The 417380-nt window shown below is 38.7% G+C and overlaps 2 protein-coding genes and 1 pseudogene across 15 annotated transcripts; 1 reads left to right on the forward strand and 2 right to left on the reverse strand.

The window, feature by feature from the left end:
• Positions 1-19241: 19241 nt before the first annotated feature.
• AKAP10 (A-kinase anchoring protein 10) lies at positions 19242-105744 on the reverse strand. Of its 2 annotated transcripts, none has more exons than XM_081271513.1 (15): positions 105376-105725; positions 97229-97276; positions 91415-91597; positions 86969-87526; positions 64772-64870; positions 60746-60830; positions 59811-59934; positions 58222-58358; positions 55609-55753; positions 52799-52972; positions 47789-47898; positions 44985-45067; positions 38197-38249; positions 37509-37604; positions 19242-26660 (listed from the first exon to the last, which is right to left on the reverse strand). In XM_081271513.1, exons 1-15 carry the CDS (start codon positions 105461-105463, stop codon positions 26655-26657), a joined length of 1989 nt encoding a protein of 662 aa, XP_081127639.1. In that variant the 5' UTR covers positions 105464-105725; the 3' UTR covers positions 19242-26654. The 2 variants fall into 2 exon arrangements, 1 of the variants encoding a protein (XP_081127639.1); XR_014019376.1 differs by lacking the exon at positions 19242-26660 and adding an exon at positions 42935-43041 and having other exon boundaries at positions 37555-37604; positions 105376-105744.
• LOC308635463 (Golgi SNAP receptor complex member 1-like) lies at positions 32886-33637 on the reverse strand (annotated as a pseudogene). Its single transcript has one exon. The product of its transcript is annotated as a Golgi SNAP receptor complex member 1-like (transcript).
• Positions 105745-136455: 30711 nt separating the features above from the next.
• On the forward strand, positions 136456-416961 carry SPECC1 (sperm antigen with calponin homology and coiled-coil domains 1). Of its 12 annotated transcripts, none has more exons than XM_081270146.1 (16): positions 136582-136799; positions 202915-202994; positions 204412-204582; positions 219619-219754; positions 301815-303400; positions 320867-321074; positions 324481-324554; positions 324924-325102; positions 340158-340303; positions 342490-342590; positions 345313-345394; positions 348144-348300; positions 353024-353126; positions 392739-392855; positions 402956-403015; positions 413483-416961. In XM_081270146.1, the coding sequence occupies exons 3-16, from the start codon at positions 204436-204438 to the stop codon at positions 413570-413572; spliced, it is 3186 nt and encodes a 1061-aa protein (XP_081126272.1). In that variant the 5' UTR covers positions 136582-136799; positions 202915-202994; positions 204412-204435; the 3' UTR covers positions 413573-416961. The 12 variants fall into 12 exon arrangements, with proteins under 12 accessions (XP_081126273.1, XP_081126272.1, XP_081126271.1 ...); XM_081270149.1 differs by having other exon boundaries at positions 136586-136725; XM_081270151.1 differs by lacking the exons at positions 136582-136799; positions 202915-202994 and adding exons at positions 179811-180010; positions 186832-186932 and having other exon boundaries at positions 204408-204582.
• The last annotated feature ends 419 nt before the right edge of the window (positions 416962-417380 follow it).

A 417380-nucleotide genomic window follows, 5' to 3' on the forward strand; every position in this document is an offset into this window, starting at 1 on the left:
TTCATAGGAATGGCAATAATGTTTTACTAATGCTAATGGTTGAAATAAAGAACATTTGTGGGCTGGGGATGTGGCTCAAGTGGTAGCGCGCTTGCCTGGCATGCCCAGGGTGCTGGGTTCAATCCTTAGCACCACATAAAAATAAAAAAATAAAGATGTTGTGTCAAAAAAAAAAGGATGTTGTGTCCACCGAAAACTAAAAAATAAATATTACAAAATTCTCTCTCTCTCTTTGAAAAAAAGAGAGAATATTTGCAAACATCACTGAGATACATTTCAAATAATATCATGTCTGTTTCCCAAATAAATATTTGAAATGCCAAAACACCTAAAAGAAATATTTTTCTCCACTTTCCACATTTTAAAAAAGATATTTTACTGATGAGACAATAAAGAAAATGAACTTTTAAAACATAGTACTGGGGATTGAAGTTAGAACCTGGCACATGCTAGACATGTAGCACTCTACCAATGAATTGCATCCTCAGCTCCTAAAATTTAAGATGAAAAACATCTTAAATTTTTTAAAAAATTTTTATTTTTTAGTTTTAGGTGGACATAGTACCTTTATTTTATTATTTTTATGTGGTGCTGAGGATCGAACTCAGTGCCTCACGCATGCCAGGCAAGCGCTCTACCACTGAGCCACCTTCCCAGCCCCAAATTTTTTAAAAAAATTTAATCAGAAATTTAAACAGACTCTACCGTGTGCTTTTTTTTTTTTTTTTAATGAGCATCTTTGGCCACTATGGGATTTTTTTAGTACCTTAAAAAAGAATGAGACCAATACAGATGTCTCATCAAAATCTGGATTTTTGTTCTCTCTCATAAAACAAAGTCTTTCTAAAATGACCAAACAGCTGTCTAAGATTGGGTTCTCCAGAAACAGATGCTGGTTCATCTTGCTAATACCACTGTCTATTGCTGAGATCCTGAAGGAGCTGATAGCTGGAGTCTGTGTTTCCCCAGTGGGAACCACCTCCTTCTTCCAAAGGGAGTCTGGGCAGCACACCTCTGAGGCTACTACAACTACTTAGAAAATTTGAAAGGCAGGCTGTAATTTTCCAATATTATCAATGCCACATCTGTCTGTGTGTTTATTTGTTTTTAATTCTGGGGATCAAACCCAGGGGCACTTTACCACTGAGCTATGTCCACAACCCTTTTTAATTTTTATTTCGAAATAGGGGAAACAGGGTCTCACTAAGTTGCCCAATTTGGGCTTGACCTCACAATCCTCCTGTCTCAGCCTCCAGAGTTACTGGAATTAAAGTCATGAAACACCACACCCCACTGTTGTGTTTCTTTTTTCCATATAGAATCATTTTAATAATATACTTAAAATGCAAATTTTAAGACTGAAGATTGTTTAGTGAGTCTTGCAAATAATGTGGAACAATAACTGAAAGCATATATTAATTTTTTTCCAAGTACTGGGAATAAAACCCAGGGGCACTTTACCATTGAGGTACATCTCCAATTTTTTGTATTTATTTTGAGACACGGTCTCACTAAGTTGTCCAGACTGGTCTGAAACTTGGAATCCTCTTGCCGCAGCCTCTCAACTCACTGGGATTACAGGTGCGCACACCTGGTTAAGCACATATTCAATTTGACTGTCAGTGCTCAAGAAAATTTATTTCAGTGAGAAATATGCATATGAAAACTTTCTTGTGGGACATAGCTCAGTATAAAGATGTGCTTAACATGTATGAGGTCCCGAATTTGATCCCCAACATAAAAACAAATAAAAACGAGAAGAAATTTTTGATATTAAATTTTGTACTGATAGTGCCAGTGTAATACTAAGGGGAAAATCTAGTGTTTCAACCAAACATTAAGATAATTTTCAGATATTTGGCTTTTAGTCATTATATTCAATTATCTCTGGATGATACAATACATTTGTAAATTAAGTAAATCATTTTAAGTCTTTCCTTAATAAATTTTATATTTACTGCCAGATGTCAAATACACTGAAGGGAAAATGAAATGAATATCTGAATATTGGAATTAAAATATTGACAACTGAATGAAGTCCTGGACCTTGACAGGCAGTTGTTGCCCTGGATGACAAACCAGCTAAGAAATGCTATCAATTCTAATTGATAAAGTCTAATAAAAATTGTAAAACAGGAGTGGCTAACAAAGTAATAAGTAGTGGGCACAGTGGTGCATGCCATAATCTCAGCAACTCAGGAGGCTGAGGCAGGAGAATTGCAAATTCAAGGCCAGCCTGGGTAACTAGTGGGACCCTGTCTCAAAATAAAAATTAAAAAAGGACTGGGATGTAGCTCATTGCAGGGTGTCCCAGGGTTCAATCTCCAGTACTGGGGGGCTGGGGGGGGATTCAGCTGGGCTGGAGATGTAGCTCAGTGGTAGAACATTTGCCTAGCATACACCATGCCCTGGGTTTTGTTCCCAGCATTGCACAAAGAAAAGTGAAGTTGATAGATCAATTTAATGGTTATCAAAATATGAACTTAGAGGTCTCCTGCAGGTCTCCAAGACACATTCAGGGGTTCTATGAAGTCAAAACTATTTTCATAATAATACAAACTGATGATTTGCCTTTTTCACTGTGTCAGTATGTGAACTGAGATTGCAAAATCAGTGATGGATGAAATATCTGGCATTTTAGCAGAATCTGAACAATGTCACTAAAATGTACTAGTTGTCATCATGTTTTTCACCACTATGTCATTTCCAAGATAAAAAAATAAAATTAAAAAGCCAGTTTCTCATAAGAAATATTCTTGGTGCAGCATTACTGATTTTCTAAGATCTCAATCTTAAGTACATTTTTTAATACCGTGTGTGACAAAAATGGGAAGTCCACACAGAGCACTTCTACATACTGAAAAGCATGGCCGGCTCTAGGAAAAGCGTTTGTCCTATGTCAGCCACCATTTTCATGGAATGCATTTTTACTTGAAAGGACAACTGACAAACTGGCTATTCAGATTTGGTATTTAAAAGACATTTTTTCCTTAAAACAGAAGAATTGAGCCTGTCATATCAAGAAAAATAATACCCATAGTATTGCTGAGAATAAAATTTGAGTTTCCGAGCAAAAATCATGATTTTATAAAACAGTAGTTCACCATTGTGAGCATGATAGCTGAAATACATTTCTGATGAGAGCTGGTTAACAAATGTGATTTTTAAGTGTTGTATAATAAAGTATGTAAACATTTGGAAGACCTGCATAAACCCAATATTTTCCAAATAACCAATGCATGATTAAAAAAACCACTGATAGGTAAAAGTTCCATTCAAAGAACAAAATCCACCAATAGATTTTAATCTAGAGTATGAAAAGTTTGCTGATATGGTTCAGAGCCTACATTGTAATGAACCTGTTTGTCGTTTTTTTTTTTTCCCCCAATACTAGAAATAGAGCCCAGAGTTATTTTACCACTCAGCTACATCCCCAGTTCTTTTTATTTTTTAATTTTATTATTATTTTTTAGTACTGGGATCTAGAACCCAGGGGCCTCTTTATCACTGAACCACATCCCCAGCCCTTTTTATTTTTTATTTTGAGATAGGGCCTCACTAAGTTGCTGAGGCTGGCCTCCAACTCATGATCCTAAGCCTCAGCCTCCTGAGCTGATGGGACTACAGGTGTGTATCACAACAATCAGCCATTGTAAATAACCTTGAAGAAACAACCACTTGTCAAATTTTGCTGCAGCATCAGAGAAGATTATCCAAAAGGCTATTAAAATACTTGTCTCTTTCTTAACTACTTACCTAAGAGGCCATATTTTCTTTATATACTTCAACCAAAACAAATTGAATCAATCAAACAAATTGAATATAAATATAGATATGAGAGTCCAGTTGTTTTCTGTAAGCCAGACAGACAATAAAAGACTTGCAAATATCTCACCAATTTTTTTTTTATTTTATTGTTGGTCGTTCAAAACAATCTTACCAATTTTTGTTTTGAATAGTATTGTAACTTTTCATAATATATCATTTATGTTAACATTACTGGATTTAATATTCTAAAATGAATATTATAAAATAAAAATATATATTTTTTAATGTCTCCAGTATAATTTCTTTTTCTTTTCTTTTTCTTCTTCTTCTTTTTTTTTTTTTTTTTTTGGTAGTACTGGGGTTTGAATCTGGGGCACACTATGAACGAGCTATATTCCCAGGCCTTTTTATTTTTTATTTTGAAATGATATCACTAAGTTGCTAAGGCTGGCCTTGAACTTGGCAATCCTCCTGCTTCAGCCTCCCAAGTCATTATAGGCATGTACCACTGTTCCTGGCCCCCATTTTAGTTCTTGATATAATATGTATATCAAATTTAGAACCTGCATAAACCAAAGCTTTTTGAGACCCTGAAAACATTTTCAGGATAGCCGGGTGCAGTGTCATGTGTCTATAGTCCCAGCAACTTGGAAGGCTAAAGCACAAGGATCACTTGAGCTCAGCTGGTGGTGGCAGAGAAAGATGTTTGCTGACTGGAGAAACATTTGGTGGTAGAATTTGGAGGTCCTGATGAGGTACTAGAAGGTGAAGTTGGTTTTCTTTGGCTTATTATAAGCAGAGACTCTGTTGAATAGTCTTATTTTCAAGGCTACTTCACCTAATACAGATCCAGTAGCTCTTGATTCTTCATTAGATAAGTCTCTAATCCTAAGGATTTATTTATAGTTGAGTAATTGCTAACACTGGGAAACTGAAATTTCCCTTTTTTTTTCTCTCCAGTATGGTGAGAATTGCTGATCTGATATTTTCACCAAACTCAAGAGGAAGTGAATGCTTTGTCTTGACCACAGGGCTCAAAGCCATCTCCTCTGCTTCTCCAAGACCTGGCCTGGATCCCTGTCTGAGGTCAGCCACATAGTACACAGCTGATAGCCACAGCTCTCAGGAAGGAAACCTGTGGGGGCTGTGGGCCTTCCTCAAGGGAGGAAGAAGCAAAACCCACTGTCAACAAGGGAAAAAAAAAGTGTGTGGTCTCAGTGCAGAAATAAGTAGACAGGGCGCTGGGGATGTAACTCAGTGGTAGAGCACTTACCTATCATGTGCAAGGCCCTGGGTTCCAGCCCCAGAATAGGAAGGAAGGAAATAAGCATGGGAGGGAGGGACGGAGGGAAGAGAAAAGAAAGAAAAGTAGAGAGACCCAAAGAACCAACACGATCCCTGCTGTGAGGGTTGGTTATCCTGCAACACTGCATGTTAGTAGAAAGGGGGTCATCAAGAGAAACTAGAGGCCTCCTGTCCTCCTCCTAATGAGAAACTAATGTGACTCCATTTTTGAGAAACCAGCCTCAATCTCAGAGCAAAGCCTGTCCAAGGAAGGGGGTGTGACCCTTGTGCTTGGAAAAACCCACAGAGCACTCCTAGGCACATACCCACCCTGCTGAGTTGTTTGTCTGTAAATAACAGGAGAGATCTGCAGCGTCCGGTGTCCCTGACTCAGTCAGGCTAGGTGAGGACCCATAGCAACCCCCTAGCAACCACCAATCAGCATGAGACAGGGAAATACCTGGAATGCCAGATGACCCCCAAGTAGTTTATGGTGGTTGATAAAATGTTGGGAAACCATGTAGTTCAGCACATACTCCCCTCGTGGCCTAAACCAATCAGTTCAAACAAATCCCCCTCTTGTACTAACCAATCACCCCTACCCAACTTGTTCCCTCCAGTGAATGTGCTAATCAATGTTGTTGTTTCCCATGGTGTGGAATGATTTGCTGTGTGATGTTGTGACACACAGAGTATCCCCCCAAAACCTTTAAAATCTCACTGAACAAAGGACCGGGGCTCTCTCCCTGGGACCACTGTGTTGGAAACGGAGCTCGAGCTTGCAATAAAGACTCTTGTGTGATTGCATCGGATTCGGCTCCTGGAGGTCTATTGGGGTCCCACGAATCTGGCATTACAATAACACCTCATTTTTTTATTTTTTAGTACTGGGATCTAACCCAGGGGCTCTTTACCACTGAGCCTGCTTTACAGACACGATTCAAGGATGTGAACTTGGCCTGCCAGGTCCACACACCAGATTTTCATGAGCACCTAGAGATCCGAGTGAGATATCTCTGTCAAGAGCAGTTCACATTAACATATTCCCCGGAAGTTATGAAACACACACTCCAGAGAGTCAATTTATTGATCTCAGAAAAAGTTCAACTGTTAAAAGGTAAACCAGTAAAAGGTGTTTGATGAAATCCAATACCTATTCATGACAAAAACTCTCAGCAAACTAGAAATAGAGCAGCATTATCTCAACGTTGACATTTGCCGGAATCTGTAAATATACAACACTAAGAATAAAAACTATTCATGGGAATGGCTGTGGGGGAAGAGACAAAGACTATTTGGGAATTCTTTGTTATCTCTCTCTGGTGTGTGTGTGTGTGTGTGTGTTGCTGAGGATTGAACCCAGGGCCTTGAGCATGCTAGGTAAGTGCTCTACCACTGAGCTATACCCTGGCCAGCCCCAAATCTCTGTACTTTCTGCTTGATTTTGCTCTGAACCTAAAACTGCTTTTTTAAAAAAAAACTTTTGTTTTTTTTTAAGTAACCCAGATTATGTTGTTCTTTTGTTTAAAATCCTACAAAGACTTCTTGTCTGACCCAGGGAAAAACTCAAAGTCTTTAAATGATCTGAGACCTTACTATACCTGGCCCCCTTTTTCTCTTTGTCTTCCCTTTGTGTCCAATCACCTTCTTTCTGGTTCACTGGGCTCCAACATTGGGCTACAAGCAGCCTCCTCCGTCAGGGCCTTTGCACTTGCTATTTCTTTCACTTGAAAAGCTCTCTCTCTAAATATCTTAAGGGAGCACACCTTCACTTCCCTCAGGTCTTGTTCCAGATATTACATTCTCACCTGTTTTAAAACGGTCTTTCCCTTTCTATTTCCTATCTCCCTTCCCAGATTTAGTTTTCTCCCTAGTACCTATCCCTAGCTCATATCCTATCTATTTTATTCTTTTTTCCTCTCCATGGTCTCTTCTAGAGAACTATCTTCCTGAGAACAGGGACTTTGTCGGTTTCTGTTGGCTTCTAAATTCTTGTTGACTGAATAAGTAAATGAATTGTCTGTGGGCTACAATGCTGGTAGCAATAGATCATCACATACCCTCGTCCTTGCAAAGCTACATGGGAAATAAAGCTTCCATGGTACTGAGTGAGCTCAATTAGAAGCCAGGATGTCTGCTGACCTCAGACAATGTCATTAGAGGCCTCGTCTGTGTCAAGGAAAATAAAACTTAAACCAATATTCAGTCTCACCCAGATTGTCTTCTTGGTGCTGGCTTTTTATTTTCCCAGTGTCCCCAGCCTCTTTCTGATTGGTTCACTTTTGTTTAACACATGCTCAAATTTAAGGTCTTTTTTTTTAATATTTATTTTTTTTAGTTTTCGGTAGATACAACATCTTTATTTGTATGCGGTGCTGAGGATTGAACCCGGGCCGCAAGCATGCCAGGCGAGCTCCTACTGCTTGAGCTACATCCCCAGCCCCCCAAATTTAAGGTCTTGCTAACTTGGAGTCATTATTTCTCTAAACATGTTGCATTTTCCCTGCCGTTTGTGCTGATTTTGAACTTTGACTCTCGGGAGCCAAACTTCTCTTCACATAACCCTTCTGTGAAATGTCTATTATCCATACCTCCTCCACAATAGCCCCAGGGCGCCTGATATCTATCTATCTATCTCTCTATCTCTCTCTCTCTCTCTCTCTCTCTCTCTCTCTCTCTCTCTCTCTCTCTCTCGTGTGTGTGTGTGTGTGTGTGTGTGTGTGTGTGTGTGTGTGTACTGAACAAATGAGACCTTACAAAACACAGGTGCCTCATTTAATTATCTTGGGAAAACTAAACAGCAATATTTACAAGTACAATTTCATTTTTCATTATTGTAGCTTAGGAAAAAAATCTCAAATTAAATGTAGGGCTGGGGCTATAGCTCAATGGCAGAGCGCTTGCCTAGCATGCGTGGGGCACTGGGTTTGATCCTCAGCACCACATAAAAATAAAGATATTGTATCCATCTACAACTAAAACAATATTTTTTTAAAAAATTTAAATGTAAAAGGAGAAAAAGGAAGTTTCCAACTAAGACAGGAAACCCAGAAGATGAACAAAAATAACACAAAACAGAAAGGCATATTTGAAAAATTAAAAAAAAAAAATGTATCATAAATGACTCCATAAGCGAAGCCAACAGGGAAATTACAGATTTGGAAAAACAAATTTTCCAGTCAAAAGGCAAAGTGTGTGTGTGAATGCATACTATATATACATGAATATGTATACATCTTAAATATTTCTACAAAGAGATCTGACACATTGCCAAATACTCAAACAGGCAAATCACAAAGAACAAATCCAAATGGCATATAAATATATGAAGAGAGGTGCATATTCCTTAGTTTTTTCTTTATTATTTTTGGATATACATGACAGTAAAGTGTGGTTTGACAAGTTCAAAGCCAGCTTCAGCAACTGTGAGGCGCTAAGCAACTCAGTGAGACCCTGTCTCTAAATAAAATACAAAATGGGAATGGGGCTCAGTGGTCAAGTACCCCTGAGTTCAATCCCTGGTTAAAAAAAGAAGAAGAAGAATCAGGGAAGATTCTCTTTTTCCTGTGGTGCTAGGGAAGGAACCCAGGGCATCACACATGCTAGGCATGTGCTTAACCACTGAACTACACCTTCAGTTTCAGTTTTTTTTTTTTCTTTAAGATTTACTAGTCTATTATAAAGGATACAAATGAACATTCAGACAAAAAGATACAAAGTGTAGAAGGACCCAGAGCTCAAAAGCCTCTGATCCCTCAGAACTAGGGTGTGAGAACCTGTCAGCATGCACGTATTTTCACCAGTTTGGAAGCTCTACAATTTCACTATTCAGGAGTTCCATCTTCAGACCCCTCTACCCGGATTCTACCCTATACTCATTTGATCTTTATGGTGACCAGTCCCACTCTTTATCACCTCATTATGATAGGGTGTGAATAAAAGGACTTCCTTGTGAATAACAAGACATTCTCATCATTTATGAAATTCCAAGGGTTTTAGCTCTGTGCAAGGAATCAGAGACAAATATCATATTTTTAAAATTTAAAAAAAAATTAGTTTTCTCTGATATAAGGAGGCTCACTCATAGTGGGGTAGGGAGGGGGAAACAAGAGAGGATTAGATGAATTCTAGATAGGGAAGAGGGGTAGGAGGGAAGGGAGGGGCAGGGGATTAGCAAGGATGGTGGAATGTGATGGACATCATTATCCAAAGTACATGTATGAAGACACGAATTGAGTGTCAACATACTTTATACAGAGATATGAAAAATTGTGGTATGTATGTGTAATAAGAATTGTAATGCATACAGAGTGCATATATGAAGACATGAACATAATTTATATACAAAGATATGAAAAATTGTGCTCTATATGTGTAATAAGAATTGCAATGCATTCCGCTATTGTGTATTTAAAAATAAAATAATAAAAAATAATACATGGTTTATCAAGATGTAGTATTTCAAAAATACCTCTGAAATAAAGTTTTTTTTTAATACAGAAAAAAATTAGTGATGTAGAGAGCAATTTTTCTAAATTACAGAATTTAGAAGACAGAGAGTATAGCTCAGTGGTAGAGCACTTTCCCCTAGCATGCTTGAAGGCCCTGGGTTTGCTGTCCAGCATCAGTGGGAAAAAAACATGGAATCACTGGCAAGGCAGCTAGAAAGGAGGTCTGGGGCAGCCTTCCTGAAAATGCACATCAGTGTATTGTCTAATATACAACGAGGCTAGACTCAAAAGTCCTCAAACATTCATTTTTACTGGACTTCATTTCTTCAGAAGCTCTCCGATATTTTGCTAAAGGTGGTCTACATTTAACATATTCAGAACAGTTTTATTTTCTATCTGATTTCCTAACAAACAATGAAGCAGAATGTGTCATTAAATCTTGTCATATTGATTACCATAAAATTATTCTCCAGTGTGAACACATGACACTAATTGAGGTATTGTTGCTGGGTAGAAGCTTTGCCATGGTCACTGCTATTTCTGTCAATTAATGAAAGCTCATCATCCATGATGAGCCCTGATAATAACGAGCCGAGACTTTCTGATGAAGGTTTTCTCACTTTCAATGCATGCAAGAGATCTCTCAATTTTTTGAGTTTTCTGATGCTTGAAGACTTGAAATTTAGAATCTGTGAATTTTGTACTTTCAGGGAATTTCATTTCTGTATACATGTGTTCATCATTATTGTGTAGGTGGATTTTCTTACTTCCATTAACCTCAACAGGGTTATTTATTTCATGTTTTCTCTTCTGGTTAACAAAACAATCTTGATTTCAACAATTTTCTTTACAAATTATGTTTTTTTAAATTTATTTATTCTAATTTGTTATACATGACAGCAGAATGCATACAAATCATGACTTGTATCATGATTTTGCAGTATAATAAAATGTGTTTTGCTCAAATGAATGATATTTTTAAATGCATTCTGACCACGGCACTGATGCGTGCTCTTCAGGAATCTTTGGTTTTGAGAGTACTCCTGGCTGATGCCATCAACTTTCCTGACTTCTGGACAGGTCCCATTTTCGACCTCATCATCTATTATCCACAGTTCTTGCTCCAAATTGGAGAGTGCATTTGGTTGGTAGTAGTTTTAAATTCCAGTGAGACCAGATTATTATAATTCTCCAACATTATTATAATTCTCCTGGTGCAGTTTCTTCTGAGCAGGATCCAGGAACTGCCACTCCTCTAAGGTGAAATTCACAACCACATCTTCCAAAGTCATTAATTGTTGAGGCGCCATCATTTTCCTCTATACCCAGGAGATAATGGATAACACGGGTTCTAAGCTTTCTCTCTCTCCTACATTAGCCATGGAGATCTTATGGCCAGAAATCTTGGTATCCAGTTTAAGGTGTCCTTAGAAATGATAATATTCTAGGCTAGGATATTCCTCTGTCTTCCTTTATTCTTTTCCTCCATCTTTCTTGCTTCTGGGGACCTAGGACCTGTGGGCTGCCCCGACACCTCCACACTCTGATGCCCACCCCCATTTCGCTGGCGGCGACACTGCTCCCCCAGTCGTGCCATGGGAACCCTGTGTTCCCGCTGCCTGTCCTCTGTGAGGTAACCAGGCCATGCCCAATGCTGCGCTTCTGACAAGGGGGCCCGTATGGCCCATACCCCAGGTTTTTTTTTTTTTTTAATTTTAAGAGATAGGGTCTTGCTATATTGCTCATTCTGGCCTTGAACTCCTGGGTTTAAGTGAAACTCCTTCCTCTGCATCCTGGGACTACAGGTGTATACCACAATGCCTGGCTCAGGAAAGATGTCTTAATACCCACACCCACCCCCCCACCCCACCCCCACTAGATGCTTCATACATTATTTATTTTTTTAAGATAAAACTTTAAAAAATTTTAATCGTAGATGGACACAATACCTTTTTATTGTTGTTGTTCTAATTAGTTATACATGACAGTAGAATGCATTTTGACACATTACACACTAATGGAGCACAACTTCTTCCTCTGGCTGAACATGGTGTAGAGTCACACTGGTAGTGTAATCATCCTCTCATTCTACCTCCTTCCCATCCTTACATGCCCTCCCCTCCTTTCACTCCCCTCTGCGCAACTCAAAGCTCCTTCATTCCTGCCCCCATTATGGATTAGCATCTGCTTCTCAGAGAAAACATTTGGCCTTTGATTTTTTGGGGTTTGGCTTATTTCACTTAGCATGATATTCTCCAGTTGCATCCACTTACCTGCAAATGTCATAATTTCATTTTTCTTGAAGGCTGAGTAATATTCCATTATGTATATGGACCACATTTTCTTTATCCATTCACCTATTGAAGAGTATCTAGGTTGGTTCCATAGTTTAGCTATTGTGAATTGAGCTGCTATAAACACTGATGTGACTGCTTCACAGTAGTGTGCTGGTTTTAAGTCCTTTGGGTATACCTTTATTTATTTAGTTTTAATATTTTTTTCAGTTGTCAATGGACCTATATTTTATTTATTTATATGCTGTGCTGAGGATCAAACTCAGTGCCTCATACATGCTAGGCTGGGGCTTAACCACCCAGTCCCAGGATTTGTTTGTTTCCAAGGTCCCTCCCTCTCTCTGTTCTTGTCTCTTGTTGTCTAAACACTTGTTGCTGCTTTATCTCCTGAGCATTCACTGATGACTCCCAACTTTCTCTCTTGTCCAGATATTCAACAATTGTTCGTTGAATGAAGAAATGACGTGGCTCCTTTACTTCTTTCCTCACTTCATCTCCTTCATCCTCTACTTGATCCTTATACTCCAGCCCTACTGGGTTATTTACAGTTGCTGTACTTGGATATAACCTGCTAACTTGGCCTGAGGACACTTCTTCTCATGTACCCATGAATTGCTTGCTTTTCAGATTAGTCTCGCATGATCCGTCCAGATCTGCTTAGTTGCTTCTAGTTCTAGTTCTGCTTTGGACAGATCACACTGGTTTGTGGGGTGCTCCAGACACTGCATGTCAGGCCAAGCTAGGTGTGAAAATACAGAGCTGCCTGAGATGTGGTCCCTGCGACCAAGGAATGGATTTTGTAGAGGAAAAAGAGAGGAGGAAATAGCTGCTACAAGAGAGTCACAGGAGCAGGTGAATTGAGACAAGATTTGTTCATTCAACAAATAGAGGCTTTCCTGTGAGTCAGGCACTTTTTAGGTGAGGGACTAGAATGATGAATTAAGTAGATAATAATTGATTGATCACAGAGAGCTTACCTTCCAGCGGGAGGAGCCAGGCACTAAAAAGATCAATGAGTAAAAGAGAAAAGAAATTGTTGAGGGAGCAAATCACATGGAACAAAAAGGGTTTCAGACACGGGTGACCGCAGATGCAAAGACCCTGGTGCAAAATACAAGTTAACGTGGTGAAGAGTTTCAAAGAGGACTGGAGAATCCAGGAGAACTTTATAGAGAATCTAATATATGAGTTGGACTTTTGAGAACGTGGAGGGTTTTGATAGAATAGTCATACCAGGCAGAAGAATTATAACAGCAACAAAAATCTCAAGAGGTGTAACCGGCTAATATATTTGTTTTTTTTTTTTTTTTTGTACTGGGAATTGAACTCAGGGGCACTTAGCCATTAAGCTGAACCTTCTGCCCCTTTCATTTTTTACTTTGATACAGGATCTCACTAAGTTGCTTAGGGCCTTGCTAAATTGCTGAGGCTAGTCTTGAACTTGTGATACTCCTGCTTCAGCCTGCCAGATTGCTGGGATTACAGGCATGCACCAACATATCTGGCAGGGGCTGGTATATTTGAGAGCTGACTGGTACTGAGTGTGCAGATCTGAATTCAGGGTATGTGGAGATGAACTTTAAGGAGAAAGGAAGTAAAAAGGAATTGGAGGGATCAGGATAAGGATCCATGTCTCCTATTTCAGGGTCTGGTGATGCCACAAGACGCCAGGCGAACCAAGAGAAACCCCTCCCCTCATTAACTTGGATTTTCAAATCACCTGACAGGAAGTTGATTTGCAATTCCTGGGGGTTACTTTTCATGGCTACAGAGGGGAGGTAACATGTAACGTACCTTATCCTTATTGTCTATCAGGAGAAGGTTAAAACTGTACTGTCACCCATCAAATGGAAAGAGAGACTGACAATATTAAGTGACAATATCTACTGACAAGGTAGAGCAACTAAAACCCACATACTTTGCTGGTGAAGTGTAATTGGTATAAACACTTTGGAAGACACTTTATTAGTTCTATCAATATTGAGTATGTGTATTGTCTATGACCCAGCAATTCCATTGCTAGGTATATACTGAACAGATTTTTTTTTTTTTTTAAACCAGGGATTGAATTCAGGGGCACTTGACCACTGAGCCCCATCCCCAGCCCTATTTTGTATTTTGTTTAGAGACAGGGTCTCCCTGAGTTACTTAGGGCCTTGCTTTTGCAGAGATTGGCTTTGAACTTGCCATGTTCCTACTTCAGTCTTCTGAGCCACTGGAATTACAGACTTGTCATCACAGTGGCTGGAACAGAAATGTTTACATATATATGTTCACTATTATTATGATTTAGATATGAGGTCTCCCCCCAAAACTCACGAGACAAGGCAAGAAAAAAAATTTAGAGGTGAAACAACCAGGTTCTGATTGTTCCAGAGTCTTAATCTAATCAATACATGGAATGGATTAACCAGATGGTAATGGTAGACAGGTAGGGTGTAGCTGAAGGAGGTAGATCCCTGGGGTATGTTTTGGGGGTATGTATTTTGTTCCTGGTGAGCAGTTTTCTGTGCTTCCTGGTGGGCACATTCAGTCTATGACTGAGACCTCTGAAACTGTGTGCCAAATAAACTTTTCCCCTTCTAAATGTTCTTGTCAGGTCTTTTGGTCATAGTGACAAAAAGGCTAACTAATACAAAAATACTACGTGATCTAGAGTGTTCATAGGAGCACTTGGCACTACCTTAATAATTACTAATGAAGGAGTGGATAAATTATGATTTATGCATACCACAGGATATTGAATAGTAAGAATGAATGCAGGAAAAGCAATATGTAGATGATTCTCTCACATACATAATTCTGAGTAAAAGAAGCCAAAGAGGAAGCAGGTCATGAGTTGGTATACACCTATAACCCCATTACTTGGGAGACTGAGGCAAGAGGATCATAAATTCAAGGCCAGCCTTGGCAACTTAGTGAGATCCTGTCTCAAAACAAAAATTTTAAAAGGCTGGGGATGTAGCTTATTGGTAGAGCACTCATGCATGAAGCCCTGGATTTAATCTCTAGTACCCAAACAGACAAAAATCCAAAAAAGGAAAAAAAAAAAAAAAAGAGAGAAAGCCAGACATAAACCCAATAAAATTAAATCTAGAAGTTAGGATAGTGCTACCCTTTGGGGGATAGTGACTGGATAGAGCACAAGAAGACTGATTGGAGAAGCACAAGAAGACTGATTGGAGAATCAAATTTTCAGTTATAAGTGAATCCAGCCCACTCTACCTAACAAGGCTGGGCACTCCCAAGCAGTCCTAAGTGTTCAAACCATGAGTGGAGAGAGTCATGGAACATTTTAGTGAGGTGTCTTGGATCCTTCAGCCCCAATACCATGTGGGACAGAGATGAGCCATTCTTGATGGGCCTACATGAATTCCTACAGAATGTTTTTAAAAAACAGTACTTGTTTATTTTTTTAAAAGTTTTTGTAATTTAATTTTTTTAAAGACTGTTTAAAGAGAGAGAATTTTTTAGTTCTCGGGGGACACAACATCTTTGTATGTGGTGCTGAGGATCGAACTCGGGCCGCATGCATGCCAGGCGAGCGCACTACCGCTTAAGCCACTTCCCCAGCCCCAACAGTACTTGTTTTAAATAATTTTTTCAATATAGCAATGTATTAACTGGAACAGTTTTACTCATTGAGGGGCTACTGAGAACAGGGACCAAACCTTTCTTTGATTTGGGGTGTTAAAAATACTTAATTTTAATATATGGTGACATAAGAATATCATATGCTGAAATATGAATAAACATTCTATTTTAGTCTCTGAATAAACCAACACATACCATGAAGCTTCTTACCAATGTAAGGTTAACACAAATTATTTGTTAAATTACTTTGATAATTCCTAAATAATTTGTTAGGAACTTCAAAATTGTTGGGTGATCATTTGTCTGACGTGTCTCTCATTCATTAAATCGGACTTTTTCTGAAAAATTAATGATCTAATCATAGAGGATGGGGGTTAGCTCAGTGATAGCACATGTACTTAGCGAGTATAAGGCCCTGGGGTCAGTCCTCTGCACCACCAATCACAAAAAAAAAAAAAAAAAAAGGAAATTACATCAAATAATTCTCATGATTTTCCATTAAATTTGAAGTCATGAAGTGGCCTGTATGTTTAATATATAATGTCTCTTTAAAAAACACACACATACACCCATATATATAATTTATTGGAATAAATGCTTTAATTAGTAGCTAAAGTTCATAAATTTTTGTTCATCTGCAATCCATGGGGTTTCTAAAACTTCATTTGTATGAGTTGCCGAGTTTAACAAATGGCAAGATGTTGGTTTTATTTATTTATTTATGCGGTAATTTCCACTTTTGCCATTAAATAACAGGTTTATTTTTATGTAATAAACAAACAACATTTTCTTAGAATTGTTACTATGTGCCTGGCATAGTGGTGCATACCTGTAAGGCCAGCAACTTTGGAAGTTGATATAGGAGGATTTCCAGTTTGAGGTCAGCTTGTAACTTAGTGAGACCCTGTTCCAAAATTTTTAAAAAGAGGTGGGAATGTAGCCCATTTTGATATAACGGAATTATGAAAAATCCATTGATATAATTCAAATCCTTGTAACTAACCTTTAGGAAACAATCATTTGTCAAATTTTGGTGCACCATCAAAGAATATCCATAATACCTGAATAGGCTGTATAATTATAGCTTTTCCTTCTACATATCTGTGAGGCCAGATTTCCTTTTTTCTTTTCTTTTGTATTCTTTGGTGCTGGGTATCAAACCCAGTGGTAGAGTGCATCTGAGTTCAATCCCCAGTACCTCCCCTCTACACACACAATAAATAATAATAGAAATAAAGAGCAAAGAAAAAGAGATTTTTAAAAAGGATAGACACTTTGTTGTTTTTGCAATTTTTTGGAATTGTTGGGAATAGAACCCAGGGTCTCCTGCATACTAGGCAAGTGCTCTACCATTGAGCTACATTCCCCGTTTAGTTTGTTTCATTTCTAATAGCATTTACATTTGTCTTCATTTCTTCTAGTCCTTTTTCTTAGTTTTTAATTACTTTTTTCATTTGCTTAATTAATCCAGTTCTCAAATTTCTTAGTTTCAAGACTTCATGATATATTAAATGTATTAAAATCAAAACTGAAAAATTTAAAACACATTCATTTATTCAGTGATTACAGTAAGGCCATTATAAATAAACACACAATATATATTATAAAAATCTGTCCTTTCCAAAATCTAATTTAATAAGAAAAGTGACATTGTTTGTTTTTGCAAATCTCTAATGTCTGGCTTTGACAGAAGACAGCTGGATTCTTTGGTTTTTATGTTTTTTGTTTTGTTTTTGCATTAAATCTGTTGTGATGTGCTGTTTTAATTGCAGACAGTCTAGGGCCTGGGGATGTAATTCAGTGATAAGAGTTCTTGCCTGATGAGTGTGAGGCCTTGGGTTTGAAACCCAGCACCAAAGAATAAAAAATAAAATAAGAAAAAGGAAATCTGGTCTCACAGATATGTAGTAGGAAAAGCTATAATTACACAGCCTATTCAGATATTATGGATATTCTTTGATGGTACACCAAAATTTGACAAACCATTGTTTCCTAAAGGTTAGTTACAAGGATTTGAATTATATCAATGGATTTTTCATATTCCATTATATCAAAATCTATTGGTAGATCTTGCACTTTGAATGGAACTTTTACCTTCATGTGGTTTGGTACAACATGCATTAGTCATTTGGAAAATATTGGTTCTTTTGGCTTAGAACTTTCAAATGTTGAGACATTTTACAATATTAAAAATCAAATTTGTTAACCAGATCTCATCAGAAATAGCTTTAAGTATTGGGGAGCTATCAACTTACAGTGAGGAACTACTGTTATCCAAAATCAGTTTTTGCTCAACAACTCAAATTCTATCCTCAGCAATGTCAGTGTTTATGCAGAAGCACTTTATGTGGACCTCCCATTTTGTCACACATGATACTAAAAAAACATGTACTTGGGGCTGGGATTGTGACTCAGCGATAGAGCGCTCGCCTAGCATGGGCAGGACCTGGGTTTGATTCTAAGCACCACATAAAAATAAAGGCAATGTGTTGTATCCATCTACAAAAAAGATATTCTCTCTCAAAAACAAAAAAACAAAAAACAAAACAAAAAAACCAAACGTACTCAAGGGTTAAGATTTCACAAAACCAGTAATTCTTATCGATGCACCAAGAACATTGTTATGGGAAGTTGGCTTTCCCCCTCCTGGAGAGTGCATGTTGTTGAAGAATAAAGTAATGACAGGTACAGTTTAGTGTCTCTTCCTGTTGCCAGAAATTTCACCCATCAGTTTTGCATCTTTAGTGCAAATATTCATACAGAGACAAAAACAATCCATCTAGTGTTAGTATAAAATTAATTTTGGCTTTGCAGACTTCCAGAATGGGTCCCAGGGGCACTTGAGCACCCATAAATGATGGCTTGTGAATTGCTGGACTAATCCAAGAGGAACATCTCAAAATTAGCCTCTGGCTAGAGTAGATGGGGTTTTTCAGCCCCCAATTGTAGAAAGGCTTAGTTCTGAGTCTGGGTAGATGAGCCTAGAAAGGCCATTAACTTGGCCTGCTTCATTTAGAGCAAACTTTTTTCCACCTAGCATTTCCTAGGAGAAACCCAGCTCTTTCCTGGGAGAGCTCATTCCCATCTGGTGATGGAGATAGACCATGATTAAAAATTCTAGTGTGTGTACCCAAGATTGAACCCAGGGGTGGTTAACTACTGAGCCACATCCCCACCCCCATTTATTTTGAGACAGGAACTTGCTAAGTTGCTGAAGCTGGCTTTGAAACTGTTATCCTTCTGCCTCAGTTTCCCAAGTTGCTGGGATTACAGGCATGCACCACATCACACCCGGCCTGAATCAACTCAATGGTTCCAAACTGGACACTGTGTTAGGGCAGCACAGGGGGACTCAACTGAATTGGATATCAGGAAAGACTTTTTGGAAGGAGGAAGCAAAAGAGGCAGTGACAAAGACTTTGGAGATGAAAAGGACTTCTTTAGACAGTGTGGGGAAAGACATTTTAGATTGTGGGCATTGCTTGAGCAAAGGCAGCAGCTCTGAAAACCAAAAATGAATTGAAGATTCATAGTTTGAGATTAGGTCTGTCAATATCTTCAATGCTCAATAAGGAATCTGGACTTAGCAAATAATGTTATGCAAACAGTTGATGTTATATTTAAGGTAAATCCCCATTTCCTTAATTTTTGAGCTAGGCATGATGGTATGTGCTTGTAGTTCCAACTACTGGGGAGGCTGAGGCAGGAGGATTACTTGAGCCCAGGAGCTCAAGACCAGCCCAGGCAACATAGCAAGATCCAATTTCAAAAGAAAAAGATTTTTTTAAAAAAATTATGATATTCATCTGTGTATTCATACTTTTAGGAATGTTGATTAAATAGTCAGATGTCTATTTATAATAGCTAATTTATTTACTTACACATGCTTATTTAAAATAACAGTATATACAATAATACAGTAATACAAAATATTGCTTTTTTCCCATTCTGATGTTTCAAGTAACAATTTTTATTCAAATTCTCTACAAGCATCTTGTGTTTCAAAGTCTTTAGATCTATAGCCAGAGTTTTTTGAAGCACACCTCCATCCCTTGTGTCTTAAGTTATTTGAGTAGCAGCACTTTTTAAAACATGCCTTCGACACTCACTGGAAAGTCTGATCCAAGTCATCACCTTAGGACCATTCTTCCTCACACCCAATTATCATGTAGGTCTATGTTTGTAAACCTTAGAACCACTTGCTTATTGCTTTTGAAATAGCTCTTTGAAAGGCTGGTTTGAAAAATCTAACTCCTGTAATAGTGAGGGAACACTTTCCTGGAATAGTCAAGTTTTCTCCTTCTATTTAATCCATTCCAATAGGAGGAAACTATAACTATACAAACTTGCCTTGCTTGAGGCTGGTATGGGCTAAAATGTGAGGAGCAGCCAGGCGTAGAACAGTTGCAGGGAATGACAAGGATGGTTATATGGGTGACTGAGGAATGAAATAGCAAGAGGTTGTTGGGCAGATCAACATCATGAACAGTGATGTTTCCTGGGATGGCCTGGGGTGGGAGTGAAGAAAGCTAGAAGTGGTATATCAAAGACTTGGAGATTGGAGTCAGGAGTGGACTGGAGCCAAGCAAACAGTGGAGATCAGAGGGCAGTCTTCCCAGGTGGCAAGGGTTTAAATGAGGATATGGAGCAAGGATTTGGCAAGGAGCTTATGGAGAATGCTGGTAAGGAATCCTGGTCCAGTCATGGGGTTGGGAGTGACCAGAACACCATGACTATTAAGAAATGATTTCTCTTCTTTTTCTGCATTGCAGAGGATGTAACTCAAGGCCTCACACACAAGCTGAGCTACATCCCCAAGCCAAGAAATAGTTATCTTGAGGAAAGAGATGTGCAGAATGGGTAGGTCCTAGAGAAAGATTGAGATGGTCAAGAAGTTTGTGAATCACAAAAGGAGAAGGTATCACACCAAAATTGCCCCCAACAGGTCCCTACTGTCACAGAACTCATCAGACTGAATTGTCTCTATTCATTTTCTAGACTGCAGGACAGATGCCGGGTCTGCCCTGGATAGCACTGTATCTATGGCAACTAGAACAGGCATATAACAGGCTCTCAGGAAATAAGTGTTGGAGGAAGAAACGGAGAGGAAAGAGAAGATCAAAGAATGAGGTACCTGTATCCTATGGAACTTAGGAAGGTGGGCAGCAAAGGAGATGGGCCAGGAAAGGTATGGTCAGGACCTCAGAGGACAGCTGGCATCAAAAACCTACAAGACAAACTACAGGAAATGGATCGGACAGGATTTGTTCAAGTTTCCACGGGGACCTCAAGTAGCATCCAGATAGCCCCAAACCACAGCCTGAAGGAATATGTTAGGGTTCCCAGCAAAGGCACCGAAGCTGGAGAACTGAAAACGACTGATGACTATGGGGGTGGAACTGGTCTGTGGCCTCTTCTAACCCTTACTCTTGTATGAGACAAGACTTCAGGGTCTCAGACATGTTCAGGTTCCTAGGGACTGAGAAATGGGGTTGGTGCTTAGGTGGTGGTAGTGTTCAGCTCTGATAAACATCTGTATGCTAATAAAGGACTTTTGCCTGTTTGAGTGAGTCATGAATTATAGGTCTCAAATTACATTTTATATAGCATGGCATTTCAAATAAACAGGAATGAAAACACTCATTTCTCAATTTGCAGCAAAGCAACAGTATCATCATCTAGGAATCTGGTAAAATGCAAATTCTTAGGCTCCACCCCAGATCTACTAAATCAGAAATTAGATGTTAGGCCCAGAAACCTGTTTCAAAACATCTTTTCAAGGGATCCAGACATGTGAAAGTTTAAGAACTACTGCTTTAAGGTAATAAATTTTTCTTAAGTCTTTGACATCTGCTACTCCATGGTGAGTATTGCTAAAGGGGAAAATAAAAGAAGGAAGAGCAAACATCTATTTTTTGCTAGGCATAGCAGTGTTAAGAGGCAGTCTCACAGCTTGGGTGTGAGATTCTGGAAAATTCCTTTACCTCAAAACCTTCAGTCTCCTCATTTATAAGAAAGGAAAAAATAAGCACTTACCTTTCAAGATTGTCATAAGAGTCAGATGAGATAGTGCTTGGCCTATGGCAAGTACTCAATTATGCTGTTTATTATTATCATTAAAGTAGAACTTTCAAGGAGCTCATCACTTCATGGACTTAGTTCAGTAGCTAGGCAGGTTTTCCCAAGGTCATGATTTTATATTATATGCACACATTAGTCTTGTCTCTGGTTTCTAAGAATCGACATGTCCTAACTCTATAGAGCTGAGACTGATCTTATGAGCTCTTCTAATCCTTGCCCTTTTTAGAGACAGTCTGGTCTTCATGGTCAGACATCAAGATGTCCACACCTTACTCAAAGCCTAAATAAGTACCAAAAGATCTAATCTTGCAGCAAGTAAATGGAATGACACAGCAACCCATTCTCATGGAAGGGCATGCCTTCTCAGGCCCCATGTCTCTCCTCCTTTAAGCTACAGTTCTCCCTATGAGCTTCGCAGGAGCTTGATGACTTTCAGTAGGACTTTAGGGGTGAGTAGAGGAGTTAAATCATAGGCTCAAAAGGCCATCTTGAATCAAAAACCCCAGCACATATCTTATTAACTTATTGGGGGGGGGTGGGGGAGAGGGCTGGGGCTGGAACCCAGGACGTTGTGCATGGTACACATGTTCTACCACAGAGGTACATCTCTTGCCCACAGTACATTTTAGATGCTAATTCCAATTTCCATCTCTTCAGTAGAATACAAGTTCCAAAGGGTCTAAAAGTTTGTTTTATTCCTTTCTGTGTCCCTTCAGGATAAACAGGCCTGATACTTATAGGGTGGACATTTATGAAACCAATACTTGAATAATCAGAAGGAATGGTGGTTGCTCTTCACGAAAATGAAGAAAACTAAAATCTGAAAGGAACTGTGGGGCTTTGATGAGCTCCTGAGGCTGGGGCCCACCACCTAGAGCTACACTTAACCTGAAAGGCCAAGCCCTGACCAGGTGCTTCTTTAAGCCAGCACCACCCTCACATGTTGTACGGCATTATGGGATTCATACCATGATGTAGAAGAGGCCAGCTTGAGATCATTTAGGGATGTGCCTGAAGGCACATTCAAGACAATGGGACTTGGAAATTAGATGATGAGGCAAAAGGGCAGTTGTCACAATCATCATCTCTCATTTGCTCTTTGGCAAATCTCAACTTTCTTCAAGCTGAAGCCCACTCTTTTTAGGCTGCTTGCATACCTGCCACAGAGAGACTGGGCCCAGAGAATCCCTGTCCCAGCCCATGCTTACAAGATCTACTCATGGAACATCTAAAGGCCCACTCATCCAGATGCCTTTCTGTGGTGCCCTCTGGTAACAGATGCACTACCAGTCTTAGGCAAGGGAAGTTCCAGGGAAGTTTTGTGGCATTCTGAATGTGCCAGCACAGAGTTTGAAAGACATAAACTGAGGAAATACTTTAGTGATACTCACTAAAGCAAGAATACTCACTTTCCTGTGTGTTAGGCAAGCAGAAAAGGGAAGGCAAAACCCCAACTGAAGATAAATGTCCTTGGGTTTTTGCTCACACAGGTCCCCCCAGTGTCTTTTATGACCACTCCCACTGGTTCAGAATCCACAGTACCATTCTCCTGCTACTTGGAGCCATTTCTAATCCTGCCTAAGCAGTAAGCCTTCCTCAGTGCCTTCCTGAAAAGGGCATCAGAGGGTTACTGTTAGTGTGAACCCCACAGGTTGTAACCTTGAAGGGTTTTACTCCCTTGACTCTATCCAAAAGCTAGAATCTGGCCTGGTCATAGAAATGGTTAGCGTTTATAGATTTTTATAACAATTATCCCCCTCCTCTCATTTTAAGCTTATGTGAACTGAAATGCCTTCTATTTCTGGGTTTATTACATTGATGAGTGCAGAATACAGAGAAACATGAAGAGGCCCTGGCCTAGGAAGACTAAGTTCTCATGGTGACCATCCTGCAATAGGTAAGGAACTTTTCTTTTTCTTTTGGTGGGGGTGGGAAGACTGGGGGGCACAGACAACCAGGGATTGAACTCAGGAGCACTTGACCACTGAGCCACATCCTCAGCCCTGTTTTGTATTTTATTTAGAGACAGGGCCTTCACTGATGCTTAGTGCCTTGCTCTTGCTGAAGGTAGCTTTAAACTCGTGATCCTCCTGCCTCAGCCTCCCAAGCCCCTGGATTACAAGTGTGTGTCATCGCACCCAGCAGTAAGGGACTTTACTGAGGCCTAACTTCTCATTACAAAAATGAGTGAGTGTCTCTTAGTTCCATTGGGTTAGGATTCCATTTTGAGAGAATATACCATGACCAAGGAAGGTTTACTAAAGAAAAAGTCTTTCCCAGAATGCAATACTTTGAAGACATGCAGAACACACATGATCATTAGGAATTAGAGCAGGATTTAGTCAAGGTTCTTCTGGTTGCTATGTAATACTAACTTTGGGTTGATTCACTCTATGCATTGCTGAGGGATGAGTGGAGTCCAACACAAGCATGCAGGACTGGATGCAGAAATCAGGACAGTCTTGAGGGTTACCAAGGCAGCTGCTCTCTCAGGCTTGCCCATGCACTGCCAACTCTTTTCTAAGTGCCACATCCAAACCACCATTTCTTCCTCATGCAAAATCCTTCAAATAAAGAATTGTCTTGGGCCTATCTGGATCAGGAGTTGAGCCCTGGTCCAATCAATTGGAATGTGGGGGATAGGGATGAAAGGGCAAAAGAAAGGTCACTGTACAAACATAGGAGTGTTAAACTTTTGAGTCAGGAAGGATCCCAAACAGTGTCAATAGACAGGTCAGTGGCTTAGCTAAATAAAACAGCAATGAAGTTTAGATTTCCTACAATTCAGAATGACCTTCCCCTCCAAATTTCTACTGAACTAGTCAAAGTTCCAGTATTGTAAACCAATTACATTTCATAAAGCTGTAGTGAATATTGGACCCCAAGTAGAAAAAGTTACAATAAATTGCTCCCTGTTTTATTGCTCTTCACTGGATTTGGCTGACAATGCTTTTCACTCTCATCAAATTTATAAAGGTGTGATAAAGACACCATATTACAAAAAGTATCACTTTCTCACTATTATTTTTACTTTTTAAACAATGGGTTGATGTCAATGACATGATAAAGAGTGTACAACTGATTACTTGCACCTATAAAAACCCTGCCAGGGAATTATATTTTATGGGCACAATGCATAGAACCTGGAACACAGCAATTGCTCAATAATAGATGAATTCCATTCCAATTTTAAAAGGAGCACAAGGACTTACTTTAGATCAAATATGAAATCTGGCTAATAATTTCAGACCAAAGCTGCTTCTGTGTTTCATAGCAGGTGAGGAAGAAAAGGGTAACCAAATCTCAAACTTGCTATTCTTGTCTTTATAAGAAGTTTATGACTACTGGCATTTCTTAACTCAGAAGCACAAAATGTATACAAAGAAATGACTAGAAATTATCTTAATTGAAAGCACTAAGTTTGAATAGCCTAGAGTTTTACAGAATTTGTTAGTCCAAAACATGCAGAGGCAGCAACAGTCACCCAAAACCACATTTAATTCTAAGACCTTTATATTGCTTTTCTCCTATTTAAAGTTTGAAGCAATGTGAAATGGATGGAAATATTTTGCTAAAAGAACAAAATAAATTAATCACAGCATATACACCTAATAAAGACTTCAAGTCTATGCCTAAACTCCAAACACAAGGCTAAATCCAGTAGTGGCTTGTATTCTGGGTTTTTTGTAAAGCAAATGGAAATATTAGGCGGGATCAATAAATTTCAACAGAAGAGCCATAAATGCCCTGAAAGCAGAAAGCTGACACCATTTTAAATATAATTCATATATATATATTTAAAATCAAACACAATTAAATAGAATATGGTTTAAGTACATGAATACTTCAGCTTTATAAGAACAGAGGTGGTACATAGTACCAAAAAACTTATACACAGCCTTTTTGCTTCTTCTGTTGATGAAACAGTGTGCCTCTATACAATCAATATTGCAATGAATAAATTCTCTATTCAATCAAGACTTTCTCAAGGAGAGAGGTGATTAATAATTATATATTTATGCATATATATCCTTTTTTTTTCTCTTCTTTTTTGCAAAGTCTGAGCAAAAGCAGTAACACCTAAGAGAACATTCTATCCCTTCATTTACACACAGAGAGGAAGCACTGGCATGGTGTGGCTGGCGGAGTGTGCATGTCAACTGGGCCACCTTGCTGATGGCTGTGCAGTCCCAATGCAAAGCCGCCTGAGCAGAAGGGCAATGAGTGAGTCTTTCTGTACTGAAGACAAAAAGAAAAAAGGCCACCACTGCACACTTCCCACTCACAGCAAAAAATGGGGGAGGCAATCAAACAAGTTGAGTACTTTTCTCCCCACTTTAAAAAACAAAATTTTAATCTGTGAATAAACATTTTGTTCGAGGTACCACAGGGAAAAAACTGGAGTGATCCTTATGTCTTTCCTCCCACATTTATTCTGAAAGGGAAGTTAAGTATCTGGAGCGTAGTAAATGTTGCTGCTTGCTCCAAAGGAGCAAGACCTAATGCTCAAAGTAAACTAAATTTGCCCTTTTGTTAACAGGGAAAGACTGGTATTAAGGATATGCTGCCACCAAAGAAAAGGACAATGTCACTGAAACATGACCTGCGATTTGTCTGTTTCTTTCTAAATTAATGCTTCTGTGAAGACGACTACACAAGGAATTCTCACCCAGTTCCACACATTGCCACTGAGAGCTGCCTGACTCTGAGTGGGGCTGACTCACCTGTTAATTTTAGGAGGACAAAGCAAAGCACCTCTGCCACGTTTTATAATTCTGCTTGAGATGGACTCCTGCTCTAAGAATGTGCACCAAATATCAGCTCTATGCTTATCTGCCTCTCACAGGATGTGGTCCCTGTCTATTTCAGTGGGCTAACTCTCTCATACATGGGTTATTGCCATTGGAAAACTAATAATTTTCTAGTAATGTAAACAATACCACTTTGTAGCTTTGTGACTCACTCACTGTATGAACATCATGTGCATCATTTATATCTACATGTTACTCTGCAATATAGTGGAAGTCTAGGATTGTCTCCCATTCATTCCTGGAAATAACAGTGTTATATCAGTGAAAAGAAATACAGTGCTGTTTTCATTGGCTGTGTTGAAGAATCCAACCAAAGGAAAAAAGGTTCTCTTATACTTCAAAAGCAGATTTCCTTTATCTCAGTTCTTGAGTCATAGCTGAAAAGAAAAAGAAAAACTATAAGGTAACATCTCTGTAACAAGTAACATATTATCAATATAGACTAAAGAAGAAGGCAATCAACATTTACTCAGTGTTTATTATATAAACTATACATCAGAGCTTATGACAGTTCAGAAACTGACTAAAGTCTTGAGAAGTAAAATATAAATCTCCTCATTTACATATGAGTGCATGGAAGTTTAAAGAGGTTAAGTACTTGATTGAATCTTTTTGTTTTGACAATATCAGAATGAAAAATGGTTTCACTTTATGACAGAGTAATTCTACTTCTGGAAATTAACCCTACAGCATAAGAGAAGGTAAAGACTTACAAAACATTCATAAAAATGTTGTTTGTAACAGGTATAAACATCAAATATCCAAAATAACTGACCACAGGGACTCATTAAATGACAATAAAACCATAATATGTAATACCACAAAGCTCACAAGACTGAGAGTCTCTTTTATTTAGAGTAATGGGGAAGAAACAAACATTGCAGAAACAATTGTTTGATGGCAAATGCTCATCAAACAATTCAGTAATAATGTGAGGTAGTTCACACAAAATGTCTAAGCATATTCTATAGGCAAATGCAGAGTTGGGGGTTCAAAGCAGAGGGAGGAATCAACATGAGCTAAACAGACTGAGCGATCCTGCATGGGTCTAGGGATTGCTCATTTTCAAAAAGTCATGGAATGAGAATTAGAAGGGGATCTTTTGAGGTCTTCTTATGCAATCTCTCTAATCTACTGAAGTAGCAAAGTCATTTGCAAAAGGTCACACATATTGCCTAAAAACGGATTCAAAAGCTTGGGGACAGTCTGGTAGTGGAACATTTGGACACTGACACCCAGCACTGTGAAATTAATTAATTAATTAAACAGATTCAGCTAGTCCTGCTAGCTTAGTGTTTTTTGCTTTTGCTTTTGTTGTTTTTGTTTCATAGCAATAAACCACTGATCTCTGAGGGACAGGTAGGACAGATAGATGCCCTGACAAGCCAAAGACAAGGCCTAGGAAGCTCAAAATATAAAAGACAGCAAAATATACCCATATATCCTAAAAATAAAAAGCATGTGGTAAAAAAATCTAAATACATAACTCAAATGAAAAACCTGAATTATAAACATCTGCTTTCCAAAATAGTTTCTAAAGAACATTTTCTTATTCAAACATCTGATCATCAACCTGATAATGGAGAATCACAAAAATAACTACCTTGTATGTCTTCATACACCTTTAGTTTGCTCTTTACTATTTTAGGTTTGCCTGAGCCAAAAGATAAATATAGACAAAAATTATCACCCTTATACAGAAAAAAGGATAGAGTCTGCAAAAATGAATAGGGCTTTGGTATGAATCAGCCCAGTGAAAAGTTCACAATTAAACCAAGTTTGGTAATGACAGTTCTCAGAGGAAAAAGTTAGACATTTAGCAGGGAAAGAGTGATGCTGGACCTAAACCTTCAAGCCCTCTAACCTACTAAGGGATATATGATGTCACTGAATATATTTTTGGCGGGGGTTAGGGGTATAGTTCAGTGACAGAATGCTTACCTAGCATGCTCAAGGCCCTGGTTCAATTGTTAGCATTACAGAAAATTTAAAAAAAAATGGATTTTTTTTTTTTTTTTTGTGTGTGTGTGTGTGTGGTACTGGGGACTGAATGCAGGGGTACTCTACCACTGAGCCACAACCCCAGACACTTTGATTTTTAAGACAGGGTCTCACTAAGTTGCTGAGGTTGGCCTTGAACTTGCAATCACTGGGATTATAGGCATGTGCCACCAAACCAAGCTTGCTCCTTCTTGAAACCAGCTTTTGCAGAATTGAAAATCTCAATCCTAAAACTAGAGAAGCTGAGGAGCAACCTTGCCTGGGAAAGTGATGGCACCTGTACCCAATAAGGGAAATGAGAATGGGTACAAGCATGAGAACTTGTTAAAAGTTAGAATTAGAAACACCTCAATGGATTACTCTACAAACTATCCAGTCAGGCAACTACCCCTAATGCCAGCAGAAAAGCCTGAGATCTCTGAGCAAAGTAGGTTAGACACACCTGAGGGCAAAGATGCTGTACTGAGAAAAGGGTGATCAAGGAAGGGGTGAATATAACACTGAGCCCTCTTTTGCTCCTAAAAACCTGGCAGCCTACACTTTATCTTGAGTTTTCTCTGAGGAATATGATCAATCTAAGAAGAAAAACTTAAAAAAAAAAATTGGACACCAGATTTCCCAAGAAAATATATCGGGCTAGTTAATTTACAATTAACTTTATAAGAAATTTCCAAACTGTTTTTCAAAGTGTTTGCTGTCCTTTTTATTCCCACCAATAATAAAATTGTTGTACATTCTTGCTAATATATGGTAATTAATGTCACTCTTTTTAATCAGCTTTCTTTTGGGTATGTAGTAGAATATCACTAACTTTAATTTGCATTTCCCTAAAAAAATGATATTGGGTGCCTTATGCATGTGAGTATTTGACATCCATATATCTTCTCTGTGTAGTGTTTGTTCTTATCCATTAAAAAAATCATACTACTGGGCTGGGGTTGTGGCAGTGGTAGAGTGCTCGCCTAGCACATGCAAGGTCCTGGGTTTGATCCTCAGCACCACATATAAATAAACAAAGATATTGTGTCCAACTACAATTAAGAAATAAATATTTTTTAAAAAATCATATTGCCAATCTTAGGATTTCAAGGATTCTTTTTTTGGGCAGGGGAGGGCAACTAGAGATTTAATGCAGAGGTACTTAATCACTGAACCACGTCCCCAAACTTTTTTAATTTTGAGACAGACTCTAAATTGCTAAGGCTGGCTTTGAACTTTTAATCCTCCTGCCTTAGCTCTCAAAACACTGGGATTATCTGTGTCACTGCATCCTCCAGTTTAAGGATTCTTTATGTATTCTGGATAAAATTCCTTCATCAGAAAGATGTTTGCAAATACCTTCTTCTAATCCAAAGCTTTGTTTTCTCATTTTCTTAACAGAATCTTTTTTTTTTTTTAATCTTTATTTTATTTTTATTTGGTGCTGAGGATCGAACCCAGAGCCTCACACATGCTAGGTGAGCACTCTACCTCTGAGTCACAACTCCAGCACTCCCCCCTCCCCTTTTTAACAGAAGAGCAGCTTTCACTGTTGATGAAGTTCAGTTTATCTTTACTTTGCCCCTTATTTGATGGCTCACACTGGATATGACTTAAGAGATTTTTGCTTAGGCAAAGATTTTGACTTATGTCAAAATCCTGAAAATTTTCTTCCACAGGTTTTAGAGTTTGAGCTTTTATATTTAAGTCCATGATCTATTTTGAGTTAAATTTTATATATGCTGTAAGGGCCAAGGTTTATTTTTTCTACATATTTGTATATATAAAACCAGTTGTTTCAGCACCATAGACTGACAAAGATTGTCTTTTCCCCCAATTGAATCTCTCTTGGCACATATTCTAAAAATCAATTGGCTTACTTGTGGGTCTACTTCTGCACTCTATTTGCTCCACTGACCAATGTCCACCTTCATGCAAATACTATACTGCCTTGACTGTACATTCCCCCCTCATCCATTAAACCTATTAATAGCTATTAGGTGCTATCAGATGTAGGAAGTTCTCTTATATTCCTAGTGTCCTAAGAGTTTTTGTTAGCAATGGCTGTTGAGTTTTACCAAATTCTTTTTCTACATCTATAGATGATCATGTTAACAGGGTAAATTATACAAATCGATTTCCAGATGTTAAAGAACCTTGCATTTCTAGGATATCCCCTACTTGTCATGATGTATTACCCTTTCTATGTATCGCTGGATTAGCTTCTTTATATTTTTGTCAAGAATTTTATGTGTATGTCCATGATGGAAACTAGTCTGTAGTTTTCTTACAATGTTTTTGTCTGATTTTTGGTGTCTAGGTAATTCTGGTCTTACACAAGGAGTCAGGAATGAGAACCCCCTCTTTATTTTCCTAGAACTTTGCCTAGAATTGGTATTCTTTAAATTATATTTGAGCCTAGAACTTTCTTTGTGGAAAGGTGTTTAACTACACAATCTAATAGATGTAGTCATTACTCAGGTTTTCTATTGCTTCTTGCATGAGCTTTGGTAATTTGTGTCAAGGAATTTCTCCATTTCCCTAAATTATTAAACTTATTAGCATGGGGCTGTAGCTGTAGCTTAGTGGCAGAGTGCTTGCCTAGCATGTGCAAGGCACTGGGTTCGATCCTTAGCACCATATACAAATAAAATAAACGCATTCTGCCATCTACAACTACAAAAACAATTTAAAAACTTATTAGCATGAAGTTGTTGATAATATATCCCTACAGTCATTTAAAAAAATTAAATAAATAACTTTATTTATGATACTTCACATATTAAAAATGCCAACTATATAGCAACAAAATTCCCATAAATTTTAACTGAGGCACAACTACCAATAAAATCAAGGCCCTTTGAAAAATCAAAGATAATGGAATATCAGGGGAGAGAAGTTTTGTTTTCCCAAAATAGACTGTAACAAATGAACTTACTTCCCTGACTCTTAAGATTCACAATGAGAAAACTTTCTTTTAAGGGCATCCCCAGTCATTAAACTGATCAATTGACCTATATTTATAAAAATAAACCCCATAGTTAAGAAAAATATATTAAATGCCCTCTGTACCCAGAATATAATAAAACTTTTGACACAAGAATGATAAGCCTCTCAGCCAGTCATCAAGTTCACCTGAACAGCAGTGTATACACACCATAGTGAAGAATGACAAGCTAATGTCCTCATTCCCTGTGGCACGGTCTGAAGCTGAAATAAACATAGTAAATTCCAATGGGGAAGAGCAGCAGCCTTCTCTTGGTGTGAGTGTAGATGTTAGAAGTCTTTAAACTACCTGGTAGTTCAGTAAGACAACTAATGAATTTACAGACTAAGAAATGGTTAAACTGGGAAACAATTCTGTTGAGTAGTTTACAATTTTGTCACCGTCCAAGAATGGTAATAGAAGACAGGTGCAGATAGACAGATTCTGTCACAGGCACCTTCAATAGTAAAATCATTCTCTGGATATCTAGAAAAGCTTAACAGATTTGGAATAAATAGATTTTCAAAAAACACAAGAATTCTTGATACAGCAGGCAGTAGTTCTTAAACTTTGCTCCTAAGTTGTGGAGCATTTACCAAAAGATTATCTGGATAGTGACTCCTGAATGTCTTTTTGCATGTGGTTTGTTGAATAAATCTCACTGAAAATTGAGCAGTCCCCCTGCTTCCAGTTACCAGCGTTAATGCTGACATAATAGAAAAAATTGGGGATGTTACAGACATTGGTTATTAGTTTTTTTCTTTTGTCATGGTAGAATTAAGATTTCATTATCTTGTTGCAGTAGTAGTAGATTTCATTATCTTGTAGTGGAAGAAAAAAACAGTCAAAGCCATGATGCTTCCTTTAAAAAAAGGCCTGTCATTCTTGATGATTTTCTAATAATATAGTTAATCCCAGTGTACTCACAATTTTTAAAAAGAAAAGATAAAAGCTTTTTTATTGTGTTCTCCATTTCAGATAACCTCAAACATGCTGTTGTTGGCTTATCAGCATCTCAAAAGAATCTGTGAAAAATGGAGTTTTCCTTGACTATCAAAAAAGCTGGGGACAGAGAACAGAAATCTATAGCCCAGATTTTCAAGAAAGGACTTGTGATTTCTCATCATGAGTGTTAAATAAAATAATTATTTTTATTCATAACTCAATCAGGTGACTGAAAGAAAGCAGTCTTTGGACATAGAGAAACCTGTCATTTTGAAGAGTCCAGCTATAAGATCTGGCTTGTCATCAGGCTTCAACACTATCACTGAAGCATGGAAGCTTTTTTTTTTTTTTGGGGGGGGGGGTAGTATCCGGGACTGAATTCAGGGGCACAACCACATCTCCAGCCCTTTTTGTACTTTATTTAGAGACAGCTGCTTTGCACCTCAACGTTGCTGAGGCTGGCTTTGAACTTGGGATTCTCCTGTGTCAGCTTCCCCAGATGCTGGAATTATAGATGTGCATCACCAGCTCTGTTTTTGATTGGTTTTAGTTCTGTTTTTGATATATTAGTTTGAGTTCACCCGGGTGGTCAGATTAATCATCAGGACAATCAACTTCTCTGTCCTACTTTTCCTTATTCCAAATCAGGGCGTGAAAGTGGTGGTCATCAAGAGTCCATGGAGATGTCCCATCAACAGAAAGCATACAGCAACAATAGGATGGTACAGACACCAATCACACCATCTAGGATGAGTGAGTCTCACTGCTTCTTAAGGTTGATCCTGTGGATCAGCCTGTTCAGAGCAGGGAAAACAATTGGCCAAAGTGTTCATTTTGCTGTGAACTGACTTCAACATTCCTCTCTGTGAAGTCATATTTCCTTTTATTGCCATAACAATGCTTATTGTTTCTTCTATGGATGATCTGAGTTTCTAAGGTAGTCATGTTCTTTGAGAAATAGTTCAATTCTTTGGTTTACTCCAGACGCACTTTTATATGACTCAATATCTTTTTGTATTGATCCCATAAGATTCTCCCTTTAGTGTATTGCTATAAAGCTTGCTTTGGTTTTATGAAATTCATAGGTTTAATCCTGTAATATGTCTCTATTTCACTGTAACTTATGCATCAGCGCTGCATTCAAGGAAGAAATATCTGCACTGCTGTTATATTCTGCCATTTTATCATTTATCCTTGAGTAAGCCTTGCCAAAAGTTGTTCAATCTCAATTGCCATTGTCTCAAACATTCTGTCTTGGCTTGATCTATTTAAAAACGGTGTTGTGTCAGAACTATACCTGTTGCATCTTCCATTTCAGATGCTGCTATGATTGTAACTTGTACATAGTTTACTGAAGGAAACTAGTTTCAAGTCAAGTTCATTTTCCACCTGTTGAGCCTGTTTCCTGAGATCTTCCCAGTAACTGCTGGTTCCTGCCGCCATCTTTGTTGTCCATCGTTGGTTGGGATAGGAGAGTAGAGATGATTCCCCTATTGTCATTTTAATAAATATAGAATCTGTGGTAATGTCTTCTCTTTCAATCCTGGCACTTTTAATTCATTCCTGACTTCATATTTGCCATTAATTAGTCAGGCAAAAGATTTATTAATTTAGCTGGATTTTTCAAAAAGGTAATTGTTTGCTTATTTTCTATCTTACTGATATTCACTCTGTTATACTTACTCCTGCTTTCTGCTTTCTTTAGGTTTTCTTTTTTTGATACCAAGGATTGAACTCAGGGGCATTTAACCACTGAGCCACATCTCCAGCCCTTTTTTAAATAATATTTTAAGACAGGGTCTCACTGAGTTGCTTATGGCCTTGATAAGTTGCCAGAGCTGGCTCTGAACTCGCAATCCTCCTGCCTCAGCATCCCAAGACACTGGGATTACAGGTATGTGCCATGGCGCTCAGCTCTCTAGGTTTTCTCCTTTTCTAGTTCCTTAAGAGACAGATTTTTTTTTTTGAATGCTCAAAATAAACATTTAATGCTATTAAGGTCCCTCTTAAGATAGCTTTCGCACTATCCTATAATTATTAGGTTAGGTTTTCATTTTATTCAGTCTAAAAACATTTTCTAACATCCCTTTTGATTTCTTTTTTAATTTATGGGTTACTACGAAGTGTGTGGTTTATCTTCCAAATATGTGAGGATTTTCCAGCTATGTTACTGATTTTCTATTTAATTTCTTTGTGACCAGAGATAGAATGATTTCAATCCTTTAAAATTTACTGAATTTGTTTCATGGCTAAGAATATCTTGATGAATCTTCCATGTGCACATTAAATTCTATTACTGAGAAAGAACCGTTGACATCTCCAACAGTTACTATGGGGTTGTGGTATTTCTCCGTACAGTTCTCAGTTTTGCTTCATGTATTCTGAAGCTGTTATTGATGTATTCATATTTTCTGGATGATTTTATGTCTGGTAATACTCCTTAAAGTTTACTCTAATTTCTAGAAATAGCTATTCAGTTTTTTTTTGTTTTTTTTTTTTGTACCAGGGATTAAACTCAGGGGCACTCGACCACTGAGCCACATCCCCAGCCCTTTTTTGTATTTTATTTAGAGTTAGAGTCTCACTGAGTTGCTTAGCACCTTGCCATTGCTGAGGCTGGCTTTGAACTTTTGATCCTCCTGCCTTAGCCTCCCAAGCTACTGCGATTACAGGCATACGCCACTGCATCTGGCCAGCTTACTTTTGATAGTGTCTGCATAACATTTATTTTTACTTCTACTTTTTACTTTAAACCTGTTGTTTTATTATCCAATCTGACAATCTCTCATTTACATTTGTAATGTAATTATTAATATGATTGGTTTAAATCTATCATCTTGTTATTTGTCCTACCAGTTCTTTCTTCTTCTTTTTCTTCTTTTCCTGTATCTTTTAGATTCAGTATTTTTGGGGGGCTTGGTTTATCTCTCACTATTGGTTTATCACTTATACAACTCATTTTTTATGTTTGCTCTTAAGGTTTATGGTACATCATACGACCTCATCTTTAAAGTTAGAATCTTAAAAGTTTATTTTCACTTCTTCCTTCCTGTTCTTTGTATTATAGTACATTTTACTTCTATGTATGTTATAGACCCTACAATACACTGTTATTGTTTGCCTTTAAATAATTATCTCTTTCAGGAAATGGTGGTATATAATCTGTGTGACTCAGAATGCTGAGGCAGGAAGATCCTAATTTCAAGGCCAGAATAGCAAGACCCTGTCTCAAAATAAATAAAAAGGGCAGGGATTGTAGGGGTAAAACACCCCTGAATTCTAATTCTAGTACGTTAAAAACAAACAAGCCAAAAACAACAAAAAACTCAAACCAAACCAAAATCAACCAAACAAAAAAGCCTCTTAAACATAAAAATATATTTTAAAAATGTAAAAAGGAGGATCACAAATTCAAGGCCAGCCTGATCAACCAGCAAGACCCTGTCTCAAAATAAAAAATAAAACAAAATAGGGCTGGTGATGTACCTCAGTGGTAGAGCGTTTGTCTAGCATGTGCCAACCCTTAGATTCAATTCCCAGTAAAATGTGTAAAAGAAAAAAGAAAGGGGTGGGGGAACAAGATCAACTTAGTTACTCATTTATTTACAGATGAAATTTCTAGCTGGTACCACTCTGTCCTCCTTGAAGAACTTTCTTAAGATTTATTTTAATTGTAAGTCTGCAAAAAATGAATTTCTTTAAGGTTTCATTTGATAAAAGTCTTTATTTTTATTTCATTTAAAAAGATATCTTCACTGTTTAGGCTATTTTTCTTCTTGGATATTAAAGATGTTGGTTCAGCTATCTTCTGGCTTGTTTGCATTTTGACAAGATTAATATTTTTATTTTCATCAAATATGAAAAATTTTAATCATTATTTGTTCGGCTTCCCTCCCTAGCCCTCACTAGTGACTGAACCCAGGGGCACTCTATCACTGAGCTACACACATCCCCCGTCCTTTTCATTTTTTATTTTTGAGGCAGGATTTTGCTAAATGCTGAGGCTGACCTTGAACTTGTGATCCTCTTGCCTCACACTCTGAGTAATCGGGATTATACTTTTTTCTTCCCAGTCTTCTCTCTGTTGTACTTCTTTTTGGATAGTTTCCACTGTTTTTCACTAATCCTTTTATGGCTTCTAAGAAGGTATTTATCTCATGCAGTATTTTTCATTTGATACAATTTTTTTTTTGGGGGGGGTGTAACCAGGGATTGAACCCAGGGTCACTCTACCCCAAACCTATTTGTATTTTATTTAGAAACAGGGTCTGGCTAAGTTGCTTATTGCCTCGCTAAATTGCTGAGGCTGGCTTTGAACTTGTGATCCTCCTGCCTCAGCCTCCAGAGCCACTGGGATTACAGGCGTATACCACTGTGCCAGGTCAGATACAATATTTTTTTATTTCAAGAAATTCCATTTGAGTCTTTTTAAACTAGTTGTTTTATGGCCTTTGCTAATTTCAGCATCTTTCTCATTTCTGAGCCTGTTTCTATGATTGAATCTTCCCTGGTTATGGGTCCAGTCTATGCTTCCTTTCATGCTTAGTAATTTTTGATCAGATGATAAACATTGTAACTTTATACTGTGGAGTGCTCAATTTTGTTGTATTCCTTTAAGGAAGATTGTCTTGGCATGCAGTTGTTATTCATAGAGCATTTCAATCCTTTCAAAATTTGCTTTTAAACTTGGTCAAGTTTAAAATTACTAGGGCTAATTTAGCTCTAGTAATAAGACATAACCTTTGTGAGGACACTATGCAATGTTTTATATAATATTATGGCCAGCATGACTTAGCATCTTAACTTCTAGGGATTCTTTCCCTAGATATGTGCATTTTTACTTCACATATACAGAGATTAGTATTTGGCCAAGGACTTGAGAGGACTCTCCTCTGCAGCTCACTTTCTAGGCCACTCCCTCTTTTCTGGTACCTTGTCCTATAACTTCTAGTCACAACAGCTCTTCCAACTTTGACTTCTAATTCCTTAATTCAATAAACCTATGGGGCACTGTTTGTTTTTTCCCTCTGTGTACTTTATAAACTGTTTCTAATCAGTGAAGGAAGTATCACTTCAATATTATTCTCCTCTCAAGGATTATAGTCCTATATTGCCTACTGTTCAATATTTGAAAATAAGTTGTTTTTAGTTTATCAGTTTTATAATTATTTATAGTGAGAAGGCAATTCCTATAGCAGTTAACCCTTCAAAGGCAGACACAGATGTACCCTATGTCCTTTTTAATTTTTATACATTTGGAATATAATTCTTTTCAGTTTTATACAAGCTAACTCAGAATAGAAATCATCCTTACCTTTGTAGATGTCCCCATAGGTTGATCATACTGAGCCTGCTGCATAACATCACTGACTATCATTTTAGCGATCTTCCAAGCTAGCTCTTCTTGGGCCTAAAGGAAGTAATTTAAACTGATGATAATGGTTATTCATTAGATGGATCAAGATGCACATAATTAGAGGTCCAAAATCAATCATATAGAGATATAATTTTAATAACAAATATTTTTCCATGTATTTTTTCTAGAGTCAGCTATTATTTTCTAGAGTCAGCCAATATGACTACTTTTGTGTTAGAAGGTCAAAATCTAACACTTTACATTTTCTACTCCCATCTCTCAATGAGAGATGGCTATTCAAGCAAGCCTCCACTTTTGAAAGTAAAATCAGAGTGGGGAAGGACAGCTTTTGTTTCTGCAATATGATCCATGCCTACTGATTGATGGAAATTTGAATGGACTGATATCCTTCAATGGCCATAGTCTCTGTACTGAAGTCCTGTGGTCTAGAATCATTCTTATCATCACCATGCAATTCTTAGTTGCTAAGAAGGGCCTTTCTTTTCTTGTTATATTCTGGATAAGGGAGCACAGATATGTCAAGCTGTTTAAACATGGGAACTAAAGAAAGAGAAAACTTAAAACCTTTCTTAGAAAAGGGTAGCATTTATAAAAGGGATCTTTTTATACTAAAAGTAGAATTTACCTCATCAGTATTTCCTTGTACCCACTTCTTCATAGCTTGTGAGAACATGGATCCTAGTAACAAAGCAAAATTGAATACAGATTTCATACATAATTTTACATTAAAAATGCTCTTATTTAAAAGCTGTTACTTTTAGACATGGATATTCTTTTCTAGTATGATCCCATCCAAAACATTAAGGAATATTACCATTGGTAAAAACCAAGTATGTCTGTATGTTCCATAACAAAGTATTTACCTTACAAATATCATAGAAGTGCTTTTGAAAAGCTATTTCAGAATTCTAGATTTTTTTTCCCTACTCTCCTTACCTGATGAAAGAAATTATCATCTAGAGTCAAATTTACAGTAAACATTAAAACAAACAAACAAACAAAAAACATCTAACCAGGACACTGATCTTAGGTAAGAAACTAGCAATACATCAGGAGATAACTGTGGGAGACCAACCTTACACATGACTGAGTTACAATCCCTGGCTGGGTGCTGAGGCGCTCAGTTGCAGAAATGTGGCAGAGCTTTCCCCACCCTTCTTGAGTCCGAGGGTCAGTGTCTTGTGCATGGGTGTGTCTTGCTACAGCCCCAGGGGTAAAGCTATGCTTACCTGTTCCTTTGTAATATAATCCCTTGCCCTGTTTAGGATAGAATCTTCCATGGAAGTGCCTTGTGTCCCCTTCTTTTACTGTGCCCTTGGGTGTGGCCTACCCAGGTGTCAGTCAACCTGCTAACAGTGGACATCATGAAGATAGACTCAGCCCCCTGAAACCTGACCCCTTGCCTCATTTAAATAACTTCTCCTCAATAAAAGGGGTCAGCATGTGTGTGCTCGCTCGCGCGCTCGCTCTCTCTCTCTCTTTCTGTGGACCCTTAAGGTCAGAGGAGCCGTCAGAGTGACCCCAAAGAAAAAGGTATTGTGTCTCTTGTGTGGTTATTTCGTGCAGCCCAGTTAGCCCAGTTGAACTGGAGTGACCCCTGAGCCTTTTTGTTGTGAGATCAGAAACCCGGCAGATAACAACACATTTATTATATTTTTAAACCTTTAGACCAGTTCCTATACAGTCTTCTAGTACAGATCATGTTGTTATAAGTTGGATTACCTAAATGAACTGGATGAGAACAAAATTTTAAATAGTCATCTCTATCCAAGCCACAGTATAACTCAACTTGAAATACAGTCAAATACTGGTCTGGTCAAATTTTACTATCAATGAGGACAAACAGAGCCACAGTGTTAAATGCTTTGCCTAAAATTTCACCCAGCTGTTCAATTAATCAATGCACTGCTTTCTTATCAGGCTTATCTGCAGAGTCACACTACTGACAGTCTCTTTCTTATTGACACTCTGTTCTTTACCTCTAATACCTATATCTTCCATGACAATTCTGTGTTCCCCCTTTAACATGGAGTTTATCCAGGATCCCCATTGTCAGCCCCCCCCCTTTTTTTCCAACTTGTAATTTTCTGGACATCTCATTCCCTTCTTTGGCTTTAACTTCCTTTAATATGCAAATAATTCAGAATTTCCTCCTTGAGCATCAAATCCTTATTTCCAAATTTTCCTCCTTGAGCATCAAAGCCTTATTTCTATGGCTTTAAACCTCCTTTAATATGCAAATAATTCAGAATTTCCTCCTTGAGCATCAAATCCTTATTTCCAAATTATATAAAAGAATCTCAAATTTCACATGTTATAAAATCATCTACCTCTTATCTACTCTTTTTTTGGTGTGTTCTCTTAAATTTTTCTTTCAGAGAATCTATGTTAAACTACTCAACATAGGGCTGGCGATGTGGCTCAGCAGCAGAGCACTCACCTAGCTTACGTGGGGAACTCACTGGGTTCCATTGCTGGCATAGTAAAAATGCTACTAAATTCCACCTTGAAATGCAGTCTCTTGAACTTATCCTTGGAAGCCTCATGAATCTGACCTTCTTTCCAATTCACGCTACCACTAACTTCAAATCCTCTTCGAATTACTCCTAATCCTGCTGCATTGTGTTTTCTGACACCAATCACTCCCCAACCACAATTCATTCTTATTTTAGCTCACAACATCTTTCTATAATTCCTTCTTGTTACACTTTCTCCGAGATGATTTTTAATGTAACTTTTTAAATTACCTTGTTAAAAAGCCTCTGATATACACTCTTCTCAAAATTCTACTTTTTCTTCCTCAGTGCTGTATTATCAGAGATGCAAAACCCAAATTAAAACTACAGGCTGGTAAATGACAAACATTCTGTCCAGCTATACTTAGCAAGGAAGGAGAAGAAAGTAAACGAAGGGGAAATTGCTGTAAACAACTACTATCAAGACAGTATTCTGAACAAATTACATCTCCCCATTTCTTGATTACTTCATCTATAGAATGGGGAGGTGGTATATATCAATGTATTATCTAAATTGCATGAGCTTGAAAATGCTAAGAAATATTCATTATTTGGGTGTGAGAAGAGAGAGAAGCCTCTGTGAGTATCGTAAGAAGAAAGTAATCTGGGTAAGAAAATTCAGGGTCTCAGTGTGCAAAAGGCAGCCAAATTTAAGAATTCTTTTTTTCTTTATTCTGTGGTACTAGGAATTGGATTTTTAAAAAATGTATTATCTCTTTTTTAATATACCTTTATTTTGTTTATTTGTTTTTATTTAGTGCTGAGGATCGAACCCACCCAGTGCCTCACACATGCAAGGCATGTGGCTCTACTGCTGAGCCACAACCCCAACTCCTGGATTTTTTTTCTTAAATGGAATTATGTAGTCCAGAATTTTGTCATCCATAATCTCTAATGATTTTTTTTTTTTTTTTTTGGTGGTACAGTGGATTGAACTCATGTCTTATGCATTTTAGGCAAGATCTCTATCACCAAGCTACACTCCCATCCCCTCTAATGGAATTCTTAAAAATCAATTAATACAATCAAAAAATATTTAATAAGTAACTATGTACCTGGCTGGCATAATTTTAAAATTGGAGAATATAGTGCCAAATAAGACAGATAAAATCTCTTCTCTCACAGAGGCAATATTCCAGTTATGAGAAAAATAGATTATAAGAATTATAAAATAATTTCAGTCAATGAATAAGAAAGAAGTGGTATGTTAGTAGTACAGATGATTTTAGATCTTGAGGTTGGAAAGGGCTCCCTGAAGAGACTATGCTGAGAAAAGGAGGAGCCAGTTGTGGCATGAAAGTCATGGCAGAGGAAAATAGCAGCTGCAGAGGCCCTAAATGTAAAGAGACCTCAGAAAAAGAATAAAAGATAGTTGAATTAGAGCTTAGTCTGTGAAAGAAAGAGTAGTTCATAGTAAGGTAATAGAGACAGAAGGAGACATTCATAAGTCACAGTAAGAGGAGAAATTTTATTTCAAGTGCCACAAGAAGCCATGGGAAAGGGGTGAAGTGACATAGGCACATGTAAGGAAATTCAAAACATGGGGGGAAAGGTTATAATAAAAAGTAAAAGGTACCTTCCCTCTTCTTAAAGTAACTGCTGCTGAATTTTGTGCATATATTTTCAGGTGATTTTTAAATGTATACACCAATATAGTCTTTTTAAAAATGTTATATATGTATGGCAGGGGGTGTACAGGTGTAGCTCAGTGGTAGAGGGAACTCTCATCTAGCCTAAGAGAGGTTCTGAGTTCCCTAGCACTGCAAAAATGTGTGTGTGTGTGTGTGTGTGTGTGTGTGTGTGTGTGTGTAGAAATATAAATCACATATCATAGCACTTATAATTTATGACATGTTACTTGAACCATCAAAATTTCCAGTGTAGAGGCTGGGGTTGTAGCTCAGTGGTAGAGTGCTTGCCTAGCATGCGTGAGGCACTGGGTTTGATCCTCAGCACCACATAAAAATAAATAAATAAAATAAAGGTAATGTGTCCATCTATAACAAAAAAATTTTTTTTTTTTTTAATTTCAGGTATAACTTCTAGTTTTCAAGAAATGCTATGAAGAGGTACTGGGTTTGACTGTCAGCATTACATATAAATAAATAAAATAAAGATCCATCTACAATTTAAATAAAAATTTAAAAAAGTAAATATATTTTTAAAAAAAGAAAAAAAAATGCTGGGAAGGGAGCAATAACATAAATAATATAATCAGGAAAATCCAGAAGGTTGAACATTCTGCAGGGTTCTTAGCCTGATTGTTTCATAAGTCTGGTCATAAGGAAGAAACCAAGCTACAGTAAAAACAGACCGAGGTTATATCCTCCTATTTATATCATCTTTGACATCTAGCACAGTGCCTGGCACATAGGAATCATTTAAATGCCTTCTTAGTGAATGAATGCAATCTCTGTGCTCCTATATTACCAAAAAATACTTAAAAATTTGAGACATCTGGAAAACCAAAGGAAGAACCAAGATATGTGGATGTATTTAACAAACTCCTATTTGTAACTTTATATAGGCACATCTTGATTAAAGTAATAATGCCAGTAAACTGGTGGATGTGCTTGCTGATAGAGATACGAACCTACTGCCTCTACCTTCAAATATAGCCCACTTGCAGCCTAATCTCCACTTAAGCTTAATCTACAACTATCCTCCCTTACTTAGATTCTGACCAGAATGTTTTGTTTCTCTGCCTCTCTTAAAGCGCGACACTTTATTTCCAAACAGCTGCCAGAGCAATCCCTTTAACACATAAGTCACATTACATTGCTTCCCTGATCCAACCTCCCATGTTTCCCCAATACTTTCCAGTCCTTGCCATGGTCTCTCACTCACCTTCTACCACTCATCCCTTTGCTCACTGCACTCCAGCCACAATGGTCTTGTCCCTTGTTTCTTTAGCCAAGAACACTCTTCTTCCAGATATTGCCTGAGCTTCTCCCCTATTGGGTTAAGATCTTTACTTAAAATGCTGTCGCCTCAGTGAGGCCTTTGCTGAAGACCATTCAAATACCACTACCCACTACTCTGCCAGCCCATTACCCTACGTTTTATGCTTACACACACACACACACACACACACACACGCTCATATTTACAAACATGTACATAAACAGTATTATCTCTTAAATGTCTCCTTCACTATCATTTAAGTTATAAGAAAAAAAAATTCTGTTTTCTTCTCAGGACCTAAAACAGTAGACATATATAATAGGCACTCATCAATTTTTTAGAATAAATGAATAAAGAGATTGAGCAGAGATCATGATTTAGGAAAAAATTTCTTGTGTACCTTTTTTCATAATACATCTTACTTCATATAAAACAAGTTAACTTCAAACTCCCAATTCCTATGCTATGCCTATAATATTTCCAACATCTGTATATGGAGTAGTAACATTGCTTCATGAGCTGTCAGAGGTATAAGACCAGATTTTTAAAAAAAAAAATTAAATAGAGATTTTTCTGTTAATACTGGAGACCCCATTATCCTCATTGACAAATGCTACCTAATGACACTAAGAGTTCTTCCTGGCCAATGTCTCACAGAGGTCATCCAGCACTTCCTCTATTTCAAGGCTATCTCTTCCCAATATTCATCTTTTACCCAAGACAAGACACCTAACTACTAGACTGTAAGTTTCTTGAGGACAGGATCTGCACCTTCTAACATGCTCAGTGAATATTAGTATACAGAGGCACTAAAAAATCATTTAGTGGGCTGCAGATACTAGCTCAGTGATTTACTAGCTCAGAGAGAATACATTCCTAGCATGCCTGAGGTCCTGCATTTAATCCCTAGCACAGGCGAGGGAAAAAAACAAGCAATTTGATGAATAAAGTGTTTATATTTTCCCTTAGTCTTTACATTCTTCTTAACTGAGGACCTGAGACTTCTCTGACAAAACAGAAAATAAATAGAATCAATTATATGGATAAATAAGGTCAAGTAAGTAATAGGTCCTTTTTTAATTTTTTTTTTAATATTTATTTTTTAGTTTTCAGCCGACACAACATCTTTGTTGGTATGTGGTGCTGAGGATCGAACCCGGGCCACACGCATGCCAGGCAAGCGCGCTACCGCTTGAGCTACATCCCCAGCCCCAGTAATAGGTCCTTTTCTGTTCTAAATTGCTTCAAAAAATTGGTTGCATTTTTTTCAACTATGTAGATCTAACCTAGAGCACTCATCAAAATAAAGCAGTATAATTCATCACCCAGCTGTAGTTGGGTTAAAAAAATAGGATAACATAACAGGAATTTAGTATTATTAAATTCAATAGAAAGATTAACAATAGTTCTTAATTTTAAATACACTTATTAAAATGGAGTACTTTCTACTTAATAAAGTTAGCATCCTTTACTCAAGACACTATTGTCAGCCAATCACATATCCAAATGGATTCACATTTGTTTCTATAATCTTCCTGTATAAATCAACTGTTTGGAAGCTAAAATCAATCACAAAAGCACTTAAAAAAAAAAAGATATGAGTCTAACTCTAGAATTGACCAAGCCACTCTTCTGCTGATTAAACGAAGTAAGGATCTGAATTTCAACCTACTAATATTCTCCATATATATCTCATAATAATTTTCAATGGTTTTATGAAAATTTAATAAAATAAAGATAAATCTCGAGTCTAATGTAGATTGGGTATTTTGCCACTAAATAAAAAGGTAAGCAATCTTTTCTCACTACTCTGCCTTCCATTTTGGTAAAGCCAGTTCAGTAACTTCATTCAGCCCTTGTGCTAACTTGTGAATGTAAACATGGGGTGAAAGATATGGTGGTTATGACCAGTTTAAACTTAAGCGGTCCTTCAATTATAGCCAGTGAGTAACATGAGCAAAGGTTTAATATGAAGTATAAAAATACCACAAACCTTTTGATTTCTTTACATCGGGTTCAGGCTCAGATTCTCGGATAAACTGACCCAAGTCACTGACTCTTCCAAACGTCATCTTCCTACATAAGAAAAATTATATGTAACTTCTAATAGCTAGAATTTAATCCGTTTTTAAGCATTTCATATAAATTTAAAAAGCTTACTGAAAATAGAACCTTTCTCTACAGAAAGCAAATTCAATTAAATTTCATTCAAAATCTCAAAAAGGTTTATGAAACATGACAAATAGGGAATTCACAGTTCTAAAATTCATGCAGAAGAGAAAAGGCACAAGAATAAATAATTTTCTATTTTTATTTATTTTTTATTGGTTGTTCACAACATTACAAAGCTCTTGACATATCATATTTCATACATTAGATTGAAGTGGGTTATGAACCCCCAATTTAATTTTCTAAAAGAAGGAACAAAGAAGTAGGACTTGCTCTAACAATGATCAGAATACATTATAAAGAAGAGACTGGGGTTGTAATTCACTGTAGAGTGTATGCTTAGCATGCATGATGCCCTGGGTTCAATCCTTAGCACCCAAAACCCCCAAAACAACAAAACAAATAAGTAAGCAAATAAACAAAACTAAAAAATTGTAAATGATAGCACAAGACACAGAATAGAGCACAATATCAATTACATAAAAATAAGCAAATAGGCAAGGCAGAGTGCACCATGTCTGTAATCCCAGTGACATGGGAGGCTGAGACATAAGGATTACAAATCTCAGTCCAACATGGGCAATTTAGCAAGATCCTGTCTCAAAACTTTATTGGAAGAACATTTCTGGGTTCAATCCCCAGTACTATTTTTTAAAAAGGAAAGAGAATGAAGGAAAGAAGGAAGGAAACCATAACGTAACAGTGACTACTCTAAGTAAGAAGGAGAGAAAATAAATATTGGTGTACGTTAAATTAGAAGACATTAAACTTGTAGGTAAATTTAATTTTTTATAATAATCTATTTGTAATTAAAAGTTGGGTAAAAGAAGAAAGTTTTTGTGATACCAGTATAATTTTATTTCAGATAAAGGGGACTTTATTTTACAGGTAATCTTTTTAAAAATATTTTTTTAGTTGTCAATGGACCTTTATTTTTTTTTTAACTTATTTATATGTGATGCTGAGAATCGAACCCAGTACCTCACATGTGTGAGGCAAGCGCTCTGCCACTGAGCTACATCCCCAGCCCTTAGAAGTATTCTTCTTAATAAATCCTCATTTCATTCATGGCACATACGTATGCCAATATACCAACTGATAAAAATTTGTCTTGAGAAAAACTTAAGGAAGATGCTAAAATCATAAAACTAAAACAAACAATGAAAACCAACTTTAAAAATGATGAAGAAAAATTATCATTTCTCTTTTTGGATCTATTTTATACATTATTTAAAATATACATTTATACACACAAAAATATAGAGGTAAACATTTCACGATTGATAAAACTTTCTTATGTAAATAAACCATTCCTAAGAATAAATCTCACCTTTGGGAATTAACTCATTCAGGCTTATCATCCACTATTTTCTAAAAGATCACTACAACAATTACACATTATAAACTATAAGTCTGACACAGCTGAAGTGTACTTTCCAAAGACAATGAAATTAAATAAATTTTAATTTCTTCAATATTCTTAAAATTTTTTTGGTTGTTGATGGAACTTTATTTTCTTTATGTATTTATATGTGTGCTCAAAATCAAACCCAGTGCGTCACAGATGCTAGGCAAGCGCTCTACCACTGATCTACAACTCCAGTCCCTTCCTTCAACAAAGACTCTTCAGTTTCCCCCAAATCACTGTTACTTTCTGATAAACAGCAATTAAACATGTTGAAAACCCTCCTTCATGGTACTGTTGGGACTAGGTTAGGGGCTGAGGTAGGGTAATCAAGACTACACAGGTTTATGTGTTAAGCTATCTTCAGAGAAGAGGCAGTGATTTTATGATTTGTCTGTAGTAACTCTCAGTAAGTGGCATATCTTATGTATCATTGTCTTTCTCTTCCCAGGTAAAATGAACACAACCTAGTTCTTAAATACAAAGAAATGATTACATTCTATTTTCCAAATGCTAGTTATGTACTCCACAATAAATGATGTTGGCATCTTTTTTGCTTTTCGTTTTTAAGACCAAAACTTTGACAAAGCTAACATGTGAATCCAACAAAATGTGTAAGAGACAGACTGTATTACCAAGACACTCATTAATCTGGCATATGCTGGTAGAATAAGGATGGTAATGTTTATGATGTGCCTACTAGATATCAGGTTAACATTTTAAATGCTTTTCATGTATTATCTTCTTTAATCCCTTCAACTCAAGGAAGTATTAATATTATTCTCATTTTACAGATGAAAAACAGACACAAACAGGTTAAGCAGCTTGCTAATAAGTAGCAAAGCCAAGATGAAAACCCAAGAAGTCACTCCAGAGCCTTCACTTTAGCCACAATGTTACTCTCACACTATATATTATAAATCTCACACTATAAATTTAATTAAAATTTTTAAAAGATGTAAATTCTTCTGTTTGTTGTATCATGTATGAGGTCCTGGACTGACTCTTGAATGACAGGCAAATACTCTACCACTGAGCTACATTCCTAGTCCTTCTTTTAAAATTTTATTTTGAGACAGGGTCTCACTGAGTTGCCCAGGCTGGCTTCTAACTTGTGATACTACTGCCTCAGACTCCTGAGTAGCTGGGATTACAGGTGTACATTACCACACCTGGCTAAATTCTTTACATTTGTAAAAATTCTAGACATCAGCTAAGCTTACCCTGCATATGTCCGTTGATATAAAGATTCTGGATCCAGACTCGCAGCATCCACAATTATCGCTTCATCAAAATTTTTCAGAATTTTAATACTGGCTTTTTTCACATTGGACTACAATAGAAATTATAAAATAAGTAGTACATTATTCAGGAAACAATCAGTCCTTTGTCTGGACTACGACAGATCTATACAAAATTTTCTTCAATGTATGATTTTCACTCAATCCTTTTACTACTGAGAAACTCAATAGCAACAATTCTGAAATGTACTCTCAAACTAACTGAAGGAGAGCAAAAGATTAAAATGTAAAACATGTATTTAACATGCCAAATCCGTTTTCTTAATGACCTAAGTTCAACAAATGTGCTATCCTTACAGGCATTATTTTCCCAGTGTACAAAGCTCTCATCCATCCACACATGTATCTTAGCTAACAAAGCCCAACTTTTTACAGGGTGATCATGAATGTTTTGGATTCTCAGTGAGGCTGTTTGACAAAATAGAAGCTAAAGAACCCTTTCTAGAATGACAAGCTGGCTGAGTACAGTATGTTCCTCTCCAGCATTCTACCTCCTACACTCCACTCCTACAAAAAAAGCAAGTTAAATTTGGTATTTTCATGAAATACAGAGCTATGGGTTGATCCAGAAATTCTACTTCTAGAAACTCAACTATAGACAGACTCACACTTACGCAAAATGACATATATACAAGATTATTTGCTGCAGCATTGTTTAAAATAACAAAAGGGAGGAATCAAGCCTAATATTCATAACTTAGGCATATAGTAAATGAACAAAATAATTTAACAAACAAACAATGCTTCGGTGATAGAGAAGAGGGGGACTCAAATAGAGAAAAAGGATACTCTCTAAGACACATAGTTAGATAGAAAAGAAACATTCATCATAAGAAAGGAACACATTTCAATTAATTCTATGAGACAATTACTACTCAGATATCAAATCCATATATCACAAGAAAACCAAGACAAATCTCTCATATTATGGAGTGTATTTTATGAGTACTGATATAAAATCCTCAACAAAACTACATCTGGCAGCATGTTGAAAGGATTACTAAACACCATAACCATGTGGGATTTATCCTAGGAAAGCAAGGTTGGTTTAATACCTGAAAATCAATTTAATACTTATCAATAGAAAGAAAAACCCCAGAAACCTATGTTACTATTTCATTGGCACAGAAAGGACATTTGACAAAATCTAGTACCCTTTTGTAATTAGTAGGGAACTTATTCAATCTGATAAACAACATTGATAAATTTAAAAAGTCACATCTAACTTCATATTAAATGATGAAAAACTCAAAAGCTTTCCCTATGAGATCAAAAATAAGACAAAGATGCTTGCTTTTGTCATGCCTACTTCACATTGTTCTAAAAGTTCTAACCAGAATGATTAGACGAAAAAAGAAAATACAAAGCATCCAAAATGGAGAGGAAGAAAATTATCCTTATTCACAGGAAACATGATTTTATACAGAAAATCCTAAAGAATTCACAAGAAGGCTATTAAAGCTAATAAGCAAATTTAGCAAACTTCAAAGCACACAATTAACACACAAAAATCAGCATATTAGAACAATCTAAAATGAAATTAAGAAAACAATTCTATTTATAATTTCATCAGAAAGAAAAATGGGCTAGGAACAGTAGCACACAACTGTAATCCCAAGGATCTGGGAGACTATCCTTAGAGGACTGCAAGTTCGAGGCCAGCCTCAACAACTTACTGAGAACTTGTCTCAAAATTTTTTAAAAAGTTGGGGGGAACTGGGGATATAGCTCAGTGGTAAAAGCAACCCCGAGTTTAGGCCCTACTACAAAAGAAAAAAGAAAAACTTGGGAACAAACTATAAAATGTTACTGGAATACATTAAAGAAGACATAAATAAATAGAAACATATCCTGTGTTGATTAGAAGATTTACGATGAGAATACTCCCCAAGGTAGATTCCATGCAATCTTCACCAAAATGAAAAAGCTGATGGCAAAGTTCATATGGAATGCAAGGGATCCAGAAAAACCAAAACAATCTTGAAAATGAAAAGAAAAAATAAAAATTAAAAAAGGGGGGAAAAAGCTACAGTACAAATGCTATCTGATTTCAAAACTTAGTACTCAAAACAAGGTGGTACTGGCACAAGGATAAACACGTAGTTCAATGGAAAAGAACTGAAAGTTCAGAAATAAAAGCATATTTACACGGCCAATTGATTTTTCTATGATTCAATGATGTAAGAATAGTTTTTTCAACAAATGATGTTGGGACAACTGGATATCAATATGAAAAAGAATGAAGTTGGACCTCTACCTCATACCACATGCAAAGCTAACTTAAAATGGATCAGATATAAAACCCTTGGAAGAAAACACAGCAAACTGTAAATCATGGTTACTGCATATTTGGCAATGGTTCTTAGACATAATACCAAAAGTCTGTACAACCAAAGCAAACAGACAAACTAGACTTCATCAAAACTTAAGATTCTGAATTTCAAAAGACACTATCAAGAGGGATAGGCAAGTAGCTCAGTGGTAGAGCACATGCCAAGCATGCTCAATTCCCGAGTTCAATTCCTAGTACTGCCAAAATCCAACAATAACAACAAATAAAACACTATAAAGTAAAAAAAAAAAAAAAAAAAAAAACAGCCTACAAAACCAGAGAAAATATTTGCAAATCACTATCTGGTAAGTCTGATAAAGGACATATCTAGAATATAAAAAGAACTACTCCAAGTCATGATAAAAAGACAGACAACCCAATGTAAAAATGGGTAAAGAATTCAAATAAACTTTCTTCAAAGATAAATTTTAAAAGGCCAATAAACACATGAAAAGATGCGCAACATTATCAGTCATCAGGGAAATGAAAATAAAAACCACAATGAGATAAAACTTTATACTCAAGGTGGCTATAAACAAAAAGACAGATGATAAGTTCTGATAAGAATGAATAAATTAACCTAAAAAAAAAAAAAAAAAAGAATGAATAAATTGGGTTGGGGATGTGGCTCAAGCGGTAGCGCGCTTTCCTGGCATGCATGCGGCCCGGGTTCGATCCTCAGCACCACATACCAACAAAGATGTTGTGTCTGCCGAGAACTAAAAAATAAATATTAAAAAAAAAAAAGAATGAATAAATTGGAAATCTCATACAAAATGTGGGTGGGACACAAAATGGTAGTCACCTTGGAAAACAGTCTGGCAAAATTGCTCAAAAAATACACCTAGGTGAATACAACAACAGAAGTAAAAACACAAGTCCATATAAAAAGTTGTACACAAATGTTCACAGTACCGTAATTCATAATAGCAGAAAGAGGGGAACTCAATGTCTACCAACTGATTGATACACACTAAACATGGATGAACCTTGAAAATGTGATGCTAAATGAAAAGTCAGTCACAAGAGGCCACATCTTAAATGGTTCCACTTCTATGAAATATCCAAAATAAGCAAATCTTTGGCTCTATCGAAACAAAAAATAGATTAGCAGTTCCCTATGGCTGAAGAGCAGGGATTTGTAGTGTAGTAAATGGGATTTCCTTTTGGGGTATAAAAATACTTTAAGATTCACTGTGGAGATAGTTCTGAATAAAAAGATAAAATTTTGAATATACTAAATATACTAAAAACCATTGAATTATATAATATAAATGTGAATTATTATAATAAAACTATACCAAAACAAAAAGAAATACATTATATGACTTCATTTACAAAGTGAATAGGTATATGCTGTCAAGACAGGACAGTAGCTATCCTGGCAGGGAAGAGGATAGAGACTAGAAGGGGCTCCAGGGGGCTTCTGGCTAGTAATGTTCTGTTTCTTAATCTGGATGTCAGTTACATGGGTTAGCTCTGTTTGTGAAAATTCTATATATAGTTATGATAAGTGCAGGTTTCTGTATGTAGTATACTTCCAAGCAAAAATATGAACAAACTTTATGTTGCTGGGGATGTAGCTCAGTGGTAGAGTATGCTTAAAAAGCATGAAGTCCTGGGTTCAATCCTATTACCCAAGATAAATAATAATAATAATAATAAATAAAAACAAGCCCTTCTAGTTTATATCAAAAAACAAAATGGCAACCACACTTAGCAGGTTGCCCCCTATGTAAACTTAATAAGGAGAAAAAGTATTCAAGAGAACCTTGTTGACAGCAGTAAAATAGTACTGTCTTAAAACTTATCCAAGACCCAGCATTCAAGTTTGCCGTGTTATTTATTCATTTGTCAATAGTGATAAGATTAATAAGTTATATTATAAAGCTTATGTTTAAGAATGTCTGGAGGGTAATATTTCTGGTTCTACCAATATGTAACTAACAAAATAACTATTCATTCATTCATTCATTTATATATTTATCCATTCATTCATTTTTGGCAGTGCTGGGGATTGAACCTAGGATCTCACACATGCTAGCTAAGCACTCTACCACTGACTAACTTCACAGCCTAAAAACTGGTTAACTTCTTAATGCCTCCTTTAGATTTTCTATCTTCAGAATAACCCATTTCATAAGATTGTAGAGATAATAAGGTAAGGTTTGATTTAGGATTAATGCTCCCCCCAAAACCCAAAAGTCAAAGAAATATATACAATATAGCATTCTAGTTCAAAATGAACCCAAAAGGTCAATATTATGAAACTTAAAGAGTTCACTTTTCTATTAACAAAAAGCATCCAAATTTAGTTATTAAAATTTCTCAATTACACAAAGAGCTCTTCAGAGGCTAAAAATGAATTTAGTAAGAGGAACAGCCACAATGTCTAGCAGAGTAATGGCCTGAATAAAACAGTAAGATACTTCACAATGTGTATGGTTATTCACTACAAATACTTTGATTATAAATAGTAAGTAGGCTAACTTTCTCTTTTATGTCTATAACTTAAAACTTACAAATAGGATCTAGTACTGCTATTTAAAGGAAAGGATTGGTATACATCTTCCTACTGGTAGATGCAAATCAGTGACTACCTGTGAAGTGGCACTGTCAGTGCCACCTGGAAGAGACTCATCAGGAAGGCCAACAGAACCATGAGCAGTCAGTGAAACATTGCCTCCCAGAAACTCATCTCCTCGAACTGAATGAATGAGATCATTCAAATACTTATAATAAAGATTGCTGGACAAAAAGCCTGGCAAAAAGACCTGAAAGAGAGGAAAAACGTAATTTTAAAGTTGAAAAATCAAATGCATCTAAAACTATATTTTAATAAACATATTTTACCTGTAATTCTACCAGATAAAACAAATGTTCATACTACTCCCTGTTACCCTGAATATTACTGCTCTGTACAGTTTACTTGGCAATTAAAATTATGACACATACAATTTTGTTGCCCCGACCCCAAAAAACACTTCTCATAGAAACTGCATGTCTTGATATTAATTCTTAGCAGAAAATCGTCTACAGGGTAGAATACTCTGAAACTAGATCTTTCTGGTTTGTGATAAATGTTAAAGTTTTTTGATATATTTATTTTTGGTTCTGAACTGCTTTTTTAAATCTTCATTTATTTTTATGTGGTGCTGAATATAGAACCCAGTGCCCCACACATGCTAGGCAAGCATTCTACAAATGAGCCACAACCCCAGCCCCTGAACTAATTTTTTTAAGATAAATTGTCAGGATATTACTGCTTGCTTAGCTAATTTTAACTTTGGCATGTATGGGCAATTTATCCTTCAAAAGTATGTTATCAGGGCTGGGGTTGAGGCTCAGTGGCATAGCACTCGCCTAGCATGTGCAAGGTGCTGGGTTCAATCCTCAGCACCATATAAAAATAAGTGACTAAAATAAAGATATTGTGTCCAACTATGACTAAAAAAAATTTACAAAAAAAAAACACCACTAAAATGTGTTATTAATTTGTATCATTAGGAATATATCAAGTATCTATTTCCACATGAGCTTTATAAAACTGGGTTTTGTGCTTTGTTCTTTTCAAATTGTTAAATTTGAAAAGTGATGCACAAATGTTTTTATTTCCACTTAATAATTACTAATGATGATGAATAAGCTTCCATGTTTTTTTTTCCTATTTCATACATTTGATTCAAGTGGGTTATGAACTCCCATTTTTACCCCGTATACAGATTGCAGAATCACATCGGTTACACATCCACGTTTTTACATATTGCCATACTAGTGACTGTTGTATTCTGCTACCTTTCCTATCCTCTACTATCCCCTCTCCCCTCCCCTCCCATCTTCTCTCTCTACCCCATCTACTGTAATTCATTTCTCTCCCTTGTTTTTTTTTTCCCTTTCCCCTCACATCCTCTTATATGTAATTTTGTATAACAATGAGGGTCTCCTTCCATTTCCATGCAATTTCCCTTCTTTCTCCCTTTCCCTCCCACCTCTCGACCCTGGTAATGTTAATCTTTTTCTCATGCTCTTCCTCCCTGCTCTGTTCTTAGTTGCTCTCCTTATATCAAAGAAGACATTTGGCATTTGTTTTTTAGGGATTGGCTAACTTCACTTAGCATTATCTGCTCTAATGCCATCCATTTCCCTGCAAATGCCATGATTTTGTCATTTTTTAGTGCTGAGTAATACTCCATTGTGTATAAATGCCACATTTTTTTTTATCCATTCATCTATTCAAGGGCATCTAGGTTGGTTCCACAGTCTAGCTATTGTGAATTGTAGTGCTATGAACATCGATGTAGCAGTATTCCTATAGTACTCTCTTTTAAGGTCTTCAGGGAATAGTTCGAGAAGGGCAACAGCTGGGTCAAATGGTGGTTCCATTCCCAGCTTTCCGAGGAATCTCCATACTGCTTTCCAAATTGGCCGCACTAATTTGCAGTCCCAAGCTTCCATGTTTATTATCTGCATTTACTACAAAGCTTTCGTTCATAGCACTTAGCACCCTTGTAAATATTTATGTCTGTATTTAATATGTACCTTCTTTATAGACTAAGCTGGGGGAGGGAGCAGAAACCACCTTTTTTTATTCACCACCATAACACCAACAACTAACATAGAAATATTCAAAGTACTTGTTAAATGAATCATTCATGTCTTCATTGTCCTCTTCCCAGTTATCTACCAGGGTCCTGCTGGTGTTTTTAAAATTAGTGCAAGTTCTTTACCTATAAACATTTAGTAAGGACTGTCTTAGCACTTTGTTTTTCTCTGTATTTAATTTTTTTAAATTTTGAGACAGGTTCTTGCTAAGTTGCTTAGGCTGGTTTTGCACTTGTGATCCTCCTGCCTTAGCCACCTTTACAGGCATGCACCACCATGCCAGGATATATTTTAATTTTATAACCCAGAAAGTTAACATCATTTATATGCTATTGATCTGGACTTTTAAATTCATAGAATTTTAAATTTCAACTATGAAAAAGAATTATCCTTAGATAACTGGTGATATTCTGTTACCTCCAGCTTTTCAAAGATTTGATCTTTATATATAATATCAGAAATTCAGATTTTGTTTAATATATTATGTAACAGTGCTTAATTAACCTTTTCCCAACTGTATACACATGTCATATATTAGCAATATAACCTCACAGGCTGTCCTAGATTCTGTGCAATTCTTGGCAGATGAAGACAATGGCAGTACAGAATTTCAATAACTGAGATCACTCTGACTATAAAAGTTTATATACTAAAACTCATTCCAGACTCAAGGCCTCTGCTCCTAGTCACTATGTTATACTGCTTCCATTTTCCACTATTGTGTTATGTTTGCTTTTTCCCATGGTATATTTTCTGGGATCCACTATTTAAAAAAACTTCTTGTAATACGTTAGGAGATCCTGGTTACCTTCTCCATGGTTGTCCAGGCCTGTCGTAGTGGAGTTGTGAAACAGTTAGGGAGTGGTCCACCTTCCCTGCAAATATTGGATTCAATTTCTAATCGTACAACATCATCAAATCCAAGAGGATGTGTGGCTTGGAGGGAGAAGTATCTATGGCAGAAAGACATCCAAAGTAAAATCAAATTCCATAGCAAGTATAAGAAATTTTTGTCATTACTTGATTCAGCTGCAGACCTAGAACCACAGAGCAGAGTGATGACAGCTCTACTATAATCTTTATTTATTCTCACTTTGTCAAAAATATCTGGATGAATTTGCAACCTACCTACCTGCCTTCCAGCCATCCTTAGCTTCTGTCCAGTCAACTCTGCTGGTGTTTAAGAGATATGAAAGTCAAGCTACGACCAAGTAAAGGAAAGAATCACACATATTTGATGGGCACCTAGCCCTCTTTCAGAATTTAGTTGATAGAAATGGATTTATAAAAAGGTAAGAAAAGAGAAAAGATCTGTGCATAGGACACAATAAGAACACACCATCATAATTTGGAGGCATAGCAATAAACATGTAGGAATTCAAAACAAAATGCTACCAAGGGTCAAGTGGATGAATTTGATATACTTCATGAAAACAAGACTTGCTAGTGATTTGACATAGAAAGGAAAAGGAGTAAATAACGGTTACTCAAAGATTTCCAATTTGATGGGATAAAATGTAGCTGGTATTTTGGTAAATTGATTATGAAGTAGATACAAAGAACACATTAAATCAGGAAAAAAAAAAAAGTATCTCTTCCAAGCACTTTTGAGTAGCTTATAATCTCTAGTTTCTGACAGAAACACAAAAAGTCTGATGATCCTGATTGATGATGCATACATCCACAAACAAGTTGGGAATTACAAAATCAAATCTGGCACAATGAGCCTGGCAAAATGATGGTGCCAGTGGGATGTCACATAGTCATCTTCATTTAATAACAGCTCCAAAGGTGAAATGGAATCCAGTGGGAAGCAGGTTCTCTGCTGTGGTTACTGAGCTCCAGCCAGGACCTTGCTAGTTAGTGCTAGTGCTACTGACTCGGCATAAAGAAAACTCTTTTCTAGTCAAAATTTTCACAACAAAAAGTGAGCCTCCCATGTTGTAATTAATAAACTGGTAAATACTCCTTCATGATATGAATTTTTAGGCACCCCAGATCAAATGTAAACTCTTACTGTTTCAAGATTTAACAATCTTTTTTTATGTAATATCTTTTGGAAAAATTACCACCTCTTTCGGCCTTAGTTTCTTTATTTGCAAAATGAAGAAAATCAGACTAGATCTCTAATCTGGCTATTCATCAGAATTACCTGGAATTATCTTCTAAAATAAAGACTCCTGGGGCACAACTGAAACCTGCTGAATCCAAATCTTCGAGATAACCGGAAAATAACCGGAAACTTATTTTTAACAAGCTCCCAGGTGACTCATGCAACTTGGCATGAGCCTGCAGACTGATGTTCAGGGACCAGTGGTCTATAAGTTTTTGGCTCTCCTTCCAATTCTAACATTCTTTACAGTTTTCTCTATCCTTAAGTTATTCTCTTAGTATTTGCTTATGGATGAAAATAACAAATTACTTTTCTCCATGAAATACGAAACTTTAAATGAACAGACCACCTCAGGTTTTGGATCTGGCCATAGTCTTATCACTTATCCAAGCAACTATTTTGAATTCTATTTACTACAAGATCTTTGCAACTTCTCGTTTTCAGTGAAAGCTAATAAAAAACTGGCTGGGGCTATAGCCTGGGAGAGCACAAGCTTAGCATGAGTGAAGCTCCAAATTCAATCCCCTATACCCAAAATAGAAAACAACCAACAATTATGCAAAACTATCATTCATTTATAATGTAATTGAGCAGATTTGCACCAGAAAGTGTGATACACTCAAACAAAGATTTTTAAAAATATATATACACATATATATTTTTTGTTGTAGATGGACACAATACCTTTATTTTATTTATTTTCATGTGATGCTGAGGATCAAGCCAGTGTCTCACACTGCAAGGCAAGTGCTCCACTGATGAGCCAACCCCATCCCCTCAAACAAAGATATTTAAGGCTCTTTGCAATCTATACCAACCAGTTACATGTTCCTCTTGTATTCCTTATCCTTTTAATGATTCAAACTTGTCTTCCTTCCCTACCTTCCTTTTTCCTGATTTAACACAGTGTCTTAGGCATGCCAAGTACAGTTCTGTCACTAAGCCCTCAAACTCGGGTTTCTTGAAAGTGCCACATTCCTTAAAGTTTCTATGACTCTGCTTGTATTAATATCTTTACTTAGAACTTTCTTTCCTTGCCTTCTCAAGCTGGCAAAATTCCATTCACTTTTCAGATCCAAATCAAATCCTTCTCCTATGGAAACCCTTCCTGAACACCATATTGTTATCCTGACTTCTACACATAAACATCCCCTTCCCCCAACAGAAACTTTTGTTTCCCACAAAGCCTTACACACACCATATAAAAAGCAGCTTTCATCTGAGCTCCTTGACAGCAGAGATTGAGTTTATTCATCTTTGTTTTCAAATAGTAAATACCTGCTGAATACATCTACCAATAAAACTCACTTGTCATATAAAATCATAGCATCATTCTGGGCCTCTTGTCCATCATACTGGCCCTTTTTGGCAGCAAGCTGAGATTGGAAGTTATCTGCTGCTAACCAGAATTGTAATATATTTACTGCATCTTCTTTTTCCATGTACTAGAAAGGAAAAACACAAAAGGGAAAATAAGACTAAAAATGGATTTCTTTCACTTGTCTACTTCATGAGCCCTATGCATTAAAATATAAGATATAAGCAAAAAGCAAAAACAAATCTACATTTTTACTTAACATCAGTTAGCAATAGGGCACACAGTCATTTGAGATAGAGAAGTTGTAAAATATTCTTGGCAAGGGCAGAACACCTAAAATGAACAACAACAACAACAACAACAAAAACCCACCACACAGATAGATGCAAAATTTAGTGAACTGGAGTAAAAATTACACTAAATTGGATTAGTAGTTCCCACCATCAAAAATACAAAGAGTAGTTGGGTGCAGTGGCACACACCTATAATCCCAGAGGTAGGGAGGCTGAGGCAGGAGGCTCATGAGTTCAAAGTCAACCTCAGCAATTTAGGGAGGCTCTAGGCAATTCAATGAGACCCTGCCTCTAAATAAATTATTTAAAACAAGGGCTGGGGAGGTGACTAAGTAGTTAAGCACCCCTAGGTTCAATCTCTGATACAAAAAAAAAAAAAGTAAGAAAATCAAACCAAATCTTTTACACTTGATCATTTCCATCATTCCATAAGAATACATTAATCTGAACAAATACTGATTTAAGTTATGGCAAAGAAACAGTGTGAAAGCAAATCAACTGAGTATTCTGGCAAAAGAGAATCCAAGTGTCCAGATTACATTTTGTGAGATTGGGAATCCTCTTAATAGTCACTTCCTTTGCAACAAAATAATTCCATTTGCTGAAACCTAACAAATGCTATTAAACAAAACCATGCCTCAAAGAGATTAGTATACTTATTGATTTTGCAAATGCTTCACTATGTAATCCTATCAAGCAGCTTAAGTAAAAATGATGAGCATAGGAAAAATTTTACTACTTTTCTTTCTTCAGAAGTTGGGACTCCAATTATTTATGCACTGGAATTAAGTATCAAATTCTATAGCTTTATTTGGTACATAAGAGACTTTTAAAAAATGACAATAATTACTGATGGCTGTATGCTTAATGCATTAATCAGTGTGATCAAAACCTTACACTCAATCTCTTCTATCTGTAATACATTTTAAACTTTTCAAAAATATTCTCATATTCATGAGCTAATATAATCTGTCAAAAAATTCTATGGCTTTAAAATAGTTTCAAATAATTAAAAACATGCATTCTCATAAGCAATGGCTTAATTAGGTTTTCAAAATTAGAGTTATTTTACATTGAATCTTTTTATTTTTAAATGGAATTTTCATGTTCTCTTTGATGAATATGCCATCAAAGTACTCTTGCCATTAGATAAAAAACAATACAATAATACATCTTTGGAAATGACTTATATCTTCTATGTCATTTTCTATAGATGGGGCCCCAGCATTTTATAGTTCAGAGGCTGGAATGCTCTAGTAGAATGTAAAAAGAAATGCAGAATTTACCTCAGAGAAATAAAAGAGAGCTGACTCACAGAAGAGAATGTCAGCCAGGTAAACAGTTCCACTGGTCAGCACTTCAATCTGGTATTTACAGAAATGGTGACTTCGCAGAAACTCACTAAAGTGCCTGCACATGGACAAAAAAGGGAAAATTTGAGGGAACACCCAAGGAAAGAGCTTAATTGGGAAAAACAAGACTCTTTCCATACTGTCCCTATGGTATGTGAAAGGCCTGGGTCAAGGCTACCTCACTTCCCACGGTGCTCTTCCTGATTCCTTTACCTTTATGTACTCTCTCCTACCTCTCAAGACTTTGTAACCCTCCTGTAATATTTAACACACATGGTACTTTGTATTACAATAATCAAAGAACATGCCCTGTTTCTTTTATTAGGCTGTTAACTTCCTTTGAGGCAGGTACTATACCTAACCATGCCTTGCATAGAGCATTTAATAAATGCTGAATGAAAGAAATGAGTACAAAAGATTTTTTTAAGGGCATTTTAAAAAGCCCTGAGGCCATTTCAACAAATCTATGTGGATTTAGTTATACAGCACACACTAAATAAAAAACATAACTAAAAAATTAGGATATCCATCTGAAGACATGTATCACTTAAATAAATAAACCAATTTGAATAGTCACACATTAACCTCAATCACCTCCAAAATGACTTCAGAACTAAAAACAAATTCCTTTAACTTAGGCAATATTAACATTAAAAGAAGAAATTGTTTTGTTTTTATTAGAATCTAAATTATTTATATTTAAAAAAAACTATTAACCAAGAGTTTTAGAATGTGCTTGTATAACTTTACACATATCCAAATTATTTAAATCCTCAAAGATACTTTGTTTTTAGTTGAGTGAAGTCCATTTTTAACACTGAACCCAAATTCCCAAGAATACAAAATGTGAAAATACAAAACTAGCTTACTCTTGCTCCATTGCACTAAAGACTATGGCCTGTGCCAAAACAAAGCAGTTGGGATCCACCTGTCCATCTTCTCCACAAATCTTTGCTGTAAAAGAAACAGTAAAGAGTCAAGCTTCCACTAAATTCAAACTATACCCATTCGTTAATCAAATTGGGAAATAACAATAAGGACATATAAGTGAGGTTTAAAGAGAATTAAAAGAAAACATAGATAACAGCTTGAAAAAGTCTTTTGCAATATACATTATATAAAAGCAGCAATCAAGATTTAATAACATAACATTTTTATACAAACACGCTCAAAAACAAAATAAAAAGACAAAATCTGTAGCATATGATAGTTAGAAGATTACTATCATTAATTTATCAAACCTTGCAAACTAGTAAGAAAATCCCAAAAGAAAACAAGCAAAGAACTAGCAACTCAAAAGAACTAACATAAAATGGTCAACAAATATGAAAAGATATACATGATCACTAAATAATACAAATTAGAATAAGAAGGCATTATACTTTTGTTTAATAAAGCAGCATAATTTTAACAATACAAAAGTGTACTTGTTTAATAATGTTTGATGTTAATATTTATGTTTAATAATGTACTTTTTAAATATATTTGATGAAGAGCATGGGAAAACTACAATAAGTGTTAGTGGGAATATAAACTGACATATCTTTTAAAGGGCAGCTTGGCAGTTTCCAACTTAAGTGTTAAAAATGAACATACTCTTTCAATTGGCAATTGTATTCCTAGGATTGAAACCTGAAGAATTAAGGATTTGTTAAAAACATTTACTTATAAAGAAGTTTGTCAAAATGTTACTGGTTGGGCTGTGGGTATAAATTCAGTGGTAAAGTACTTGCCCAGCACCTATGAGGCCCTGGGTTCAATCCCCAGGATCCCCTGCAAAAAATAAAAAAGTTATGGGTGGAAAATTTACAACACAAATGGAACTGCCTAAGCAGCTGCAAATAAAGAAGCTATTTAGTTGGGTGTTAGACAAACAACCATGAGGTATCACTCTGAGTTCATGCTGTTAGATGGACCTTAATGAAACAAACAAACAAACAAAACCCACAAGAATCAGACTGTATCACAGTTTCCTGGTCCACTGATCCATTTACTCCCACTTTCTCCTAGACAACACCTAGCTGTGACAGTGTGAAATATGTACATGGTCTTTGTCCACTTTCCTAACATGTACTTCCTAAAATTCTTGGAAGTCTTCTCAGTGATAAAAAGTTTTTATTTTATTTTTTTTTAATGTGCTAATGAGATGACTGGTAGCCACCAAAGAGCCTCAGGATGAGGACTAGTCACCAGAAAAGATCAAGGCATGGATTAGAGAATTGGAACTTTTAGCCAACCTCACCCCAATTGTATTACTAAGAAAAGATGGTCCAGCCTAAACAGACACTTCTCAGAGGAGGACATACAATCAATCAACAAGTACATGAAAAAATGCTCACCATCTCTAGCAGTCAGAGAAATGCAAATCAAAACCACCCTAAGATATCATCTCACTCCAGTAAGATTGGCAGCCATTATGAAGTCAAACAACAATAAGTGCTGGCGAGGATATGGGGAAAAGGGTACACTTGTACATTGTTGGTGGGACTGCAAATTGGTGCGGCCAATTTGGAAAGCAGTATGGAGATTTATTGGAAAGCTGGGAATGGAACCACCATTTGACCCAGCTATTATTCCCCTTCTGGGTCTATTCCCTAAAGACCTAAAAACAGCATGCTACAGGGACACTGCTACATCGATGTTCATAGCAGCACAATTCACAATAGCAAGACTGTGGAAGCAACCTAGATGCCCTTCAATAGACGAATGGATAAAAAAAATGTGGCATTTATACACAATGGAGTATTACTCTGCATTAAAAAATGACAAAATTATAGAATTTGGAGGGAAATGGATGGCATTAGAGCAGATTATGCTAAGTGAAGCTAGCCAATCCCTAAAAAACAAATGCCAAATGTCTTCTTTGATATAAGGAGAGTAACTAAGAACAGAGTAGGGAAGAGGAGCATGAGAAGATGACTAACATTAAACAGGGATGAGAGGTGGGAGGGACAGGGAGAGAGAAGGGAAATTGCATGGAAATGGAAGGAGACCCTCAGGGTTATACAAAATTACATACAAGAGGAAGTGAGGGGAAAGGGAAAATAATACAAGGGGGAGAAATGAATTACAGTAGAGGGGGTAGAGAGAGAAGAGGGGAGGGAAGGGGAGGGGAGGGGGGATAGTAGAGGATAGGAAAGGCAGCAGAATACAACAGACATGAGTATGTCAATATGTAAATCAGTGGAAGTGTAACTGATGTGATTCTGCAATCTGTATACGGGGTAAAAATGGGAGTTCATAACCCACTTGAATCAAAGTGTGAAATATGATATATCAAGAACTATGTAATGTTTTGAACAACCAATAAAAAAAAAATTAAAAAAAGAAAAGAAAAGATGGTCCAGGAAAGTCTAGAAGATGGTACCAACAAATTCCAACTATGTAGAAAACTCAAAATCCACTGGGTATGATGGCCCACGCCAATAATCCCAGCTACCAGGGAAGCCAGGGTAGAAGGATTCAAGATTGAGAAGAGCTGGGGCAATTCAGCTGTGCCTCAGGTTCAATCCACCACCACAGAAAACCAAAATCCCATAACACGATCAGTCAACAAAAGTAGGTGAACTAGTTATTCCACAACCCTCAAAATACAGATGGAGACAACCAACCAGCATCCACAAATCTATGTTTTAGGTGTCTGCATGGAAGAAAAAGGAAAACAGGGGCATCATTTCATGTACCCCAAAATAGCCAACAGGTGTTCACTGGAAAGTATGGTGGGCTAATTTAAGAACCACAGCTGAGCCTGAAAGGGGTCATGCTTCATCCATAATAAGTGAGTGCAAAGTACTCACAGAAAGGAATAAAGAAGCCCCATACTAGAATAACCTACTAGGAGTAAGGTACTTTATTTCATAAATCACAAGTACTAAGTTTGAGGTGAATAAAAATAACAAAATTTAGTACTAGAACTTATTGGAATATGATATTTGCTGATGAATAAATGAACCAATTTTTTTCTGTGAATATAGGTCGTCCTGATGAAACACAGTAAAAGCTTTCAAACTTTTTTTTACTATGATCTACAGAGAAGTTGTTCATTCAGTATTATCTATACACATGCATGTACGATGGAAAAAAAATTCCTGAAATCTTTGCCCTTACTACGGGAAACGCTTTGAATTTTCTATTCTAGCCTTTTTTTTTTTTTGGCAGGGGCAAGAGGGCGTAAGAGAAAGCTGGTTCCAACCTAAGTATGAAAACACTACCAATTAGGGTATAGTCTAATCTCAAATTCTGACTGTGAGATGTTGCTTTGAACAATGTAGTTAATGTTTCTCTACTTCAGTTTCCTCATTCATAAAATAATAGCTACTTATCCAACAAGGTTCTGTAGAAGTTAAAATAAATTTATCTATGGGAAGTCCTTAGCTTATCATCTGGACATTGTACTAATAAATATGTTGTTATTGTTCTTGCTTTTGTTGTTATTCAGGTTAAAATCTAGCAATTCAGGTCCACATATAGGAAAGCAACTTTTTAAGTGACCTATACATCTATGTAACAGATATAAGAAAGTACTAAGAACACAGACTAGGAAGGGAAGTATGTTAGGATATTTAATGTTCATTAAAAATTCTCCCAAAAAAAAAGAAAAAAAAATCTCTTAGCTGAGCATAGTGGCACATGCCTGTAATCTCAACTACTTGGGAAGCCAAGACAGGAGGATAAGAAGTTCGAGGACAGCCTGAACAACTTAGTGAGATCTTGTCTCAAAATTAAAAAAGTGTAAGGGATAAAGCTTAGTGGTACAGTGTTTGCCTAGCATGTACAAGGCCCTAGGTTTAACCTCTAGCACTAAAAAAAAAAAAAAAAAAAAAGACAAAAAACTCTCTTGGTCAATAATCAAAAATAGTCAGGTTTTTTTGATTATAACTTCAAGCACTACTTACCTATGATGTCATTTCTCATTGCTTCTGTAATTGGTATTGGTTTAGCAGCATCAGGAGATATATATTTGGTAAAAGTATTTACTGCATCTTGTTCTATACCTGCAAGGGACGAAGGGGACAAAGTTCAAAACTGAAAAGCAACTTGGACCATAGCAATGGACTATATTCAAGAATAGCAGGATTTGGCTTATTGTGTTCTTTTGTTACAAGATAAACTTCCATTGTAAGGCTACCTTTTCTTTAGTTTGGGAGCAGAAGATTTATATGTGAATTCTCTCCAGTCACCTTATGAGATAACAAACTTCATTATTAATAGCAATTTTTTTTTAATGTACATTCTCCCAACTTGAAAGACTTGCACAACAATATAAAAGAGTACAAAAATTTTATAAATCTATATTTAAATGTTTTACCAATTATTTCACATACATGAATACCATCTTTTTGACTTTCAACAAACTTGGAAGGTTAAACAACAAATCTCGAACTTTTAAATCTCAGGATTTCTTTATAATCTTAAAAACAGGAGCTAGTGGGCTGGGATTGTAGCTCAGTGGTAGAGAACCTGCCTAGCATAAGTGAGGCAAGGAAACAGAGGCAGGAGGTCAGCATCACTCAGAAAAAAAAGGAATATTAGAAAGAAAATGAGAATCCTAAAGAACTTCTATTTATGTATGGTTCGTTTATAAATATTAAGGTATTAGAAACTAAGAATGAAAAAAATTAAGTTAAAATCAACACTTAAATCTTTTGTGTTCAACATGAACATTTTTATGAAAAATAGCTATTTTCAAAATAAAAAAATTGGTGGGATGAAGGCACTGTTTTACACTTTCGCAACTCTAAATTTGGATTCTCATATCTGCTTTGGCATTCAACCTTATGCCACGCTGCTTTGATTAAAATAGATATTAAGAACATCAGACGTGTAATTGGGAAAAATAGAATTTGAATGGTTTTTTGAGATAACTGTGGATATATTCTTTAATATTTCAACAAAACGTGTGGTAGTTCTAAAAGGTTAGAATGTAGAACCTAAAACCATGTCAATGAAGTTTTCATATTGTTACATTAAAATCTACAGTCCTAGTTTCTGTTCTTTTATTTATGAATGATTTTATAAAAATCATGTTTTCCACTACTTCAGAAAATACTGGTATTCTGATTTATACAGATCTTTATAGGTTTATGTAAATCTAAAACCATCATTAATTTCACCAATGATCTTACTGGAAAACCCTTTAAAACTTTCAATGCACATGGTGATATTTAGAAGTTTTCCAAAATTCTTATTTTCATTTGAAAAGTTTAAATTTTAGCACTGGGCAACAAATGCAGTGTTTTCCTTGAAGTGATAGGCTCACTTTATTAGTTTCCAAACAAATGTCTGCCATTGTTTGTCAGTGTTCATTCTTTGTAGCAAAAGTGATAGTCTAGGGCTGGGGTTGTAGCTCATGTGCTTGCCTAGCACATGTAAGGCACTAGGTTCAATCCTCAACAACACATAACAATAAATAAATAAAGATATTGTATCCATCTACAACTAATATATATATTAGTTGATTTGAGCTAATTGAGCGCAAATCACAATCAATTGCTCATGCGTGTTTCTTTAAGCCAACTAGTGTACGTTAGTATAAAGAGCTTTACACATAATTGCTACCTCATTACACATATTAAAAAGAAATTACCATGGACTCAAAGGTTTAGCTTATTTAATAAAAGCAATTCTTTATTACCCCAAAGACATCCTTAAGTAAAACTAGCATTTAGTTTCACCAGAAATAAGAGCAGTAAAGAATATACCAACTGGAGCTGGGGTTGTGGCTCAGTGGTAGAGTGCTTGCCCAGCATGTGTGAGGCACTGGGTTCGATTCTCAGTACCACATATAAATAAATAAAGTTCCATTGACAACTAAAAGAAATATGTTTAAAAAAAAGAATTAAAAAAAAAGAATATACCAACTTACTAGTACAAGTCTGTCTAAAGCCAGCACATTTTCCCCACTATGTCTCTTGTACCACCATTACTAATGTCAACACAGTGAAAAAGACAAATAACAAATCTTAGAACTGTGAAAACAGTTTTGACCTCACAGACCTGCCTTAAATCTTAGGGAATCCCTACAGGTATACAAACCACATTTCAAGAATCCCCGACTTAAGCTAAATAGATTATTATGCATCCCTACTCCCTGACTTTTTTGGGGGTGCAGATGGACCTGAAAGGCACTTTATCTCTGAGCTACATTCCTAGCTCTTTTTAATTTTTACTTTGAGACCAGTTCTCACTAAATTGCTTAGGCTGTCCTTGAACTTACATCCTCTTGCCTCAGCCTCCTGAGTTGCAGGGACTATAAGTATATGCCACCACATCCAGCTAGTATTCCCATTTTTATAGGAAAAAAAAAAAAGGTATGTACAGTAAAGGAAAATCTTATTTGAATCAAGAAAGTATAGGAATGGGGAATAAAAATATAGGTTTTATATGTGTTTGCAATTGTTTCCAGCTTAAAATAGACTGTTACAAGATGTTTTACGTAAATCTCATGGCAAACGAAAAATAAAGAAAAATGGGAAAAGATAAAAGCATGCCAATGCACATTTGCACATTCATGCAAGCATGCACACACATTCACAAAATCAATAAAATACAAAGAAGATAGGGAAAATGGAGCAAAGGCACTACAACATGGAAAACAACTAACAAATGGAAGTTAAATCTTACCCTATTAACAATTACATTAGGGGCTGGGATTGTGGGTCAGTGGTAGAATGCTCGCCTAGCATGTATGAGGCACTGGGTTCGATCCTCAGCACCACATATTTTTTTAAAAAAATTACATTAAATGTAAAAGGATTAAATTCTCTAGCCAAAAGACAAAGAGTGGCTGACTGGTTTAAAAAAGAAGACCCAGGGGCTGGGATTGTGGCTCAGTGGTAGAGCACTTGCCTCACATGTGTGAGGCACTGGGTTCGATTCTCAGCACCACATATAAGTAAGTGAATAAAATAAAGGTCCATCAACATCTAAAAAAATAATTTTAAAAATATATAAATAAAATAAATAAAAAAGAAGACCCAAATATATGTTGTCTTAATTTTTCAGATTTAAGGATACTCACAGGCTGAAAGTGAAGGAATAGAAGACAATACTCTACATACCTGGAAGAAGACATTCCATGCAAATGGTAACTAAGAGTCACATGTGTATCAGAGAAAATAGATTTTAACTCCATCACAAAGAACCATCAGGAAGATATAACAATTATAAATAAATGTCGGAAGCCGCTCTGGACAGGTGCTATGCACTCACTTAAGTCCTGAGAAAGAGGTACTGAATAGGTACTGCACCCCACAATACAATTTGGACTTTACCTCCACGTGAATAAGAGGTACAGCTCCAGGAGTGGGCATCACCCAATGGGGTTGGATTACACCCACTTGTTTGTTGTAATACTACCCCTTGACTCATATGAATGGCTTCTCCCCCCACCCACAAAAAAAACCTGGTTTTCATGCATGCTCCCTCTCTTTCTTGCCTGCTTTGCCCCCCTTATGGGAGCTGTGGCTGAGGAGCCTTCACTGATAAATAAATAAATTAATTAATTAATTAAATAAAATAAAAAGAAAAGGTACTTTCTGTGTCTATGTCTTTATTTAGTCAGACCAAATTCACTTGAGACAAATATGTATCCAAAAATCAAAGCATTTAAATATATATAGCAAACATTGATAGAACTGAGGAGAGAAACAGCAACATAATAATAATAGAATACTTTAATACCCCACTTTCAATAATGAATAGAATCAAAGACAAAGAAAATAGTAAGGGAACAGAAGACTTGAACATCCAAACAACTAGATATAATAATATATATATTCTTCTCAAGCTTAATAGAAGATTCCCTAGGATAGACCTGTTAGGTCACAAAACAAGTCTTAATGAATTTATGGAGAATAAAGTCATAGCAAGTATATTTTCTAAACACAATGGAATGAAACTAGAAATCAACAACTGAAGGAAAACTTCAAAATTCAAAAATATGTCAAAATTAAACAACATACTCTTGAACAATGATGAGTCAAAGAACAAATCAAAAGGGAAATCAAAAAATATCTTGAGATAAGTGAAAATTCAACATACTAAAACTTTTTTGAGATACTGCAAAAGTAGTACTAAAAGGAAATAACAACCTAATTTTATATCTCAAGAAATTAGAAAAAGAAGAATAAACTAAGCCCAAGGTTAACAGGAAGGAAGGAAATAATGAAGATTAGAGCAGAAATGAACAAAACAGAGAAAATAGGGGGGAAAAAATCAATGAAGCTAAGATTTGTGTTTTTGAAAAGATAAAAAATGTGACAAACCCTTAAGCTAGGCTTAAAAAGTGGGGAGGGGGTATGCTAATAAAATCAGAAATGAAAGAGGAGACATTGATTGCAAATGATACCATAGAAATCAAAAAGGGTGGGGATGTGGCTCAAGCGTAGCACGCTCGCCTGGCATGCGTGCGGCCCGGGGTTTGATCCTCAGCACCACATACAAACAAAGATGTTGTGTCCGCCGAAAACTAAAAAAAAAAAAAAAAAAAATTAAAAAAATTCTCTCTCTTTCTCTCTCTCTCAAAAAGAAAGAAAGAAAGAAAGAAAAAAAGAAAACAAAAAGGGTCATAAGAGACTATTCTGAACAACTACACACTAACAATCAGATAACCAAGGAGAAATGGACAAATTCCTAGAAATATAAAGCCTATCAAGACTAAATCATTAAGAAATAAAAAAAAAATCTAAACAGACTTAGAAGTAAAAAGGACTTTAAAAAGAACAAATCTGGGGCTGGGGTTGTGGCTCAGCGGTAGAGCGCTCGCCTTGCAAGTGCCAGATCCTGGGTTTGATCCTCAGCAACCACATAAAAAATAAATAAGTGAAATAAAGGTATTGTGTCCAATTACAACTAAAAAATAAATAAATAAAAAGAACAAATCTGGAGGTATCATTATGATTTCAAAATTTATGACAAAGCAACAATAATTAAAACAATGATACTTACATAAATAAACAGACCAATGCAACAGAATAAAGAGCAGGGAAATAAAGTCATGCAGTTGGTTTTTTTAGTTGTAGATGGATACAATATCTTTGTTTTATTTGTTTTTTTATGTGGTGCTGAGGATGAAACACAGTGCCTCACACATGCTAGGCAAGCACTCTACCCCTTAGCTACAACCCCAGCCCAGTTAATTGATTATTTATTTATCTATCTATTTATTTATTTATTTATGGTACCCAAGATTGAACTCAGGGACACTCAACCACTGAGATACCCCAGCCCTATTTTGTATTTTTTATTTAGAGACAGGGTCTCACTGAATTGCTTAGCCTTTTGCTGTTGCTGAGGCTGGCTTTGAACTCACGATCCTAAGCCTCTCAAATTGCTGGGATTACAGGCATGCGACACTACATCAGGTTCAGTTAAATGATTTGATAACCATACCAAAAACACAAAATAGGGAAAGGATACCATCTTCAACAAACAGTGCTGGCAAACCTAGAAATCCACATGCAAAAGAGTGAAGGTGGATCTTTTACCTTATACCCTATACCAAAATTATTCAAAACAATGAAAGATATGACTCAAATTATAAAATTCCTAAAACAAAATATAAGGTGAAAAAGTTTCATAACACTGGATTAGGAAATGCTTTCTTGGATTTAACCTAAAAAGTATAGGCATCAAACACAAAAACAAGTGAGATTATGGTGAACTAAAAAACTTCTGCACAGCAAAGAAAACAAAACTGAGAAAACAAACTATGGAATGAGAGAAAAAATTTTAAAACCATATATCTGAATTAATATTCAAAATATAATTAATATCCAAAATATAAAAGGAAGTCCTACAACTCAATAGCAAAAAAAAAAAAAAAATCACTCAATTTAAAGACAAAGGAATTGAAAAGACATTTCTCCAATGAAGACAGAATGGGGTACTAAGGATTGAACATGCTAAGGCAAGTATTCTACCACTGAGCTATATCCTCCGGATATTTTCAAAAAAATTCTGTTTCTAGACAGGGTATTGTGAAATTGTCCAGGTTGGCCTTGAACTTGTGATCCTCCTTCCTTAGTCTCCTAAGTAACTAAGATTTACAGGTGTATGCAACAGTACCTGCCTCAAATGCCTTCTTTTGAAAATAAAAAAAAAAAATGCTCAATATCAGTAGCATCAGGGAAATATAAGTCAAAATTACAGTGAAATATCATCTCACACCTGTTAGGATGACCATTACAAAAAAGCCAAAAGATAACAAGTAGTGACAAGAATATGGAAAAGTGGGAACCCCTGTACACTGTTAGTGGAAATGTAAAATGGTGCAGCTGCTAAGAAAAATAATATGGAGGTTTCTCAAAAAAAAATAAAAATGGACTATTGTATGATCCTACAATCATATGTCTATGTATTTATCTCATAATCATTGCTACATCAGGAAGATTAAACAATTAAATATACATATGCCTCACACATGCCAGAGTTAAGTACTCTACCACTGAGCTACAACTATAGCCCCTGAAAACATTGTTCTAAACCATAACTATATATAACTTGTACTCGTCAATTTTAAAAAGTACTCGTGTTATTAAAAAAAGAATTCATTGGGGCTGGCTCAGTGGTAGAGTGCTCGCCTAGCCATGTTCGAGGCGCTGGGTTCCATCCTCAGCACCACAAACATACATAAATAAATAAATGTATTGTGTCCAACTACAACTTAAAAATCAAATCAAAAAAAAGAATTCACAGGGGAAAAGAAAAGAAAGTATCAAGGTCATGACTAAAGCTCAGTGCTGTCTCCATGATTAAAAATTTATGTGAAAAAATGTTTCTGGGAAGGGGAGTTATTTTGCTTGTAAATTTATCCTGTCTATAACACAAGGCTTCATGAAAGACACCATTTGTGAAGACCTGAGGTAACTGTTTCCCATTCACCAGATCTAAAACAATCTGAACTAACCCCATTCTTTTAGCAAATATTTATTGCATAGCTAGTACGAACAAATTATGCAGGCAAAACAAAGACTTCTGATTTACAAAAAACATCTGTAAAAATTTTTAAAAATATAATATGGAAATTTCTAAATCTTTGTTTTTCCATTATCAAAAATATCTGCTAATTCTAGACAAATACATTAAGAATTTATATAGATATTTAAGCATATTTATGTTCCAGGGCATTAAAACTACTGAAAAAAGTTTTGATACCCTTAAATATAAGTTCAGGGGCTGGGGATGTGGCTCAAGCGGTAACGTGTTCCCATGGCACGGGTGCAGCCCAGGTTCGATCCTCAGCACCACATACAAACAAAGATGTTATGTCTGCCGAAAACTAAAATGTAAATAAAATATTAAAAATAAATAAATAAATAAATAAAAGTTCAGAAACATAAAACTTGGTTATGCTTCTCTTTTGGATCCAGAAAACTTAAGTTTTCACATATTAAGGATAGAAGGACAGTAATAAATTTTAAAACATTAATAAACATTTAAAATGTAAAAGTCAATACACTGTTTTGATTTTTGTTTTTGTTTTGGTACCAGATATTGAAATCACGGGCACTTAACCACTGAGCCACATCCCCAGCCCTTTATTTAGAGATACGGTCTCACAGAGTTGCTTAGGGCTTCACTAAGTTGCTGAGGCTGGCTTTGAACTGAAGATTCTCCTGCCTCAGACATTTGAGCGGCTGGAATTACTGTTGTAGTTGTACCACCATGCCCAGCAGTTAGTTAATACACTTTTAAAAAAATTAACTGATAAATACTAGGCAAGCTGGGTACAGTTGTATCAACCCGTAGTCCTACTTTATTGGGAGACTAAAGTAGGAGGATCACTAAACAACAAAGACCCCCATCTCAACAAAAAAAAAAAAAAAAAAAGAAAGAAAAAAAAAGAAAACAAAATAGAGGGAGGACTGGGGTTGCAGTCGGAGGTAGTATGCATGTGTGAGGCAGAGATCAATCCCCAGCACAGCATAAAAATAAAGGTACTGTGTCCATATACAACTAAAAAAAATTGTTTTTAAAGAAAACAAAGACCCAATAACAGAATGGAAATGACAGAGAAAAGAATCAGTGAATTTGAGGATAACTGAATTGAAAGTTACAAAGTTGGAAGGGGAAAAAAAAAAGAATAGAAAAAAGTAAATACAGCCTCAGGAACCTGTAGAACAATAACAAAGCTCTAACATTAGGATCATCAGAGTTCTAGAAGAAGTGGACAAACACTATAGTGCCAATTTTTAAAGAATGAATGGCTGAAAACTCCCCAAATCCCCCAAACTTATACAAATGTGAAGCTTAGTAACCCTCAAGTAGGAAGAAAAACAAAGAAATTCACATCCATTTTTAAATACCATAACCAAATTGCTAAAGACTAAAGAGGGAAAAAAAAAATCTTAAAAGCAATGTGTTAAATACATAGTAATAATGATACCAAGATGTAGCAAAATAATCACCAATAACCATGCAGGCCAGAAAACAAAGAAACAACTTTTTAAAGTGGTTAAAAAAGAAAAAAAAATCACCAACACAGAATTCTCTACCAAATGAAAATTATTTCAAGAATGAAAGCAAGGGGCCAGTCATGGTAGTACATGCCTATAACCCTAGCAGTGCAGGAGGCTGAGGTAAGAGGATTTCAAGTTCAAAACTAGCCTAAGCAATTTATCGAGACCCTGTCTCAAAATAAAAAAATAAATGAATAAAAAGGGCTGGGGATGTGGCTCAATGGTTGAGTGCCCCTGGGTAAAATCCCCAGTACCAAAAAAGAAAAGGAATGCTATAGGAAATTTTTTTTAAATTTTTTGTTTGTTTGTTTTTTAAATAGAGAGTGAGAGAGAGAATTTTAATATTTATTTTTTAGTTATCGGCGGACACAACACCATTGTTTGTATGTGGTGCTGAGGATCGAACCCAGGCCGCACGCATGCCAGGCGAGCGCGCTACCACTTGAGCCACATCCCCAGCCCCTATAGGAAATTCTTGAGATGATGAAACGATAACTAAACTTCAAAGATAAAGGAACAACAACATATATAGCAAATAACTGGGTAAATAAAAGATGACCATTTTTCTCCTAGGTTCTTTAAACCATGTATGACAACTGAAAGCAAAAATTACAACATTTTCTGAAAGGCTTTCAATGTACAGTTGACAATTACAAAATGTAAGCAGGAATATAAAGAAATCTATATGATGGTAAGTTTCCACATTCTGGAGTCACAGAATATTGATTTTAAGTACACTGTAAAAAGTATGCAAAGCAACAAAAAATCTACACAAAGAAGAACTCAAAAACACCCTGGTGCAGTGGTGCATACCTGAACTTCAGTGACTCTGGAGGCTGAAGTAGAAGGATCTCAAATTTGAGGCCAGCCTCAGCAACTTAGTGAGGCCCTGAACAATTTAGCAAGACTGCCTCAAAATAAAAAAAATAAAAAGGGCTGGATATGCAGCTCAATGGTAAAAGGCCCTAAGTTCAATTCCTAATATTATAAAAAAAGAAAAAGAACTCAATAAACTAAAAAATTTCAAAGAATCCAAAAGAAAGCAGAAAAGGGGGCTGGAGATGTAGCTCAAGCAGTAGCGCGCTTGCCTGGGATGCGTGCGGCCCAGGTTCGATCCTCAGCACCACATACAAACAATGGTGTTGTGTCTGCCGATAACTAAAAAATAAATATTAAAAAAAAATTCTCTCTCTCTCTCTCTCTGTCTTTAAAAAAACAAAGAAAGCAGAAAAGGAGAAATCAAGGAATAGAAAACAAGGAACAAATAGGTAGACGTGAATTCAAACATGTTATATTTACTATGATCATAATAAAATTATATTAACCAATACCAATAATTATGCTTACATATTATATTATAATCACATTGCAGTAATTATTTAACTTAAAGAATTACATTAAAATCTGTACTAATTAAATTTACAAAAAAACCCCACAGAGATTGTCAGAATGGGTGAAGTAACATGATCCAACTATATGAAACCCACAAGAAACTCACTTCAAATAAAAATTGTAAAGACAGCCCCAAGTAAAGAAATGAGAAAAGATATATAAACACTAATCAAATGAAAGTTGGATTATCTATATAAATCAGACAACAGATATTTCTGATCTCACAACAAGCAATGTTATTATAAAGAAGAGTATATACAGGGCTGGGATTATGGCTCAATGATAGAGTGCTTGCCTAGCATGTGTGAGGCACTAGGTTCAATTATCAGCACTACATATGAATAAAATATAATAAAGGTACATCAACAACTAAAAAAATATTAACAAAAAAGAAGAATGTATACCATGACTTAGATAAAGAAAAGTATATACAATGATAAAAGACACAATTCACGAAGAAAGTAAATAATTCTAAATGTGTATATACCTTACAACAGGGCCTCAAAAATACATAAAACAAAACCAGACTGAATTAGAAGAACTGGAACCAGATGCAGTGGCACATACCTGTAATCAGCCACTCAGAAGGCTGAGGCAGGAAGATTACAAGTTTGAAGCCAGCCTCAGCAAATTAGCAAAGCCCTAAGCAACTTGGTGAGACCCTGTCTCAAAAAGTAAAAAGGGCAGGGGATGTAGCTTGCTGGTAAAGTGCCCCTAGGTTCAATCCACAATAATAATAATAACAACAACAACAATAATAAAAATAAAAAGAACTGGAAAAACTCACAATTATAGTTGGAGACGTCAACACACTTCTACCTTCTCTCAGTAATAGAGTAATATGATCGCAAACAAAATATCTGCAAGGATATAGAAAAACTGAATACCATCATCAACCAACTAAATCTGACATACCCAAACCACATAAAAGCAATACAAGACAAAGTTACAAACATGTAAAAAAAAAAAAAAAAAAAAAAAAAAAGGAAGTCAAATCCAGCAACAAATAAAAATATACCACAAGCAAGTGGAGTTTATTCTGAGAATACAACACTGATCCAATATTCAAAAACCAATCAATATAATCCAATATATTAACAGACAAAAGGAAACCAGTCGTATCAAATAACACAGAAAAAAAGTATCTGACAAAATTCAACACCCATTTATGATTCAAAACAACAATAACTTTCAGCAAACTAGCACAAGAAGGGAAGTTTATCAAACTGATAAAGGGCATTTATAAAAAACCTATAGCTAGGGGAGATCCAACATGGCGGCGGGCGCGAAGAGATCAAGTCTCTGACCTCTTCAGCTGCGCAGGCATAGGGAGTTGTAAACAGTCTAAATGCTGTTTGCTCAGGATCACTAGGCAATGCTGAGCTGATGTGGATCTGGGGCGAACAGTCTGGGCCTCTCAGAACACACACTGAGCCCGGATCGGCTGAATTCAAGCTCCCGTTCGACTGCTTCCCGCAGACAAACAGGTATGACTCAGCACTAATCCATCCTGCTGAAACAACTGGTCGGCCCTTCTGATCCTACGGAGGTAAATGCCAACCGAGCCTTCATAGGTAGTGGCCACAGGATTGAAACGGGGCTTAGGAGAGACAGACAGGACCCATCCGTTGCATTGGTCACCCGGCAAAGGGAAATGAACTGTCGCCATTTGCAAGAGACACCACCACAGCAGAGAACTGACGTCACCAGACTGCGGCGGAGGAGATAAGTTCATTGAAACCAGCGGCTACAGGTGTGTAATTCCCTAGCCTTCCTTCTCCACACATCGGGGGGGAAACCTTTAGGGGCCCCCCCCCCAGCTCTCCCGTGAGCACGACAGCCAGACCGAGGGAATCAGACGTGGCGCGGGACCCGCGGCACGGAACTCCTGGCTACCGCTCCCATCAGTGCTGACAGCTGAGGTCTCTTGCACCAGCTACCGGCGGTGTGGCTACCGGAGGGCAAGTAAAATTCGCTTAGGATTCTCAGCCCCAAGCTCTACAAACTTAGGGTCTGAGGGAATGGCAAACAGGGAGAGTGTGCCCAGTCGTTCATGAAAACAGGGCTCCTGGGAGCAGCAGACGTGGTGTGTAGCCAGTATTGTGGTGAGCGTCACAGGTGAGAGGGGCCTGGCTAGAGGAAAAGTGGGGAAGCGACTAGACACAAGAGGAGGCCCTAGGCACTCAGGATTGGAGACTCGCCCAGTCTGGGAGGAGGAGCTGCTGCACAGTGATTGGTTCCCGCGTATTGACAGGAGAAGCTTGGACTGGTGGGCACAGCTCCACCTACTGGAAGAGAAGTTAATCAAACTCTAAAACTGCATTTATCAGTTTTTTTTTTTTGATTTGGGTTTTTTTTTCATTTTCATTTTTCTTTCTTGTTTTTTAAATTTTTTAAAAATTTTTTAATTTTTTTTCTTCTAATTTTAATTTTATTTTTTTATTATTATTATATTTTTTAAAAATTTTTTCTTCTTTTTTTATTTCCTATTTTTTTTCTTCTTTTGTCTTTTCAATTTTCTTATTCCCCCTTCCTTGAATTCTACCTGCTTGCTCTCATTCTCTTTAGTGACTTCTTCCCTTCCCTTCTAATACCTTTCCTCCCAAGCATCAAATAAATTTATAGGAGTAAACAGTAACTCGGCAGTCAAAGAGAATAAGAAGTAACATGAGCAGCATGAAAAAGCAAGGAAGAAAAGGACTACAAACAATGAAGGACAGCCTAAATATTCAGGAGGACCTAGAGTCATCAGAAAAATGGTCATATAAAGAACTCAAGGAACACCTTAGACAGATGGAATGGAACCTTAAAGAGGATATGAGACAGCAAATTCAAACGGTGAAAGAACACATTGAAAACGAATTACATAAACAGATAAAAGAAGAAGTATCATCTTTATCAGGAGATAGAGATTATAAAAAAAATCAAACAATAATTCTAGAAATGAAGGAAACGATAAACCAAATTAAAAACTCAAATGAGAGTATCACTAACAGAGTGCAACAAGTAGAAGGCAGAACGTCAGATAATGAAGACAAAATATATCATCTTGAAAAGAGTCTAGCCAACTCAGAAAGGCAGGTAAAAAATCACGAGAAAAACATCCAAGAGATATGGGATAACATAAAAAAACCAAACTTAAGAGTCATTGGGATAGAGGAAGATATAGAGATTCAAACCAAGGGAATGAGTAACCTGCTGAATGAAATAATTACAGAAAACTTTCCAGAAACAAAAAGGAAACGGATATACAAATTGTAGATGCATACAGGACACCCAGCATACAAAATCACAGTAGACCAACACCAAGACACATTGTTATGAAGATATCCAATATACAGAACAAAGAGAAAATATTAAAAGCTACAAGAGAAGGAGGCAGATTACATTCAGGGGTAAACCAATAAGGTTAACAATGGATTTTTCATCACAGACGCTGAAAACAAGAAGGTCCTGGAACAATGTATTTCAAACACTGAAAGACAATGGATACCAACCAAGAATTCTGTATCCAGCAAAATTAAGCTTCAGGTATGACAACGAATAAAAATCTTTCATGATAAACAAAAGTTAAAAGAATGTGCAGCCAGAAAACCAGCACTGCAAAGCATCTTGAGCAAAACACTACACGAGGAAAAAATGAAAAACAATTACCAAAACCATCAGTGGGAAGTGCCTCGGTAAAGACAAAGGGAGAGGGGAAAGATAATCATGGAGAAACAAACTAAATTTAAAAAAAAAGATAAATAATCAAACATGGCTGGAAGTACAAACCATATATCAATAGTAACTCTGAATGTTAATGGCTTAAACTCTCCAATAAAGCGACATAGGCTGGTATCATGGATTAAAAAAACAAATCCAACAATATGCTGCCTCCAGGAGACACAGCTGATTGGAAAAGACATACACAGGATGAAGGTGAAAGGATGGGAAAAAATATACCACGCACACGGTCCTCGTAAGCAAGCAGGGGTGGCCATCCTCATATCGAATAAAATCGACTTCAAGACTAAGTTAAACAAAAGGGATAAGGAAGGACATTATATGCTGTTAAAAGGAACCATTCACCAACAAGACATAACAATTATCAATATTTATGCACCAAATAATGGTGCTGTGACATTCATAAAACAAATTCTCCTCAAGTTCAAGAATCAAATAGACCACAACACAATAATTATGGGTGACTTCAACACACCTCTCTCACCATTGGACAGATCCTCCAAACAAAAGTTGAATAAAGAAACTATAGAACTCAATACCACAATCAATAACCTAGACTTAACTGACATACACAGAATATATCAACCAATATCAAGTGGATATACTTTTTTCTCAGCAGCACATGGATCCTTCTAAAAAATAGACCATATATTATGCCATAGGGCAACCCTCAGTAAATATAAAGGGGTGGAGATAATACCATGCATTTTATCTGATCATAATGGAATGAAACTGGAAATCAATGATAAAAGAAGGAAGGAAAAATCCTACATCACATGGAAAATGAACAATATGTTACTGAATGATCAATGGGTTACAGAAGACATAAAGGAGGAAATCAAAAAATTCTTAGAGATAAATGAAAATACAGACACAACATATCGGAATCTACAGGACACAATGAAAGCAGTTTTAAGAGGGAAATTCATCGCCTGGAGGTCACTCCTCAAAAAAAGAAAAAAACCAACAAATAAATGAGCTCACACTTCATCTCAAAGCCCTAGAAAAGGAAGAGCAAAACAACAGCAAATGTAGCAGAAGGCAAGAAATAATTAAAATCAGAGCGGAAATCAATGAAATTGAAACAAAAGAAACTATTGAAAAAATTAACAAAACTAAAAGTTGGTTCTTCGAAAAAATAAATAAGATCGATAGACCTTTAGCCATGCTAACGAAGAGAAGAAGAGAGAGAACTCAAATTACTAACGTACGGGATGAAAAAGGCAATATCACAACAGATGCTACAGAAATACAGAAGACAATTAGAAATTATTTTGAAAACCTATATTCCAATAAAATAGAAGATAGTGAAGACATCGATAAATTTCTTAAGTCATATGATTTGCCCAGACTGAGTCAGGAGGATACACACAATTTGAACAGACCAATATCAATGGATGAAATTGAAGAAGCCATCAAAAGACTACCAACCAAGAAAAGCCCAGGACTGGATGGGTATACAGTGGAGTTTTACAAAACCTTTAAAGAAGAATTAATACCAATACTTTTCAAGTTATTTCAGGAAATAGAAAAAGAGGGAGCTCTTCCAAATTCATTCTATGAGGCCAACATCACCCTGATTCCGAAACCAGACAAAGACACCTCAAAGAAAGAAAACTACAGACCAATATCTCTAATGAACCTAGATGCAAAAATTCTCAATAAAATTCTGGCGAATCGAATACAAAAACACATCAAAAAAATTGTGCACCATGATCAAGTAGGATTCATCCCTGGGATGCAAGGATGGTTCAATATATATACGGAAATCAATAAATGCTATTCACCACATCAACAGACTTGAAGATAAGAACCATATGATCATCTTGATAGACGCAGAAAAAGCATTCGACAAAGTACAGCATCCCTTTATGTTCAAAACATTAGAAAAACTAGGGATAACAGGAACTTACCTCGACATTGTAAAAGCTATCTATGCTAAGCCTCAGGCTAGCATCATTCTGAATGGAGAAAAATTGAAGGCATTCCCTCTAAAATCTGGAACAAGACAGGGATGCCCTTTATCACCACTTCTATTCAATATAGTTCTTGAAACACTGGCCAGAGCAATTAGAGAGACGAAAGAAATTAAAGGCATAAAAATAGGAAAAGAAGAACTTAAATTATCACTATTTGCAGATGATGATTCTATACCTAGAAGACCCAAAAGGGTCTACAAAGAAACTACTAGAACTAATAAATGAATTCAACAAAGTGGCAGGATATAAAATCAACACGCATAAATCAAAGGCGTTTCTGTATATCAGCGACAAAACTTCTGAAACGGAAATGAGGAAAAACACTCCATTCACAATATCCTCCAAAAAAAAAAAAAACAAAATACTTGGGAATCAACCTAACAAAAGAGGTGAAAGATTTATACAATGAAAACTACAGAACCCTAAAGAGAGAAGTAGAAGAAGATCTTAGAAGATGGAAAAATATACCCTGTTCATGGATAGGCAGAACTAACATTATCAAAATGGCGATATTACCAAAAGTTCTCTATAGGTTTAATGCAATGCCAATAAAAATCCCAACGGCATTTCTTGTAGAAATAGAGAAAGCAATCATGAAATTCATATGGAAAAATAAAAGACCCAGTATAGCAAAAGCAATTCTAAGCAGGAAGTGTGAATCAGGCGGTATAGCGATACCAGATTTCAAACTATATTACAGAGCAATAGTGACAAAAACAGCATGGTACTGGTACCAAAACAGGTGGGTGGACCAATGGTATAGAATAGAGGACACAGAGACTAATCCACAAAGTTACAACTATCTTATATTTGATAAAGGGGCTAAAAGCATGCAGTGGAGGAAGGATAGCATCTTCAACAAATGGTGTTGGGAAAACTGGAAATCCATATGCAACAAAATGAAACTGAATCCCTTTCTCTCACCATGCACAAAAGTTAACTCAAAATGGATCAAGGAGCTTGATATCAAATCAGAGACTCTGCGTCTGATAGAAGAAAAAATTGGCTCCGATCTACATATTGTGGGGTCGGGCTCCAAATTCCTTAATAGAACACCCATAGCACAAGAGTTAATAACAAGAATCAACAAATGGGACTTACTTAAACTAAAAAGTTTTTTCTCAGCAAGAGAAACAATAAGAGAGGTAAATAGGGAGCCTACATCATGGGAATAAATTTTTACTCCTCACACTTCAGATAGAGCCCTAGTATCCAGAGTATACAAAGAACTCAAAAAATTAGACAATAAGATAACAAATAACCCAATCAACAAATGGGCCAAGGACCTGAACAGACACTTCTCAGAGGAGGACATACAATCAATCAACAAGTACATGAAAAAATGCTCACCATCTCTAGCAGTCAGAGAAATGCAAATCAAAACCACCCTAAGATACCATCTCACTCCAGTAAGATTGGCAGCCACTATGAAGTCAAAGAACAACAAGTGCTGGCGAGGATGTGGAGAAAAGGGTACACTTCTACATTGCTGGTGGGACTGCAAATTGGTACGGCCAATTTGGAAAGCAGTATGGAGATTCCTCGGAAAGCTGGGAATGGAACCACCATTTGACCCAGCTATTGCCCTTCTTGGACTATTCCCTGAAGACCTTAAAAGAGCGTACTATAGGGATACTGCCACATCGATGTTCATGGCAGCACAATTAACAATAGCTAGACTGTGGAACCAACCCAGATGCCCTTGAATAGATGAATGGATAAAAAAAATGTGGCATTTATACACCATGGAGTATTACGCAGCACTAAAAAATGACAAAATCATGGAATTTTCAGGGAAATGGATGGCACTAGAGCAGTTTATGCTTAGTGAAGCTAGCCAATCCCTAAAAAACAAATACCAAATGTCTTCTTTGATATAATGAGAACAACTAAGAACAGAGCAGGGAGGAAGAGCAGGAAGAAAAGATTAACATTAAACAGAGACACGAGATGGGAGGGAAAGGGAGAGAAAAGAGAAATTGCATGGAAATGAAGGGAGACCCTCATTGCTATACAAAATTACATATAAGAGGTTGTGAGGGGAATGGGAAAATAAACAAGGAGAGAAATGAATTACAGTAGATGGGGTAGAGAGAGAAGATGTGAGGGAAGGGGAGGGGGGATAGTAGGGGATAGGAAAGGTAGCAGAATACAACAGTTACTAATAGGGCATTATGTAAAATTGTGGATGTGTAACTGATGTGATTCTGCAATCTGCATTTGGGGTAAAAATTGGGAGTTCATAATCCACTTGAATCTAATGTATGAAATATGGTATGTCAAGAGCTTTGTAATGTTGTGAACAACCAATAAAAAAAAAAAAAAAGAATGCAGATCTTAAAAAAAAAAAAAAACCTATAGCTAACCTCAGACTTAATGAGAAAAACAGAATGCTTCACCATTCCTAATCAACACTATAATAGATGTCCTATCTAGTGCAATAGGACAGGAGAACAAGGCTGAAAGAGAGAAGAAGAAACAAATTGAAAATGAAGAAATAAAACTCCCTATTCCTATTCATAGACCACGATTATTTATATAGAAAAATCCCAAGAAACCTACAAAAAAGTTCCTAGGAATAATAGTTTAGTAAGTCACAGAATACAAAATCAATATTAAAAAAAAAACAATTGTTTTATATGCAAGCCATGAAAATTTTAAAACACAATTTTTAAAGCACTATTATTCACAATAGCATCAAAAAGAAAAAAAAGAGAAATACTTAAGATATAATTCTAACAAAGTATGAAGGATCCATATGTTGAAATTATATAACACTGATGAAAAGAAGCCAAAGGCCCAGGTAAATGGATATACATACCATGTTCATGGATTGTAAGACTTGACATAATTAACATGTCAATTCTTCCCAAACTGATTTATAAATTGAATACAATTTTAATAAAATTCCAGAAGGGTCTTTTTTTTTTTTTGTAGATGTAGACGATATAATTCTAAAATTTATAATGGGGATTATTAGAACAGCCAAAATAATTTTAGAAAAAAAGAAGAAGAAAGTTGGAGGACTCAGAGGCCTACACCAATGTGGCCAAGATACAAAGGCAATCTGATGGAGTAGGGTATTCTTTTCAATAAATGATGTTGGAATAACTGGACATCTGGACATTCATTTGTCAAAATAAACATAAAACATAAGCCTTGACCTAACCATCAACATTATACAACATCAACTCAAAAAGGATCATATATAAAAATGTGAAATGTAAAAACTATAATACTTTTATTAGAAAACATGGGGAGAAAATCTTCATGACCTCTGTACATCTGTAAAAGAAAAAATGGGTAAGATGGACTTAATCATTATTCTGCTCTGAGAAAATCTCTGTTAAAAGAATCAAAAGTCAAACTGGAATGCTCACCTGGAAGTAGACATTTGCAAATCACATTTAAAAAAATAAAAATTACATCCAAAATACATACAAAACTCTAAAATTTCAACAATGAAAAAGTCAACCCAATAAACTATGGGAAAGATTTAAATAATTCACTAAAAACATGGATAAGAAATACACAAAAAAATATTCGACATCATTAGCTATCAGGGAAACGCAGAGTAAAACCAAAATGAGATGCTACTACACATCTATTAGAATGGTTTTTAAAAACACAATAAACAAAACATTGACAATATTAGTGCTGGTTGGGATATGAAGGAATTAGAACTCATATATTGCTGCTAAGAATGAAAAATTGTACTTTCTACAAAACAGTCTAGCAGGGACTTATATAATTAAATATATACTTAGCACATAATCTAGCAAACCCACTACCAGACATTTGCCCTATGTAGATAAGAAATAAAAACTGTGTCTACACAAAAACCTATATACAAATGGTTACAGCAGTTCCTATTTATAACTACCAACAATCAAAACAATCCAAATATATTCCAGTAGACCAATGAAATATACCAATACAAAGGAATACTACTTGAAATAAAAAGAAATAAACTATAAAAATAAACCTCAAAGGTTAATATTCTGTATAAATTCACTTATATGACATTTTAGAAAAGGCGAAATTGTAGAGACAGAAAATAGATCACTGGTTGCCAAATTTGGAAGAGAAGGGTTTGGCTACAAAGGTGATAGAACTCTTCTTTGTCCTGACTGTGGTGATAGTTAAAAGAATCTATACATGTGCTAAAATTCAGACAAGTAAACATTTTTATAAAAGGTCAAATTTACTATATACAAATTTTAAAAATAACAATTGAAACAGGAAAAAAGTAATGACCATTGCTATCAATATTTTTTAAATGAAATAAATTACCATCAAAGCAAAGACTGTTTCCAAAAACAATAAAGTATATGAAAATTAAAGAAACAAACCTTACATTTCCATTTCCAGAAACATGCCAGACTATATGTTCAAAGAAACTTATCCCAATACTGAATTCCCTCAGAATGCCTTTTTTTTTTTTTAAAGAAAGAGTGAGAGAGAGAGAGAATTTTTTAATATTTATTTTTTAGTATTTGGCGGACACAACATCTTTGTTTGTATGTGGTGCTGAGGATCGAACCCAGGCCACACGCATGCCAGGCGAGCGCGCTACCGCTTGAGCCACATCCCCAGCCCCATCAAAATGTCTTTTAAAAGTATAGCAGAGGGCTGGGAATATAGATCAGTGGTAGAGTGTTTTGCCTAATACATTGAAGGCCCCCCAGAATCAATGCCCGAGCCAAGAAAGGAAGGGGAAGGGAAGTGTATCAGAGGTTGTGTTAAAGAAAGGGCACAAAGCAGTAAAAACAGTTCCCTTACCTTTGGGCCAGTAGTACTTTGAAATTCAGAAGTTTTAAGGTTTTTATAGGGGTGACACACTATGTTTAACATATAGCACTATCTGGGACAATACCCGATAATTAAACACATTTATATTTCTGCAACAAGTTCATTGCAGTTCAGGTTAGGTTTTGTTAAAAAATAACTTCAGATAGTCAAAGCTTTCTATATTTTATAGCAATCTGTACAAATTCAGATAGAAAAAAGTCAAGACAAAGCATTCACTTAAGGGGGTGGAAGGGATAAAAAAGACCTAGTGCCTTCACATTAAAGGGCAACTGTCCAGGGCCCAAACAAGGAAAATTAGACAAATAGAATGTCTAAAGTTAACTCAGGAGGGCAATAAAAGACCTCTAAGAGGAACACAACAGTGTTCTGATGCCAGAGAAAAAAAAGAAAAAATCTTCTTTGACAATTCCTGACCACAAGACTACTCCCAGGTTTAGTGCCTTAAAAACCCAAATAAACATATTTTAAATAGTACCAGAAAGGTAGTGACCCAAGCTCCAAGTGCATGACAATAGCAAATGCAAATACACCTGAGTACTTAAAGAATGCCCACTGGTAGGTTCATGAAACAGATGGTCAGTTAAGCTCAGCTGGTTAGAAAAAGGTGGTAGAAATTCATGAAACAAGTTCACAGCTAAAAATCATTGAAATCACCACATCAAGAAAATGAATCTGAAGAAACAAATGTTAAATCAGATGCATAAAAGCAATAGACAGTGAAATATATATTCAATAAAGTTATTTATTTTTGGTGGTGCTGTGTATTAAACCCAGAGCTTTGCTCAAGCTAGGCAAGCACTCTTATCACTAAGCTACAGTTCCAGCCCTATGTTTAATATTTAAGGAAATGAAAGACAAGATCAGAGGTGGGATGAAGGTAAAAGGAACAAGAAAACTATGAAAAACAAGCAAACACATTTCAAGAAAATAAAAGTGTTTCTAGAAATGAAGAATTCAATCATTTTACAATGAAGATAACATGCCAAAGTTGACTCAATAACGAAGAACCAACTTTAGAGACAATCAATGAACCCATTTAGAGAGAATCAATGAACCCATGAAGAAACCACCAGCCTTTTGAAAACAAAGAACAGATAAGATGAAAGAGAAGAGAAAAACACAAAGGCTGTGCAATGGGAATTCCAGAAGGTGATAACTAAAGAAAAGGAGTGTGCAATTTCTAAACTATTAAGAGAAGAGAAGAGAATTGAAAGAAAAGGGATGCTGTTGTCAATATGCCTAGGTTTTAATTCCAGTTCCTCACTGTACAACCCACGACAAGTTATTTAACCTTGCTGAGTCACGATTTTCTCCTTTATAAAACAAGGTAACAATGCCTACTTCATTTAAGTGTTGTGGCTATTAAATGAAATCCAAATATACACTTAGCACAGAACTCAATACATTACCTGACGGCACCTGATGACAATTAAAAATATATATATATAAAAACTTTATCTGCAAAGTGCAGTAAAATAGATTGAGACGGAAAAAATAAGCCTATATGGATAATCTATGGATAATGGTTTGATTTCCAACTCTTAGAGGAAGTAGTCACTCTAGATATCCCTCCTGCTCCTTTTTCATACGCTGATGTGATTCTACTCCACTTTCCAAATCATTCCAAATTTGCAAGCAGTTAGAAAAGAAGATACTATTAATGCTTTTATTTCTCATCTTAAGCTCTGCTTTGTGAATTAAAACAAGAAAACCACATACTTACTTTTCATTAGTTTTCCTGACAATTCTTTTAGTGGAGAAGAGGGACTATTTCTACTGGCTATTGTAAGTCTGGAGGAGGATTCTTGAGTTTCCATGGAAACTTGACTAGCTCCTGCTCTGGCCATTTCAAGGTGAAGAGAAGGGGCACTGTCACATTCCTGGGAAAGCAGCAAGTGATTCTGAGTGTTGTTAGTTCTGTTATTCAGGCTAATTCCTTCTGATTGAGTCATAAGCAATTGGGCTGAGCTAGAACCCTCCAATCTCTTGTCACGGGCCTCAGTTACAAAAGATGCTGTAGTTTCATGCTTTTTTGATGGAGATACAGGCTCAGCCAGAGAGCTCTGCTTCACCGTGTTCAGACTGTGTGCTCTTATTCGGGACCAAGTTGTAGAATGAAAACTTTCAGCTTCTAACCAAAATTTAACCAAATGCTCCATTCTCCGAAGTTCCATGAATTGAATGAAATATGGGAGGACAACAGTGTCGTGCAAGACTTGTTCAAGGGTTTTGGAAAGACTTGATTTGGTCTCCTGAGTCTGGTAGTCCAGACAAGATCTGCCTAAAAGAAGCAAAAAAGTCAGCAGATAGGTAACAAATAATTTCACATAGAAAGATTATTCAATCACCTTTAGCAACAAGGATACCAGAGGGTTCTTAAATAAAATTTGTTTCCTAGCAACCACAATAAATGAACTATAGATACTATGATTTTGGTTTCTAAACAATGCAAAAAACAACCATCTAAAACTATTTAAATTACCGAAAAATACTTTGTTACTCAATCCTTATTATCTCCTTAGTATTAATTCAGAACATGTAAATTCTTTTTTTTTTTTTGGTTGTCCATGGACCTTTATTTTACATTTTATTTATATACGGTACTGAGAATTGAACCCAGTGCCTCACCCATGCTAGGCAAGCACTCTACAACTGAGCCACAACCTCAGCCCCAGAATATGTAAATTCTTAAAAGAAAAAAATAATCTTATGGTATGAATAACCTATGATACCAGTCCCAAAGAAAAAGGGCCAATAAAGAGGGAAAATAAAATTACTTTTTTTTTTTAGATAGAGTGAGAGAGGAGAGAGAGAGAGAGAGAGAGAGAATTTTTTAATATTTATTTTTTAGTTTTCGGCAGACACAACATCTTTGTTTGTATGTGGTGCTGAGGATCGAACCCGGGCCGCACGCATGCCAGGCGAGCGCACTACCGCTTGAGCCACATCCCCAGCCCCATAAAATTACTTTTTAAAAAAAGTTTTAACCTCATTGAAATCCCAGAAAGGGCTGGTAGAGCACTTGCCTAGCTCATGTGAGACACTGGGTTTGATTATCAGTACCACATAAAAATAAGTAACTAAATAAAATAAAGGTATTGAGTCCATCTACAACTAAAAAAAGTAATGTAAGATGACATTTTGCCTCTTAAACTGGAAGATGTTTTTTTCAAAATAAATAAATAAATAAATAAGCACTATCAAGGGCATGGGGACATCAGCAACACTCTCAGGCACTGGTGATAAGACTATTAACTGGCAAAATCTTTTCAAGGGAGCATTCAGGACCACACAGTAAAGCCTTAGCAAACTAGCAAGTTAGAAAAACTTCGCAAAAGTTTTTCAATCCAATAACTCCACTTGTGAGCACTTGTCCTGAAGAAAAATTGTGGGTATGTGGATATAGCTATAAAGGTGTCATGAATTCTCCATAATGGCTTTGGGATCTTATCTCAAAGAATAAAACTTAATAAAAGATACATTTCTCTTACTTTATATTTAAATTTAGTTTATCATTATAACCATAAGCCATTTATTAAGGTAACCAAAAAAGTGAGAAAAATTTTTGGCCTTCACAGTATGATTGTAAAGGGTCATATAAATTTATAAAAATTTATAAAATTAGCTGAGGGTTTCATTAATTTTTCAAAAGGACTTTTCTTAATCCTTTGATATTCAAATGTTTCTCTTTTGAAGCACTTCTTGTGTCATCATTTCTCATGACTATCTTGCCATCAATGTTAACTAAGTCCATCTTTGATAGTATCACTTCATGAATTTAAGGAAATCCTGATATTTTGCAAGACTTTAAAATTTCTTCTAATTAAACCCTGAGATAATGATAGATTCACACAGAGTTGTGAGAAATAATAGAAAACTCCCTTGAAGGGCTGGGAGTGTAGCCCAGCAATAAGCTACTTAGCTAGCACGTACAAGGCCTGGGTTCTATCCCAATCAAGGAAGGGAGGGAGAAAGAAAGGAAGAGCCCTTGAGCTTTTTAATTTCCAGCACAGTAATATCTTCGAAAATGAGAGTACAATATTATACCAAGATACTGACAATGATAGAATCCACCAATTTTATTCCAGATTTCCTCAATTTTAATTGTATTCATTTGTGTATATTTAGTTCTATGTAATTTTATCATGTGTAGATATATGTATCCATTGCCAAGACATTAAAGTTTCAACACCACAAGGATTCCTCATGCTGCCCACTCATAACCATACTCACCAAGTCTCCTTACCTCCCCCATCACTAACTGGCAGTCACTAATTTCTTAATTTCTCTAATTTTATCAGTTCAAGAATGCTATGCAAATGTACTTCTGCTGTAACATTGGTCCACTTTATGCTTTGAATATAGCCCTTGGTGCTCTGCCACTGCAAATGATTTTTAAAATGGACATTTTTCTTTCTCTTCCCCTCCCTAATCTTAGGGGAAACAGGATCACCTTTTTTCACTATCCTAGGCAGACTTATCTGTCCTTGAATACATACCCACCATTGGAATGAAGTAATCTAGACTCTGGGGATGGTATCAGAAGATCTCAGAATTGACTATCTCCCAAATTAAAGAGTAAATTACAACTTCAATAGAGGCCATACAGAATGTATCCTTTAATCACCTCTTTAAAAGCCCTGTGTTCCTACTGATGGGCAGAATCACGGCCTTTCGGACAGGAATCCCCTGTGTTTCTCCTTTACTAGCAAAGAAATAAAACTTCTTTCCTTTTTCTCAAAATCTTATCCTCCTTATTTGATTGGCATCAGGGACAAGGGCTGGGCTTTCAGTTACATTCCTTTTGTGATTGGCTTTTGCCTTTTACCACAATTCCCTTGAAATTCATCCCTGTTGTGTTTATAGTTTATTTCATTTTATTTTTAAGTAGTATTCTGTGGTATGAATTTACCAGGTGATTTAGCTATTGAAGGACATTCACTTTATCACTAGTAAGCTGCCATAAACATTTGTGTACAGGTTTTATGTAAACATAAAATTTTCATTTCTCTAAGATAAGTTTCTAAAAGTGCAAGTACTGGGTCATATGGTAATTCTGTGTTTAGCTTTACAAGAAAATGTCACACTGTTTGAGAGTGACTATACCACTTAAATTCCCACCAACAATATGTCCAGTAAAACTTATAATTTTACTTTGTGACCAATAAGCATTTGTTTGAAGTGCATTGTTGAGTACAACCCAGAAAGATTAGGCATCCTAGCTTTGAGTATATAAAATATTAAGCAAAGAGATATCAAAAAAGGGAATAATTTCATTAGAAGTCAATTCATTATGAATTTTTTTCTATTTATGACGTGCAATTTTTATAAGTGAAGAAGTCTGAGTAACAAATACTCAGAAAACAAGGATCTCCTACATATCTCTTTATGGGGGAGAGTTATTTTAACATAACAGAGATCTTACTATATGCACCCCTATGTGACCATTTTTCACTTTAAGACATCTTAAGATATTCTCTGACGTTAAAATGGCTACATTGTATTTAAATGGTTACTGCTTTTAAATGGCTACACTGTATTCCAGGATATAGCAAATTTGATTATTTCTCTCCTAACAGATATCTATATGTTGTTCTTAATTTTTTGCTATCATGAACAACACTACTACAAATAACTTTTACACATACTTACACATTTTTGTTCATATGTGCAAGCATCGCCAAGGGCCAAGTTTTACAAAGAAGTGTTGCCTATATGGCACAAATACTTTATATTTTGACAATACTATCAAACAGACTGCTTTCCAAAGAGTTTTCACCAATTTATACCATCACTAAGGGAATGGTCATTTCCCTGCTTCTTCACTAATATTCAAATTACCAAACCTTAAATATGTGCTAATGTGCTTAAACCCATTATTTTAATTTAGATTTCCCTCAGCACTACTGAAGTAAGGCATCTTTTTCATGTATTTAATGGTCAAATATACTTCTGGAAATTGCTCATTTTTATACTAGTCATGCTTTACATTTTGTATATTTATAGGAACATAACACAGTTGTCACCTATAACACTCATTGCTCTACTTTAAATATATTTTTTCAAAGTCCCTTCCAATGACATTGTTCAGTACACTATGACAGGAGTTTCACATATTGTACTCACGTCCTTTCTTCATCAGAGTCAACAAAAAGTGATAGCCACTTACCCAGGTCCCCAAAATGAGCAGCCTCCATGTGACTTGGCTGCTTCTTAAGTGTTGCTGTCCTACTACTTGAAAAGGAGTCCATGTTGGCAGAAATGGCATTGATTGCAACATGACTTGGTCCTGCAGCTTCCAGCAAGGCATGATTTTTAGTGCTTTTTTGTGGGGAATGTACAGATACTGAAGCTGTAATTAAAAAAAAAAAAAAAGTCGTTAATTAAACACAATATAATAACCTAAAACTCTTCAGACAACTTTCAAAAAACTTTAAAAATTAAGTTACATAACACTCTGTTTAAGCAGCATACTCAACAAAAAATACTTAAGATGAAAGATAACACAATCAAATCAAATAGCAAAAAAATAGGAAAGAAAACACTTAACATTATTTATAACTCTCAAAATACTGTACTTAAAGTGAATAAAAGAGATACTTCTTTGAGAACTTTGTTTATGGAGAATAGAAAGTACCAAGCCATTCTGAAATATGGACCCTTTTCAATTTCTTAATCCTTGCTTGCTTCAGAAGCAAAACCAAAGTTACAAAATAAATACCTGGGGGAGAGAAAACTGAAGAAATAATCTTTAGAATATTTTTTTTAGTTGAGTAACAAGATTTCTTCATCTAATAAAATATATTGATGATTAAAGTTCAAAGATGAAGCATACGTAAAACTTACAAAATATGAGATGGAATTAAAGTTCTGTGGTAGAATGCTTGCCAAGCATGTGTGAGGCCCCGAGTTCAATCGCCAGTAATATATAAAAAAATTTAAAAATATATTTTGTTTACTAGTCTGAAGAAATACTTTGAAGTCATCTTTTTGACTTCAGAATAAAGAAGTTAGTTACCAATTCACTAATAGGAAATCACTCAATATAACAATACTGTCAAAGTATAGATAATTAAGATTCTACCTATCCTATGTATTCCACAGAACTATCAATGACTCTCATAAAAAGTTTTTAAGAAGTTTTGCCTTCTTGCAATAACAAGGAGGAGAGAAATGATAAAGGTCACTAAACAGTCTCTGCCTCAAGATAAATGCTCTCAGATAATTAAAGCTGAATCTCCTAGTATCCTTCATAAATGCTCTCAATTTCAGCAATAGTCTCAGATGCAAAATCTGAGTAATGAAGATGAACTATGTACAAAGAGCGCATAGTACTATAATTCAGTCAATGGCTCTTTGATATGTGTTATAGGATAAAATATTTTAAAATATGGATATCTATGCATGTTTACCAGGTATTTAAATTTATCCATCATTCAATAAGAATTTTGGGAATTATGGGATGGAGAGTAAATGCCTTCGAACTATTTGCTCAACTTTAGAAGAAAACTTTATTTTTATTTTCATGTTAAATTAAAGGGAGCAAAATCATTTTAGCAAGTTTATGGACAATAGTTTTCTTTTACAAACAATAAATTACAAGTAAGATCCCATGGGAATGGTTAGACTTTCTGTTTCTTAATTAGACATCTATAATAATGTAATATACTACTAACTCACTTGTGCAAGGCTTCCCCCACCCTTAACTTGTTAGAACTAGTACCTCTTATTTACCTGCTCCTTCCTGATATTCCATCTGACTTCAGCCCCCATGGTAATCACTAATTTTCTATCTGTTCATCCCTCTCATTCTTTAGGTATACATTTATTAAATGTCCACTGTGTCAGCAATGGTCTTCTTCCTTAACTTCTGGTCCTCCTCAGGCTGTTCTTTAATTCTTTCTGCTAGACAGCACATTTATTCTTAAACCTCCAATATTACCAGAGCAAGTTTTTAAACTTTCCTTTTTTTAAAGTTGTAAACTCCTTTTCTTCCGCTGCCTAAATAAACTTAATAAAATACAGACCCTGATATGCCTGTAAAATGGATAAAACCAGAGTTCATTCTGGCTGATTCAAAGGTAGTCTTACTCATGCCTCAAAGTGGACAACTTCTGTAGAAGAATCCATGACTTCTCAGACCTATTCTTTAACCTAGACTCCAGTTTTGTATCTTCAATCATTTACTATTATATATTCTCACTTTGACTTTGCCATTTTAAACTCAAGTCTTCTTTTATTATTTATTTATTCTAATTTGTTATACACAATAACTGAATGCAATTCATTTCATATTATACATATAGAGCACAATTTTTCGAGTCACTGATTGTACACGAAGTATTTTCACACCATTCGTGTCTTCATACATGTACTTAGGATAATGATGTCTAACTCATACCACCATCATTCCTACCCCCTCACCCTCCCTTCCCCTTCTTCCCCTCCTTCCCCTTTGCCCTATCTAAAGTTCCTCCATTCCTCTGATCCCCCACCATCGCCATTATGAGTCAGCATCCTCATATCAAAGAAAACATTCGATCTTTGGTTTTTTGGGATTGGCTTACTTAGCATATTCTCCAACTCCATTCATTTACCTGCAAATACCATGATTTTATTCTCTTTTAATGCTGAGTAATGTTCAATTATACACACACACACACACACACACACACACCCCAAAGTTTCCTTATCCATTCATCTACTGGTAGGTTGGTTCCACAAGCTATCAAGCTCAATTCTTAAAAATATCAAACTTCTAAATATCACATCTTCTTCTAAACTAATTCTCCTTCCTAATTTCCTGATCTCTGTTCAATCCACCAGTCTCTGAATCTCAAAAAAGGTCTCCCCCGCCCCCCCCCTTTTTTTGGTACAGGAGATTGAACTTGGGCACTAAACCACTGAGCCACATCCCTACCCTTTTTTTTATGTTTTATATATAGACAAAGTCTCACTGAGTTGCTTATGGACTTGGTAAGTTGCTGGGGCTGGCTTTGAACTTATGAACCTCCTGCCTCAGCCTCCCAAGCTGGGTGTGCACCCAGCTTCATTGTCTCATTTCACTGTATCTATTTACTTGCCAATATCTGTAAACTTTTCTTTCAAGATGTTTAAACATTTATTTATCTGTTCATTTTCAACTGCACTAAGAAAAGAACTTCTAAGGTCTCTATCCTACCTAACTGACTGACCTTTCATAAACACCAGTAAGTAGCCATGTTGACTCCATTTTCTGTCTCTACTTTCTTTTCTGGCCATTAAGGACCCTCTAAATATTATCTCAATCTTCCTGCAAGTATTTCCCTTTTCTTACGTGAAGCTCTCCTGAACAATATACACTCAAAGAAATAAAATGCTAGCCAGCCTCAGTGGTCCACACCTGTAATCCCAGCAGCAGCTTGAGAGGTTGAGGCAGGAGGATCACAAGTTCAAAAACAGCCTCAGCAATAGTGAGGAGCTAAACAACTCAGTGAGACCCTGTCTCCAAATAAAATACAAAATAGGGCTGGGATGTGGCTCAGTGGCTGAGGGCCCCCGTGTTCAAATCCAAAGAAGGAGAAGGAGAAGAAGAAGAAAAGAAAGAAAGAAGGAAGAAGAAATAAGAAAGAGAGGAGGAGGAGAAATAATAAAATGCTAAGCCGGCAGGGAAAGAATCATCTCTTTCATTCAAACTTTTCAACTTTTATACAAGGTAGGTCTCATTTTCATAAGTTTCTCCTCAACTTCAGAAATTATTTATTAATTGCAAACTCATCTGAACTCCTTGCAATACTTCTCTTAATTTGACTAATTCAACTCTGAGGGACTACTATGCTAAAACTAGATAATAGCTGCCAATGGAGAATCTACTATATATTACTAGGCACTATACTGGTTTCTTAATGAACACTTTCTTTTTGGGGGAAGACAATATTTTATTTCTCTCATAATAATCCAGCAATCCCTGTTTTAGAGGTGAAGACACAAGTGTAAAAGAAATTAAATAGTTTGCCCTAGGTCTATCAGCTAGTAAAGAAACATTTCAACAGGTAGGACTTAAACCATAGAGTCTCTATCCTTTGATTAAAAATTAGACCCTAAAATTATCTGCACATATAACATATGTAAATTAGTAACTCGAAAGCACTTACCCCTCTAAATACTAAAACTGAACATATAATTTTCCAGCTTTGTTCTGTTTAGCAAGCCAGAAAGGTAGCCATTAACCTTAAATCTCCCTCTCCTTCATACCTCATATTTAATCATTAACAAAGTTCTATTCATTTTAGCTCCTAAAATTTTTTTCAAATCAGTCTAGATCTCCCTATTCCCATTACTACTAATCTAGCCCAAATTACCTGTGGGATTATTTGATTAATGTTCCTTTCCTGTAGCAATTTGCAATTTCATTAAAAATAAGTCCTTTTTGTTCACTGTTACAGCCACAGTTTTTGTCTAATAACTAAAACAAAAGGCATATTCCACAAACAGTAGCTATTATTATTTTGCTTTATTTGCTACTGTTCTGTGACTAAGCTTGTCCTTCTAATCATAGACTGCAAACTGCTTCCCCCTCTCAATTAAACTGCAAACTTCTTGAAGGGGTGTTTCCTGTACTATTTTTGTATTGTTTTAAGATTAAGTCAGTGATTATGAAGCACCAACTATGTACTGCAACAAGGTAATATGAGCTTGAAATTTTTTAGCCTGGATTTTAAATTTAGAAATCTAGAAACCAGCTAGGCCAATCCCATCATTCTACAAATGAAGAATCTGAAGAAAGTTACATGACTTCCCAAGGTCAGACTGTCAGTGGCAAAGTCTGGAGTAGAAGACTGGTGTGTTCTAACTTCCTGAGATATCAAAGTTCCTTCCTTCCACACAATCAGATCTAGTTTTTACAAGTTTCTGCTGGCTAAGGGCTTTCAGACTTTATTAGTGCCAATCAATTTGGCTTAAAGAAAGCAGGGTGAACTAATGTGAGATTCAACTGGCTTTAAATTATAAAAAATAGACAACAAAGCTGATCTTGCAAAATTCATAATAAATTATAATCATTCTTTCTCTGGCAAATTGAACATAACATATATAATAAACATTATATAAACATTCCATGTAAGCTACACAACAGATAAACACCGTAAAAAAAAATCTAAATGTAACAATCTACAGATTTGATGAAATTAAGTTACATTTACAAAATTTATATCTAGTGACTATAGAAATAATTCCCATTGTAATTTTCCCATTACAATCTCTAATGGAATGAGTCAAAAACATAGCAGATTATAATCTAAAAAAAAAAAAAGCGCACTGTAACCTATAAATAAGGACAATGTATTGAGAACAAAGTTGTCTGAATAAATTTTAAAATGATCATTCACATTTCGGAATAAACAGAAAACCAAGCCTTATAAATGGGAGTGCTTTCCCTTAGCAGTCAAAACTGTTCAAGTGAGTAGTCTTTTGTTTTGTTTTAGTGAATAAAGATAGCTAATCACTTTTTAGGAAACAATCAAATGTGTTATGAATAAAAAGGGTGCTGGTTCACTAGTGTAGCCACCAAATGCTCTGTTAAAGACTATTATGTGGGCTGGGGATGTGGCTCAAGCGGTAGCGTGCTCGCCTGGCATGCGTGCGACCCGGGTTCGATCCTCAGCACCACATACCAACAAAGATGTTGTGTCCGCCGAGAAGTAAAAAATAAATATTAAAAATTCTCTCTCTCTCTCTCTCTCTCCTCTCTCACTCTCTCTTTAAAAAAAAAAAAAAGACTATTATGTGATAGTTGTTAAGGAGTTACAGGTTAAAGAAGGAAATAAGTCACAATCATAAATAATTTAAAAATATGATAATAATTTAAAATACGATAATAATTTAAAAAGAAATGATTAATGCCAAAAGGGAGAAGATAACAGGATTAAAAAACTAATAAATGTAAAGCTCATAAATGTAATTAAAAAGCTCATAAATGTGAAGACATCACTTTGGATGAACTCACCTTTAATGGACTTGACATCAGAAGTCTTCTCTTGTTCTTTGCCTTTCACTAGAAGACAAAAGTGAATCATAACCAACTTCTGTAGTCAAAGAGATCCCTGCTATACATTGTAAAACTCAGAGAAGCTTTATTCTAACACATGAGTATTGGAAGTTCCAGAAAAATGGACTAATGGCCTTGGAGCAGGACAGGGTAATGCAGCTATCAGGAAAACTTTCTCTAAGAAAGTGACCTCTGAACAGCATTCAGTCAAAAAACACTGGGCATTGTGTATGGGGAAACCATGTGGTCACAACACCTGTGTTCAAATTCTGCCTCTCCCACTTATTAACCATGAATGAGTTACTTTCCTTCACTGTGTCTTAATCTCCCTGATTAATAAAAAAATAGGTCAATAATAAAACCTACCTTAGCTTATGATGAAAAAATAAACACTTGTAAAGGGCATTTGAAGACTAACTAAAAGTAAATTTAGGATAAATGTTAACTAATATTATTACCACATGCCATCCATTGTACTGGGTATTATAAGCATAGTAAACAAAAAGATTTCTTTGGTTGTATATCATCTTACTTCTGAATCCCCCGCCCCATGCCAATAAAAGGCAAACATTCTAAACTTACATTCTAAACCTCCTAACATTCAAGATCTAACAAGTTGTCTCTAAAGTGATCATATAATTTTTCCTCTATTACACAAAACAGTGAAAAAGTCTACTGCAGATAAGCTAACAATATAACATCCAAGAAAGGAAGTCAAGCCAAGTGTGAACTCCATTACAGGATCTGATAGAAGACTATTTTTAACCTTCTTCACTTTTCTTGTTTTTCTTTCAACAATAGTCTGTAAACCCATCATGAAAAGATTATCAAAATAAGAAATCCCAAAATTTGCCCATCTCTCTACTTGTGCTTGGAAATATTAAAAGTTTAAATGCTAGTAGGAGGAAATAACTCTCAAGAGTATCTCATTGAGTGTTAATCCACTAACAATTTGAGTGCCTAGCATGTGCCAGATTCTCTTCTGTCTCAGTAAAGGCAGTGATCCTTCCATAAAGAAGTCTACCTGCAAGTGTGCAGAGACCAGCAATGGAGAAAATAAGTAAGAGCATCTCAGGTACTGATCACAAAAATAGGAAATGCAGAGTAATTGGTGAAGAGCTGCATCTACCAACCAAACAAATCTCTCGCTTGAAACATCGAAATGTCTTGCCTCCTGTTACACCCTACTCTCCTAGTTTTCTAGTCATTTCTCAGCTCTTATCCCTTACTGGCCTCTCCTCCTTTGCCCATTGGGAGTTTCTCAGGAAAAGTATGGGTGCCTCTTTTCTTTTAATCCATATACATGTGTATTTTCTACCTGATCTTCCCCATTTTTTAGGAAAAAAAATATATATTTTTAAATATATATGATATTATTTTTTAGCTTTAGGTCAACACAATATCTTTATTTTACATTTATGTGGTGCTGAGGATCGAACCCAGTGCCCTGTGCATGCTACACGAGTGTGCCACCACTGAGCCACAACCCCAGCCCCTGAAAAAATATATTAAAAAAAAATTTAGTTGTCAATGGACTTTATTTTATTTATTCATATGCGGTACTGAAAATCAAACCCAGTGCCTCACATGCTAGGCAAGTGCTCTACCACTAAGCCACAATCCCAGCCCAGAAAATACATTTTTAACCCACACATAGTAATAGTACATATTCATGGGGTACAAAGTGACATTTCAGTACATGTACAATATGTAAAGATCAGGGTTGCCATTCTTTCAGTACCACAGATAAGTTATAATTCCTAAATTTTAAGTCTCCATTCTAAATCTTTTTTCATCTCTAGTTCATATAGCTAACCATTAACTTGTCTGGTAACATATCATCTTTTCTCTAACCTGTTTCTACCTCAGTCTTCATCTTCCCCCATTAAATAACACCATCAGCCATCTAAAACTCAGGCCAAAAATCTGAGAGTAATGCTTAACATTCTCTACTCTTTCCCTTACCTCCCACACTGAAACCTACGCTAAGAAAAACTGATTCTACCACCGAAATATACCTACCTCCACAGCTATTTTCCACCTTCAAAATAATTCTTCTAATCAGAGCTCCTATTACACTTCAAACATAAAAATGTACATACAACCCACTGACACTGTTATCACATATACACACATTAAGCAACAACAAAATGCAACACCATAAGGCTTGCAAATCCTATACATCTTTAAAAATTACACAAATGAGGGTTGGTTTGTTTTTTGTTTTTTTTTTTTTTTGGGGGGGGGGGGCATAATCCAGTGGTAGAATGCTTGTCTAGTATGCCTGAGTTCCCAGGTTCAATCCCCAACAAAAAAATAAAATACGTAAACAGTATTCAATACATATCTGACTTGTATTCATTCAACATGACACCTATAAATGCAGTTCTAGTTCATTCATGTAGCTCTAGTTTATTTTACACACCTAATTCCTTTATATATTTACCCACTTTTATATTATTAAACATGTACTTTATTTCTAATTTTCACATACAACATCGATGTGATAAACATTCTAGTACAGTTTTCCTATGATATATGCAAGAATCTAATATAAATTCCTTGAAATGAAATTACTAAATAACAAATTGTGGGGTTTTTTTGTTTTGTTTTGTTTTTCTGGTACTGGGGATTTAACACAGGGGCGCTTAACCACTGAGCCACATTTTTATTTTTTTAAACTTGAGACGGGCTTGCTAAATTACTTAGGGCCTCACTAAATTGCTGAGGCTGGTCTTGAACTTGCAATCCTCCTGCCTCAGCCTCCCAGATTACTGGGATTGCAGGCAGGTGCCTCTGCGCTGGCTCAATTATTACATTTTAATGAAAACACTGAACCAATTTATACAACTAAAGCCATGCTTCTTCTTTTTTTTTTTTTTTAAGGTACCAGGGATTGAACCTAGGGGCACTTACCCACTAAGCCACATCCCCAGCCCCCCCCCCTTTTTTTAAAGTTATACATGGACACAATATTTTTATTTTGCCTATTTATTTTTATGTGGTGCTGAGGATCGAACCTAGGGTCTCACACGTGCAAGGTGAGTGCTTTACCACTGACAACAACCCCAGCCCCAGCCCTTTTTAAAAATATTTTATTAGGGCTGGGGATGTAGCTCAGTAGTAGAGCGATTGCCCCACACGTGTGAGACCATAAATTCAATCATCAGCACTACATAAAAATAAACAAAAATGTATTTATTTAAAATATTTTTTAAAAATATTTTATTAGAGACAGTGTCTTGCAGAGTTGTGTAAGGCCTCGCTATATTGTTGAGGCTGGCTTTGAACTTGCAATTCTTCTGCCTCAGTCTCCCGAGTCACTGGGATCATAGGCTTGCCCCACCAAGCCAGGCTTTCATATTCTCATCCTTAGTATTTTTAATTTCTGCCAAGTTATTAGTTTTGAAATGCTATTTGATGTTTTAACTTAATTTCCTTGAGATTAGACACCTTTCGTGTTTATTGACCACTGAGACTTCCTCTCATGATCTGCCTCTTTCATGTCCTTTTTTTTTAATAGAAACTATTTATTCTTTATTTTTTTTTTACATTTTTTTAAAGAGAGAGTGAGAGAGGAGAGAGAGAGAGAGAGAGAGAAAGAGAATTTTTAATATTTATTTTTTAGTTCTCAGTGGACACAACATCTTTGTTGGTATGTGGTGCTGAGGATCGAACCCGGGCCGCACGCATCCCAGGCAAGCGCGCTCCCGCTTGAGCCACATCCCCAGCCCCTTTCATGTCCTTTTAAGTCTACACATATTAAACCTTTTTGTTATTTGTATAACAACTATCCTAGGCATATTTTATTGTATGGAAGTTTTTTTGTTTTGTTTTTGTTTGTTTGTTTTTTAAGTAGCTAGATTAACATTACAGACTATGTTATTTTGTTTAAGAAGGGGGTCTCCCTTAGTTGCCCAGGCTAGCCCTGATTTGCTGTCCTTTCATCTCAGTCTCCCATGCAGCTGGAATTGAAAGCATGAGCTGACACCTGGCTCTTGTGGGGATTTTGGGTTTTTTGTTGTTGTTGAGGGGCTTGCCCAGGGGAGCTTTATCACTGAACTATATTCCCAGTCCTTTAAAAAAAAAAAAAAAAGAGAGAGAGAGAGAGAGAGAGAGAGATTTTTAAATATTTATTTATTTTAGTTCTCGGCAGACACAACATCTTTGTTTTGTATGTGGTGCTGAGGATCAAACCCGGGCCGGGCCGCACGCATGCCAGGCGAGCGGGCTACCACTTGAGCCACATCCCCAGCCCCCAGTCCTTTTTTTTTTAATGTTGGGGCAGGATCTGGCTCCCCGAGTTGCTGGGGTTAGACTGATTTTTTTTTTAAATATCCTTTCCTGGGTTGGGGATGTGGCTCAAGTAGTAGTGCGCTCGTCTGGCATACGTGAGGCACTGGGTTCGATCCTCAGCACCACAAAAAAATAAAGATATTGTGTCCACCTAAAAAAAAAAAAAGGCAATAAAAAAAATATATCCTTTCTATTCCATGGTCAGATTTTTCCTTCTGTGTTCTATGATTTCAGCTTGCTTTTCCATATTTAGGGCTCTTATCTACCTGGAATTTATTTCTGTATATCAGGGATCAAGAAACCATTGCTCATGGGTCAAAACTAGCCTACCACATTTTTTATAAATAATGTTCTACTGTAGCACAGCCATGCCCATTTGTTTAAACAATGCCTATAGCCACAAAGCTAGAGGAGAGTATAATGCTTGCAAATCCTGAAGTATTTACTTTTCCGGTCCTTTACAGAAAAAGCCTGCTGTCCCCTGCTATATATTGGACTTCTTTTTTTTTTCCTGCTACATAGAAAACCAGTATCATTTACTAATTCATCCTTTCCCAACTGACTAGGAACTTTTTTTTAATAGCTTTATTTTATTCATTTATTTTATGTGGTGCTAAGGCTTGAACTCAGGACCTCACATGTGCCAGGCAAGCGCTCTACCACTGAATCACAATGCTAGCCCCTAGGAACTCTTTTTAACATACCCAGTTCCCATATATAACCTGGATTTATTTCTGTGCATCTCTTTTGAAAATATAACAAATGAATGAAAAATGGAAGGGAAACCAAACACAAGGCTATAGCAAAATAATGCTGCTTCCTCTCTTAACATTTAAACTGAGATTCAAATGACATCTCCTCATAGGGCTTGTCTTAGCCACTCAATTTAAACAAAGAGGATGGTTTTCTTAAATTACTCTTTTTGTTTTGTTTTGTTTTGTTTTATTGGTTGTTCACAACATTACAAAGCTCTTGACAAATCATATTTCATACATTAGAATCAAGTGGGTTATGAACTCCCATTTTTACCCCAAATACAGATTGCAGAATCATATCGGTTACACATCACATTTTTACATACTGCCATATTAGTGACTGTTGTATTCTGCTACCTTTCCTATCCTCTACTATCCCCCCTCCCCTCCCCTCCCATCTTCTCTCTCTACCCCATCTACTGTAATTCATTTCCCTCCATGTTTGTTATCCCATTCCCCTCATAACCTCTTATATATAATTTTGTATAACAATGAGGGTCTCCCTCCATTTCCATGTGATTTCCCTTTTTTTCTCCCTTTCCCTACCGCCTCATGTCTCTGTTTAATGTGGAATCAACCCAGATGCCCTTCAATAGATGAATGGATAAAAAAAATGTGGCATTTATACACCATGGAGTATTACGCAGCACTAAAAAACGACAAAATCACGGAATTTGCAGGGAAATGGATGGCACTAGAGCAGATTATGCTTAGTGAAGCTAGCCAATCCCTAAAAAACAAATACCAAATGTCTTCTTTGATATAATGAGAGCAACTAAGAACAGAACAGGGAGGAAGAGCAGGAAGAAAAGTTTAACATTAAATTACTCTTTCATTACACTTTATTCAATTTGTAAACACATAGAGATACACACACTCATACAGTAGGGCTTTTTCTTGTTGAGTGCTTAATCATGAGGTCCTAGCATAGTGCCCGACAGACTGGAGATGACAGAGATAAGACTATGTTGTGCAACACCTATTTAGCCCCATCTTTGAATGCTTTCTTTCCCCAATCCTAGACCAGGGTGAGAATGGTGAAAAGTGGTTGGATTTGGCCACGACCTGGGATAGTTCTAACAAATTTGTTGATGATCAGATATACAGTAGGAGAGAAGGGAGGGGGGCAACAATGTACCAAAGTTTAAGTCAGAGCATCATTAAAAGACCAAAAATATGAAGAACAGGTTTAGAAGGACTAAATCTGAAGTTAAATTTTAGATATTGTAAATAAACTTGTCAAGTAGAGATAAAAAGCAGACCAACAACTGGTCTGTATTTAGGGGTGAAGAACCAAGCTGGAGGTGTAAATTTAGGAGTCATAAACACATAGGTAGTATTTAAAGATGGCATTTAAGGCCTAGATGGGATCCCTAATAAGACTGTTTCTAGCTTCTAATCTTGCCACATCCAGTCTCCAAAATGCATCTAAAATGATCTTTTTAAAACATACCGAATCATTCTTCTTCAAAGAATTTTAAAATATTCTTTTTGTGTTTAAAATGAAACCTAACCACACCTATAAAGTTCTCAATCATCTGATCTTTGCCTACCTCTCCATGCCCCAGTCACAGTAGCCTTCTTTCTGTTCTTGAAGAGCACACCAAGCTCTTTATTCTCTTGTCTCAAGTGCTCTTCCCAGTCCTCTCTAAAGTTACCTCCTACTCACTAATCCTTTGGGCTTTATATTTCAACATCACCTGCTGAGTTCTCCCTAACATCTAACCAAAATATGGTTTTCTTAAATTACTCTTTCATTACACTTTATTCAATTTGTAAACACAAAGAGATACACACACTCATACAGTAGGGCTTTTTCTTGTTGAGTGCTTAATCATGAGGTCCTAGCAAAGTGCCTGGCAGATTGTAGAGGATAGAGACAAGAATATGTTGTGCAACACCTAATTAGCCCCATCTTTGAATGCTTTCTTTCCCCAAAACAAAACAAACAACAAAAATCCTAACTACTTCAACATAAACTATACATTCTCTCTACCTAGGAACTTTATAAAGCATCCTATCATTTTACCAGTTTCATCCTCTCAGTACTGTTTCGTTCATTCATCACCCAGCATCAGTTACTAAAACCTTGTAACCACTGAAGACGAATTTTTTAGTCAGAGTTCAATAGAGCCTTTAGGAATCACCTGATTCTCCACTGAGAAAAGAGTGAAAAAGTGGGTTAATTGGCCTAAATCAGTTTACATTGTTAGTAAATGAGCTGTCTTGTGAACCCAAGTCCATGATTTAGTCCCCCCCCCCCCAAACCAAACCTGGAACCTTTCCTTTGAAACAAGAATTGACACACTAACCATTACCATCATAAAAAACTCTCACTTGTTCTCTTTCGATATGTATTTTTTTAATGAAATGCAATGACCTTTCCCAGGACCAAAATCATGATGCCTCTACTTAATAACTGGGCACCTTTTACAACTAAAAATCAGAAATATAAGTAGTTCTTTCGTAAAGACAGGGTTCCAGTAACTAATAAACTTGCTAAGTCATCAAAAGAAGCGGTCTTCCTCATTAAGAAACTTCAGCAGTAAGTCGTTTTATTTTAGGAACAGCAGTTCCCCCATCCCTCCTCCCCCCCCCAAAAAAAAAGAGGAAACTGGAAACGAGCACTGGTTGGAAAAAAACTATTTTTCACATGTTGCTTTCAGGCATTAAACCCTCAATATTCGGAAGAGCCAGAAACTTCCGTCAAAAGGTATAAATGCTTTTCCTCGATCTTGATCCACAGTACGCAAAAACAACAAGAACAAAAAACCCTGGAAAGTCGTTAAGCAAACAAGCACCAACTTCCGTGGGTTTCAGGAGACACTTTTGGACAGGCGCGACCATTCCCCCTCTGACCTCGCGCGAGGCCGCCGCCTTCTCCCTCCCTGCAGAGTCCCGGAGCACAGCAAGGCATCAGGGGGCGTCTGAGCAGAGGGCGAGCGCCTCACCAAGGGCCTGGCAGCCGCCCTGAAGGAAGCCCTCGCAGGGCCAAAGGTCCCACCGCCGCCCCAGAGGCCCAGCCTGGCCCCCCGCCGGCGCCCCCTCAGGTACCTTTCCGCCGGAAGAAGGACATGGCGGGGCCCGGGTCGGGGCGGAGGGCGCGGGGGGACTGTCCCGGGGAGGGCCCTGCTCCCCTCATTCAGCAACTGGCCCGGACTTCCGGGTCCGCAGGAGCTGTAGCACTAGCCAGAAAAGAGACCCTTCTTCCAGGTGTGGGCCCCACCGCCTTCTTGGGATGCCCAAGCAGCTCCTGCCGCCATATTATCAACAAGCTGCCCGCCCGGAGTTCCGGTCCTTCCCCGCGCGAGGCTTCACGGGAGGCCCGTCCGCCAGCCCCGCCCCCTGCTCCCCACCTCCTCCCGTGGGTGCTGGAGAGCTCCCGCACCGCCCACGTGACTCTGCGCGCGTGCGGCTTTGAGCCTCTTTGCTGCAGCACGGGTTTCGGCAAGTAGCCGGGTTCCCGGTGAGGTTTTAAGTCCGCTGGCGCTGGCTCTAGATGGGACGCGGGTCAAACTGAGACCGAGTATTTAGTCCTGGAACAGGAGCCCGCCCTGGAGCTGGGAAAGCGCGCGCCTCGGGTGCGGAGCTCCTAGCCCGTGGGGCACGTTGCAGAGCTTGCTTTTCCAAAAGGCAGAGCCAGCTCAGCCGCACCTCCTGTTCCTCAGAGTTTGCCGAGGGATGCTGGCCGGCTTATACTACTTTGCACTCTCAGCCTCTGTTTCCCCAGGGCTGACCTGGCTGGCGGGTTCTAGGTAATAGTCGACCCTAAATGGGGAATAGGAGGAATAATCTGCTTTATGCAGCTCCAAAGCCTCCCTCCCTCTGTCATAGTTACCATAGGGAATAAAAGGAAGTAGACTTGCTTTCAGAATGCGATCTCGAAGAATGGTTAAATTTGAAAAGGACAGCGACCTAAAAGCCTCCAGTAAATATCTTTTTCAAGTCTTATTTGAATGTCATTTACCTGTGAATCTTCTGACCCTCCCTCGACTCTTAAAGCAGAAAGAATAAAGCCTCTCCACCTGTAGTGCTAACCCTCAACATTCAGTAAATGCACTTAGAGTGGGTGATGATTGTAGCTGCAGGGAAGGAGCCAGCCAATATACATTCTCAGGGTTTTTTAAAATCAATTAAGTCTATAATGGGACAGACAGCGAAACAGATACAGAAGAGGAGGTAACATGCCCAAGATTGCTCATTGACCAGTACTAAGACTGATAGGGGACAAACAGATGAGAGTGGTGGGAACAGGTTAAGAAAATAATTCTATCAAATGGGCCTGCTGTGTGGGTCCCAACATGCTTTCTTTTCCAAGAAGCTATTTACCTGCTGCCCTACGTGGCTCAAGTGGTCAGGATATTTCATATTCCTTAGCAAACTACCTGTTATGTGCAGAAGAAATGCAGGCCTGAAATGTTGTCAATAAGAGGAACCCGAGTTACCCCGAAGGGGGAGAGTTTTGTGACCCTTTTCACCGATCAGATCCCGGAATCCAGAGAGATAAGAATAATTCCTCCTGGCCTAAAATCCATAACAATTTTTGGCTAAGAATCCAATTAGAATTAGTCAATATGAGCCAAAATGACCTTGAGTTGTCAAGGGAGGGGGGACTTGAAAGTCTGATGTCATACTTCTGTCAGTCAAGTCAAGAGGTAGACCTGGGCAGGACTCCCAGGAAATTTCTTTCGGATCCCCAATAAAACTGGAGTACAAGAGAGGCAAGTTGTCCCTCTCCTTTCAGAGGACTCACCCTTTCCCTTGAACTTGTTCCCTTTTCCCCTTTCCTATCCCTTGTAATAAAATCCTTGCCTGTTACTCTGAATGACTTGTCTGAAATCTTTCTGACTTGATCACAAGAATTAGAGTTTGAAGGAAGGCCTTCACAGTCCCAGTTTCCAGAAGGCCTTGAAACCTGTAATGAGACTACTTAGAACCTGGGATCTTTTCCATATTATTTGATCAGGTTAATAGATTTGCCTATTTGATTTCAAGGCATGTTTCCAAGTGCATGAAAGGCCATGAAAGCTAACATTTCCCAAAACTTATTTTACACAGGTACTGTGCTAAACCCTCCAGATAAGCAATGATACTTAGACTTAGTTTTGATATGGAGGAAACATACTGCACAGAAAAAAGTCACTGTGCAGGCTGGGTTGTGGCTCAGTGGCAAAGTGCTTGCCTGGCACATGTGAGACACTGAGTTTGATCCTCAGTACCACATAAATATAAAGGTATCGTGTCCATCTAAAACTAAAAAATAGGGCTGAGGTTGTGACTCAGTGGTAGAGCGCTCGCCTAGCGTGTGCGAGACCCTGGGTTCAATCCTCAACACCACATAAAAATAAATAAACAAAATAAAGGTATTGTGTCTAACCAAAAAATAAATATTTAAAAAAAACTAAAAATATTTATTTATTTATTTTTGCATTACAATTCGTAATACACCATTATATCCATTATAAAAAATATTTAAAAGAAAAGAAAAAGATTTCAAGGCCAAGTATCTTCCTGGGTGAGGAGGGATATCGGAGCAGAAAAGACTGACTGAGGCCCTGGATGCTTGTGTGAGCTGATGCTGAACTGAACATCTGTTTCCTCCAGCTTCAGCAGAGTGAATTCTGACCAGCGTCCCCCAAGGTTGAAGGTACATTTGGAAGCCAATATGCACTTGGGGGGCTTGATGGGGGAACCAGGAAAAGATACCCCTTGTCTGTGACCAATAAAACCTCATATCTGAAGAGAGATTGACTGAAGTTAGAGAAGAGCTAACCTGAAGTGCTAAGTGGGATTTCTCTATCACATGAGCCTAAAGGAAGATTGACTTATTAACCTAAATAACACCATTTTGTCTCCCTGACCTGTCTTTTTCTGAAGTTGTACTTTCCCTCCAGGTTTTTTGTTTTTGCTTTTGGTACTGGGGCTTGGAACCCAGGGGCTACATCCCCAGCCCTTTATATTTTTTTGTTTTGAGACAGAATCTTGCTGTTACTTAGAGCCTCCTTAAGTTGTTGAAGCTGGATTTGAACTGGAAATCCTCTTGCTTTAGCCTCCTGAATTGCTGAGGTTACACACATGAACCATGGCACCTGGCTTTTTCCCTCAATTTATCTTAAAGTTCAGGATCACTGGGCCTGATAGATAAACATCCGGTGAAGTAAATGGAGATTACTCCCTTGACGCCAAATGAATATTGGCTCACCCAACCCCACAAACTGAGAAGACTCTACATATTACACAAACTTTACAGCTTTTGCCTTTGTTCTTTCCTTCTTATAACCTCAGAGCTACTACCAATGAAGCCAGATTTAAAGATAGGTAGTTAGTACAGTTAGGTAAATCGGGTCTAATATGGAGTAAAATCGAGAATGAAGGCCATGTTGAGAATGGAGTCCAGGGAAAGGGGAATTGAAAATGTCCCCAAGGCCCAGAACCCATCCCAAGGAAATGTTAATGAAGCAGCTCCCAGAAAACCTGGAGGTGCTAATCCAAAAGTCCTCCCTGCCCAGATTACTCCCTCGGCCCACCTGTCTCCCACCCTTTGGGCCTTCCCAACTACATTCCATCACTGCAAGATAACAGTAAACTCCAACAGGAATGCGGGAAAGCTGAAAGAAGACCTTAGTTATAAAAGAGGGAAGATCTTGCCCTTCCACGGATTCCACCTCTTGGGTCCCCTTCTTCCTCTGGGGAGAAGTCTTTTCTACTGTCCTTTAATAAAATAAGGTAAACCGGTAAACAGTGGTAACACCAACATCCCCAAAGTGGTCCTTAGATCTGTCTTCCTGGCGTGGCACACTGAAATTAAATTCAATTCCATCAACTTCTCCAAGGGTTTTTTTTTTTTTTTTTTTTTTTTTTTTGAGATGAGTGGCTGAACCTAGTCTGTGTGTACCCCAAAGTCAGTTTCTGTGATCCTGGTAACAAGTCCAAGGGAAACAAGTGGTTTTCTAGCAGAGGGCCACAAGAATAGGGCATCCACACTCCTAGCAAGAAAGCTCAATATTCCTCTCTTTCCCTTCCTTCGCTTTGTAGGGGCTATTTTGTATTTGTAGCCCAGTTAGGTGGTTGGATGGGGGAAACTCAGGGGAAGGGACTGTTAGAGAAATCCCCTGTGTATCTCTGGGATAAGAGAAGTGCTTATAGGGTTGAAGGGGAAGACTCTAATTCCTCCACATCTTCTCAAACCCATCCTCATTTTCTCCAGCTAGGCACAGAATCAGTGTAGAAGCAGTGCCTTCCCCAATGTGATTGCTGCCCATGAGTCTTTTCTACTAGAAATTCTGAAGTTGCTTTTATTCCCCCAGTCAGCTGAAGATGTCCCAGTCAGCTAATAAAAGCTGTCATTATTTACTAAGTAGTGCTTAAAACATGCCCTCTGTATACTGAGCACTTTATAATCAGGATTATACTTAATCTTTCACCCCTGCTCCCCACCCCCGCAAAAATGAAACCCTGTGAGATGGTTGCCACTATAACCCCTGATTTACAAAGGATGGCCTGAGGCTCAGTGTAACTTCTCCAGAATCACAAGACAAGTAAGAGAGAGACAGAATTTCAACCACTGTCAGTCTGACACCAAAGGCAGTGTTGAAGATTTCTCCTTTCCTTCCTTCCACCTCTAGCTAATAGTCAAATAGCTAACATTCTAGAATAGGATGTCTGTTGGGCATAAGAGAATGACCTCAAATAGAGTATTAATCTCCAGGATATACAAAGAACTCAAAAAGCTTAACACCCCGCACCCCCCCAAAAAAATACACAGGCAAAGGAACTGAGTAGGCACTCCACAGAAGAAATGAGAATGGTCAAAAATATGTGAAAAAATGCTCAAAATCTCTAACAATTAGATAAATGAAAATTAAAACTACACTGAGATTCCATCTCCAGTCAGAATGGCAATTATCAAGAATACAAGTAAATTGGGGCTGGGGATGTGGCTCAAGCAGTAGCGCGCTCGCCTGGCATGCGCGAGGTGCTGGGTTCGATCCTCGGCACCACATAAAAATAATAAAATATAGATGTTGTGTCCACCGAAAACTAAAAAATAAATATTAAAAATTCCCTCTCTCTCCCCACCCCCCCTCTCTCTCTCTCTCTCTTTCTCTAAAAAAAAAAAATTTTATATAAAAAAAAAATCAGTAACAAGGGCCGGGATTGTGGCTCAGTAGGAGAGCCCTCGCCCAGCATATGCGAGGGTTCGATCCTCAGCACCACATAAAAAAAAAATAAATAAAAATAAAGGTAGTGTGTCCAACTACAACTAAAAAAAAAAAAACAGAATACTTCCATTAGCTTGAATACTTGGCCATGACACACTGATTCTCTGCATTGTATCTCCAAATTAATCTGAGTCACTTTAATTTACATGTAAAATATAAATCCTGATCAGAAGAAGTACCCTTAATTATGTAACTTATTTTAAAGGACTTCTCAGAATATTTTCCTTTCTTTTTTTTTTTTTTTTTTGGTACCGTGGATTGAAGTGCTTAACCACTGAGGCACATTCCTAGCCCATTTTATTTCTTATTTTGGAACAGAGTCTCCCTAAATTACTGAGGGCCTCACTAAAGTTGCTAAAACTAAGCTTTGAACTTAATCCTCCTGCCTCACCTTCCCAAACCTCTGGAATTACAGTCATATACCACCACACTTGGCTCTCAGACTTTTTAATACTGGCTGTATTAGTTACAATAAATCAATGAGATAAAATCAGTAAGTTAATTATCCTAAAGCCACTGAATAAAATTAATCTCCTATAGCAAATCCTTCTTGCAAATTAAGGAATGATGTTCTAAAACAAACATTCTACAAATAATTTCTAGTTTTTTTTAATCAAATATTCAAAACCTCAAGAATACTTTTCAAATTTTTTGATATAGAAAAAGAAAACTTGGTCTGTTTTTAGTAAGAAGCTGAGAAACTCAGATTTATGAGATAAAAATTGAGTATACATATTGATATAATTTAAAATTCTCATCAACTATGTACAGAAAGATTAATTCTTTGATGTTATTATGGTGCTGGGTCTTGAACCCAGGGCTTCATGAATGCTAGGCAAAAGCTCTACCACTGAGCCCCAATTTTTTTTTTTTGTAGTGTAAAAGTTGTATTTTATTGCTGTGCTACAAAATATATGAAGTTGGCACTTCCAGAGAGAACTAGAGAACAAAGGGCGGGTAGGGACAGAAGGGCAAATGATGTTACATATACAACAAGGTTTTATTTAAATTAACAGTGGTTGGGGCTGGGATTGTGGCTCAGCGGTAGAGCGCTCCCCTAGCACGGGTGGGACCAATGTTCGATCCTCAGCACCACCTAAAAATAATGGCATTGTGTTGTGTCCATCTACACCTAAAAAATATTTATTTAAAAAATTCATTCATTCATTCATTCATTCATTAACAGTGGTTAAGTTTTGCCAAGATTAAAAATGCTGATATGAAATAGCATTAAAATATAATTTGTGCATAGTACAATATAACATGGGGGACATCTTTTATTAGAGAAATATGAAATGTTTTTTAAAAGAAATTAATTATGGAGTAAAATTCATATTTCATATACTATTTGGCAATGTTAGTCCTACTGATAGATGATTTTTATAAAGGAAAAAATTTAAAATCTAATAAGCTACCTTTATACAAATTGCTATTTTATATTATAATGTGAATTAGGACATACAATAATCTTAGAATATTATACAATGCAAATAAAAACATAACACAGTTTGCCCTTTATAAAAATGTATATTTTGCATTTATTAATGCAAATGAGGCACATTGGTGACTACTGTACTATTTATACCAGTCTATTTCCATCCAACTGTCATAAAATTGCAACTATAATGATGCTACAAAAGAACTGCTATACCCCCAAAAAAAGAGGAAGTAAGGATGGGGAATAGAGATGTAAAGAACAGGAAAAAGATAGATAGGGTGCTGGTTTAGGCAGAGTATATTGTGGTGTATCATAAAATATTTGTTAATTTTTCAAGCCAAAAACATTTTCTATACATTCTGTAATTTCATACAAATGCCTTTATTCAAATTTGGCAAACATCAAGGAAAAGGTACCATATACCTCACATATCAGAAACAGGAATGAGATGCCAATGCATCAGTTACTTCTGAATGATGTCTCTGATGGTATATCTATTTCACAAATATGTATTTCACACAAAAAACACTTGGACATTATGGGTTAGGAACAGCACAGGGGGAAACTGGGAAATACTTTTCAGTTTGTTAAAACCTTTACCTTGAGGCAAACAACTAATAGCACATTGTTTTGAAATTATAAAAACATAAGTGATGAACCCAGCCTAATTCCATCTTAAGGTTGGGAGCCATCTCATCACAAAGTCATGAAAAGTTTATTTTTGTTTTACTATAAATTACTGCTGAGAAACTAATGTGACTCCATTTTTGAGAAACCAGCCTCTACCTCAGAGCAAAGCCTGTGCAAGGAAGGGGGCGTGACCCTTATCCTTGGAAAAACCCACAGAGCACTCCTAAGCATATACCCACCCTTCTGAGTTGTTTGTCTACAAATAACAGGAGAGATCTGCAGTGCCAGGTGTCCCTGACTCAGTTAGGCTAGGTGAAGACTCATAGCAACCCCCTAGCAACCACCAGTCAGCATGAGACAGGGAAAATACCTGGAATGCCAGATGACTAGTTTATGGTGGTTGATAACATGTTGGGAAACCATGTAGTTTAGCACGTACACCCCTCATAGCCTAAACCAATCAGTTCAAAGGAATCCCCCTCTTGCACTAACCAATCACCCCTACCCAACTTGTTCCCTCCAGTGAATGTGCAAATCAATGTTAAGAGTTGTTGTTTGATTTTCCCACGGTATGGAATGATTTGCTGTATGATGTTGTGATGCATAGAGTATCTCCCCAAAACCTATAAAATCTCACTGGACAAAGGACTGGGACTCACTTCCTGGGACCACTGCATCGGAAACGGTTGTGAGTCCAGGCTCGAGCTTGCAATAAAGACTCTTGTGTGATTGCATCGGATTCGGCTCCTGGAGGTCTATTGGGGTCCCACGAATCTGGCATTACACTGCGATTTCTAAACTTCCTTGTAATGCCTGCCTGTGCCTTGAACTCACCCATGTCTGGCTTTCCCTGACCAGATAACAACCCGCTCTGAAACCCTAATGGCATCTCATAAATTCTGATGTTGGGATCTAAATTTACTCCCTAAGTGCTGAACCACTTGCCTTTGTCAAAATCCTGTTATCTGTAAGTTCTCAAGACACCCCCCCTTTTGCAACTTTTTGTGCTATAAAACTGCTCTCCTAGAGAGCCAGGGTACTGTCTTGTAACCCATGGATTTCGGGAGAGACAGTCCCGACTAGTCAGAATTATAAGCTTGCTTTAATTTGATTTAAAATTGGAGTCGGTGGTCTTTTCTTTACCTCGTGGATTAACAATAAGGTCCCTGTCCCATTTTTAGAAGAACATTATTAAGGTACATTTTTATATACTGTGCCACAGGGTTTAGAAGTGGGTGGGCATATAAACATCAGTTTGACTTATTCTAATAACATTGAACTGGAGGGATCAACACTAATATCTATTAAAAAACTTCTTGGCAAATTTTTTAAGTTCCAAATGCGATCTATTCTGGATATACTAGGAAGTGAAAAACTTTTTACTGAGCCTTCAAGAGTAAAGTGTGGGACTGGGATTGTGGCTCAGTGACAGAGAGCTTGTCTCGAATATGTGAGGCACTGGGTTTGATCCTCAGGACCACATAAAAATTAAAAATAAAAATTAAAAAAAAAGAGTAAAGTGCATATCTCATCACTCCACAGGAGCAGTCAATAAAAGGAACTCTTGTCGTGATGGGCAAAAGGTAAGACTTATACAGTCGAGGGGGAGAAATAAATAATGTCCATGAGTTTCTGCCCTTTTCAATGCTTTATTCACTCAAATCACTCAGTACAATTTCATTCTATAGGTTCTTAATGAAGAAAACCGACAATCCTTAATACTAGGCACTGCAATAGACGTAATTAATTCACAGCAAACAATCCTAAACACAGGCTCATGACAGACATTCCCTCTGCGTGCTAAAATTCAAGTGTCAGATCAAAAGCCGCAAGCCCTGGTGGCTGGGGTGTGGCTCAGCGGTAAAAGCGCTTGCCTCCCACGTTTGAGGCACTGGGTTTCATCCTCAGCACCACATAAAAGTAAATGAACAAAGTAAAGATAAGTTTTAAGTCCAGCAGATGCACACTCACTCAGACTCCGGTGATCAGATCAGGAACCAAAGCAGGCTTCTCCTGGGGTGGAGCTGATGGCTGAGGAGAAGGTCTTAGGGAGACGTTGCTGTGGCTATCACCAGGGTCAAGATGTGGCTGTAGAGTTTGAAAGCGGTGAGGAAAATGCAGAGGATCAGGGACAATGAGAAGTGTTGGGATGTCAGCCCCGGTCTTCATCAGGCTCTCAGTGTGAGGGCATGGGTATGGGCTGGCTGAATGACTATTCATTTGCTCTATACTAAGTTTGGGGGCTTTTGACCCCCCCTTTCAATCCTTATCAGTTGCCACTGGATTTCTCAGTGACATCATTTGGGGTTAAAACATCTGGTCTGGTGGCCCCCACCCTGATCTTTTCCCCTTTCCATCTTATCGGGGGAGGACAGCTTGCTTGTGGCTTTACTCTGAGTTTATCAGGGTGGGGGGAAGTGACTTTGTGCCCCAGGGCCATACTGGAGGGCTCCTCTTTAGGTGTGCCTGATGAGACTGCAGGTTTCAAACTGGAGTTTTAAAAATAGAGTTGCTTAGGCTCAGACCTATGGCCATCCTCACAACTCTTTGCCAATCTTCCTGGAGAGAGGGAAGGCACCATATTTTCATTTTTTTAAAAAGGAAAATGTAACTGTGAAATAAAACACTAAGAAAACACAGGTAATACCCATATCAGTTTCCAATCCTGGTCTGGGATAAATGTTGTTATGATCAATATGGATAAAAGAGAGTTCTACTTGGGAAAACCAAATGAACAATGATTATATTTCCAAAACCAAAAAGTAGGATCAGATAGGGGATCGGGTTGTGGCTCAGCAGTGGAGTGCTCGCCTAGCACGTGAGGGACGCTGGGTTCAATCCTTAGCACTACGTAAAAATAAAATAAAGATATTGTGTCCAACTCCAACTAAAACAATTTTTTTTAAAGTAGGATCCTTCTCTCTCTGTCTATGGAACAATGTGCCTTTATTTGTCAACTCTGACAAATGAACTCTCGTGTGTAAAAAAAAAAAATGTAGGATCAGATGGTCTATGAACAAAACCAAATATCTAAAATTAGGCTCATCTCAGAAAATCAGAGACATATGGCCACAATTCTATGCTAATAAAATATTGCACCGGGTAATAGGTACATTCTTCCAGGACAGGACTTACTACCCATTATTAGACTACTGTGAAGGACAAGTAGTATTCTAACTTACTTTTCATTAAATAGAAATACAGGTGACTTCCAGAAGACATCTAGAATTAACACCATTACATATCTCTTCTTGATATTCTTGTATACCCTAAAATCAACTTCTTAGCAGACAAACTGGTCTCATTTTCATTTTTAAAGCACACAGTATTTAAAGCATAAATTGTACTGATTATATTAGTTATCTAAAAAATATGAAAACTAATTAGAATCTGGAGGGAAAAGTGAAAACGATGAGGGAAAGAAAGAATAAAGTATCCAACCTCCAAAGTGAATAAACAGATCAGCCCTTTCATTTGGAGATGGACGCTCTGTCCTGACTGCTTGTTTTCACAGAACAGCATGTGCATCGGTTCTGTCATTATTATTCTTCCACATTACAAACACCATTACATAAATTTGGCACAGTTAGCAATCTACTCAGAAGAAAGGAAAAAAAATGGAACAACATATTAAAAATGGAAACTGGGGCTGGGGATGTGGCTCAAGCGGTAGCGCGCTCGCCTGGCATGCGTGCGGCCCGGGTTCCATCCTCAGCACCACATACCAACAAAGATGTTGTGTCCGCCGAAAACTAAAAATAAATATTAAAAAAAAAATGGAAACTGTATCAGGGAACCTGCACATCTATACCACTGTTCTTCTTAAGAGAACAGTGAACATTTTAGTAAGCACCAAGTTCCCAGGGGGTAAAAAGGAAAGACAAAATTCTGTTATGCTGTTAAAACAATGGCACTGAAAATGATAAACACACCCTGTAGTTTTTTTTTTCTATAATGGTCCCACTATTGTTCTGCTAATCCATTCATTCTTCTATCAATAAGTCATTTATTGCATACATTGGATGTTACATAATCGAAATGTTTTCTTACAAATTAATTCTTAGTTCTGAATTAATTCTTAGTTCCCTCTGGTGGATCCAGATCACAATCTCAAACTTCCTCATATTTAGAGAAAAACAGTAAAATATTTTGCAAGTTTACCTAACCTTCTTTTACTCTATCTTCCCTTGTATTTTCTAGTGTTTGGAATATGGGACATTGATTTTCCAAGAGTTTGACACCTGAACCCTCCTCAGTATATATAAACCTCAGTTCATTTTAAACTCTAAATTATGACACAATCTCATTACTACAAGACTTCCACTGTATCTGCTATGCTGGCAACAATATTAACATTCCATTGAAATCAAGGGATAATCAGAGATCTGGCGATACGTGAAAGGACGGCAGAACCAAAGAACAGCAGAGTGGCCAAGAGTACAGCTACAGCAACGTAGCTTTGGGAATCCATGCTAACACCTGAGGAGAGTGCCCACAGAGTACCTTTAGGGAATTTTGCATGTTGAAAGCATTTTTTTCCCTCAGCTACTAGAGATATCACATATGGACAGAAAAGAAATTTACAATTGAGAAAATGTTTTTTTTTTCAACTTGAAAAGTAAATAGCCTATAAACAAACACTGGACAAGGGCAAGCTTGTTATAGAATAATAGTAAGTTCTGAAAGAACCTTCAAACCATAATTTGACAAAAATGCAAACTAAGTAAAAATGTACACATAATCCAATTTCAAAACCATATACAAAGTTGAACATTTTAAATTGATAAAGACATTAAGCAACAAAATATGACATCCCAAACACCAAAGGAAGAAGTTGAAGTTAAATGGGAATCTAATGCTCAGAGCACTCCACCAGTCCACTTTACAGGGAGTGCCCTGTGCCCTGTGAATCTATGTGATGTTTTTGGTAAACTTTTTTGATACTCTTGACCTGGAGGGGCAGCAAGATGCACTCAGGAGCTGATCAAGTGCTGGTTCAGAAAGCTGGAGTGGGGGTCTTGGTTTTGTTCAGTCTTTCCTGAACACTGGTGACATGACCTTGTCACCATCCTGTAAGGAGGTAAACTATGAAAGTCCTGACACTTGGTAGGCATTCTGAAAGTGCAGTTTTCTTTGCTTCACTATAGCATCTCGGGTTTTAGAATATCTGCCACAGGCAAGATTCCAGATGTGCAAAGCATATTTATGACCTCAGATTTAATTTTACAAGACTCATATTTGGACCTGTGTAGTAACTTCAGTGGAGAAGTTATCAGAATTTTTTTCTCATGTAATTTCTGGGGGGTTTTAATTATTTTTTTATTTATACATGACAGAAGAATGCATTACAATTCTTATTACACATATAGAACACAATTTTTCACATCTCTGGTTGTATACAAAGTATATTCACACCAATTCGTGTCTTCATACATGTACTTTGGATAATGACGTCTATCACATTCCACCATCCTTGCTAACCCTCTGCCCCCTCCCTTCCCCTCTACCCTCTCTGCCCTATCTAGAGTTCCTCTATTCCTCCTATGCTCCCCCTCCCTACCCACTATGAATCTGCCTCTTTATATCAGAGAAAACATTGGCTTTTGGATTTTGGGGATTGGCTAGCTTCACTTAGCATTATCTTCTCCAACTCCATCCATTTATCTGCAAATGCGATGACTTTATTCTCTTTTATTGCTGAGTAATATTCCATTGTGTATACATGCCACATTTTTTAATCCATTCATCTATTGAAGAGAATCTAGGTTGGCTCCATAGTTTAGCTATTGTGAATTGTTCTGTTATAAACATTGTTGTGGCTGTGTCCCTGTAGTGTGCTGTTTTTAAATCATTTAGGTAAAGACCCAGGGATAGCTGGGTCAAATGGTGATTCCATTCCCAATTTTCCAAGGAATCTCCATACTGCTCTCCATATTGGCTGCAACAATTTGCAGTCCTCACCAACACTTAATGTTGTTTGTCTTCATAATAGCTGCCATTCTGACTGGAATAGTGGACACCTTACACGACCAGTGTAACTCCACATCGTGTTCAACCACAAGAATGGGAAGTTATACTGCATGTGTGTTTGATACGTTAAAATACATGCTACTGTCATGTATAACTAAAAAGAACAAATAAAAAAATTTTAAAAATGAAAAACCAAATGGGAACCTAATGACACAAATGCCTCCAGAAAACAATTTGTCGTCAATAACCTACCAGGGGACAAACGTCAACAGATCTTTGTTCAGATTTTTCAAAAATGTTTTTGGGTAAAGTGACCTGAGACTGATTCTTAAGCCTATCGTAATTCTGAGTATGATACCTGGACATGCCCTTCAAATGACATCATGAGACAAGTAAACAGAAAATCTTGTCTCCTGCTGGTCTTTCAGCACACTAAAGCAAACTTTACGCACGATACAGCCTCTTTCTGGTAACACTGAAGGCAAAGGAGCTGACTGCTATCAAAGGAGATGTGGTATTTCTGTTTCCTTTACATATGTCTTGGCCAAGTCACAAAACCTTTAATTCATGAAATAAAGGAGCTGTGAAGCAAATCTGCAGTATTACTTTCAAAGCCTAGAGTTATCTGTTGGCAATGCACATTATCAAGAGGCTCTGGAAAAAGGTTTAAATGCCAACTGTGACTTATACATGAAAGATACACAGAAGTCTAGAATGTTGAATAAAAGTCAACCAGCACGTCATTCATTTCAACTCATTTTAAATAAGCACTGTGAGACCAGGAATGGTGGGCTGGGGACATAGCTCAGTTGGTAGAGTGCTTTCCTCGCATGCACAAGGCCCTGGGTTCAATCCTCAGCATCCCCCTGCCCAGCACCCCCCCCCCCGCAAAAAATTCAGAGAATGGGAATGTTGCCATACAATAATAAGTATTCTATACTCTTTAAGGAGTACCTGCTCTACATTAATTCCCTTTAGTTAAAGATGTGAATGAGATATGCAGAAAAAAAATTTATCAGCCTATATAAGGAGTTAGTGTAGAAATGAAAACGAAGCACTTGCGTCCTCATTTTTAAAAACTTCACAAAGGTGCAAACAACATAATGCTTTCCAGGCTCACATGGGCAGATCAGTACAATTATGTCTAGTTTTCCTAGATGTACCATCCTCTCGTGGCCATGCTTTCTGCAAATTTGACATAGCAGCAGTTCTCTTGATGTCTACCACAGCATACAGCTCTGTGCACCTGGTAGGGGTTTGTGGAAGGGGAGTGGTAGGCGTTTTTGGAGTCTGAGGGTTGACAGAATCCCTGCCACCTTCCAAGTCAGCCTGTATGTAATTGAGCTGCTTGTGTTCTAAACTTGGGTGTCTGATATCAAAGTTAAAGACTGTCGGTGTGTACAGTCCCAACGCCTTGAATATTCTATTTTGTGAGCGCTTCCTGGCACAGTTACATTCTCTGTATTTACATTGTTATCCATTGGATCTAGATTATCATGGTAGCCATTGAGACATGGGATCTTTGGTCCTAAATTGTCATCTTCATCCCTACTTAGCTTGCTGGCTTCCAAACTGGAGGCAAAGATGGCAAATTTTTATAGTTTAATAATGCAGTTCTTCCCTGGGCTGAGTTGTTGATATTCAGGGTATCTGAGGTACTGATAGATGTCAGATGACCTCTCCTGACCCCCGAGGCACTAGGGATAGAGAGCCCGTTTATATTTTCATATACTAGTTTGTTAACAGAGGTGCATCCCTTCAGTTTTTCACTGTCATAGCTAGGATCCCATTCTGTGTTATTTGCATCAGTTGCTTAGTGCCTCCCAGTTGCTGAGGCTGACTCTGAACTCGCAATTCTCCTGCCTCAACCTCCTGAACCACTGGGATTTCAGGGGTGCGCCACAGTGCCTGGCTCCAACCTCAATCCTTTTTTTTTTTTTAAAAAGGGGGGGGTGGGGGGTAGGAAGAAGGTCCAGAAGGAGTTCCAGTGGTTTTTTTTAAAAAAAAAAAAAACAGGGAGAGAGAGAGAGAATTTTAATATCTATTTATTTTTTATTTTTTCTTAGTTTTCGGCAGACACAACATCTTTGTTTGTATGTGGTGCTGAGGATTGAACCTGGGCCTCACGCATGCCAGGCGAGTGCACTACCACTTGAGCCACATGCCCAGCCCTCCAACCTCAATTCTTAATCCAATGTTTTACATTATTAAAAGCATTTGCCTCGGGGCTGGGATTGTGGCTCAGCAGTACAGTGCTCGCCTAGCACGTGCAAGGTGCTGGGTTGGATCCTCAGCACCACATAAAAATAAATAAAAATAAAGGTATTGTGCCCAACTATAACTAAAAATATATATTTTTTAAAGCATTTACCTCAATAGCTTTGTGAGCTCAATTTCTAAAAGAAATTGTAACTTTATGGGCTGGGGTAATAAGCAGGTAGAGAAGATGAAGATAAAGGGAAAAGAAAATCCAGAGAGTTAAATCTGGCATTTGGGAGATTTTGCTACTTATGCAAAAGACTGTTCTGGAGATACAGCTCAGGGGTAGAGCTCTTCTCTAGCATGTGTGAAGCCCTAGGTGTTCAAACACCAGCACTAAAAAAAAAAAAAAAAAAAAAAAAAAAAAGACCAAGAAACTGAGTTGATTGAGTGGTGCTGTTCATAGCTCATAGACTACAGCAAAAATGTTGGAGCCTAGGGCCTGATTTGGGTTGGGATTCTGAAAAAGCTACTTCAGAAGTAAACCAGCCCTTGAAGGGTTGACTTTATAATCCAACTTTCTTTTTTTTTTTTTTTTTTTTGAGAGAGAGAGAGAGAGAGAGAGAGAGAATTTTAATATTTATTTTTTAGTTTTCAGCAGACACACATCTTTGTTTGTATGTGGTGCTGAGGATCGAACCCGGGCCGCACACACGCCAGTCCAGCGCGCTACTGCTTGAGCCACATCCCCAGCCCCTATAATCCAACTTTCAATTATCTAGGTGATCCAGGAAATCCTAATCCCTTATAAATTCAGAAAATCCTGACTTCTGGTGCCCCTGTGTGCCTAATGGAAGCAAATAAAACTTCTCTTGGAATAAGATAACATCACCCAAAGTCTCAAGTTATTTCAGCAAAAAAAGATTTTCTGTATTTTTATTGTATGCATATACCTAATGGTGGGATTCATTGTTACCTATATAACAATATAATTTGACTACTATCATTCCCCAGTATTTCCCTTCCAATTTTTCAAATATATTATTTGGTACACAGTCACAGGCATCTAGACACATGAGATGAGACGTTAGAAACAAGAGCCAGGAGAAACAATAAATAATAGAAACGGACACATGAGAGTGGAACATGGTGGTCCCTGCCTGTACCCCAACTACTTGTACTCCCAACTTCTCAGAATGCTGAGGTGGGAGGATTGAAAATTCAAGGCCACCCTGGGTGATTTAGCAAGACTCTGCCTCAAAATAAAAAATAAAAAGTACTAGGAATGTATCTCAGTGATAGAGATACATAGAGCACCCATAGGTTCAATCCCTAGTACCAGGGGGAAAAAAAAAAGAGAAGAAATAAATAGTTACATGAAATCTACAGATAAAATTATTAGATACAGATTTTAATGTAATGCTTTTTTAAAAATTTTGTTCAAAGACATAAAAGTTGGGACTGGGGCTTTTTTGGCTCAATGGTAGAGTGCTTGCATAGCACATATGAGCCACTGGGTTCAATTCTCAGCACCACATAAAAAATAAATAAAATAAACTTATTGCATCCATCAATTTTTTAAAAAAGAAAAAACAAAGATAAAAGACAAGATTGAAAATTTGGGCAAAGAACTGGAATCAATAACAATCGAAAGAGTAAATATGAGAAAGAAGCAAACAGAAATTCTTGAACTGAATAATAAAAATGAAACTAAGAACTAAATGGATTTGTAAAAACAGTTGCAGCTGGAGAGAGAATTTGTGAAACAGAAGAAAAATTTCTGGAATTAAACATGCAGAATAATAAGAGAATACAATGAAAAGGTTTACATGTGTTTGGGCAGAGTACCAGAAGGGGAGAAGAGAGAATATAGTAGAAAACTTAATGGCTGGGCTGGGATTGTGGCTCAGCAGTAGAGTGCTCCCCTAGCATGGGTGGGACCCGGGTTCGATCCTCAGCATCACATAAAAATAAAGGCATTGTGTTGTGTCCATCTACACCTAAAAAATAAATATTAAAAAAAAAGAAAACCTAATGGCTGACAATTTTTCTGAAATGACAACAGAATCAACCCACCAATTCAAGAATCACTGTGAACCACAAGCGAAATAGATAAGAAATCCATGCATATAAGGTCAAGAAATAAAAAAACAAAGAAAAAATAATAAAAATTGCTAGGAGTAGGGGTAACATATTACCTTTAAAGAACAACATTCAAACAGGCAGGTGATTTTTTTTTCAACAGCTGCAATGGGAGCCAGAAGACTGAAATTAAATCTTCAATTTGCTATAAAAAGTAACTACCCAGGCTGGGGTTATGGCTCAGTGGTGGAGTACTTGCCTGTCATGCTTGAGGTACTGGGTTTGATTCTCAGCACCACATAAAAATAAATAAATAAAATAAAGATATTGTGTTCATCTACAAGTAAAAAAAAAAAATTAAAGTAACTACCAATCTAGAATGCTATACACATCAGAAATGTATTTCAATGCAAAAACACTTTCAAACAAAAACAGAAAGATTGTCACCAGCAGATCTTCCTAAAGGATCTTTTAAAGGATTTACTTCAGGCAGAATTAAAATGAATAAGATAGAGAGTGTTAAATGCAATGTATTATAAGGAACAACAACAACAAAGTGGTATGTGGGTAAATATGAATAAACATTAAGTGTAATCGTAATGATAAAGTTAAAAAAGTTAGCCAACTACAAAGTTAGGGATTACAGTCCACACCCTCATATTTAACTGTAAATTAAGTGGTTTCCAAGGCTTCCCTTAGATATGATAATTTGCCAGAAGGACTCACAAAACTCCCTGAAAGCTATTGTACTTATGAAATTATGATTTATTATAATCAAAGGTTTCAGGTTAAATAAGCCAAGAGAAGAAATGCATAGGATAGTGCTCAAGAAAGTACCAAACAGAGAATTTCTGGTTGCCCTCTCCCAGGGCAACTTACCCGAACTTTGGTGTCCAAAATATTTGTTTTGGGGGTTCTATCATTTAAGCACAGTTGACTGCCCATAAAGATGATCAATGTCCAGTCCCTCAGGGTGTACCCTGCATATTATTAATCTAGCTGGCCCAAGGTCAGTAGTCAAAACAAAAACTCTCCCACCAGGAATAACTTCAAGGACCTAGAAGCCAACAGCATAGGCCAAATCTCTCTTTGGGCAAGGTGATTTCTTTCTTCCCTTTTCTTTCCCTGGGCCTCACAAATGCTAGAAAGTCTGTCTACTACTGAGCTACATTCCCATCCCTTTTTATTTTTGAGATGGAGTCTCAATAAGTTGCACAGGATGACCTTAAACTTGTGATTCTCCTGCTTCAGCCCCTGGAGTAGCTGGGATTACAGGCATGAACCACTTCACCCACTGGTTAAATCCTTTTCTACATAAACATCGAACAGGTTTTTAAAAACTTCACCAGTGTGGCAGCCCCCTGAATCTTTGTAGGGCTTATATTCCACCTTCTGTCATATATGTCTGGCTACTTTATCTAGAATACCTGCCATTTTCTTGCTCATTGGGTCCAATCAGTGTGATGTCATCAATATAGTGTTCAAGTATGATGTTCTGCACAATGTCCCATCAAGGATTCTTCAGGCTTGCATTGTCTAATGTGGTAGCTATTAGCCTGAAGATCTTGGGCACTTGAAATGTGGCTAATTGAATTAAGATACGCTATAAATTTATAGAATACACACTTATGCCTTTGCCATTCCATGTACTCTGACCTGACAGCTTCCTATTGCAAATGTTTGTGGCTCTTTGTGAGCTTCCTCTACCACCTGTAGTGCACTTGGCTTGTGCCTAGAGAAGGTTGGAAGTGCTAGAGTCCTAAATACCACAGGTCATATTTCAAACTTGAAATGAAAAAAAATAATGTAAAAATATCTCATATTTTCATACTGATTACAGTGTCTGCTACATGGTCCCAGTTCCTAAGAAAATAACTAGAGTGGAGAGGTTACTGACTTGAGTCAGGACTTCATAAATCTCCACTCTAAGCACAGAAGCACAGAAGGTTTTGGTCCTCTTGTTTCAATCAGCCATATCTCAGATCCCATCTCACATAGTCCTTGAAAATTCTAAGCTTAGTTACCCTAGAAAATGATCTCAGCTCTTTCGGGGAAAATATTTATTATATATCCTTCTCATAGTCTTGTGAAGTCCTTCCTAAGGAGACCTGGCTTTCTTTTCAAATGATGTACTCTGGCCCTGAGAACTGACATCTGGGAACTTGGGGAGGAATGTGATTTTCCACTGTGACAGCTGACTTCTCATAAACTATTGATTGAAAATAAATTATTTTATATATCAAGAATGCCCTAGGTGGCTGTCCATCTTTCTTCCATTTAGGAATATTATGATCCATTAACCATATTTTATTTCCCTATGGGTCAAAGAATCCTGATGGGCTATCCTGCCAATACAGTTTGAGTATCCTTTTGGGACCAGGAGCAGTTTGGATTTAGGATTTTTTTCCCCAGATTTTGGAATATTTGCATATACATAATGAGATATCTTGGCAAAGGGTCCTAAGTCTACATATGAAATTTTATTCATGTCTCCTACACATAATATGAAGGTAATTTGGGGCAATATTTTTAGTGTACCTGCATTTTAATTGTGACCAATCATGTGAGGTCAAGTGTGGAAATTTTTCTTCTTGTGAAGTTAGGTTGAACTCTCCCCAGGCCTTTGCCATTCCAGAATCCAGTCATTCCCATTGCTAGTAGCACCTCTCACTGCTCACTCAGCCATCAAACCTCTCACAGAGGCCAGTGTCCTCTGAAGGTTTCTCAGGTTTTGCAAGTAAATAGTTCTAACATTCCTGCCTCCTTAAACCTTCCGACCTCTTTCTTAAAACAGTGTCAAGAAAGTTCTGCAAATACCTTCCTCATTTACTTTAGACCAAATTAAATCCAAATAGTGTAGTAGGACCAGTTCTGGATATTCTGGCTGAAGTACAAGATCTTGAGTTGTGGGGCTGAAGTTGTGGCTCAGTCGGCAGAGCACTTGCCTAGAACACGTGAGGTACTAGGTTCGATCCTCGGCACCACATACAAATAAATAAGTAAAATGAAGGTATTGTGTTCATCTACAACTAAAATAATATTTTTTAAAAAAAGAACTTGAGTTGTGAAAGAAGGCCCCCAAATGGAGGAGGGGGAACCCAGGCTTATATTTCAGCCCACCACAGTCCAGCTGTTTCAAAAGCAAACTTCATACATGAACCCCTGGTTTCTCCCATACACAGCACATAGCGGTCAGGGCTTCTTTGACCAGTGTGATATTTTCTACCATAACATGGACTGACTTCCTTGCTTAAGTTACACTGAAACCTAGAAACAATCTGGAGTGAAAAGTCTATCTCTAGCAAGCCGAATGGCATCTTACATAATATCTGTCTCCTCTGAGGAGAAAAAGGAGGCTGAATAAGCCTGTTAAGAGTCAAGCTTTTCAGGCTTATCCACCTCATTGTCTCCATGTCACATTTCAGTTCCACTCATCCATCAGGGCACTAGCTTTGATCAGGAGAGCAGTTAAGACTATTGCTTTTTCTTTTTATGTTTATTTATTTATTGGTACTGAGAATTGAGCCCAGCAGCACTTCACCACCAAGATATATTCCCCAGTCCTTTTTATTTTGAGGTAGGGTCTCACTAAATTGCCCAGGCTGGCCTCAAACTTGCAATCCTGCCTCAGCCTCCTGAGTTGCTGGGATTACAGGCGGGTGCCACCACACCTGGTTTAACTCTCCTGCTCTAATAGTGAGATTTGGGGTCTGATTGTCAGCACTCTTTCTGCAACTACTTCCTCAATGCTGTCATAGAGGTGGGTATATAACTCAGTTGTAGAGTGTATGTTTGGTGTGCATGAAGTCCTGGGTTTAATTTCTAGCACACATGCACCACCCCCTACACAGACACCAAAAAAAAAAAAATAAATAAATAAATAAATAAAATAAAATAAAGAAAAAAAAAGAGAAAAAGGAAAAGAAAGAAATGCTACCAAATGAATCCTATGACTTTCACAATATATTGGCAATTGGATACTCTGAGCATTACATTTAATTTATCTACTAGAAGCCAGATTACTAGTCCTGAAAATTAACATTACTTTCCATCTTTGTCTGTTTGGGCTGCTATAACAAAATACCACAGGCCAAGGGGCTTATAAACAAGAGAAACTAATTTCTGTTAGTCCTGGAGGCTAGAATTCCAAGAGCAAGTTGCTCAGAGATTTGGTGCCTGGTAGGGGTCACTTTTTAGCTCACAGATGACACCTGCTTGCTGAGGGCTCACATGGTAAGGGGCAAAGACCTCTTGGGGGGCCTCCTGTAGCGTCCCCTTCCTGAAGTCTCCATCCTCATGACATCATCTCCTCCCAAGGGCTCCACCTCCAAATACATCAGATGGTGGTTAGTATCTCAACATATGAATTTGGGGACAGGGGATGCAAAATTTCAGGTCATAGCACTTCCACACAACTTAAGTAGCACAGATACAATCTATCCCCAAGCTTCTCAATTAATTATAACATATACCACAGGGAATTTCACCTTTATGTAGGTATAGAAAGCACCAGTCAAAAGTAAATGAGTGAAAGGACAATGGAGGAGGGAGGAGGAGAGGGAAAGTGGGGGATCAGGAACTAAAATGGAGTGAATCAAGTTCCATGAATGTATGATTTTGTTAAAAATGAACCCAACTGCCAGACATGGTGGTTCTTACCTGTAATTCTAGCAGCTCAGAAGGCTGAGGCAGGAGGATCACAAGTTCAAAGCCAGCCTTAGCAATGGCAAGGTGCTAAGCAATTCAGTGAGACCTTGTCTCTAAATAAAATACAAAATAGGGCTGGGGATGTGGCTCACTGATCGAGTACACCTGAGTTCAATCCCTAGTATCCCCTCAAAAAACCCCTCAATTTCTATGTATAACTCTAATAAAAAATTAATCAAAACTGACAGCCTAATTACTTTTGATGCTACTTCTTGCAAGAGATTATTTGTACCTCTACTCACCACTAATAATAGTCTTACTGCTGTCATACTGATTGCTATGGTCTAAATGTTTGTATCCTCCCCAAATTCATGAACTAATACCCATATAAGAGAGTTCCCAGAGAGACCCCTTACTATTTCCACCACAAGAGGACACAGATGCAAGTTACCATCTATAACCCAGAAAAGAGACCTCCCCCAGACACAATCTACCAGCACTTTGATTTTGGAGTCCACAGGTTCCAGAACCATGATAAATAAATTTCTGTTGTTTATAAGCCATCCAGTCCTTGGTATTTGGTCATAATAGCCTAAGATACTGGTGAATAGACTAAGACATAGGTGAATAATCTAACCCCCAAATCCTAACCCTCTTTTGGAGCCACCTAGTGCTTAAGTACCTAAGTGACTCAGAAAGCAAAACCTAAGATAGAGGGCTCATAGCAAAGCCATGTTAAGAAGTCCAGTCCCAAAGAGAAGGAAGGAGAAATAAGGGGAGTGAGCCAGGTAGGAGGGAGATGCACAATAGTTATTGAGTTGGTCACCACCAGGTGAAAAGATCTGTAGATCTGTAGGAATGTTACTTAACAACCTGTATAAATCAGGAACTATTTATCCACCAGCTCCCATTGATCAATGATTCACCCCACAGGGCATTAATTCTTTCGATTCATGGCTAAAAATACACCTCATGACCTGGTCAATATGGAAGCCCAGAGAAGGGGAGACATGCATAGTAGGGGAGGGAGGTGAGGTGCTATCAGGTTACCCCTTCATGAAGCCATGCAGAGCCAATACAGAGTTGGATACAGAACCAGATGAGACTGAGAGGAGAGGGGTGGGAAACAGTGGGCGAATACTCCCACTCCAGACAGCAAGTTCAGGGTGTCCCTGAATGAAGCCAAGGGAATATGTTTGTAAAAATCACAAGGTTAAATGGATTCCAGGGATTGAACCCAGGGCCTTGTGCATGCAAGGCAAGCACTCTAACAACTGAACTGTATGCCCAGCCCTCCAGGGAATCTTTACAACTCATGAGTTTGCCATATCTTTCAAATGCTGCTGGGAGACAGGGATCAGAAGAAGCTGAGTAAATGAAATGTTAGAATAATCTGTCTTGATTGTTATGTTTTGTACACACACAAGGGACAATTGAGTCCTAACTTATCAGGAATTGCTGAGTTTCCAAAGTCAAATAAGTTGCCATGTTTGTAGTTCTTGCATGGTCCTTTGCCCAGGATGTCTCAAATATATTCTCCAGAGGACACTAGAATTAATGATTGTCAAAGCTAGAAGGGATCTTAGCAACAGTCTCACATAATTACCACCATCTATGGATCAGAAAACTCAACCCTTTCACACATAATGATAGCAACAGTAATGACCACCGCAGTGATAATAGCACCTGTCACTTGGGGCACCTGCTAGACATAGTTTTGTTTGCTGTTTTAACTTAATCCCTATGATAGCTTTCATTTTGCAGATGCAAGAGTCTCAAATAGGCTTTAGTCTAATCAGTCTGGGTAATTATAATGAGCAGCAGTGTTAAAAATGTAGATAGTAAAGTCTTTAAGTGTTTTATTTGATTTTTTTACCCTCCCTAAAAGCAGACTACTGAGCCTAAAGCTTTATAATCCACCCTCTTACCCGCTCCTTTACTTGCCCACGACCCACAATTATATTAAATGACTCTAGATAGCGTTTCAGCAATATTCTATTATCAGGATCATTTCTGAGATTCTAAGTATCCATTAAAAAGATAGAGAGGTAAATCTCTCCTTTTCTAGTACACACAGTATGCCAGATATTGTCCAAGGGACTTTTCATTTCATTAAACATAATGTTGCATTTAATTCTAATGACACCTGGGATGGTAGATATTATTATTTGCCTCATTTCGTGAATGAGAAAACAAGTCTTCTGAGAGGTTAAATAAATTGCCTAAGCTCTTACAGCAAATAAAAGGCAGAGCTGAGGATTGGAATACAGTTCTATCTCCAAAGCCCCTTTCTTTATACCATACTGCATAAAGATTTGGTTTGGCAAATCTGGTGGTTAAGGGACTGACATTTGATGAATGATATGTGTAAAATAGGAAAATCATCTACCTCCTAGGGTAGTGTTCCATATAAAAACAGTATGTAGGAAGTGCCTAGAACAGAGTTTGGCCTTTTTAAAGGTATTCAACAGAAGGAAGCTGCTATTGCTGCTATTGTTGAAATGTTTTTATTACTTTGGTTATTGATTTATATCGAAGGTCTACCCCCACTCCATGCATGCAAGGCCATAGGGTGAATGCATAGAAGATTATATCCTGTTGCTGCCCTTTAGAAGTACAGATTAGTAGAGGAGGCACATACCTGAACACAGAACTATGCTCAGGGGGTCTGATAGATAGGAAGCAGCCACAAGCCTAGGGCTCTGAATTTTTCACACGGGTCAATATTAAATCAGTCCTCTAGGTGGCAGCAAAAATCCAAATATAAACCTCTGCAGGGAGCTGGGTCCTTTTGTTGTTAATGACAAGAGCAAACAGAAATACACTTGAGTTACTTAAGATCCAGGCAAGTAGCAATGGCAGTTTATTTCATTTTTTTTTTTTTTGAGAGAGAGAGAGAGAGAGAGAGAGAATTTTTAATATTTATTTTTTAGTTCTCGGCAGACACAACATCTTTGTTGGTATGTGGTGCTGAGGATCGAACCTGGGCCGCACGCATGCCAGGCAAGCGCGCTACGGCTTGAGCCACATCCCCAGCCCTATTTATTTCATTTTTTAAAGTTAAACAAATTTACATACAATAATTGAACATGTTTATGGGGTACATTGTGAAATTTCATTCATGTATACAATGTGTAATAATCACTTCAGAGCAATTGACATACCCATAACCTGATCATAACCTTCTGTTCATAACCTTTAAATCCTCTCTACTATCTGTTTTGAAATCTACAATTAATTGACAACCATAATTAGCCTACTGTGCTATAGAACATTAGAAGTTATTCATCACAACCAACTACACCCTGGTCCCTACTAACCATCATGTAACTAACATCATCTAACTAACATATATATCAAGGATGGAATCCAGAACCCCAAGCTTCCTTTTTATATTTTCAATGGTTTATTTCAGTGCAAGCTAAATGTACCAAAGTGTTATTCCTATCTTATTGCTGTGATTGTTGGTCCCAAATTTAAATTACTGCATTGATTTCAGAAAGGTCTCAGGTTGTACATTCTAGCCTCCTTTGAAGTGCAGATTTTCCCCTCAACTAAACTAGATGTGCACTATAACTTTAATATCTTTGTATCCTCAGTCTTTGATCCAGAGTTTGTTGAAAAAATAAATGAATGAGTGAATTACCACAAGAACTACTTAAGGGTAGGCTAGGCATTGCCTGATTGGAGAAAGGATTTAAGTATATAGAAACTTCAGTTTCACCAAATTTATTGATTTCCAGCAACAGAAATCACCTCTGGTTCCCTTTTAAAAAAATTTTTTTAGATGTTGATGGACCTTTATTTTATTCATTTATTTATATGTGATGCTGAGACTCCATCCCAGTGCCTCACACATGCTAGGCACGCGCTCCCTACCACTGAGTCACGACCCCCCCAGCCCATCTCTGGTTCTCTTAAGCACAGAAGGAATCTACTTGAATGGCATGGAAATAGAATCATGAGGAAATGCTCAAGAGTGGTGCCATAGCACATGTCCCTTGAAGGCCCAGGTATTAAAAGTTTGATCTCAAGTATGGCCGTACTGCGGGGTCGGAGAACCTTTGAGAGGTTAGGCCTAGTAGGAGGTCTTCAGGCCATTGGGGGCATGCCCTGAAAGGGATGTTGGGGGCTGGGGATGTGGCTCAAGCGGTAGCGCGCTCGCCTGGCATACGTGCCACCGGGGTTTGATCCTCAGCACCACATACCAACAAAGATGTTGTGTCCGCCGAAAACTAAAAAATAAATATTAAAATTCTAAAAAAAAAAAAAAAAAGAAAGAAAAGAAAAGAAAAAAAGAAAGGGATGTTGGGACCACAAAGCCTTTCTTTTGCTCTCCTTTTCTTCCTGGCCATGAGATGAGCTGTTTTGCTCTGTCACTCCCACACAATGCACGGTCACAGGCCCAAGCAGTGGGGTCCAATTGATCATGGATTAAGACCACTAAAGCATAGTGGCACACACCTGTAATGCCAGCTACTTGGGAGGATAATCCCAAATTTGAGGCCAGCTCAAACAATTTAGCAAGACCCTGCCTCAAAGTAAAATTTTTATTTTTTTCCCTTTTTTTTAAGAGAGAGAGAGAGTTTTTGTTTTTTGTTTTTTTTAATATTTATTTTTTAGCCTTCGGCGGAAACAACATCTTTGTTGGTATGTGGTGCTGAGGATCGAACCCGGGCAGCACGCATGCCAGGCGAGCGCGCTACCGCTTGAGCCACATCCCCAGCCCCAAAGTAAATTTTTTTTTTTTTTAAAGAGAGAGTGAGAGAGGGGGGAGAGAGAGAGAGAGAGAGAGAGAGAATTTTTAATATTTATTTCTTAGTTCTCGGCGGACACAACATCTTTGTTGGTATGTGGTGCTGAGGATCGAACCCGGGCCGCACGCATGCCAGGCGAGCGCGCTACCGCTTGAGCCACATCCCCAGCCCCAAAGTGAAATTTTTAAAAAAATTTATTTTATTTTATATGTTCTTTTTAGAACATATATACATGAGAGTAGAATATATTTTGGCAAGTTATATACATAGAGTATAACTTACTCTATTTAGGATCCCACACTTGTGGCTGTACATGATGCAGAGTACCCTGGTGGTGTATTCAAATATAAGGCTAGGAAAGTTATGTCAGATTAATTTTACTGTCTTTCCTGTTCCCCTCCCATTCTTCCCTTCATTTCCCTTTGTGTAATCCAATGGATTTCTATTATTCCCCTCCCCAACCTCCCTTGTATTGGGTTAGCATCCACAAATCAGAAAGAACAGTTGGCCTTTGGTTGGGGGGATTGTCTTACTTCATGTAGCGTGACAGTCTCCAGTTCTATCGACTTACTGGCAAATGCCATTATTTTATTCTTCTTTATGGGTGAACCTTGATGAGGTACTAAGTTAAGAATCTAAAATAGCTGGGTGCTGTGGCAAATGCCTATAATCCCAGCGGCTTGGAGGCTGAGGCAGGAGGATCAAAGCCAGCCTCAGCAACTTAGTGAGGTTATAAGCAACTCAGCAAGACCCTGTCTCTAAATAAAATATAAAAATGTGGCTTAGTGGTTAAGTGCCCCTGGGTTCAATCCCCAGTATCCCACCCCCACAAAAAAATAATCTAAAATAGATGCTCTTTCATCTGCTCCCTGTCCCACTTGTCTTCCTCTCAGACTTTTCCTGTCCTGGCCCACAGTCCCCCACAACTTCAACTCCATAACCTGCAAATCCTCTTCGAAGCTTAAGCTCTCGGAGTAGCTCCCACATCTGCTTTGATTGAAATGCAAATGTCCCCGAGGACACCTGAATCTGCTATCTTCTAAAAATGTAGAGCATGCTTCTTCTACACTTTTGTCAAAAGTTCTGCTTTTTTAAAACTTTAAACATTGGACTTTATCACTCTCTCTTCTTCCTTATTACTTTATTATTCATTGAAATGTTATTCACCAGTGATGCAAAAAGTGTTCAGCCATGTTTGTGGCTGGTTTCCACATCCATGTGCACAACCTTGGCCTCTCAGTGTATGCCACTCCTATATCCAGGGCAGCTTGGGCACTGCACAATCCATAATGGATACATGGTGGCCCGAACTCTACTCCATGCTTGCCATCTGTCTAGTTGTCTGTTTGGATGCTGTAACAAAAACACCATAGTCTGGGTGGTTTAAACAAAAGAAATGTATTCCTCATAGTTCTAGAGGCTGAGAAATCTAAGACCAAAGCATGTTTGGTGTCTGCTAAGGCCTCCATCCTGGGCCATAGATGGCACCTTCTTGCTATTTTCTCACTGGATGAAATGGTGAAGGGAGCTCTTGAGGTCTCACTAATCCCAGTCATGAGATCTCCACCTAACTACCTTGAAAAGGCCCCACCTGTAAACACCATTGCACTGGGAATTGGGTCACAACATATTAATTTGGGGGAAGGGGTACACCCAGTCTGTGACACCATCCATTCTCATCCTGACCTGGTCATCAGATACTATCCTGATTCTCTTAACAGAAACTCTTCTCTGGCTGGGTTTTTCAATTACTTTAATAAGATAAATTGGGCAACATCAAAATTCCTAGATTGTTGAACTGCTTTCTCCCAAACATTTGGCTCTCCCCTTCATTTCTCTTCTCCATCAGCTTAGATCCCAGAATTCTGCCTTTGATTTTTTTTTTTGAGAGAGAGACAATTTTTTAATATTTATCTTTTAGTTTTTGATGGACACTACATCTTTTTTTACATTTTTATTTATTTATTTATTTTTTGACACTACATCTTTATTTTATTTTTATGTGGTGCTGAGGATCGAACCCAGCGCCCCTGAACCCAGCACCCCGCGTATGCCAAGCGAGTGCACTACGCTTGAGCCACATCCCCAGCCCAGAATTCTGCCTTTGATACACACACACACACATACACACACACACACACACACTCCTAACCACCTCACGAATAACTTATACTCTTACTTTTTCAGTGAAAATGCTATTGATTTTTTTTTTGTAGTTGTAGATGCACAGAATGCATTTATTTTTATGTGGTGCTGAGGATTGAAACCAGTGCCTCACGCGTGCTAGGTGAGTGCTCTGCTGCTGAACTACAGCATCAGCCCTTGTTTGTTTTTTGAGGTACCGGAGATTGAACCCAGGGCCTTGAGCATGCTAGGCAAGAGCTCTACCACTGAGCTGAATCCCATTTTTTTTTTTTAAATTTTATTTTGAGACTTTGGTCTCACTAAAGTTTTCCATATAGGCCTAAAACTTTCCATCCTCCTGCCTCAGCCTCCTGAGTAGCTGGGATTACAGGCATGTGCCACTATGCTGGTCTGAGAAAACTTCTCTGACTTTCCTCTATCAACCCGCCCCCTCTTCTTTCATCCTTTCCTCTCTTTATAATAGAGGAGTTGTTATTGCCTAGGCCAGGATTTCTCAACCTCACCACTCGTTGATGTTTTGGGTTAGATCAGTCTTTGGTGTGGGGACTGCCTTGTTCACTGTAGAATGTTTAACAGGATCTCTGGCCTCTATCCAGTAGATGCAAGTAGCATGGCCTCCAGTTGTGGCAACCAAGAATATCTTCAGATGTTGCCAAATGTTTGTGGGGGAGAACCACTAGCATATGCTCATGCTTCTACAAGTGCCTGGGATTCTATCACCCCCTTTGTGCATACACAATAAGCTCAGGAACCATGCAGTATTAACTATCATTTTCTCACCAGGATGGTCAACAGCTCCCTCTCAACAAAATTATTTTCATAAAAAATATTTAAATATGCTGAAATTTCTCCATTGTAAACCAAACCCAAACCAAACTAAACCAAAAAAACTCTCCTTTAATAGCACTTCCATATCCAGTCACCAGGAACTCCCTCCCGACCAATCTGGCAAGAGTTGGTTATGATCCTCACTCCCTTAAATATGACTCAAGGTCCTGTCATTCTGTGCCTGAAGCTTTCATAGAGGTACTAAGTGACTACCATGTCAATACATACAGTGAACATTCTTCAGCCCCTGGATGTGAGGCCCATTGGAGGAGAACCAAATTGAACTTGATCTTGACCTGGTTGAGTTTCAGGTGCCTCAGAGGCATACTCAAAATGTTGGGTGGACATTGGGGTAACAGGGCTAAAGTAAGAGGGGAGATCTAGGTGGGACATAAATGCCTAGGTCTCCCATAGTGCACAGGGACACACAGATAAATGTGTATATATGTAAGTAATGCCATAGGAAACTTGAGTTCTTTGAGTAGGGTGAGGGGAATTTTAATCAAGTTCTCAAACTTGAGGGTATGTCAGAATCACACAAAGGGTTTGCAATAAATGCAGACTGCAGGGCCTCAGCTTCAGTTTTTAATTCAGTAAAAACCAAATAGGGGGCTGGGGATGTGGCTCAAGCGGTAGCGCACTCGCCTGGCATGCGCAGGGCACTGGGTTCGATCCTCAGCACCACATAAAAATAAAATAAAGATGTTGTGTCGACCGAAAACTAAAATAAATAAATAAATATTAAAAATTCTCTCTCTCTTAAAAAAAAAATAGGGCCGGGGATGTAGCTCAGTGGCACAGGATTTACCTAGTATGCTTGAGGCCTGTGTTCAATCCCTAGCACTACAAAAACAAAACAAAACAAAACAAAAAAATTGAAAAACCTTTGTGGGATGGAGAATTTGTATTTTCATCAAGTTCCCACAAGATGCTGAAGGTGCTGGGCCACTTTAAGAACACTGGTCTAGAGTGCTGAAAGGGCACCCAGGCCTCTCAATGAGAGGCCCCCCAACATGGATTATCCAAGAGCCGAGGATGAAAGCTTGAGGAGACAACAAGAAGAAAGGATGGACCACCTGGTCAAGGCAGCCGGAGGGAGGCAGGGTAGGTCGAAGATGCAGAAGCCCCTGGACTACATCTCCCAGGGAGCATCGCGCCAGCTGCCGCGCGCCCTCTAGAGGCGGATGGAGGGGTAGGCGCCGGGGGGGGGGGATCCCTGGGACCTTTGACAGAGCATCCGCGAGCGCGGCGAGCCGGGGCTGCTGCGAGCTGCAACGGCACCGCGGAAGCCCAACAGGAACCTAAAGAGGTGGGTCAGTAGGAGCTGCGCCGGCCACTGGTTCCTTTAAGCCTAGTTGCGTTGTCTTCCCGATTTAAGCGGGCGAGCGAGAGTCCGGGATTACGGGCGCAGAGACACAGGACTGCCCCTCTGGGAAGACGCGCTGCGGTGATTGCCGTGTGGCTCCGGTACCTCTTCGTGCAGCAGGTCCTGTCCCCAGTTGGAGAGGGACGTCACGCTCGGTCCGACTCACTCTGGGAATGGAGGGACCAGTGCTGCAGGTGATAGTGTCAGGTGGCCGCCCCCTCCTCTCCGGGCTTGGGGAGGAGGTGATTGGCGCAGGATCCTCGGACTGAGGGCCAGGTGGCTCCCGAAGACTGTGGCCCTGGGAGGCATTCCTAGCCCTTGAAGTGGTGGGACAGGTGCATGGGCGCTCCTGGCCGGGGATCCTGGGGCCCGGGAAGCCTCCCACATCCTCCTTGATGATGCCCGAGGTGTGTGTGTATGAGGGGGGGGGGGGTATTGCCGTGTAGTGTCAGGATCTAAGACCTTGGCCATCCTCGCGCCCACAGAGCTCTGCCCGGCTTCCTGTCCTGTGGTGACCTCGGAAGGGCGCCGGTGCCGGTCTCCAGGGTTAGCTCGCGGTGCCACCGCGCAGTGCACCTGGTGAGCCCAGGAGGACCGGGTGGATGCTTGTGGGTGTCCCGGTAATGCGGAGCCTGTCGTGAGTGCAACAGTAACAACCACCTTTCCCAAATGCCTTGAACAAAATTAGTTTTATGTTCTTATTTTTTAAAACACCAAGTTTGATTCCGAATATCTTATTTTTATTTTGTGGGAGCTCCATTTGCCAGCACGCAAGTTTATATAATAAGCAGTGTACGCTTTGGGGGCGGGGGGGGGGGGATTCGGGTGAAGGTGCTCTTCCTTGCCCTCTATCGGATGAATTATGTTGGACTGGTTGACATGCTTATCCATTAGTAACTGCAGTAGCTGGAGGGGAGAGATAAAGTGTTTTTGAGTAGAGTCACAACTCAGCCCTTCAGAACGATTTTTGGTTTCAGCAGATTTTGGTTATCCAGTTTCAAACACTCATTTCAACGTTTAAGATGGGGATGGGGGGGGAATGAATTTGTCAATCCTAATAGCTTATTCTATAGAAAATAGCTTTGCATAATTAACTTTCAAAACAAGCAAGTTGAATATGTAGATCCGAAGCTAAGCCTGCATACCGAACTCTGTATATGTTTTAATACTAGTTTTTTTAATTGGTGATTTTTAGTTGTAGGTGAATACAATACCTTTATTTTATTTATTTTATTTTTCTGTGGTGCTGAGGTTCGAACCCAGTGCCTCACACTTGCAAGGCAAGGGCTCTACCACTGAGCTACAACCGCAGCCCCTCAATACTAGTTTTAAGCTGATTAGTTTGGCTGTTCCAGTTAGATAATTTTGTTGTCTGTTAAGAGGCAACACCATATGTCTCTTTCTAATTTTTGTGCTTCTTATTTCTTTTCTTCCATGGGTCATTCTCTTGACAGTGTTGAGTTTAAAGGTTAAACAGGACGTCTTCTTTGGGCTTAATTTTAAGGGAATGCTTCTCCTGTAAAATCACTAAGTGTGTGTGTGTGATCTTATGTTAGTATTTATTCCTAAGTTTAAAACTTGGGGATGTGCTTTGGTCTTTTTCCAAATGCTTTTGTATAGCATTCATTGATATGACCATGTAGGCTTCCATCTTAAAATTACTAACATAAGTGATTATGCTGCTAGATTTTTTTTTCCTCTAAAATCTTGGGATACTTTGAAGTGCACTTTTGGGTAGTTTGGTAGAGTCAATAACCTAACATTTTATTTGGGGTTTGCTATCTATATTTATAAGCAAGATTGGTATATAGTTTTCTTCCTTCCCCATTTTTGTGAGCTCATAATTAAGGTTTTGCTCTCCTTACTGATTAAGTTGGGAAACTTCCCATCATTTTCTGTGCTCTGGAGCAGAAGAATTATCTGTTTCTTGAAGTTTCACAGAACTTGACTGCAGACTGCCTGGGCTGCTACTTATGTTTTCTTTCTTCTTTCCCTTCTTTTTTTCTGTTTTGGGGATTGAACTCAGAGCCTCACCCATGCTAAGCAAGCCCTTTACCACTGTGGTACATCTGCAGCCCTGCTGATGTTTTTTAGGAAGTTGATATCAGTATTTAACTTCCTTTTCATTTTTTTTTCATAACCATTGATTTCTCAGGTTTTCTATTTCTTCAAAGTCAATTTAATACTTTCTATTTTTATAGAAAATCCTTAGCATTATTAAAATTTAATATATTTTAACATGATGTATGTAGTATTCTAGAGTAAGAAAATAAACTCATGTATTTATGATGTTATCTTTCTTGTTAATATTAATGCTTTCTGGTGCTTTTTCTCTCTTTTTATTGGTAAGACCTGCTTAATGATTGCTTATTTTATTAATCCTTTCAAATAACCAGATTTTGGATTTATTGATTAGTCCTATTGATTTTTATTCTTCTATTTCATTGATTTTTATTCTTTATCTTTCTACTTAATTTGAATGTATTTTAAGCTCTAATCTTTTGAATTGAAAGTTTGGATTAATCTTTTTGTATATATTTTATTTTTTAGTTGTAGTTGGACACAATATGTTTATTTCATTTATTTATTTTTATGTGGTACTGAAGATCGAACCCAGGGCCTTGCACATGCTAGGTGAGCGCACTGCTGCTGAGCCACAACCCCAGCCCCTGGATTAATTTTTTTTTTAATTGTTTCAGGGCTGGAGTTGTGGCTCAGTGGTAGAGCACATGCCTGGCATGTGTGAGACACTGGATTCAATTCTCAGCACCACATATAAATAAACAAATAAAATAAAGGTCCACTAACAACTAATTTTAAATTTAAAAAATTAGTTGCAGATAGACACAATACCTTTATTTTGTTTATTTATTTTTATTTAGTGCTGAGGATCGAACCCAGTGCCTCACACATGCCAGGCAAGTGCTCTACCACTAAGCTACAACCTCAGCCCCAAGACATTTTGAGATAGTATAAAAACAAAGAATTTGTTGTCACTGAAGGAACTTCTAAAGAAGATACTTGAGGGAGAAGGAAAAGTGTTTTTGTTTGTTTTTTGTTATTTAAAGGTTAGATACAAGAAGGAAAGGAACAAATTTTAAAATAATTTTAAGCCAGGTGCGATGGCGCATGCCTGTAACCCTAGCAAAAAATTGTCTATCTACAATTTTTTTAAAAAGTTTTTAATGCTTTTATTTTGTCTGAATTCTTGAATTTTGGCTTCCCCATGTTTTTTTCCACTGAATTCAAAGATATATATTTAAAAATATTTTGTAACTGGAAAGTGTTGGGATTTCTATTTTGCCACACTAATGAAAGAAAAATAAAGATTAAAAAAAGAAATCTGGGCTGGGGTTGTGGCTCAGTGGCAGAGCGCTCGAATAGCAAGCGTGAGGCACTGGGTTCGACATTCAGCACCACAAAAAAATAAAATAAAGGCATTGTGTTCACATACAACTATATATATATATATATATATATATATATATATATATATATATATATAAATCAATTTGTAGTCTAATGAACTGTCAGTTTTTATAACTATTCCCAGTGCCCTTAAATTGAGTAGAAGTTTAAGTTTATTGGTTATAGTTCATGTTCTCTATCTCTCTAATTTGTTTTTCCTCTATTTAACCTATTAATTATGAGAGTTGTGGTAAAGATTTCCACTGTGATTCTTGTACATGTTTTGTGTTATGCTTCTATTGGCTATGTGAATACTGATGTGTGTTTGTGTGTGTGTGTACACCATGTATATATTTTGATTCATTCTATTTTTTGTGTATGTAGTACTGGGGATTGAACCTAGATGTGCTATACCACTGAACTACACCCCCTACTCTATTTTATATTTTATTTTGAGGCAGAGTCTCATTAAATTGCCCAGGGGTGGCCTCAAACTTGGGATCCTCTTGCCTCAGTCTCCCAAGTTGCTGGGATTACAGGTATATACCACCACATATAGCTATACATTGTATTTTTGAAGCTGTGTTTTTAAGTGCTTCGAGATTCACAATTTTTATATCTTCTGGTTGAATTGTAGTTTTAAAACTTTTTTAGATGTTTATGGACTTTATTTTATTCATTTATGTTATTTATTCATTTATTTTATTCATTTATGTTGTGCTGAGAATCAAACCCAGTGCCTCACACATGCTAGGCAAGTGCTCTAGATACATCTCATTTAATTATTTTGCTTTTAATTCTATTTTTTCTGGTATTAATATTGTTATGTTTTCTTTTTGTTAGCATTTATCTGGCATATTTTTTTCACTTATTTATTTTAAATTTTCTGTTTTGTTTGACTTGTTACTCTAGTGATTAGCTTCTAGCTACATTTTTTTGTTTTACTTATTAATCTTTTATAAAAATTGTAAAATATACGAACACAAAATTTACTATTTGACCATTTTTAAGTGTATAGTTTACTAGTGTCAAGTATATTCACAGTGTTGTTGAGAACATTTTCATCTTGCAAAACAGAAATCTACCCATTATCTGCTCCTCTAGCTCTAGCAATTACATTTCTACTTTCTATGACCATCTATTTTAGATTATTTTTTTTGTGGGGGTGGGTTACTGGGGATTGAAACCAGGGGCACTTAACCACTGAGCCACATTTTTGAATTTTATTTAGAGACAGGGTCTTGCTGAGTTGCTTAGGACCTCACTAAGTTGCTGAGGCTGGCTTTGATCCTCCTGCCTCAGCCTCCCAAGCCACTGGGATTATAGGCATGTGCCAGAGCACCCAGCTATTTTAGATTCTTAACATAGTACCTCATCAAGGTTCATCTATCTTATACAACATGTAAGAATTTTACTCCTTTTAAGGCTAAATGATATTCCACTTTATGTATACATCACATTTGCTTATTTGTTCGCCTGCCAATGGTGGGTACTGGTGCTGCTTCCAAATTTTAGCTATTGTGGGTAATGTTGCTGTGACCATGGATGTACAAATAGCTCTATGAGAACCTGTTTTCTGGATCATAAGCTAATTCAATTTTCAATTTTTTGAAGATTTGCCATAATGATTTCAAAAGAGGCTGTACCATTTTACACTTCCACCAGTGAGATATAGGGTTCTAATTTCTCCATATCCTGTCAACATATGTTATTTTCTGTTTTTTTTTTTTTTTTAAATCATCCACTTAATGTTTGTGTGTGTGGTGCTGGAGATTGATCCCAGAACCTCACCATGCTAGGCAATTGCACTGCTACACACACCATCTGTTTTTTGTTTTTTAAATTTTTTTTCCAGTTGTAGTTGGACACAATACCTTTATTTTTATTTGTTTTTATTTTTATGTAGTGATGAGGATCAAACCCAGTGCCTTCTAGGTGCTAGAGGAGAGATCTACCGCTGAGCTACAACCTCAGCCCCTGTTTTGTTCTGTTTTTTTTTTTGAGACAGGGTCTTGCTAAGTTGCCTGGGCTGGCCTTGATCTTGAGGTCCTTCTGCCTCATCCTCCCAAGTAGCTGGGATTTGAAGGGTACACCCCCAGGACTGGCTTGAAATCTTTGTCTTTTAATAGGCATCTTTAAACCACTTAACGTTTTTTTTTTTAATATTTATTTTTTAGCTCTCAGCGGACACAACATCTTTGTTGGTATGTGGTGCTGAGGATCGAACCCGGGCTGCACATATGCCAGGCGAGCACGCTACCGCTTGAGCCACATCCCCAGCCCTTAACGTTTGTTTTGATTACTGATATTTGGGGGCTTATTCCTGTTGTTTTATTTCATTTTCTATTTCTCACTCCTTGCTAGCCTCCACCCATTATGCAATTTTTGTTGGATTGAGTTTTTCTTGTTCCATTTTATATCTCTCAAGACATGTAAGTTACATATAATCTTCCTACTCGGCTGTGGTTAGGTACTCATTTTTTTGGCAATTTTTCATTGAGAAACATATGTGCAAAGGTGTAAAAATTACAAATGTCTAGCTCAATGTATTTTGGTAAACTGAATATATATAATCAGCTTTCAGAATGAGAAGAAAACTTTTCCTATGCTCCCAAACCTGCTTTGTTGTGCTCACCATCAAGGATAACCACTATTTTGATGTGAATAGTTCTGTTTTAATTTTGTAGTGCCATGGATTGAACCCAAAGCCTCGTGTATCCTAGGCAGGTACACTACTACTGAGCTACACCCACAGCCCCTCTATTTTGATTTCTAACACAATAGATTAGTTTTGCATTTTTCTACTTAACATTAGAATTATGCAGTCTGTATTCTTTTGATTCTGGCTTCTTTCCACCAACTTTACATTTGTGAGATTTGTCTATATTCTTGAGTGCAGTTGTGGTTAATTTCATTCTTTTTTTTTCTCCTTCCACATTTTTTATTGGTGCATTAAGTTGTACATAATGATGAGATTTGTCCTTATGTATTCATACATGTATGCAATATAGCAATATAATTAGGGCAGTATCACTCCCCAACACTTCCCCCCCTCCCTCCCCTCCTCCACCATGGTCCTTTTCCTCTACTGATCTCCCTCTGATTTTTTTTTTGGTGGGGGTGGGTAAAAGGGGTTGAACTCAGAGGCACTTGATCATTGAACCACATCCCAGCTCTATTTCCTCAGGGTCTCACTGAGTTGCTCAGCACCTTGCTGTCCCTAAGGCTGGCCTTGAATTTGGGATCCTGCTGCCTCAGCCTGCTGTCCTGCTGGGATTATAGGTGTGCGCCACCACACCCGGCCTCCCTTTGATTTTCAAGAAGTGATCTCACCATCACCACCTTTCTTTTCCTTTTTCCTTTGTACCTTCTGCATATGAGAGAAACATAACTACTCTTGACCTTCTGAGTTTGGCTTATTTCATTTTTGATTAATTTCATTCTTATTATTATATCTATCCTATTGTGTATATATTTATAATGTATGTATCCATTGGCATTTAGGTTGTTTGCAGTTTGGGACTTTATGTAATGTGCTGTCGTGAACATTCTAGCATTTATCTTTTGTTGAATGAATGTATATGTTGCTGTGAGTTTATAGCCAGGAGTTCAATTTCATCATATAGAGGGTGCATATCTTTTTATATATATATATATATATATATATATATATATATATATATATATATATATACCTTTATTTTATTTATTTATTTTTATGTGGTGCTGAGGATCAAACCCAGGGCCTCGCATGTGCTAGGCGGGAGCTCTACGGGTGAGTCACAACCCCAGACCTAGAGTGTGCATATCTTTTGTAGATAGCTTTCCTAGATACTGCCAGTGACTTACAGTACTCAGCATGTAGTTGTGTTCATGGCCATAATTTTATTTGTTGTTTAATTATTTTTATTTTTAGTGATACTGGAGAGTAAACTCAGGAACACTCTACCACTGAGCTACATTCCCACCCTTTTTTATTTTTAGACAGGGTGTCACTAAGTTGCCCAGTCTGGCCTTGAACTTGTGATCTTCCTGCCTCAGCCTCCTGAGTTGCTGGGATTATAGGTATGAGCCACTACACCTGGCTTTCATGGCCATAATTTATTACAGTGAAAGGATACAAAGCAAAATCAGCAAAAGGAAAAGGTTTATTACGGGGTCCACATCTAAAAGAAACCAGGCACAAGCTTCTAAGAGTCCTTTCCCAGTGCAGTCACACAAATGTGCTTAATTTTCCTAGCAATGAGCTGTGGCAACACATGAAATGTTGCCAACTAGAGAAGGTCCCTAGAGAGTCAAAGCTCAGGGTTTTTACTGAGAGCTGAGCACACAGGACCCCCTTTGCCTAGCACATTCCAGACTCCCAGAAAGAAAGCAGGTGTTCAGCATAAACTGAGTGTTTGCATAAATAGTTTAGGCACAATGAGTCACTCTGACCACTTAGGATAGTGGGAACCCCAGTTTCCAAATGCCTGCCAAGTTGGGTCAACCTCGGGTTCTTTAGGAATAGCAGCAATCTCAGACCTGCTATGTTTATATTTTCCTTCAAAAGTTCCTTCTTATTTTTCTCAAAAAAAGATGGACACTGTACCCAGAAATGACTTCTCCCAGCCAGATAAGTGTCTTTTGCCCTCTCACAAGGAGAAAACAGCATTTATGTGTGTATTACAAAACAAACTGGGGTGCATATGTCCAGCCTCGCATGCCTGATGCCCCAGGTTTGCCAGCATCATGGAAATACAAAATAAACAAACTGTGGTCAAAGAACCATTTCCTGACTTTGGAAGATACCAAAGCATGGCACGTGCTAAATAGACTTGAAGGTATAATCGTGAAAGAGCATAAAGGAAACACTTAAACATTTACATTTATTTTTCCCCTTAATTGACGTTTAGTCACTTCAAGATGAACATCATCCAACATAGCCATCCCAAATTAATTTACATCCTTTCCATAGAACCATCCTAATTGCAACCCCTTACTGTTGAACCACGATGCAAAGAAAAGACCATTGACTCCAATTTAAACCAAATTAAAGCAAGCTTATATTGTGTACACAAGAGAGAGCTGGTCAGCAGCTGTCTCACCCAGAAAAACAGGGCCAGAGAACAGCAGCTGTTCTGATTACAGGGAAGTTTTTATGGCACAAAAAGTGGGGTGCCTTGGGAGCTTACAGCTAACTGTGTTCTAGCAAGTGTGATACAAGGGCAGACAGCAGCTTTATGATCTGCATTGTTTAACATCTCAAGATAGGAAGCAAACTCAGATTCCAATCTCAAAGTTAATGAGGAGAAGCTGGGATTTCAGGGAGGGTTGTTATCTGGTCAAGGAAAGCCGGGCACGGATAAGTTCAAAGCACAAACAGGAATCCCAAGCAAGTTTTTAAACCATCAAATTATGGTCAAGCCAATAGAAATCTTAGTATTTTACAGTAAAACAGAAATGAACTTTTTGTGATTTTGTGATGAGATGGCTCCCAATCTTAAAATGGAATTAGGCTCATCATCTACACCACTACCATTCCTGTAATCACTATTTCCCCAAACTCCTTCCAGGGTTCAAATGACATTTTGTCACTAACTTCCCCTTCTGTGGTTGCATTACAGTTTTTATCACTTAACTTCTTGTTTGTCTGAATTTGACCTCCCGCCAGATTGAGGATTCCTTGAGGACCGAACACAAGTCATACTTAGTTATACATCCTGTGTCTCCTTGGAAGGATGACATGCTTATAGTTGGTGCCTATTACCGAAAGAACAGCTAAAAGGGAGAAAGCCGTCTCTTCTCCCATTATATATCCCCTGCTTAACACTTAAATGAATTTTGTTCCGTGCCAAGGATGATGATACAAAGCACCGAGCTGAAATGAACTGCTTGAGTTGTCTGAGTTCTGTCTGCAGTGGATGGCATAATGAAAGGTTTTCGTTTGAAAGACTTTTTGAGGTCATTGAACCTGAGCGTGGGCTTCCATTGTCAAATCATCTTTTCTGCCTTACTCTGTGGGCTGTTTCTAGTTGTAGACCTGTTTCCTCCCTTTTCCCAGGCATGGTGGGGAGGGGGCTGAGTTAGTTATATTCTCATTCTTTACTCTTTTGTCATCACAGGTCCGTGCAAGCCCCTCTCTTGCTTTGCTTGGTCCTGAATTTGTCCTTTCAATGAAAGGTCCACCCTTTCATTCTGTGTGATCCCTATGATCCACTCTCATTTCCTTCCCCTATTCTGATGTGTTTCCTAGGTATGCCAACTATTCTGATGTGTTTCCTAGGTATGCTTTCATTGTATGTATACTCTATTGTATGCATGTAATTTTAGTGTCATGTTATGGCCTTTTTTTCTGTTTCTAAGTGGTATCCCTCACCATCATGTTTATCATCACTCACGGTCCATCCCTGTTGCTTTGTGGCTCCCTGGTCTTCATATCTGCCACATTTTGCCTTTCTGCTCTCCTATGGATGGTACCCAGATTTATTCCTACCCCCAGACACCACGAGAAATGTTGAATGAAACTCAAACATGTCTCCTTATGGGCTTGTGTGAGAGTCTTTTTGAGATTTAGATCTAGGAGTGGCATTGCCTGGTCATAGTGTGTGCCTAAACAATTGGCCCTTCATATCTCTGGGTTTCATGTTTACAAATTCAACCAATCATGGATGGAAACTATTTTTAAAATTTACATCTATATTGAACATGTGTAGGCTTTTATTCCTTGTGATTATTCCCTAAGCAATACAGTATAACAATTATTTGCATAGCATTTTACATTGTATTGGGAATTACAAGTAATCTTGAGAAAAAGTACACAGGAGGATATGGGAAGGGCCTGTGCAAATACATAAGGGACATAAGCATCTGAAGATTTGGGTATCCAAGGGGCATCCTGGAACCTATGCCCTGTGGATACTACAGGACAACCATGTACTGTCACCTTGTTCTCCAGAGTGACTGCACCATCCTACATGCCCCCGGCAGCACACTAGGATTTATTTTTTTCTTCCTTCTTTTGTAGCTTAGGTGCAAGGTTATACACAGTTTGAGTAACTCTTGTCTGAAATGCTTGGGGATTTTGGAATATTTGCTTAAACACGAGAGATCTCAGAGAGGGGGTGCCGCAGTCTTGGCTGGGCACAGAATCACGAGCCACCACACAGCTTTGTAGATTCAAACAGCAATTCTTTATTCCCGAACTCACACCGGCCTCCACACACGTTCTGGGGCAATCCCAGTTCTGCTGCCACCCAATTCACCTACTCCACGAGGCTTATTTCCCAAAAATGCTCTCTCAATCTCACGAGAGTTCAACAGGAGCTTAGGCAGCAGGAACGCCCTAATTCCAGCAGCAATAATCCTCAACATCGAACTTCCCTAAAATCCAAGGTCTTAAACTGGGAACGCCTTGTCTTAAACCGGGAACGCCCTAAACCCAAGGATTGGGATACTTCCTCAAACTGCAGGATACACCCTAATCCTGGATCCACCCTCGTCCTTGGGCAGGGTCACCTAACATGCAATGTCAACAGCGAAATTAACATGGGGTATGCTGGCAAGGAAATTTCCTACTTGGTAATGGCCCTCAGCAAGGGGGCCCAAGTCTAAACAAAAAATTCATTCATGTTTTGTATACGCCTTATACACATAACCTGAGATAATTTATACAGTATTTTTGGTGCACCTGTGTCTGACTGCCACTGTCACATATGAGATGAGGTGTGAAGTTTTCTCCTTGTGGCATCATATTGGCATTCAAGAAATTTTTGATTTAGGAATATTTCAGATCTTGGATTTTTGGACTTAGGGGTGGGTGCTCAAGCGGTATAACAGTCTGCTGATAAATACATAGTAAGTACCAATTGTGTATCAGGTGCTGAGATTTTTGTGAGGAATAGGATGCAAAATCTGTCTATTAAGTTAATGTTTGGGTGGGGAGACAGATGAGTGGGCAGGCAGATACCAGAAAGGATGACAAGGGTTGAGCACAAAATTGGGCAGCAGGAGTAGGGAGGGGGCATGTCAGATAAGATTTCTTAGAAGGTGATATCTAAATAAAGTGAGCAGAAGAGTTAGCCAGGATAAGGCAAAGAGGCAAAGGCTTTTATTTTTTTTTTTTTTCTGATACTTCATCTGCAAAATCTACGAGGTGAGAGCTTAGCCCAATAAAACTGGAAAGTGGAGATCATGGTTTTGTGGTATCAAGGAAAGGGAGAATTGGGGTAGATTGAGAGTCGGAGTGGTAAGCAACCCTAAAGTAGGAAGCAGGAATGACAACAGAGACGGGGGAAAAAAATTCTGACATAGAATCAGGAATGCTGATCATCAAAGGTTGATGAAGACGAGTCCCATGCTAGTTAAATGTGCCAGAACATAAGAAAACATGAGAGCACGCCAACTCACTTTATGAGGCTAAAATAACCCAGGTAGAGAACAGTAGAAGCCCATAAAAATAAACTATAGACCAAGTTCACGTATGGTATGTGTGTAAATATCCTAAATCTAAGCACAAAATGAGTCCAGCAGTCCATTCAAAGAGTAATAAATTTTGACCAAATAGATTTTAGTCTAGAAATTTTCTGAATATTCCGATAATTGGATGTATGTTCGTCTAATACATTAGACAAATAAAAGGGAAAAGCTATAGAATCATCTTTGGAGAGTTCGGATAAATGCTCTAATAATGGGGCTGGGGTTGTGGCTCAGCGGTACAGCGCTCGCCTCACGCGTGCGAGACCCTGGGTTCCATCCTCAGCACCACATACAAAAACAAATAAATAAATAAACAACTGAAAAAAAAAACCCTTATACTTAAAAAAAAATGCTCGAATGAATTTGACTTTGAATTTCATCATTACCCGAGAAGCTTGCCTGCAGTGTGTTTCTCTATGTGCAATTTTCCTGCCCAGTTGGTTTTCTCACCTTTTACTTTCTCTGGTGAATTTTTGCTCATTATTTCTATAACTTTTCATCATGTCCTTTGTTTTTTTGTTTATTCGGTGTGGAATTAATTACTCTCTTCTCTCTAGTAGTGCCTCTATTCTTGCATTTCTGTTGTCTCTATTTTTCTCTTCTCTGTTTCTTATCTTCTGTTCTCATTTTTATTATTTACTTCCTTTCTTCTCGTAGATAAGAGAGGTGCAATAGGGAACACCTAGGATTACTGGGAGCCAATAGAAGCTATATCTTTTTTTTAATATTTATTTTTTAGTTTTAGGTGGACACAATATCTTTATTTCACTTTATGTGGTGCTGAGGATCGAACCCAGTGCCTCATGAATGCTAGACGAGCACTCTACCACTGAGCCACAACCCCAGCCCCGAAGCTATATCTTTTTTGAAGTGACTTTATCTGTTATTAATAGATTCTGCCACTCCTGTTCTCTTTTCTATTCTTTTTTTTTTTCTTTTTCGTAGCAGGGATTGAACCCAGGGGCGCTTAACTTCTGAGCAATACATTTTATCTGGACACAAGGTCTCTTGAAGTTGCTTTAGGACCTTGCTAAATTGCTGAGGCTGGCTTTGAACTTGCAATCCTCCTGCCTCAGCCTTCCAAGCTGCTGGGCTTACAGGTGTGTGCCACCATGCACAGCTCCTGTTTTCTTTCTTACTTTTTTTTAAAAAAATTTTTGGTTGTAAATGGATACATTGTCTTTTTATGTCATTATTTTTATGTGGTACTGAGGATTGAACCCAGTGCCTCACATGTGAGGCAAGCACTCTACCACTGAGCTACAGCCCCAGCCCTCCTATTTTCTTTTTATTGAAGTTCACATGACATACTGTGCCATCTTTTAATTGCAACCATAAGTCATTTATATCATAACTGTTGATAGGTTAGAGCTTAAACCTGACATTTGCTTACTTTTTTTTGTTAATAGTTTGTTCTGTTTTCCTTTTTTTTTTTAAGAGAGAGAGAGAGAGAGAGAGAGAGAATTTTTTAATTTTTTTTTTTTTTTTTTTTTTTTTTAGTTCTTGGCAGACACAACATCTTTGTTGGTATGTGGTGCTGAGGATCGAACCCGGGTCGCACGCATGCCAGGCGGGCGTGCTACCGCTTGAGCCACATCCCCAGCCCGAGAGAGAATTTTTTAATTTTTTTTTTTTTTTTTTTTTTTAGTTTTCGGTGGACACAACATCTTTATTTTTTTTAATTTTCTGTTTTCTTTTTTCTGTCTTCCTATGGATTTTTAAAAATATTTTTAGAATTCCATTTGGATTTTTCTGAAGTCTTTTTCTTCCTATCTCTTTGCATAATGTTATTAGTGGTTGCTGTAATTATTACTTTATATAACTTTTCAAAATCTGCAGGCATCAGTGTTTTACCACTTCAGTGAAGTGTAGAAACTTTATCTTTCTTTACTTTCTGTATTTATGAGTTTCTACATACTTTTAGGATCACAGTTATAATTTTTGCTTCATCCATTGAAGCTAATTTAGAAATCTTAAGATAGAAATTTAATTGTAAATACATACTTTTTTTAAACATGTTATTTCTTCTGTTCTCATGTTTTTAAGTTCCCTCTTTCCTAATTTTCTTTCTGTTGAGGGCACTTTCTTTTGTGATTCTTTTACATTTTGAGGGGTGTTGGTTATTATATTTCTCAATTCTAAAATTCCATCAAAATATGTATCTTTTACTTCTTTCCTATCACATTCATAATTGTTTTAAAGATGATGGCTTCTTAAAAATCACTATCAGATAATTCTGACATCTGTATTATCTTGGTGTTGGTGCTTGTTGATCTCTTAATTGAATGACACTATACAACAGGAAGGGGAAAGGCTGCCTTCACTTTGCTGGGCAGGAGTGTGCTATGGTTTGAATGTGCTCATTAAAACTCACTTTGCAGCCAGGCATGGTGGTATACGCCTCTAATCCCAGCAGCTCAGGAGGCCGAGGCAGGAGGAACGCAAGTTCAAAGCCAGTCTCAGCAATTTAGCGAGGCCCTAAGCAACTTAGTGAGACCCTATCTCAAAATATAAAAGGGGCTGGGTATGTGGCTCAGTGGTTAAGTACTCCTGGGTTCAATCCTTGGTACCAAAACCAAAACCAAACAAAAGAGGCCAGGCAAAAACTCACTTTGCAATTTAATTCGTATCATGAAGTATTAAGAAGTGGAACCAGCTGGATGCAGTGACACATGCCTGTAATCCCAGTGGCTCAAGAGGCTGAGACAGGAGGATAGCAAGTTTGAGGCCAGTCTCAGCAATTTAGCAAGGCCCTAAGCAACTTAGTGAGACCATGTTTCAAAATAAAAAATAAAAAGGGCTGGGGGTGTAGCTCAATTGTAAAGTGCCCCTGGGTTAAAACCCCAATATTAAAAAAAAAAAAGGTGGGACCAGGTGGCAAAATTAATAAATGTGTTTGGGTCATACGGACTCTACCTGGATTAGAGCATTAATGGGTTATAACTGGAATGACTTTGTTACAAAAACAAGCCTCTCTGGCTTGCATACTCTGTCTCATTATGGGATATCTTCTGCTGTGTTAGGACCCAGCAGGAAGGCTCTCACCAGAAGCTAAACAGGTGCTGGTATCAGGCTCTTGAACTTCCAGAACTGAGATAAATGAACCTCTTTTCTTTGTAAAGTACCCAGCCTCAGGTATTTTATTGCAGCAACAACAAAACCAGACTAAGTCAGACTGGAAGTACCAATTCCACTGATGCTGCTGGGAGGATGGTGGTGGAGTGGGTTCCTCATTCTTGCCAGCTTTTCCTGACATTGTCCTGGTGAGGCACTAGGTGCCTTGTATGTCTTCATGAAGGTGGAAGCCTGGGCTCCCTATTCTCCTGTTAGAATCGGGGTAGGGTAAGGCCTAGTTTTGTGTGTGTGTGTGTGTGTGTGGTGTGTGTGTTACTGGGCTGGAGTAGAGCAGTGTGGCCTAAATGTTTTCCATCTTACTAGAATGCCCCTTTCCTGGACCTTTGGCCTGAGAAGGCTTTTCTTAAGGTTCTTTACATCTGTGTCTTTCAGTGATTCCAAATCACTTGCTTTTTCAGCTCCAAGTTTGGGGTAATCAGGCAATAAGAAAATTTATTGACTCATCACTGGGGTGTTCCTTGGGCTGTAGGTTCCCTAGACAGACAGCCTGCCTTCTTCTCCCCATCTTTCAGAACCTGTTTATATTTGTTCTATCTCTGATATCCAGCATTTTTAACTGTACTTAAGGGGTAGAATAAGGAAAACCATCTCCACCTTACTGGTAGCCCAAGTCCACACCATGTTTTTGTGAAACGGTTTTATTTAAGAGGCCAGGCAAGCAGTAAACTGTCCCATGTTCTGAATTTGTGTAAGTCTTTCACGAAACTCATGATGAGCTTCAAAGGAATAGCGTTAACAAGCAGGCTACACAGGTGATGCTGCATATCTCCCTATGTCTCATCAGGAGGCGCATGATCATGTCAGGTTGCTCAGCTGGTGGGGAAGGCAAGCTTGATCGAATCTTCCTTTTTGAAATTAATAAATTATCTGTGGTGTAAACTTTGATATCAAGTGAGCATGCTTTTCCCCCAGCCACTTTCTACTCAACACTTTTGACACATCTTGATCAATATAATAGGGTTACAAAATGGTAATTTCCTAATTCTATTATTTTTCTTTACATTAGTTAACTCTTATTCTTTAGAGAAGAACTTTATTCCCCCATCCTTTTATTCCTTTTTTTAGTATCAATGTGTGTTTAAATCATATTTAATAATTTATAGTCATTTATATAAATATAATATTAATATTAATATTAATATACTTTGTGGTAGGGGCAGAGCAGGGATGGAACCCAGGACCTTGCACATTCCTTGCTCTATCACTGAGCTTCCTCCTTAGCCTGATTCAAGTGTTTTCCAAATGTTCTGACTGAGTGGAGAATAGTCAGGTTGCGTGGATATGTTGGTAGGCTGTGGGCAAGTTATTAAGTGTTTCAGAACTTGTTTCTCTTGTTGAATGGAAAGCATTTTATTGGCTTCAGCATATTAAAAATGGCTATTATAAGGCATGAGACTGTTCTTCCCAGTGGATTAAGTAAGGTAATGGTGGGGATTCAGTGTGAATGCTTGTTGAAAGTGACTCTCAAAGGTTTATGGTTCACCCAAGAAGTGAATGGTATAAAACTGGTGTGCTGAGCCTTTGGATAGGAGACCTGTGCTTTTTCTTTTACTGAATGACTCTCCTACTGTATTACTATATGCCTTTGAAGCCAGTCAATGGCTCAATTTCTTTTCCTTATCTTCACCCGGAAGAGTATGACAGGATTCTAAACAAATTGAATTCAGATGAAAACATCACACAGTGATATATACAGGTAGTGAACATTATATGGTACCCCATTCATATGTACAATTTTACGTATCTGTTAAAATAAAAATTTTAAAAGAGGAAATGAGAAAAACATAAAATCTTTTTATATGTAGTCATTAAACTAAGGAAGAATATAAGCATAGAACTTAGTCATTAAAAGGAGCAACCAAGGAAGCCTCATGTCAGGTCCTAGGTTTGCTTTTACTTGAGGGAGTGGTAGTATAGCATTTTAATAACAGTTCCAAGTGAAATAATAAAGGGACTATAAAGTTATAGTTTTTTTTTTTTTCAATTTGCTCGAAGAAGGTTTAGGCAGAGGACACGGGAAAGTAGATTTCTTTATAACCTGCATTTGAGTGAATAAATAGAACTTAAAAGGAATGACTAAGGTTCTCGTGAGAGCGTTGTGAGGCGCAAGTCTGTCTTCCCCTGCTTTCTTACTTCCCGTGCAGAGGTAGCCAAGGGCCTGGTCCACTATGTGCGCGCGTCGCGTCAGGGGACGGCCTTCGTCGTGGAGGCTCTGCTGAGCCATTTGCACTGTGAACCTCCAAAACTTTGTTGCTGAGACCCCTGAATGCACCTGCTAGGCGGAATCTGGCCACTAGGTTGAGCATTTGACCTAAGGGGCCCGCGGCTTTCCAAACCCCAGGTGGACATCGAGTTTAGGCCCAGCTGGGCGGAGTGGCGCATCTGTAGTCCCAGCTACTGGGAGGCTGAGGCAGGAGGATCTCTGGAACCCTGGTGTTTGAGTCCAGCTGGGCAACATGCTGGATCATAAACCACTTTTAGAAACTTCTAGTGCCCCTGCCATAAGGATGTCAACATAGAAAACCATCTGTGACCAAGAATCTGAAGAAGTATGGTCTCATTCTGTTGCCAAGGCTGGCTTTGAACTTGCAGTGCTCCTGTCTCAGTCTCCTGAATAGCTTGAATTATTGCCTGCACCACCACACACAGCTCCTCCTTCTCAAGTGCATGGATTTTCTTGGTCAAAACAAATGTGCAAGCAGAAATAAACCTCCCAAAGCAACCTAAGTCCCAATAGTAGTAGCTTTAATTAAAAAAGTGTAGTCTAGACAACGGAAACTCCACCAAGGCAATCAGCGGCCACCATCTTGGAGAGCTGAAGTATCCACCGCCACTCTCCGACAGACTGCAACAATAAAACAGGTCTGTGTCACTCAGTCCATCCCCCATACATCGGGGAATTCGCATAAAACCTCTCCTAGGCTTTCCGGGGGAGGGAGTATCAGAGTGAGCCCGCATAAAGACTAAGGGAAAACTAGAGGCACCTGACCTTCAACTCCCCCTCCCATCAGCAGCCAAAATGAAACCTGTCTAGCCAGCGCTGGGGGAGGGGCAAGCAGAAAAAATCAAAACGATAGAGAGCCGGGGATCCCAATAGGCAATTGTGCGACCCCGGGGATCCAGGCTGACTGATTCACCCGGCCTTCCCCACGGCTACAGAAGGTGGGGCACCGCAGAGAAGTAATTAATTAGCAAGCAGGGAGAAAAGTGGCTGCGATTCTGTGGAATCCTGCCGGATGAGCCCGCACTGACCCCTAGGCTGAGTACGGGATTTCAGAGGGGGAAGGAAGCGGTACAGTTCTATCCCCCACAACGGAAACAAAACAATAGAGTGCTGGGGTTCCCAATAGCCACCCTCCACACCCAACAAACGGCAGGTCCAGAGTACAGTTTGAACTGCCGAGAGCCATCACTCAGGGGAAATCTGGTCTAGCAGGAGAAACCAAGACTAGCAGGAGAAACCAGGGGACTAGAGGCCAGGCCCTCACAACTGGGCGGCTGGAAACCGCAGGCCCGCCGGCGACAGTTCACCCACTGCCCGTGTAACTGGGCGGTAGGAGAACGCCCGCCTGCCGGCTACCAACCGCAGGACGGGGTGCCTAGAGATCGCCCGCCCACCAGTGACAGCCGGCCCGCTGCCCGCGTGACTGGGCGGCTGGAGTCCACCACCCGCCACTGACCGATCACCCGCCCGCTGCCTGAGATACTGGGTGGCTGGAGACTGCCCGCCTGCCTCGACGGGGAGCTGAAACCAAACAGAGACAGTCCAGTCACACAGCCCTATTAGGACACCCCAGCAAGGAGCCTGGGGCCCGTCATAGCAGAGTAGTGACGTCACTGGAGCTCGGCTGTCAGAATTCCTTCCCAGCAGAATCCACGTTAGCAGGCACAGTTTAACAACACAAAGAAGAAACAACAGAGTAATACAGAACCAAAACAAATCTATAGAAGAGAGCAGAAACACGGCAATCAAATAGAGCTGGAAAGTAACATGGACAACATGAGAAAACAAGGGAAAAAAGGATTACAAACAATGCAGGACAACTTATTTCTATAGGAGGACATAGAAACATCAGAAGCAGGGATAGGGAATGAACTCAAGGCATACCTAACTCGAATGGAAAGGAATATTAGAGAAAACATGAGACAGCAAGTCCAAGCAATAAAAGTATATTTTGAAAATGAATTAAACAAACAAATTCAAATGGCAAAGAACGAGCTCTACCAGGAGATAGAGATCTTAAAAAAAATCAAACAATAATCCTAGAATTGCAGGAAAATATAAACCAAATTAAAAACTCAAACGAGAATATTACAAATAGACTTGATCAAGTAGAAGTCAGAACATCAGATAATGAAGACAAGGCTTATCAACTTGAAAAGAATATAGTCAACACAGAAAAGATGCTTAAATCCCACGAGCAATCTATTCAAGAGATATGGGATGTCATAAAAAAACCAAATTTGAGGGTCATCGGGATAGAAGAAGGCACAGAGACTCAAACCAAAGGAATGGACAGCATATTAAATGAAATAATTCTAGAAAACTTCCCAGAGATGAAAGATGAAATGGATTGCCAAATCCTGGAAGCCTACAGGACCCCAAACATTCAAAACCATAATAGACCAACTCCAAGACATATAATTATGAAGATAGCCAACGTACAGAACAAGGAGAGAATATTAAAAGCTACGAGAGAAAGGAGGCAGATTACATTCAGGGGTAAACCAATTAGGTTAACAACTGACTTCTCATCACAGACTTTGAAAGCGAGAAGATCCTGGAACAATGTATTTCAAACGCTGAAAAATAATGGATTCCAACCAAGAATACTGTATCCAGCAAAATTAAGCTTCAGATTTGACAATGAAATTAAAATCTTTCACGATAAACAAAAGCTAAAAGAATTCACAGCAAGAAAACCAGCACTGCAAAGCATTTTGAGCAAAATACTACAAGAAGAGGAATTGAAAAATAGTGCCCAAAACTAACAGCAGGAGGTATCTCAGTAAAGGGGGAGGAAAATAACCAAAAAGTAAAACCAGCCAAACTAAAATAAATAAATAAATAAACATGACTGGAAGTACAAATCATATCTCAATTGTAACCTTAAATGTTAATGGCCTAAACTCACCAATCAAGAGACATAGGCTAGTAACCTGGATCAAAAAACAAATCCAACAATATGCTGCCTTCAAGAGACTCATATGATAGGAAAAGACATACACAGGCTAAAGGTAAAAGGTTGGGAAAAATCATACCACTCACATGGCCCTCAGAAGCAAGCAGGAGTGGCCATACTCATATTGAATAAAATCAACTTTAAACCTAAGTTAATCAAGTTAATCAAGAAGGATAAAGAAGGACACTATATACTGTTAAAAGGAACCATCCACCAACAAGACATAACAATTATCAATTTGTATGCACCAAACAATGGAGCTGCAACATTCATAAACCAAACTCTCCTCAAGTTCAAGAGTCAAATAGACCACAACACTATAATTATGGGTGACTTCAACACACCGCTCTCGCCATTAGACAGATCCTCAAGACAAAAACTGAATAAAGAAACTATAGAACTCAACAGCACAATCAATAACCTAGACTTAACCGACATATATAGAATATATCAACCATCATCAAGTGGATACACGTTCTTCTCAGTAGCACATGGATCCTACTCAAAGATAGACCATATATTATGCCATAAGGCAACTCTTAGTAAATATAAAGGCATGGAGATAATACCATGCACCATATCTGATCACAATGGAATGAAATTGGAAATCAATGATAAAAGAAGGAAGGAAAAATCCTACATCACATGGGAAATGAACAATATGTTACTGAATGATCAATGGGTTACAGAAGACATAAAGGAGGAGATGAAAAAATTCTTAGAGACAAATGATAATACAGACACAACATACCGGAATCTATGGGACACAATGAAAGCAGTTTTAAGAGGGGAAATTCATTTCTTGGAGTTCTTTCCTCAAAAAAAGAAAAAACCAACAAATAAATGAACTCACACTACACCTCAAAAACCTAGAAAAGGAAGAGCAAAACAAAAGCAAATGTAGTAGAAGACAAGAAATAATTAAAATTAGAGCAGAAATCAATGAAATTGAAACAAAAAAAACATTGAAAAAATTGATAAAACTAAAAGTTGGTTCTTTGAAAAAATAAATAGGATAGACAGGCCCTTAGCCATGCTAACGAAGAGAAGAAGAGAGAGAACTCAAATTACCAACATACGGGATGAAAAAGGCAATATCACAACAGATACTACAGAAATACAGAAGATAATTAGAAAGTATTTTGAAACCCTATATTCCAATAAAATAGAAGATAGTGAAGATATCGATAAATTTCTTAAGGCATATGATCTGCCTAGATTGAGACAGGAAGACACACACAATTTAAACAGACCAATAACAAAGGAAGAAATAGAAGAAGCCATCAAAAGACTACCAACCAAGAAAAGCCCTGGACCGGATGGGTATACAGCGGAATTCTACAAAACCTTCAAAGAAGAATTAATACCAATACTTTTCAAGCTATTTCAAGAAATAGAAAAAGAAGGAGCTCTTCCAAATTCATTCTATGAGACCAACATCACTCTGATCCCCAAACCAGACAAAGACACTTCAAATAAAGAAAACTATAGACCAATATCTCTAATGAACTTGGATGCAAAAATTCTCAATAAAATTCTGGCGAATCGAATACAAAAACATATCAAAAAACTTGTGCACCATGATCAAGTAGGATTCATCCCTGGGATGCAAGGCTGGTTCAATATACAGAAATCAATAAATGCTATTCACCACGTCAATAGACTTAAAGACAAGAACCATATGATCATCTCAATAGGTGCAGAAAAAGCATTTGACAAAGTACAGCATCCCTTTATGTTCAAAACACTAGAAAAACTAGGGATAACAGGAACTTACCTCAACATTGTAAAAGCTATATATGCTAAACCTCAGGCTAGCATCATCCTAAACAGAGAAAAACTGAAGGCATTCCCTCTAAAATCTGGAACAAGACAGGGATGCCCTCTATCACCACTTCTATTCAATTTAGTTCTCGAAGTACTAGCCAGAGCAATTAGACAGACAAAAAAAATTAAAGGCATAAAAATAGGAAAAGAAGAAATTAAATTATCGCTATTTGCGCATGACATGATAATATACTTAACAGACCCAAAAGGGTCTACAAAGAAGCTGCTAGAGTTAATAAATGAATTCAGCAAAGTGGCAGGTTATAAAATCAACACGCATAAATCAAAGGCATTCCTGTATATCAGCAACAAAACCTCTGAAATGGAAATAAGGAAAACCACTCCATTCACAATATCCTCAAAGAAAATAAGATACTTGGGAATCAACCTAACAAAAAAGGTGAAAGATTTATACAATGAAAACTACAGAACCCTAAAGAGAGAGATAGAAGAAGATCTCAGAAGATGGAAAAATGTACCCTGTTCATGGATAGGCAGAACTAACATAATCAAAATGGCGATATTACCCAAAGTTCTCTACAGGTTTAATGCAATGCCAATCAAAATCCCAACGGCATTTCTTGTAGAAATAGATAAAGCAATCATGAAATTCATATGGAAAAACAAAAGACCCAGAATAGCAAAAGCAATTCTAAGAAGGAAGTGTGAATCTGGAGGTATAGCGATACCAGAGTTCAAACTGTACTACAAAGCAATAGTAACAAAAACAGCATGGTACTGGTACCAAAACAGGCAGGTGGACCAATGGTACAGAATAGAGGACACAGAGACTAATCCACAAAGTTACAACTATCTTATATTTGATAAAGGGGCTAAAAGCATGCAATGGAGGAAGGATAGCATCTTCAACAAATGGTGCTGGGAAAATTGGAAATCCATATGCAACAAAATGAAATTGAATCCCTTTCTCTCGCCATCCACAAAAGTTAACTCAAAATGGATCAAGGAGCTAGATATCAAATCAGAGACTCTGCGTCTGATAGAAGAAAAAGTTTGCTCCGATCTACATATAGTGGGGTTGGGCTCCAAATTCCTTAATAGGACGCCCATAGCCCAAGAGTTAATAACAAGAATAAACAAATGGGACTTACTTAAACTAAAAAGTTTTTTCTCAGCAAGGGAAACAATAAAAGAGGTAAATAGAGAGCCTACATCCTGGGAACAAATTTTTACCCCTCACACCTCAGATAGAGCCCTAATATCCAGAATGTACAAAGAACTCAAAAAATTAAACAATAAGATAACAAATAACCCAATCAACAAATGGGCCAAGGACCTGAACAGACACTTCTCAGAGGAGGACATACAATCAATCAACAAGTACATGAAAAAATGCTCACCATCTCTAGCAATCAGAGAAATGCAAATCAAAACCACCCTAAGATACCATCTCACTCCAGTAAGATTGGCAGCCATTATGAAGTCAAACAACAATAAGTGTTGGCGGGGATGTGGGGAAAAGGGTACACTTGTACACTGCTGGTGGGACTGCAAAATGGTGAGGCCAATTTGGAAAGCAGTATGGAGATTCCTGGGAAAGCTGGGAATGGATCCACCATTAGACCCAGCTATCGCCCTTCTCGGACTATTCCCTGAGGACCTTAAAAGAGCGCACTATAGGGATACGGCCACATCAATGATTATAGCGGCACAATTCACAATAGCTAGACTGTGGAACCAACCTAGATGCCCTTTAATAGATGAATGGATAAAAAAAATGTGGCATCTATACACAATGGAGTATTATGCAGCACTAAGAAATGACAAAATCATAGAATTTACAGGGAAATGGATGGCATTAGAGCAGATTATGCTAAGTGAAGCTAGCCAAGCCCTAAAAAACAAATGCCAAATGTCTTCTTTGATATAAAGAGAGCAACTAAGAACAGAACAGGAAGGAAGAGCATGAGGAAAAGACTAACAGTAAACAAAGACGAATGGGGGGAGAGAAAGGGAGAGAGAAGGGAAAGCATATGGAAATGGTAGGAGACCTTCAATGATACACAAAATTATAAGAGGTTATGAGGGACAAGGGGGAGGGGGTAAAAAAGGGGAGAGAATTGAACAACAGCAGAGGAGGTAGAGAGGGGAGATGGGAGGGGAGGGGAGGGGGGGGGATAGTAGGGGATAGGAAAGGTAGCAGAATACAACAGTCACTAATATGCCATTATGTAATAATGTGAGTATGTAACAGATGTGATTCTGCAATCTGTATTTGGGGTAAAAATGGGAGTTCAAAACCCAATTGAGTCTAATGTATGAAAGATGATATATCATGAGCTCTGTAATGTTTTGAACAATCAATTAAAAAAAAGGAATGACTAAAATATTAACCATTACATTTAACAAGTAAAATGTGTATAAATATAAAAAGACACTATTTAAAGAAATATTTTTGGTTTCTAAATGTGATGTCTTCTTTCAAAAAGTCATTTTTAGCCAGGTGTGGTGGCCTGCACCTGTAGTCCCAGCTACTCAGGAGACTGAGGCAAGAGGATGGCTTGAGCCCACAAGTTCAAGACTAGCCTGGGCAACATAGTGAAATTTCATCTCAAAAGAACAGAAGAGGGACTGGGGCTGTAGCTCAGTGGCAGAGCACTTGCCTAGCATGTGTGAGACACTGGGTTTGATCCTTAGCACTGCATAAAACTAAACAAATAAAATAAAGGCATGCTGTCCATCTACAACTACAAAAAAAAAATAAAAATAAAAATAAAGAAAAGCCAAAAAAAAGAAAAAAAGTAATAATTCCTGCTTGTGGTAAAAGTTGCAGATAATGTACATGCTTGACATAGTGAAAATTCCCAATTTTCCTCCAACTGTTTTGTTTCTATTCTTTCAGATCTTTTCTGTGCATACAGTAAATTTTTTTCCTAGAAATCTGCTCATACTAACCTAATCATACTATCGCTGTTACACATATTTTTTTTAATAGTTGTAGATGGACAGCATGCCTTTATTTGTGTGGGGTTTTTTTTTATGTGGTGCTTAGAACCCAGTGCCTCACACGTGCTAGGCAAGTGCTCTGCCACTGAGCTATGACCCCAGCCCATGCAACACATATTTTTATGTCTGTATGTGGACAATCTATAAAACTCCTTTAAAAAAATATGGACGTTCTATAAAACTCCTTTTTTTTTAATGAGATTTTTCTATGTTGCTCTGGCTGGCCCTGAACTCCTGGGCTCAAGTGATCCTTCTGCCTTCAATTAATTCAATAAAATTATTTTGAAGGGAAGTCATGTTGGAAGATTTTAGTAGTATCTTAACAGTGAGAAACTTTAGATAATTCTTTGGGGCCTATTCATTGTTAGGATATGCATTCACTTACCTGCTTTGAATTGATTTTGCTAACAGAAGTCAGCATTCTCAGTTGGTCACTCTACAGTATTTTACCCCAGCTCCCCAGTGACACAAGAAATGAACTTGCTAATAATAAACTTGGCAGAGGAAATCAGGATGATTTTTTTTGGGGGGTCTATAATATATTGACATTAAACGGCCCAATTTAGGTTACATTTGATAGCTCCATCCTCCTTTAGCTAAATAAGCTGGCTGTGGATATTCTCCAAGAAAAAAAAATTGTTACAAATTTTTAGACTAATGTATGCATGAGCTGGTAAAAAGGAACTTCTTAGCTACAATTTCAGACTAATATAAGCACATTTTTGTTATTATGATCTTGCAAGTTTGCTAACTGCTTCACTGAAAATAGTGTATGGAAAAAATAGTGCATGGAAAAACCTAGTACAGTGTATCCCAAAAAACATTTGGTTATTTCTTCAAGATAATTATTTAAATTTGGTCTTGAGCTTGACATAATATTTCTTTTAAACTGCTATATTTATGTAAACATTTATTTTAGTGCTTTTCCCCCCCTTTGGAATTTTTATTCATTTATTTTTTTATTCAAATGTGTTTTATTTTTTTATATATCTTTATTTTATTTTTTATGTGGTGCTGAGGATCGAACCCAGGGCCTCACATATGCTAGGCGAGCGCTCTACCGCTGAGCCACAATCCCAGCGCTTTATTCGTTTGATTAAATGAATATTTATTGATTACCTGCTTTCTCTAGACAATTTCCTGCGTACCGACATGCAGTGGGGAACAAAATAGACAAGAACGCTATTCTCATTGAATTTATAATTAGTGGGGGAGTTGGGCAATAAATAAGAAAATCTCAGGTTGTGATCAGTTCTTTTTTTTTAATATTTAGTTTGTAATCACAGGTGGACATAATATCTTTTTTTTTTTTTTTTTTTTTAAAGAGAGAGTGAAAGAGGAGAGAGAGAGAGAGAGAGAGAGAGAGAGAGAGAGAGAGAGAGAGAGAATTTTTTAATATTTATTATTTTTTAGTTCTCGGCGGACACAACATCTTTGTTGGTATGTGGTGCTGAGGATCGAACCCGGGCCGCACGCATGCGAGGCGAGCGCGCTACCGCTTGAGCCACATCCCCAGCCCCTGGACATAATATCTTTATTTCATTTTTTTTTTATGTGCTGAGGTTTGAACCCAGTGCCTCACATGTGCTAGGCAAGCACTCTACCACTGAGCCACAACCCCAGCCCCAGGTTGTGATCAGTTCTAAGGAAGTAAAAAAATAAAGCAGGGTGATAGTGGATCACCTTGGGGGCCACATCTAGTAGGAGGTTATATATATAGTTAATAATTAATATTAGTTACTATTTATTGGAAAGACATTGTGGCAAATGGGAAGCATGCACCTTGAGTTAGGTAAGATTCTGTATAAATCTTAGGTTATCTATGTGCAAACTGTGTGGACTTGAGTAAATTACCTTGCTCCCCAGTTTCCTCAATAGCTCAGAAGGAGAAAAATATCCCTATTCCATAGTGGCTTATGTGGAATTAAATATGATAAGGAAAAGCACCTAGAAAAGAGATCTATAATAGAAAAGCCTCAAAAAGTATGTGACTTATAAACAGTAGCTAAAATATTACTAACTTAATTGCTTTGTTCATTAAAATTTTTTTCAAATAAGAAATTTCCCCATAATTTCTATAGTTTTAATATCATGAGTCAGTAAGATGGTATGTTTCAAAGAAAGCTTTAAACATCCACACGTGCTCATTGTCACCATGGTAACTGCTAAAATAGGGAATTGCTGGTATCAGCATATTCATTTCCAGGAAATGTCGTTGTTTAATGTTCACCTCCTGTTTGGCAAATTTTGTTGAGGTCATACCTAATAGAAAGGGAACTAGATTGATTGAACATTGAATAAGAACAATTTTGAATAGACCCAAAAGGTAGTAACATCAGTGGATATACTGTTTCATTTGTTTCACACTGAGGAAAAACTAGAATTCAAGGATATTTAGTACCTTACCCAAACTAGGGAACCAGGCTGGGATCCTACTAGACTCCAAGCTGCGAGCAGGAACAGCCCCATGATACCAAAGCTATTGGGGCTGCTGATGGAGGAGATTCTGAGACCAAGTAGAAGTCATTACTTCTTAGCTAAGCAGCCCGATGAAGTGGCATTCCAGGGAGGAGCAGGGACTATAGGGAGGGTAGAGATTGGGGTAGCAGGTCAGCCACCGTACTGAAACCTAGTATAGGCCAGAGAGATGAAACAGGGGTCTGCATCCAGCATAAGGGAAGAAAGGAAGGTGTAGGTAACAAATAAACTGATTTCTCACCTATCCATTTGCTCTAGAGACAGAACCATGCTAAATAGCACTAATTCTTTCTTCTTTTTCCTTTCTCTCAATAAAGAGGTGTTCCTCCCTGGGCCTCAAGTTGATGGATGAAGGATTCTGTCGAGACCTTTGTCAATTATCCCCTATCGTTCTTATTTTAATTTCTCCGTCTACCTAAAAACACACTCATATGTCTCTTACCATTAAAAAGAACTGAACCATCAACCTCTGTTCTGCCTTAACTGTTGACTTCCTTTCAGGGCAAAGTTTTTAGGAGAGCCTGACTCCATTTCCTTTATCTTTAGTTTCCTACTTAATTCTATAATCTTGCTGAATTCTTAGTTATGACCTCCTTACCTTGCTGTGTTCTTGGGACCTTGCTGTGTTCTTGGGGAAGGCAACTGTTGAACCTCTCCAGTGGTATGTCTTGGGCATTTCAAATTTAGCATGAATTTTAACATAAATTCAACTCCACTTTCATAGTGTGATGCTTCTAACATGTTTCCACAAATGCTTTGATACTTTTCCTTTTAAGAGGTGGAGCTTAATGTCCCTCCCCTTGGCCATGGACCAGACTCAGCATCTTCCTTTCAGCTAGTGGAATAAGACAGAAGTGATGGCATGAAGGGACTAGGCCATTAAAGACGTTGTGGCTGGCTTCTTTCTGATCTCCTCTCTTTTGGGTCACTTGCTCTTGGGAAGCCAACCACCATGTTGGTAGGATATTCTAACAGTGCTATAGAGAGGTTCACTTGGCAAGGAATTAAGAAGGGCCACCAAAAACCAGCTGTACCTTACCAGGCATGTGAGTGAACTTGGAAGTGGATCTTCCAGCTCCAGCTGAGCCTTCATATACTGGGGTCCCTACAAGCATCCTGACAAGAAATCCTGAGCTTGAGCCAGCTGGCTAAGCCTCCTCCAGACTCCGGACCCACAGAAATACTGAGACAGCACATTTGTTGCTTTAAGCTGCCAATAGTTGTGGGTGATTTTTTACACAGCAATAGTTAACCAACATACACAGCAAACCTGTTTACCCAGTCTCAGCAAATTGAACCCAAACTAGGAAATTCCTTTTTTCTTCCCTAAATCCAACCTGTGACTAAGTCCTGTTATTTCCATTTAGAAAATTATTGGTTTAGACTGTTTTTATTTTCTTATTTTTACTGTCACTCTCTTCGTTTGTTATTTCTCATCTAGATTGTTTAAATTGCCTCCAGTTTTATTCCCTTATAATCGGTCCCCTGACTACAAACAGAGCCCTCATTCTAAAATGTGAACTTGATCATCTCTCTTCTTTGGTTAAATTGTCCTTACTGGCTAGAGGTAACCTCACCTTAGCAGGGCAGGTAAAGCCATCCGAGGTTTGAGACTGGCTTCGATTTCCAGTTCCGCCTCTCATGCCTCATGCAGTAGGAAGTGTAGCCATCATAAATGGCTGATGGTTGCCAGAATCTCCCATGGCTCTTCCTGTTTCTGTGACTTAGTGTGTGAAGTCCTCTCTGCTTTTTGGCAGGCGTTCACCAACTCTCCAACTTTATCTACCGAAAGTGAGACATCCCTCCCCTCTTCTTCCCTAAACCCCAGCAGAAACTTCTGTAATCGCTGTGATCACATCACTGTAATTAATTGTTTCTCAATGTCTGACTCACAATTAGACTAGGAATCCCACTAGATTAAGAACTGAGCTTTATTCATGGTAGTGGTGCTTCTCTGAACTTAAAAAAATTGTTCATATTATCTATTTTTGCTACACTGGGGGATGGAACCCAGGGTCTCACACATGCTAGGCAAGCACTCTATCATTGACATCTTCAAACCCCTCCCCTTAAAAAAAAAAAGTGCTATTTACAAAAAAAAAAAAAATCCTACTACTTTTACTTTTAAATGTACCAAATATTTCTGATTATATAGAAGGACTAGATATTCCACATAAGAACCTGTCCACTCTGCACACAGCACTGGTAAATAAAATTGCACACTTAGCAATGGTTAGAATCTGAGGCACCTTGTAATATGACCATTTTGTTCTTGAACCTTTCCCTCCTCACTTCCTTCTCTTGACTTTCTTTTTTTTTAATTTTTTTTTAATATTTATTTTTCAGTTTTCAGTGGACACAACATCTTTATTTTATTTTATGTGGTGCTGAGGATCGAACCCAGCGCCCGGTGCATGCCAGGCAAGCACGTTACCACTTGAGCCACATCCCCAGCCCCCTTCTCTTGACTTTCAATCCAGTGGGCAAGCACAGACATATGTAACACTTAGAGATGGATGAACAAATTCCTACCCAGAAATCTTTTACAGATGACAAGTTTTCCTATGAATTTCAACACAAAATGTACCAAGGTATCAACTTTGCTAACTACTTGGTCATATTAGCAACCTCTTTAACATCTAGAGACTGAATGTTGAACAATTGGGATTTATTTGTCCATTTTATATACTATATACACAGCAAAACAAAATGAATAAAGCATACAGAAAAATGATGCCTGGAAATGGCCAAATATAAACACATTTTTTTTTTTTTTTACTGGATCCTGAGGATTGAATCCCAGGGTGCTTTACCACAGTCCTTTTTATTTATTTATTTTTTTAATTTTGAGACAGGGTCTTGCTAGTTTGTAGAAGCTAACTTCAAGCTTGTTGTACTCCTGTCTCAGCCTCCCAATTAACTGGATTACAGGTGTGTGCAATTGTGCCCAGCCATATTATTTATTTTATTGTGGTAAGAACACTTGATATGAGACCACCCTTCTTAACAAATTGTCAAGTGCACAATAAATTATTGTATTCTGGTGGAAAACCCTGACTTTTAAGAGATTAGAATTTATAGATGTATTTTAGAATAAAAAGCCAAAATTATGCACCATAATCTTTAAAAATGTAACTATTAAATGATTTTAAATTAATCATACCATATTTCATATATTTATAAGAGAGATCACATTGTTTATAATCTTAAACTCTAGGACAGACTCCAGAGTTTTTCCACTTCTTTTCTTTTCTTTTCTTTTTTTTTTTTTTTTAGTTGTAGATGGACACAATATCTTTATTTATTTATTTTTATGTGGTGCTGAGGATGGAATCCAGTCGCTGCCTCACATGTGAGAGGCAGGCATTCTACCACTGAGCTACAGCCCCAGCCCCTCATTTCTTTTCTTACTATTTTTGTTAACAGAAAACCTAACTTAGAATTATAGGTCATCAAGAATGTTTATAAGTGTTTTGACTCTGATACAGCTGTACATTCAGGGTAAATATGGACACAGAGATTATAGTAATTTCTTACTGAAGGTCACTTTCCACAGCTGAGGAAACAAGCATTTTCTTGCTTAAAAGCTGGGAGGCTCTGCGTTTCTCTCTGACAATGGTGAGTGGATCCCTCATCTATTCTTTGATTCTGGAAAATGTTTCTTTGTATCATTTCGAAGCATTTCAGTGTAGTTTTTAAATATGCCAATAATATATCAAAAATTCATTTCCCCAGTTTGTGAAGGAAGTCAAACTCATGAAGATTCAGCTATCTGCATGGCAGTTTGATCATATCAAGATATCCTGGTCTGGAGCTATAACTCAGTGGTAGATGCTTGCCTCACATGTGTGAGGCATTGGGTTCAATCCTCAGCACCAAATAAAAGTAAATAAAATAGGGCTGGGGATGTGGCTCAAGCGGTAGTGCACTCACCTGGCATGCGTGCAGCCCGGGTTCAATTCCCAGCACCACATACAAGATGTTGTGTCCACCGAAAACTAAAAAATAAATATTAAAAAAAAATTCCCTCTCTCTCTTAAAAAAATAAAATAAAGTAAATAAAATAAAGGCATTGTGTCTATCTAAAACTAAAAAAAGAAGAATGTTTAAAAAAGACCCTAAGATCTTGTCAATAAAAATCATGATGTTTTGTCTAAGACTCAGGCTGCCCCAAATATGATTACGAAAGTATACTACTTGAGTCACCTAGTCTTCATCAGTATTATCACTGTTATGAAGAAATAGTTTTATGTCATGCCTCTTTTTTTTTTTTGTAGCTGTAGGTTGACAGCATATCTTTATTTTATTTGTTTATTTTTATGTGGTGCAGCGCATAAAAAGGATCGAACTCAGTGCCTCACGTATACTAGGCAAGTGCTCTGCCAATGAGCTATAGCCCCAGCCTCTCATTTCTCATTTTAAATATCTGTGTGAACACCTTTCCCCTTAACAGCCAGTGTGCTTTGTCTGAGAAAGCAGACACTGGTACCCACTGTACATACTTCACACTGAAAAGATAGATTGGCCATAATCTGCAAGTTTTTTTTTTTTTTTTTTTTTGTAGTTGTTTTTTGTACTAGGGATTGAACTCTCAGTTGTAAAGGAATACTTACCAGGGAGCCACATCCGCAGTCCTTTTTATTTTTTATTTTGAGATAGTGTCTTGCTAAGTTGCTAAGGGTCTCAATAAGTTCCTGAGGATGGTTTTGAACTTGTGGTCCTCCTTTCTCAGCCTCCTGAGTCTCTGGGATTACAGGTGTGCACCACCACACCTAGCTTCATAATTGTTTATTTATAGATACCAAAATCCATACTCAAGTCCCTTATATAAAATAGTATAGCATTTGCTTATAACCTATGCATATCTTCCCATATACTAGAAATCATTTCTAGATCACTTATAATATCTGATATAGTATAAATATAGTAAATAGTTATTGTACTGTATTGTTTAGGGGAATACTGACAAGGGGAAAAAGTCTGTGCATGTTCAATACAGGTGCAGGTTTTTTCTTTTTTGTTTGTTTGTTTGTTTTAGTTGTAGTTGGACACAATACCTTTATTTCACTTATTTATTTCCACGCGGTGCTGAGGATCGAACCCAGGTCCCGCCTGTGTTAAGCGAGCGCTCTACCACTGAGCCACAATCCCAGCCCCAGGTGCAAGTTTTTTAAAAAATATTTTCAGTCTGCAGTTGGTTGAATCTAGAGATGCAAAACTCATGGCTATGAAAAGATTGGCCATACTACGTGAAGATTAGATTATTACAATCATCAATTCTTCTCTGAGGAAGATGTGGTGGCACGTATTGACATTAAATGCAGTCTCTTTTATCCTACAGAGCTACTCCTTTTTTTCCCCATCCACCATCAGTGTAGATCTTTGGGCTCTCTTTTCACTTTGTAGTTTGATCCTCATAATGAGCTTCAAAAGCAAAAGGTGCTTGATTGCACAGAGGGCTCATTTAGTGGTAAATTGAAATTAACTTCTAGTGTTCATATGCAATCACAGTGCCTCTTACATATGGCATGCCGAACACTTCATGTTCACAGTGGTGTTTGATAGAAAAGCTTTTGCTAATGTCTTGTTCTTTGTACTTTTTGACAAAAACAGCTATTATTAACTTAGAGATCTTCCAAAGAATGTTCCATTACCATGTGTTTTTTCAGTACCAGCTTTTTGTCTCTAAGGAATGCAACTTTGAATGATGTCTCTGTAGTGGGGGTTCTTTTCTTTTTGGTAATGAAATGGATTGGTTCTGCACTGAGAAACATTATTCTACCCTTAAGGGAAACCTTGAATGATTTACCAAAGAGGCCACTGTATAGCCATGCTTCGCTAACAAGAGGGACTAAGTCTGGGAAATGTGTTGTTTAGCCAACTTCACTGTCGTGCAAATATAATAGCTGGTACTTAACACAAACACAATGTCACTAGGCAATAAAATATTGTAGGACCACTGTTATATATGTTGTCCATCACTGGCCAAAATGTTAGTATGCAACGCATTGACTATACTTTGAAAGTGACTATGATTTTAGAAGTCTCATAAAAGCAATAGGGCACTGGTTTGATAAATCCCAATTTTTCAGTATTTTGCTATTATGCTTCCAGCATAGCACTGGACACACAGGGCTTGTATCTCTGCAGCTTGCATTTGAGTCCTGTTCAATAGTGATCCTAACAATTGTTAAGATTTCATATTTATATTACTCTCAATGTGACTTTTATACTTCAAGGAACCATTTTGCTATATATCCACTTTTCTGAACTGATGTAGCACTACAAAATAGAAAGAGATGAAAACTGAATTTCAGTAAATATGATTGCACACATAAATAGCAGCACGTATATGTTATAAAAATAGATTTGGGGGCTGGTGTTGGAGCTCAGTGGAAGAGCACTTACCTAACATATGTACGGCACTAAGTTTGAGCCTCAGCACCATGTAAAAATTAATAAATAAAATAAAGGTATTATGTCTATCTACAGCTAAATTTTTTTTTTTTAAAAATATATTGTGAGGGCTGGGGATGTGGCTCAAGCAGTAGCGCGCTCGCCTGGCATGCATATGGCCCGGGTTTGATCCTCAGCACCACATACAAACAAAGATGTTGTGTCCGATGAAAACTAAAAAATAAATATTAAAATTCTCAAAAAAAAATATATTGTGAAAAAGCAATAACAGACTTGTCAAGTTGAACCACATCCTTTAAATCAAAGGCTAGCCATAGAAAAATGACCAGTATTTATAAGCTAGTATAAATTTTAATATTAATGATTACATTAAGAGTATAATATGTCAGTGAATATAATTTTGCATCTCAAATTTGTGAAATATATATGAACAAAATTGTTTGTTTCTTTTGAAACAGAAATTCCCAGCTTATCCTTTTTTTTTTTTTTTAATACCAGGGATGACCCAGAAGGGGTTTAACTACTGAGACACATTCCAGCTCTTTTATTTTTTTATTTTGAGATAGAGTCTCATTAAGTTGCTGAGGACTTCGATAAGTTGCTGAGGCTGGCTTTGAACTTGTGATCCTCCTGCCTCAGCCTCCTGAGTTGCTGGGATTACAGTCATGCACCACCATGTTTGGCTCCAGCATATACTTGATATACTTCTGGGGGCTTTCATATGGTCTCCAGCAACATTTGGGCCATAATCCCCAAAAATGTTTCTGAACAACATAAATCCAAATGTCATAATCTTTAAACATAAAAATCCCTAAATTCTAAAATTCTGAAAATAGAACTCTGAAAGAAATAATTTAAAAATTCTTTAAAAGACACTTATATTCTTTAAAGGGAATTTATTTAAGAAACACATAAAAACATGACTGAACACTTCATAGGACACTTTATACAATAAAGTCTATACTAATGATAGTTGTGTGGATATAATAGTTATGGAGAAATAGATCAAAAGCAAAATGTATGGACATATGTTATTATATTGGGTAAGTTTGTACACCCAGCTTTATTGCTGAAGTCATTTGACATACAAACTAAGTCTTAATTAAATTGCTCACTAATCCCTTCCCCAGAATTCACCTTTCTACCCTCTACTTTTTTTTTAATATTTTGTTTTAGTTGGACACAATGCCTTTATTTTATTTTTATGTGGTGCTGAGGATCGAACCCAGGACCTCACACGTGCTAGGTGAACGCTCTACTGCTGAGCCACAACCCCAGCCCCACCTTTCTACCCTTTTTATAATAACCTTTTATCCCTCCAATGAGAATTCAGGTTTTTAGAATTTCAGCTTCCAGGATTTCAATATTCAGTATTTTATTTTTGGGGGATTGTGATTTCTGGAGTTTTAGACTTCAGAGATTTTGATCTTGCAACGCTTCAGCATTCAGGATTAGGGCATTTGGGTTTGTGTCGTTAGGGTTTAGGATCAGTACCACTTCTAGCCTCCAGCAGTGTGTGCTTTGCGCCGCAGTCAGTTGGTGATCTGGACTGTGGTGGAGGCCATTCTGATTCACTGAGGGCTAGCGTGCACTTGGTAAGTCCTTAAGAGTATAAGCTTTGGGAACCTTCTATCCTCAGTTGCTGTCACCCATTTAGCACAGATCATCACTTGGGATTATTGTCCCAACAATGCCTACTAAGACACTGGTTTTGTTCTCCCCCCCCCCCCCACATTCTTTTTGAAGGTCTTTAAGTTGTTCCTCTTAACTGATCAGATAAAATTTTGTAATGCTTTCTATGATTTCTTACTTTGATTCTATTTTTCTTTCATTTATTTAGCAATCATTTACCAAGGGCTTGCTAGGCACTCTGTGAAATAGGACAGTGTTTTGTCTCACAGAACTAGTGCTTTGCCTGTGTGGTTTTCTCCCATATTATATCTAGTCTAGTTTGCAGACAATTTTTCTATTTTTTAAAATTTTTCTTACCTGCTATGTTTCAGATCCTTAAACTACTTTAACTCCATGTTCTCATTTCAAATTTTGTTCCTCAATCTAAACACACAGTAACAATTGTGGTATTAATCCTTTGCATACGGACTTAAAAGTTCTATTCTAAACTTTTCAGTTACAACACACAAAAATGCATTTTTATAAAAATTCAAATATAAAAATAAAGTAAAACATGAAAAGTCTCTCTTCACAATCTCCACTCCGCTTACCTCCCCCATGAGCCATACCCACAAACATATAAAAGTGCTTATTTCCTACATTTTTGATAACATTGTTATCTCTTTTTAAAATATTGGTCCATATGAAGAGTTTTTAAAATGCCTTGTTGCTTTAGCCCATGTTTGTTGGCTACTAGGTAGGCTAAGCACCTTTACACATGTTTGGTCATTGTATTTTTACTTTTATGAGTTGCTTTTTCATATCCTTTGCTTTTATTCTGTGGACTGTTTGTTTCTTCTTGAGTTAATTTTGGTAATATGTGTTTTCCTAGAAAATTATCGGTTTCGCCTAGTTTACAAATCCACATATGCAATTATGTCCTTGTTCTTGTTTCTAATTTGGATACCTTCTCTCTCTCTTTTTTTCTTCCTTGATTAGATTAGCCAGAGGGTTTTTTTTTTTAATATCTTGTTTGAAACAGCTTTTAGTTTTATTAATCTTCAATTAATGTTTTGTGCCTCATTAATTGCTGCTTTCTTTATGCATTTCTCCCTCCTACTTTCTGTGGTCTTAGGGAAAAGACCCTTTCTGGGAACAAAAAAACAATTGTTGGGGGTTGGGGAAACAATTATTAACATCGTTCCCATTCACACATGACATTTCTTCGCATCCTCCCAACCACCATCACAAACCAGACATTTCAGAATCAATTAAGAAATAAGAGATGAGTCAGGAAGTAGACAGATTGAAATCAAACTATCAGCTTTATTCATAATAAGGCTGAATCGAAGAATAGTGATTGACCTGTAATCATAGTCAACCTAAGGACCCTCCACCTCTGAGTTAAAGTTAACTAAGAAATTCTTAGCATAAATGCTTCAGGATGGCCAATAAAAAGCCAGTTAGAGATGAATAAATCAATTACTTAAAAACACTCAGGGCCAAATTGTCTCAGGGGAGGTCAATTGTTCCTTTTTTTGCGGTACTGAGGATTGAACCAAGGGTGCGCTAATACAGGGCTAAATTTCTGCCCCCCCCACCGCATTTGAGACAGTATCTTAATAAACTGCACAGGCTGGCTTCATACTTGTGAACCTCCTGCCTCAGCCTCCCAAGTCACTGGGATTATAGGTGTGTACCACTGTACCCAGTTCATTTCTGTTTGGAGACCCAGATCAAAAACAAAGAAAAATGAGTTGGTGGTCCATCATGGGTAGCTAATGGAGTAGAGCCAGATTGGTGGAAGGAGATAACCTTGGAGTTCAGAGTGATCAGGAAGGTATGAGATCAGAAGAGGAGGATCAGGGACTTTGGTTTCACATGAGCATATGAGCCAGGTGCAGAGGGAGTTTGATTGTAGAACTTCTGAAGGAGGAGCATCTGGAAGTCAGAGAAGAGCACTGCACATCCTGAACTTGATGATAGGACAGTTGAATAGGTGGCACATCCTCAAGTGAGATAGAACTTGTGGGGGACTGGGGCTGTGTCATTCTTGAGACTATTCCGGGCTCTTATTCTTTCCTGAAATTAGTTTAACATCTGCTTTGGAATCAAAAGGGTAGCTACTTTCCTATTTCTGGCTAATTAAACAAATGCAAATCGAGTCAGCCCAGGAGGGAAGTTCCGCGTGGGTGGCAGGTGTACAGCATTAGAAGCTGAGAGTGATCTGTTCTGAGTGGGAGGATACCAGGAGGGTCTATCCATGGAGCCAGATGGTCCTCTTTTCTCCCTGGATAACCTCCCAAGGTCATGACCTGTGCTGTATGAACTCACTTGGCACAACTGTAATGCTTTAAAAAAACAACAACCCCTCAGCACATTGTGACTTCTAAACACATTGTGACTTGTGACAAACTTCTTGTTCCAAGTCACGCATTCCAGAAAGAGCCTTGCCTTTGTGTTCTCACAGGGAGGACACAATGAACCTTGTCTCTTACCTTGTAAGGAGACTAGCTTCACTAACCATCCCTTGCTCAGTGTGGTCTGTTTCCCTCTGTAATTAGTTTTCTCTGCGTTATTTCTTACAGTGAAATGGTATGCTTAAAACAAAATTAAAGTCATCTAAAGAGATGGTTTGGTTAATATACAAGTGAAGTTCCTCCTAGTAGAAATGGGTGTTTCTAGTCAGAATTTATAGATATTACAAAGAAGAGCAATACTGCTAGACTTTGGATCTTAAATGTTCCCCAAAGGCCCAAGATAGTGCTGTTGTTAGATGGTGGAACCTTAAGGGGTCTAGTGGGAGAGCTTTCAGATATTAGGCTTTGTTCTTCTTTCTCTCTTTTGCATCCAGTTCATGAGGTCAGCAGTGTTGCTCTACCACATGCTCCCACTATGATGTGCTTCCTTGCCACAGTCCCAAAACCAATGGGCCAATCAACCATGGACTGAAACCTCCAAAACTCTGAACCAAAACAAACCTTTCCTCAGTTGTTATCTCAGGTATTTCGTTACAGTAACAGAAAACTAACACAAACATATATCTATATTCTGCGCTTATGTCAATTTTCAGATTTTATTTAGCATATTGTTACGTTAATTATGATCTGCTAACCTATTACATAAATAATTTCCATTTATACCCATTTTCTGGTAATAAACACTGACTTTGTTGCTGGCTAGACGAAACTTAAAAACCCATGAAGATTTTTGCCTTTTTCTGCTCTGGTGGGTGTATCCTGCCTTCCTAGATCATTACAAATTCTCTTAGATACCCCTCTGCTATTGTGTTGGAGTCCTGAAAACTCTTACTTTGACAATTTTTATAAAAATTAGTCCAACATCTGTTTGACACTCATTCAGAGTCACTTTCATCTTTTGACTTTGTCCTAGTTATTTTTAGGGTTGATAAATTTATTTTCCAAGAGCAAAACAGCATTTTTAAGCCTTGATTTCTGGCCAAGATTTAGGAAATTCTTGTTCTGTGAAGAACTGGCAGGTTTCCCACTGAGGCACTTATAAACCTAGCCCACACAGAGATTTCCTTCAGCTGTAGAACATTGATCTGAGGGTTGGCCATCCAGACACCTCCCAGCCTTCATGAAAGTGGACATGTCAGTGTGTCATTGTAGATAGTCATCTTCTTCTGTTCTTCAGGAATCCAGGAACAGTGATTTCAAAGTCTCTGCAAAAGAAAACTCATCCAGGGTTTAATTATTCCTACAATTAAGAAAGCCTTCCTCAGTTGAATTAAACTTACTTTGTTCATTAAAAGTCATGACATTTTTACAAAGAGTCTGATGCATTTTGTTATGATTAAGTAGGATTTTAAAATTTCTAAAACTGTTACACGTTCATTGTTGATACTTTAGAAAAATTTAAAGAACACAAAGAAAACAGAAATTTCTGACTGGTGCCGTGAGATACTTCTGTAATCTCGGTGACTCTGGAGGGTAAGGCAGGAGATTGCAAGTTTGAGGCCAGCCTCAGCAATTTAGGGGGACCCTCACCAATTTAGTGAGACCCTATCTCAAAATAAAAATGTTTAAAAGGATTGGGGATGTAGCACAGTGATAAAGCATCCTTGGGTTCAATACCCAGTATCAAAAAAGAAAGGAAGGGCTGGGGTCATGACTCAATGATAGAGCGCTTGCCTAGCATGTGTGAGGCACAGGGTTCGATTCTCAGCACCACATATAAATAAAGATCCATTGACAACTAACTAACTAACTAGTTAACTATATGTGTGTGTGTGTGTGTGTGTATACATATATATGAAAGGAAATTGAAATTTTATATTATCTCACCACCCAGAGATAACTTTTAATTCACCAATTATTTCCAGCCTTTTTTCTATGCCTAAATGTAAATGTAGCTCCTACAGTATATACCATTTACAATCTGTATTTACAATCTGTCATCATTATTCTATATCATCAAATATTTTACAGTATCACTTTTAAATTGAGATTTAATTCATATACATGTGTCATAGAATTCCAGTACACCATAATGTAACCAGTAAATGCAACCAACTAGACCTTAGTTCCTTTGTTGTTTTGATAATTGAGGACAAGCTCATCGCACTCGCTCATACAGTTTTGTATTTTTCATAATCATTTTCTTAGGATCCATTTCTACAAATGGGATAACTGAACCAAAGGCCATGCGCAGACGTGTGTCTCATCTTGCCATTGACTCTCACACTGAGCTGCATCCCCCATCCTTTGGATTTTATTTTGAGAAAGGGTCTTGCTAAGTTGCCACAGCTGGCCTTGAACTTGCCATCCTTCTGCCTCTGCCTTCTGAGTATCTGTGATGACAGGCATGTGCCATCACATCTGGTCTGGGTTTTTCGTTTCTTTTTTTTTTTTTTTTTTTTGGAAGGGTCTTAATTTTCAGAAGTTTTGAATTTGAATTTTCAAGTAGTTCCATCAGTTTTTTCTTTACTCTGCCTTTGCATATAGGCTCAGCAAGGTCTTCATACCTTGATCGGTATATTATCTCCTGTATTTTCTTCTGGTTCTTATAATGCTTCTTGTTTTTTTCCACTTATATCTTTATTTCATGAGAACTTATTTGGATACATAGTGTGAGTAGGAGTCTATTTTCTTTTTGACAAGTGATTAGTCAATTTTATGAATGCCATTTTTTTAAAAAAGAAAATCCATTCTTTATCTTTGAATTGGTGACACCGTCTTTGGGCCATCTCTGTATTCCTGAATTATACCATTGTAATGATTATATTTTTTGGTTCTATTTTAATATCTTACTTTTTTTTCAAGAATTTTCTTTTGTAGAGACTAAATTACCTCTAAATCTTCTGTAGGAAAGAATTATCAGTTCTTCTAATCTGAATTTCAGGATCTCTGTATAAATTTTTTTCTTCATACTTCTAATCCCATTAGGATTTTTCTTAGACTTATAATACATTTATAAAATCATTTGTGAAGAGTGATTATCTGGTTGGAAGAATATGGTATATATATATATATATTTTTTTTTTTAAAGAGAGAGAGAGAGAGAGAGAGAGAGAGAGAGAGAGAGAGAGAATTTTCAATATTTATTTTTCAGTTCTCGGCGGACACAACATCTTTGTTGGTATGTGGTGCTGAGGATCGAACCCGGGCCGCACGCATGCCAGGCGAGCGCGCTACCGCTTGAGCCACATCCCCAGCCCTGGTATATATATTTTTATCTAGTCTTTTTTGTCATACAGTGAAGCATCATGGAGGGTTCTTTGTGGATAACTCTATTATTCTTATCAGATTTATTCATAGATAATATATATTTTTTTCTTATAAGTAGAATCTTTTCTAGCATGTGTGTAATTTACTATTACATAATTTAACACAATACTCATTTTAGAAAATATAGTGTGAATTTTAAAACTTACCTACAATGTGAAATATAACCACTATTAATATTTTGTGGGTATCTTCCTATTAATAGATTTATGGTCTACTTGGGGAAATAAAACATCATAGGAAAGACTTGATAATCTAAGGCACTATTAGCTGATGTGCTTATCCTTTTTATCTGCCCAGCATTTTTTTTTTTCTTTAGGAAACTGCTCTTTTTATAAGTAGTAGGGCTGCCAATTACCCTGGTCCTTCTGCTCTGCCACTGGGTTGGGTATCCCCCTGGGCTCCTCTGGGGAGAGCCTCTGTTGCCGGGTCTTGCATGCTAAAGACCTCTAATCCCAAGAAAGGATGGCCTATCCCTAGAGCACCTGTGTTCAAATGATGCTGATTTAGGAAAGCGAGGCTGAGAAGTGATTAAAACAATTTCTGATGACATCATTTAAACTCGGCTTCTAGCTGGATTAAAGCCAGTTTAAATTCACCCCTAGACTTTCCAGTTACTCAAGCCAATAAATTCTCCATTTTATTTAAGATGCATTGAATCGAATTTTTTTTTTTTTTTTTTGGTATGGGGGATTGAACTCAGGGACACTCGACCACTGAGCCACATCCCCAGCCCTTTTTTGTATTTTATTTAGAGACAGGGTCTCACTGAGTTGCTTAGCAACTTGCTGCTGTTGCTGAGGCTGGCTTTGAATTTGCAATCCTCCTGCCTCAGCCTCCGGAGCCTTTGGGATTACAGGCATGCTGCGCCATGGCTCCTGGCTGGATTTTTTTTTTTTTTTTTTTAGTTGCATGTTTGTCATTGGCACAGTCTCAGCCACTATCACCTCTCCTGTCTGTGCTGTGGTGCCACAGGCTAGGGACTTAGATCCCTGTGTACTCCCAACCTCTCCCAGGCAGGTAGATTTCCTTAGTGAGAGCAGATCCACTGCATTGTGCTTCTTGCCTCTTTCAAGGCAGAGGGATGGCCATGCGAGGCAGTACCATTGACCAGGTGAGCCACGTGGCCACTCGTGTTGAATACCCTGGCAAAGGAAGGCCTCTCTGAGCTGCCTGGCCACAGCTCTTTATGTGGTCTGTCCTTTAGAAAGCCAGAGTCTGAGTGCGGGTGGAATCACACTGGACGTGAGGCTCCCTGGGCTTATACCACCTGCCATGGAAGAGCTGCTTGGCTGATATCACACCCATTATCTAGCCAAATAGCAATGAAAATCCAGCCTGTGGCAATGACTAAGCTTACCCTAGACCTGCTGACTAGAGTTCTTGGTGCATGTGGCTAGACCATTGTTTACTGACCTTCATAAAAAAAAATCTCTTCCACGTGTTTTCTGTGCCATGTCCTCACTCCCTGTTCAGTGGATTCCATGGTCATTAGGACTTACCATAGCCCATCCGTAGTAGCAGGAGATGTGAACCCCAGGTTTTATGAGGATGCCCATATAAGTTGGGAGCTCTCTGAATTCAAAATTAGGTATGAAGATATTTATTTAGGATAAATAAAGAAATCACAACAAATCACTAATGACTCAGAGATTCAGTTCCCTGTCCCTAGTACCCCTTTTGTTAGTTCGCCAGAACCCCTGCTTTGACATCCCCCCTACACCTGGAATACTCTATATTTGCTGCACTCAGGGGGGAAGTGAGGAGCCCTGTGGCTTCAAGTAAACCCATTTTTGGAGGTCAGACTGGTTTTGGGGGAGTGTCTTTTGTTGTTTGTTCCTGTTCAATATCTTGGGGAGCAATCAGCAAGAAGCTAGCCAGCCTACATCTTTGAATCCTTTTGGAGAGGTGCAAATTAAGTATTTAGGACCCAGTCAAAAAGAAATATGATTTTGCACTGTGCGTATGGCGGGGGGGTGGGGCTGATGAGGGAGAGGCCAAGGAAGAAGCAGAGGCGTGGGGAGCAGAGCCCGCCGGCTTCCTGAGTGAAGCCTTGCTCAAGCGCTCTCTGAATGTGGTTTTCCTCCCAGGCCAGCACCCAGCCCAGAATAGTGCGGCTGACTTGCTGATTGAGGTCAGCAACTCCTGAGAAGCAGAGAAGCCAAGGGTTTATCAGTAAGTATATAGTTGGTTATTTTTTAAAATGGGGATGGAAAATCTTAGAAGCAGCTCTATCTGGGCTTAGGGATCCTTCTGCTATAGGCACAATGTCTAATGTATCCCATGGACCCTGGTGTCACTAAAGCAGCATCAATGCCTTCTTTTGGGGTGCGTGGTCTGCATAAGTTCATGCTACACACTGGCTTCAGCAGGGAGTGGGGAGTACTGAAAATGGATTTAAAATTCATCTTCTGATATCTTGAGGGAAAAAAAAAAACCAGTCCTTTCTCACTGTTTATCCTTTTTTTTTTTCCATCTTGCAAAGTAAGGATGATTCATGCTAACTTCAAGTTAATGTATAAAGTTCTTGGAAAACAAGTCCTCTCTCTATGATACTAATTAATTACTTGTAGTGTGAAGATCTGTTTTCATAAGCCGGGTGTCTCATAAGCTGCTACTGTATATTCTTATTGTCAAGAGTCTAATGCAGAAAATCACCTACTTGAAGGTGCTTAGCCCACATGAAGGTTTAACAGTTTGTCTCCCCTTGGAGGAGATCCGCAGGTAGAATGCAACGTGGCTTCTTGTCTGGCAGAGGGACTGATAATGTCTGAGTGCTCAACATCTGGGCAATAGGCTGTGGTAGGTCTGAAATTTGATGTTCAAGCAGCCCTCGATGGCACAGTTTCAAAGCAACGATATGACAAAGATAGTGGCTTTTCTAGGAAGTTACTTGTTATACTGTTTCTGTTTATAAAGTATCCCCCCAAAAGGCTCAAGATAAATTTGACATTACTTCCTAACTATTCTGTTTCCTAGAAATGTTTTCTAGTCTTTGGTTTTGATCTCCTTTTCCCATAGACTCTAATTTCTCACTGAAATAAAATATCTTTCTCAGTAAAACAGGAAGGTCATATCTTATTTGGAAAGCATGACCTCCCCATTTCTTTCTCAGTGGAGTACGAAGGTTAAGACATTTATTTGTTGCCTCTGCTGTAGTAGACATCAACATGGTTCCTTTTTGTTCCTTTACAACTCCATTCCATAGACACCATATTTTTATGTGGTTCTTTTTTAGATTAGCCATGTTTCACTTCCTTTAATCTTCCTTCTGTGAAGTGAGTCAACATGTCAAGTACGGTCTAAACCGAGGAACACCCACAAAATAAACCATAATAAACTTTATTTTGAAACTCTGAAATATGAAATAAACCATTGCATGTGAACTATCCTATTTTTCCCCACTTCGGTTTTATTTTTTTTCAAATACATTAAGTTGTTTAAAATGATAAAAATGACATTTTTGAGCACCCTCTGTGAAGACAGGTACAGCATTCAAACTCTTTACAATTATTATTTCACTTGATTCTCACAGTAGCCCCTTTATAACCTTCACTTAGGTGAGGAAACAAAGGAATGGAATGGTAATGCAACCTTACCATGGTCAGACAGGTGGGTGGACAAGAGAGTGGGATAGCCAGGACAGGAACTTGGGTCTCTCAGTCCAGACCTTGTGGTCTGATAGAGCATTTTAGCAAATTTGGAAGTTAGAGAAAACAGTGACTCAGTCTCACACCCTAAAACAACTTCTAAAATTTCTATAATTCTTTCTACTTGTACAACTAGATTTTCTAGCACAGGAGTTTTTAATGTTATTATATAGTTTCACAATTATTTTAAATGATGCATAATGTTCTATTAAGTGATTGTCCCATAAATAATTTATTCCTTGTTCTTAAAGATTAGGTTGTGGGCTAGAGTTGTGGCTGAGTGGTAGAGTGCTTGCCTGGACACGTGTGAGGCACTGAGTTCAATCCTCAGCACCACATAAAAATAATAAATAAATTAGGGATTGGGTTTGTGGCTCAGTGGTAGAGTGCTCACCTAGCATGCATGAGGCACTGGGTTTGATCCTCAAAACCACATAAAATAAAGATATTGTGTCTACCTAAGACTAAAAACTAAGTATTTAAAAACAATAATAATAATAACAAATAAATTAAATAAAGGTATTGCATCCATCTACAACTAAAAAGATATTTTAAAAAAAGATTAGGTTGCCTGTCTGCCTTCCTTCCTTCCTTCCTTTCTTTATTTTTCTTTCTTTGTTTATTTCTTGCTATTATAAATAACTATTTTTAGCCATAGAATGTTTCTCATATTTTTTGGGCTTTATCTGTAAATTTGCTGATGTGGAATTGCTGGGTAAAAGGGTGTGAACTTTGTTTATGTGTACGCTGGAGATTGCCCTTGTACGTGTGTGTGTGTGTGTGTGTGTGTGTGTGTGTGTATGTTTTGAGGCTAAGCAGGCACTCTGCCACTGAGCTATATCCCCATCTTGGGCATGAACTTTTTAATGAAGATTGGTTGGTATCTGAGTTATCTTCTATCCACACTGTGTAAGAGAGTAACAGTTTAATTTCATTCATTCTACCAGTGGACAGAACCATGGGGAGGGACTAGGTAAAATAGGGACTCTGTTTTGTCATTTTGCATTTTTTTCAATTTAGTTAGGCTGAACATTTTTTTTTCATATGCTTGTTTACAAGTTGCACATTCTATTTTGATCATTATTTTAGGATTTTAACGTTTGATTTTGACTTTTGCTAATTTGTATTGTCTTTATTATTTTTTTTTTTGAGAGAGAGAGAGAGAGAGAGAGAGAGAGAGAGAGAGAGAATTTTTTTTAATATTTATTTTCCATTTCTCAGTGGACACAACATCGTTGTTTGTATGTGGTGCTGAGGATCGAACCCAGGCCGCACGCATGCCAGGCGAGCGCACTACCGCTTGAGCCACATCCCCAGCCCCTTGTATTGTCTTTAAATAATATGTATTTGCCATATTTTTTGTCCGTTATTTCTCAGTCTGTTGTTTACCTTTTAAATGAGTTTTTAGGATGTGAATGTGGCTCAGTGGTAGAATGCTTGCTTAGCAAGTATAAGGTCTTGCATTCAACCTCCAGCAATACACACAATTAAAAATAAATAAAATAAAAATAAAAATGAGTTCTAAAAGAAAACCCCACTGGGTGCAGTGGTGCATGCCTGTAATCTCAAGGATTCAGAAGGCTGAGGCAGGAGAATTCAAGTTCAGCTTAGGCACTTTAGTAAGACTCTGTCTCAAAATTTAAAAAGGGCTGAGGATGCAGCTCAGTGGTAAAGTGCCTCTGGGATTAATCCCCAGTACTAAAACCAAAAACCAAACCAAACCAAACATGCAGCTGTTTAACAGTTTTCCACAATAAAATCTCCTTTTTCTGATTCTTCTTAGTTTAATATCTAGGTTCTTGCCATTTAAGGATTCACTTTCTTCTCATATTCACTTTAGTAGATGATGTGAAAGTAAATTGACTTTTTAAAAATGATGTTAACCTCTTTTTCCACTATTATTTAAGAACAATCCTCAGGTTCTCTAATATTTTATAATTTCATCTTTTTATACCTTCAGGGTTTTTTTGTGTATTGCCTGTCTATGTGTAGGAGCTATTTCTATGGTATTATCACATTGTGGTAATTTTTGTGGCTTTTATAATATGTTGAAAGAATGAATAGTGTGGAGTAATATTGAGTCAAAATAAGGCTCTGCTTAAGACCTTGGGCCCAGGAGGCAAATGGCTCAGCCTTAAGTAACATCTTTGTCCCTTCATCTTGCTATCTGTGAAATGGGGGTAGTAACAGTGTCTATTCCACAGTGTTTTGGGAGTGAGGAAACAAAAGCTAAATTAAAACATACATACACACACATTGAGAAAATATCTGATGTATGCAGATGTATATAGGGAGTATTTGAAGTATAAATACATATGAATTTTATACACATAAATGTGCATTATGAAACCTTTCATGAAATCTTGGGAGACAAGGAAGGTTGTCATAAGCCAAAAAGGAAAAGAGGGAAATATTTGATTTTCTGTAGTTAAAACACAGTACATTATAAAAACAGGCAAGTGCAGACAGAAAGAAATACATGTAACACACATATCACAAAGATTGCTATTCATAATAAGTGAAGAATTCCCACAAATCACTTAGAAACGTATTAACAAAAGAAAAATGGGCAAAGGTTATAAGCAAGTAAATCCCAGAAGAAAAAGGCCAATAATTGTGTGATGTTCAACCTCAGAAATAATCATGAAAATTCAAATTCAAATGCTAATTACATATCACTTCCCGTGCAACAGATCCGCAAAAAAAAAAAAAAAAAAAAAAAAAATTGAAAACATAAACAATATTCAGTATAAAGAGAACATATGGAGATGAGCACTAGCAAGAATGGGAACAAAACTTTGGAAATCTTTTTTTCTATAGCAAACGTATAAAACCTATCAAAATGCAAAATGTGCATATCTTCAATATATCTTAGAAAATATTATACATATTTTAAATAAGAATATGCAATGTAACCATACTTATGTTTAAATTTTTATTTACATTAAAAAACCTAAACTATGTATTTTTATTTGGGTGTGTCTGTGTGTATGTATATAATATTTAAAATGTACTGGGTATGTGATGTCAAGCTGTTTACTGGGTAGCCTCTGGAAAAGGGAAGTAGAATGATGGCAAGGTCATTTTTTCCTTTTGTTATGTGTATGGCTGTGTTTAAATATTTTATGAGTCTGTATTTTTTTTTGTTTGTGAAACATAAGTGATATAAATAGGCATTTTTCCAAACCCACAGGCAAGATGGTTTTTGGGAGCAGGATCCTAGGTGTAGAAACTCGGGGTTGGGAAAGTAGATGGCAAATTTTAGGAAAAGTGAGCATTTGGGAGGCAGTATTTTAAGATTTCTTAAAGGTTTTAACTTAGGTTTTAGGGGAAAAAAAAAAGGGCAAGGAACTTTTGAGAACACTCAATCCCATAGGAGCATGGAGGAAAAATTGTTTTATTTATGGGTGGTGACCTCTTCCTAGCTTCCGTCCCTGTTTTCAGGCTTTGGTGTGGTGTCCCCATCTATAGGGCTTATAGACACCCTCTGGAGTCATTGTGTTCCTCCAGCCTTGTTCATCCTATGTTCCTTATCTCTATTTTAAAAAGCCATCATCTGAGGTCCAAAATAGCCCTTTCTCCAATGTCTTAGTCCTTTTTCTGTTGCCAAAACAGAATTCCTGACACTGGGGATTTTATTTAAAAAGAGGCTTATTCTGCTTCCAGTTTTAGAGGTTGAAAGTTCAAGATCAGCTGGCCCCCCATATGTTCAGCCTCTGATCCTCACCTCTGGGTACATCACAACATGGCAGATGGCATCATGGCGGGAGCCCGGATGAGAGGGCGAGATCACATAGTAAGACGGAAAGTCCAGGGAAACTCAAGGGGCAGTCCTGCTCTGCAGGAATTAACCATGATCCCTTCCATGAGTGGCCCCTCCCAATCATCTGGCCTCCTCCCACGAGGCCCCCGACTTTTTTTTTTTTAAGTTGTAGATGGACACAACACCTTTATTTATTTTTATGTGGTGCTGAGGATCGAACCCAGTGACTCACATGCCAGGCGAGCTCTCTACCACTGAGCTATCACTGCAGCCCCAAGGCCCCCACTCTTAAAGGATCCACCAGCTCAACACCCCCACCACCCTGGGGATCAACCTCATACAAACCTCATACACATGAACCTTCGGGGGCTACTCTCAACCCAGACCCAAACTATAGCATGCAGTTATATATCTAGCATCTATCTAGGACCTAGTCTGAGCCAGGCAGTGTGAGGCCCTGGGGAGACAAGGGTGAGCGAGAGAGAGAATATGCCAGCCTTGGGGACCAAAACACTAGTAGAGAAGGGACAGTAAACACTCTAATGAACCCCATCACTGCTTATGATCATAGCTGTGAAGCTACCGTGAGGGGCTTGTGATGGAGAGTTGTAGAGGAGGGCTTCTTTGGAAGGGAGGCCAGGAGGGCCAAAAAGCTGAGGCTGTTCTGAGAAGCACTTGCAGGCAATGTCAGCGTGTTTTTGAGGCCCCCATCTTGGCGCACATTCAATCACTTCTCACCTCACGCTAATTCCATCGCCCCCATCTCTCCTATTTCATCTCCTCCTCTGCATTCCTACCGCCCTTCCTTTCATTGGGACCACTGTTTCCTAGATTTTAGTCATTTAATTCCTCTTTTCACAGTTGTTGCCATAGCCTACTACCAACGTGTATTCAGTTCCCTAAAATCCAGTTACCTTCTTAATGTACTTTAAAAGGAAGTTCTGTGGCTGACTGCAAATGAGAAACAGTGCAAACCAAATGATGACAGTTTTACAATGATCCTTAATGAAGGAGAGCGCTTTAACCTGGTGTTAGGCATAAACAGGGTAGCTTTGATCACCAAAGGGGTGCTACCGATGGGAGAGAAAAGACATGTATTAAGTTTAGATGGTTAGCAGGCAGAAAATGACTTGGTTGTCAGTGAATTCAGGAAGGACATTGCAGGAAAGAGATGAGAACAAGAGGAAGAGACTGCAGGGCATTTATTTCTTTTGTACAATTGTAAGAGTGGGTGAGGTAAACCAGCAAAACATTGCAACTTGGGGAATCAGAGGGTCCCTCTGAGGCTGGCTGGGCGAGAGCCTCATCTGGTTGCTGCAGTAATGGGTCTCCTCCTAATGAGAAGAGCCACAAGTGCCTGAAGTAAATGACCCTGGGGTATAGGAGTTGGGGAGGGATCACAGGTAAATAAGGATGAGATCCTGGGGGCTTGCAGACCTCTGGGGTATCCACCTGCTACTGGAACTTTTGTTAGCTCTCTCTTCTTTTTTTGCCGGGCAGGGTGTGAGGGTGCTGCCAGGGATTGAACTGAGGTGCTTAACAACTGAGCCACATCCCCAGCCCTTTTTTATATTTTATTATAGACAGGATCTTGAGGAGTTGCTCAGGACCTCACTAAATTGCTGAGACTGGGTTTGAACTCGAGATCCTCCTGCCTCAGCCTCCCAAGTAGCTGGGATTACAGGTATGCACCACTGCGCCCGGCTAGCTCTCTTTCTTTTTCTTTTTCTTTTTTTTTTAATATTTTTTAGTTTTAGGTGGACACAATATCTTTTTATTTTTATGTGGTGCTGAGGATCAAACCCAGTGCCTCATGCATGCTAGGCAAGCACTCTACCACTGAGCCACAACCCCAGCCCAGGCTCTCTCTTCTTGATGGGGTCTGAGCACATATACAGGAAGTCCTCCTGGCTTCCTCTGTGCCACCTGGTAGCCTCAGCATGGAGGGGGGGATCCTAGGACAAGCATTTGGTACAGCAGCTTTGGTGAAGTAGTTTGGACTACTGAGACCATTTGGGCATTTCTTTGGCCTTCCCTGAGGGGGCCTGGGCCCACCTGCAGAGCCAGGGCAGGTAAGGGGTGGTGGTCCCCTGCACCTGAAATCGTGAGCCAAATCATGAATCTTTCATGAGGTTCCCCTGCCAAGGTGGCCCCTGCAGAGCAGGAACGTTAAGTCCTACATACTTGTGTTTCTACCTCCTGCCACAGTATCTCCTTCCCTTGCTTTTCTGTTCTCTCTGCCTGTGGATGTCTCTCTTTTCACTTCATTCATGCCTGTTACCCTGGGAATGTCACCTGAAGGGTCTTTCCCTCCTTGACTTGGTCATATCCAGTCTCGATGAAATCTTGCATTTTCACTGTTGACATTGTGTCTTTTGTGGTTATTGACTAGTTCCCTGAACTGGACCACAAACCTCAGGTAGGGAGAGATGGGGTTTGCCGATCCCTGTATCCTGGTGCTGGCCACAGTGCCTGAGATACAGAAGGTGGTCCAAAAATGTTGGTTGAGCAAACACAAGAGTGAAACGGTCCCCAGCTGTCTGGTTGTGTAAACAAGTGAGTTCCCATGACTCCTCTTAGGGTTGACTTCTCCTCTCCCAGTGCAGCAAAGCACAGGGAATGACGGGAAGACCAGGGCCCCCGGGTAGAGGTGCAGGGCATGTATGTGGACCACAGTTGGAAGGTCGGATTTTATTCTGAGGAGCCTGGAGACCCACTAGAGGGTTTGGAGCAGGGGAATGACAATATCTGACCTATATTTAAAAGGATGACTGTGGTTCGTGTGGAAAGATGAGCTGGCAGAGGAAGAGGGGTGAGTAGAAGGATGGAGGTGAATCAGAGGATGGTCCCTGCATCCAGAAGATGATCCAGGTAGATTTGGTGTTTTAGTCAGTTTTTTTTTTTTTTTTTTTTTTGCCTCTGTGAGCAAAAAAACCTGACAAGAACAATTTTAGAGGAGGAAATTTTTATTTGGCTTATTATTTCAGAGGTCTCAGTCCATATATAACCAACTCCACTGCTCTGGGCCAGAGGTAAGGCAGAAGATCACAGTGAAAATGCAGAGTGGAGAAAAGCAGCTCAAGATATGGCCAAAAGGAAGAGAGAGAACTCCCCTCACCAGGAACAAAATATATACCCCAAAGACATGCCCCCAGTGACTTACCTTCTCCAGCTACACCCTTCCTTCCTGTAATTACCACCCTTCCTATAATTAATCCATTCAAGTGCATTAATGCACTGCCTAGGCTAAGATGCTCATAACCTAACCATTTTACCTCTGAACTTTCTTGCATTGTCTTACAAGTGAGCTTTGGGGGATTCCTCACACCTAAACCATAACATTTGGGATCTATCCTGAAGAATGAGCTGCTGATCATGGTGGTTATGGGCATCAGGACTCCATTATATGTTCTTGCTCTGATCAACAAGAGAGCTATGCTGTGGTCCTAAGTTTCCCATTAGGAAATAAATAAAATCCATACAGAAAGCCACTACAGGTACCTTCCCCACCCCTGCGTGTCAGCAGTGTGGCCCAGGTGGCAGCAGCTGGCAGGCTTGCTGACACCCTTGTCTGTCAGGTGTGTGTGCCACTTCCTGTCAGGATGCCTAGAGAAGCTGCCATGTTCTTCCTCCCATTATAGATAATACCTAGCTGCCGCCAACCCTAGAGGGAAGAGGCACTTTTGCCTACAGAATAAACTCTAAGATCTTTCTTTAAACTATATTTTTAGTTGTCGGTGGACACAATAGCTTTATTTTATTTATTTATTTTTTATGTGGTGCTGAGGATGGAACCCAGTGCCTCACAGGTGCTAGGCAAGTGTTCTATCACGGAGCCACAACCCCAGTGCAAAGCCTAAGATCTTTAACCTGCCATTCTGGACCTCCACAATCTTCTGCAAACCCATTTTCCCCAGGGCTATTGTGCACTACATGCCATGCTCATCTCCTACTGCCCCCTGAGCCACCCCAACATCCATACGTTGGCATTGCTCTCTTGCCTGCCTCTGGATGTGCTCTTCTCACCTGGAATGCCTTTCAAGTCCACATCTTGCTGTCCCATCCTTCCTTCACAGCTGAATTAGTGTTCCAGGGCTTGCATAACAAAGCAGTATAGACTGGATGTGCATTATCTAAGCCATCAGTCTTAAACATCAGAAATTTTTTTATTTTTTTTATTTTTTTATTTTTTTCCCCCCCACAATCCTGGAGGCCAGAATTTCCAGATCCGGGTGTCAGCAAGTTAACTCCTTCTGAGGATTCTGTCTTTTGTTGGTAGGTGGCATTTTCTCACTGTGTAGTTACAAGGTCTTCCATCTGTTACGTCTGTGTTCCCATCTCCTTTCATTATGTGGCCATCCATTATTCTGGATTAGGATCCACTCTAAAGACCTCATTTCACTTCAATTACCTCTTTAAAGATCTCTCCAAATATAGTCACATTGTGAGGTACTGGGGTTCTGACTTCAACATTTGACTGAGGCTCATATGAATTTGAGCTTTGCTCTAGTTTCACTCAAGTTCTCCTGCATCAGCTTCCTGTTCTCATGCATCAGCCCCTGAGTGGATTTCTTTCCAATGCTGATCTTTGTCTTTTGGTATTCATTCCTTCATTCACCTGAAATATCATCAAAAGACCCTCAAAGCTATATAAACTCCTGGGCTATATCGTGACAGTGCTGACCACACCAACTTTATCTGCCACAGTGTATCCTGTCCATTTAATTTTTAATGAACCCATCAAACAAAATTTCTGTGCATTTCCCACGTGTAAGGAATGGATCCAGATGCTGTCTGTGCATGAATGCAAAATGAATCAGATTTGGTGCTTAGAATTAGTTGGAGAGGTGATATTTGCATACCCTGTCATACATAAGGTTAAGAGAGAAAAATGCTTGGAAGGCATATCAAATCATGTGTTCTTTTCATAGGTGTGGGGAAGGTAGTAATCAGATAAGGATCTAGAGAAGAGGTAACATTTGATCTGGGATGAAAAGATGAATAAGAATTGTGCATATAGTAAGCAGCCTTTGAATTCTGGCTGCTTTCACTTAGCATGATGCATTTAAAATTCATCAATTTTTTAATAGGATATTTTTTTAAAAAGAGAGAGAGAGAGAGAGAATTTTAATATTTATTTTTTAGCTCTTGGCGGACACAACATCTTTGTTTTTGTATGTGGTGTTGAGGATCGAACCCGGGCCGCACACATGCCAGGCAAGCGCGCTACAACTTCAGCCACATCCCCAGCCCTAAAATTCATCAATTTTTTAATGCATATAAGTAGCTCATTCATATTTTTTTAGCTTTTAAAACATTTCATTATTTTATTATGTAGCAAAGTTAAGGATTAAACTCGGGACTTGTGTTAAATAAGTATGTGCTCTCCCACTGAACCACAACCCTAGCCCTATTTTGTATTTTATTTAGAGACAGGGTCTCACTGAGTTGCTTAGCACCTCGCCATTGCTGAGGCTGGCTTTGAACTCACAATCCTCCTGTCTTAGCCTCCCGAGCAACTGGGATTACAGGCATGCACCACGGCACACAGCTCACGTTTAATTTTTAAGAAACTGCTATGCTGTTTTGCAAAATAGCTGTACCATTTTGCATTTCCATTAGCAATATGTTGATGTATTAGTATAACCATCACTTTAAACATTTATCATTTCTTTGGGTTAGAACATTCAGAATCTTCTCTTTGGCTATTTTGAAATATGCAATGCATTATTGTTAACTATAGTCACCCTACTGTGCTATAGAACAACAAAATTATTCCTCTACTTGCTTCATGGCCTTTCTAACACTTTTTTTTTTAATTTTTAGCCATTCTAATAGGTGTATGATAATATCTTCTTCTTGTGGTTTCAGTTTGCATTTTCTTAGTGACTAATAATGTTGAGCATCTTTTCATGTGCTCATTTGCCATTTGCCATTAAAATATCTTCTTTTTTTGGGGGGGGGCATACCAGGGATTGAACTCAGGGGTACCACATCCCCAGTCCTATTTTGTGTTTTATTTAGAGACAGGGTCTTGCTGAATTGCTTAGAGCCTAATTTGCTGAGGCAGGCTTTGAACTCCCGATCCTCCTGTCTCAATCTCCCAAGCTGCTAGGATTATAGGTGTGCACCATCATGCCCAGCTCAAATATCTTCTTTGGTGAAGTATGTGTTTAAATCTTTGACCACTTTTTATTGAATTGTGCATTTCATTATGATTATTGAAACTACTATTGACTATTGAGTTTTACAAACTCTTTATAAATTCAGGAATAAAGTCCTTCATAGAAATTTCCTTCTGGTCTGTGGTTTATCCTTTCATTTTTCTCAGCCATGTCTTTTGAAGACCAGAAGTTTTACATTTTGATGAATTCCAATTTATTAGTTTTAAAAATTATTTTATGGATTATGTACTTGGTATTGTATCAAAGAAATATTTGCCAAACTCAAGGTCACAAAGATTCTCCTCTCCTCTGCTGGATGTTTTCTAATTTCAAACTTCACATTTCCGTCTGTGATCCATCTTTAACATTTATTGGGAACCAGGCACTGGGCCTAGAGCTACAGAAACAAAGAGGAATGAGACAGAACCCTTCCCTCTGGGTCATCTGGGCTGGGGCTGGGGAACAAAGTAAACAACATTCTTATGGTGTGAGGAGCTCACCAGGGACGTGGTACCCCTGAGTTCAATCCTTGGTGAGCTTGTGTACAGGGTGCTGAGGATGCTCACTGGGGTTTTTGAAGCAGGACTAATCTTCAGGTAAAGACCAGGGACTGAGTTTTATAGGAGACTAGTAGGAGGTAGGTAGAAAGCAGAAACCAGGAGTGGGAACCCTGTTTGGGGGTTGGAGTAGCCATGGGGAGGCTGGAGGCTGGATTATAGATTGCTGTGTCCCAGTATCTGTTGGGCATTGGCTGTTCCTGGAGTCTGTATGCATGGCGGCTGGCAGGAGTGGGCAGAGGAGAACAGAGGCCCCATGTGGATCACTCAATGTCCTGTATCCTGAAACAAAGAAGAGGCGGGGTTGGCTTTATGATATAGCTCATGCCCTGTTGTTTGAAGGCCAGGACATTGTCAGATGAGACTGTGTCATAAAGAGCTCATCCTTAGCGGGCGGCCGCAGCACTGTTACATAACCGTTTCTGTCCCCCACCCTGGGCACAGATCATGTCGTGCTAACTGTACTCTCTGTTCCTTGTAGAATTACTCCTGAGGACTGTGTAAGAAATGTGTCATGACAAGATAATCCCGGGAGCAGCCTGCAAAATAATCCCTCATCTTTGTAGTTCTTGTATATATTTAAAACCTAATAACTAGAAGGGTTTGGTGCTGAGGAGAGAGACAGGGCCTATTGCAGGCCCCTGAATAAATTAACCCTGCAAAGCACAGCAGTTGCTTTCATTAGCCAGCTGGCTCTACAGGAAGATAGCTAAAGCCTGTGGGTTAGGAAAGAAAATTTCAGGAATGTGAGAACAAAAAGGAAATCAGCTGCATTCAGTGATTTAACTTAATCCGTTAACAATAAAGAAATCCAGAACTCATGGTGCTCTGAGCAATAACTGTCTCCCACAATATGTGCAAGAGAACACACTTTCTCTGTTCAATAGAGGGTGTCCCCCGCCCCCAAACCCAGATACCCAGGGTGATGGTGCAGGCATGAGTTAGACCCCAGAGGGACAATCTCGATGTTGTTTGTCCTTCATTTGTTCCTATAGACGCTCCAGGTAAGTTCTTTCTTCCCCCTGTTTCTACCTGGTGGCCCTAAGGAGTGACATTAATGAACAGACTCAGCCACTCTTCCAGATGGTTGCTGCCATCATGTCCACTACACTTAAGGCCTCTACTGCCCACAGTCCTGAAGATATCTCTCCATAACTTCTGGGGCCACAGATGGGAGTCTTTCCCTGGCAGGCTGCTTCCTCCATCACCCTGGGCACCCTCACTGCCACTGCCCTGTTGCTTTGTAGTTTCAAGGTGCCAGAAAGTAATATCTTCAATAAGAAAGCACAGAAGGCACAATAAATCTGGTGGGACACCTCAGAATTTCTTGAGGAACTAGCTCTTTCAATGTTTTTTTTTTTTTTTTGAGAGAGAGAGAGAGAGAGAATTTTTTAATATTTATTTTTTAGTTCTCGGCGGACAGAACATCTTTGTTTGTAGGTGGTGCTGAGGACCGAACCCGGGCCGCACGCATGCCAGGCGAGCACGCTACCGCTTGAGCCACATCCCCAGCCCTTCAATGGTTTTTAATGGCCCTATTCCTAACTATATTTCTTCTCCTAGGCTGAGAGTTCTCCCAGGAAGCTTTTCAGTTCCTCAGACAGACAGACTGTCAGGAGCTGTCCCTGCCAGCCTCCCCACATGCCTGGGCCACAGCCTTCCTTGTAATTGGGATCCAGTGGAGACCCTCTACTCTGATTTTCAAGCTTGCAAGGTTTGAGGCTGCTTTTGCAGAATTCAATAAGGTCACCTTTATAGCAATCTTGTTTCTGTTTGTGGAAGTTCTTCATGAGTATATCAGTGACCAAATGACTCTGAAGGTACTATTATGAAAGAGACCACCACCATCAGGGAGAAAGAGGAGCCAGAGTCCAGTCTGTTTTTTTTTTTTTTCTCCCGTTTGCTAACATCTGAGGTTTTTACCAAGCTCCAACTACACTTTAGTTTTAAATTGGTTGTACACACACATACACACACACACACACACACACACAGACAGACAGTCAGGAATTGGTCAAAAAAGTTTGGACATTTGTTAGATGAATTCTTTACTTGGCCTCCTGAGAAGAGAGTATCCCCTACCTTTGATATCCAATGCAGATGAGTGTGAAGAACTGGTAGAGATGAGTGTCTTTCAGGGGGAAGAAAAAATAAGTGATCATAACTGAAGTAGTGGAGGGGAAATGAGCCATTGGAGGAAGTCCTGTCGTGTGACTCATGAAAATCACTTGATGTAGGATTTATTCCCTCAATGATGGTCAAAGAGTTGACGCCAGCTCTTGCCTCTGAATCAGAAGTGGTAGACTGGGTGGAATGCTTTCACCATTGCTTGCTTTCTTGAATTTTTAAGGCACTTCTGCAATAAGTGGACTTGTGAGATGACCTGAGGTTTCTCTCGTGGAGTTCCATTTGCAATATAGTTAGCATGTGTGGTCAGGATGGGCACGTGGCATGCGGGGTCTGCCTCTTCTGAGTTTGCAGAGCTGGTACTGGTTTCTTGAGGATGTCTTCCTGTGGTCAGAAAACCAGTGCTGGGGGAAAGGGTTTGCCCCTCCCTCTTGGGTCTTAAGAGTTCCAGGGCATTGTGCCCATTAGTGGAGGGCACAGTCGTTGCTGGGTGTGTGGGGTTCTTGCATTGTTCTTAAGAGGAAATAGAACAGAATGAGACAGAACTGGCTTGTTGTTGTCCTGGAAGCTGTACCACTGACATCATAGTGCTTTGTCCTTTGTCCCATCTGACATAGAGGTCTCAGGAAGAAACAGAAAAGGCTGGATAAAAGATAAAGTTCTCACATTTCGATATTTTATTCATTCCTTAAATCTGTGGTTACCATCGGCTCCCACTTTATAAAACATCTACTAACAAATTCATTTATGATGTTTCTATTAAGACAGCTAGTTAAGCCATAAGCCATAAAAACGTATTATTTACTTTGACTATGAAACTAGGATGTATACCAAAAAAATTATCCTGCCATCCTTCCGGAATAAATTCAGGAAATTAGATGGAGCAGGAAATGACTTTAGGGATTTGGTACTGAATAATTTTAGGGACTATTTCTCAAGCATGACTATAAGTTAATGGGATTAAGTTTTATGATATGAATGCTTATACATCAACATGAATGTTATTTTTAAGGTAATAACCCTAGAAGGCTCTATATCAATGGGGTTCTCATTCTGAAAGCAATTTCGGGACCCCCTTTTTTGCAATGGTTAGAGATATTCATAAGTCTTACAGAAAAAGGATTGTCATTGCTTTCTATTCTATTTTGTATTCACCAATTCATTTAGCACCTGCTTAGGTGAGTGCCTCCTATTTTATTGGCAGGGTCCTGAGACAATCAATTTAAGATGGGAGAAGACTTACTTGGGCTCAAGGTTTTAGAGATTTTAATTCATGGTTGTTTAGGGTCTATGGTGTCCCAGTACATCATTATGGGAACACATAGTAGAAGAATCTCCTTCCTTCATGGCAGCCAGGAAGCAAAGAGAGAGGAAAGACCTGAGGTCCCAATATCCCCTTGCTACCAGTGACCTAACTTCCTCCCACTAGGCTGTACCAGAGTCTTAAAGGTTTCACCATCTACTGATAGCACCATAGACTGGGGACCAAGCCTTCAGTACATGGGCTTTTGGGGGATACTTCAAATCCAAATATAGTACTCATGTTCCATAGTGGAGGGAGGCGGAGAATTAATGGCAGATGAATCATTTATGGCAAAAGTCTTCATTTGGTGATAAAAGCTCAGAAGAAATAAGACCACAATCAAGGTGATCTGATACGTTGGATGAGAGAGTGGGAAGAAAAAGCATCTTAGAGGAAGTGAATTTGAGAAAAGATGAAAGCACAAAGCTCTGGGAGCACACAGCAAGGCCTATTCAAGGAACTGGAAACAACTTTTGTAACTGAAGTAGAGTGAGCAGGGAAGAGTGGTCCAAGCAGGTGGGCATGTCCCAGGACCTTGGGGGCCATGACAAAGAGTTTGGCTTTTTGTCCCAAGTGCAGTGGTGAAAGGCCATTGGACATAATGATTTGTAGAGATTTTGTTGTTTGTTTTTGTGCTGGGGTTTGAACCCAGGGCTTCACACATGTTAAGCACACACTCTACCTCTGAATAACACCCCTTCCTGCCTTGTGGTATTTTTTTAAAAAATAATAGTTTTTAAAACTAAAGTTTAACATTTTAATTGCATCATTATAAATGAAAGAAAAATTTACAGCTTCATTGAAATATCATTGATGGATAAAAATATACATATTTCATGTATAAAATTGGATGAGTTTGAAGCACAGAATGAGCCCTCAGACACTGAATTTGCTGGTGTCTTGATCTTGGACTTCTCAGCTTCCAGAACTGTGAGCAATAAATTCCTTTTGTTTCTAAATGACCCAGTTGGGTCCACAGCTTGGAAGTGGTGCTACCTGGGCCTATACTGGGAATTGAACAAACTTCTGGGCAATTTGTTGTTGCCGATCTTTTTTTTTTTTTTTTTTTTTTTAAGAGAGAGAGAGAGAGAGAGAGAGAGAATTTTTTAATATTTATTTTTTTTAGTTTTCGGTGGACACAACATCTTTATTTGTATATGGTGCTGAGGATCGAACCTGCGCATGCCAGGTGAGCGCGCTACCGCTTGAGCCACATTCCCTGCCCCTGTTGCTGATCTTTAAGATCCATGACAACAGCTCCCTGGCAGGATAGTCAGGAACATGAGAGATGATTGATATAAGAAAATACTGAACATTGTGCCTGCTTCTTTCGTGTGGATAAATATTATAAGAAAGTAGTGAAGAGTTTTGAGCAGAGAGTGACTAATCCCAGCCCAAACTTCAGAATTCTGTCAGGAATACATAAAGAATGAGCCCCAGGCAGAACTTCAGTGCAAGCCTATGCTGGGACATAGAGGGCTCCCACCCAAAGTGCTTCAAGGAGTTGGATTGGCCGATGTGGGAGGGGAATTTGAGAATGGTAACCTAAGGGCAGAGTCCAAAATGACTCTAAAGTTTGCAGTCTGGGAAAGTAAGAGAAAAGCTATGTTGGTGATAGCAATGGGAAGATTTAGGGGTAAGTCTAGTTATTGAGAGTCTGTTCTGGATCCTTCCACTAAGTCTGGCCATGAGGCCGCCCCCAGGAGGGCTTACAGGCCAGCTGGCACACAGGTAAATGGACAGTCAAGGAGACCCTCCTGGACTTGGGTTGGGGAGGTTTTCTAGAGTGGAGAGACTTAAGGTCACTTTGGAAGTTGAGTGCTGAGCAGGTATCGTGGGCTTCCTCTGTTGGCTCCCCTACCATCTCTGTGCTCTGCTAGAGACACTGCATCTATGCTCTATGCCTTGCTTTGGCTGGTCCACTGGAGGGAGAATAGAATTAACTCCATTGAAATTTTTTTTTCTTCTGCTGCCTTCCCTGAGTCTCCGTAGTTGGTTGTGTTTTTGTACTAAAGGCCCAAACTCTGAATCCTGGGCCAGTTCCTTCTAGCTTCCCACTGCTTCCTCTACCTACCCCCTTGCAGAGCTAGGGGTGATGAGGATCCCAGTCCTAGGGTTTTGCAAGCTTCCCCGTTGCTTCTCCAAAACCCTGCCCACGCCCTTGTCAGCAGTTCCTCTCGGCAATCCTCAAGGTGCCCAGAACTGGGACTGAATAAATAGGGCACAGGATGCTTCTATCGAAATAAATAGGAAAGTCTCTGGGTTTTCTTACAGTTTAGATTTTATTCTTTCTTCTTCTGCAGTAGATCCTTTTAAACTGTCCCCAAAGAAAGGGCTCTTGAAGGATTTTATTTCTGTCTCCTTTTTCTACTGCCTTGGTCCATTCACTTTTAAGTCTTTGATGTGAAGCCACATGATAGGTAAGGAAATAACTACTCATTAGTGGTCATTCAGCTCTTTGGGATACTGACCTCTTGGTTCAGCTTTAGAGACCTAAGGACATCACAGACCAGTGATTCTGAGTGCTTGGTCTCAATATAGCTGCCAGATTACAGCCTCTGTTTATGGCTTGTGTAGCATGTTTGTGAACCACCTCTGCTTCTGTTTCTTATTCCAGATTACACCCTGTTCCTTGTGGGTTTCTGCCTGTGGCCGTGTGCCATAGTTTCTGTGAGTCCTTATTCCCCTCTCAGTGTTTATTTTCAGGTTTGAGGTAGTGTGATCCGTAACATACAAATGTCCTTTCTCATTTAATTTTTGTTTGGTCCCTTTTTGATTCTCTTTCCCTTCTGGGGATGTCTGCAGAGGGGACCAGTGTGTTTTCGTTTGCAGTTTTTCTTCTGAGACCATAAGGAAATCTGTCCTTTTCCTTATTTACCAGGAAGTAATTTAGGGCTATTGGGAAAATTTTTTTTTCAACCCCAAGATCACGGGAAATAATCATCTTTAAAGAATTTCCTGTGGTCACCGGCTAAAGCCCGGGATTTCTTTGGCTCTTCCCTAACCAGATTTGGTGCAACAAGGTTTCCATGTTAGATGGGAAACTCTCCAGGTGCATTGTGTGTCCGTCCCTCTGTAACTCAGAGTCCCAGGACTCTCCTTCTTGCCCTACAGCAGTTTTTCAACTTCATTTAGGCCACGTATTTACTTATCATAGGACTGCTTCTTTGGTTCTATAGTTCCAGTTGCCTCTCTGGCTTCTACCCAGTAACACCCAAGGTATTACCACCATAAATGCCTTCACACTTTGCCATATGTCCCCTGCCAGACTTAGAACCACTACCTTCCAAGTGGTCAGTAGCAAACTCAACACATGTTCTAACAAGCTCTAGTTAGATACTTTCAACGTGCTGTTCACTAATATTCTATTTCCTGCCAAGTCCCATGGTAATTGAGCTATGTGCACATTCTTATTTTGTTAGTTCTCAGACTTGAATGCTTTAGCTTTCCGCTTCCTAATGCTTATTGTACTTGAAGCTGCGACCTGAATGCCTTCTCCCACTCTCACAGACTTGTCATTATTTTCTGATTATCCAGAATGGTTTCCCAATCACCTTCCAGTTTTCTTTGCCTTAAAAGGGAAATAAAACCAAGAGCCCCAAGATAATCCCCCAACACAGGCTGTGAAGGCGGAGATTCGGTAGCAAAATAACATGTTTTCAGGGAGCAGGAGACATATGCATGGGCTCTGACCTCCCCTGTGCCCAAGCACCTCATTGTATTCCTAAAATAGCTGTCCCCTGTCCCTTCCTTTCCTCCCTCCCCACCTCCCTCCCCTCTTTCTTTTCTACATTATACTGTACAATTTATGAGTTATAGCTTAAATGTTAGTCTTTTGCTATTTTGGATAGGAAAGAAGTTTGGTAAGAAAATAAAATGTTTGACAAATTAAAACAAAAATATATCCCTGGGAATACCCTCTCTCTGCCCCTTTCTCTCCATTTCGTACTCTCTTTGGGGAATGGGTTTCTAGATTTAACAGTATTCCCTTGGATGATTTGATTTTTTGTGATGTCTATGAGGTTTGTAAGAAACACTTTTTGCCCCCACTGTTTTGTACTTGCCTAGGGACCATCTATTCATTTCATGTTATTAATTTGCATCCATTAGAAAATATTACTTAGGGGGCTGGGGATGTGGCTCAAGCGGTAGCGCGCTCGCCTGGCATGCGTGCGGTCCGGGTTCAATCCTCAGCACCACATACAAACAAAGATGTTGTGCCCGCCAAAAACTGAAAAATAAATATTAAAATTCTCTCTTCTCTCTCTCTCTTTCTCTCTTTAAAAAAGAAAATATTACTTAGCCAGCATCCCCACCTGTGTTTATCTTGCAGCAGCTGAGATTTGTTAAGTAGTTCTAATGACTGTAAGGCAGTCTTCCCTCAGTGCTTATTGCCCTCTCTGCTTTCCCCCGTTCACGTTTCCAAATGAAAATAGATGGCTCTGTAAGAAGAGCATTTTCCTCACATTGAATGTCTGTCTGCCTCCTTCCCTCAATATTTAATTGATCTGTCACTGTGTGTTGTTGAGTTAATAAAGCAGAGAAGCCCTCCATTTAACACAATCAACAACTTTGTCTAGAAAACAGCTCATATATGTTAAGAGTCTTCTATGTGCCTGGCATTTGATTCCTACCTTCTCCTTTAGGCTTCACGGTTTTGTGAAGTCACTATTCAACTCCTCCTTTCTGGGTGAAGATATTGAGACTCATAGCGCTCAAAAAGCATGCCCAAGCTCACACAATCAAGCTGAAGCTGCGTCTGTTCCAGGTGCCTTTGATCCACAAGCCCTCATGCCTTGCCATGTGAACAGGGATTATCTAGAGAGGCCATACCCATCCTGGTGTTTAAGCACTCAGGTTTTGGAGCCAATGTAAACTAGGTTTGAATCTTGGCTCGTCTGTCACTGCACCATTTATGTGATCAACTGGTTCCCTGTGCCGCAGAGCCAGGCCTAAGGGTGGTATCTGGAAGAGAGTAGTAGGAGCAATGGGAAGTGGATTGGATGGAAAGCTAGAGTCAATTAGGGGAGGGCTAAGAGGTATAACTGTTCCTTTGGGGCGAAGGCATTGCTGCAGGTGGACAGAGAGCTGGGTTAACATGGTCCGTGCTGTGCAGGCAGACAGTTCAGAGGTCATAGCTCTGTGTCCCAGAAAACCCCAGGACTGGGGGTGGATACATCAGGGGAAAGAGAGAAGCCTCTAGAATATCTCAGTGGCATCACAAGGACACTGGTCGGAGCTGGGGCAGACAACAGGTGATGTTTAATAAGATCCTAAGACATGGAGCCTGGGAAGCAGGAAGCAAGACTTCCATTCAGTCTGATGGAGCACAGGGAGCAGCTCTCTTCCTCACACACCAATTCCCATCCTTTTGTCTGCACCAACCTGCATAGTCTATCACCTCTCCATAGCAGGTGTCATGAGGCCACCCCCAGGCATCCCATCCTGGGCATTTTCTCTTCTTGTGGGCATTTCTTCCTGGTTACAGTGAGTAGGACATTGATGATTCATTATTTCACATTATCAATCATGAAACAAAATGGGATTGGAAGGAAAGAATCTAGCTGATGTATGAACACAAGGCTGAATTCAAGAAAAAAAAAATGCTGGCAGAATGGAATGAAGGATACTCAGAAAATAGTGTGGGAAATAGGAGGGCTCCAGATGACAAGAGTTCATTGGGGACATTCATTTGGGAATAAGAGCTGAATTCAAGGGGGTGGAAGAAAGGAGGGGTATGACCAATGAAGTAACCTGCAGAGCTTTACTTCAGAGCAAGCAACTTGTCAGACTTTGAAAAATGATTGAGCATTTTTGGATGCACCATCCAGGAGATCATGAGATCTGATGCCAGAGATTAAGAGAGGAGTTAAGATCTTCAGATTTTGACATGACCTGCCTGCCTCCCTCCTCTCCTTTCTTCCTTCCCTCTCTTCCTTTTCCTTCCTTCCTTGTTTTATACTTGGATTCCTGAAATGTTGGGGGGAAAGACTGCAAAGATAATGTCCTGTCCCTTTTCTTGCTTTTTTTTTTTTAGTTGTAGTTGGACACAATACCTTTATTTCACTTATTTATTTTCATGTGGTGCTGAAGATCAAACCCAGGATCTTGCACGTGCAAGGTGAGCGCTCTACTGCTGAGCCACAACACCAACCCCAGCCCATTGCTGTGGTTTTTTTTTAATATTTATTTTTTAGTTTTAGGTGGACACAACATCTTTATTTTTTATTTTTATGTGGTGCTGAGAATTGAATCCAGTGACTCATGCATGCCAGGCGAGCACGCTACCACTTGAGCCACATCCTCAGCCCCCCCATTGCTGTTTTTAATCTTCATATTTTTTAAGCTCTTTGGGGAAAGTTTCAGGGGTTACCTGGGAAGATTTTGGAACACTTAGATGGCCTTGCAAAATCGCCTTATGCGTTCCTAAAGTCATAGTCAATTGTAAGTAGTTCTTATCAACCATAAAAGGTGGTGTTGATTGATGAAGCAGATATTTTATTTAAACCATCTCCCCAAGTCAGACTAATGGGTTGCTGTTGGGATCTGTACTCATTACTAATTTTCTTCATGAATCATTAAGGCTCTGTTAGTTTATTTTATCTCGGGAGGGAGTCCTAATGAAATTAGTTACTGAACAGGTCTTAACCTAGACATTCTTTTGCTGTTGCTGTGGAAACCAGCAACAAAAATTGTGGGTTGAGAAATAAAAATAATCATTGCTGAACATCAGTAAAATACAGGAGCAGCACGCTGCTTTTCTCATACGAGATTTTTTTTTTTTTTAAATCATGATACCTGGAACCAGGCTGAGGTTCATAAGGTTCTGAGCTCATCATATCACTGAAATCACGTGTAGTTTTTCTCAGAAACATTATGGAAAACAAATTACAAAGTCTTTACTATTAGAACAAAATATATTCCAGGCTTGTGTAATTATGTCAAAATGTATTCTACTGTCATGTAAAACTAAAAAGAACCAATTTTTTAAAAAAAGAACATTTTCACCAGTGGTGGCATTCACAGGCTGACAATTGGACCCATGTCCCCAGCTAATCCCTTTGTTCGAATAGGAAGAAATAATGACTCTGGAGGAGAGAGGTATTGTCAGTTGAAACGTTCACTTCCACCCAAGAAAGGAGACAGGAACGTAAGGTGGCCTTGCCCAGCTAGACAAGTGCTCTACCACTGAGCTCTATCCCCAGCCTATGAGTTTTTTTTTTTCTATTTTTCCCCTTGGAACAGGGGCCCTTAACTACCAAGCCACATTCCCAGCCCTTTTTAATACTTTATTTAGTAACAGGGTCATGCTGAGTTGTTTAGATCCTTGATAAGTTTTTGAGGCTAGCTTTGAACTTGTGATCTCCTGCCTCAGCCTCTTGAGCTGCTGAGATTATAGTAGGCATGTACCACAGTGCCCAGCTCCCAGCTCCATGTAAATATATTTTTTAAATATTTATTTTTTAATTGTAGTTGGAAACAATACCTTTATTTTATTTATCCATTCATATGCAGTGCTGAGAATCGAACCCAGGGCCCCACACGGGCTAGGCAAGCGCTCTACAGCTGAGCCACAACCCCAGCCCCATATATAAGTGTTCTGTTTGTTTGTTTTTTAAAGAGAGAGAGAGAGATAGAGAGAATTTTTTAATATTTATTTTTTAGTTATCGGCGGACACAACATCTTTTTTGTATGTGGTGCTGGGGATCGAACCCCGGCCGCACGCATGCCAGGCGAGCGCGCTACCGCTTGAGCCACATCTCCAGCCCAATGTGAGTGTTTTTTAAAGTGCATTTTTGTTGTTGTTTTTAGACATTGATGGACCTTTATTTTATTCATTTATTTGTATGTGGTGCTGAGAATTGAACCCAGTGCCTCATACATGCTAGGCAAAGGCTCTACCACTGAGCCACAACCCCAGCCCTAAAGTGCATTTGTGATGTTTTTTCAAAGGATGCAGCACTTTGGTTTGGGTGCCCTGTGTCACACTCTTGGCCATTAGAGTTCACAGGGATGGGTAAAAGTAGGGTTGGAGCTGAAGAAGACCCTCAAGGGCATTTAATCCAATCCTGTTACATTGCTGACAGAAGAAACAGAGGATTGGGGAAAGGGGTGTGCCAGCTACTTCTGGCTCAGGAATAACAGATTAGGATGATTTTTAAAAATGATTGCCAGTGGAGAGACCCAGGCCACCCTCCCAGTCTCTCTGCATGTGGATGTCCCCCAAGAACTTTAGCTGCATCCTTCTACTTTGAACAATCTTTTAAAATATTTTTTTAGATGTTGATGGACCTTTATTTGATTCATTTATTTATACATGGTGCTGAGAATCGAGCCCAGGGCCTCACACATGCTAGGCAAGTGCTCTTACTACTGAGCCACAACTCTAGCCCCTGAACAATTTTTATTTCATAAAATAATTCAGTCAGAGCAGCAGCTCTGCCCCGTAATGTCAAATCTGACCAATTAAAATATGCTTTATTAATTTTTAAATGATAGCCATTTTTATCCAAAAGAAGAAAAAAGAGTCATTTTATGCTTCCATGAAATCTAACTTTCAAGTAATTCATTTATGTCTATTTAAAAATTAGGTTGGTTATTCCTCTGCCAGCCCTAAAGCTGCAAATCTTCTGGCTGTTTCCTGGTTTGATTCTTGCTGCCCTGTTTTGTGTGTGTGTGTGTGTGTGTGTGTGTGTGTGTGTGTGTGTAAACCTGGTACATTACTGTGTTAGGTGTCTCTGATGGATAATAAGCTACTAATTTGCCAAAAAGTAATGTCAGAGTGTCATTAAAGAGTACACATTTCAATAATTTGGTAAAGTCTGTTTTAGAGTTGTAAAAATTATCCTAATACAAAGGTGTCATTTTAGGAATAAGTTTTCTGTTTCTGGCCAACTCTTAAGCACTCATTCTCTGTGACAGCAGTTGAGAGGGGTAAAGCTTGACCGCCTCACTTGGCAGGTTTAAGTTATGGAGATACATGTTTTCCTTTTCTGCTCTTCTACAGAAAGACAGTCCCCTGCCCTAGGACAAACATGAGGAGCGCAGCCAAGCCCTGGAATCCTGTCGTCAAAGCCGGGAGCCATGGCCCTGAACGTGCACGGCCCCTTCCTACAGCTTCTTCTGGCATGAGGAGTTCTAAATCTTCAACCTCCTTGGCTTTTGAGTCCCGGCTCAGCAAGGTATAGACTAAGATGCCCAGGACGGGGCTGTGGTGATTCTTGATGCCCAGATTGGGAGGACTGAAGAGGGTAGTTGGCAAACCAGTGAGCTTTCAGGACTGGGAAACAGACTCCTAAGGAAGAGCCCCAGAGTACGGAGCACCCTAGAGCTGGGGTGGTATGGGGATGAGAAAGGAAATCTAAAAGATGTTTAACACAAAAATAGGGTCTTCTGCCCTGAATTATGTGGACTCTAGGCAGTTTTGCCCCATCATGTCCCTGGATGAGGTTCAAGATCACTCATAATCTTCCCAACCCTGACAATCCAGTCATTCTCTATCCTCCTCTCTTCTCTCTGTATCTCTCTCTATCTCTTGGCCTATCAACACTGTTTATTATGTCTTCCCTCCAGTGATACATTCTTCCCTCATTTTCTCCTTCCTCTTCATCCCCATTCATCTCTAATATTAGATGGGTCCACAGTACAGACTTTGCACTCACCTGTTTTTCAGCTACATTCATTCTCTATATCAGAGATTCTCCACACGCCATATCTGACACCTCCTTGGGTGTTCTGAGTTGAAATTCATAGACAGTTTCACTTACCTGCAAGCAGATGTTTGCAAAATCAATATAGTATCCAGACTCTAGTATAAAAGGAAAGTATTAAATGACTTGTATTTCCATCTGCAAATGCCTGAGCATGACTGTGCAAAAGAACCAAGCTGCTCCTGAGAGCTCATGGATGTGAAAGTGACGATGTAGTCTGACTCAGGCTTGTGTCAATGACAGATGATTGTTTTGAAACAGTGAATGCTCTTGGTGAAATTCTGAGCCAAACATAGTGCGGTCTTCTTTTGTTTTATTATGATGGTTGTATTCTTAGAAAGTTCAGTGTGTCACTGGGTGTGGTGGCACACTCCTGTAATCCCAGTGACTCAGAGGCTGAGGCGGGAGGATCTCAAGTTCAAGTCCAGCCTCAGCAACCTAGTGAGACCCTGTCTCAACCTAAAAATAAGTAACAAGGGCTGGGAATGTAACTCAGTGGCAGAGCACTCCTAGGTTCAACCCCAAGTGCTACAAAAAGGAAAAAAAAAAAAAGAAAGTTCAGCATGTCTGAAAGATTGTGCAACAAGTACATTGCCTTTATGTATAAAATGAAGGTAGATGTTAGGACTGAATGATAAGAAAAAGGTGTTCCACCTATGTGGATGTCACAGAATCTGTGAAAATTGCATGGGTGGTAGGGAAATAAATTTTGCCAACTTGTCACATGCATTGTAGGACATCTAGATTTCCCATCCTGTCACCCATTATCAGTAGCATGTCCATCATGGTGCCATGCAAAAATGTACCTCATATTTCCAACATTTCCCAGGACAGCATTATCCCTATGGAGAACTATTTTTCTAGGTGACAGTGAGTGTTATTTTGGCTTTTAACACTGTATGTGGATGACATCCAAATTTCCATCTCCAGCCAGGACCCCTACTATAGCCTCTGGGACATTGCCTCTTGGAAATCTAAATGTTGCCTCTGGGATAACATGTCCAAAATTGCATCTTTTTTTTTTTGAGGGGGAGTTACCAGGGATTGAACTCAGGGGCACTCGACCACTGAGCCACATCTCCAGTCCTATTTTGTATTTTATTTAGAGACAGGGTCTCACCGAGTTGCTTAGTACCTCACTTTTGCTGAGGCTGGCTTTGAACTCATGATCCTGCTGTCTCAGCCTCTGGAGCCACTGGGATTATAGGCGTATGCCACCATGCTGGGCTCAAAATTGAATCTTGATTCCTTTTATTCCATCTCCCCCATCCCTCAAATCTCCTTCAAATCTTCCCTTTTGAGTTAACAGCAACACCATCCTTTTGATTGCCCACACATATGATCTTCTCTAGTGTCCCATGATGGATCAGTGAAATGCCATCACTTCTGCTTAAAAATACATGTCAGCTGCAACCTCTTTACACCAATTGTGACCTGCCATCCATCTACCTTTTCTTGTCTTGGCTTTCCTAAACTCTGCTTTCCTCTCTATGCTCTATTTTCTGTTTTCGGCAGAAGTCAGAGTGGTCCTTTTAGCACAAAAGTCACGTCATGACATGTCACTTCTCTGCTTAAAACTCTCTAGGGCTCTCTCCATTCACTCAGAGTCACTGAGGTGTTCTCAAAGACCTGACCCCATTTCTTCTCAAACACTGTCATTTTCTTCCATAGCTTTGACCACAGTTTCCTAGTGACTATGACAACTGTCCCTTGGACATGCCAGCCACACTCTTGCAGCATGTTTGTGTTGACGATTGCCTCTACCAGGAAGGTGCATTATCAGAGGTGTCATCCTTGATCATTGTATTCAAAGTGCCCCTTAGCTTCCATCCACCCTCCTTATCCTGCCTTATTTTCCCTCTTGGCTCTTATACCATTGCATTCATTTGCTTATTTAATGTTTGTCTCCCTGTGACTGAACCCCAGGATGGCAGGAATTATCTGCTATTTTGTTGTTTGCAGCTCTCTGACCCTAGTGCTAAGAAAAGTTACTGGCTGGGGCTAGGGCTGGGGCTCAGTGGTAGAGCCTACCATGCATGAAGCACTGGGTTCAATCTTTAGCACCAATAAAAATTAAAAAATACAGATATAGTGTCCACCTAAAACTAACTAACTAAATAAATAAATAACATTTTAAAAAAAGAAAAGTTACTAGCTACCTGGTGGGCTCAGAGTTTTTGATGAATACCCATGTCCCCCTGTTCTTCTGGGAGCAGAAGCCTGGTGGAATAGAGAAGTTTGGTGTTGGTCAGAGCAGCCTGATGTGGAAACTTGGTTCTCCCACATTCCAGCTGTGAGATCTCAGAGAAACCATGGAACCATCCTAAGCTCCTGCTTTCTTGACTTTGAGAGGAAGGTAATACCTTAGTTGCCATGAGGAGTAAATTTACTTAAAGTGTTTGTCACGTAATTTTATTATTCTATTATCGAGGACTCAACCTCATTTCCATTTATTTTGTTTTTATTATCTTTCACCTAATATCACATTTTAGATTTTTAAATTAATGCATATATTCTATCAATAATAGATCATTAGAACTACTTCTGGAATACATTGAAATATTTTTTATAAAAAGCATGAAAAAAAAATAAATCCTGATATGCAGGAGTGTTTCATCAGGATAGCGAGATGTTGGCCACTTCTGACATCAGGAGGTTCGTGTTTTGGAAACTTGTTCCACAGGGAAAATGTCAGAGGAAAGCACAGTTCATGTTAGAGGATTTCTATTCTCCATATTCCTGGGATCTCGTGTTCTGATTCTAGAGAATGACAAGGCTTGAGGGAAGGAGTAGCAGAAGGAATTGGACCATGCCTACTCCTTTATCCCGTTTTGCTCTGACAATCTCCTTTCCCCTTACATTGGTGGGTAGATGATGAAAACTAAAAATCTAGAGAAGATAAGAGAAAATGAGGAAATGGTGAGGTCAGAAAATAAGTAGATTTCCTTCCCCTAAAAGTTTTTTTTTTTTTAAAGAGAGAGTGAGAGAGGGAGAGAGAGAAAGAGAGAGAGAGGATTTTAATATTTATTTTTTTTAGTTATTGGCGGACACAACGTCTTTGTTTGTATGTGGTGCTGAGAATCGAACCCGGGCCGCACGCATGCCAGGCGAGCGCGCTACCGCTTGAGCCACATCCCCAGCCCTCCCCTAAAAGTTTACTGCAAAAACTTACAAGCAGATAGAGATATGGAATCATACAGAAAACACTCACGTACCACTGCCTGGACTCCATGGTGGACATCATACTTATTCCATTTGCTTTACAGTAAATGGATACATATGGTTTTAACGGATCAAAATAGGAAAAGTGAAAGAAGTCCACCAAGAATCAACTTCAATACCGGCTGAGCTGTGGGAGCAGTGGCAGAACAAAGCATGGACAACAAGATCAGCAGGATGGGGAATGGTGGTGTATATCATTCTCACTGTACTCAAGCACCTGGAGTACTCTGATTCACCCCATCCTGGCCATTTAGAAGACCCAGGTCTATGTACCAGGGCTCACTGGGTTGCATACTATGAAACAGTGGCTTGAGCTTGCTCCAGCTGAGAGAAATCTAGTCATCCTTGCTACTCCTAGGGGATTTGTTCCAGAACTCCCCACAGACAACATCCAAGAATGATCAAGTGCCCTAGTATGTAATGGTGTAGAATTTGCATATAACCTATTCATATCTTCCTATAAACTCTAACTCATCTCTAGATTATTTGTAACACCTAATACAATATAAATGTTATGAAAATAGATGTTATACTATACTGTTTAGAGAATAATGACAAGGAAAAGTCTGTGCATGTTCAGTATAGATGCATTTTTTTTTTTTTTTTTTGTGGTGCTGCGGATTGAACCCAGGGCCTTATGCATGCGAGGCAAGCCCTCTACCAACTGAGCTTTATCCCCAAACTCAGAATATTTTTTATTGGAGGTTGGCTGTATCTAAGGATATGAACCTGTGGATCTGGAGGGCCTAAGGTTTCCACGTCACTGTGGGGACAAGGGTGTAAGGCTGGACCAAGCGCAGGCCACTCTCTCTGTTGCATGTCTCTACTTAACTCTGCCCCTTTATTTCTATGATGCCCACTGACACCCAGCTTCCTCTCACATGGGGATGAAGCATGGTGGTCAGCATGCTGTGACTCCTACATCTCTTAGAAGCCTTGGCCACTTTTTTGCTCATTCCTACTTATTTAAAACAACAATAAAAAAGTCAAACAAGAAGCAAAGACCTGTTCAGTTTCTTTTTGGTTTTTGGTTTTGTTTTTGGCCAGGTGTGGTCCAGCATTGACCTTGTGCAGCCTGCTGGGGTCAAGGGATCAGGGCTTGGTGTTGGAGCAGCCTCAATCCTCCCAGAGAATTCAGCTGTGGTTAGGAAAGCAGTTTTATAGTGTGGTTGTGTTGTATGAGGCTTGGGGACCCAGTCTTCTGTAATCATTCTTACAAAATGCTGTAAATATGGTAGCCATTAACCACCTGGAGCAAATTGGTGCCCTTGAAATGTGGCTAGTCAAAATTGGGATGTGCCCTATATGTAAAAATACACACCAGATTTGAAGAGTTAATGCTAAAAAATGAAGAATGTCTCGCTAATATTCATCCATGTACCATATAACAACATTTCAATCAATGACACACACGTATACTGGTGATGCCATCAGATTACAATGGAGCTGAAGAATTCCTTTGGCTTAGTGATGTCATAGGACAACGCATTATTCATGTGTTAATATGTTTGTGTGACTGTGATGCCAGTTGCATAAAAGAATAGCATGTACAATTATGTACAGTACGTAAAAATGAATAATGATATAAGAAACTATGTTACTGGGCTGGGGATGTGGCTCAAGCAGTAGTGCACTCACCTGGCTTGCATGAAGCACTGGGTTCAATCCTCAGCACCACATAAAAATAAAATAAAGATGTTGTGTCCACCAAAAAAACTAAAAAAAATAAATATTAAAAAATTCTCTCTCTTTAAAAAATAAAAAGAAAGAAACTATGTTGCTGGTTTATAAACTTACTATACTGTATTTTTCATCATTATTTTGGAGGGTACTTCTATTTATAAAGAAAAAATTTGCCATAAAACTGCTATGTGATCTAGCAGCAGCCTCGTGATTACCGTGCCTCTTGATTGCATCAACTTCTCTTTTGCTTGATTTAATCTCATGTTGTTTTGCTCAGCACAGTGAAGGATATGAAATTAATAAAGCCCCAGAAACAGTAGGGCCTGGGAGAAGGGAGGGAGAGACAGAAACTTTGAAGGTGGAAGTCCCTGTGAAATGGGATCCCTTCCCTAATCAAATCCCTTCCCAGTGATAGCAAACTGCCCATCAGTCTTGCCTCCGTGACAAGATGAAGACCTCTGGAGGTCAAGATGGGCATTGGACTCTGAACTTTGAACCCTCCTCCTGCAGAGTAAAAACACTGCCTAGTACAAACCATGCTCAGTAAAAACAAGATCCAGATGCTTGCAACCTTTTGCCCACAAGCTGTTAAAGTCTTCAAGGGTTAAGTCTCCCCAACATAACCTATATTAACCCAGATTTCTCCTGTAACCATGGCCATTTTCTGACCAGAAAATGCACCCACCTGATGCACAACTTTGATGCTGAATAAAGGCTTTGCTGATCCATGAAGTCTGTACCCAGCTCAGTCATTTTGTGCTAACTCTGCCCTAGGAGTAATAGGCTAATATATATATCTCCTATAGCCTGGGTGTATAATAGGCTACACCAACTGGGTTTATAGAAGCACACTTTATGATGTTCTCACAATGACAAAATTGCCTAACAACTCATTTTCAGAATATATCCTATCATTGACACAGGACTCTATTTTACTTTGATTGCATGTTGATAATATTTTGCTTAGATTTGGGTAAAGAAAATATATTATTAAAATTCTTTTATCTGTTTCAGTTTACTTCTTTTTTTTTTCCTTAACCAGGGATTGAACTCATGTGCACTCAACCACTGAGCCACATCCCCAGCCCTTCTTGTATTTTATTTAGAGACAAGGTCTCACTGAGTTACTTAGTGCCTTGCTACTAATACTTCAGTTTACTTCTTCTTCTTCTCTCTTTTTTTTTTTTTTTTTTTTTTTTGGCACGGGGGACTAAACCCAGGAGTGCTTAACCACTGAGCCACATCCCCAGCCCTTTTTCTATATTTTAGTAGAGAGAAAGTCTAGCTGAGTTGCTAAATGCCTTGCTAAGTTGCTGAAACTGGTTTTGAACTTGTGATTCTCCTACCCCAACCTCCCAAGCTGCTAGAATTACAGGTGTGTGCCACTGCACCTGGCTTCGGTTTACTTCTTCATGTGGCCACCACACAATATAAAGTTATGCCTCATATTTCCGTGGACAGTGCTGCACTAAAACTTTGGTTCTCTGGGCTGGGGCTGTGGCTCAGCGATAGAGCGCTCGCCTAGCACGTGCGAGGCCCTAGGTTCCATCCTCAGCACCACATAAAAATAAATAAATAAAACAAAGGTATTGTGTCTAACTACAACTGAAAAATAAATATTAAAAAAAAAAAAAAACTTTGGTTCTCAAAGTGTGGTCTCTAGATCAGAAGATCAGCATTTCCTGGGAACTTTTTGGTAGAAAAGCAAATTCTTGGGCCCTACCCTAGACCTAGTAAATCAGAAACATGGTAGTTGATGGTGGGTTTAAAGAGAGGTGAAGTCAGCAATCTCATTTCAACAAACCCTCCCCAGAATTCTGATGCCTGCTCACATTTGAGGACCACTGTGCAATCATAACATGTTATCTCCTTCTGAAGACCAGATTACATTATGGCTGATGATTTTAGAACTTTGGGTTTTCCCCTCATCTTTGTGAAATTCAGAGGACTTTCTTAGTTTCTTTAATCTGTGAGGTATTTAAACTTTTTCCTTTTGCAAGCTTTCATATGCAGGTGCTCAGCAGCTTAAGTATCAGTGACACCATTAGCAAAAATACCTTTTCAACATATCAAAGCAACACCAAAGCACATAACCTTTGTAGGGATCTTCTATAACAAACCAGAAACCTTGGGTGGTGCTGATGCTGTTGTGTGACCAGGAATTAGAGACAAAAAAAAAATGCAGCCATGAATAGAGATAGGTCACAAATCAGTAACTGAGACAAGGGGCTTTTCCTATTTGATGTTGCATCCAAAAAAGAGTAGTGATAGAATAAGTAGCTTCAGCTGTTTTTTTTCTGAGGACAGTAGGATCACTTTGTAGTGTGTGTGCTGTACCTCCCAGTCTTTCTCTCATGGAAGATGCAGGGGAAATAAAATGCTCTCTTTAAAAGCTCTGCTGGCTGGGGGTGTAGCTCAGTGGTACAGCATGTACATGAGGCCCTGGTTCCATTCCTAGCAATGCAAAACTAAAACAAGACCTTTGCCTCTCTGCAAACTAACTCTGCTACGTGATGAGGAGGTACTACATTGGCCTGTAGCACATCTTTTTTATCCTGCTTCCTAAGAAGGATAGCATGAGATCTATGTATGGTACAGAGTGGCATCTCAGATCCAAGAAGCAGAGAAGCGGGTATTGCTGGCAGAAAAGAAACTCAAAAGTGGTCTTCCAAGCTAGCATTGCACGGGTAACTAAAGTATCAATACTTTTTTAAGAGCAGCTATTATTTGTGGCACAATGGGTGGTTAGCTAAGGTGTTTTATATACTTAATTTCCAATTCTCACAATACTTTTGTAAAGTATCTGGTATCCTTGACTGTATTAGTCCATTTTCTGTTACTGTAATGAAATACCTGAGGCTCTGGGTAACTTTATAAAGAGGTTTATTTTTTTAATTCACAGTTCTAGAGATTCAAGGTCATGGCATTGACATCAAGTGGGCATTGGAGAGGGCTTTGTGATGAATGGCAATCACAGTGGTGGGAATACAAGAGAAAGAGACAAGAGAGAGAAAGAGAATACATGGTAGGACAGAAAGCTAAAGCGCAGAGTAGGACCAATAATGACCTCTTACTAGGCCCCACCTCTTAAAGGAGCCTCCACCTATTAACAAGGGACCAAGCTTCCAACACAGGAACCCTTGGGGAATACCAAACTGCATGTAAACCATAGCACTAGCCAGGTATATCATAAGCAGGCACACTGTATGATGTTATTAAATGCGTTATTGAATGGATTTAACATAAGAGCTGAGCTTCAGAGAAGTTAATGATTTGCTTGATGTTCTACCGTGCACTCTGAAATCTCCATCACATTGCTTTAACATTTTCCTAAAAATATACCCTTCTTATTATCCTTGGCTTAATTTGAAATCAGTTTGTATAGAGTAACAATAGTATAAAAATAATAATGTTAATTTTATTTCATGGTTATTATAGCTGACTTCTGTTGAAGGCATACTATGAGTTAGACACAGTTATTTAAGCACATTGGGTGGGTAATTCCTCTAATCCTCAAAACAACACTATGAGGTAGGCACCAATATTATATCTATTTAGAGGGTAAAGAAACCAAAGCACAGAAAGGTGAAGTGATTTGCCTACCGTCACATAGTTGGCAACTGGCAGAGCCAGGATCACATCCAGGTCATCTGGATTTCCAGCCCAGGCCCTTGGCCACTAAACTGTGGGACCATGCCGACATGACAATTTTCCTTCTAGCCCTGTGAATGGGGGGAAGGGATTTAGCCACTGAGTCACATCCCCAGCCCTTTTTGTATTTTATTAGAGACAGTGTCTTACTGAGTTGCTTAGGGCCTCACTGAATTGCTGAGGCTGGCTTTGAACTTGCGATCCTCCTGCCTTGGCCTCCCTAGTTGCTGGGAATATAGGTGTGCACCAATGCACCCAGCTCCCGTTGCTTTTCAAACTGGTGATGTTGTGGAAAAAATATGGGACTCAGAAACAGAGTCCTGGGTTCAAATTCCAGCTCCACTGCACCTATGTAGTCTTGAGCCACTTACTTAATGTTTCCTAACATACAGCATCATAGAGTTGTGCTGGAATGAGAAGGAACATGCAGGTAAACGACCTGGAAGAATCAACAAGTGCCCACTGTGCTGAGCTGCCGTGGCTGGCTCCCTTCCACCTACTTATACTGTTAATTCTATCCCTAAACCTTAATGTAGTCTTACCTGCCCTGATCTTCAAAATAGACTCTGCCTTAACTTGGCCTCCCATTAGGTGGATCTGCCCACCCTCTCTCTACTTCTCTGCCTCCATTTGCCCCTTGCTCACAGAGGGGGCTCTCCAGTGCAGATCCAGCTGTGCTGCCTGATGTTCTACACACATGGGTGGTCCTGACTTCTACTGATTCAGATCTGAATCCTCTACCATTGCACCTGGGGCAGTGGGGGAGCCGAGAATCCCAGCCCTCTCTCCATGGACTATTGGAATAAGCACCTCTTGTTCTCTGGCACCCACCTGCTCCCTCCAGAATGCTTCACACCCAGTCGATAGTACTTTTTCAGTAAACACTTAGCTGAAGTATAGTGTCTAGGGAGATCAGAAAAGTTCTCCGCCCCTAGAGAAGCAGCCCTGGCACAGTAACAAGGAGGGAATAGGAGGGGTGTCTTCAGAGCTCTCTGCCCTGCCATTCTCCCCCTTGGCTTCTGTATGCGCATGTATAGGACCACTCCAGGCTGCCTAAGATCACAGTGTTCCAGAAGCATCCTCCTTTCTTTCCCCAGGACCTGTCTTTCCCTGCCCACTTCTGCCTGGTATGCAAATCTGAACCTTATCTAGTTTCAGGATTCCTTGAAAGGCAAACAGGTTAAATGAGATAGATATAAAAGGCTATTCAGTGGCCAAAATCTCCTTGAACATTGACAGTATTAGCAACAGCTGATTTTGTAGCTAGCCTCCGTATTCCAAAGACCTCATTAGGTGTGGAGGAGATGGCTTGAGCAGAAAGAGGAGACAGAGGGAAGGCCAAGAAAGGAGGCTTCTCAGGATCTTTCTCTTCCCTCTCTCACATTCTTTTAGGTGTGAAATATTCTTTATTTAGGTCCTAGGTGGTTAGTAAAGGCATTTTCATGTTTATCTATGCTGTGAATTTAAAGTGTTTTGAGACCAACAGTCAAAATTCAACATGTTTGAAGCAGAGGTTATATTTAACCAGTTACTTCAGTATTTGGGATGTATTAATAATAATATCCACCGATACTTGTTGTGTTCTTAATTTAGTGCTTAATTAAGGGCACAATCGTAGAACTAGGATTATTATTTTCTCTATTTTAGAATTGGGGGACTAAAAAACAGTTCCTCTAGTTACATAGGTAGGAAAGAGCAGGGCAGGATCTGTCCCTAGCAGCCTGTCTCTACAGCCTGGTTGCACAGCCCTTACCAACCCTTAGCTGCCTCCTTCCCATGTGCTTGCTGGGAAGCTGGCATATAGAGATTCCATATCCTAGGTCCCCTATTGCATCCCCCACTCCCTTCCTGCCTTGCCCCAAACAAAATGATATATCTTAGAGTTTAATGCAGGAGGTCTCAGCTCTCCCACCACTAACTGTGCACTTGAACCCTCCAGTCCTGAGTCTGGTGCTTCAGCCACCTGAGCATTTCTCCTGATCACTGTTATTTCTACAACCCCCATTGCAATTCTTATGATCACTCTCACTTCCTTTATTGCTGGGCCAGGCCATCTTACAATGCAAGTCTTCCCACTGATTGCCAACTCCTGTTTTCTGTTGCCTCAGCTTGGCATCTCATCAAGACCCCACATCTTCAGGACCCAACCCCATATAGAAGAAGGGATAGAGTGTCCCAGGGTGTGGTTGGGGTGGAGGCTGGAGTGGTTTTATTTCTACCCCAAAGGAAGTACTCTGGTTTGTGGAAGCCCTGTTCTGATTTGAAGGTTGAGCACTTGCCCTCTGGGCCTTTTGCTAAAGGGTTTGATAATTCTGTGCTTCAACTTAACTGATTTCAACAATGTCGGCCAATTAGAGGAAAGTAGAACTAAGTGCATACCCTTTGCACTATAGCTTTGAGTATTCCCTTAACTACAATGATTTCCACTTTTCATTTGAGGTGTCCCCTTGAGAATTTTTAAAGTCTGAGATCAGAATTGATTTCCTTTGGGAACCAGGGATGCACTTGGTCATGATTCTTGGCAGAGTGAAAAATAAGTTCATTTATATTTTCCTATCGGAAAAAAGCTGCTGACATTATAGACTGTGGTCATTTAATATCGAACACATATACTGACAATCTGATGGATAGTTTGAGAGGTTGGAAATCTTGAGCAAAGAAACACCTTTTACTCTGAGATGGGAAGTGAGAAGACAATTCTGGAGTCCCTAAAAAAGGGCAATAGTGCAACTTCTGTGACAACCTCAGGTGCCATATTTATCCAGTTGCTCAGTCAGGGATTATGCTGTTATATAAAAAATTTGATCATCTACTAAATGAAAGTCGTTCTTTTAATATTATTTGATTTTTAAATTATTAATTTGTTTTAAAATCTTGACCAGGGTTGTTTGGCTAATATTAAGTCTTTAAATAATGTCCCCCAACCCTTTTTTTTGTTTTCTTTCGGTGGTACAAGGGATTGATCCCAGGGGCACTTTATCACTAAGCCACATCCCGGACCTTTTTATTTTTTATTTTGAGACAGAGTCTTAATAAGTTGTTGAGGCTAGTGTTGAACTTGCAATCCTCCTGCCTTGGCCTCTCAAGTTGCTAGGATTACTGGCACGGTCCTCTTTTTAAAATGCAGTATGTGGGCTGGGTGGGGTGGTGCACCATCCAGTGGCTTGGGAAGCTGAGATAGGAGGATCACGAGTTCAAATCCAGTCTCAGCAACAGCAAGGCACTAAGCAATTCAGTGAGACCCTGTCTCTAAATAAAATGCAAAATAGGACTGGGGATGTGACTCAGTGGTCGAGTGCCCCTGAGTTCAATCATTGATACAAAAAAAAAAAAAAGTATGTTTTTCTTTTTTAATGAATAGAGTTTCAGTTTGAGATGACTGCAGATGGTGATGGCCATAGAACATTATGACTATATTTAATGTCACTGAATTGTTCACCTAAAATGATTAAAATAGTAAATTTTATGTTAGGCTCATTTTGCCACAATAAATTTTTTTAAAAAAATTAAAACAAAAGTACGTTAATATTTGTAGGAATGAGACCAGTACTTTGCCTCAAATTGCAACCACCTCCACCCCAATTTACTCTTTCTCTCTCTCTCTCCCCCACCCCCTCTCTCTCTCTCTCTCTCTCTCTCTCTGTAGTGCTGAGAATGAAATTCAGGGTCTTGTGCATCCTGATCAAGTATTCTACCATTGAACTAAATTCCCAATCTCTTTTTCTTTTTCTTTTTTTTTAAATATTTTTATTAGTTGTTCATGGACCTTTATATTATTTACTTATTTATATGTGGTACTGAGAATCGAACCCAGTGCCTCACACATGCTAGACAAACACTCTACCACTGAGCCACAACCCCAGCCCCCTTTTTCTTTCTTTTTTTCAAATATTTATTTTTTTAGTTGTAGTTGGACTAAATATCTTTATTTTATTTATTTTAACATGGTGCTGAGGATGGAACCCAGAGCCTTGAACGTGCTAGGCGAGCTCTCTACCGCTGAGCCACAATCCCAGCCCCACTTTTTTTCTTTTTTAATGAAGCACAGCATACTACAGTAAGTGCAAAGTGCATACATCATGATCTTAGCTATTCAGTTCACTGGATATTTATACAAGTTCATACTCAGATAACCACCACCCAATGTATATGTGGATGTTCCAGCACCCAAAAGGTTCCTTCTTATATGTAAGTTCCCCAGATAGAACCTCTGTTCTGACCTCTGTTGCCATCAATTGGCTTTGCCATTCTTAGACTTCACATACATGGAATTAGGCAGTAAGTGATCTTTTGCTTCTGGTTCTTTTCACTTAGAATACCTATGAGATTGATCCATTTATTAAGATCAAACTTTTTTTTTTCTATTGCTGTGTTTCCATTGTGAAATATACCACTATTTAATGTCTTTTCTGTCGAAGGATATTTGGATTGCTTTGACTGGGACTATTACAAATAAAGGTGCTATGAACATTCTTTTAAAGTAGTCTTCTTGGACACAGAGCTAGGAGTAGGGCTGCTGAAGCATAAGGTGAAAGTACTTAGCTGCATTGATACTGCAATTTTACTAATTTGCCTTCCCACCAGCAAGACGTGATAGTTGCTGCTGAATACACCAACATTTGGTATTGGTATTTTTTCTCTTTCAAACTGTTCTGGGGGCATGTGGTTATGCCTTGAAATTTAAATGATACGAAAATGGAAAATGCCTCTTTTTTTTTTTTTAATTGTGCAAATGTCTGAAGTTCTAACCCTCAGTAAGTGGCTCCAAAGCCAGTGGAGCAGAATGGAGCTGCCTTTGAGGCCTCAACACTGTGGCTGAACACCTCTTTTATGAGATGCTCTACAGAGTGCCTGGTGTCATGTAGATTCTCCAATCATTTCCTCCTGATGTACTTTTTAAAAATTTTTTTTATTAGTTGCTCATGACAATACAATGATCTTGACATATCATACATTTGAATAAAATGGGGTATAATTTCTCATTTTTCCAAGTGTACAGATTGCAGAATCACATTGGTTATACAGACATGTTCCTGATGTACATTAAGCTATTTTAGGAATGTTCTGTGCACAGCCCTATCCTGCCTTTTGTGCTGCTCACAGTTCTTTTTTCGCCAGTGCCATTGTTTGTTTTTCTACCAGATTTTTTTTCCAGTTATTCAGTCCCCCTCTTACCTACACATTTCACTTTCCACAGTTTCGGTTAGCCATGGTCCAAAAAATATGAAGTGAAAATTTCCAGAAATAATCGATTCATAACTTTTGAATCACGTGCAATTCTGGGTACCATGATGAAACCTTGCACCATACTGTCTGGGAGGTAAATCATCCATGTGTTCAACATCCATGCTGCGGATACTCCTCACCCTGTCTTGGTTATGAGACCAACTGTCACCATATCTCTGTGCTTGGGTTTATGTAACCTGTAACCATTATTTTACTCATTAATGGCCCCAAAATGCAAGAGTAGTGATGCTGGCAATTCAGACACGCTGTGTAGTGCTTCGAGTGAAGAGATTAAAATTCTCAACTTCATAAGGAAAGAAAAAAGATTCTATGTCAAGGTGGGTAAGATCTACTGTAGGAATGAAACAGTATATAAAGGGCTGGAAACTTAAGAACTAGCAGTGGACTTGGAATGTATTCTCTGCACTTAAGGGGAGGCAACTGATTTTGAAGTGTGACATGATGGGTACTATACACCGTCATCTTAACTCTATTCTTTGAAATGATTATAGAAGATCTTATAGAAGATCATACTCTGACCTGCGAATGACAGGCACAGGTTTGCCTAACTTGACATTTTTTTCACTTCACACACTGGTGCTACTCAGAGTATTGTATCTAAGCCACTGGGCACACGGTTCCACTCAGATACCTTGTTGTTTTGCAGCACTCCTTACTGAGAACCTGTCTTCATCCTCTCTCTTTTCCCTCCAACCTCTCTTGTAGCTCAAGAGGGCCAGTAGCGAGGATATGCTCAACAAACCTGGAAGTACCACCTCATCAGGGGTAGTTCGACTGAAAAAGACTTCGACAGCAGGAGCCATCTCTGAGCTAGCTGAGAGTCGCCTGAGGACCAATACAGGTAGGAGGGACCTGGGCAGGAGGGACTAGGAAGCCATTCATCTTGGCCATACAAAAGCACATTGGTGATGCATTCCTCTCTTCCCTCATCAGATTTTTATTAATCACTCACCCTGTGCCAGGAACTGATTTAGGGAGTGTCCTTGCCCCCAGGGGAGTTTAACGTGTATCCACGTGGAGAGAGATGAGAATCAGAAAGGTCACAGGAAGTAAGTGTGATGGTTTGCTCAGTCTGCTCTATAATCCCCTTGTTACCATGCGTGTGTGAAATCCTTGGGCTCCAGGCAGGGTGGTGTAGGTTCTGTGGTGCAAAAAGGTTTTGAGCATTCAGATAAGAAAGCTAAGCATTCCATGGACTCACTCTTATCACACAGCTCTCCCTGAATTGCTAAAGGGTTTAAGATGGGAAAATAACTGAAATATATCATCATTCATTTATAAGAGATGTTGAAGATTAGTACACTTATGATTTTGTATTCTTCACAAAACGTGTTCTAGACTACCTTTCCAAAGGTGTATTTTAATTTATTCGGTTTTCAAAAAAGTTGAATCACTAAAGGTTGTATGTGGCTTTTGGATGTGAGGGAAATTGCCTGGTGTTTCTATATAAAAGTTTTACTATTTTAAAGACTGATTTCATATAAACACACACAAACTCACACACACACATGCAAACACGAACAAACACACATAACTTAAAAAAATACAACAAATGGTTGGGCATGGTGACACTTGCCTGTAATCCCAGCTGCCTGGGAGGCTAAGGCAGGAGGATCACAAGTTTGAGGTTAGTCTGGGCAACTTAGTAAGACCCTGTCTCAAAATAAATTTTTAAAAATATGTATATATTTTTTAGTTGTCAATGGACCTTTATTTTTTTTTAATTTATTTATATGTAGTGCTGAGAATCAAACCCAGTGCCTCACACATGCTAGGCAAGCGCTCTACCACTGAGCCACACCCCCAGTTCTCAAAATAAAATTTTTTTTTAAAAAATGCTGAGGATGTAGCTTAATGGTAAAATTCTTGCCTGGCATATTCGAGGCCCTGAGTTCCATTGTCAGTACTGCAAACAACAATAATGAAAGCCCAACTTATTTTTCAGGCCAAACTAGCCTAACACTGATTCCAAAAATTATTAAAGCCCACTAAAAAATGACAGAACAATTTTACTCTCAAATATTGATGCCGAAATGTCAGATCAACATCTTACATGTTCAGAAAGCTTCCTGGAAAAAGTTTTCTGTAGCTTTTTCAATAACCAACAGAGGCTTTTCAAACTATTTAGGAGAGTTGAAAGCTATTAGTAAAGAAACCTCGGAGATCATTAGGGGAACATTCCAACCTTAGAGAGTACATTATATATTCCATCCTATTTTGTCCAAGAATTAAAAATCAGACATCCCAGTATGTCCGTAGACAAACTGCATTTCTTTTTTGTCTTTTTTTTATTTGTTCTTTTTAGATATACACGACAGTAGAGTGTTATTTGACATAAATACATGGAGTATAACTTATTCTAATTAGGATTCCAGTCTTATAATTGAACATTATACTGAGTTTCACTGGTGGTGTATTCATATATGAACTTAGGAAAGTTAAGTCTGATTCAGTCCAATCTCTTTCCTATTTCTATCTCTCCTCCCTTCCCTTCATTCCCCATTTGTCTAATCTACTAAACTACTATTCTTCCCCTCTCCCCACCCTGTTGTGTGTTAGTATCTGTGTATCAGAGAGAACATTTGACCTTTGGTTTGGGAGGATTGGCTTATTTCACTTAGCATGGTAGTCTCCAGATCCATCTACTTACAAGAAAAAAATTATAAAGTCATTCATTTTTATAGCTGAGTAATATTCCAATGTGTGTGTGTGTGTGTGTGTGTGTGTGTATATATATATATATATCACATTTTTTTTATCCATTCATTTGTTGAAGGGCAACAAGGTTGATATAAACAAAGACCCTAGGGGTTTATAGTTTAAAATATCTGTTAGATCTGTTTACTCTCTTTCTTTGACTACACCATATGTAGTATTTGTATTTGGGTGTATCTTTCAGTTTTGATCCAAATTCTAATGTTTAAGTTCATTTTTCTTAAGTACACTTTTAATAATGTACCTCAGTTAGTGTTTAAACAGCTTTCTCCAATTTTAAAATTGATTTTTCTTTCTATAATCTTCCCATGGTTGTTCTTTGTGTGACCAAAGTGAGAATTACCTAGAAGATAAATCCCTCTGTGATGGAGTTAGTCTCTTACCATCTTGTTCGACAGGCTCAAGTGAGGGACTAAGTAGGTCGACTTTGCCTAATTCAATAATTCAGAATAAGATATGTAATACCAATGAATCTACTGAAACTACTCAGGAGGTAAATATCAGACAAAATCTTAATTGAGGAACATTCAACAAAATAACTATTGATTACTCTTCAGACTCATAAGACTATACAAAGTAAGAGAAATCTGATAAACTGCTGAGGGCCATTACCAAGTAGGAATGACGCTGTTACAGACAAGAAGAGACTAAGAATACAAAATTACTAAATGTAAGATGGCTTGTAGATTGGATCCTAACACAGAAAAATAATGTTAGATAAAAACTAAGGAGGGGCTGGTGTTGTGGCTCAGTGGTAGAGTGCTAGCTTGCACGAGGCATTGGGTTCGATCCTCAGCACTACATAAATGTAAAATGAAGATATTGTGTCCACCTAAAACTTAAGAATAAATATTTTTAAAAATAATTTTAACATAAAATGTTAATAGGGGAAAATGTATGCGGAATATATGGAAAATATGTACTATCTTTATGATTTTTCTATCGATGAAATTATTCTAAAATAAAAAGCTTATTTAAAAGCAAAAAAAATGTAAGTTCAAATATTAGCAAATAGAATTCAACAAGAAATTAAAAAATAGTAGTATATATCACAATCAAGTGGATTTATGTCATCCAAGAATGAATGAATAATAGAGAATCTCAATCTGATCTATTGTAGAATAATAATAGACCAAAGAAAAACTACCTTAGGTTGTCAAGACTGGGAGGTGATACTGACACCTAGTGGGCAGAGGGTAGAGGTGCTGCCTTATGCCTGGGACAGTCCCCAGTAATTATTCTGCCCAAACTGTCACTGTTGATAAAAGTTGATGTAGAAGAATAAATATCCTATACTGAAAAATAGATATACAAGATATATTTGTCACAATTATCAATCTTTCTGATTAATAACAGACTCTTGGTAGACTATAAACATATGGAGGCTTCTTTGGTGATATAAAATATATGGCATGTGTAGGCCCAGCTGCTCTGGAGGTTGAGGCAGGGGGATTGCTTGGCCCAGGAGTTCAAGGCCAACATAGTGAGGTCTGACTCAAAATGGATAAATAAATAGCTTTCTTATCAATGACTAGTTTTAAAAGATAATAATATAATAAACAACCCTGTTTATGAAGAAATGATAAAAGTAAAATACCTAGGAATAAACTTAGTAGTACAAGGAACTATATATTAAAAAGCATTTAAAAACTCTTTTAAAGAACAAGTATATGCCCTTCAGAGAAGATATAAATAAGTGGAAGACTATCGGTGGTTTTTTGTTAAGAAGATTTATAATAAATATTAAATTTTGATAGTATAACACATTAAGTGTAATAGGATGTCTAAATTATTCTATGAATTCATTTTCATCCTAATTAAAATATGAGTGGGAATTTGGGAGTGGAAACATGCATAAAATTATACTGGAGTATATCTGAAACTGGATCTCAGTAGGGTCTGAACTTGGTTCCCTCCTAAGACCCAGTGAGTAATTGGCCATGTCTGATGATGATTTGGGTTGTCAAGACTGAAAGGTGATACTGACATCTAGTGGGAAGAGGGTGGAGGTGCTGCCAAACATCTTAGGCATAGGATAGTCCCCCGTAATTATTCTGCCCAAACTGTCAGTGGCACCACTGTTGATAAAACCTGATGTAGAAGAATAAATGTCCTCTACTGAAAAATAGTAATTAAGGGTCTAACCATAAACATCTTAGAGCTAGAGAAGAAATGGGCAGCTCAAAGGAACAGCAGAGAAAGTCCAAGATACACTGGCTAATTTAGTATTGGGTGAAGTTGGCATTTTACACCAAGATGGATAATTCACTCAAAAATAAGGACTGAGATACTGGGGGTATAGCTTACAAGGAGAGCCCATGCTTAGCATGTGTGAGGCCCTGGGTTCAGTCTCCAGCACTGCACACACACAGGCACACACACACACACACATACACACACACAAAGACTGATTAAAATTTCAGGAAAAAATAAATCTGGATCCCTATTTTAATTCATCAAAAAAATTTTCAAAAGCAATAAATATTTAAATAATAAAAAATGAGACTATGAAAGTACAAAGAGAAAACATCAGAGAATTAATTTGTAGTCTTAGCCTTGGGCTTTTCTAAGTAGGAACAGGCCCAAAAGTCACAAAGGGAAAGATTGAAAATGTAATTACATAAATATTTCAAAGTGCTTCATAAAAAGAGGAAATTACTTGCAATATATGTAACAAAGAGCTTTTTTACAAATAATTTATACAAATCCATAAAGAAAAGAATACAGTGGAAAAATGGGTAGTTCATATAAAAGAATACAGATAACCAGAAGATGCTAAACCTCATTTATAAAGAAATGCTAATCAAAATAATAATTTCATATATTATTTCCCATAAAAGATTAGCAGAAACTAAAACAGTTGACAATTGCTGGTGTCACTAAGGGTGCAAGGAGCTGGCACACCACATGTGGATATAGCACAAGGACATTTGGCAATTTGCCAAATCATATTTTGGTAACAATTTAGCAATATTTTGCCTGAATTTTAAATATGTATCTTTGATCAGGTATTCCTAATGTTTGTTTTTGTTGTTTTTGTTGTTATTATTATTTTGTGAAACCCAGGCCCTTGAACATGCTAAACGAGTGCTCTTCCACTGTGCTGTGCATCTCAGCCTGTTGATTTTTTAACATTACTGATATACTTGGAAAAGGAGGCCAATATTTATGAGGAAGATGTTTGCACTGTTATTTACAATAGCAAAATCCTGGCCACAGCCCAGTGTATGATCGTTACAAGGCTGGTTGAATAATGAGGTTTTGGGTGAGTGGTATACAATATGAAAATGGGCACAGATTTGTCTGTACTGATAGGGAAAGATTTCCAAGATACTAAGTGGGGAAAATAACATGGTGCATTTATAATATAGTGTAGTCTCATTTGTTTTAATGATATGGCAATTATTAAAATCATAAATATTTTCTCTACAAGGATCCAAGTCTGATTCTCTGAGGAATGTTACCATTGTTGAAAATGGTGAAGGGAGATTTTTATTTTAGATTTTTCTTCACTGTTTGAAAAATTTTAACATAGACTACTATAAAAAGTTTAAAACAGGATAAATACAAGTTATCATCTAAACTTGTGTGTGTGATGCATGTGTGGTACTAGGGATGTGGGGATGGAACCCAGGGCCTCACACATACAAGGCAAACGCTCTACCACTGAGTCACATCCACAGCCCATATCTTAAACTTTTTTCCCCTTCGCTAATTCTTTGTTCTATCTGCCTTTTGCCCTGTTGCCTTTTGCCGTGTTTCTTAGATATTTGTTGGGGTTTGTCTGATTGCTTGCTCAGGCATGTGCTCCTTTGTTCAGAATTCTATCAAAAGATCCTGGCTTAATAGGAACTCCTAAATTGGGCCAGTTCCTACACCCCATGGGGCACTAGCTTCCTTATTTATCAAATGAAGGAGACAACTACAGTGATGTTCTTGGGACAAATATCTGGGAATACTGTGTAAATTGCGATGGGCTATTGGAATGTAAGACATTCTCCTAGGTTTCCAAACTCACTTTGTCAGTTTACTTATTTTAATGCAATTAAATGATTTGACTTAATAGAGCTGAATTTGGAATTACATTTTGTCTCTGGAACTTTTATTATTATCATTATTGTTGTTATTGTTGCATTGCTGGGGCTCAAACCCCGGGCCTTGTGCATTTGAGGCAAGTGCTCTACCACTGAGCTATATTCCCAGCTCTGGAGTTTTTATTTTTAAATATAGGTAGACCTGAATAGCTTCTGGATAGCTGGCACTTTTGTACACCGTCATGAGATCCCCAAAATGACTCCTTTGTGGAGTCACAAAGGAGTGACTGTTAGGATCAAATGTTGGGAGCGGTGCATCAACACTTCTCTGTTTGGGGTATTGCCACCTTAGCAATCACACAGTAGACATTTATTTGGGTAGACATTTGAATATTCGATTGCATTTTACATGTGTGTTAGCTTTCTGTCACTATAAAAAAATATCTGAGATCATCGACTAACAGAGAGAAAAGATTTTGTTTTGTTTTTGGTGCTGGTGATTGAACCCAGGGCACCCTTCTGCCAGGCTACATCCCCAGTCCTATAAAGAGAAAAGGTTTATTCTGGCTCATAGTTTTGAAGGTTCCAATCCACGATCAGTAGATGCTGCTGCTTTGGGCCACCGTGAGACAGCACATCACAGAAGAAGCATGAGGTGGAGCAAAACGGCTCATCTCATGGCCAGGAAGCAAAAAAGAGTGAGAAGAGGGCTGATGTCTTACAGTCCTCTTCAAAGGAATGTCTCCAGTGACCTAAAGACCTCCTACTAGGCCTCACCTCTCAAAGGTTCCACCACCACCCACTAGTGCCACCCTGGGAATGAAACCTTTAACATGTGGGCCTCTGAGGGATATTCAAGATCCAAATTATAGCAACATGCATTAAAAAAAAAAAAAAGAAAAGAAAAGAAAAAAAATTCCCAGCATGGTGAAACATGCCTATAATCCCAGCAATTTGAGAGGCTGAGGCAGGAGGATCAAAAATTTGAAGCCAGCCTCAGCAACTTAGCAAGGCCCTAAGCAACTTAGCTAAGGGCCTATCTCAAAATAAAAAAAACAAAAAGGGCTGGCTCAGTGATTAAGCACCCCAGTACCAAAAAAAAAAAAAAAAAAAAAAAAATAGAATGAAACTGCTGGTACTAGTCATACATAAGGGCACATCTTAAAATCTTAATACAGGGGCTGGGGATGTGGCTCAAGTGGTAGCGCGCTTGCCTAGCATGCATGAGGCACTGGGTTGGATTCTCAGCACCACATAAAAATTAAAAAATAGAGATATTGTGTCCACCTAAAACTAAAAAAAGAAATATTAAAAAAAATCTTAATTCAGTTGAGATAAAAATGGAAATTACTTGTGTGTTAGAAATGGCATCAACCAACCATTAGACACTTGCAGAACTTATATAGGTTAAGCTGTGAAAGAAAAGAATCGAATTAAAGAAAATCAGGTAAATGCTGGCAATGGGTAGTTGGTTTCCTCTGAAAGGAAAAGGCTAAATTATATGTAGACTCTTAGGGGATGGAAGTCACTCCAGTCTTAATTTTTGGAATTTTAACTTGTTTTCTCCAATGCATATATGGTATTCTGTATTTTCTTTCCAGTATATTCATTTTTTATTATTATATTATCTTTAATTATCACATAATAAGTACATATTTATGGAATATGGCATTATACTTCAACTTGTGTAAAATGTGTAATCAAATCAGGATAATCGGCATATCCATAACCTCAAATATTTAACATTTCTTTGTTAGGCTGTATTAATTTTTGAAAGAATTTTGTCATGAAAGTATAATATAGTACTGTAATTTTCAAGTCACAATATATAAACTTGTCATATTCCTATATTGTTTTATTTATATATTTATTTTGGTCCTAAGGATTGAACCCAGGGGCACTTAACTACTGAGTCACATCCCCAGCCTTTTTTTTTTTTTAATATTTTATTTAGAAACAGGGTCTCGCTGAGTTGCTAAGTACCTTGTTAAGTACCTTGCTAAGTTGCTGAGACTAGCTTTGAATTTGTGATTCTCCTGCCTCAGCTTCCTGAGCCTCTGGGATTACAGGCATGCACCACTGTGCCTGGCAATATTCCTGTATTAAGACATCTTTTCTTGGGAATTGATCTGTCCTTTGGGAGAATCTCTCAAGCCTAGTAGCAGAAGAAAATGTTTCATCTTTTGGTAATAATGGTTATATTGTGTCCTCTGTCTACTTTTGTTTTAACTGGACATTTGACTCTTTTGGGATTGGAACTGATTGAATTGAGAGACATGAATTTTCTGGAAGCCTTTCCTTTTTGCTTGTTTAAAGACTATTTCTAGTTTTTAGATCCACGCTTTATGGTCTTCCAAGAACAAAAACCAGGCAGCAGCAAAAATCACAAAAGGGCAGCCACTACCACATCGAGCCCTGTCACCTGCAGCCCCTGTGTGACCTCTGGTCTGTTACTCCATTTCATCATCAAAACAGCCTTAAGCAGAAGGTAATATTTTATCCAGATCAGGGAAACTTGGCTGCAGAAAAATCAAACAATTTTGGCTTTGTATCTCCCATGCCCACCCAGGTGTCCACACTGAACATGCGTGATTTTCTTCCATCAATCTCACATGTGCAGAATTGTAGCCAGTTCTTATTCTTCCCGAGGTACCCTTTGAGTATAGCTCATCTTACCCAACCAGTGTAAGCTCTAGAGAAGGGTTGGGTTTCCTTGTGTTCAGGAGGCAGTTTCCTGCCTGCCCCATAAACCCCTTTTCTCAAGGTCAAATGAGATTCTAGGGAAGCCCCCAGAAAGCAGTAAGGGAATCTGGCCACCAGGTGGCAGCCTTGTCAAAACATCAAGATGCCCTTGCAGTCCTAGTTCTGGCTCTGAGGTCAAGTTCTACCTGACTTCAAAACAACCCTTCTTAAATTTATTCACTAATTCAACAAGTATTTTGAGTGTTTTCCATGTTTGGCACTATTCTAGCAGTGGCCAGGACAAAGATTCTTGCCTTCATGGAGCTACCTGATACAGACCCATATGCATGTATGTACAATATGTCAAAATACACTCTACTGTCATGAGCCCATGTCTGGCATGCCCAGGGAGCAGTAAGAAGGTCAATGGGGCTGTCACAAGTCAACAGCCATGGATGCGAAAGGCAGGTTGGGTAATTTCGCAGAGTTTTGCACAGAGCAGTGATATGACCTGACTTCATTTTGTAAGGAATCCTTTGGCATCTTCTTGTGAGTCGACAATTGGAGTGAGGAGGATATTGGATTGGAAGCCACAGTATTAATCTCAGAAAGAACTCACAGTGGCCCGAGCTGGGTTGGTAAGTGGGGAGCTGAGGAACAGTAATTGGGTTCTGGATATATATTTTTTAATGTGGTGCTGAGGATCGAACCCAGGACCTCACACGTGCTAGGCGAGCGCTCTTCCACTGAGCCACAACCCCAGCCCCCTTCTGGATATAATTTAAAGGGTGAGAACAACCATCTATAACTCTCCTGGTGGATTTTTGAAATTGTGATAAAATACACATAACATAAAATTTACCATCTTAACTATATTTTAAGTATGAAGTTTAGTGGCATGAAGAATATTCCAATTGTTTTTGCAATCTATCTATCCACCATCTTGTCTTCAGAAGTCTTTTCATCTTGCAAAACAGAAACTCTGTATCCATGAAACACTAATTCCCCATACCCCCACTCACCAAATCCTGGCAATCCTCATTCAACTTTCTGTCTCTATGAATTTGACTACCCTAGAAGTGGAATGATGTAGTATTTGTCCTTCTGTGCCCTTGGTGTTCATCCATGCTGTAGCACATGTCAGGATTCCTTTTCTTTTTTCAGGCTAAATAATATTCTTCTGTATATATTTACCACATTTTCTTTACCCATCCATCTGTTGATGGACAGCTTATCTGTTTCCTCCTCTTGGCTATTATGAATAGTGCTCCTGTGAACACCAGTGTACATGTGTCTCTTTGAGCCTTGCTTTCATTTCTTGGTTATTGACTCAGAAGTAAATACCTACCCTACCTACCCTCTCTGACATGGGAAAGAAGTAGGGTTTCTGGATTTTCCTGACAGATTTTAAGGTGGGTGTAGAGTCAGATTTCTGCTCAAAGTAACAGTGGGGTTAGTGAAATGAGGTCTGACGGGCACCAAGGGATAAGGAGGGCACACAGTTCTCTTCTGGAGAAGGCAGCTGGCAGGGAGGCTCACATGACCACAGGGTGAACATTTTGAAAACTGGTAAAGTACAGAAATATTCTTTCAGATGATCCTATATATATCACATATAGGATTGAAAAGAATGTCACTATTTTAAATTGATGTCAGTTCCTTTTAAAAGTTCAATAAGTAGGAATTTGTTAAGTGCCAGTTTTACCTTGACCACATTCTGTTTTAACGTCACAGAATCTTAGATAGCTTAGAGTGTTATCAATGAGGACGAAGCAGTGTGGTTCCAAGGTCAGAACTGACTCACTTCCATGCCAGTACCCATGTCCATCCATTCTCTATTTGCTTACATTATACTCAGGTAATATCTTAGGCTCTGACCTACCTACCCTCTCTGACATGGGAAGGGGGTGACCCGAGGCTCCTGCCAGGTGCTGACTCCTCAGACACAGGAAGTAAACATTCTCATCATTTTCTTAAGTGTAAAGAAACAGAGGCCCGACTAGGTTTTGTAGTTTCCCAAACCCAGAGTTTTTTCTTCTGCTGCACTTTTTGCTGCAGGTAGAAGCCCTCATACCTTTTCTACCATCTTCACTTGTGATTGTGTGACTACTATCAACACTGATATTCTTAGCTCACTGTGCGCTAACCACCATTCTAATAGACATACTGAATAAGTTTAGTCTCCTTTAGTCTTTACTACAAACCTATGGACAGTGTCATTATTACCTTTCCATTTTATAGATCAGGAGACCAGGGCAAAAAGCCATGAAGCTGACTGTTCTAATCCACACACAGTGAATATTGGAGACAGGACCTGAAGATTCAGGAACTGAAGCTGAGAGAAAACCAGGAGATAGGTAGCTTCCGGGCTACCTATCAAGATAGGTAGATCTTGAAAGTGAGGATGGGGGTGCCGTGCAAGAGGCACACTTCACCCAGGAATGTCAAGGAATTGAGAGGTTGGGGTGAAGTCAGTAGATGACAGACAACAGCAGTGGGTGTGGGTGGGGGGCGGGGTTGGGACGCCAAGTCCGGAGGGTGTCCATTTCACAGAAGCAAGAGCAAGAGGCCGTTGGAGGTGATAGGGACACCTGGGACACCTCATGCCTGCAGGTTCAGGAAATGTAAAAAGAGGAATAGACGTGCATGAAAAGGCAGTGGTGGAAGTCTTGCAGGCGAGGGAGTAAGGGGCCCCAAGGAGGTGTTGAATACCGAGGGAAGGACTCTGGGCAGGTGAGGAGTCCATTTGGAGATGAGAGCCGGTAAAATCACAGAGCGCCAGGAATGAATTTGTTGTTGCTTTCATAATTTTAGAGGAATCGTTTATAGATGAATACATTATGTGATTAAAAAATAACATTTCAGGGGCTGGGGGTGTGGCTCAGTGGTAGAGTGCTCGCCTAGCACATGTGAGGCCCTGGGTTCAATCCTCAGCACCACATAAAAATAAAAATAAGTAAAAGTATTGTGTCCAACTACAACTAAAAAATAAAAATATTAAAATAAATGACATTTCAGACTCACTATTTCCTGCTATTTCTTCTACATTTAGTTCTTTTTTTTTAAATTGTGGTTTATTTGAGATCCACCCCTTTGACAAATTTTTAAGCGTGCAACATAGTATTGTTGACAGTAGGCACACTAGTTACAGCAGCTCTCTAGAACTGACTGAAACTCTGTACCCAAGGAATGGTCACCACCCTTTTCCTCCTCTCCACAGTCCCTGGCATCTACTATTCTGCTTTCTGTCCCTATGAGTCTGATTAATTTAGATTCTATATGCAAGTAAGATGGTGCAATATTTGTCCTTCTGTGATTGGCTTATTTTGCTCAGCATAATGTCCTCAAGCTCCATCCATATTGTAGCATGAGTCAAAATGTCCTTCCTCTTTAAGGCTGAATGACATGCCACGCCACGGATGGATCACACTTTGTCCATTCCTACATGGTTTTAGCTTTTGACCGTGTCTGGGTGAACCCAGTTGTGAGGCTGTTGTGAGCTTGGCTTGTTAGAGGCCTGCATCTGAAACTCCAGGACGCACTCAGTGGTTTTATGACCCCACATCTCCTAGGAGTGCACAGTTGAGATAGGGCCTTGGAACGGGGCCAGGGTTTTCCTCTGGCTTTCTGCCTAGGCACAAGGTATCGAGTGTGGTTTGGGGATAGCATTTTCTGGGTCCTCCACTCTTAGCCTGTAGTTCTGAGAAGTGGGAACTCTCCCTGCATCTCACCAAAGAATGACAATATCTTTGCCATGTCTCCATCCGGGGACCTGGCTATTTTTCCTGTTCTGCAAGTCCTCTCTTCTCTTTTTTGTTCCCCGCTAGAATTTATCTCTTCTCTCTCTCTGTGTCAGTTCTCTAAGTTTATGTCTTCATGTTATGCTTCCATTCCTACTATGAATGGGATTCTTCATTTATTGTATTTTTGCCTTATTTTTAAAAATATGGAATGAATCTGAATGTCATTCTTACGTAAGCAAGCGCTGTACTAATCTCTGATTCATTCCACTTTTAGTATTAATGCCACCAAAGCGAATGGGTTTTGTTTGTTTGTTTGTTTTTGTTTTTGCTTTTGTTTTGATTCAAGGTCTTGCTATTTTGCCCAGGGTGGCAACTCCTGATTCAAGTGATCCCTCTGCTTCAACCACTCAAGTAACTGGGATGACAGATGCACCACCGTGCTGGGCTTCATTGTACTTTTTTGTAACTTTAGTTGTTTCCTCACCATCTTTACTTAATGATTTTCAGTTGATTCTCATGTGTGGTCCGTTAGTTCAGCCACAGAGAACAATGTCTTTCGTCTCCCCCATACCAGTACTTATTCATTTTATTTCTGGTTCCTGCTGGTCTACCTGTGTAACCTGAGTTGTGTTAAATACTAGTGACGTCCTGAACTTGCTCTTACCTTACTTCGAGCAGTTTTTGGTGTTTTGCCATTAAATATGATGCAGAAAGTCGGCTTGAGATAATAATATTTTTACTCTTCCTACTTAGGTTGTTATTAGAATTGAGAGGTTGATTTTATTACATGCCTTCTAGGCATTCAGTTATTACTTTGATTATTGCTCCTCTTTTCACCCTGGAGTCTCTTTCAGGAAATTAAAATACGTGTGTATTTGGTCTCCTGGGTATATCTTCCATGTCACATATTTTCTTTGATTCTTTTAATCACTTTCATGAATCCTCTGAATTAAAAAAAAAAGTATCATCTACTATGTTTTTGTTTTGTGTATTTCTTTACTTCTGTGGGTTTTTTTTTTAAAAAAATTTAATATTTATTTTTTAGTTTTCGGCGGACACAACATCTTTGTATGTGGTGCTGAGGATCAAACCCGGGCCGCACGCATGCCAGGCGAGCGCGCTACGGCTTGAGCCACATCCCCAGCCCCTGGGCTTTTTTTTTTTGCATTTCATTTCTTTGCATATTTCTTCTAAAATTTTTTAGTAGTGCATATAATAGTGAGTTTCATTTTGACGTTCACAAATACATACAACATAGTTTGCGCCATTCCATATACTCTTGTGTTTTTTAATCTTTCATCCGATTTCTCAATTTCTCTGCTTTCAAATTGTTTCTTCTTCATCACTCCTTGCCCTACTCTCACTGTTATAAAGTTTTAGATTTCAATGAGAAGGTAAATTAGAAATTTTCTAAATTTCTAGTTTCTTCTGGTAGCTGTTTCATGGGTACACATTTCCCTGGAGTCCCCAGATAGGTCCTCTCTTGTGAGTTGCCAAGATTTTCCACATAGATCTAGTGATTATTCTATAAGGAAAGCTAGTGTGTGTCCCGAATTGGAAATAAGAAAAATTCCATTGGAGAGAATGTGGGTATCAGGTCAGACTTTTTATGCCCAGGTAAAGGAAAGGGAAACATGTTTTATATTAACCAGAATGAGAGTGGGGAGGGCGATACAACCTGGGGTACAGTTTGGGCACATTTTCTTTTCTCTCTTAATGATTTTGTTTTGTTGTGGTTGCCTTGGTCGCTGCCTGAAGGTGGCCTTATCCTCCCCGCTGCTTGTGTGAGTACCCTGGTATTGCTGTCCGTGACTTATATTGTTGTTGTTATCAGCCAGCCATGGTTATTTCCCGTGCATGGCCTTCCAGTGGAATGCAGTCAAGGAGAAAAAAAGCCCTGCAATGCTTTCTGAGGGGCTTCTGCAGAGGTCTTGACCTTGTGGTCCAGTTACTTTTTTTTTTTTTAATGATGATTATTTTGTGAGGCACCCTTTAATATCCTAGAATGAAATTTGTCAATCCATATGTATGCTTGGAAAAAATCAATACAGTGTCCTACCTGTCATGTAGAAGAGAAATAAAAGGAAACCCATTTCTTAATAAAGTAACACATTTAGATGTGTATTTGCTAACTCCACCAGGAGACCATTAGATGCCTGTACCTGGGTGGAGGTGGCTGAGAATCTAAATGCTACAGAGGAGACCACTTGGTGCCGTGTGGAGGATTCAAATACCAGAGCAGTGTTGACCTGAGTGACTCTAAAACGCCCACAACTCAGGGTAAACTTTTGAACAAAGCAAAGTACTGCTTTCCTTTGAAGATACACGTTTATTCCTAAGAAGGCTAAGTGTATAATAATAATAAGACTCTGTCACACTGTTTTTGTGATTCTATGCAAAACAGAATTAGATTGTGAACTTATATAATTATAAACAGTTTTTCCACCTTCAAATGATGGCATAATGTAAGGAAAGAAAGGGAGCTAGCTATATAGGAGGCACATGTGTGCCCGATATGGCTTGGGGCAAGAGCACTCACGGGGGCTTGCTGTTTATTCACAGTGTTCTCATGGGTAATCAATATTCTAGTAAAGGATATAAATCAAGTTTCAGGGATTTCAGATGATCTATATTGTAGATGTAATAAAAATAGCTTTCTGACACATTATTGTTGCTTTTATCAGTAGTGGGTGAATTTGGTGTGGTAAATTTTTTTTTTCTTCTCAGCTTTTTCCCCTGAGTTTTATTTTAGTATTTTTCTTTTTTCTATTACTTTGAAGTTTGTATGCTTTCTGAGGTTTTTTTTTTTAATGTTTTCAAAGTGTATAAATTTTCTTCAAAATGTCAATTCAAGTCAACATAATGGTTGAAATGTATTTGATATTTTAAATTTAGTCAAATATATTTCATATGCTCTTTACTTAGCAATAATTGTAGATTCTCATGCAATTGTTACAAGTACTACAGATCACTCCCTTGTACCATTTTCCCAATTTCCTCAATGGTAACCTTATTTTTTTAAAATATTTTTTTACTTGTTGATGGACCTTTATTTTATTTGCTTATTTATTTGTGGTGCTGGAAATCCAACGCAGTGCCTCACATGTACGAGGTAAGTGCTCTACCTCTGAGCTACAACTCCAGCCCCGCCCCCCCAGTGGTAACCTTTTGCAAAATGATAGTACCATCCCACAGCCAGGACATTCATTGGCTTTAATACAGTGAAGTTATAAGCATTTTCACCACCACAAAAATTCCTCATGTTCCCCATTTAGAGCCATACCCACCTCCTTTCTTCCATAGACTTTTAACTTTTGGCCATAAAATTTGTATGCCATTTCTGTAATTTTGTTATTTCAAAAATATTTTATAGGCCTAGCAGTGGAACTAGGAGAGTGCTTGCCTAGCATGCACAAGGCCCTGGGTTCAGTTCTCAGCACTGCCAAAAAAAGGCAGGGAGGGGGCAGTTTATACATGAAATCATGCAGTTTATAGGCTTTAGAATTGGCATTTGGTAGTATATTAAAATGCAATTGATTTTCATATATTTATCTTGCATCTTGCAACTTTGTTAAACTCACAGCAATTGTGGATTATTTTACATTCCTTATGATTTTTAACATAAACAATCATGTAATCTACAAATAGAGGCAATTTTGTTCTTTATTTATGATCTATATGCTTTTTATTTTCTTTTCTTGCCTTATTACACTGGCACCTGTTGAATGAATGAATGTTGAATGGATATCCTTGCCTTGTTCCTGGTCCTAAGGAAAAAGCATTTTGTCTTTAGACATTATCTTGGTGTTGGGTTTTCTTTTTGTAGATGCTCTTAATTAAGTTGATGAATTTCCTTATATTCCAGTTTTTCTCAGATTTTTTCCTCTATTTCAGTTTTTATTAAGAGGATGGGATTTTGTTGACTGTTTTTTCCAAATTGATAGATATGATTATGTGATTTTTCTTTTTTTAACCTGTCCATGTGGTCGATTACGTTGATTGACTTTTTTCAGTTCTTGAACTTGCCTTACACCCCCACTTGGTCATGGTGTATGATTTTTTTTTAACATTGCTGAATTCTATTTATTAGTATTTTGTAAAGATTTTTTCCACCTATATTCCTGAGAGTCTGTAATTTGCATGTTTTGTACTGTTTCTGTTTGGATTTGATATCAGGATAATACTACTTCATAAAGTAAATTGAGAAGTATCTTCAGCTCTTCTATTTTCTGGAAAAAATTTTACATAGGGTTGGTATTAATTCTTTATTATGTATTTGGTAGAATTCTCTAGTGAAAACATTTGTGCCTGTGGTTTTTTGTTTTTTGGGGGGAGCAGGAGGCAGAGAGTAGGAGATTTTTTTTTAAAGAGAGAGAGAATTTTTTAATATTTATTTTTCAGTTTTCAGTGGACACAACATCTTTATTTTATTTGTATGTGGTGCTGAGGATCGAATCCAGCGCTCCACGCATGCCAGGCAAGCGCACTACCACTTGAGCCACATCCCCAGCCCAAGAGTAGTAGATTTTTTTATATTACAAATTCACATTCTCCCTAAGAGTTATACTGCTGTTCATATTACCTATTTCATATTGAGTGAGTTGTGTTTTTCAAACAATCCATTTTTTCTGGGTTATACAGTTTTTTTTTTTTTTGAGACTGCAGAATCTGTAGTGATACACTTCATTTCCTTCCTGATATTCATAATCTGTATTTTCTTTTCTTCTTTTTCTTTTTTTTCTTAGTCTTGCTAAACGTTCATCGATTTTATAGATCTTTGTAAAACCCAGCACTATATCATTAATTTTCTCTATTTTTTTCTGCTTTCAATTTCATTGATTTCTGCTCATTTTAATTATTTCCTTATCTGTAAAAACAAAGCTAATCTTATACATAAGCATCTAGAGTAGCACCTGAAAGAAATATTTTTATGAAACATGATTACTTTCTCCTCCTTAGACTATCTTCCTTAACAGAATCTTCCCTTAGAACACATGGCAGTTTTTAAAATTCCCAACACTACCAAAAAAGCAAAACAAAAACCTGCACTACATATGACTTATAGTATGTTTAGATTTATATATATATACAAATTTGAGAGTAATAAGAATTGTTTAGTTTTGTGAAATTTTCCTCAGTTGCCCTTCCAACTGTTGCAGATAGTGCAGGAATTCATTCCAGAACCACCTGTTGGGATGAGAAGAAAAGAAAGAAAACAGATAATGAATACTTGGCACCTCTGGCTCAGTAGAAGACTCTATCATATTCATTGTGTCTAAAACTAGTTTAACAAATTAAGTGGTTTGTGTTATCTCTTAGGAAGCCCTTTCCTGGTGTCCTACTTTGCTTTCCAAAAATCAGGCTCCATTTACAGTGTGGACAGCAGTACAACCCCATGAACCTCCACAGCTTCCCTCTTGTGTCAAGGACAAAGAAAGGAGATGTGAAGTGTTTCCCTGGTGCCCGAATGGTGTTATTCATAACAATAAATGGTTACAAGTTTCTCTCTGTATACACATATACAACATATTATATGTGTAAATTTATAGATTGTAAATACTCACATAGAATATTTACATGCCATATGATATGTATCATAAATTTATACAAAAACTATATTCGTTATCATAAGTATACAAGTACATATTAAATATATCATAAATACATATAAAATATATAGTAAAATATAATATATATATTATGAAGCCATATTTCCAAATTCATTTATCTGAACATCTCAGGGTTCTTTCTAGCTTTGCCCAGTCTGTGTTTATAACTGTCATCTTTGGGAATGAGAAATACAGCTCTAGTTATACTCTATTTATGTATGTGCTCAATGCAGCCATTTTCACGAATCCTTCTCCCACCTACCACCTCCACCCACCTCCAGCCACCCAGGCCCACTGCCAATGTTTCTCCTTGCATTGTCCAGTACTCAGCTCTCATTCTGGCCCTTCCCCTTGGGAAAGGGAGGGAAAGATTGGTTCAGGAACTTGTTTTTTTTTTTTTTTTTCCTCTTTGTTTCTTCTTTCTTTGGAGTTAGGGATGAAACCCAGGGCCTCACACATGCCAGGCAAACACTCTACCCCTAAGCTATACTCTGAGTCCAACTAGTAGCTCTCTTAATATCATACATTTCGAAGTCACTTAAATGTGTTTCTTATTTCAAGTTGTTTGCATTGTTGAAAAGTTAGATCTCCTACTTCCTTTGATGAGAAAGTTACTTCTCCTTGTAGAATGTTGTAGTATCAAAGATGAAGGGAAGACTTGGGTGATACTCTGGTGTGATTACAGGCCTGAACAGTCCCTCTGCCTCTACTGGCTTGCATGCATCTTCCCAGGACCTGGCATGTGGAAAGGGACATTCAACAGTCAAAAGCAGGGGTTTAGAGGGCATTTCCAAAATCATTGTAAAGAAAAGCGAGAAATGGAATTGTATATGTTTTTATGTATACCTTTTCTTGTACCAAAGAATCTGAGAAGTGTTCCAGAGATGCACGTCAGAATATAAAAATACAATAAATGAGGAAATGGGGCTGGGAAATAGAAAAATCGAAGACTAGAATTAATGCACATTTAGGAGAGTCATATGCACTGGGGTAGGTTTATTGTCTCCGAGTTTTTTAGAGTCAGAGGAAAGAGGGAAATGTGACTCATGAGAATGAGATGATAAGAATCCAGTTATTAGAAACATTAAAAACAACAAACTTCCTACGTATACCTGTCCAGTCATTGGCCATCTGTCTCTGTGGACCTCTGGACTGCCCTGAGGCTGAATACCCTTCACTGTCCACACCTCACCTGATAGAGAACAAGGACTTTGGTTTACTTCCCCCAACTTCACCCTCTTTCAGCAGGAAACAGCTTAGCGATGTCATCGCCCATCTTTCCATAGAAATGGGATATAGAAATTGACAGTACGGAAATGTAACCGTCGTCCACCTTATGCTTTGAATATAGCCCTTGCTGCTCTACCATTGCAAACAAACAAACAAAAAAGAACAAAAACAAAAATAACCCTCTCCTTTGGAAATCTGGAAAGGGTCCAAGTTTAAATATTATAAAGTCAACAAAGTCATTATGTGAAACAAATGTAATATAGCTGAATAGTCCACTAGCACCCCATAGGTTAATGTTTCCTCTATTATCACTCTTAAAACAATATATACATTTACTATTAACCACTGCAATGTTTAATAAATAAACACAGCATTACTGTTAGATTTAAGCGTCCTTAAACCAAGTGATGCTTGTGGAAGGAAAGAGGATTAGTAAGGCCTGGGGGATGTGCTAGAGGAATATGGTGGAGTATGTGCTGGAGTACTGATGCTATAAGGGTAGAAGATGGATGGAGTAATGATACAGTAAGGATGGGGCATATGCTTGGGTAATAATACATTAAGAATGAGGGTATGCTAGAGTAATAATATAATTAGGCTTGGAAGTGTGCTAGAATAGTAAAGACTGGTTGAAACTTCAGGGATGAAGGAAGATAGGTTATCAATGATAGATATTTATAGTAACATAAATTAGTGTCTACTAACTGATAGATAGATAGATAGATAGATAGATAGATAGATAGATAGATAGAGCATTGTGAATATAAATACGGGGGTCATTGTAAAAACTCAGGTGCTATATGACTATAGCATAGAAGATAGAGGACAAGGACATTTTCTATTGTGACTGCCCTTCCTGTTAGATCACCATGACTAAATTCCTTGAATGAAATCTCCTACTTCTTCTAAATGTATGCATTCATTTATTACTTTTTCTAAGGGAGTGACCATGATTTCTACTCCTTCCCTCGAGTGGATTTATGCTTAGAATAGTGTGACCTGCTGCCAGTATCCCACGTTTCATTAGAGAAGAGGAGAAAAGGGAGAGAATTGTAGAATCCTACAGAAGAACAAGTTTTTATGTTCCAAAAGAAAGTTCTGCTTTTCTGGTTCTGTGTAATCATCACGTTGGGTGGAAGGGAAACTGGAGGTCTTTCCACTGAATTCATGGAATATTAAAGTTCCAGCCCTTGAACTCAGCCATGACCTTCTGAAATGTTCAAGTCCCTTAATGGAAAACATGACCAGATCTCTTATGCTGCTTTTCCTGGCTGCTGACACACAGTGGATTCTCAGTGTTGTGTTCTTTCTTCCTGAGAGTTTGTTTGGATTACTGAGCTTGCCACTGAATTGTCTTGGTTTGGGTATTGATTTCTACTTCAAAAGTTAGTTTAATACTGTACAAAATACCTTTCCTAAGCAAATTACACGCAGAGGGTCAGAACAGACATATGTATTGTTGATATCACACCTCCCCGCAGTGAAATCTGGCTGGGTTTTTCCTAAAAAAAAAAACCAAAAAACAAAAAAAAACAGGGATATTTATCCTTATTTGATCATTTCCAAAAGACAAACCAGTGGGGGGTGATTTTGTGGGTGGGGATTGATTTTAGAACATTAAGCCAAGAAATTTATCATATATTAAACCAACATATATTTAACAGTTTATGTGGCTATTACTTTAGAAATCATGTGTGGGTTTGATGCCAGAGGAACAGAAAATACTCGTACAGTCAGGAAAGCAACAAGAAAACTTTTAGGAAAAGTTGGCCATGAGGGAGACCTAGAAGAAACTTGTCTGTCCTCTCTGTAAATCCTGGCTTGTGACCTTAAGCAAATTCATCCACTGCCACTTCATTCCTAGTCCGGGGAATAGCCAAATCTGTGGATTTTAAAATGAAATTCTGTGGAGAAGACCTAGAGCAGAGTGCGGTTTACTATTGGTGATTTTTCTTGACTAATCCATCTGGTTCCTGGGGTGGATTTTGCCCTTACCATTTTAAACTACCATAGCTCCTTCTCATTTTATAAATGTGTTAGTTTAGACCCTTTTCTGATAGGTTTCTGACAATCCCCTAATTCACCCAGGCCTACTTGTCTTATTTGGGGTTTTAATACATTTGCTTATAAGCACATCAAAGACAACCTGGATGGTTATACTGGTTTCTTGAGGAACCTTCACCACCTTTATTCTTCAGTCAGAATCTATTACACATGGGTGTCAGAATTTAATGCTTAGAACCTTTTAGCCTCCTTGGAGAAGCATCACGTGTGACTTTGAATAAGCTGCTCAGCTTCCTGAGCCTGTTACTTTATCCGGAAGATGGGGTTAATCCTATCTGTCACAGACAGTTGTGACAATTAAATGAAATGATATATACTGTTGGCTCCCACATCTATGGGTTCCACATCTGTTTCCAACCAACCTCAAATCAAAAATATTTGGAAAAAAAAATGCATCTGGGCTCAATGGTAGAGCATTTGCCTAGCATGTGTGAAGCCCTGGGTTTGATCCTCAGCACCACATAAAAACAAATTAATAAAATAAAGGTATCATGTCCATCTACATGTAAAAATATTTGTTTTAAATTGTGTCTGTATTGAACATGTATAGGCTTTTATTTTCATTTCGTGATTTCCTAAAAACTATAGTATAATAACTGTGTGACAGCATTTACAAGTAATCTAGAGATGACTTAAAATATATACGAAGACGTGCCTAGGTTATATGGAAATTCTACACCATTTAAACAAGAGACTTGGGCATCTGAGGATTTGGGTGTCAGCCAGGGGTCCTGGAAGCCATCTCCCTCAGTTAGCAAGGAATGACAGTATAAGGCTCCAAGAATGGAAACTGAAAGGGTATTTTTTTTTAAAATGTGATTTTCCCCTAGAACTGTCTTCCTTAATAGAATCCCCTAGTTAGGAATTATGGCAAAAAAAAATTAAAATTAAAACATTCACCTGCCTTAGACTTTAGAGCATCTTGCCTAGACTCTTATTCAAGTTTTGTTTTCTTTTTTTCTTAAAACTTTTAAGATCTACTATTTTGGGTTTTTTTTGTCGTTGTTGTTGTTCACAGCAAAATTGAGAGGAAGGTTCTTTCCCTCTCCTTCCCGATTATCAGCATCCCCCATTAGGAATGGCACATTTATTACTTTATCCAGAAGATGAGATTAATCATATCAGACAGTTGTGACATTGATACATCAATATCACTCAAAGTCCATAGTTCACATTAGGGTTCTCTCTTAGTGTTATGCATTTCATTTGTTTGGACAAATACGGAGTGACATGTGTCCATCATTGCAGTATCATACAGAATAGTTTCACTGCCTAGTTCATCCCTTCCTCCCCTAACTCCTGGCAATTACTGATCTTTTTACTATCTCTAAAGTTTTGCCTTTTCCATAATGTCATATGATTGAAATCATATGGCATACAGCTTATGAAGATTGGCTTCTTTCACTTAGTAATATGGATTTAGTATTGTTCCATATCTTCCCATGGCTTAATAGCTTTTTAGGGCTGAATAATATTCCATTGTCTGGTAGTGCCACAGTTTATTCATTCACCAATGAAGGACATCTTCCTTGCTTCCAAGCTTTGGCAACTGTGAATAAAGCTGCTCTGAACATCTCTGAAGCTTTGCTTTCTGGGGATGACATTTTTTTTTTCTTCCCAAACTACCATCATTTATACTTTATCAAGCAAAATTAAACTTTTACCTCTCATTTGTAAGAAGTAAAATTAGGGCCAGGTTTTGACTTAATATCTTATAGAATGTTCTAGTAGCTGTGGAATTTCAGAGATAAGCATACTGGAAATGAGTAGATCCACATTATTGATAAAGAAAGTCTTCATTCTACACTGAACAAGTCCTTCATGGAGATATTATATATTGATAGGATTAGAAGATCTTCATTAAAGTCCTTTCCAACCCCAAAAGTGTTGCCTTTAAGGTTGAAGACCTTTTATTAGGTATTTTGTCTTATGTCCTCTCAAGTAGGAATCACTAGTCCAAGCCCTGGAGTTACAAGATAGACAGGTTCCTGATAACTCCTAAACCTGCATCTCTGGTCCCAGTTTGCCCCTTGTACTATAAAACACTTCTCCAACTATTTGCCAAAAATATATCAAGGTTGTTCAGCATATGCATTCATTCATTCCACAAATATTTAGTGTTTACTATGTTCTAGGCATCTTTCTGGGTGGTAGGGATGCAGCAATTAAAACAATTTCATTTCTTTTCTTTTTCTTTCTTTTTTCTTTTTGTAGATGGACAGAATGCCTTTATTTGTTTATTTTTATGTGGTGCCAAGGATCTAACCCAGTGCCTAACACATGCTAGGCAAGCACTCTGCCACTAAGCTACAGCCCCAGCCCAAGGCCTTTTCTTAAATTAAATTAAATTAGGGAATCCTAAAGAAAAAATAAACATATATATTTCATTTTATTTTCACATAAAACATTCAAGTGTGCATCCATTCACTGATCTCTAGTTATAGGCTAAAGCATTTTCTTAGATTGGGCCTGTAGGTTGGAGTTCCTTAACATCTTTTCACACTGGTATTACATAATGTGTAACTTCCAGTTTTAGGCTATTTTTTTTTCTTTTTTTGTAACAGGAATTGAAACTGGGGCCCCTTAATCACTAAGCTACATTCCCAACCACTTTTACTTTTTTTTTTTAATTTTGAGACAAGCTCTCACTAGGTTGCTTACAGTCTCATTAAATTGCTGAGTCTGACTTTGAACCTGCAATCCTCCTGCCTCAGTCTCCAAAACTGCTGGGAGGCTCATGGTGGTACAAGTGTGCACCACCACTGCTGGCTTTAAGTGTGTCTTTTTTTAAAACATGAGCAAGAATAAAGGTACTTACGAAGATTGCAAGCAGAATCTTTTCATATGATAGTATACATTCTCTTAGTCTTTTGCAGTTGCTGTCCCCACTTTTAGGGACTCACCTTCATCGAGGCTTTTCAAAACATTCAGTGTGGATTTTGAAGAAACAGTCTTCCCACCACCACCACTCATATTTCATTGGTTTTGTAATAATTTAGGTAAATACAACACAAATAGCATAAACAGATTTGGGGACATATACACCTGGCTCAGAACATAGACAACCCAATGCTGGGGAACAGAAGGGCACAGGGGTCTTGGACAGGAACCTACTAGCCAAAAGTATTCATTTTGCCATGGATATCAGACAGTCTGCCTTACAACATGGGCTGCATTGGCTTTGTTGGAGAATTGGTTATCTGTAAAATGTTAAGTAGATGGTGTATAAGAGAGAACTCCTGTGTGACCAGAACATCTTCCTGCCATGACTCTCATCAGACTATTTCTCCACTCCATGACCTTCAGGCATGCCTCACTAGGTAAGGCAACCTCTTGCCTTGATTCATGTGACCCCTTTGCAGCCTTATCTCCTTTCCCTGTTGGTGCCTCGATCGTGACTTTTTCACAATCAAACCTTTGTTCCACCTGGTGAACAAAGACATGGGCCGTGGCCCCACCCTTATTTGTGCAGGATGTGCACGTCTATGCCAAGTGCCTCCCTCTCTGCTGCCCCCTGCCCCCTCTTAACACTGCAGACATTGACGGAAATGTGCGGGGACCAAGCTTATAAGTAGCACCTCTTCAAAAGGCCTTTCTGGAACAACTCACAACAGGATATGCTTTCTTGCTTTTAAAATCTTCTGTAGCATTGCGTGTGTATTTCTGTTAAGATGTTTTTACTATGTCCCAATTTGTCCTGCTTCTTCTTTTTTCCCTAATAATCCTTGGTGTCTTTGAATTGAGCCCAGTTCAGTAAGCAAGCAACTCCAGGGCGAGCGTGAAGCTTTTCTCCCTTATCTTTTCCCCCTTATTTCCTCTTCTTCCAAGCCTGTGTCATTCTGGCTTTTATTCCCAGCAGGCAAGGCACTCCCAGCTTCAGTCATGCTAATTGATTCCAAGAGAGGACAAGGCTCATTTTAGTTCAGAAAAGCAGAGTCTTGAAAATTCTTGCACTTACCTCCCTTGATTTTCTTCTTCTTTTTCTTTTCAATCAGCTTTGTTGAAGCATAATTGACATACCATAAACCTCACCCATTTAAAATGTGCCATCCAATGGCTGTTAATAAATTGGCCGAGTCAGAACCATCACTGTAAATGAGTTTTAAAACATTGGTTACCTCAAAAATCTCTCTCCTTCCCTTTCCAGTCACATACTGTTTCTACCACCAGCTCCAGGCAACCACTAATCTGCTATTTATCCTTCTAGAGCTATCCTGGACTTTTCCTGCCTCTTTTTCATAATTGGAATGTTTTCTAGACCAATGTGCATGCTATTTACCTAAGGAACTTTGTGTCTGATTCAATGACTTGGCTTTGTTATCTTCTCTTTTACTCTTTCTCCTCATGTTCAAGTTTCTCTTGGTTTTCTTTGTTGTGTGAACCAAGTCCTTGTTCAGCAAGTTGGCCTTTGGCTTATTGAGAAATTTGAGCTTTTTGTCCTCCCTTAGAATACGGAAAACTTGAATAGTATCATGTACAATAACAGATACTGAATATTATTTACTGTATAAAGGAATCTAATTCCCTCTAAGGCATGGAAAATCTTTTCTGTTATATTCAGTAAAATGAACATAAAACTACTTAATTATTATTTTTGGTAATTTGCCTCAGTCTGGCTGGGCACAGAATCACGAGCCACTCAAGCAGGAACAAAACTTTATTTTTGAAAAAGCCGCCAATACTCCGTACACGCCGGCAAGCCAAAAACTGGTCCACCCACGGGGGGGGGGGTGGGGGGGGGGGGGGGGACCTCCCCTGGAATTCCCTCCTACTATCCTTCTAGCTGGCGTCACCTTACAACCGAAAGTGCCATGCATCATATTATTTGCTTGTGGCTCCTAGCATCTGCCCCCTTCTGTTTAATTAAGCAACAGGCAATGTGGCTAGGGACCGTGCCTGTTAGGTATGTCCAATTTAACACATGGTTCTTACCCGTCATCGGAAAACTGACCTCTAGGCGTCAGCCTCCTGTCTTAGGTTGATACCACTGCAACTGAATCATACCCGTCACTGACTACCGGTCCAGTATATAGCCATACCTGTGGATAGGCCTATGCACCAGTGGGGGGGTGAGGTTCTTTGCCTCACCTCTGTTGGCCCCCAAATTTGACCTTGGTGCCGGTGGGGGGGGTGAAGTTCTTTGCCTCACCTCAGTTGGCCCCCAAAATTAGACCATCACTAGTAGAAGGGAGGAGGATACAGAAATGCCATGACATCAAGTCAATAGACGGCTCTTTAGGAAAAATTGCATCACTGGTGACACCATCAGCAAAGATATGCCAGCACTACCATAATTCGCTGCATCAACAGATAGAGCACAATGCATACAAGTGATACATAGTCCAGGCAAGTTTTGTAAGCAGTTCAAAGTGGAGGAATCTATCAATATGTCCATTTCCTCCCAAAATAAATCGACTCAGTGATTGAGCATTACTTGTTGAGTTATTATTCATTGATGCATCAGTTTATACAGTTTGTTGTGATAATTATTGAAGAAGTTGTAGTTTGGTTTCATCTTTGTCTTCACCGGCACTGGGATGAAAATAGGGATTGACAATGATGTTAAGAAAAGAGAAAAAAAAAATGTAACATTTCAACAGGTATTAAGAAAACAATTTTTAGAACAATTTACATTATCCTGAACAGAATTATTAAATATAATGAAAAGGAAAGGTGAAAGTAAACAAACAGATCTGTTAACCTGCTTATTTGTACACGTATTAAAACAGTCTTCAACAGCTGTTTACCCAAATTAAATTAAACCATTAAAATCACATGAATAATAAAAAAAATTTGGGATCCATATTTTTATGAGCGCTCCTCATATATGATATATGGACATACGCACATACAGACATACAACACAAAACAGAAATGTGCACACGTAACATACAACACATAAGACAATAGTAAAGGCCTTGTAGATTACCTAGGTGAAATCTCCATTGCAATGTTTAAAAACTCCATAGTCAAAAAATAAAACTGATCAGAAAAACATTAATTTATGTCTGTATGAGCTCAAAATTAAAATGGAACTTTATGATGTGGGAAAAGCAATAATAAAATAGATATTGAAAAAAGCATCCTGGTTGATCACTGTCGAAGATGTAAGAATAGCCAAGCTGGAGTTCTGGATATCAGCTGTTATGGATTTGAGTCAAATCATCTTCTTTTTCTGTAGAAATTGTTTTGGTTAATCTCTCTGGAATCCAAATCGGCTGCTGTTCCTCCTGTGGAAAAACACAGACAGAGCCCCGACTCCAGACTATCACTGGATCCGGCCCTTTCCATTGTCCTGTTAGAATATCTTTCCAAAGTACCTTAGGCTTATGTACATTTTTTAGATACAAATGTCTTTCCGCAGCACTAAGTCCCGATGAATCCAAATTTAAAAAGTTTAGAGTAAAAAGGGTTATTTTAAGTTTATCTTTGGGGGATATATACCCCTTTCCAATTCCCTCCTTTTGTTTTAATAAGTACATTTTAATAGTTTGATGAGCTCTTTCAACTATGCCTTGTCCTTGTGGATTGTATGGAATTCCTGTTATGTGAGTAATGCCAAATGATGAGCAAAATTGTTTAAAAGAGGTGGAAGTATAACCAGGACCATTGTCCATTTTTAACTGTTTTGGAACGCCCACAGTGGCAAAATTTTGTAAGCAATGAGCTATAACATCTTTAGTTTTTTCTCCGGCATGAAGGGAGCCCATCAAAAATCCGGAAGAAGTGTCAACTGTAACATGTAAATATTTTAATTTTCCAAATTCTGGCAAGTGTGTGACGTCCATCTGCCAAATATGGTTAGGTATCAGTCCTCTAGGATTGACTCCAAGATTAACTTGTGGTAAAAATGTCACACAATTTTGACATTGTTTTATTATATGTCTGGCTTGTTCTTTAGTTATTTTAAAAGGCTTTTGTAAAGTATTAGCATTGACATGGAACCTTTTATGAAAATTTATAGCTTCTTCTATTATGGAGAAAATATGTATGTCATGTGTAGATTTATCTGCTAGTTCATTGCCCATACTAAGGGCTCCAGGCAATCCTGTATGTGCCCTGATATGTCCCATAAAGAATGGATCTTTTCTGTCCCAGATTAGACTTTGTATAGCGGAAAACAAAGAGAAAACAGTAGAAGAAGGTGAAATCCTACCAGCATCTTCAAGGGATACTATAGCATTAACTACATACTGACTATCAGAAAATAAATTAAATACAGAATCTTTAAACATCATAAAAGCTTGTAATACTGCATTAAGCTCTACCTTTTGAGCTGATTGTTTGGGTACTAAAAATGTAAAAGTTTGATCAGGAGTAACTACTGCTGCTGTACCATTGTTTGACCCATCAGTGAATATATTTGGAGCATTTATGATAGGGGTTTTTCTTGTCATTTTTGGAAAAACTACAGGATGCTTAGACCAAAAAGACAACAAAGGATTAGATGGTAAGTGATTATCAAATGAAACACTAGTTTTACACATGATTATTGCCCAAGTATTTAACTCATTAGCTAACTCATCAATTTGATCCATAGTATATGGAGTAATAATTTTATTGGGAGAAATCCCAAACACTCCCTTTGCTGCTTTTATTCCTTTGAGTATTAATTGTCCTACAGCCTCAGGATACCTAGTAAGAATAGTGTTAGGAGAATAAGATAAATGTATCCACAATAATGGACCTTCTTGCCAAAATACTCCTGTAGGAATATTTTTTGTTGGTAGTACAATAAATAATAAAGGCAAACTTATATCAATTCTATCCAAATGCATATTTTCCATATATGTTTCAATGATTTTTAATGCTTTTCTTGCTTCAGGTGTTAACATGTGGGCGTTAACTTGCTTCAGGCGTTAACATGAATTTGGATCTGATGGACCTTTTAGAATATCAAATAAAGGTCCCAACTCTCCTGTTGGTATGCCTAGATAAGGCCTTATCCAATTTATGTCTCCCAATAACTTTTGAAAGTCATTAAGTGATTTGAGTTGATCTACTCGTATTTGAATTTTTGGTGGACGGACCATGGTTGAGGATAATAGAACTCCTAAATAATTAATTGGAAGATTTAATTGTACTTTATCTATTGCTATCTCTAGATTATAATTTTTCAATAAGTTTGTAAGTGTGGCATAACATTCTAGCAATGTGTTTTTATCTTTATGTGCCAATAACACATCATCCATATAGTGAAATATTTGTAGTTCAGGATTTTGATTTCTAAGTGGCTGGATTGCTTTATTAACATAAATTTGACACATAGTTGGGCTGTTAGCCATCCCTTGAGGGAGTACTTTCCATTCATATCTCTGATCAGGACCTTCATGATTCAGTGCAGGGATAGTAAATGCAAAATGTGGACTATCCTCGGGATGAATTGGAATTGAAAAGAAACAATCTTTAATATCTATAGCTAAAACATGCCAGGTTTTTGGTAAAGCAGACAATTGGGGAATCCCTGATTGAGCAGGTCCCATAATAACCATCTCATTATTAATGGCTCTTAAATCTTGTAATAATCTCCATTTACCAGATTTCTTTTTAATGACAAAAATGGGAGTATTATGGGGGGGATACGGAAGGTTGTATATGTCCTTCCACTAATTGTTGTCTGACCAAGTCATGGGCTACTTGTATCTTTTCTTTAGTCAGGGGCCACTGAGGAACCCACACTGGTCTTTCTGATTTCCAAGTAATTTTGATTGTCTCAGTGGCCCTTTCTGAAAACCCAATCCATGTCTATTTATTTCTTGATCTATTTGAATAGGTGCTGTCATACCTTGTTCTTGTTCTCTTAATCTTTTTTTCTTTCCTAAAGCCTTGTTTAGCCCTAGTAGTGGGCGCATTAGGATTGATGTTATTTGTTAATGTCAATCCTAATTGATCTAGGACATCTCGTCCCCATAAATTTACGGGAAGATGATCCAATACATAGGGCTGTATAGTTCCTTCACATCCTTCAGGATCCCTCCAATCTAATACCATAGCACTTCTATGGGGATTTGTTGCCACTCCTAGGCCTCGAAGCGTTTGAGTGGCTTGTTGTAATGGCCAATGTTTTGGCCATTCTTGACGAGATATGATGCTGAGGTCAGAACCTGTGTCCAGCAGCCCATTAAAGTCATGTCCTTGAATATTTAATTTTAGCATTGGGCGAGAATCTAAATTTAAAGACAGCATAGCCCAATCTACACCTGTGGAGCCTAATCCCTTGGAACCTCTTTCTACATTACAACTGGAAAATTTATCATGCAGGCTGGGTATTATTAATAACTGTGCTATTCTATCTCCTGGTGAAATTACTGATATACCTCTTGGAGAACTAGCTATAATTTTTATTTCACCCTCATAATCAGGATCAATTACCCCAGGACTTATCATAAGTCCTTTTAGTGTAGAAGAACTGCGTCCCAATAATAAGCCTACTGTTCCCTGGGGAAGAGGTCCTTTTACTCCTGTGGGAATGATTTGAACTCCCATCTCTGGAGTTAGTACTGCTCTGGCAGAGGCGCAGATGTCCAACCCTGCGCTCCCTCTAGTTTGTCTGATGAGGGATTTAATGGATAATGCGTCCTGGGCACTACCTTGATGGTGCTGCTGGGTTCCTCCATTGCCCCGTATATTTGTGGTTTTGGGCCCCGGGGCATTGGGCCCTCTAGTCCGTTTTTTGGCAATGGAGCCTGATACCTTTCTCCACGATATCGTGGGTAAACACTTGGTCCTTGTCCGTTTTTTGATAACGGAATACCCTCTATGGTGGTTTGAGAACGGCATTCATTAGCCCAATGTTTCCCTCTATGGCATCGTGGGCAAATACCCGGTATTCTATTCCTTTGATACCTAGTTTTGTTAAACCCTCCTCTTATGGGGCAACTCCTTTTAAAATGTCCTGTTTGATTACAATTATAGCATGTTTTTGGCCTGGCATCTAAAGCCTGTTGTACTGCCCTTGTTCATTAATGTCTCTACATAATTTAATATATGTGTTTAAATCTTCATGTCTCCATGGTCTAATGACCTCTCTGCAGCAACGATTTGCTTGGTCATAAGCCAGTTGTTTTATAAATGGCATTGCCTGTTCTGTATTTCCAAATATTCTAGAGGCTGTTTGAATAAGCCTATCTACAAATTCAGCGTAAGGTTCATTAGTTCCTTGTATTACCTTAGATAATTGACCTTGTAAATCTCCATGCCCCTGTAAAGTTTTCCATGCCCTAACTGCATCTACAGCAATTTGTGCGTATACGCCAGGGTCATATTCAATTTGCTGTCTTTGACCCTCATAAGGTCCCTTTCCTAATAACATATCTAGATTTCTTTGAGGGTAACCGGCTTCTGCATTTCGCCTAGCTGTCTCCATGCAAAATTCCTCATTGGCAACCTTCCATAACAAATATTGTCCTCCATTTAGCACAGATCGACACATGTTAGCCCAATCTGCTGGTGTCATGTCCAAGTTGGTAACAGATTCGACCATGCTTACCGTGAAGGGAGCTTGCGGCCCATAGGTTGTTACAGCCTCCTTTAATTGCTTTACTGTTTTGAAATCTAAAGCACGGTGAATTCGTTGCCCTCCTGCCTGCTCAAGTACAGGGCATGCTGATCTTTGGGGTCCTGCCTCAGAATTCCGTCCATCAACTACGGGAGTTGAGGACCGCTCAGCTGTAGATGGAGCTGTTGGTTGAATAACACCCTCTGGTGATAGAATGGAGTTAGTAGCAGCCTCCTGTTGTAATTCTCCACCTGATGGCTGTTTTTCCTCTAAGCTTTCTTTCTTTAAATTTTCCTCTGTCTGACTAGCTTGAGAGACCTTCTCTTTTGCTTGACCTAGCGTTTTTTTCTACCATAGTTTGGACCTCTAACAATTTACTTAACAGTTTTTTGGTTTGTTTTTTACTAGATTCTAATCTACTATAAAGGTAACGTAACCCAATAAGATAGGATAAAACAAAGCCGAAGCAGAATGAAACAAAAACGGAGCAGAGAATGGTTATAACAATTTTCTCTTTCTCAGGGCCGAATAACTTCAAACCTTGAGCCAACCATTTTTCCCAGTTCGCCTGAGAAAATTCTAGGGCTAGGGAGCTTGAAATAAAAACAAAATAAATCAAAACAAGAACACATTGTTTTTTGAAATGGTCACCCATTCTGTCGCCTTCCCTCAGGGGCGAGCAATTTTACTCACCTCTAAGTTTCAGGCGTTCCCCGTCCAGGCCACCAATTGCCTCAGTCTGGCTGGGCACAGAATCACGAGCCACTCAAGCAGGAACAAAACTTTATTTTTGAAAAAACCGCCAATACTCTGTATGCGCCGGCAAGACAAAAACCGGTCCACCCACGCACGGGGGCCCCCCCCCTGGACCTCCCCCGGAATTCCCTCCTACTATCCTTCCCCAACCAATGGGAACTCTCCAGGAGTCCCGTAACATGAGTCCCGTAGCAGGCCAAGGTGAACAGCAGGAGTCCAATTTCCATATGAATGTAAATCTTAACATAATCATATCATCTCAATGGCTAGCTGGCGTCACCTTACAACCGAAAGTGCCATGCATCATATTATTTGCTTGTGGCTCCTAGCAGTAATTAGTAATTTTCAACTTTTGGTAAGGAAAATGCCGTTTTTATTAAAATGATTTATGCTTGATAGCTTAAAGAGTACAGAACAAAGTGATGTCATAAAAAGAAAAGTATAATATAATCCATTATTTCCATGTCTGAGTACATATCCAAAATAGTTGAATGCAGAGACTATAAAAGAGATGTGTACATCCACGTTTATAAGACTATAGTTTGCAATAATCAAAAGGTGGAAGCCATCCAGATGTCCATTCATAGATGGACAGATGCTATGCAGCCTTAAAAAGGAGGAAATTATGACACATGCTACAACATCGATAACCTTGAAGACATTATGCTGAGTACAATAAGCCAGTCACAAGAGGATAAACACTGTATGATCTCACTCTTATGAGGTTACCTAGAGCTGTAAAATCCTTAGATGTAGAAAGTAGACCAGTGATTGTGAGGAGCTAGGAGAAGAGGGAGTAGGGAGTTGTTGTTTAATGGGTACAGAGTTTTGCTTTGCAAGATGAAAATTCTGGAAATGAATACCTAACAATGTGTATGCACTTCATGTCACTGAAAGAAACACTTAAAAATGATGAAGATGGTAAAATTCATGTGTGTTTTACCATGAGTTAAAAAAATTAAAGAGATTAATAGGGAAAAAAAGAAAGTACAGGGGCTGGGGATGTGGCTCAAGTGGTAGCGCGCTCGCCTGGCATGCGTGCGGCCCGGGTTCGATCCTCAGCACCACATACAAACAAAGATGTTGTATCCGCTGAGAACTGAAAAATAAATATTAAAATTCTCTCTCTCTCTCTCTCTCTCTCTCTCTCTTAAAAAAAAAGTACAAAGAAGAAAGTTAAATAAAACTTATCCAAAACATCCCCTCTTAGAAGCAACTGGTGTTAAACTATGGTAATTATCTTTCCAAACATCTCTGTCAGTAGTGATATCACTATCACAACAAATATTATTGTCCTTTGGGGTCAGGGGAGGTAGTCCTGGGTCTTGTGGGAATCCAGGTCAGACATGGGTGTCCCCTAGAGGAGGTCAGTAGCAGGGGCAGGATGTGATTACAGAGGCACAGAAACTGGGACACTGTGTGGATGTTAGGCTTGAGCCTGTGGAGGAGCCCCAGGGCCTCTGATGTAGGATCAGAGGCAATGTGGGACCTCCTTGTGCAGTGTAACAGAGGGTGGACGGCTGGGCTGCTGCCACTGAGCTTCTTAAGGGAGTTTGGAAGACTAGTGAATGTGAAGAACACATGCTGTAAGTTCATTGAGAAAAAGCAACGTACTTCTGGCAGAAATAATTGGGGAAGCTCTGCAGTGAGAATGAAGGTCAAGTTATAATAGTAAATGATTAGAGCCGTGAAAATATACTGTGTATTGTTAATGTGACCCCATTTTTTTTTTTAAAGAGAGAGTGAGAGAGGAGAGAGAGAGAGAGAGAGAGAATTTTTAATATTTATTTTTTTAGTTCTCGGTGGACACAACATCTTTGTTGGTATGTGGTGCTGAGGATCGAACCCAGGCCGCACGCATGCGAGGCGAGCGCGCTACTGCTTGAGCCACATCCCCAGCCCATGTGACCCCATTTTTAACCCCAGAAATATAATTTAGGAAAATATGGGATGCACAAAATACATAGATAGGAATTCAACTCTGCTTTTTGTTCACATATAGTGTGAAGTACTTCAAAACATCGAAGGCCAGTAACATATATATATATATATATATATATATATATATATATATATATATATATTATTATTATTTGTACCAGATTCTGAGACAAGGCAGTAGGTTGATAATAATCTTCTCAAGGGATGGCCTGAACAGGGTCACTTAATGAGTCTGTGACTGAAATAAGTATGGGAGGTTTTCTGGCTATGATTTTGTTGTTGTTGTTTTTAATTAACTTTTTGATGTTTTGAATTGAACCCAGAGCCTTGTACCTGGTTTTACAGTGGTGATTATAGCTGGGAAGAGTGGTACACTCTTGTAATCCCATAGACTAGAGAGACTGAGGCAGGAGGATTACAAGTTTGAGGCCAGCCTAAGCACCATAAAAATGCCCTGTTTCAAAATAAAAAACTAAAGGGACTGGGGATGCAGCTCAGTGGTAAAGTGCCCCTGGGTTTAACCCCTGGTACTGCCAAAAATAACTGAACAAAAACCACATTATCTTTGTAGTGCGGATTATATTGATCTTCTTTCCTTTAGACTGTTGGGCTGTCATTCATATTCAAGTTAAGAATACAAACTGAAAATGAAAATATGTTCTTTCTAATTTAAGAGAATTTTCAAGAGTTTTCTCCTTAAGGATATTCCACAGTTTATAGTTACTTATATTGCAAGATACTATTTGTTTTCTCTGACTCCTGAAATACTGGCTTCTCTTTGAAGATTCTGTGCCCAGCTTCTACTGGAGACAAAATGGGGTAGTGCAGAAAGAACAAGTCCTTTGGAGGCAGTCGGCCTGAATTAAATTCCAGTTCCCCACATTTAATCTGCATGACCTTGGGCAAGATAGCTTAATCTCTCTGGATCTCAGTTCTTTAATTGTAAGAAGAGAAAAAGAGTAGCTACTAGGTCAGATCATACCCGATTCAGCTGGACTTCAACACTGGACAAGTGTACTACTGTTGTAAAACAAAACAAGAGGTGGTGGAGTACTTGCTGAGCATGCACAAGGTCCTGGTTCCATTTACAGCATTGCAATAAAGAAAAGAAAACTAGGTGATCAGAAGGTTGTTTAAATTTGGGGACTCAGTAATGCCACTGGGGATCCAGGTTCTTTCCATCTTTCTGGTCTATCATCCCAAGTTATGTTGGCCTGGCATTCTGACTAGTTCTCTGCTATAGTTCTGGCCATCTTGAGTCCAGTGCAAGAACACTTCTCTTCCAATGGGTCTCCTTAAGAATGGGAGAACTTTTCCCAACCCACCTGCCCGCAAACCTCCCCTCATGTGTTGTTGGCCAGAAGTAGGTCCCACAGCATGCCCAGTCTAGTCACTAGCAAGGAGAATGGAATCACTGTGATTGACTCAGACTGTGAATTAAGAATCACTCCTGACCCTTCTGTCAGGGTCAGAGCCCTGGAATTATTTGATAAGGAAAAGGTAGGGATGTCTCATAGATAGGTCATCCACAGAGTGTTAAACCTTTTTTATAGTGTTAATTAAAGCTCCAGGTTATTATTTGATTGTGATTTGTTTAAATTAATGGATTTTATTTTTTAGATTATAGGAAACTGAGTGGAAAGTATAAAAATTTTCCCCCTCGCCATTACCCTCAGTTTCCCCCAATTATTGGGGGGGGGTGGTAGAAATAAAAAGCAAATGTGGTAGAATGTTTACAATTGGTAGATGTAGATGACGGGCATATAATAGTGATCTTTGTATTATAATTGTGACACTTATATATTAATTTGAAAATGTTCAAAATGAAAAACTGAACAATAAAGACTTTTGTACATTTTATTTTTTTAAGAGAGAGAGAATTTTTAATATTTATTTTTTAGTTTTCAGCAGACATAACATCTTTGTTATGAGCCACACGCATGCCAGGCGAGCTCACTACCGCTTGAGCCACATCCCCAGCCCAACTTTTGTACATTTTAGATGAAATTTTATATTTTTTAATAAATTATTCTTCTAGGACTCTCATATTTTCACATTTTCCCATTAAAGTAGTATTGAATTGGAATTTAGTCATAAGGAGTGAGATAGGGGTTTTGCTTAACTTTAGCTTTAAGTGCCACTTTATATTAAATTCTTTTAAACCTATATTTTAATTTTCATTTTATTGTAATCACATTACTATGTAATTTTTTGACATTTTGAAATTCTAATAAAGTAGGTTTCATCTTTATTCTTTCTTTTCCAAATTTTCTTGGATTTCCCCATGCCTTTATTCTTCCAGGTGAACCTAGTAATAAACACATCAAGTTCATGATTGATTTGAATTATGTTAAAGTTATAGATTAAATCTGGATAGACTTGATGTCTTTGTTTTCTCATTGAATAACAATTTCTGTAGATAGCAAAGGTTCCTTTAACAATTCAAATATTCATGTCAGTTTTTTTTATTTGAGAAATTAATGTTTTCACCATACTGTAAGGTAAATAAATATTAAAATAATTACTTTATATTAGGTATTAGGGAGGAAAAGAGGAATAAGACAGCATTGCTGCCACTCAGAGAGTTGATAGTCTCCTAAGAAGAATGATTCAAATGGTGTAGTTACATGGGGAAATTCAAGCATTTGCAAAATGGAGAAGTATCAGAAAGGAGAAGGATCTTAATTCTGCCTGCGATGGGCAGGCTAATCAGAGGAGGTGATGCCATGGTTTGCTTGGGCAGCCACAACCAAATACCATCGTCTGAGTGGCTTAAACAACACCTTGTTTCTTAAAGTTCTAGAGGCTGAAGTCTGAGATCACAATGCAGATAGCATGGTCAGTTTATGGTGAAGGCTCTCTCTTTGGCTTTTACAAGGTTACCTTCTCACTGTATCCTCACTTTATCAGAGAGAGAAAGCAAGAAGAAGGGGGAGAGAGAGGGACACACACATATATCATCACACATCATACAGGGGACAGAACCCAGTGGTGCTTTATCACTGAGCTACATCCCATAGCCCTGCTTATTTTGAGACAAGGTCTTGCTAAGCTTCTGAGGCTGGCTGTAAACTTGAGATCCTCCTGCCTCAGTTTCCCTAGTAGCTGGGATTACAGGCCTGTGACACCATGCCTAAGGCTAGAGAGATCTTCTTTTAAAGCCACCAATCCTATCAGATTGTCCCACCCTTATGACCTCATTTAAACTTAATTATCTCTGAAACACCCTATCTCCAAATTCCATCACATTGGAGGTTGGAGCTTCACTGATGAATTGGGAGGCGGAAGTAAGAGAGCACAATCCAATTCATAGAAGATGACTAGGCATTTGCCAGGCAGCCAAGTTATGAGATGGTAATCAAAACAGAGAGATAGGAGATATAAATGCATAGAGGCCTACGACAGTAGGTTGTATTTTGGGAACTACAACTGGCTTAATGTTGCTGGAATATAAAGTAGAAGGACATATAGCACTTTCGAAAGATGAGGCTAGAGTAATAGGTATGAAGATGGGGTCCAAGATTTTGAAGGACCTTGTTTACCATGCTTAAGAACCAGGGACTTTGTCTTAAAGGTAGAGGGGAGTCACAGGGAGCTTTTAAACTGAGGATTGATATGGTCAGAATTGTTATTTTTAAAAAGTTGGGAAGGAGAAGCAATTTGAACACAAGCAAAACTGGAAGCAGCAAGTGATCTGGGAAGCTAATTCAGTCACTCTTGTAAGAGACGAAGGCCCACATTAAAGCGGATGCAGCAAGAGATGAGAGAGGCAACATCTGAACCATGTTAAGGATACACAGGATTATCCAGATATTTTTGATGTGAGAGTTGAAAGAGCCATAGGCGTCCAGGTTGGGCTGGTGTCTTACTTGTCCAGTGTTTATAAAGAGACATGTTAATGACTCAACACAATGCTGTGAACAACCAATAAAAAAAAAAATTAATAAAATGACTCATCAGTTTCCAAACTCTATGGTAAGTATGTAACTATTCTATAAACTGAAGTTATATTGTTGTTAACAATGTTCACAAACTCAGGTTTTACCTATCATTCTGGAAACATTTGGGGAAGTCAGCCATCTTTTCTGGGCTGATTATTCACATTTTTTTAAAGGGAGGGGGTTGACATGATCTCATACACATTTCTGCCCTCCTTTTGTCCTGTTTCACATTGTCCTTAGTCCATTTGCTTTTCTGTGTTTAGAGCTGTGTTAGGTTTGGTAGATTACAGAAAGAAAACTGCGACACTTTTTCTCCAGTTAATTTTATTTGAGAAACCAATTTATGGTACTTTCACTAAAAAGAAATAATGTCTAACTAAGGACTGATTTATATGTGATGAATTCTACACATTTTTTCCATCCATTTGTTCATTTCTTCAGAGTTCCTGCTCTCATGAAGCTTATATTCCAGGGGAGGGTAAGCAATTAGTATACTCAGAGTATATAGCAGCCCCCACACTCGGTTTTACTTTTTGCAATTTCAGTTATGATCAACTACAGTCTGAAAATATAGACTATCCCAGAAATATACAATTTGTAAGTTTTAAATTGTGTGCCATTGTAAGTATGACATCTCAGGCTGTCCCACTCTGAGAAATGAATCATTCCTTTGTCCAGTGTATCAAACACTGTATACATTATCTCTTGTCATTACTCATTTAGTAGCCATCTTGGTTATCAGCTCTACTGTCACCATATCACAGTGTTTCTATTCAAGTAATCCTTATTTACTTATTTTTTTTTAAGAGAGAGAGAGAGAGAGAGAGAGAGAGAGAGAGAATTTTAATATTTATTTTTTAGTTTTCGGCGGACACAACATCTTTGTTGGTATGTGGTGCTGAGGATTGAACACGGGTCCCACGCATGCCAGGCGAGCGTGCTACCGCTTCAGCCACATCCCCAGCCCCTTATTTACTTATTAATGATCCCGAAGCACAAGACCAGTGATGCTGGCGATATGGATGTGCAAAAGAGATGCCATAATGTGCTTCCTTTAAATAAAAATATTTTGCAACTTAGTAAGGATAGAAAAAAAAAATCATACGCTGAGTTTGCTAAGATCTAAAGTAAGTTATTGTTGTTAATCTCTTATGGTGCCTGAATTTGTAAGTTAAACTTTGTCATAGGCACATACACACAGGAAAACATACAGTACTGGTACAGTTCAGTACTATCTGTGATTTCAGGCATCCACAGGGAGTCTTGGAACATTTTCCCCATGGATAAGGGAAACCTACTGTACAAAATGGTGATAAGGGTCACAGAGATCAGAAAAGAAGAGGACGGGAGGGTCAAGAGTCTGTTTTACTTTTTAATGTGGTGTTATAAGAGAAGCTCCTAATAAGAAGAGGCCTTTGAGTAGAGACCTAGGAGGTGAGAGTGAATCATATGGTCAATTTAACATAGGTATCTCGATGAGTGTTCCAGGGAGAGGGAATAGCAAGTACAAAGGCCCTTAGGTGGCAGCTTCAGCTAATTTGAAGAATAGCAAGGAGGCTGGAGCCGTAAAACCAGTGTGAGATGGGGAAGGTGAGTTCATTGAGGAGGAAAGGGGAAAATTATTCTGGGACTTGGAGGCCACTGATTTTTTACTTTTCCTTTACATGAGACAGAAGCACATCAGAACTATTGTAAATGGAGGCATGATATGATTTGAGCTAGGTTTTAGAACCATCACTCTATTCTAGTATGTGGAGAATAGACTATAGAGAAGCAGGGGATGAAGGGAGACTGGTTAGAAGGCAGTTGCAGTAATTCTGGAAGGAGATGACAGTGGCTTGGACAGTAAGTGGCTTGGCAGTAAGTGGAGGAGGTAGGAAGTACTGAAACATAGTGGCATTTATGATATACACAATCTATACTAATAGGATTTGCTGATGAACTGGATGTGGCATGTGAGAGGCATTGAAGTCTATGGTCTGAGTCACTGGAAGAATGGAATTTCCTTTTATGGAAATGGAGAAGATATGAGGGGCATAGATCTATGGGAGAAAAGCAAGAGCTCCGTTTTGTTCTGGTTAAATTGGAGATGTTTATTTAGATGTCTAAGTGGAATCATCAAGAAGTGTCATTGAGAAAGCAGTTGGATAAATAAGTCTGAACTTCAGAAGAGGGGACCAGCCTGGTGATACTTAGATGGTATTTAAAAGCTACAAGTTGGGCCAGGCATGGTGGCATATGCCTGTAATCCCAGCAACTTGGGAGGCTGAGGCAGGAGGACCACAAGGTCAAGGCCAGTCTCAGCAACTTAGCAATTTAGCCAGGCCCTGTGTCAAAATTTAAAAAGTGAGGGTGGGGGTGAGACACAGTGGTTAAGCACCCCTGGGTTCAATCCCCCTATTAAAAAAAAAAAAAAGCCACAAATTGGGAAATAAAAGACCAAGAGAGTTGAGAAGTCAGGCGGCTGAGCTGTAAGGCACTCCAGAGTCTAGGGGTCATGTTCAACAAAGGGGATTGAGAAGAGGCCACCAGGGAGGTGGACCAAAAACTAGGAGAGTATAGCATCCTGAAAACCAAGTGAATACAGTTTTAAAATGCTGGGAGTGATTAGCAATGTCCTAATATGTTGATAGTCAGGAAAAATGACTGAATATGGACTGTAATGTTCAAAGATGCAGAAGACAGGACCAGCATTCCATTAATGATTTTTTTTACTTCTAAATATTGTCACTGCAGATTTAGTTAGTTCTAAGTGTTTTCATTGTAAGATGAGAGCTGCTCAGGGTAATTTGCATAAATTAATCATTTCCAACAGTGGCAGTATAGTATATAAATAGAAATATTTATGATCCGCATGCATTTTTATTACTAGTGATAGTGTTCTTCTTGACTAGTGGGCATGTCTTTGTGAGCGTTATTTTTTTTCTTCACCTCCTCAAGAGTTGTTTGTTCATCGATTCATTCATTCACTCATCCGGAAAAATCTTTATTAAGCGTCTTCTCTGTGCCAACTCTAGGTTTTTCTGGTTCCGATAGATCTAATTTCACATGCGCGGTTCTTGGCCTTTTCTGTGGCTCTTGGCGTTAGCCTCTCCGCAGTGGGGTTTTTCCAGCCTACCTGGTCCAACTGCAGTTCTCGCTGTGGGCGGATGGAGGCCAGAAGTCGGTCAACCGGTGCGTCAGTCCCAAGACCGGGAGCGGACCCTGGGGACACCGGGGAAGCGATATGCAGACGAATGGGCGGGGCTATGTAGATAAGATGGGCGGGCCGCGCCCAGCGAGCCGCGTGGAGTCGAGGAAGGCCAGCCCTTTCTAGTCGGGCGGGATGCAGATGAGGGGGGCGGGCCGCGTGGAACGAAGGAGGGCGGGCGCTATGTAGATGAGGGGGCGGGCGCTATGTAGATGAGGGGGCGGGCCCGCCCGCGGGCGCGAGGAGCGGCTCAGCCGGCGGCCGCCGGGAACTGGAAGGCGCCCGGCCCTTTCTTTGACTGGAGCGGACCCGCGGACGCAGCTGCCTCTCCAGCCAGAGCCAGCGCGCTCTGCGGCACGGTGGACACCCTGTCCGAGGCCGGCCAGCCGGCAGCTACCGGAGTCAGCAGAGCATGGGCAACCACTCTGGGCGGCCAGAGGATCCCGAACCAGGTCGGTGCGGTTTGGCTGGGGGTCGCGCCGCGCCCCCTCCCCTGCCGAGCGCCCTTCCCCCACCCGCCTCCCGGGCGGGCGGCGGCGGCGGTGGCGGCGGTGGCGCGACCCGCTGCGCGGAGTGGGGGCGAGTGTGGAAAGGTGAAGTTCCCGCGATGTGATTCTTCCCTTTGGAATGCGCTGGTGGGGTTGTGAAATTACCTGTGCTGGTTCCGCGACCAGGAAATGCCACTCGCTATAAACACGTACCTGAAAGCCCCGGGGTCAGCCCGGACTCCCGAGAGGGGAGCGGGAAGGAGCTCCCAGGCCCGGCCCGAGAAGTGGGGTCGGGGAAGAAGTCTTGGTGAAGGCGTCACCGTGTGACCTCTCTGGCCCTTCTGGTCTCCTATGCGGTGTAGGCAGTTCTCGCAGACTTTCTGGGCCATGGGCGACGAAAAGTGTGACTTGGCAGTGGTTTTCTGGCTCATTGTCCGTTTTTGCAGTGCATCATTTGCATATCACACACTTTTCTGGAGTCCCGCGGAAGGTGGCGACCCCGTCAGCTGATTTTTGTTACTCATACTCAGACCAAGGGCTTGATTGTGACTGTGTCTTCCCCCAACATAATCTGTCCTTATTCTGGGATGCCAGAACTTGTCCAGTTTATCAGATTTTTATTTCCTTGGAAATGAAGTGAGTGAGCTTTTGTAGAGACAGCTGGGCTCTAGATTTCATCTTCTGGTCCTTCATCCTGGACTCCCGCACAGATTTTGATGCTAATAACCACGGGTTGCGTTTAAAAAAACGAAACAGAACGTTTCTGTACTGACACATGTAGTCAGTGGATTTTATTTTAGTCTCTTTTTATTTATTTATTTTATTTTATTTTTTAAAATTTTATTTTATTTTTATTATTATTATTTTAGTCTCAAAAATGGCATCCCAGGTGATTGGAAAGAGATAGTTGATCTAATGTTGGAGTCCTTTGGTGGCAGGTGACCAGTCATAACTATTAAATCTTTTTTAAAGGAGTGATTTTTAATTTTTAATTTGAGCCAGGAAATTGAGGCTCTGAAGTGAACTGATTTGTCCAAATGATTTATCCCTTGAATTGGGAGCAGTGCTATGATTAAAAACTTGGTGTCTCAGCCTCAGTCATTTATGCCTCAGTCCTTGAACTGCTTGTTTTGACCATATTCCTGGGGCTGGGCAAAGGTGGGTGCCTCCCTGGTTCTGTGGCATGTTGAACTGGTACAATAGCCAGGATTGAAAACTTTAATAACTACACAGAAACACTGTCAAGAAAAATCTTAGGAGTGGGGTTACTGCGTAGATTACATAGAAGTCTAGTTACACAATAGTTGTCCAAACTTTTCTGCACAGAATAACCAATATATACAAAAATAAGAACAGTATATTGATTTTTCTGTGCAAAGAAGCCTGGGTAAGCCCTGTTGATAAGTTATTAGGTAAAGGATTTGTAACATTTTCAAAACACCTCTCACTAGTGCCCAAGAAATGTGAAAAAACCCTGTTTATTATTATTTCCTTTGAGTTAACATTGTAAAAAGATTGTCATTCTTGTTGATGCTTTTGAGTTTTTTGGATCTTTGTGTTTCAATTTCTAAGTGACCTTACATTTTAAAGCACTCCTGATGAATAAGAAATCCAAGATATTTTTATGTTAATGACACTTTTGTGTTTGTAGTTTTCAGGGTTTATATAATTTCAGAATAGGAACTGAGTCTGATTCGTTGAAGTTAAAGACACTTGATTGGGAAATCTTGGTAAGCACTTTCAATGCTGGACATTTGACTGAAAGGATGAGTGTAATCTTAACTAGTCTCTTATTGCTATGATGAAATGTATCAGTGAGATTCTGGAAAGTAGTGTTTTGTTAAAGATAAATGTATTTTCACTCTGCTTTACCATGGGGGCTGGAACAGGATTAGATGCCTCCCACTGGCAGTTATTGGTGCATTGGATTAGAATCTGTCCTTGGAGAGCAGTCAGTCACAATTTTAGGATTTTGTGGATCTGCAGGACCTCAGATGTTTGGGAGAGGAGGATCTTTTTAAAGGGTATGGCACACAACTCTAGTCCCAGCTACTTGGGAGGCTGAAGCGGGAGTTGAAAAACAGTCTGGGTGACATAGTGAGACCCCCATCTCAAAATAAATAAATAAAAGAATAAATGGGGGTAAAATTCTCCTTTCAGACTCCTTCAGCAGGATTCAGAGGGCTGGAGGGCACCATCTCTTCCAGGTCTTCTCTTCTTTGCCTACTTTGGGGTGTATCCAGGCAGGAGGCAGGTTTTTAACTGCTATTCATTTTCTAGCCCTTGGATTTGTGGTGGCCAACAAAGTTCATCTTTGGTGGTATCTGCGACGTTCTGAATTAGGTCATTGTGACGCATTGTGTTATTGCAGGATGGGTAAGAAAAATTGATCAAGTGACTTGAAAGGATGTGTGTCTGAGGGCAGCTAGAAACAGAACAGCATGCTAAAGACCACATCTCTTATTTTCTAGAAGGTCCCGGTTAACAACTCTTGTTTCCAACCAGGTTTTCAGTTCTTATATTGTCAGAGAGGGCTGTTGTGCAGTCTGTACACTACTCAAAGACATCTGGGTAAAGGTGTGAGTGGGCCCAGCTGCGATTGTATAAACCCAGAGGAAGGGGTCTGTTTTGCAGTTTTTACTGTTTGTATTCAAGCAAAGGTGCCCAGTATGCTAAAGATCTCTTAGAAAATGAGTTTAGAAGCCTTTCCTTCGTCCTGATACTAGTTGACAGTCTGCTTACTTCTTGTTGTAAATTTATATGTATGCATTTAAAAGATAAATACAAATGATATATAAAAGTAATACTTCCTCAGGTTGCACTCTGTATTATAGGTAATGATAACTGTAGTTACAGATGAATCCCCTAAATAGCCAGTTTAGATAGTAAAAGTTTATTTATCCCTCCTGTCGCAGTCTGCTGTGAGTTGGTGCCTTTAGAGGAATTATTGATGGTTATTAGATGTTCATCTTCATCTTCATCATATGGCTCCTAGATTGCCATTCATCTGCCTGAATTCAGGAGAGTGAGAATGCTTGGAGGATCCTGCAGGAGGCTTTAAGGGTCGGGCCTGGAAGTGGTGCATGCCAGTTCCACCCACATTCCACAGGCCAAGCTCAGTCACACAGCCCCACCAGGACGCCAAGTGACTGGAAAGTGTCTGCAGTGTGTCAAGCAGAGGATAGCATGGATGGAGGTGAACACTAGCAGTCTCTTTTGATGATCATTCTCAACCACATTTGTGTCAATATTTCATTTTTAAGAATTTTAATCTGAAAAGGTGAAAGGCTTATATAAGTGAACATGCAAATACACATCACCTGGATCTATAATTAATATTTTGCTATATTCATTCATATTTTTGTCCCTCTATCCATCCAAAAAGTCCAACTTATTTTCTGGTGCATTTCAAAGCCGCGGTGATTATCCCTATAATGCTACATAAAATAATATACTATGTTTTTATGAATTCTTGATTTATTAGCTTCCAAGACTCTCCACAAACCCTCTCTACAAAAGTTGAGAAGTTTCCTCTTGTGCCCCATTTCTGCAAGTCACACATAAACTTTCTAAATTCATTGTTAGTATTCGAAGGCTAGTGGTGGAATACAGGTGGTGGAGCGGTTGGTCAAAGGGTTTGAGCGGGAGTTACTGGCTTCTGTTGTCGTTAGTTTTCAGTTTCGTGGATTTCATATATTCACTAAGAGTTCAGTATAGTATGCATTTTTCTCAAGTATATTTTGTTCTGAAGAAGAATTTCATGAAGTGTTCTGAGAGACATACTTTGGAAAATGCACCTTTTTTATTAAAATGAAGATATCTACATAAAAAAATCGGTGATAACACATATTTTAAAAAGATAAGATCAAGTATATCTGTTGCCGTAGTAAATATGAATGGGTTAAACTGTTCATTAATAAAAAGAGTCTTCTTCCCACAGATTAAGACAAAACCAAAATCATATGCTTTTTCAGATACTACTTGATTTTAAAACTTAAGTCAATTAAAGTGAATAATAAAAACCAGTTATTTAAGCTTTCGAGTTCAACATTGTGATATCCTATTTAAAAATCCAATAAAATTTAGTGATCACTTTTAAGGGGATCTTTGATTAATATTCAGTTCAATATATAAACTTTACTAACAAATTTTAAGCATTTTGAATTGTGTCTATTAATATGTTTAGGTTCCTGTTAAAGTCTGAATGACAATTTTGGTTTTTTAAGTCTTATAAATTTAATAATTATTATAAAAAGCATAGTGATTCTTCAGTCTATACATATTTCAAAACACTTATACATTCTTTTTTACATGTGTGAATCTATAAATGCACACTTTCAAATTAAAATCACAAATTAATACTCAATTACACATTATAGTAGAATCAAAAAGTTGACCTGTAACTGTTTAATAGGTACAATTCTCTTAAACATAAAAAATATAATTCTAAAATGCAACTTAGTATTACTATTTGTTTGATTGTTTTAAAATATTTCTCTGCTTGTTCTAAGTCCTTCCATGGTTAAAAGATGTTTACATGACGACTTTTTTTACTTATTTGTGGTATTGGGAATTGAACTGGGTGTTTTACCACTAAGCTATATCACCAGCCCTTTTTTATTTTTTACTGTGAGACAGGATCTCGTTGAGTTGCAAACTGGCATTGAACTTGCAATCAGTCTCCCAAGTTGCTGAGATTACCTACTAGCACTACTATGCCTGGCTAGTGAATGTTTTATTCCAAATAATATAGGGATCTCTTTCCATATAATTTTTGGGATTTCCATCTTAGTTTGCTGAGATTTTTAAAACAGACATCTCTGACAGGGCCAAGGATTGATTCCTTAAGCTTCAGATGTAAACTTTAGCCCCCTTTTTTTTGGTTGAACATATTCTTAAACATTTGATTTGAGCATATACAGGACAATCTGCACATGAAAAATTTCCTCAACCTTCTCCTGACCTACATTGCCCTAGGCTTTATTGACAGTTTGACTAGGTATAGATTCCTAAGTTCAGAATCTCTCTACAGCATGGATTTCAAAAATTAAACAAGGAAGTGCTATAATGCCAATGTACTTTGGAGTCAAGTTATATTTTACTTAATTCTTATCACCCCTGATAGGAGCCTGAAAACTCCCCCCCGCCCAAAGCCCCATGCTCATATGGGCATACCACTTGATTAGAATTTGCACTTTTTTTTTGCATTTAAAATACGTAAATATTTTTTGTACTTAACTACAAAGACCTTTGACTTGATAGAATGCTGCCTGTTTTTCGTATACTTTCTGTATCTTAAGGCAGTATCTTTTTTGATAGTAAGACAAATGTGATTTAACTGTGGATGTCTCTCTAGGCTCTGTTTAACTTACAAGGTCACTCCACTGAAACAATAGAAACAATCAGTTGAAGACACAAACACACACCCTGAGTACCTCAAATGAGACAGGACATTTTATGTTAGTAAAATTATAATCCAAGAAGAAAAGTAGAAGTTACAAAATCTGATACACTAAATAGCAAAACATTGGCAGTAATGAAAACCTATTAGAAACTCATGGGAACACTCACAAGTAGAATGGGAGAATTTAACCATGTGTCATACACACACCATTTTTTCAGAATGTTCATGGAATGGTTAAGACATTTACCTATTCATTAAGACCAAAAAGAAACCTTATTTTTTTTTTTTTTTAAAGAGAGAGGTGAGAGAGAGAGAGACAGAGAGAATTTTTTTTTAATATTTACTTTTTAGTTCTCGGCGGACACAACATCTTTGTTGGTATGTGGTGCTGAGGATGGAACCCGGGCCGCACGCATGCCAGGCGAGCGCGCTACCGCCTGAGCCACATCCCCAGCCCCAAGAAACCTTATTATACTCGTTTTTCTGTCAATAATTTTTAGTTGTCAATGGACCTTTATTTTATTTATTTATATAAGTGGTCCTGAGAATCTAATTCAGTGCCTCACACATGGTTAGGAAAGTGCTCTGTCACTGAGCCGCAACCCCAGCCCTCATTATACTCTTTTTAAGGGAAATTTTATGGTTACCCTGTGATCATAATTAATAAACTGTAAATAATAAAAACTGAAAATTTAAAAGCTATTTAAAATTTTTTATTCAATGGGAGCTAAAAACTATATTTATAAATCATTTAGAAAAATAACATGAATACTAATAATCACAAATAAAATAAAGAAAATAAATAAAGAAAATAAATAAAGAAAATTCATTCTTCAGAAAGCTTTTATCATCGAGAAAGAATAAAAATAAATGAAGTACACGGAGCTGGGGTTGTGGCTCAGCGGTAGAGCGCTTGCCTACCATGTGTGAGGCACTGGGTTCCATCCTCAGCACCACATAAAATAAATAAATAAATAAAAATGAAGTACACAAAAAGCATTAGAAAATAAAAAACAGACCAGGTATGGTAGTACCATTCCTGAGTTCCACCTATTTGGGAGAGGCTGAGTTAGGAGGATGCTTGAACATAAGATGGAGGCCAACTAGGGCCATATAACAAGACCCCATCTCAACAAAAACCACAAAAGACAAGAAATCTGGGAAACAGGAAAGTTGTTATTTTTTAACAACTCCTGCATGGGAGTTCGGGTGGAGGTAAGGATATAGTCACAGAATGAACAAAATGTATAAAACCTGGGGGAGAAATAAGAAAGGTACAAGCCCTCTATGATAAACCATAAATTCACAGAAGCATATATATATATACACACACCCTTATTTTATTTGTTTATTTTTATGTGGTGCTGGGGATCAAACCCAGTGCCTCACACACACTAGACAAGTGCTCTACAGGCCACAACCTTGACCCCTAGGAAAGTTTTTTTTTTGGCGGGGGGTTACCAGGGATTGAACTCAGGGGCACTCAACCACTGAGCCACATTCCCAGCCCTATTTTTTATTTTATTTAGAGACAGGGTCTCACTGAGTTTCTTAGGGCCTTGCCATTGCTGAGGCTGGCTTTGAACTCATGATCCTCCTGCCTCAGCCTCCTGAGCCACTGGTATTATAGGTGTGTGCCATGGCGCCCGGCTAACAGGAAAGTTTTTAAGAAGCGCAGAAATTAATCCAGTAAATTATAACTTGGTCAATTTCACTTTTTCTCTTTCCTTAGCACATGGATGGCATTTAGTTAATATTTGTTGAATAAATATGAAAAAACATTAAAATAAGCACTAGAATTGAAAAATGTACAAGTAGATTGTTAAAGAATGGAGTAGATAAAGCTACAGAGGCTACAATAGTACATTACAAATGTAGAAGTATAAGCTCTAACTAAAATATAAGCCAAATTTAACCAAACCATATATTTTTTTTTTTTAAAGAGAGAGTGAGAGAGGAGAGAGAGAGAGAGAGAGAGAGAGAGAGAGAGAGAGAGAGAGAGAGAGAGAATTTTTTAATATTTATTTTTTAGTTCTCGGCGGACACAACATCTTTGTTGGTATGTGGTACTGAGGATCGAACCCGGGCCGCACGCACGCCAGGCGAGCGCGCTACCACTTGAGCCACATCCCCAGCCCTAAACCATATATTTTATAAAATATTACACCATCAGTTAAAAACTGGCTTGTTTCAAGAGTGTAATAATGTTATTAAATAAATAGGATTTGCAAAATAAGTAAATTTAAATTTTTTTACCTTTATTTTATTTATTTATTTTTATGTGGTGCTAAGGATCAATCCCAGTACCTCATGCATGTGAGGCAAGTGCTCTACCACTGAGCTACAACCCCAGCACAAAATAAGTAAATTTAATGAGAAAAATTGTTTTACTACATGTCAATAAAACATTTAATAAAATTTAACATCTACCTCATAAACATTTAATTCATATTGGAATGGCATGGATCCTTTCTTAAGATAATAACTAAAATGGTCTTAAAGCAGCTTAACAGGAAACTAAAAATATTCCCGTAAAGATCTGGAACAAGACAGCGGTACCCTGGTAGAACTGTACAATATCGTTTTCAGATATACTATCCAAAGTAGTTAAGCTCTTTTGAAAATGCTTATTAAAAATGAGATAATATTAGATTATTTATAAGTACTGTAATTCTTTTATTAGAACAGCAATGGATAAAATTGAGAAAAAATAGCCATGGAGTTCACTGAAAAACTTAGAACTAAGGAGAATTCAGTAAGGTAACCCATCTTGTAAATGAATACGCATATTCAAATATGAAAAGTATGTATGTATGCATGTGAATGTATATATAACAGTGGTTTTCTTTTATGTTAGTAGTAATCAGAAATCAACAATGAATTATTTATTAAAAAGTTACATTCAAGGGTAGGGATATAAGTCAGTAGTAGAGTACATGCTTAGCACTCCTGAGGCCCTGGGTTCAATTCCCTGCATGGGAGTCGGGGGTAGAGGTAAGGATATAAAGGTCACAATCACAGAATGAACAAAATGTATAAAACCTGGGGGAGAAATAAGAAAACATACAAGCCCTCTATGATAAACCATAAATTCATAGAAGCATAGAAACTAGAGAGATGAGATAGATATCATCTTTTATATGAAGGAGTTATCCTTCATATATTACAGTTTTTAAAAATAGAAATAGAGTCTGAAAGTATAGATCACTAGTTGAGTACATGTTTAGCATGCACAAGGCCCTGGGTTCCCTCCCCAGCACCAAAAAAAAAAAAAAAAAAATCATAAATACTTGTTGCTGAATTTTGTAAAGTGCCTTGTAGACATCCATCTCAATCTTAGGATTTTTCTTTTAGGATTTTTCTTTTTAGATATAATGGTTTGGTTTGATGGATTTGAAAGAAGATGTTTACCATATAATGATTTTTAAATCAGATTTTTCTAAATTCTCTCTTTGGAATTTTTTTTTTTTTACATGAAAGGTTAATTAACAAAATGTTTTTGTTGGTATCTTGTTGCCTCATATAAAAGATATGAGAGTGTGTTAGAGGTTAGCTCTAAATTTCCTGCTAACTTTAACATTCTATGATTTTATGTTTTTAGACATTTAAACATCCAAACTCAAGAAAGTATTTGAGTGTGTTGCCTCACTAGATCTAGTCTGTTGAATTATTTTACTTTATTTAAAAAAATTTATATGGTTCCAATCAGATCATAACCGCCCATGTAAAACCATAGAAGCAGCATGAAAACTGAACATTTTGAAGGGCGTCCATCTTTAGGAAGATTTTGTTATCACATGACAAAACGCTTCTCTCAGGACCAACCCACCCCATCCTCTCTTCTCTTCTCCATCCTGTTTGTCCACCAACTTCCCATTCCCTTTGGTGAGGGACCTCTCTGGCATCTACCTTCCCTTGGATGCTGAATTCTTGTTTGTCTTTGTCTTCTCTCTAGCCCCTAACTCTGAAGAGTCCTTAACATAAAGTAGGGTTCTGATGAACTGATAGCTGTTCCTCATATTTCCAGGAAACATTTGATTCTTAGGAGAGAGTAGGTTTATTATTTCTAAATTAATATGGACAAGTATTTAAGACTGGAATTTAAAAAAATCTTTTAATGTTATGAACTTCAGACAAGCTTGTGCAGAGAAGAGTTTTTCTTCATTCCACACCACTACAAAGATAACTCATGATTCTAGGCCAAGGGGACTGACTCTTTCTGGTCAGCACAGGGAACTTGTCTACCGTCTCATTTCATTCCTGTCAGAGGACTCGTGTTTACCTGGTCTTTCATAACTCCTATCTGTTCACTATCCTGTCATATTTTTTATGTGAGGCAACAAGGTAACAACAAAAATGTTGTTAATTAACTTTTCATGTCAAAAAAAATTCCAAAGAGAGGATTTAGAAAAATCTGATTTAAAATTCATTATAACGTAAACATGTTCTTTATTTCTTTATTTATTAGCTTTTCGTGGACACAATATCTTTATTTTGTTTTTTTGTGGTGCTGAAGATCAAACCCAGTGCCTCACGCATGCCAGGTGAGCGCGCTACTACTTGAGCCATATCCCCAGCGCCTAAACATGTTCTTTCAAATCCATCAGACCATTATCCTTTCTCAAAATCCATCAAACCACTATCCTTTCTCAGCTCATCTTTTTTTTTTTAACCCTTGCCCTAGTCAGAAAAATCTGTCTTTTCTCCTTGATCTTTCTCTTATTTCTAACTACTTGTCCCAAATTAAACTTTGTTGTGGACAAGTGTTACCGTTAGGACTTCTGATAAACCTAGAAAAGTAAAGTCATAAATTTTGACCTGAAACTATACCCAGTAAAAACTGGTGCCAACAACATCCAAAGCTCTTGAAAATCCCCATTGTGTAGTATGCCAAAGAATTTATCTCCTTTATCTAATGGGCTCTGCTTTTCTCTCTAGAACCAGCAACCAAATTGGGGGGGGCGGGAGGCCACTCTTAGAAGGTCAGATTATCAGCTGTCTAACCTCCTGATCTATAAACAAATAAACAAGGAGCCTATTCATAGTGATCATGAAACTATTATGATAATTATCTGTTCATCATTGTGTTCTCTTCTGTTCCTTCAATCCGAAAACATTACTGTGTGCCAGTTACATGGAATTATGTGCTTACTCAGCTAGACCCAAAATGTGGTAAAATGATCTCTTTTACAGGTAGACAAAGTTTTGTGAGAAGGCATATGTGTGTCTCTCTCTGTGTACGTACTTTTATGTTTTTCTGTATGTGTGTATGTCCCTCACAACTTCCCTGATACCCTAAGTTTCTCTGACATTCTATTCTTGTGTTTTATGTTTTGGTTGAGGTTTTCAATCAGTAATTGTAGAAGAATAAGAAAGTGCAGTAACTGTAATTGGAGCAATGATTAAATTTTAGATATAAACTATACATTAAAATGACCTTGGACTGGGGTTGTGGCTCAGTGGTAGAGCACTTGCCTAGCATGTGTGAGGCACTGGGTACAAGCCTCAGCACCACATAAAAAAATAAATAAAATAAAGGCACTGTGTTCATCTACAACTTAAAATTTTTTTTTTTTAAATGATCTTTTTGGGGCTGGGGCTGTAGCTCAGTGGAAGGGCACCTGCCTCACATATGTGAGTCACTGGGTTCGATCCTCAGCCCCACATAAAAAGAAATAAAGATATTGTGTCCAGGGGCTGGGGATGTGGCTCAAGCGGTAGCGTGCTCGCCTGGCATGCGTGCGGCCTGGGTTCGATCCTTAGCACCACATACAAACAAAGATGTTGTGTCCGCCGAAAACTAAAAAAAAAAATAAATTAAAAAAAAGAAAAAAAAGATATTGTGTCCATCTACAACTAAAAAAATATTGTTTTAAAAAATGACCTTTTATGTATAATAAATTTGGTATCCAGAACCTTATGCCAACTATTCCAGATACAAACTAAAATAGTGCAGGCATCCCTTTTCCATTTACTCTTTTCTCATCACTTGGATCATCACATCAATGTTAATTCTGTTACCAGCCTGATTCTGGGGGTGCTCTGGGGACCTCTTGTTGCTGGGGGTCAGTCCACACACTGTGGTCATATGCTTGTCAGCATTTTGTTTTGTTTATTTTTTAGTTGTTGATGAACCTGTATTTTATTTAAATGTAGTTCTGAGAATTGAACCCAGTGCCTCACACATGCTAGGCAAGTGCTTTACCTCTGAGCCACAACCCCAGCCCTGTTTGTCAACATTTTTAAACTATTTCTTCTCTTCTGCCTCTGATCTGTTTCTGCATGCCTGGAAACCAGAACTAAACCTGCCAGAACTGTGGATAGACTAGTTACTATTTCCTGTTAATAAAAAGATGCGAAGGTTAAGATATAGATACAGACATTTTTAGCTTCCCTGGAGATCTCTTTTTATTCCTGGGTTTGCATAATCTCAGGTAGCTGAATGGTCTTTGTTAGATTTATTGCAGGTTGGGTGCTATTCCCCTGCCATTGGCCTCCCCTCTGTCCCTGGAAGTACAACCTGCTCCTTACCCTGAGGTTCTTGCACCTTTTCTCATGTTGCTTTACAGCTGTATCTGTGGACCTCTCCATAGGTTGGCCATAAGCCTCAAGTTGCCCAGGAGAGTCCCATTGAACGCTTATCAGTTTTATTCTCAAAAGTGTTCCAGTTTAGGTGGGGAGCATGGGAGGAATGGAGGATCTTTAGATAGGACAAAAGAGAGGTGGAGAAGGGAGGGGGGAGGTAAGAAAATGTCTTTCTTGGGGGTAAGAAAGACAGTGGAATGAGATGGAACATTATTGTGCTAAGTACATGTATGAAGACACGAATGGTGTGACCCTACTTTGTGTATAACCAGAGAAATGAAAAATTGTACTCTATATGTGTACTATGAATTGAAATGCATTCTGCTGTCATGTATAACAAATGAGGATAAGTTAATAAATTAAAAGAAAAAAAGTGTTCCAATTTGGAAGAAAAATTACACCATCCTACTTCTCATTCTTTCAGTTTCAACTCTCATGCATCTCCCAAGTAAATCTCCCCTTCTTTCCCAGGGGTGAGTTTTTTTGCTTGCTATGGCAAGCCCCCCTGGGGCTTGGTGGACCCACCCAGAGATTGTGAGGAAAGAAATTCAGACTTCTTTTCCTGTGAGGACTCATGCTTGCCTAGAAGGGAGAAGGGAGAGGCAACTAGCTGCTGGGAGGCTGGGGAAGGATGAAAGGAGAATGGTTAAAATGAGGAGAAAAGGAGGAAGAACCGTGGGAGAGTTCTGTTCTGTAGGCTTGGATTTACAGGAAGGTTTACCAGTGTTATCCTGGATATCATTCTTGAAGAATTTTTGTCTGCTTACCTCTCAAGACTGCAGAGTCAAAGTTCAGTATTTGAAAAATGAGATGGAGTGTGGATTAGCTTTAAGAGGACCAATACAGGGAGAGACTTCTAGTGACTTACATTGAATACACAAACTCTGTTTTCTCTAGGTGATAGGTTGGGCTATTAAAATCCTAGATTCAGAGAGAAACTTTGAACTCATTTCTCTTCCTTTCTTGGCATTGATGGTTTTTCAAATTGGTAAAATGAGAACCTGAACTATGTCTACATCCATGAAGACTCTCCCAACTTCTATAAGTATGGATTATATTATATGCTCTGGAGAGTTCACACTATGAAGCATTTTGAATTTCTACAAAGTAGTTTTTTTTTCCCCCAATTGCTGACCAAAAAGGGAAACTTCCAAATAAGGCTGCATAAGTCTGGGAAACAAAGGGAAACAATAACTAAAATACAAGTGTAGCCTTTGCCCTGGCATGAAAAGAATGCAGACTATTAGCTGACCTAAAGGTTTCTGTTTTATTTCATATTTAGGTGAAATGGCCAGCTTTGACCATTATTCCCAAAGAAGGCTCTTTCCAGATTTCAAAATATTTGTGCAATATTAAGATGGTTGTATTATCTTTGAGAAAGCATGGTCACTTTTATTTACAAAACTGTCAAGCTTATTGTGTATGTACCAGGAACAGTGCTTAAAAGCTAAATTTAGAGAAAGTAATCTAGGCTCACAAGTGATTATGGGAGACATTCAATAAACACCCTTATCTAATACTGTCACAAACATGGCTGAGTGACCTCCCAGCATTTTAGCCCTCTAACCATAAAGGAATGATGAAGTAATTATGGTGATTGGATTCAGTGGATAATAGGCATACTGCCATTTAAAACTGTAATTGTCAGAATTATACCCAAACATGAGGAAATGTATGCTATAAAGGTGAATGAACAATACTGAGTACAAACTTGTATGTATGCTGATTATATCTTTGTAAAAGGATAGCCTAGATGACACAAATTGGCAAAGCTCACTTGTCTTATAGAGGGCTTTGGAGTTTTTTGAATAAGAATATTTTATGGGGCCTGAAAATATTTTATTCTCTACATGTCACATTTCCTGCCACTCCCTTTGTTCTTCATTTTGCCCTTCACAGACATTTACTTGCTAATCTGGTTCTATAGGCAATTGAATTTTTGACCCCTGATTTAAAAAAATAAAACAAGAATTGGAGGTGTAGTTCAGTGATGGAGAAGGTGCCTGACATGTGGGAGGCACTGCTAGATAAATAAATAAAAGACTAACACAGGAATTTAATTTTAATTAAAAAAAAGATGCTTTTAAAATAAAGTAAGTTTTAAAATTAAGTTCATGTACTATAAATATACAATGGGGTCGATTGTCTCTTAGCTGCTTCCTGGGGAAATAGGCCTTGAGACCCAGATGTGTGTTTATGGGGGCTGACTTCAGAAATAGTACCAAGGAGGGGTGAAGGAAGTGGGCTGGGTCAAAATGGGATACAGTTGCCACAGTGGCTTCCTCTATCCCAAAGAGAACTCAAGCTAAGATGGACCTTCACGGTATCCCACGTTGAGACTAGGTGATCACATCTCTCTACCTTTCCCATCAGCCAAATAGCATGAGGTTGGGGTGTTGAAGGGAGAACCTGCCTTTTCCAGGAGTATTTCCCCTTATTTCCTGTATGAATTCTAGCTCCAATGGGGCATTTCAATATCCTGAAGACAAATAAACACTCAGTATTTTCTTCTTTAAAATGTTTATTTTGGGGGGATTGACCCCATGGCTGAGCTGGCTCAGGAGGTCAGGGCTAGGACTTGACTTCCTGTTTCCCCAGGCCCTCTTCCTACCTCCTTTGGATAGGCCTGTAGTAGGGTGGTTGGGCCAGGTTACAGCTAGCCTTGCAGAGTAGTGAGTTTGGGTCAGAGGCTTCTCCAAGGCCTGAGCCACCCTTGTCTTCTTCAGTTCAGCCTTGGCAGGAGAGCCCTGGCCAGTTGTCAAGAAAGTGCTTCTCTGTCTTCAATATGATTTATTCACCATGGGCCCAGCACCTTCTGTCTGACTCCCATGGGGGTGAAGGCAGAACTTCAGACAGGATCCAGTCATCCCTCGGCTGCTGGCTCTTAGTACCATCAAAACCCCTCACCTCTATTCAGAGTACTTAGAACTCAGACATTTGATGATATGTCTTGGTGGGAATCCCCTTTCATTGTTTTTGCCTGGTCATTTCCCCTAAAAGAACACCAGTGAGTGGATGCTTTATAGGTACAAGAGCTTTTCTAACCAGTATCCAGTTAAGGTCCTTGCTGCAGGGAATAGTCTCCAGGTCTCTCCAAGTTGAGGGTGGGTACACAGGAAGAACATTTTACATCTCTTTACACTTTATCTCAGGTTAGTTTTCTCCCATTGTTTTTAATTTTTTATGTTTCCTATTATACTTATGTTGGCTCTTCTCAGTCTTCTTACATGTCTCAATTTTTAAAAAATTTTCATCATCTCAGTATTCTTTTAATCAGAGTGAGCAAGTGCCCCATAGTGTTCAGCATTGCTTTGTGTATTGTGTTAGTATGCTTTTAGTCACTATAACAAATCCCTGAGATAGTCAGCTAATATAACGTTTATTTTAACCCACAGTTCTAGAGATTTCAGTCCGTGGTCAGTTAACCCCATTGTGTTTTGGCCCGTGACCAGTTAGCACATCATAGTGGGGAACACATGGCAGAGCAAAACTCCTCACCTCAGGACTCGAGTGCCAAGGAAAGAGAAAGAGTAGGAGACTGGGGTCCCTCAGACCCCTTCAAGGGCATGACTCCAGTGACTTAAAGCCTTCCACTAGCCCCACTAGGTGCCACTTTAAAGTTCCACCATTTCCTGGTAGTGCTAAGGGGACTAAGCCTTTAACATATGGGCCTTTGGAGGATATTCCAGATCCAAACCATAGCAGTCTTTCCTGAGATCGTATTTTCCTTTTAAATGAATGTCATCTCCTTTTCGATCTTACTGAAAATATGGAGGGTAGACTTTCTAAAGGCTTGTTTACCACACAGTCATGCTTAATTTTGTTACCATGTCTGTTTTGTTCTTGGGGGCTAAGTGCCACTGCCTGACTTTTACCCAGCCCCTAAAAGAACACCAGTGAGTGTATGCTTTATAGGTACTAGAGCTTTTCTAACCAGTATCCATTTAAGGTCCTTGTTCCAGGGAATAGTCTCCAGGTCTCTCCAAGTTGAGGGTAGGAAGGTGGGTTGGATGGGTACACAGGAAGAACAGGCCCAGTGCATTACTCCCAGGCTCTGGACTTCGTCTTCTGCATCATGCCACAGGATTTGAATCCAAGTGTGAATTTGACCACTCAAGAATTAGAACCATCCTGAACATGGCACATGAAATCAAGAGCCTTTTAAAAATAAATTTAGGTCATTTTAAATGATATTCAACCCCTTTAGCTTACATAAATGCAAAAATTCCTTAAAATCCCTATATACATGATTTTGTTTTGAAATAGTTTTCTCTTTTATTTAAAGTTTGTGAAAGGGTTTACATTGACTGTATATACACATATACATATATACACAAATATACATATATATGTGTGTGTGTGTGTGTGTGTATATATATATATATATATATATATATATATGTCTATATATATATTTTTTCCCACTCCACCCCCAGCCTTAAAATGTGACAGTATAGTCTGGATTCAAAACACCAAAATGGGGGCTGGGGATATAGCTCAGTTGATAGAGTTCTTTCCTTAAATGCATAAGGCCCTGGGTTCAATCCCCAGCACCACAAAAATAAATAAATAAATAGAAACAAGGGGAGGAACCACCTTGGAATTCATGTTTTTAAAAAAAACAAAACAACAAAATGGAATTCAGTGGCCACTCCTACCCTGGTTTTTGATGGAACAGTTGCTTTGCTGAAAGTATTTAATGACTCACAAAGACACATGCTTTGAAGGTCACAGAGGATGTTTTTAACCCTACTGATTAAGGCAACAATTAGATTCTTATTCCTCTTGTCTTGATACTTGCTACGAATTATTGTGGCAATAAGTTCAGGTTAAAAAACACACACTATACTGTATGTCTATATGTGACTGCATGACCAATATGATTCTGCAACATGTACACTCAGAAAAAATGAGAAATTATATCCCATCTATGTATGATATATCAAAGTGCTTAAATGCATTCTATTGTCATGTATAACTAATTAAAGCAAATAAAAAATTAAAAAAAAAAACACACACACACTACTGCTATTTGTGGGAGGGTCTGGTAGGGAAACCCAGAAGGTTTCTCTCCTCCAAAGCAGGTAAGATATATTCATGGAAGTAGATTTAAAAGGTCATGCAAAGTCATCTTCATATCCCTAAGTATTATTATTCTGGATTTTGTTTTAAATCAAAACTTCTTAATAGCATATATGTGCATGTGTGTGTGGGGTACTGGGGATTAAACCCAGGGCCTTACCCATGCTAGGAAAGGATTCAACCACTGATCTACACCTTCAACCCTGTTTTTGCTTTTTATTTTTGAGATACAGTCTTAATATATTGCTGAGGATGGCCTTAAACTTGTGATCTTCTATCTCAGCCCTCTGAATTGCTGGGATTACAGGCATGTGCCACAGCACCCAGCTCTATGAAGACATCTTTTAAAAAAAATTAAATTATTTATTTATTCTAATTTGTTATACATGATGGCAGATGTAATTCATTTCATATCACACATATAAAGCACAATTTTTCAAGTCACTGATTGTACACAAAGTATTTTCACACCATTCATGTCTTCATACATGTACTCAGGGTAATGATGTCTAACTCATTCCACCATCACTCCTACACCTCCTCGCCCCCTCCTTCCCCCTTCCTCCCCTTTGCCCTATCTAAAGTTCCTCCATTCCTCCCATGCTCCCCCCACATCGCCATTATGAGTCAGCATCCTCATATCAAAGAAAATATTTGGCCATTGGTTTTTTGGGATTGGCTTGCTTCACTTAGAATTGTATTCTCCAACTTCATCCATTTACCTGCAAATGCCATGATTTTATTCTCTTTTAATGCTGAGTAATGTTCCATTGTATATATATACTGAAGTTTCCCTATCCATTTATCTACTGAAGGGCATCTAGGTTGGTTCCATGGTTTAACTATTGTGAATTATGCTGCTATAAACATTGACATGGCTGTGTCCCTGTAGTATGCTGTTTTTAAATCCTTTGGGTATAAACTGAGGATGGGATAGCTGGGTCAAATAGTGGTTCCATTCCAAGTTTCCCAAGGAATCTCCATACTTCTTTAGAGATTGGCTGCACCAATTTGCAGTCCCACCAGCAATGTATGAGTGTGCCTTTTCCCCCACATGCTCACCAACACTTATTTTTGTTTATATTACTTGATAAGCTGCCATTCTGACTGGAGTGAGTTGAAATCTTAGTTTTGATTTGCATTTCTCTAATTCCTAGAGATGTTGAACATTTTTTCATAGATTAGTTGATTGATTGTATATCCTCTTCTGAGAAGTGTCTGTTCAGTTCCTTGGTCCATTTATTGATTAGGTTATTTGTGTTTTTTGGTGTTATGGTTTTTGAGTGCTTTATATATCCTAGAGGTTAGTTCTGTCTCTGTGTGAGGGGTAAAGATTTTCTCCCATTCTGTAGGCTCTCTATTCACCTCACTGATTGTTTCTTTTGCTCCGAAGAAGCTTTTTAGTGTGAATCCATCCCATTTATTGATTCTTGGTTTTAATTCTTGTGCTATAGGAGTCTTTTTTTTTTTAAAGAGAGAGAGAATTTTTTAATATTTATTTTTTAGTTTTCGGCCAACACAATGTCTTTGTTGGTATGTGGTGCTGAGGATCAAACCCGGGCCGCACGCATACCAGGCGAGCGCGCTACCGCTTGAGCCACATCTCCAGCCCTAGTGTGTTCATTTTGACAATATTAATTCCACTTATCCAAGAGCAAGGTAGATCTTTTCATCTTCTAGGTCTTCTTTAATTTCTTTAGAGTGTTGTAGTTTTCATTGTAGAGGTCTTTCGCCTCTTTGGTTAAGTTTATTCCTAATTATTTTTTTTTTTTTTGAGGCTATTGTAAATGGGGTGGTTTTTCTAGTTTCTCTTTCAGAAATGCCTTTGATTTATGGGTATTGATTTTATATCCAGCTACTTTTCTGAATTCATTTATTAGTTCTAGGACATTTCTGGTGTAATGTTTTGGGTCTTCTAGGTATAGAGTCATATTGTCTGCAAATAGTGATAATTTGAGTTCTCCTTTTCTTACCCATATCCCTTTAATTTCTTTGTCTGTCTGATTGCTCTGGCTAGAGTTTCAAGAACTGTGTTAAATAGAAGTGGTGTCAGAGGGCATCCCTGTCTTATTCCAGTTTTTAGAGAGAATGCTTTCAATTTTTCTCCATTTAGAATGATGTTGGCCTGGGGCTTAGCATAGATAACCTTTACAATGTTGAGGTATGTTCCTGTTATCCCTAGTTTTTCTAGTGTTTTGAATTGAAGGGGTGCTGTATTTTATCAAGTGTTTTCTCAGCATCCATTGAGATAAAAAATGATTTTTATCTTTGCGTCTATTGATGTGATGATTTCCATATGTTGAACCAACCTTACATTCCTGTGTACTTGATTTTTTATTACAAGTTAACATCATGGGTTCTGGAGTCAGAATTCCTAGATTCTTACCTTGACTTCCTTATTTACTTACTGTGGAATTATAGGCTGACTAGTTGATCTCTTTTATTTTTATTTTTATTTTTGGGTACCAGAGACTGAACTGAGGGGCACTTGACCACTGAGCCACATCCCTAGCCCTATTTTGTATTTTATTAGAGACAGAGTTGCTTAGAGTTGCTTAGCACCTTGTTAAATTGCTGAGACTGGTTTTGAACTCGAGATCCTCCTGCCTCTGCCTCCTGAGCTGCTGGGATTACAGGCACCATCACGCCTGGCCTTAATTTCTTAGGTAATTTCCCTTTTTTATAAAATAGGGATAATAGTATTTACTTAAAGGGTTTCCTAGAATGATATAAGTTAATAGGTTCTCAAAAGATGTTAGTAAATGTTAAATAAGCTAAATGTTGAAGTCACAATAAAAATTAACCCTCTTCATCTCTTCTTCCCCCCTTTCTTGTTTTCCTGTGTCTTTCAGTCATTTTCTTTGATGTCTTTTCAGTCATTTAAATTTCTTACCAAATGTTTACACAGTGTTTCTTCATGATTCTGTATTCCTCCCCTTGCCTGCCCTAAGTGCACTTAATATAGCAAGGCAGTATGTTTGTTTCCTATCACTGCTGTAACAAATTATCAGATTTAGTAGCTGCAGACACTGATTTGTTCTCTGGCAGTTCAGTAAGTTAGAAGTCTAAGGTCAAGATGTTAGCAGGGCCACAGTCCTTCTGGAGGCTTTAGGGGAAAATTCATTTCCTTGCTTTTCCTAGCTTCTAGAGGCTGTGCTTACTCCTTGCACTGTGGTCCTTTCCTCCATCTTCACTGTATCTCTCTCCAACCTCTTATTCTGTTATCACACTTGCTTTTTTTCCCCCTCTGATTCTCCTGCTTTCCTATAATGAGATAATACCCTTGTGAAGACATCAAATCCACCAGCTAATGCAGAATAGTCTCTCCATCTCAAGATCCTTTTCTAGCATCTGAAAAATCTCTTTGCCACGCAAAGTAACATAAGTTACAGGTTCCAAGGATTAGGATGTGGACATTGCTGAGAGCCATTATTTAGTCTTCTGCAGGAAGGAGGATCTATAAACTTAGTTATAGCATAGTGCAGGTGGTACCATCACATAGGTACGTTGAGCAAAGAGGTGTGGAACTCCGACAGAAGCAGTTATTTGGGCTGGGGATGTGGCTCAAGCGGTAGCGCGCTCGCCTGGCATGCGTGCGGCCCGGGTTCGATCCTCAGCACCACATACAAAGATGTTGTGTCCGCCGAAAACAAAAATAAATAAATTTTTTTTTTTTTTAAAGAGAGAGTGAGAGAGGAGAGAGAGAGAGAGAGAGAGAGAGAGAGAGAGAGAGAGAGAGAGAGAATTTTTAATATTTATTTTTTAGTTCTCGGCAGACACAACATCTTTGTTGGTATGTGGTGCTGAGGATCGAACCCGGGCCGCACGCATGCCAGGTGAGCGCGCTACCGCTTGAGCCACATCCCCAGCCCCCAAAATAAATAAATATTAAAAAAAGAAGCAGTTATTGCTTCTTGGGGGCATTGGGAAAGTTGCACAGAAGAGGGACATGGGAACTGAATCTTGAAGGATGAGGAGGTATTTGCTACGTGGGGTAGGAGGAACAGCACTTAACAAGAAATAAGTTGTGAAATAATCTAACAATTTTGAGGAATAGTTAGATCTTCAATGTTGCCAGGACATAGGGTGTAAGGGGCAGGGGTGGGAAGTAAGGCAAATAAATGTATAGTTTGAGATTGAACTGTGTTGTGATACAGGGTTTAGAATTGATTATGAAGAAAGGGGATCTGTGAAATGACTTTGGTGGGTTTTTAATTTTTTTTTCTGATTATGTAGGTAGTACATTTTCATTTTATATAAAATGAAGAAACTAAAGAAATGTATCAAGAAAACAAATTACTCGGGCTGGGGTTGTAGCTCAGTGGAGAGTGCTTGCCTAGCATGTGTGAGGCACTGGGTTCCATCCTCTACACCACATAAAAATAAGTAAAATAAAGGTATTGTGTCCATCAAAAAATAAAAATAAAAACAAATCATTTATAATCCTGCTTCCCAGAGATGATAACTGTTGACATTTCTATGTGTGTATTTCCATTACAGATACACACCCACACACACACATACACACGCATGAACATGCACATGTACACACACTTCTACAAAGTTGAAATCAAACTATGTATTCAAATTCATTTTTTAATTATTTTTTAAAAATTTTTTTCAGTTGTAGTTGGACACATACCTTTATTTTATTTATTTTTATGTGGTGCTAAGGATTGAACCCAGGGCCTTGCACGTACTAGGTGAGCGCTCTTCCACTGAGCCACAACCCCAGCCCCTCATTTTTTAAATTCTTTATTTAATAGTGTATCATAACATTTCTTCATGTAATTAGATACTTCCAAATATTTTTAGCATTTCTATAATTCTTAATGTATTACCATAATTTAATCTTATTATCGGATCCAATATTTTCTCTATTTTAAATAGTACTATCCATAAACCTGTATTTAAGTTTTTAAATATTTTCTTGAGGAAGGAGTTCTTCTCGTTTGATTATTCTCAGAGGTATTAGACAAGACACAAGTGCTCCCCATGTCTAGGGGAAGGGGTTCAACAGGTTCATGCACACCAGGGCTCTAGCACGGAAACTTCCATGTCTTCCTTTGTATGAGAATTTGTATACAGAGGACCAAACCCATATTTAGCAAAGAAATAGTGTGTCCCACTTTAAGGGAGAAGATAGGTCAGTTTTGAGGAGAATTAGCATGGTATTGGAAATCTCATTCATCCACAGGGCTAAGAAGCTGGAGTAGTCTACAGGGACTGATGATTCTAAAGAAATACAATGTAAACCTTCTATACCAGTCACTACCTTCTATACCACTCAGATTAGAACTTCCTGAGTTCTAATTTGTAGGCCATAGAAGCTGCAAATCTAACTCAAAATTGGCCCAAGGAGTATGTTGCTACAGTGTCCCCGAGCATAGAGAGTGTAGCTTATGCTACATATGGCTGGCACTGATGTCCACAGAGATGACCTTGGCCACTACTTGCTAGGATCTTTTTTTTTTTAATATTTATTTTTTAGTATTTGGCGGACACAACATCTTTGTTTGTATGTGGTGCTGAGGATTGAACCCGGGCCGCACGCATGCCAGGCGAGTGCGCTACCGCTTGAGCCACATACCCAGCCCCTTGCTAGGATCTTGATGTTGCTGTAACCAGAGTTACATTTCCCATCATAGCCCTTGCTTTGCAAAATTAGTTCCTGAATCAAATTAGTCCAGGATGAGTATAAACAATGGTAAAGTCAAGGGACCTTCCTAGCCTTAAGCAGGAAAACCAGAAGCTGGCGTTTTCAGCTTATTTGGCGAGAGGTGGTATCAACAGATACTATTATGGAGGGGAAATCCCCAAGCATTGGAAAGAAAGGTTAAAAAGCTAGGTAGTCAGAAAGAATGTCAGATATTAAATACTCCTATCAAGATACCATTCTATGGGGGCTGGGGATGTGGCTCAAGCGGTAGCGCGCTTGCCTGGCATGCATGCAGCCCGGGTTCAATCCTCAGCACCACAAACAAAGATGTTGTGTCCGCCGAAAACTAAAAAAAAAAATAAATATTAAAAAATTCTCTCTCTCTCTCTCTCTCTCTCTCTCTCTCTCTCTCTCTCTCTCTCTCTCTCATCTCTCTCTCTCTCTCTTAAAAAAAAAAAAAGATACCATTCTATGAATCAGGGCAAAAGAAGGATCTTTTTAGACATGAAAGATTCATGTTTCCTATTTGAACAAATAATCAGACATCTGATTAAATGCTGGTGATTAGATCAGAATACAACTATGAAGATACAGAGGAAGATTAAGAATATAAGATATAGTGGCAAGCAGTCAATCTTGTAGCAGGAAATGTTGAATACATAAATTATATACAGTAAACATAAGTGAAAATTGATAATGTAAGTGTAAAGTGAGGAGGATTCTTTAGAAGAAGGATCTGACTACCAAGGAAAATTCAGGACATAGCCTAGAACTAAAAATTGTAGACTATCTTAGTAAAATCCAGGACTAGGGTTGGAAACATCCAAGGCATTCAGATATAAAATTTCTCTAAAAATCTCATTCTTTATCGTTGAGGGATTTGGAGGCATTGTTACATAGCTTAAAGTTTGGTGAAGACTGTTAAGAATGACAGATAACCACTAAAAAGAGATAAAACGTAGTATAACTTGAGTATTCCTAACCTGAAAAAATCAAAAGTCTGGAAGTTTTTGAGTGCTTTTTGGAGCATTTCAGAGTTTGGATTTTCAGATTAGGGATACTTAAACCTGAATTTCCAAAGTAACAGGGATTTAAGATGCTCCCAAGGGCTAAGCAGACCAAAAGGAAAGAAAGAGAAGCAATGTCAAATTGGCAAAAGTGAGGAAAGGATATATGATGAAATAAAAGTTAACAAACAGGGCTGGGGTTGTGGCTCAGTGGTAGAGTGCTTACTCACATGTCTGAGGCACTGGGTGCGATCCTTAGCATGACATTAAAAAAAATAAAATAAAGTTACTAAAAAAAAGTTAGTAAACAGGGGCTGGGGTTGTAGCACTTGCACAGTAGTAGAAAAGTTGACTAGCATGTGTGAGGCCCGGGTTTGATCCCCAGCACCACATAAAGCTAAACAAACAAAGGTATTGTGTCCATCTACAACTAAAAATATTAAAAAAAAAAAAGTTAGGGCTAGGATATAGCTCAGTTGGTAAAGTGCTTGCCTCGCATCTACAATGCCCTGGGTTCGATCCCCAGTACCACATAACACAAAAAAAGTTCACAAACAGCAAACAAAATGAAGTGAACTCTGTACCACAATAAAAATTCTTAAGCTAAATTCACCTACCCCAAATCAAAGATTAACGATATTAGCATCATATAAAGCTGAATGTAAGAATAAATGTATTGAACAGAACAAAGAAAGATACTATACTGATAAAAGACAAAAATATATAACTGTCTTTGACCTTTATGCAGCAAAATACATAAAACAAAAACTAAATATAAAAGAATTCATTTAAAAGCATATTACACTAGAAGATGTTAATTATGTGTGTATTTTCTAATTTGACAGGCAGATACACCAGACTGCCAACTTGGAATCCCAAAGGGGCCAGTGGGTAGCATGAATATGTGAATTAGGGAGAAGGCAGCAGGGATGATGGGAATTGCACAATGAACTGGATAATGCACGCCTTGCCTGGAGGCATTGGGATTTATACATTTTAAAGCCATTTGCCAGCTAAACAAAGCTTATCTGTAGCTTGGAGACTGCCAGTTTTCAACCTTTGAAAGAAACAAAAATAAAATAAGACAAAATATCGAGGTATAAACAATATACTCAATAAATGTATGGAGCAGGAAATATATACATTCTTCCCCTGTGTCAAGGGTATATTTACAGAAAGTGACCATATAGTTTATTACAGAAAACAAAAATAAAATGTAGAAACTATCTTAATCACTGGATTAAGATCACAGTAACCTGATTTTAATCTAGTGAAATTAGTAGAAAGAAGAAAAATTATTATTAAAAAAACTACCTTGAAGAGATACCCTTCTTAAATATCCTATTCCACCAAAAAAAAGGTCAACTAGAAATTATAAATCATCTAGCAATAAATAGAAAGAGGCAAGTTTCTTTTTTAGAAAGAGGAGAGGGAGAGAGACAGAGAATTTTTTTTTTAATATTTATTTTTCAGTTCTCGGCAGACACAACATCTTTGTTTGTATGTGGTGCTGAGGATCGAACCCGGGCCGCACGCATACCAGGCGAGCGCACTACCGCTTGAGCCACATCCCCAGCCCCAGGAGGCAAGTTTCAAAGAGGCAAAATCTGTAGAATAGCAGCTATAATCAGGAAGTTAAGTTGTAGATGCTTTTAGTGTAAGAAAAGACAGACTGAAAAATGTATGAGTGAAAGTAGGTAAAAGAACAAAAAAGAAAAAGAAATGAATAATGATAAAAACTGAAGTGAGTGAAGTAGAAAACATAAAATGTAAATAAGAGTTAACACTATTTGAAAAGGCAAAAGGTAGCCAGACTCAGTGGTGCATGTCTATAATTCTGGCTACTTGGAATGCTGAGGCAGGAGGATTGCAAGTTTGAGGCTAGCCTCAGTAACTTAATGAGACCATCTCAAAATAAAAAAAAGGCCTGGGGGTATAGCTCAATGAGAGAGTACTCCTGGGTTCAATCTCAAGTATTGCAAAAAAAGAAAAAAATATTGAAAACAGATAAGGATCTAATTTACAGGTGTGGAAGAAACAAAATCAGGAAAATAGATATGAAAAACTGGAGGAAATTGGAATTTTTCTCTCAAAATATAAATTCACAAAACTGCTCCTAGAAAAAATATAAAACCTGAAGTATTAACACTTTTATTTGACATCACTTTGGTATCAATGCTATGTGGCAAAAACATTTTTTTTAAATATTGTAAAAGAAAAAAACAAATTTGATCTAAGAGATTTTATATGTGACTTAAGTATGTATATGTAAATAAATATATAAATATGCTATATATAGTAAGTATTTTATAATGAATGTATAAATAAATAAATTAAAAAATATATATTTTATATATATATATATATATATACACACACACACACACACACACACACACATACATAAATTTAAAGTAGGGATTTAACTGCAGCAATACAAGTTTACTCAAGTTGGTCAAAAAACTATAATTTGTTTTGTTTGTTTTTGCTCTTACTGGAAAGGAATATCACCCTATATTCAGAGTCACAATATTAGGATTTAATTTTACTGCAAGTGACAAAATAATAATTGCTTAAACAAGACACATGTTTATTTCTCACATAGAGCTCAGTATTGACCCATGGCTGGTGTGATTCTCAGCAGTACCCAACTGTGGCTCCACTATGTGAAGCCTTGATCTCTGGTCCAAGATGTTGTAGTTTCAGGCAGCAGATCTAGGAGAGAGGAGAGGAAAGAGAGAGAACAAAGGAAATTGGAATGTCTATTAAGGATCCTCTCCAGGAAGCCTCATCTGATTGGCCAGAACTGAGTCACCTGGTTGCAGTCAGCTTCAAAAGAGGTTAAAATGTCATTTTGGAACCACATGCCCAACTGTAAATCATGTTACTCAGGAAGAAAAATTAAAAAATAGCATGTGCTGTTTTAGGATGAATATAGGTAATAATAATGATTTGTGCATTTCAGAAAGCTAGAAGAAAGTACATTGAAAGTTTTCACCATAAAGAATTGATAAATGTTTGAGGAGATATGTTTAACCAAATTTAAACATTACAGAGTATATGCATGTATTGAAATATCACATTATTATATTTTTTGTGCCTTTATTTTATTTATTTATTTTTATGTGGTGCTGAGGATTGAACCCAGGGCCTCATACGTGTTAGGCAAGTGCTCTACCGCTGAGCTACAACCCCAGCCCACATTATTATATTATTAATATGTACAACTTAATATTTTTACATAGCAGTTAAAATTAATTTAAATGTTAAGTAAAGAAGAAATTCTGGGATACAAGTAGTCTCTACTTGGGTAGATGCAACACTCTGGGGAAAATTTTGCGCAATATCCTGAATACATAAAGTATACCTATAAACAATAAAAAAACCTAAATGCCAGAAGTGGTAGCGGGGGTCAGTAAGGAGTAGGGTGATGAGCAAGTCAAATTGCAAAAACAAAAAAGAAGAGAAAAAAAGATATTTAACATTAGTAATAATCAGAAATTCAAGGCAAACAAAAGCATTTTTTACCCATCAAAGAGTAACTTCCAGTGTTGGTAGGGTACAGAGAGGTAATTATTCCTATATATTGATAGTATCATGTAAATAATTGCAATCTTTTTTGGAAAACAGTCTGGCAATAGCTGTTGTGACTGAATTGCTTTTGAGAATATGTATTGCTTTTGAGAATGCAGGGCTTCTGTCCTCTAGAAGTAAATGTACCTGTGCATACATATATGTAGTGAATTTAGGGAAAATTTGCTAATTGTAGTCTTTTTCAATGTGGCTGAAGTCTAGGAACAATCTGAATGTCGCTAAGTTAGGTATTTGTTAAATAAATGATAGTACATAGTACTAAAAAGAGTATATATACTAATATAGTAACGAAATTTTTTATATAATCAAAAAAGAGCAAGTTACATCTATTTACATTGTCCTGGAAAGCTATAACTAGAATGTATTCTAAAATGATAAAACATAGTTCACAAAAGGATGTTTATAGCTTTATGTCATATATGTATGCTATGATCCCAAATAAGACCAGCCATGTTTGTATCAACTTGAGAGATCCTTTCCCGTATCTTCTTAATGATCATCACAGGCTGGTATAGGATTTTGGTTATTTTGCTTTTACAAAGAGCATATATTATTTCCATATGCAAGGAATGAGGAATTTAGTGGTTGAGAGTATGAACATTGGAGCCCATATTTCCTGCAATTGAATCCTAGCTCAATGTTCTGTAATCTTGGATAAGTTATCTGACCTAGCCGTGCCTCAGTTTCTATCTTGGTAAAATATGTATAAAACAGTACCTACTGCATAGGGTTTTGTGTTAATATTTGTAAGGTGTTGGGTTCTGCACAAGAGTGGTTGGTTTTCTTATTTTAAAACTTGGAATATTAATTTAGTTGAGGGTAAAATAAAGGTCATTGGTAAAGTGCTGAACATGTTTTCATCAGTCTTAGAGCTTGAAGAACATGGTGAAGCAACAAAATGTTTCTTATTCATATCTTTGCCTTCTTTATACCAAAGCGAAGAAATGGGACTAACTAGCCCCAGAAAGTACAGAAAATTGAGAGTCCTGTACTTACCAGGGAGAAGTCTTCCCAGTGGTCTTTGGAATTGACCAGTTGTCAGTAGAATTCATGTTGGCTTCCATGTCTGGACATTTCAGTGAGGCAGACTTCATTCCAGGAAAGAGTCACACAATGAATGCCAGGAGACGTTCGTTGGGGCATTTGATGGGATATGATATGAGGCTTTGAGCTGCTGGAGCCATCATAAGGGCAGGCAGCTTATTGATGAAGATGATTTGGGAAGGAAGGCAGAAGCAAGATATGGAAAGAAACTGACCCTAAGAACATCTTTTGCTTGAACCGGACCTTAAATTGGCCTAGACTTTCAGTTGCACCTGCCAAAAACTTTTCTTTATATTGTTGAAAACTTGTTGTGTGTTTCTGTTGGAATCCAAAGATTCCTAACTCATAGAGACCATATCTGCAGCATTTCTGAGATTCTGGGTAATGTTTCAGAGGACCATAGGTAAGTCAAAAGATCTCTAGACAGTTCATTCAACGAATGAACTCTGGGCCTGAGGCCTGGTGGGAAGAATTAGGAATGTTTGGAGTGAAGAATAGAAGACGTATGGAAAACAAAGTTGCCCTCAAATAAATACTCGCATGTCATGTGGAAGAGGCAATACGTTTGTATTTTGTGATTCCTGTTCTGAAAAAAATCTGGAACCAGTGTATACCATGTTAACGAAGACAGAATTCAGCTTTACATAAAGGATAATAGTCCAACCATGTGAGCTGTTGAATGTTAGCTTGTCTAAGGCTGGGTTCTCTTTCACTGAAAACACTCCATGGTAACTGATACAGTTTAGCAAATAGCAGCAGAATTTGGATGCCATTGATACTATTTTCTATGAAAAATTAGGGTATGTAATTTCTGTTTCTTCCAGCTCTGAAAGAACATGATTTTATAATTCCTTAGGTATCAGAAGATTTACTTATTATGTGACCCTGGAGCAAATTATGAAGCTTTAGTTTATTGATCTGTAAAATGATGTTAATAATATTTTAGCAAAAAGCCAGCACAGTGGCATATCTCTGTACTTCTGGCTGCTCAGGAGGATATGGCATGAGGATGGCTTGAGTTCAAGAATTCGAGATTAACCTGGGCAATATAGTGAGACACTGCCTCAAAAAAAAATAATACTTTTGCCAGTTGATTTTTTTATATGAATATACTTTGAAAACTAAAGCACTGGGTTGGGGATTTAGCTCAGTGGTAGGACTTTTGCCTAGCAAACACAGGTCTCTGGGTTTGATTCCAGCCCTATCCTCCTTATTATCCCCTTCCATAGTAAACTCTCATTTAAGATATGTAGGTGATTCCTTAAACTTCTTTTTATGTTTTGACTCATGTCAATTTTAAAAATCATACCCCAGGGCTGGGGATATAGCTCAGGTGGCAGAGTGTTTGCCTCGCATGCACAAGGCCCTGGGTTCAATCCCCAGCATCACCAAAAAAAAAAAAAAAGTCATCCCCCCAACCCCAAAAAAGCAATATTAATTAAAATAAGCAGGTTTCAGTGGATCCATTCCATCTAATTCTCAGATGAATTTAATAGTGGAACTTGAATGTTTCTTAGTGATCTCTGGCAGAGCTACAGCTAAGCCAGGTGTAGTATTTTTAGGAGTCAGAGTTCCATTGTGGTCTAGACTAGGTTGTTCTAACTTGCATTGAAGCTTACAAACCTGGAAGTCCAGCTTTTGCCATCTCTCCGGAAACAAGGCTGCACGTGGAGAGGCAGATCTTTTCATTCACTAAAGCTCCACTGCCCTCAACAACAACTCATTCTTAGCGTTTGCTGCCTGGAGACGGTGGGTTTTCTTTTCCCACAAAGCTGGGAGATTTCGCTTCAGCAGTGCCAAGCTCTCAAGTTGGGCAATGAGGATTTCATTTGGCCTACACAATGGGCAGGGAGACTAATGCTGTGTGCAGAGTGAATTTTGGGGTCAGGCATTCTTCTGGCCACTTTGCTTTCAGTGGAAAGTAGATGTCCCTGGCTGCTTTGTACTTTCCAAATTTTTGCATGTTGGGAGCTGCCCTTCCAGAACCATTTTGGCTTCTTCTGGAGATGACTAACTGCAGGCAGCTGTGTGGGTTGCCTGCAAGAAGCTGGTCAGACCATACCATTATCTCTCCTCACAAACACTGCAGCTTTGTGTCCTCCCGCATCTAGCCTGCAACCCAACACAGAGCGGTCACTGTGTCCTCTCCAGGCTGGAGCCCCCTTCTGAGTGTTAGGGGTCTTTTGTTCAGAAGCTTTATTGTCCTCCTCATTCTGGAGCACTGTTCATGGTGGTTGTGGTACAGTGTGAATATTTGGGGAAGAGGAGGATGTAGATTTACAAGTGTTTAAAATTCTAACCCAAGTTGCTGAGCAAGTGGAGTATGAGCAAAATTAATTCTGCAAAGAAAGAGAAGCAGAAAGAAAGAAAGAAAGAAAGAAAGAAAGAAAGAAAGAAAGAAAGAAAGAAAGAATGGATGGATACAAAACCTCTAAATGTTGATATTACTGTTTGCTTTTAACAAAGAAGGCAAAGTGATTTGATTCATTTGGATGAGTGAGGACTCTTTTGTGGCTTTTCCTCTGATTTGCAAAGAATGTCTCCGTTAACTTTAATTTGAGATTGTATGAATCTCTAGAGCACACTGTAGTGAGACTACCCAAAGAGCATTCTAGCTATGGAAGAAATTCCATTTTACATGGTCAAGGTGGGGCCCCAAGATATGATAACAGATTTTGTTCCTTATGGCAGAGAGTCTGCTTGTTGAATTGCCTCAAACTTCTTTTCTTTTCTTTTTTTTAAAGAGAGAGAGAGAGAGAGAATTTTTAATATTTATTTTTTAGTTCTCGGCAGACACAACATCTTTGTTGGTATGTGGTGCTGAGGATCGAACCCGGGCCGCACGCATGCCAGACGAGCGCGCTACCGCTTGAGCCACATCCCCAGCCCCTCAAACTTCTTTTCATCTTATTTATTCTAAGTCAAAAGGCTCAGTACTGCCTAGAAAATCCAATGGATTTCCTGCTTCTACACTATATTTATAAACATACTCATTGCTTTGTCATAATTTCTATTATCAGAGTAGTATACACACAGGTTTAAAAACAGACTAGGACAAGGAACCTATAAAAAGCAAGACCTGTCCTCTTCTCAATTTGTGTCCCTCTTTTGGGGATGATCAAATAACAACTTGATCATGCTTATACTGCATTTAAAACACACATTCACGTGCACACACACACACTTTATTTTTTAGACTAGTTTTATGCATAGCAAAATTGGGCAAGTAATACAGTTACTCTTGTGTACCTCCTGTCCCCAAACACACCTGTTATCAACATCTCTCACCAGACTGATACGTTTGTTATAATCATGAACCTACTGACACATCTTTGGCACCCAGGGTCCCTATGCTACACTGGGGTTCGCTCTTGGTGGTGTGTGTTCTGTGGGTTTGGACAGATGTGAAATGACTTTCACCCACCATTGCAGTATCAAATGGAGTATTTTCAGTGCCTTCAAATTCCTTTGTGCTGTGCCTATTTATCTTTCCCTCCTTCCTCACCCCGGGGCAACCATTTATTGTTTGTTTGTTGTTGTTGTTTTTTTTTTTTTTTTAACTGTCTCTATAGTCTTGCCTTTTCCAGAATGCCTTACAGTTGGAATCATAAGGTGTGCAACCTTTTCAGATTGTCTCCTTCCGCTTAGTACCATGTACTCAAGGTTCTTCCATGTCTTCTCATGGTTTGTGCTGTGGTTTGAATAAGTGTCCATGTATTAGAAGCTCAATGCCCAGCTTTAAGAGGTGGCGCCTAGTAGGAGGTCTTCAAGTCACTGGGGGTGTGCCACTGTTGGTGACTGGGGGACCCACTTCTTCTCTCTTGCTTCCTAGCCACGAGGTGAATGATTTTGCTCCATGATGAGCTCCCTCTGTATGTGCCACAGGACAAAAACGACAGGGCTAACCCATCAGTCTGAAACCTCTAAATTGTGAGCCAAAATAAATCTCTTTTTAAAAATGTTTATTATTTTATATTATTACAGTGACAGCGGACTAACACAGCTTGATAGCTCATTTGTTTGTTTGTTTGTTTATTTATTTATTTATTTATTTATTTATTTTGTTACTGGAGAATAAACCCAGTGGCATTTTACCATTGAGCCGCTTCCCCAAACCATTTTAGTTTTTATTATGAGTAGGGGTCTCACTAAGTTGCTTAGAGCCTCACTAATTTGCTAAAACTGGCCTTGAACTCTTGATCCTCCTGCCTAGCTTCCCGAGCTGCTGGTATTACAGATGTGCACCACCGCACCCTGTGAGAGTTCCTATTTGTCCCACGACCTTGCCAGCATTTGGTGTTGTCAGTGTTTGAGACTGTAGCCATTCTAATTGATGTGTAGTGATGTCTCACTGTGGTTTTAATTATTAAAATCTCCATGATGATAGGGAGTAGCTTTTCACGTGCTCTTCTTCCATCTGTATCTTTCTTTCTTCATGTGATATTAGAGATTGAACCCAGGTGTACTCTATCACTGAACTACATTTCCAGACCTTTTTACTTCTATTTTATTTTTTGATACAGGGTCTTGCTCAGTCAGGCTGGCCTCAAACTTGTGATCCTCCTGCTGCAGTCACTGAAATTACAGGCGTGCACTTGGTGCACTGCACCCAACTATCTATCTCTTTTGATGAGTTTTCTGTTCAAATCTTTTGCCCATTTTTAGTCAGGTTGTTTGTTTTTGTAGTGTTGAGTTTTAGGAGTTCTTTACACATTTTGAATATCAGTCCTTTGTAACATATGTCATTTGCAAAATGTTCTCCCAATCTGTGGCCTGTTTTCTCATTCTTTTGACACTACTATAGTTTATTTTTTCACACACATTTTTTTAAAAAAATATTCTTTTAGTTGTAGATGGACACAGTGTCTTTATTTTTATGTGATGCTGAGGATCGAACCCAATGCTTCTCACGAGCAAAGTAAGTGCTCTACCACTGAGCGTCAGCCCCAGCCCTCATACACACATTTTTTTGATTGTTTGCTATGATAGATAAGGATTTAACTCCTAACCTTACACCTTTTCTCAGAGTCATAATATTGTCACTGTTTTTAGTTCCTGTCTTGGTTATTACTTTTATTTAACTTTATTTAAATAGTTTTTTACTTATATATGGACACAATGCCTTTATTTATTTTTATGTGGTGCTGTGGTTCGAACCTAGTGCCCCACACGTGCTAGGCAAGCGCTCTACCACTGAGCTAGAACTCCAGCCCTATTGCTTTTATTTTAATAATGCATTTCATCTTTATTATTTTGTCAACTGTGTATAGTATCTTTGGCTCTCCATTTGTAAAGGCAGAGGAAGATATTATTACTAGTATCCTCTCTACCTTGTCTTATACCTCTCAGTTTCTTTCCTCTGTAACTTTTTTGTCTTTAAATATGATAATATTCAAACGTTCTAGAAAATGGTCTCGCTTGCTCTGCATACTGGTCAATTTAAGTAGTATCCACATTATTGTGACTACATATGCATTCTTCCCTGCAAAGTGAGGTCATTGTTTTGCTACCTGTCTTATGAAGCTTCTTGTTTTTCCACTTTTTTTTTTTTTTTTTTTTTAGCTTTAGGTAAAATATCTTTATTTTATTTTTTTGTGGTGCTGAGGATCGAACCCAGTGCCTCACGCATGCCAAGCGAGCACGCTACTACTTGAGCCACATCCCCAGCCCCATTTTTCTACTTTTTAAAATTTATTTCCTCATTGTTTTTCATAGTCTTCAAGGCAGATATTTTGTCAAAGAAATTTCCCTTCTGTGGGACTTTGTCCTCTTGAACCGGTCTAGACTTTTTTCTCAAATTTGTCTCTGGTATCATCTTTAGACCTCCCTTGACTGGTTTCCTGTAATGGAGCCACTGCTTCCTAGATCACTTTTTGTCTTCCTCATTGGTTTATCCCTTGTTTTACTGGTGCACACACTCAAATAACTTCCTTACAGTGGGTATTGACACTTTAGTTTTCTGAGTCTTCACATGCTTTATTGTGTATTTTTAAATGATAGTAATATTTTTATTTATTTTTTGCAGTGCTGATTCAACCCAGGGCCTCAAGCATGCAAGGCAAGCACTCCACCACTGAACTATATACCTGACTTTTAACATGTATCCTTAACTTTTGTGATTGGTTTATATTTCAGTTGGATGTAGAATTCTAGGCTGAAATAATCTTTTCCTCTGAACTTTGAAGGCATTTACTTGATTGCTTTCTAGAATTCAGTATTGCAAATGCACAGTGGTGGTTCATTTTATTCTCTGTCCACATGCCTTCCCCAAATTTTTAGGCGTTTTTGGTATTCTAAAGCTTCATTAAAAATATATCTTCATGGGCTGGGGATGTGGCTCAAGCGGTAGCGCGCTCGCCTGGCATGCGTGCGGCCCGGGTTCGATCCTCAGCACCACATACCAACAAAGATGTTGTGTCCGCCGAGAACTAAAAAATAAATATTAAAAAAATTCTCTTTCTCTCTCTCTCTCTCCTCTCTCACTCTCTCTCTAAAAAAAAAAAAATATATATATATATATATATCTTCATGTAGTACTTTTTTTTTTTTCTTTTTCTCATCAATTTTGCTTGACATGAGTTTTGGAAACACATTCTTTATCTTTGGAGAATTCTTTTCCTCTTTGATAAATTCTTCCATTTGGTTTCCGCCAGTCAGTATTTCTGAAACTTCTGTTAACTGATTATTTGATCTCCTGGATATAGTTTAAGATGTTTTTATGATAGTTCAGTTATGCTTATCAAGTGTGTCCCTTAACTTTTAAATTTGTTGCTGAGAAGAGAGGTCTCTGGAAAAGTTAATCGGGAGTCTTCAGTTAAGTTCATGAGATTAAGTATTTAAGATCATGAGACTGGGGTAGGGTTGTGGCTCAGTGGTAGAGCGCTTGCCTAGCACATGTGAGGCCCTGGGTTCAAACCTCAGCACCACATAAAAATGAAATAAAGATATTGTGTCTACCTACAACTAAAAAATAACTATTTTTTAAAAAGATCATGAGATTGAGTAAAGTCACCAGGAAAATAAAGTAATAAAATAAAAAAGTCCCAGGACTGAGGTCTGAAGAATTCTAGCATGGAAAACGTAGAGGGAGAAGGAGGAATCCGCAAAGGAGACAGAGGGTGGCCCCTGAGGTAGGAGAAAAGCTAGGAAAGTATGACTCCAAAGGAGTGTTTCAGAGAAGCAGCCTTGTGTATGAAAGTTCCTCAGAAAATTAAAAATAGATCTACCATCTGATCCAATAGTCCCACTTCTGGATGGGTTGGAAAGACACCTGCATACCCATGTTCATTGCAGCACTATTCACAGTAGCCAAGATATAGAAGTAACCAAAGTGTCCCTCAGCAGTTGAATGGAAAAGGAAAATACAGTATACACACACAGTGGAATATTATTCAGCCTTCAAAAGAAAGAAACTCTTTGTACAACAATATGAATGATTCTGGGGATATTACACTGAATGAAATAAGCCAGGCACAGAAAGACAAATACCACACATGTATCTCACTTACATGTAGAGTCTAAAAAAGTTGGTTCCATAGAAATAAAGAGTTGAATAGTGGACTGGGGCTTGAAAGAAGGGGTTGGAGAAATGTTGGCCAAAGGGTACAGTTACGATGAGTAAGTTCAAAAAATTCACATACAACATGATCACCCTAGTTAATAACAGTATGTTGGATACATTAAAAATTGCTAGGAGAGGGACTGAGGTTGTGGCTCCGTAGTAGAGTGCTCGCCTAGCACATGTGAGGCACTGGGTTCGATCCCCAGCACCACATAAAAATTAATTAATTAATTAATTAATAATTAATTAAAGGTATTGTGTCCATCTACAACTAAAAAATAATTTTTTTAAAAAAAAAATAGCTAGGAGAGGAGATTTTAAGTGTTTCACCACAAAAAATAGTAAGTATATAAGGGAATACATGTACTCGACATAGCCATTTCCCAATGCTGCAGTGAATTCAGGAGTACAGATATCTCTTGGACATAACAGATTTCATTTCCTTTGCATATATACCCAGAAGTAGGATTGCTGGATCACATGCTAATTTTTTTTGGAGGAAATTCCATACTGTTCTCCAGAATTTACATTCCTACCAACAGTGTGCAAAGGGTTCTGTTTTCTCCATGTCTTTGCCAGCACTCATCTTTCATTATTTTTTATCATAGCCATTCTAACAGATGGGAGGTGATACCACATTGTGGTTTTAGTTTGCATTTCCTTGTGTATTAGTGAATTTCTACATACTGTTTAGTTACCCCATTTTTAAAAATCTACTGCATAAATATAACTAAAAAGGAAACAGAAAATTACTTACAGACCAACTAGCTTAATACTCAACTGTTCTCAATATTCTATGTTCCCTTCTAGTTCATGTCTCTATGAATATTTAGTTTTATATACTTGTGATCAATCACAGCATAATATCGTTTTCACTGGCATTTAAAAATATTACATTAAATATATTTCTTTTTTTGTATTGGTCTTCCTAGTTAAATTACCTTAAACTTTCATTTCAACCTCTTTCAGTTAGCTGGCCAGCTAAGCTCATGAGTGGGAATAAGTGGGGGAATGGGAAGAGAATAAAGGATATAAAGGTGCTGACTAAGCCCACCACAGTTCCATCTGCCCATTCCTCTTGACACCCTGCTGTCACCTTGCAAGGATGTATTTTGTAAGGTAGCATGGCCAGTGTCAGAGGTTTAGAATACATTGTTTAGCAATGAGTCTTAACTCACAGTAAAGATGTTTTCCCTGGACTTATGGTGAGACTATGTCCTGAAAAACTCATTCTAAGTTGAATATAGGCTAAGTTGAAAATGCATTTAACTCACCAAACTTACCAAGATAATAAAGCTTAACACTTTTATTGGCCTAGCCAACCTGAAACATGCTGAGAACACTTACATTAGAATAAAGCTAGGCAAAATCATCTAACGCAAAGACTATTTTATAGTAAAGTGTTGAATATCACTAATTTATTGAATTCCTTACTAAAAGTGAAAAACAACTTTTTTTCTGAATGGTTGTATGGATATACTTTCACATCAACATGAGTTGAACCATCTTTAGTTGGGATGTCTGTACTTGAAAGAGACTCCACTGGCAGGTATCTTCCAGGGGTTTCCATCATTGCCACTTTACTTCTTCCCTTGAGTACCCTGAGGAAGTATGTTGGACTGGAGAGTAGGCACTTATGGAAGGTGTGAGAGGCCACGAACCAGCCCAGGTTTAGTCTGATGTGTCTGTGATGCATTTTAGCAGCTCTCTTTAAATGTTCCCTCTGTTTCTTATAGTTTCTGAAGTGATGTGCACACAGAAGAGAGAACCTTAAAGAACAGATATAGATGTAGTTTTAAAAAAGAAAAAAGAGGGCTGGGGCTGTAGCTCCATGGCAGAGCACTTACCTGGCATGTGTGAGGCACTGGGTTCGATCCTTAGCACCACATAAAAATAAACAAAATAAAGGCATTCTGTTTTACAACTACAAATATATATTAAAAAAGAAAAAGAATAGATGTAATGAAAAATACAACTGGATTGTATATTTCATAATGCGCTAGATGTAGTTCATAAATAAACTTTGGTTTGCTATTTGAAAAAAAAAATTGAATGGTTAGGTACATTTTTTAGAAGAACAAGATAAGATTTAGAACCAAAAGTAAGGAATTAATTAAATTATAGCGAGAAATAATTTGTTCTGTTGTTCTGTTGGAGTTCTCTCCATTTTCAGAACCAAAAAATGATTGAAGGTAGAAAGAAGAAAGGAAGGGAGAGGGGAAAGAAGCAGGGAGGGAGGAAAGAAGAAAGGAGAGCCTGAATTTAGTGGTATTTTAGGAATGGCAGGTGCTGCTGTGATAATGAGTCCCTGACTTGCATGTATGCCTGTTGGGCATAAACTTTTGTTATCTTGCAGTGTTTATCATAGTCCTTGCCAGGATGACTTCATTCTAGAGAACTGCTGTTACTAAAATATTTCATTGCTTAGTGGTTTTAATCTTCATTTTATAAGAAAAATTAAATAGATCTTTTCTTCATTGAGTAATTCAATATGATGCAAGTGAGGCATCTAGATCCTAAAAGTATCAAAAATCTGTTGTGGTACTCAGTGTCTGTCCCAGGAGCTTAGTTTGAAAGAGTTACCTTAAAAATCATAGTTTCTGTACATTAATAAGACAGCTTGGCCTTTATTATATCAAAGTTTCAAAAGGACTTAGTGGTAGGTGCTTAGCAAGGTATGCTACCTGCCTGTACATCATCACTTCCAAGTCAGGTGTTTAGATTGGTGGCTGTTCCTTTTCCCTAGCAATCTGGGTAGTGGGTTGGAGCATCTGGGTCAGGCTGGGTTCTAAATCTGCTGCCTGTCTGGAGAGGGGGACATTCTCCCGCACCTGCTTTCTATTCTGAAGACACCTGGAGATTGGTGACCACTTCTGGGATCCTTTGTTATCAGGATTGCAACAGTCAGCCTTGATGGTCGTTGCATGTGTAAAATAGGTCAAGAGTTTCATTTCCCCTTCACTTCTGATATTAGTCTTCAATTCCAGAGCACAAACAAGAATGGTTTCTGGGTTCTTACCCCTAGAATATTTTTTATGTGTCTGTTATATAGATGAAAATAAAGAAATAATTCTTTATATCTTATATTTCCCAGTATAAATATACTAAATTCTGTATCATTTCAATGTCATATGAATCCCTTTAATATTTATAACTATTCCATAGATATTCATAATACATCCTTATCCCATTCATTCTTATTTCTCTGTGACTACAAATAGCATACCATTTCCAGTGGTGTTAAAATTGATACTTCATTGGTCTGACCAGTTTCTGCTTAATATCATTGTGTCTTCTAATTACTACCCCTCCCCTTTAATACTAAGGTTAAACTCACTGATGCTAGTTAGGCAAGTGCTCTTCTACTGACCCACATCCCCAACTCCTTCTGATTTCTTAATCAGAGTTGTGCTCAGTCAGATATGTTAATGATATTTTCTGCAAGTTTTTATTGAGAAATGCTCAATAAATTTGTATTTTGTCAAATGGCTATTGTTTATTTGCCAACATTGTATCAGTTTATATGTATTAAATTGTAAGTTAAAGAAAAACTGTTCCATAGTGACTTATATGAAGCATATGCATTGGCTGGTGTAGCTGAAAGACCAGCAACAGGGCATCTGTATTGCAGCTCAGCAATGCCAATAAAAATTTGGCTTCCATCTTTCTATCTTGCTGTCTGCAATCCCAGTTTCCTCTTACAAGGGCAAAGTGGTTGCGAGCCATTCCATATTCATGCGCTTTCTTACTGATATCCAGTGATGTTTGACAGCCTGCCCTGAGAAGCTTTCTTGTGCCCATTGATATTAATATACTGTGTGCCCCTGCTTTGTGCCAGCAACTGTAGCTGGCGATAGGATTGTCTGAGTAGCTCAGACTGAGAGTCAGCTTTCCCAAGTGGGTAGGGCTGTGGGAGGAGATAGAGAAACCCCAACAGGAAGTGGGTAACAGGAGGGAATGGTTGAAAGGTGATAGCCACATCATTCACTGTGCCACGTGTTTGGATGTCATTCCATTATAAAAGTTCTTGCTTTTTTGGTGTTTTTCTTAATTTTTTTTTCCTTCTGTTTTTAGGGGCTGTTTCAACAACCAAACGGACAGGCATTCCAGCTCCCCGAGAACTCTCAGTAACTGTCTCAAGAGAGAGGTCTGTGCCACGTGGTCCCTCCAACCCAAGGAAATCTGGGTCCAGTCCAACTTCCTCCTCAACCCCGACCCCTACCAAGCACCTGAGGACCACTTCAGCAAAATCCAAGCAAGAGAATGAAGGTGGAGAAAAAGCTGTTCTTGAGTCTCAAGTTCGGGAACTTCTGGCAGAAGCCAAAGCCAAAGACAGTGAAATCAACAGGCTTCGAAGTGAACTAAAGAAATGTAAGGAGAGAAGGGCCCTGAGCACTGAGGGGACTGATGCTTCGGACCCAAGTGTTGATGGGATATCAGCCCCACCAGCTGACATAGAACCTTTATTAAGAGCCCTTGAGGAGAAGAACAAAATCTTTCAGAAAGAGCTTGCTGACCTAGAGGAAGAAAATAGGGCCTTGAAGGAGAAACTGACTTACCTCGAGCAGTCACCAAATTCTGAAGGGGTAGCAAGTCACATTGGTGACAGCAGCTGCCCAACATCCATAACTCAAGAGTCAAGCTTTGGAAGTCCAACTGGAAATGAGCTGTCAAGTGAAATTGAAGAGTATAAAAAAAACACACATGGAAATACATTGCGGACATCAGGGTCCTCGAGCAGCGATGTTACCAAAGCTTCCTTGTCACCAGATGCCTCTGATTTTGAGCACATCACTGCAGATACCCCGTCTAGGCCCTTGTCCTCCACTAGCAACCCTTTTAAGAGCTCCAAGTGTTCCCCTACTGGGAATTCCCCAAATAACACCAGCGAGCTGTCCCTGGCTTCCCTCACAGAGAAGATACACAAGATGGAAGAAAATCAGCACAGCACTGCAGAAGAGCTGCAGGCTACTCTGCAAGAGTTATCAGACCAGCAGCAAATGGTGCAGGAACTGACAGCTGAGAACGAGAAACTGGTGGACGAGAAGACGATTTTAGAGACATCCTTTCACCAGCATCGAGAAAGGGCAGAGCAGCTAAGTCAAGAAAATGAGAAACTGATAAACCTTTTACAAGAGCGAGTGAAGAATGAAGAGCCCAATGCCCAAGGAGGAAAAATCCTGGAGTTGGAGCAGAAGTGCACAGATATTCTTGAGAAGAGCCGCTTTGAAAGAGAGAAGTTGCTCAATATTCAGCAGCAGTTGACCTGTAGCTTACGGAAGGTTGAGGAGGAAAACCAAGGAGCTTTAGACATGGTTAAGCACCTAAAGGAAGAAAATGAAAAACTTAATGGGTTTCTAGAACTAGAGCGGTGTAATAATAGTGTGATGGCCAAAACTTTGGAAGAATGTAGAGTTACCTTGGAAGGCTTGAAGATGGAGAATGGATCCTTGAAGTCTCATTTGGAGGGAGAAAAGCAAAAAACTATGGAGACCAGTAGTAGTACCCTGGGGCAGACAGCAGAGAACTGTAAAGTCCAGGAAATGTTGGAAGTGGCTCGAGCTGAAAAAGATCAACTGGAACTGTCTTGTACAGAGCTCAGACAAGAATTGCTAAAGGCAAATGGTGAAATTAAACATGTTTCAAGCCTGCTAGCCAAGGTAAGAATAGGTGTCTCTTACCTGGTATTTGTTCATCCTTACTAACGTTGCTCTCCTTGACCTTAAAGTTGCAAAGAGAATCATTTGTTCTGTTACTTTCATTCATGAACCTAGCATTCTAAATGCTTGAAGATCTGTGATTCCAGATGGACTGGTATTGAGATTCAAAAGGAAATACCCAAATTTCTGACTATAGGCAGTTGAAAGTATAATGGGGATATAGTAAATCACATCAAATGGTAGGATGTATTGATAAAGAATTTCATAGGGCTGGGGAATGTAGTTCAATGGTAGATGCTTGCTTAGCATGCATGAGGCCCTGGTTTCCATCGTATACCGAAGGAAAAAAAGTTTCTGCTGAGGCTGCAGTCTAGTGCAGAGGAGGGACACGAGAATAATATGGGAGGGGGGCAGGGCAGGAGTAGTGCAGAAGTAGTACTTCCTGGAAAAGTGACAGCTAAGCTGAGGTTTGATGATTGAGTTATCTAAGTCTATCATCATGAGTTTAGCTATTAGTAACAGTTAAAATTGTCCCCAATTTTCCCAGCAAGAAATAATACAGCCACGGGCTGGGGTTGTGGCTCAGTGGTAGAATGCTCACCTTGTATGGGTGAGGCACTGGGTTCAATCCTCAATACCACATAAACATAAATAAATAAAAATAAAGGCATTGTGTTCACCTACACCTAAAAAATATTTAAAAAATAATACAACCACTATTTTAATATTTTCTTCCAAATATATGTATGCATATATCTCATGAATTAAAAAAAAATTAAGGGCTGGGGGCATAGGTCAATGATAGAGTGCATGAGACCCTGGGCTTTCATCTTCAGCACTGTAGAAAATAACATTTAGAACCATCCTGTACATGTTATTAACTTTTCTTTGTTGCATTTAACATTTTCTGAGCATATTCTCCCCATCAGTTATTCTTTTAGGTATTATTTTAAATACCAGATAGTACTTTATTATATAACTATCTTATATTCACTAGTCCTGTGTTATTAAACATATGTGTTTTATTGGATATTTATTTTTTTTCTGGTCTTTCACTAGTGTAAATACATTTTTTTGTCTCTCTCTGATTATTTCTTCAGGAAAAATTCCTAGACGTTGACTTGGTGAGTCAGAGAGTATAAACATTTTAAAGACTTTCAACACATTCAGCCAGATTGCTCTCCAGAAATATTATGCCAATTTGTTCCCACGAGCAGTTCATGAGAGCACTTGTTTCCCTGAGCCATTGCCAACACTTGGTATTAAATTATGTCATTCAAATCTGTTAATCATTTCCTTTAAAAATATTTTATTTTTACCTTTTTAATTTAGAAAGATCTTCTGTAGCCCAAGATCAAATAAATGATCACTTCATTCATTTTCAAGTGACCTTTTGATTGTTCTGGAATTTTCTTATGTGACGCAAGATTGATAATAATTGTAGATAGTCTGCCTACCCCACAAGGTAGGTGCAGAAAGATGACTTCCTGTTTCTGTCTTCATCAAGCTCTTGGGTCTGTGAATTAGGGGTCTGCTGGGGAGCGAGGATAAAAACCCTTTTCACTTTATGTGGGGGTTTATCACTGTTTCAAGCAGCAATTTGTGCTGTAAGCTCTTAGGCGGACTTTTCTGCATCTTTTCATCTGTCTTGAGACCCGTCAGTCTCATCCTGATTCTGCAGTTCGACTTTCTGATGGTCGTAGTAGTATGTTGTGTTAGGAGTTTTTACCATTGTCTATGTTCTAAATTCATAAGTATTTTATTGAAAACACAGGATTAGAATTTGAGGTTACTAGCCAGGGACTCATTTAATTACAGATAGATAAATGAAGCTTTGCATTGTCACCCAGTAGAATATTTATCTATTTTGCTTAAAGATTACTGAGTACTCTTTTACAAAATATTTAGTCTCCCAAAAGACTTTTTCTTTAAAGGTTTTTTTTTTTTTTTTTTTTTTTGTAGTTGTAGATAGACAGAATGCCTTTATTTTGTTTATTTTTGTGTGGTATTGAGGATCAAACCCAGTGCCACTGAGCTACAGCCCCAGCACCGCCACCCCCAAGGACTTTTTGTATGTGTTTGTGTGTGCTGCTGGAGATTGAGCCCAGGGCCTTGTGCATGTGAGGCAAGCACTCTACCAATTGAGCCATATCCCCAGCCCTCAAAGAGCATTTTTCAAGTCCTCTTTTAGTCCTTCTTTGTTCTCTTTGGTATTTTGATTGGTATCTCACTGAATATATGTATCAGTGAGAAATAATTTGGTATCTTAAAAGTAGCTTACTTCTTGTCATAAAATATTTATTATAGAAGATTTAGAAAATACAGAAAAGTATAAAAAGTGACCTTTATAACCTCTAATAATCTAAATATGAGGCTGGGGTTGTAGCTCAGTGGTAGAGTAGTTGCCTGGCAAGTGTGAGATACTGGGTTCAATCCTCAGCACCACATAAAAATAAGTAAATAAAAATAAAGGTATTGTGTCCATTTACAACTAAAATAAATAAATAACCTTATTATCACATCTTGAAGAAAAACTATCAACATTTTTTGTGTGTCCTTTACAAGTTTGTTTATGCATACAAACCTGTATTGACAGAGTTTTATTTAATCTTTCTGCCAAAAAGAATAGAGTATATCTTTCATTAATACAATGATCCCCATTAGATTTGTTTATAGAATCTATTTCTGATTTATACATTTCTTTTATCATTTAAAATTTTTTTATATCCCTTTTTATACATTTTTGTTTGTTTTCTTCCTAGCTTCTTAAGTAGAATTCTTCATTTAACTTTGTTCTTTCTTTAAAGTCATGAATTTTTTGCTTTCATGTGATTTTGGCTAAATAATGACAATAAAATGTAGAATTTTCTGGTATAAACTTAATATGATATGGAGGAAAAGGCAAGTATTTGCATTCTCTGTAGAATATAAGGCACAAGATATATATATTTAATATCAAGTTATTATAAATGTTATAAAATCAAGCTGTTATTTATATATTCCATATCTTATTTCTGGCTAACTAAAGTTATCAAATTCTAATGGAAGATGAAAAAGATTTTAGCCAGTGTTTAGGTGAAAGTCTGAGGTAAAAGATGAGATATGATGCCACAAAAGGTTTCTTTATATCTATCAAGACCTCAGGTCTATGATTTTGCACTGTTGTTTGCAAAGACATTGATTTGTAATGGCAGTGAATCTGTAACTTAATCTTCCTGCTTTTTTATATTTACATAGAAAAAGTATAATCCATACCTATGGAAGAGACCATCTCTGTTTTCTGTTGCTTTAACAGAACATCTGAGACTAGGTAATTTATAAAGAAAAAAGCTTTATTTGGGCTCTTGGTTCTAGAGGCTGGAAAATCTAAAACCAGGTGGTCAAATCTGGTGTGGGCCATGTTATGCTTCAACTTAACGGTGGAAAATTGGAAGAAGAAGCTCTGCATTTGGAAGATGGACTGTGTGTGAGAGAGTGAGGGGAGATGTCAGGCTTAGTTGGTAACAATCTCCTGTCAAGGTCACCAGTCTAGTTCCCATGAGACTGCATTCATCCGTTTATAGGGATAGAGCCCCCCAAACCTAATCACCTGATAGAGGCCCCAACTCCCAATCACACTACGTTGGGAATCAAATTTCATTGTGAGTTTTGGTGGGGACACACTATATCCAAACCATAGTAGCTTATTGTATCCCCACTGTAGAATATCAGCTAATCCCTCGGCAATTGTGAATTCAAATGATGTTGCTTAAGCGACCCATGCCTTAAGGATAACAGGAACAATTTTAGCACAGAATTAAAGATATAAGTGTTAGACTGGGTCTTCCTGACTTGCCCAGTGACAAGTCTTATGACCTCAGGCAGGCCTCTTTCCATCCACTGTGTTGAGCAGAAGTATGATGGCGGGTGTATTCTGGTTTTGTGCCAAAAATGAAGCATTTAACATTTCATCATTAATTATTTTTGTTGTAAACATTTGGTACATAACCTGTATTATGTTATTGTAAGTGTTTTGATAAGTCGTGTCTGATTTTTAAATAAAGGATAAGGGTTAAATTCTTTCTGTATCTACTGACATCTATTTTTGTGCCATCACATTGCTTTTTTCTCCTTTATTTTGTTACAGAGGTGAATTACAATAACAGATTCTCTAAGGTAGTTAGTCCTATGTTAAGTCATCTTGGCATTCCTGGAGTGAATCCTAATTCTTCAGTGCTCATCATTTCGCTTGACATTTTTGCCCAGAATCTTCACATATGATGACTTTAAGCAGCTGCCAGAGTGGACTGTTCTATTTATCACTGAGCAGACTGTTTGGTGATCAGTACTTTATCCCTTGAGCATCATATTCATCCACTCTAATTCTTGGCAGAAGAAGTAGATCCGATAAAAGAATAAAGTCGTGTATTTACAAAGGGGAAAAGCAATATCAACCCACCCTACAATCTAATAGTTAACAGATTTACCTCACCTGATAGAGTTAACAGAGTTAGTGAATCTATAAGAGAAATTCAAATATGTAACTTAATGACTCAAAAGAATCTCTGAAGTCTTCAAATGTACTTCTTTTTGGATAGTATATAGTACTTTTCCTAGAATTTTTATAATAACTATGTTTTTGTTTCATAGGATTTTTCTTCCTTGTATTTATTTGTCTTAGCAGTTCACTAATAATATCTCCATTCTTTTTTTTTTTTTTTGTGGTGCTGGGGATTGAACCCAGGGATTTATACGTGCAAGGCAAGCACTCTACCAACTCGCCATATCCCTAACCCCAATATCTCCATTCTTTTCATTTTCTCTGGTAGATTCCCTATACATTTTTCTGGCAGCTTATGTAAGACACTTCTGTATAATTTTGAAAAAGGGTGTGATGTCTACAGGACCCCAAAGCCTCAGCTTCCTGTGAGGCATTTAGGTACCCAGGTAGCCCCTGTAGCCAGATAACAGCTTGTAGTTATTTTTTTTTCCCCAGCCCTTGACAACCCAGCTTTAAGTTTATTTTATTTATTTATTTGAGACAGGGTCTCAGAGTGTTTCCCAGGCTGTCTTCAAATTCCTGGGACCAAGGAATCCTTGTATTTCAACCCCCTGAGTAGCCAGAAATACAAGCATATACCATATGCCACTGTGCCAGGTTTAAATTTTTTGACTTTCACCTTTTTCAGTTGTTTGGGATCTTGATTTTACAATAGATTTTCTTGACTAGGCTTGAAACTTAGAAGTTTTAAAAGAAAAATACTGAGACCTTAAAGCTTATAGTTGGTATGCTTAGAAACTAGCTTTTTCTTCAGAAACTCATGGTTCTCCTCCAAAGAAGTAAGACGATTATAAATAACCACTCACTGTGGGTGGTCAGGGGAGCCCAGTAGAGTCAAAGTGATCAGTGTGTAACCAAGGTTGATTCTGAGGCCAAACTGATTAGAGCAACCTCTGGGCAAAGATTGCAGAACTGGAATTTGGGAGAAAGATATAATGAGTGAATAATCCTATGGCCATGACTTCAGAATAGAATGTCTTAAGGACTTAAGAGATCTTAAAACCTTAAGTAATCAGGTGGTCCAGGTGATGCCTTGGACACCATAAAACAGAAAACTCCAGTGTCTATGGTGTACGCCAGTTGACGTACTCGCTGCTTCCATTCTCTGAGGTCAGAATTCAGGCAGTTGCTAGCAGTGGTTCCGGGGCTCCATAATTCCAGGGCTATGGGCTGGTAGCTCTGTTCTATTATTCTTGACCCTCCTGCCAAGGGTACAGGGTAGCTCAGCTTCCTTGGGCCTTTTTAACCACATGTTGTGGTTCCAGGCAGAAAACATCTCCTCAGACCTCTCAGTTCTATGAGTAGAACCTGGTTCCCTGGAAGCTTCCCCCAATTTCTTTCTCTTTATGTCTGATTGGTCAAAATAGTACCATATTTGTGGGCTGGGGATATAGCTCAGTTGGTAGAGTGCCTGTCTTGCATGCACAAGGCCCTGGTTCAATCTCCAGCACTACCAAAAAAAAAAAAAAAAAAAAAAGACCACATTTACATCCCAGCCCACTGCTTTTGAAATAAGTTCATAACCTGATTCTTAAACAAAATTGAGGTTCCCATAGAAAGAAAAAAGGGGGGTTTGACAGCCTCCCCACAGGACTCCATATCTTTACTTTTTTCCACAAGGCACTCATGGTGACCTAATCATGTAAGTCCTTCAGCGGCTTCCCATTTCATCAAACACTTCATGGATGCCCAGAGCCCAGCAGCTTGGCATCCCTATACTCTAGTCTCAGCCCCACTGTTTCCCTCCTTGCCCAGAACCAGCTAGATTGAGTCCTTGCCTGCCTCTGGGTGTTTGTTTAGTGGTCTCTCTGTCTCTCTTGCCTGGTGTTTTCTGCAGCTTTCAGTCTTAGCTATGGGGACACTTCTTCAAAGAGGCCTTCAGCTCCATTGGATCATTAACTCCTCTCATGGCTTCTTTCAACAAATGATATTGTTCTAGATCAACCAGGATCTCTGTGTGAAAGCCTTTGCCCTTCATAGCACCTCAGGATGTGCTTTGAAGTATTAGCAAATCTATTGTGTAGAGTTCAGGGGAAATTTGGAGAATATTCATTCGTTTCTCCTGTGCCTGAATGATGGACTGGTGACGGGTTAAGGTTACTTACCCAAAGATATGGAGATTTCATTCCTCTTCAATTGAGACATAATTTACCCCATTTTCGGGCCGCAAAACATCAACGAGGAGGAAGGCAAGTGAGGAAGTTCTATAAACAGCCTGCTGCAGCTGTCCTGTGGAAGCCTGGAGGAGGTAGACTCAAAGGAGGCACCTCAGGGTGGCAACATGAGGAGAGGCCTGCAGGGAAATTTGCCGAAGGCCTCCTCCTGCCTGGCTGTGCACTAGGAGCTGAAGTTCACAAAGATTAAATTACACAGCTAGAATGCCCTTGTGTCCCTTATTATGTGAGATATAACAGCGACATGGCCCCAAACACAGTAGTGACATATTGTGGGTATATACCAGGTTCTTCCCAGCAGATCAATCTCTGAAACTCAGAGGGAAGGGTTGAAGCTGAACTTTGGTGGAGAAGAAATCCGGTCTTGTGGGGGATCGGAACACAGAACACTTGTGGCTCTGCCTCCTAAACCTACTGTGGTTCCACTGGAGGAGGGGGCTCCTCACTGCCGACCTACATGGGCTGCCCCTTTTCTGAGTTTCCTTGCCAGAACTTCATCCCCTGTGACAAATTCATTTTTCTTCTTAGACATGTTAGTTCTTTTAATGAGATAAGGCCCGAGCACCATTCTTGTCCTTGAATGTGGCCTCAGGACTCTGGGAGTCCTAGAGCTGCCCCAACATCTCCCTCCTGTGTACATTCTTGGAGCAGCACTTTTATGGGGCTCTGCTACTGCCAGTGCCATTCCCAGCACACAGCCCCTGCTTCCTCAGCTTGCCTGTGAGTTCCCAAAGGTAAAATCCAGATTTTTATTCTACATCTTTGAGTTTTCCATCAGTCTTTTCCATAACAGAAGTGTAAATAAACTAGCATATTCTCTTCTCCCTTGGCAGAATAGCATTGCAAAAAGGAAAGAAAAATTTAAACTTAGGTCAGTAAGAATGCAATATAGCTATCAGTATCAGCAGTGCCTGTTCACAGTGTGGCCAAGAATGAAGCAGACGTTGTTTTATAGTAGCCAACCTAGATATCAAAACAAAAACAACAAATACAACACACATCCTTACTCATGGCAGAGTTACTCAAGCTGTCATTCCAGGTTTGTTTACTTTTATGCTGTATATAATTTTAGCATTGCTGCTTCTTCCACATATTAGGTATTCAGCAAATACTTGTCAGTGAATAAGTGAATGAATGGCAAAGAAATTTACAGTGGAATTAAAAGAGACTGCTATAATTTATCAATATGTTCAAAACAAATTTTATCATATTTTAATAATAATAGCTAGTATTTTAATGCTTTATATGTGTTAGGCACTTTTAGAGACTATAATCATCATAACCTTACATAGTAGATATTGTCAATATTAGCCTAATTAATTAATTGATGAAACCAGGATCAAAACTGGGTTTGACTTCAACATGCCTAGATATTTGTGTGTGTGTGTGTGGGGGGGGGTGTACCAGGAGCTGAACTGGTACGGACTGCACTCAGGGGCACTTGACCACTTGTTCACGTCCCCAGCCCTATTTTGTATTTTGTTTAGAGACAGGGTTTCACTGAGTTGCTTAGCATTTTGCTGCTGTTGCTGAGGCTGGCTTTGAATTTGAGATTCTCCCGCCTTAACCTCCTGAGCTGCCGGGATTACAGGCATGCGCCACTGCACCCAGCAACATGTCTGTCTTTAATCACTGATTTATATGGCTTTCTGGTTACTGAAAGCAAAGAGATAGGAAAATATATAAAGCAGACCTAATGACTCTAATACCATGTGGTCTTAGGCCAATGCTGTTTTTTTCCCCCCACTGAAAAAACAAAGCCTCATTTACTAGAAGAATTTTACTTGATTATAATAGTGTGAGAAAGTTTACAGCAAAAACCTGAATCATCAAGAAATGTTTTTGTTTGACTTCTAGCCTGAATCATGAGAAGGGGTAAGAATGAGTTTACCAGGTGAAGTGTTGGGGGTAGGGACTGGGGAATGTCACTAGAAGACAATAACAAGTCCTAAGGCCAGAAAACCTGGCCCTTGAGGAAGTAATGCTCATTTTTTTGTCATTGCTGGATTGCATAGGATGGTCCCTGGAAGTGAACAGGAAGAAATGCCAACCACGTAGATTGAATTTCACCCTCAAGACATAGTAAGTCTTAGAAGGATTTTTTTTTTAAAAATAGCAGCTTTATTGAGATATAATTCAGAAAATGTACAAGCCAGTAATTTTTAGTATATTCTCATGGTTGTATAACCATTACCACAATCAATTTTACATCATTTTTATTACCCAGTAAAGAAATCTGTACCACGTATTAAAGTCACCGCCGTTTGAGTCAACTTTTGTGTCACTGTGACCAAAATGTCTAACAAGAGCAACTTAGAGGAGAAAAAATTTATCGGGGCCTCACAGTTTCACAGGTCTCAGTCCATAGAGGGCTGACTCCATTTGTTCTGGGCCTAAGATGAGGCAGCACATCATGGGGGACATGTGAGGTAGAGAGGAGAGCTGCTCCCTCAGGGCAGCTGGAGAGAAGATCCAAGAAAAAGGGACTGCAGAGTAGATGCAACCTTCAAGGGCACACCCCCTGTGACCCACCTCCTCCATCCACACCACCTGCTTATGGTTACCACCCAGTCCATTCAAATGCGATGGACTGACTAAGTTACAGCTCTCATAATCTAATAGTTTTACCTCTGTATATTCCTGCATTAGCAGGAGCTTTTGAGAGACACATATGCTAACCATAACATGCTTCCCCCATATCACCTTTGCCCTCCCATCCTTTGGCAACCTCTAATCTATTTTGTGACTCTTTGGATCTGCCTCTTCTGAACATTTTATGAAATCATATACTATGTGACTTTTATCATCTATTTTTTTTCACTCAGTGCAGTTCTTTCAAGGTTCACCCACATTGTAGCCTATGTCAGTACTTCATTCTTTTTCATAGCTAATATTCCATTGTATAAATCCATCACATTTTGTTTATCCATTCAGTTGATGAGAAAGTTGTTTCTACCTTTTTGGTTATTGCAAATACTATTGCTATTAATGTTTGCATACAGCCTTTTGTATTAATATATTTCATTTCTCTTGGGCATATGCCTAGGAGTGGAATTCCTGATCATTTAATTCTATATTTAACTTTGTTTTTCCTCAGGGGCTTTCGACCACTGATCCACATCCCCAGCCCTATTTTGTATTTTATTTAGAGACAGGGTCTCGCTGAGTTGCTTAGCTTCTTGCTTTTGCTGAGGCTGGCTTTGAACTTGAGATGCTCCTGCCTCAGCCTCCCAAGCCACTGGGATTACAGGTGTGCGCCACCACACCTGGCTTGTATTTAAATTTGTAAGGGACTCTCAAACTGTTTTTCAGAGTGGTCACACCATTTTATATTCCCACCAGCAAAGTGTTTGGGTTCCACTTTTGCCACCCCCTCCTCTCCCTTGTTATTGTCTTTTTGTGTAAGCTGTCTAAAGTTTGATATGCACCTCCCCAAAGATGACATTAGTCATTTCCTCAGTGTCTAATGGTACTGAGCATTTTTCATGTACATACTTAACAATTGTATATCATCTTTGGAGAAACAATTTAAATCCCTCACACATTTTTTTTTTTTTTTTTGTCTTACGGTTGAGTTCTAAGAATTCTTTACATATTCTGAATATAATGCTTTATCAGAGATGTAATTTGTAAATATCTTCTTCCATTCTGTGGGTTATCTTTTTACTGTCTTTTAATGTCCTTGAAGGCACAATTTTTTTTGTTTTAATTTTAATTATATGAAGTCCAAGTTATTGTTTTGTTGTGGTTTGTGCTTTTGGTTTGAGGAATTTTCAACAAGGGAGTGAGAGAATCCCAGATTCAGAAGGATTGCTGGGCTAGAGCTGGAGCTCAATGGTGGAGTGTTCGCCTGGCACACGTGAGGCACTGGGCTTGATCCTCCATACCATGTAAAGATAAAGTAAAGGTATTGTGTCCACCTATAACTAAAAAGTATCTATTTTAAAAAGGACAAAAGAAAGATTGCTAGCCGGGTGCGGTGGCACACTCCTGTAATCCCAGCAGTTTGGGAGACTGAGACAAGAGGATCACAAGTTCAAAGCCAGCCTCAGCAAAAGCGAGGCGCTAAGCAACTCAGTGAGACCCTGTCTCTAAATAACATACAAAATAGGGCTGGGGATGTGGCTCAGTGGTCGAGTGCCCCTGAGTTCAATCCCCAGTACCAAAAAAAGAAAAAAGAAAGAAAGATTGCTTTAGCCATAGTTAGGTAAGAAAGAATGAAGGACTGAAGAGGGGACAAGATAGAAGGGAGGACAGGATTTGAAAGACATTTAGACATCAGATATTCTAGGAGGTAGGCCCATTAGGGTTTGGTGTCCAATATGATATTGGGGATCCCTGGAAAGAGGCCTTTTGGTCCATTCCCCAGTCCTCCTCTTGTGTGGTTGCACATGTGGTTGTGCTGTTTCCTGGAGCAGCTTGCGGAGGAGTGCTGTCTGTTGAAGCAAAGAAGGTATTCAGGCCTGCTCATTGAGCTCCCGTCAGCACCTGCCTGTCTGGCCATAGATGACCCCTCAGCTTTAGGCCAAAGATCTCAAGGCCAGGAGCTACTTCATTTCCTGTACCTAAGGCCTTCCTTAGACCCTTTTGTCCCTTTAGAAGCAGTAAAACTATAGGCAACTAGGATGTTTCCCTAGTTACACATTTCACATTTCTGAGGTTTGTTGAAAAAGAAGTCACTATTGGAATGTGTGGGGGTTGGATTTTTTTTTTTTTTTTTTTTTTTTAGTTGTAGGAGGACACAGTGCCTTTTTATTTTATTTATATGGTGCTAAGGATCAAACCCAGAGCCTTACACATGCGAGACAAGTGCTCTACCACTGAGCCCCCACCCCAGTGCCAGCCCCAGCCCCGGGATTGGATTTTTTTTTTTTTTAAAGAGAGCGAGAATTTTTTTTTAATATTTATTTTTTAGTTTTCGGCAGACACAATATCTTTATTTTTTTATTTTTTATGTGGTGCTGAGGATCGAACCCAGCGCCCCACGCATGCCAGGTGAGCACGCTACCGCTTGAGCCACATCCCCAGCCCGGGTTTGGATCTTAATGTCTTTATTTTCTTCCTTCCTAGATGATTTACTTTTTTTTTTTTTAGTATTGAGGATCATTTTTATCAAATAGACAGTATAATCACCAGATTCAGTCAAAAGCCAAGTAAAATGACAAACTGGGCTATGGGTGTGGTAGAGCACTTGCCTAGCATGGGTGTGGCCCGGGGTTCCATCCCTGGTACCACAGACAAACAAACAAAAACGCAACATCCTTACATAAGAAGCAGTACAGAGGGTTTATTTTACAAGCCATGTACCTTGCTATTGGCAACATAACTTATCCACCTTTGCTGGTTTCTAACAGAACTATCTATACAACTTTAATGATATTGGAATTTATTTAGAATTTATTACAGTGATATAACTACATCTGCCTATGTCTCTATGTTATTCATACATGACTGAATGATGAAATGATGTATGAAAGGCAGGGTCTGATTTTTCAAAAAAGTTCTTTGCTTGAGAACCTATTAAGAATAACCACAGCAGGGCTGGGGTTGTGGCTCAGCGGTAGAGCCAAGCACATGCGAGGCGCTGGGTTCCATCCTCAGCACCAATAGAAATAAATAAATGAAGTAAAGATATTTAAAAAAAAAAAAGAAGAAGAACCACAACACTAAAATATTTAAACCATATTTTCGTCTTGCAGGATGCTTTGATTTTGATGTAGTGAATTCCTAGTTTCTTCTATACTGAAACATTGCTAGGTTAGCTGTAAACCTGTTTCCTTAGTGTATTCTCTTTATTTGAAATTTTCTGTTCTTGGGACTAGTTTGTGTAAGATGGGACCTTGGTTCTTAGTTTGATTTCCTTTATACTTCATCTTACCCAACAAAGATAAACAGATGTGCCTTGTGGAGGTCTTTATTCACTGTAGTCGATTGACCTAATGGTAAAACTATTTTGACCAGTTACTCATTTCCCCAAGAAGATAATCTAGATGTGTGTATGTGGCACCACAGTGTTCTCTAATATCTGCAGAGGTGGGGGCACCACTCCCAGGAGCTCTCCAGGACTGTAGCATGCCCTCCTGCCAGGACTTAACTCTGCTGAGGAGAGCTGCCTTCCACAGGGTAGCCCATACTGTGGCTAAGCCCCAGGAGGACCAAGCTCCAGGCTTTGCTTCCATCTGGATCAGTACTGAGGGGCATCCTTCGGGTTAATCCCCAGGGGATTAACTGAAGTCTTTGTGTGACAATTTCATGGTTCTGCTTCTTTCTTCCACAGCTTGGACACCCCTCTCCCACTCCCAGGCAGTTCTCAATAAACTTCCCGTGTCCACCTCTCCATCTCTACATGTTTCCAGGGAACCTGACCTGTGGTAGAATCTTTTCCCCAAGCTCAGTATCTGGCTGAGCGCTGGGAGATAGTGACATTTGCCAAGATTCAGTGGGTCTGGTCTCAGAGCTGCCCTGGCTGTGTGCTCCCAGCACTGCCCTTGGGCTGTGGAGCTACCTCTGCTGCCACGTGCCACTGACAATTTTAGGCCGTCGGGAATGGCTTTCACTGCCCTCTCCTCAGGAAGTCCTGGTGTTCCTGGGAAATTCCTTTGAATCTACTTGTAATATAATCTTAAAGCACCATTTCTGAAGAAGTTGATTTTTTTTATAATAATGGAATATTCTTTTTTTTTTCCTATTTTATTTTTTATGTGGTACTGAGGATCAAACCCAGTGCCTCACACATATTAGGCAAGGGCTCTACCACTGAGCCACAACCCCAGCCACAAGAAGTTGATTTTCAAAGATGAGAGATGTTTGGAATCCATGGAAGAGATTTCTCTTTTCAAGGGAAAAATCACCTTGCTGGGTGTCTGATAGTGTAATTCCTGATCCAGAGAAGCTAAAATTCAAAGGAGTTTGTGTTGCTGGCCAGCAGAAAAGCCAACATAAAAGGCAGCCTAGAACTCTTAACAGTCATGAAAATAAAAGGTTTGTTCTCAGCTACTTGATACACAGGACTATTCTTTTCAAGTGATTTAATTTCTCCCTCTCTTTGTTAATCTTTGAAATGAATATTAAAACACCAGCCTGTTATTTATCGAGTCCCTGTAAGAAGTGTTGAGGCTACTTAAGGGCTTTTGATTTTTACTTTTCTTTAAAACATTTTATAATAATAAAATATTTATTTTATTATTTATTATCATTATTATTATATTTGTATAATTATTATTTATTATTATTATTAGGTACTGAGGATTGTACCCAGGAGCACTTTTTTTTTTAAATTTTGAGACTGGATCTTACTAAGTTGCTTAGGGCCTCTGTAAGTTAGTAAGTTGCTAAGGGGCTGGGGATGTGGCTCAAGCGGTAGCGCGCTCGCCTGGCATGCGTGCGGCCCGGGTTCGATCCTCAGCACCACATACAAACAAAGATGTTGTGTCTGCTGAGAACTAAAAAAATAAGTAAATAAATAAATTTAAAAAAAAATTAAGTTGCTAAGGCTGGCCTTGAATTTGTGATCCTCCTGCCTCAGCCTCCTGTTCTTTCTTTCTTCCTTTTTTTTTTTTTTTCCAGTATCTTTCTGGAATACACTGTTAAATTGAGAGAATTACTCCCAAATCAAGAATTGATCAGTGCATTTGAAACAGTAGCTGATTTATATAGATTTACTGACCTGGCAGTCCACACTGTACCCATCACTATGCCATGTCACCACTCTTTGATGCCCATGATTATGATGAGCCAACACATGAGAAATAGAGGGACACGGGAGTCTATAAAGGGTCCAGCAGCCTTGGTTGCACTCAGACCTTCCTTGAGAGCTTGTTTTTGGAGGTTCTAGCAGGGGAGCGCAGCTACTCGTATACCCTTGACCGAAGATGGGTCCTCCTCTATCGGGGAAGGTCGTCCTCTTCGACCGAGCGCGCAGCTTCGGGAGGGACGCACATGGAGCGGTGAGGGAGGAAGGGGACACCCGCCTAGCCAGCCAGATCAGCCGAATCAACCCTGGCGATCAGTGGGGTGACAGATGTCGCAGCCAGATCGCCCTCACATCCTCAGACCTTCCTTGGTGTGCTCAGTCTTTGGGTTCCGTTGCTCAACTGACTCACAGACATCCCAGACAATTTCATGCATATTTCTAGAACTCAGATAACATTCCTCTGCCTGACTCTTCCCAACAAAGGCTGCCTTCCCTTACTGCTCTCCAGATCCCTTCAGACTTTAGCCTTCTGTATTTAAAATGTTGTGGCTGCTTCTCCTTGAAATTGTCTTCTGTTTCACAAAATAGCTATTGTTAAGATCATGAGACTTCTGGCTTTTTCAACAAATTGAGATTTTCTTGGTTGAATGGACCTATATTATTATTCATATTGTATACCTCAGCTCATTATAAGATAAAGAGTGGCTCTTATTAAGTGCTTACTATGTATCAGGTACTGTGATAAACTTTCTGAGTACATTACTTCTTGAACCATCCCATTGTTCAGGCAGAGGGATTAAAAAGATAAAAGGTTTGATATGGTAGATTTAAAACCTGGTAGTCCAGCTCCCAGAGTCTGGAGCTGGAACCATTTTAATGAACATCAGCTTTCAAATATTTTGACCACAAACTGCAGTGATATATTCTATGTCACAGTCCAGAGCCACACATTTTTACAATTGAAATACAAGTTTCAGGGGGCTGGGGATGTGGCTCAAGCGGTAGCGCGCTCGCCTGGCATGCGTGCGGCCAGGGTTCGATCCTCAGCACCACATACAAACAAAGATGTTGTGTCCGCCGAAAACTGAAAAATAAATTTTGAAATTCTCTCTCTCTCTTTCTCTCTCACTGTCTTTAAAAAAGAAAAAGAAAAGAAAAAAAGAAATAACAAGTTTCACAGAGCAATGCTGACCCTTAGCACAGGTAGTATACTTTGGCAGTGTTGGTTCTCTTATTAGTTTTCTTACTTCTTGTTACCTACCCACTTCCTCCTTCCTTCCATTCTTCCATCCATTCATCCACAGCTTCCCAAGTGAAAAACACTGCAGGATTGCCCTTCACTGTTTGTTCATTCATTCATCAACTACATTTTTTTTTTTTGGTGGGAGAGTGCTGGGGATTGAACCCAGGGCCTTGTGCATGTAAGGCAAGCACTCTACCAACTGAGCTGTATCCCCCTATTGCTTCCTCTGTGTCTGACCTTTAGGCACAGGGGATACAGTGGTGAATACAGCAGATGAAGTCCTTATCCCCATAGAGTTCACAGCCAGAAGGTTTTGCACATGAAATGCAGTTGGAAAAAAATTGCAGATGAAGTCCCTGAAACCCCTCCCCCCAAAAAAGCTACCTGGGAAGAAATCTATGGGTATCAAGTTTAGATCACTCCCCTAAATATACAGCTATGTAATAATACCCATTAAAGGACTTTAGAAAAGGGTCAATGGTGTTTATTGCCATGTTGTTCAAAATAATGAATTAATCAATATTTTCAGACGGGGAATAATAATATGTAGTAATTAAAGTAATGACCCAATGAGATGTGTAGCAATATGGATTCCTCTCCAAAACCCAGTTAAAAAACAAGTTACAAGCCTTGCATGGAGAAAGCCTTGAGTTCAATCCCCAGCACCAAAAACAAAATAAAAAGAAAAAAAACAAGTTATAAGAACATAAGAATTGTATAGTACAAGACAAAAGCATATTACTTATTATATACCTCAGTATAATATTGTACATGAAAAAAACATAATATATCATTTGTGTAAAAGTTTTTAAATATCCAGGACAATACTACGCATTATCATGGGGACATATATTTATTATAAAAGTGGAAAACCCTTCAAAGTATGATCACACATCAATTTGGGGATAATGCTTATCACTCTTGGAGGTGGGAGAGAAGGTTGACGTGTTAACAAATATTAATAAAGTAAAAGATTTAGCAAATGTGGCAAAACTCAACTATTGTTAAGTGTATCTGGGTGAATGGTTATTTCATTATTTGGAGTGCTTTTTCTGTGTTAATTATTACAACTTGTAATAATTAAAAACAGATGATGGGGCTGGGGATGTGGCTCAAGCGGCAGCGCGCTCGCCTGGCATGCGTGCAGCCCGGGTTCAATCCTCAGCACCACATACCAACAAAGATGTTGTGTCCGCCGAGAACTAAAAAATAAATATTAAAAATTCTCTCTCTCTCTCTCTCTCTCTCCTCTCTCTTTAAAAAAAAAAAAAACAGATGAAATTACTTTTATGTGCTACTCCTCTGTTTATGGGGCATGCACATTTCTATGTTCTGTGCTGTCTATCACACTTGTGTTTTATTTTCTCCAAAGAAAAGCTGCAACAAGTATCTTAGGGTTGAGATTTGGGGGATTTGCAGATTGGTCAGGTTTCAGGAGCATTGTTTGTGTCTCACCAGCAGAGGGCGCTGCTCCATAGCAGATAGAAGATGGGGCAGCCACACCGGGCATCCCATCCCTCCTACCAGGGTAGCACCAGCGCCTCTCACAAAAACAGTGTTCTACCCTGGTGTGGGAAAGACATTTATTTTAAGTACATGTAGCTTTCCTTCTGTTTGTGAAAAGGGGCACAAAATGCAGCCATTTGGATACACACGTATTCCTGAACATTCACAGCCTTGTCTGTTTCTCAGACTAAGAACGCAAGAAACATTACATGCCAAGAGCATCCTTTGCTGTTGCACGAGCCAGCCTTTCTGCTACTTTTTGGTGAACTTCTTTGCTATTACACTAACTGGGGAACCTTCTCTGTTCTAGATGGAAAAAGATTATTCTTACCTGAAGGAGATCTGTGATCATCAAGCAGAACAGCTGAGCAGAACCAGCCTAAAACTGCAAGAGAAAGCATCAGAGAGTGATGCAGAGATAAAAGACATGAAAGAAACCATATTCGAATTGGAAGATCAGGTGGAACAGCACCGGGCTGTCAAGTTACACAATAATCAACTCATTAGTGAGCTGGAAAGTAAGTGATGTCACATCCAGGTGAAACATGGAATGGGCCTGAGTAGGATGCTAAAGAAACTGGTATTCACAGGTGACTGTGAAACAGTTTTTAAGAATGTGTGTGTCTGGGGTCTAAGAAGAGTCTTTTGACTACTCTGTAATCTCTAAAGAATAATGGCACTTAAAAGAAATAATCATTAATCTCTTAAATTAAGTCAGAAAGTAAGTGACAGAAGAGATTGTTAACCATGAGTCAGTAGACAAAACAACTACGAGAAGGAGCATGTGTATTTCAAATGTTAGGTACCAGTATGTGTCGTGAGGCAGAGCCATGCTGCTACCTCTGTCTTGAGACAGATACATGTGACATATTCTACCACTTAGTCTGTTTTGAGTTTAGCTGTGACTGTGTTCACATGGACTTTTTCTACAGATAGTCCCAGTGTAGGAGAGGGTCATTCAAAATGAACTGTTTACTACACACATCAAGTACAGACAATGTGCTGTCTTTTGGATCTGATGGATAGAGGTTCAGAGTGGCGTGAACAATGTGTGCCTTTGGTCTGAGGGAGAAAACAATTCCAACATGTGTCCCGTTGACAGTAGGATATCAGATAACAGATGTTGGCCACTTCTTACTATAGAGACATCAAAATATGATTTATTTATAAGCTCATTGTTTGCTTTGACTAGGGAAATATTTTTAAAAGATTAAACATTGCCTGCTTTGTTCAAATAAGTTTTATAAAATTATCACATCTAATGTGTCTTGCTTTTACAACAAAAGAATTATGTAGAGAGCTTTTAACACTAACACATTACTAAAAATAGCTTAGTTACCTGAGAAGTTCCCCAATATGTACGATTAATCCTCATTATTCACAGATTCTGTGTTCATGAATTCACCTACTAACTAAAACTTATTTGTAATCCCAAATCGATGCTTTCATGGTTATTTTTGGAAATTCACAGAGAGGTGAAAAATTAGAGTCATCTTACCACTTACATTTCCTACTGAGATCAAAAACTCTGTCTTCTTATCTCAGTTCTCATACTGTATACTAGTGTCCTTTTTACAGTCTACCAATGCCATGTTTTTAGTATTTTTGTGCTTGTTTTTGGTGATTTTGCTGTTTAAAATGCACCCCTCTATCACAGTGCAATACTGAAGTGCCTTCTGCTGACCCTAAGTATAAGAAAGCTGTGATAGGGCCGGGCATGTGGCACACGCCTGTAATCCCAGCAGCTCGAGAGGCTGAGGCAGGAAGATCTCAAGTTCAAAGCCAGCCTCAGCAAAAGTGGGGAGCTAAGCAACTTAGTGAGACCCTGTCTCTAAATAAAGTACAAAATAGGGGTGGGGATGTGGCTCAGTGGTTGAGTGCTCTGAGTTCAATCCCCAGGACCAAAAAGAAAAGAAAGCTGTGATACACCTTGATGGAGAGTCATGTGTGTCAGATAAACTTGTTTCAGGACTGAGTTTTGAGCCACTGGCATGAGTTCAATGTTAATGAGTCAACAACCCAGTGCACTTAGAGAAAGAAAGAAGAACTTCTTCAATCTGCTCATAAGACTGCTCTGGAAAGTGCTAAAGTAACACATATAGTGCAAGATGACACTATGGAGAAGATAGAAAAGGAATAAATTTATGGATTTGTGAGATGGAGGCCAAAAGGAAGTATAGCAGGCAGCATTATTGCAATGTCAAAAACCAAAGAAATTTACTTTATATGGCTCAGGATCAGGAAAATGATCAGTCCTCATTGCACACCCAGAAGGTGTGAGAGAAGTTAAACTTGTGAGCCAGAAAGGTTCTTCATGCTACAGAAGATTTAAAAAATATCTTTCCCCGTGTCACAAAGAAAGCAAAGAGCATGTTTTTAACACGTTTAACATATTCATTTGGCAGACAAACCTATGTAATGCAAACAGTGTTTCAGTTAATGAAAGATGTTGTGACCAGAGGCTTATAGGAACCTAACTCTGTTTTTCCCCTATGAGCAGAGATTCAGTCCTTGCTAGTTGAGTGAGCTTGGCAACTTTATGTAGCTACCACAAATAATGAGAATTGACTGCGGTCTACGCCTGTGTGATAGTACCTGTTCCATTCCTCCTTAGACATGATGAACTGTAGAGTCTTGGCTCTCAGTATCACCCAGGCTCAACAGTGGTACTAGGATACAATTAAAGACTATTTCTAAAGAGCACTGCCCTTGAAAAAAGTAAAGTCAAAGGAGATGAGTTCTGTTTTGTTTGGGTTTTGTTTTTGTGGCATATTGCTATTGAGAAAATGGTTGTATTGTCTTTAAATTCAGTCCAGACACAACCAAAAAAACCAGTGTATAATTAGTGTCCACAGCAAAATCTATCCAAGACTGAAAAATAACATGGAGCATCTTTTAAGGGCTTTTAAACTTCTGTTAGGAATATTAAGGTATTATTAAGATATATTTTTGTTAGGAGAACCAGGCACACTCAATTCCAGCCCTAATCACTCTTTCCCATAAGAGTCTTGAGAGAAACAGGCAGAACAAGAAAAAGAAGTGAAGAAGGATTTTCTTACTCAGGCATTGATCCCGAACACAGATTCTTAGGCTCCACTGCTGGAATAGGATGTGACCATAAAGATTTGTTCTTTAACCTTCTCCAGTGATTCTGATTCATATCCTTAATAGATAAATGCTGCTCTAGAAGAGAGAAACCATTCAGGAACTTTACCTTGGTGACTGACATGATGAGAACACTTAAATGGCTCTGATAGCCTCATGGAGCAAATTGGAGACTTGGAGAACCAGTGAGGAAAGTTGTTCTTAATTTGGGAGAGGTGATCAAGCTGTTAGAATATCCCTGGGCCCAGATTCTGTCTGTGCTCAGAGATTCTGGAGCCCATAGGTCTAGAGCTGGTGTCTTACAAATCTGTGCTTTTGAAAAGTGCCGCATGTGATTCTGAGGTTTAACTACGATTAAGAACTGCTACTCTAGAAATGCATTTCAGATTCACAGGAGTAATAACCAGTTACATCCTCTATTATACAAAAGCCCTCTACCTTTCAGTGATAAAGACTATTCAGGACAATTGTGTGCAAATAGCAGGGAAGATCCCAACACAAGTGTGTAAGTGTGAATAGCTATTGAAGTCTTCTCTTATAATGCCACATGGTGGTACTTCTGGTGGTATATCCTAAAAAAAACAAAAACAAAATACAAACAAACAAACAAAAAAACCCACTACTTATTTCCCAAATTATCCCAATCCCTGTCTTTGAAGAACCTTCTGCTGCTAGCTCCCCATCCACAGGGTGCTAAAAACTGAATTTATAGTGGAAGGGATGGATTTGCCTTATTGTGACCTGTGGCGCTGTCCCTCTGCTTCCTGCTTACTTTCTCTCACAACTTTTTCAACTCCTGTCTCAATCACTTGCTTCTAGGCAATGTGATCAAATTGGAGGAACAGAAGTCAGACTTGGAAAGGCAGCTGAAGACCCTGACAAAGCAGATAAAGGTGAGTGTGGGTTACAGCTGTGAACTGGGAACCTTCTCCACTGTCTCACTATAAATGGTTCCCAGGGTTTGGAAACATTAGGAAAATACCAGTTGCCCTTTCTAAGTCTGCTTTCTCACCGAACATTTTAACAACTTGAGCCTTCCTGTTGGCAGGAAGTAAAATTAAATCAATTGTTCAGTTTTAGGATGGAGAATTCTGTGACTTGAGGAAGGAATATCCATCTGTGCCTCTTCTTAGTAGGGAGACAATATGAATGCAGGGCCTCCCTGTGTTCTTCCTTGGTGATTGATATGGTGAGTCTAGGCCCCTGCCTGCATGTTTGCCCCAGCAGGCATTTCTCACAGGTGTGGGCTCTGGCATTTTCAGGAGGAGACAGAAGAATGGAGGCGGTTCCAGGCAGACCTGCAGACTGCAGTGGTTGTGGCCAATGACATCAAGTGCGAGGCCCAGCAGGAACTGCGCTCTGTTAAGAGGAGGCTGCTGGAAGAGGAAGAGAAGAACGCCAGGCTACAAAAGGAGCTGGGGGACATGCAGGGCCATAGCAGGTGGGTCATGGGGTGGAGCCCCACCTCCGCGAGTCTGATGAGCCCCTGAACAGTGCTTTGGCTTCTCACTTAATCACTGTGCATGAGGCTGTGTTATAGAGACAAAAGCTTTTGTGTCTCTCTGTGCCAGGTTCTATGATGTCTTTTCTTTGATCAGTCTACCATTAACCATGCCACTTCCCTACTTGGAACCTTCCAAATCTAGGCTCAAGTCACTGCTCTCATGGGCTATTTCAAATAAGGCCTGACATAACCCACTCTATTAAAAAGGATAAGTTAGCGTGGAAAACAAAAGATCTTGCAGATTCATGACTTCCCCTTCTGATGTGTTAGCACAAAGGCCCTATTGAACAGGTGTTTAAGAGGAAGGTATTCCTAAGGTGAGCTTAAAACTAATTATTATTTAAAATTTAAAGGGAGGGGGACATAGATAAAATTATAAGCAATATTTTAGACTTTGACTAATAAGATGTTATCTTTCCCCAATCAGGAGTCACTGTCCTTAACTTTGAATATTAGGAAACTATTTTTGAGTTTTTAGATATCTTTCAAATGTAAAATATAGTCTTATAAAATCAGATTTAGTGGGTTCTGAGTTTTGATGTGTACAGTTTACCCTAATCTTGTTTTTCCAGGATCAGAAGTGTTGTTTGTTGGCTTGTTTCTGCACCTTGAGGTCTGATGTTCTGTGATCATGAGTGTCATGACATTGGAAAGAGTGGATTTCTTCTCAGAATTCAGTTCTATCATAAATTTCTATCATAGAATCATAAAATTCTATCATAAAACCTGCTCCAGTAAATCCCTGCTCCTTTGTTTATGATTTTTTTTTATTAAGTGGCCTCTAGAGAAGGAATAATGTGTCCAGTTTCACACTTCAGTCTTGAAAAAACCAGAATCATTATTTCCCAGTCACCGTCTTCCCTCTAGCCACAGACATGATTTTACAGGAAGGCAGGAGATTTCCCAGCGTTCCCTGCTGAAAGGACTACAGGGTCATTCTAGTTTGCTTTTGCGTCTGCCTTCATCTGTCTTGCTTCCATAATGTCCGTCTTTGGAAGAAGAACTAAGTCATAGCTTTTGTTACTTCCTATCTATGTTATTTTAAAGATAAATGGTAAAAGACAAACCCTGAGTTTTCATGGTGTTCCTAAATAGGTTATTGTATGAGATATTGAATTTCTTCCATAGATTCTAAGATACAGGCTTTAGCTCTACATAATAGGTAATCTCTGTGTGTCCAGACAGCCCAAGGCTTCATACACTCTGCATCTTCACATTTAAAGTTACTTTTTCTTTTAAACACAGAATGTTTCTTTCTCCCCACCCACCTTTTTTTTTTGGTACCAGGAATTGAACCCAGGGTTGCTGAACAACTGAACCATATCCCTAACCCTTTTTGATTTTTTTTTTTCCTTTTTGATTTTTTATTTTGAGGTAGAGTCTTGCTAAGTTGCTTAGGGTCTCCTGAGTCATTGGGATTATAGGCATGTGCCACTATGCCCAGCTCCTATGATTTTTTTTTTCTTAAGCCTATCTTCCAAATCTAGCAATTTAATCACAAAATCACAATTTTATCACAAAACCTTTCAAAATTTTAGAATTGACACCAATCAGAACATTGCACATTACGGGAAACCATTGGCATCAGAATGTTTCTTGCCTGTCATTGCATTTAGCAGAACATCAGACAACTGCTGGTGATGGTTTCTTGTCTGATTTTTCACTTGTCTGGTAAGCTGCTCCCCTTAAGGAGTTGACTGTTTGCCGGGCTCAATGGTGTGCACCTGTAATCCTGACAGTTCAGGAGACTGAGGCAGGAGGATTGTGAATTCAAAGCCAGCCGCAGCAATGTAGTGAGGCACTAAGCAACTCAGCTGAGACCCTATCTCTAAATAAAATATTTTAAAAACTGCTGGGGATATGGCTCAGTGGTAAAATGCCTCTGGGTTCAATCCCTGATACATAATAATAATAATAATAGCAGCTGACCATTTCAAAGTTACTCACTGATGGCTCAGCTACCTCCTGCACCTACCATGGACAAGAATGGAAACCAACTAACTCATACCTCAAAGCTCCTGCAGCAACTTAGTGTTTCCATCTTGACTGAATAAGTGCTTGACACTTAATTTGACTTCGACAGTCATCTCATAAGAACTCAAAGGTCATTCTTGGCTCAGCCACAGTCACAGAACTTGCAGAACACCCTCTGATGAGGTCCTCCAAGCACAACTGAGAGAAGGTAAGAGCATCCCGAAAAGCACCTTGACTGTGACATGGGGTTAACTGGTTCGTATTCTCATTTTGAACAGATTGATATTCAAGGAGATTGTTAAGAGCTGGGCTGATAGGTGGGCAAATGAATGATGAGTCTAGATAGGAAAACAAATTAGCAATTGTTACCAAGAACTCAGTAACTAAAACAAAGTGGGATATTATTTAACTGATTAAAGATCTTCATTCCTGTTACATTTTCAGAGATATTTTTGTTTTATTTATCAATTTTTCGAGATGAGGTCTTGCTGTGTTGCCCAGGCTGGTCTCCAACTTGTGCATCCAGGGGGTCCTCCCTTCTTAGCCTCCTGAGTAGCTGGAACTACAAACTCCTGTCACCACAGCCAGCTGATGTTATTTATTTATTTATTTAATTTTAGAGTAAGAATAACTGATGTTAAGATTCATGGGAAATTAAGGCGGTGACATTCTTACACCAGTGTCCCCTTCCTAGACCTAGCTCCATCATATATAATAGTGTTTCAGGGTCCCTTTAAACCATGCTATTCTGAGACTGGTTGGTCAACTGGCCTTCCCGTAGTGGGAAAGTCAGAAATAAGTGCTAATAAACTCCATTTATTTGGTACAATCTTTGAACCTCAGTTCAAAAATCTCTGAATTTTAGCTGTGACTTGTGGGCCTGATTTTTCTGTCACAGAAATTTGAACAAACCTGAAAGCAGTCTGTGTTTTACTGAATATATAAATTAATGAATAAAAGGATAATGAAAAACTTTCTCAACCTTGGCTTTTCCCATTTTGAACAATTAAAAGAAAGGCATTGAAATGAAGACTTTCAACCGGGTGCGGTGGCCCACACCTGTAATCCCAGTGGCTTGGGAGGCTGAGACAAGAGGATCCTGAGTTCAAAGCCAGCCTCAGCAATGGCGAGGCGCTGGGCAACAAAATAGGGCTGGGGATGTGGCTCAGTGGTCAAGGGCCCCTGAGTTCAACTCCCGGTACCAAAAAAAAATGAAGACTTTCACTGAAATTAAAACACCAGATCTGGGGTTGGGGGTATAGCTCAGAGGTAGAGTGCCTGTCTACATTTGCAAGGCCTTGGGTTAGATTCCCAGCATGAGGGGGAGTGGGGTCATCAGATCTTCTTCCTAAAAAGTTGAGTTCTGAGGCCTGGCCGATACAAAGGGTACACATCATGATTCTATAGGCCACACACAGACTTTGTTAATGAAAGACATTGTTGATATGCAATACCTGATATGGGCTTCGTGAACAGTGGCAGAGAATGACCCATATGCATTTATTTCTCATTCTAAAAAAGTTAAAGCCATTATTTTTAGGATGGCTTACACGATTCATACTGTGTTTATCATGTAACACCAAGCAAGCATCTGTGGGAGATATCTTAAAAAGAAAGAGGTTATTGAAAACACTTAGAATTTGTTTCTAATTAAGGGCATTTGCTTCCATGATAGAATATCTCAGATCACATGTGTTTAGCCCGTACCACCCACTGATTCTCACATTGTCCCAGCTGAAGTGAGCAGTGTGGTGGCTTGTCTTGTGCAGACTCTGCTGGAATTGGCTTGTAACTTGCATGTGCACCTCCACGTCACGCCCTAACATCACTTGTGTGTACCTGTGCTGCCCTCTGTATTGTTCTTAGCATTCTAATGTTTCACAGCTGCTCAGCAAGTGTTCTGTAGCTACTGCTGAAGGGGAAGAATGGGAGCTGGAGGTATATATTCTTGGGAGCTAAGATGCAGTCTGTGAATCTAAATCCCTGGCCTTCATAGAGGGGGCCAGTTCCCATGGAATTCCTAAGCAATTACTGAACAGACCTCACCTTAGCTCCTACAGCTGTCACGACCACTGGCCTTTCATTTGACCCTTAATGTAAAAATTAGTCCTCTTGGTATCCTTTCACTCCAGGAAGCATGATCTCTTCATTTATATATTTCTTTCATAGTTTAAATTTACAGGTTTAACATTAAATATATAGCCTGTAATTGTACTTTTTTTTTTACTTTTTTGGCTGTGCTGAGGATTGAACCCAGGGCCTCATACATGCGAGGCAAATGCTGTACTGCTGACGTATATCCCCAGTCCTGGTCTAAGCCTAAAGGCCTACATCTGCCTCTCTGGTTCCTGATCCCCATTTTACAGATTCGTTTTGATATGACTCCCTTAAACCCTTAGGATTTTTAGTCTGTCATAATAATATATATATACATGATATATATATATATATATATATATATATATATATATGTGTGTGATATATATATATGACATATATCATATATATATTTAGCCTTGATAATAGAGGTAAGCATGAACCTCTCTATAAATGACAGTGGGGCAGGTGTTTCCCTGGACATCTCTGCTTCTCCAACATATTTCTTTGTTGGAGAAGTTCTGCTGGAAGGAGCCTGGTAATGGCATTTTGAAGTCTTTGACATTTTTCTGTCTGAAAACCTTTGACTTCCAAAAAATATTGTAATAGTGGGAGTGAAAGCTTATTGGCCCTATTGTGGGTATTTGCTTTTCTCTGTGGGACAGTATAGGCTGTTAATTCTTATGTTATAAACGAAGACCCCGTTGCCTTACGTCACTCCTTTACCAGCCTTCCCTTCCATTTCTATCTTCACAGCTCCATGGTCTCTGTCAGCTAGCAGAGCATTTGGTGGAAGAAAGACAGTCCAGCCCTTGCCATGATTGGAAACTACAGCCATTTCTATATGAAAGGGGGAGTCTGTAGAGGAGAAATTACTGCTTTATAAAGAACCCAGTTGTTTTGTGTACATTCATTGTTCCCCACAGAGTCATTGCAATCAAGTCTCTTTACTTTTTTCCTACATTCTGGAAGCAAATCATGCATGATCAAAGATAATCTTTTTGTCCCCCCCTCAGAAGATTCAGTGTTCTCTTTTTGGAAGAGTAAAATGAAGTTCAGAAAAAAACTTAAAAACAAGTCCTTTGAAAGAAATATTTTATATGCAACCGGAGTGTTCAGAAAGAATAACTGCGTAGCAAACTCCAAGTGTTGGTGAATGTATGGGTTCTCCTTTTGGAGTTTATTTTTATGCTGCCTTTTGGTATAGTATCTGATAATCTGAGAATTCACACTACCCAAGGCAAAATAAGAAGCCGTCTGCATGATGCCTTATTCTGAAGAAGTTAGAAAGTTCTGCTCCCTTTTATCAAGTCTTGATTCAGCCTTTCCAAGCTGGGGTCTCGCTTTATTACCTCATCTGAAATAAGCTACCACTAAGCTTTGGTCTATTTTCCAGAATCTTCATTGGGCTAAACATAAATAGATATTTGGTTGATAATAAAAGATGAAGTTAACCAGATAGGTATGCAGTAACAGTGCTAACTGAAAACTAATGAAGGACAACTTACAACAAAAGACTTGTGAATAAAACTTACCATGAAAACTTAAAAGATTTTTTAATGCAGAAGTGTACAATTCAGAGTTGGGAAGAACATTTGTAAATATCTTTACCTGATTCAGCAAAGTCCAGCAGGCAAAAGCCTACTACTGTACTTCTCATGTGAGGAGACGTTTACAGTGTATACAGTGTAGGGTTGTTAGCTGCATCATGCATGCTAAGGATAAGATAGGAGTTGTTATCTAATAAAGGAAAAATTAGGATCAAGAATGCTCTTTAAACTCAGGAAGATGTTTTGGGGAATCAAACTGGGGAGTACAGATTCACTAGAAATATTTAGTTTTGTGTGGGAAAGAAGAGACGTTAATGTCTTCTCTGTAAAAATAATTAAGATACTTGCTGAAATTGTCTAGTAGGATTGAAATTTTTATTCTAGGAGATATTTACCTCAGATTGAGAATTTTTAGAATGACTTAAAATTTACTTGCTGGGTGTTTTCAAATATAAACAACAGTAAATAAAAAAAACAATAAGAAAAATGCAACCTCAACTTAAAATGCACAATTGTGTTCACATGCATATTTTGATCTATCTTTACTCCAGGTACTGTTGAATATTTTTATATGTAAGAGTTTATGAAGTGCTAAATAAATATGTTATTATTTAGAAGAGTCTGTTGTTTGATTTTTAATCATTGATCATGTTTCTTCAGGACCTTTATGTTGCTTTAACTTTTTTCCTTAATATATTTTCAGAACTTTTTTCCCTCCATGCTGTGACTCAAATCCAGGGCCTTGTACATGCTAGGGAGTACTTTATCACTGAGCTTATCTCTAGATCCTAGTTTCAGAACTTTAAAGTAACTACAATTTGAAGTAGAAATAAGCTGGACTTGAAATATAAGTTGTAGAGAATAGGTTGAAATGGAATATGAATGTAACTTTTAATGATTTCATTGTTTGAAAAAGGAAACGTGAAAACATTTTTGCATAAAGTAATATTTAAAGCAAAACTCTAGAGTATCAGAAAATAGTAATACATAGAATTTGAAGTCTAAACTGAAATTTTAAAACTATTTGAAATTTAAAAACAATTAGATTGATGATTTAATAATTTGATTTTTTTCACCGGGTGTGGTGGCTCATAACTGTAATCCCAGCAGCTTGGGAGGCTGAGGCAGGAGGATGGAGAGTTCAAAGCCAGCCTCAGCAAAAGCAAGACACTAAGCAACTCAGTGAGACCCTGTCTCCTGTCTCTAAATACCTCTTCTTTCTTTCTTTTTTTTTAATGTGGTGCTGGGGATTGAACCCAGGGCCTTGTGCATGCAAGGCAAGCACTCTACCAACCGAGCTACATCCCCAGCCCTGTCTCTAAATAAAATACAAAATAGGGCTGGGGATGTGACTCAGTCGAGTACCCCTGAGCTCAATCTCCAGTACCAAAATAATGATAATAATAATAATAATATGATTTTTCTTAATTATGAAGTAATATGTGGGAATACTAATGATGAACTGGAGATATGTGAAGAAAAATAGTAATCCTTTTCCTTATTTTGTCTTCATCCTATAAGGTAATCAGTGTTAACAGTATGTGTATTTTTCTTTATCTTTCCCTTTACTCATATATCATATAAATGTACCAGTAGGGCTCATTTTTATATTTTTTATAAATTTGGAATTATATTCTATACAGTACCATGCACCTTCACATTTCAGTTGATGTGTCCTGGGCGGTATTGCAAATCTAAGTAATTTTAATAGCTGCATGGTATTCTACATGGATCTAAGAATATTCAAATGCTGAGATGCCAAGGTTACATTTTTGAATCTTTTTCCCCCCTCAAATAATGGTGTAACATAACCGTATATGGTTGTATCTTAATTTATTAATTTATTTACTTATTTACTTTTGATATTGGGAATTGAACCCAGGGCCTTAAGCATGCTAAACACACACTCTACCACTGAGATATACTCCCAGCCCCGTGCCCCCACCACCACCTTTTTTTTATAGGATGGGTTCCTAAAAATATGATTGCTGCATTAGAGAGTATTCATGTTTTTATTTTCATAGATATTGCCAGATTATTTACCTTCTTTAGTCTTTTTAAATTATTTATTTATTTATGTTGTAGCCATGTATGGGCAGCATGCCTTTATTTTGTTTACTTTTATGCGGTGCTGAGGATCAAACCCAGTGCCTCACACATGCTAGGCAAGCACTTTGCCACTGAGTCCCAGCCCCAGCCTGCGTGATGGTGTTAGTCTTGATGAGAATGCCCACTTCTACATAGACTTATCAACTGGGATAAATCAATTTTATTTTTTGCCATTAGGAGAAGCAATATATATATATATATATATATATATATATATATATATAATTAACACTTTGCATTTCCCTGATCATATTTTCATATGTTCACTAACCATTTGCATTTTCCCTGCTAGAAATTGCCAGTTGATTAGCCCTTTTACCTAGTTTTTTTCACTGAACTGATTATTTTTTTTTCTTACCAGTTTATAAATTAGTAGTTATCACAGTGTAATATGACTCTTTTGACTATATCATGGAAAATTTCATATTTTATAGGATCTCCATTTATTCACTTATTTTAGTTGTGATGCTGGCAATTGAATTCAGGAGTTCACACATGCTAGTGAAGCACCCCCAGCCGTTATATTGTTATATAATATAGTCTGTTTGTATTTTCCTTTACTGTTTCTGAGAGGATTGTTTTTAGGGCTTCTCCTACCCCAGTATTATGCAAATAGACTTTTCAATTTTCTTCATCTGTTTTATACTGCCTCTCTCACACTCACACACCACACACAGAGGGATCCTTGACCATCCTTTGTGTATTTAATCTGATGTGAGGTATGGTTTATTTTCCTCCAGGTGAATAGCCAGTGGTGCCAGCATCATTCATTGCCAAAACCATTCTTCGCCCACTCAGTCAAAACCTCCACTTTTCATTGTTCATTTCATCTCTATCCAAAGAGACTTCCCAAATATGCCTCTTTTTCTTTTGAGGTAGCTCTGCTTCAGATATTTTAATGGGATTATCACCTTACTTATATTGTTTCTCAAGCGCAACCTTTCATTTTAAATTGTCATCTTTCATCTCGTTCACATTTTTTTTTAAATTTTAAGGTAGATGCTATCAAGAATGCCTTGTTTCCTGTCATGAATTTACAAATGTCTATTCTCTCTTGAATGAAGTAAGTCTCCTCATTTTATATACTGAAATGTCTTTGTAGGTCAGAACTTTTTGAATATTTTAATTTTCAAATATTTGTATTAGGGGATTCTTTTTTCTCATCACTGACCCTTGCTTGAATTGATTATAGTGTGTCAGGGTCCATATTTGCTTGAGATCTGTATCTACAGAAGCTGTTTAGATGCATTTGCTTTGCCTCTTAAGCTGGAGGGTAAATTGAAACTCAGACTACAGGGGGAGCAGGTGTCTAGTAGGGGAAATTCCTTTATGTCTAGTTTTTTCTCTGGAGAAACTGGAATGAAGGAGCCAACTTCCTGGGTTTGCTATTGTTTGGCCCATTTGTCCACATTAGGTCCATTCTGTGACTCTCCTGACTTGTCCCTTGTTACTGTTGCCCTTTGTGCCTGGAATAACCCACTTCTAGCTTCTCCAGACAATCCAGTCTTCATCTCCTTATCCTTTGCAAAGATACTGCATGCTCCCTAGGCATCATGTGCCTCTCCATTCCTGGCCTTTGAGGATGGGAGATACTAATGGGTTTTTTCTCATACCTCCATTTTCTTTGCAAGGAAATTAGTGAAAGCCCTTTGGTATTTTCTCTCCCCAACATACACACTTATTCTGTGTAACAGAAACTTAAAATTGTGTAGGTAGTATCTAGTTTCCATTGCTGATGCAAGATTCTGCACTATTTCTCTTACTGTGTTGAAATTTGGAGATTAAGATGTGTTCCAATTGCTGTTTTTTTCCTCTTTGTTTTACTAGTTCTGAATGTCAATATTGCAATTGGAAGGTAAAGTTCAGAAGATACTGTTTGACACCTAAGAGAACACTTCATAATTTCTGTCTCACAGCAAAGTGACAAACTTCTTTTAGATTTGTTTTATAGAGCCGAGGCTGTAACTCAGTGCAAAAGCACTTGCTTAGCATGTATTATGCCCTGGGTTCATTCCTCAGTATTGGGGGGGGGGGGGGCGGGGGGAGATTTGTTTTGTGCAAAACAGTAAAAAAGTATTTTGAGAAAAGTATATTTCAGGCAAAGGCATAGAATGAGCAAAATGCAGAGGCAGGACATAAAAGGAACAAAACTTGATTATCTGGGCTGAGTTCAAAAACTAGATGGGCAAGTGGAAGTCAAAGGCAGTATGCCTGAATGGCACCAGGAGAGGCCTGGGGCAGGGTCGTTTCCAGGAGCCACAGCAATTGTAATCATGTGTTTGGCATGACCAGTCCTTTTAACAAATAATAATCTGCCAGTTGTGAATTTAACAGTGGTGTAATTCGGTGTCTCCCAAGTGGAATTACTTGGGTTTTTGAATACTTCAAAAATCATCTTGCCAGGGCTGGGGATATAGCTCATTTGGTAGGCCCTGGGTTCAACCCCAGCACCAGGGGGAAAAAAAAATCATCTTGTCTTGTGTAGGAGCTCACCTATGCTAAATTTAAATAGACTACACCAAGTCGCATCTTGATGAAGTGAATATTGTAGAAAATCAATGGGCTGGGGATGTGGCTCAAGCGGTAGCGCGCTCGCCTGGCATGCGTGCGACCCGGGTTCGATCCTCAGCACCACATACAAACAACGATGTTGTGTCCGCCGAGAACTAAAAAATAAATATTAAAAAATTCTCTCTCTCTCTCTCTCTCTCCCCCCTCTCTCACTCTCTGTTAAAAAAAAAAAAAAATCAGTGTCATTTGAAGACTCTGTTCTACAACCAAACAAGGAAAGAAATGAATTGGAGAGATTAAATGAAATTTTTAGAGAAAAAAATAACTATAGACATATATGCGCATGCACACACATATAAAAACTAAGGCATGTAAGGTAGACTTCCACTCTGTGAGTGGCAGACATGCGTCTCACTGTGGCTGATGGGTATGCGCGTGGTGGGTTCATGTGCCAAAGTATCTGAAAGTATCTGACTTCTGTTTGTCATATTCAGATTATTTGTTACCAGCTCCTACAAGCAAATTCTTGCATAAAATAGGATTTATTTACTGAAATAAATATTGACCATCATTTTTTAAAATATATTTAAATAAATGTAATTTTTAAATATATTTAAGATATTTAACCTTTTCTTAAATATATTTAAAATAAATTTTAAGAAGAAACTTTAGAACCTTTGTGTGCCTCCATGGAACATTCAGGCATTAAGGAAAATTTGACAAAAGCATAACCAGTGGAGCTGGATTTGCATTTCAGATTCCCTACTTAAGAGCCATGGGACCTCTGTCAAACTTTTCCTTCTAAAGTAAGGTATAATAGTATGGAATTTTATAGAAAATTAATATCAATAATGTTTTAAAGATATATGGTATACTTTCTAGCATATACAGAGGAGTTATATACACTTATTTTGCTAAATTATAATGATATTGTTTTATACACAGGGAGCAGATAGAAGACATTCTTTATTTCTGTTGTTTTAAAGTGTCTCCTTAACACAAAATACAAAAAATTAATTTCTGTTAGTAGTGGTAGGGGAACCTATATGTTAGAATTACTGAAAGATATGTTTGTATGTAGTCATATTTACAAAATAATCTAAGTTGTACTTTTGGGTGAGAAGAGATTTTCAAGGCATATTTGATTTACATGTGTGATTTTTATTTTCAGGTTGACCTTAGAACCTAAACTCGGTCTTAGAGGCAATAACTACTATTGAACAAATATGTACCTGATAGTGGTATCTTACAATTTTTCTTTTATTTAATGCATTTGCTGATATACACCTGGCTACATGCATTAAATGTTTCTTAATATTCTTTGTGGGATGCAGAATTCTTATTTTTTAAAATAATATCTTCATTTTATTAATTTATTTTGATGTGCACTGAGGATAGAATCCAGTACCTTACACATGTTAGGCAAGCAGCTCTACCACTGAGCTACTATAAGCACAGCCCCCTCTTTTTTTTTTTTTGAAGTGCTGGGATTGAACCCAGGGCCTTGTGCATGCAAGGCAAGCACTCTACCAACTGAGCTAAGTCCCCAGCCCTCTATTTAAAAACAGAGGAAATGTAATACTTCATTTGTTGCTGGGTTCTAACAATTCAAAAACAATCTGGTATAGGGAATTTGGGGGTTTATTTAAAAATAAAGTTCAAGCTGAGTACCTCTTAGCTGAAATTCTTGGGACCAGAAGTGTTTCAAATTTCAGATTTTTTTCACGTTTTAAATATTTGCATATACATAATTAGGTATTTTGGGAAGGGACCAAGTCTTTACCCGAAATTCACTGATATTTCATATACATCTTATACACATAGCCTGAAGGTAATTTTATACAATATTTTTAGTGCATGTGTGCTTTACCTATACTTGTCCTGTGGGGTTGTGTGGAATTTCCACTTCTGGCTTTATGTCAGTGCTCAAAAGTCTTAGATTTTAGATAATTTATATCTCAGATTCTTAGATAATGGATGTTTGACTGTACTAATAAAACCAATAGGGGCTGGGGGGATAGCTCAGTTGGTAGAGTGCTTGTCTTGCAAGCCCAAGGCCCTGGGTTCAATCCCCAGCACCAATCAATCAATCAATAAATACATACATACATACATACATACATACATACATAAATTCTTAACTGTTTTCTATGTTTATTCAATTCAGGCTTTGTTTTGTGTATTCCTTCTACACACATGTGAGATACACACACACACATACATACACACAGAGTTATATGATATGGTGGGTATCTAGTGGGTATTTTTCTAATCTACTTACATAATTTGCTTAGCTTCCTCATACTGACTGATGTTGTTCTAGCCAAGAAGACTGACTGATCATTTGAAATATCATCTTTGGTATCTGAAGGCAGGGCTTTATGGTTTTCTTATGAAGTCTATGTGAGTCTTTTTAATTATCATTTGATGTTTTGAATCAAAGAGAAAATTAGGAATACCTCAACAGAAGGTAGGATCCTCCATTTTATTCTTATTTAATTAACAAGGAGTGAAATTAAAATTAATTTTTAGAAAATGATCTTCCTTAGAGGTACTTTGATAGCAAATCATTTAAGTGGACTGGTAAGAAGGTATCCTATCTTGTTGATGATCTTTGTGATAAAAAGGAGGTGTTTTTTTTTTTCCCCCTGCTTAGACCTAACCTGATTTTATTCTTTTTCTACTGTTTGTTTGTTTTTTGAGACAGGGTGTCTTCTATGTTGCCTAGGCTGGCCTCAAGTTCCTGAACTCAAGTGATCCTCCTGCATCAGTCTCCTGAGTATCTGGGACTGTAGGTTGTGCCATTGTGCCCAGCTCACCGTCTGGTTTTATACTGTGTAACACAAGGAGGAAATACAACAACCTTTCAATAAACCTTTAATTTTTTTTAAAAACTAAACCCCCTACAATTTCTGATAGTTTTTTCCAAAAAAATTTTGAGTTTGCTAATTTTGTTTTCACCCAAAAGAAAGGGAAGTCAGGTCAAGAGTGTAGGGCAGAGTGGTTTAAGTGTTTTAAATTAAAACACTGCTTCATTTAAATTTTCTCTGTTGATTACACAGCAACAGAAGAAAGCAAAGAGGATTAAGGATGAGTAAATTCAATTGCAGAAGCTTATTAAGGTTTCTTTCAGAAAGATCAGGAAATAAGTATTTTAAACTTCTACTGACCTTATTAAAATATACTGCCAGAAATATTTTATTTGATCCATTCTCATAAATTAGTCATCTTGCAACACAGCTGTGGCAATATGATTTTTTTTTTTTCAGCAGTGATTTAGCAATCGGAGGTTGGGAGTTCTTGTCTTGGCTCATTCACAAGGAGATTAAATGACATGAGATGAAGAAGCCATGCATGAGAGGACAGAATCACATATTCTGTCTTTAAAAGAATCTCCTATGAGTCTGTACAGGAATTTAGGAACCACACCAAGAACCTACCAGAAAATTTAGGTGGCCAGACACAGTGATGCACCCTTGTAATTCCAGGGGCTCAGGAGGCTAAGGCAGAAGGATTGCAAATTCAAAGCCGGGCTCAGCAACTTATTGAGGTCCTGGGTAACTTAGCAAGACCCTATCTCAAAATAAAAAATTTTTTTAAAAGGCTGAAAATGTGACTTAGTGGTTAAGTGTCCCTGGGTCCAATCTCCAACACCAAAAAGAAAAAAAAAGAAGGAGAAAAAAAAATTCTGGTGAGAGTAGAAGATTAATAGCACACAGAATTTAGAGGGTCAACAGGATATATGAAGCAGGATTCTGTTGTATATAATGTATTGCACTTTAGTTGGCTTAGGCAAAAAGATATTAAGTGGCTTGCAGAGTTGTTGGGAGGGCTAAAGAAACAAGACTCCCGGGGCTGGGGATGTGGCTCAAGCGGTAGCGCGCTCGCCTGGCATGCGTGCGGCCCGGGTTCGATCCTCAGCACCACATACCAACAAAGATGTTGTGTCCGCCGAGAATTGAAAAATAAATATTAAAATTCTCTCTCTCTCTCTCTCTCTCTCTCTCTCTCTCTCTCTCTCTCTCTCTCTCCCCCCTCTCTCACTCTCTCTTAAAAAAAAAAAAAAAAGAAAGAAACAAGACTCCCAGCTAAGCTTCCAGGATGAGTTTCCAAAGTCCCTTATGTCTCCACCATGTTGGGGAGCCTTAAAATTGAGAGGCTGCCTGCCCAGTTGGAAAGCTACAACCACCATTGCCAATACTAGAAGCAACTTGTCTCTGTTACAGTCTGTATCACCATAGTGAATGCCCCATGCCCTGCCTCTCTCCCTGAGTTCAGGTCTCACTCCAGATCTTGCTCAAGTGTTTCTGATTGGTGGAACCTGAAATCTTAGCTGCAGGAGAGTCCCAAAATTTCATCTTTCCAACCTCTGAGTATGCTACCTTGGGTTTGGAACAAATGTCCACAAGCTTATCAGCATCTGCCATTGATAGGAAGCTAAATGTTTAAATAAACATTTGTATTTTTTCATCATTTGCAGAGTAAACTCATTTATTTAGAGGTACCATCAAGTCACTCTACATATAAACATTATTTCTGACCATTTCCTAGAGAACACCTCTTTCTGAAAAATTGAGAGTAGTATGTTATTTCCTAAAGATGCAAAGCTGATCCAGGAAACAGCATTTTAAATTTATAATCCTCCTTCCAGCTTTGTGCATTTTCTCTGTATTGTTCTATTTCCATCCGTTGTCTTTTCCCCATGGGGACATCCTCCACCTTTTCAACGTAATATGCTCTTTACCATGCAGAGCTGTGAATGAAGAATCTGAGCCCTCAGAGGTCGATGCTGCTGGACGGTGGCATGGCGTCTACGTCACCAGAACAGCTCCAGCACCTGCAGAGTCTGCGACGACTGTTAAGTCACTGATCAAGTCATTTGACTTGGGACGCTCAGGTATTTAATAGTTTTTTTCCAAAAGCAAAGCTTCACATTCAAATCATGTCTTGACACATCATCTCTGCTCCATAATGACCACCAGGGCTCTTTCTAGGTCATGGCTTGGGCAGCCACTGTATGAAGAGTGCAGGAGCCCGGCAGAGGCTCAGTGAGGCCAAAACGGAGAGTCTAGCTCATAGATAAAACAAACACAGCCTCCCTTTTCTCTACACCTCTTCCCAACCTCTTAATTTCTGCTTAGCCGCCTTCTTCCTTTTCTGCTTCTTGTAGCCGTTACATTCAGATCACTACTGTTTTCCTTCTTCACATCTCCTGAGAATGAGCATCGTCAGCCAGAGGCTTTATCTTCCAGTAAATGAGGCATCCCGTCTGTGCATTCATCCTTTTTGTTGGGACCCTGGCCATTCTTACCTGGCAGTGTGCTGTTAAGACTTCTTTCTACCTCTTGCATGTTCTGATGCTGATTTTTTTTTTCTTGGTCATTTCTGATCTTGGTGCATTTGCACCTTTAATGTAATGGGCTGACAGATTCACAATTTCCCTTTAGTTAAACTTACCCTTAGGATATTGCCAGTTACCGGTGATGGGTTCTGCTCCCTCAAATGTTGAAGTTTGAACATTAGAGGCAAGCATCTAAAACAGGGTTTATTTACAAAGGGGTAACAAACTTTTCCCCGGGGAGGGAGAGGGGGCTGTAGCTGGCATCCTGGCATCCCAAAAAGCCAGGCATTCTGCTTCCTTTGTTCTCCTGCCCTCTTCCCCTTACCTTTCTCCATCCCATGTATGTGACTAGCCCCACCCCCCAACCACCCAGTGCTTGGTGGGATAGCCAAAAGGTGGGAGACAGGTGGGCCTAAGGGGGAAGGACAGGATGGTGCAGCTCCTGACACATTAATTAACAACTTTATAGCTCCCTGTAGGGAGGGACAATTCCTAGGACTGGTTACCTTGGCAACAGGTTGGAGCAGGAGCAGGTTCTTGGTAAGGATGGAGGAAGGGCTCTGGAGGAATTAACTTTTCAATCCCTCAGAGGACAAGCTCCAACTTTCCTGACTCACTCAAAATTGGCCTCCTTGATTGATCTGACTCGATTTACCTATCTATACTGACTGCCTAATTCTGGCTTTACTTATGTATATGAGAAAAAATACACATTCATACCATATGTATGTAATATACAGAGTTCATTAAATTGAAGAAACAGAATGTGCATCTCTCCTCAGAAATGATCTTTCTTCCCTGACTATAACAAATATGCATTGTATTGGAGGCTTGGAATAACTAATCCTAGGATGTACTTGATTGTCTCTGCTGAAATAGTTTGCAGCTAAACTGGCCTCACATGTTAGGCTATACATATTCAAAGATAGGAAAGCCTATTGAAACTGGAGTTTTGAGATGAGACTAGATTCCCCACTTCACCAGTTTTCTCTGGGTTCTTGTCTCGTAAATTTTTAAGAATAAAATCCATAGACAATCATAGATGGGAAGAATAAACAGAGCAGTATTTATAGAGAAGAAATAAAACTCCCACCATGCATGAAGGGACCTGTTAGCAGAAAAACCCATTTTGGTGTGCTAATTTAGGAGCTTATATATGGTTCTGGGTAGAGCATAGAGCAAAATCTATGTGAAAACAGCACGAAGGCTATTGTCTTCCAATAACATCCATCTGGGTTTATCCCCACCTTTCAGTTTTCCCACATCTGGGAACCAAAGAGTTGTCTCCAGACCACTGCAGCTTTCCCCAAGTGAGCCTCAAGGTCTTTTACATTTTAAATAGGCCCTGATAATGCTTATTAACATTTCCACCAGTCAGCCTCCAGGTGTAGTTTCTGTTCCTGTGTTTGAATAAGACCATTGATATTCACTGTGAGTCAGACACAGGTAAGAAATGAATCAACAGTTAATGATTTGTGTATGGGCTTTCCTGTTCTTTTCCTCCTAGAGGAACCTTATTATATAGACATTTTCTTTTTCCTCATTTATCCTATATCCAAGACCAACTCCCACTTGATTAGCTTTTCCCCTCACATTTCCCCAATTCACTCTAGAGAAAAGGATAATGCACTGAACATCATGGAATATTGAAGTCACCAAAAAAGTAACAACAAATTGAGAACTATTATTTGTGATTTTTGATCTGGAACAAACATGTATGTTTCAATCTCTTTTCTTTGTAGGTGGAACTGGACAGAATATTTCTGTCCATAAGACCCCCAGAAGTCCCCTAAGTGGAATACCAGTAAGGACCACTCCAGCAGCTGCTGTCTCTCCCATGCAGGTATTAAAGGTCCCAAACCACCATTGTTTATGGCATGTTGTGTATCCTAGATGTTCTTATTTACATATATCTCTGTGGGATGTGGGGAGAAGACAAGTGTGTTCGCTTTACAAATGGGATTACGTAGTATTCTAACACTCATTTCCCTTTAATGTGGAGCATAGGTTCTGTGAGGACAGGATTTTTTTTTTTTTTTCCCTTACTGGGGATTGAACCCAGAGGGCACTTAATCACTGAGCCACATCCCCAGCTCCCCTGCCTTTTTTTTTTTTTTTTTGGTAGTTGTATAGATGAATAGCTTGCCTTTATTATGTTTGGTTTTTATTTTTAGGTGGTGCTAAGGCAAGTGTTCTGCCACTGAGCTACAGCCCAGCCCCTCCCCAACTTTTTTTTTTTTTAACCTTATTTAGAGACAGAGTCTCCCTGAATTGCTTAAGGCCTCACTAAGTTGCTGAGGCTGGTTTTGATAAGGACAGGGATTTTTGAGACTTTGCTTGCTATTAGGTCCCTTGTTTAGAACAATGACTAGCATAATAGTCATATCACAGTAAAAACCCAATAAATATTTATTCAACAAATGAAGGAATATGTTTTTATATGTCAATATATGGAGAAATAATTCATCCTTTTTAAAGCTACATTACATGCAGTGGTTTATTTAGCTACTCTTCTATTGATGATGAAAGCACATGAAAGAGAATACAAAAACAAAAAAAAAAAAAAAAAAAGGGAGAAGACCCCATGGACTGGCAATGCTTCATTCAGCACTGGAGGGGCACATTTTTGGGGGGAAAATGGCAGTGGGCCACTGCGAGAGTTTGGGGGCCTAAGCAGAGCCAGATCATTGGAGGAGCTAGTTACTTTTGGAAGGCCCTCTTGGCAGGCAGGGCCAAGTAATGGGAGGAGTTTAGGGTGGGGTGGGAGGACATGTAGGTAACCATATCCTTCAGGTGGATGTTAGATTGTTTTGGACTTACCTTATTATAAAAGCAGTACAGTGAAGGTCCTTGTACAAATTTTTGACCTCCTAAGGAACTATTTTTATGTAAGAGTGTATTAGGATTCATTCATTTGCAAATATCAGAAATCACTTTTGCTAGTTAAGCTAGAGTGATTCAGGGGTTTTGATACTGAAAGGACTGGAGGAGAAGGTTCTAGTCTCTCTGAGCTTCTAGGAAAGGTTCTCAAAACATCTCAAGTTGGCCCATCAAAGAATCTTCTGCAGCTGGGTATAGTGGTGCATGCCTGAAATTCTGATGACTAGGGAGAAGCAGGAGGATCACAAAGCCAGCCTCAGCAACTTAGCAAGGTCCTATCTCAAAGTAAAAATTAAAAAGGGATGTGGTTCCATGCTTAAGTATCCCTGGGTTTAGTGTCGAGTAACAAGACAAAAATAACTTTAAAAAAAAGAATCTTTTATTTCTGCCAGAATCAGGAATTCTTTCACTAAGTGCTGGCCTAGGATCCCCACTTTTGCCAGGATCTGGGGCCAGCTTCAGGACCATACTGCTGCAGGTGCAGTTCATGCCACCAGAACACAAGCTCTACCCCCTCCTTCATAATACCATGAAGTTATGGGATCACACACCAGAACCTCCATCCCTGCCAGAGACAGGCAGTATGCCTCCAAGCCATGATTGCCAGCAAAAGCCGCAGAAGGGCACATTTACCCTCCCTTGCCCCTTTCAGGTCTTCTGAGAATGGGCCTGTTTGACAAAAGCTAGGTAGATCACTGGGTGAACCAAACTTTGCGGGAGTTTGAAAAATATACCCTTTAGCTTTTCAGTCTCATGTAATTCAGTGAGTCACCCTACAAAGGGACTAGAATGAAGTTCAGTGAGCCAATTCTGAGACCCAAATTTGTTCCGAGTAATAGAGAATGAATTACTAGAAAAGGAAATGGATTTGCTCTTTCTTGGCACATGGAAATTTTGATATATTACCTTGAAATTTGCACTTCACTCACATTATATAAAGTGCTATTTTCCCAGAATTTTGACACCCTTTATACATTTTGAGGATTTGAGTAAATGAACTGTGTTATCTTACTTTACTTTGTTTATTGGTAAGGTTGAGCACTTCATATATTTATAGGTCATTTTGTATCTCTTAAAATATTTTTTTAGTTGAGATGGACACACATATTTTTGTTTATTAATTTATTTTTAATTTTTTTTAGTCATACATGACAGCAGAATGTATTTTGACATATAATACATACATGGAATGTACATACATCAATCATATTGTGTGTTCTATTCTGCTACCCTTCCTATCCTCCCTACTACTCCCCTCCTCTCCCATCCTTTCTCTCTATCCAATCTAATGTGTATTAATTTGTATTTTATGTGGTGCTGAGGATCGAACCCAGTGCCTCACACTTGTGAGGCAAGTGCTGTACCACTGAGGCCCAGCCCCAGCTCCATTTTGTATCTTTTGAATGTGTGTGATCACATATGCTTTATCTGTTTTTCTTTTGAGTTATTGATCTTTTTCCTATTTATAAGTCATCTTGATGTATTGTGGGTTTTTTAATACTTTTTTAATTATAGGTAGACACAATATTTTTATTTTATTTTTTATGTAGTGCTTAGGATCAAACCCAGTGCCTCATGCATGCTAGGAAAGTCCTCTACCACCTAGCCACACCCCCAGCCCTGTTACTGTTGAGCTTGTTATGTCACAAGCTCACCTGTGCTGTTGTGCCCTTTTGTTTTGATAGAGGCATTCGACTTACAGCAGCTTGAGGCCAGCCAACAAAGGTGTGACTCAGCGCTTAGATCTTCCAGACCTTCCGCTCTCAGGTAAATTACCTTAAACATGAAGTTCTTTTGACCTACTTTTTTGTGAGGCTGACTTTTCTGCTTGACTTTTCATGAAACTGAATGTAGGAAAATAATCGGTATCAGTTTTTTCAACTGATTTCCAGCACTGCATGTAGACATTTGTGGATGTTATATCCAGTTGTGCGGCCCTGAGACAAAAGGGTGTCTCAGCATGCGTGGACCTAAAGAGAAATGCCAAACTTGGTTGTTGTTTTCTATTACATATATATGTATATGTACATACGTACGTTTATATACGTCTGCAAAGATATGTACACTGATTCTCAAAAGAATATCTTCTATTTTTAAAAAATTATTTTTAGTTGTAGATGGATGCAATATCTTCATTTATTTATTTTTTTGGTGCTGAAATTCGAACCTAGTACCTTATGCATGCACTGCAAGTGATATACCACTGAGCTACAATCCCAGTCCCTCTTCTACTCTTTAAAATAAGTAAATAAACAAATAAAATTTTAAAATCTATCTTATTTTGAATTTGCCTGTGGTTTCCACAATTCTTAAAATATGCCTCTTAAAATATCACTGTCCAGCTGGGGATATAGCTCAGTTGGTAGAGTGCTTGCCTCACATGCACAAGGCCCTGGTTCAAACCCCAGCAACACCAAAAAAAAAAAAAAGATATCACTGTGTATAATCCACTTCTTACTGTTAAAATCATCACCTATGGCAGTTATAGCCTTATGAAATGTATTGTTCAAATAATAAGATTTGAAATTACTCCTTGATCCATGGCTGCAGAGTGGATGCTCTGTTAGCAGGCATGAAAACAACATTAATATCATTTTACATTTCCATCAGAGCTTTTGGGTGGCCAGGTGCACTGTGAATAAGCAGTAATATTTTGAAAAGAATCTTTTTTTTCCCCCCTGAGCAATAGCTCTCAATAATGGGCTTAACATACTTAGTAAGCTATATTGTGAACAGATATGCTGTCATCAAACTTTTGTTCTTCGGCGTATAGAGCATAAGCACAGTTGACTTAGTATCATTTTTAGAGTCACAGAATTTTCAAAATGGTAAAAGAGTATTAGCCTCACCTTAAAGTTTGAGCCCCATGGGAGGGAGAGAGCCAAAACAGAAGATTGAAAACCTGCCTGATTTTCAAAACTGCATAACTTATTATATAACATAAAATAGGGAATAATTTAATTATATGCATAGTGTTTGGTTTGCTTTTTCGAAAATTGTAGTAAAAGATGCATAACATAAAATTCACCATCTTAACCATTTTTAAATATACTTGGTAGGAGAGCTTTGAACAATAGTATATGTATCCTCTTTTCTATGTCCCACCAGCTTCAAAGTTTCCTATTGGTCTAGAGAAACCATCCTTTTGATTGACAAGATAAATATTGAACTTGAGACCACAACTATTTCTGGGAGTAAATAGCTCATTGGCAACCCTCCCCACCTCATCCACCACCAGGCACCTGTCTATGGGAATATTATTTACTATAATAAAGAAAGGATTACACAGTGAAAACTGTTTTCTTTTAGTCATTTCCAGAAATTGCTTGTCAACATTGAGGTCATCAGAAGCTACAGAAACAGGGATTAATGTGCTGTTTTTGTTGTTCTCTTTAGTGATGCAAACACTATTTTTCTCGGGTATTTAGAGCTAATTAGCCTCACTCCCAACTTCACTACCCATAATTGATGGCTATTAGCTGTAGAAGTATTGTTTTCTTCTATAACTATATGTAGGTCCACAGGAAGCAACCACAGGGCTCAGCCTGCTCACTGGCCTGTCCTGTAGCTTTGAACTTGATTCTCTGAGCTCATTTCCTCTATCAATATAAATCATTCTCAACATTTTTCTCCTGTTCTCTACTTTTATGGTGCTTTAAGGATTATTTGGTGGATTCAGCCCATTTGAGGACCTGTTTTGACCCAGACTAATATGACAGTATTTGGAACGTTTAAAAGGATGATTTTTGCTAAATTTTTGGTAAACCAGACCTTGTGATTACAATAACTTTTTTCTTATAAAATTATAAGTTATCATTCTTAGTCCTCAAGATTTTTCTCTGCTGTTGACTGTGAGCTGATAATCATGAGGCATTTTCCTGCCAGCTCATTCTTTCTGGTGCCTACCAAATAAAATAAAATACATTCTTTGGGGACAGGGACAGGGTCACGGCATCCAAACTGAGTAGTTGCACAGCCTGTTAGAAGGCCCATACTTTGCTTAAATGCTCTGATAAAGTCATTTTTAAATTAATAATCATTTTTTGCCCAGAGGCTAATTTGGCATCTAGGTCCTGTAGTTTATGTAGTTGGTACTGCCTAAAGCATCATTAGCAAATACCATGTCCCTGTTTGTATTTTTGTTACTTCAGGAGAGAAAATTGCATGGGTATGTGTATATATATATATGTGTGTGTGTGTGTGTTTGTATATTTGTACTTGAGAATAAAATAAGAATTGTACTTAAGAATAAGTATGATGCTGGGCACAGTGGCTCAAACCTGTAATCCCAGCAGCTCGGGAGGCTGAGGATTACGAGTTCAAAGCCAGCCTCAGCAATGGCGAGGTGCTGAGCAACTCAGTGAGACCCTGTCTCTAAATAATACAAAATAGGATGGTCGAGTGCCCCTGAGTTCAATCCCCAGTACACCCCCGCAAAAAAAAAGAGAATAAAAGTATGATGACCTGTCAGATTTCTCCTCTTCAAATAGAGGTGATAATGTTGTTGTTCACACAGATCTTCTGAAGGGAAGAGCTGAGGACCTGAAGCCAGACCCTTACCTCAGAAAGAGTCCCTCATTGGAATCACTGAGCAGACCCCCCTCCCTGGGCTTCGGGAGTACCAGACTGCTGAGCGCCTCCACCGGGGGGTTGAAACCACCAAGCAAACTCAGGTACCATATTTTAAACAATAAGAAATCAGAAAACACTGGACTATCTTCCTTCTGTTTTATCCCCCATAGACAATTTACTTATGTATGTACCTCTTGAGTGAAAGTTATTAAGCTACAGTACCTGAGTCAGGTTCAGTGGCACACGTTTAATGTCTGCTACCTGGGAGGCTGAGGATCAAAAGCTCGAGGCAAATCTTGGCCACTTGGAGAGACCCTTTCTCAAAAAATTTTTAAAAAGGGCTGGAATTGGAGCTTGGTGGCGGTAGAGCCCCCCGCCCTGGCTTCAATCCTCAATACCACACACAAACAACAAAAAAAGACAGTACCTGCCTTCAGTGAGTCTAAAATTAGAAGGACATTAGATACTATATTGTACTATGTGAAATGAAGGGCTGCCCCCCCCCCAAAAAAAAAAAAAAGATAAGCACGGTGCTGGGGGTGGGGGTTGTTAATTGGATCAGGAAGTCTAGAGAGATGTGAAAATTCCGCCAGGTTGTGCAATGTGCTATCCTGAGCAAGATGTGGAACCAGAACCGGGGCTTCTCAGGGCTGGGACCCTGACATGTATACAGCAGCTCTCTGTCAAGGGTTCAGTGGTAGATGGATGACTAGGATGTTAACCTCTGAAAAGGCAAGTCGCAGGCCTGTTGCAAACAGTCCTCATTGGCAAGGAAAAGGTTCCTACATATTTTGGTACAGCCGTGGGGAACCACTAAGTCTGTGGGATTTTGTTTTTGTTTTTGAATAGTGGTTAAGATCAGACCTGCTCTTTAAGGCAGATTAATCAGAACACAGTGGCACATAATAAGCATTAGAAAGGCATTTTTGAGATCAGTGTTTAAAGGAACATTAGCAAGAATGTTAAAGATCTAGTGAGAGAGGGAGAGAATGTTGAGCCTGGCAAGATGGTTATCAGTAGTCTGTTCTCTCTCTCTCACACCTCTGCCACCTCCTCCCCTTTGGTGCTTCTGATCACCTAGACTCCAGTAAACCTCCTTCAGCTGTTTCCTGCATCCCTTAGGACTTCCCTGCTTCTCCATGCTATTTTTCTGAAGCACCGAGTGCATCCCGCTGCAGACCTCTTAGAAACTCCCATTACTTTGTCATCCACACTCCTTGTTTTTTAGCTAAGCCACAAGTTCGTGCCACCCTCACTCACCAGCTAGAATGTCCCAGTTTTTTCCTCCTTCCAAGTCTACCTAACTCCTTGCCTTTGCAATATAATGTGATCATTTCTGATTCTAAATCTTTATTTATTTGCTGGATTGAAATGCTTTCCTTTTGTCCTTTTATACTCCTAAATACTGCTGCTTCTTCAAATTCAAACTTTCCATGAAGTTGTACTAACCACCTTGGTAGCATTGACGTTCCCCTTCTCTGACTTTGGTGTCTTACATTCATTTGAGTACGCTGCTTTGTAGTGTGAATGACTTGCGTAGTCTTTGTCCTTGTCCACAGGATGGCTATAATTTAGGGAATAGTGTCTTTGGTATCTTTCCCAGGCCCTTGCATTCTGCAATATACACAGCATTTCACTCAGTATATACTTATGAATTGATAGATAGATGAATGTATAAAACTGTCTAGTGTAGCAACTTATAATAAATATTATAATCATCAATATGGAAAAGGATTTATGAAAGTCCGAATAAGTGCCAATTCTGAATCTTTGGGAATAGACTATGTTTGGACCCAAGTAGATGAAGTCATTTGTTTTAAGGGTTTAATTTAAATCCCTAAATGTTATATATTGTCCTGTTTATTTGCAGAGATTTAGAAAATCAAGATAGGTTTTCAGGACCAGAATTAGTGCACTTCTCAAACTAGTACCATAAATGCATTCAAAATGCTATATGTACATTAGTATGCTGTTTATTCTACCTTTCTCATGAAAGGTTAAATTAGTAAAATTAATTTTTTATTTAAATTTTATATTCATGTCATTGAGATTAACCCATAACAGTGACAATAGCAAATACTTACTTTAGAAGTTCTCAACCTGAATTATTAAATTTGGGGGAAGGATCATATTTAGATAACTTATGTTTTAAAGAAAGAATGTTGGTTGAATATTCTTTTATATTTATACAGAAACTTTTTAGTCTTATATTTATACAGAAACTTTTTAGTTTTATATTTATACAGAAACTTTTACAAGCTTTCATCATTTCTGTCTTTTCTTTCTTCTTTCTTCTTCTTTTTTTTTTTTTTTTTTTTTTTAGTTGTAGTTGGACACAATACCTTTATTTTATTTATTTATTTGTATGGGGTGCTGAGGATCTAACCCAGTACCTCGCATGTGCGAGGTAAGCGCTCTACTGCTGAGCCACAACCCCAGCCCCTTATTTCTGTCCTTTCTAGTGTGCAAAGGGCAGAAACTAAGTTTTTGTTTTTGTTTTATTGTTATGGTAGTAGTGATTGAATCCAGAGACACTCTACTGCTGAGCTATTTGCCCAGCCCTTTCTGTTTTTTTATTTTGAGACAGGATCTCACTTAAGTTGCCGAGACCGGCCTTGAACTTGGAATCCTCCTGTCTGAGGTTCTTTTGTTTGTTTATTTTGTTTTTTGTTTTTTGTTTTTGTGATGCTAGGAATTGAACCCAGGACTTTGTGTATGCAAGGCAAGCACTCTATCAACTAAGCTATAACTTCAGCCCCTGTCTGAGGTTCTTGAGTAGCTGGAATTACAGGTGTATGCTACCATGCCTGGCACAGAAGCTCAGTTCTGAGGGGAGACATAATGCCAGCCATGGTCACTAGAGCTTTGTAGTTAATAGTAACACTGACCAAAGAAACTTACAGGCTTGACTTCATAGATATATCAGGTACAGAAAAGCATTCATCAAAATGTACACAAAATAGGCTGGAGATGTGGCTCAAGCGGTAACGCGCTCACCTGGCATGCGTGCAGCCCGGGTTCGATCCTCAGCACCACATACAAAACAAAGATGTTGTGTCTGCCGAAAACTAAAAAAAAAAAAAAATATATATATATATATATATATATATATATATATATATAAAATTATCTCTCTCTCTCAACATTTGAACTGTTTTTCCCAAAATATCTCTACCTTGGTTCATATTGCTAAAGTTTAGGATCATCCTATTCCATTTTTAAAGATCATTTTTAAAGATTTTTATTAAATATTGAATGGATACTGTAGGAAAGTTTCAACCTTCCCCTGAAGGTTTAATAATTTTAGTCTATCAAACAAACTGGCAATAGATTAACAGGAAAAAAAAAACATACAAAATTTATTAATGTACAGAAGCATAGGAGCCATCCACAAAGTGTGAGTTCCCCCAACAAAGGTCAGCTAAATGAAAGATAAATAACTTATTTTTTTGATGGGGGAGGGTGTACCATGGATTGAATTCAGGGCCACTAAGCAACACTCTGGTACTATTTTGTATTTTATTTAGAGGTCTGTGTTAAGCAGGGAGAAGAATCAAGTCTAAGAGGGTCTTAGGCTAACTAAAAATGTAATAATGTTTCTCACTTTAGTTACTACTGAGTGAGTTTAGTTACCACTAAGCAATACCCTGGCCCTATTTTGTATTTTATTTAGAGATAGGGTCTCACTGAGTTGTTTAGTGCCTCGCTTTAGCTAAGGCTGGCTCTGAACTCTTTCGTTTTGCTATAGAGTGACATTGTGTGACTAGATCACAACTAATTTGTGTTTGCCTATGGATGTGCCTTTTTTTTTTTTAATAAATTTTCACTATTACAATGAGTGCACATGGTGTTAGAGAAATGGAATACTGTACAAAAATCCTATAGAAACATAGTTAGGTTTTGGTTTAGTTATGATAGAAGGAAATATATGGTTTTAAGTCCCCTTTTAACATTTGAAATTTAGGCTGGCATGAAAATTAATGTCAAAGTTGATAGAAAATCAAGGGTGGGGCATCTAAGCCTTTGGTCACGGGATGTTAAGATATTAACAAAGTCACCTTGACATTGGCTACATCAGGTACTCAGAATTGAGTATCACCTCAGTGTGTGCAAAACCCAAGTTTTGGAGTCATTTCATTTTATCTTACTTATTTCTCCTCCCTCTCTACTCCTATTACCTCCCATAAGCACCAGATCTGGTGTTTTCAGTATGCCCTTCTTTTTTTACATGTTACCTTTTACACATTGCTTAGATATAGGTGTGGTCTTCAGATCTGTTTTTTATGTTATGTATAGGGGTCTTTAATTCAAATTATGTTGTGCTTCATTAAATAAATAAGAAGAGCCAGGCACAGTGGCGCACACCTGTAACCCCAGCAGCTCAGGAGGCTGAGGAAGGAGGATCACAAGTTCAAAACCAGCCTCAGCAAAAGCAAGGCCTTAAGCAACTCAGTGAGACCCTGTCTCTAAATAAAATATAAAATTGGACTGGGGATATGGCTCAGTGGTGGAGTGCTCCTGAGTTCAATCCCCAGTACCCAATAAATAGGCAGATAGGTTTATAGATACATAGATGGATGGGTTTTTAAACAGAATCAAACTCTCCCCAGACTTAGGATTGTCAAGAAGCATGATTTAGGTTTTCTTTTATTTAATGAGACATAAGATATATTATTAAATGTGACTAATTTAGTTATCTCTTTGGAGTACCTCTGGATAAACCTAGGCTTTTATTTTTTCTAATCTAGTTACTTGTTGCTTGTATATTTGAGAGTTTTAAAAGCCAGTATCTTCTCCTTACTATGTGTTCTTCTTTCTAACAAGTGTGGAAAGAAGAGACCCTCTAGCAGCCCTGGCTCGTGAATATGGCGGCTCCAAGCGCAACGCACTACTGAAATGGTGCCAGAAGAAGACAGAAGGCTATGCGGTAAGGAACAGTAACATAGATGGGCGGTAGTGGTCCTGTTCCAGGATATGTTCCATGTATGCATATGCTTAGTGGTCCAGTTGTCATATGATTGTCACCATTCTCTCTTCTCAGGCAGGAATGCCAGGGAGAGTGATATTTGTGCACTGCACAAAGGCCTAACAGAGGCAGGTGGGACTCAAAGCCCATCTTCAGACTTCCCTGCAGACCATATTCCTGAATGCAGAGAGCTGCATTTCCTGTGGGGAGGGAACCCTTCTCTTTGCTTGTAGGGGGCATAAGCTCCCCTCCCCAGTACACCTGACAGGCTTATTCTCCTCAGACACAGTTTTTGGTAAAACATCCTCCTAATTCACACAAAGACCCCAAGATGTTGTCCTCCAGAATTTTTCTAAAATTTTTTTCTGTGGTTTTAAGAATGCTTGCATTTATTTTAGTAAGAGTCTTGGTTTACTAAGACAGTGTTTATTTTCTCTGAAGTTCATATAGGGCAATAATACCTGACGTAGTTTTTTTTTTAATTATGAAATATCACACACAAAGAAAGAAGTGCGTTGATATAGAGTTTACAAATGAAGCAAAAGCCATGTCATCACTGTTCCTGTCCAGAAACTCAGCTTTCACGTTTGCCACCTTTCATATGACTTTCCAACCATGATCCCTCACAATACTCTAAAATACCTGTGGACCTCAATTTCGCTTATAGTTTTCTATAAACGTATGTATCCCAAATACTAAGTTAGATTTGCCTGCACTTGACTTTCACAAACAAAAATACTGTAATATTTGATGTCTGTTTTTTTTTTCCCCACACAGTTTTAAGTTAGTACAATTTGTCCATATTGTTGCAAATAGCTACAATTTATTTACTTTCTTCATCATTTAGTAACCTGGGGTATGATTATTATTTATTCATTCTATTGTTGTTAGACAACTAAGTCATTTCTAGTTATTATAAATAGTACAGGTATGCTTTTGTACGTGAACTCTTAGAATATGTTTGTTCTTATCCCACTTGGGAATGGAATTACTGGGCCATACAGTATGCTTATATCCAAGTAAAGTAGATAGTGCCAAGCAGACTTCTGAAGTAGTTTACACCCAACCAGCTTTAAAAGATATGTTTCTCAACATTCTCACCAATTCTTACTATTGTTTTTAGTCTTTTTTTTTTTTTTTAACTCAACCATGCAGCCACATCCCCAGCCCTATTTTGTATATTATTTAGAGACAGGGTCTCACTGAGTTGCTTAGCACCTCGCTTTTGCTGAGGCTGCTTTTGAACTTGTGATCCTCCTGAGCTGCTGGGATTACAAGGGTATGCCACCATGCTGGCTTGTCCTTAATCTCTTTACTCTTGGTCTTTGGGTAAACCTATTTTTTTTGTGGTTTTGATTTGTATTTTCCTTTGGGCTAATAGGATTGAGAATTTTTTGATGTGCTGATCGTCCATTTGGATAGTCTCTTTGAGGATGTACTTATTCGGGTCCTTTGCCCACATTTATAATTTTGGTGCTAGAAATTAAACTCAGAGCCTTATGCATACTAATAACTCTCTCTTCTTCTGAATTGTATACTCAGCCCTTGGCTATTTTAAAAATCATTTTCTTTCTTTTCCTTACTGCTTTAAGGAATTCTTTATATTCAAGATATAATTTTTTTATATCATATGGAAGTTTGGCAAGTCCATCTTGAATGTGGCTTGAATTTTCACTGTTTCAGTGATGTTAGAAATAATGAGGTGCCACAGGAAATCAAACATGTGCTTGAAAGTGGGTGGGCAAGGCTAACCCTTACTTCTAACAGAAGGCCATGCTATGGGATCCTGGCTAGCAAGCACACCTAGGCAGTCACTGATTCATATCTCTAACCCCATGCAGCACCACCCTTCACTCTGATTAGAGGAGTTCAGGGTTACAATCCCCATAATCAACTAATTTTAGAATTATGAGGAGCAAAAGGGAAGGGCTATAGTTGGATCCAATTAAAGCTAAACACTATATTCTGAAAATTCTCACAAATCCCCTCTTTTTCTTTTTATACCTTTTGGTTTCATTTTCATTGTATTCTTTGGTATTCATCTATCCAAGATATAAACTTTTCAAGGTAGAAATCACCCTGAGTCTTACCATTTTTAGCAGTTCAGATAGCCATCCTGGTGATCACGAGACTTGGTAAGGGACTTTACAGCTTGGTAGAAGACTGTCTTCTCTTCAGGTCTTGATTAAAATCAAGTCACCAGAAAGGAAGTGATAAATGGCAAATTCTAGAAGGGGAGTTTGAGTGGCAGTTTATAATAATCATACCAGTAAAAAAAAAAAAAGGAAGAAACACAGATCAAGTCTGCCTATGTAGGTTAGGAAGACTTGTATGTCTTGAACTGACTCAGAACCAACTCATGTATCACGTTTTCTTGTGCAAAAACCCTTTCTTTATAACTTCCTGTTTTATTTACTTTTGAGAGGACTGATAAATATACATCTCCAGTTACATCAAAAGAACTATTGGCTTTTCTTTTAAATGCCCATGTACAATTATGGTTTTGGTTAAACTGTCCTGGCAGGTATATAAAATCAAATTGGTCAAAATTGACCTTGTTTCTTTCTATCTATTACTAAGAATCAGCTGAGATTCCTCAGGGGTTACTTGGGAACTTGTGAGAAGCCTCTTATCTTCTTTAGTGCCACCTGCTAGGATGGATCAGGGTCTTGCTGACCACAGGTGGCTTCCCTTGGAAGCATCAGGGACGTCACCCTAATGACCTTCCTTTTACAGAATGTGCACTGGTTGGCTTCCTCTTCTCCAGGGTCCCTTTGATCCTCCTGATCAGGAAGTAATATGGCCCAGAGTTGCAAAGCCTTTAGAGAAATCTTGTAGTTCCATGGGTCCTTACTGACCTCAGAGGGCAAGAACCAAATATTGGCTATTTTCCCTTAGCCCTTAAATTTTCTTAACTTGGTTTTGGTTTTAAACATCCATCAAGCCAATTTCGCCAATCTTAAAGTGGGTGTACTGGGTTTTAATTTTGTTTATCCCTTCCATTTAATTGAGGTCAGTATTAGTACTGGAAGTCAGCCTAATATTTTGTCTGTCCTATAGGTGATGGCTTATTTGAAAATTAACTCAGGTTGTCCTGTTAGAAGGAATACTTCTTCAAAACATTAACAGGCAAAAGCTATTAAGTTCTACAAGGAAAATACAAAATGAAATTAACAAGACCAAAAACATATTCAGTTTGTACAATAGCTTTGAACCAAGAAACATAATTTCTATAATAACATTAATATAACTTTGGTATCTACTTTGCCTCCACAAAGACACATAAATTTATCAACTCAATCATGAGGAATTTTACTTTCTTTTAAAGGTCTTCTAGTGAATGTTACATGTCTTTTATAATTTACCCAAACCTTTACTTAGTTTTGTATTATATCCCTTGGTTATTTTGAGATCACAGTAATCTTGACAACAAAAATCTGTCCTTTGAACATAATAAGCTTAAGTCTAGCCTGCTTTGGAGCCATCCTTACATGGAGTTGGGTGCAAAGCAGATTTATCTCAAGTAAGGTGGGGCTCTTCACAAATAATACAATACAAGATCACATCTGAGCCTCGCCTTCCAGAAGGACAGTCTTGGGAGAACAATCATATCGATTATAATACATGGCAGAATTAATTAAATGTCACATAGAAAGAACCCAGAGAAGAAGGGAAAACAGGTATGTGAGATAAAGAAAGGCCCTAGAGAGGTGGCATGGAGGAGGCGTTGGAGGAAGGGTAGATTAAAACAGGTGACATCGAGAGAAGGGGGCTTCCAGAGGTGCAGAGCAGAGAAGCTAATGACTCAGACACAAAAGGGCCTGTGCAGTTGGGTCTATTAGGAATGGAATCTGCCAGCCATGGTGGACTCTGAAGTCAAAGGTTCATGTGGCCATTCATCCTTCATGGGGTAGATTTACTCTCACTTTCACTACTGTTTGTTTTTTTGCTCAGAACTCTTTTTTTTTTTTTTTTTTTTTTTTGATTGAACTCAGGGGCACTCTACCACTCAGCCACATGCTCAGCCCTATTTTGTACTTTATTTAGAGACAGGGTCTCATTGAGTTGCTTAGTGCCTCATTTTTGTCGAGGCTGACTTTGAACTCGTGATCTTCCTGCTTCAGCCTCCCAAGATGCTGGGATTACAGGCGTGTGCCACTGCACCCAGCTATAACTAAAAAATTAAAATAAAAAAAAAGAATTGTTGGGGCTGGGGATGTGGCTCAAGCGGTAGCATGCTCACTGGGTTCGATCCTCAACACCACATTAAAAAAAATAAAGATGTTGTGTCCACCAAAAACTAAAAATAAATATCAAAAAATTCTCTCTCTTTAAAAAAAATTGTTGTTTATCTTAAGTTTATAAAGATATTATCCTCTCTTCTTCTAGAAGCTTTATTATTGTACTTTTCACACTAAATAGATGACCTATTTAAAATTGCCAGTTACTCATTTTCTACTCAGACTAGCCTTCTCGTACATTTACCCCCATTTTGCTAAAACTTTTAAAGATTTTTGGCACCACAACATACCCTTCCCAACCTCAAAATTTTGTGGGTAGCAGGGACAGAGAAAAAAACTAGCAAGAAACAGGCCTTGGCTGAGATCCAACCCAGATAGTTGAGAAACAGAGCGGTACCTACAATCGGGCCCATTGTTTTTTTTTTTTTTTTCTCCTTAAATTTTATTTTTTGATACCAGGGATTGAACTCAGGGGCTCTCAACCACTGAGCCACATCCCCAGCCCTATTTTGTATTTTACTTAGAGACAGGGCCTCACTGAGTTGCTAAGCGTTTCACCATTGCTGAGGCTGCTTGGAACTCTACAATCCTCCTGTCTCAGCCTCCCGAGCTGCTGGGATTACAGGCGCCCGGTAATCATTGTTTATTCTTTCAGTGACTCTGTCTACCATGCATCAGCCCCTGTCTGAGGGTTGAACCATTCTGAAAACAGAGGTCACCTCAATAACAGTATCCCTCAGCGTGTCAGCCTTGCTGGCTGAGGAAATGGAAAAGAAAAAAGCTAGAGAGAGAGAAAGCTGATTATGGGATGTTTTTCCATAAAAGAAACAGAAATGGTAATGGAAAGTTGAAGAAAACAATTAACAAGAGTAGTCAGTCAGGAATGAAGCCTTAATTGTGGCTCAGCCGCAATGTGGCTGGTTTTGGGCACCATCATTTCCCCGCTACAGAAATGGATTGAGGAAACTGCCAGAAGGCACATAAAAAGACAGACTTTTCAGAAGGAATTAGCCCCTTGTGATGTGACATCGTTATAATTAGAAGGCAGGGATGAGATAGACAGTAAGTAAGATATTTCTAGTCATAGTTGTGAAAATAATATTTCCTGCTGTAACAACTTCTTTGTTGTTTTGTGAATATCTTAAAATAGTTTTCAAGACATTTTCCATTTGATGAGACCTACCACTTATTTTTCCTGAAGAATACTTTTCACTCATTGTTAAATGTCTGTAAATTTAGAGGGAAATATAAACTGTATGTGTCTGCTCTTTTGCTCCTTAATAGAATATTCTTTGTCTAGATCTATTTGTCTGAGATCTCTCATAATTAGCCAGAACAAATCATTTTCAACAAGGTTCATAGTCTTTTTTTTTTTTTTTTTTTTTTTTAGAGAGAGTGAGAGAGGAGAGAGAGAGAGAGAGAGAGGGAGAATTTTTAATATTTATTTTTTAGTTCTCAGCGGACACAACATCTTTGTTGGTATGTGGTGCTGAGGATCGAACCTGGGATGCACGCATGCCAGGCGAGCGCGCTACCGCTTGAGCCACATCCCCAGACCAGTTCATAGTCTTTTGAAAACCAGTAACTTTTTTTTTTTTTTTTTTGGTGGTGCTGGGGATTGAACCCAGGGCTTTGCACATGCAAGGTAAACACTCACTCTACCAATTGAGCTATATCCCCAGCCCATCATGTGTATTTTGACTTAACTTTCTTTTTACTGCATGTAAACATAGTGTGACAGGTTATGTTAAATACCTCTATATTAATTTAATAATGAGTTTTTGTGGAGGGATCCTTAGTACCAAATAATATTTTAGGTGCTGGGGATTTAGTAGTGAATGAGACAGGCTTTTGGGGACTTATATTCTTATGGGGACTGGCAGTTAACTAAAATTTAAAAAGCAAAATATGTACTAAATTAGAAGGAGGTGTATGCTGTGAAGGAAAGTAGAACAGGGAAGGAGGATTGGGAATTATGGTTGTATGGATATAATTGTAATACAGCGATCAAGGAGGTGACATTTGAGTGAAGGTTTACCAGAAAGACTTCGGTTTTTTCATCAAGGTTGTTATGCCACATCAAATATAGTAGTTCTGTTTTATTTACTGGGGATGTATTCCAGTATACCCAGTGGACACCTGAAACCTTGGATAGTACCAAACCCAATATTTACTGCTTTTTTAATACATATATATTTATGATAAAGTTTAATATATAAATTAGGCACAGGGAGAAATTAATAATAACCAATAGGAAAACAGAACAATTATAACAATATATTATAATAAATGTCATATAAATGTGGTTTATCTCTTTCACTCAAAACATGGAATTTTCCACTTAATATTTTTAGACCGTAATTGACTGTGGTTAACTGAACCCATGGATATGAAAACAACAGTGCCAGGCATAGAGGGTCAGAGTCAGGAGGCCATCAAGTTAGTGACTTCATCAATTGGAGTTTAAATAATACGAGATATTGAGATATCGGCTCTAACTCTAGTAGCACTAGAAAGCTGGACTCTTGAAAAAACCCCAGGTTCACCTAAAATGGCCTGAGGATTGAGAGGGAGCTCTGGCTGTGGAGGGAGGTCCTCACTGACCTTGAAATGCCTCTCATAGGAGAAGATAAACATTCTGCTGAATTTCTACATCCTTGGGTCTTATTTTGGAATATCAGATTCCCAGAAGGCCTGAAAATTACTCTCCATCCCTGAACTTGGTGCTCCTTATGCCTGTTAGCTATATTCCACATCAGGGATAGACCTGACCCAGAGAACTCCTGCATCTCCCTTTCTTGTCTACTTTTAGCTTCTAGTTTTATATTATGATGGAAGAATTTCCACTAAACCACTAATAATTCTAACCACTAATAATTCTGCCTTGCCTCTGACAAGGGACCTGGGCCAGGAATCTCCTCTGATGAAAATGTGGGATTTATTTTAAATCTCTCCACAGTCCTGTTAGCTCCCAAGAACTATGACAAAATACAACCACCCCACACCTGCACAAATGGCTGCATTCTTAGGACGCCGCCATGTCCTGGATTCTGTGGTTGATATGGTGATTTAGTCAAGGGCCTAGGTAGGGATTCCCTCCATCTTTTCTGTATATCAAAAGCTGGAATGCAGAATGGGGTACAAGTCAGTGGTTGTGAACATGCCTGACATGTGCAAGGCCCTAGGTTTCATTCTCAGTCTCGTAATGGAGGAAAAAACAAAACTAGGATTCATCACTTAGCAATTTTGTTTTTTGTTTGTTGGTTGGTACCGGGGATTGCACTCAGGGCCACTTAACCATGGAGCCACATCCCTAGCCCTGGCTGCTGAGGCGTTAAAGTCTTCATCCTCCTGTCTCAGCCTCCCACTGTACAGCACCCCCCCACTCCCCACCCTATTAGCAATTTTTAAAGTGATGAGCTTACAAGGTTTAAAGACCTCTGGTTTCCTGTGTTAAATTAGAACACAAGAGCAGTATTATAGTAGAAAGGAAGAAGGTGCAAAGTGATACCGAAGTTTATGCTAAGGGAAATGCGATTGAAGAGTTTGGTTAGAAATGACCCAGAATTTTTAATGCTTTCATCTCTGTCATTGTATTAGTTTTTTTTTTTTCAAGAATTTTTTTTTTTTTTGTAGTTGTAGTTGGACAGACTGCCTTTATTTTTATTTGTATGTAGTGGTAAGGATCAAACCCAGTGCCTCACACATGCTAGACAAGTGCTGTGCCACTGAGCTATAGCCCCAGCCCCTGTATTAGTTTTCTTTGGCTGTGTACAAATTATCACAGACTTAGCAACTTAACACCCCACCTGTTTATTACCTCACAGTAGGTCAGAGGTCCCACCTGGCATGGCTAGTTCTGCACTTCAAAGTCTTCTCTGATTTGAAAGTGTGTGTGGGAAACTCTTTTTATTTTTTCCTCCAGTGCTGGGGAGTGAACCCAGGGCTAGGCAAGTGCTGTATCACTGAACTGTATCTCTGGCCCTTTCTATTTTTTTTAATACAGGATCTCACTAAGTTGCACAGGATGGACTCAAACTTATGATGCTCCTGCCTCAGCTTTCCAAGTAGCTGGTATTACAGGCATGCATGACAGTGCTTGGCTTGAAAGTATGTTGGAATCTAATCTCAAAATCCATGTTAATGGATTTTGGAAGGATTAAATGAGGTCATGAGAATGGGGTCCCTTTGATGGCATGAGTGGCTTTCTAAGAAGAGGCTTTCTAAGAATGAGCTTGTTGTCATTATGTAGTGTAAGGCCCTCATCAGTTGCTAGCACCATGATCTTGGACTTGCCAGCCTCCATGACCATAAACCCAAATAGACCTCCTTTTTTTTTTTTTTTTTTACAAATTACCCAGATTCCAGTATTTTGTTAAAGCAACAGAAAATGGAAGAAGACAGGGTCTTTCAGAAGCTGAAATAAGAGTGTCACCTGAGAATCCTCACCTGGAGGCTCAGGGGAAGGACCAAGCAACTTCCAAGTTTATTGAGATTGTTAACAGATTTCCTTGACGTTGTGAGATCAAGATCCCCATTTACTTGCAGGCTGTCCACCAGGAGTCTCACTTAACTCCTGGAGGCTGCCCTTGGCTCTTGCCCACATGACCCCCTCCATCTCCAACCTAGCACCTCATGCTCACCCAGTTTCTTTCTCTTTGGCTATCCACTGGAGAAAATGCTCTGCTCTTAAAACTTGCATGTGACCCCTCAGGCCCACCCAGGTCACCTCCCTACCTTAGAGTCAGTTCATTAATAACCTTAATTACATATATAAGATCCATTTTGTGACCTAACATGGAGTCATCATGGTATAATACCAGGGAGTGGAGGTTATGAAAGATGTGTTGGCATTCTGCCCATTGAGGCATAATCTCAATACAGACTACACTTTGGAACAATGGGAGCTTTTAAAAAATACCTATATCTGGGTCTAACTGTAGTTCTAAAGAATCAAGGTCTCATAAGGAGGAGCCAGGCCCCAGTATTTTTTGTCATCCCTCCACCAAATTCATATGTTGAGACCTAATCACCAGTGTGATGATTTTAGGAGATAGGCTTTTGGAAGGTGGTTATGTTGCCAGTCTGCCAGCAACTGTTGGTCCTTTTGGGATAGAAACCATGAAAAACCCAAGTACAGTTCTTGAGGTGTTGCCAGTCCTCAGCTATTAATATTACTAGGTCAACTTTGGGCTCTTTTGCTTAATTTGAGATAGAAATCATGAAAAGGCAAAGTTATATGATCCAAAGGAGGTTTTTTTGGAACTTATTCTTGAGCACAAGGGAAGCAGTGCACAGGACAGGGTTCCTGAACTGGCTCTCTGAGGATGTGAGGAATGAAGCTTATGTAGCCACCCAGGTGGGCTCAGGTAAGCACACAGCCAATTGTTGCACACAATCACAGGATTCCTGTACAGATCTTGCCAGTTCTTTGCTGCCCACACTGAGGTTTGCCCTTAACGTAGCGATCTATTGGTGTGTGATAGGTCCATCTGCACTCAGCTGTCAAGAGATGGCAGAGGTGCTCACTGCCACCCCTCCAGGAAAATACTTGGCAAGATCCATCACCTGTCAGGTCCTGGCAACAATGAGGAGGGGAGTGAGGTAGCATTGGCAGCCGCTCAGCCAAGCTTAAGGTTTTCAGGGATACTCACAGGGCTGGGTGGCCAGGCCAGGCTCAGGGCTGAGAGGCACTGGGGTATGAATAGCCCTGGGTGGCCCTGCTTCATGCAGGTACAGGTCATCATCACAATTGTCACCAGGCAGGAAGATAGCTCCAGCCACAGTCAAGGATACTCCTGGTGACTCACAGGAATAGGGTGGAGACCTCCTCCCCAATCACAGTACCAGGCCAATGCTGTAGCTCAGGATTGCTCCATTGCAGTTCCATGAGCTCACTTCAATCAGGCACCCCCGATGGGATCTGTGCCCTTATAAAACACACCCCAGAGAGCTGCCTCACCCCTTCCATCTTCTAGTAACACAGCCAGAAGGTGTCACCTATGAACCAGGAAATAGGCCCTACCCAGTCACTGATCTGCCTTGATCTTGGACTTCCCAGATTCCAGAATCAGAAAAAACAATTTTCTATTGTTTATAAGCTATGAAGTCTGTGATATTTTGTTGTAGCAGCCTCAAGGGGCTAAGATAGGTACCCTAGTGATTCTAGTGTGAATAGGCAGCAAATGGAGACTCCAACCCACGAGCTTTCTTAACCTGTGTCTTGAGTTGGTAAGAGTCTTCATACTGTAAAAAAAAAATTAGAGCGGCTGGGGTTGTGGCTTAGTAGTAGTGCACTTGTCTAGCATGTGCAAGGCCCTGGATGCAATCCTCAGCACCACATTAAAAAAGAAATAAATAAAATAAAGGTATTGTGTCCAATTATAACTAAAAGATAAATATAAAAAAAATTAGAAACACAATAATCATGAATAATGAAAACACTAATGGCCTGAAGAAGAGAAAATCACTTGTCGTCACCTAAACTAACTAAACACCTGAGTCTACCAAAGGACTATAGAATGGTATGTTATCTCATGATCCCAATAAGGTCTCTCTTACTTTTTATTGCTGCAAATTGCTACAAATGCAGCAGCTTAAATAACATCCACTTAGTAGTTTGCAATTGTGGGGATCCAAAGCCACTGCAAGCTCAGCAAGGTTCTCTGCCTCTGTGTCCAGGTGTCAACTAGACTGGGCTCTCACCTTCAGGCTCTGAAAAAGAATCTACTTCCAAGGTTGCTCAGGGTGTTGACATACTTCACCCTTTTGAAATTTCCCTGGGACCTTGACCAGTATTAGCCACAGAGTCCAAGAACATGGCAGAACCCTAGGGATATAGCCAGTGTGTCACCTATGCAGGTAAGGAGTGGTTGTGCCTCCTCATGCTCTTTGAGAGGTACAGAAGAGTTTGAAGAGACTTAAAAGTGAATTCTGCACGTTCATCAGAGGGTATTCCAGGTTTGGGTTCCTTGGCAAAGGGAAGGCAGAACGCAGAGCAAACTCATTCTCAGCCTAGGTGAGGTCTGAGGGCACTGAGATCAAGGGCTCTGCAGCACTGTAGTTCTTGATTCAAAACCATAGACCACTCCATGTGGCATTTTGTGGGTAGTTGTAAGAACTCAGCACTTTGTTGTTTTGGTGCCAGCCTGTTCCTGTCAACCTATAGATATCATGAAAGAACCAGATTGCATAGTTGGATTTACTAGAGACACTTCTTGTTTTAAGCATTCTCTGAGGCCAGACATAAAGATTCTAGAGCTTTCTAATAAACAAGAAAAACCTTGGGGCTGGAGATATAGCTCAGTTGGTAAAGTGCTTGACTTGCATGCACAAGGCCCTGGTCAATCCCCAGCATGTTTAAAAAAAAAAAATCTAGACCAGATATAGTTAGATGTAGATATAGATATGACTGTGTTACTTATCTAAAGTTTCTTGAGTTCATTTACCACTTACGTGAACATTTTCTTATATTCTGTACATTAATAAATAAAGGCTATTTCCTGTAACAAACCTGTTTACAAGCTTTGTTGCCATGGTATGCTGCATCATTAAAGGCTTCATTCATGAGAGATCAAAACAAAAATTGTGGAGAATAGTTAAATATCTCAGGAAATTTTGAACAGAAAAACTGATTCACAGTAAGTAATAACCTAATCTCCACAGGTTTAAGCTCATGCCTGGATTGTGTTTTTATTAAATACTTTTGTAGTCACTATAATATAAATATACTCTAATCAACTCTTCCATATCTTTAGTTAGATAATTTAAACAAGGTAATTTAATAAGAAAATTCATCACCAACAAGATCTTTTCTTTCAAAAGCACACCATCAGGGCTGGGGTTGTGGCTCAGTGGTAGAGCACTTGCCTGGCACCTGTGAGGCACTGGGTTCAATCCCCAGCACCACATACAAAATAAAGGTATTGTGTCTGTCTACAGCTAAAAAATATTTAAAACACTCACACACACACCATCACATCAATGTGATTCACATTTTATCTTTTAATTTTAATCAAGGCTGGATCAAAATCCGAGAGTCCCTATCATGTACATCCACAAGACTGGACTTCTAATTACAATAAGATACTCCATGCTTGCATAATTATATCAGAATGGATTCTACCATCATGTATAACAGAAAGAACCAATTTTTTAAAAAATTCCAAGGGCCCTACAGCTTTATTTCACAAGCACTGAGGCCCCAGGAGTGAGGTTCAGAGCACTAATGGGAGTCTGGTGACAGCCATAGGAAGAGCTGCAGTTGAAAACTGGTACTGGGGGGCTGGGGTGTAGCTCAGTGGTAGAGCCTGTACAAGGCCCAGGGTTATATTCCCCAGCACCTGGGGGGATGTTGCTGTCAGCCTAGGGGTAGTGTTACATGAGGCTGAGCCCAGAAAATTGAGTAGGGTGCTACTGTTAGTTTTGATTCATACAGCTTCTGGAAGAAACATCATAGGGATACTTTGAACTCTGGCCTGAGATAATCAGAAGAATATTGATTGGGGAATAATCAAACTTAATTTTAGACCCAAGGTGGCGATTGTGGGAATGTTACCAAACTAACTTTATTTATATAGAGACTCACTTAAGGGTTATATAGTCATCCTGTGTATCGACAGGGGATTGGTTTCAGGATCTCTTGAAGAATACTAAGATCCATGGATATCCAATATTATAGTATTTGTATATAACCTTTGTACATCCTCTTTTAAAACATCTGTAGATTACTTAGAAAAACCTAACATAGGGTTGGGGTTGTGGCTCAGTGGTAGAACGCTTCCCTGGCATGTGTGAGGCCCTGGGTTCAAATCTCAGCACCGCATATAAATAAAATAAAGGCCCATAGACAACTAAAAAAAAAAATTATTCTTTAAAAACAAGAAAAGAAAAACCTAACACAATGTAAAGACTATGTAAATAGTTACTATACTTTGTTGCTTAAGGAATAATAACAAGAAAAATCTGTACATTTTCAGTACAGATGCAATTTAAAAAAAAAAATTATTCCTGATCTGAGGTTGGTAGAATCCATAGATGTAGAAGCTGCAGATAGGAAAAACTAACTCTTAAAAAATATATTTATTTTCTATCTGAGATTGGTGGAATCCACAGATGTAGAGCCCACAAATAGGGAGAACCAACTCTATACTGAACACCTGCTAAATGCTATTCAGCAACCATGTCTAGACCTCCAGGAAGTGGGTGGGTCAAGGGTAGAAGGGCAGACAAGAAAATAAGAAGAAAGAAGAAGAAGGGAATGGGCCTGAGTGCTATGCAGAGAATTAAAGAAAAGAATGGAGTAATTATGGAAGAGTTGTAGATTGGGAATACGCATCTGAGGTGACATTAATTAGAACCAGAATGAGAGGAGATCCAGCCCTGCAGTGATGGGGTGGAAGGATCCCAGGAGGAGCAACAGTTCATGTAAAAGGCTTGGGAAGAAAGGAGTATAATGTGTTAGAGAGACAGAACAAAGACTGGTGTGGTTAAGGATAATGGGTGAGTACAGAATGGGTCTGGTGAGATTGGGGAGTTTGCACCATGTGTTACTATTTCTGGTGGAAATGGAACTCAAGGCTTCTGAGTGGGAGTTCAGTCCCATAGTAGAGATAATGACTTGGCCTTTGCCAAGTCCCAGCTGGTACATGGTTCCCTGAAGTTGCATATACACTTGTCCTCTATTGTATTCCTCATTCATCATCAAGGGGTAGAAAGTGGTAATCCTACCTTCCTGGGGTTTTGAATATCTTCTCTGTAGCATAGACTCTGACAACCACTTATGACTATAGAGACTTGAACTCAATAGAGCAAACTCCATGTAAGTTAAAGCATTTCTCTTGAATTATTTATGGGGTATGTAGTTTAGTGGTAGAGTGCTTGCCTAGCACTTGAGACCCTGTATATGGCCTCCAGCTCTGAGAAAATAAATAAATAATAAAATTGAAAGAAATCAATAATAAGTATCATAAATTGTTATAAATTATCAAAAATTAAAATTACTGTTTTGGGCTGGGCATATAGCTCAGTACATAGAGCACTTGCCTCTCATCTGGGTTTGATCCTCAACACCCTCCACACACACCAAAAAAAAAAAAAAAAACCCCATAAAATTGCTATTTTAACTAAATGTAAAAATTGTTCAATCTCACTGGTCATCAAAGAAATCATAAATGAAATACAGTTTCTTTACTTACCATGCTGGAAGGTTTTTTTGTTTTGTTTTGTTTAAATATTTTTTTAGTTATAGATGAACACACAGTATCTTTATTTGTTTTTATGTGGTGCTGAGGATCGAACCAAGTGTCTTACACATGCAAAGCAAGTGCTTTACCATTGAACTACAGCCCCAGCCCTGGAAGTTTTTTTTTAATGATGAAATGATCAAAGCAAGAATCTTACTGCACCATTGGTGGAAGTGCAAATGAATACCAGCTTTAGGGAGGGAAATTTAGCAATATGTAGCATGAATCTTAAAAATGCCCTGTAAGCTGCTCACAGTGGCAAATGCCTGTAATCCCAGTGGTTCAGGAGGCTGAAACTGGAGGATTACAAGTTCAAAGTCAGTCTCAGCAAAAGCAAGGCACTAAGCAACTCAGTGAGATCCTGTCTCTAAATAAAATACAAAATAGGGCTGGGGATGTGGCTCAATGGTCAAGTGTCCTTTAGTTCAATCCCCAGTACCAAAAAACATAAACCAAAATGCCCTCTAACAGAATTAAATTGTATTTCTAGGTGTTTATGTGAAAGAAATAAGCATGGATGCCTATAAAGATGTAATTATAAGCACATTCATTATAGTTTTATTTAAGATTACTTAAAATAGACTAGAGATGACATAAATAGGGGAATTGAGTAAATTATGATGTATGTATACAGTGGAATAAATGGAATAAAAATTCTGCTTTGGGAAAATCTCTTTAATGGCAGGGGGAAAAGATGTGCATAGTACATTAAGTCAAAAAGTAAGGTCTTGCTGAGGTTGTAGTTTGATGGTAGAGCACTTGCCTAGCACGTGTGAGACACTGGGTTCTTTTCTCAGCACCGTATATAAATAAGTGAAATAAAGGTCCATTGATAACTAAAAAATATTTTTTAAAAAATGTAAGGTCTGGGGGTGGTTGTGGCTCAATGGTAAAGCACTTACCTAGCATACGCAAAGCCCTGGGTAAAAAAGCCCTGGTACAAAAAAAGGCTGGGAGGCGGGGGGAGCAGATTCTAAGACAGATTCTAAGAAGTCTGAGAGAAAAGTCCATAATGGGGGTATTACAGTAGATAGTTAAAGCAGTTCTTTTCTGGGGGGAAAGAAAAAATTAAAGTAGAAAAACAAGACCTAACGAAAATTTGCTCTTCTGGAACTGTAAGACAAGGAATGGACTTTAGGTTCCTGTTGGGTTGGGTTTCATCACATCTCTACCATCCCACTTCGAAGCCATGTGATAATTAACAAGGTATTTATTGCTAAACTGCATCTTTTAAAATTAAAATATAAACATAAAAATCTGATAAAACGTTTTCAGAAAAATAGTATTTTTTTTCAAGTGACATACCTAAAATGTCCTTACCCTGATTTGCACATACTATAATTCAGAATTTTCTCATTTTGTCATAGTCCCCTCTTATTTTATAAAGATAATAGGAGTGATGTTTTATATCATCAAAGTTTTTGCCATTTGAAATCGTAATAATATGGGTCTGATGCTGTTGGTCTAGATTGAAGTCTTGATTTAGATGGCCCAAGGGGCAAATCTGGCCTACCACATGTTTTTGTAAATAAAGTTTTATTATAAAACAGTTCATTTGGGGCTGGGGATGTGGCTCAAGCGGTAGTGCGCTCGCCTGGCATGCGTGCAGCCCAGGTTCGATCCTCAGCACCACATACAAAGATGTTGTGTCCGCCGAAAACTAAAAAATAAATATTAAAATTCTCTCTCTGTTCTCTCTCTCTCTTTCTCTCTCTCTCTCTCTCTCAAAAAAAAAAAAACAAAAACAAAACAAAACAAAACAAAAAACAGTTCATTTTGTAACCCATTCATATTGTTACCTATTAGTATACACATCGTCTGTAGCTGCTTTTGCAGCAACTGCAGAGCCAAGTAGTACAACAGACCTTTTGGCCAGATAAGGTACAAAACAGAAGCTATTTTATAGTCTGCCCCTTTACAGAAAAAGTTTGCCGGCCCTTCCCTTAGACAAATCAAGAAAGGATCTCCTGTTATTCAAACACTGTATGATTCTTGCATTTCATTCAGATGGCAAGAAGCAAGGGTTCAGCTGTCAAGGGATTTACTTGAAAATTTATCTGACTCTGTTCAGTTTCTGATTTTAAATCGTTAAGAATTCAGATAGCAAGGGATACCAGCACTATCTTTAAAGGACAGATAGATATCTTAGAGTGTGATATTAACCTGTTAATGAAGACCGTTAGCTTCTTTTCTTTGGGGAGGAAAAAAAAATCAGTCTTTGTCCAAAGTGAATCATGTTTTGAATCTGAACAGAACACCCACGTTGCACGTAACTTCTGTTTTTCCATCTCTGAGTTCCCACAGACACAGTGGAATATGCTTATCCAAATAGCAAGCAGCCTATGAAATGTCAGGCCATTTGAGACTCTATGTGTTGTTTTCTTTTTTGAGACAGGTCTCTTGAGGGCTACAATTCAAAGAAAGTAAAATTCTCTGATTTATTTATTGTCATCAGAGGGCCTTTTCCTGTCTTTATTGTAAAGATATATTCCCAGTAGAAAATGAAAATCGTGAGTTTCTACTCTGTTGAGGCTACTTTTCACATATCTTCTACTTTTGTGACAGCTTACAACACAGTGATTTGTGAAGACATTTTAAATGACATAGGCCTATTTTTATAATAGTAGAATTTTTTGGAAAATTAAGGCTTTCTTGCTTGATGTTGTTTGTTTGGTTTTTTTTTTTTTTTTTTTTTTTTTTTTTTTTTTTTTTTTTTTTTTTTTTGTGGTACTACAGTTGAACCCAGGAGCACTCTACCACTGAGCTACATGCCCAGCCTTTTATTTTATTTAGAGACAGGGTTTGACTAAGTTAACTGGGCTGGCCTCAAACTTGTTATCCTCCTGCCTCAGCCTCCCAAGCCTCTGAGTTTACAGGAATGTGCCACCTACCCATCTAAGACAAAAAGACTTTCATTTTCCAAGTTGTGATGGACTCAGAGCCCTCTCCTGGTTACCTGTCTTTCCATTTGGTTTTCTCTTGTGAGCCTGCACTTTGGAGCGCTCCCTCTCACTTCCAGTTGTGTGTACCTCCCCATATGTTTGAGACTTCAAGTCACAAGAACAACTTTCTGAACAAAACCATCGAAGGGCACAGAAAGACCTATCTGATTGTTTGTGCAGCAGATGGGAAAGGATTTCTTCCTTCATGTACATGAACTCCAAGCAGCAGCCATGACAATCTAAGCTGGGTGCAGTAGCCCCTTCCCCAGAAATGTTGGAAATAAAACTGAAAGATTATTCTGTAATACCACATAAAACCAAGATACTGTTGGCAGCCATGTTTTTGCCACTGAGGAGAAAAGTAGGCCCAGGATAGTAATCCTCAGAAGGCTGCTTACCAGGCTGTCCCCTGGCTGGCATGGAGGAACTTAAATTTCAGGAGGGCGCCTACTACCCTAACTGGGAAGAGTGGCTTGCTTTGTCTAAACTATTTTTGCAAACTCTGGTTTATGCTAAATACCTGCTTTCCTTCTGGGTGCCTAGAGTGTGGCATGTAGTAGGCAGAGGGGGCCTACCATGACCAGCCCCCAGTAAAAACCCTGGGTCCTGGGTCACTAGTGAACTTCCCCAGCAGGTCACATTTCATACATGTTCTCACAGATCATTGCTGGGAGAATTAACTCGAATGACTCCCCTGGGAGAAAATTCTTGGAAGCTTGTGCCTGCTTTCCTCTGGATTTCACTGCATGTGCCTTTTCCCTTTCCTAATTTTGTTTGATATGTATCTTTCCTTGTAATAAATCTGTGAATAGCTATAATTGAGTAGCTGTGACTCTGCTGAGCCCTTTAAGTCCTCCTAGCAATCCTAGAACCTGAACTTTTTATTTAGCCATAACAGGAGTGAAGTATTGACATATAGTACAACATGAATGTGTCTTGAAGACGTGCTGCGTAAAAGAAGCCAGATACAAAGGCCACATTTTGTATGATTCCATTTACAGGAAAGATCCAGAATAGGAAAATCCATAAAAACAGAAGGCAAACTAGTGATTGCTAGAGGTTGAGGAGAAGGGAGAAGAGGGAGTAGAGTGACTGCTTAATAGGTACAGGGTGTCCTGTGGGGTGATGAAAATGCACTGCGCTAGGTAGTGGCAAAGGTTGCACAGCATTACCAATATAAAGCTGCTGAACTGTACACTCTGAATTAGCTTAAAATGGCAAATTTTGTTACATGAATTTCACCAAAAGTTTTTAAAAATCATCATGATGATAAATATCATCTGTCATGTCTTTTTCTAAGTTTGTGTTTAATACTTGTGAAACAATTGTGTTTTTTTCTTTTTATAACTTTATTTTTTGTTTATTTATTTTTATGTGGTGCTGAGGATCGAACCCAGTGTCTCATACATGGGAGGCAAGCGCTCTGCCACTAGGCCACAACCCCAGCCCCAGTTTTAAGTTTTTATAAAATAAATTCCTAGAAGTGAATTTTCTTTATGAAGGGCTATGTTGCCCTTTCCATTTTGATCCACATTATCAAATTTTTACCATAAAATTATTCCTTTTACACTTTTATAATTTGATGTATGATATTTTACCTTCTCAAATCCTAAATAGACATACTTTTTTTATCTTTTTCATCCTGGGATAAGATAATTTCTCATTACTAATAGAAATACAGCACCTTTTATCAGTTCATTAATCTTTTTTATAGTCATTCGGAATTACCAGTGTAGTTGCTTTGCATATTTTTCTATTTGTGTGATCATCTTTATTCCTTAAGATTTGTGAGAGATCTTTTTGTTTTAGTTTTTATTTTCATCTAAGTTAAACATGCCCATAATAAGATCTACAAAGGCTCTTAAAAGCAAGCATCCAGCCTGTCTTGAGAGGTCTGTTTCCACTCCCCAGAGTCAAGCACTGTCAGGTCAGGTCATCCAGACAGTGCAGTGGGCATTGCTAAGGAGCTAAGGAGGATGCTCAAAACTGCAATTTCTGGATTTTTTTTTTTTTTTAATGTCTGGAGCTCCTGATAGAAGAAATGAAGTTTTCTCTCCTTTCGACTACCCCTCTCCCATTCTTCCTGTCTTCTTATTCTCTCATAATTGTATGATTTTTTGAGTTCTCATTAAGATGATAGAAATGGGACTGGGGTCCTGGCTCCATGATAGAGTGCTTGCCTGGCATGTATGAAGCACAGGGTTCGATTCTAAGCACCATATATAAATAAATAAAGATCCATTGACAACTTAAAAAAAAAAAAACGATAGAAATGTGATTCACTGGTAGCCATGTAGTAGCACAGTACATGCCATTATTGCTCTTTCCTTTTTGCACAACCTTTTATTCCTCCTACACTTAAAATGGTTTTGCTTGTAGTTTATTCAGTTTTCTGTGTAATTACAGGTTGAGTATCCTTTATTGGAAATGTTTGGAAGCAAAAGTGTTTCCATTTTCATCATTTTCATAGAACCACTTGAATGTCCCTAATCTGAAAATGGGAGACCCAAAATGCTCCAGAATCTGAAACTTTTCAAGTGGATTTTTAGATTTAGGGATGCACAACTTTTATCACTATTCAGCCCCAAACTCTCTGTGAACTACTTCCATGCATCATATGAGTCAGAAATTCCAGTTTCATTTTCAGAAAATCTGACCTGAAATCTTTGGCCTTCCACATGCTATCCTCTCTGCCTGGTGCCCAGTCACTGTTATTTCTTTGCTTTCCCCCCCACCTCCCGCTCATTTTCTTGGAAATGGGAATTGAACCCAAGGCACTTTACCACTGAGCCATATCCCGGCCCTTTTTTTATATTTTATTTAGAGATAGGGCCTTGCCAAGTTGCTCAGGGCCTCACTAAGTTACTGAGGCTGACTCTGAACTCACGATCCTTCTGCCTTAGTCTCCCGAGCCACTGGGATTGTAGGCCTGTGCCACCACGCCCAGCTCCTTGTTTTTGATCCTCTATATCCCACGTCCTTTAATTCTCCCTCCTAATTCCCCCTTTTTTTCACAGTATCTTTCTGAGAATGGGTTCATGGAAGGTAAAATTCTATGGCTTTCATCTGTACTTTACCCTGATATTTGATGGTTTCATTGGGCAAAAAAAATTATAGTTCAGAAATTATTTCCTGTCATAAATTTGTAGGTACAACTTCTCTGTCTTCCAGTGGTAAAGGTGTACACTCTACATGCCCTTTTTTCCTTTTGTAATTTATATGCTAAGAGTTTTTTTTTTTTAACCTTTTTATCCTAAATGGATGGATGGCATGGCTATTTGTTTAGCATTATTTATTTTTCTGTGTGTGTATGTGTGGTGTGTGCACATGTGTGTGTGCATGCACAGGGCTGGAGATGGAACCCTGGGCCTTGCATATATTAGGCAGGGACTCTGCCACTGAGCTATATCCCCAGCCTGATATCCTAGCATCATCTCTTTAACAATCTGTCTTTGACTACTTGATAGTTCGAGGTAGAAATGGAAATGCAGGGCTGGGGATGTGGCTCAAGCGGTAGTGCGCTCGCCTGGCATGAGTGCGGCCCGAGTTCGATCCTCAGCACCACATACCAACAAAGATGTTGTGTCCGCCGAGAACTAAAAAATAAATATTAAAAATTCTCTCTCTCTCTCACTCTCTCTCCTCTCTCTTAAAAAAAAAAAATTAAAAAAAAGAAAGAAATGGAAATGCAGTATGTGCCTTGACTCTGTTCTCTTCTGTTGATCGGTTAGTCCAGTTCTCTGACACAGGTTGCAACTGGTCAGAAAAACCAAAAAGTGGCCGTTAGTACTGCATATTATACTGATGCTCCACCACAAGGGCTCTCTGAATGTTGACCCTGATTAGTTATATTACTGTGATAATTTTTATGCCTTTATACATTTTATTGTTTGATTACTTACTGATTTTTAGACTTTTCTAGGTAAACTATTACAAATAATGATGATTTTTGTTTCTTTTCAATATTTATGCCTTTTGTACTTTTTATGTTTTATTGCATTCATGAAAGTCCAGAACAATATTAAATAATACTATTGATGGTAGATAGTCTTGCCTCATTTTCCATTAATAATATCTCACCTTTAAATATGATTTTTGGGGGGCTGGCATTGTGGCTCAGTGGTAGTGCGCTCGCCTAGCAAGCGCAAGGCCCTGGGTTCGATCCTCAGCATCACATAAAAACATAAGTATTGTGTCCAATTACAACTAAAAAATAAATATTAAAAAATATATATGATTTTTGGGTTGTTTTCTGGTAAATATCAGCTAAAGGAACTTGTATTTGTTTTGAGTTTACTGAGCGTTTTGATTTTGTTTTTTTCCTTAATCCAGAAATAAGAATAATATTTAAATTATTTTTTGGCATTTACTGAGCTATCCATATGATGTCTTCCCTTTTAACTCGTTTATATAATTAGCAATATAGATAGATTCCTAGAAGTGAAACATTCTTATATGGGAGAAAAACCACAACTTTGTCATGGTATGTTTTATGGAATGATTGATCTTGCTTGATACTGATCATTAAACCCAGAGGTATTTTATCACTGAGCTACATCTCTAGCTCCCTCCCACCCACCTTCCCCACTTTTTTGATTTCAAGACAATTGTTTCACTAAGTTGCTGAGGCTGGTCTTAAACTTGGTGATCTTCCTGCCTTTGCTTCCAAAGTAGCTGGAAACACAAGCATGTACCACAGCTACAACCAAAGCATATTGTTTTTTTACTCTATTAGTAATAAAGGGGTATTTAACTTGTTGTTGCTTAGTTACTTTACTGCCTGTGTTAGTCAACTTTTGTTGCTGTGACAAGACACCTGAGAAAAATAACTTAAAGGAGTTTTATTTTGTTTTATGGGCTCAGCAAAACATCAGAAGGGCATGGCAAAGGAAAGCTGCTCACCCCATAGCAGCCAGGAAGCAGAGAGTGAGAAGAAAGGGCTGGTGACAAGATACACCACTCCCCAGGGACCCACTCCTTCAACCAAGTCTCACTTCCCATAATCTTCACCCCCTCCCAGTAGTTCATTCAGCTGTGAATTCATCAGTGGATTAATCTCTCATGATCAGTCTGTTCCCAGAGTCCCACCTCTGAACATTGCTGCACTGGGAACCCTGTCTTCAGCACATGAGCCTTTGGGGGACAATCCAGATCCAAACCATAACATGCCTTCTGTAGTAGGGTTGGTGACAGGATAAATTCTTTTTTTTTTTCCTTTTTAAAGAGAGAGAGAATTTTTTAATATTTATTTTTTAGTTTTCGGTGGACACAACATCTTTATTTTATTTGTATGTGGTGCTGAAGATCGAACCCAGCGCCCCACACATGCCAGGCGAGCACGCTACCGCTTGAGCCACATCCCCAGCCCAGGATAAATTCTTTTTTTTTTTTTAGAGAGAGTGAGAGAGGAGAGAGGGAGAGAGAGAGAGAGAATTTTTTTAATATTTATTTTTTAGTTCTTGGCGGACACAACATCTTTGTTGGTATGTGGTGCTGAGGATCGAACCCGGGCCGCACGCACACCAGGCAAGCGCACTACCGCTTGAGCCACATCCCCAGCCCATAGGATAAATTCTTAATCAAAAAAAATGTTGCCAGGTGCAGTGGCACAAGCCTGTAATTCTAGCAGCCCAGGAAGCTAAGGATCACAAATTCAAAGCTGGCTTCAGCAACTTAGCCAGACCTTGAGCAACTCAGTGAGACCCTGGCTCTGAATAAAATATAAAAAAGGGCTGGGGATGTAGCTCAGTGGTTAAGCAACCTGAGTTCAATACCCAGTACTTAAAAAAAATTTTTTTTTAATTTACAAGATTCTGATGTTCAAAAACTGATTTATTATCATCATCATTATCATCTTCATCATCATCTTCTTGGGTGGCAGTTGGGAAATCTCTCATTTGAAAGTTCCAGACAGATTTTGTATTCTCTAAAAGCGAAGACTTGAATATCCCTTGGGACTGAGTGTTCTCTTGTTCTCAGGAACATCCTTGAAAGGACCTCTTAGTTGCTCAGTCATAAAGCTCTGGTCTTGAATGTCTGTTCCAGAGGCACCCTCTGGCCCCTGAGCCTCATTCAGGAGTGGAGCATGTCCCGTCACTGTGTGTCCCATTGATCTATTCAGTTCTGAGAGGTGCTTTGAGGTCTTTTAACTCTGATTGTGATTTTTTTGTTGTTGTTAAAATCTTTGATTTCTAAGTTTTGACCTTAAACATTTTCAACCAAACTTAAAAGTTCCTAGCTTTTATATCTCCTTAGTAGGCTTCACCTTTTATTTCAGTTAATCCTCTTGAGCTAGAAGTTTACATTTTATGATACCAAAGTCACTATTCCTGTTTATGTTTAGCTCTTATTTGTGTGATATATTTTTACTTCTTTTATTTCCACCCTTTCTTAGTCACATGTTTTAGGTTTATCTTTGTTGTTGTTATTGTTACTGTTTTTGTGGCACTGGAAATTGAATTCCAGGGACTTGCTTATACTCTGAGAGCACTGAACCACTGTACTACATCTCCAGCCCAGATGTATTTCTTAGTTAGTTTAGCCTTATAAATAATCTGGAAGTTTAGATAATTCACATTTTCTTGTGGCTATTAGTATCTATTTTATCTTATTCCTTTTATCTTATTGTCATTTTTAGTATGCTTACTGGTTTCCTCTTTCTGATTTCTAGTCACCTGCCAGCTGCATGGGAAGATGTATGGATTTAAAAAGTGAAAAAGCAGAGGTGGTCTTGCCTGAGGAGCTGAGAGGCCTTGAGGGATAGTTGTGAGATTTAAAGCTGAAGTCAGTTTTTGCCAAATTTGTGCAGACTAAACAGGTCTTTTCAAAGCAAACAAAAAAACATATTTTTAAAACACAGTGCCACAAAGCTAAATTGCATTAATGAGAAAGAGTTTAGCTGGCCCCATTGTGGTTGGAAGTCAAAATTGGAGGCAGAACCTAGGCTCAGTCACTCTTGCCAAGGACACTTTCTGAGGCAGATGGAAGGAGAGCCCCATGAATGGGCCAGGTCAACAGGCAATTGTCACCAGGTGTACTGGTACATTACTATGACAAAATAATGTGAAGGGGTAGGTATTTTATAAAGAAAAGAGGTTTATTTAGCTCATAGTTTAGAAGCTCAGGACATGGCACGAGCATCAGCCATGTTGTCAACATATATTTCAGAAAGCTGAAAGAAAGGATTTTGAATGTTTCCATCTCAAAGAAATGATAAACATTTTAGGAGATAAATATGCTTATCCTAATTTGAACACATATAGTATATACATGTAACTAAACAGCACATGGTACTCCCATAAATGTGTACATTTTTTTTAACAATTAAAAGTAAATTTTTAAAAAATTGCCAGTGTACACATTTTTCATATGTATAGAAGTAAAAGTAAGATTTTCAAAACAAAATTAAAAAATGTTTCCTCCTACTAAGAAATAGTTTGATTTAAAGCACCCTGGGTTTCTTTCCTCCTGTGGGCCATTTGATCTAGGTCTTCCTAGGGTCAAGTATGCTAGCAGCTGATATTGGCGCATGATACCATCAAACACCAGTAGCCATTATCTTACCTTCATGAACAAAAAGGAGGCTTTGATATTTGCTGCTGTTCCTTCTCCATCCCCCAGGAAAGCATGTAAGTCTGTTCAGATAATAACAACACCAAGTGAATCTGCACTGAACATTTTTTCCACTTTCTTACTCATGAAATGCTCATTTTGGGAAAAAAAGAACTCATCTAGCCACAGTCTTAATGATTTCAGGGATTGAATTCAGTCTTCTGAGGATGGGAGATTGACATTGGGTTGAAGGTTATTTGTCAAATATAAATTAAACTTGGCCTTGGAATAGATTTTCTTAGACTTCTTCAGTTATGTGTAATTTTCTTAGTAAGCACATCCAAAAATATAGAAGGACCACCTTTAAATTTTTTTTCTTAGTAAAAATACTCAATTTGGAGCTCTAGAGCATCATGATGTGAAGAAAATCATGTTGTTTTCTAAAACTTACTGGCTTATCTTAAGACATGTCTTTTCCCTCAGAGTCTAATTCATTTGATTCTAGGCTCCTTAAAGGTTTTTAAGGCAAGGATGGCAGGTAGATTCCCAGCCATGTCTAAAGTGTATGTCCATTTTTAAGGACAGAGAAACTAAGGCATAAAGAGGTCAAGTAATTGCTCAGAGACCCACTAGTAAGTGACAGAACCAGTATTTACCTCTTGCTGTCTGGCTTCTTGATCTCTTCATTATAATTGTTTTCTATATGTAGTGAAAGGCACTCTCCCCGTATATCTCAGTAAGGATAAAAAGCATGCTACCATTTGTATAAAATATTTCTACATACACACGTACACACACACACACACACATGTACATACACACACGCATGCACATACACATGTTTGTATAAATGCAGGCCAGCACTGTCTTTTAGAACTTTCAGAGTGTTAAAGATCTATGCTATCCAATCCAGGAGCCACAGGCCACATGTAACTATTGAGCACTTAAGAGATGGTTAATGGGACTGGGAAACTGAATATTTAATTGTATTTAATGTTAATTAGTGGCTGTTGTATAGGCTAGTTTAAAATAGAATATATGTGAAAGAAGGCAAAAGAAAAGATCATTGAATCTTGTGGCTTTCAAACTTCACTAGGGGGGAAAAAACTTCTGTGGAAACTTAGATGGAAGTACAGGTCCTGTGACTAATCATTTCAAATCATTTCAAAACCATTGATATAATCCAGCGACCTCATTTGAGAGATGAGGAAACTATAGGCCAGAAAAGTTGAGTCATTTTCCTGAAGTCGATCACACAGCTGCTGTCCTGAGGGAGGGACGAAGAGTTGTGGAGCTGCTTGCAATCTGGGTTGGTTTCTTCTTTAGAGTAATTAGCGTTTTGGTGTTCCAAGGCTTAGTTAAATCTGATTATCATCTTAATAAAGACAGAAGAGAGCCCAGACTTTTGTCCCCTGGGTCCCAGAACTCTGTGGTAAATCCTACTAGCAACTTACTCATTCTTTGGAACCAGACCTCATCATGACTCCTCCAAATCCCAGACTTACATGTGTTAAGTGTGTCTTGTTTTGGTACTGAGAATTGAACCCAGTAAAGAATTGAACTTTACCACTGAGCTATATTCCCAGCCCCCCCCCCCCCCCCCCGTTTTAGTTGTTGACGGACCTTTATTTTTTATTTATTTATATGTGGTGCTGAGAATGGAACCCAGTGCCTCACACATGTGAGGCTCTGCCACTGAGCCACAACTCCAGCCCTGTATTTTTTTTTATTTTGAGACAAGGTCTCATTAAGTTGCTTAGGGCTTCACTAAATTGCTGAGGCTGGCCTTGAACTTGTGATTTTCCTGCCTTCGACTTCCAGGTCACTGGGATTATAGGCATGTGCTACTTTGCAGGCTCAAGTGTGTTTTGCCCTGCCTCACTCATGCATATGGTGACCCGTACTGGGCAGGGACCATGCTTCATTGTTTGTATATCCCTCAGCATCTTACAAGTAGAGGGGCTCAATTAGTTTGATAACTGTAGTTATGGACAAAAGGCTATAGATTTAAGTAGAGTGGAATCATTAGTGCATGTGGTTCATAATTAGGTTTCATTAACATTTTCTTGGGGAACTGATGGATATAGATAAGCTCTCTGCTAGGAGAATTTAGGGTATAACAGTTGTTAACAGATAAGTCAGCCTGAAAAGTGAGTGACTGGGTGATTCTAGGATGAGTAGAACCAGCAGAGTTCCCAATAACCATCCCTTTTTAGAAAAAATAAGAAGAAGAAGGAACTTAACAAAAAGATACTCAACTCTACAGAAAGGAAGAAGAGAAAAGTTGAGGAAGAAAATTCCAAAAATGTTTTCTCCAGAGACCTGGAATATGGTCTGGAGCTAGGGATTCCTAGCAGAGAATCATTTGATTCTCAGGGTGAGAGGTACAGAAAAGATCTGCTCACAGGACGCTATAGAACCAAAGTTGTGCTTAGTTATGGTATTTCATCTTCCTTTGCCAATGTTGGCTGTATAGAAGCCCATCAGTTGGGCTTCTGGCAGGAATTGGGGTAGGGAGTGCCAACATGGATGTGGACCCAGCCAAATGGGTCAAGAGTTATTGGACAGCAGGATCCAGAGTTTGCAGTTAAATTAGCCCAAGTGGTCCATGCCATGGCACAAGTCTACAATCCTAGCTACTCAGGAGGCAAGAAGATTGCAAGTTCAAAGCCAACCTGGCAACTTAGCGAGACCCTGTTTCAAAATAAAAAAAGGCTAGAGATGTATCTCAGTGGTAAAGCAACCCTGGGTTCATTTCTCAGAACATCAAAATAAATAGACAAACTAGACCAAGGGTCAAGATATCCAAACCAGAGAACCTCAGGGAGGAAATTGCAAGGGTGGAGGCTCTCAAGTGTTTAAGTGAAAAAGGAGGAAGCAAGAAAGATAAGAGCCCTGTCTGCATCCCCTTTTATATGCTGTAACTGAATGCTACATGATAGGTAATTTATTTGTAATAGAAGTTTATTTGGCTCACAGTTCTGGAAGCTGGAAAGTCTAAGAACATGGCACCAGCATCTGGCAAGGGCCTTTTTACTGTGTCACTCCATTCAGAAGGCAGAAGGCAGAAGGCGGGAGGAAAGGAAAGAGATTCTCAGCTCCAGAAAAGAGGGAAAATCCTTTTCTCTGCCATTTTTTGTTCTGAGTCCCCAGCCAATTGGATGGTGCCTGCCCACACTGAGGGAGGGTCTTCTTCACTCACACAAGGTCTCTTCTAGAAACGCTGACAGAGGCACTCAAAAGTCATGCTTTACCAGTCCTCTAGATAGTTCTTCATCCAGTCAAGCTGACACCTATAGTTAATTAACCATCACAAGTCTCAGCCACTTTTCTGGTGTGAAAAAGCCTTTTTATTCTATTTCAGAAAGTAGCTGTGTGGTGTCTGCCCAAACAGCTCTATTGATACAGCAGTCTCCTTGTCATTAGAAGTTCTTATCCTCAAAGGAGTGTTGTTTTTTTACAATCCCCTTAACTTTTCCCTTTGACCTTGCCAGGTAAACCACAGAACAATATTTCCTGAACTCACTAACCATGGCCTTCTTATCTATATTCCAAATCCTTAGTTCCTCCAGTGGGGTTTTAAAAAAAGAAAATGGGGGGCTGGGGATGTGGCTCAAGAGGTAGCGCGCTCGCCTGGCATGCGTGCGGCCCGGGTTCGATCCTCAGCACCACATACCAACAAAGATGTTGTATCTGCCGAAAACTAAAAATAAATAAATATTAAAATTAAAAAAAAAAAAAAGAAAATGGGTAAAATCATAAAAAAGTGGTCTTCCAAATTAACCTATAAATCGAATACAATTCTTATTAAAATCCCAACAGAACGTCTTTCTTCCTAAACTTAAAAAATAGTTAAAGGGCTGGGGATGTGGCTCAAGCGGTAGCGCGCTCGCCTGGCATGCGTGCGGCCCGGGTTCGATCCTCAGCACCACATACCAACAAAGATGTTGTGTCCGCCGAGAACTAAAAAAAAATAAATAAATATTTAAAAATTCTCTCTCTCTCTCTCTCTCTCTCTCTCTCTCTCTCTCTCTCTCTCTCTCTCTCTCTCTCCTCTCTCACTCTCTCTTTAAAAAAAAAAATAGTTAAATATTCACCTGGAAGAAAACAAGAAGAAGAGCCAAGAAAGTTTTACAGAGAAAAATAAAGGCCAGTTTTCTCGTATTTACCGTGAGCTGTGGTAAATAAGGCCTCTACTTCAAAAACCCTTCTACCCCCCTGAGATATTCCAGAAGGGAGAACACCAACAGGGGAAGCCATCATAACCTTGGTTCCTGAGACTCATGTTTAATAAGAATTGACCAGATTGATTAAACAGGTTCATTTTGGGGGTTTTGTTTTTATTTCTATGGTACTAGGGGTCCTAGGGCCTCATACATACTAGGTAAACTCTTTAATCCCGAGTTATGTCCCTAGCTCAGGTCCATGTTTTTTAAACTCCTTTTTTTTAACATTTATTTTTTTAGTTGTAGTTGGACACAATATCTTAATTAATTTATTTTTACGTGGTGCTGAGGATTGAACCCAGGGCCCCTCACGTGCTAGGTGAACACTCTACCGCTGAGCCACAACCCCAGCCCCATAAACTCCTTTAAATACAACTTGTCAGACTTGATTTGGGAGAAAAAGTCCAAATATAAAATCTTAAATAGAGAAATAAGTGATTAAAGCAATATTATGAATAGGATCAAAAGTGGACAGACATTCCAATGAAAACCCAAGTTATAAATGTATGATATGTCAAAATCATTGTATTGTCATGAGCAACTAATAAAAAAAAAAAAAAGAAAAGAAAAAAAACCCAAGTTATCTGCTTTAGGGACAAAAGATTGGTTTCCACTGTCACAGAGAGATGATTCTCTTCTTTGTAGCAGATGTCACAGAAGTGATGTGAAGTTGTTTTGCTTATCTACAACTGCAAAACAAACTACCCCCAAATTTAGTAGATTAGAATAACAATAGTGTTGGGTCCTCCGCTGCCACCACAAATCTGAAATTCAGGTGTGACTGCCCTCTGTTCCTTGAGGTCTAGAACCTTAAATGGCTAGAGGCTAGAATAGTTAGGGGCTGGCCAGGCTTTCTCCACAGATTTCTGCATACCTCAGAAGCTACAGAGGTCCCAGAGAGAGCATTCCAAGAGTTTTGGATAGAAATTCAAGGCTTTTTATGTTCTGGCTTTGGAAATCCCAATGTCACTTCTTCCACAGGCATGCTAAGCATGTATTCTACATTTGAGCTGTGGGCCCCATCCCCTCTAGTGTGTGTTGTGGGGAGGGGGCCAGAGGCTGGAGTTGAACCAAAGGCCTAGTGCATGCTAGGTTAAGTATCCCCAGACCTAGCAAGTTCTTAATTACATCTGCCTTCCCTCATCTATAACTGAGTCTTTTCTTCTTCCTCAAATTTTGAAAAAATACGGGTAAGAGGGCACTCCTCCACAATTTATTTGACCCTAAATCCTACAATTAATAGGACTTTTATAAATTCATTATCTTGGAAATTATAAATTCATTACCACATTGGCCTATTTTGTCTATGTGTTTTGTTATTATTTTTAGTAGCATGTATTATTTTTTTCTCACTGTAAAAATTATACATTGTCATTATAGAAAGATTGGAAATACACAAAAGATGAAGAAGAATCAAGTTAAATGCCATCTTATTTAATTTGATTTCTATTTTTTGCCTATTGAAATATTTTTGGATCCTGAATCTATGAATTTGTTATTTATATCCTTCCCAAATTTCTTTAACCAAGTCAGTGAACACATAGAAAACTATAGGACCAAGCCTCTAGGTTGACATCTATCAAAATATTACCAAAAAGCAACAAACTATTGCATATAACAAACCCTCAAAAACCAGCTAAGGCGGGGCTGGGGATGTGGCTCAAGGGGTAGCGCGCTCGCCTAGCATGCTTGCGGCCCGGGTTCGATCCTCAGCACCACATACAAACGAAGATGTTGTGTCCGCCGAGAATTAAGAAAAAAAAAATATTAAAATTCTCTCTCTCTCTCTGTCCCCCTCTCTCTCACTCTCTCTTTAAAAAAAAAAAAAAAAAAAAAAAAAAAAAAAAAAAAAAACAGATAAGGCCCAGCAGGGTGGCGCATGCCTGTAATTCTAGGAGATCCAGAAGCTGAGGCAGGAGGATCACAAGTTCAAAGGCAGCCTCAGCAAAACCGAGGCACTAAGCAACTCAATGAGACCCTATCTCTAAGTAAAATACAAAATATTACTGGTGATGTGGCTCAGTAGTGGCTCAGTACCCCACCCCCCACCCACACACACCCCAGGAAAAAAAAAAAACAGGTAAGATTTTTCCCATGAGCTTCACAGAAATTTCTGCTGATTAGGAAACTATATTATAGGTTATTTTTTATTAAAAAAATCTCAAAAAAAGTTTACTTAGCCTACTTCCATTAGGATATTTCTTTTTTTTTTTAATATTTTTTTAATATTTATTTTTTTTTTAGTTCTCGGCAGACACAACATCTTTGTTGGTATGTGGTGCTGAGGATCAAACCCGGGCCGCACGCATGCCAGGCAAGCGCGCTACTGCTTGAGCCACATCCCCAGCCCCATTAGGATATTTCTAATTCCCCATCCTGAACAATAATCTACACGTCTTTTCTAGTTTTTTTTTCATTCTAGTTATGTCTTTTCTAGAACAGATCTCCCCAGTGTGATACTACTGGGTCAAATAATTTCATTAAAAAAAAAATACTTCCAGTTGTCTTCCTAAAATCCTATACCATTTTATATTTTCATCACCCAATATAAGAAAATTCATTTCCCCATATCTTCATTAACTCTATGAATTAGCAGTCTTTTTAATTTAAAAAAAATTTTTTTAGATGTTGATGAACCTTTATTTTATTTATATATTTATATGTGGCGCTGAGAATTGAACCCAGTGCCTCACACATGCTAGGCAAGCACTCTACCACGGAGCCCCAATCCCAGCCCAGTCTTTTTAGTTTTTAATGAGTGAAAATTTTGTTTCACCATTCTTATTTTCTGGTGAGACTGAAAATTTCTTTATAGGTTTCAGACTGTATTTCCTCTTTGATGCATCACTGGTTTATTCTTACAACCATTTTTACTTGTGTTCTCTCTTCCTTATTGCTTATAGGCGTATATTATAAATATTCATCATCTGCACTCTCTCATTCTCTCTATATATACGTACATATAGTTTTTAAATTTTGTCATATAGAAACTTCATTGTATAGTAAGATTTCTCAGCCTTGTCTTTTATGCTTTTTGAATTTTATGCTGTAGATAACTTTGTCTCCCTGAGATTATGAAACTATTCTTCTACATTTCCTTCTACTAATGTTACAATTTTAGTTTTAAATGTATCCATCTAGAATTTACCTCTAGAGAACAAGCACAGGAATAATCTCCATGGGAAGAGAAACCCAAGGTGAAGCCCTGGTCACCAGCCCTCCATTTGGACACAGTCTCCACATCACAGTACAGAGAGCTGGCAATGAATGTCACAGTAGCAGAGAAGGCAGCAATCAGAGAAGGCACCTTGAACAGTTCATTCTATGGGATGGGATGGGATGGCAGAAGGGAGGATGCTATATGGAGAGGGGGGCACAGAAGCCTTTGTACAGGTCACTAAAGTCCTTGGTAGAAGGCCACACTGTCCATGTATAAGGCAGGTCACTTGAGGTTGACCAGATGGCCTGGCCTGAAGCTGAAACATATTAAAATTCTATGGTACACACACCTGCCTGAGACAAGGGATGAGTGCTAAATACAAGTACAGGGAAGGAATAGGCTGCCTTTTTGCAATTTCACATGAACCTTCTGATTAGTGTATATGCTCTGTATTCTGTCCCACCAAATCTTCAAAGTAAATTTGGGCCTTCCTGGTCTCTTACACATGCTGAACCTTAGTGAGGAATGATCATCTGTTGTCCTCTGGGATCTATAAATTGTTACATTAAAAGACAAACAAAAGCATTATTTCACAGCTGTGACAATAAAGACCTACCAAGAAAAGCCCCAGAACTATCCTGGGAGGAAGGATATTTAAGACACCCTCAGCCTGAGAGAGCTAATTTTTGCAGGAATTAACATACTACATTTTCTAATCCATTTCCTGCCTTTTTCCCAGAAGCTTTACTTTGCTGCTTTTTAATTGTTTTTAAACTTTGCTACTTAGTGCATACAGAGTCATTCCATTCATAGAAATGCGATGGAGGAAACCAGAGATCCTCAGAGAAGATGGAATGGTAGGAATAAAGTCACACAGCCATCAAATCCAACTGTGTATCCTCAGTAGAGTTGAGCGCAAGAGTCATTTCAGTGTGTGCTCTGTGGCTTCTCTTTCCTATGATTAATTTTTTTTTTTACTAAATATTGGGTTTCCAGGCAACAGAAGACAAATGAGATTAATCTTCTGGAAGCAAAATGCTCTAGATTGTTAGGGTTTGCTTTTCTTCTGTTCCATGCATTAAGAGTACTGCCTCTCTGGGTAAAGTGGTGTATGCCTGTAATCTCAGCGCTTGGGAGGCTGAGGCAGGAGGATGGAAAGTTCAAAGTCAACCTTAGCAAAAACGAAGCACTAAGCAACTCAGTGAGACCCTGTCTTTAAATAAAATACAAAATAGGGCTAGGGATGTGGCTCAGAGGTTGAGTGCCCCTGAGTTCAATCCTCAGTACCAAAAAAAAAAAAAAAAAAAAGTACAGCCTTTGCATTTCTGCATTCATCCTTCTGGAACTGTGATGACACCCAACCCACTCAAAAGGCAGTCTGGAATATTTTCTAAAGTTAGAGGTTGAACTTCTCACGTATGATTCAGTGTATTCATTCTCAACCGACTTTGTAGCACCAAAAGGGACAAAATTCTGTAATTTACAACATTTTCTTCTAAGTGCTCCTAGAAATGTAACTGTCAAATACACTTGTAATGTTACCTCTTTTACATCTGAGACTTCAGTCAAAAAGACCAGACCAGCCTAGGTGCAGTGGTAACTCAGGAGGCTGAGACAGGAGGATTGCAAAGTTAGAGGCCAGCTGATCAACTTAATGAGACCCTGTCTCTAAATAAATAAATAAATAAAAAGGGCTAGGGATATAGCTCAGTGGCAAAGCGTCTCTGGGTTCAACCTATACCCCTACCATATTTGCATACAAAGTGTACCGCACAGCCCCCATGAAGCCAGGGTCTTCAGAGACAACTCTTCTCTCTCCTGTTCATCCACTCCCATTCTTAGCCTGCTTCACCTTCCCTCTGTTCTGCTGGTAGGAGTCCTGCATACCACACAGCTTGCAGGGGTCTCTAGAAGGTCCACAAAGGAACCGTAATGTAAGCAGTGTGGCTCTTTCAGAGTGAAGTGAGGGGAGAGTGATGGAGCATACATCAACTCATCTATTTTCTGTAATTCATCTTACATCTATGTTTAAAAAAAAAAAGAGAGAGAGAGAAAAGAAAATAACCAAATTGTGTCACACCACGTCAGCTAACTCCTCATTCACAAAAATATACCTGTGGCTCACAGAAATATGCCTCCATGTTTGGTAACGAAATCACTTTTGTAATAATGGCAACAAAAGCAACCGCCTGAGAAGTGCGTGGTGCTTGTAGGTTGACAGCCATCCTCTCCTGAGATAAGAATGTGTACACACAATTTGAGTTGTTCAGTGAGCCGTGTCAAGTACGGAATTGTTGACACTCTTGGCACTCAAATGCAATTAGAGACCATTTCAAGTGACGTTCAGGGAACAAGAATTGAGGTTGTTCCACTCTGTAATAAAAAGGGTAGGGTTTTTACTTGATGGTGTAATGTTCTTGGAATGAGTCTAATAATACAAATCATAGCTGATTATCCTCCATCTCTGCCAGTGTCGGAACAGTAAAAAGTCTTAAACATGGAGAATAGCTTACACATAAGAGAAACATTTCCTGACCCGGATGTGGGATTAGATTACCTAAATTTGGAGTTCCCATAATAATTCCCTATTTTAAAAGGTGGAATACTTCTTCGCTTTTCTAATATGATTTCTGTGCACTCTTATTAATTTTTAAAAAATTTTTTTAGTTGTAGATGAATACAATATCTTTATTTATTTTTAGGTGGTGCTGAGGATTGAACCCAGCACCTCATACATGCAAGGCAAGTGCTCTACCACTAAGCTACAGCCCCAGCCCATTATTTATTGTCGAAGTGTGTCTTACATTAAAATGTTTGTCTTTTCTCCTTTTTTCTTTTTTTCTTTTTTGTGACCCTGGGCATGGAACCCAGGGCTTTACACCTGATAGGCAAATGCTTTACCACTGAGCTACACCCCCAGCCCAAATAAATAAGTAGATAAAATGTGTCTCAGTCTTCCAGAGAGACCTGCAGGCTGTAATCTGTTCTGAAATATCCTGTGAATCTGAGCTATACTGAGGTGACAGGTGATTTTGTTTCATTTTTCAATCACGGATTTGATGTCATGAGATTTTAGTCTGAACCTTTTATTCATTTATAGTGATAGATCAATGATTATTCTTAACTGGGATTCTGTTTACTAATATACCAGACACTTTCTCAATTTTGTGAGATGGATGGCTTCATCACATCTTTGGATCCGTTTGACCTCTCAAAATGCTTCTGAAGATTCTGCTGATGAAAGGAAATGGGGGGCTGGGGATATATAGCTCAGTTGGTAGAGTGCTTGCCTCACATGCACAAGGCCCTGGGTTCAATCCGAAAAAAAAAGAAAAAGAAAAAAGAAAGGAAATGGTATTTCATATTGTTATCTTTTGAAAGAAAAAATTATAACAATTAGTTATAAATCTAAATGGTTTTTACTCTCAGTTCATGGATCAGAACAGCTTTCATGCTATAAAACAAGAGTGAGAGCTCCTGCTGACAAAATGGTGGGTTTTTGTAAGGTGGAAACAAGAAAACAGTATAAACAAAAAACACATATTAACATCCTGTTGCTTGTAAAGAGGAAAGCCGAGGGTGACTTCCTCCTTCTGACATAAGTAGACTAGAATCTCTATTTTCAGGGAAAATGTCTGTGTCTTGGAAAGTTTCCTTGAGGTTTCAGTTTGATGATGGATTATTTAGCATGTGTGACCCCATTTTGGTTTATCTGATCCACTGGGGCCTACTATAAGGGCTGGGTCCAAATCAGTGGCCCCTGTAACAATATGGTAATTGACACAAGACACATGTCTATTAAATGTTCTCATGTTTTAGGAAGGGAAAGATTTAGCAGCTGGGCACAGTGGCACACACCTGTATTCCCAGCAGCTCAAGAGGCTGAGGCAGGAGGATCAGAAGTTCAAAGCCAGCCTCAGCAACTCAGTGAGACCCTCTCTAAATAAAATATGCAAAAGGGCTCAGGATGTGGCTCGGTTGTTAAGTGCCCCGGGTTCAATTCCCAGTAATCCCCCCCCCCAAAAAAAAAAAAGATTTAGCAAATTTTAAAAGTTTTAAATATAAAATAAATTGGAGGAGGAAGGAAGAATCTGGCCCATTTGAGACATATAAGTTCCTCAGTGTGGTAACATTCACTAGTGCTAGAAGAGTGATGCTGTTTACCCTAGAGCCTGTTCCTTGTGATCAATAGCCTGGTGACAGAAAATGTGGTTCTAGTTTACTAACTTACAAGAGTAATGGAGTCAAAGTTCCATCCTTGACTCCCTCTAGAATCTGCTTTCTCTCGCCTCAGCATTTCTGTTTATTCTTGTCCTAGATGTGAATCCAGGAATTGTAGGGTCTGCTTCCAGCACTGCAGATGGTGTTGAATTCTATGCTCAGTTCATCCTGCCTCAACACCCACCCACCCCCAACCTCTTCCTCCCTGGGTAACAGTGTCCCTCAGAAAACAATACATGTGCTTTGTAGTCACATGGAACTGAACCTTGACTCTGGCACTAATATTTCTTTTTGCTGCAGCTTTCTTGTCCATAAAATGGGCATAACCCAACTAACCATGTACGGCAGTTCTGAAAATTAAATGACAAAGTACACAGTGGCAGGCACATTGTAGGTATTTGACAAATATCACTACTCTTACCACCCCCAGCATTTTTGGAGCTTGAAACTTAAAGGACCTTCATCTTGATCACTGAGCATTCAACTTCCGGTTTAAAATGTAGCCTTCTGTTGGAAATGAAATGATCTAGGTCTGTGTTGCCTTGCAGAAGGAATGCTTGCAGGCCCTCTGCGGTGCTTGTTTCTGTTTACAAAGAAACTATAGGGGCCATCATAAATAAGAGGCATAAGCATGTGGCCTCTGGAAATACATCCTGGCTTTCCCTCCTCCAAGTCACAGCCATATGAGAGGTTAGTTGGAGATGGGGTCTCAGGCAACCTGTGTGTGGCAAAGAAAGAAAGGAAAGGAATTTGATTTTTGGTAAGAGCCGTTCCCCAAGGTTGACCTTGTCCTTCCCCCTTAAGTTCCCCTTTCCAGAGTGATGTGTAGTTTGAATGCTTGAATCTAAGCTGGTGAAATAGATCATTCCCCCAACCCCCAGGCCCATTTTTCCCCCTCTGTTCTTTAAACATATAAACCTCTTCTGAAAGTACAAAGCCAAAGCATTTATTTATTTATTTATTTAGTCTGTAAGTATCCAGGTCTTGCCAGGTAACTACTGAACCAAAAGAGGTTTTAGAGCCAAATAATTCCAGTGGTCAGCTTCTCAGAGGGCCATTACAGTCAAACTGAAAATGGATACAGGGCCCCTTGCAACAGTGGCATTCTCAGACTTTTATGTAACACTGATGCTTAGCAACTATTACAAGTTAATTGTGCTTCAGTCATGAAAATCCAAATAGAGAGGCATTATCACGGTGGTGTGTTGCTTTTAACCAAATGTCCTTCCCTGGGTGAATGCAATTGCAAAGTAGACTCAAGATAGCCTGTGTGTTGGGATAAAGGTCTAGGGTCCACCAGAATCATCTTGGACTTTGGCTAAAGGCAAGAGGAGGTTTGATAGAAAGGCAGAGGTGAGGGTTCTTGGTGTCTGTGCCCTTCAGGAAAGGCTCATGTGTGACATGTCACATCACCTCTTCTGTCTCAATTTCATTACTCACCAATGAGGTATTTGACCAACCTTGTGGCTAAGGGCGAGGCTAGCTCAAACTAATACTGGAAAAATCTAGATTAAAAACCCAAATGGAGGTCGGGGTTATGGCTCAGTGGCAGAGTGCTTGCCTAGCATGCATAAGGCACTGGGTTTGATCCCCGGCACCACATAAAAATATAAACCCATAAAATGAAGGTATTAAAAAAAAACACAAATGAGATCGTAGATCATTTGCTTCCAAGGAAACTTCACAGGAAACATTCTGCTGTATTTTATTATTTATTTCCACCTATGTATATTCTCTAAAACTTCTCTACACACTTTGAGAAGAATTCCATGAAAGTCTTCCTTCCCTATTCCAACTTAACTTCATGCCATTTTCTACTTCTCTCTTCCTGTCCTTTTAAACTGCCAGTTGCCCCTGATAGAAACACTCTAAAACAAGAAAAAAACACCAGGGCAGTCAGAGAGTTGACTGGTTATAGTTACATTTGGCTGTTTGGGCAGAGGGAAGGAGGGGCTGTCAACATCCACTCCATTAGAAGGAGCCAGCGACCATCACCCCTCTTCAAAGTCTTTGCCAGCTTTCTTGACTCCCCTTTTTCCCAGGACTGGGTGCTCAAGCCCCAGCAACTGTGAAGAGATTGCAAGGAGTCCTGCACTGGCCCAATTCCTTTTATCACCTTCAGGCTGCTCAGAACACAGACATAAAACCCAAGCCTCAAGTGGGCCCCACTTCTGCAACCCCTTGCAGACCTCCCTTGTGAGCTATTTCAATACATTTGGACTGAATCACGTAAACATGAAAGCATTCACAGGCCTGAGAACCTGACATTGCATCTGGGATAAGCTTTGTGAAACCAGGGAAGGAAACCCTGTAAGAATAAGCAAGGAAGGTCTGAAGATCTGCAAGGCGGAGGTACCCTGGAGCTGCAAGCCTAGGCCACCTGCCTAGGAACGTTAGATTTTAGCTTCTTTATAACTGTGAACCAGACAGCCACCAGGAGCCCCTCCTGTGCTGAAGGTGGAGTCCCATTTTCCCCATGTGCTCCCACTGACGGTGTGCTCCCAGAGGGACAGTGGAGCCTGAAGGTTTCTCTCCCCACTGAGGAGGTCTCCAGCTGAGGAAGCAGGACAAGCTGCCAGACCAGTCACTCAGGGCTTTACAACCTTTTTGTTCATCTTAAACTGCTTGTTGCTGATTATGTTATCCATGATGTTGATGATGTTGATGATGATTCTCTCTTGGCCAAATATATTTGGGAAGTACTGAGATATACAAAGCAACTCAGTGGGAAGACCCCTGCAGGAGGCAACCGGAATTTCCTGTTGTTTTGAGTATTTACACCTTCTTTTCCTACTATCCTGGAAAAGAATGGGGACCATACCAAGCCTTTCCAGGTGCCAAAATCAAATGTACTCCCAGCAGTTTGGGGTAGTTTGTTCCTATGTTGCTTTCCAAAAACCCAAAGTTAGAGTCCTAACCGAACAGTCTCCCTTGTATTGACATTGCTCAGTTTAGGGGTTTAATACTGCTTTTTTTCCCCTGCTGCAGAACATTGACATCACCAACTTCAGCAGCAGCTGGAGTGATGGCCTGGCCTTCTGTGCTCTGCTCCACACCTACTTGCCTGCCCACATCCCGTACCATGAGCTGAACAGTCAAGAAAAAGTAAGTCACTGCTCAGTCATCCTGTTTTCTTCTAGAACTACAGGGGGGTATTCCTAGTTATGTTGATATATCCCATTGGGGATTGTTTATAGAGTTGAAAGAGATGCTAGGATATTGATACCAGGGACAGACAACTACTGAATGCATGATTACTCTATGAAGTCCAATCCTTAGTAGATACTTCTCAGCTTCCCTTCTCAATACTTACCCCTGAAGTATTGAAGGCCAGTTTACTGTGACTACTGAGAAATTCTTATCACACTCTGTCCAGAGAAAACTTGATGGAATTTCACCTTCATTGTTCAAACTAGCATTTTTCAAAGTCTATTCCAAGGCTAGTGGTTTAAGCTCCATAGAAGAACATCATATTTCACTGCATAATTGTCACAGATATTTATGCCTTTTTTTCTGCAAAAAAAAAAAAAGAGTATAACCACTATGTGAGCTAAAAACATTGTGCCAGTATTACTTAAAAATCATTTATTATTAAACTACCTTTGACACAAGATTAGGATGCATGAGATACTTGTCAATGCAGGGATGACAATTATGCAGTGAAATACTGCATCTGCCTGTCATACGCAAGGTTTGATCCCCAATGCTGCAAAAACAAAAAGTAAAACAAAGTTTATTCCAAAGAACCAGCAAGTGCAAAAAAGGAAATGGTATGTTATGACACATTTTTGGAGATTTTTCATATGACTTTGTTTAACTCAACATATATCAGACCCACAGAACCTTTTGTTTTGTTTTGTTTTAGTTCTGCTATAATCGCCCATAACAAGGATTAGCAGACTTATCTGTTAGGAACCAAATAGCTTTATGAGTCATTTGGTATGTTAGTCAATTTTTTGTCACTGCAACAAAATGCCTGAGAAAAACAACTTAAAGAAGGAAGGATTTATTTTGGCTCACAGTGTCAGAGGTTTCAGTTCATAGTCTGCTGGCTCCATTGCTCTGGGCCTGAGGTGAGGTGGGACATCACAATAAAAAGTCACAGTGTAGAAAAGTTGCTTAGCTTAGAGAGTGGGGAGGCCAGAGACCAATATGCCCCTCTAGAACATTCCCCCAGTGACATACTACCTCCTCCCACTAGGCTCCTAAAGTCTCCACCCCCTACCAGTAATGCCCTCAGCGATGAACCCATCACAGATTGATCCACTGATGAGAGCAGAGCCCACTTCTCACCTTTGAACTTTGTTCCATTGAGTACCAAGCCTTCAACACATGAGCCTCTGGGGGACATTTCACATTCAAACCATAATGGTCTTTGTCATAACTATGCAACCTTATCATTAAGCTGAAGTGGCCCTTGACAGTATGTAACAGTATGTAACTGTTGGATTCAGTGCAGAGGCAGTAGCTTGTCAACTCTGACTTTGTACAACCTACAAAATCATATTCCACAGAGTGTGCTTTAGAAAACACCATGCCTGGGTCCTGCACTCTTTCACTCAGAAAGTATCTCTTGCCAAGCTTGGTGCACAGTCATAAAGACAACAGTGACCAACACAGGCTTGTTCTGTGCCCTCATAAGATAAACAGGTGATAAACACAACTTTTACAAGTTGTGAAAAAGCCAAGAGAGAAACACAGTACTGTAAGAGCGGCAATCCTATTAGATCAGGAAGACTGAGACAGTCTTCTGAGGAGATGGTACTCAAGCTGATCTCTGAAGAACAGATGTGAAGAAGAGCCGTACAAAGCTCAAGGGGAGCCCTTCTGGCTCACGGAACAATTAAGAAGTGAATGCTGGGGTGCTGTCAAGGATACGGAAGGAAGCAATGACTGGATTCCAGGGAGTAGGAAGAGTGGCTTCTGGAGATGCCAGGGATCAGGCAGAGGAGGCCAAATCCCACAGAGCTTCTCCAGGTGACTGGTGAGAAGTCTATTCTTTACTCTGTGTATAGTGGGAAGCCATTGAAGGATTCTAAACAGTGGAGAGGCATGATTGGTGTTTATAAAAGAGCTCTCTGACTTTTATGTGAAAGATTGCATTGGAAGGAGAACAAGAATGAAGAAGGAGCTATTGCAGGAGTCATCCAGAGAATTCATTTTCCTTGACTTCACCCACTAACTGAGACTGTAGTGGTAGTGCAGATAGAAAGATGTAGAAAGGCTCAAAATATGTCTTAGATACAGAATCACCTGGAGTTAGCCACAGGTTGATTGTAGGAAAGAGAAGAGGAAGGAGTCAAAGATAACTCCTGGATATCCAGTTTGACAAGTTTGACAAAACCATTTTTCAGGATGGGAAATGCCTAGAGAGGTTTTAACCCACATCAGGAGTCAAATGGACATACCATGCATAGCCAAGTTGACATATAAAATCAACCATCATAGAGCATATTAAAATTTTAGAGCACTTTTATGTGGGTGCTTTGTCTATAATCTATAAAGCAGGATGGACAGAATTATTTAACATTTTGAAGGAAAAAAGATTTTGTTTCTAATCCTGTTAAAGTCTGAGATGTCAGAAATATGTAGGTACTAGTGTCAGAAAAGGAACTGGAGAGCAAGTCTGGAGTTCAGATGGGAAGTCAGAGCTGGAAATAACCATCTGGGGTCATCAGTGAAGATCAGTGCTGTGTTGTGGAATAATATCTGCACTGTCCAATATGGCAGCCATCAACCACAAGAACTGAAGAGCACATGAACTATTACTAGTTTGACTAGTTAATTTCAATTTCAATAGCCACATGTCACAAGTGGCTACTGTATTGGACAGGGTACATATGATATTTAAAGCTATGGGCCTAGAGATCATCCAGTCACTATGTCTTAAGGGAAATTGTCTTGGTTTTTTATTGCTGTAATACAACACCTGAGGCAGAGTACTTTATAAAGAAAAGAGATTTATCTGGGCAAGTAGCTCACACCTGTAATCCCAGCCATTCCAGAGGCTGAGACAGGAGGATCACAAGTTCAAAACCAGCCTCAGCAACAGCGAGGCGCTAAGCAACTCAGTAAGACCCTGTCTCTAATAAAATACAAAATAGGGGTGGGGATGTGGCTCAGTGGTTGAGTGCCCCTGGGTTCAATCCCCAGTACAAAAAAAAAAAAAGGAGGTTTAATTAATTCACTGTTTAGGAGACTGAAAGGCCAAGACTGGGTGTCCCATCTGTTCAGCCTCTGAGAAAGACCTCGGGGCAGATGGCATCACATGATGGGAGCATGTGCAGAAGAGATCAGTGGGTGAGACAAGAAGCCATCGATGCTGGGCTGCTCTTTTTATTGCAACTTGCCCTTGTAGGAACCAATCATGTTCCATGAGCACGACTTTAATTACTTCTGAGGGTGACATGTGCAGTGGTTTAATCATCTCCCATTACCGCCCCCTGTGTCTTAAAGGTTCCACCACCCAACACCACACTGGGCCAACTGTCCTGCACGTGAACACTGGAGGGCCCATTCAAGCCCCATCAAACGGATAACCACAGCAGAAGTGTAGAAAGATGAGGACTCCAGTGTTTGTGCTATAGGTAGAGGGAGATGACCCAGCAGAGGGAAGGGGAGGGAGCAGCCAGACAGTAGGAGTGGAGTTGGGGCCAGAAGGTTCACAGAGGCCAAGGCATCTGGCATAGCCTCACAAGCATCTGACCATGCATCTGACCATGATCTGGGTGTCCATCCTCCACACCCTCTTAATTTTTCAGCCCTTGCCTTTCCACTGATCACAGAAACAGTCAAGGAAATAGAGGGCATAGAACAACGGAAAGTGATTAAGGCCTTCCTAAAACTGTAGGGAGGAGTGTGAGCTTGAGCACTTGCATACCTCCAACAAGCCTGTGTCTTTGGAAAGTGACATTGGTCTGCAGTCAGCAGACTTGACTTTTATGTCTTTGAATCGAATTCAGGTCTGGTTGGAAATAATGGGCCTGCGAATATTCGCTTTCACACTTCAAGTCATGAGCGTTGCTTCCTGGTGTCCAAAACCTCTTTGTTTCATTCTGGATCCCTGATATTCCCCCACTGGGACATGACCTCTGTGCCCAGTGGCCTCTCGCAGCCTGGAGACATGCAGCAGGGCAGGCAGACATTGATGTTCTTCCTTCTGTTGCTCTGACAGGACAGAGGCCCCTATTTTCTACATCAAAAACCCATGGTCTTTCATGGGTCTTTTACAGGGTTGTACTCCTTTTCCCAGATCTATCTGCTGACCTCAGGGAACAGCCACAGGTGAAAGACCATGGGTCTTTGATGTGGTTCAGGAGTCAGCTCCAGAGACCTGCCGCATTTTAAGATCTGTTTGGGTTCACATCCTCTCATGGTTATGGGAAAGCATTTTCAGGATGTGTTAACTTAAGCAAATTAATACAGTGTAAACTGAGCACGTGTGTGAAACCCAGTGTGGAGGGAATCTTACCAGAGGAGAGATGGTGTAAACAGGAGAGTTTTCCCAAAATGGGTTTTTCAGGGCTGGGGCCTTCCAGGAAACTGAGGTTCCCCTCCACAGTCCCCCCAATCAAATCAGAAAGATTTCAGACATGTTACTCAGAAATTCTAACAGGCATAAGATTATTAGAAGGAGTAGGAAAGGGGGGAAGGGGACACTCTAAAAGAGAAAAGTAGGTCATTTTGGGAGGGGGACAGCATGTCTCTATTGCACTCCAGTTTAATTGGGGGTCCCAGGAAAGTTTCCAGAGAGTCTCACTCAGGTTCACCTCTTGACTTTTGATTGACAGCAGACTTTCAAGTCCCCCAACCCCATGACAACTGTAGGGGGACTTTGGCCGGTGCTGACCAGTTCTAACTGAACCTGTTCTTATAGATTTTATGGTTGGGGGAATTAACTTTATCTTCCTGAGTCCTGGGATCTGGTCTGTGTAAGGGTCACAGAAGGTCCCCCCCTGTTCTGGGTAATTTATGTTCTTTTTATCAGCATTATTTTGAGCCTGCATTTCTTTAGCAGTTAATAAGCAGCTTGCTGAGGAATGTAACATGTCCTGTGGACTGAAGCCAGGCAGGGCTGCAGGTAAATTGCTTTTTCAGAAGTGAAAGCATGTGGAGGTCAGCACAGTGTGCCCAGTTTATAAAATTATTCCCTCAGCCTCATGTTCCCACCACTCATGTCAGACTGTCCCCTATCAAGGGCATATTTGAAGTAGGTTTCTATGGAAACAAGTTGACTTGAATGAAACACAGACCTCAGATATTCTTAGGATGACTGAACATCATCCAGACTCTAGCCTGCAGTCTTGTTCTGGCAAGCCTCAGTGTTGGGGTTTTGTTTTATTAGAGGGTCCTTTAGAGTACACAGGCATCAAAAAGGGCACCAAGAGAAGGCTGGGGTTGTGGCTCAGTGGTAGAGTACTTGCCTAGCACTCGTGAGGTACTGGGTTCGATCCACAGCACCACATGCAAAAATAAATAAAATAATTATGTCCATCTACAACTAAAAATATTTTTTAAAAGGGGCATAAAAAGAGGCCTTATAATATCTGTGAAAGTCTATTAAAATTGTGATCTATAGATCATAGGCTATAGGAACTGGAGGTGTAGCTCAGTGGTAGAGAACTGAGAACCAAAATAACTAAGTAAATGAGTAAAAATCTTTTTTAAAATGAAACTTTATGATATAGCTATTGATTAGCCCAGAAGTTTCTGAAATCATGAGCTGCTCCCATATGGATGAAAGTAATTAAAGCAAGTAAGCTTGACACCGGTTTTAAATAGGGAATTTCTGATAAAACTAACAAGGATGTCTTCTGTGACATTAAAAGGATATGTAGTCACAGGGCATGAGTTATAGTCAGGTGACTGAGTGGAGTATGCTTATTTTAAGATCTGAAATGAAATATGAATGTGAGAGGAGAATTTCTAGAATTGGCATCATTTCTCCCTTCAGTTTCAGGAGAGGTATTCCAACAGCTCAACCCCCGCTAGCCAGGCTGGTGACAGTTATACTATAGGTTGAGGATTTAGACTGTCTTGGAACTGGAAGGTCTCAGGCCTACCTACACCTTCTTCCCCAGGGCAGACACTGCAGGACAGCCTCACACTGTCCCCACTTTGATGGCAGAGGCCCAACTGAAGCTCACATCTTATAGACAAATGAGTTCCCACTCCCAGCTTCTTTAGAGGGCTTACCTTTAGCTGGGAACAGTAATCCCAGTGTCATGGGAGGCTGAGATGGCAGGATCAAAAGTTCAAAGCCAGCCTCAGCCTTGGCGAGGCATTAAGCAACTCAGTGAGACCTTATCTCTAAATAAAATATGGAGCTGGGATTGTGGCTCAGTAGTAGAGTGCTTGCCTAGCATGCATTATTATTCTAACCCAAAGAACTTTACAATAAGGAAAAGGCTTCATTAGCACCAACATAGGAGAGTGCTTTGGGCTGCATTGAATATGGAAACCAGCATGCATGAGTCACTGGGTTTGATCCCCAGGACCACATAAAAAACAAAGATATTGTGTCTACCTATAAGTAAAATAAATAAATAAGAGAAATAGGGCTGGGGATGTGACTTCAGTGGTTGAGCACCCCTGAGTTCAATCCCTGGTACCCCCAAAAAATAAAAAAATAAACTCTTTGCTCCTGTCAGAGGCTGCTACACAGTGCCTGTGACAACGTTCCAGTGAAAGAGTATTAGGATAGTGACGCCTGGTCACTCAAGTCAGAGCATTTGAGAAAATTTTGCAGTATGGACTATTCTGTCATATCTGCAAAGAAACACAATTGGTTTTATGTAAATCACACTAGAGGGCCTTGAGAGTTCCCTATAAAATCTTTACTTAGAAATGCCTTCACCTAGCTGGGCACCATGCCTGTAATCCTAGTGGCTCAGGAGGATCATGAGTTCAAAGCCAGCCTTAGCAACTTATCAAGGCACTAAGCAACTCAGTGAGACCCTGTTGTTAAATAAAATACAAAAAAGGGCTGGAGATGTGGCTCGGTGGTTAAGTGCCCTTCAGTTCAATCCCCATTACCAAAAATAAATAATAAAAAAATTTAAAAAAAGAAAAATAGAAATGCCTTCATTTTTAGATCTTACTAGTAATCCGAGAATACAGATAAAAAATAAAATATCTTATTTAAGCCTGACACATTTGGCAGAGCCTTTTGGAAGTCCTAATATTCTTTCCAGGTGAGGGTACCAAAAATGGGCACTACTGCTAGAAAGGAAATTGGTATAACATTTTAGAAAGCAATTTGACAGTACATCTCAAAAGCCATAAAAATGTTTGTATCTTGACTTCCAGGAGTGATGATAACCTAAAAACAGGCTTACAGAGCCCCTTATTATTCTAACCCAAAGAACTTTACAATAAGGAAAAGGCCTCATTAGCACCAACATAGGAGAGTGCTTTGGGCTGCATTGAATATGGAAACCAATGCACAGTGCCCCAACTCAGCAGAATAGAACAGTATTATGGAAGCAAGTGTGAGATTTCCAGTCCAACTGATTAATACCTCTTAATTTCAAGGAAAAAAGTTGGAATCTTAGGCCAGAACACAGCTTCTCAAAGCCTCAACCACCAGCTGGAAGAAACATATAGCCACATCTTTCTGGGTCTTCTCTCTCACTGGGTTTCTCAGAGTTGGTTTTAGTGTCAGGGCAAACCCTTTAGTCTCAGGCAGAGTGAAAGCTATGGGAGAAATGGAGTAGAGTATAAAATTCTGTATAAAATCTTTTTTCCCCCCAGTGCTAGGGACAGAACTCAAGGGTTCTTTACCACTGAGCTATATCCTCAGCCCTTTTTATTTTATCTTGAGTCAGGGACTTGTTATGATGCTCAGGCTGGCTTTTAACTCCTAGACTGAGCCATCTTTCTACTTTAGCCTCCCAAGTACATGGGACTGTGGGTGTGTACTACCAAATGTGGTTATGTATAATACCTAAGTATATAAAATTATGAATTTCTACCAAAGAACATAAAACAACCAGGCATAGTCACACATGCCTGTAATCCTCGCCACATGGAAGGCTGAAGTAGGAGGATTATAAATTTGAGGCCAGCCTCAGCAACTTAATGAGACCAAGTCTCTAAAATAAAAAGGACTGAAGACATAGCTTAGTGTTAGAATGCTTGCCTACCACATGTGAACTCTTAGGTTCAATCCCTAACACTGCAAAAAACAAAAGAACATGAATAGGTAGTGGAACATTTTTTTCTCAATAATATTTAATACACCAATTTTAAATTTTAATAAATCCTAATGGCTTTAAAATGAATTATGACCAAATTAGAAACATGACCAAATGATTCTTAAGTTCATCTCTCCAAAGAAACATTAAAGAATAGCCAGAAAGAGTTTCAGGAGCTAAAAACTAGGACTGAGTGATTATGGAGCAGCACTAATACTTTTCTAAAGAAAAATTATTATTTTTTTTTTAAAGAGAGAGTGAGAGAGGAGAGAGAGAGAGAGAATTTTTAATATTTATTTTTTAGTTCTTGGCAGACACAACATCTTTGTTGGTATGTGGTGCTGAGGATCGAACCCGGGCCGCTCGCATGCCAGGCGAGCGCGCTACCGCTTGAGCCACATCCCCAGCCCAGAAAAATTATTTTCAATGTAGAATTTTCTGTCCAGTCAAACTGTTAACCAAGTGTGATGGTAGAAGAGACTTTGTTTTGACCTAGCTACCCCACTCCTTGGTCTATACCCAAAGGACTTAAAATCAACATACTGTAGTAAGACAATCATATCAATGTTCATAGCAGCTCAATTCACAGTAACTAAATTGTGGAAGCAACCTAGACGCCCTTCCATAGGTGAATAGATAAAGAAACTGTGGCATATATACACAATGGAATATTACTCCGCATTAAAAGAGAATAAAATCATGGCATTTGCAGGTAAATGGATGGAGTTGGAGAATATCATGGTAAGCAAAGTAAGCCAATCCCAAAAAATAAACAAAGGCCAAATGTTCTGATAAGTGGATGCTGATCCATGGTTGGGGGAGGTGTGTGTGGAGGAATTTTGATTGGGCAAAGGGTGGGGATGAGGAGGATGCATGGGGGCAGGAAAGATGGTGGAATGAGATGGACATCATTGCCCTAAGTACATGTATGACTACACATATTGTGCAATGCTACACTGTGTATAACCAGAGAAATGAAAAATTGTGTGTAATTGTGTACAATGAATCAAAATGCATTCTGCTGTCATATATACCTAATTAAAATAAATAAATAAAAAGAATATAGATGTTGTCACATGTGATTACATCCAGAAAATGTTTTTCCCCCCACATTCTTACCTTAGAAGAAAACCTAAGAATGAACTCTAGTAAGACTGGGGTATAATCCAAAAATTCGTACAAGGTTCTAGAGGGCTCTGGGCTAAAGGATTTTGTTGAATGGTATGTTTAAGAGCTTGAATGTATGAAAAAAGAGAAAATGAGAAGCTATGCAGAGAAGTCACGGTCCATGAGGCAGTACCTCCATGTTAGAATGGAAAATTTGGGCCACAGGAGAATATTATAAACTTTAAGCTTTCATTAAAATGAGTAAGAAGCTAGATGATGAAAGAGACACGAAGTTCTTCTCCCACTAAGAAAAGTCTAAGATAAGCAGAAACTGTAGGGAAAAAAACACTTTTGGAGAAAGATCCAAATCTGGAGCAGACTTAAAATGCGGTATGATTTGATCAGTGGGTAGAGTAATAAAGAGGAAAATCCTCTTGAAACAAATGTGTTGTTGTTGTTCTAGGGATTGAATCCAGGGGCACTTTACCACTGATTTACATTTTTTTTTTTAATTTTTAATTTTGAAACAGATTCTCCCTAAGTTGCTGAGGGTCTCCCTAAGTTACCAGAGCTGTGCTTGAACTTGAGATCCTCCTGCCCAGAGCCTTCTGAGTTAATGGGATTACAGGCATGTGCCACTGCACCCAATTTGAAACCATTTATTGAGTGGCAGAGGATCATGACTTTGGAACTATGGATCTTTGATAGATGACAATAATGTTATTTTCAATGTAATTATAATATGTTAATCCTCAAACTGAGACCATTGTTTGCATATTTAATTATTATTTGTCTTAAAATCATAAATAATCTATAGGGGAGTGTCAACTGATGTTCTCTTCTAGCAAAAACTACTTTTTTTTAAAAGATGATGATTTTATCCTCTTTGTCTTTCTAACCTAGAAGAAGAATCTCTTATTGGCATTTGAAGCAGCTGAAAGTGTAGGAATCAAACCCAGCTTGGTAAGTATCCTATTTTGTATCCTTTTTATATTTTATTCAATATATGAGAAAGAATTTTATGCCATCTACTAGACAGTTTCTTATAGAACACCAAAATCTATTTGCAGATCTGTTACTCATGATCCCTGAACAAATTTATCCAGTTTGTCTGATCACAAATGATTTAGTGTTTTTTCAATTAAGATTTCACTGGATAAATTTCAGTTCTGGAAATACAGTGGGCTAAATTATCATTAAAGCCCACAAATCATCTAGAAATCCCAATAAAATATCATTTTTTAAAATGTCGATACATGGTTGAGGTTGTGGCTCAGCGGCATAGCGCTTGCCTAGCACATGCAAGGCACTGGGTTCGATCCTCAGCGTCACATAAAATAAGTAAAATAAAGGTATCATGTCCAACTACAGCTAAAAAACTTTTTTAAATAAATAAAGTGCCGGGCTGGGGATGTGGCTCAAGCAGTAGCGCGCTCGCCTGGCATGCGTGCGGCCTGGGTTCGATCCTCAGCACCACATACAAACAAAGATGTTGTGTCCGCCGAGAACTAAAAAATAAATATTAAAAATTCTCTCTCTTTCTCTCTCTCTCTCTCTAAAATAAATAAATAAATAAATAAAGTGTCGATGCATTCAACCAGAGACACAAAAAACTGTGCTCTGTTTGTATATACGAATTGAACTGCATTCTACTTTCATATATATCTAATTAGAGTAAGTAAAATTGTAAAAAAATGTTTAAATGTCAATATATAATCAAGCTTTCGGAAAAAAATAGAAAATAAACAGATGCCTGAAATTTAGAAAATAAAAACCAAACCATAAGGCATGACCTGAGATCATGGCAACCCTAGGGGACAGAGATGGGGCTGGTGATATAGGGCTTATAATAAGTAGATACCTCATAAGCCCTAGTGGCTGCAGGCTTTATTTAATCACAGGAACAAGAGGTAAGAATCTAAGCTCCCTTAAACAAAGCACTAGTACTGAGATCCCCACATGAAACCAGGGCTCACAGTGTACTCTTCCTCTTAGTGAAAGGATTTTAAAATCTTGAGATTTTAAAAGCTACACCTGCATCATTCAGAAAAGTAATGAAGTTTATCTCCACTTTGGATGTTTTGTGGGAGGAAAAAAAAAAAAAAATCTCTTGTAAGGAAAAAAAAGAGCCAGGTAACATTTAGAGTCCAAATTTGTATCTGTGCTGTGCAAAGCCCTTGGCTTCTACTCTTTGATGCAGGAGTCTCTTGGTAATACAATGGCTGCTGGAAATAGGCTCACAAGTCAGAATTCCGAATCATCCAGATCACTCAAGAAAGTTACCAACTAAGCTAGTCAGTAGGTACAATAAGCAAGAGGATTATCTACCAGAACTGGAGATTGATATTGAAAGACCTGTGCCACATGCAGTAGAGCAAGGCACTAAGCAACTCAGTAAGACCTGACTCTAAATAAAATACAAAATAGGGCTGGGGACGTGGTTTAGTGGTCTAGTGCCCCTGAGTTCAATCCTCGGTACAAAAAAAACCACAAAAATAATAATGAAGGACTTTACATTGACTACATTTAAATTTATTAAAAGAGACCCAAAAGGAGGAATAGAAACAATAAGGAAGGACCTTGATAGTATAAAAAAGAGTTTTGGAAAAGTAATCAGGTAAAGCTTCTACAAATGAAAATTTGGAATTAAAAAAACAATGACATGAGTTGCCAAACTGATTAGATACAGCAAAAGAAAGAACTACTGAACTAGAAAATAAATATAAGGAGATTGCTCAGAATATAAAACAATCAAAAATGGAAAATATAATAGGGGGCTTTTATCAGTATACATTCAGCTTCAAGAAATGGAAAACCCAACTAACAGTTGCTTGAAGTCACAAAGAATTTTTTTTTTATTTTAATGAGAAGTTCAAACGTATTTTCAGGTTTAGTTCCCTGCTCAGTGTTTTAATAAAAGACCTGGAATGTCTCTTCACTGCACTCCACAATCTATCTGTTGGCTCTTTGTTCCCATATTTCTCTGTGGTTTAATGTGACTACCAAACTCCAGACATTATTCCCACCTGCGGGGAAGGGAGAAGAGGGAAGGAATAGAGCAAATCCTTCATATCTTTCTCCTTTGATAAGGAAAGCAAAAGGCTTCCTAGGGTCCCTCCAGTTCACTGGCAGTACTGTTATATGACCACCCTGACTGCAGGGGCTTTTGAGAAAGTCAGAATATAACATTTTCCAGCCTCTTTAGAGGGAAGCCTACCAAGGGAAAGAGAGGTTGGGAATGACTGTTAAGTTAACCAGCTAGTACTGTCTGTCACAGAGTTTAAGAGACCTAGAAGATTAAAGCAGTCTATTTCCATGTCCCATGTCCAGTGGAATTCCTGAAACAGAGGTTAAGAATAATGGAATAGCTGGGTGCAATGGTGCATGCCTGTAATCCCAGCAGCTTGGGAGGCTGAATCAGGAGGATCACAAGTTCAAAGTCAGCCTCAACAACGGCAAGGTGCTAAGCTACTCATTGAGACCCTGTCTCTAAATAAAATACAGAATAGGGCTGGTGATGTGGCTCAGTGGTTGAGTGCCCCTGAGTTCAACCTCTGGTACCCCCCAAAATAATAATGGAATAGAGACAATATTTGAATATTGAGTACCTGAAAAATTTCCAGAACGATGAAGACAAGAGCCCATGATTCTTAATGAGTCTCAACCAGGATGAATAAAATAAAATATTGTAATGAAACTACAGTAAATGCAAAGATTAGACTGATCACCTATAAAAAGTTCCAGTTAATAAGTAATAAGAGATAAACCACTGAAAATTATTAAATTCAAGTAATAAGAGATAAACCACTGGGTTGTGGCTCAGTGGTAGGGCACATGCCTAGCATATGTGAGGCACTGGGTTTGGGTCTCAGCACCACATATAAATAAATAAAGGTTCATCAAAACTCAAAAAGTAGGTCTGGGGCTGGGGCTCAGTGGCACAGCACTTGCCTAGCTTGTATGAGGCACTGGATTCAATCCTCAGCACCCCATAAAAATAAACAAATAAAATAAAGGTAGTCTTTCCATCTACAACTAAAAAAAAAAATTTTAAACTTTTTTTTTAAAGTAAAATGAAATTATCAAAATCTAGAATATACAACTCACAGAACTGGATCATGAATCGCCACTAACTTTTTAAGATGTTCAATTTCATTCATGATCAGGAAAATCTAAGCTGTAAAACAGTGGGATACAATTTCATAACCCTTGGAAGACAGGAGGAATCCAAAAAATAAAAAAGCACAAGTATACCTATTATAGAAATCTTAGTAATATGAACAATGTTATACCACAAATTGGAAACAGAAATTTCCAGAGAAATACCAAAATATTTCTAAAAATATTAAATCCAAATATTTCTCTAGAACCTATTCAAAAATAGAACTTTAATCATTAAAGAAATTGAATGCATATTTTAAAATGTAGTCATAGACACACAAGCAAGAGTCCCAGTGAGCCCAAATTCTTTTAAACCTTTAAGAAAACAAATATCCCTATCATGTATATTTAAGTCCAGAGAAATTAAAAGGGAGTAAGGGGTCCTACACATCTAACCATGATGAAGTAAGAGGAATCTGATTTATACTGTCTGGAAATAGTGGGACAACCAACAAGTTCAAACAGTTTACATAAGGACCAGAAATGATAAAAACTTGTTAGGAAATTATATTATACAAAGAATATTTTTTTTCTTTCTAGTATTATAGTATATGTGCTTCTTTTTAAATTTGCTATTTTTTCTTAATTTTCATCTAAAGCATTGTAGAAGTTAGTGACCTGGGACATAAATGAGATAATTTGTTGACCTGATTGTTGGAGCCAACAATTTCATTTGCATAGACAGTTGAAAGTGGCTGCTGACATGACAACTAATCCTGAAAGCATTCAGGAATGTTTGTAAGCAATGTGACCAGTTTATACAGCAAAGTAGAAATTTCTTATATTCTTAAATTTGATTTTAAATATCTTATTGGTGCTAGAGACTGAGCCCAGGCCCTTGAGCATACTAGACACCTATCCTACCATCGAGCTGCACCCACAGTCTCTACTTTCCAATATCTTGAAACAGACTGAAAAGCCATGTATTGAGTTACAGTCGACACCATTACCACAGTCCCAACGCAGAAGCCCGACTCTAGGGGTCCCAACAGATTAGATTTAGCCACTTGTCCCCCCTCAAAAAACAAAACAGGTAGAGAAGTCAGTGGTGAAACAAGAAGAGAACTTCAATTTCGGTGCAGCCACACTGGGAAGACAGATCTTAGGGCTGGCTTTGGGAATCAGGAGCTACCTTGAGGTTATATAGCTGCGAGAGAACAAAGGCAATCCCAGTTAGATCATAATCTGGTTGATCATTATCTTGGGCCTGGTCATCCAGAATCTTATTAGTCTCAAGGAAATTGCCACTTCTTAGGGAACAGTCTCCATTTAGTTCTCAGAATATTTATCAGCCCCTGCGATCCTGGAATTTAAAATACACTGAGGTTTCGAAAGAGCAACTCAGAAAAGGAAAGATCCGGGAGAAGCAAAATGGAGTCAGGTTAATAATGAGATGCTCCTTCAACACTTTTAAAACTACACCCAGTCAGAAGTGACAATCATAATTAACCCCATCTTTGATTAAGTTCTATTAAGATTATGCAGGAAAAATTTCCATGTATAATTACATATTTAAGTACAGCTAGGTTTCTGGGTATAGCAGATTAACAAGGATAAGATCTTTAAAAAGTGAAGTTCTACAGTGTCTCCCAAATTTTAGACAGCATTCCTCCCCAGCCACTGTGTAATGAGAGAGATTTATCTTGCCACATCACTGGGGTGAGCAACTCCTTACAGAAAGCACTGGGTAAGAGAGGATATATGGCACGATTGTCGTTATCACAGAACGACAGTAATGTGTCCTCAGGGCTGATGTGTCTGTGGCTTGGTGGGGGGACACTGTTTCATTGTTCATTTAGCCCATGAGGGCTGTTGCTCACCAAGTGAGCTGAAGCAGCCAACAGGAGAGTCACACAGACAGTGTTCCTCGGGGCCCCAATGGAATAATGTCATTACAACTCAGGATTTTAAATATACGTTAGGCATGACTGAGCCTACTCTGGTGTAAACTTTATGTGTGCTTCAATAGTTACCTTGAGCTTAATTAGGCTTGCGTACACACACGTGCGCGCACGCGCACACACACGTTTTTCTCATATTTACTATATATTACACACAATTCTAGGATTTTTCCATATATTGACCCTCCTGAACCCTCACAGAAATCCTGATGCAGGTGGGACAGGGGCACATGCAGTTAATAAAAAAGATCACATGGTTAATGAGTGTCAGAGGCAAGAATCCGAGCCAGGCAGGCAGACTCTAGAGCCATTGCCCATCACCTCTGGATAACACTGCTTCTGTGACAGCCCTGTCTTCCTTCTGGGCTCTTAAAGCACAATTTATTCATAGTTTGATATCCCCATGCCCTACTATATGATGATTCATCTGATTATATCCATTCCCTCCACCCCTACAAGGTTGTAATCTCCCAAGAGCAAGAAGCCTTACTTTTTTTTCCAACTGTCTTTTTAAACATTTAGTATAATCATCTAAGTCAATAAATGATATTGATTTTATTTTATTGTGGTAAAATACACATAAGCTTTACCATTTTAGCCATTTTTGTGCCTGTTAAACACTAACTCCTCATTCTTTCATCCCCAGCCAGGCAAACACCATTCTGTTTTCTGTCTCTATGAATTTACCTATTTCAGGTACCTTATATAAGTGGTATTTGTCATACATAATCTTTGGTCATACAGTATTTGTCCTTCCAGCTGGTTTACTTAACATAGTATAATGTCCTCAGAGTTTATCCATGTTTAGCATATGTTCAGATTTCCTTCCTTTTAAAGGCTGAATAGTATCCCAATTTTATGTCTATACCACACCTTTGCTCATCCATTCATCCTTTGGACACTGGGGGTGCTTCCAGATTTAGCTGATGTGAATAGTACTTCCATGAACATGGGCATACACATGACTTGCCTTTGTTATTAACTAAGTTAAAAGGTTCTTAGAACAATTCCAGGTTATAGATTGTAATTAACAACTATGTGTTATTAAGTGAATAAAATAGGAAACTTTAGTACATTTCTGATGTTAATTATAAGCTCATTAACATCAAAGTATTGAGGAAAATCATAGTCATTATTTTTTAAATCAAATTCATTTTCATCCTGGCTGGAACTTTTTTCTCTTCCATTTTATTTGTCTTCGGCATTCCATGAATTAGATTCTTTTTTTATATATTTATTTTTTAGTTGTAGTTGGACACAAGTACTTTTACTTCACTTATTTATTTTTATGTGGTGCTGGGGATCAAACCCAGGGTCTTGCATGTCTGAGGCGAGAATTCTACCACTGAGCCACAACCCCAGCCCAGAATTAGATTCTTATTCCATGGGAAACCATACACAGTATCCACCTCATTGAAGAATCATTTCTTTGTATTAGCACTGATGTAGCAATTGTAAAGGGTACTTAATCTATCTTAAAATCAGATTCAGCTTCATATGAATAGTAGAAGTTTTCTTCTTGCCAGATTAGTGTTGCAAAAGATTCTGAAAGACACAAATGACAACCTGTCAAGGCAGATTGTGAAAGGGAAGGGGTCTGTTCTTGATCTGGTTGGTCATTATACATAATATTTGCTTCATAATAACCCATTAAATCACAAATTAATATTTTATATTAATCAGAATGAAAATTATTATTTAAAGGCAATTATAAACATCTAGAGGGATTCTGCAGTCGTTTTGCTTCACAAGTTTCTTTAGATTTTTGTATCATTAGTTGAAAAAAAGTCCAGTTAAAATCCCTTTGTGGGGGGAGGGGAAAAAACTTCTTTGATCCTATATCATGGGGTCTGGCTTTTGTAAGACAGATGGCTTCAAACCCTAACTTTGGATCATGTTCAAAAAAAAAGACCATAGGTCCATTAGACGGCCAAATGAGTATAACTGAATGTTTCTTGGCAAAACAAACAGAAAATCTCATATGTCACTTTCTATGATTATCCACTTGGGGCTTTATTATCTAGATACTATCACAGAGATGCAGGAATTTCACTAAATTCACCTTTTCTCTTAAGTGAATAGGGCTAGCCAATGCCTTTAGCACAAATTCCTCTGAGAAGGCCTGCGTCAACATTAAGTCGGGGCTTATGGGATCCTCTTTTAGGTTGAATGCTACCTGGACACCCTCCCCATTATATATTAGGCAGGAGGATCTCGGATTCAAAGCCAGCCTCAGCAACTGTGAGGCTCCAAGCAACTCAAGGAGACCCTGTCTCTAAATAAAATACAAATAGAGATGGGGATGTGGCTCAGTGGTTGAGTACTCCTGAGTACAATCCCCGTACCCCCAACCCAACCAAAAAAATATTGCCCCTAGTTTTCATCCTGCTGTCAAGCACTGCCCCACAACCCCAGCCCTGTTCACCCTGGCATCCACTTGCTGCTTTCTTGTGTGTTTGCTTGTCTGGAAAATTATTGGGCAAAATAATACCTTCGGTACTGCAAATTAAATGCAAGGGCACTCTACCCCTGAGTGACATCCCAAGCCTTTATTTGGGGGGGGGGGGTGAGGGGTACTGGGGATTGAACTCAGGGGCACTAAACCACTGAGCCACATCCCCAGCCCTATTTTGTATTTTCTTTAGAGAAGGGTCTTCCTGAGTTGCTTAGCCCCTCCTGATCCTCCTGTCTCAGCCTCCCTAGCTGCTGAGATTACAGGTGTGCACCAACACATCCAGCCCCAGCCTTTTATTTTAAAGCTTTTTAAAACTGGTTGCTAAATTGCACAGGCTGGCCTTGAACTTGCAATCCTTTGATCACTAAGATTATGGTCTCATAGCACCACGCCCAGCTGATTGTTTTTATTGCAGTGGTTTTAGTTGTAAAAAGTAAGTTGAAAAGAGGTGGGTTTTTTTTTTTTTTTTTTTGCTCCTGTATCCTCACTAACTTTTGGTACTGCCATGTTTTTAGATTTTAGTCATTCTAAAAGGTATAGGGGTGTACCTTGCCAAGTATATAACGCCTATAATTCCAGCTACTTGGGAGGCTAAGGCAGGATTACAAATTCAAGGCCAGCTTCAGCAACTTGGTCACCTTATCTCAGAAAATAAAAAGGGCTGGGGATGTAGCTCAGTGATAGAGCACCCCTGGGTTCATTCCACAGCATAGGGTGGGGTGGTAGGGGAGTATCTTGTTTTAACTGGCATTTCTCTATTGGCAAATTATGTTGAGCTTTTCTCCATATGCTATTTATTGGCCACATATCTTCTTTGGTCTAGTGTCTATTCAAATCTTTTGCCCATTTCTAAATCAGATTGCTTTCTTATTATTGGATTTAAATTTTTTAAAAAAATATTTATTTTTTAGTTGTAGTTGGACACCATACTTTTATTTATTTATTTTTATGTGGTGCTGAGGATCAAACCCAGGGCCTCGCACGTGCTAGGTGAGCACTCTACCCCTGAGCCACAGCCCCAGTCCTAAAATTTTTTTTAATATTCTGTATAAAAGTCCTTTATCATATGTGATTTTTAGCTATTTTTTCCCACTCTGTAACTTTTTAAAAAATATTTTATTAGTTATTAATGGACCTTTATTTATTTATTTGTTTATATGCAGAGAATCGAACCCAGTGCCTCACACATGCAAGGCAAGTGCTCTACCACTGAGCTACAACCCCAGCCACACACTCTGTAACTTTTAATTCTCTTAACACTCTTTCTCAGAGCAGTTTTTAATTTTAATTTTATTTTTTTAAATTTTTTTTAGATGTTGATGGATCTTTATTTTATTCATTTATTTATATTCAGTGCTGAGAATCAAACCCAGGGCCTCACACATGCTAGGCAAGTGCTCTACCACTGAGCCACAACCCCAGCCCAAGTTTTTAATTTTTATAAAGTCCCATTTATTGATTTTTTTTTTTTTTCTTTCTTGATCATGTTTTTGGTTTTTTTCTGGTACTGGGGATTGAACTCAGGGACACTTCCACCTCTGAGTTACAGCTCCAGCCCCTTTATTTTTAAGACAAGGTCTCACTAAGTTGCCAAGGCTGGCCTCAAACTTGTGATTCTCCTGCCTCTCAGCCTCTGGAGCAGCTGGGATTTTACAGTCATGCTCCACCATGCCCAGATGGAAAGAGACTTTTTGATCCTTGTAATCTGGGGAAATTTTGTTCTTTCTTTTAAAATTATTCTGTGTAGATTGTTCCACTTACTCCTTTTTGACTCCTTCTCAATGAATAATGAATGATACACTGATAATTTTAGCATAAGAAGGAAGCAAAATATATTTAGATGTTGTTGAATCAGAGGATAAATGGCTGGTTAACAACCTCAGCTAGTTGTGTCACCGCCCAGGAACAGATGTGCTCAGTTCAGCCTTATTTTTTCCATTGCATCTTTGCTTCTGGCTTTCCATCAAGGTTCTTTCCTATTGTTCTCCTGTGACCACAAAAGAATACAAATTCAGACCCAAAGTTAATTATTAAACAAATCCAGTGGCACAAATTTTCAAAAAGCTTGACTGACTGCTCTGCAGAATGCCTAGTCCTCTTCCCTGTCACTTTATGGCCTCTGTATTAGCTTGCGCATTGAAAAGTTAGCAAAAATAAATAAATGAAATTTTTAAAATAAGAGGAAGAGGTTAGCAAAAGTAAATATGTAAATGCAAGAAATTTACTAAATTAATGCAATAAACAACAACAACAACAACAAAAACTCACACATTAAATGATATGACTTAATGTTAGCAAAATAAATGTTTATATTGGCTCAACTCTGTTCTTAGGAATTTCTCTTAAGTAATTCAATGGAAGGAAACAGTCCTGCACAGAGATGTTCATTGTGAACTCCGGAACAGTGAAGAAGTGAACATAAATTACATGTCTTGTCAACCTTGGGCAGCAGTCCCCTTAGACAGAGTGCATCCAGCACAGTGGGAGCCAGCCAAACAACCCAGCAGCGTGGGGAATGGCATATGAAAAAGTCCATGAAGAAGCAGAGAATACACCTAACATGTCCACTGCTATGGAACCCTGGAAGTCAGAGACTAATTATATGTGACTGTAATTAAAGAAAACAGAAATCATTTTCTGATAGCAAATTTATGGCTGAGATCATCTGTTTGCAGATCTTTCTTAATGCTGTCATGTTTAAAAACAAAAGCAACAAGAGGCCATGCCTTGCATCTGTTAAAAGGGAATAAATAGGATGAAAAGTCTTTTTTACCTTGGCATGTTTAGCACTACATCGTTGTGTAGGTGGAGAGTTTTCAGGCAGTAAAAGCCAAGACCTGGATATGAGTCCCTTAGTGGGAAGGGGTCTGTGACATTCCCCTTGTAACTTGTCCCCTTTCCTTTTCCCTGCAGGAGCTCAGTGAGATGTTGTACACTGACCGGCCTGACTGGCAGAGCGTGATGCAGTATGTGGCCCAGATCTACAAGTACTTTGAGACGTAAACCTCAGGGCCCAAAAGAAGTAGCTGCCACCAACGTCAGTTTGTCCTGGAAGCACTGGTTGCCACCAGTCTTGCTCTGCCCACTGCCCAGCCTCCTGGATTTCTAAGAAAGGCTCAAACCAAGTGAATCAACACTCAAAGAAGAAACTAGAGCTGGATTCTACAGTGTCCCTATTGCAAATGCAAATGCATTTGGATTATAAGTTGGGGAATCTTTGCTCTTCCATGGCAGGTTTCTAAAGAGGATGGCCTTCCTTCTTCCAAACCAAGATCCCACAGGCATATTTCTGTGAGAAAGAACCCAGGACGTCACCAATCCCACTTGATGACTTGATGCGTAATCTGCACAGAGATTCTTGAGGTACAACACCTCCAAACCAGTTTTTTTTTGTTTTTTGCTTTTTGGTTTTTTTACTTAAAACCCCTGGCTTTTGCTTTCATAAAAACTGCCCTTGTCAACCACCCCACAAAACACAAAAAACAAAGAAACTTTTGCTTTGCTTCAAAGCAACCTTGGAAACACTTTGGCTCTGTAGAACTCAATTATTTGAGTCTTCAGTATGCAAAGGAGCCTGCGGTGCCTTGCTGAAGGTCCCCTGAGGTGTCTCATAGCAGGGAGTGTGTACAGTGGACGGTTTACGGGCTGAAAGGGAAACCACAGTCATTGTCCACAGCGCCTTCTATCCCATTTACTCACCTCCTATTCATACCCACGCACATTTGTCACACATGAAGAATCTGATAGAGTCACTTGTGTGTGTGCAATGTTGTGTATGTTGTGGTCTTTATGTTTTTGCACAAACAGGCTGAGGATGTATGTCCCTCTGGATTCTGGATAGACAGCAAATCCAAATAGTATTCCAATTCCAGGAGACTTAGTCCTTGGGACTTCATACTGGACCTTTTACATTTGCATGACAAAAAGAAGCTCTTGGGGGTGGGCTTTGACGGCTCCAATATAACTGAATGGAGGGAAATGCATTTCCCCTAATATCCTACCGGTCACCCTAGTAGAGGCAGGGACCTCCCAAGGTGCTCAGTCTAGGTATCCGTCTGGTGGCTGGTCTTCTACTTGGACAAATAAATGTATTCTGTAGCAAATGAGGGGGCCGTTCACACAGGCAGTCAAGGTAGATGTGAAAATGTCCATGACTTGCTGTTTTAAGTGCCAAATAGCTGTTAGTACCCCTCTGACAAAGGGTGTCTTTACATTAAGTCCCCCAGAATTACAACTACTGCCAAAATTCTCTAAAGTGAATCCTGATTGCTGATCTGAGCCACTCATTCAGGGACAGGTTAGGGAGACTTCAAGTCCACTCCCTGTCTTGGGAGTAGAATGGGCTCTTTCCCCTCCTCCAGGTTAACTCTTCCCAGAGGTGACTGCTGGGTGAGGCCAGCCCTGATTCTCAAACTGCTGTGACCTGTGTGGGGCTGGAACTTCTGCCTCCCAGTCTGGTCTGTGGTTCTCAGCTGTGGCTCTGTATCCAAATCCTCTGGGAAGCTTCTAGAAGCCACAGGCCCAGCCTCCCTGGATCAGTGAGTCAGAATATCTGGAATGGGAGCAGAGATGTGTGGGACATCATTCCGAGGCCTCGGGGACTCGTTTTGTGACCCCACAGCAGTGCAGCAGTCAAGCTCCCAAGCAGTTGTTTGGGGACCAGCATTCATCATGTAACTAGCCCCTTGTTTTCAAATGGAAGCTTGGGATTCAGCCGTAACAGTTTTAACTTCCTCCTTCAGCTGAATGTGTTCAAATGAAAGTCCCTGCCTGTGCTGCTTCCTGCACCTGTGTTAACATCGCAGGTGACATTGTTGTGGCATCTTCATCATTCCCAAGCTTCTCCTTTGCCACCATCAAAGTGCAGAGACGTATATTCCAACTAGTCGGGTTGAGCTGTGGGTGGTGGTGCCTAAACTGGGATCACCCCAGGGTTTTGTATGGGACAAGCAGTTGAGGTCTTGGGATTCATAGAGGGATGGTTAGCCTGATTGACACTCTGTTTGCAATGATGATGAGAAAAGGGCTTCAGAGGAGCTCTGGGCCAGGCAGAGCTATGTGTAGTCGTGCCGTCTCCAGTAGGAGCCCACGTTACCCATGACTGGCCACACTGACCCTTCTTTATCAGTAAAGAAGGAGGGGAAAACGTCCTGTGAAACAAACTGCCACATGCAGTTTTTTCTTAAAATTCAAGGAGTTTCCCTTACTGTTGAAGAGGTGATCTGAGTGTGGAGGTGCAAGTTTTGGGAACGTTCAGAGCACAAAACTGACGGTGAAAAACTGGTAAACTAAGAAAATTAAATAGCATCTTATATTTTCTCTAGTTCTCAGCAAATTGTACCATTTCCAGTTGTCTGTCTTGAGGATTTTAGAGACCATCATAGCCATGATTCTTCCATCTCCCCCCAGCTGGTACTTAATTTAAAATTATTTGGTGGTTCTGCAGAAAAAAATTTAATGTATGATTTTTACATAAAAGCTGCAAAATACAAGATCCTGAGAAGTTAAGACACAAAGAGAAGTGGCAATTCTCTGCACTGAGTTGCCTCCTGGATTGCTTCTCAGCTGACTGGTGGTAGGGCTGGTGTCCCCGAGGACAGCATTGTGAGGAACCTGCCTCCTAGGCCCGTCACACCTCAGAAACAATGTTGGTCTGCTGTTTTTTGTCCTTTGTTCTGTTGTTGATGGGCAGCTCTTGTAGAAGTCATCCAAAGTAGATGCTATGGGTGGAAGACAAAAATGTCCTGATGAGCATGGTGGCAGCCACCAGTAGTCCCAGCTACTTGGAAGGCCAAGGCAGGAGGATAACTTGAGTCCCAAGGTTTGAGGCCAGCCTGGACAATATAACAACATAGCAAGATGCCATCTCAAAAAAATTATCAGAGTGATTAGCCTCTCATGAGAACGGAGAGCTGTTGTGTTCTCCTCCCCACCACCGACAAATGTCAGTTCTCAGTCTCTGCCTTCCCTCTTCCCCATGGAGGAAGTGGACGTGTCACTGGCCTGTGGAGATGGTGAACTCTCTTCCTTAGAGACAAGCCCACCTACCAAACCCAGAAGTTAGTTCTTACATTCCACATTTTGAGAGCCATTTTGAGAAGCAATAGAACATACAACCTCGCAGCCTTTTAAAAAAATATCTTTAATACTTTTTGCCCTTGCTCACTGGCCATTTCAGTCCTGTTGGAGTTTTGCTGAACCCATAACATCCTGTGTAGTTCACTGATTTTTAACTGCATTAGTTGAGTACACTCGATACGTCCATGGCCCAGTTTCTACAAAGAGCACATTAGATCGAACCAAGCACTGTCAGGACATGACATGCTAACATAGATGTATTAACCTGAAAGTGTAAGATGTGTGGCTGTAATATTTCTAATAAATATATTTTGTTTCTGTCCAATTATTTTTCCCCAGTGACATTCATCATTAGCATGCTTTCAAACCACCAAGCTTACATTGAGTCTGCTTTCAGACAGCATCCTATGTACATGTTCCTCATGGGTCACGGCCCTCACTGCAGTTTCCAGGAATTCTGAGAACTTAACACAAGGGACTAGAGGCCAGAGGGCTCCTCTGCTTCCTCCCCTCCATGGTTGCCTTGCTGTAATACGGGTTCTTGTGAAGATCACCCTTCCAGACCCTTCCTGGATGCTGCCAGGCTGTGCAGAGGTGCACAGGATATGTTTAGTGTTAAACGTGTGAACAAATGCCAACCAAGGCCCTGGAAACTATATCCCAGGGGTGCTAAACGGGGGAGAGTTGTGCCAAGATTGAAACAAAGTGGATATAAATTTTAAATGACACAGGA

Source organism: Spermophilus citellus (genome assembly GCF_964194105.1).
Source record: "Spermophilus citellus genome assembly, chromosome: 17".
NCBI lineage: Eukaryota > Metazoa > Chordata > Mammalia > Rodentia > Sciuridae > Spermophilus > Spermophilus citellus.

Excerpts from the sequence above, each read along its gene's own strand:
- AKAP10 (XM_081271513.1), bottom strand. The coding sequence starts at position 105,463 with ATGAGGGGAGCAGGGCCCTCCCCGGGACAGTCCCCCCGCGCCCTCCGC. Across the intron at positions 64,871-86,968 it reads GTCAGGAAAACTAATGAAAA|GTATAGAACAAGATGCAGTA; the intron begins GTAAGTATGTGG and ends CGTCCCTTGCAG. Across the intron at positions 55,754-58,221 it reads GCTATGATTTTATATGACAA|ATACTTCTCCCTCCAAGCCA; the intron begins GTGAGTTTTATT and ends TTTCTGCCATAG.
- SPECC1 (XM_081270147.1), top strand. The coding sequence starts at position 204,436 with ATGAGGAGCGCAGCCAAGCCCTGGAATCCTGTCGTCAAAGCCGGGAGC. Across the intron at positions 303,401-320,866 it reads TTTCAAGCCTGCTAGCCAAG|ATGGAAAAAGATTATTCTTA; the intron begins GTAAGAATAGGT and ends TCTCTGTTCTAG. Across the intron at positions 340,304-342,489 it reads ATTTGACTTGGGACGCTCAG|GTGGAACTGGACAGAATATT; the intron begins GTATTTAATAGT and ends TTTTCTTTGTAG.